At 40.1% G+C, this 509121-nt stretch overlaps 5 protein-coding genes and 2 long non-coding RNA genes across 17 annotated transcripts; 5 read left to right on the forward strand and 2 right to left on the reverse strand.

Moving 5' to 3' along the window:
- Positions 1-8493: 8493 nt before the first annotated feature.
- LOC135414881 (uncharacterized) lies at positions 8494-10432 on the reverse strand. The gene is made up of 2 exons (XR_010430877.1): positions 8815-10432; positions 8494-8544 (listed from the first exon to the last, which is right to left on the reverse strand). It is a non-coding gene; the product is annotated as an uncharacterized LOC135414881 (long non-coding RNA).
- A 27705-nt stretch (positions 10433-38137) lies between these two features.
- Positions 38138-295714, forward strand: PLXNB2 (plexin B2). 9 transcript variants are annotated; one of them, XM_064656177.1, is made up of 40 exons: positions 38138-38260; positions 48193-48295; positions 119203-119391; positions 157013-157049; positions 178290-178358; positions 213475-214585; positions 216240-216422; positions 218865-218987; positions 222832-222932; positions 225007-225133; positions 226677-226827; positions 229327-229441; positions 230187-230289; positions 230763-230864; positions 236360-236452; positions 239144-239225; positions 245098-245270; positions 246680-246828; positions 249777-249885; positions 262120-262256; positions 262895-263062; positions 264682-264790; positions 266511-266738; positions 267209-267385; positions 267824-267963; positions 269014-269114; positions 271357-271586; positions 272586-272767; positions 273498-273564; positions 273681-273827; positions 277497-277653; positions 278667-278767; positions 279837-279921; positions 285399-285553; positions 286291-286451; positions 287029-287176; positions 287678-287742; positions 288770-288845; positions 290857-290931; positions 293820-295714. In XM_064656177.1, coding segments are annotated over exons 5-40 (5538 nt in total). In that variant the 5' UTR covers positions 38138-38260; positions 48193-48295; positions 119203-119391; positions 157013-157049; positions 178290-178356; the 3' UTR covers positions 293925-295714. The 9 variants fall into 9 exon arrangements, with proteins under 9 accessions (XP_064512247.1, XP_064512245.1, XP_064512249.1 ...); XM_064656175.1 differs by lacking the exon at positions 157013-157049; XM_064656179.1 differs by lacking the exon at positions 157013-157049 and having other exon boundaries at positions 119316-119391.
- A 57246-nt stretch (positions 295715-352960) lies between these two features.
- On the forward strand, positions 352961-385690 carry MAPK11 (mitogen-activated protein kinase 11). The gene is made up of 12 exons (XM_064656193.1): positions 352961-353265; positions 367328-367457; positions 368318-368376; positions 369469-369580; positions 371909-371938; positions 372071-372118; positions 374503-374617; positions 374740-374811; positions 376424-376503; positions 380064-380142; positions 381586-381759; positions 385016-385690. Exons 1-12 carry the CDS (start codon positions 353153-353155, stop codon positions 385087-385089), a joined length of 1086 nt encoding a protein of 361 aa, XP_064512263.1. The 5' UTR covers positions 352961-353152; the 3' UTR covers positions 385090-385690.
- Positions 385691-393402: 7712 nt separating this feature from the next.
- On the forward strand, positions 393403-440010 carry MAPK12 (mitogen-activated protein kinase 12). 2 transcript variants are annotated; one of them, XM_064656191.1, is made up of 12 exons: positions 393403-393868; positions 394631-394755; positions 404854-404912; positions 408576-408687; positions 426626-426655; positions 428257-428304; positions 433508-433622; positions 434266-434337; positions 436396-436475; positions 437232-437310; positions 438858-439031; positions 439830-440010. In XM_064656191.1, the coding sequence occupies exons 1-12, from the start codon at positions 393421-393423 to the stop codon at positions 439898-439900; spliced, it is 1413 nt and encodes a 470-aa protein (XP_064512261.1). In that variant the 5' UTR covers positions 393403-393420; the 3' UTR covers positions 439901-440010. The 2 variants fall into 2 exon arrangements, with proteins under 2 accessions (XP_064512261.1, XP_064512262.1); XM_064656192.1 differs by having other exon boundaries at positions 393660-393868; positions 394626-394755.
- Positions 440011-446950: 6940 nt separating this feature from the next.
- LOC135414890 (uncharacterized) lies at positions 446951-463589 on the reverse strand. Of its 2 annotated transcripts, XR_010430882.1 has the most exons (4): positions 463450-463589; positions 455871-456024; positions 453891-454025; positions 446951-449434 (listed from the first exon to the last, which is right to left on the reverse strand). It is a non-coding gene; the product is annotated as an uncharacterized LOC135414890 (long non-coding RNA). The 2 variants fall into 2 exon arrangements; XR_010430881.1 differs by lacking the exon at positions 453891-454025.
- On the forward strand, positions 458986-462496 carry LOC135415301 (secreted frizzled-related protein 5-like). The gene is made up of 4 exons (XM_064656928.1): positions 458986-459332; positions 459857-460026; positions 460916-461008; positions 462107-462496. The coding sequence occupies exons 1-4, from the start codon at positions 459046-459048 to the stop codon at positions 462415-462417; spliced, it is 861 nt and encodes a 286-aa protein (XP_064512998.1). The 5' UTR covers positions 458986-459045; the 3' UTR covers positions 462418-462496.
- Positions 463590-464020: 431 nt separating the features above from the next.
- Positions 464021-505257, forward strand: TUBGCP6 (tubulin gamma complex component 6). The gene is given in 45 exon segments (XM_064656200.1): positions 464021-464419; positions 464825-464898; positions 465719-465853; positions 466210-466306; positions 466978-467075; positions 467156-467260; positions 467443-467511; positions 468167-468293; positions 468778-468843; positions 469199-469258; positions 469548-469637; positions 470888-470994; positions 472470-472537; positions 472996-473266; positions 473906-473996; positions 475572-475657; positions 476616-476669; positions 477290-477374; positions 477819-478004; positions 479779-479942; positions 482467-483274; positions 484751-484914; positions 486282-486492; positions 487005-487178; positions 488226-488347; positions 488667-488742; positions 489185-489294; positions 491113-491204; positions 491297-491436; positions 493119-493268; positions 493896-493977; positions 494054-494142; positions 494323-494438; positions 495057-495195; positions 495288-495404; positions 495652-496960; positions 497367-497422; positions 497681-497873; positions 498135-498303; positions 499620-499761; positions 500705-500899; positions 501149-501281; positions 501512-501725; positions 502818-503017; positions 504774-505257. Coding segments are annotated over 44 exon segments (7317 nt in total). The 5' UTR covers positions 464021-464419; positions 464825-464833; the 3' UTR covers positions 504866-505257.
- The last annotated feature ends 3864 nt before the right edge of the window (positions 505258-509121 follow it).

Raw genomic sequence — 509121 nt, forward strand, 5'->3', positions numbered from 1 at the left:
TAGATTGACCTGATCTGTGCATATTGAGCTAAACAAACCTCTGCCTTGTTTAATTGGCTAATCTAGTCAGTCTTCAATTTCTAAAATCCCTGTGTGAGATTAACATTACTGTCTTGGTTTCATGAACAGAAGAGTTCTGAAGCAACATGTTTTAAGATAGTTCTGGGCCCACAGACCTTGTCACTTGTTCATAAAGCACATTGTTTTATGGAACCATGCTATAACTGAACAGAAAACAAAGATAGCATTAAAAAAATACCTGCCAAAAAAAATGGTTTTTAGTTCTTGGTTTAGCTAGCATTGAAATTTATGTTTAAATTAGTCACCTCAAGGTCCTTGCATAGTCTATAGAAAGCAACTGGCATTTCTAGGATGCATGTCATCTCATTGCAATGTAGATATGATCTAAAATAAAGCAGACGAATCAGCCCCTGAAAGTGCCTATTTCTCTCCATTGACTGTAAAAGGAGCACAGGCTGGCTAGTTCAGATGGAGACGCCCACACTCTGGAACTCTAAAGTTAGGTGAGATTAATCCTGCTATGCATCTGTTGCTGTTCCTCATATGGATTTCCTCTGTTGCTCTTAAGCATGAGGTTTCAGTGTAATGCCAAAATGCTTCTAAATGTGTAGGTGAGGCATTCACGTCCACGTGCAATCTCTCTTGATCTCCATCTGCAAAAACCAGTGGCTTGGGATATGGGGACATTTTTTTCTGGCAGAACAGTCAGTTTATGAAGTTTACATCTATTGGGCTGAATGCTGACATTTGTCAGTCAAACTGTATTTGAATGTAATTTTGTAATGCTGAAAATCTCTCTTCCAAGAAGCATGATGAGTGAAATATTTTGGGGATGTCAGCAGAGCACTCCTGATATTGCCAGACACAGAGCTCATTCTGCTGTAACTGTTGCCTGGCATTCCAAATTGTGTCTAGATGACCAGCTGGGACATACTTCTGTCTTTCTGAAACATGCTCTTCCAGCTGTCCAGATCAAGGACTGGGTAAGGAGTTTCCTGCAATTCCCTGTCACACACCAATGGCTAACAGCAACATCATTGCCCCAACATGGAGCAGGGATGTGGCTCAGGCCTGGGGAGCCAAGAGGGTCCAAATCTGTAATGATTCCCTTTACCAGAGAGTTTTACCAGACTTGTTTCTTTACACACTGAATAATGTCAAGACTTTCTTCTCCACTCCTTCCCAGAAAATGAGTGCTAGTTGTCTCCTTTAATGCCTCAAATGTTATTAACACCGCTTAATGCAAGCACAGCTTCCTCCTTTCTTCCTATCTCTTTGCAAGCATTAGTGTGGTAGGCACATCCTACTTTTCAGGAAATCCATAATATGTTCAAAATGAATTAGAAATGGGAAAGAGGAAGCAAGAGGTTTGAAACCACACAAACCAGTAGCTTTTATTAGAATTTGAAATGTGGTAATGTATTAGAGCATATGTCATCTTTGCAGCTGGAAAAAATGCACCATCACTACAGGATTTCAGCTTTCTTATAATTTATACCATTTATCTTCTGATATTAGCACGCTTCCAGAATCCCCTGCTGATACTTGAATATCTGAGGCTGTAGTGTGCTGCGCTCTATTCTCTCTCTCTCCTCAGTTTCATATCCTGGCTCTGTCCCCAGACTGATCAAGAGCTAAACCTACAGTTCTCAGTCTCTTTTAGTTACATTGCCGTGATTGTGGTTCATGGCTTGTTAACTGGCCTTGACAGCAAAACTGGGTAGTCCTAGCAGGTTATCATACTTAGTTCTCCACAAAACTGGAATGTTTCCCTGTATTTCTTCATTAAGTTCATGCCTGTGATTAATGTCCAACTTTCTCTTAATACCTATTAGTTTCTCTTATACAACTTTGGTAATGGCTCACACCCAAATAAAAAAAGAGCATTCTTTCTTTGTAGAATGCCTACAGATAATATTAATTTCTTTATTCTTCCAGACTCATGAGCAATTTTTGCCCACGTAACATGGAAGTATTTCTATTGTACCAACACAGCAGATTTCCATTCCCAGTCTGTAGCAATTCACTCCATAGGGACAATATTTCTTCAAGTCACCAGAAATGTTTCTACAAAAAACCCTAATATTGATCTAACTGGTTCTTTTTGTTTGTTTGTTTTCTCTTATATTTTCTAACTTTACTCACATTCAATCACCTGATTACTACATGGTTTTCACAGTTTGGTGTTAGCCTTTTTTAGGCAATAACACATATTCTTTTCCATATTTTTCTACTGACTTTTCTTCTTCCTGCACTGCTGTTTGCTATAAACAGGACACAAGTTTATTAACAGAAATGATAACTTAATAAGGTAATACAGTGTTTCTCACTGTTGTGACAGCCACCATTACACCAACCATTTGGCTATTCTGGGTTAACAGCTTGAAGTTGTCATTGAGTGTTTACTAGAGCATTTGTAAAAGCCAAGAAAGCCTGAAAAAAAAGTGTTCTTTTCCCAGGCTAGTAGAGAGGTGAATAGCTAGGAGTGGTAGCCACTCTCCTGGTGAGTATATTATTTCAGACAGCTTGACCATATAAAAGGCCATTGCTGATCTATGACCAGTCCAGGAAGGCTCTGAATTCTTTTTGGATAAAGAATGAATTGAAGAATTTATTACAAAAATAACACATTTGCATGCCTTCAAGGGAACTTTCTTTCTCCTTTCAAAAGCTAAATATATCTCGAAACATAAAATCAATTGCCAAATGGACTTATCTCATATGCTCACCTACGTATATGCTTAAATTGTGCGTAACTGCTTATTTACGTTATCTCGAGCTCTATGCTCTCTGGGACAAGCAAAACAAATAGTGATGTTCTAGAGACATTACAGGACATGTCTTTGTAACATCTGACCTGTGCTGCAACCTCACTTCAGTAACCTAGGATGCGAACTGATAGCTGTCTTTGCTCCTATCATAACAGTATCTAATGTGGTCTCGTCTTCATGACCACTCTTTAAATGAATTCTGACTTCATACTCATAGCCATGTTTGGAGAGATGACACTGTGAAAGTTTTAGTTGTATGGTTGACTCATGGAAATTATTTGTTTTACATTGAGCCTCAAGAGGTTTGGGGAAGGTAGACTGCCTCTTCTAATCTAAAATGACCTTACCAGAAGATACCTGGTTTTGAACCTTTTAATCTTTACATTTTGTTTCAGATTGTTACCATATCCCTGTCTCAGACTGAGGTGACTGGAATGTTTGCTAAAGAGGGTGAGTTATGAGATAGACCAAACTCCTCTCTCTCAGCAATTGTAAATTCGAAATTAAGGGGCTTTAATCGAGGAAGTGTGGAAAAAACCAGAAGAAATAACAACCCTTTATTAAAAGATATATGTATGTTGGCAAAAACAGTAACAGAACACAAAAAACTAGACAGTAATCCTAGAAAAAAAAAAAAGGTCTGACTGAATACTTCTCTGTCCTTTAGCGCAGTCCTCATCGTGGCCTGCAGGGGGCGCTGTTGGATCGCTGAAGGTGCAGGGCCTGCACTGCTTGTTGTTCCCAGATGACGGAGTTCCAATGCTCTTCCCCTCTCTCCCAGCAAGCACAGACCTCTCTGATGAAAACCCAGTAGGTCCCGGCTGGAGTCACGATGCAGTGTGTGAGCCGACCGAGTCTGGTGGTCCGGCCTCACCAGGACGAAAAGCCAGAAAGAAAGACTTCCAGGCCTTCTCTCCAAATGCCCTCACGCAGATCCCCGTCTCCGTCCCCGAGAGCGAACTTCGCCGTCTGCCCTCTTCTCTGTCCGGGCCGCCAGCTCCCCAAATCTCCAAAACCTTCCACCCCCCCCTCACTCCAGCATTCGATGGGCCATTAGCCAGGAATGCAGTCTGGCCAGCCATTTCTTTTGTAAGGCTAATTGATTCCCTTCTCCCTTCCCTATTCGAACTCTGTTTTCTCTTACAGGGAAGCAGGGAAAGAAAAATTCCTCTCTCAGATTTATAACCTATAACAATCCCTTTTTTTGGCAAATATCCTCCCTTATAGATGCCAGTAAAAAAGAAATTAGATTGTATTTCTTGTTTGAATATATATATACATTTGCATGCATGTACACAAAGCTATATAAATAAAAAGTACTAAATTGAGGAGATTCCTTTATCTTTATTGATGCTAAAATTAAATGCCTTGCAGATCAGAAGCAGAGGCATTTCTGACATTTTTTGTTTCCTTGAAGAGGGAAATAAATAATGGTTCGTTTTTAACATTGAAATATTTCAAGCTTTACTAGATATTGATTTGTGGTTCTGACACCACAGATAATCAACATAACAGAACCACATGCAAAAATATTCTGCTTTGGAGCCATAAAGTATTAGAGCTGACTTCCTCCACTAGGTCATAAATCAGGATGAGTTATATGATTGTTAGTAGCATCTTACTATTTACAGAAGAAAAACAAAAAAATATAGCAGAGGCAACAGTCAAGTAATGGAAATGCACAGCTTACCTTTCCAGCTTAGAAAAAACTTAATAATCTGGATCTGATCCCTTGTTGCAGCACTGGAACAATTTGCTTTAATTTTTTTTTTTTAAATTTGTTGTGGTGCATTGATACACATTTTGCAGTGATGAATATGACAAATATGCTGTGGAGCCTTCCAAATGAGACATAGACTCTGATATGTCACCTAGGCCATTATATAAACTCCTCTGCAAACAGAGGTTTCTATGAAAATGTCAAGGTTTGAGAGCCCCAAAATCCAATTCCCTAGTCCAAACCCCCTCCCACATCTCAACCCAGTGTGAGATGTGTTTTTCCAGACACCACACGAGACTCAGAATGGGGGGAAGGGATTATATATTACAATGACTGTACAAATAAATAGTAAAATACATCATATACAATCTTAACTACCTCTAAACTCTACCATGACAAAACAGTATTTACAATGGATCAAATCTCTTCTCCCCTCCAAATAAAAGTCCAGGAGGGAAGAAGGAAAGATCTTTTCTACTCTCAGAGCAGCAATGCTTCTAAGGCAGCAGGTTCTCTCATGCAGCAGCTGTAACTGGATCTCTGCCAGTACACACGAGGGGGTATCCAAGCCCTCTCGGCCACTTGTCTCCAAGTGAGGGTCTTCTCATCCGTGGGCTGCATTCACCTGGACACGGTCGCTTCACCACGGTCACATCAACGAAGCACAGGGGTCTTCGTGACAGTCTGTATCTTCAGGGAATTCAAGTCCCCTTTGCAGAGCTCTGTGCTCTGTCTCAAGGCAGGAGGGGGGCAAAGTCACCCCTCCACATTCCTTCTCTGAGCTTTTCAGCTCCTTTCTGCAGTGCTGTAGCACTTCAAGACTCTTTCAAGTAAGAGTTCATCAACCTCCTTCCTAGGAGGGGTCTTCAAGGAGTTTGGGTTTTTTTGATTTCAGTTCTTACACTAGAACTCTGTCTCTGTAGAGCTAGTTCTGCTCTCTCTGCTGCTGCTGGCTCTCTCTCTCGGCTCTCTCAGACAACTCTGTGTCTTCCTGCTTGGCTGCATGTTTGTTTCTGCTGCTTCTCCGTTATCTCTTGGCTCTCAACCACAGTCTCTGGACGCTGCTCCTGCTGCTGCTCTGTCTCTGCTCACTCACGGTGGAGAAAACTTCTTTAGCTTTCTAGCTACAGGTACTTAGCCCAGTTTTACACCGTTCCAAGTCCCTGCAGCCCCCTCTGCCAGGGGCGAGGGGGGGGGGGGGGCAGAACCCCCAGGGGGCTCCTGCCTCTCTCTCCTCGTGTCTCTACAACATGGCTACTTTTCCAACAACAACTACTACAACCTTCTCTTCCGTTCTGCTTGTGATATGTTTATATTTTGCAGAAGCGTTCATTGGGTAAAACCTCAAGGGTCACCATCCCCTGGGGTTTTACCATTTTATAACTTCAGGGGGAAAACTGTTTCCCCCCACCACAGAACCTTACATAGGTCTAGAGGAGCACATGGTAACAGAATCACAGACTCAACTATGCTGGAAAAGACCTCGGAGATTATTGAGTTTATCCTTCATAAAGAAGCTACAGACAGATACCAGGACACAGCCCAGACACCCAAGTTCAAGCTTCTGAATTCCAACAGGCTTCCAAGTCAGAAAACATGGAGACAGTTAACTTTTGGCTTTGAAAAGAAGGATGAAGACTTCAGACTGAAGAGCTGAGCTATGTGAAAGAGGGCTTTATTTATTTATTGTTGTTCTGAAATTAAAAGTAACTTAAGAAGTGCTTGTATTGGAGTTGTTGATGTGTTTGACTCAGGCAGAAAGCAAGGCCAACCTAAGAAATGTTCCCTGAACAGACTGCTGAGTGAATGCACTGGTTTGTGTAAATGCTTCCTAAAGAGAACCACTGGAAAGGCGGAAGAGTACTGGCATGATAAAGGAAACTTGCAAATTGCATTTCCAATGCTATCTTTCATTCATGTCATATCCAGTGCTAACTGTTGCTCTAAGTAGTACCTTAAGTTCCTGTAATAGGCACAGATTTAAAAGGTGTTCCCTTTTTTAATTATTAATTTTTCCCACTATGCTATGCATTTGGTAGATTTTTATTTTGCTTCCTGCCTCATGTCTTAGTCCGAACATTACTGTCATACACTGCTCCAGGGAAAAATCTAGTGATTTCTTCAACTCACACAGCTGTGAAGATGTGGCAAGCAGGAGTCCAGCAGGAGAAAACATGACCTAGAATTTAGAGCTCTAGTCTAGCTTCAAACACCTGCCCTAATATGAACTCCCTGTGGGCCCAAGAAGAAGCTTCTTTGCAGTTCACTTTTTCTTCAGTGAAATAATAATAAGTCCCTGTCCCTCAGAAGTAATCTTATGGAAATCATATCACAGGCTAAAAAATAGTTAGGCACAAATGTTGGAACCATCAGCTTTTTTAGGCAAGATGTAAGGCAAGGGGCAGAAGTTTCCATCCCAGGATAGGAGTCCACATAAGCTTTAAAAGGAGAAGTCTAAGCAGTCTTTATCTACTGCCAAAGCTTTCACTGCCTTTTGCTTATAACATCTTCACTGTTTGCAGACATTTCTACCAACTGTCAAAGCCCAGAACTTGCATTACTGAAGTTTTGCCATCAATTGGAGCTGATTCAGCCTCTGTGTGTGTACATGATTATCATATTTAGATATTTATGCACACAGCAAGAAAAGCAACATTTCATCTGAAAGAATCTGATTCAACATCTACAGACAGCTTCCTATAGAGTCTTGTAAAGTAGGTCAGTAAATCAAATCACCAATAACATATTGCTTTTCTATGGATTGTTGAAAGCAGGCAAAAATAACCTCACTTAACCTATTTGCACTTTTATTTCCTGTTTATGAAATCAGTTATCAACAATATAATTTCATTTCTTGCTGAATCCTTCTTAATCATCTAAGTTCATTAAAGAAAAATTTTACAGTGGGAGACGATTCTCAAAAAACTGTAGACTTGGTTCTCTGTACTCTTAAAAGCATAGGGGTTTTTTGGATGTGCAGGGTTTTTTTTATTATTTCCTGTAGAAATTACTAACCTGTTACAGAGGAGAAAAAATTTGCTATAAACAGTAAAACTAGAAAATCTTGCAAAATCACCAGGTTCAAAATTCATTGCCTTTCTTGGCATTTGTGAAGGTTTTGCTTGCATGAAAATCAGACTCAAGCTCACAGCTGGGGTAGGAAGTGACAGCTATGGAAGTCAGAGGTCTCAGCAGTATGATTCCAAGACTTTGGAAAACAGAGGTGCCATATTTTACTGAGGTCTTTTTTCCTTTCACTTATTTCAGTTGCAACTTCAAATACATGTAGGAACATGTCAGCTTAAGAGAAGCTCTGGCTTTTGTGAAGAGTTTTCATGATTAGAGTTTAAGTTGTGCCTTTCATAAGCTAAATATTGTAGGAAATAATCTTCGTCTTTAGTTCAAGACATTAATTCTTCCTGGGGTGGAAAAAAATTTCATTTTTTCTCTTTTTCTGTAACAACCTTCACCAGAATACCAAAGCATAAGGTATACTTCAGTGGATAATTCACTGAAATAGTTTGTTCCTCTATTTTTTTAGTCTTATTGGGAAAGTAACTTTTTTAAAACACCCAAAATTTAGGAGTGAGGGGTTTTTTTTTGGCAGAACCAAGCAAAAATCTTACCTCTTGAAATTAATTTTTAAGACTTAAAGACTTTTACATTTAGATGAGCTTATTCTATTACAGTATGCAGTCACTTTGTTTGTGTATCTCTACATTCTTTTTCCATCTTTCCTTATTTCCCTGAATTACTACCTTTTCTTGCAGCCTCATCTACTGTAATTTTGTGCTTTTCTATTTACTCTTTGTTCTTCACAAAAAGTTATTCACTTAGGACCTTCATCCATTTGAAACATGATTTGTTAGCTTGGGAAGTAAGCAGATGTAATATAAGATGGAAGGGACTGAGAAGTTTTGTTTAAGGTATTCTATGAATGTCAGAAGACTATATAGAGCAATAAATAGCTTTTGTGAGTGATTCAATGCCAAACAATATTTTATGTATCTTCAGTGTAGTTCGTCCTTTGTGCTAAAAAATAGAAGAGATAAATAAATATTACAGAAACACAAACAGAAATAAATAAGAAGCTATAATTTTTAATGTCTTTGCTCCTCTAGGGCGTTGTTTTTTCAGTTTGAGCAGAGAAGCAATAAAACTAAGAGTGCATACACTAGAAAAAGCATGATCAGAGACCTGCAAGGAGCATCTGAAATGATACACAGTCCAGCAAATGGCTGGGCATAGCAGTCAGTAACAGACAAAATTGAGAGCCAGCAAAGAAATGGAAAATATACATACCATGCCACAGCTGAACACAGGAAAGGAAGGATGACATAAGATGACCAAGCAACAAGGAAAGAATGGACTGGGGACAGGGTTGAATTGAAGAGACTGAAGAAGTGAGCAGGTAGCCATGCCAACCAGTGAAAGGCAGCACATTTCCAGCTGATGCAAGGTATCCACATGCCTCTCCAGTTAACCAGCCTGTGACTGCTGTTGGCTTGGTCCCACAGCCTTTGCTTATAAAGCCTCTTCCCCGCTGTTGCTGCTGATCAACATATGGACTTTATTAAAGAACGTACCATCTGGGAAAGCTCCTCACTCTGGGATTGAAGAGAAGACTAACCATAACTTGGTTATGACTATTTAATGTTTGTACAGAGTGCTGCCTATCTGGAGAACACAAACAGTAAGCACATTGCAGTGAGTACATCAAACACTGAAAGCTCAATAGAGAATCATACAGTACAATTAGTCTACTGTCTTTTTTTCTTTCTGTAGTAAGCAGCAGTCTTTCTGTAAGGGGTGGATTGGCACAGTGGGGCTCACCTAGAAAATAATACTAATTATGACAAGTCATTTTTATGACAATTCTTTCAGTGGTGTCTTCATTTAAGCATTACTCCAATTTGAAATCAGTCTCCCTGGGAGTATGTAGGCAGAGTCTTGATAAGGCTCTGGAATTCTTTGAGATCTTGAGTGGAAAAAAAATGATAGAATCTCTAGGTTGTTCAGATCTGATCCATTTCCTTCAACTAAATGTCTAGTAATATGCTTTTGATTCCTCTCTTCTGTAATCACAAACCCACTTAAATAAGGAAAGCCAAAGAACAAGGACATTGTTCATATTATTCTCTATTATTCAAAAAGAATTCACAATGTAAAAGGTGGTGTTGTTCAAGGCTAGGTTCAAGGCCACGTTGAATGGAGATTTGAGCAACTTGGCCTAGTGGAAGGTGTCCCATGGCAGGGGGATTGGAACGAAATGATCTTTAAAGTCCCTTCCAACCCAAATCATTCTATGATTCTATTATTCTGTGATTCAGTGTGTGATAGTTTCGCTTTTACTTTTTTTTTCTTGTGAGATGGGTGAGTACCTGTGTTATAGGTTAGAAATTCAGGAGAATTTTTCCTTCCCCTGGCCCCCCCCCCACTGTAGGAAAGATGGAGTTTGAGTGGAAAAGGGGGAAGGGAGCCAATTAGCTTTACAAAAGATCTGGCCCAATTCCTTGCAAATGGCCCATCAGAGACTGGGGGAGAGGGGAGGAGTTTTGGGGAGGGGGCGGCTGGCTCAGTTCAGAGGGGAGAGATTCAGACGGCTGGGTTCTTTTTTCCGAGGATGGAGACAGGGTCTGTGTTTGGGGCATTTGGAGAGAAGGCCTGGAAGCCTTTTTGTTTGGTTTCCCGTCCTGGTCAGCCCTGACTGCTGGCTTCAACTTGCCTGCGAGCTGTCTTTTGTCTCCAGCCCGGACCTGCTGTGTGTTTCATCGGAGAGTCTCTGTGCTCGCTGGAAGAAAAGGAGGAGCTTTTTTGGGGTGCCATCAACTGAGAACCACAGTGAGTCCTGTTGGGGGTGAACTGCTTTTCCTTACCCCTTCCTTCCATTCGGGGGGGGAAGGGTCCCCCATCTTCTTTTCGGCTCCTCCCACGACCCGAGACCAACCCCCCGGACCCCCCTTCCTGCGTGGTGACCACCAGTGATCCAACAGCGCCCCCTGCAGGTCACGGTTAGGACTGCGCTAAAGGACAGAGAAGTATTCAGTCAGACCTTTTTTTTTGTGTTTTTTTTCTAGGATTGCTGTCTAGTTTTTTTGTGTTCTGTTACTGTTTTTGCCAACATACATATATCTTTTAATAAAGGGCTGTTATTTCTTTTGTTTTTTCCACATTTCCTCGATTAAAGCCCTTTAATTTTGAATTTACAATTGCTGAGAGAAAGAAGTTTGGTCTATCTCATAACTCATCCTCTTTAGCAAACATTCCAGTCCCATCAGACTGAGACAACCTGAAAGTTGCTTGCCCTTGGTTCCTCATTTTTGTCTCTGATGGGGTTTTGCAGTACATACTTGGGCATCTACTTTGTTCCATCTTATTCATGTGTTTATTTATTGCATGCATTTGAGGAGGTTCTTAGTAGCCTATGTGAAGCAAAGGAGTAGTGTCAAGCCATTTACTCTTGACAGGTGTCCACATTAAAAAAACTCTCCCTGTATTTGGCAGCTGGAGGTCAGTCAAAAAAGCTTCATAGGAGAATGAGCTTGAACTTCCCTTTAGGTCAGGGTCTGTGGAGTTCGATATATCAAAACACTTGTTTTCTGCTATTCTTTCTCCGAGATAATAAACGGCTTAATTTTTAGAACAGCCAGACCTGTATCTTTCATAAGCATTAACACCTTAAGATCAGCATACCCTTACGAGGTTTTTATTAACTGGAACAAAGAATGCATTGAAATTATATGCATCCAATTACTACTGAAAAAATAAAAAGATACATCAGCCTGCATGGCACTGAGTGCATAGTTTGCCTTGAACTGCAGTGATTGTTGTCTTTCTTCAGCAGTTATACAAGGATTCCTCCTCCATTCCTGACATATGCTAACCAAAATCTAACAGAGAAGTAAAAATACCAGAAATTATTTCTGAATTAACTTTCACTTGAAAAAATGATGAATTATGCATTTTTACCATCCTTTGTTTGCGAAGAAACTTTGTATGTTAATGCTTTCTTTGACACTGTTTTAAGAAAGCACCATGAACAGAAAGTCAATGTTCATGCAAATCCCTATGAAACCAAAATTTTACCTGAAATGCTGTAAAAAAAAAACCTCTGAGCCCAATCCGTTTTCTTTTTGAATCACTGTCTGCACTCTATTATTGCGTAGTCCTGACTTTCATTTCCTCCAACTTCATTTTCAGCCTAACATATGAGTAATGAGGAAGAGAGCAAAATCACATGCCCAGAGCTTTTAAGGTTTAGGGGTTTGGCTGTATTTTGTCTTCAGGACAAAGATTATGAATAGCTTGAGTAGGAATTTATTATATATATTATATGTTATACAATATTCATAATATTATGAATAGCAATCTATACTTTATGGAGTAGCAGTTTTTTTTCCCAAAACTGAAATAAAAAAAAAGGGGGGGACTGGAAATGTGCAATTTGGCATTAAAGAAAAAAGAAAGTTGACCTCCATCTTCTCTATCCAGATGGAAGACAGTTGATGTCCATCTTCTTTACTCAGATGGAAGCATACCACAGATCAAATCTGGTCTGTAGAACATCAACTAGCATGCAGTAAATTATCAGTACCTTTCTCCTAAGTACTAAAAAAGAACTAAAAAAAATTTCTAAATTACATTATAAATGATCTCTTCATGACCCTTCTCAATTTTAAGTGAAAATGGGTTTTTATTTAGAAAAACTATGAGAGAAGGGAGGGAAGGGAGAGAAGGGAGAGAAGGGAGGGAAGGGAGGGAGGGGAGGGAGGGGAGGGGAGGGAGGGGAGGGGAGGGGAGGGAGGGGAGGGAGGGGAGGGAGGGAGGGAGGGAGGGAGGGAGGGAGGAAGGAAGGAAGGAAGGAAGGAAGGAAGGAAGGAAGAGAGAGAGAGAGAGAGAGAGAGAGAGAGAGAGAGAGAGAGAGAGAGAGAGAGAGAGAGAGAGAGAGAGAGAGAGAGAGAGAGAGAGAGAGAGAGAGAGAGAGAGAGAGAGAGAGAGAGAGAGAGAGAGAGAGAGAGAGAGAGAGAGAGAGAGAGAGAGAGAGAGAAAGAGAGAGAGAGAGAAAGAAAGAAAGAAGAAGAAAGAGAGAGAGAGAGAGAGAAAGAAAGAAAGAAAGAAAGAAAGAAAGAAAGAAAGAAAGAAAGAAAGAAAGAGAAAGAAAGAAAGAAAGAAAGAAAGAAAGAAAGAAAGAAAGAAAGAAAGAAAGAAAGAAAGAAAAGAAAGAAAGAAAGAAGAAAGAAAGAAAGAAAGAAAGAAAGAAAGAAAGAAAGAAAGAAAGAGAGAGAAGAGAAGAAAAAAGGGAAGGAAAGAAAGAAAGAAAGAAAAAACAAAAGAGAAGAAAAAAGGGAAGGAAAGAAAGGGAAGGAAAGAAAGGGAAGGAAAGAAAGGGAAGGAAAGAAAGAAAGAAGAAAGAAAGAAAAGGAAAGAAAGAAAGAGAGAAAAAGAAAGAAAAGGAAATATATGGTAGGAATAATATAGTGCTGAGAGTCCTGTGGCCTGATTCGGCTTTTACTGTGCCCAGTAATATTTTGCAATGAGATACACCACTTTGGAAATAAATTAACGGCAGGATGATCAGACACACAAAACTTCCTTAAACTTCTTGTCCCTGAGGGCCTCCCATGCAGGTAACACTGAAGTAGCAGAAAATGGTGTTTCCTACCTACATGTCCCTCTCTGCACTGGGTCACAGTGGGAAAGCCTGTCTGAGAAGATGAATCTGAATCACACATGTGGTTTTAAAAGTGCCTTTTTCACAAATAACCTCTCCTAAGTCTTATGAAGCTCATCTTAGCAAAAGCACAGGATCAGGACCAGTTAGTCCAAAATCTACCACATTTTTCTGCCCCTGAGCCAAATACTCTAGAGGTAAGAATAACCCTCAAAACAATTTTCATCTTACCAGTTCTGTTTTGGAGAGGACTATTCATGCAACTTAATTTAATCATCAGATTTTAAATTAGTAAGTTAGGTGGCCATTCTCCATATGTAGTCAGTAGACAGAGATGGGCTGCTCTAAGAGGTGATGTAGATATGTCCCACATGACTTCAGGCCCTTACTTAACTAAATCACCCTGATCAATGAAGAATTAGGTAACTTATCTCCAGAAGGCAACTTGTATTGCAGGAACTTTTTCTCAGAAGTGTTTCTCTCTCTCCCCTACCACCTCTCTCCTTTTCTCTCTCTCTCTCTCCTTTCCCCACCCCTCTCCACCTTCCCCCCTGCCCTTTTCCACCCTCACTTTGATTGTTTAAGTGAAATAGGACAGCTCTGATTTCTGATTTACCCAGCTTGGTTAAATGCTTAAGTTAGATGAGAAAAAAACAGGCCTAGGCCCCTAATTTAGAGATCTAAATGCAAATGTTGAAAGGAAATAGTGTAAATACCTGCTGTACTTAAACACGAGTTCCTCATCTAGTAAGGAAATATTATTCTCTTATTATCTTTGGCCATCTGCACAAACAAGTCTTCATAAGTATTCTCAAATAATGTATTTATTGCCTAATTAATTAGCAGCACTTTTTATGATTGAAATATTTCAACCAGCAGATGAGTTCTTTGTCCTGTGTGTTTCTTTGTAACAGAGAGTCTATCACTTTCTTACTGCTTTAAGCAAATAGGAGACTCAGTTGTGCTGTAAATATAAACAGAATTAATACCAGCAATACAGATCTTGAAAAGCTTTAAAACTGGACAGGTCATGCACTCCAGGAGGACAGTGGGATATGTGACAATGTAAATTAGTGCTCAAACATGTGAAGCCCAGTCTTTCCTTAGCCAATACTTCAGGGAGTTACTGTTGTCACCACTTGGACAGCAAATATGAACTATGTAGTTTCTTTAGATGATAGAATCAGGCATCTAAATTTGAGTGGTCAAATTTAAAATTTAGAAGCACAATGCTGCCTGATTATCTGTGAAGCCATGTTGCAGCCAGTGACATGCCTTTGAAAGTCTACCAGAGTAACCAAGACCAGAATCCAACTCTACAAAATATCCCATTAGAAAAAAAGCAGAAGTACTAGGTTGAAAACAACACAAGAAAGAATGATAGTGTGCTGAGCTGAGTGATAAATTCATAACATACTTTGTTCTGAAAGAAAACATATCTAGTTTGTGAAATAGGAAAAAATGAAGCAGTTCAAGGGGAAAAGGTTATATGTCTAGGGTCTTTTGTGTGTGAAAGCCTGTGTGGTTTGTTCTCAGGGTGACTACAGGAATTTAAGTGTGTATTTAGCTGTGTGACTCCAACATCACAAGCTCATTCTGCTTCACAAAAGTTATAAATCTGCTCCATCTAGTCAGGAATGCTTTTGACTTATTCACATAGAGTCCATGGTGGGAATTTATGCTTTTCTCTAGGTCATTCTAAAAAAATCCCATCACTGTAGAGGTAGAATCAGAGAGAGCTGTTGTGCCATTCCTTGCAGCAGCACAATGGAGAGTTGCTCTCTGTGTCTTGAGATCTCCTGAGCCTGCCTCCTGAGAGATTTGTGACTGAGAATGACATCAGCGAAGATCCAATCTTTGAAGAAGAAATAACCTTTTAACTTGGTAAGGTTTGCAAATACCCATGGTTTAGAAAAGCATTTGGGTTTTGTCACAAAATTTTAATTATGCTTAGTATAGTTTCAAGTGCTTCACCTTTACTGAGTCTCAGAGTTTTTTTGAAGCATATTCAGAAGCTGAGTCTGAGCAGTTTCAGATTTTGTCTCTACACATTCTTCGTTCTTTCATATCTTCCCATTAGTAATTCAATGCTGCGTATCATGATGTCACTTCATCCATCCCGTATTGCCATGTTCACATGCCATGACACTTATGGCAAAATTAGCCCTAGCATATCCCTTGCAGTGGGCCAATAATTGAGGTCAGCTCCGAGGAAATCAATCTTTTGTCACTTCTGCCCTGCCTCACTACAAGTATATACATGTACACTGTTTCATCCTGTGCACTGCTAAGCTCTCTACCTGCATAAGCCAAAATTAATGGACAAATTAGTGGACATCAAGATTTGGAAGTTTCAAAAATTATGTGAAGCATAATGGTACAAAAATTATGGGGAAAACTTCAACATGAGAACAAAACCTCACCTTCACATGGTTGTTTCACAGCTGAAACATTTCTTTGGATTGCTGTTTCATCATTTGCTCCCTTACAGAAGTTTATTCTTCCCAGGGGTTTACAAGCGGATCTGCTGGACAATAAAAAAGTCTTAAGCAACAAGATTGTCTACATAAAGCAGCTCACAGCCACTATAGACTAACCTGCCATGGGAAAATATTCTGTTGAAATATAAAAATAATGGCAATCCTATTTTGAAAATGAAATAATTGCTGAAATTATAGGCAATTCTACAGGGTGGAGTCACTCCAGACAAACACACACAATTGTCCTTACCACAGTAATGACTTTGGCTCTGCACAGGCGAGGCCACTCTGGAGTCACAGGTGAGAACCCAGTGAGCACCAAACAAAAAAGCTAAAAGGTACTCCTGCCAACCCCATCGTCATTCCTAAGGTAATACAGGGTAAAAATGAAGAGAACAAGTGGTGGTAAGGCCACACACTATTGCTCCTTTTTGATGGAACAAAAGGGGGTGAAAGAGAGCTTAAATAATTCCCAGTATAGCTGCTAAATGTATGTCACAGCAGCACGGATTTTCTGACTCCCATCTTGCACTTTCACCATTCATACAAGCTTCTTTGTTTAAAAACTTCAAAAACATGTTACTTCAAGTATGTTTATTGGTAGGCAGGCTTCTATTTCACCCTGGTCAAATTCCAAACTGAATAATTATAGCCTGTCTGCTGAAAACTCCCACCACAATTTCATTTGGCTCTACTGTTCTAAACTACTATGCAGAATAGCTGCATGCTAAACAGATTCCCTGTAAAAATGGGCAAAGCAATTACACATGCCAGCAAAAAGGTTCCCTAATGTCTTTGAAAGTTTGGAAAGCACTTCAGATTTTACCTGAGTGGAAGAGGGATTCAACAACAAAAGATGTGATGTATGCTGAAGCATACGTGTATAAAAACACATGTACTGAACTTACCAAATACACTTGCAAGACACAGTCTACATGAAAGCTATGTTTTAGGAAAAAAAAAAAGCCCACCACAATTAATCATTTGTATTTGAATAGAGGAGGGAAAAATCAGAAAAACACATGCTTTTCATTATTTTCTCATTGTCTTCTCTACAAAGATTCATGGACTTCTGTCTCTGTAGAAAGCCACTACTATACCCATACCCCTCTGTGAATTTCATACAAGTCACACACTTTCCCAAGAAATTGTCTGCTCTAACCTTTATTGATAGGTGTCACAATATTTCACAGTAAAAAGCCACAGCATGTGTTGTAAATAGGAATAAGATTTGGTTTTGAAGATATTTTGCTTTTTTATAATAGACTGGCAATTCCATTAAATGAAGCAGACTGAAGTTCACTGCTTCTGTATGGCTTATCAAGCTGAACAAGTGAACTGGATATAAGCATCTCCACTGCTTTTATCAAGACGTGAAATTGAGCAATAAAGTAAATTTTGGTGATGAGAAGATAGATTGTGGATGGCCTTTTGGTATGGCATCAGCTGAAGGAAAAGGGCTTTTCAGTTATTCATCCTCAGGAACCTAAATAGGAAATCTCACCCTCAGCTTTTACTCTTGGTTGCCTGCTCCCTTGACAATATCTGTGCACACAATGCAGTCATTCTCTTCCAGCTGATGAACTCCAGGTATATCTATGTCAAACAGCAAAGTATTTTGATTGCAACATAGGCCTTTGAACTAAAGCTTCAGAGGAATGTTGACACAGAACTAACAATGCTTAGCAATTAGCTTAAGTGCTCTCCCACTGAAATGTAATCACCATGCGAAATAAACCAGCTCCTACTCTGGAGAGCAAAGAGAAGGTGATTTTGGCCAGAAGTCACCTCCTCACTGGGGAGGACTAAAAGTGACACATTTGCCCTCTGGGTACTAAGTGTCAATGAGCCCTTCCCAGCTCCCGTCAGCGAAAGTCTCCTGGCATGTTGGTGATGGGGTGGGACCTCTTGTGGACAGACGTCTAAATAAAACTAGGAGACCTAGAAATATTGAGTAAAACTGGTTTGCTCAGGCATCCTGGAAATATCCTGAGCCTGTAGGCATGTCAGCATTTGAGGGGGAAGCCAGCAGTACTGCAGTTCTCAGAGTGGTTCCTAAGGAACACAAGACTGGAAATTAGGTCTGGGCCTGCACAGAAAGGAGGGTTCAAAGTACCTGGGGCATCCATGGCTGAATAACAAGCTGGTGAGTAATCAGCTGGAGGATCCTTCACTGCATTTTGTTACACTGCTTCCTTTCTTACAAACCTAGGGGCTTGAAATTATTAATAATTTGTTTCAATATCTCTAATTGTATAAATATATTTTTAATCCATTATTTCCTTCTTCACTGTCCCTAGCTTTTTTTTTTTTCCTGGTCAATAATTTGTGGTCAAAGCTATGTGGGTTTTTTTCAACAGAAAAGCACTGAATATTTCAGTCTTCCCCCTATTTTGTCCATTAGTTGCTTAGTTCCCCATAAATAATGGAACTGCATCTTCTCTAATCATTCTCTTACTTCTAACACAAGGTTATTGATTAATAAAGCTGTGGCTGCATAACAACCTTTTCAGGACGATAAATGTTCTGTATTTCTCGGCATTCTATAAAATTTTAAATTGCTCTAAGCAGAATTTTTCAGCCATTTTGTATTCACCTTGTAGTTCAGTAGAAGTTGCCATATTTCTTGAGTTTGCTTGTAAGAACGTCATGTGAGGCCATAAGAAAAGCTGCAATAAAGCCAAGGTAGTGTACAGCTTCAACTGCTCCTTCTTTAAAAAAAACTTTTTCCATCCTGATCTACAATGAAAATCTACAATGTTCTAATGCTTGTGAACACCTAAAGTGAAGTGCCCAAAAAGAACACAGTTTTAAAAGTGATCCAAACCAGACCTAAGAGGACCCCTGAATTACAGCACTCCCCACAGCTTCCACCTCTTACCAAACATGTAGTACAAGTGCTTGGAGCCTTTGCTTTCCTCAGTGCTTTTAAAAATATAGTTCTCTTTTTTAAGATGGCTGTCATTAGTGGTAACAAACTCCCAAACAAATCAAATTAAACAGAGACTATCAGAGAGAAGTGCAGCAAATCTAGACTGCGACCTTGGTATTTGTAAATATGCCAATAAACCTACCTACCATCAGCCTGGCTGTGCAGAACTGGCATCATAGAATTTAGGACTGTACACGAGAATATGTCCTACCTGCTCCTGTGCAATATCCGATTATGTGACTCTCATGCGTGAATGTGTCTGTTCATGTGGGTATTTGGGGCTGGTCCTGTTTAACATCTTTATTAATGATCTGGGCGTGGGGATCGAGTGTACCCTCAGTAAACTTGCAGGTGACACTAAGCTGGGTGGTAATTTTGATCTGCTTGAGGGTAGGAAGGCTCTACAGAGAGACCTGGATGGACTCAATCAATGGGCTAATTACCGATGCATGAGATTCAATAAGGCCAAGTGCCAGATCCTGCACTTGGGTCACAGCAATCCCACACAGAGCTACAGGCTGAGTGAGGAGCGGGTTGAGAGCTGTTCAGCAGAAAGGGACCTGGGGGTCTGTTTGACCGCTGGCTCCATATGAGAGAGCAGTGTGCCCAGGTAGCCAAGAAGCCTAATGGCATCTTGGCCTGTATCAAGAATATTGTGACCAGCAGGTCTAGGGCAGTGATCATCCCCTGTACTCAGCACTGGTGAGGCCACACCTCAAGCACTGTGTTCAGTTCTGGACCCCTCACTTTAAAAAGGACATTGAGATACTGGAGTGTGTCCAGCAAAGGGTAACAAGACTCATGAAAGGTCTTATGAGGAGTGGCTGAGGGAGCTGGGCTTATTTAGTCTCAAGAAGAGGAGGCTCAAGGGGGAACTCATATCTCTCTACAGCTGCCTGAAAGGAGGTTGTAGTGAGGTGGGACTGGTCGCTTCTACCGTGCCTGCAGTGAGAGGACTAGAGGAAATGTCCTTAAGCTGAGACAAGGGAGATTCAGATTAGATATTAGAAAAAAAATTGTCACTGGAATAGATTTCCCAGGGCAGTAATGGTGTTGCCATCCCAGAAAGTGTTTAATAGGCATCTGGATCTGGCTCTGGGTGATATGTTTAGTGATTTAGGGGTTACAGAGGCAGTACTGGGTTGACAGTTCAACTGTATAATCTTAAAGGTCTCTTTCAACCTTGATGATTCTATGATGAATCTGTGATATTTGTACCCCTCCAACATAGTGTTTTCCTCAGTGACACTGGGTTAAGGAAGCAGCTGGGGAACTGAGGCACAGGGAAAAATGCAGCATGTCCATGGCCTCACTGGCTAAAACCAAGTGGGCAGGCACTGCAGTCTGGCCTCACAGTGCACTCAGCCAGCACTTCCCCAAATGGCCCAAACAGTTTCAGTAGTTGCTCCATTCCATTATTTGTGTCCAGCAGTTAAGTTTGGAAGGTTGCTGCTGCCATGACCGGCTCCTAAACTCCATCAGGCCAGTGTTCACATTGTTCCTTCACAGCCTAAATACCAAGTTGTGTTAAATGGTCCTTAAATCTAAGTACATTTGAAACTGCCTACAGCTGTTTCATTTTCAATTCCTCCTGATTTCTCTGCTCTCCATACTCATTTTGATTTATTGTTTTCCTTCATTATTTTTCCAGTCTATGTGGGTCCCTGCAATTGAATAATTATCCTATCGTCATTCTCCGGGTTGTCTTCAAATTCATTCTAAATCTTATCCTGCTAAACAACCAATTCTCTTTTCTCCTCTCTCCTGTACTGCTGTCCTCTACTTTACCTTGTGTTTATTCGCTTTGACTTGCTTTCTTTTTATGTTTCAAGCTCTCCAAGCAAGGACAATACCTGCATGCATAAAATGCATCATAATTCTATGATGCCATTTAAGAAATAGGAATATAAAAAGAAGGTTGTTTTAACAATCAAAATAAGCACATGTGCTTAAATGTCTACTGTAAAAAAGAAACAAGTAGATTTATGGTAAGACCTCATGCCAGCACCTAACTGGCTCATCTTTTCCTTCCCCCAGCTAAGCAGGCAATGAACAGACAAGGCAACTGCTTTTTTCAGAGGCAGAGTGAAGGCAATGGCTTTGGGAGGCAGAGATGTGCACTCACTGACATATGACTTGACTGAAAAGCAAGCTGAGAGATGTGCTGTTTTGGATTATGCTTTTTAGTTCACTTTATTGTTATCAATGCTAATCTTTGGAGGAGCAAGGGAACAGTTGCTGTCTGTTCTACTTTGCTTGCCCAACCATCCACATGAGCCCTCATAGCTTGTTTTCCAGGCAGAGACCCCACAGCACCTCTGCTTCCAAATTTTACTGTGAAAAATTACTTTTAATACAAAAGAGTGTGTTAACCACAAGTACATCGTTGGGATTGACAGGTTGATTTTGAATCTGCTACCTTTTGAGAGTGACATTTATTACGATTAATCCATGGGACATTTCTCCCAATATGCACTTTTAAGCATCAAAACCAAACACATCTGTCTTCTTGTCAATAAATTTATGTCAGTAGAATGAAAAAGACTTGAAATTCTGGTAAGTGAAAACTTTCTGGTGGACTGGTTACCTGCATATTTTCAGTGCTACTGTATCTCAAATTTCCGCATAAACAAATCACAATTATTTTTCCTGTAGAATAATCTATTTTTTTTTTAATCCAACAATGCTTCAGCACTTCTTCCTTCAATCTAGATGATCCTTAATTTTGTTTCTAGGAGATACTCCTTGAAATAGTGGTTGTCTGAAGTGGTAGAATTATCACATACTTTAAATGTCAGCTCTGCTAAAATTATGCAATTAGATCCTGACTGATGTGGCTTTCTAAGAATCAAGTCTAAAATTTAACCCTAAAAGAGTCTTTGTCCAAGAATTCCACACTAATGAAGAACACTATGGCAGGATAAATAATTTACTGACTAATACAAGTGCCTCTGAACACTACAAAATTAACTTTAAAGAAATGTAAGAAATACCTTTGGAGTTGCAGAAAGTTTTGTTCCAAATTTCACTGCATAGGTTAAGTAAAAAAAAATGTCTCCAGGCAGAGAATTCAAGATCAAGTCCCTGGTATTTCTCAACAAAATCAGATGAAGCAAAACATTAAAGGCAGACCTGCAAATCTTCCTGTGAAATGCACAGGAATTAAAAAGCCTGTTTGCCTGAAGGAATAGTAAGTGAAAAAGCAATTGCAAGTCACACTACAAAACAACTAGACCTGCAATCATGTGCTATTTAATTGCATGTTTTGGAGCCTTGTATACACTCACAAGCCCTGTCTCTGGGATCCTAAGTGCTAGGTCAAAAACACTGAAGCCACAGAATGCAAATATCTGGATAAAAGTAAAGCTATTCAGCACGCTTAAATCAATTTGGAAAAAACAGTGGCTTTGGACCAGTAGATATTGTAAGACAGATATTATTTGTGGTCCTGCAGTCTTTGGCTTTCCCACTGCTGCCCATAATTGTTTTATCCAGTTTTTCTGTCCCTTACTTCAGTAAAAGGCCATTTTCCCTGTCTGATTATTGTTTTATTTAAATGCAAATTTTGGATCAGTCTCTTGTCTCCTTGGATGTTTACTAGAACTGGAACACTCACCTTAAATATACATCATATCACACATTCAAATTTGGATTTGGCTATTTGGCTAAAGTCCAGTGCCTGGTGGGAAAACCTAACCCCATTAACCCCACTAGCCACAGGTATAGCTTTTTGTTTTGTTATCAGCCATGAGCTTGCTATTTGCATACAGCTTCTGCCCATCACAGTCCAGTTTGAAGTCAGGTGGGGGTACTGGATCTTCCAGATTTCTAGGGAAGAAGCCCACTATGGCAATGCACAAGGGTGAAATGCACAATGGTCATGGGAAGTCCAGCAATCCATGTGGGTGAGCACATGTAGAACAGAGCAAGGCAATGAATGAAGATAAGTGAGTCAAGAACAATTCCATCCTTCCTTGCTGTGACAATCTTGACTGAATCCTAGCAAGACAAAGACTATTTATAATTTCTGATTTTCAGTAGTACTCTGTGTGTTACTTGCAGAGCATCTTGGCTTCCCCTTTGCAAAAAGGCAGTTTGCCACCATCAGGAAAGAAGGGGCATCCAGAAGAATTGCTGTGGCACTACGGGGGAGCACGTGCCCATGCAGATGAAGTGGCATTTCAGTTCAACACCTTTACACTTCAGTGACACGTCTAGGCTGATTCCACAAGAAAGAGCCAAAGCAGTCTGGCAACAGTCCTGCTAAGAAATTCTCACTGTGTGTCTTTTACACCTTTTTTTTTTTTTTTATCTGTGTTGGGCCTTAAGCACTTTGCCTAAAGGGTGGTCTCATATTAACAGCCATTCTCCTCCAGAACCCAGCTGGGCAGCCTGCACTTTTCCTCTCCTTCCACAGTGTCTCTGGGCAGGATGCAGTACATCTCCCTCCTTAGAGCCATATGTGCTGCCCCCTCCAGCCTTTTGACACCATGCAAGAATAGAGAAAAGGGAGAGTGCCTACATCTGTTCTGGTATGCCGAGATTTTTAGTAGTGTCTGAACTACAAAGTAAGGCTGAATGGTGGTACTTCGAGAGTTTTGTATGTTTTATGCGCAGCAGTTGACCCTTTAATATGTGTTTGAGCTGCAGTACAATTTAAAAGCAGAAATGTTGTGGACATCCTATCATGCTATTTAGAATCATGAGCTTCAAATTCAACTATTTGAATTTTTTCTCCTGGTCTGCAAAGGGATGCAAGAAATATTGTAGGTTACCATTAATTTCTAAACCTGCAATGGATTTTTTTTTGTGAAATATACATTGAAAAGCAAAGCATTTTGGCCCATCCATGTTTTAAATTTCAAAAGTAATGTTTTGGCATTTAGAACATAATAAATTCTAGGATAGTTAGCTACAGTTGGAAGGAAACATAAAATGCTGCAGTTACCACAGTCGTATTAACTCAGCTACACTGTATGCATATAACTCTGCTCATCATGAATGGATGCAACAAGAGAGACTTGATTTCACTTCCAGTGAAAGGGCAGTGAGGAGGAAAGCATTAATGAAAAGATTGCCAGTATTTCTTGGAACTGGTACTTGTGCATCCACGTTGAAGTGACTTTGTCCTAGGAATGCCAAGATAACTTTGAAGAGATTTAGTATTCACTAAATGACAATACTCAGACAACTAACATCACTGATATATTGTTTTATGTTAGAAAAACTCTCCATGATCTGAATTGTCTTTTTGAGCTTGATTTCATCTTCTAGTCCACAGAATCATAGAATCATTAGGTTGGAAAATACTGCTAAGATCATCAAGTCCAAGCCTTTACCCAGCACTGCCAAGTTCACCACTAAACCATGTTCCTATACCTCAGTGGTGACTCAACCATTTCCCTGGGCAGCCTTTTCCATTGCTTGACAACTCTTTCTGTGAATGAATTTTTCCTAATATTGAATCTAAACCTCCCCACCCCCATGTCAGCATAACTTAAGGCAATTTCCTTTTGTTCTTTTGCTTGCTACTTGGAAAAAGACACTGATCCCTATCTCACTGCAACCTCCTTTCAGGTAGTTGTAGAGATCAATAAGGTCTCCCTTGAGCCTTCTTTTCTCCAAGTTAAACAACATCAGCTTCCTCAGCCACTCTTCACAAGATCCCATGTATCTCACAGTATCCTTCTGGACAAACTGTCCGGCCCACAGCTGGATAAACACATCATATGGTGGATGAGCAATTGGCTCATGGTCGAGCACAGAGGGTAACAGAGAATCAAGTAACATCAGATTGCTGACCTGTCACTAGTGGGGTTCTGCAGGGCTCCATTTTAGGCCCTGTGCCCCTCAACATTTTCATAAAATATTTGGACATAGGACTGGAAGGGATACTGAGCAAGTTTGCAGATGACACAAAATCTGGGGGAGCTGTTGACTCCATCAAACACAGGGAACCCTACAGAGAGACCTCGACAAATTGTAGGACTGGGCAATCACCAAACATATGCAGTTCAACAAGGGAAAGTGCTGGATTCTGCACCTGGGGTGGGGCCACCCCAGATACATACAGACTGGGGAACGAGATGCTGGAAAGCAGTGCCATGGAAAGCGACCTGAGGGTCTTGATCGATGGCAAGATGAATATGAGTCAGAAGTGTCCTGGCAGCCAGGAGGGCCAACCGTGTCCTGGGGGGCATCATCGCCAGCTGGTCGAGGGAGGTGACTGCCCTGCTCTTCTCTGCACTGGTGCAGCCTCACCTTGAATATTGTGTGCTGTTTTGGTCACTGCAATGTAAGAAAGATATTAAGCTATGAGAGAGTGTCCAAAGGAGGACAACGAAGATGGTGAAGGGCCTTGAGGGGAAGCCATAGGAGGAGCGGCTGAGGTCACTTGGTCTGTTCAGCCTGGAGGAGTCTCCTTCATTGCAGTCTACAACTTTTTGTGAAGGGAGGAGGAGGGACAGGCACTGGTATCTTCTCTGTGGTGACCAGTGACAGGACCTGTGGGAATGGCCTGAAGTTGTGTCAGGGGAGGTTTAGGTTGTATATTAGAAAAAGGTTCTTCACTGAGAGGGTGACTGGGTACTGGAATAGGCTTCCCAGGGAAGTGGTCACATCCCCAAGCCTGACGGATTTCAAGAAGTGCTGGGACAATACTCTCAGGCACATGGTGTGATTCTTGGGGATGGTCCTGCACAGGGATAGGAGTTGGACTTGATGATCCTTGTGGGTCCCTTCCAACTCGGCATATTCTGTGATTCTGTGCTTATTGTGTGAGACCATGTAGGAACGTCTGGCTTTATATATAATTCCTGTAGCTAATCAGATATTAACTGGAATCTACCTGTCTTGGAGGACTGGTTATAGTTTTATTTTGCTGCTACCAGTAGCTTAAATTCAGCCCAGGAGTAAGGGGTTAATCCAAATGCCATTGAATATCCACTCTCTCAGAAACTGGAGAAGACGACAAGTTTTAGGTTCAAAACAAGCACAGCTCCAGTCCAGCTTCTCCTGCATCCTGAGGCCAGGTGCACACTCAATGAGGACGTTCACATAAAATATTGGTTTAGGACCACTTCTGCTCACTATTGAAAGTGATGACTATCTTCCAAGAGTAATCACTTCTTTCGATGAATTGAACAGATTTCATTCAAGCTCCTAACAGGAAGACACCAAAGTGATAAAAGAGGACATTGAAATGCTCTCTCAGCCCTGTGGGCAATGCTTGCCTGGTGAAACAGAGACTGAAAAGACAATGCGGTACCAAGTAGTTCAAATGGGGTTGCAGTAGTTCAAACAGAAGGTTAAAAATGTTCCTTCCCAAGGTTTCAAGTTTTTCTTCTCATCCCTTTAAATTTGTTTTGTAAGATACTGACTGGGTGATAATGAATGCTATCCATTTACTGCGCTTGCTGAATATATTGATTAATTATGCCCGACACTTTGAAGATAAAGCACTGTGTTGTTAATAAACACAGTCTAATGATTCTCTCCTAGGTTTTTGAGCACTCCTCTTACTTTGTCCAAGGCGTAAATATCTCACTGCAGCTACAGGCAGCCAGGCTGACCGGCTGCATGGGCCACATGCTGATTTCTGCTGAAGGCTTTCACATCAATTGTTCCATGGCCATTTCCATTCCGTTTCCCTCCATTGTCAACACATCGTGCTATCTCCTGCTGTTGTTTCCTTGCTTGCTTGTTCAGGGCCAGGATAAGGGAATTTCAATAATTTCTGGTGAAAAGGGCCCTTTCTTTGCAGCAGGCTGCCATTTCCCTCTGCCTAATACACAAAGAAGGCGGCCAACAGGAGCACAACTGCTTTCATTGGCTGCTAACAGCCTTTGAGTGGAACAAAATGACCAAAAGAGAAGAAACACTAATTTCCTCTTCACTCTCCCCACACTGCCTCAAAGTAACATTAGGGGGGCAATTTTCTTTGAGGAAAGAAAGAACTTTTCCTGGCCACAGGAGTGTGACAGAAGAGGCTGCTGAAATCAGCTGTTAGCACAGATTGGTATGTTTTTTACACCTAAAAAGACCTTTCATTTAGTTTTCTCTCTCGGATTCCTACAGCACGTTTTGGAAAGACAATGAATATTACTTTCACATATAATGGCAGGAGTGCACCACTTTAAAGGTATTCAGAACCAGGCAAAGCACCACAGGAAAACAAAGAAACAATGTGAACACTTAGCTGCTAATACGAGCTGTCAGCGAGAATTAAACCTTCTGTAAGACACCCGTGTCAACCTCACCTGAGTTAAGAGAGCTGCTCCATTAGCTGATAGAAACACGGAGCTCATGGGAACTGACCCTGCCAACACTTACACGTGCTTCGTTTTAAACTTATAAAATTACTCCCATTTGGGCTATCAATATGCACAGAGTTAACAACAGGCTGTAAGCGTTGGTGAGACCAAGACCTCAGTCCGCTCCTCTACCAGCCACCCCAGGGGATCGAGACTGCACAAGTTCTCAGTGGGTCACATATCTCAAACATTCAGAGAGAAAAAAGATTTTGGTTGTAAGCTGTTGCTGTTATTAATAATACCCAAAGCAACTAAAAACGAAGCAAAATATCTCCTTCACTTTGTGTAACACACACAATAGTCATAGGGAAATATTAATAAAAGTAGCAAAATCAGCCAGCTCTTTTTCAGTGCCTAAAACTGTGAGAGCAACCATATGAACCCTTTCCCCTACCTGAAGCATACCTAAAGCTCTCTCCTGTTTCAAACCCTTGATGCTTACCAACCTCACTGAGATAACATTTTTTCCTTTCTGACACCAATCTGGCTACTTTTACTTCTATACCCATTTTTACAAAATTTCCAGGACTTCAACATATGTGAAACCTGGAATTAGGTCGTGGTTCCAAATTTGTTATGGGGGAACAGATAAAATCCAAAACATCACTGCATAAACCTTATTTCATTAGGAAACCATGACAAAAATAGGAATGTATGTCAAACTACAAAAATTGCTAATGGGTTAAGAGCAGACGCAGTATGTGAAGTTATTTTTCTTTCTATCCTTCTTCTCCAAGCTAGATTTAAATGTGCTCTACAGCAATACTTCTTATAACACTGTAATATAGCACTGTGATCCATGGCAGTAACCATTTTGAATATGATGCTATTAACATACAGAAGTCATCTGTCTGTTGCAATTCCATCAAACTACTCCATTCTGAGGTCAAAAATGTTTTTCCTCTCTCCATCTGCTATAATTTTGGAGATTCATTGAATAAAGAAGACAAAAATTCTAAATACTGAGCAAATCTATTTTAAGAAGTATATTTATCGCAAATCTAATGTGTTGGGTGACTAATAACATACATGTGTGCACTGCGCTTGCCAAAAAATATCAACATTTCCAAATAGTTACCACATTTACAATTAAAATAATGTATTTGCCAAATGTTTGGTTGTTTTTCTTTGTTTTATTCAAATCATGATTTGTCTTCTGGTGCAAGTGCAGAACAAAATTTCCTGAGTATCAGAAGTAAAACATTAGGGAGAGATTCTAATGTCTGATAGAGCTTCATTCAGCTCTCAGCCACACAATATTGCTTAGATAATATCAGGTTTGTCATTGTTGTAGGAGGCCTAACAGCATCCTAACAAGGAAGACTGAAATGAGGCTTTGAATTTTGCCTCTCACAAGTCCCTTGCTTGTCAGTCACAATTCTCCAGCCATTTCTCATGTTGCATGATTTTTGGCTTGTGCTGACTCTCCTGCTGCCTCTGTCCTTCTGTAAGCGATGGAGGCAGGAGAAATGAGCGGCAGCAGTTCACATACACAGTGCTCTTACACCCCATGATAGCTGGTGTGCAGAAAGCTTAATACGTGAATGTTCCTACTGCATTATTGACTTCTGCTCTGAGATTGGCTGGGGAGTAGAATCATACAAAAAAAATTAGAAAAACAGATGATCAAAGAAAGATTAAAACTGCATTGCCTTTTTGTAACAATTTCATTCTTTAAGCCTCCCACCTACTTCAAGTACATACAGCTGCAACTTCAGAGGGACATAGAAGATTAGGCTCAAGCATTGTTAAAACCACAGATTTCAGAAGAGAAAACCCAAATGAAGCACCTGGTGATTGATTCCCATAACTTTTTCTCCCTCTAACAGCAAAAAGGGATATTGAGGCTTACCCAGGGGTTGATTTAGTGGTCTGCTGCCTGCATGTTTCATTCTCCCATCCCATTCCAATCCATGTGCCACTGTTGGCACCATTGTGACATTGTGGTAAACCAGTTCTGGAAGCAATATCATCAGGGATTCTGGAAGCAGAAAAAAAAGATCATTTTTTTTGTTATTGTTTTATGAATGCTGGCTCCCAAAAGAGGCTCGTTATACGATCAGATATTACCAAAGTTGGACCAAGATTCTGGGGAATTACATGTCCAGAATCAGGGAAGAGATGGGGACCATCCGTCATTGAAGAGAACCTTAAACCAGCTCAGCTATAATATAAAACCCCTCTTGAAGAAATTACTTATCAAGGACAGGGAAGGGGAAGGACAGTAAAACAGAGGGACAAAGTGTTCATTAATCATCATTTGCTACTCTCAGTGTTCGTTTACTCACTTCCATGTAGCACCATGCAGAGAGAAGTGTTTGGGAGAGGTGCCAAAGGCATCAGAAGTGTAGGTAGAGTGAAGATTTGGGAGATAGGAGTTCCCAGCTACAAGGTCCATTATGATCTTTATGCTGCTTTAGTATGCCTTTAGGTAAACAGACTTCAGACTCAATCCCTCTGCTCAGGCTTCAAGCTGCTAGGTAAGAGATGGCTGACCCAGGAGTCAAAACACTGGGTTAGAATTGCACTGACAAGGGTATTTTAGTTTGGGCATCAGGTAGCTATGCAGGACTTGGCTTAATTCCAGCATGTAAAAGGAGTGTATCTTTGGTAAGACCTCTACGTGCATGTTTGGATATTTTCTCTAATGAAAGTGAAGTTTATCCTCCTGAATACTTATTTTGCTATCTATTTAAGGTTATATTTTATTACTTTTATATATTTTTCTTCCTCAGTCAGCTAAAGAAAGAGGTTAAATACAAAACAAAAATCCCACAAGACTAAATAACATCTTTGGGGTAATTTAAAATTGGCATAGGTCATCTAATCATAGTAGGCTTACTTAAGGAAGCAAACCCATCTACTGCAAGACTCCACACTTCCCTTACCATAATGGATCAATTCTTCTCCATTTCAGTGCACCATTTCCCCATAGTCCTTTTATCTCAGACTTCCAAGTTTCATAAAACAGCCGTACAACTTGCAGAGCACCTGAGGCAATCTTTCCACTGTATTCACCACTGGTAGAAACAGCTCAGAAGGATCACAGCCACTGTTAAAATCTGCATTTCAGGGATGAAGCTGCCCACTTACACAAGTCCAGAAAATAATCAGAGACCTAGAAAATTCATTCTACATGATAAGTTAGAATGAATGGGGGAGGAGAAGTGTAAAGAAATGAAGGCTTAGAGAAGGTATAATCACAATTTTCAGATACATAAAGGGTCTTTGTGAAGAGACAAGAACAACCTACCTTCTTTCAGCATCCTTGTTAACATAAGGGACAAAGTATTTCATCTGCAGTAAGGAAGATTCAGATGGCATATTAGGATGACAATAACACTTAAGCAGTAGATAGATGGCCCGCAGAATGATCAGACCTCCATCAGTGGAGATTTTTAGCAGATCACAGATTCATAGAATTATGGAATACTTTGGGTTGGACCTTTTAAAGCTCCTCCAATCCAACTCCCTTGCAATAAGCAGGAACATCTTCGACTAGATCAGGTTGCTCAGAGCCCCATCCAACCTGACCTTGAATGTTTCCAGGGATGGGATATCAACCACCTCTCAGGGAAACCTCTACCAATGTTTCACCATCCTCACTGTAAAAACTTCTTACTTATATCTAATCTAAATCAACCCTCCTTCAGTTTAAAACCATTACCTCTTGTTCTATTGTAACAAGAATGGTTAAATCTTTCCTATAGACCTTCTTTGAGTAATGAAAGGCTGCAAAGAGGTCTCCCTGGAGCTGTCCCTTTTCCAGGCTGAACAACCCTCACGGGAGAGGTGCTCCAGCCCTCTGATCAACTTCATGGTATTCCTCTGGAAAAACAAGTCAAAATTTACCTATAGGTGTACATGATATTGCTCCAAGTCAGGGGTTCTAAATATCTCAGGGGTCCTTTCCAGCCCCCTGGGTCGGTGAACCTCCATGCATGAGGTCGCACAATAGATGTGGTCCAAGCAGAAAGACCACATTACAGAGGGCCACTGGTACAGGACTTCTGCACCCAACAGCACTTCTTTGTGTTACAAGCCATGGGAGGAAGCACTACGTGAATGAAATGCATTTATGCTGTAAGAGTTTTCTTGAAGGGAAGAAGCATTCAGAACTATCTAAAAGGTGATCAAAATCCTGATTTGTCTGAGCCACTGTGCAAGATAGATCCTTAGCTGATTTGATAGGATGGAATTTTGTTCAGCTCTCACAAATTGTATACCAGGCTTTGTGTTCTGCTTTCTCAGAGGAGCTCAGTTTATGCAAGAATTATTGGAATAAAATATAGCTGCTGCCTCAACTATTAATTGCTTTGGAAGTAAAGACCCAGGCTTTCTTACACTGCATCCACGAAAGCAGTACAAGCACAGACTTGATGCATATGTACATAGTGTATATATATATATATACACGCATAAACCAGAGCTGTCAGAAAACTGAGCATCTGTGTTTTGTACTTGCAGAAACCTATACAAACCCTCACAATTCACTTTAGATTGCATGAGTTCCAGCTATCTGATGTGCCTGTGATAAACATGGGGGTTATTACATCCTGAGTTATTGTCCACAAGAAAATAACTTAATTTCCTAATAAATTAAAACGTGAAGAAACAGGCATTTTTTAGACTAATGCATAGACGACATTGAGATTTTCAATATCCTGGGCTGTTTACTGTGGACAAAAGACAGTGACTGTACTTTAGCCAGTTCTTTGTAGCATCTCTCTTTGAGGACAAACAGCATTTTATTCTGGCTTGAGTCCAAGTGAACCAATTGCTTTCATCAAGAACATTTTTTAGATACTATGACGGAGTGGCAAAGGTACTCAAAATGTGATTAATGGCAATGGGAGATCATAACAAAAGCTATGGCTTTTTCAGCTGTTTGCCACTGTTCTTAAACCAGAGATTTGGATGGCCAGCTATTTCACCTACAGATGCAGGGCAGTTTTCATATGCCAGATGAAGATTACACTGGAGTTCTGGTAGGCAAATGTAACAGAGATGGACAGGGTAATTGAAACTCTATTAGTCCATCTTCATGCTGTTATCTATCCAAAATCCTGAGTTGGATGTCCCAGGCCTTAGTACAAACCTCATGATTTATGTATGCCAAAAGCTGCTTTCAAAAACATTCATCCTCCCCCCACCACATCCTTTTACCATCTCCCATGAGCATCAAAATGTCCAACGTGTCTTGCAGGATGCCATGTATTTATTTTCCATGTTGCTCACAAGGAAAAGCTGCTTTAGTAAAACCACATGGGGTGGCAAGCAGTCTTAAGGAACAGAAGTTTCCTGTTGATTACCCCATTCCATCTCCTCCTCATGACAGAAACAGGTAAGACGTGATTTTTCTACCAATTTCATTGACAAGAAAATAATCACTTTTAGAATCAGGGCTAATGAGCTAGAAATGTACAAGAACAAAAAAATTGCTCAAAACCTTTAAATATGGACACTGAAATGCAGCTATTTGACATGCTGAGCCACAACAACGACACATGATTTATTGATTAGTTGCCATCACATGATGGAAGCTCAGCTCGTCATTTAAAATACCCATATTATCTTGGAAATCTTCCTACGAATAAAAAGGTAAAATACAGCCTTTGTGTAATAGTCAATACTTTATTTTTCTATCTTAACTGAAGTGTCATTGATGAATTCTGATTGCTCAAAGTCTTTTAAAATGATAAATGCTTCTCTAATGCTGTTGCACCATCTTAAACTCCTAGTGTTTAAGTTGTATGCTAAACTACTATAGTCCAGATACACTTGAATTGTATAAACACAAAATTTCTGCAATATATATTTGGAAATTATTAATTATGCAGCATCTGAGGTTACTGATGTAAAAAGATGTATTATTTCCAGCAAAGATTAATTAAATCTGATTTTCCACTTTTGAATAGAACTCTCTAATCATGCACTCTTATTTGTAATTGTTTTCCTATAGCCTACCTCTCTAATAAAATGAGTTCAAATATTAGTAGATAATGAGATTCTGTTTTTTAATACAATATAGATACATTTATAGCAGCATGTATGGCACTTAGCTCATTCTAATACCCAGTCCTTCAACCACTTGCAGAATTAGCAATACCGTCAAATGTAAGCAGATTGGCTGAATTTAAAATAAATGTCAAAGTGATGGCTTCGGAGCTTAGCTAGGCAGCTGCCTCGATTAAAGTTGGAAATGCTGGTTTGTCTGGTTCGTATATATACGGGGGGGAGGTGTATGTTTGTGAAGGGCTTCTTTAAACAAAAAAAGAAGGAGAAAAAAAAGGGCAGGGGCAAAGATTCATTGTCAGTATTTTACATTGATTTTCATTTTAGCTACATTTTGAAACATCACTAAACTTCCCACTGAATTTTGTTATCATATTTTGATTTTATTCAATTATATTCCTCAGAAAATTCAAGATAGCATTAAAAAAACACAAGCATTGCCCATATGAACCTCTTCATTAACCAAGGATCTCTTAACTGGGCTCACACACAACCAGGTGCAACCAGGGCAATGTCAGAACATCAAGTCTTGACTAAGAAGGCTGCTACTTGTAATAGCTATACAAATTCATATAGACATTGCACACATCCATATAAGGCCTTCTGTGGATTCTACATGGAAGCTGTATCCAGGACCTGCTGGGTTTTTATCTCATACCTTTGTGCAGCAATTTATATCTGTAACAAAGTATATGTAAAATGTTTGCTAAATAAACAAAAGCAAAATTCTGACTGGATAGCATTTTGCACAGGGGTAAACAAATTTTGTGCAGTGGTAAACAAATGTATTGGTTACAATCAAGAGAGGGTTGATTAGGAAATACCAAAACCCACCTGTTTTGGGTGATTCAAATCTTTTCTAGCATCAAAGGAACAAAATGAAGGGAATTGTACAATTAACCTGAGGTTATTTTACCCTTAAATATTTTTTTTTAATTGTTGGAAAAGGGACACTGACAAATCCACAAAACAATCCCAAATGTATACAAATCCATCTGCCATGTAAGCTTGGTGCAAAGGGCATGAAAATCAGGATGTGTACAGTGACATTTCAAAAAATCTAATAATAACCCCTTAGATTTATCTGGCACTTTTTATCCAGAAAAAGTAGATTCCAGGGTGATTTATGGACTGTAAAAATATAAGTATGTATATTTGGGTCATTTCAGTCACTAGCAGAAGAAGATGCAGTGCCCTATCCAAATCAAAGACATCAAATGGAGAGTGAAAAAGTCCTATAGATCCCTTGCTTATATCTTTGCCATGAGACTAAAACCATTCGGGTAGTGTCCTACTTTCTGTGCTCTTTGTTTTCCCATTATTGATATAAATTTCTTATAAAGGATTGTGGTAGCAGGAGTGCAAGGGCAGGCTGAATCTCAACTGTTACAGCAGACATATGGCTGCTTAAGGAGGAAGAGTCCTTTCCACTTTCTTACCCTTCCCCACCCTTCAGAAGAGATCCGAGATATGGGACATATGCAAGCAGGCTGCAAGGAGGTTGATCAGACATATGGGCCTGCAGACAATGAAAATTTTCAGCACACAGAAAGTGCAATTTTCATAACTTTAAAGGATTTGGTGTTCTTTTTTAGTTGTTTGGGTTGCTCTTAGGTTATCTCTATGACCACAGGGCAACAACCTTCCTTCCTAAAGACTGATAATTAATCATTTGACTGTTTATTTGTCCATCAGCCCCTCATAAAAATGTCAGAACACCTTAGCTAGTTGCAAACAAATGAATAAAAGAGGTAGAAGCCTCAAAGATAATTAAGTTCCCAGAGATTTGTGAGCATCAGTGACTAGAGACTCAAATTAGTTTTCCAACAGAGAGATGCAGGAGGAACTCGGCTGTTAGGGGCTGTGCTTGGCAGCAGCCAGTACCCCGGCAGCACAGGCAGCACTGGTGCTGCTCCAGAGCTGCAACAGCGGCTGCCTCTCACCACCAAGAAGAGATGTCACATTGGACATGAAAGAGAAATGGGAGATGAGGTTACAGCAATGAGTGAGTCAGAGGTGAAACCACAGGAAACCTGGCTTCATTAGTTCTGTTGCTCATAGAACAAGATGTTTTTAATAATGGCTGGAAATTCATCTCTTTTCTATAGGCCTTGCAGGTCTCAGCAGTAGGAAGGATACTGTGTATGGCTGCATCTTGCATAAAATTGAGAATTGATGGCACTGGGAAGAGAAGCAGGGGAGAGGCACAGGTGTTGCAGTCAGCGTAAAAGAAAATAAGAGGCAGAGAAAAAAATTCAGGAGGACACGTGGAAAAACGAATGGGTGATAACAAGGTGAGGAGAGAAAGAGGGAGTGTGGAGGAAGGAAATAAGTAGGAAATTCAAATCTGGACTAGAGTTCTATTCACATGCAGCCCCATTATCTGTGTTCCGATGCTGGAGAGGTAGGAAGCAAAACTTTCCACCCTAAGTCACACCCTGTGTGTATGCACAACTGCAGTGAAGATCCCCGGGAGTCTGGGAAGCTGTTAATCATTCAGACCTTTACCTGTTGATCTTTTCAAGGCATCTCTGTGTTTAGGATTTAATTTGACCTCTTTTCTTCTTTTTCTTTTTTGGTGGGTGGTGATAAGGAAGGAGAATAATCCTTCAGCTGTGAATAGCAGGTTTTGATGTGCAGCTGTTTATCTGGGTTCACTGGGGAATATCTCCCTGTATCACTTCTCCATGGAGCAGAAGGATGGTGTGCTGGCTCCAAGACAAGGAAGGGCTGATAGGAGGAAGAAGACCATCTTGTGAACACTTTTCACCTTTGCAAGTGAGCTGAGTGCTGAATTCAGTAACCAAAGTGCTGCAGCACACATTTGTGCCCCAGATGGCAGAAGCACAGGCATATTGATGCCACACTGGTGCTTTAGCACATCCACATGTGCCTGGCAGAACAGCAATTTACAGAAGCTTAGTGGAGAAGACAGCTGTCCTTGGGTGGGATGCTATGTGGCCACCTAGAGCCTCAGTTCAGCTTCATAATCCCTGTCACACTTCGCAAGGTGAAATGCACATCAAGTAATTGTTACGGACTAGATGAGGATTCAGCATAGCTTCACTTCACCAGCTCCTCTCTTGAACTAAATAAACTGCCACCTTTGCTCTGGCTCTGTATGTGTCCACAGGCAGTTTTCTAAAAAAAGTTTTCATGAGGCCAGAGCAACAGGAGCTGAACAGGAGCTGGAGGAAACTGTTCCAGGCAGAAGGAACCATGTTGTGTGCTGGGAGAGGGCCAAGGCTTAGATTTAACCTGGGTACAGCCACCATGAGGCAGCAGAAGTATAGCAAGTACGGTCCTAGTTAGTGATCATCAGATGGAACAGGTGTGGGCCCACACCTGGGGTTCTCCCCACAGTAGGGAGAGCAGGCAGGGTGGCAGGATGAGTGACAGAGACCCCAGCAAAAGGCCCTGAGGCAGAGCATGCCAGGAGATAGTGATTCACAGCCCAGGGCACAAGGAGAGCTGCTGGGCTGGTAATTCCAAGCCAGAAGTTTTGGTACAACCTGGCCAGGAGCCCAGACATTGAAAAAGCAGCCTGGAAAGTGAGGCGTTACCAAGCCCATAGCAGCCTGCGAGTTTCTCCTTCCTGGATTCCTCACAAGGATTTCAGGACATGACTAACACAATTTTCCTAGGGAAGTCCCATCTCTCTCTTCACATTCCCCTTCACTCTTCCAGTAATTGAAGAGGTACAGAGCGGGGATCCAGATCTTCTGAAACACTGCAATTATGCCAGAGCTGTTCTTTCTCATCTTACAGTGACTCAGCCCAGTCAGGTGAAGAGCAGGAAGGAAAAGCAAACAAACAAGGACAAGGGCCTTCTGGTGCAGGTTAGCACAAAAACTGGGCCAGACTGGCAAGACCCAGCTAGCACAGTCTGTCTCTTCTGTGAAACCCCAGAGGGAAGACCCCACAAAACACCATATTAAGTTTGAAGGGTTCCAACCCACCAGTAAGTCTGCAGTGTCACTTTGCACAGCCACAGTCTGAAAGACAGATTTAACAACTCCTCCAAGTCTAATTTTACTCTTATCCTGGTTTTTGGAGTTGATTTTTATTTATTTGGTATTTGTTGCTGTTCTGAGATGCAAAGGCAACTTTTCAGCAACTTCCAGTTTGGGAAATATGACTTTTGGACCAGCTGTCTCCTGTTGTTTCAGTAGGGAGCCCAACACACACAGCATTTAATGAAGCTGCACTCGAAGTGCCAAGAGCAGTTAATGAATTACTCCTGGTCCACATTTGACTAATGGAAAGTTACAAAGTCTAAACTTGCCCAAAGCTTAACTGAGCCATTCTTCTAAGGCATCCCTTTTTTAACAGATTATCCCTACATTAATTATAGTTGAGACAAATTTGACATCTGAATGTGGAGAAGATCATGATGCTAAAACAAGGTGATGCTGTGTTCATGTACAGGTGGGAAATGGGCTCTGCAATAACTGTGGCTTGTTTCTGGAGGAAGGCAGGAGAAATTTGCACACAGATTTTTCAGTGCAGTGCTTTGGAAAGAGAAAGGACCTTCAGAAATTGTGATTGCAGAGAGTTTATCTAAGAGAGATAAACCCTGGAGTACTTCAAGTTCAGTAAAAGTGATGCCAGGGAACATATTTTTGGCCCCCCACAACGACAAGGCAAGGTGTGCAAGAAGAGAAGCAACCTCTGGGTGCTCAGAGCCTCTGCTCAGGGGATGAGGGGCGGGAATTACGCTGTTTCTGCATGTTCAGGACCCTCCCTAAAACACCACCAGGATCCGACAGGTACCCCACGCCCTTTAGGTACAGACCAGCAGGTAGACCTTTCGTCTGGAGAGCCCCGCGGAGGCCAAGCGCCGGCCCCGGCCGCGGGCAGAGCTGCCCAGAGGAGCCGGGCAGCACCGCCCCGGCAGTGCCGCCGCTCCCCGCTGTTCACCCCCCGGGCCCCGCAGGCGATCGGCGCTCCCGGCGCTGGAGCTGCCGCCCCCGGCGCGGCGCCGGTTCACCGGGAGCGCTCGGCACCCGGCCCCGCTCCGCCGAGCCGGCTGCGCCTGCCTGGCGGGCAAAACAAAGCGGAGAAGGGGAAAGGAAAATGGGGAGAAAGTACGGCTCCTGCCGCCTCCCGGCCCTTCTCCTGCATCTCCCTGCATGAGACAGCGCTGCAAGCGGATCCTGACCAGGGGCAGGGGGTGGAGAGAGGAGGAGGAGGAGGAGGAGGAGAACGGACGGAGGGAGGGAGGGAGAAAGGGAGGGAGAGAAGGAGGGACGAACGGGAGCGTCTCTCCTTCCCTGGGCTGTTTTTTCAGTTTCCTGTCTCGCATTGTGCTCACAGCGGATATGTGCTGCGCCTACAGGTGTGTCCCCTCCTCGCAGCTTTTCCCCAGCTCCCAAGCGTAAGCTCTGGCTGTCGGGGGGCGGCGGCGGATCGCGACCGCCATGTGATGATTATTTCTCTTGGGGCGGTTTCTCTCTCCTCTCGCTCTCTGCCTCCCCCTCTCTCGCTCTTCGCCGCTCTCCTCCCTCCTCTTGGAGGTGGCCGCAGCCGCTGCCGCCTTCGCGCTGACTCCGGCTGCGGTGGCGGCGGCGGGGCCCGCTGGGAGCATGGGCGGCCGCCGAGAACTGCCGTAGCGCCTCTGTCCAGCCCGCCGCCGCCCGCCCTGGGCTCCTGGGCTCCCGGGGCCGCCGCTGCCGCTCGGGCAACTCGGACGGTCCGAGCCCGCGGGCTCCCTCCCGCCGGCGCCTGCACCTGTTGAAGGTAACGCAGTCCCAGCCCTGCCGCCGTGCGCCGCGGGATGGGGCGCGGGGTGGGGGTGGGGGCGGATTCCTTGGCGACTTCCCCCCGTCTCCCCCAGCTCTGGAGCTGCTGAGTCGCGGATAGAGAAGCTTCTCCCCTCCTCGGCTGCGGGGCCAAGGCCGGGGAGGCGGGGGCAGGCAGCGGGGGCCGGGGCGGAGAGAGCTTTCCGTCGCGCTGTCCGCGCCCAGATGGTTTTGGTTAAAGGGCTCCCGGGCGGCGGCTCCGGACTCGGAGCGCCTTTCCCAGCCGTCGTGCAGGGCGAGGGGGGAGGCGCGAGGAGGCGGCTCTTCCCGGCCGGCAGCCGGGGAGCGCCGGTGCCCGGCGAGTTCCCGCCGCCCCCGCCGCGGAGCGCAGCCCTGCTCGGCGGAGCCTGGCTGCTCTTCCCGGGAGTTTCGCAACCCCGCGGCGCAGCCGGGGTCAGCAGCCCCTGTGTCGCTGCTGGCCCTGGCCCGGCGCCAGCCCCGCGCTCCGTCTGCGCACTGCCAGCTTGGGAGCTCGTTTGGGTTTTCCTGCAAACGCGTTTTTTCTCTTTTCAGAGACAGCTTTAAACTTTCTTTCCAAACTGTTAATTAGATACACTGTACTTTGCTCGTGTTCCGTGCAGGCGAATGGGAGTGCGAGGCTGGAAAGGCTTGTGACTCAAGGCATAGATATTCGGGAGGTGAAGAACGCATTTGCGTGCCGCGTTCAGCCGGGCTGTACCTGTGATTTGTTACTTTGCCTTCTCCGAGACTTCATCAGTCTTGGTGATACCAGGAGACGGAAGGGATCTGTAGCGATTTTGGTCCTTTTGGGGTTAATCAGACACCCGGGTGAATATACAAAGAAGTTTATCGCCTCTCTGAAATCCGATGGAAAATAGCTTTTGTCCATAAGTAACAACACTGCGGTCCTGTCCCTATCGTTGAGTTTGTCATCAAATGATAACTTGCTTGTGAGGGAACTTGATGCTTTTGTAACTAAGGCTGTTACCTTGAATGTGATGATTAGCTTATTGAACACCAGAGGGAACTCTGAATAGGTAATTCATTTGAGGAAGATATCTGCTTATTTTACTGTTTATATTCTCATTACAATGGAATCTAGGAGGAAGCAAAGGTTGGTAAGTAATAGGCTGCTGGTATGTACCTAGGATTGGCTTCAGTTTTCTTTAGAGTTCCTTTCAGAAGATGTCAACTCTGAAGTTGCGCTAAAAAATATCTGGTTTTTTTTTTTCCAAAGCTTGAAATATGCAACTGGTCTCGCAAGCTTTGGATGCTCTGATAGTCTGTTACAACAGTGTTGATAATCAGGCTTCTTTGATTGTCAACGACATGGGAAGGATAGCACAATAAATACACTTGTGACTCTGACTTATACTCCAGGAGCTGACGCATTCAGCTGTTCATCCTGTCCCTTTGCCAGGGGTTATTCTCCAATTCAGCGTTGTTTTCTATTGAACTTTGAATCTGCCAGAGTTTACAGATGGACATATGAATGTAAACTGTATTTTATGGCTATTCATGTTAGTATGTGATGTGAAGTCTGGTAGCATGAATCTCCTGTTCATCGCTCTGTCCTGGCAGAGGCACAAGGCAAACAACTGAAGTCAGCTGAATCAAGCTGCAGTTGTGAACCATAGTCCATTGGCACCTACATTCTTCTGAAATGGCAAATGAGACTCCAGTGAACTACCTCGTACCAGGCCTCGGTGGGCGGTGGTCGCAGGGAGGTAACTCTGCACAAGAAGAGGCTGTGTGACCTTCTTGGTAGGTTGGTCACACTACACAGGGTTCTAGGTTTCAGAAGGATATAGTAGATCATAGAATCATAGAATCAGCCAGGTTGGAAAAAACCTCTGAGATCATCAAGTCCAACCCTTGATCCACTACCATTGCGGTTAGTAGACCATGGCACCAAGTGCCACATCCAGTCTCATCTTAAAAACCTCCAGGGATGGAGAATCCACCACTTCCCTGGACAGCCCATTCCAATGCCTGATCACCCTCTCTGTTAAGAATTTCTTCCTAATATCTGACCTAAACCTCCCCTGGCAGAGCTTAAGACCATGCCCTCTTGTCTTACTGATGGTTGTCTGGGAGAAGAGACCAACCCCCACCTGGCTACAACCTCCTTTCAGGGAGTTGTAGAGAGTGATGAGTTCTCCCCTGAGCTTCCTCTTCTCCAGGCTAAACAACCCCAGCTCCCTCAGCTTCTCTTCATAGGACTTGTGTTCAAGTCCCTTCACCAGCCTTATTGCTCTTCTCTGGACCTGCTCCAGCACCTCAATATCCTTCCTGAACTGAGGGCCCAGGACTGGGGAAGAATCACTTCCCTGGACCTGCTGGCTACACTGTTCCTGAAATAGGCCAGGATGCCATTGGCCTTCTTGGCCACCTGGGCACACTGCTGGCTCATGTTCAGCTTTCTGTCAATCCAAACTCCCAGGTCTCTTTCTGCCTGGCTGCTCTCCAGCCACTCTGTGTCCAGCCTGTAGTGCTGCAGGGGGTTGTTGTGGCCAAAGTGCAGGACCTGGTACTCAGCCTTGTTGAACCTCATCCCGTTGGAATCAGTCCAACTCTCCAGTCTGTCCAGGTCCCTCTGCCTTCCAACTGATCGACACTCCCCCCCAACTCAGCGTCATCTGAAAATTTGCTAATGGATGCACCGAAACAACCCCCTCTTCCTCTCTTCCTCCTTCATCCATTCTGGGAATTAGAAAGTGACCAAAGTTTTTTTTTTCTTTTAGCCAAGTCTTGATTTGTCCATCTGACTTGAAGACCTGTTACGTAAAATATCCTCACTAAGGGCACAGCCACCTTCTGCCTGAATTTTCCTACAGATGATATTGGAAGTTGGATAAAGGCTTTGTATAGCTTTACGAAACTGGGAGCTGTTTGCCTTGCACGCAGAAGCTCCTAAAGAAAAAATTACATTTTGAAGGGAGAACTCTTCATGAATGCCTATTAAGAACAAAAAAGTCCCACTTGTTGCTAGCAGGTTTGGTTTCTGGCTCAGTTTTGAGAAAATGGTTTGCACATTTATTTATTTTTATGAAGATGTAATACTAAGCATTTGTATTTCTGTAATGGCTATAATTTGGAACTTTTCATACACTTTTAAATTATTTATTGTAAGAAGCACTGAATGAACATATTTGTTACACTAGTGTCACATTCAGAATATTGAATTACAATTGTAAAATTAAGGTAACAAGCTTAAATTGTGGTTTGCAACTTTAAGATCTTGCCAGCAAGCAGTTAATGGCAACATCAAGTGCTAGAAAAGTAATTGCTACCATTCTTTTACTGTCATTTTGTTCTCACTCTCCTCCAGTCAGACTGTTCTGAAGAGATATCATGAATATTCACCAAAATAGCTTGGCATTGTCACTTATGCATTTTCTCTTCAGATCCAATGTGTTGATGAGCTAATGTGCACTTGATTAAACCTACTTGATTTATGCAAACAAAAACTCTAGGTCCTTCTTGAAGTAAAGCTAGCACCTGCATAGCTGTTAGTGAGATGAGAGTCTAAATAATCAATATGGAATTAAATAAACAAACAACCCCAATGTGGTGTTCCTCCTACTTTGTCACCTTTATCTTTTAGTTCAACTCAGTAGTGGATATTTATTTTGGCTTTTCTCACAGGTTTTCCTGTGCACTGTGGGAAGTTGTAAAGCTCAGCTTGTAATGGAGAGTCCTCTTCTATTTAAATGGCTACCGTTAGGAAAAAAACAACCAACCAAACAAGAAAAAGAGCATTAGTAGCTGTATTAAAGCCAGGGGGAACTAGTATTAGTGGAATATTACTTTAAGAGTTATGTGTAAGTATGAGTCTGACTTGGATTTTATACTGATCTGTTAATGCTTGTTTAAATAAAATCACACACCCTAAGTCATTGAGGGGATGTTTGTTTTAGTAAAAAACCAGTATATGGATAGTAAGTGGTTTAGCATACTATTTAATTGGTCAAAACTCATGTAGACAAAGTGGAAATAAGGAGTTGAAGACAGACATTTCATTTAACTGTCAGTGGCTTAGTGGTACAAAAAGCTCTCTTAACTATTTATAAAACTGCTCAAATCTGGCTACAAAAAGAGGATGTGGAGTCCTTGCCCCTGGAGGCAGCAGAGTATGGATGGAGGAGGGAAAGGACACATGCTTGCCCGAGCCCTGAAGCAGCCAGGCAGACTGGAAAGCTGTTCAGGTGGTCTTTTAGAGATGAGACTTACTTTCTTTAGGCAGGTAGTAATTTAGTTATCTGTTAAAATCAAGTATTTCTGTTTTTATCACTGCAGTTAAATCTCTGGAAATACATAGCTTTTGGATCTGAGTTTCCATCTCAGGTGGTTGAGAAAAGACTTACTTGTTGATATAATGTCCAAAAGTGTCTGTGCTTAATAAATAGTACTAATAATTATTCAAAGAAATCTCAGGCTCAACATAATGATCAGCCCCTGCTCAACTGCTCAGCCTGACACCATCATAACATGAGACAGACTTGATCCCCAGGAGTGTGTCAGCAGAGTTGTGGTCACTAGCTACATGCTTGTTGGGACGCTCGGTTTCTCTTTGGAATTTAGCTTCTGGGAGCTGGCGCCAGCATGGATTGATGATTAGCTCTGTGCTGAGTTTCCCAGGCTTGGGAGCCTCAGCACTCATCAGTGGACAGAGTTCACCTGGCACCTTCTGAAACACTTCTGACCTTGCTCCACCTTTGTGGTTAGCTTCCAAGTTTCTGCCTTTCTAGCTTTGCTTTTGACATGCCATGTTCTACCTCCTGCCCTTGGTCAAACAGCTTTGCGATCCTGGAAACAAGTGAATTTAGTAGTTTTGATTTATTCAATCAAAGTGTGACTTTTCAAGAAGTTAGTTATCCAATTAAAACCTTACTTCTAGTGTTTCACTCATTTTTCTTGTTATCTGGCGTCCCTAGTTAAGGGCCACAAGTAAAAAGTGAAGGCAGTCAGTCTTACCTCTGTGCCCAGCCAGGTCATGGCACAGATCCTTCTGGAAGCTATGCTAAGGCACATGGAAAAGAAGAAAGTGATTTGTGACAGCCAAAATGGCTTCAACATGGACAAACCATGCCTAACAAAGTTGGTGGCCTTCTATGACTGGGGTTAGAGAGTTGGTGGATAAGGCAAGAGCAACTGATGTCGCCTACCTGGACTTGTGCAAAGCATTTGACAGTGTCCCACAAGGCATTGTTGTCTAAACTGGCAGGACATGGATTTGCAGATGGACTACTCAGTGGATAAGGAATTGGCTGGATGGTTGCACTCAGAGTTGCAGTGAATGGCTTGATGTCCAAGTGGAGACGAGTGACGAGTGATGTTCCTCGGAAGTCAGTATTGGAACCAGAGCTGTTTAACATCTTTGTCAGTGACATGGACAGTGGGATTGAGTGCACACTCAGCAAGCCTGCCAAAGACACCGAGCTGTGTGGTGAAGTTGATATTCTGGAGGGAAGGAATGCCACCCAGAGGGACCTTGACAGGCTTTACATGTGGGCCTGTACGAACCTCATGAAGTTCAACAAGGCCAAGGGCAAGGTCATGCACATCAGTTGAGGAAATCCCAAGTACAAATACAGGCTGAGTGGAGAATGGATTGAGAGCAGCGCTGAGGAGAAGGACTTGGGGATGTTGATTAACAACAAACTCAGCATGTCCCAGGAATGTGCACTTGCAACCCAGAAAGCCAACTGTATTTGGGGCTGTTTCAAAAGAAGCATGGCCAGCAGGTTGGCAGCAATGTAAGAAGGCTGTGGAATTGTTGGAGCTACTCCTTAGGAGGGCCATTAGGATGATGAGAAGGCTAGAGCACCTATCCTATGAAGACAGATTGAAAGGGTTAAGGTTGTTCAGCCTGGAAAAGAGAAGGCTTTGGGGTGACCTTATTGCAATCTTCCAGTACCTGAAGGGAACTTACAGGAGAGATAGGGCAAAACTATTTACAAGAGCAGATAGTGACAGGACAAGGGAGAGCGGGTTCAAATTGAAAGAGAGTAGATTTAGATTAGATATTAGGAAAAAATTCTTTACTGTGAGGGTGATGAGGCACTGGAACAGGTTGCCCAGGGAAGTTGTGGATGCCCCATCCATGGAAGTGTTCAAGGCCAGGTTGGATGGGGCTTTGAGCAACCTGCTCTAGTGGAAGTTATCCAGGGGTGTTAGAACAAGATGATTTTTGAGGTTCCTTCCAACCCAGGACATTCTATGATTCTACGATTTGCGTAATTTGCAGTGAATGGTTTTTGTATTACTTGACAATCACAGTTTCCTTTATGTTGTAGAGGTCTTCTTGCCACCTTTCTTTCATTCTTTCTGTCTGTTTTTTGAAAGCCCTCTCCATCCTACAACAATCCAGGAAGCTGTGGAGAATCTTTGCCCTTAAGTTATCCTTCTTCTGTGCTGCACCTTCAAGGTAGACCAGTCAGAAGCACTCTGTCAGATAATGTACATAGTAACTGCATATGGTCAACAAGGTTTTAAATAAAAATCCATGGGATATTTAGCACTTAAACTGAATTGTTCCAAAACTTACCTTTTTACAACAAGGTATGCTCGTGCTAATTGCTGAATAGACCTGATTAGCACATTTCTAATTAAACTGGATTAGGTCTGCATGTCAATTTGGTTTGAAGGAAGCTCTCGTAAACCTGACACTAATCTTGCTATATCTAGAGGAATTGTTAATTTGATAGCTCTGTGTCTCAGAGAAGGGATGCAGAAATCAAGATTTTTTCACATTTCAAGCTTAATGTTCTGTCTATACTTACATGTTAAATATGTAAAAGTACATCTCCTCACGTCTTTCTCCTCAGGGCTCTTGTTTATCTTCTAGATAGTTTAAGAAGAGATAGTATCTCTTTCTGACATCTAAGAGCTGTACGTAAAGAAGATCTAGCTGTTACGTTCCTAGTTGTGTCACTGTTTAGAATTTATGAAGGACCAGTTTTTTAACCAGTATTTGCCCAGTAGGAAAATAGTGATTAGTTAAATATATGAAACCATAGAAAAAAACAGAGGGAGAAAATATAAAACACATTGATTTAGTAAGGAGCGTGCAACTAAAATACAAGGTGAAGTCTGCTATCCCGAATTAGGACAATTTAATAATCTCTTGCTTGGATTTAGACTAGGCATACACAGCAAATAAAAGCTTCTTTTCTGAAGATACGTGGCACTCGGAATGGTTAACAGTAGTAAGCTATGGTTTCCTTCAGATTGTAATAGTTAGTCCTTTCCCTTTAATGGATCTGATTATGCTCATTGCAGTTGGAAGTCCATAATATGCAACATCTCTCTTGAATACATCAGAAGACTGTTAATTCGTCCTTCTTTAGTGTGTTGTCACAGCGTGTGTTGAACTTAACATGCTATGTTCATTTAATCAGTACAAAACAAATTGGTATAAACTTAATGTTGGACCTGTTGAATTGCAAGAGAATGAAAGAAATAGTTTGACCTCTTCTGTTTCCAGTCTTGTGGGATTATTAGGTAATTTAAAAGCTGTAAAAGTTTTTCTGTGCAGTTTTGATTTGCAGCAGCAGCTGGACCTTTTCCCTCATGAACTGAGTAATGCCTCATGTAAACTGCAGTTGTGGTTGCGATGCATGCCCATCACCCATGCAGGTGTAAGTTACAAACCTAAAAAACAACAGAAATGGGTGACTTTGGGGATATTTATTTTTCTTCCCACACATGCCAACTGGCAGTGGTTTTGTCTGAAAGGCTTTTACTCAGGCAAAAAGTGTCTTCGTGAGTACTTTGAAGAAGTTTTTCAAGAGTAACTCTACAACCACAAAGCTGTCTTCATGGCTTGGAACATGCATGTTCTGTATGCTCCAGATATTGTCACCTTCTGCTCACCCAAGCTGTTGAGACAAAAAACCAAAAGACTTCCTTTGTCTTGATAATTCTGAGCCCTAAATGGTGATATGAGTTATGTATTAGTAGATTGGAAAAAACACCAGAGAGGTGATATCTATGCTTATTAACAGATGGCTTCTTGGTTTGACATTTAGCTGGGGCAAGCATTTCACAGTCCATTATGCATTTGATTCAGTGCTCAGTAGCACTGGTAAAAATGCAGGGCAATATAATTTTGGTGGGGTTTTTCTACTATTTGATTGAGGGTTTTTTTAGGTTTTGGGTTTTGTTTGAATTTTTTTTTTAGAGTACCATCCAGAATTTAGGGTCAGAGGAGCTGTCAAATCCCACAGTTGTTTGAACATCTCACTTGGCTATTGCTCATGGGCCAAACAAATCCTTGGGGTAAAGCATATCTTATCCTGAAAATACTTAAGATATTTGAGTTGTTCCTATTAGGGTTTGCATGTTTAGAATTACATCTTGTTTTTAACAGGAGCCTTCCATGCTTTTGACTTGCATCTGTTCATCCCTTTTAAGTCTTCTTGTGGCAATATTAAAGAGTTTCTTGTTCCTGATTTTTTTTTTTTTCCTTAAAGATGATCAAGTAAGTCGTCAGTTGTCTGTGTGGCTTATCAGAAGGACTGCATCTTTAAATCTGATTATACATAATCCTTTTGTCCCCCTCTAGATGCTAATTGCTTCTGCAGCTCTAATCTGCATGTTCTATAATTTTCAACATCTTTTTTTGAGCATCAGCCATGGAACTGAGCACAGTATGTCAGTGTCACTCTTTACCATCGCATGCTCCATGCTACCCCATTCAGTATTTCCATTCATTCTCATATCTTTGCACCTATGAGCCACATTAGCCCTGCTAATAACAATAGAAGGTCTGAATGTCATGCTTAGCTATGAGGCTATGTTGACCTCATCCCTTTTGGTTTCCTTGCTTCTTAAGGTCACAGTCCTGTGAAATGCAAACCTTACCTGCATCCCACATTACTGCATATATCTAAATGCATATATCTGCATTCAGACATCTTAAAACTCTTTTGGTTGGAATTAACCCAGTTTGACAAATAATTGAGTTAACTCTGATTTGCTTTCTGTTTTTATTTATCATACTACTAAACCATGTAATCCGGTAATTCTACCATCAAGGACATGCATGTTTCCAGGTAGCTAATAAGACAGCTAAGTAATGTAGAGCATAATTCCAGTCATTCTGAACTGCAAAAGGAGCATTGCAGTTGCATGGTGATGTTACTCACTAACAACAGCTTTTTTGAGATCTTTCAGTTAACTGGTTTTCTCCTATTTGGCCTATATGTTTGAGTATCCTGTTTTCAAAATCCCGTTGATTTAATGTTTGTTGATCATGTCACATCTTTAACCCTGTATGTGGTGCAAAATCAATACATTTCACCTTCCTTACTCTTAGCCTTTTGCATTTATATGGATGAAAATGAGAAATTTTCTGCAATGTCTTGAGACATCAGCTCCAAAATGATTCCTTTCTTAGGATGCCAATAAACTCACGGAGCAAGCTCTTTATCTTTGACTGTCATATTGCCCAGTCCCTCATCTTATCTATTTCTCTGAAGAATCTTTTCTGTGTCTCTCACAGCAGGAGCAAGTACACATCAAAAGGCACTTCATCTTGGAAGCTATTTGCACGGAAGCCTGAGCCTCAAGAAGTCCCTTTTACTAGCAACAGTTGTGCTGCTCAGGTGAGCTAAGAACTCATTTGGATTGAGGGGGTTTTTAAACTTCCATTTCTGCTTCCAAAGTGTTGTGTTTGTGTCGTGCTACTTGCTTGAGAAGGAGGAGTTTGTCATGTAGAGCACTGCAGTGTGATTGGCTTAGAGATGGCTATATGGTGTTGGTTTATGTGCTTTGAGCTTAAGTTGAAATATTACAGCCTTAAATTTAGTGTAATAATCTGGCATGAAATGTATTTATTTTGTAATTGTCCTGGGTACTGTCTGCTTCAATTGTGATTTTTGTGTGTATCTTTGTAACTCCTGGACCTGTAGTGTCAAATGACGTTAAGCAATTTGTGTGCGTGAAGCATCTACAAGTTAACTCAGTTATCAAAACATAGTATCTCAATTGCTCAGAGTAACACTTTCCACTTCACTTTTGCAATCTGTGTTGCTTATGTTGCCATTGTTCAAATTATTCTACACAGGTGTACTCAGAGAGGAGTTTCCAATTTACTTTTCCCAATTGTAGCAATTAGTTATTACCTTTTAATTTTTATCCTTACTCCTGTAAAATGAGTAAATGTAAACAGCATCCTTGAAACTAAACTCTTAATGATATATTCTCTTACTGATAATTTGAAGAGGCAGACTGCGTTTTCTGTTGTCTGTGGCTTAATTAATCTACTTGAATTATACTCAAACGGTAACTCCAGTATCAGAAGAGGTTTTCGCAGCCTTGGAAGTTAGGAGCTTTTGAATGAGGCAGCAGTAAAGAGTTACTTTGTGTTGTTACTTAGCTTGTTGGGAAGAGACTGGTAAATTTATGGCCAGAAATAGCTACATTCTTGCATCCTTTCCCCCCCTCTCACAGACTTTTATTTTCTCACACCTTTCATGGACAATACCTTGGCATGGATAGGAAGGTCTCTGTCCCAACAGGCATATTTATTGGAATACCAGAGGTCTGGGCTGCTTTGTGTGTAGATTTAGTGTCCAGAGTGCCATCTATGGGATCCACTATAAGCAGTGGGGCAGTGGGGTCCTGCAGGTTTCTTGACTGGGGGGGGGGTTGTTGTTGCTGGGTTTTGGGTTGGGGTTTTGTTGTTGTTGTTTTGGTTTGGGGTGGGTGTTTTTGCTTTTGGTTGGTTGGTTGGTTTTGGGTTTTGTTTTTTTTAGTTTGGAGGTTTTTTTGTTCTTATTTTTTTGACATTGCCTCTCTTTGGGGAATTTTGGAAAATTTGTAGCACATTTTAGTGGTATTTTTGTCAGGTATAAGTAGGGCAAGTGGATACTGCAGCATTCCTTCTTGACTGGAAAGGGTGGGGACCTGATAATTCTCTGTTATCCTATGTTACCTCCCCAAAACCCCCTATGCAAAAGCAGACCTTGCATCCCCAGATGTCCTGGCTTGAGCAAAGCTCCTACAAAGCACTTTCACATCAGGCTCTCCATACCCACGAGATGACTTGGCATAGGAGAGAGTGTTTCTGTTCCAAGTGGGTTAGCAGCAGGCATGGACCATCATTCAATGATATGAAATCTTTGGTGGCAGCTCTGCTGTAAGTAGTTCCTACCATCACTGGCCAGTACCTGCATGGTTGTGCTACCATGAGTTTTGTGGAACTGTGCAGTGGACTGGACAGCAGAGCTGATCTAGCATTAGACTATATTATATACAGTTGTTATATGGCTTTGAAAAAAGTATTTAAAAGTTTCCCTGCATCTCTACTGTGTTTCACAGCATAGCCCTGCAAACACGTAGTTATTTGCAATGTTGGACTGAGACGCTGGAAGGCACCCCCCCACACACACCCCGCCCAAGGAAAAAAAAGGATTCAAGACCTGCTTAAACTAATTTTGTTGCCAAGTTCATTGTCTTATCAAGCCCTGCCTGTGTCTGTAGCTTTCTTCTTTTCCTGCTGATCCCATCCTGGGTGGCCCTATTAGTCAGGGAAAAGGAGACTTTGGAAACAGTTAGGGTGTTGAGTTCGTACTTTCAGTAGCAGCAGTGCTTGTGTTTTTCCATGTATTTGTGGGAATAATATGAGGTGGCTTTAAAGTAAATACAGACATTTTGCATAGATCTTGCTAGTGCCTTTTTTTTCTCTGGGTGCTCTAAATGTCATGTCCATGTGCACTTTGGGAGAAAGCTTTCTCGGTCAGTACCTGTTGGTTTTCTTTCTTGGCTGGTGACCTCCAGTGCACTGCTAACGTTGTCTATAGCATTAATCATGAACATAGTCACTTTCTTTTCCCTCTTACCTCATTTTAAAATACTTGAATCTTGTAAATGGGGTGATAATTTCAAAGCAAACAGCTTCCAATCCTTTCTTGCCAAGTTTTGCCCACAAGGTATGCAAGTAAACAGAGCAGTTAGGAAATTAGTTATGTACTTTCCCTCCTAGTGCAGGGCATCCCAGGGTGGTTCCTAACCCTTTAAGTAATGAATAAAGGGAGAGATGGAGACTAGTACACCTGAGTTTTGTTTTAATGTATGGAGCCATTGCACAGATCATTCATGTTTTACAAGCTTTAGGAAAACCTTGTAAAATGTGAGACTTTAAAAAATCTCCACTATTCATATATTGAACATAAAAGTGTTTTACTGCTTGCAGCAAAGAAAGAAAAGCAAAATACCAAGGATGGGCTAAAAGAAATACAGAGAATTTTCTTCATATGGAAAAAAATAACTTTGAAGCAGGCTTTTCCTAAATATGAGGAAGATTCTTACCTCTGGTAAGCTCTTTGGGGAAGCTTAGAAGGATTTCCATGTGCTGCCATGATGTTTATGGTTTGATTTGGAAACTATGGGTCTGGATGATGCAATGATGGGTATGCAGCAGTCGCAGCGTACAGTATCTGTAACAGGATATGACCAGCCTTTGCCAATTGAGCAGTAGAAAAATTTGTTAAATGTGAAAACTAGACCTAAGGTTATTGACCCTGAGGCTTAGCTACAAGGTGGTAGTGTGGCTGTAAAGAGGAATAACCATTATGTGATCTCCTCCAAATGAGATAGGGCAGGTCCCGAGAGTACGAGGCCTGCAGGAATTCAAATCAACAGTCGAGTTATAATCTAATGAGGCCATGAGCACAAACATAACTTCAATTTAAAGCTCCTGCATGTGGCAGCACAAATAGAAAGCTGGAGCCCTCCTGGTCCAAAAAGAAGGTCCTTCATTAGCAATTTTACTCCCTTGGCATGCCTCAAAGGGCATTATCATAATAACTCATAGTGGTTCTCCTTCACACATTTCTATCCACTTCATAAAAGTGGCTATATGCATGGAGTGTGCTCTACTCATTTTCAGAAATAGGATCTCTGTTAAAGAAAAAAAGATATAAATTTGAATATATTATATACAATATGTATAATATATTTTATTGTTACAATTGATGTGTTTTTAAAGAAAAGTATGCCCCGTCATATGGAAACTTTCCCTTTGTGTTTCCCAAGTGAAGGTTATGAAATTTGCTAAAGATGGGGTTTTTTTCCTAGAAATTCCTTGTGTACCATAAAGATTAATTCAAAACAACTGAAAGAATGTCTCTTCTGGAAATATCTGTCTTCTGGAGTATTTCAGCTGTACTTGTGCCAAAAGCAGAGCAGTGAACTCAGCTGCAAGGGCTTAGTTTGGCTGTACTTGTAGTCCCTACAATGCATAGGCTGATTTTTTTTTTTTAAATACAGATTTAATGTTAAGTTCTTATGTTTATTGGAGTGAGAGGAAATATTACAGTTTCAGTAAATTTTTTTTAGTCATTTATATATATATTAGCCACAATGTAAGGATGAGTAGTTTCTTTTTAAATAGCTGTACTTCAATACACCATGAGCTCAAACATCCCAAACCACACAATTCTTTTGCTCTTTAGTTCAAATAAACCTTTCTTCAATTGACATATATTTTTTTTCCTGAGTGAAATTATGAATATACTCTTTACAAACCCTTTACAAACCAAAGACAGATAAGGTGCTGAGTTAACCTGCTTAGCATAGCCCCCATGAAGCAGACACTGCTTTGTAAGATTTGATTCAGCATCTGCTTTTTACCTGTGAATCCTTAATGAGGTTAAAGCTGTCCAGGTCAATACAATTACAAATGTGATGCAAATCGTACCAAAGCCAGGAGATCATCAGCCCAGAAGCTTTTTGTATGAACTACTTACTCTCTTCAGTACATACCCATTCTCATTCCCTGCCCATCTCCTGGGGAAGAAAAGGCAGTGGCAGTCAGTGGGATAGACTGTGCTTTTCTGGCTTACTTGGTGCAAAGATCAGCAAACTAGCTAGTAGTCCAGATGTTTTATTTTTCGTCCTTTGAGTGGCTGTTTGAATGGCTTTCCTCTTGCTCTGTGGGCAGACAGAAGGCAATGTCTTATCTACTTCTCTATCACAGTTACAATAGACTTTTTTGGGGTTTTTTTCTGACTATATGTTAAGTATAGTGGGGATAATAAGCTTACATTCCATCCTTTTATCTGGAGAAACCTGGCAGCAGATTGATGAGTGATGGGAAGGTTGGCTAATGGGAGCAGTCTTGCAGTTGTTCCATATTATTTGGCAGTTGCTTTATATTATTTGGCTGTTTGAAGCAGAGATAAAAAAAACTTGGTGCCGTCTATGTTGGGTTTTATCTCTTTGCTGTGATGAGGCTGCACATGTGAAAGTTTTGAGAATGCTGGAATATTTTTCCTATTTCTAATTTTAGCTATAAATATCTATGGCCTACTTAAGATTAACCTGCATACCTCAAACTGAATACCAGATTACAAGAAAATTAGATTGCTTTCTTCAAGTGAGCATTTGGCAAACTCAAAACATTCAAAAAAGATGAATTAACTGAAAGCGTGGAGATGGAGTACACCAAACCTCAAACTACCTGCAGGCAGGGGTTACTCTTGAGAGAGAAATTAATTTTCTCCCCTGTGAAGATGAAGGAAGCATGATGCTGACTCATCTTCCCTCTTGGGAGTTGTTCTTCACTGGAGAGGTCTATCATTAGATCTTTTTCAGGAGAGAGGGTGGCTGCTGTTTTACAGGAGAGCAAAGTGAAGGATGGGGCTGTACTTACTTGTCCAGGATTAGAACTTCAGATTTATTCCCCAGGCCTGGCATATCCAGGAGTGCAAATCATGTGTCCAAAGGACTTTGAGCTCAGACACCCTCAAGGGTTTCCTCCTGGCTGAAGAGTAACCCTCAGGTGGTGGTTTGGATCTATTTTGTACGTAAATTGTATAAATTCAACTAACGAGATCACACTAAGATTACACAGAGTGCATGTTTACGCAAGAAAATGGAATTGTGAATCTGTACAACTGGGTCCAGTTAAAATAAAGTATTACCACATCAGTCATCAGCAGGCACAGGTAAAAGAAATCTTTCCTGGTGTTCCTAGGGAATGCTGCAAATGCCTCACTGTTCCTGGAGTGCAAAATCATTCTTCTCTCCTAAAGAGCATCCAAATGCTTTTAATATTGACCTAGAGATTGAAAAAAACCCCAACAACTAAATGTACAGCTTGAATCCTGTTACTGTATTGAATAGCTATTAATATGGCTGCTGTGGGAGATGGGGTAGGAAGGAAAGCATGGCTGCCTATATCTGCAAACATAATAGCTTCTAAGTTTTAAAGTGCTCCTTCTGCCTCCTCCCACATCCATACTACCTGCCATTCTCTGTTGATATTTTGTATATTGACTTGGGAAAGGATTTGTTTTGACACTACAGCACAGCTTAAGGAACCAGCCGTACAGAATATTAATATCTGATCTTATTTCATTAATATCAGTTTCAGACATGCATTCCAGAAGAGGTTAATATTTTTAACCACAGCAATATTGTCCAGATTCCTAGACTGAATGCACCAGCTGGTTTGCAGTAAATTTTATGGTGCAGGAGACAAGAAACAGGCTTCCTTACAGAAAGGGAACGTGGCAGTAGAAGTCCTGGAGGCACAGGGAGGTTTCAGGCACTGGTTGGAATGTCTTGCTTTCACAGAGAGGTCTAGCAAAGGCAAGACTAGAAACCAGAGGGATATCTAGTCTTGGCTGTGCTCTCTCCTTGGTTTCCGATGTTGCTGCTCCCCTCAGGTTCTTTGTTCTGTTCTCACCTCAACTCTCTTGTTGGCTTGTGTTTCTCTCTCATTGCGAGTGGCAAGTTTTCAGGCAGGCTGCGTTTCTGTGCTAGCTTGTAGCCATCTGCTCCATTCCCTCCATCCACCTAAAGCAAAAGTGGTTGTGTGGCCATTTGCTGGAAGCTGGAGGAAACATTGCAATGCCTGATCTCCTGTAGAACCACCAAATGAGGTCATTTGACATTAATTTTTTTTTTATTTTTTTTGCAATTCAGATATGCAGCCTTGGAAGAAGTGAATGAACCATAACTTCCTTTCTTTCTCCACTTTTTCCACCACATAAAATGGCATAATTAAATAGCAGCTTTATTGTTTTACAAATGCCTCTATGCGTGAAATTAGTGTGCTTCCAAAAGAAGCCCTAAAACTGAAAGACTCTGTGGTGTTTGTTACAGTAAGTTAGGTCTGTGACATTCTATCCTCTGAGAAATATTCTGCATAGGATCTAGTTATCCAGTTCATCAACATGCATAATTTCTTCCACTGCTCGTAGCTTTAAGTCAAGATTGGATTTTGTGAAGATGTCTGCAGAGGAGTTTTATGTGAGGAGCTGTATGAAAAGAAAAGGTTAAAAGTTGTTGTAGCAGCAGCCATGGAAAACTATAACATAAATGCTCACTGCTTTAAAATATGAAAAAAACGGTGTCTTTTAAATATCAAAGGGATTAGTATTAATCCAGCACTTGTGATTTTCTTAAATCATGTTATTTGCATAATAATACTCACCACCTGCTATATCTTCAAAGCGCTTTTCAGACATTAACTAATTGATCTTTGTAACACCCCTGTGATGTAAAGACCTGTTATTATCCCCACTCTGCAGATGTGGAAACCAGGAGCCAGAGTAGCTGAAGGAACTTGTTGGGCACAGGGCTGAGACACTGACATTGCAGGTGCTGGGTCTGTGTTGTCCTGTCTTCTGCGAGTTCCCACTCACAGCACTTCCAGGGGCAGCCACACTTTCTTCTTTCCTGCCTTTGCTTAAGAACAAAAAAGGCACTGATTTATTTGTTTGTGACTTTCGAGAGATATTGTTGGGAGTTGTTTGTTTGTTTTGATTTTGAGGGTGTTTTGCTAAATGATTTTGTTCTTATGATTTTGCTATTATTTTTAGTTGCCCTATAGTCAAAGACGGATAAAACAGAGAAGCCTCTTACGGCTTCTTATTGTCTGTGTGCACCATAGTGATACTCATTGAGAGCTTTTAAGCACTTTTTTCCTTGTTCAGGACTCAGTTTGGTCTTCCTAAAACACAAGAAATTCCATCTAAATACAGGGTAGAAGAATGCAAAGAACTTCTTTATGTTGAAGATGTCAGAACACTGGAACAGGCTGCCCAGGGAGGTCATGGAGTCTTCATTTCAGGAGACACTCAAAACCCGCCCAGACGCATTCCTGTGTCACCTGCTCCAGGTGACCCTGCCTTGGCAGGGGGATTGGACTAGATGATCTCCAGAGGTCCCTTCCAACCTTAACAATTCTGTGATTCTTATCAGAAGCCTTTTGGTCAAAGTTGCCTCTGCTTGTCAGAGTAAGAAAGTACTAAAATGAGAAGTGACAGGGTGAGTTGCCTGTCATAAAACTTCAATACCTATTCCCCATCCTGTGCTAGCAGTGAGCAGCAGTGCCCAGGTGGCTGCCAGAAGAGCTATCTGTGATCGAGGGCTGCTCCAGTAGTGGGAGGCTGGGGTGGTGCTGCTATCGGGATGGCAGCATGTTCCCAGCATCTGCCTCACAGTTTTCCTTCACCATGTGTCTGGGGAAGCCGCAGGCACATGTTGTCCCAGCCCTTGGTTGTATGGGTGACGTGCAGGTGTCATGTGGGTTTCCCCCATTCCCCACCACTGCTGCCTTTGGAGCAGAGCTTAGTAAAATGCCAGGTGGGCCTTTTTAAGCCAAAATGGGTCAGAAATGGAGGGCAGGCAGGTGTCATGCACCTCAGTCAAAGAAGAAATATTAAAAGCTCTTTCATGGGTAATAATCTGAGGGAGAGTTTAAAATGGGGTATTAAAAAAATGTATTATGGTCCCTTTAATCTGACAGTGTCACTTCAATACTTAGTGCAAGGGCTTAACATTAAAGTGAATGGATTTGTTTTTACAGATGTTTCAGCAGCATTATCTACAAGCAGGAAAGTAAATCTTGGTGAAGGAGCAATTCGAGCCCATCAGTGCAGGTTCAGACCAAACTGCAGGAAAAGCCTGTGTCACACCAGATTCCAGGAGATGATTTTGGATAACCTATGGTTTCCCAAGTGCAGTGCCCATGCCCTTACAAGGGTTGCAGCGGTGACAAAGAGGCAGATTATTTTCAACGGTTTAGCGACATGACTGTATGTATTTGCTTTAGTTATTTGGCTAAGCAGGGGGTGAGGGGAGGTGCGGAGATGGAGCACAAGTCGTTCTGAATTCTTTTGTACTCCGGCTGGGACAGATGGGCTGTAATCTCTCTTCAGGGCACAAATTACAGTGTTTTCAGACCCTCATATGCTTGTAGGTTGTTGGCTTCTTTTCACTCCCTGTAACAGCATTTCCATATTGACTCAGAGAGGGATCCAGCTTCAGGTGAGAGTGATGCTCCTGCCGTGAGGTTCTCCTTCCATGTTTTGTTTTGTCTTCAGGTGAAAGGGATGAAACTGACGAGTCCTTGTACAAAACATTGTTCCTAGAGGAAAGGGCAGCTCAGGAGAGGCGGGAGAGTGAGCAAAGCCCATCCAAGTGATGTTTGGTGGCAACTAAAGTACTCCAGTGCTGATTAACCTTCTAATCATGTGTTTGAAGATGGAGAGAAGTTGGATAAAAGGTGGATCACTTAGCAAGAGGTGGTGCTGGAAGCATGGGGTGGGGCACAGGGGGCAACACAAGCAGGTCAGGGCTTGGGGTTGAACTTGGCTTGTGGAAAGCATGGTGCTGGACCACTGTGCTCCTCTGGCAGGAATATTTGCAGTGTTGGCAGAAAGGTGTGGCTGTAGCATGCCCAGTACTCTCAGCACCTGCAGTGGTGCATCACTGCCTCCTTCCCTGACAGAGGATGGGGCACCCCTCGCTCTGGTGGGACCCAGCATCACAAGGGTGTTAAGGGGAGGTTCCCATGCTCACAACTATATCGAATTTTTTTATTTTTTGTAGTCAAGGGTAGCAGCTTGGGCAGTCACCTCACTCACGACTCTTATGCTCAGATAGTGTTGCTGGGGCTAGTGGCAAAGCAGAGGTCGAACTTCCCTTTGTCTTGCTTAGCCAGTGCTTTTTGACCTCTGAAGGGACCAGAGTGCATGGGAACTTGTACTTTCCCTTTCCTGCTTTTGCTGCTGAGCGTATGCACAGACAATCAGATCATGTCAGAATTATAATGTGGATAGTGATGCCCTGGCTTCTGAAACATCAGATGGAGGCATGCCCTCTATTTCTTGAATTTTCTTTGGTTTTGATCTGAAACTAATGAAAAGTGGAGTTTTGTTATGCCATGGATAGTAGATTTACCAAAAGCAGTTTGTAGAACATATCTTATTGTAACATACTTCTTGTAATCGGGGCAAAAAGTTTTTAAACCCAAATCCATAATGTTTCTGCCCCCCCTCCCCCTTAAAGTAATCAAAGGAATAAAGTTATTGTTGGCACTCAAACTTATGTTTCAGACTTGGGATTAATTTTTTTAAGCTTGGTGTTTATGAGCAATGCAAGGTGTCTGCAGCAATGAATTACATCCTACAGAGGTCAAACTGAAGTTTCTCCATGGGATCTCATCAGAGTCCTCACTTCTGGACTGCAGACAAGATCAAATGCAATTTATTCTTGGCCTTTGGATCAGAGAGTTTTTTTGGTTGTTTTTTTTTTGAATACATACTCAGTTATGGGACTGAGCTGACAGTTTTCCAGCAAACCTGGGTGGACACCTATCAAATAATGGTTAGTTTTGATCTCTTTTCTGATGAGCTGTACTGCAGTATCTACTCATGGGAGAGTTCTCAGCAAACTCAGTTTATTTAAAAGAACATTTAAAATGATGGAAAATAGGTTTGAGGAGGGATCTGAAGAAGCCAAATACAGATACAGTCTGTAAGACAGAATCAGCTGTGGTTAAGCCAATAATTACAGATGTTTGTTGAACCTCTTCTTCTGATGGGAAAGACTTCATAGCTGTCATTCCTCTACTCAATTGTTATTACTGTGAAGTTTTTCCTGATGTTTATCCTGCAACTCCTAGATGCCATTTAGGTCTCTTGTCTTTAATAGACATGGTGAATAGTTCATTCCCTTCCTCTGTGACTAATTTCTCTCTGTTTGTGTACTTAGTAAAAGCTAAATCATTTGCCAATAATTCTTGGGCCCTTGAAACAGCAAGAAAGCAAGCTTTTAAACTGGTTAAAGTTCTCTTCAGAAATAACACTGCTTTGGCAATTTATACGGCCTTGAGCTTGTTTTTGAGCTCACTATAGACTCTGTAACTGGCTAGGTTTGTTTAGTAAACTTTTTTAAACCTCTCACCTTTTAAAAACCAATTGTTTCCAGACTGGGGTTATAAATGGGGTTCTGTGCCTCTTACTCGTTTAATTTTGCTGTGAACAAAACTGCTAGTGTCTTCATTCAAGGGCCTCCCTTGCTTTGTACCGGCTGATTTACAATACAATGTGTAAATGTAGTAGCAGTCTGGAACAAAGGAGGGCCTGTTTATCCAAACAAATTTGAGGGTGAGGGTGAAGAGGTAAATTGCAGCCTGTTCGCTGAACTGCAGCTTGAAAGCAGAACGAAACAACCTCGGGGGAAACGTGACAGGCATCTCGGGGTGGGGGTGGTGGGGGTGTTGGTAGTTTGGCCCAGCGTCCCTGTAATTTTAGGGTAGTGCTGACCCAAGGAGCCAAGGCAAGCTGTCGGGGTACCCAGGTGCTTCCTGGCCCTTTGGAGGAGCTTCCCTGGCAATTAAAGACTTTGTGTAGATGATTTTTGTGCCCTGCTTGGAGCAGTTGTAGGCAATTGTGTAGAGTCCAATGTAACCTCGTGGCAGGTGTCACCGAGTTCCCCCGTCCACAGTGCCATAGATGATTGCTTCTGCTTGTCCTGAATTGAAGCCAGAAAACACATTTCTTGGATTTAAGTATTCTGAGTATTTTAGCCTTATTGTTAAGCTTGAGTATTTCAGCTTTAACAGCTAAGTATATTAGCAAAGAGATTAAATTGGGTAGAAGTTATATTGCCTTGTCCAGACATGAAAAATAAATTGTTAGAAATGGGCTCCTACCCAAGGCATGATCATTCCTGCAAAACAAATTGTACAGAAATACTGTGGTGCTTTTCTGTACCTTGCACACTCACTTTTTGCACTTCCTGTAAATGACTTTGCTACCTAATTACGAGAAAGGTTAAGGAGGATTGCCTATTTGAACTGTATTGATAGGCGTTCCTAATGTTAATTGTAATAGAAGTCTGGTTTGCTGGAAATCTATCCTATTTTTTTTTATTTTTTTTTTAAACCTGCTCCTGCTATTATGTAAAAGTTTGAAACCGTGATTTGCAGAGAAAGAAAGGCTGGGACATGAGTGAGGTGAACTCTTCTTTAATGCAGCTCATCAGCTTCTTGGCTCAGTCACATCCTGCATGCCGTGTAGTATTTACTGTCATACCAAGCTACATGAAGTTCCATCTGTCCTTTGTTTTCCTGCCCATTAAGTACAAAATTCATTTTGGTTTTGCAGAGTTTTCCTCTAAACTTTTCCTGAGTTATAAATTATGGCTTTTCTGAAATCTTCAGCCTTGCCTGTGGGAAGAACATTTTGATTTGGTTTAGCAGTAGATGAGTAATCTAGATACATATAGTGATTTTTCAGTTCAGCTGCAGTCAGATTCTTACTCCAACTGTTCCACTAAAATTTCAAAGGTGGCAATCAATTCCCAGCCAGCCTTGTTTATCTTCTTGATTTTTCTTGTTTTCTTCATGGTCTGTGATGCTGAGGAGAGTACCGTCTTATAAAGCATGTGTGCTGTATTCCTGTTAATGATTTTCAACACAATTTTGTTAAATTGGATTGCTGACCTGTTTTTGCTCTGTTCAGTCATCACCTAGAATTTTATCACAGATACTCAAATATTTCATGCTTGCCACTTCAAAACAGATGAACTGTATCTCTTAAGGAATATATTTTAACTTCTCATGTCTGTTTTGGTTCTTTCAGTGTAAAACTGGGTCAGTGTTAGTTAAATTAGTTTATCTCATTTTCCGTATACTTGAATGCAAAACCAGGCTGAGAGCTCTTACTTGGTGTGCAGGTTCACTCACAGCCATTTTATAGGCACCTGGACTTGAAACACATCCTTTCAACATTTTTGCAATCCATTCTGTGGATGGGCAGATGGATGGGACAAAGAAATGTACGGACTGATTCCTGCCTGTGAGCACAGGGGTAGCTGTTCCGAGGCCAGCCTGGAAACTCCCAGTTTGGGGCATGTAGTGCTTCTCAGGGCGTTTGCATGAGAGAAGAGGGGTACCCTGGTGGTGCAGAGGCTGCTGCCCTGCCAGGTACTTGCAAGTCAGCAGATGGGATGCACCGCTCTTGAGATGCTTGTTTTAATTCCTCTAATTAGTACGTAAGGTTAATTTACTCTTGAGTATGCATAAGAGAGAGGCTCAGGCCCAGCAGCAGAAGGAGGGGGGTGTTGTTTTGTTTTAAGCAGCTGAGTGTGGTATGTACTATTCCCTGATGGAAGGGCAGAAACTTCTTCATAGCTCTTGTTCTAAAAAGCTATGGGCTATGGGTCAGCCTATAAATGTTATTAATTTCATGTAGAGTGGCTAAACTTCCTGCTGACTTGGGTAATGTACCCACTGAGCTTGGATAAAAGGTTAGAGATGGCAATTATGGAAAAATCCTTTTCCATTAAGCTTTTGTAAGCTTAACCAAGCCACTGTCAATAATTACTCTTTTTTTCCCCCTGCTATTGTGGACTGAATCTAATCCAGACTTGGTATATTTAATTTTTTTATTGCTTGAATGTGCACACTCGAGATATATGGAGAATATCAAGCTACATGGAGTACACACTGAGCAAACGCATTTCCTGAATTTACCTGGTGTTAAGCAATGAATAGATTTACAATAAGTTTGTAAGTGGTTGTAATTGGGCTGTAAAAGTGCATGCTCTTGCGCTTTTATTTCTCTGTTTGTCTCTTAAGTTGAACAAGGCATCTTGCAGAGTGACACTGGGCTGGAGAAGGGGGTTCAACTAGAAGAGCTAGAAATAGCTGCTGTTTGTTTATGCCTAGGATTTTTATTCTCTCTTCTTCCTTCTCCCTTTCTTAGGGGTAGTCTTATGTATTCCACCCACTCTCATTCCCTTCTGGTGAATGTGTGTGGATGTGCTCCAGGACCATATGTGCTCACAGATATATACTTCAAAGGAAATTCTAGACTGCCTAGAGAAGCTCTTTGAGTTTAGATGAGCCCTGAATTTGCCGACTGCTACAGCATTTCTTTTGAAGAACCACATGGCAGTGCTGCTGTTTCTTTCCTTCAGCACCTTTACACACTGATGAACACACTGAGCCCCCAAAGCAAGTGAGCTGCTGATATGCATGCTCCATACAAACTTAAGCAAGCTGAATTTCACTTCAAGGCATCAGCTCAGCTGGGCTTTTTGGTGGCTAGCTGACATGCTTTAGATTACATGATGTATTTGCCCAGCAGTGAGGATAGCATGAGGTTCTTTCTTTTTTTCCCCTCTCCATGCACAAAGAAGATTTTCCCAGGTGGTTTTCTGGAAAGGCGGGAACTTGCCCCAGCTGCTTCAGGGGCACTGTCTTACCAAGTTATTACACAGACCAAAAGGACCTTGGCTGTGTCTGCTTTGCTGGGGCTATTCTTTGCTAAATGCTTACTTTCTGTTTGACAAACCTCTCCAGATTCTTGGTGACTTCCATATGATTTGTATGGTGTTAAACTGAATATGCTAAAAGTACTCTTGGTTGGGGAATGGGGGGCATCTGGTGCAAATTTTGTCATCCGTTTCCTTCCAAAAACCGAAATTGCACAATAGCTGCTACATTTCAGCTGCAGCAGCTGTTGAGCCTGCACTGTATTCAAGTTAAATGTTTATCAGGAGTTGTCCATTATATTTTCCAATATGTAACATTGACCTTTAATATGAAGGCATGTATTTTAAAAAGTCTTCCTACCTAATTTTACAGATATTTGGTCTGCTACTCTTAAAGAATGAGTGATTGTACCTGGCAGATGTTTCCAAGGACATTTATATACCATCTCTCACTCTTTATGTGCTCTAATTCATGGTGCTGAACTTTGTTAATTTGTTTCTATACAAGCAAGCTTCATATCCAAGACAGGCTGATCCTGTTGGTAGCTAGCTGAAGGTAAGGGAAGGAAAATGGTTTGATTTTTCACAGGTGTTGCTGTGCAGTCATGCATTCCCTTCTTCAGACTTCACACTTTGGTCAGCCATGAAATGTAGCATGTGAGGGTGTGTATGGAAACTGTCAGCTAAAAAGCCACTCTCTGAATGTATAGAATTGGTCGTATTAAGGATGAGCAGTCTTGCTTGCTCGCATCCTAAGGCAGCAGCATGAAATTGCCTTTAGAGGCTTGAAAACAGCAAAAGAAAATTATTTCTCCCCCTCACCCTACCTTTGGAAGAGCACGTTCTTGTTAGCCAGCCTGTTTGTAGAGGTGCAACTCACTTTGTTATCCCTGGGATGATCTGCTGGTGTGCTGGGGGGGCTTCTCGCCTCCCCAGCCTCGTATTGTTTCCCTATTATCTGCAGCTGGTGGAATGTTTGTGTTCACAGGATCATTTGTTTACAAATGATATCATTTCTCCTGAGACTACATCTTCGGATGATGATCAATGGCTCAGTTACTTTTAATAAAGCTGAGGCAGTCAGACACAGGAATTCTTTTGAAGCTGTTGAGGTCTCATCTGAGTCATATAATACCTTAAATGAAAACAGAGCAAATAGAAGACATAGAAACGAATGACAGGTGTTGGCAGGAGGGATGTTTAGGAAGTTTATAGCTTTCACAGCTTTCTTTTCTGCTCAGGGAACATCACTGTTCTGCCTTTAGGCACAGACAAGCTGCAAATGAGAAGATGGTGGAGAAAAATGGGTAGCAGTGGCATGATGGGAGGTGGGTAATGGATCTGACCTAACACATCTTCCTTTCTCAGCACAGACAAAGCTCCTTGTTCTGGTGGACCAACTTCAGCATTTGGTGCTGAAGCCCTTGGCTGGGAGGGTGGTCACAGGACAGGGCTGGCTGGAGCCCAGGGCTCAGCAGCCCAGCTGTCCATGAGGAAGAATCTCCTAGGGTCTGCAGTAATCGTTAGCTACGAGATGCTCTGGCAGGCATGGAGTGGTTTTGGGACGTGTTTGGAAGCAGACTCAGTAGTCTATAACAAGACATCCCCATAGGTTTTGATGTCCCCCAACCTTCCTATCTGTGAGTGTCCATAGGACAACTTAAATCATTTGCCAGTTCAGGCTGCACACAGGCTGTGGTCAAACTAGTAAAGCATTGGTGTTTTCTGCGTATTTAGTAAAAGGATGTCTTTGGATATTAATTTTTTCTTTCATAGGAATGAATACATAAGGGGTGAATGATGAGTGAAGACATCTCTACTATTCACTTTTCCAATAATATGGAACTTAAAGGCCTTTAAAACTCTTCTAAGTGAAATAGCTCCTCAGAGGTGCAAAAAAAGAGGTTTTTTTCAGTAAAAAATGGAGTATAAATACAATGTGTGTTATGCTGGATATTTTGTTTTGTAACCCTGGACATTTGCTACTGTGCTGTGGAAGATATGGACCCTTCTTTCTCCTCTCACCTTCTTATGCCATATGCCTCCAAGCTTTTTGAACCAGTGCATATTGTTAGCTCTTAACATCTCTCACTTCTCTGCCATACTGCTGCATGGGCAAACAGTTGAGTGGTGATACTCTCTGGGAATGGCTGTGGCAAACTGCTTATGGTTTTGCCATCAACTGGGTGTCCTTTCCCATGGCACTTTAAGAGCCGCTGCCCTAGTCCTGCTGGACTTGCACAGTCTTACACAACTAGTGAAGGGCACCGCTGGTTTTCCACCTTCGAGATGAGGTCTTATTGTATGTGGGAAACCTAGTCTAGCTACTGGCTCATACTAACCACCACTGATAACCTGGACCTGCATAGCCAGGTGTCTGGGTGTCCCAGGTACTGTGGGATGTGTGCACGTCATGATGATGAAGGCTTGGTGGTGGCAGAGCACATGCATTATGTTGAAGCAGGTGTCAAGCTGGTGGGGTTACCTCCAAGAAACTTAAATATGCTTGTAGTTGTCCTTTGTCTGCAAAAGTAGCTTTCAGCCTGAGTGCTGTTCCTCTTTCCCTATGGGGAGGGGTGGAGTTCAGTGGTTTCCATCCTGCCTTCAGTTCCTTGTGCCTCTCTCCTTCATTCTCTGCAGCTGGTGGATGCTGCTTCCTCCCCAGCTGATTCAGCTTCTGGCAGGGCTGTGCTTTGTGCTAGACCTGTGAGATGTTTTGATTTGGGGGCAATTTGTTTGCATTTTTTTAAAGAACACAGTGCTCTTTTGGAGATTTTATTTTTAAACTCCATGTGTGAATGCACACCCAGCTTGCCTGTGGTTAGGTAAGCAGCTGAACTAGTACAAGAGAAAGGTGTGGTAGCTCTCCTGTGCAGGCAGGGAGGCGTGGGGGTGGCAACAGCGGGAAGGAGGCAGCTTCCCAAACCAGCTTTGCCGCCGGAGGATTGGCAAGTTGCAATGGCTTCCCCAGGTGCTTGCTAGGCCTTCCACCCCTCCCCAAAGTCACTGCCCACTTGCTAGAAGCTGGTAAAAGAGTCCAATGGACCTCCCTGGGAGCCAGTGGGACTTTTACCCCAACTTCTTGATGGCAGGGCTGCAGGCACAGACCCATAGCTAGGGACATTTTCCCATGGGCTGACAGCAGTGCTGAACCTCGTGTCCCTTGTCTACCATGTTTACGCTGCTGTAGCTAAATCACTCTAATCACGTTCCTAGTCCAAAACAAAGTGAGCAAGATTGGACTGTATCTACAAATATAGTGAGTCTTCTCGTGTGGAGTGAGTAACGAGATCAGTAGAAATGGTTGTGCTGTGGTGGAGCTGGAAAGGGGCCAAGGCTGAAAGTGCTTGTGCTCTGAATGAGATTTGCAGTACCTGTGCCTGGGTTCCTCTCCAGTAACTTCATTTTACCCTATGCTGGAGCTGGGTTTATCATAGTCCTGGAAAAGACATGGGCATTAGCTGTGTTGTAATTGCCTTGCTAAGGAGCTTCTACTTAGGTACTAGTTCTTCCTGGCTCACCTCTGTGAGGAATCCTGTCTAACAGCCGAAGAGAACCCAGCCCTTATAAACTCATAACATCCTCTCCCAGCATCTGTTAGCTGTGTCTCAATTGGCTTGAAGAATCTGTGTACTCGGTGCTTGTGAGCAAAAGCTATGTGAACCTGCCAAAATTATGCCCTTGGCTGCAAAAAGAAGAGGCACATGGAGTCCAATTACTGGCTCTAAGCAGTATAAAATAATGTTAAATATCTCCTGATTTTTAGATTTAATTAAAATGAAAAGCTGAATTGGCACAGCCACTTCTGTGTTCTCAGCGAGGGGTAGGAGTTTGCAGCAGAAAGCAAGGTCTAGGGGAGAAACTTTGCAATGATTCTAGTAATGCTGGAAGACAGAGATCCAAAAATATTTGGCCTAACTCACTGTGCTGAACATGCTCCTCTTCATGGTTTTTGTTGCTTGTTCCCAAGTGACAATGACACATTCACTTAAGTCATGGGTGCAAAAATAAGATTTCAAAGCAGCTGATTATGAATCATACCAAAAACAACCCAACCACCCTGTACTGGGAACATAAGAAAAATGTAGTTCAGCATTTACAGTCATGAGAGAAAAAGAAGTTTGGGGAAGTAACACACCTGGAGTAGCCTGCAAGTCATTGCACATCGATACAACTTGACAAGAGTGATTTTTGTCAGCATATCAAACTATGTATTTTGCAGTAATTTTCCTTTATTTGTACCAAAATTGCCTGGTCTGACTGACAGCTAGTTTGCTTGTTCATTCATGGGGTAATCTGTTTTGTCTTCTACGTCTGTATGAAGCTGAGAAAGAAAATTGCAGGTAGGCTTTTTGTAGAAAAACGGAGTCTTTCCTGCTCATCTCCGTGTGTGAAAAGTTGCAAGCTGTGTTCAAGGGAGAAAAGAAAACCTATGCTCTGCTGCTGTTTCTGGAATATTGTTATAACACCCTTCTAATGAAGCTCTTGTAGTGCAGTGATGGAAGTCAATCCCAGATGGCAAAAATGAATTTGGAGAATTCACACAGCTTCTTTAAAAGTCTGTTTACTTGTGTCATGTGCTACTCATTTAGCTTCTTAGACCTTTTTTTTTTGTTTCTTCAAGATGGAAGAATTAACAATCATCTGAGTGTAATACCAATTTTCTTAGCTTTTTGAACATTATTCTAAATATGGGGCTATAACTGCAGTATTTACATTTTATGTTGTAATAGTGTTTAAATTATTGCAAGGAACTGCAAAGCTATATTTTGCTTGGACCTTTTGGTTCAGAAAAATAAAGTAAATTCTAAGTACTTGGGTTTTCCTGAATTATACTTTCTCTGAGAGAGACTGTAAATTTAATCCAACCTTGGAAATCCTGGCCTCTTTGCCAGGATGATCAATGTGATCTTGAGCAATGCTTGGGCAAGTGCATTTAAGAAATTATATGACTGAAAGCTGCAAACCTATCTAATTATTTATCTCCAGATACATACGATAAATTTTCACTTTTTGTTGCTGCATCACTTAAGTATGATCTAAAGTCTAACTTCTTCCATGAATCTTCCAATCTTTCATGGGGTATTTTTTGTTTAAGCACAGTTCCTCCGAGTTACATTGTAAATAATTCCAGCTTTCAATTGAATTCCTGCATTTCAAAAGCTGTAACGAAAGACAAAAACAATAAAAGTACATAGCTGTTCAAAAATCACAAGGTGAAAATAAAGCCATATGAGAGGGCAAGGGGTTGTTCCATGTGTAGTTGGCTTTATGCCTTTTTTTTTTTTCACGGGAAGCGAGTCATCTGAGTCATTGCTCTGGAGATATTTGGGGTTGGCACAACTGCTGCAAACCACAGTACCATTCACAAAAGCAAATAGTGGTAATGTGCTCAAATCTCACTCTGATCACTTCCTTCATCATTTTCTAATGGGCTTAAGCTACAGCTGTCACCACCCTAAGTGTAGGACAGATCCACATTTACTGGAGTTAATGAAAGGCCTTGTTTCTCCTCTCCTGGTCAAGTGGTGCAGGATCCCCTACTGCACGTGGGAAATGATGCATCCAGGCTGATCGAGGTGTTACTGCCAACTGACTTACTGTGCACAAGGATGTCCCATCCCAGGGGCCTAAGGGTGGCACCGTCATGCAACAGATTTATAACAGAGCTCCTGCTACACCCATATCCTCCAGTTTGAGTGGACTGAGGACACACATTTAGGTGCCACAATGAATAGAAGCTTAGATGTCAGTTATTTTAAATAGCATCACCCACCCCTTATCCTTTTACCTTGTACTCCCTGTGTTCTCATGCCTTTGCTGCTCTTAGGCTACAGATCCTTAGCTTTGCTAAAGCTACTGTTGGTATCTTCAAGGCAGCTGGATCGCAGGGACTTGCCTTCACTGGACTAGACATGTCTCTTTGGTAGTTGCCTGGCTCTGTTTGAAATATCAGTTCTAAAAAGCTTTTCACAAAAAAAAATAAATTAAAAAAAAAAAAAAAAGAAAAAAAAAAGAAAAAATTCTGGTAACAAGTCACTGGACTTGATGCTGCTCATGCAAGAGCTCTGGAGCAGTGAAAATAAGATATTGCTCCTGGTTTGCTGTCTGCTTAAATTAACCAAAAATATACCGATCTAGTGAGGGCTTCTGGGCTCATGGGGTCAGATTATCAGTAAATTTGGTTCCTGTATTAGATAGATTGGTAGAAATCAGAATTGGAATAGAAGCAGTAGATAACAGAAATATAATGAACCAGAGAGGAAACAGCATGTCTTCTGTAAAGGAAATTTGTTTCTTGTGATCCTGCACAAGTTTTGGAGGGAAGCTGCTGTATGAATATGGCAGATCTAGTTGATACTTTGTGAAAAGCTCTTTGAAAATAAATGTACAAGCTATATTTCACAGAAGTATTTTAGAACCACAGTTATTAGGAAATTAAATAAAAAGTGCTAAGTGGTTAAAAATAGGAAACAAAGAAATGGAATACCTGCTAGCATCCCTGCTCCACAGCAGCTGTTGCTGGGATGAGTCCTCAAAGATCTGTGCTGTTGTTGGAGCTGTTCAGCATATTCATCAATGATCTGATTTTAAGAAGATGACAGAACTTGTAGAGGATACCAAAATTATTTACAATAATCTGACCTGAAGCTGCCTGAAATTAGTTGCAGAGACTCTTTAAACAGAGAGCTGGAAATACGGGCAAATGAAGTTTAGTGTCAGGGAATGCAAAATAATGCACGAGGGGGAAAAGAAATAATCCTCTTCTGAGAGGGGAAAAAACCCCAACACACTACCGGAGGTGCAGTGGATAATTTTTTGTAAATGTCAGTTCAGTGTGCAGTGGTGCTCAGTAAATAGAAAATAAGAAATACTGGGAGAGGAATAGAGAGCAAAATCAGAATTATCCTTGTGATTCCACAGATTTCATAAGCCTTTGCATCTTATATATTTTGGAGAGTTCTCATCATCCCACCTGAAGGTTGGGGCAACTTTTCTTAGAAAAGACTCTTCAGTTGTGGGGGGAAAAACCATGAGGGGCAAAATACAATGTAATTTAAAAGTACAGACTAGGAACAATACAATTATGAGACAGCGGCCTAAAGTCCAGTTCCCTCTTCTACCCCTTCTCCTGTTCAAGACAAAGCTAAATCATGGAATTGCTGCAAAAATCTTTTAGATGCAAGTGATATGGAGAAGAGATTAGGCACATACACAGAAAAAAAGACATTAGATAACTTTAAAGCCTTGATGCAACTTTCAGTTTAGAAAGTCTAGAAACTCATTTTTCTTAGAAATCTGGGAGAATGTTTGGGATAAAAAATAAATAGTCTTCAGTGGCTGCTGCTGGCCACTGTTAAAATGTGGTTCATTTTCCCTGACTGTTTTCAACAAGACACTTAATTTCTAGCTCTGTACATTTTTTTACAGCAAACTCTATCATCAGGGGACATGAGAAAAAGGGAAGCTGATGTGATTTGTATTAGCCTATGTTTCTAAACTAGGGAAGCTGAATTGCCCCTGGGAGGGCTCAATCTCCTTGGAAACAGAAATAACCTAATGACTAGTTTGGGCTGCTCTGCAGAAAGTGAGATGAAGGGTGTTGGGCTAGAGGATGTTTTGTCTGTCTTATTAGGACAGCTCTCAGGTTTCTAAACACAAAAAGCTGGGCATCAAAGTAGATGGGAATCAGGGGCCTCAATTCAGAATGGCTTGGCACAATCACAGTGGGTATGTTGGGTTGTTTTTGAAATGTGTCTTGAGCTCCTTCAGCATTGGGTGGCAGGGGATGACTGGATAATCATGAATGTGAAGACAGGCTCCAGGTTAAATGCCCAGGTTTAGTAGCATCATCTTCTTTTGCTTCCAGTCTTCTAACGGAGATGGTGTTGTCTGATGAGTGGCTCGTGGGCTCAAAGAAATGGAAACAAATCCTGTTGGAATAAGGGACAAACACTGTTACAGATTAACATTTAAATACATTCCTATGAATATAATTACATTTCCTGAATTACACCCTACAATTGAGTGTACTTCTGTATTCTCCAGTGGTGCCCAAGAGAATAAAATGTGATTAATTTCATAAAAAGTTGCTATCTTTAAACTAGGTGCAATAATAAATAGCTCTGCTGTTCTGTGCTGGTAGTTCCAGAGCTCAGAACTGAGACATGGATTCGGTGGCATGAGCCAGTGGAGCAGCCCAGCGTGGAGCTCTAAGGCAGTGGGCACATGAGGGAGCTGGAGGAGGTCAGAGAGAAATTTGCCTTGTGGTTGGGGTAGGTTAATTGGGTGTATGTCATCCATGAGGGCAGCTCACCTGATGTGATAACTTAAGCATGCATCGGATAGTGGACATTGCTTGCAGTGATAATAGATAAAGTAATCTGCTTTATTAAGGGCTTTAAATTGGTACAGCATCTCTGTACAAGAGACCAGTACCAAAGTAATGAAGTTCATCTATCTACCAGTGCAAACATCTCTTCTGTGGTGCTCTACTGCCAGATGTAACAGGGGATAATTCATCTTCTCTTCTGGTGTTCTAAGCAAGGTAGTAAACAGGTAAACTCTCTGGCTCAAATTTAAAAAGCGTGAATATCAATATTTATTTTTTTAATCATGACTACATCTCTACTTTTCTGTATAGAGACCTACAAATTACATGTGTGTCTGGTTTTTAGGTTTGTATTTCTAAATCTAAATGCTTTAAAAATGACATAACCATGGGGTGAGCGTGATCCCATGCTGCAGGGTGTGAAAGCATTAGTCACCATGGGCATGCCTGCAGTGGAAGGCAGGATTACTCTGCCAGCCCACATCACAACTGGTGGCCCAACACACCCAGGGTTTTGTTGCTTCTTGCCTCTATCACTAACTCCCTGTAAACCCCTTACAAAAAAATTCACCTATCATGGGGTAAGGACTTCCTAATCATCCTCATTTTGTATGCCAGTTAATCAAGAAAGAAATTAAGAGCATGCTATCACTCAACATTTTAATTGAACTGTTTAAATAGCAGTGATATTGGGGAGGATTTAAGATACAATATGAAAAAGGAAAAGTTGTGGTTTTTTTTAAAAAAACACACCTAATCATCTATCTATCAATCCCATAGGAAGGACCAGGTAACTCTATGATACAGCCATTTCAAGAGTGATTGAATAAAGAACTACTGAAGCACCCTGAGGAGAAGGGAGTTGGGAGATTCACTACTTTTGAATTGCTGTCACAAACAGTCCTGTGTTGAAATACTCTGTAGTACAAATGTCATAGATATGTCCCCTGTGAGCTGGCTTTTCATTAGAAATTGAGACATTGAAACCTTCTTATGATTCAATTTGCAGTGCAGTGGAGTGACCTGAGAACAATTCACAAAAGGGAAGCCTTTTATGACAGGTATTTTCCAATAAGTTACCAAAATTCAGTGTTACAAGCCTGTTCTGCACAATTTTCCAGGGTTACTTACTGTTTTCATATATGTATTCCCCTACTTAAGAAAGAGTCCCCTTTTTAATGTTGGGGGGGGGGGTTACTGTATTTTTATATATATATTTATTTTTAGGTTTTTATTACAGACCCTGCAATGTAAGAACCTTTATGCTGTATTTGCAAGTAGGCATTTATTGCTGCTGCTGCCACTGATGCAAAATGACTGACACTCTGAAATGGGGGCTGTGGGAGGTTTAGGTGGAAGCAAGTCTGAAATGTTTCTTCCTTCAAGAAAAGGCAACTTGACCTTTTTAATAGACAGATGTCATGAAAAAGCCAAACTTTGTACCTGGGGAATTATTTTTGAACACTGATAACCAATCAGCTTAGCAGCATTAAGGAAAACTTTCCTTAATGCTTAGCAGCATTAAGGAAAAACTTCCTTTGCCTCTTTTGGATGTGTGAAAAAGGCATTTCAGATGAGCATAGCTTCCGTGTGCAATTAGGTGGAGGATTGGCTGCTTGTGATTTTTGAATCATTCAGGAAAGTAACACCTGCTTGGCTTCTAAAATTGTACCTTCATGATAGCACCACCTAGTAATTACTATTCTGAGTCATCAGCTAATTCTCGTTACCATTTCCCAGTAGCAGTATAATTAAAAATTCTGTGCCGTATTCCAGAAAGGATCAAGCTTGGAAGCTAAAGACACGATTTCTGGGAAGTTAGTTGCAGTATATTACTCTACTATGTCTGTTGAATGTTTTCTGAATGCTTCTCAAATATAAAGTCACATTTTCATTTTTCCTGGTATGTCTTAAACATGAGTAAACATTGCAAGGGAAGGAAGGTCAGACCAGCAAAGACTGTCCATCCAAAAAGGGGGCTCTTGTTTCAGCTCTGGAAGAGATTGGGGTCAGGTCTTGATGGAAACGAGCTCTCACACTTGTTGCTTTGAAGATCAGAGGGGACCTGTGGAAGCAGTTGATCTCTGACCTAAAGAGAGACTGACTGGAAAAAACACAGGAAGAATCAAAGACTGTAGTGGTTAATTCTGAGGCACTTTGTATTCTTTCCTAAGTTAGGATGCAGGTGAGCCCATAATGTTGGTTTGCCTTGTTTTTTCTGTGAAGAAAATTGACTCTGGAGTAGACAGTGGTCTTTCCTCAAGGATTTCATCTACAGGGTGTAGGAGTGCTTGGACTTGGGGAGTACCTTCAGCCTAAACTGGGCAGCTGATTGCATGGGACACTAATCCACCCCATCAGTCTGTCCTTCCTATTTCTTCCCTCCCTCCCTTCCTTCCCTGATGCAAAAGGCATTTCTGTATGCGAAGAGAAAGAGCTCTGGTGAGTAGAAGAAAGCAGGGGAGCTGGTGGTTTAGTTTCTTGTTTGGGAGATGAAAGACTGAACTTGGAAATTCTGTTCCAATTGAGGTAAAGCAGAGATGGTTTACATAAAAGTCCCCTGGTTTGATGGCTCAAAGCATTAGGAACCTGAGAAACTTTTTATCAATCTTATAAAATCTGCCAAGTTCCTAAGAATAGCTTTGATTCAGTGGACTGGTGTTCTCTGATCAAATCAGCTCTAAGAAAAAGACTTATCATCTCCAAGATGACACTTACAGACAATGATCGTCACCTCTTTATCATCCTCTCTTTACCTTCTCTTGGCTTAAATGGATTGGTTATAGTGTCTATCTTTAAGTCTGGTTCTTATAAAGACCCTGTCTCTCCCATCTGAACTCTTACCAATTTAATGACATTAGATGCAAGCAGTTGATGTCAGAAACAGATACATTTTAGGAAGTCTGATGTTAACTGACGTAATTACATCTCACAATTTAAACATGGTGCTTTGATTCTTTGTGTGTTGGAGTAGCACATTTGCTCTCTCTCTTCACTTCCCTGGGGTGATTTTGCTAGCAGGCAAACTACTATGACTCTAATGATCTTTTACATTACTGTTTTCCAAATTACGTTTCAACACTGTGAACTAAATTTTGGGTCTGCTTTCTTGTGATCTTGTTTGGTTACAGTAATAATGCTGCTGTTCAATTGAGTCTATTGTATCTTGTGATCCACACCATCATATCTTTGTACTTAACTTGTCTTTTTGTTCAGGTCACATGGAAATTGATGCAATAATGGATTTATACCAGCATTGCCTTTCCTAAATAGGACTTCCACATTCCTGGAAGACTTTTGCTTCAGGTATAAAGACTAGGGGAGCTGGTATACCCAGGATTAAATAATAGTGGTTGAGAATTATGAGCTATCTAATCTGCTTTGTTAATTTGTGTGTCACCTGTTTTTTAAATAGAACTGTTTAGTTATAAGAACTTAGTTATAAGATGCTTAGTTTGCCGAAAGACACTATGTGCTTTCTTTAATGAAATTTATCAGGCTGAGGACATTTTCTGTGTATGACTATCGGTCTGATATTCATAAAGCTATATTGACTCTTTTCCTGAGGATTCTGTACCTTAATTCTGTATGTTCTTCATTTTCTGTGAATGTTTAGGTTCTATTGCTCAAGATCAATGTCTTAAGTTACCTGCAGTTTCCACAGTGAACTTAGTCCCTAAGTATTGCTAAAACACTTCATTCTTTGTCCTCTAAAATGTTCTTATAAAGTGGTATTTAGGCAGTCTTCAACCTCAGTGGCTCCTCGGCCCACACTTCTAAAACTTGTGGAAGCAAAGGGCTGACATGTTCAGGCTGACATGTCAAGGGCTAAAATGTTCTGGCTGACAGCTCAACGTTTTATCTTTAACAAATGCTGTATAATGTCTTCTGTGACTTTCTTAGAAAATGGTACCTTCTGGCTTCCAAAACTCAGGTGAAATACTGCTGTGGCAGGTTGAGGGGGGTGACAGGGTATCTCGGTATGCTCAAAAGCCTCAGATTTTCAGCAGAAGGATTGTGACTGAGAAGCCACTGCTGAAGCTGGGGCACCTGAGCCAGATATGCCCAGCAACCCATGCTGTGTTAATGGCAGCTTTTGGGAACATTTGCTTCTCCATTTTTCTGAAAAGTGTCTAATGAGAATATAATGGTGACCTAGTCACAGTCAGGGTGGTGTGATTTGCTTGTAATTGATACTGATACCTGCAATTCAACCATAGTTTAATCTCACAGATATGGCTTGTTTTAACTTAATTTGAGAGTAATATCTTACAACACTGAGGGATATTTATGAAGGGAGTTATTTGAAGCTCTTTCCTCCTGCTCTTAGCATCACTTAGTCTTGTTGAATGCCTTTTATCTTGAAACGGATTTCAGCTAGCCATAAAGAAACCTGAATAGTGGTGCTATTTCAGTTGGCTCTGTGATATTTTGCTCTTGGCTTTACTGTTCTGCTTCCTATTCTATTTGAGCCTTAATGTTCTTGCACTGCTAATAGCTGTTTGTTTCATTTAGTGATGTTTGTGCTGGAGAGGAGAGAGAAAGAGTAGAAACTAGGTACCCATCCATATATATATTTTAGAAAGTTAACAATTTTTCCAACAGTATCAGAAAGGTGCTTCTTGCATAAAACACTTCTGGTCTGTTAACATAGCACAGGATCTTTCTGATCCCCACTCCTTTCTGTGGACATGTTCATCTCTTTTCTGTTTTGTTTACATGCTTGGCAATTTGGAGCAAAGGCAAAGGAAGGAAAGAGAAAGAGGAGCCCTTGCCAGAGCAGTGGGAAGAGAAATTGGAGGCTGGGAAAGGAGTTTGTGGTTTGAGGAAGGATGGAGGGAGCTGGGAGGTGGCTGTGCTCTCCCGGGTCTAGAGGAAACATAGGAGCTGCTGCTTGTGCTGCCTCTGCTCATTTCTCTTCTCAGATAGAAAAACAGCTCAAATTTCCCACTGTGCTCCATCAAGGTTTTGTTGCAGCACTTTATTTCAATCCCTTGTTCAGTCTCTTCAGTTTCTTAACAGAGGTACAGCTAGGCCCTTCCCTGTAACAGTCAGAGGACTGGAATATGTCTCTCTCTCTCCCACTTTGACCCCCAAATCTTCCTGCATTTCAGATAGAAAGTACTCGGTGGCAACATGCATATTTTTGAGAAATCCGTGATGGACATTTTATAAATATAAATTTCTATAAATTTATAAAAAATAAATTTTATAATTTATTTTATAAATTATAAAATAATTTCTCTTAATTTGCAGTGTACTTCTTTAGTGAAAGAACTGAGACAAGTAGTTATTTCTTCTCCTTGCCTGCAGAACAATCACTTTCTATTCCACCTTTCCACATGAATGAGTTTCTTCTCCACTGATGAAGGTGTCCTTTGAAGTAAACAATAGTTTGCAAGGAAAAATCCTTATAATATCAAGAGGCCAAGATGTGTCTATATATATATATATATGTATATATAACAAATTCTATTATAGAAAATAAAGTTATATTAAAAAAAACCAACTCAGTTGTCATAGTTTCAAAAGATGTTGGGTATTATTACTGTTGTCCTTTCTTCTCAGAGGTACTTCCTGCAATGAATTGTCCAGGCTTTTGGACAGGGTTCGTGTGACTAACAGTTATATTTTATTTTTAGCTTTGGCTGACATAATTACCAGGAATACTTGCATATTAAACCACTACAAGATGTCTTTTTTTAAATGACTGCTCTGCTATGTATGTGCCAATACTATTGGAAGACAGGTTGAACTGTCACAGTCGCATTTCAAACTTCACATAATTTATGGTCTTGAGATATAACTGTATCTTAAGCTTTGCCCTAATTACCTTTTTACTGATCATCCTAAGGAGGATACCTCCTTCTTCTGTTGCTCTCAGTGCTTGCATGGCCAGAGGCAACTGAAATAATTTTGTTATTTTACATTAAAATATAAACAACTTTTCAGTTTTGTCTCTTTTTTTCTTTTAAATCTCTCTTCTCAGGTGCCAGTTAGCAATGCGGGGTAGAAGAATGGGCACAGCTGATATAGAAGCATACAGTAGCATAGGTGGGAATTTCTTAAGCGATGTTTGTTGCTTAAAACGACTTAATGTGTAGCTACTCCTGAAGACACAGCACTTGATACCTGTTAGAGCCTTTCTTTAGAAGGACTGCAATTTTTTTTCTGCCCTTTCTCATAAGGCTATTTTTCTAATAAGATTGTTTTCTGAAGGGTAGAAGTGAGAATCGGAGAAGAACTAAATGGTAGGCATCAGTCACTGTAAATGGAAGAGTTACCTGGAATCTAAATCGAAATCCAGCCTACTGTATCTCTGTCCCTGAGAAGAAGTAGTCCAGTGGATCTCTGTCTTATTATCAAGGTGGTAAAATTTGTAAAAATTATTTTCTACTGCTTCTTGCATGTGGAAAGCGAGTCTTGGGTTTTAGCCAAAGCTGAATCTATTTCTTTGTCCCCTTGCCTCCTGTGAAAAAGTGATTTGTTTGTTCTTTTCTTCTCACTCTTCCGTATCAGATCATTTGAGAATTCAGGTGCTTCTCAGCTTGGCCCTGGTGGGCTCGGGGTTAAAATCTCAACTGTTCTGGATGCCCTGATGCTTTTCAGAGTACACTTTTTTCATGGGCAACAAGAGTCCTGCAAGAAGTGTCTCTAAAGCTGAGGAGGTGTTCGGCTGGTCTTCTGGCAGCAGTGGTGCGTGACTTGGTTGGCAGAGGATCCTGCTTTTTGGAAGACATACGGAAAGGATCAGAGAGGTGGAGTTTTGCTCCTGAGATAGGGGAAATGTTGATTAAAGCTAAAAGGTTGCAAGAGATGACAACGAAACAAATCATATTTTTGCTGAATATAGGCAAGACTTCTGGAGTCTACATTAGCCAAACAGCCTGATACCTGAGGTGTTTTGGGTAGGTCTTTTCTGAGATACCTCAAAGGGGCTTGATCATCAGAAAAGATGCACATGCAACCTCTGAAAATGCTGCCCTCTGTTCTCAAGATCAAAAGATTATTTAATCTCTCTGAAAAAAGTCCGGTGCCCACTTTGCATTTCAACTTGTGCATGTACCAGGCAAAAAAGGAATCGGCACTACCAGTAGTTGGAAACTGGCCCCTGGCCCTATGTGCCAGCCTGTTGAAACCCATGTTCACCACCTCTGGGGCAGTGCCTGCCTGTGTTTGCAGTGGTTTCTGGTCCCACTACCTCAGGATGCAGCTTCTGAGATCTCAAGGGTGAAAGGCTGAGCAGTGCTGTTGACTTGAATGCATTCTTCTTACTTTTATGTATTGCTGACAGAATCTTTCTCAGGATCCTTTACTGTTGTATATGGATACTTTAAGCATTCAAAACTGTAACATTGTAACTCTGTGCCAGTGAGGACTGCTAGTCTGACTTCAGAGATGTAGCAACAGAAGGTAGAACAATGTCGTCCAGCCCTGATTCCTCTGGGAGCTTGTGTGTCATGGCCCAAATCATCCCCATGTCTGGACCTTGGCCCCCAGGGGTCTGATCTGTGGAGGGAAGAATAAAGTATGAAGGTGGCTGAGGGAGTAACTGGGGAATAAGAAGGAGAAGCAGTTATGGCTGTGTCACCATGATCCTGTGCCAGCAGCTGCCTCAGATCCCTACTGCAACTTGTCCGGGAGAGATGCCAGTGGGTGCCTAGCCCAGCGCTGACAAGCAGCTACTTATCTTTCATGCTCTCCTGATCTATCCTCACATGAAGCATTATCCACTGTACCACTGGTGCTGGGCAGCTGCTCTCTGGCACACCCAGGGTGGTGGTTTGCTTCCAGGGTTGTTGAGATGGCCAAAATCTGGCTTCCCTAGGGCATGCAGCCCAGGCAGGTTGTCATGTCCATCCCCTCCCTTTTTTGTTCCATCGAACAATGTAAACTGTAGTTTTAGTTTTGGACTATCTTAGAACTGGCAACCTTTCTCACAGACTGACTGGTCCTGGGTGGTGAAGGGTTTGTTGGTGTCCTGCAATTCTGGCACCCTTTTAGACTGGGAAATCATATGGCTCATTTTTTGCAAGAAAAAGATTGATGTTCTTCAAGGTTTGGCACTGTAATGGGTATTGGTTCCCTGAAAGAAATACAGAAGCAGACCACTTTTTACCCTGTAGCAGAAAAAAGGTCCCTGGACCCCTTTCTGGACTTGGTCATATAAACCATATCCTGTGATACTTATTGTATCACAGGCCCTGGACTTCCTGAGCATCAACTTGAGTTTTAATTTATTTTCCAAAATAAATTAAAAATTCTGGAATGTGTGTGTTTTGTAGTACTTTCTTCAAGATCACCTGCTGACTACATCTACACCAGCTTCCGGAAAAATCTAACTTGAACTTACTTCTCATATGTTCAGGCTACCTCATTACTGCAGGGAGCCACCTGAGAAATGTGTTAATGGCCATATGCCAACACACTCAGCTCTATAAAAACCACTGAGATGAACCTGCTCCAACTGCTGAAAGCCAGAAACAACTACCCTCTTGTCTACACCAGGAAAACTACAACTTGTTAATTTGCCACCGGCCAGCAGCTGCTCTTGGGCTGGCAATGGTGGAACTGGTAAACGGAGCTCAGGCATATTTAACACTGTAATAAAATATAATTTAGAATTACAGAGCAGACTGGTAATACTGCCTATTATCAAGGTTGTTTGACACTTCCCATTATAAGACTATTTTCAGCCGCTTACAAGTTTGCCAAATTTCAACAGCTTGCACTGAGATTTCTTTAACTCACTGTCTGCCTCTTGCTGAATATTCTATTATTATTGTTTAAAATGAAAAAACAGCATTTAGCCAGAGCAACTCAGCTGTTTCTAAGAAAGAGGACTGAGAAAATATCTTGTTAGTCCTATTAAATTTACGTGACCTTTTCTTTTAACAGCTCAGAGGCAGGATTTAGCAAGAGAGGGGAGCCACTCTCAGAGATGCTTGTGCTTTTTCTATGAAAATTGACCAAAATAGTCTGAAGTGCAAGTCTTCAAAACATTTCAGTTAACAGGAGCTAGCAGGTCTTTAATTCATAGTTGCTAATTTGCCCACAGAGGTGATGCAAGTCTGGTTCCTCACAGTGGGGAAGCTGGTTCCTACCCAGTCCCAGGAACCTGGTCTGCGGTGCGGGCTTTTGGGACATAATGGTGCCTGTCATCCCTGTGGTTCTTGAATGAGCCTGGGCTATACAGAGGAGGGGACTGAAAGATTTAAATGAGGCAGAATGCAATAGTGTCTGAAAGAGCAATTTTTGTGTGCTTTGGGGATCTTTAAGGTGTGTGTAATAGGCACGTGTAATATAGGTAGGGGTCTTTATAGGTAATAGATGTGTAGACACCTATACATTGCTCACAGTATCTGTTAACTTAATAAATTCCTTGTAACTGTTGTCTGTTCAACTTCATCATCATCATGGCCAGTCTTCGCGAACAAAGATTTGGGAAAGGTCTTTACCCTTCCAGCCTGCGCAGTGGATTTTTTAGGTGAGACACAGTGTGCACTGAACTGAGCCCACCCTTTAATCCTAAGGTTCATCTGCCAGGGCCAAGTGAGCTTGGACAGTGGCAGCGAGGTCCTCAGGACGTAGGTTTGTTTAGAGTGACCTTCTCTTAGATGGATGGCCTTACAGGGCTGACGAGCTCCATCTGCCCGGAGAAGTTCCCTGACTGGGAATCGAACCCTGAGCCACAGCGGTGAGAGCGCCACATCCTAACCACTAGACCACCAGGGAACCCCCTCAACTTCAAAATGCAAGCCAAAACTCAAATTAGTTAGTAGTGCTTGTCAATAGCTTCTCTTTTTTTTTTTTTTTTTTTTCCTGGATATAATGGCAGAAATCAGATTCCTTATCATAGAACGCTAAAGGCAATCAAAATTGACTTACTTTTGCTCTTGTTCATTGTAGGGTTTTCCCCAGTAACATGTGACTCTTTAGTTATTCTTTGCTTTTCTGTAAAGAAACTGTTGAAGTTGGGTGCTACTCCTGCCTGTGTGTTACTGCAGATGCTGGTGAGATTTCAATCCATCCCTATAGAGATCAGTGGCTGGAGGGGGAAGAGAAAGCAAAACACCTAAGCACATTTAGTCTAACAAAGAAATCTGTCTCTGCTATTAACTATACTGCCAGCCCACTGGTTCCAATAGCTACTGTCTAGCCATCAAAATTGTCTTATCCATCAGTTTTCTATTGGCCTACTTACATGGAAATTGCAGGAGCATGTCATGGCTTGTTCTGCAGAGCTCCTAAAATCAGTAGACTCAGCATCTCTGGGTTGACATACAAGCATTAATCTTTATCTACTACATATCTACAGCTGCAATGGGTAGGACAGCCAAAAGCCTACAACAAAGGGCTCAGAGAATCATGAAAGCAATTATACTATTTATTTTCAGGCAAACTGCATTATGGTGGGGTTCAGCTACCCAAACACGTGAACTTTCAGTTGGTGATGGTCATGGTTTGAGAGCTCCAAAATCCAATTCCCTAGTCCTAGCCCCCTCCCACATCTCAACCTAATGTGAGATGGGTTTTCCAGACACCACACGAGACTCAGAATGGGGGAAAGGGACTATATTACAATGACTGTACAAATAAATACTACAATACATTGTATACAATCTTAACTATTTCTACCATGACATAAGTATTTACAATGGATCAAATCTCTTCTCCCCTCCAAATAAAAGTCCAGGAGGGAAGAGGGAAAGATCCCTTTCCACTTTCAGAGCAGCAATGTCTCTAGGGCAGCAGCTTATCTTCTTCTCATGCAGCAGCTGTAGTCGGATCTCTGCCAGTACACACGAGGGGGTATCCAAGCCCCCTCGGCCACTCGTCTTCAAGTGAGGGTCTTTTTCCATGGGCTACGTTCACCTGGACAAGGTCGTCTCACCATGGTCATATCACGAAGCTCAGGGATCTTCGTGACGGTCTGTGTCTTCAAGGGATTCAAGTTCCCCTACAGAGCTCTGTGCTCTGTCTCAAGCAGCGGGGGGGGGCCAAGGTCACCCCCTCCACATTCCTTCTGAGCTTTACAGCTCTTTTCTGCAGTGCTGCTGCAGTTTTAGGACTTCCATTCAGTAGGAGTCCATCCTTTCCACTTAGGAAAGGTCACAGAAGGAGTTTGGGGGTTTTTTGGTTTAGTTCTTACCCCAAAAAACTCTGTCTGTAGAGCTAGTCTGCTCTCCCTGCTGCTGGCTCTCTCTCTCTCGGCTCTCTTCAGACAACTCTGTGTCTTCTTTGGCTGCATGCTGTTTTGCTGCTTCTTCAGTTTATATCCGGAAGACTGCACTTAAATTTAAAAATAACATTTGAAAATTTAATTAAAACTCATACCTTCATTATGCACCTCCTTGGTGCATAATGATATCAGGTTAAGACACTTTAAACCTAAGGCAATTTTATATTTTTATAGTCACTTTTTAACAATCACTATTTCTTCTGCTTCCCTAGCTGGCATGAGAAGTCCACACAGATAGAGGAAATTATGGGGGGGAAAAAGTAAAACAGAATATAACTCAAAAGGTTGTCAAAACTATGTAGTTTAAAAGAAATGATGCAAAGTGTTTTATCCTTTTTTTTTTCTGGTTGCCTATTTTGTAAAACCATTCTCAGGCTGAAGGTGGGTAAGAATCCTTTAATGACCCATCACTTAGAGCTGAATAGCAGCTGTGACAGGTGATCTTCCTTTTTTCACAAGTGCTCTATTAGTTCTCATTATCTTGCCCCTAGGTCACTTTTTGGGGCCTTTCAAGGCCTTTTTAGCTCTGAAATAAACTGCATTTCTTTCCATCTGAAGATGAGCCTGTGACATTTTTGGGGAGAGTATGTCACTCACAAGAGATGCCTATAGAAGAATACCTTGCTTGCCTTAGCAGAAGTGCTCTCACTGAAGAGGAAGCAGAGGCAGGGGAGGAAGGGCAGTGGGAAGGGATACCCTGAGCATGGTTGATTCAAATCACGCTAGGCAGCAAAATCCTCAATTATTGCCAAATTCTGCTCCATATTTGAGCCTGGTGGTGCCACCTGCTCCACCTCTGCTAGTACATTTTGTAGAACAGCTGAAATTATCTGCTTCTCCTCTGGCTACCTCTGTGAAGCTCTTCCAATGCTTTAGTTTTTCACCAAAGCTAAGTTGTGAAATGACTGTTGGGGCTCTCCTGTTTAGCAAAGGTTTTCAGGTTTGTCTCCATACAGGTGCTGCTCAGTTCTCCCCAACTTTCTGATTTCTGGGATTAGAAGAAGCAATTAAATCCTTTCTCCTATGGTGCATTAGCTAAGCGTGTGACATTCAGTGGGTTTATAGCTGACAAACAAGAGTCTTTTTTTAAAAGCCCTTGCATCAATATTATTTTTATTCCTGTGACTTGTTTTGTGTAACTTGGATCTTTGCAATGCTGGTAGATGGTAGCGATGAATAAATAATCAAATCTGTTAGTAAAATGCTGAAATTTTGCTCTGATTTACTTACAAATATTTGAAGTGGATATGAAATTGGGCAGAATTGATGTGGAAGGGGAGCAAGAAAGAGACAGCTTTTTATGAAGCGATGTGTTTCTTTAAAGTATACTGAAATGTTATACTGCAGTATTGTGATCAGGATAGTTTAAGAGTGTCTGTATTTCGTGTCTTAATAGCAACCTTGTCTTATCCAGTTTTGCTTTAGACCTGAAAATGCAATTTCTAAGGCTTTATCAGGTAAAACAAGAAACTTTGCATGGAAAGAACTAGAAATTAAGTTTCTGCAGACATGTTTTCTTTTTCTAAATGCTGACAAATAACTCCTGCCAAATGCTACATAAAGGAGAAAAAGAAACATATGGCAGTTCAACAGGAGTGAAAAGATGAGCTAATCCAGCATCCAACAAGTCTTTGGATGAGACTATAATAAAACCAACCAGCCTTTATCATGCTTGATAGCACCACTATAATTAGGAGTCTGTCACCAAGTTCATAATGAACCCTTCATCCTCTTTTCTGGGGTTTATAGTCTGGTAGTAAGAGTCACTGTGGGTTGCAACTAGAGCTCACTGTGGAGACGGCTCAAATCTAGCATGCAGGTTTTAAATAAACTGTTAAAAATTGAGGGCTTGTGCCAGTAATGAGCAAGTTGTGCTTATAGTCTGACCTGAGTGTTTAAGGACTCAGCGTCTAGGGTGATTTATTTGCTTTTAGCACAAAAAATACAAATATGTGGTTCAGTATCATGTTGCGCTCTCTTACGCTGCCTTGTAGGAATCAAGAATGCAAGGAATCAAGATTTTTATTTATTTCTTTCCCCTCCCTTGGTTTTACAGTCCTTACATCTGCCCTAGCAGAAGCTGCTGCTGCAGCTAACATTTGCTATGATCTGCCTTAAAAAAACTCATTCCTTACAAGTCAAATTTTCAATCTTAAGGAGAAGTCTGGCAGATAAGGCAAAAATCCAGGCAAAAATGCTTTTTTGTCTGTTTTTTCCCCTCCATCCTTGAGGCTTAGTCAACTGCTAGCAGAGGAACTGTCTATGCAGAAGATGCCTCAGTTGTGAACAGAGGCATTCTGAATGATAGGGTCTAAGATTCAGGAAGTGTCCAATTTTTTCTGAACCGAGAATGATTGCATGTCTAATCCAAGATACCAGAAACAGAAAGGAGCCCTCTAACATGTCTCGTTATCCTTTCTCCCTTGCAGTGCAGGGGCTTCTCAGCACCTCAGGATGTGTAACATAGCTATTTGCGAATGTTCACAAGAGACAGGGCAGAGCTCTCACAACAGCATCTCCTCTGCAGAATGTGGGTCTAGTAATGAAAGGTCAAATATTTGTATGCTAAGGCTGTGGGTTCAGATTACAGCTAGATGCCTAATGAGATTTTCAGAAACATTGAGGCTCCCCTGCAGCCTTGTGTGCCAGACTCTTAAAGAGTCTGGCTCAGAAGGCATAACTAGGCGACCTCAATAACAAGCAAAACCTGAGTGGGTCAGTCCTGTCCCAATATGATTCAACCTTCTGACTTGTATGTAAAAGCCAAGGTGAACAGAGGTGTATCCAGTTCACATTTAATATACAGTAAATGTTAACTTTCCCTCCCAAACACTTCAGGAGAGGCTTTGATGTTCATTTGATGAGGGTGAATAGGGTGGGAAAGGATTGATATTCATGAAGTGCTGCAGTAGTCCTAAGTCTAGCAGGGCAGGCAGCCGAGTGGTGCCTCTGAATCACCATAAAGAGATTTAAAAACCATACATATGAGTGCTGGAGACCGGGAAGGGGGTGTGTCTTGTAACCCCTCTAACTCTCCGCTCTACTGCTTCTGCTTGTTGGAAAGAGAAAATCTGTGCTGCTTTTCTGACAAAGAGACCTCATCAAAGCTCTACATTTATGAATTAGTAATTCATAAATTAGCAGCTGTAGGTTGGCAGTCTCTTCAGAGGGCTATGCCAGGTTTTGCCTTCTCAAATGAGAGGCTGACCCACAAAGGCTATGCCTGTAAACTCAAGAGTTGAAATATCTTGTCCCTTGAAGAGACACCATGCTGTTGGAGGCCATCATGTCTTGCATCTAGGCAAACCTCATGGGAGCCAGGAAGTGCTGCCTCTCGCAGATCCCTTGGCCTCAAGCCCCTGATCCTACTGCACCCCATTCAAACCCTGCTGGCACCCCTGCTGCTGACTTCTGACCTAGCTGGCCAAGGAGGACAATAGAAAGGAGAGGCACATATGTGCCTCTTGAAACACACATTCTTGGCTTCTACACCTATATCTGCTGGCAGGCACATGGTAGGAAGCAGCTGCTCACACTACTATTGCATTACACTCTTCATTTGGGCCCTATGCTTTCCAGCAGAAGTCATGAAGCGTGGATGTGAACCAAACCGTGACAGCCTTCTGCAGAAAGAAGCAGAGACTGTGTAAAGAACAAGAGACACAAGGCAGGCAGGGACCTCTGCTTGGCTCTCAGTGTGCAGAGGTGCAAGATCTGGACTTCTGGCATGAGTGAGGGGTAAGGACCCTTACTACTAGGGTCCCTATTATTGGCTACCAGGGATGTACATTACAAGAAAGCACATAGTATATTCTAGTATACATGTAACAGAGGCATGTATAAGCTCCAAGGGGAACGTAATGAATGAGTGAGAGTCATTCAGCCATCTTCAAAAAGCCACCAGTCATGTAGTGCATAGGAACTGCTCATGTTAACAACTTTGATATTGGCACTAAAGACTGGTGTCTTGAACATTAGTGTGTGAACACGGGAGACCTTTGTGGGTATAGTTTTGATCAATAGAAAAAAACAAGCTGTGATTTTCAATCAAGAATATAAAGCTGATCACAGAAGGAATCCACTGTACAACAATTTCTGAAAAGAAGGCTTTTTAAAATTTCCATTAATTAGAATATATTTCATCTCTTGGCTTCATCTTAATTTAGAGAGAAATGTGGAATTTTCTGTTTCACAGAAGAAGCTTGCATAACCCTTCAACTGGCATTTTCAAACCATGGTATAAATTACAAAAGGAAAAGTCGCAGTTGATGTGGAAAACACAATCTGTGCCTACAAAGTCTTCTGTTTTAAAATGCCCATTTTATATTCTCCTCCGGAAGGTATGACAGCTCAGCTTATTAGCAGGGCTTCTTTTTTTGTGTTTGTTGTTTAATATTTTTCTGAAAAAAAGCCCTAAAATAAAAAGGAAATCCTGCAGTGTTTTCCTTTTCTTTCTTTCTCCCCCCCCCCAACAACTGTATCACAATTTCTATCCTTTCCATGTGTATGTAATTCAAAAAAATATATAGATAAGCATATTTGATATTTTGTGTTCTTGGAACTTAAGAATTAATTAGTTGATGCTTAGAAGCAGTTTCTTCTGCTGCTGCCGAATAAAGCATCAGCTAATTTCAGAAAAACATATTAAAAAAGATCAACTCTTAAACAACAAGGATAGACTCTGGATGTTTACCTTCACTAAAACATACTAGCTGTTCCTCTCTTCAAATAAAAAAAATTGGGTATTTGATTTTTTTCAATATTTGCTACCAAATACTACTTAATTGCTCTTTCTGTTCACGTGACCTATAGAACAAATGCCTTCAGAAAGCTATTTTTTTCTATTGCATTAATAGTCAAACTGTCATGCTTCAACTATCAAGCCATGAGGTTTAATTTTTAAGCCACCCTTCTGGAGCGAATAACTTTTTTTTAAATTGCCCAAAATGCAATTTTGCATAACAGCTGTGCTATGGAGAACAAACCTTTCTCTTGTTTGTTCTTAAGCTTCTGAGTTCGGTTTTTAAAGTTCCCAGGTTTTGGCAATTTCTGAGTTTGACAAAACTATGGAGTGAAATAAACAAACAAACAAGAAAGAGAAAAGTGCTCAGAGGAGGAAAGCTATATTCTTGCTATACTCTCCTAACAGTTTAAGAGCTTTAAGTTCCCCATCCCTCTGATACTTCCCCTGAGGCTTCAGAAGGAAATGTCTCTGCTACTGTGGTCCCCTCCTCAGCCTTTTCCTGTCCTCTGCCTCTCCACTTGCCTTCTTTTCAACTTCTCCTTATGGCTCTTCCAAAGAGCAGCAGTCTATACTTGGTACGATTCTTGCCTATTTTATCAGTGACATTGGTAAACTCATCATGGAACAGTTAAATTGTCTACACTCATTAATTTCATTCTGCTGGTTTTAATTGTAATGTGCAGGAGACTGTTGCTATCTGTTTTCAAGCTCAGAGAGAGACCACTGGGATACATTAGTTCCCAACTTATTTGAAAATACTGGTCTTTGCAAAACCAGAAATACCACAGTTATTTTTAGCAGAACCCCTCATTTTCCAAAGTTGATGATTTTGGTTTTCCATTTGCCCTGGATACGATTATTTTCAAACCCATTATACATTTATAGTTATAGGCATCTATTTAAAACTGAAACCACGGAGTAGGGAAGCAGAGGAGCCCTGCACTTACTCATCATGCTGTGTAGACTGACTGTTATAATGGGATGTGAGAAGCCAGCCTAAGCATTGTAGTGCTCTCTCTCTCTCCAAAATTTTTTCACCCAGTCTAACTCCTTCACAGGACTTACTGCTTTCTGCTCACAAAGTTTAAAGGCTGGAAAGAATTTCTGGGTAAACAGAATTATTTTTCAGGAAGTTTTGCTTGCAAGAAAGGGAGAAGGCTTTTACCTTTGCAGGGAAAAAAAAAAAGTTAAAAAAAAAAAAAGAAGAAAAAAAGAAGAAAAAAAAGAGGAAGCAATGAGGCCTCAGACCCAAGCAAAAGCGGACACTTAAAAGCACTGTAGTTTTGGATTAAATCAGCTCAAAGCGTATGGTTTGGATTTGTGCACACATGGTAATAAAAGCCAGCAAAAGTCTTCATGGGATTTTACCAAGAAGTTAGTGCAGATGCCAAATCCATTTATCATTTCTTTTGTTATGTGCCACTGTCCCTTATGACCTCCTCCAGGCTCTAAGCAGTGAACACTTTCTCTCCCAGTACCAGTACATATGCTTGTTTTGTTTTTAATCACTTCCTCACCACTCCACTACTTATATGTTTTGTGGCACCAGCAGTTTGTCCTGTTCTGAGGGCCTAGGTGCATTGCTTTAAGAAATACAGGTATTTAGAGAGAGAACAGGATTGTCCTAGAAGCAGTTTTGGTGGATTTGGGGGATTTTTGGGGGAAGTTGTTTTTTACAGGACTACTACTATACAGAACTATTGAGTTTCTACTCCTTCTTCCAATTAATAGCTTCTGGTTTTATTCCACTTTCCCCCCCCCCGAACCCTGCCAAGTAGAAAAGGTAGGTTCCACAACCATTCACATGTTCATGGTCTACCTGAGGAAGCTTTTATAAGGTTAAGTTCTTCCACAACCTCCTCATGCACCCCTAGGTGCCTGAGTTGCTGTCTGCACACACAGGCAATTCAGAGCTTTCCTGCACAGCAGTTCATTGATTTTGCACTCCTGCTTGAAGATATAACACATTGTGTGCTGCCAGCACTCCCTGGCTGATGGTCACAGGTGCTCCACTTTGGTCATGCAGGTGGACAGCTACTTTCGCTTTTACTCTTCTCTGATCCTCTGAGACACAAGTGTTGACATCAAGAGCCATCGGGCAGATCACAGCTCCTCTTCATACCAAAACTCTCTCAGGTTGTCAGACTTAGGAGGGATAGCTTGAACAGTTTACATAGTAAGTCGTCGCCCTGGCTATTTTTGACAGAAATGGGCAAGGGAACATCATCCAAATGGCTCTGCTGGAAGCTTTGAAGATTGGTAACCTCCACAGGAGTCTGGACAAGCACTGTGCTGAAGACAGTCATTTCTCCAAATGGTGGAACTGAAGCTGGGAGATGGTGTCTGGCCATGAGTTGTGACTAATGCCTGTGACTTGCATTATGGCTAATCTTTCTCTTGGTCTGTGCTTGAATAAATTGGGTAAGACCATAGCCAAAGAAGTGTGTATTTCAAACCTAGGGTTTTGTTGTCATGTGCATGTTTGGCTCTGGTATGCAGTCATGGGATCCAAGAGGATTTGTCATGGCTGGTGGCCACAATTTGCTTTCTGAATGTTAAGAGAACAGATTATTTTAACAAAGATGATCACTGAGCTCACCTCAGTTTAGAACTTGGTGGGTGGAGCACAGCGAGCATGTAGTTGTGCCTGACAACAAAACTTGGTACTATGAAAAGTTAATGCACACAACATCCAACTGGTGCTTCCTGAAGAACCTCAAGATACAACAAATGCAGTCATCAACAGAGAATTAAGTCAGGGTAATTGTTTAAAAGGATCTGTTGGTCTTCTCTTAGTCTAGTTAGATTAGAATGCTCTTCCAGCATGATGTAGGCTTGCATGGGGATGGACTTGGAAGAGGAGATAATTCATTGGTTATCAGTCTCTTCTCCCAGGTAACAAGTGACAGGACAAGAGAAAATGGCCTTAAGTTGCACTAGAGGAGGTTTAGATTGGATATTAGGAATAATTTCTCAACTAAAATTGTGGTCAGGCTTTGGAACAGACTGCCCAGGGAAGTGGTAAAATCACCATCCCTGGGAGTAGGTGGCACGCGGGTGTGGCACTTGAGGATATGGTTTAGCGGTGAACATTGTGGTGCTGGCTTAATAGTTGCACTCGATGGGTCTTTTCCAACCTTGAAGATTCTATGGTTCATGAGGCATTGTGAGTTGGAAGGCCACTTATCTGGTGGTACTTGCAGAAGGAAGAATTTGACAACCTTCTGTATCCTTCACCAGCAAAACCAGAAGGAGAATTTCCAGTTTCTCTAACTTCTCTGTCTCCACTGAAGTTCAGCACCAACTTGAGCTGGTTTTTTGTGGGACAAAATTTTTGTCCCATATCTGTTTGTATATGTGTGTGAGACAAAACCATACAGTCACACATCTCCCTTTGTACCATTTCAATAGTTTTCCCCAGAATTGATCCAACTTGGGCGGGGGGGGTTCCCCTATTTTTTGGCAACCTTTTCATGAGTTGGGTTGCTCCCGTGCAGCACAGCTGATGGACTGTGGCGCAACGACACAGCAGCAGTGTAAGCAGAGGACTTTGCTGTGAATCTTCATCCTCATCTGTGTCTGTTGAGCTCTCTATATGCCTGTGCTCTAGCCTGGGCTGAGAAGTACTGCAAAAAGCACCTTCATGGAAAGAGTGGTCAACTCTAGCAGAGAGTGTGGAGGGTGTAGGAGCTAATATGTGCAGGAGATGAGGAAGGACTGGAAGTCCCTCCAGTCAGCACTGTCTTCAGATGATCCCTTCCATGGAGTAAGGCCCATGCTACCTGTCCTCTTAGTGCCAGTTATCTGAGAGATAACTGTGCTCTCCTTCAAAGTGAACGATAAAATCTGCTTTCATTGCAAAAAGATGCATTGTTCCCTTTTGCAGGGAAGGAACTGAGTTTTCCTGTGGGCCCTAGCTGCAATTTGCCTCTCTTTGCTTTCAAAGGTGTCTGTCTATTTTGAAAAAAAATCTTCCTTTAGGTCTTCGTTTTCTTTGGAACCTACCTTCAGACTCAGCAACAACAAAAGACCTACTGAGCAACTGAAACTATAGGCTTGTTCTTTCCTTGATTCATGGTGGTGTTTACCAAGGACAGACTTTGACTGACAGTCCCTCAACAGGAGGAAAATGGATCCACACTGAAACACGCACATCTCCCAGTTAGCTTAATGTGAAAAAGAGCTATTCACATATTTTGTTTCTCTCCTGGGTAAATCTGTAATTAATACAGTCTTGGTGTGTTCTTCTGACTGTTCTCAAATCTGCTTCATCTCTTGCATTATGGTCAGATAGTAAATCCCCTAATTTTGGAGAAGTAAGTCAGGAGGGTGAATTTTGGTACTTTCTCTGGACCTTCATTTTCTGCCAAAGTAATGTATAACCTTTGAAGTTGTTATCAGCACAGGTTTGGCCTTCACAAAAATTATTTGAATGAGAGTTTCTGTCACCCAGTGGCTTGCTTTTGAACAGAGTTTTGGGTAGTGGAACTCATGTAGTTCAGTCTGATGTATAATTAACAATATCCATGGAATTCCAATATTTGAAATTTGAATTGAGGAAGCAGAGTGAGAATTGTCCTTTTTTGTCTCAGTATTGTCTACCTGCTTGTGCAATCTCTTCTTGCCTTGTGACACTATCAAAGTTTCTAATGCAAACCTGGACACCACTACAGTGAAAATAAATCTCCACAAAACAAGCTGGCGTTTCTTAGGAACTGATTAAAAGCAGGAGGTTGCAGGGCCTGCAGATAGTGTAGTGAGTGGTTTCTAGCAGTATGGCACAGCTGCTATGGGTGCATTGCCTGAAGAGCCAGTTTACAAGGCTCCCATTTCAGGGTCCGCACTCGTTCCCACTAGGTAACTGCTGAGGCAGCACATGGTTGTGTGTTTTGGATCTGTTTCATGCCTTGTTCTCTAGAGGCAAGTCACTCTAGTTTGTGAAGATACCTCAAAAGAGAGGCAATTGCTGTCCAATGAACATGTGTTATTTGGCTTAACATATGAAAACATTAGCTAGGGTTTTCTTATGCCTGTTGGCAAAAAGGTGTTCTTTTAAAGAAATGCCAATAATAATAACAGCTACTTCAAATAAGGTCTGAGTTTCCTGACTATGAGTGGGAAATTATGTAGATTACCAACCCTGAGAACCCTCTGATACTCAGTGTCATGATTACAGGGTGTGAAACTCTATTTGGGGACTTGGCTAATTTAAACTACTTGAGCTCCACAGCTAAATTACTTTGGGCAATGCTTAAAAGCTGTGTTTTCTAGAAATGAGGGCTCAATATGTTACAGAAGATGTAGTTTATTTGCTGTTAGTGACCTTCTCTCATTTTAAAGCAATGCTTAAATAAATTAATAGTTTCAAGGCCTTGAAGAGGGGGCAGTTTTGCTAATTGTATTCCAAACTGAAGTTACATGACTGAATATTAAATAGAGATTTTCCTTTTTGCTGTGTGACATGGTCTGATTTGTTGGCCTTGGAAGATATATTTGGAAGATAAGATGGCAGCTTTTTTAAAAAGAAAGTATATGGATTTTACACTTAGTTTAAGAAAGTGTTTCTCTCTGTGTGTACCCATGCATATGATTTAAACCACATTTCTAGAACACACATGGAAGCTATTTGAAGGCAAAAAGTATGTAATGTGTTAGTGAACTGTAATGTTATGGATCTAACTAGTGTGTGTATATATATATATTTTTAATATATACATATTACTGGATGCTAATTCATCTCACTAAAACTTACCACAATATCCTTAAGAACCACTGCTACTTATGAGAGTGTCATCCCTTGTGGGCCATCTAGGATTTATGTTAAGAAGTTGTCTCTGCCACCCTCCAAAAATCTGCTTTGAGCTGCCTTTCCCTCTTCAAGCTTCAGAGGCATTCAAGTGTCCCTTGAGAACTAGGGTCTGTGGTCTGGAGACTTCCTGGAGTTGTTTAGAGAAGACCTCATCAACTTCTTTGCTGTGTGATCTGCTTCCCATCACAGTGCCACCTTTATTGGTCTCTCTTCTAATGCCAACCCACAAGCATTTGTCCATCCCATAAATGAGCTCCACACTCTTGAGTGGCCCATTCATGTAAAGGGCAAAATTTTGCATTGTTCTGTTTTTCAGGTGGATCTCAAAGCTTCTGTTGCTCAAGAGAGTCCCATGATCATAAAAGCCACATTGCTGCCTGGGATACCAGTCATGGAGCCAGACATGGACTAGCAGGAATTGTCCACTCCTACCTGGGCTTTTCTCTTTTGCATTTAGGATCAAGGAGAGCAGTGCCTGGACTCCAAACTTTACTCATAGAGCTCTGTAGTGATTCTTCATATTCCAGATCTGCCATTGGTGCCTACATGGATGAGCAACAAAGGGTGATAGTTGCAGGTACAGGATAGGGAGGTTCAGTTTCTTTTCTATATCATCTCAAATTTGGCATCCCAAAAGTAAAAGTCTCCCATGACAGAATCTTTTGTTGGTAGATGGGTGCCTTCCCTACAGAAGGGAATCTCTAGCCACTGTCACTTAGCCCCTCTTCATGATGCTCATACTTCCTTAAGGCCTTGCAGGCCTTGAAACCCCACTTCATGGAGTTTGCTCCTCATCTCGGGCTATTATGTCACAGTACCAATCCTGTCCATTTGGACCTGAGGGCAGAGAAGGAGTTTCTGTCCTGCCCCAAAAGTCCCAAGCTGCCAGCTTCTTGGGAGACTCCATCCACCACGTGGTCACATGTAGCATCTCAACATCCCTCCTTCCTCACATTGTGTAGTTTGGGCTCTTGCTTTTGCAAGACCATGAAGACCATGCTTGTCTCCTGTTTGCCCTCTACTCTGCTCCTCCCACAACCCCCTTAGGTGGAAGCCCAGTGCCCCATGGCACCACATTTCTCTGGGAGAGACCAGGGAAGAGGCTGGGGCCATCACCTCCCTCTGGGCTGTGGCTGCTGATTTGCTAGGGTGCTATTTCCAGCCATTGCCACTGATCCAGAACTGCTAACTCAGTTGGGAAGGGTGAAGTGCATAACAGCCCTGGGCTTTTTGTAGAAGAAGGAAAGGAAATTAATTTCTGTGGATTCCCTGCAGCACAGTGTTTAACCAGGGTCTTATCGGTACAGGAGGGCATTGTGTAGCTCTCCAGCAAAGGGGACTGTGCTGTGCTGGTGGAATCCTGAGAGGACAACCTCACTGGGTAGCCAAGCTTGACTTCTCATAAGTTGTGTTTAAAAAGGCTGGTCCTGACAACAGTGAGAAAATATTTTTTTACTTTCTTGTCTCCAGGCACCCTATTAATGGTTTTGCTGCAGTCAAGATCTCAATTTCAAGAATATAAAAAAATGCAGGGTTGTTTTTTTTGTTTTGTTTTGTGTGTGTCTTCCCTACAGGGTGTGGTAACACCTTTTCTGGAATCTTTTTTTTCTATTTCTTTCCCCACCTTAATGCCAAAAAGAAACAGGTTCTCCAATTTTCATGTCACCTTTGTCATTAATAGCCACCTTTGTGATAACTTTCTAAGCCACTTGAGAGTCCTCCCATGAAAGTCAATAGGTTTTTTGTTGTTATTGGTGTTTTTTTTTAATTTGTGGAGTGCCTTTTCTTCATTCAAATATGTCTCAGCCTCATCAGAATACTAATAAGTAGGTTTTTATGCATAAGTATTTCCAGACCCAACTTGTGGCTGTTATGGTTTGTTGGATCAGCGATTTCATTTTTTAATGAAAATTCTAAGGCAGTTTTGATTATGAAATGCAATGTCTCGCAAAGAGCTATTAAGTTCTAATGTGTCAATACCTGCTTTTTAAAAAAAAATTGCTTTTAAAACTTCATACCTGTTTAATTTATCCACAGAACCTCTAATTTTAAAAGTCTGGGTGACAGAAGGCTTCTATCCCTGTAAAAACTTGAGAAATAAATAAAGAAACAAATAAATAAATTTTGAGACCAATTTGGACTCCTAAAAGGAAACAATGATCTGGAACAACTTGTAGGATGATTCTTTAGGCCTTTTTTTGTGTTCAAAAAGGCCCTTTGAGAAGGTCTGGAGGAATGTTTTAAAAGCCAGTGATTAAGTTTAGTCATACAGTCCCTCAGCATGGTGGGTTGATGAGAAAGTGTTACCCAAAATCACATAGCCTGACTGCCAACTCAAAGTGCACCGCTTACCCCAAGGTTTCATGATTGAGCCAGTCCTCCCACACTAGCTCTTGCAAATCGGGGGGGAGAAGAGATAAAAGGGGGGAAATCTTATTTGTCCCTACATAGGTTTAAAAGCCCCGTGCAACACTGTGGAGGAAGGCATAGGAGCAGCACTGACTATTGGCAAAAATGCGTGCCCGCAAATGCGACGAGACTCTGGTTTGCATTTTGCTGACAAATGACTTGGTTTTGATCCAGCTTAAGCTGGAAACAAAATTGTAAGCTGTAAGTGAACAGGATTTTACAGCTGTTCACCACATCTGGGCTTTTGTAGGACTGCCACCCCCCCATAAGCCACTCCCAGAACAAGACCCTGCACATCGTCCCTAGATGGATTATTCAGCAGAATCCAGTAGCAAATTGGCTTCATGTTCACCGGGGATTTGTTGACCCTGAGACTGGCCTGTCTGAAAGGAAAATGTTCCTGGAAGATGTCTGGAGAGCCCCTGTCCCTGAGATTGCCTGCTTGTTTGTCAGTGCTGAGGGCTGGGGAAGCCATTTTGCAGTGCATAGACCAGCATGTCCTCTAGCCCCGCTTTGATTGCACCAGAAAGATGGGAGAGAAATGAAAGGAGAATGATCAACCTCAGCTGAACCAATAAGGTTATCCTGATTCGGGTGGTGCAGTTAAAAATGATATCATAGGTTTGCCTCAGGTACTCTCATACACATTTTATTAGACCTTTTTTTGCTTGGTCAGGAAAACCATGGGTCATGGGTGATCTCCATATTAGTTCTGGCATCCTCTCAGCCACGTTCTCCTACTGACTCCTACTTCCCAAAGAGGTGGTCCAGCCCCTGTTCTTCCCTTTATCACCTCTGCAGATTGCCCGTCTGCACAGTGAGACAGCTCAGCTCTTTGTTTTTGTTACATAGCCAAAAACTCACCAAACCACAGAAAATGAGGCTTTTGCTAGATTATTGAGTCTAATCTGTTTATTCCTGAGGGCCAGCTGCAGGGAGAAGCTGGGACTGCACGGTGTGGGTTAAGGAAGGGAGAAGGTTACGTGCGAGTAGAAGGTCACCCTGCCTGGTGGATCAGCTGGGTCAGCTGTCTCAGAGCCATGCCCAAAGCATTCCTTCTTCGGTATCCACCAAGATGCAAACTCAGAAGCTCAAGCTTATCCTGTAGAAAGACTGCACTAATCTCTTTATGTCTCTCTCGTGTTTTTCAATGTAGGTTCTTTAGGCAATATTCTTTACTTTTATGCAGTTCTGTTAAAAGAGTCAAGCACAAGAGGACAAATTGGTTTAGAAAACAAGTTTCATTTATCCCAGTGCTCATAAAACCATTTGTGTTATAACCTGTAAAAATTAATGGATATCAGAGAAGCTATTCCTATTTCCTAGTCATGCAAAGTGTAGCCACAGTCAACACAGGTTATCCCTCATCCTCAAATACTAAAGCCAGGGCTGTGGCAACTATTATTCTTCAGCTCAGTAATTCTGTATCTCACAGCAACAGCTTCCACAAGTCACTGACTGCTGTATATGTCTATGTCTTGCAGTAAAATGGATTTTTAAAAAGAAATCTTTTACCTCATTTGGTCTGTTAATTAAAGTCAACAAAACTTGGAAAAATTATTTCAGGGAAAATGTTAAGTCTGCTGTTTCTCTGTGGGAGAAGAAAAAATGAAAATGTATCACTTTGGGGATGTGATAGTTTGTTTCTTTGGCAGAACCTCTTGTGCTGAAAAATATTTCACTGAGACACTGCTTCAGATTCCAGTAGGGTTACACGTTATTCTAACGTTGTACAGCAGCTCAATCAGAATGCCTGAAAACCTTTCCAGGTATTTTGTGGGAAATATGCTAAATTCTGCAGCAGTGTTAGCCACGTGCTGCCAGTTAGACTGGACTTCTGGGCCTCACCTGGCAATGACAAAGATGCTTAAATTGTGCATATTTACAGGGTGTTTTGCTAATCATCCTTCTTTTCTAGCAAAGATTAAAGAGCTAGCCAGCCTCTTGCAAACAGCAGGAAGCATTTGTTGACTAACTGTGGCAGGAGCTAATGAATACTTGGTCTCCTGCGGACACTGCTGTATAAAGAGATAGCAAGAGGCAACACCAAGCAGGCCACCTTGCCCATCTACTTACAGTAAATCAGGCAGCCGGAGATTAAAGCCATCAAGTTTCAGAGGGCACCAAGAGAAATGCTCTGGAATTTCACGCTGAATTGATTTAAGAAGTTACTGCTCCAGCTGTCAACTATGTTTCTTTAGCAGGGATGGTTGAAGGAAATGAAAGTCGACATCCCCCTCATCACAGTTCACAGCCTGGTAGGCTGAAATATGCTGGCCATCTTTTTCCAGAAATTGCAAAATTCAGCAGAGGGGTAGAATTGGCAGTATGAGGTGGCATCTGCCACCAGGCATGAACTGTTTGGACTTGTATGCCCACACTGCATTATGTTAGGGCTAGGAGGCTGGTCTTTGTGGTATCTCACTGAGAACTTCACCAAAATTATATGTGAATACTGTGTATTCATATCAGCAAAGAGCATGCTGCTTACTGGAAATCACATCCTATAACAGTTGCAATTGCCTCTGGAGGTAAACTCACATGTGCCTATGTCTGGCCACACAGTCATGGACTTCCCTCATGACTTTAGGAAGGGCAAGGGCATGTTTTAGCTCACCTCTTGAAACTGCCTTTGCAGTACTTTCTTTTGTTTTGTAAGAAGCTGTCTGAGATTTTGGTTTTCTTTCCTTTTGTTACAGTATGCTGTATTCCCTATTTGAAGTCCTGTTTCAAAACTGTGCTTTCTGCTGATGTTAACCTTTCTTCACATGTAAGACAGGGTTTAAAATACTTGTATTATTGAAGGCATTTTTCTGCTTATTCACAGGAGTGGAGGGAGGGGAAGGCTTTTCTGTCAGGTCCATAAAATAAATTCAGGTCAGACAGGTTTTGAAGCTTCTAGAAAACTAGAGGAATGTGTTGCCATTAAAGGACTAGTTTCACTGGAGCGCTGCATGCACTGCTGTCAGTCATTAAGGTCCTTGCCTTCTGCAGGATCCGATCTCTCAGAATAAACCATGATAATTTTGCAGGCTAGATACCATTTGGTGTTTTGAAGAGATGTAAACATATAGCTTTCATGAAACAAAGTATTGTTTAGTCCCGATAGAAATTGTGCAACATGTAAGAAGGATTTACAAATAAAAATCAAATTAATACCTTTTTTCAAGTTTTGCCATTTCCTGTAAAGTGAGACAGATTCAAGTCATTCCCATGAGCTCCAGCAGAGGCATACGCTCATCTCCTGCAAATTACTCTAATTCTTTTCAGGTATCTTTGATTTGTATGTTGATGACTGGCAATGCAGATAAAGTTATGGAGGTGACAGTTGCTTGCCAAAACCCCTTTATAGCTATATGGTTTGTCAGTTTACTGTGAGGTTACTTACCATTGTATTTTGTTTTTTCTGGTAACATCTTAGTATTTTCTAGTAGTGCAGAAAATCCAGGTTATTTATTCATTGAAAATGTTGAAATAGCTACTATATCATTATCTTAATAATCTGGGTCAATGAAGCACACGTGCACTGCCTTCGTCATAGCTCTCTGCCAGAGTGCGTGGCCTTCACCCTTGGAAAATCCCAGGCAATTGGAAAAGACTATTTCCATGCAATTTGCCTCTCTGAAATGGTTCTTGCTTTCTGCACTGTCACCCATTGCATACAGCTAAATGGATAAACATGAAACTGTTGTGCGTATCAGTATGATGCACACGCCAGAATGTGTCATGTATAATCTGAAATTAGCAGCAGACATTTGTCTGCCCTTTTTCTGTTAGTTTGCTTTTGGGTTTATGTATGTATGTGTATTTGGACTACAGGTATTATATATGTTAGATTTTTCCCTAAACAGATCTAGTGATTAATTCTGTTTTGAGTGGCCTTTCCTCCTTTCATTACATAAGCATGTAATGATAACGAAATTACAAATTTTATAACAAGTCAAATAAATGTTGTTTAAAATTCTCATTTGGAAAGTTGTCTCTGGAGGTGCCATATTTTTCTGTAAAACTGTCAGTTGGCAGCATGAAATAAAATTTAAAAAAACAAAAGCATGCATTTTTTAAAGATTGAGGCACAGAAAATAATGTTTCAAGCATAATTTAGTTTTAATAACCTTCATTCTTAGAAGAACTGCATCCTATGGTTCTTTGCTATTGCTGTGTGATTGTGTGGTGGTTTTTTTGTTTTTTACAAGATAAGAATGAAGACCTTACCAATCTTTGCCTCATGTTCACCAGTTTAAGATAATACCAGTTGCTCCTAAGTTATAGAGCAAGGAAGAAAAGACTTGGTCCCAGCACTAGTAAACTGAAAAAACTCTGGTAATGGATGAATGTTTCCTCCCATTTCTCTTGCTGGTGGCCATTAACACTGTTACTTCCATTATCATGTTTCAATCAGTGTGCCTTCCTAAGAGAAGTTTCTTCTTCACATACTAGTATATTTCAATATGATTCTGGTCAAGGTAGGACTATATTTTTTTTGTTGAGCTTTTGGCTCAATATGCTAGATTATTGAGTTCATTGGACACCTTCTGAATCTAGAAAATAATCCGGTTATCTGACCTGCAAATAAAAACAAACTCCTACAGGAAGAGCTTTTATGACCATATTGCTCTCAAACAGCAGAAGTCACTTTGAAATAATTTCTCCCTCTGAGGTGGCTTTAAAGAAATGGTTTACCCTGCCAGGACAAATGTATGGATTCTCTGACATCCTTTTCCTCTAAAGGTGCCTATGCAAGTCTGACCACTGCTTTCAAGGGGAACATTTTCAATCTTTGAACACTGTTTTATAACTTTGAAATCCAAACATTTTGAGCATGTAGCACAGCAACACATGGTGTAATTCCGTGACCACCTTTGCATTTTATGTAGTCTCTGCAGTACTAATCATAAATATGTGAGGTCAAATAGTTAATCCTCGTTCTTACTAGAGCTGACTTTTGTGTTTGCTTTTCAAGGAAACTGCCTAGATGCGTTTTGTGTTTAAGAATTGCTTGTAAACATGTAAAAAGCTATTACTATGCAAATTTGGTATCCACGGCCTTCCACCTTGCTGATTTCTTGGGCTCTCTGAGGACTATAGCTATAGTTAAAGTGCTACAAACCATGGTAGAAATCTAAGGGGTAGCTTTCAACCCAAGACTTGTCTGAGTTCTTCACAGCTGTGTGAAGGCAGCTCCATCATGTAATACAGTCATCTTGTTAGGTAATCAGTTGACCAGATACATCATTACTCACAAAGTCATTGTAGGGAAAAATCTCTTCTGATTCTGATCTGTAGTTCAGCTGTGATACCAAGGAAGTGTGTACATGTATTTAAATGACTGACTTCTGAATGCAGCCCAGACAGAAGCAATTTGCACATTGAAATGTGACAAGCTCACAGTGTTGAATTTTAATCAATGAGACATTTTAGCTTATCTCCATGTATTATTTATGCTTGACGACTAATATCAGATTAAAATACAGCAAACTTACTCTTCTGAGAGGAAAGCTTGGAGAGAGTATGTAAGGACTCAGGATGATGAGGCTAGACACAGTGAAGAGCACTCTGACCCATTACGCTGTTAATCAGACTGGTTGTTTATGACAAAAGGTATCTCTGATAGTACTTTTGTAGTATAAACCAAGATACTGGCACTCTTCCAATTTCTCTTGTTAAAATTGAATTTCAGAGGCAAGATTACTATTAGGCCTGCAGTGCTTTGCCTTATGGAAGTTAATTACTTTGCTCTTTTAGTTTGTGAGGTTAAATGATTGTTGTGTGGAATAGTACACTGTTGTTCTCTTTTACTGGTGTCAAACAACTTTCCTTGCAGCCATCACCTTTCAGAGGATTTTGTGAAAATATCACATATCACCTCACAACACAGTGTACAGTATCCAAAGTCCAAGAGGGATAGGTATTATGCAGCCGCAGAACGCAGCTATCTTCTTGAAAGTTCCAGAACAACATTCTTTGACCATCATGTGTGTATAGCTGTCATCCATCATTCCCAGTATTTTTAGTACTTGTCATATGAAACTTACAGTTCAAGTTTTGTAATCTTAATCAACAAATATGAATTAAAGAGTCCTGCAATAAAAAGGAATTCCAGTGTACTAAAAAGAAATCTGTGTTCATAAAAGGAACGTTGAGATCACTGGAAACTTCAAAGATGAATTTGAGGTAGAGAATGATTGACTTGTATTAAGAGGGGAGAAAACTTTATTCCCAGCTGGAGAGGAAACTGCACTGGCAGAAAATCTTTGAAACATTTGTTCATAACAGAACAATCTAGTCTTTGGGGTTCTGTTAAATGAATTAAAATCAGCTTCCTTTCTCTTAACATGCTGAATTAACAATAAGATATTAGCAGTAGCGCAACAGAATTCTAGGAGTTCTGACTCGCTCAGTTCTTTGTAAGTAGATAAACTTTATTTTAGCCAGTGTTGAACGAGTAACTTGTTACAAATAAGTAATTCAAGATGATGAAGGGGTTTTTGCTCATAAAAAAGTTCCAGCTGCATTATTTAAATACATTCCATACATTTTTTCTCCAGTGATTGGGCAAGGGAGAAGAGGTGCCATGGCTGTTCTCTTTCTGAGAGTGCTTAGAAATCTTTTAACTATCATTATAAGTCCAGTAAAACGGCAGAAGGATGAGTAGGTTCTCAAAAGTTCCCAAAAGTTTTACCTGAGTTCTTAGGATAGTTCAGACAATCTTCAAAGAGAAGCAGTTATAAATACAGAAACTGCAGAAGCCATGTGTATGGTTTGGCATTAGCAAGTAGAAAACCTAGCTGGGAGTGTTTATATTTATCCTAGTGAAAACTTAATAATTATCAATAAGTCACTTAAGCTGATGGTGAGCTTGAACCATCTTCAGGGCTGCAGTTTCAAATGTATCTTATACAATACCTGAAGCCCAGAGTGTGAGTGTGTGGAATTACAGATGCGTATTGTTACGTCAGTAGTTCAGCTGATGCTGTTTCTTATTCAGATCATAGCCTGCACAACTGGTAGCATGCTGCATGAAAGAAATTATTATAATTGTCATAATAAAAAATAGTTAAACAGATTGCTTTTTTTTTACACTCAGTGGTCCATAATGATTGGGTTTATTGTGATATAAGATGGTTAACTCAAATAGACGTATTTGAAATGTAAGTAAGAATTTTTAGGGGCTCGTAACTCAGTATGCACTCAGATAATTTTTTTAAACTGCATTCATACTTTATGTAATACTTCACATACTGCTCCTTTGAGATTTAGAAAAACAGTAATTACATGGTAAACATACACTCATTATTGGAATCACTTGTTACAGCTTAACAGTGTCCATGCAGATTTGTCACTTCTTTCTGAGGGATTATGTGAATTTAATTTTGGGGTTTTCAGTCCACCACCCATCACAATTACTAAGCTCCACTATTGAACAGAAGGTAGTTTGAGCAACAGGTATTGGATAAACTGCCTCAGTTAAATAGGTGACAGGTGCCTGGGAGATGATGGCTCATGAGTCTGTGGTGGGGTTTTAATAGATTATTTAAGATTATACACACACACTCTACCCCTGCCCCACCCCCTGTGTAGTCTTAAAGCAACTGCAGTTTAGCAGTTCCCTTCTATGAATATCTTCTCCAAGTCAGGATGGTGTAAATGCTGAGACTAAGAGCAAGGCAGCATGCACGTGATCAAACATCCAAAAATAGGCAGAAAAGAATAAGGAAAGAGAAACACATAACTTCTCCCTCCATCACATCAGGTGGGAGTTAAATTAAATATCATCTTCTAATCTCACAAAGGACATACAAAATATTTGAGACATTGTGAGAATACTGTAGTTGTGAAGGATATATTCATACTCAATGATATTTTTTAAAAAATTGAAATAAATAAATTAACAAAATTCCCCTCAAACTAAACATCTAAATTGAGCACTCCACATGCCTGTTCAGTAGTTGAGTACCCATTTTCCTTTCAAAAGCTCAATTTGTGATTCAAGCAAAAATCAGAACAAATAATGAAGCCATTTTTGGATGATGTTGGAAGCTCTCATGCAAGAGTATCTGGTGTTCTAAGTAAATTACATTGTTTATGGAAATTATGAGAATTATTAGAATAAGGAAACAAACATGAGACAAAGATGAGAACAGTTGTGTTAAAGATCTATGTAGTAAAGTACATAGGGTAACTAACTGTGAAGGTGTCCCTGCCCATGGCAGGGGGTTGGAACTAGATGATCTCTGAGGTCCCCTTCCAACCCAAACCATTCTATGACTCTAATGAGCTCTTTGTACTTCAGCTTGTGACACAGATTTCAAATTGTAGCTGCATGGAGAGCCCCCTTCTGCACATCTGTCTTCAGATGAACTTGTAGTTTTTAATATTGTGAGATGATGTTTGGCCTTAATCATATCCTTCTGCATCTATTTTGCATGTTCAACTGTTAGGCTATTTAGACTCGTGTGACTCTTCAGGATAGTCCTGTGAAGGAGTGTTGGACTCGATGGTTCTCATGGGTCCCTTCCAATTCAGCATATTCTGTGATTCTGTGACTCTGTGTCTAAAGGTTTGTTGATACAAATCTTACTGACATTGTTGCCCACATATATTTTTTAATTCTGTGGCCTTTTTCAGAACATGTGGGTATTTTCAGTAGTTTAATATTTGGAGAAGGAGCAAGGTAATTTTGTAGCATCTAGTTAGTTTTTATCTCATTAGTAAATCCTGAGGAGCCCCTCTAACTCTGCCTTTGTCTTCTGCAAATATGCACTGGTCTGGTTGTTCTGGTATATTTCTGTGTGAGGAAGCACTCCCTGTCATTGTTTCTAGCTGATATCCAAGTCAAAGGCAAGAAATGATCTTCCCAAAGCACCATGAAGGGATAACTCTAAAATGTGATGCCTTTAGTTTATGTCTTAACCATGTTAATGTGGGGTAACTGCACAGAGAGACAGATTTTTTTCTTTCCCCACCCTGCTTTGGCTTGGGGAGTTTGGGAACAGTTACCATGGCTTGAAAGAAATTTGGGGCAGTTGTGTGAGTGAGTAACAGAACCTACTGGCTTAGAATGCAGCCCTGCCCCTGTTTATCAGTAGGAAGCCATATCTGTATGTGATCTGTATCTGACTGCACAAAAGCAAGCTCAAGTATCTGCTCTTTTCTCCAAAACCTAATGTGGGCTGTCTGCTATTTATGGAAACATACAGGGTACTGCAGAGAAAAATAGACTGCATTCTAAAGTTTTGAAAACACGGATATGTCCTTTAACTGGACTTTGCAAGGGTGTGGCTGTTAAACTACCATTACAGTGGAGGCAGGTACATACCTGCCTTGTTTGTATGCTGCATTTCAGGTCCCGAAAATAGTTCTGTCCCACATCTGACATGTTTGTGTGGTACTGGCTCCTTCAGAGAGTTCGTAAACTTTTGTGAATTCAAGAAGCTTCTTACTGTATTGTGAAACTGTAGGAATAATTGAAAATAATACTTGGAATAAGGCTTCATAATTCTTCATAACCGAACAGTTAATGAGTTTTCCAAATTAGGAAAGTATCTACAGATATTCTTATTGTAATTCAGATTATTTCTGACTTGAAAAAAATGGATTTGGATTTAAAACTGTGGTCCAGATCTGCCTCAAAATTTATAGTGGGTATCATAAGTACAAAGGCATAATGCTCCTTGTTTGTGTTTTAACATTGTGATTACCAAAAAGCTGATGAAAATCTGTATACTCATTTGGAACTTGTGTTAAGAATACCTAATAATTATTGTCTTAAAGCTATTGGTAGTCGAACACTTCATGTTACTTTGTAGTTCTTGTAGAATTATCAATGGCAGTTTCTCTGGAATTTCACATTTGCTTGAGAGTGAACAGACTGAAAAAATTCCTATTGTCAGGTAACTCAGGACAATTAAAATCTCAGTCTGAGAAGTGATATTTAATTACTTACTGCCTAGACAAGCTTGTAAAACAAATTTAATTATGTGCATCAGACAAACTGATGACCTCCACTTAAAATCTGGTGTACATAGGGTGACCTGTGTGTCTGGCCTGAGATTGAACGGGGAGAAACAAAAAGGCCCAAGGTTTCCTCTTGCATGTCACCAAGGAGCAACTGTACTCTATACCTCCCTGGGGAAGCAAATGCATTTGCTTCCTGCCCCACAGTCATGATGGAGAAGCCAAAAGAGAAATTTAACCAAGGCAGAAGTTGAGATGAGTCCAAGAATTTCTGACCACAGGAATATTGAGTTCAGTACTCTGGCTGAATAGATACTCTGTGCTCCATCTGCCAGTTCCTATGTTCAGATACATCAAAATAATAGTTGCTAGTAGATTTATTTTCATCCTCTTGTAAAAAAAGAAGCCTGCTGTTGAAATATGGTGATAAAGATGGATAGTTTAACTGCTGACAGTTTCCCATGACAAGGAACTAAATTTAGGTCTTTGAGTGCCTTTGCAGAAGGGAGTGGGTTGTTCCTTTGTTTACCTCCATGATACAGGATTGCATTGCAATCCATAAATAAACGTTTGCCCAGGAGGAGTATCTCAAAGGCATAAGCACAGTGCACTTGCCCAGAGCCTATAGCAGAACTGGGCTGTAAATGGGGGGGAAGGTGGTTTGAAATGAGCAAAGTAGACATGCAATATCTTTTTAGGTTGGTAAGAAAGCAAATACATCATGGGACGGTCTTTGTGTACAGAATTGGAATGAAAACTTTGCAATGAATACCAAAGCATAGAAAAGCCCCCCCAGATAGTGGCCTGGGAATGGGGAGAAGGGATTTTGTTGTTGCAGATGTAGGGCTAGCAGTCAAGGTTGGAAATGTGCTTCAGTGCTTTTTGCCTTTGCTTTTTGCTGAAGTCCTGAATCCAGCCTTCTACATAAGGCTCTGACTCCCAGACTCAAGAAGATGCAGTGGAGTGAGCTGCAGCATTTGCCCTCCCTGTCATCAGCTTTGCCCTTGTGTTGGAAATGAAGCCCATTAGCCAGAACTGCTGAGAGGACATCCCTGCTCGTTGGCTGCTTCGCTTTACAGCCCAGTGTGGAAACAAAAACAGTGGTTTATGTTATAATGTGTCACTTTATTGTAAGTGCTTCCCAATCTCCGTTTATATTGAATTAATATATATACCTTATGACTTTATTTTGGCATTAAATTAGTCAGCAATATATGCCTTGCCTGAAAAATGAACAGCTACCTGCCAGTGTCATAGATGTTTGCCTGTCCTTGTAACTGATTGAATTCCAGGAATACATACACAGTGAGAAAAAGATACAACCCTGTAGAGTTACTGTTGCTACACCCAGCATATCTGTAATGTACATGTTCGCAGACAGGAAAAATACATATAAAGAGATGCATATGGTTATAGGAAACTGCAGCTTTTTCTTATAATCTTGTACTGTATGTTTCTGTCCTTATTATGTATGTATTCCCTATAAAATACAAGTTTCTTTTTCCCCAATATTAAACTGCTTGATCAAAACTCTTTATACATTACTACTGAAGATGGAGATACATATTATGGAGAAATCAAATTGAACAATAAAATACTGTTCCTCACAGGAAAGTTGGGAAACTATATAGATCATCTGATGCAGATATTGCTCATTTTTACAAGGAGGCAAGGATAACTGTGGTATTACTTAATGAGGCTAAATAACAAATCTTATCTTCAGTGAAATAACTTAGATTAATTTCCAGGAGAAAATAGAGCAGTAGGAGTATAGTGCTATCATTTTTGAGAGTCATATGTGACAGTCCAATGTTATAACTGAAAGCTGTTCTCCATGTGTCCTGTCCTCTGCATAATTTTGTCATGTCCATTGCTCCTCTCTCTTTATAGTGGTTCTACTTTAAATGATCTCTGCATAAAAAGTCTTTATCCGATCTGGAAAAGATAGCGTAATACCTTAATTTTCTGTATGACAAAATGTTCTGAAATTCTTGCAGAGGGATCCCAGTTTGTGCATCGAGTCAGCTGGAGTAATTAGGGCATGATGCAATTGTTTCTTTATAGGCCTGAAGCTATCCCAAGAACCACAAAGGCTGATTCCTTCCTTGTTAAAGGTTACTTTAACCCTTGGCCAGATGGGTGTCATGGGTTTTGTTCAAACACTTTGAGTTCTCTGACAAACGGAATCACAAGACCCCAAGTCACTCTGCTCACAGGACTGCAGCTCAAAATGTCCCTCTCTAAATATTTAGGAAGACCAAACACTGTTCAAGGAATGTGATTTTGGGTTGGGGTTTTTTTTGCTACAGAATTATAAAAATACCATTCACAGTATTCTACTTGATGAATCAGAATCTGAAACTATTTATTTTGGCCAGCCTAATATGTTGTCATCCTCTGTCTTCCTTCTGGAAAATTTTGGCCTTATTATTAGTTCAATTCCTTGAGGAGCATTGTTTTGGACTGCTGAGAAGAGCAGTAAAAATCTGCAAAGCTATTTTCACTCAGATTTTAGAAAGAAGTCAGTTATAAAGTTGGTGATTTGTCCTATGTGCTTTGTGTTAAGATGACAATACCTTTGCATTTTTAAGGAATTTAATAAGCTCTGTGTTCACAGACACACTCTAAATTTGGATGTTATGTTTCTAAACATTTACCAGCTCTCACTAAGGTAGTGTGAACTGTTGCTGGTCTTTCTCTCTATTTTGGAAACATATTTTTGGAAACTGATAGGTACTTTGGGGTTCCTGGGGTTTTTTTTACCTCAGAAGAGCTCAGACAGGTTAATGGGGAGGTTTTTGAAGGTTGTCCATTAGAAAATATTCATGCATATATAATATTTTTTCTCTGAAGCCTGCAATGATGATTTTAGGCTTTGCTTTTTGTCATGAATACTTGAATTTATCAACTAAAGGCAACATGTTTACTCCCTTTGCAGCTCTTTTCACGCCTTTGACTATTGAGGCATAGAAGGGATGTGTTATAGTGATCCAAATACAGATTAAATTTTAACCTGTTTTGTCAACATTTCTGTTGTCTTCTGTGTAGATATTTGTACTAAATCTTCCATGCATAGAGTGGGAAGGAATTCTCTCTTCTACCTTGCAAGCATAAGTTGCACATATTTGATTTTTCCCTTAAAAAGGCAGAAAGTACTTGTTGAACATATCTTCCCAAAGATGTGAATGGCCAGTTCTTTAAAAATCATTTTGTGACAGCAAGATGCAGGGTGTTTGTGCTCCCTCTGAACACATCGCTTACTCAGATAAAAACCTGACCTGAATAGGTATGTGCCAGAAATGTGTTCCCAAAGATTGGAGCCTAAATAGTGGGAACAGAGTGAGAGCTTTCACTAACTGTTTTCTTTCTTTGTTCTAATAAATATCAATTTACTCTGATGTTCTTCATTACCTCTAGATTAGCCAAAAACTTCTTTTACTATATCATTACTAGCAAACAATGGGCATTGTGTCAAATTATACATGAATAAACACATGTAAATTCAAATAGTTGAGGGTCTATGCAACTTCATATATAGAATATTCTGGCATGAAATATTTTTGTACTAGCATTTCATCCTTTTTTAATGTCACGTTTCAGGCAGATTCTCCTGCAGCAGGCCTGTATTTGTTACTGATTTTGTTTAATTTTCAACTTCGGACCCAAGCTGTTTAAACAGATTACTCCCTGCTTTTATCTGAGTTTACTTCCTCATGCTTTCATCAAAGCAAAAGAGATTATTTGACTTTCTGTCTGGTAACACAGCATTACAAGAGAGTCGTATGTTAAGTGACAGTGATGGATTCTGGAAATGGCCACTGTCTGCATGTAAGTCCCCTGTAATATTTCCCATCAAAGACCAAAAAAATCTCATTCTTATTTATTTGGAGTCTATTTATTAGCATTCATTACAATAGTATTTACTCTCTAACTGGAGTGAATACATTTCAGAACTAGATTAAGTGAGAGTGTTTGAACTGGAATAACAATGTGCAGGCATAATAAGTTTATCCTGGCACTAATCCTGTACCTTAAGTTTCTCTCTCCTGGGCACACAATATTTGTGAATTGAATAATACCTGGCAAGAGAAGGATACCTTCTCTTCAGACTGACTTGCAGTGTAGTTGTGAGAATTTATTGGTAACTAGCACCAGCACAAGCTCTGGGCACATAGGAGGTTTTCTGGTGGGAGTAAAAGTTCTTTTTAGCATTTGTGTCTTATTTACAAGAAAGTTAAGGTGGAGATAGTGAGTTAACTAGGTACTCATTTAGCTAAATCTGTGGAACATTCTTTGAAGACTCTGTGAGGAATGTACAGAACTCTGTCTACATTTCTGTTTCACTTGTCTCTGCAGGAACAGTTGGGTTATAGGTATAGAACAGGGGTTCTCTCAGCCAGGGTAGCAGGTGGAATCAACATGGACAATAGCAGGTGCTTTGGAAATACACAGCATTGTCAGTGGTTGAAATATTGACTGACTGCATGTGCATTTCTTTCTAAACTCTCTTGGGCTTTGTGCTCCAGGCTGAATAGGTGAAGTGATAAAATACCTCTGTAGGTTCTGAAGACAGTTTTTCCTAGAGAGGAATCACAGATATTTCCTGTCCTTATGTAAAATGTGGAAAAAGCACTTCAAACTGTAGCAAATGGCAGCTCCCAGACACAGTCTCAATTCACAGCTGAGCAGGCAGAGAAACCCTTCCAGGGTTTTCATGCAGGAGACACATGACTCCTTGTGAGCCGTGCAGATCTGTTAACTCCCTGATATGGCCAGGCTTCTCTTTGTATTGTTGTCATTCTGAACAAACAGTGCTTTATATAGAGACCTCAGTGTCATCAGCCTGGAGGGAGCAGTGGTGCAGGTGATCTTGGGCTGGCTGCTCTAAACCCCAGAAGCCCACCACAAACTCATCCTCCAAATGTGGGTCAAGGATTCCTCCCTTATTTGGGAGGCCTAGATGACCTGGGGAGGGCCCAAGTGAAGGAGGGAAGTGCACAGAAACCAAAGCTGCAATAAACTCAGGAATGATGCAGGAATAAAGCATCTGTTCAATTTTTTTCAAATTAGCTGCTTTAGAAGAGCTGCTGTAAATGATCAAGGCACATGCATCTATTGAAGGAGTGTTTCTGGTATGGTTCAAAATTGAATACTAATTGGTTGTATTTCTGTAGGAAAATCAGCACAAGACTGAAATCACTATACTGCTAAAAGATGATGTGCCTCAGCATTTGCTTAGGCTGTGTATAGTCTAACATATGGAGTCTTTGCAGTCCTACTTGGAACCTACAGTAGCTCTATATATACTTCTTTGCAAAAATGAAGCAGCAGTATTTTTATAGTGGTTATTGACACCTATGATATGTGATCACGATTATTTTTCATAATTATGTATTTTAAGATAAGGCAAGATATGTAATAAAAAGTGTTAATACTAAAATTAGAATATCAGTCCTGATGTGGATGTTGAATTGTTGTTTTTCTGGTAGCAATCAATAAACAAGAAGTAGCTGAGGTTTTTGCTGGCCAAATTAGATCTGGTTAAGTTAATCACAAGTTACTTGTGTTTACCCTCTATAGCATCCGTTTACTGAGAGTTATGTGTATGTACTGAGAATGGGAAATGGACCTGGAGGCTTTTTGTGCTAGTATCAAAGATTGATACATTTTTGTTAATTTCACCTATACCATGTAATGGTATATAAAATAGAATAAGAAATGTTACTATAATGATCTGAACAGGCTCACTCTTAATGATATACAGCTACTTACCTATCTACCTTCCTTTTTTTGGTAAAAATATAGCTCTAAGTCAAAGCCTTTCTCTAATATTAATGACTAGAATCTTATTAAAAATCAGATCTCATTAAGTACACCATCACTATTAAAATAGTGTATCCTAAATCTCAGTCATTTAGAAATGATCCATGCCTGAAAAGACTAAATGAGGAGCTCACCAATTAGTGTAAATGTCTTAGTGGAACAGAAAGTGACTTGAAAGAACTTGATTATATATTTGGGTTTTCTAATATATATTTTTTCTTTTTTTCTGAAGTACTTCCAATTTGAAGACAATTTTTAAAACTTTTTTTGCATAATATTGGAACATTTGAAGCTTTTTTTATCACTTTGGTGTGCAAACCAAATGTAAGGCGCAGATTGAAACATTTAAAAACAATCTCTTTAGTTTTTAGAGATGAAAGGATTGAAAATTAAATGCTAAGTCTTGGGCTGCTTGTGCTCCTCTGCTGCACCACTGTTTGCTCTTATGTGTTTGCTCTTATGTGTTCGGTAGTGGCATTTTATCCCACTACCGAACCCTTGTTGTATTGTGAGCCTTCGTATGAAAACACTCACACTCTGTGTTGTGTCTGCATCTGATCACCTTTGAAAGACGTTTTTGCCCATATTGCAATCAAGTGGTGTCAAACAGTGCTACAGAATGCTGTAAACCTTGAATTCCCAAACTTCACCAAACTGGCAAGAAAGTGAAGCCTCAAGTCCGGCACAGAAGGCTCCCTCCATCATGTGAGGAGTATCCCAGTCTCAGGCTGCTTTAGTTTGTGTCAGGTTATACCTGGGAGTAGCTGGCATTTTCAGCTTCCAGTCCTCCTTATTTGTGCTGTGCAACATCTGGCAACCAAAAAAACTTTTACTAAAAAGTAGCATTGGATTAGAGTCACATGCTGTGTCAGGGACAGCTTGGAAAGAAAGCAAGTATTGTATCATCTTGTGTGCAACATCCCTATGCTGTTGCCTGGTTTTCCTAGTAACAGATGCAGCCTGGTTTTAAATTTGGATTATTTTGCTGATTTTTTTTTTTTTTTTAACAGCAATGATTCCTAGTTTCCACAGAAATTTAAGCAATGCTGAGGCTTGTTTTGGCCATTCTGCAAGGGACACTGCAGACTTAAACCTTTTGGCTGTGGCACTGCATAGTGAAGATGTGTGTCAATTCCTTATCATTGCTAAACCTCCTTTGTGTTCTCTGATGGAGTGGGAAGCAGAGAAAGAACAGTACATCAAAGCAAATGGTATATTTTTGTAATGCCATGTGTATAAATATTTGTGTAATGGTTGTAGTTTCCATATTAAGTGCCAACAAAAGTTTTTAAAAATCTACCTCAGACCTGTAGGTCTAAAAATGCATGGTAAGTGAATAAACCATTTAAATAGTGAGGATTTAAATGGGAATCTGAGGGGGGAGGGCGTAACTACAGTCTCATGTACTTCTGTAGGAACAGGAAAAGGCTCAGATGTATTTAAAAAAACACATGGGGGAGAAAGGCTAATTTCCATCTCATGCTGTATCACTCCTTAGCTTTTGTTAATTCTCCAGGATTTTTAGAAATTATTGTTTTATGAAAAATGTAACTATACATATTGGATATATATTATAAATGTACACAAAATTATGTAGTTTTCAAAGATAGGATAAAACCCATTATTGCAGTAAGAAAACACTTTTCTATTACCTCTAACAGTGTTTTCCACATCCCTACTTTTCAAAGAGAAGTGAAATGGATCAGCATGAGGAATCTGTTCATACTGGTTCCCAGCTGTGGTTATGTCAGTGGAGATAAATTCATGTCCTCAGATATTACCCTTTCCTGAGCACCAATTGCACACACCTTAAATTCCAGTCTGACAAAACCAAAGCTTTCTGAGGTGTTCATCTGCTCTCTCAGCAAGGTTTTGAGGTTTCACAGTGTTTGTACAAGGAGTTTCAAGGCCTATGTGACTAAATAAAAATAGCCCCAGCTGCAGTAAATGGCAGCTTTTCTTTGCCTTCCTTTTGGAGGAGTGAAGGTCAGAGATATACATTTATTTCCTTTGTTGGTGCAGGTTTTCCATGCCCTTCCAGCCCTTTTTCTGTCTGCTGACCAGCTGGGTTGTTAGCAGCTGATGGCCGAGGAGCAGAATCTGCCTTTCTGAGCAGAATTTACCATTCTGATCAGACTGGCCAGTGCATCTTGCAGGAAACTCCTGAAACTAGAAGTCCAGTTGTTGTCCTTTAGTCACTTTTTTTTGTAATATGTACCAAATCTGAGTAGGCTTTCATTCAGTTTGTAACCTAGGAGTGAATTAAATGTCCTTTCTATCAGATTTATTTACCCCTCGCCTCAGGAAACTGGGAAGAGTATCCTGCCTCTTCCCTCAAACCATTGTGTTCAAGGTTTTGTGTGGAGTTTAAATGAAGCATTTTTGTGTAGGTGTATTTTCTAGAAGAGTGAGAAAAGTCCAATGTATTTATTTATTTATTTACTTACTTACTTATTTATTTCATGTCACCCTAAAAACTGTTTTTGCAGACAAACTGCATTTGCCTGTTTGCTTTTGTAAAAGATATGTTTATGTGAGTATACACCTTGGTGATTTCCACAGGGTTGGACCCTCTGTGCTTTTGCATGATGTACTGTACCTTGCAGAAGTTACCTCTGGGTTATTGTAATACCACCTTTCCATTAACTAACAGACTATAAAAAAAATTTAAATAAAATGCCCTTGGGGATAGTAAATGACAAACTTCTCTGAATGTTGTTTCTAAGAGCCTTGCAGCCCAATCTCCTAAAAGGAGCACCTGCAATCTGGCTTTATAGCTGATACACAGCTAGTTGGCAGACAAAAACCTTGCTAGGATTTCAATTTACAACCTATGATACACAGGATTCTTTCTTCCTTGTAATGCTTTAAACTGAAATTGAATTTTAAATTAACTTGACATTGTGCTATTTTCAAGTCAGATAAATAACTGTGTTCCTTTTCCCTTTCCCATAATATATTTGATATCTGTCTATGATAGTTTTTCCTGAATTGATATTACAATTATACATTTGCCTGTCCTTACTTTCCTTAGAAAAAAAGAAGTGAAACATAATCATGTAGCTGTAGGAAGTATTGTTTGCACTTTGACAATTATATAGCTTTGTAGTTTTGGAATTTGCCAATTTTATTTCTGTTGCTCACTGTAAAAGCTTGTGGTTTATTTCTGTGGTTTTTCACATAACTTTGATCAAACAGTGGCCTTCAGGGTTATGTTCTTTGAACCTTCATGTATGTAGGTATCTTCCTTTTGCTTTAATTCATCAGAAGGCCACATTCTTCTCTTCAATACCCCATTTGCAACTTCACTGTGTAAATTAACAATCAACAGCATTAACGAAACAATGTCTCAAGTCACCAAACTTCCATAGTTTGGGGTTTGGGGTGCTTTTTTAAAAAGAAACCCACAAACTTGTTTGCAGTTTTTTAAGCTCTTAGACCCACACTATGGGGTGGGTCATACTATGCAGGTATACATGCTTGTGTAACACACCAGGTAGTTATGATGTGGTCAGTGCTGTCTTAATCTGACACGTGGTAGCATAAATCTTTTTTATATTTGCTAGATGATGCCACTGGGAAGAATGTTATAGAAGAGTGTCCTTAAAAAAAAGAGGGAGGAATTCTAAGTATTTTTCAGAGAATTAAATAAATGTCCATGTTTCTGAATGTGCTTGTATAGTAGGAAGGAAGACTTTTACAGTAGAACTGCTTGTGGTTTGGTTTTTTCCTCCTAATTCTCACACATTTAAGTGAACAAACATTTCTCATGAAACTGTATCTCGAAGAGCTTACACTGAAGGACATACAGTGGCAGAATTTACAATGTTGGTGTGCTGAGAAAAATCTATTTCTTCTGTCCTGGTAAAAAATGTGGATAACACCATGGGTCCTTATGTGTAACTTGCAATAAAGTATTGAAGTACATTCCTCCCTCCCTTCTCTCCACAGGAAAGTGTGCTCCAAACAGCTCCCATTTTGTACCTTCTGGCTTCCTGCAGGACATTAGCATTCCAGGAAGAGTTTCACCAGCCCCTAGGCTTTAACAGTGGTCAGGACAGGCAGAAGGAAAAATTACTAAACAGTTCCCCTCTTAGGCTTGGGGCTTGAATTGAAACTAGGGGGCTTTGGGAATGTATTAAAGAGCACTGCTTTCCTTGCTCCTTCCTTCCCTATGACCTTGCTATCCAATACCAGTATGACCCAAGATCCTGGCTGTTTTTATTAGCAAGCACAATGAAGAAATATTTGGAATATTTCATTTCTCTGAGTGTATTAACACAGGAGAAAAAAAATGCCTCTACCTTAAACAGGATAAGAAGTTATGCAGACCTGCCCAACTGAGACAGAAATTCTCTTAGGGAAAGGAATGCCACATGAAATTGGAAAGTTATCCTTCGATCAAATAAGAGTGAAATACCAGAGCTTTAGTTTGGGTGCTTTTCACTATTTTATAGTCTTGTCATCCCTTCACTATGTCCACCCCTTTCCCCCGCACTTCCCAAAGGTATTCTAATGGAAAAGCTTTCTTTCTAAGATATTTACACAAAGAAGGCATTTGACAGAAGATGAGATTTCTTCTGATCAAAAGCATCTTAGTGTGCTATGATCTTTCCCCAGAACTTCACTAAACATGCAGAAAAAGGACTCTTGCTCCATACCCTGTGCAGTTACAGATCCTTTGGGTGGACTTTGTCATTGCACATTCTGGGCCATGTGCCTGAGCGTATCTAGGCATATTTGTTTGAGTCTCAGCCCAGGATATATGCCAAAGAGATTAGACTTCATCTTTCATCCCAGGGAGAAGAGAGCCTAAATGGGTTTATCGTGGAGTTTTCATTCACTCTGTCATTTCTCCCTTCTTTATAGTTCATTGCTAGACTTCTAATTTTTCCTGACAGCAGTGCACACCCCTGCAGCTGGCCTTGCATAATGATTCCCTCCTCCTAGACAGGCACAAGAGTGGATGCATAAATCTCCTGCCATCAGGGTGCCTCCTTTAGCAGACCCTGCCCCCTCTCCCCCTTGGAAGAAGATCTGTCCCCTCTGCAGCACTCTCATTTACCACCTACTAGTTTTGCCTGCTGCGCCAAGATGCTGCCTGTGACCATTATCCTGCCTATGCTAAACATCAGGAAATGGTAATTTTTGGACAAAAATACAACCATTTTTTTTCTTCTAATGATGATTATTAGTGAAAATTGGAATGCCTTTGGCAATTGTATTTGATGCAAACATTACAACATACAGCAATGAGCTTCTGTGAAAAGCAAGAGCTGACTGATGGTTTGAAATAGGAGCCAGAAGATGAGAAGGACTGTCAGGAGCAAGAATTTTGACTGAAATATAGGTCTTTAGAAGGTCTTAAGTTAGAGACCCTTGTGTTCTCTGAGGCCCTGTATTAACTCAAAATGATTACTTTGAACTATCAGGTAAGGGCAGTGCTGTCAAATCCAGGGCTTCCCAGCTGTTGGACTCATCAAGCACATTGACAGTTTATAAATCAGACGGGACTTGTGGTCCATTTACAAAGAATTGTTTGAAAATCTCTTCCTTAGCCCTTCATCCTCGCTTATGGCAGTGGAATATTGCAGCTGGCTAAAAATCAGCACAAGTCTAGTTTAAAAGGCAGCAATATCTGTTCCTGTTCCAAAAAGCAGGCACAGGGTGAATGTGTAGTGTACAGCAAGAGCTTCATCATCCTTTACCAGCAGCAAAAATATAGGTTAGCCCCTTTGGTCTTCCAAGAGACTAATCCACAAAATACTAGATTTCTCAAATAGGTATATGGTATTAGCAAAGTGCCGATAGTCTGATATTCATAGTTGCTTTTAAAATTAAATTATAATTTTTCTTCAGCTACAAGTATTTTGCAGTTTTCTCTGCTGCTGTCCTTACAATGATTCATACTGCAGTTATTTTGAAGAGATGGATAAACTACAATTGTTTATATACAAACAGAATATGGCATTGGCTGCCAGAAACCAATCTCGCCAATATTTGGCTTGTAAGGTTGCCTCATGTTTCGTGTTTTGGCTATCAGAGAGAGCAAGCTTAAAATTAATTGAGAAGAATTTCTTTCTTTCTGAGTGTATTCAAAGCTAGTGGTATTTTTACCTCTGTAAATGCTGGAATTTGATTATAAAAGTCAGAGGTGTTAGCAATGTCAGCGACCTTCATCTAGACAGCTGTGATAATAGGCAAGACTTTCCTTAGGACACCTTGCTGTTGCTGACAGGTTTTGTTGCATCTGCACCCAATTCTGTATCATTAACGAGGAAAAAGGATGGATGAGGGAATGTGAATTGTAAATGTAAGAGTGCTCACTCCACTAAATTTACTTGAAAAATGGTCACTTTCTTGAGTCCAATACCATTTTATACTCTTCATGATCTTCTAATTAAGCCTGGAGGGTTGTGGATCCAGGCTTTGACATGAGCAGTATTGGCTGTCCTCTTTCCAGAGAAGAGAACAAATCTTCCTCTCTGTGCTGCTGGGGGCAAACTTGTAAACTGGTTTCTATTCCATGCCTTGGTTACTGCTTATAATTAGGAATCTCACTCCTGTGACTTCATGTGCAGAACTACACCCTTGCAGTAGACCTACCTGCCATCTGAGCATCATGCACAGCTATTCCCAGGATCCTTGAATTTGACTTTACATCTCGACTATTCCTTCTTATACAATGAGCTTTGAAGCAAACTATGGGCGTGCTGAAGAAGAAGCCCTCCATGTCTAAAAACAGACTCCTTAGACTCTGTTTGAGGCTAAAGCTCACTTTAAAACTGCTGGTGGTCTTTATTTATTTGAAACAATTTTATTAGAATAAAGCACTACCTGTGGTTCTTGAAAAATGAGAGAAGAAAGAATATGTATCCAGTAGTTTGGTAGACCCACATGAGTGGTTTTCTGAGGGGATTATCCCTTTCTTGCCTTGGTGTTCCCTTGCAGAGTACCAGCAATAGAGTCTGATGGCCAATGTGTTGCTCAGGTTAAGAAAGAAGGCATATGCAGTTCTCGGAGAAGGGAGAAGACAGCAATGACGGAAGTGTCAGAGCAACAGGAATAAGTCTCTGTTTGATTTAAGGAGAAATTTCCAGTCCCATATGTCATTCGTTTGCCTTAATGATGGAAAAAAGCTATTTTTTATTTTAATATCTTGTCTTTATGATATTTTAGGACTGGAATTCTTGCACTTTATTCCCTGGACATCTATTAAGTAATGTCTTTATTTCTCTCTGCTGAGAGCAGGTACACAGAGAAATCTTCTGAGAGTCTCTTTGAAAAGTCAGCTTTTTACTGTGCAGTAAACCTATCAGCCAGCTAAAAGTTTTGGCTCATGAACATGGTGGATGCAGCGGGAGTTGAGGGCTGGGAAGTGGCTGTGTGATATCCACAAGAGATGTGGGGTTGTGCGTGACCTTGTGCCTTAGCAGAGGGAGGAGGTATTACCAGGAGGGTGGTGCTGGCAGGGAGAGGTGTGGAGCTTGCAAGGCATCCCACTGCTTTCACTGCAGACGAGCCTGGCAGCCCTGTGACATGACAGCCTGATTTTAAAAATAGTGTCCTGCCTTCAGAATTACATGTAGAAAATGTATTACTGCAAAGTTGGAGTTTCTTCTACAGTAAATACCAACACTGTCTTTTACCCCTAAGTCCTTCCTTAGCATTACCTAACAGAGGACTTAGGATATGTTGTCTTAATTTTCTTACCAGGTTAGTTTTACCTAAATGCATTGAATCCTTTCAGCTTGTGGCACATGAGAAGATACTTCTGATAATTTGAGACTAAAATAACTTTTAAAGAGTTTTCATACGTAAAATGCTTATAGATTTGGACTGTTGAAAGATTCCTTGTTGGAGAAGACGCATACAGTGAAGGTGGTGGCAAACATGAAAAAAAAAGCTTTCCTAGTTCTTTACTGTGTATTTCCTTTTATTTTTAGATGGAAATAAAAATTTAATCAGGCTAAACCTTATTTTCCATACTCAATTATTCCCCAGAAACTTGAAATAAGTATAGATACAGGCTTTTCAAGAATATGCCCCTAGAAACTAATTTCTGAAGCAAAAGGAAACTGCAAGGTGACATTGCTTTCGAAAACTGAGCCTTAATAAAGGGCTTCATTTAGGCATACATCCTTGAAAATGGATGGTGAAATGTGTAAGGGTTGAGAGGGAGAGGGGAAAAACAGAGGTACAAGGGAATAATACTAGATGAAAGTACAAGGTAATTTAAGAATTTTGTTAATGTCCCTACTTAAAATTAGCACTAGTTGGTTTGGTCACTCAAACACTGACACCTCAAAGCAAAATTTTTACCGTGAAGTGTTCTTGCTATGCATTGGGCTTGAGTAAATTTGTTATTTGTAATTTGTTAAATGGGTCTAGTGTTATCTGCTAGAAAAGCAGCCCCTCCAAGGCAGAGTTAGAATGCTCTGTAGATAGCTTTCTAGTGCTTTGTGTGTCCCCAGGATACTTTGTGAGGGCATCTGCAGTGGAGAAAAGCAGAGAACCATGCTTATCAATAATGGCAGCTGTAATGAGTTTCCCCTTCTATGAGGCTGTGTTGAATCTCCAGCAGTTAGGCAGTGTGAACATGTCGCTCTGTCTTGGGTGTGTAATGTTGCATGGCTCCTGTGCTGAGGGAGCTGAGAGCCTGTTTTGTTGTTCCAGGTGAGAAGAACTGAGGGAGACAGCCCAGGGCTTAGTTCTGGGGCGCAGCTGGTACCCATTGGAGCACAGCTGAAAAAGAGTAAGCACTGACACTGCCTTGTCTCCCCCTGCAGTCCCAGAAGAAGTGGGTTCTTGTTTCCCAAGCTGTGGTGAGCACACAGACTTCTCATGTGAATTTTCTGTTTTCAGGTAAGCTCATTTTTCCCTCTTTTTTAATACATTAGAGTTTCTAAATGGGAAATTATATATATTATATATTATTATATATTATGGTTTTTTAGACAAATTTTTTGCTATTCATCAAGACTTTCAGACATTGCTGGAGCATTTAATAAATGTTTATTGCTAGTAATGGAGATAAAACTTGTAGGAGCCAGTCTCGCAAGAGGCATTAAAAATTAGCAAGGAAAAAAAAAAGAGAAAGCAAGAATAGCTTGGCAGAGGTTCTGTATTTATAAACCTATTTATAGATTATGTTCTGGGTAGAAGAGCAGGTTTGTGCCTCTGCCAGCAACATGCTGCAGCCTACTGCTGTGCTAGTGCTTGCCCTAATTTTGCACTTACGTTCTCAGTCTCCCAGGGGGATGCTGAACAGATGTGTGATTGACCTGAATCTCGAAGGTGCTTGGGTTTGACTGTGACTGAGGATGATCGGAGAGATTTGATCACCTTCTTTTCCAGGTGGAAAAGTTCATGTTGGTTAGCATGTGTTGGCTTGGCAGGCTTCTCAGAAACCAGCTCGTAAAACCTTCTTTATTCTGAAGTGGACAAAGAGATCTGAAGCAAATTGAGAGAGGGGTTGCACAAACATGACTCTTGGGCTGTTTTTTTAGCTGCAAAGTGGTTTAAAGCTGTTTTGGCAGCTTTCTTGGTGCTCGTGATGCTCCTGGAGCTGCCCCTGCTGGGAGCTCTGGTTCCAGCCTGGCACGTGCCTGGAGAGGAAGGCGAGTGGTGGTGCTGGGATCATGTGTGCCACCTTCATCACAGCTGCCAGTAATAATTGTCCATAGACTGTTCTTTTCGGCAGATAGCACTTAGCCTTTCCAGCAAGAGAAATGTGTCTCCTGTCCCACACCAAAGAGAAGGGAAACAGTGGGAGGGGAAAATAAAATTTACAAAGAGCCAAGTTACAGAAACAAGTGTATATTCTACTGTTTAGCTAGTAATCTGGCCACATGCCAGTTTAGGAGGGGTTTTGTTTAGATTTGTTGTTGCTGTTGTTTTGGATGCTTCAGATCTTTAAGTTTTGTTTTCCCTTAAAAACTTTCTATGCATGTGAGCTGCAGAATGAATTAAAATGAAGACAGCTGTTCTAAACAAACAAAGTATTCTGCCTTTGCACATCCAATTAGGTACCTAAAATCATGATTTTTTCAAATGTAGGAAAAAGCATGGGATCACACAGAAATAACCACTATTTAAGCTTATTTAGAAAGGTACATCAGGAAAGATGAGTATCACTGAGGAACAAAGGTGGGTCCTGTGAGGGATGTGAATGTAAGGAGTGGACTTACTGAAAGCAAGTAATAGCAGAGTAATTTTGCTGTGGAATTTTAAACCAATTATGTGCATAACAGAGTATATGTTCTGAAACTAGTCAGAAGTGCTTTCTGCGGGTATGGCTAACATGGTTTTAGAAAGCCTCTGCCTGGCCAGGGTTAGTGCTCCCACAGCAGAGACGACCTGGGTTCTTGCATGTTTGGCTGTACATCATCCCCTAGCTGAAAGTCAGCCTTTCTCAATCTGCCTCTCCCATAGCAAATATTTTAAAAAATGCACAAAGGTGTGTCTGATAATACCCAGTGCCTCAGCTTGTTCCTATGTCTGACTGGGAAGTCTGGTGTTCAAAAGGCGCTTGATGTTAGATTTTGTAATTATTAAATGTTTTGATAAGCTGAATCAAACTACATCAACTTTTACTGAAATTACTTCAAGTTTCACATAACTGGACTGATTAAAGGTGGTGTTTCAAGAAGCCTTCACTGATCTAGTTGTTTCTTGACTGTTCTTTTGAAAGGGAAATTAGCATCCTTGTGCTTTTTAATAAAACCAGACGAATACTAAAAATCCACTGTCAGCAGTTTGGCTTGAACAACAAGGCAAGTGGGTTACTGCTTTACAGAACGTGGAGGATATTAAATGTGGATATTAATTTTCTTCTTTCCTCCATCACAAAGAAAATAGAAATGCTCACCCAAGAGTGGAAAATGGTTTTTGGGATTCCTCAGCAATTGGGAACTTTGATGCATAGTGGCTGGTTTTTTTCTCTTGTTTTTTTTCTTCCCCTTTTTTTTTTTTACAACCATTTAAGCACCTACGTGGTAGTGCTTAAAAAGTGAAACAAAAACTAGGAGATCTCTGCTAAACTTTCTTTTGTTTCTAGGAGTTTTCAACGAAGCTCATTAATCTTCAAAGTTTTCCCTTTAAATGGGTGGCCAGTGTAAGCATTTCTGCAAATTCGTTTCCTTAGAAGATTCTGTCTCTGAAGTTGTTCAAGTAGGCATAGCTGCAAATCTGATTCACTTGTGTGGCAGTGAACTTCACATGTAAATCGTGCTTCTAGTAAGTCAGTATTGTGCTAGAAGGTGCTAATGGCTGCCATCAATCAGAGGACTGGTAAAAGTTGTTCTCCTCTTCTCCCCCAGACTAAATGAGACAGCAATTAAATGCCCTTTTGTTGAGTGATAGCTGGGACAATGGAAATCAATGTCCAAAGCACAAAGCAGAATGGCAAGTCTTAAGTATAAGCTAAGCCATGTGTCCCAAGGGATTGGCATGTTGATTTGCTTGCAGCTGAAAGGGTATATGAAAGGAATAACTGGTAGCATAGACAGCAGTAATGGAAAGGAAAAGCAGTAATGCTCCTTTGGAGCGGAGCCAGGAGGGAGCTGGGAAGACTTCTCGATGGGACTGTGCTGCCATGATCTTGCCTCCATGCAGCCCCGGCTCAGCTGACAGTACAAATTTGAACTGGAACAGGCCCTGGTATAAGATCATAATCAGAAAATATGATACCAAGTTTGTTAGTGGTATGTTTTTATACTGCCTGCTCAAGAACTTGCAGTATCTGGACTGGTGTGAAGCCTACTGATACAAACTTCACCTTTCAGCTTTTCTGAAAGTGCTTCACCTGGCAGGGTGGGTTAATGTTCAACCAGTGCTGTTACTGCAGGGGTTTAGATCCCTGGAACAGGATTTGCTGCATCTTGAGGACAACATTCCTGTTCCTCTAAATGCCATCACTTTGTTCCTGAGTGCTTGACAGGTGCAAAACTTGCTCTGTATCTCTCCTAAATAAAATTGCACTATAAGAAAGCCCAGTTTGCTCATCCGTTTCCTGTAGATGCAAACAATGCCTTGAGACTCTTAAACCACGACACACTAATTTTGTTTAAAGGACATGCAATCACTTAGGTGGCTGAACGTGTTTTGCCTGTCTTCTTCACTCCAGACCTGCTCCAAAGCTAATTATGTCAATGGGACACTTCCTTTTGACGCCAGCTCACAATTCTGCCTTAGCTTTATTGCCTTGCTGAAAAGGCCTTAAGTTACACAGAGCTGCTTTGTCTCTGATCTGTGTGGGTTTTTTGTTTTTGTTGAGGGTGGTTTTTTCTGCTTTTGTGCAAAATTGTAAATGCATTGAGAACAACAAGCCATTGCTTTTACTAATGGTAAAGTGCACTGCTGTCATGCAGCTCATATGCTGTTGGCAGAGACTGTGGCTATATGATGTTTTGCGGCAGCTGAACTCAACTGAGAGAAAGCCTTTTGCAAGTTTAGGACTTGAAAGAAATGTTACAGTAAAAAATTATTTTATTTTTGTACCTGAAAAGTATTACACACAGATGACCAGAGTCATCTGAAGTAATACTAGAATTTGATCAAAAGAAAATACTTCTGTTTGGAGAGCTCTTAATTGAATTTGTTCTGTGGGGTGCTGTATCTGTTACAGCTCCTTTGAGGGCTTGAATGGAAAAAACGAAACTACCTGTATTAAGGGATCCCCAGAAATCATCAGGCATTAGGAATGGATTCATACAAACCTGTTAGCTGGTGTTCCTCGTCCTTATTGCTCAGTGACAAGACACTGTCTTTTCCTTTTGTCCCCATCAGGGAGACACTTGCTCTTCAAACTCATGTTCTACTGCACTCATGTTTGTCTTTTACAATATTGACAATTGCTGTGAATGACACACTTCACAATCCCCTCATCTTCATATCAATTCAGGTGTTCACCTTTGATATTGACTCTGGTTCTAGTCATGACTTGCACCTCACTTCTGTATGGGCACAACAGTACACTACCACATTATCAGCATGAGTATCATACTTTGAACCTTTCAATGAAGACCTTGGATTACTGATGCGATCATTATTACCAATACTGATACCTTTTTTTAAATATTAAAACATTCTTATCAATAATTGTTTAATAAGAAATTCTACAATGTAGCCAGGATGATCACAGAGTTGTGAGAGTTGAAAAGCTATTTATACTGTTTTATATTTAATTACTATGTGTGCGATTTTGAATAATCACAGATTAGGCTTTTTTAAGCATCTACTTCTGTATTGCAAGCCTTCAGCAGTTCAATAAAGCAGAGCCATTGACTGCTATTTGATGTGTCCATTACCTCCTGCAAATGGTTTGGAATACAATGGAGTCGCATGCAGACTTCAGAGCTGTCATGACAGGTATTAAGAATGTGTCAAATCCCAGTGATGACTGATAACATATCTGTCATTTGTGATGGGATTATTAGGAAGAGGAAAGCCAATGGGAGAAAGATACTCTAGGAAAAAAAGAGGGGGGAGGGGAAGAGAGAAAGAGAGAGGATTTACTCTTCTTCCGAGCTGCCTGGTTTAATTAAGCCTTGTCTAGTCCCTAAACAAATCTATTAAGTTTCTGAATGGTTTGGCAGCTTACGTGCTTCAAAGCTGCTGCAGTAAGTCCATGGAATTTAGGTTTCTCTTTGGTGGATAGTTGTGCTATAGGTATTGTGGCCGTGAAGGAGGTTCTCAACCCACCTGTACATGAAAACAGCTAGTGCAACAGTACTGTGTTTTTTATTTTGTTTTCTAATTGAGCGTTTAACAGAATGCTGTGGAAGGAAGAATTCAGAGGGCACATAAAACATTTTCTGCATGGAAACTCTTTACTGAACCGAGAAAGGAGAACAGTCTGCCAGTGCCATTCGATTTGCATCTCTGATTAGCAAAGGACTTGAAGAATTGCTTTTTTGTTTTTTTGGGGTTTTTTTTAAGTCTGAATGTGTATCTTCTGTGAGTGTGGAAAGAAGGCTGAGCTTCATCTCACTTGTAAAACTACGTTCTGCTGAATGAGCCCAGTGTGCCTAGTACACACACTCTTTCAGGTGTTTCAGCCTGAGCCATAAACACATCAAAGATCTACAAGCTATTAAATATTAAGACAAAGGAAACATCTTGTTCTGCTGCCTCCTGGTATTCAGGCAATGCCAGAACAGGGGAGGTGACCTGAGTGGTTCTTGCTACCAGCATCTTTTTGGTGCAGGAATATCCCCAGAAGCAGCTAAGCAGTGTAAGTTATCTCATATGGTCCCTACATGCAGAGATCAATTTGGGGGGGGCATATTAGATGTCAGGAGAGGGGGAGCCTTGAAGCTTCATGGGCTGAGACGAGTATTCCTTGCTGTCATATGCTCCCTTAAATCCCCTTCCAGCAGAATTCATCAGCCTTTGAACAGAGACTCGTAAGACTGTCAGGATTGTCCCTTTGTCCTTTCTACTGGTTTATCTTTTGGCTTTGTATGAAAATGGACCTGGTCTTGTCTCTGCCCCTTCCATAAGCACAGCCAAAGTGCTCATCAGCTATTTCAGGGGCCCCCCAGTCCATCGAGGAAGCAAAGGTAGTAGAGGTCAGTACAGTGCCCAAGTGGGCCCTTAGTGTCACTGGACTGTTGCTGGAGGGCGGCTGCTGCGTTGGGTGTTCAGCCAGGGTGGCTGCCAACTTGTATAATGCGCTGGTGGCCATCCAGGCTGGATGGCTTGGAGAGGAGCAGCTGTTCTGAAGGTGAGCAGGAGGCCAAAGGATGGTTTCAGGTTTGGGGAGCAGAGATGGAGAGCAGAGAGAAGACCTGTGTGAAGACCAAGCTGTACTTGTTGTGACACAGAGTGAACAATGTTTGACTGATGTTTAAGTGGTCTTTGGTATGTGAGAGCCACATAGGGACCTAACCAAAACCGAGACACTGTCGGGTTACTTTGGACCCCATTCCTCACAGTCACCAACAGCAAATCAGCTGACCTTAACTGCTCATGTCTGCCTGGTATCACACAGCAGATACAGGCCAAGCCCACCCTGCTCCAGATGAGCCCACTGCTCTCCTCCAGTGAAGCAAGCTCCTCTCACAGGTGAAGTGACTCCACGGCAGTCCAGCCATGAGACAGGCAGCATTGATGGGGCTGTGGAGTGGGCAGCCAGCCTCTTGTCCCTGCTGAAGCATGTGACAATGTCTGGAGTGGGCTCTGAGGGAACGCAGGCTGCGGAGTGAGCCGTGGCAGGGATGGCGATGGTACCCACAGTGTGTGTGTTCCACAGCAGGATGCCTTGTGTGTACTGTAAGGGAAGAGCAGGCACAGGGCCATTGCAGCACGCCCATGGGCTTACTCACTTGCTTACCTCATGGAAACTTGCTCACCTGCCCAGGCCCTCGGGAAAGACCTTTTATTTTTTCCCATCTCTAATTGCATGTTTACCCCACCCACAGAGGCTGACTGAGCAAAGATCGAAGTGCAACCTAAAGCAAGGACACCAGCTTTTAAATGTGATGTATTGCAGCCTAATTAATTTCCCAAGATAGTTCTCTCAAGGGCCTGGTGGCAACCATCCCAAAACAGTGATTGGGATATACAAAGCTGGTTTAGCTTAAGGGATGTTGAAGGAGCCTGATTATTTTTTTATTATTTTTTTTGCTCCAGAAGCTGAACTCAGCATTTCTTCACAGTACCTTGAACTGTACATCCAGAAACTATTAATCATACTGTAAAATCTTGGCTTCAACTTCCTCCTTTAATACATAGGAGATTACGAGTTTTTAACGTGTCTATCTGGCTGGCAGTACCTCCTTTCATACTGATTAAATTTGGTTTTGAAAAGAGGAAGGGCTGTGGAGAATGGTGCTGCAGTGAAGAGCCTTTCTCCACTGGTTACAGGTTTGATTTTGACCCCAGGTAGATGCAACAATGATGTTCATGTATATTGATGATAGGCAGCCTACAGTGCCTTACTTTCCTCTTCAGTGGCTATTCCTTAGGGAGGAGGCTCTGGTGCAAATAGGGACTGCTGGCAACATTCACTGTCTACTTTATTTTCTTTTTTTCCCACAGAGCTCTCATTGTGTTTTATCAGCTTCCATGTTTGATAGATTTGCATCCTGAATGGGTTTTCTGTCCCAAGAAAGGACTACAGTAAAATGCACATAAGCTTGGAGTACTTCCTCAAGGGAAGCTATTCCTTCCCTGTATTCTCTCTGCTCTCTCCAATGCACTAAATATTGTCAGTTTGAAAGAAGCAATAGTAACACTTATCTGGGAGCTATTGCAGAAGTTGACTTGAGACTCAGTTTTGGTTTTTTTCATTTTGCCGTACATGAAGTGTCCTGAGATAACACAGAAAATTATGAGGTTGAGGGAGTCACCCTGAAGATCATTGAACTTTCAATAGAATTCCTTTTAGGATCCAAGATCAACAGTGCCCTGCATGGTGCTCAGTTTTACATGTCCTCACACTTAGCTACAGTTCAGTTCTTGATTTATTTTTTAATTTAATGGTAGGATTAGGAGCATCATTTGAAAACCAAACCATCACTACCATCCAATTTAAATACAAAAGGATATCTTGAACCTCAAAAAAACCCCAGTTTAACAAAGAAAGACCTTTTTAAGTCCAACTCTTGAGTTCATTGCATATTTGAATGAAAACTGATCTCTGTGTTTGTTTGGACAAAGTAAAACATTTGAAAAATTAAAGATATCACTGGTGGTTGGTGGTTGCTCCTTGGGGGAGGGGAGGCTGAAGGCAAAATATTGCAAAATTACTTTTGCTGATAACAAACAAAGCCCAGTGGGAAATTTCTGTTTTGAAAATACGTAACTATTGACATGAGGATGTTCGAATATTTTTAGTGCTGATAAAGGAAAGAAGCATTTATTGGAGTTTTGGAAATCTTGAACAAAAATACTTGTTAAGTTCTGGTTGCTCTACTCTGGATGGTATCATTACACTATGTAGAGGGAATTTTTTTTCAGCTGTGTGTTTCCTCTATTGTTTCCGCTTCTAAGCCTTTTACACTGTATTTAAAGGAGAGGGAATAAGAGAGAGAAAGAGAAGTTTGGTCATAAGGAGAATAGTGTGCTGCACAAGTGTCTTTGATAAGACTTTCAAGGTGGTGTTTGCAAGTTGAAAGGTTACAGCTAAACCTAGGAAAAGCTAAAAAAATTGTACTAATTTTAATTGTAGTGTAAAGCTTTAGTATTATCATATGAAAAGGACCAATGATGCCTTGACTTACTTGATAAAATAAGAATCTGTTCACGATAATGACCATTAACTCACTGACAGGATGATAAAGAGATTACAGGGCTCAGCTTCCCAATTATAAAGAATTGGTTGGTGCACGTGCCATTCTGCTAGTCCCATCTCAATCCATTTGTAGCTTCCAGTCAGCTGGGACCTCCCCAGTTAGCTGATAAATGATGGAAAGTGGCTCAGTGAACGCTTCTGCCATCTCCCATCGTACCCTTGAGCGGATCCTGACTAGCCCTATAGACTTGTGCATGTCTAAGTGGTGTAGCAGGTCACTGACCATTTCCTCCTGGGTTATGGGGGCTTCATTCTGCTCCCCATCTCTGTTTTCCAGCTCAGGGAGTTGGTATCCAGCAAATTACTGGTCTTACTATTAAAGACTGAGACTTTTCCTCATCCATTTTCCCTCTGCTTCTCCAAGGATGGAGATTCCCCTTAGCCTTCATTTTGTTGTATTTGTAGAAACATTTTTTATTGTTGTGGATCAGTCATGGAATATATTTTTCAATATTTGACAGCATGATCTCTGTTGTATGCAATTTTCTTTTCCTCTGATCTGTTACACACCAATTGTATTGGGAAAACACTAATTAAATGAGAACAATGTATTTAGTGGGACTTGAAGTTGCTTTTATCACAGTTGCTGTTGATCAGGTTCCCAAAAAGAAATTAAAGAGCCTGCTTAAAGATGCTCACCCATCACTCTGTTTAAGGGTGGCTCTTTGTTCCTAACTGCCAAAAAGTAGCAGCAAACTATAAAAGAAAAAAAATTCCTTCTTTGTAACTTTAGTCCCTTGAGTCTTGATGCAAAACAGTTAATATTAATTCACTTACAGATTTCATTTAGTTTGCTTTTAGCCTTTGACATGGGCCACCAATGCGTTATGCTGTTCTTTAAATGGACTACAAATCCCTTGGTAACACCTTGAAAAAATAGTAATTTTTGTAGTGATGCAAAGAAAGGTGGGACTTTGTGGAAATCCAGTTGGATTGCTTTTTAAGTAATTCACAGTCTTTTATTTCTGCATTCCATACCTAGAAATATTTCAATTAGTTTTCTCCCAAACTCTGTATATGGCAAAAGCTAAAGTTGTATTTCAACGTGCCTGTCACCAGAAAGAAGTAAGATTGCAAACAATGAGCAGGGACATCAACAAAAGAATCAGGCAGGATAAGCTCTTTATATGAGAAAAAAAACCAACAATTTTTTTGGTAGATATTTTGGCAAAAAAGAATGCAGATAAAGTCCGTGGCACACTAAAAAAGCTAAGTATGTGCTTTTAAAAGCCTGTAGGTCTGGAGTAACATGCAGAAAGCTAAGACCATACTCGAACTCCTGTCAGGATACGTTACTGCAACACTGGTTAACACCTGGCTCCAAGCAATCTTGGAGTCTTGGTTAAGGCTCAGCTGAAAACTGGCAGCAGGGGAGCCAGGGCAGGGCAGCTGCAAAGCAACCCCAAATCTCACACTTAACCTAAGAGCTCAGTTACTCTCCTGTGTTTCAGGATACACATTCTTCCCTGGCACTAGTGCAATCTCAATAGGTCCCCCAACTTTTTGAAGCAGCAGGCAGCATCTGGCTTCTCAGATCAATCAGTGCACTCCTTGTACAAATAGTGTAATTTAAGTTCTGTATAGACTAACAGGCTTGAAGTGGGGTTCTCAGACTCTCTTCACAATACTCCTCATCCTGCACCTTATGTCAACATTTCTACTTAGTATGAACACGTGTAGCCAGATGCTGGTAAGGAAAAGGAAGTGAGGGAGTTTCACACCATGGAGAGCAGCACAAATGCTGTAGCAATGCTCTGGAATAGAAAGAGAATATTTAGAAGAGTGACAGAGAAATTGGTTACAGCTGGACAGGAGAGCAAATTAAAACTGCCTTTCCGCATGATATACATTCAATTAATCTGACACATCAGAAGACAACAATTCATAACAGAAAGGCAGGAACAATAAGAAGGGAGGAAGAGGATGGATAAAAATTTAGCAGAGCACTTCAGAACAGAAACATTTCTGCTGGGTAGGGCTTGATCTAGTGTAACTTTCTGGAAACTATATTGTCCAACACAAAACTATTTTTTGGTTTTAGGACAGAACAGAGAATTGATTTGTCTTTCATCTGAAGATGCTGTATGTCATACCATGTATCATGCCATAATAGAAGCAGGGCTTATGAGGAGATAAAATTGGTTTTGTCAAGCCAAATATTAGGGAAGTAAGAAGCAGTAGGGCTCCAAGCCTTTTCAGAAGGACTTGACTTTCTGGACTCTGAACTCAAAATCTTATCCTTGATCTCCCAACTTTTCCATCTGCCTCATAATCTTTAGCTGATGGCCTAATGCCTAAAAAGCATTTCATGACTTGAAGCTTATTTGTTACTCTACAGTTATCCATAAGGTCTGCTCTAGAGTCAGCCATCTGTATAGTTACTTATATTACTGCATGTTTCATATCTGGCATTTAAAATAATATGTTTATTCTTTTCCTCCTGATGTGAAAGCAGTTCTTAGTCAATAAGGTGTTAAGCTATGCCTAGTTGAGTTCTTTCACATCAGGTCTCCTGAATCTTGCCAGGTTAAATCTAATGTGTTAAATTCTTTGGCAAGAATGTTCCAGTTTGGGAACGCTAAGAGCTTTGCTTGTTTTCCTTTGGGAAGGGAATGGAATGTTTCTTGGTGAAAATGCAAATGCAGTAGAAACTGAAAAATCCAGATTTTCTTCGTAATCGGTAGAGGAAAAATGACCACTTTGCACTGTTATCCACTGCAGCCCTTGAGCTTTCCACCTCGGAGAAGATTAACTGCATTCTCCAAGTGCCCGGTTTTTTTGGCTGATAAAAAGAGGTTAGTTGGCTCACTGTGAGAGCTATTTCCATGCTGTTGCTATGGAATGTTAGGAAAGATGTGCTCCAGCATTTTGGTTTCAGCAACAAATAGCACAGCTAAGCAAGGACCTGTATCTCTTCTACCATATTTCTATTTAGAAATATACGAATAGGAACCAAAACTGATTTTGCTTGTGCCTCCAGTTCCCATGGCGAAGTTGATCAAAGTTGAGGTCCTTTGTCCTCCCCCCCCCCCCATTTGGTTTCTTATTCTTGGAGGCAGACTTGGCTACAAAAAGATTGCTTTTGAAGTTTAAATATTCAAACTTTAGTTTGACTATTCACTGAACTTAGTGAAGTACTTAAAAAATAAGCTGTATCCCTCCTGAGAACTATTGCACAGCAGTGCTGGGAAAGGTTTACCAAAGACATGTAGTAAAGAGATTATTCTTCTCTAAGATTAGCCTTTTCAATGCTATGACTGGGGAACTCCGTCCAAACTGAGTTTTTGAGACTATCTTATATTTTATGTATTTTTTTTATACTCATCATAAAGCAGAAAATGGGGTGCACTATTTAAGGTCAAAATAATTTTGACTTCTGCCTTCCTTTAATTGTATTTAGGGCTGTTGGTGGCCTTCTGAAAAGCTATTTGTCCTAGAGATGGTCTCAAGCTTTGCACAGAAGGCAAGGATGGAAAATGTATAAGACAGTGATGATTTCTGTATCTGTAGTATATTACAAAGGAATTTTCTGTCCAAAATCAGTGCAGTTTTCCATCTATGCTTAGTCTCACACATACTTTGTCTCACTGCATACTTTTTTTATATAAAAGTACATGATATTCTGCGGCATGCAGTAGGGAAAAGTGTGTGTATTAGGCTAAAGCTCTGTGTCTGCTCCATGAACAGCTGAGCTGCTGGGGGACATCGGTATGGGCAGGCTGAGCTGGCCTGGGAGAACAGCTGAGCTGTACTTTTTCCTTCTGTGCCAGGTCTGTTCCCACCCAGAGTGATGTGAGCTCCACTGGATAACTCCAGCCAACCCTAATGTCCAAGGAGAATTACAGTAACAGGAGATACTTTGTTTGATAGAGCAAAGAAATGACCTTGTGAAAAAATGATGTGCGGGACTTTAGTGTGCTTTACCCCTGGGCTGTGCCGGGCCAGGGTAGCAAGTGTTGGGGGGCAGTGTGCCACTCCAGATACCCCTTGAAGAAAGATCTTGTCCAAAGCCCCAGTGATACCTGAGTTTAAATCCTCTAACCAGTTTAGTGTTTTGGTTTAATTCCTGCTGTCATTGTACGGGATTTTCTGCTAGCCACCAAATGTCTGATCTTTGTCTCCATTACGTTGATTTACTGGCCTTGATGACACTGTCAGTAACTTGTGCAATGTATTTTCTTTTCAAAATGTATTTTCTTTTATTATCTTGTGAATTTTCAAAGGGTGAATTGATATGCTTGTGTCTCTACTGTTTATGATTTAATTTTATTCATTATCTTTCTTAACTAAGTATTCTTAGGCTTTTCAGTTTTGTTTTGTATGAAAGCTTTCCAGAGATGCATTGTGTTTTATTTTAATTCATTATGCATCAACTAGTGATTTATATACATAAAAATACATAAAGCTAATATCTGTGATCATTTAGTACTGCAATGCACTTTTTCAAAGTGATAGGCCTATAATATGTTATTTAAAGGGCTCTGACTCATGAGTGCAGACATATTTTTTGATACAGGGTAATAGCAGAAGAAGTAAGCTTTGAACTGCAGCTTTGTACTTCTGTAAGGAAATAGTTTCCTGGAGCATTTGCACACCTTCCTTCTCTCAGGCTCTTGATGGGTACTGGATAAGGTGAGAAGTTTTGTCATCTCTGCCCAAATGCATCCTGCAGTGCAGCATCCCTGAAGGCAGGAGCTTGTGAGGTAACAGCTCCCTGGGCTCTGCCCCGGGGGAGCCCTGGCAGGTCTGATGGGTGGGCACCTGTACAGCTTTCCCCTTCAGAGTCTCATTTAGCATCTGGCTGGAGCGAACGGAAAAATCCTTCCAAAAACTGTCACTGATTCACTTACAAAATTGTATTTTGCAGTTTGGCAGAGCAAAAAGGGATGTATGTGCCTGTATTTCAGACCAATCTGACTTGCTCATGGCTCTTTCATCAGATGGTGCAGCTTTTTTTATGCTGGTGTTCCCAGCCAGCCAGCTTGTTTCTCTGGAGGCACAGGGCAGTGACTCTGAACTCACTCAGTGCTCCCTTCTCTTGAAGTGCTGGTATCCTTTGATCTTCTTTCCCCAGGCTTGGCAAACAGCCCTGCCATCAGGGTCGGCGTGAGGTGTCCTTCAAAACTGTAAACCTGGCTAATTTGTTGGAAGGGAGGCTTCTGAGCACTGGCCATTATTTCACATTTTCTGCATTGCTACCCAGTGAGCCTTGTATGGCTTCCTTGTGTTTTTTAACTGTGTGTTTGGGCAGGCAACAAAACAAAACAGAACCAGATGACACACTGGTTGCAGGTTTATTGTTTGTTTTAAAAAAGTAGTAAAAGAAAAGATACACAAATGCTTCCTTAGTTCAACCCACAGCCTCTCAACACATATTTACATTTATATGGTAGAAAGATACCACTCCGGCTTTATTTTAATGCCCTGCCCTGCCCTACCTCAAAATCCAAATCTGTTTGTCATTCCACCAAGTTACCTTTTGCCCATAGTTTCCAAACACCACCCAGGCATTTAAAAACAGAAATGATCACAGTATAGAAACAACAAAGTCTCTTGCTTAATTCATTTGCATGTGTGTGTATGATCCGTGAGAAGGTATCTCCAAATGGAACATGTTGTAGTTGCTTGTCTAGGTGGTTCTATTTTAATCTCCTCCTGCAGGAGGGAAGTCCCATGATCAGGGCCAACCATAAAGTTCTCCCTTCTTTATGCATGGACTTCTTCCAGTTTAAACCACTCATGCGTGATGTCTAACTCCCTTTGAAGTTGATGGAAAAGATTTTTGCTCTGTGAATACTCAGTATATGGCCTAAACACGCACTATGCTGCCTCCCAGAATAGTTTGCAATTGGTTAGGATTCCTGCAGGTTTTTGGGACTCGGCCTTGGCTATGTTTTCGTTGTAAATAAATGGTTAGGCCCAGTATTTCAAATATGTCTTCACTGGACCCTGACACCACACAAGAGCATTTCTTCTGATGTTAACATCTGGATTCTAACATGACTAGTGCTTTCAGATTTTTTTGTTTCCCTTGCATTCCTCAGTATGAGGTTTACCATGCTTCAGCGAAACCTGGAATGGATGCTTGGAAAAGTATACGAACGATGTATCACTTCTAAGCTGTTAGCTCAATAGCTCCCCTCACCTCTTTTCCTTTCATTTCTGCTATTAATAAGAAATTTTCATTGTTGTCTCCTCTGCCACTGATCCCATGGAAAAATTTCAGATTGGTCTTGAAAGGTAAAAATACCTTGCAGATAGTTCCAGCCTGGCAAATAGGAGTAAAAATTATAGGTAAAACAAAACAAAAATACCCAACAAAACCCTAAGCACTGAGATTTTACTCTGGAAAAATCCTATTGACTTTACAGACCATTTATTTTAATAAAAATTAATGAAAATAGGATGTGGGACAGTATAGATATGGCTGTCAACTGATTCCCATGTTGCTCATTCTATACATGGTTGTATTTTCACATATTCTTTGTTTTATCTCCCTAAAACAGTAGTTTGTAATTCAGACAGCCAAGAGGGAGCATCTTTGAGGGCAGCAGTATTAAAAATATTGCTTCTTTTTTGGCGAACTAGAAACATTCTTGTGTGTTTAAGAAAGATGGGCTGGATATTTTTGGATGCTCACTAATTCAGTTCAGCTGTTCTTGTTGTTTTGTTTGCTTGGGTTTGGAAAATGAGAGCAAGGGAGGATATATAGAATTACATGAAAAGTAATTCTTTATGGAACTGCAGACCACGTGGTTTATATATTCTATATCTAGAAATCGATCATTTACTGTGTCTTTATTTGTAATTCAAAACATGTATCCTTGTAATGGGCGGTCCAATTTGGTTTTATCAAAGTAATCATCTAAGGGTAATATTTTCTACATAGCTACCGGTATACCAACTCTCATATCTGCAGTGTCTGTTTATCTTTGATGTGTTTATTCATTTACTTACACAGCAAAAGGTAAGAAAGCTTATGGAAGGAAAAAATAGTCAAAAAAAGAATGCTAACAAGGCTTGTGGAAAACATTGCTGTAGAAACTCCACTGGGGGACCAAACCCCAAATCCTGAAGAAATTACACACTACAAAAGTAAAACCACACTATCAGGAGCTGATGGATGGGTTTCCATGCACAGGAAAAGAAAATGTGGATGGCAGTGGGACAGGCTGGAGTATTTTTCATCTCTACCCAGAAGCAGTTTCTTGGGTTTCTTCATCCGGCAAGGAGCAGAGGCAGGAGCGGACAGGATGCCAATCTTGCACACAGTTGTAAAAGGGTGAAATATGGTGCAAGAGGAGAAAAGGAAAAATGAAAGTCAGGGAAGAAAACAAAAGACAGAAGGATAAAAATCTCTTCAGTTAGTGTGAAGTCCCAGAAAATCTTTAGGCCTCCGAAGATAAGTGGAGGCTATTCTTCTGGGGCTTGTTTTTCTTTCTGGTGATGTTCAGCATTTCACATCATATGTCTTTCCTTGTTACAAGTGAGTGAGAGAGGTTATCTGCATTTTGAGAGGACTCTTTTTTTCCATCCCAAGACAGTGATTATTCAAGAGAGGGTTTTTAAAACCCCAGTAAATCTTTGGAACCCAAGAGATAATCTCAGTATATTTAATGTTTTAAGCTTTCCTTTAAGATGGCATGTTTCTACTGTTCCTTTAACAGTAACAAGGGATATATTTTGTTTCATCTGTTAGCAGTCAGTAGCTTAACAACAGCATTCCAAAATTGTACCAAAAACTTGGGGTATTTGTGCTTATGGGCACCTTGAGGTTCTTGACAGGTCAGGATTGTTTTAATTGACATAATAAAGTAACTGTACTGTACAAACGAGAGACTGTTTTCAGGTTGAGGCGCATTAGTTTGCCAGTAGTAAAACCTAAATTGCAGCATATTATACAGCCATCCCTAGATGTGAGTTGATAAGCTTGTGCAATATGTCCCTGTTCAGAGTGGTGTGCTCTGGTTTCCTACCTCCTTAAACCTGCTGCTTCCCTCCAAGCACCTGGAGCAGCCAGAAAAGTTAGGGCACAGACCAGTGACTTGCCTCTATGTGGCTTACATTTACTAAGTACAAAGGGATCTGGGCTAAAGATGATGATGATTTTACAGTGCATTCAGGATGCCTGAGATGGAGAGGGAAGTTATGAGGAACAAAATGCTTTCTTCAAAATTTGGAGCCTGGAATGACTTCTGAAGCTAAGAGTAAGTGCCTTTCTACATGATTAGTTTAGGCTGTGGCAGCACAGTTGTGGATGATAAATACAACTGGCATAACCTGCTGGTTGTGCTCCTGGGGTGTTTATTTTGAATACAGTTCTGTCTGTCAGGAGGAGTGTGTGGGTGAAACTTCCTGTGGGTGACAGAACATTTGCTCCATAGCTCCAAAATTGGAGCACAGCTGAAAGGCAGGAGGACTTTTAGGCATGTGTGGGATCCTGCCTGCTTTTAAAATGTATTTTCAATGCTGTTAATGCACATAAATCACCTAGCCCTTCAGGGACAGCTGGGTTTGTTTTAAACTTGCTAGGTGTGATATAGTGTTTGTGTAGAGTCAACAATCTCTTTGCGGCAATGGAGTGGAGAGGACTCTCAGGCCATGGGCAGGACAGCCCTTGTTAGGGACATGAAACCTACTTCAACACCAAATTAATATATTTTGGGTCAACTGCATAGGTGTAAAAAAAAATAACATATGCAGAGAGGAGGCGGCTGGCTGGTCAGAAAGGGGTACTTCAGGGAGTGCTGCATGGGCAGGGGCAAGCAGGTCTGGCAAGGTCTCTGCATGAGCCACCCCCTGGACCAAGAGCCAGACCAGAGACAATCCTGACTGCCTACGGCTCCTCTTGACCATCAGGGGACATGGAGGGAGAGTTGGGGAGTGGAGCCCAGCTGTGACTGGGAGCAGAGGAACAGCCTGTATGGACACTGTCAAGTGTCAGGGATCACCTCCAGCTGAGATGGGACTTTCTCCTTCTCTGGGCTGCTTGACTCTTCATTGCAACCTCATCCTGCAGGATCTTGTTAACATGGCTCCTTTCTGCATCCCATTCCTGCTCCCTCCAACCTCTTCTCTCTTTTTTATTTTCCTCTATCTGATCCTGGCCTATCCCCCACCCCAGGGGTTAAGGGATTTGCTGCCCACATGCCCTGTTACTCTCCTTGTGCCTCAGTTCCTTTCTCTTTGCCTTTCAGTAACTACATGTGTAATGGGTGTAAATACAACCTTGCATTAGTTTTTATACAAAGTGATCAGCCTTGTGATGGTAATAATTCATCGTGGCCCTTGCTAGCTTCAGAACTGCATCTATTGAAGTGGAAGGCTGGGTGTGTTGGGCAGGAGTTTTTTGAAGCTGGTTATATTTAAGCTAGATAAAAGGGCAAGAAGTGCTTAAAAACAACTGTAGGTCACTGGCTCAAAAGGGATTAAATAGTATAAATACACAGGAATAATTTGAAAGGTGTCTCAGGTAATATGAAGATGTACATATCTGCTAACTGCCTGGGCAAATTAGAGAATTAATTGAAAGAGAATGTTAGCTCATTAGCTGAGCAAGCTAATGTCAAAAAAACCTGAAGCTTTCTTTTAAGACTTTTAGTGATTTTTTTTCCAGAATTACCTAATAATGAAATGATGCTTTGGAAGGCAGCCTTGGAATGGAGGCAAGTGTTCTGATAATCAGCTTCCATATGTTTTTAACCTCATTCTGAGGTTAAATTTTATGCCACAAAGTAGGGTTCCTGCTGCCTCCCTACCCCTCCACATTAGAGGTTAAGCATCATGCTTTGAAACACATTTTTGGATATGAAAAAAAATCTTGTGTGTAAAAGTCTTATGAGCAGTCCTTAAATAAGTGCAAGTGTTTATATGTTTTCATATCTTCTATAAAATTACTAAAATTACTCAGAGACTCCTAATGCTTGTGATCAAAAGGAGTACTCAGAAATACTCAGAACAGAAACAGCACCTTTGAATATATACTTCCATATAGGAAAGGTGGGCATCTCTTAACATTTCAGTAATGAAGCTGTCACACTGTGTGAGAGGGAGGAAAGCTAGGACTTTGTTAAGCATTCACGAGACTGAGTCCTGAGTACTAATACAGAGCCACCTTCCCAGAAAGAAAACACCCTGAATTAGTGTTACTTTATTTGTTTCTGTTTTGGACACACTGGGGATCATTTACCACCTCTTCTGAAAACCTTAATTCCTTCAGTAGAGAAGGAGGATTTTGAAAGGAGGGAGAAGTACTTGATTGTGATCCTGTTAATCCTGGGACTGAGAATTTGCAAGATGTTGGTGGAAACCAGAAAGTAGAATGATTGTTCCAAATGGATTTGGATTTAGAACAGTAACCTGAATTCATGTCCAACTCAAATAGAATGCATACCGTGCAAGTTAGCACTTTTTAATAATTACTTGGGCTTTGCTGGAAAATAGAGTCTCTAAAACAATGTGCTACAATTCAGTGGCCTAAACCTGCTCTCAGGTGTCCTAATTCTCAGTTGTACCGTATCATCCAAGGATTGATAGAAACATACTGCAAATGCTGATGTGAAGAGTAAAAACAAATTATTTCTGATTATTTCTGAAGGGAAATGTGCAATAGTGGTCTACAAAGCTAGCCTCGTGATCATAGGGATATGATTAAGATGGAACATATTTTGTTGTTGTTGTTGTTGTTTAGAAAATGTTATGAGTATTTCTGAAAGTAGAAATAGTACTAAATATATTTCAGAATTAATGTACTGTGGTTTAATCATCACAGGTCAACTATATATGTGCAGCTTTCTTGAGCTATAAACAACAGGCTATGTAAACATTTTGGAATAAAATATTTATGCATTTAGCATTCAGCAGTGTTGCTAATTTAGTCATTGGAAAACAATGTTCTCTTTATTGCATATTATTAAAACATAAGTGCTGCCATTTGACTTTATAAACACTAATAAAAAATTGGTGTGTGTAAATTATTTCTTACTGTTTTTAAAGAAATACACCAGAATACCTGTCAGTTTTTTCTAATATGTGCAGCCCTGTGTGTTCATTTTGATTTAAAGGAAGATTACCCTGAAATTAAATTCCTGACTCTGAAGTGGGTAACTGGAAAAGAAAACCATAAATTGCTTCTTCATTAGACAACTTGAAAGACTGAGAAAGCATATGGAGGGAAGGAAGGTATTTCTTGGGGGTTTTTTTTGTTGTTTTTGTTTTTGAGGTTTTTTTTGCTTTTGGAAAAGTAGAGATTTGGCAAAGTGAAGATAAAAAATTAATGCTTTGTCCAAGGTTAGTAAACTAATTTTATGATAGTTAGCTATGTATTTGAACAGTGCCTGCATATTGCATATTTGTTAAATGAAATGTACAGTGTCTTTACTTGAGTATCCCTTGAGAGAGGACACCTTTTTGCTTTTCAAAAATATTATGATTTTATGCAGCATCTCAATGCATTACTTATGCCATTTGAGTGTTTTATTAATGCCTTTGGGGAACAAGGAACTTTGTCCCTAAAACTTGTTAATTGTAAGCTCTCAGTATCAATCTCCTCTGTTTTTCACAGCTGCTTTGCATCTTGGTGCTACCAGGGGATTTCCAGGTAGTTCTTGCCTATGCAAAACCATGATTCCCCTCTCTGCTGCTCTTCTAACAATGGCTGAGAGAATATTTTCCTGTCAACTCTTTTGCTGATCAGTGGGGGAGATACTTTGTTTCTTACAGGAAAGGAGATACAAAAGCTGATGAATCCTCTCCAAAGAGAATTTAATTTAACGTCTGAAAGTTGCTTGACCAGATATTATTGGCTTGATAGATGACAGTCCCTCCAGAGCATATACAGATAAGCTGTTTTCATTATTTATGGGCATTCATTAACGTAAGCAGCCAAAACCTTGTTGAACTTCTAGATTCACCTCTGTGGAATTAAAAGAGTCTATTGTACTAGGTGAGAGTCCAGAAATATTTAGATTTTTTTGTGAGGATGTAGTGTCAATATATGGTAGAATATTCTTTCCTAGATGAACAGCCTTTGTCAAAGTATGCTTTCTTCATCAATGTATGAATTTTTAATTTTATGGATGATGAGGAAAGTATTAAGCTATCCAGGGATATAAGTTAGTCAAGAATAAACATTCCACCTAAATAATGTTATGCCTACAATCCTCACTATCTCACAGGGTGAAGAGCTGTGAATTACTTTATCCAGATTAGAGACCCTTGCCAATTCACGGTGCAACCAAAAACTTATGTTCACAAACTCCATGTATATCGTTTGTGGAATCCATGAAACTTGAGAGGTGGGAAACAGGCAAAAGCATTTTGTCTGCCACCTTTCTGCTGGCATACAGCATGCCAGGGAAAAATTAGAAATCTTTTGCCTGCAAGAGAAACGAGCTTCACTTATTTGGAGTAATGTCTAATAGCTAAATTTGTAGATGCCAATTAGCTCTTTAAAAGGACCATTTCCAGTAAAATATACAGAAAAGGAGGGGAAGGGTTGCCAGAAGGCTGGAGCAAATTCTGTAGAATACCAAGCCACGTGTCTCCTACCCTCTTCACTTCTTCTGAATTTCTTAGCTAGATTCCCTCATATTTTTTGAATAAATTACCAATACTCTAAGTAAATAATTTTATTCTGTTGGCATTTAAGGTAGGTATAGTGTAGCAGGAGTGACTTGGAAGGAAAGGGGGTGGGAAGTGTAGGCAGTAATTTAATTAATCAATTTAAGTTTGTCCTTTCTGACTTAAAGTATATTTCCATGTATTTTTTCATTCCCATATGTATTGATGTGGGGTGTTTTTAGTTGATGCTCATATGCTTCTTGTCATTGTACTACTCAAGTACCTCTTGTTCTAGATCTTCTTTGCTCCCCTTATGCCTGTTTTCTATCTTTATGCTCTTTTCTTTCAAATCACATATCCTGCCAGATAGCATGTTGTTATAAAACAGCCACACAGTCCTCATTCCCTTCAGAGACACAATGTTGAAATGCTCCAGTCAGGGATGCAGGAAAATTACAACTCCTACAGATGCAGAACGAGAACGTGGAGGTACCAGATCAAAACAGTTTGTCTCTGTCTCTTCAAACATTGGGTGAAACACGTGGCCGCTCAGTGCCCTTGAGTCATCCAAGAGGAGCTTAGCATCACGTTAATCAATCTCCCATTTCATTTGGCAGTCACTTTTGCTGCAATATGGCCATACTTTCTCAGTCAACGTAGCATTATTAATTGATAATGTTCAAATGGGTATATTCCAAGTTAAGTTAAGCACCTTTAATGCTTAACACCAGAGGCTATAAAATGCCTTACCAGCAAAAACATACTGAACTCCTTTAACGTATGGAGCAATACTGCTCCCCTGAATTGTGCTGAACGTACTACCACTTAAATGATGCTGTAGATCATTAAATGATCAGACACAGTAGGGTGTCCAGGACCCTGGCCAGTCTTGGGTAGGGCTGAGGTCAGGACTCCCTGATTTCTGAGATGAAGGACCTCACAGAGCAGAAGGGAAAGGAGAACAGTTCACATGGGTATGAAACATATACTACCTGCCCAAATTTTTAGTTCAGATCACAAGTCATCTCCATAGCAGACCTGATACATGGATATGTGATAACCATATACTATACCATATCTCAAGTTTGTTTATAGTTTTGGATGCTGCTTTCACTTGTTGGATGTCTTTTAAACCTCTGTCTCCACTGGACCATTCGGAGCGAGGGTGATCTTCGCACTCCTGTTCTTCTCTCTATTTTGTATTAACAGGAATTCCTTCACATTTCTACATCTGCAACTGGAGAAGCACACGATCAGCTGCATTTTCCTTATCCTCCTTAGTGTACTCATGCCATGCTGTTGTGGCTTTCACCCCTCTGCCTGCTGAGCACACAAGAACTGCAGCTTCAAGAGCAATTTTACCATCTCTCAGGCGTAAAGCCAATAGGCAAATACCTTATTAGTATTTTTCCTATCCTTTAGCAACAGAATCCCCACTCCTCTACCTTCTCATAACCAGTTCTGTCACCAGTTTCTCAAAGAATGTGGTGGATGGGAACCTCTGGTAGAAGAAACCACCTAATCTAATCATAATTACATAATAGCAGAGAACATAGGATGCATTTTACTTATAGATTGAAAAGCAAAATATACTATGATATTTAAAGTAAACTACATCTTGTTTTGGTCAATTGAACAATCTGTTTTTGAATAAGCAGTAGGCTTTCATGACTTTGAGAACTTGCAGTGGTTCATCTTAAAAGGTTTTACTTTCCTCCTGGTCTACTCTTCTTTGTATGTATTAGCTTTTCTGTTTGAAAAATAAGACTTTCTCAGCAGAAAGGTGCTGCACTCAAGTTCTTTAGCTGAAAGTGTATGTTCTACTTGTCAGCACCATTAAAATGCTGAAGTGGCAATGGGTTTATGATTAGATTTCAAATTACATTAGTCATTTACCAACTTCAGAACATAAACCGATCTGTACTTTTGTTGGGAGCTTGTGTAGCTACTGAAAACTACTTTCCCAGAGAATTTTTAAGAGCAAAAGGCTGTGTAGCACAGTGTCTGCATCTCATAGGATGTTAGTTTTGCTTGAGGACAAAAGAGTTGGTTTTGTGTTTATAAAAACGTAGAGTGAACCACATATGTCTCCTGATAAATGAGTGTTTTATATGTTTTAGATCTTACATGTCTTGTATCTTAAAATTACATTGGGTATATTGATTGTATGGCTTTTTTCAGATTTGTTGGGGGGTTTTGGGAGCAAATATTCTGTTTCTAAAAATCCACAATTAAACAGACTTTGTGCCAGAGGACCATGGAGAATAAAGACCATGGAATAAAGAGCTATCCTCTAATTAGAACAGCTATGCAATACATGAGTGGGGGATCCATGTCTCCTCTTCAGTACAAGGAGAGGCTGCAATCCAGTGGAAAATCTCAGCCAACCATGAAATTGCAAAACCTCTGGCTGCACCCTCCGTTTCCTCATTCCACCTCTTGAATCAACTCGTGACCTTGTCTCTGTAGAGCTGCTACTTGTCTTGTGTCTGGCTGTGCCTACAGCCTGCAAAGTCCCATTGGGACAGAGGGGTTAGTCTTGCCCTCCTCATTGGGTGACACCAGGTGGCTGAGATAAGTCACTCTTGCTACCAACACGCTGTCTTCTCATTCAGCTGTCAAATCACATGTGATTTAACACTGTATTTTTATTTGAAAAAAGGAAAGAACTGAAGGATGCTGTATGTCACATATTTTTCAGGTCCCTATGTCTCCCCCTGGCAAGTTTTCTTTGTTTTTTGTTGTTCTTGTTGTTGTTGTTGTTTTGGTTTGGGTTTTTTTGTTATTGTTGTTGATGGGGTTTTTTTCTTCATTTGTAAATCGTATTTGCTGATGTTCTAACATAAATCTGCAAGATTTTTACTTGCATGTGCATAACAGGAAGAAAAGGAGCCTTATTTCAGGAGAAGTAGATCCTCTTTGTTGATCAGGTTAAAACATTCCTGTTCACAGAATAACTTTGTGGATTTGATGTATTCCCTTTCAAACATACTGAGAGACTTTGATCAGTGATGGAGTCTCTGTATATTTGAACAGTACTATTTTGTTTCAGTCTGTAAAATAAGCTTTTAAAACAAACTTTCAAGTAAAGCTTTTAATTTTACTCCTACTAAGGAATAAAAACTTTGCACAGGACTGTGAAGTAATTGCATGGATGGGTTGATTTGGAGCTAGATAATTTCATGGTTTGTTCACTTGGTTAGAGATTAGGAGAGATGAGGATGAGAAAAACAGAGAGAAGGTGTTCAAAAATGCAGGGTTTTTTAATTTCTTACCTAATAGAGGCTGGCATTGGTGTTTGAGTAGAGATGTATAATTTGGACTTCAATAATTTGACTTCAGTGGTTTTGTACACACTTCGATTTTGGAAGTTATTTGCGATTGATTGGTCTTTTCTGGCAATTTTGCTGTCTTCTTTTTGATGCAGTTTTATTTGGAAGTTCATTGTTTTCATTCTGGGCTTTCCCCTCCCCAGAAATACTGTGGCAAGTAATAACCACAAAAACACCTTCTTTTGAAAACCCTCCCACTTCAGCTGTTAAGAGCTTGAGTAATATCGTTTATAACTTACACAGAACACAAAATGGAAGCAACTTTTTTTTATCCAAGAATTCTTGCAGGGGGTTGTTTTTGAGAGTTTGCTGTGGTCACTGCAAAAAAAATGAATCTCCCATCATTTTCAATTCAGGAGATAAAGGTTCAAATTTTACTTGGTCAGAAACTTGTTTGTTTTGATTAATCATGGGGATGAAAATTCAATCTGGGAAGCCTCATGGTTTCCTTTTTGAAAGAGGCTTGGGTTAGAATACAGTCTTCCAGGTGAAGCTTAGAAATATTGCGGTGTAGTTGTCAGAAGAGGATAATCGTGACTTCAACCAGCTACATAATATCGCTCTTACATATTTTGGAGATCTTTAAGGATGAAGGTGACTTGAAAAGAGCATCCAGACTTGTCAGGGCTTGGCATGGCAGGCTGGGGCAGTGAGTTTGTGCAGGCATTATTCATGCCATTGAGCACTTACACTGGTGTGAGCAGGCCAAGGAATGAGAGCAACAGACGCCAGAGCAGAGCAATGCGCAGCCACGGCAGTGCAGGAAGCCTCAAGCTGAAGGAGCTGAGGATGTGCCGTGCTTTTTCTGCAGCTGATGCTCTTAATGCTTCTTAAGATGCATTGGCCAGATTTGTCCATGTGTGTTACACATGTGATGTCTGAATGGCAGACTGGTCTCAGCACTGCATTTTGCTTATTTTGCAGTTCAGAGCAGAATTTTGGAGCTCTTTGATCCTTGGTATAGCAGGATGGAATTGGTACTTCTGTCATGATAGTTTGATTTTTTTTTTCTTTAATAGTTCTATATGGCCTTCTGTAGTATTGCAGAGCAAACCCTTTCCCCAACCTTCTTCCCTCTGCTCCCCTGTCACCTAAACTGTATTAGGAAAATTTAGAAACAATTTTAAAAGCTTTTGAGTCTTTCTGAATGTCTGTGATAATAATAGTTCCATTTGAGCAGAGAGGAAAAGATATGAATCTGCTAGTTTTCCAAATACCCTGAACAAACTCATTTGTCATACTGAGAAAATGTTGAGTACCCTTACAACTGAATGAAAAGTCAACAAGTTAATTCCTTAAGTAAGACCGGTTTGGGTATTTTTTTTTATTTTAGAAAAGAACTGTGCTACCTGTATTTATCCTCCACCCATGGTCTGAATTCCTTTGTAATGAAGTGAAACTGTTCAGATCCGGTTTTACCTGTTCCTCAACTTCCTATTTTACTTTCTTTTACTTGTAATCTTTTTTCATGTGTGTTTTACTCTTGTTCAGAACACAGTAGTAACATAAGCAAATAAATCCCTTGGCAAAAAAAAACCCACCAAAACTAGTGCACATATTTTGTAGTTGTTTTTTTTAGCACAAATTTACTGTACTGAACTTCTACTGGTGGTTCCTTCTGCTCTAATAGCCCACAGTTCAAGCTCTGTTTAGACTTAAAGCTACGTACAAAATGTTGCTGTCAAACGGTGTATCAAAATAGTTTAAATCAGCTGGAAAACTGTGACTCTGCAGGATATTCAGATCCACATTTTTGAGAGCTGTGTCACTTGTGTATGTTTCTTCTTTTTGTTGGTCTTTCAGACTCTCTGGCTGGAGGGTTCAAGTCACCAAGATGCATGTCTTAAAATGGGCTTTTGGGCGAGTGTGTTCATGTGTCTGTCCATCCATGTGTACATGCATGTGTTTCAGGTTTCCAGCACCAGGATGCTATAGCTGCTGCAGCATTAATTGCTATATAATTGCTAGCATGTCTTTAGGCTTGCTGCAGTATTTTTTAATGCAGTCCTTTGGCACTCATCTTTCCACACTCTGCAAAATGGTTTCACCTCTTCCTCTGTACAACTGCACAAGCTCTCAGGATGGGTTTTCGACTCTAGCATAGCAAAGCCATGTAACACATCCTGGGACACAGAGCAGAAGAAAGAGAGGCAGAGTCTTGGAAAGAATGGGAGTTTCAGTCAAAGCCCTAGGCCCTGTTGAGTGTAGGAGGACAAGTCATTTTCATTTATTATTCATGCTGTTTGAGCTTTGGTTTTACTTCAAGCCTTGTTGATAAGAAATTTTGAATATATGTTCTTGTCATCATGGCTAGGCTTCGCGAACGAAGATTTAGGAAGGCTCTATCCATGTTTGTTACAGGCACGCTGGTGGCTTATGAGGCCAATACGAGATAGACATATCCGATTGCAAAAGGCACAGCAGAAAGACTCCTTAGGTGGTGTATTCAGCAGGATACGATTCTTTCTGTGTTGTCTTTTCTCCTCGAGAGTGATCCTGCATACTTTCTCAAGGGAAACGGCAGTGTTGTAGATGGTGTGTCTCCAGGCCTCCCGATTTGAGGCCAGAGTAGACCAGTTATGATGATCAATGTGGCCAAGGTTGAGATGTTGTTTCAGGGAGTCCTTGTATCTTTTCTTCGGGGCTCCTCTCTTGTGGCAGCCGGAGGCAAGTTCACCATAAAGCAGGATCTTAGGGAGGCGGTGGTCCTTCATCCTGGAGACATGACCTGCCCAACGCAACTGTGTTCTCAGCAACATGGCCTCAATGCTAGTGACTGCTGCTTGTTCTAAAACAGATGTATTGGTCACATAATCTGACCAGTGCATGTTTAGGATTGTACGGAGGCAGCGTTGATGGAAGCATTCTAGGAGACGCAGGTGGTGGCGGTAGATGACCCATGATTCGGAACCGTATAAGAGAGTAGACAACACTATGGCTTTGTAAACACTGATCTTGGTGCTTTTTTTCAAGTGTTTATTACGCCATACTCTTTTATGGAGTTTTCCAAAAGCACTATATGCCTTTGCTAACCTGTTGTCTATCTCTCCGTCAATCTTACCACCCGAGGAGTTGAGGCTACCTAGGTAATTAAACTGCTGGACTGATTTAAGCTCTGATTGGCCAATGGTGATATGGGAATGATGGAAGGCTTCCTGAGGTGCAGGTTGATAGAGAACTTCTATCTTCTTTAAGCTGACTTCCAGCCCAAAGAGCTCAGCAGCGTCTGCAAAGCAGGATGTTAAACGCTGCAGAGCTGCTTCTGTGTGGGCAACAAGGGCAGCATCATCAGCATAAAGCAGCTCCCGGACAAGATGGTTTAAGGTCTTGGTGTGGGCCTTCAGTCGCCTGAGGTTGAAAAGGCTTCCATCAGTACGGTATCGAATGTAGATACTGTCCTGATCATCGAGGTCTGCTGTGGCCCTTTGGAGCATCATGCTGAAAAAGAGTGTGAATAGGGTTGGAGCAAGAATGTTTCACACCATTCTTTATTAGAAAGGGCTCAGAAAGTGCATTGCCATATCTGACTTGGCCGTGCTGATCCTCATGGAGTGTGATGATCATTTTGAGGAATTTAGGGGGACAACCTAAACGTTCCAAAGTCTGCCACAGACCTTTCCTGCTCACAGTATCGAAAGCCTTGGTGAGGTCGACAAAGGTTACATAGAGACCTTTGTTCTGTTCCCTACACTTCTCTTGCAGTTGTCTGAGGACAAATACAATGTCTGTGGTACTCCTGTTGGCTCTGAAACCGCACTGACTTTCAGGAAGAATTCCTTCTGCAATAGCGAGTATTAGTCTGTTCAAGAGTATTCTTGCCAGGATTTTGCCAGCAATGGAGAGCAGGTAATACCACGGTAATTTGAGCAATCTGATTTAATATTTTCTTCTTATACAAAGTGATGATGACTGCATCACGAAGGTCTGATGGTAGCTCACCTAGTTCCCAACAGTGCACCACAAACTCGTGAAATTTGGTGTGGAGTGCAAGGCCCCCATGTTTCCAGACTTCGGGCGGAATTCCATCAACCCCAGCTGCCTTGCCGATTTTCACCTGCTGTATGGCCTTGAGAGTTTCTCCTAAAGTGGGGGCAGTATCCAATTCATATTTCACTGGTGTTGTGTGATGGACTGAGTTGCTGAGTCTTGGACTACACGGTTGGTACTGAAGAGAGTCTGAAAGTGTTCAGACCATTGATTCAGAATGGAAGTTTTATCTGTTAGAAGCGTTTGACCATCTGCGCTGAGTAGAGGGCTTTGGACTTGGTATATAGGCCCGTATGGTGTTTTCAGGGCCTCATAGAATCCTCTGTGATCTCCTGAATGTGCATAATTGAGTTTTTTCAGCTAGATCAACCCACCACGTTTTCTGGATGTCACGGAGTTTCTGTTGGAGCTTGCTGCATGTAAGGCGAAAGGCTGTTTTTCTTGCATGACAGGATGGCAGAGCAAGGTGTGCTTGGTGGGCGGTTCTCTTCTTCCTCAACAATTCCTGGATTTCTTGATTGTTTTCATCAAACCAGTCCTTGTTCTTCTTGAGGGAGAACCCTAAGGATTCTTCAGAGGATTGCAGGATGCTGTTTTTAATATGGTGCCAAATTGTTTCAGGAGAGGAATCTTCAGAATCTGTGGAATGGTTTTCTAGCCTAGTTTGAAGGTTTGCCTGGAATCTGTCTCTTACAGTGGCTGATGGGAGATTGTTAACTTGGAGTCTTCTCCTTGGGATGCTGCCCCTTTTAGGTTTGAATTTGAGATTGAAATTGAGTTTACAGCGCACAAGTCGATGGTCTGTTTGGCATTCTGCGCTGGGCATCACGCGAGTATGGTGGACATCGCGGACATTTCTCCGTCACACCAAGACATAATCAATGAGGTGCCAATGCTTAGAACGGGGTTGCATCCAGGTTGTCTTCAGACTATCTTTCTACTGAAAGATAGTATTAGTGACGGTGAGCTGTTGCTATGCACAGAATTCTAGCAGAAGTCGACCATTATCGTTGCAGTTTCCAACACCATGCTTGCCTAATACTCCTTTCCAGGCTTCAAAATTCTTACCTACTCTGGCGTTGAAATCACCAAGGATAATGATCTTATATGTTCTTGTACTTAGTTAGGAAGTGTGTTATCCTCCTGAATAGCTGACAGCTAAGAGAGTCCCTTGCCTGGCTGAACTGATGCTTTAGGAATACTTTTCTCAGAGCTGACCTCAGAAGTGGGTCTCCCAAATGGTATCGTCACCTGCCCACAGACAGGAATAAGAACAGGCAATCATCTTGGGCTGCTGACAGGGCATTTACAATATATTTGTCTGAACAGCCAAGTCATCCATAAATGACTTCTGAGTTCCTCAAAATGTGTCATATGTAGGGGAACAGGGGCAGAGAGGTGACTTGCCTGGTGCTTTCATGTATTCCCACTCCCTGCTTGTGCAACCTTGGGTTGCACTGGTAACCTGAAAAGGGCTTTCCCCCCTCTGATTCTTGGGTGCAGCCAGTACCCTTGACCTGATCCCTTCACCATCATGTCTCCAACATGGAAAGTGAATGTAGATGTCCCAGCTGTGATGCCCAACTTGCTTGTTGGAGACCTTTTACAACTTCTAACACTGTGACCTCTCCAAAAGCATTTGGTGTGCTTCTCCTGCTCACTCAGCCCACGTGCTCTGAGCATGCTTTTGTTCACTCATCCTTCAGTGTGTATCAGGATCAGCCTTGCAGTGAGCTGCCTGGCATGCATGCCAGGGCATGAGTATGCCCTTTAAGAAATGCATGAAATATCCCCATGTGCTTGACAGTGCCAAACACTTCAGTATCTGTTTCTGTTTTCCCTTCACATGATCCTTCCAAATAAATAGCTTGCTTAACACAAAAAAGGATGAAATTAACTTGAAGTCTGACTTGGAGTCAAAGTTTGTGTACTCATCTGTGTCTGGCACCAGTGGGGCACATCAGTGCTGCTCAACTGATTCCTAAAAACTACAGCTGGGAGAGTGGTGTCACCAGTTTGGGCTTCTGGCTGCTGTTCCCAGATCTATAATTTTTCCTCCCTCTTCCATATCCAAGTAGCTGCTCCTGGCCCATTTCCAGGATCACACTGGATTGGTCTCAGCTCCTTGGTGAAGTAATAGATAAGGAATGTTACAAGCACTTAAGTTTCTCTTCCTGGCACGAAGGCTCTCCTGCCCACTTGCTCACCAATTACCCAGCACAGCCATACCTGCCTTTTTTTAAGCTTCAACTGTCACACCACATAGACTCTCTCACATTTTACAATATGCTGCAGACTGAGTCAGCTGAGGGATCCTGGCCAGTAGCAGAGTACTGCTCATGCTTTTGCTATGGCTGCCATTACCACAACACATAGGAACCTCATAGACAGGCTCAGGATCTCGTGGGAAACCACAGATCTCTCCTAGATACATCCAGCATTCCTCCAGCATATTTATAAGCTTCCCCTTTATGCAAAAAAAGAAGTAGGATGATGTGGTAATGCTGAGTCGATAGACACGTGAGGCAAGAAAGTCAAGTTGAGCCTGCAACACAGCAGTGTGGTGGTTTTCACTTAGCATCTTCATTGGCATTGCTGTAGTTGTGTATTTACATCATATAACAGCAGGATTTGGAATGTGCTTGCCTCCAGACAGAGGTTCTCATTTGCTAATTGCCTGGTTTCCATGTTTTGGGCCTGAAATGTGTGCAAAGAGTTTTTGGAAAGAGAGATTGCCTGCTACAGGTTGGTCCATGTTCTTGTTACATTGTCTGGAATAGAGCTACTTTGGATGTCATTTTGAAATTCAAAACTGGGGGCAGAGAGGTAGATAAAAAATTGTGTCTTTCTCCCTGTTCTATTCCTCCCTCTTTCCTGACATCTGTTACACCCTGGATTTCCAGCTTTTTTTGGTTTTGAGTGTCTCTGCTGTTCTGCTTTTCTTTACTTTGGTTCTTTTTCATTTTAGAAATATTTTTTCCCAAACATTTTCTTCCTTCTACATCATCTAATGAAACTAATTGTGGGATGATCCATGCAAGGACTTCCAAATTTCTGCTACTGTCTAGCATTATCCCTATGTCTGGATAATGCTAGACAAAAAGACGGGGGGGGGGCGGGGAGCGGGGAGAAAGGAGGTAGGGAAAGAGTGAACTAAACCAATGTGAGTCTTGTAACTAAGAGACTCATGGAGTCTGGATTTGCAAACTAATGACTAATTTCCCTAAGTACTTGCCTACTCCTAATTACTTCAAGATGAGATTCTTGGATCGCTTGGGGCAGGCATATATTCTTTAAGTGCCTTGCATGTGTACGTCATAAGAGAATAATTCTGAATTATGTGCAGATAGTGAGATGTTCTTACCCAGATTAAATTTGGCTTTTGTGTTCTGGTCTTGAGGAAGCCAAAGTAGCTTGAAGATCATAGTCAACCTGAGAATACTCCAAATTTTCCTAGCAAAATCATCACATGCTTTATCCTGCTTGCCCTTGTGGAAAAGCTTCAAGTCGCTGGGGTCCTTGGCCCTTCTTAGTTTTGAAAGTATATGTAATAAACACAAGCTAAATGCTGTGTATATCTCATCAGGGCCCTGTAAAAATATTGAAAAATGAATGATGGGGGTGCTTTAAAGAAACTCGTCATCAGTCCTGTTGGCAAATTTTTGCTGAGCCTACTCCCTCCTTCTTTAATATTACTATGTCTGTATTGTAGGAAGCAGTCCCTCCTAAGTGCTCTCAGACCCTGAGCGAACACATTTCTCCACCCAAGACTTGTTGTGACACATCTGGTTTATATTGAGACTGCTGGATTTCTGCTAAGCCCTCCAGCAGAGAGGAGTCTTTGAGACATTTTTTCTGCATTCCAGCTCTGAGCTATTTGCTAGGGGAAGAGAAAGCAATGCTTTGTCTTTCACTGGTGGAAAAAAAAAAAAAGAGAGAGAAAAAATACCTTTTGGAATATAACTTGCCTTTTGTAGTAACCCACATGGAGGTGAAGGCCATGGCTCAGCCTTCAGGATGGAATAACCGTGTTGCTGTGGTCAGCACGGTATCTTAGTATTTCTCCTACGTCTTTCAAGGTAGTTTGCTTGCTAGTTAACGCTTGCTGATCTATTTTCTGGCTTTGATTTTATTCTGGTTTTTTTTGTTTTGCTGCAAGGCATGCCTTTGGCTGTGGAGAACTGTCTTTTAGACTATAGATTTCCTATAGTATCACTGGAATATACAGTTCGTATGTAACTCCTGAGGAGAGACTTAATGCATCTTTGTCACATGCAAGGGCATTCTTACTTTGCAAAATAATTTTCTGGAGTTGATGGGAGTCGATGTGGCCACTGGAACCACTGTTGGCTCTTCTAATGAAAAATTGATGTTCTAAGTGGTGAGACAAATTCTATGTAGGTGTTTCCTTTTATTTAAGGTTTTTTCTTTTCTTCAGAGTCTTATAAATCACTTAAGTGCTATTGGAGAGTTAAGATATTTATCTGTTTGTTTGAGAAACAAATAAAAAAAAGGACCCGTTAAAGCAGTTCCAGTGAGAATTGATATTATTGTTGCATTTTTTGTTCTTAATTATTTTGTTGTGGGCTGAAAACACTAAAATACTTCCTGTTGAAATTCATTGCTAAGTTAATGTTCTCTTTAATATTTAGGAGTGCAATTCTTGGTAATGTCTGACTTAACTAAGACTGATTATCCTTCTTGTCAAGCACACTTTTTTCAGCATTTTTGTCCTGCCTTTAAAAGATATGTCAGCAAAAACCTAGTAATAACATTTCAATTAAGCTTGCTGGAGGGGAGTAGAATGAGAAAGTAAAATTTTCATTCAATTTCATAGGGTTTTTTTCCAAGATTCTGATTCTGTGCAGAGTAATAAAATCACTGGCTTTTAATTAAGTTTAAACAATAGTTTGCCTAAATTTTAACTACATAATTTTAAAGTAGGTATATGGAATTAACTTCCCTTTTAATTACAAATGAAAACCAGAATGCTTCCTGTAACATGACGAACACTGACATAATTTTCTTTCGTAAACACCTACAGCTGATGCAAATGGACCGTTTCTTGATTTCTGTTGTGTGCACTTCAGTTATGTTTAATTCATTGTATTCTTAGAATCCTGCTGTCTCTCAGTCCCTTCTGACTCATTTGCATAGTATTTTGAAAAGTGTTTCAAGCAGCAGCCTCTGCAGGGCATGCTGATGTTCTGGCTAGGTAAAGCTTGCATAGGTAGGGGTCTAAGCACCAAAATAAAATGGTCACCTCAGAACTTCTTAATTGTAGCTCTCTTGTAATTCCTCAGTGTCTTTTCTTAATTGATATTAAATAGATACCTATTCTCCTTATTTGTCCATCAAGTGCTTTGTTCTTCACTGTTTGCCTGAACTGGTCCTGCATAAGGTCCAGATGAAACATCTCACACCCCCTTTGCCTTGCATGTACTTACACTGCAATCACTTTTTCACACAGAGATACATAAGAGCAAGCTTGTGAAATCAAAAAAAAAGATAATCCTTTGCATTATTTTTGTCAGATATTCTGTTCCTTCTGTCTCATAGTGTGCTTTCAGCAGGGTCTGGTGGACAAGCCCAGCTCGCTGGTCAGGCTGGTATGCAAAGAGAAGATGCCAGACACCTTGAAAAGCAGGGAGAAAAGCTGCAGCGGAAACCCCTGCTCCTTCAAGGTCCAAGCGAGCACCCCAAAGCACTGGTCATGAATGAATGAGCTTGTTAAACCTCTGCCACCACTAAAGCCACCATTCATGCAAGGTTTATAGCTCCTTTTTGAGAACATTGTAAAGCTAATCTAAGTAAACTTTGCAAAGTTGAGTCTGAATGTCCTTGCTGAAAGTGGTATGTTATCTGCAGTGCTCTTTCTTTCAGAGAGAATGCTTTGTATTTTGCACTTTGTCAAAGAAATTTCCATTAAAAAAATGTGGAAGGAATAAGGGGAGATCTTTAATCTACAGGTGATTTGTTTGTAGATATGAAAATAGCATAGGGGATTTAAGTCCTAGATCCAGAAGGAAGCACAAGCAGGAGAGTAAATTATTTCTTCTGAATGAGAGTAAGAATCTAATCACTCTGTGCTCCTCGAGATGACTGAAGATATCTTTTATTTTAATGAGAACCGTATAGGCTTTTCTGTGTGCTCAAATGCACAGAATAAATTGAAATTCGCTTTCTGTGTGCTGTCACACATTGAGCCTGGATTGTGGTTGTGCTTCTGGCCTGGTGAGATCAGGTTGAGGGGTTTTTTTGTTCAAACATAAGGGTAATTCATTCTTCATCATCAATTGAACTCGAGCATTTTCAAGCCAGCTGCCAATTGTGATACGTGGGCTACTGGCTTTGTGGTGTATTCTTTTGTCCTCATAGTAAGAAACCATGCATGCTAGTCTGGCGACATTAACCTTTCTGGAGGTAAAAATGAATCACTTGTTTGTCCAGACTAAAGTTTTCAGTGAAGTCTTCAATTTTTGTTCTTGCTTTCCTTTTTTTTTCTGTTATCTGAGAGTAATGTCCTTCCTTTATGTGTATGAACTTTGTATAGCCTAGTAAAAGCACGGAAATGCATTTATAGGTCTTGGTACCAGAGACTAAAATTTTTCTTTTGCTTTTACCAAGGAAAGGTCACCCTATAATCCAATATACAGTGATATGCTCATAGCAACTTTCAGAGGACCCCCTTATTCCATATAAAAGGGAATGCATCCATACCCAAGCCAAAAAAAAAAAAAAAATTACTATTAAAAGAAAACATACTTGTGCATTTCAGTTTTGCTCAGTGACATCCTCCTTTGAGCTTTTTTTCCATCTCTTATAAATTATGACAGTGAGGAGGAGACAGTGCAATAAATCATCATCCTGAGTGGGTAAGTGTAGGGTCTCCTTCTCTTTTTAAGGGCTTTAAAATGTCAAAAGTGAGTGTTTTGATACATGGCTTAACTTTGTCGAGTATTGGCACTTCAAACTATCACTAAGGGTCAATCAGACTTATAACCAGTGTTCCATACTTTGAAGATAAAACAATTCATAGTGTTGTAAAATGGTTTAGAGGTCTTGTTGTCTTCTATCTTCTTTTCTGCATGTTTATGTGTGCTCCTCCCATTCAAAACCACTTCTTTTTCAGCTTCAGGTGACATTAGAGAAAATGGCTTGTGCCTTGTTTTACTGAACTGCTGGATTGGAACGAAATATTTGGAAACAACATGGTTTCTTTCATTTGCAAAATGTGTTGAGAGAATTGCAGAGAAAGAGCTGGTGTACCCACTGTTATTTGGTTAGCTTTTATTTTTCACGAAGTGGGCCAAAGCAGTTATTTCAGTTTGGATAAATTTGGATCCATTGGTCTGAGGCATGTTCCTGAAATCTTACAACAAGAGGGGTAGTAGAATGGAGGGGTTTGGCTTCTTCCCTCCATTCCTTTGAGGAATGCTGAAGTGACCCACTTCTGCATGATGTTGTTAGTTTCAGACCTCAGTAATTCACATTGTGCTTGAGAAATGTGAAACAATTGAGTATCGGCCTGGAGTTGGGTCTCACAGAAGGGGCCTACAATACCAGCCAGGATTGCTGATATTTGTGGAGCTGGAGGTGTTGGTAAAGGCTTCATCTGGAATAGTTTTTTCTCACTGCCCTATATATTTAAAAATGGGGGAATTGGTCAGAATTATTTTCACCTTGCAGTTAAAGGGAGGAGATGGTCTAATATTCTGGCACTGTGGTTTACCTCTTACTTTTATACCACTGAATATACCCAAAGAAAGATAGTGTGAAACAGGAAAGGTATTTCTAGAGCAGTTTCTCAACTTTCCTACTAAAACATTTTGAAATATACATCTTTTGAATCTGTTTTATTATGCTCTGTTTGTAGCTACCAAATTTAGAAAAATTCTTAGTCTTTCAAATGATAGGAGAGCAAAACATGTATGTCCCAAGAATCTGAAGTCGGTGTTGCAGCAGTAACAGCCCAGCCAAAATACTGAGCTTTTTAAATGACTTTCAAAGATTATTGTTGGTTTAGGATTTTATTCTTTCTTCATGGCATTCCATTGTTGACTTTGAGGTGGGTTTTTTCCCCTGAAAATTGGACCCCCTTGTGCTTCTCAAGTATTTTTTGGGGTTTTTCATATGCTGCCTTGGTCACCAGATGAGAATGGAATGGATGCTCTTGTTAGTCAAGCATGAAAAGTTAACATCTGTTGGGCTTTAAAGCAGATTTCCAAGTAAACTGTAAAAAATGTGTAATCCTAATAAGATAAACTTGACATAATCGCTACTTTCAATAAAGTAATTTTCTAATTTATCAGATGATAATTTAGTGGAACATGTGAAAAAAAAAAAAGTGGCTAAGGGAAATATAATGGCTGCATTAATGAAACAGGTGAGCACAGACAGCTTTGTTATTCCAATATGAACAAGCCTTGTGAGTGAGTGAGAGTGTAACACCACAATCTATGTGTGATACTGGAGACTGGAGTCAAACATGGAGAGAGTTTTCTTTCTTTCACATGGCCATCATTTGGAAGTAAGAGTAATCCAATCACCTCCAGGAATCTAGATGAAGGGGTGGATGAGGAAACCACTGAGAGGTAAAAGTGCAGAGAATATGGAGAATTCGTGATCCATATCGTGAGAAAAGAACACTTGTGGCTGGTCTGTAGGCAGTGCTGTGCTTGTGTACCCAGTGCATGGGCTTCCCTTCACAACTGGCAGTAGAGAGAGGTGAGCGTGTAGGTTTCTCTGGGATCTAGTAATACAATCCCCCCCAAAACTGTAAACTTCCTTTCTTCCTTATCCTCCTAAACCTATGGGCTCTTTACTCAATTTGGAATATGGTAAAAGAAGATGTTATTCAAGTGGAGTTGCAGTAATTGGGTAAGAAGGGAAGGAAAGGTATTCCTGAGGGTTTTCACACAAGAATGCTGCTAGCTTTTGACGTTTGCCCAAGTCAATTATATATATTTCTCCGTACTGGAGAACCTACTTTAGAGGGAGAGGTTGGTATTTCCAGATCCTAGATGTACTTTGAGATCTGCCACAGTAAAGTACTGAAAATTAACGAGTATTAAAAATAGGCCTTGTTTTTAATCTTCTTTCTCCCTACCTGGAAGGGAGGGGCAGCTCTTCCTGACTACACAACGCCCTTTGAACAAGACAGATTTCACTCTAGTGTTTACATAGTGTTTCCCATACACAAATGTGGACTACTCCCTGTGAAATAACACAGAGCCACAAGATGCCCTGATGAAGACTCTCAGTGGGATTGTAAACGTCCCGCTTCTGATTTCTCCTTTCTTCACAGTTTCCTTTTAAAGTGTTTCCTTCTTGGGAACTTTATGGTAAGTGTCTGAATGCATCTGCTGTAGCTGTCATTTCATCTCCTTCCTATAGCAACATCTGGGAAATTTGTTAAATTTACTTCAATGTGAAATTGCTTTCAATTTGTCAGACATCAGCTTTAAGTGTTTGACTCCCAAGTGAAGAACATATCATTAGCTGATTATTATTTCAAGAGTTAAAGTTTGTGTAACTAATATTCTAAACCTCAACCAAATCCAGGTATTTTGGTGATCACGCTTTAATCGCTCCTCTGATTAATTTATTATGAAAAGAGACAATTAGATAGTACATAACAGTGTTGATTTTTTTACAGCAACATTTTTTTTCTCAGTCAAAAAACACTGTTGTAGTAAAACTCAGGAAAAAGAAACTAAGCAAATCTATTTACTTTGCTTTGCATTTCCTACTGACAGATTCTTAGTGCTTTGGAATGGATTAAAAGGAAAGGTAACAGCAGGATGTGACCTGTCGTTTCAGAGCATTTTGGGTGCAGGCAATGCAAACACCCACATAAAGTCATCCCAGGAAACTATTTTTCTTAATATTTTATAGTATGCAGTTTAGTCTTCTGCTTCCTCTATTATTGCACTATTTTTCCTTAGTATGCACATCACCATGGTACATGAGTATCTACTGCATAATCTTTTTTCCACCTGTCCTAACTGTATGCATGCATAGAGTGGAAATTAATTTGTTATGAAATCCAAACTGTAAATAAGAACTAATGTGTTAGCTTACCTAAATATTTATTTATATATATAAATATATAAATATATATAAATATATATATTTATATATATATATATACCTAAATATACCTATATATTTGAAAATATATACGATATAAAGTAGTATTGTCACCCTTACTGTGGAGCAGCAAGTAATATTACAACAGCCAAAGAACCAGTCTTGTACATTACTCTGCTTCCACCCTGTAATACTTTCCACAAGGCTTGGCCATTGCTAATTAGCAGCTGAGGGAGGGAAGGACTGGGAGATAATAAGATATCACTTTTCCCTCCCTGTTTTTCCTCCCATACCTATCTCCCTCACCCATGCAAGGGGATGCAGAGAAATGTGCTGGAGTGAAGAAACCACATCTAGAAGGATCTGTGACTGCCAGCAAGGCAGGAGGCAGATGGAATTATACTCTGTTATGTGGTCATGCATCTGAGGATGTCAGTGAAAAAGTAGAGGACTAAAATGCCCTTTTTTCACTGTATTGTTATATTTCTTTGATGTGTGTGATAGGCTGAAATCCCTCGTGAACAGCTCTAAGCCCCATCCACAGACCCCTGAAATAGCACTGATTCCTGTCCAAGAGGTTTAATAATGCTACATGGCATCATGATACTTGCTTTCTTGATAATTATATTGACAATGGGACTTCCATAGTCTTCACCCTGTCAGGAGGTGCTGTTCCCAGGTTTTGGCCTTCTCTAACATCTCAGCCAATTTATTGGGTTTTCCCTCTGCAAAACCTCTCAGCTCTGCTTCCCAAACCAGAGCAGTAATTAGCCTCTCTCCCTAGGCAGTGGACTAAAGCCACTTAAACCTTTACCACCCTATCAAAGCAGTAAGGAATTTAGATTATCAATTTGCATAAAACAGTGCTATATTTATTAAAATATATATGTGAGTGTATATAATTAAGTGAGTCAGAGCAATACATGAGAAATTAATAGGAATGTGGCCCATACTAATGGTATCAGTGATTGCTGAATCTGTGCAGTGAAACAGGAGTACTTTGAACATGCCTGGAATTTGGAAAGTACATATCCACTCAGGAACATTAGTTGCCTCATTGTGTTTAGATGACTTATATAATTCAGAGTTAATGATTGAATTCACGTTGAAAAACAGTCTGCTCATCTGCTGCTACTCCAAGTCTCAGGGAGACTAAGTACAAAATAGCCATTTTGAGGAGTGATACTGAATCGAAGGCAATTTTCTTACCTTTTAGCTCCTTCGTGGTAAGTAGTGCTTATCCCTCAAGCAGGTGCACCAGAAAGTACCACCAGTAAATGCTGATGAGTTCTTCAAGGAGGGAAGTGATGAATGGAAGATATGGTTATAACTACATAACAATTTAAAAATCTCTTTCTTCCAATTATGTTGTGTGGAACAAAGATTTTAAGCATCCACTGAAGATACAATTTTCTGAGCTGTGGGGATTTATTGATTTATTACGTTTTTCTCCTCTCCATGGCATCAGTGGGGAGGATTAACTTTCACTTACACTCAGATGTCATTTTTCACTGGTACTATCACCCCCATTCTCCATCCAAATGTGCTGCTGAAATGTGGCAGGTGGTTTTTCCAGTAATTGCATGCTACTTCATTCCATTTTGAATGGAAGTATAGAGTACAGTGGTCTTCCTCTCTCATCACCAGCATACTTCACAGCCGTGTGGTATTGACTGAGAAAATGCAGAAGAGTGGGCTCCCCTTTAGATTGCAAAGATGTGTTATCTTGCTGTATGTTCCCTAAGGAGGCAGTAACTTAATTCCTGCGCAAACAGCTTCTGACTCCAGCACTTTTTGCATGACCAAAAAAAAAAATAAATCTATTTTTTAAATGTCCACTTGTTGTTTTATTTTATGATAAAAGAAACTGTACATGGTTTTGAGTATTTAAAATTCGCTATTCGGTATTCTATTACAGTATACATATGCTTGATCTCATTCTGAGGCCAGCAACCATGCTCTCATAGAAGGCAGCTTTTCTTTGGCCCCAGCTGTGCTAAACACTATTGTAATTAGCACGATGGTTAACTTAATCAGAGCACTTGGCTCGAAAGAGAGGTGTTACAGAGTGCACCATAATTAGCATTTTTATTTCTTTGATCCTGAGTGTGTCTTTATTGACAGAAATATCAAGAGCTTGTTTGTTTTTTCTTTTAACACATCAGGAAGCAGAAATATATGTGGCTATGAGACTATGAAATTAGTAATGATTTTTTTAATTTTTTTTTTTTATAAAACTGTCCCAAAGGAAGTAGAAGGGATAAAGATCTACATGTATGGAAAAAATGGTATCAAGCCTCAACCTTTACTGCTGCAGCATGTGGGCAGGTATATGGCCAGAAAACAGCTCCTGGGACTGCTGCAGCCTTGTGAAGTTGCATGGACAATGTTAATGGCCTCTTAAACATTTCTAGCGTGCTGATGTGGATGACATGGCTGCTATTTGAGTCTGTAGAAAAGGTACTGTTTCCTTAAAGTGAGGAAGGGGAATGCTGCAAGTATGATCTGTTTGGCAAAAAAACCCTAAAGATTTGGATGATACTGTAGCAGCTAAAGCTTTAGATGAATGCCAGCTCGGTCACTGAAACATAGGCATCCCATCCTACATGCCTGATATAAGCAGGTGGTGAAAGCATGCAGCAGACCAGATGACTGCTGTTCATGAAAAAGCATAACATTTATGCTGTCAGACAAAATGCTGAAGTCTTCCAAACTTGCATCTGGCATCACCGCCTTGATTGCAGGGGAGGAGAGTCAAGACGCCTGGGAGGCTCTTCTCATTACACACCACTGAGTGGAGCGGTCGATCGCAATGCCAACAAACCCAGCATATTAAAAACTGGGGACTTTTCAGTAGATGAAGCCACTGTCAGCCTTCCTTGGATAGCCTTTGTTAGGTTTGATAAACATGCCCATGTTGCAGTGGGATGCCTGTAATGCTTTGTATCTCCAGTGCATACACAATGAGTTGGGTGTAATTTGTATCAGTTGGTTTTGAGCATTTGTTTAACAATCTGGAGCAAGTGCTATATGTGCTTGTTTTTATTGACTTTGAGATGATGTTAGCTCAGGTATTGGTAGACACAATATAGCACAACAATTTGTGTATTCAACTTCCATATGGCCTCTATAATTTTGACTACTGGTTTTAAAAAAAAAGATATAGCAATAACTATAGTGGAAAACTGGGAAAAAAAAATGGTTGAGGATCCTCTTGCAAGAGCTCTTTGCAGGTTTTCACTCTTCCTTTATGTATGTCTGTCTTTTTACAGTCTTTTCAAAGAGGAATACCTGTGTTCTTACAGTTCATTTGAATCTGCTTTGCCAGCAGAAAAATCATATGCTAATAGAGGCTGCAGAGAATGCAGCTGTCATTAAGGGACTTGATATGTTTTCCTTGACTTCACTAGATTACTTTTATCTACTCAGGATGGATAAGTAATTTTTAAAACGTTTATATAACTAGGTTTTAGGTCAATAGCAGGTTAAATGGTTTATTTAAGTAATCTTTCCTGGTGGAAAGTATGTGGAAAGACCCTCTCACTGTTTTTACAAGATTATTTTCATATCAGCATTAAAGCAGCAAGCAGTCTCCTTGACAGTAAACTCGGAAGATACCCATTATTTGAGAGACGTGATAAAAACAGTATAATCTTTTCCAATACCCATACAAAGCCAGTAATTGTCTGTTTCTGCCATTCCAGTTATTTATGTAATTATACTTAATGCCATACAGATTTAGAAGAAATAGAAATTGTTGCTGCTGGTTCTGATTAATATTTTTCCATCCTGAGATCATAAAAACAGGAATAAATACCTCTTATGGTGGTAGAGAGAATAAAGGACTATGGATTTGCAAACGATTGATCAGAGGAGCTGAACCAGAATGGGGGAAGTACCTTTTTTGAGTCTCTCTCCTATACACACAATGGCATCATTCCTAAAGCTTACAGATTGCTAGGAAATGCTGTCATCACATAATATCACTCCTGGGATGTTAATACCTTTATTAAACTAAAGTCTGTAGTAATTTTACAGTGGATTTCAAAGATACAGAATTTAACTAGCTTGAACCTGGACATATCCAGGCTGTCTTGCTTTGCCCCAGTCCTGGTGAAACTATTTACCTCGAGGCCAAAAAGTGTTTAAATAGTAAGATACCTCCCATACTGTCCTGCTTAGCATAACTGGGTTGGCTCAGGACAAGGAGCTCTAGGTAAGCCCCTGCCCTCCATCTAATCCTACATGCTGGAACAATCCAAGGTTGTTTGTAAATGCCCTGGAAAGCATGCCAGTGCTTTCAGACTCCAGGATTAGGGGAGCTGCTTGAAAACTTACAGATACATCTTATATGCAAATTTACTGCATTCAATTGTGCACAGTCTCAGTATTTGAGTTGCTTCTTCACAGTGTCTGAAGAGAAGGAAACTGGCCACGTATGAGCAGAATGCTCAAGTTAGAAGTTCAGATTGGGTTCAGCAAAGCTGGTGTATCCATTTAAATCAGAAAAAGGAAAAAATAGATTTTTTAGGTCCATTCAAGAAATTAATATGTGATCATAGGTCTTATAACATAGTGTTCATCTAGTTTGGTCAGCTATAGTATTATATATTTATACAAATTCACCACTTAGCCTGAAAGTTCTGCCTGAGCTAGATAATACCAATTTAAAAAAACATCTACTCTCTCTTTTTTTTTCTTTTAAAGACTTTAGGTGATGGCAAATTTACTGCATGCAAATTTGAAAGGCTTCAGTGACTTAATTGCATTCATTTCTAACACTTCCCCCTCATTTTTAGCCTGATTTTTTCCTCAGAGTTCTGTTTTTTGACTCTCTGTCCTGTTACACCTTTATTAAACATCTCTCACTAATGTAAGTATTTATGGACTGTGATCAAGCCATTATGAACTTTCTCTTTGTGAAAATAAATAGACTGAATTACTTCTGGTTCTTGCTTTAGGACATCGTTTCCTGACTCTGAATCCTTCTTTCAGCTCCACCCTGAATCCTTTCCAATTTGTCGTCATGTTTTGTGCAGTGTGGATGCCAGACACGGCCATGTATGCTTGTAATAATTTCAATCACAGGCATCTCAGCAGTGTAAGGGAAACTGAATTTTTTTACCTCTCCAGGAGTGAGGGTAGAATGAGTTCACCCCAAAGATCTGGGTTGTTAACCCAGCTGTGGAAGAGGGAAAGGAGAGAGAGCATGGCCAAGACTGGAAGGAGCTGGTTCCTCATTTCCTCCCACTGACAATTCTGCCAAAAGTAACAAGAGGACGTTCGGGTATGACATAGGCAAAGCAGGCAGCAGGTCCATGACTATCACTTAGCATTGTTTTGCTTACTACCCCGTTAACCTGGATAACCTCAGATTCATCTGTTCCTGGTAATGCTCCTCTGAAATGCTATAATGATGTTTTCTGCTTTGTGACTTCCCCTGGTTCATGTATTGAAAGATCTTATTCATTTTCTTAGCCACTGCATCCCTGCCAGAGTTTTAGTTGTGGCTCACTGTGGCCCTGAAGTCATTCTTCAAGTCACTGCTTTCTAGATTAGTTCACCACCTTACAAGTTTAACCTGTATTTGAAGAAGCATGACCTTGCATTCTGTGACTACGATAAGTAACATCATTCAAAGAGCTACACAGAGCATATTTTTCAGCTCATTTTGAACTGACTAGCCCTTAGTCTGGCTGCTATACCATTAGTTATATCACCTTCACCTTGACTGCCATAGTACTCTTTTCTTCCACATCACTTAAGATTATAGATTAGAGAAGGACCAAGATCTATCTATACACAAATCAACCAAATTATTTGGTTCTGGGAGTCCCATTTTCTGAAGTCTCTCCTATTTAATTGCAACATTTCTATTTTGTGAGATGCATGACTCTGTTTTATACTCCTCTTTGAGAGGAAGAATGAAAAAGGCAAGTCATCTTTCATCTTGCGGTTCTTGTGTTCTATGTGGGGTTCTACTACTGCAATGCAGTTGAAGATACTGCAGAGGGATATTTAAATTTAAGCAAAAAAATCCCCTAATTAAAATGAAGAAAAAATTATGAATGCATTTCTATTTTTAGTATTCATGAAAGTTGCCTTTGCAGAACCTTTGGGCTTAAATTAATAGACATTCCATTTTTAATTGGAGCATTTTGTGGCATGCAATGGTTTATAATAAAGAGTGAGTTAGTTAGGCATTTATTTGAAAACTAAAACATTCAGGGAAGCCAGTGTGGGATTTTGGATATAATATCGACTTCATAGATAAAAGGGACAGGGGAGGGAGGCAGATGAGCCACAGACAAATGACACTATTGGACATCTCAGTAAGCTGTGCCTTCTGGATGCTATCCTTAAGCAATCAGGGCAAGATAAAGATATCACAAAACATGCCAAAAAATGAATTCAAAATAATAATTTTTCAACCTGCAATCTGTATGTTCATATGTGAGTCAGGAGTTACAGAATCTCTCAAGAGTTTTGCTTTCCTTACACCCACTCCCATAGATGAGCTTCAAGGTTGTTCTATTTGTGCTCTTTGCTGCTACTCACATTAGGCTTGGGCTAAAATAAATAGGGATTTGCTGCCCAGGGAATAATGTCAGCTGGATGAGGGGGGTTTTTGTGGCATCCAGCAAAAATAACGAGGGAAAAGGGAAAGACATGGAACATACTGTGGTAGCCAGTGCTTGATGGGCAGCCTCCTGCTGCTCGGCAGGAACACAACTCCCTTGGGCAGTGCTGGCAGATCAGGTCCTCTTCTGAATCCAGGTGATTTCGATTCCAGAAAGCTAGTCTTTTTCCCATTATGCCAGATTACCATGCTAGATTCTGTTTAAGGGAAGAGGAAAGGAACATTTGAGTTTGCAAGACTTGTCATGTGTTTTCAAGTTACTGCTGCACAGCAACCACTGTCCTTACTGCTGCTTAATCATACCACCCTAAAAACTGCTAAATCAGTTAAAAAAATCAAATATCAGGAGATTGCGCTTGTGTTTTCTGTGTGAGAGTGTCTGCTTAGAAAAACTGGATTGTACATTTTTCAGAAAGCAAATGACTTGTCACAAAGCAGTGCTTTGTTCCTATGCTGGATGTTATCTTGAGCCATGAGAACAGGGCTGTTGCTTCACATTTCATGTGCTGCGTAACTTCCCTCCCAAATGCCAGAGCCATCAGAGAACTATTATTGCCTCCTGTACATGGTGGCAATCGTAATTACTGCATCAGCCTTAGAATAAATACACAGCTAATCAAATATGATGATAAGAAGTAGAATAATAGGCAGACTAGTAGAACTATGGTAAAAATGTTTGCTGGGTAAAGCTTTCCTGGCATGTTGCTTGAAGCCAAAGTGAAGTCCACCTCTTCCAAACACTGTATTCAGGTCAGGTTCAGCCTTGTTTTGTTTAGAGAGCATCTCCATCAGTCTGAATTACATTTTTCCTCAAATGATTTGCTGCAGATTAAATTATCCTTTCAGTTGGGATGGGACAATAGAAGGAAATATTCCCATATTTCCCCCCCCAGAGCAGGTGGTTGAAGCACACTTCTGACACTGCAGCAATGCAAAGTGATGTTGTCTTTACCAAGCACAAGCATAGATTTGAATTGGATAACTGCAAAAATTGCTTATCAAGGTTGGAGATTACAGTTACCTCAGAAAGGATAAGATGTTTTACCAAACATTGAACTTTAGCATTAAAACAGTGAATACCTGGATCATGGCATTGTAGAGTATGAAGAAGAATGCTTTATCTTTAATCTAGTCTAAACAGAGCCTACTTCCAAGTTTTACTAACTTTCATATTTTCTTAAAAATAGACTTTCGATATAACATCAGTAGTGCTAGAGTAGTTTATGTCTCCTGCCACAGAGAACACTGTCCCAGCTGTTTCCAGTCTTACAAAAACGTAATTAGACCGTGTTGAGTTTGTCCGTGAAGTGGCAACAGAAACAGTTATACCACATCAGGAGCCACTTTGTTTCATTGTCCTTAATGCCAGTATTTGAAATCCAAGCAGAAGTATCCTGATGGTCCAATATGGAGAGTAATGAGGAATCTCAAGCCTAATGAGCTAATCTTCTAAATAAAAATGCTGAAGTGTTAGTTTTCATAGAGATGTAGACCCCTACAATAGCACCAGCTTCCCTAGTTTGAGGGAGGCTCTTTGTTATGGTCAAAGATTACTTAAGTTTCCTTTTCAAAAATTTTTTTCTTCCTTTTTCATAGCCGTCCTTGTTAGTGCTATATTGTAAGCATATTTTGAAAGGAGAGAATAATCTCCTTTTCCCCTTTCCTTTATTTAAAGTTTTTTTCTTTATTTTGAACTACACGATCATTTTAGAGATACCATCAGAATGACCTTTCCTTTCCTAACAACTCTGCCAGGAGGACATCAAATTGAATGTTTCATTATTAGCCTCCTACCATTCAGACAATCGAGTGACTTTTTTTTTTAATAATTCCAAGTTCAAGAGTTAAAACTTGGAAAATTATTAAAATCAGTCATGTTTAAAGAATGAGATAAATTTTAAATGCAAATTGATATGATTATGCTGAAACTTAGAGGTATAATTTATTCCAGAAATATGCAAAAAATGAATTTTAAGTATATATTATTGAAAGTTCAAGTATTCTTGCAAACTTGAAATATATTATCTTTGTGGCATGCTCATATATATATATATCTAAAAAAAATTATGTTGACTAAATGGTAACAAATGAGCCAGTGTTTACCATGGTAAGGAGTACATTGGGGACATAACCATTAGACATGGGTAATTTACTTTTAGCATTATCAGTTAGAAATACTGCAGTTGAGTGGAATATTTTATTACATGAAAACATCTGTAACCAATATATCCCTTGGGAGGCTTACGTGACCTGTGATCTGCTTTGAAAAAAATGTTTTGGTTTTATGAGGCTGCTCAAAAGAAGTATATGCAGCAGACTGTGTTCCAACAAATCTGGAAGGGGCTCCCTCCTCTGTGCACCTCCTGGAAATTTCTGGGAGCTGCAGCAATGTGTCTGCATTCCAGGCTGTAGTCTTCAAACTCACTCCATAACCTGTGACACTGAAAAAGACTTGGGAAATGTGTACAGTCATGTACTCTACCTTTAGTACTACTAAACTTATTAGTATATTATATGTATATATATATAAAATATTCAATACTATTCTGTGCCACATAGTGTTTCCACACAGTAATCCTTGCTATGAGGTATCCTAAAACTATATCTGTCAGAGTAAGGTTTGATCAAAAAGCATGATGCAGACATCTGAAAGTGTATTTATGTTCTATGAAAGTATCCTTAGTATGTTTCTCAGGACTTGCTATATACCTTTTCATGGCTGCTTTTTTCCCCTCTCTCCTTCAGTGAAGCCAGAATATGTCATCCCAACTTAAATTTGCAAAGCAGTCGCCTGTGCTCTAGCCTTCATAGTGCTTTGGCAGGAAAACAAAGTACCCAGCTGCAGAGGACTGTCAGTCAAGGCCTGGGAACTTGGGGAGCCAGGAAGACAGAGGGCTAGACAGTCTGAACTTGACAGCCCATTAGGTACCTGACCTTCTGCTTAAATGACTATTGAATTCTTGAAGATGTGGATTAATACTTTCTTTTATTCTGGGAGTTCAGAAGTGAGATGGGCAGATAGGCGTGCCAATTAGAAAGGGCTTTGCCATGGAGTGCTGTGTGCCCTACAGTGCAAGGCTGTACTGCGAGTGGTGTCTTAGCATGCTATTTCTACAGAAAACTATTGAGGAAAAACTGCAACTTCTTTACAGAGGGGGAAAGCCGTCACACCCACCTAGGATCCCATTGTACTATAACACTGTAAGTGGAGGCAAAATTACTTGTTTCTAGTTACTTGGCTACTGCCTACACCCAGAAATCGAAACTGTCCAGTTTATGGCCATAGGCATAACACAGGCATGTTCCAGACCATAATATGTCAAGAGGTTTTTTGGCATAGGGTACTAAAGTAATAGGTTTCATGCCAGTAAGACCACTGCATTGCCCTTCTGTCATCACTTTCAGTTCACGCATCCTCCATGCAGCTCTGCAGACACAGGGGCCCCAACACAGCAGAATAGAGGGAATTTCTCAGCCAAAAAATCGTTTATCCCTTGAAATACAGTGAGCTAGTGCTGCTTTTTAAAAAGTCTGCCTTTTATGGAGAATATTTAAGACTCAGTCTTGCCCATTGAGTACTTTACCAGTGCAAAGGTAGAAAAAAACCTTTATAGGCATGTGAAACAGATCTCTTTTGTCTGTGGTGATAATACTGTGCCTGGGATTGGGCTGACTGTGGAACAAAGTGTAATTCATCCCCAAATTTCTATCTGTTTGAAAGAATGAAAAGTATGTGCTAACAGGTTGGTGGCAGTGCATATCGATTGCAGGCATAGAATTGGGAAGAGTGCAAAAGTTTTGACTCAGCAAGGAGAGGTGCTGCAAGGTCTTTCCCAGAATGGAAAATCTTTCACTTTCTGTGCCCCAAGAGGTAGATGAAAATGAGTCTTATGGTATTTTTTCCATGTATGAGACAGTCCCAGGCAAGGCAAGGCAGGCTTTGTGTGACACAGTTGGGTGAGCTTTGTTTGGAGGAAGTTGTATCGTTTATCATGGAGGAAGCCACATAATTTCTCATTCGTGACCAGAAAAGTTTTAGATATTCTGAAATCAGTGCACAGACAATATCTAGAAATGGGACAGCTTGTTTGTCTAGTTTTTTGAGTCCAGTAATGTCAGGAGGTGGAAAGTTCAAGTCTAATGTTACTGTCTGCACTCTCATTTTCTGCTGATGGGATATAGAGAAGGCTATGGGGAAAAGCACAAAAAAAGGGCAACAAGCCTAATGTAATGAGGAAGGAAAAGGTATGTTTTGTTTTGAGAGAGGCAGGTGAACCTCCTATTTGGAGCAGAAATGTGTTGCAAAGTTAGTGTTTACACAATGTGAAAATATCCCCATTGTTGCCTCACACCAAGGAGCTGATAACATGAGAAGCTCTTTGATCAAACACCTAGGTAATTTCTTAGTCCTCTGCTATAATTCAACATTTAAAAGGCAGGGAATGTTCTCCCACCACAGATACTTTTTTAATCTCTGACATTTCTTTGGAGAGATACTCTGAGTAATTTTGAAAATAAAAACAAATATGTACAAATGCAGCTTTTTCCTTGAAGTGGTGTAAAGGTTTCACTGGAGAGAAATCATTAAGTAGGATGAAAGCAGAGTAGTGTCAGACCAGTGTCATGACAGCGATTGTTTGCTGATTCCTACCCACTCCATCCCAAATAATTGAGTTAAGGAATGTTATTAAATAGCACATGCTAACTTTTTAGTTTTGCAGCAATTAATGATTTATGCTGTTCTTCCGTTGACATCATCTCATGTCACTGGAGTACCTTTTAACAAGAGGTATGTAGTTCTGGTAATCCCCAGGAAATCTGCACACTGTTTACCAAAACCCACTGGTTTTTAAAGAAGAGTTGTGCTTTGCCAAGAGCCTTGGAGCATGTCAGACTAGAAAAATGCTTCGTTTGATGCCTGAGAGGAAACAGTGTGTGTGTGGACATAAAATCTTATGCCTTCATGGTAAAAACATAGAGGTAATTGGCTAAGCCATGGTGTTTTGCTTCCAGAAACAGGAGGGCAGTCAGGCCAACCGCTTTCTTACTGAATCTTACTAGCAGGTCTGCAGACAGAGGTTTCAAAAAAGCACCTAACTTCACACAGCTGATGACAGATCTTGCTGCTTACCTACAGCAAACAAGCTGAAGAGCCAGCTTTTCTTTTCTCTGTTTTTTCATCCAGACAGTCAAAACTGTATTTTAGTTTGTTCTGAACCTGATATTGCAGGGGTATTTTTTTGTCCTGCAGGCTTTCCACTTAAAGAGTTTAGTGACTATAAACATGCAATGCTCTTTTTTACCTCTGCAACCTAGTTGCATTAATCCACTTTAGTGCTACTTGGCACACGAGGTGAAACAAATGAAAAACTGTATTAATTATTCATCAGCTAAAGTATCTCTTTCAGTGTTTCAGGTTTATAGATACCTTTGCATAAACTAATTGATTTTAATCATAATATTCCAAGTAGTTTTAATTAATAATTTAAATATAATTGTTTTGGTAAATTCTTAACCTTATTCTGAGCAGCTGGCACTGGAAAACCGAATTTGGCAGCGATTTAACTTCAGAAATATGGAGCTAGTTTTCTGCAGCTGTTATCAAATGAAATTAGTAACTTGAAGGTGTGGAATTTTTTTTTGATGAAAGGCTAATCAAGTCCAAATTCAATTGCGTTCAAATCTAAGATAAAACATGAAAAAAAAGTGTGGAGTAGGGACAGAGAGTTTCCTAAGGCATTCACACCTTAATGTGGCTGAGCAGGGGAGTGAAGGAGGAGGAAGACGTTAGTGCCAAAGCAATCACATCTTTTATCTCAAGAACTATTTTCAGCAAGGTATGCTGATCTTATTTTCCATCCTCCCACGCTTTGGATAAGAGTTTCGGGAAACTTTATTCTTCCTTTGCTGGGTGTGGATCTAATAGAGATTTCAATACCAGGGCACTACCAACCTTTCAGGCAGACTAGTTGTTTGAGTCACTCCAGAAGAAATTAAGGTATGTCAGTTCAGATAGGAAGCTGATTTACTGTGATTTTTCAGAAAAATCTCTACTTCCTATGCTAGTGTTGCAGACTTTAACCACTGTCTGTGTGGACAGAAATATTGTTTGCCAAATACAGTTCTCCCATGGATGAGAGAGGCTTTTAACACTGTAGCACTACGAACAAGTGGGCTTGTGGTGGCAGAGCTTTATAACCCTAAGGAGCAGAGCATGGGATGGAAACTGGGTGAGAGCAAACGCTTCCAGATGGGTGCAGCATCCTCCCGCAGAGGTCCTGCATTGGTGTGCTCAGTTTGCTGGCAGCACAGGCAGCTGCCAGCCCTGGCTGCAGCGAGCTCCTGTTTCTCTGTCTGTCTCCTGCTGCACATCTCTGTTCCTTATAATCCCTGCTGCCCTCCCAGCAAGTGGGGTCCATCCTGTCAGTAGCAACACAACGTGCCATGTTGAGGATGAAGACAAGGACAAGTATGAGGCCGAGGCATCCTGATGTCACCACTGCCCTGCCAGCCTGCACCACAGCAACTGCCCCAAGATAGGGCATGGGGCGCTTCCCAGCCTTACGTGGAGCCAGTTTCAGTGGCATTAATTACAGCTGTGGTTTGGATCACTTTGCTTGGCCATTAAAATCCATTCCACAACGAGTAGTATTGAAGTGAGCAAGGAATATTTGTGGTGGCTATGGATTTCCTCCAGGCCTACAGGAAGAGTAAATTAGTTACTGAAAACTTGACAGTTTGTCCTGAGTGCTTAACTCCTTCCTCTCTGGAAGCTGGCTTTTCAGAGGCAAGTGACTTTAAAAGGAAGTAATGTGCCTGATGCCTTTTTATTCCCCCACCCCCTCTTAACGGTAGAGCTGTAATTGCAAAACCAGCCAGAAGTGATTTGTTTGAAGAGGAAGTGTGGGAACTTCCTTTATAAATATTGCCTTTCCCTTCGTGTGGATCCAAACGTGGTTTCCTCTGCTGGCGGAAAAAAAAGTGCTTGAACTGAACAACAAGCACTTTTTCCCGTAGCTCATGGCCCATGTAAGCATGAAAGAAAGCAGTTTTATTTAAAAAATAATAATGATAAAAAAAAACAAAACCAAACAACCAAAATAAAAAGGCAGGTTGCTGCTCAGGGAAGAACTGAAGTTGGCTGGACCATGGGGTCATCTGGTTTTTTGCCCAGCCATTCCCTGTCAATGCCTGCAGACAGACGTCCTCTGCTCAGAAGTGTGGGGCAAGTTATGGTCCCGTGGAGGGGGCTGGGGGGGAATCAGTGTTTACAGAGCCTGTGATTACAGAACCCGCTGTGACTTGCTCTGCAAGATAGGGCAATATCAGCCCAAACCCAGCTCCTATCGCCGTTTGGAATGGTTTCTTTTTTAAGAAAGCCTCAACATATGTATCTTTCCTAGTGAAGTAGAAACAATAGCCTATACCCTTCCCCAGCCTAGAAATACCTTTGAATTCTTTGCAGAACAGGGGTTCACCTGCCAGAAAAGCAGCTACTTCCAGGGAATTGTCTGTGCTCAGCAGTACCAGGTAGGTTAAGCTCACAGGGAGGGAGCAAGTTTTAACCTGACAGGCTTAACCCTGCTATATTGTTGCACTTTTTGAGGGTTGGTTTTGTGGGGGTTTTTTGTTGGTAGTGGGTTTTTTGGGGTTTTTTTAAGTGCACAGTATTAGAGTGTGTGGGCTCCTTGGGTGTGCAGGCAGCCAGCTGGCCTGGCTTGCTAACACAAAAAGGTGCAGATGATGGGAGTCAAGGCAGGGGGTCCATTTCCCAGCTCTGAAGAATTCCAAATTGGGAAGACAGGTTACAGAGAAAGCAAGGGAGAGTGTGGAGGGAATCAGGCTGATTCTCTGAGAGGCACTGAAGATGAGAAGAGCCCTTCTGCCTGATTTGAAGGAGAGAAGTGTTCTTATATTGCTTATAATAAGGCAGAGAGTTGTCTTGTTCATTGGATTTGATGGGCAAATGAGAGATTCCTGGTATTATAACACTGGATTGATGTGATGCTTTCTGATCTGGCCAGCGAGAGGCATAATCAGGCCACTGTTTTACTAATGAGAGGTTTCTGATTTTTATACATTTCTCAGTGGGGAAGAAGAAATTTCACTCAAGCTTCAAACTAGGCTTTGTAGTGGTTCATTTTTGCACTTTTAGAAACAAACAAAAGAATAAAATTTGCGGCGCAATGGGCCATCCTGGGAAAAATCAGTCACAATCAAAGGACACACACGAAACTTCACTGATCTTTCCACTTGGGCCTGGGTGAGGCTTGCCTGGCTCACCATGCTAGTAGTTCTCACAGCCTCTCATACCTTGCTTCAGAGGACTGGACATCCCAGTGCAGGATGACAAAGGAGTGGGAAGTGAACTTTGGGTGATTTTTACTTTTTAAATAAAATCAAAAATAAAGCTCTCATCTTTTCACTTCCTCCTTTGTTCAATGTCATGCAAATGCATTTAAAGCCCTACAGCTCTCAGGATAAGCTCTCAATCCTTTTATGCCTTTCTCCTTGTTTTCTGCACCATCTTTTGCTGCTATCTCCTTATGTCACTTATTCTCTCTCATTCATGCTGCATTCCCCATTTAATGATCTTTATTCCTTTTTACCTTCTTACAGTTAACATTTTTTTTCCTCTCCTTTTTCACACTCCCACTGTCATGCCTGCTCCTTTTTCCAATAAAGCAGGCTGCATTCCATAATTCAGGGAGTAAACCTTCAAATTCTTGTGCAAGTACTCCCACTGACATGAAGAGACTGCAGGACTGGGTCCTAGCTTGGCAGATGTATGGGGAAAGGCAGTGGAGCCAATTTTAAAACAGTCTTAATTAATTTGGTGGTTTGTATTGCTTTGGTTGACTATTAAGATACGTATTTCTAAGCTGAGGTGTGCAGCAGTGGCACTGTATAAATAAAGAATTTTAAGAACTTGGTATAAAAAACTTTATAGAGGTAATATATTGCTTTCAGTCAGGGGAAATGGAGGGACACCTTAAAATCAGTTTTACTAGCAGCCTGTGTTTAAAAAAAACCTTCTTTTTTCTTTTTGTTTAACCTCCTGTGCAAGCCTGGGCATGTTTGAGGCTCCCAGGATCCAATTTCATGTAGTATCCTATTTCAAATCCAGGCCAGAGCAGATCGATCGAAAATCAGTGCTGTCAGAAATAAAACTGCCTGTGGAAAGCCTTCAATGACATGAAGATGAAAGGGGGAATGTAATGTAGCAGATACTGATTTTCTTTTTTGAGGTGTGAGGCTCTGAAGCAGTGTGTCCTTGAATGTTGCACCATTTACCTTGATTGAACAGTAAGGTTGTAGGACAATTTTGGTGAATTTTTGTGTTCTTCAGTTAGTAGTTAACAGCTGTGTTTTGTGAAGGGGGAGTGGTTGGTGTTGCTGGGGCTGTTTCAAGCCAAAGCAGAAGCTGTAGAATATCTTACAGTGAGCATACAGCTACCTGTAAGTCTGCACAACACCAGAATAACACAAGATTCCTATTAATTCTTGTCAGTGAAATACTTACTGGTATTTTGAAATGATTGAGCAACTTCAGTACTTTGAAAGCTGCTGGTGAATGCAAACTAGTCGAACTGATCTTTGTTTATACTGGTTTTTAAGGTTTTTAAGATCAAACATAGATGGCAGTCTTCTTCATTTTCCTTTATAATTCTATGACTTCTCTTCCCTGGTCCACAGAGGCCAAAGGTTCAAAGTAAAAGAGGATTATCTTAGAATTGAGAACAGAGAGAAACAGTAATATTGTTTTAGGATTTTGAAGGAGCAGGAAAGTGAAGGAAAAACTAAACATGTGAGCTTTGGTTAATTTTGAATTCTGGGTAATTTAAAAATTTGACTATGCCAGTATTGTGTTGAATTCCTGGAAAACTGTGAGTAAACTTTGTTCTGCTGTGTAGTGCTGGTCTGTCTCCTGTCACCTGCACTAGGTGATGCTTGTGACATGGTGAGCATCTTGCACTGGTGAGAGACCACTAGGTTGCACAAATAGGTCCCTTGCATGGAGGCAGTGTGTCATGGAGGTAGTGTGTCATGGTGGCTGGCCTTGGCCCCATTTGCTCTCAGAATAAGGGAGGAGGCTTCAGAAAAAAAAAGGTGGTGTCCTCACATTCTAAAAAAGTGCTGCCTAAAACCAACCAAGAGAATAGCAGTAAGCCAAGCAGAGGAGAAAGGAAGTTAGTAAAAAAGCTCTGGAGTTCATGTGCTAGAAGTGGACTCTAGTGTCTGTGGACAAGGAGGCGGAGAGGGCAGAATGGAGATGACCAAGAGCCACTTAAGCTAGAGAGTCACAGGTGAGGGAAGATACTGCATTGATGATATATCGGTATGTAATAGCGTGACACTGAGTTAATTAGAGATGTAAATACACTGCAGTGTTTAATGTATTAGGCTAGTATTTGGTATCACCCTAAAGTTTTTAATAGTAAATTCTATATCCTGTTTCCATATGGACATGGTCTGCATGATGTAAAATCACCTTCCCAGCACTGAAATATAAAGATCCATTCTCAAAATTAAGCTCAAAAACAGTATGTAGTTTTATCTTATGTGCTCCATCCTATCAAGGGCACTGTGCTTGTTAGCTCAACAGCCGGATGAAAGTTCCTTGGGCATATAAAGGTCTATATGAAAAGTGTCTGCTCCATATGTTACATATAGCTGAAGGCTCAGGGGAATAAGGTCTGTGTCTGGGAACCGGATAGTACAACTTTCTATCCCTGACCCAGTGCCTGACCTTTCTAACAAACAAATAAAAGACTCCCTCAAAGAAATATGGTTCATGATCTGTTTTTAGCTCTAGAAACAAACATTAAAAAAAAAAGCACTCAGTGTGCTCCTACTTGTACTTACAGCAGCATCAGCTTTAGGTGCCACAGAACAAGTGCCACACTTTGTAGTTTGCTGCTTTTAAAAGCCACTATTTCCTTGGCAGTCACAGTGCCAGGGTGGCACATTATCCACTTGCAAAATTTTGCTCTTGGACACAACTGATCAGCCTGAGTTTATAATCTTTTTGAAATTGTGGTATCTGAGACCTTGACCCTGAGAACAGAAGTGCAGCTGCCTGATGAGAGAGAGGGCACTTGCAGGGTGGGGAGGTTGTTCATAGTTGTCCTGTTTCTACTGGGTTATTGACCTCTCGTGATGGTCTTAACTGCATACAAGGTGGTCTTCATCCTTTCCTCCTAAAGATGTATTTTGATCTGAAAGTCAGAAATTGTGTCATGTGGAAGGTGGGAGCAGTTAAGTGTGTTCACACTGCGACAGGGTAAGAACTAAGAGTAGTCTATTGTCAGTAATGCCCTGCTGTTCTCTGTGGGTTATGGAAGGGAGACGGAGTCCCTTCTGAAAAGCAGCTCAGGGTAGATTGATTCCTAATTCAGGAGGCAATCCATGGCAGGACTCTCTCTGTCAAGCCAATGAAGAGAGAAGAAACAGGAAGATTAGCCTTGTTAGACTGAAGATAGCTTGTGTGAGCACCCCCCCTACCCACTTGCTTTATTTGTGCTCATGGTTTCTGTCAGCTTTATAGAACAACTCCCCTATGTCATCCAAGTACTTTTAGTTTCAGGTCAGTCTGCAACTGCCTCCAGCTATCAGAGGACCTGTGACAGCAACATGTACTGAAGTTCCTTCAGTTCAGGCAGTCCATTTTGACTGGCTGGCTGGCCAAACCCATACCATGGAAGACCAATTCCTCATGGTGTTCCAGTGTAAGATACTGAAAAAGTTATGCAAGAGGGAGAAGGAAAAAAAAAAAAAAAGAAACCTTGTGGCAGATGGTACCACCTGTGTCCATCTAAAGTCATCCAAAGCAGTGTGCCATTTGAGTGGAGAAACCTGGAAAATCTGATGATTCAGTCTGAATACATAGGGAGATAATGAGAGAGATTTCTGGCTTACATCCCAAGCCTCTTGTGAAAAAGGCTTCCTATTTTATAACACAGAAAATTGAATACAGTTTGGTAGCATCATTTTCTGGAACAGCTGATTACCAACTACAGACTAAACTGCCCAGTGTACTCAGGTGAGAACTGGCACATAAGTAGTCCACTGACTCTGTACCAGTTCATGGGTTATCATTGAGCCTCTTTTTCCAGTAAATAAATTTCTGATGTTTTTAGCAAAGGACGCACCTTTATTATTGGGGGAATAGCTGGCTGAACACAACAGTCAGGGCTGACAGCATTCAATACATTTTCCAGGCTCAGCCAAATACTAACTTCCATGTACTTCAGTTCTTGCATCTGCAAAGTTGGGAGGTGAACAAACTGTGCAAGACATGCCTAAATCACTGTTCAGCAATGCTTGCAAAAATGCTACTAAGGAAAGAGGCAACATGGATATAAAAAGCGAACTTCTCATCGTGATCCATTGTTTCCTTGCTGACTACTTCCACCTCCTTCCTTCTTGGTTGTCGTTGACACTATTATAATGGTTCACATCCCTTTGCCACTTCCTTTTACTTCTGAATTTTCTTTTCCTTTACATGCTTAATTTACACCAGATCTGTTTTTCCTGTTGTCAGTAAGATATCAAAAGAAATCTGCCCTTTCCCTTGGTCCTAAAGTCCAGTTTTTTTGTCTGTTTGTCTCTTGGGTTGGCTGCTTTACTTACACTTCCCTCCTATGACCTTCCTCAGTTCCAGTCCAAGCCTGTACTCTTCAATTATGCTGTATCATGCAGCTGTGGTCTAAATATCTCACCCAGCTCTTCTCCCATATCCCTCATTTCACAATTTTGCTGATTATCCATGTACATCCGCTACCTGGTGAGTGCTCAGGTTCTCTCAAACAGATTTTCCCTGGGAAGAGATAAATATATGTAGTCTTAAGGAACATCTTCCCACAGAGATATAGGGTATGATCACAGGAAATGAAATCCCATGGAACATTATCAAAATAAACTTGGTTTAGTACTGTGCAGCCTCAAGGAATGTGAAGGGAAAATAATGCTGCTGATGTTTGCGTCTTACTTCCAGGAGAAGCCAATGTTGTGCAAGTCTCAAAGTCACATTCAGCTGGTATGAGATGGCTTTGGAGAACAGGTGGTGGATTTTGTCAGGTGTTTGGGTCTCTCTCCCCTGGGAACTGCCATGCAGTGATCCTTTAGTGCGTGTGTTGGCTTTTGCTGCAAACTATTTAGTTGTGCATTGGATGCTTTGCTGAAAAGCAGCTGGGAAATAACTGTGTAAGGAACAGGTTGAGCCATTCAGCACTCCCTATGTCTATTGCCTGGGATATTTTTTTTGAGGACAGTTGTCATCTTCCCATTCATGTTGGACAATCTACATGAACCTTTTTTATCACTTTTTTGCATATACAATGATGTTAAAGATGTTAAGGTATTTTATTCTTCCCTAGAGGGACAGACATTGTTTCTCTTCCATTCTTAAATGTTAGATTGTGGGAGGTGCAGAGTACTCCATTGATAAGAGTATGTTCAAGCTCTAGCTAGAGGAGTACCAAATCATGCAATAATCCATCTGTAATGCCAGGCATTCTTTCTGGTAATATTCTTTCTGGTAATATATCAGTTGACTTCTCAGTTCTTCAGTAATTAGTTGTACATCTGTGAGCAACTGTCCATCTGATTTATTATCCAAGCAGCTATTGAAGTGCAGAATATTGCTCCATTTAGCTTCAGGATTGAAAGTTACGGTGTGCTAAAGTTGTGTTTAAAATGTAATAAAACTGACTGTATATAAACAAATTACAAGTTTATAGGACACTATAGATGATCTTAAATCTATATGTTAAAGCTCATAAATTTGATGTAATTGAGCGTAGCTTAATGCATATGAATATATTTGTAATTGTTGCCTTCTTTTATTTAGAAAGAAGATTAAACACTGTCCTGGAAAATAACTTGATTGTAGTGAAGAACAGTTAGTGGAAAAGTGAATGTAAGTATTTCACAGCATGTGCCTATTAATTATGTTTGTAAACCATTGACATTGGTGATATTATAAATCATGCTAAATTGGCAGCATAATTTACCAAAAAGACCACTTTTAGTATGGCAAGAATGCAGAATGTGATCACTGTGCATATGTGTGTGAAGTATAGAATATCTATTACATAGTTTTCAGTATGGGGCTGTAGGCTTATACGTACCTAAATGCTTTTAATGGGGCCACATGATATTAGTCACTTGCATGCTTATGAACTGTTCACAGGAAAAATGGCAACATGAAGTTGTCACTAAGTGCCCTTAAAAAGGAAAAAAACCCATTACTCCTATATAAATACCCACAGGGATTCTTAAATTCAGTAAGGTGGACATATTTTCCATTTCCAGAGGAATTTAGTCTAACTTGGAATAATGCAGCCAGTATATAGTATTTTTCAGTATACTTGCTCCAAAGATGTGAGATTACAGTAGAAAAAGATTGCACTGTGGATTGGCAATTCAATTTACAGTGAAATACAGCAGCTGCAAGTTCCAGGCTAAGTGCATCATTGCTCACTTGAGGTCACTTTTTCAAACCTGGAGTCAATAGTTCTCTAACAATAAGAGCTTTGGTTCATTTTCTGGAACCTTTTGAAACTGTTACTTTGCTGGTGAATACCCCATTATTTTTCTCAAAGTAATTCCTTTCCCTAGCTGTATTTCATAATAAGGTGAACTCACTAACTGTGTTCCTGCACATGTATATGTACGTACATATTTGTTCATGAAGCAAAGCCATATCTCTGCAAGCATATCCCAGGAGGCTTTGAGTGGCTCTGGTGTGCAGGGCAGTGATAGTCATGAATTTCTAGCTGCCGCAGACTCATTCCAGTGTTTTTTCATATTACATTTTTCCCACGATCTCACCTTCCCTTTCCTAGAGCCTGACTGAGGAGTTTGGAAGCAGTCAACTAAGCCTTTCCAAATGCCAAATAAAGTATAGAATTAATGACTTAGATGTCAAAATAGGACATCAATTCTGTCTTAAATATCTAAAGCTGGGGTAGTTTTAATTTTAGCCTTTCAACTCCTATAAACTTGTCTTCAGTAATTAGTGGCTGACCAATAGTATTGAAACAGTGAGATACTGCAGGAACTGCATACTGTATTGCAAAATTTTGTCTGGTTTATGCAGAGTTGTCTACTGATATAGGGTTGCTTGAAATGACGATCCTCAGATTTGACAACACTGTACCTAAGTTAAAGATTTCCAGACTAGGCTGTGTCTTGATTCTTTACATTACTGGTATCTGGCCTAGTTTGAAATGTGTGTAGGCTTATAAGTTATAAAATCAAGTCCTTAAAACCTTTTGATGTGTATTGAACAAAATAATACAGGGTTTGAAGTAATTTACTGGGACCAGTCACTCTAGTTGTTTCAGGGTCCTAAAAGTACATCTCAAATGACCTTGTTCACACCAGTGAAGAAAAATTTTTTGTCAGTTCCTTTCACATTTTTCTCACCAACTTGATCTTCAACTTTTCTCCTGGGAAACTAGGGAAACTTGGGAAAGGTTATCTTCAGTTCCCATTTTTGTGAAACAAGCAGAATATTGGGGGTTGCTTGTTTGTAGTTTTTACGTGCCTGTTTAGCAGGAGAGCACCATTTGAGTATGGGTTGAACTCTAAAAAAATATCTGCCCAGTTAAAATGTCATTTCTTGTATGTATGTTAAAACAAATAAAAGACATGAAGCAAAGCTACCTTTTAGGAAGCTGAGTAGTATAATATTGACAACGTGATTATCAGCTGATCTTGAAACTGGCAGAGGAATAAACACATCATGCTGCAAAGATGGATCCTAGCACTTTGTCCTTGATGTAAAAATAAATGTGATCTCCAGTATACGTTATTTTTCTGAGATTTTAACTTTGTGCATGTGTAGATTGAGCTCCAGAATGTAAACCTTCTTGATCTAGCTCTTGCAGCTATCTGACATTAAAACTAGAGATTTACCCTTCTATAACTTCAATAATTTTCAAAAATTAATTGGCCTCATGTTGGCTGGAATTTTTGCAGTAATACAAAATTAACAAGTTTATGTGGACAGGAAAAAATACTTTTCCCTGTCTACTTTTAGTTTTATATCACAAAAGTGGCTATGGAGATATTCTCATATACAAAGTCAGCAGAGCCAAAGAGAGGAAACAAAGCACCTGATGGGAACTGAGAGGAGCAGTGGCTTTATCTGCAGCCACTCACAAACTGGAGGTAGAACCCTGAAACTGTGAAATCCAGCACCTCCTCTGACAATCATCCATTTTGATGTAGCACATCCAGAATTATTTATTAAAAATTTTTAAGTAAAAATTGAAAATTAATTTTGAAACTTGAGTTTGAATACATTATAATGGTTTGTTAGGATAGCTGGTAGGATTTTGGCTTTAGCTACCCATAAAGCCAGAAAGTGGAATAAACTTGCTCTTCCTCATTCTAACCCAATGAACTTCTGGACTGACCTTTCAAAAAGATGAAAGACAAAGCTAGGATGCTGGAGGAATCCAGTGAAATGTTGGTTTGCTGTGTTTCTTTAACCTGATGAAGAGGAGAAAGGAAATGGAGAAAGTGAGGGGGTTTTCCCACTTAAAAAATAAGGAAAGGCTAGGAAACATGTAAAATGGACTGGAGGGATGATAAACAGCCAATTGTGTTTGATTATAGTGATGATAAATCAAAATAATCTTCAGGCAGTAACTGCAAGGAGTAGGAAGGGAGTGTGTACCTTAGGGAATCAGGAGCAGACACCATCAAGTAGAGCACAGGCAGGAAAGTGCACAGGATGAGGGGAAGAACACTCAGCCCTGATTAGATACCAAAATTAGGTTCTCGCTGCACGTCTTGTAATCTGCGATCCCAGGAACAAGTTCTTAATGTAGCACTGAGTGTTTTGTTCACTGTTCTCAACAGTATTTCTTATGTAAAATGTGTGCACTGGCACCGTAAATAGCCTGGTTCAGACACCCTTGTGAAGGGTGAGGACCATGTCATGTCATGTGCTGTCACTAAGCTTTGCTGCCTGGTAGGCAGATTCCTTCTGGAAGGTCTAAGGAGATGCTTTTTATATTTCTAGGATTATAAAATATTTTCTAAAAAACAGTGTCCATCTCAAAAATATCCACCTTAGTTTCAGAATCTAGTCAGCTATTGTAAAAATAATTGCTGTTTGTAAGAATTTGACTCCTCTATTGTGAATGCTATAAATAATTCTCAGCAGTGTTTGGACAACATGGTAAATAAGGCATAGAGCCACACTCGATAATGAGGAGAAAAATAAATATTGAGAAGTTAGTAGTTCATTAAGTTATGTCTATGCTGTGCATGAAAAAAGACAGGGGAACAGGGGAAAAAATCTCCCATGATAGAGACTATCGTGAAGGATTCATATAAGGAACTTTAATTCTAGATACAACAATCAATCAGTCTTTAGTCCTCAGAATCACCTCTAAGACACATCTTTAGATCCACAGGACTTAAGTCACCAAAACATTGGGTAGCATTTGTTCAGTATCTTTTGCATGCCTTGGGCAGCGGGCAAGAATGTGACATTGCAAAATGTCCCCGTAGAATTTCTGCTGCTGCTACTCTGAGACCCTAAAGGGCATTCAAAGGCAGTACACATGGTTTGCATCTGTTTTCCTGTATGTGCTTCCTGGCATCTCTTCCAGTATCTGTGTCCCTCCCGTCTTTTTTCTTTCCCTTCGGTTCTGTCTTCCCTATGTTCCCTGGCTAACATTAAGGAGAATACTGCAGCTCCAGAAGAGATGACATCTCTGCACTACCAGCTTGAGTAGCCTGTGACATCAGGTCAGGCTGTAACCAGCAGCAGTAGCAACCACAGGAAAGCCCTGCATAATGATCTCTGCAGGGTGTGCAGAGCAGCTTGTTTGGAGCCTTATTTATGTTGCTGTTTACTTATATGCTATCAAATACAATCTTTTATTTCCCTCTAATTTAAGTTTATATTCACTGGGTCATGTAAAGGCCAAATGTCATGCCTTTGCTGCTATATCTTCACAATGAGAGTGCCCATGGTGAAAGTCTTGCCCTTGTCCTGCCCTTATTATCAAGTGCAGAGTGATTGCGAGAGTACTGGCTCCACAGACAAGCCTTGGCTCTCCATCTTCCTCTGGCAGAAGCCTACATGGGTGGCAATCTAACAAAAACGTTGCACAGCTTTATATGTATTTCATATCACTAGCTGCAGAAGAGCTATAATAGAGTTTTGCCCATATGTTGGCACCTTTCCCTCTGTGGAGAAATGAGGCCACGTTTTATCAGTAGCTGCAGTGCTTGAATACCTGCAGCATGTTATATACCTCTCACACTTCACTTTTAGACCTGTCTTGTAAAAAATACTTGTAGCTTAGTTATAAAAATGTGGTCTATTGGAGGGTATGGATGTCCTTTCTCCCTAATTCAGTAACACTTGACCAAGGCTACGGGTTTGGTTACAAGACCCCCAGGAGAGAAGATTCTTGCAACAAAACTCAGATTTTTATTTAGAGGTATTCATTAATCTTTCTTGAAACACAGATCCATGTGTCAGTCTGTCTTTCTCAGGTTTCTCTGAAATTATCTCCTGGGCAATATGTAGAAAAACAAATGGTAGATTCTTTACCATTTTGGGAGAGGGATGGAGACAAATTTAACTTCAAAATACTAGCTATTTTAAATGCAAAATGATCCTTCCTTAATTAATACTTGGCAAAGCATTTTAAAGATCAAAGTGTCAATATTAGCTAATTCTCATGACACACCTGTCAGGTAAGTAAAAATTATATCCATTTATAGCCTAGGAAGCTGAAATACTGTCTAACATCAGCATTTTCACAGTTACTACCTACTTAATTTACTGAAATAAGTAGTCTAATTCTCAAAGGTTCTTCATATTCTTAGCTGTCCAAAACTATACTTAGAACTCAAGAGTATTTACACTTTTGAAACCAAGTGCAAGTATTTTGGTATAGAAACATGAGTATTTGTGGCAGCTGAATATGAGGGATCCACACTTAAAAGATTTTTTCCAAACTTAAGCAGATCTGAAAAGCCTAGAGCTGGAACCTATATGCTGTTAATTCCCAGGCTGGACTCAGACCCCTGCACTGCCCAGCTCTCCTGGCTCAAGGCAAAGGGTTGATTCTCAGGGGAGCTGCAAAAGGTAGGAAGTATAGATAAGTTTGGGAGGATCCAGTCTTCAGAGAGTTTTTCTTGCAGGAAGGTGTGTATAGAAGGAGTGTTTAGATGGGAAGAGAGTGCTTGAAGTGGAAAGGAAAATGGTGTGTGATAGAAATTAATTTTTCTACCTCCTGCTGTTGCTTCCATTAGAGATGCAGGTTACCTTGTTATTTCTGTCATGACTCTTTCTCCTTTTGTTACAGCATCAGCAGAGTGGTATAATTGGGCTGGAGGACAAATTTTTTGCTGCTCTATTGAGCAATGACTGAAAAGGAGAGGGGATTTTGAACAAGTGCTGTCTCCCCTTCAGTATGCGGTGCAACTTGTTTCCAAATGGTGTTTTAGTTGGAGCGGTGGTGGTTGTCAAGTGCCTTGCTTTGTCTGTGCAAACAGTTTTTGTAACCTGTTTGCTCTGTTCAGTGTGGCAATACCCAGCCCTGAATGCAGCACAAAACTCAAGGATGGCGTCACTCCATCCCGGCCTGTTCTCCCTCTCGCAGGAGCAGGTGGGAACGGACAAAACCCTAGCCAACGGCTGTCTATGAGTTGGCACTTAAAGGAGAGAAAAGGCTAGGCTACAAAAAGTGGTCTCAAGGGATTGAACAGCCTGGAGCAGGCGTGCATGGCTGAATTAGGAGTTGGAATTGTTTGGCTTTCAAATTCAGAGGACTTGTTTGCTGTCTTGGCCCTGCTCAAAGTGAATAAACGCTACTGCTAATAACAAAGCCCAACAGAAGAGGAGTGAAGGATTAAAAACAAAAAATTATGACTCACCCTCCCCTCTCCCTCCTCTCCCCAGTTTCAGTCCCTACTAAACCACTTTACCTCACCAAAGCCCTGGTGGCTTTTTGCTTATAAATAATCATGTGTTTGAAATGTTAAAATGTGTCGGCAGGAATTAAAAGGATATGCGATGCTACAGCATTAAAACAGTGCAGACCTCTGCAAGGGAATTGTGAAGGAAAATTAAAACATAGTTATTTTTGGCAAGAGCTGCTGCATTCTGGGGAGATCAAGAGAAAGCAAAAAGCAGTTTACCCAAGTCTAGCGAAACTGAGTAGGAAACCTGGGTGCAGTAAAGTAGGGCTTCACATCAATTCTTTGTCATGCTAAAGCCAAATTTGAAGTTTTGGCGTTATCTCAATTTTGTGGGGATGCAAAGAGGAGTTTCATAAAAAAATTTCTGTTGAAGGTACTAGCCTAAACTGTCATCCTGTAAAGGTTGATGAATACAGCTGCTTGGTTATCACCCACATCGTAATAGCTTTCTTCCTTCTCCTAATCCACAGTGGGAGATAACACCTGTAACACTCTCATATCAACGTGTCAACCCATGGTATTTTACAGAATAAGCAGATGAGGTTGTCCATTTGGGGTATTACTCTATACTCTCAAAGAAGTGAGAATATTGGCACTAAGTTTCTTATTGTCTGGCAACAAACATTGAGAATTGTCCCTGCTTAGAAAAGGAAATGCATTACAGACTTAGAGGGAACTGTTGCAAATCAGTTGTCAGCAGCATTGACTCTAGCATTGATTTTGCAGTTTGAATATCATTTTTAGTGTAATTCCCAAATGCTCCATTAGCTTTGTCTCCATAAACCTTTGATTCCTGATCAAAATGAGCCCTTTCATGGAACTGCGGTTGTTGGAGTCAGTGAAATCAGCTTTCTCACCCCACTTCGTAATTTTAGGCAAGTGAACAATACCGGTATGAACAATACCAGTGTGAACAGGCACAGATAAGGGCACTGTTCTCCTGCTTTTCTTGCTGATGATCTTGCTGCTGTTTGGTTCTCAGTACAGGGGAAGCCTCTGAATGCTATGCCTGTAGCAACTGTGCAATTACTAACAAACAGTTTTAGGAGGCCCCATTCATTTCAAGTCTAACTAATTTTCGAGACACACTCCAAGCCTCCAAAACCCAGGGAGCAGGGCTTTGAGGGGTTCTCTCCATATGAGGCCTTGGTGCTGCTGATCCCCTTGGGTTTGGTGCGGGGGTAGCCTGGCTGCACGTGTGTTATGGGTCTCTTCATAGCAAAGGACTTCTGCTCTGTGCGTGCTATGCATCCTCTTGCTTTGTGATAGTAATGATGTTGTTTAAGCGGTGGTCTTAGGTGAACTGATCTGTCACTTTGCTGAATGGAAACTATTTGATTAATGAACTGTTTTGTATGAAATACACCACCTCCACTGCTCTTAACCTTTGCTGTTACTTTTGTGCTAGCAAACATGAAAAAATGCCCCATGCATTCAGGGTGTTACTTTTAATGGTAAATTTTTAATTTATGTGAATCTATATGAATCTATTTACTAAGCCCAGCTTGTGTTCTTGTTTTGTTTTTCTCCCTGCTATAACGCATTTAAATGTACTATTTGAGAAAAATCTTCATAATAATCTTTAGCTCAATTGATGTTATATTTAATTAAAGAATTTACAAGGATTAAAGTAACAATTAAATACTTCTCTGCTTAATAATTTTTAGGCCTAAATTCAAGGCAAACCTCAACCATATTTGATTCAATTAATGTAGTGCAAAAGGCATTGTATTTAAAAATAGCCATTCCTCTGGACAGCTAGACAATTTTCTTGTGTACTGTTACAGCAACACTCAATTTGATCAAGCACAATGTCATGAAGTAATATCAAGACATAAAAATTTCTAGATTTAGGTAATAAATTTCTCACTGTCAGTAACTAAGCCAATGACCTTGTAAACAGAAGGCTTCCAGAGATATGTAAAATACAGTCTTGTTTATCCTCGCTGATTTTCCTTAATATTGCACTACTTTAATTTGTAACTAGTTAACTGAATCATGTCAAGTTACAGTTGCTGGAACTTACAAGTTTGTGAAACATTGCAACTCTTGTTTATACATAGATAGTGTTTTCTTTAAAATGTGTCTGGAAATTTCCAGGTGACTGAATGGACCTGCCATAGTTTTCAAGAAGCATGTTTTTTAGAGCTTGAGGTTTGGGTTGGGTTTTTTTGCTGTTTTGTTGGTGGTGGTTGGTTGGTTGGGGTTTGGGTGGGGTTTTTTGGTGTGGTTTTGTCTGTTTGTTTTTCTTTTTTTTGTTGTTTTTGTTTTGTTTTGTTTTGATTTGTTTTTTATCTTGAGGTTGCTGAATCACAGTTTTGACCTTAGCATTCTCTGCTTCAGTTTACATCCAAAAGTCTTCACCACACACTACCGGCCATTTGACTCTTCAGGGTATTCAGAAAGGAAAAAGGGTCACAGTACCATTTCCATTCTAACAAGCAGAAACATACAGTACATCTGGCATCAGGAGTGGTGGAGCAGATTCCTCAAGTCCTCTTGCACTTCTCAGAGTCAGCATCTTTAGCAAACATGAGCTGTATCATTTTGTGCAGAAAACACTGGAAGAGTTTGGTCTTTGCTCTGCAGTGACATTGGTTGCCAGTGCATCATCAGAAGTATCCAGGAACTGAATGACTGCAGAGAGCTCTTCCTGGTCACAAAGCCAAGGAGATGCTGTTCAAAGGCTGGGATGGTTCTAGGAAGGGAAGGTACATGTGGTCAATAGAGCTGATTCATTGCACTTCCAGGTTTTTCATACATTTAAGTGAACTCAAATCAGGCCATCCATCTATTTTTGAATTATTCAGTTGTTTGCCTTGAAAGATAAATTGGATAGCATTTGTTTATAGTGGTCCAATCTGCAGGATATTGATTTTATCTGGGGTGTAAATAATTGTGGTGCTACCCTGGGTTTGCTTTGCAGGAAGCGTATGCTTCCTTCTTGAGCTGCGCCATGTGGGAACGTTCTACCTGTTTGCATGATTACAAATTTTGCCTAAAGGAGCATTATGAAAAGAAGTTATCTTTCCTAAGGGAGGTATATGTGAGCAAAGCTTTTACAGCTGGAGGACAAGCTGTGCTGAGAGAACTTGTTCTTTGAAAATATGTCTTTGAAGTATATATAGGACCAGAAGGAAAAGAACATGTAAATGATGTAGAGAGGGAATGGAAACAGAAAAAAAAGCTAAATAAAGGAAAATGTTCCAAATACATCTATTTTACACAACTTGAGCAAAATTGAATGTGCTAACCTTATTGTAAGTAAATGTGGTACCCCGAAAATAGTACTCTTATACAAAAGCAGGTGTTTATTCTCATAAAAGAAGAATGAGCAGCAATAACATCTCCCAGCAAGTCGTCGTCTTTGGCAAGGTGACAGGCAGTGCTTCTTTCTCCAGTTGCAGGAAACCTGCTGAAGGTTTTTACTTAAATTGTGTCAGGACATGTTTATACAGTCGCTTTCATGGATACCAGTCCACACTGGTCCAAGGTAGATTGGTTCTCCCATCTCCCCTGGCTGCTGGTTTCTGCCACTTCCATGGGTGCCATAAGTATGGCTGCAACCAAAACTCACACCTAAGCAAGAGCTGAAATCTAAGCTGACCAGGAGCTGAAAAATGAGTAGTTCCTGCTGGAGCAGTTCCAGGAGTGTCTTCTCATCACCTCTTGCATGCCAATACCAGAACAAAACAGAGATTTACCTTTCAGAGCAAGGGACTACTGCACTTAGAGACAACATAGATTCTTTCTAGTGATAAACCAGCTGTCAACTGTTTTGCTCAGATGTTAGGCAAAGTATAACATTTACCCAAGATCTTCCTTTGAAATGAATGGCAGGACAACTTGAGGAGAGAGGGGCAAGCCTCTTACTGTCAGATTCAGTAGATAAAACTGAAACTGTGACCTTGTGGGACAGTAGAGGCAAAAGGAGGTTTCCTGAGTGGGTTGTTCGACTTATGATCTTCCTTATGCCTCTGTCAAGCAGCTGACAGAAGCCTTGCCTGTGACTCCAATTGCTGACTAGCAGGGGAGAGGAAAGTCGAGGGGTGAAGAGGGGCACATCTGATGTTTCGCAACACGTGATTTTGAGGCGAGCATCTCTGCAGTGATGCTTGTCTTGCTCTGCCAACTCCTTTACTGAAGTTGGACTACATTTGTCGGTTTGGCATTAATCTAATCCATCTAACGTTCTTGGGCAAGGTAAATATTTGACAGCCTCTGTGTGCTTAACTCATCTGCATGCTTTAAAGATTTGCCATATCCTTGTAAAATATTGTCATACAAGTAGTGGGTGGTATAGTGCATGCTGTTACAGTAAGTAAAGTAGAGCTTTTCAAGTAAATTCCCTAAGTGGATGCACATTACAGCATACATTCCACATGTTTTGTGGAAGTGGTTGGAATTACATTAGGGTCTCAATTTTCCATTCACCAGCCCTGGTAAAGGGATAAGCATCTGTGAGATGGAAGTTAGTGTAAATTGATCTCATAAGTGCAAATTTTATTAAAATGCTTGTCTGTCAGGGTGCGAGCAATCTTGATGATTTTGTTCACAACATGTTTGCTTTCATTATGGGTAAAATATGCAAAATGATATCTAAATAAAGAGTATGTTAAGCTGTTAAATGCTGGTTCCATGAGTAATCAGACATTTTCTGACTTCTGCTTTAGTTTGAAGGCTGTCTGTCAATCTTTGTCTTTATTCACAGTAAATAAAACCACTTTCCTGAAGGGATCAAGGTACAAGCATGTAAGAACCATAGTATTAAGCCTACTGCAATCAGTGATTTTGCAGGGATCTTGTTAAAGTTCAAGCTCTTTACCTGAAATTGAGTAGAAATACCTGTGCATGGTGGAAATAAATCAGTCACTGTTAAAAGGGATCAAGAAAGCTTAAAATACAGGGAAGCTGCTCAAGGTGAATGTCAGCACCCTTTGGAAGAGGAGCTAAAGATAAAATGATAAACACCAAAGATTGTAGCCCTTCCTGCAGCCAACAGTTGTTGATTCTGTGCTAGTTTGAAAACCAGGGATGTTATAGCCTGGGAAAGCACAGAGAATTCACTCCATGAGTGGATAGCAAAGAGAGACTAACCAAGAGACCTGAGTGAGGAGAGACAAGTATTGAATAAACACTTGTGCATCATACAAATGGATACTTGGGCAATTAATGCTGCACAACCCTTTTTATGCCCATTGTTATTTGGATTGTGAGAATGTGAATATGCTGAAGAAACCAATTGCACAAATGTAACTGCCTTTTGTTGAGAGTGCAGTAAGAGAGTATAACTGCCATAAGGATCAACAGATGATGTAAAGTAGCTGGTAAAAAATTAAATTGCTCAAATACTAAAGAAGTTTTTATTAACTCTTTTCATGGAATAGGGAAATGTAGCATTCTAAACAATAAATGTCAGATTCTGATTATGTAGAGATCTGTTGCTGGTCTACAGTGCCACATTATTAAAGACATCTCTCTCTTTTTATCTGCTTTAGTTATCCCTTTTCCTCTATCCTTACTGTACAAATCTGGATTTTTGCAGTACAGAGATTGGGGACTTACCCTGTGCCAAATAGTGATCCATGAACAGAGATGGGGTTAGAAATTCTTGAGTTTATTCCATAGACCACCTCAGTTTAGAGTTGGGACTATGAAAACTGTGCTTTTTTCCTATAGACCCCTCAGTTCTAAGAATAACTCTTTTCTGAAATCTTCCCTATGAAAGTGTGTTTCTGTGCTCATTACACATAATTTCTCTGTTGCTTTTGCTTGAGTGTCATTTCTTTGTCCTGCTTTGGTTCCCTCTGAATTTTGAGCTGAGCTCTCAGGGGATAAGTGTGCTGGAGATCACCATGGCAACACCAAAAAGTGCACACTGCAGGCGCCAGGCTTTGCTGCTGTTTTTCCTGTGAGAGCTCTGATGATCTGTGGACTTGTGGACTTACTTAGGAGCTGCGAGAGGGAAGGAGTCAGAATCTGAGAGCTGGTTGTACCATGCCTATTAGTAATGTTTCTTATGTAAATTGAGGAACTCTGGATATTTTTTGCTAATGTACAGCACTAGAATCCAGCTTTTTCATAGCCTGCTGCCAGTCCCTTGGTAGGCTGTAAAACCCTCTTTTTTTATTCCACACAATTCTCATATTAGTCTCTTACATCTTAGCTCTCCCCATTTTCAGTCAGGACTAATGTGGGAGCCATTGAAAAGACAAAGTTGTTATCCTGGTAAAAGCTTAAAAGTGGTTGCTGATAAGCATGTCATAAAGATTATAATGCAGAGTTTGGAAGAGGTGAGTGCTTATATTCCTACTATTCCCAAATCCTTTTTCAGGAGAGAAAGCAAACATTCAAGGAAGAGTTATTTTATAGATGAGTATTTCACGGCAGTGCTTAGCAGAGAGTGGGTTCTCTCCAGCCAAAGGAAATAACTGGGTAAAAGTGTATTGCCTTCCAAGACAAGACTGTAGGTTGTATTCTGACAGGATAAGTGCGACATTGGAGTTTTGTTTTGTATTACTGAAATAAGAAGTACAGCATATCTGAGGATCTGGAGGTTTTCTTTGATGCGTTTTCTTTTTTTTTTTTTTAAAAAAGTACTATGTCAGCCCAGCCACCATAAGACTAGACCACCAGAAGGATGTGGGCCTGTAATGCTCAGAGCAGTGACTAATTCAAGTGTGATCAGCAGCCTTGAATAACGTCCCTCCACTTCCAGTTATTGGATGGGGAACACATAGCCCACAAGGGCAAAATTCATGAACAAGCAAGATATGGAGCAGGAATGCCCAAAACGGTTGGCAAGGACTGTTTAGGAGATAAATGTATTTGAAACTTTCCTTTCTAGGGATTTTCCCAGTCCTATTTGTGGATGCACAGAGGTCAATAACCATGTTAAATTGAGGGGAGCTCAGATTCCCACTCTGAAAATGGGTTACACATTTTGCATTCATCATTGGGGAAAATGCACAAGCTGATCCTGCACCAGAAGCCCAGATCACCCATGCAACTCAGTGCCCTAGAAGTCAGGTTTCCCTCAATCTGTTCCTATAAATGTAGAAGTGTTTCTTTGGCAGCACTGGATCAAGGCATCTGGCAGCAAAGCATCAAGGGTTGAGTGCAGATGCACTTAACATCCCGAACCAAGGTTTCCCAATTCCTAAAACAAATGTTCTCATTACAGAACTACAGTGCAAACACCTCAGCGTTATACACGTGCTCGTGTCCTCCACTCCTGCCAGTCGAGGGCCTGTGTTTCATTTTGAATTCAGGTGGCTCTGGCCTCTAAGTACAGAGGTCCCCACTGGTGTGTTCAAGTGCTTGAAATCTGGATAGAGTTTCTACTGGAGATAAGTATAATAAAGTTTAGTCTGAACATGAGACTTGAGCATGAGAAAAAGAGCAGAGCCACTGAGTGCTGACAAGGTGAAAGTAGTTCAACTTCTGTGGAACCCAAATTTTTGGGGAATTTGGGAGGGAAAAAAGAGGAAACTAATGATATACATAGTCAGAAGTTACGAGAATGGCATTCTGCTATGACAAATAAACCTTAGGAATGCTACTTTCATTTTTTGTCATTATAGGGCCAAGAATGACCTTTTTCAGCATGTAACTGCAAACATTAAGTTGACCAATTTCTTTCTAAGGCAAATTAATTAAATAAACTCTGAAAGAAGAAGTCATATTTTAAGTGATGACACATATTTTAACCTATTTATAGAAAACAGAGGTGTTGAAACATTCCTGTAAATGCTGGCAAAGAGTCCAGCACTCTTTAAGGCTGACTAAAGAGAAAGTTCATGAGTTATTTTAATTTCCAGTTTGCCTAGTTAATATTTTAAAAACAGGACTGAAAAGCACATTTGTGCATTTTGGAAGAATCTCATGCCCAAGATTTAATCAAGATAAGACTTTTTTAAACTTAATGTTAAAACATTACTTATTGGTGGTGATGTGGTTCTAGGCAACCCCTGAACACCAAATGCAGTTGACAGGATGCTGTAAGTCAAAAAGTGTTGTACCTGAACCCTATTTTTTAACCCTAACAGAAAAATGTGGAGGTTATTTGGGTCACCACTGTGCCAAAATGTCTAATGTAAACAGGATAAAACAACTGGGAGCTCATGGAATCTCAGCATGAACAAAGTTTTAAGAAGTGCTGACTTACTACTACAACTTTTAGCATCAGCATTAATTGAATCCAGTGTATTTATCTTCCTTTAGCATTCTCACTAAAATTAGATTGTTTACATTTTTGAGCAAGTTAATGGCACAGTTATTTACTGTTTAATTCTGCTAAGCAGAAAAAAAAGTTAGTAGAAAAGCAGGCTGCTCCTTTCATGTCTGAAACACAGTTCTTAGAATAATGGTGAGACTATTGATACTTTAAAGTTTCTCCTAGATGAGAAAGTGAGAGGTTTAACTCAAAGAAACTTCTGATTCCTTTTCTACGCTGAGATGTACAGCTCTCTTGACATGTGCAATACTTGATTCTGCTAGTTTCTGAGGGCAAAAAGATGTTCAGAAACTTTCCCAGAAAACCATGTTTTCATGCTTACCAGGATTAATACCCAGTATTGCTTGTTACAAGTCCGTTTGTTCCTAGAAATGTAAATACCTTATCCTCGAGGCTCTTGCACTAATTCATTATTTGAATGTGTCTTGACTTTGATGTGGAAAAGCAATTTCTGCCGTGTATAAAATGTTATTGGGAAAAATACGTTTTACTACTCATATTGTGAAAGAATTCAGTTCAGCCCTATTTCCCTACATCAGCCCTGTTGTTTCTAATGATGCTTTCACCTAGCAAACCCAAGCCTTGAGGAGAATAATGCAGTAGATAACACTTTTAATCAGTATAGGAAATATGAAACAGCAGGGAATTAATTTCCAACTGTGCAACCAAGAAAAAAAAAAGAAAAATGAAGACTGGGGGTTTTCTTTATTTCTTTCTCTTTAGACTGGTCTTATGCATGGAGCTTTTATGGTGCCACAATTTTATACCTATCAATAGTTGTTTCCTAATTCTGCTCCATTTCTGCAGTAGTATAAAATGTTGAGCTCCACACAGGCAGTCAATTTTCAAGATCCCATGTGGACAACAGAAGCCAGTGTGCTTTTAGTAACCTGCTAAAATGATAATTTTCCTCTTGTATCAATTGGATGGAATCTCAAATCTTAATAGTGGCTTAAAACACTGTCCATATTGAGGTGTGGCAATGGATGTGGAAAGACTGCTCCTTTGAGCAGGAAACTTCTCTCTAATTAGTCCCAACCATATGTGAGTGGGGGAAAAAGAAGTTTACCAAAATCATTTCAGAAGTCAGAACTGGATACTTTCTTGTGATAGCTGTTCCTTTGTACTGGGGTGTTATTAAATAATATGTAAACTGAATATTTGTTTGGGGAAGGTTTGTGCCAAGGGGTGTTTCAGAAGGGACAAGGGATGTGGCATTTGTTTGTCAGTTATGAGCAAAGTGGGTTTGCCTCCACACCTTGGGCTGTGTCTGTCTGTGTTCTGGATTGCACTGGGGCACCTGGGTCTTATCACGATATAAAAGTAGTGATTTTCTGAAGGCGCAAAGGCCAGGACTCAGCTGAAGCCAGAGCTGCAGGGAAGGCATGGCATGCTTGCAGCAGTTTCCAGCTTTTCTTTGCCTTTTTTTTTTTCCACAGCATGGGGTACAAAAATTAAAAATCTTACATATTTGCATTCAGTGTACAAGGAGGAAGATTTTTAGAGGGGGTGGGGAAAGTTAAACCCTTGGGGGCAACTGGGAGACTGAAAGCCTGGGGTCATTGAGTGTTTTTTTGAATGGCCAGGGGCGGGAAAGGCAGGTGGAGCATCTGCACTCTGGGTCAGGGAGGCTATTGGAAATGAGGAAGCATCATTCAAAATGCAGCTTACCTGGAGTTCTGTGTCTAGCTCAGGGGTCTCCAGTACAGACATGGACCTGTTAGAGCGGGTCCAGAGGAGGACCACAGAAATGGTCAGAGGACTGGAACACCTCTGCTGGAAAGATGGCTGATAGAGTTGGGATTGTTCAGCCTGAAGGAGAGAAGGCTCTGGGTAGACCTTATTTTACAGCAGCCTTCCAGTATATAAAAGGGGGTTATTAGAAAGAGAGCTAAAGATGTTTTACCAAGGCCTGTAGTGACAGGACAAGGGGAAGCAATTTTAAAGTGAAAGAGGGTAGCTTTAGATTGTACATATGAAAAAAAAATTTTCTGAGAGTCGTGAGACTGGAACAGGTTACCCAGAGAAGTTCTGGATGCTCCAGCCCTGGGAGTGTCCTAGGTCAGGTTGAATGGGGCTTTGAGCAGTGTGGTCTATTGGTAGATGTCCCTGCCCATGGCAGGGGAGCTGAACTAGGTGGTCTTTGAAGGTCCCTTCCAACCCAGACCATTCTATGATTCTGTAAAGCTGGCATCCTGTCCAAAGAAAGAACATTAGAAGAGATTTTTAACATTGGCCGGTTTAGTATAAAAATTTCAATGCAATTAAGCAGGCTAAAAAAGGCTTTTGAAGAATGACTTACCAGAGTAGGCTAAACTAATGCTCAGACCTCTTTCAGACATGCCAGGAACAAAAAGCTCAGTGTAGGGCCAACTGGTGGCTGAGATTTGAAAGGACACTCAGATAGGATGAGGCCCTTACAAACATTTCATTCATTCTTGCTCCATCCTGTTCCCTCTGAAAGAAGTCAGGGATTTTTCACGGTGAAGTCCTTTGGATGGGTGGGATGGGGGAGCACTGGCACAGGCTCACTTAGGAACCTCAGTGGGAAATGACCATGTGATAGATCTCATATTTATATGGAAAAAAAGATTAGTTTAAATACACAAAAAGAAATGTCTATAACTGTCCAGCTTTACACAGAAGAGACAAGACCTTTTTCTTCCCTCTGCTGTCACTGGGCCTTGTCATCAAGGCTTTACCATGCAGGAACATAGTTTTTCTAGTAATTGTAATGGAGCAATTAAGTGACTTATTTCTAAGTTATTGCACTGTTATTCGCTGTCCTCTTTCTTCCCAATCTATCTTCCATTAAAAACAAGAAGCCCTGGCAAATAAGTTAGAGATAGTGAAAAACCATTGAAATCCTTCTATAAGAAATGGGATTTGACAATTCCCCAGAATGAAGGAAAAAAAAAAAAAGACGTGAAAGTAGCACAGTCCTGATTCTTATTCTTCATTCAAATAAAAAGGATCCAACTAAGATAGGGCTAGAAAGGAGCAGGTTAGAAAGCTGTTTATTTCCAGACATCTTTTTGAAAGAAGTAGTCTTGCCCAAGACCTCACAACTGTCACCCACCGTGGTATGAAGGGAGTGCCATGCGCTTGGATGTTTCTTAGCTGGATGTAGTAAAGTCCAAAGGTCTTGAAAGCTTCCAGTCATTAAATTTGCTAAAAAACATAAAGCTTTTTTTTGAAGAATGGTACTCCTGCTTCACTGAGCTGGCCAGCATCCAGTCCTTATAATTACCTTCTGCCTATCTAAATTGTTCTGTTTATTTAATTAGACAAGGTCATATGTCAAAAGATGTTTTTGGGTAGGGTTGGTGATGATAGGACAGTAAGTACTATGTCACCCAAATCATTAAGCACAGACCATAGTGATTTTGTGCAAATCACTGAAGCTTGCAAAGGACTTCATAAATCAAATAGCATTTCCAGTAAGTTTAAATAAAGCATTATTAATAAAAGTGCTGATCCCTGTCAGGCTACCTACATCACTGTGGGAGTTTTATATGAATATTTTTACAGTACTCCAGAATGTATGAAAGAGAGTGCCCTGGCTTGAACTAGAAATTAAGTTTCTCCATATGCATCTACAACAGGTTGATGGCCATCCCATACTGATGCAGTGATGGAGCAGGTAAGGAACACTGATTCTTCTAGACAAAGGTGGTTGCCTCTCCCAAGTAGATTTTATTTTCCTGTCCCGCTTTTGCTTAAAGGCTAATACAAACCTTAATGAAATATTACATTGGTGTCATCTGTAAGATACCCAGTGCACTTCCTCAAGCTCTATGAGCTGTGCTTACTGTGTGACAGGGACCAGGACTGCAGATGTTGCATTGAGACCTTGGTGTTTCTGGTGCCTGGTAGGGTGAAATCAACCATCTAACAAAGTATGGTAGATTGCATTGTCAGTGGTTCTTGGACTTCCTAGACTGAAAGGAAATGAAAAAGACATTACAAGGTAAGGAACCTTTTCAAATAAGCAAACAGCAGTCCTGCTGATCAGAGCTGGTTTTGAGAGGGTAGATGTTTGTTTAATGACGTAATGTAGCCTGGTGGGTTTTTTTCTAGATGTACTCAGATGCATCTCAGATGTACTCAGTGGCATCTGAAATCAGTAGTGTAGCTGTCTTGTTGATTTTTTTTCTTTTGTCTATGGAGGTAGGGGTCTGTCCCCCTCCCCTAGCTCTTCCTTTGGCAGTGAGTATGCTGTACTTACTGGTGAGGCTGAGAACAGTGAGCTTCCTTTGCTGTTTGAATTACAACCTCCTCAGTCTGAATACTTGCAGACCTTCAATATTAAACCCCTGCCTCTCTTGCTGAAGGCACTGTGAAGTGGAAGTAGGGACAGTGTAAATCCTTTGCCAGAAAGTGAGAGGGATTTCGTTAATGTCTAGAGTATTTGAATCCCACCAGTGTTACTATCTTCAACATCAGGGATCAATTTTTTCAGTGTGATGCTGAAAAGTAACAAAAGCACCCAACACATGCAATTCTAATCCCCATTCCATTTTGTAGGCAGTTTCCCTATAACTCTGTCTTCTGGATGGTTGTACTCGGGGGAGACATGTTCCAGAGGTTGGCCAGCTTCTGAAGAGAGAAAAAAAAATTATACTCACCATGTTCTCATTTCATTCTTTTCTGTAAATCTTTGTGCACTATTAATGCTTTTACTTTTCAAAGGCTTGTCTGAATTCCCAAGTTGGTTTAATGTTACTGAATGATTATATCAATTTAGCTGAATACTCTTGTTTGACATAAGCCTAACTCTGTCTAAATAAATATTTATATTCAGTCTAAACAAATCTAAATGTTAAATATTGGCTTTAAAGTATTTAAGTGCCTTATTTCAAAACCTTATTTAAAAACCAAATGAGTCAAATAAGTATATGTAAAATTGAAACTTCAGTAAGCATGCTCATCTAACTGTGTACTTTTACAGACTGCTACATATCAGATCATGGGATAAACAGTGCAAATCTATGAATGTTGGAGCAAAAAATGTGTTATCTTTTTTTCCTCAAAAGGTAATTCAGTGCTTTCTCTAAAATCAGTGTGTGAGACTATATGAGAATTTCTTGCTGTTTTGGTGACAGAGGGTGCTTTCCAACATCAAGTTAGCAGGGAGAGTAGGGTGGCTGGCCGTATACTGGGCAATGTGTACTAATTTGGACAACAGTTTTCCTGCTGCACAACCATAGTTCTTTCTGGAATGCATGGAAATAGTGCTCTTGCACATCATTTTTAATGGCCATGTAGGGTTAGACCTGAAGCCAAGAGGCGACTGTTATAAACCCTTTTGGTGATGGAGACCAAAACAAGACGCAGAGTCCTGGCTCCATCTTCCTCCCTGTAAGGTAGCAGAGCTGGAAGTGGTGATGGACTTTGGGCCTTCCCCTAGTTGCTGTGAGCAGGGACGAGCCAAAGGGGAGTGGTTGTCCTTTATAGGCACTCCAGTTTGAAAGCTAAGTGGAAAGACATATTTTTTGTCTGAAATGCTTGTGATTTTTCTGCCTGAAGATGTTTACCCCAAACTTTAAGGAAAGTGTAGTACTACGGCTGATTTAAGCGATGTACCAGAGTTCTCTGGGTGCTTGTTTTGTTTTTTTGAATCTTGCCATGAGATAAGTTCTCATTTTATGTAATGTTTTTCACCCCCATGTCTCACATAGTTTGCAAAGGAATAAAAACACTGGTACTGCTGCCAGGAGACTTTGAGGCTTGTAATGTCTTTGAGGCTTCAAGCCTCAAGACATCAAGGCTTCAACTTGCTCAGCTTCATAGTGCAGTAGCCTCCTTGCTCGAGTCTCTTGTCAAGCATGGTTTCACCTTTTGGCACCAAGCTTTTTCTGTGCAATCTTTCTTTGAATCAATAATAGATGATTTGCCAGTCATGTTAACTGTATCAAGTTGCAGTGTACTCAGCATGAATGAACTCTAGTTTTTTACAGATGCTGATACAGAACCAGTCGAGACAAAGCCTTGGTGGTTACTATTGACTTCTCAGAGCAAGCAAACATGGATTTCAGAGATAATCAAAGAATTATCTTCATAATCTCAGATATCCTTACATTTCAGTACTTTAGTAACTCATTTCTGAATCTCTCTGTCAGTTACAGTTCATGCCTGCCCTTCTCCCATCAAACAAATGGAGAATAGTAGAGTATGAGTTTCCTACTGGCTTTTCTTTATGTCATCATTCAAGTACTACAGAAAGCTTGTGAGAGAAATTTGTGCTCAGATACCAATGTGCAACTTCTGTTGTTTCCTGTGGATGTTGCATAGTTATTTGATGGTAGTTTGTATTAAAAAATGACCTGCAAAGCATCATAGGGCATACAATTCATTTATGCCTTGGAGTGAAGATTCCTCTGATGTGACTCTACAGGTGCTGTACAGATACAGCAAAAACTTGTTGGAAATTCGTCTCTTGTTGAAGACTCAGTCATACTGCAATTTCCAGGTGTTGAAATGGGATTTCTGTCCTCTTGGACTGGTTTCTAGCTTTGTTTGGAAGGGTAAAGTATTCAACAGGCGAGTTTGTTGTGCTTCAAAGCTTTCCTGTGCCCAGCAAGTTCTAGCCTTGCATGTTTAATGAGCCTCCGTGGTTATCCTACTGTCATGAGCTCGATGGTAGGCTTATTTAAAGCTTGAAGTTACAATGTTTCTAATGTCTATCATAAATGCACAAAATATTAGCTTTTGAATATCTTTAGAAATTCACATTGAGAAGACCAGGCCAAGGGGTAGGAATTTATTCTTGTGCTAGCACTCTGTCACAGCTACAGATTGCTGGTATATCACATCCAGGGCATGCAGCATGAACGGGCAAATATCTCTGCTGCACTGTGACTGATAATACTTTACATTACACATTTTCATTAATTGGATGCTATTACTACCTGATCCATAGGTCATTGCTGCTAGTTAAGTAAGGACCAGGAAGGTACTTCATACTTTACAAGACACAGATGAAGACAGATGTCCACTCGGGAAATTAAAATATACCAGTTTGAGGGTTTTATGTAAGACCAGATCAACTATAAAAACCTGATATCTAGACAGATCCAAATAAACCTGATGAAAATTAGAGAAATTAGATCAGCTTAAAGCTAATAAAATGTGATAGAAATGTTCTAAGCTGTCTGCAAAAATGCTTTCAGGCAGAAAGATTAGCATGAAGTATATTTTCACAAGGATTAGGGAGAATATTTTACAGGGTAAACTAGCCTGTAAAATCATTCCTTTTTACTTGAGTCCATAGACGGACTTCTCTCATGAAATACACAGCCTGAACAAAAACTTGCAGTTTTCAGCTATTGCAATAATAGTTTGTTCTTTCCTTATGCACCATACATAAATTTAGAAGTACTCCTGGAACAATGGAGCTAGGCATTCTGTTACTTGGAAATAAGACTATCCAAATAAATGCTTCAGAACATATTTATTAAACACTGGAATTCTGACTGTCCTTCAGTTGTTTGTGGGGGAATGCAGGTTCTGTTTTCAATGACATTACACTTGGAAGCATATTTCCTATTATCCCTACACACCAGTGCAATAAATTTTATGTCTTAATGTACCCATATAAATTTTCAGCTTATTTGCCTTTAAACAGTTAAAAGTGTTTATATATGGTGATTGTGTTTGAAGACTTTCCTAGATATATATTCTCCTATAGAAAGTGTAGGCTGTGTTTGAATTTATCTACTGTACAAAATTTCTAAATACAGGGACTAGCTACTTTAAATTCAGATTTTAAATATAGATATACTGAAGTATCTCATGTACAAAGCAAACATTGTAAAATATACTTGCTTAGACCTTTTAACCACATCACTGGGTGCCATAAAGGAAACATTTAGCCTAAGAGCTCAGAAGATGCATATTGAAAGCTGCCCAGCAAAAGTCTTTGGAGGCTGCCTGAAGAATTAGGCCTGTGGGATGAAACTGGTCATGCAAGGAGGAGGATTTACACTACTCTCTGTTCCCCTTCTATAGTGTAGCTGGCCCTTATTGGCTCTGCTAACTTGTATATCTAAATGTGCTTACCAGTGAGAAGAAAAATGTTCCCACCAGCTGTTAAGCAGCCTCGCAGTGACCTCTCCACCCTGGTACAAACACACGGAAGAAACTCATCTTGTTACAACCAGAATAACACTGTGCTCTACTGCAGCAGTTTTGGTGGAGACCTATTTTCTGTTTGTTAGAGTTGGCTGTTTTGCAGGGCATACTTTTGCGTTTATTAAAACATCAGAACACAATGAGGTCAGGAAGTGGGATCACCATAGCCTGGACTGTGTGTGAGGCAAGTGCTGTACCCACTTTGTCTTGCAATTCCTCTGGTAAGAAAGTAGTAACAGTTTGAATGGCTTTACTCGTGGGTTTGCATCTTTCGTCATGTGTTTTTTCCTAGGGATGCCTTGGCAGCACCTATTTAAGCAATAGGTTAAAAGATGCATTGTGCTGCCAGACGTGTGAGAAATGCCGCTCCTTTATTTGGAGATGGTTAGCCCAGCTCATCAGTCAAGGGCAGAGGGTTTAGAGTTACCAGTTCTTGGGAAGAGTCAACTCTGACTGTTAGGAAACCAAAACCAGATGCTCTATTTACAGCACAAATGATGCTGTTGTTTTTTGGGTTTTTTTAAAGATAGGTTTCTGAGTCTTGCAGTTGTTCTAGGTTAACATACTATTTGAGAACGGTTTGATCACAATATTGACAAGCAGATAAATAAGTCCCCCAACCAGTGGCTTGTCATTGGTAGGAGTACGCTCTACTGGGGGGTCTGCTTTCTGTTGCTATTTATTTCCATGCATCTCAAATTTCATCCTCTGATCTTTAGGAGCATGACTTGTGGTTCTTGAAAGCCTTTAAGAATACAGGAGAAAATTGTAAAGTTGTGACCAGTAATTACAGGGACAAATTCTGGGACTTAGACCTATGGTTTTTTGAGGGCAGAGAGGAAAGAATCGTGCATGTATGTACACTTACTGGACAGCAGCATTTCCAAGTAAAAATTGCACTCTGCAGGGGTGGGGAGGCCTGTTCGGTGCTTAAAGGAGACTCTAAAGAAAAATGGAGAGAGACTTTTTACCAGAGCCTGTTGTGACAGAAGGGGCAATGTTTTTAAACTGAAAGAGGATAGGTTAAGATTGGGCATAAGAATGAAGAGCGGTGAGACACTGGAATAGGTTGCCCAGAGAAGTTGTGGATGCCCCATCTGTGGAAGTGTTCAAGGACAGGTTGAATGGGGCTTTGAGCAACCTGCTCTAGTGGAAGTTGTCCAGGGGTGTTAGAACAAGATGATCTTTGAGGTTCCTTCCAACCCAGGATATTCTATGATTCTATGAGCAGCCTGGTCTGTTGGAAGGTGTCCCTGACAACGGCAAGGGGATTGGACTAGATGATCTTTAAGATCCCTTCTGTCTCAAACCGTTCCATGATTCTTTGTAAGTTTTTGCGTTACCTAAATCCTCCTAGACCCCTCAAAGCAGGCCATGAACAGCTCCTGGCCCAGATGACAAGTTCAACTGGAGAAGGTTCTGAGCCCACCTGTCACAATTGACTGATTTTATTAATTATTGTCATGGGCGTGTTAGAGCTGCTCTGTGGAGATTGTAGTGTTTGTGTTCAGCATGAATGCTTGAATGAGGGCTTGCAACTTTAAAGGAAGGACCTCTGTTTTGGAGGGATTAGGCAGCGATTGGTGCGAAATATCCAGCAATAGATTTTCATCACTCATTGTATCATGCTCCTTTTTTAAAATAAAGTGTTCCTGTGTTGGCCAGTTCTGAAATGAGGAAAACATATTTTATGCATCCATAGAAAGATGATTTTACAGTGCTTTTGCTGACAGGCCCTTACATAGACAGGCACAGGTAGGTGCTCCTGTCAGGTTTGTGCAAATCACTGATTAACTGGCCATATACATTTGGAGTGAAATACAATGAATAGGAGTGCACACAGAGTCTGTCAGACAATTTGGATCAGCGCAAGCCAACACTGTTCTGTTAGAGCCAGGGACACTCTATTCATTCAGATGAGCATCATGTGTTTATTAAAACAAAACAGAAACCACCAGGAAAAGCTAAACACAAGTCAAAATGCTGCAATTCTTTTTTTTGCCAGCAGCAGCCAAAAGCTACAATACATAAATGAATAAATGCAATCAAATGCAACTTGGTAACATACAGTCTGTTCTCTATTTGTTTGCATCTCCGTCCTTAACCCTTTATAGTGTGTTTTAGCACGTTCAATTTCCTGCAAGCACTCTTTCTTGTGGATTCTATTTCAGCCATGTTCCCTTAAAAATGCCTTACCAAATATTTACCATGTGCCCTTTCTTGCTATGCTTCTCTTCTGCTTCTCCAAGCTGTTTCTGTCCTGTTGTCATGTATATCCCCGTTTTCTCCCACCTCCATTTCCCAGCTGCAGGAGTTACCTGTCTGTGAGCAGAAACAGTCCCCCCAGTTTGTTGTTTCTTCTGGGCTACTTCACCTGCACCATATACCACTATCTCTTCTTGGCTTCCTGAGGCAGAACACCAATTCACCCAGCACCATCTCTTCTGCACATAGGTTCCCTCCTCCCCAAGCTGGAGTGAAAATTGAGTGTGTAGTATCAGCAGGTGCCGTAAAGTTAAGCACGTTTTCCTTGTTTCTGAAAAAGCAGGAGGAAACAAAAGAGAAGGAAAAAGCAGACAAGAAACAAAAGAGGTGCTTACAGGTAAGGTTTGAAAAGAGATAGGATGACAGTGAGCTCCCCGTTGAAGTTTGAAAATCACCCAAGGTTCCTGTTCCTTTTTTTCCTCCCACCTCCTGCTTTGTCATCAGAGACTTTCCACAAGAATATTCAAGCTGTTGTAGCAGCAGCTGTAGGAGAGGAAAACTTGGAAGCTGTGCCTAAGAAAAGAAAAGGGGGTGGGGGTGGGGAGGAGCTGTAAGAAGATGAGAAAAGATGTGAAAGGCAAGAAAAATAAAAGAGGTTTTTAAAAACTGTCATGAACATTAGTTTGAAGAGCAGAGACAAAAAAACTTCACTTTAATCTCAGAGCAATCAAAATGAGCAACACCATCATGGACATACAAATGGTCCAAATGAAAGTTTAAAGAATTCCAAGAAAGACAAACCAGACAAACCCCAGTGATTTATCTTCAGTAGCAGAAGCCAGAAAAATTCTGTTTCTCATCTATGTGTTTCTTGGCTCCCAACAATCAATAAACTTTCCATTTCAAGAATTTTTCCCATCCTCCTCTGCCTCTCTCTCTTTGTGGCTTGCATTATCAGCTGCCTAAGTACAATATATATTGTAGTACTCCATTGAGTGCATTTGACAGCTTCCTATTTTCATACAGCTTCTGTCCCACCTCTCAGAAGTCTTGGATAAATCTCTGGCACAGACAGAAAAATACATGAAACTTAAGAATGCAGGAATCTGTTAAACCCATATACAAAAACAAAATCAGGAGAAACAGAAGAATAAGAAGACAGCATGATGATGAGACAGGGAATCACACAGCAACCACTAAGTGAGAGGTAGAATTGGAAGGAAAGGATTTTGTTGCATAAGACTTTATTAATTACTTGCCATATTTGCATTTCATTGATTTATGGGTTAAAATTGATTTATCCCACAGATTTATGGGCTAAATTTCATACAGCTTTATCACTGCAGTTTATACATGATTCTTTTATTAAGTTTTGTAACATTATAATATAACAGGAAGACAAAAATGTTGGCTCTTCCTTGTGCCAAAATTCCATTCAGCTTTAAAAGTCTGTGTGCTGTCCTACATGGTCGTACCACAGCAAGGAAATCCCTGGCTGTTTCCAGTTCTCTATTCGCTGTGCTCAAGTCAGCAAGGGGTACATACAGGTTCAAACTGCCGACACAGTGGGGCTGGAGCTGCTGCAAAAGGCTGCGGCTGCACTGGACATCCAGTGTGTGGATTGGTGCTCCTGCTTTGAGGAGGAGAGTGAGACAGATTGCCTGCCTGTGACCTCCCAAGGCCTTTTTTTGCAGTTTGTAGGCAAAGTAAATCTACACATGAGCTGAAAGTGTCCTTTTGATTTGAATATTTTTTGTACTTGTGATAAATGGTTAATTACAAGGAAGAACTGGTTCTGGCAAGGAAGGAGCTGGAATACTTTGTGTTTGTTTCTACATGGTCATGCTCAGATTCCCCCATACTGGAAGAAAATTCGCCTCCTTTCTTGCTTCTTCCAGGGGAAGTCTGAAACCAGTCCTTGAAGATGACCTTAGCACTGAAAACAAGCAATTCGTTGTTGTAGCATGGAGCTGGTGACACAGAGTCTCCTTTTACTATCAGTATAAATGCATTTTTTTCCTTGTGCTGTAATACCCTTATTAGTGCAAGGAAAGCCAATGAATTAAAGCTATCCTAACTCCCTGGGTTTTTCTTCCCATGCTCCAGACTCTCATTTTCTGCAGATCTCTCAGCTAAAAGAAAATAATTTTTTTTCCTGGATTGCGGAAGGCATAAAATAACCCATGGCTTGCATGGAGCTGGTCGGTGTGCATGGGCTATCCCTGCTTTCTGCCAGGCTTCTATGGCCAGCTTGTACAGCAGTTGCTGCAGGGAGTCATCCCCCTTCAAAACTCAGACAGCTGTGGCAGGTATTTACACTTGGGACCAAATTATGTTTGGCCATTTGCAGGATCAGGTAGCATAAAAGTTTCTGTAAGTGACTTCAGGAGTGTTCAGAGTGGCCTGTGGTCCTGTCCTGACTGCAGACTGATTCAGCTGGCTGTTGGTCCATACGACATCATTGAGCTTAGTGTTCAATGAGATTGAAAATAAAATTAAAACCTAAATTTTTGTTAGTTAGGAGACCTCATGGTTTTAACAAAACCACAAAACAGGTCAAAGAGGAGATTCTGTGGGTTCAGATTCCTGACAAGTCAGCTGCTTGCTATTAAGCGCGTCACTCAGCTGCTTTTCTTGCAGATCAACTACATCTTTGTAACATTGAGAAAGCAAGTCCTCATTAAAATGAGTGCTTCATTTCTACTGAGAGAATGCAAAAAGATGGAGGAATGAATGTAGAAGCCCAAACTGAAAGGGAGATGTGGTCCAGGAAGGCATGAATGCAGGTCTGCTTCTGCAGTGTTTCTCTTCCCTGTGTGTGCATTAGTGGGACTGGGTTCCACTGCTCGCTTCCCTGCTCGCATTAGTGGGACTGGGTTGCAACCCCCTTATTTGGGATGATAATATGAACACCTGCCTTCATAATAAAAATTAGGATTCAAAGAGAAGTTTCTGGCATAAGTTACCCTTGTCTCAGGGTGGTTTGTAATCTGTAATTGTTGGTAGTGAATGCTGTCGAATGAAGTCTCTCCACAGAAGCTATCTTTATTGACGTTTTTATTTAAGCTGCTTGACACTGTGAACTCTTGAAAATATTTTCACTTTAAAGGATTTTTGTTCCAATTTCTAAGAGCAGCAAAAAAACCCTATCCTTGGACTACGGCAGAATGCATGGTGTAAAAGATTTTCAAAACCAAAATACTGCTAGGTCTAGCTGGTATAAACCAGGGAATTCACTAGAGTTCAGCTTTGTGTAGCATGTCTCTGCTTTGAAGAGTGCATATAAACCTGCAAAGTGCTACTCTTCTTTTTTTGTTTACCTGCTGATGTTGCAGAGATAGCACATTATTGAAAGTTCTGGAGTACAACTGCAAAATCTGTAAGTATGCATTTTCTGAGTCTCATTACCTGTTGTTAATGCTCTTTTGAGCGACTCCTAGCTGAAAAATTAAGACTCACGTGGCTCCATCTTATTCTAAATTTGGATCTAGATCAGAATATTAAATACTTTGGAGTTCAGGTGTGCATGGATGAAAGGTTTTTATTCAGACTACTAATAGTGCTATTAATTTAGCTTGAAGCTAATAACTTAATTATTAATATGAACTCTGGATTTGCTAGCTGTTTGCCTCTCTTAAACTTTTGACACAACCCTGCCAGTTTTGCACCAAGTTCATGAGAGTCCTTGGCATGGGCATGCTGGGATGCTGGTGGATACAGGATCTACTGTAAAAAGCAATTGTGCTCCTCAGCTTTTAATTCAATTCCAATGCCTGGAGAAACCTTTTCCGTGTTGGGACAGGAAAACATCTCTGTTTGGGTGGGTGGCCAGTTTGTATGTGGCAATACTGTTTTACTGTAATTGCCAGGGATACTAGAGGTGGATGAGATACCTTGTTTAATCTCCTCCCTAACCCTTTGAAGACCGTGAGACATGAGAAGTGTTGGTGATCTTTGGTAAATGATTGGTTGTACAGGTTGTCAAAACTCATCTTTTTTCTTTATATGAAGGGATTACTTTTAAGCAAAAGTCAAAAAAAGTCCTTAAAATTCCATTTGGCTCATGCCTTATCCTTTCAAATACATCCCTTTGCCCTTGAGCTTCCAGCTAACCTGGCTGTAGAATGCCTCCGTGTCCGATTGGGTTAATGGGCTATCTCAGTGAGTGGTTATCTGAGCTTTTTTTGCTGATGATACCTCAGAACTTATGAAAGATGAAAGTCTCCAGAGTGATAAAGACATTTTGTTGCCCATGCTTGTATCCCAAGGAAGCCATCCAGGGCACGCTCTCCTCTCCCAGACACTGCTGGCGTCTGCTGATGCTGCAGGTACAAGAGATAGGTTTATTCCTCTTAGGACCAGAGTATGGCTCTTTCTTGCTAGTTGAAACCATGGTATAGGTGTATTGGGTTTGCATAGCAAGGTGTTGGTAGTGTGGCACTACAGGGGTGGCATCTGTGAGAAGCTGCCAGATGCTTCCCCGATGTCCAACAAGGCCAATGCCAGCTGGCTCCAGGACAGACCTGTGACTGGCCAAGGCCAAGCCCACCAGCAATGATGGTAGTGCCTCTGGGATAACAGATTTAAGAAGGGGAAAAAAACCACTGTGCAACAAAAGCCAGGAGAGAGGAGTAAAAAAATATGAAGGAAACAACCCTGCAGACACCAAGGTCAGTGAAGGTGGGGGAAGAGCGGCTCGAGGCACTGGAGCAGTTCATAAAGAACTGCAGCCTGTGGGAAGGACTCACATTGGAGAAGTCCATGGAGGACAGTCTCCTGAGGGAGGGACCCCATGCTGGAGCAGGGGAAGAGTGTGATGAGGAAGGAGTGGCAGAGAAAACGTGCTGAACTGACCATGCCTCCCATTCTCCACCTCCCTGCACTGCTTGTGGAAAGAAGGTAGAGAACTCAGGATAAAGTTGAGCCCAGGAAAATGGGAGTGTGTGGGGAAAATGTTTTTTGAAGTTTGATTTTATTTCTCATTATCATACTCTGATTTTGACTGGCAATAAATTAAAATAATTTCCTCATGTTGCAGCTGTTTGGCCTGTCACAGTAATTGATGAGTAATCTCAGCCCCTGAACCTTTCATCATATTTTTCTCATCCTGTTTAGCCAAGGAGGGGAGTGACAGAATGGTTTGGTGGGCACTGTGGCTCATTCTCGCCAGATGAAACCATGGTATAGGAAACCCTGGTTTTCAGTAACCTAAATTTGTGGTTCCATATGTCTTCCATTTGTTTTTCCCAGGGATTGCAGAAAAACACTAACAGAATGCTCAGGATCTGAGGGCATAACATTCATTATTTCCTTGGCAAATCCATGATTTTCAACCAGTCCTTGTAAAAGAAGATCCATGTCAATATGACTATTACACATTTTAAAAAAAAAGAAATCTTACATTATTAAAAATTGCTCAAAAAAAAAAAAAAAAAACAATTGAGAATTTATCTTTTGAAAGCAAGCAAAACTTTTGTCTTCCATGTCAGGAAAAGAGTCAGTATTAAAAGTATTTGTCCGTTTTTTACCACTTTACCGGCAGTTTGACCAGATGGGATTGTTTGCCCTGTGCGAAGACACGCTATATATCTTAGCAAACTGTGTTTTGAGGAGAAGTGAAAGAGAAGGAAAATGACTCCTTTTGAGCAGTACAGGCTACCACAACATCTAATGAAGTAGATATTGGTTTCTCATTTCCCACAGCATGACCTCCTGCAGTTTACTGACACACAGGTCCCATTTGCTAACAGCAAAATGTCACAAATAAAGGGATGGACACCATCACAGCGATCACTATTCTCAGTGGTTCTACTAAACCAATTTTGGATGTATGGCATAGTGTATACCAAAGAAAGTTGTTCCTCTCTGTCAAAAACCTTTCTAGCATGTTGCCATGCTCTTAGAAAATGGGTTTAAATCCTGCTGAGTGTTGTTTCAGGTATTTCATTCTCTAAACCAGCGAGCTCCATTGTTCATTTGTTTTAGGAGATAGTAATAAAAGTTGGGACTGGGGAAGAGAGTGCTCACATTTACCTGCAGTTCTCACAGAAGTAGAAGCTTTGAAATCCAGGCTGAAAATCTGCTCATCCCCTTCTTCTCACATGTTCTCCAGTTTCTGTTCTGAATTCCTTTGAGCTTAAAAACAAAAGCTGAATTCTTTTCAACCTGTGGAAAACCTACTGGAAGCTAAAAAGTTACTCAAAATTAGAGGAAAGAGAAATTTAATTCATCTTTCCCCAAATATCTATGCCATTTGGGTGCATTCTTTGGATTTTACCTCTTTTGTGTTGCAATTTTTGAGTCTTTTTGCCAATTTTTTTTCCAGTTTAATTGTCTTTTGGATCTTTTGGAAGATCACTGTCTCCCTGATTAGGGGAAAGTTTCAAGGAAAACACAGTTCTTTGCATTGCTTGCTGTTAAAGCACATTGTTATCTGCCTTGTTTGGCAGAAGCACTTGTCTCTAGACCAGAATTTATGTAGTTAGTGAAGAAATACTCTGCAAAAACACCACAGAAGCTAAGCTGGTGAGATTATTCCTTCACTGAAAATTTTCTTGTCCATTGTTTTGAGGAATAACTCTTGTTTTAGTTCTCACTTATTCCAGTTTCAGGCAAAATTTGGTACTATTTAACTTCGGCTGAAACAAATATAAGAAATTAATTAACATGAAGCTAAAGATATATTGAAAGCTAAAGTGATGGGGGATGGCTGAAAATTGAAGGTTCCTGTATACAGATCCAACACATGATTGTGCAGTGAAGGAGGAAAACACCTGCCACATTCATGTCAGCACACTGCCAGGGCTAATTTTTAGGGGTGTATATAATAATGTGAAGTCATTTTGAAGCTCACTTTGTGCTTGTAGATTGTAGATGCTCCTTTTTTCTGCATATCTTTTGAGGAATTGGCTGTTACTTAAGGTTATTGGTCTTGCTTGAGTAGAAAGATATGAAGTTATGGGTACTAACATTAAAATTGATCTAGCTGTGGGGCAGAGCTCTGGTAGCTGTGTCATTCCAACACAGTGTCACTTTATGGCAGTTCCCCTGTATGAAGAGTTCTCCTGGGTGCCCTGTGTTTCCTGCACATAGCTTCTAAAATTTCATATTTCTTGTAAGCAGCAGCGTGGGGGACAAGAGACAGGATGGAGACAAGACTTTGAGAGAGAGGAAAAATTTATATGGTCAAATGCTCTGTTGGTCTTCTTTTATCCTGAGTCTGCCAAGGCTTTAAAACTAAGTGCAAATTGAGGGTGGAGAGTGTATGTCAGCTCTCAGGACCAAAAGTTAACTTTGAGTAATCCACCCAGGCTTGTGTGTAAATACAGTATGTGATTAAAGCCATTGGAAATATATTTCCTGTGCAGAACATCATGGACTCCATACTGCAGCTCACACTTCTTACTCATTTTCTGTTGAGTTTCTGTGACTTGCTCATTTAAAACAAAAGTTTTTCACAGCAGGAAACTGTTGCATGACACATCCCCATAGCACCTAATTCAGTAGGGCATCTGTGTTAATAGCAGCGCTGTCATTCCTACCACATCAGCTGGTCATAGCAGGATTCTTCCAGCGGCTCTTTCCCAGTTCAGTTAAGATGAGGTGAAAATGCGATGTAGTTGTAGTGCATCTCATTTCATTCTGTTTGCTTTTTTCTTTTCTTAAGCCTGGTATTTGAGAAGTGAATGAGAGTTTAATTCTGAATCTTTCAGAGCATATTAAATTTTTGTTTACTGTTTGCTTTGACGGGGAGGTGGAAAGTGAAACTAATAAGTATAGAGAATGAGGAACTGTTACCTTGCATAGAGATCTGAGATAACCTGATGGTTTGGCATGAGACAGGGTGGCATGGAGTAAATAACTAAAACAAACAGACAACAAAAAAGATAAGGCACAGTTAATGGAAAGTGCATGTAGTTCTGAATAATTTAAGTCCAAAATTTTAAAAGTAAACAAGACAGAAAATAGTAGGGAGGAGACATTACCCGTTTTTATGCAGAGAGATTAATTACTCTTCTAAGAGTCTAGTTTAGAGGTGTGAAACATACTTGTCCTTAAATCCTGGCTCTGGCGTGAACCAGCAAGACTCTTTGTCTTCACCTGTAGGACAAAGGTAGATGTATTGCAAGTGCAGTCTTTGTGTCCTGGGTGCCAACAATAGACAAAATGGGTTTTTTCAATCCACTGAAATAAGTTAACATGGAGGTGAACTGAATGTAGAAGTTCAGGTACAATAAATTACTTTCCATTAATTTGAGGGATATTGTGTAAGTAGAGCTATTTATGGGGGTTTTTTTGTACTGAGAGCAGAGATTAAAATAATCTAAAAATAATTACTTTGTGGGAAAAACATGAACAAATGAATCTCAATTCTTCTACGTTTGTTCCTTTGGCAATAGATAATAGAATTATAAGATTGTTATGAAACAACATTGCAGTAGTATGTCAAACTGGTTTTTTTATTTCATTGCAGATAACAGTAAGGATAATATTTGAAACTAGATTATGTGCATTATCACATATCATTTAGCCATGGAGATGTAAGCTGGGATCAAAGCTTGTTTGGAAAATTGAAGTCCTTGGGACCATTAAGAAAAGAAGAGAGGAATTCTGAAGAATTCTAGGTTCCTTAGAGCAGGTCTCCTGTTGTTGTAAAGAGATACAACACTTCATTACATTGCAAAGCATATACTGAAGTCTACATGTCTGAAGAAGGGATGATAACTCTTAGCTTTTTCTGGGTCACTCTCACAGGAGGTCAATCTATCATTAGAAAGTTAGGCTTCAGCTGTTGGGGGTGAACTGTCTTGTCTTTGGTGTTATTTTAGTTACCTACCCATTTTGTGACATGATAGGAGCTTCAGCAAAACAAGATTGAAGTTAGCCCTCTATTTAGTCTTCATTATTATCCTGAGTTACATTTAGTAGGGTTTTGGGGTTTTCAAATCACTCTGCTTTTAGGGAAGTTGTTCTCACCATTGCACAAGAATTTTCTCCATAGAGAAGAAAAGCACAGTCAATACTGGAGGTCAGGAATTGTCTTTCCACATTGCTGGCAATGCAAAGTTGGTTTGGGGAGCTGACAGATGGCTTGTGCTCAAAAGAGTCCTTCCCTCCTGTTTGAACTTTTGCATCCACGTTGTTGATGTTTAATCTTAGTTATCCAGTATAAATGATGTTTGAAGCATTGTCTTTCATATCCCACCAGAATCTATTACTCCTGCCAAAACAGAAGTAATAGCTGGCGCAGGAGCATGGTTCCTTCTTTATTAATTTTTAAAGTTTTATTTTATTTTTTCAGTTTCTTATTTTGGTATTTTATGCTCTTTTCCTACTCCTACAAGACTTTTACCTGTTAGATTGTTTTGTTAAATGTTTCTCCTGTCTTTTCTGTGTTTTTATTGTTTTCTTTCTATTCAGACTTTCAGATATTTTCAGATTTAACTTGAGATTTCATATAAATTTACAGGTTCTTCACTCATCAGATCAAGGAGTTTCATGGCTAGCTTTGAAAATGAAAGTGCAGTGGATCGTATTTATTTTTCAGTTCTTCCTCCAAATGCTATTCATCCTTTCTCCCTAACATCAGTGTGTCCAAGCATACCACTTTTCATTTTCTGCTCTCAGAGCTAAACACTTGGAGAAAATATTGACAAAATATTCTGTGCTTAGGATGCCAGCTGGGACTTGCTTCCTCATTTAAATTTTCAGATTAAAATTAGACCCCTGCTTACAAGTCTCAGAAGGTCTTTGTCTAATTCCAAACAGCCAGGTCATCTGCTTGGGAAGTAAAATAAGGAACAAAAAAAAAAAAGGTAGCAGAATCTTAATCCTAAAAAGTTCTTAAGTGATTTTCTTAAGACAGACTTGAAACTATGAAGTGGCAGTGCTCTAGTGAATGGAAGTGTTGGACTGTGGTGCATACCAGCAGTCAAAGGCAATGTTGCATGTTAAGGGCTCTACTCTCTTTCTGATCTTCATTGATGAAGATCAAAGAGCATCAGCAACCAGATCCAGATTTGCTTGTTCTCAGTGGAAGGTTTTTTTCCTTTCTGGAGAAAGTCCTGCAACACCAAATGTTTCAAACATTTTTATGTAAATCCCCCTCCCACACCTTAAGGAGGAGCTACCCGAAACACTGAGATTCTCCAGCTTATTTTTAAAATTTCAGCAGTAAATATTGGCACAGTATGATGCTATCTGGAGAAGCACTACTACGTCTTGGCTCTCTATGTTGTTTCAAATTGGCTGTTGTTCTCGTTGTGCTTTAGCATTGATTATCTAATGGGTTATATGATAACCATTTAGACATATGACCTTGTTAAATCCTTTCCCAACAGATTAAATTGTTAGGCAATTAACAGGATTTGAAGATACACCTGCACAAGGATAAGTGTATTTGTGTCTGAAGTCATGAGAGAAAAAAACTTCCACATTTCTCAATTTTGTATAAGTTGTATTTTTCAATATGTTTCATGGTATTGCTTTTTTCCCTTTTTAGGTATTACACAGAAATGGCTTTATGGATCTGGACACTGACCATTCTGAGCTGTTTTTGCGTTACCTTATCCAGAAATGAGGAACTGAAATTTTTTCAGAGTGCTACAGAGCTAAATCATCTAACAGTGGATAATGACACTGGGATAATCTATTTGGGAGTGGTAAATGCTTTGTATCAGCTTACAGAAAACCTTGAAGTAATAAGATCTGTAGAAACAGGTCCAAGAAAGGACAACAAAAAGTGCACACCTCCCATTGATGAAAATCAATGTAAAGAGGCGGTACTGACGGACAATTATAACAAATTACTGTTGCTGAACAAGGCGGATAATACAACTGTGGTATGTGGAAGCCTTTTTAAGGGAATCTGTGCCATCAGAGATCTGCAAAACATTAGCAATGAGAAGTATTACGTAGACACTAGTGGAGAAAAGTCCTTTGTAGCAAGCAACGATGAGAATGTATCAACTGTGGGACTGATCACTTCCTTGAATAACGACCAAGTGCTATTCGTTGGGAAAGGGAATGGACCTAATGATAATGGGATTATAATCAGCACTCGGCAGCTTTATGAAAGAGATGGGAAAGACATTTTTGAAATGTATACAGACTCAGCAGCTGTTAAGTCAGCTTTTCACTCATCAAGCACACAACAATTTGTGGCAGTCTTTGAGGATAAAAATTATGTTTATTTTATTTTCAATCAGAAAGAGAAACAACCTGTCAATAACCGCACACTGATTGCACGTCTGTGCAAAGATGATGCCCACTATTATTCCTACTTTGAAATGGACTTGGGTTGCAAAGATGATGATGGTGCCTATGATCACTGTCATTCTGCTTTCATCACTACCCCAGGAAAAGAGCTGGCTGAGAGCATGGCTCAACAGAGACAACCTGCAGATACTCCCTCAGATGACAAAGTTCTTCTTGCACTCTTCAGCAAAGTAAACAAAGATGACGGCTCTCTGAAGTCCGCCTTGTGTGTGTTTTCCTTGCGGCAAATCAATGAAAAGATTGAAAAAAACCGAAATGATTGCTACACTAAAAAGAATACCAGCTCATTTTACAAACTTTTTGCAGCAGAAAACCCGTGTGCATTACATGGACTGGTAATATGAGTAATATCAATATTACTTTTAGAATCTGTGTTAGAGTTACTGAAAAATATACAACTACTGTTTTGGTGTGACTGTGAGCTAAGATCAGATGACTGAAAACTCAATAGCTGGACTTACTATAGGAATGGAATGTTCTTGGGGGGCTGTGGAACAGGTCAAGCAAGAAGTGGCAATATAGTCTAAATTTTGAGTCTTTTAAAAAGGATTTGATGTTTTCTGAAAGATGAATGTGGCTTTCCTAAATGCACTTCTTTTAAAGGTTTCCTTCTGGTATGGAAGTTACTGAGTCCAGTGCAAGGATTTGTTACACCCATGGTCAGCTTCTGGATGATCACTATAGACAATTCTGGTTTCGGTTAATGTATTTATAGTACTTTTAAATGGTATTAAGAATATTTTAGATTATACTGTAATTTAATGTTGTTTTTCACTTGTATTTTTATTTTTAAATTACTGAAATACCCAGATTTCTTATATTCGGGTGGTGTTCATATTTTGCTGTGGCTCAAAATAATTCCATAGCATGATAGCCATCTTCTTTTTATGGCCTGTCATTATCTTGGCTATAAAGGTTTTGGAGGGTACTGTTACACCCCTCCAGATACTGTTCTTCAATTTATGACTGTCAGTTTTCAGCATCTCTGTTGGCTTTATGATGGTTTTGCCCACATCACTCTATTCCCAAGCCCCACTTGTGCATGCCATTCATTACTACAGCCAACCCTAAACTAGGTTGAGAAATTAAGTCATTTTAAAAATAACTCAGCAAGCTTTTAGGAGGATATCTTAATTCCCCAGCTTGACCAAGGTACACACTTTCATAAGCAGCTGTTTGAGCACAACTTGAGAAGTGATGTGCTGTAGTCCAGAGGGAGGAGCCTTTTGTTGGTATCAACCCCTAATCCTTCATCTTGTGAGACTACAGCCATCTCCCACATAATAGGTCACTACTGCTAATAGAAGCTAAAAGAACACTTTTTGCTTCAAACCACCAGTGTTGCTCTCTGCAGTACCCTGCATATGGGGTGAGCATCAAACACAGAAATCCTGAATGTGACAAGTGGAGTGGCCATGGCTTCTGACAAAAGGAGGTGTGGATTTCAGATCAGAAAGACAGTTTTGTTATCAAATATAGCAGGAAAGGCAAGGTGTGAATGAACTTCCTTCTGGTGGCACTCTCTGTAGCTCAGTATTAAAGCATAGTGAAGAGAGAATGTGTTGAAGTTCATGAGAAGGTTGCCAGGGGGTTGCTCTTCTATGGATAGCAGCAAATTAAGAAACAAAACAGCAATAAAAAAAACAATCTTTAACACAAAATTGGTTAACCTGATCTCCATGACATGTTCATTTTAAGTGAACAAACTGGTTATTTTTTAGAGTGTGCTGCTATAATGAGAAACAAAAAGTTTTCTCTCCCCGTACCTCCTGGAAAGTGAAAGCATTGAAGCAGTTTGCAATTAGCAGGCTACTCTCTGATTGCTGCCTGTTGGCTGGGGGAAAATGGCCAGATAATCCATTTCTCTCTTTGTATTCTTCAATGTCTGAAGTGTATTATACTTTCTGGTAATAGGGCTGCACTTCATTCTGAGCTAGGAATTAGTGATCTGAATGTTTAACATCGCTCTGTGTTGCTATTCTCTATTAGAATGCAAGCAAAAATTTCCCCTGTGGCTCCGAACACTTGCCATACCTCTTGGGAAGTTGGAATGGTGTTATAGAGAAGCCAGTACTACAAAAAGAAGGGATGAATCTCACGGCTGTCACTGTGGCTGTGGAGAACGGGCATACCGTGGCCTTTCTGGGAACTTCAGATGGTAAAATTCTTAAGGTAACGAACTGGACTTAAAAGACTGGAGGTATTTAAAAGGTTGTGAACTGTAGTGATAGCATATGGCTACTCTAGAAGTAAACGGGATTTATAAGATCACCTACCAAGAATAAATTCTCTTGGAGCTTGGTATTTTTAATCTCAGAGAAAAACCATATTATTGCTGATGTACCTCAGCTATCCGATACACAGACTGAATTAGCATTGCCTGAATGACACTTTTCCCGAAGGATTACATACCTACTGAGAGCTTTATACAAACAGCCTTTGGTAATCTAACAGCTGCTCTAGCCTTATCTCTATTCAAGCCCATACTAGTTTAAGAGCAACTTTTCATTTTGTCATTCTGGCCTTTCAGTGAATAGAGGTGGCAATACAATGCCCAGGCTGAAGCTCTGATAAATTCTGATTGTGTGGTGCTCAAGATTTGACATGTTTGTAGTGTTAAAATGTCAAGACTGCAACACCAAACACCTTCTTTTGCTTGAAGGAGAGTGATGGCCGTGTCCAACCAAAAACCTAGCACTGCCGAGTCCCACCAAACAATGTCAGAAGTATTCAGAAGGCATGTGGGTGTGGTGCTTAGAGACATGGTTTAGTGGTGAACATGGTGGTGCTAGGTTAGTGATTGGATTCGACAATCTTGGAGGTCTTTTCCAACCTTAGTGATTCTATGATTCTACGTCCCTAAGTGCCACATCAATAAATCTTTTAAATATCTCCTGGGATGGTGACTTAACCGGTTCCCTGGGCAACTTGTTTCAATGCTTGATAAACCTTTCTATGAAAAAATATTTCATAATATCCAATCTGAATGTCCTCTAGCATAACTCAAGGCCATTTCCTCCTTTCCTATTGCTTGCTAATTGTGAGAAGAGACCAACCCCCACCTCACTACAACCTCCTTTCAGGTAGTTGAAGAGAGCAATAAGATCTCCCCTCAGCCTGTTTTTTTCCAGACTGAAAACCTCAGCTCCCTCAGCTGCTCCTCATAAGACTTGTACTCTTTACCCTTAAGCAGCTTCCTTGCCCTTCTCTGGACAAGCTGCAGCACCTCAATGTCTATCTTGTAGCGAGGGGCCCAAAACGTGACACGGTACTCAAGGTGCAGCCTCACCAGTGCTGAGTACAGGGGTACAATCACTTCCTTAGTCCTGCTGACCACACTATTTCTGATACAAACCAGGATGCCATTGGCCTTCCTGGCCACCTGGGCACACTGCTGGTTCATGGTCAGCCATTTACCAGCACCCCCAGCTTCTTTTCTGCTAGGCAGTTTTCCAGACACTCTATTCCATGTAGCTTTCCATGGGGTTGTTGTGACCCATGTGCAGGATCCAACACTTCACCTTGTTGAATCTCCTACAACTGGCCTTGGCCCATCAATCCAGTCTGTCCAGATCCCTCTGTAGAGCCTTCCTACCCTGCTGCAGATCAACATTCCAACTCAGCTTGGTGTCACCTGCAAACTGACTGAAGGTGCACTCAATTCCCTCAGCCAGATCATTAATAAAAACATTACACAGGACTGGCCCAATACTGAGTCCTGGGGGACATCACTAGTGATCAACTGCCGACTGGATTTTACTCCATTCACCACCATCTCTGGATGACCCAGCCATCCAGACAGTTTTTTACCCAGCGAACAGTGCATCTGTACAAACCATGAGCAGCCAGTTTCTCCAGGAGAATGCTGTGGGAAACAGTGTCAAAGGCTTTAGTGAAGTGTACGTAGACAACATCCACAGCCCTGTACTCATCCACTAAGTGAGTCACAGGAGGAGATCAGGTTGGTGAAGCCAGACCTGCCTTTCATAAACTCATTATGGCTGGGCCTGATCCCCTTGTAGCCTTGCATATGCCACATGATGGCACTCAAAATGACCTGCTCTGTGACCTTCCCTGGTACCGAGATCAAGCTGACAGGCCTGTAGTTCCCTGGATCCTCTTTCTGACCCTTCTTGTGGATGGGCGTCACATTTCCCAACCTCCAGTCAAATAGGACCTCCCCAGTTAGCTGGGACTGCTGGTAAATGATGGAAAATGGCTCAGGGAGCTCTTCTGCCAGCTCCCCCAGTACACAGAGGCTTCTTGTGTGTAAAAGTGGTGCAGCAGGTCACTGATCAATTCCCCTTGAATTTTTGGTGCTTCATTCTGCTCCCCATCCTTGTCTTTCAGTTCAGGGAGTTGGATGCCCTTAGAACAACTGGTCTTAAGGACTGAGGCAAAGAAGGCATTAAGTACCTCAGCCATTTCGTCATTTTTTTTCCACTGTTGCCCCCCACAACCAACAGTGTATGGAAATTCTGCTTAGTCCTGCTTTTGTTGTTAGTGTGGTTTCAGAAACATTTTTATTTTTTTTTACAGCAGTAGCCAGATACAATAATAATATTTGGGTGAAAAGAAGCAACATTAACCACCTTTCTTTCTTCCATGAAATAGGTGTTCCTGTCATCCACTGCAACTGAGTACAGCTCTCTTGCTATTGAGCTAAATAAACCCATAAAGAAGGATCTGGTCCTTGACCAAACCCAAGAAAATCTGTACGTGATGACCACAGACAAGGTAATGTGTCCTGCTTGCATTAAGGACCAGACCTACTTTCACTTTCTCTGTAGCTTGACCTGAGATTTATACATTTCTGTGTTGTTCCTGGAAGTCACCCTATTTAGTGGGACTCCCCCTACTCTGCGTGTATAAAGACCCTTCTCAACTCTAAGCTGATGGACTTGCTTATTGTGACTTGGAGAACTGTCATATCTGTGATGCTTAGTGATTGGGAATGGGAAGTGAGTTCACCTCTGAAGCTCTCATACAAGATCTGTGAGAAGGATGAAGTGAACATGTTTGGCACCAGAAAGCTTCGGGGCCAGGCAGCCCTAGAGCTCAGTGTGGTGTGTGTGGAGCACTGGTGGATGCTCTAGCTGCCATCAGTTCTTTCAAAGAGTACTTCAGGATTCTGGTGGCGCACATACTAGCACTGACACATCTGTAAAGCCACCAGGAGTTTTGTGGGTCTTACTATCAAAAACTAAGAACCAATGGAGATAATTACATATTTGGGGAACACTTTTGTTTAAACTTCTGTTTGAGTGTAGCGGGAAAAGGCCAATTTTTTAGGAAAGGCACAGGCAATCTCTTTTAGGTTCCCCTTCTTTGTGCTGTCAGGTGAGGGCACAGTGGAGATTTGTAAAGAAAGGGAGAAAAAAAGCAAGTAGAGATGAGAAGGATGCCAGATTTTTCCTTCACCTCCAACTGTAACCCTCTTCTGACACTTTTCTTTGTGGAGGCTGGAGCTGCTGGTGTCAAACGCTTGGTTCAGCAGCTCTCTGGTACAAGGTGGGTAACAGGCTGTGACCATCTGCAGCCCTGACAGTGACATGGAATACAACATGGGAGGTGCTTTGCAGCAGTAACACACAGAGAATGGGGGAGGCAGAGGGGGGGGCTATGAAAGGAGAGTATTTGGAAAAACAATACAAGAAGAATATTTTCTGACTGTTTTATAAAAGGATTAATAAAATTCATGCTGCAAGAATGTTATAGTCTAGCTGAAGGTTTTCAGGCTAGAAACCTGGAAAAAATGCCAGATAAACAACTGATAAAGACTTAATAATATGTCAGTGTGAGACAGGTTTTCTTTTCTTTTCTTTTCCTTCCCTCTCCGACCCTCTCTTCTCCTCTCTGACCTCTCCTCTCCAACCTTCTCCTCTCTTCTCCGACCCTCTCCTCTCCGACCCTCTCCCCCTCCCTCTCCCCCTTTCTCTCCTCTCCTTTTCTCCAGTAGTCGATACTTCTCATTTGGATTCTGTTCAGATTTGGAACAGAACTCCAAACTTCAACATTGTCCACGAAACTCTGGGTGGCCTGGCATCACATATGACAAGCTGGCATGTTATGTAAAAGCCCTGAGGCCCTTATGAGGCTACAGCATGTCCTGCTGAGTAGCGTAAGGGATAACAGCAATCTTGAAGGAAAATAAGTTTTCTGGTGGCAGTCACCTTGAAATAGTAGAATTTAAAAGACCAAGACAATTTTTTTTCAGAGGAAACCTGCAAAAAAATAATTCCATCTCTACAAAACATTTAAATTTATTCCAAAGAAAGGATTTCACTTTAATCTTTTCAAGTAGCTCTCGTAGACACTGCTGTTTCTGAATAATATGAATAATAGTTTTCTTTTACAAAACCTGTTTAGCTTAAATATGAATAGCTAAAGTTGGGAGCTCTGTAATGGCATTACATTACTGTCATCTCCAGGAGTTAATTACAATGAGCAGTCCCACCCACTTTTAGAAGCAGATAGACAGGAGGAGAATAGAGGTCTTCAGAGCTGGGAGAAATGAAGCAACTAAGCAAGGGGAGAAGAATAAATGCTGAAACATGCACTTCTGGGTTAAGCATGGCTGTGAGTTCTAGGAATAGAGATATCAGAACTCCGCTTTGTGAGTTTAAATGGTTTAGAGTTATTTAAAATAAGGTAAACAATAAAGAGCAGCTAGCTGCGCTGATAGGTGTGCAGGCTGGTGAGCTACCTGGCAGATGCAGCCTGCCTCAGCATTTGGAAATTAATTGCTTGGGTTCTGTAAGCACTTGAGCAAAGTGAAAGTGGTGATGTGGCAGGCGATAAGAGAAATACAGACAAGAGAAATACAGGCAAGAATGATAGAGGTTAAGTGCCATAGTGAGAATCAAGCTCTTCCTTCCCTGTTTCACTTTTCCTCCCTCTTCTCCTAGCTTCTGCTGTGGTGTCAATAGCAGACAGGCTTGGAGGAAATGCTTTCAAAAGTTGGTCTCCTCTGCTCCCACAGCTTGGACAGAGAGCAGGAGAAACCCCTTGCAGCTTCTTGGGGGACTTGGAAAGGAGCTTAACACCCCTGCGCTGCTCATGCTGATTCATTGCAAGTGTACATCACTGGTAGGATCCCAGATTCCTTACGGCGCATACCATACTGTGAGGAAAGCAGAAGACTGTGCCAGTCACTTGCCATGATCACTAGCTTGTTCGCTTGTTTTAGTTTTTAACACTCTTTGATTTAGATTGCCAACTAGAAAATCTCTAAAATTAGTTTATTTGCATTTTGAAACTATCTGTAAACAGAGCTGCTTTTTTGGTTTGGGTTTTGGGTTTTTTTAATCATTAAGGTCACTTGCAGAGACAGCAATCTCTAGGGCTTGTTTATGCCTACCAGAATTATGAAATAAATACTTTGTCATAAAAAAAAACCCATTCACTGGATATTCAATTTCTCATGGGTACCAGTTAGTGAAACAGAGTGCCAGTAACTCAGCTCCAGTTAGCTAAAAAGAACAGATTGCTGAAAAGGTAAACACCTGTATTAATAAATGCAAGCAAACTGCACAATATTGGCATTTTCCCTCAGTGAGTCATTTTCCTTAACTCTCCAAATGTGAGGAAAAGGCCAAACTCAGGCTAGGAAAGTAGCTTTTTAATTGCCGATTGTTTTAAATGAGATTATAAGAAAGCCTACATCTCAGAGTTACTGTTGCTAGACTTTTTGCACTCTTTAGAAGTAAAACATAGCCATCAACAGGAAGATGTATGTCCCATTCTTCTCTTGCATCATTTCAGCAGCATAGCGAAAAGGAATGGTTATTTGCTGGCTCCTCTTTCTGTGACAAAGTTGTTTATTCTCAGCACCAAAGGAAATCAAAACCAGAAGCTAAATACTTACTGGGGGAATGAGACATGAGAATTGATGATATTCTTTTCCCTGCTGCTTCCTGTCATAATTATTTCCATTTTATTTTGTGAATGTATTCCATGGTGGAGGCTTATGCATGGAGAAGTGCAGTAACCCGAAGCGCCCTGGTTCTCTCATGCTTGCAGACTTTCTGAAATGCCTTCTGGCTAAAAGTGCATTTCCAAACAATTTCATCTCTGTGCTAGTGATATGGAGTGGAGAATATTCTGTTAAAAAAATTATCTAGTCAGTTCCAAGTTAGCCTTTTGAGAGTATCTGTCCTGCAGTAACTGTTTCTTGAATTCAGAGCATTGTTGATGCAGTTTCTGTCCTGAGATGACTGCTGTAATGCAGATTTCCAGAAGTAACATAACTGGAGGAACTGAAAAGCTCAATTTTTGTAAGATTTGCTAATGATTCTTGATTATAACAATGTCCTACATGACTTTGAAGACTGGTTAAATAATATTGGAGTGAGAAAAAATCAAGAAAAAGTGTGGGAATTTGGACTTTGTTAAGGCAGAAAAAACAGACTCTGGTTTTGTACATATTTTGTTAAGAACAGGCTGAGCTCTGCTGATAATAATACAGGGTCAAGCCTTCTGCTGCCACAGGCAATGACGCTGTACAGCTCTGTGCACAAACATTTCTGTCTTGTTGTGCCTTCTGCAGATGTTATGGTTTGCCTTGCTTTTGGTTCTCCAGGTGTATCGGTTACCTGTGCAGGACTGCCACAAACATTCGGACTGTGAGAAGTGTGCCCAAGCGAGGGATCCATACTGTGGCTGGTGTGTGAGAGAGGGCAGGTGAGTGCTGACGGTGTTTGCTCAGGTGCAGGCGGTGGAATAGCTCAAGTTTTGACACGTGCTATGGGTTACTGCTCAACGTAGTGATCTCAGCATTTTGTACTCAGCCTAACACTCCAGATAGTGATTTAATTTTATTCACAAAGACATTAATATCAATATTCTATGCACAAAAAAAAGTCCCCGTTTACTTATGCAGATTTGATTAGTTTGGGAAAATATATACTTTTCTGCTGATGCTGAGAATGATTATATGTTTTCTAACTGTGTATTTTATCTCTCTTTGAACTGTACAGTCAAATGTTCTTCCAGAAAATAAAAAATACTCCCTATTTCAAACTCAGAAAATATAGCATGCATTTTAAGTAGAGCAGCAAAATGTAAAAAAGAACACAAATGGAAAAAACTGTTCCATGTCTAAAATAAAGTGTGTAGCTCAAATGCTGATTTTATATAAACTTCATCTGTCAAGACATGAGGCTACAGGGGACCCTTACCTACCTGTAGGAGAGCAGAAAGTGGTATTTGGCTGACTATCTGCAGAGGTTCACTGAATGAATATTCAAACACATGTAAACTAGGACAGCACTGAACTGCTCTGTAATGTCTTTTCTTTGCACTCTGCATTGATTGGAGTGCCGAGAGGGAAGAGCAGTCCTGCAGTTCCCTTTTTGACTAAGTTAATTAACCCCTTGGCATGAGTGGTTGGGAATTCGTGATTCTAACTTCTTGCTGTTGGAACAAAGGGGATGTTTAATTATAATATGCAGATGAATTTCAGGCTTCTACCTTCCTGCCTGAAAATGTGAACTACTGCGTTAGGTTACCTATCAGCCTGATGTAGCATAATATGGAGCACTGCAGAGAAACTTATGCAGTATGTGCAAGTTTATGTAATACACTGTAACTCCTCCAGCCTGGTTTTCAGTTGCTGTGGATAAAACCTGAGGATCTGGAATATAACCTCAAACTCCTCCTGGGCTGCTGGGAGTTGAAGGTTGTATCATATATCATAAAAAAGGCAATTTTCCCTAGATTTCCCTTCAGATTTCTGATATGACCACTGACCTCAATATTTCAAAATATTAATGGTTTCTGAGAAGAGCCAAACATGAATTTTCACATTTGCTAGTATTTATTTTCTGTGGGGAGAAAAAACTGTTTCATTTCTAAGTTTAAAGTCTGTCTCATGCTCATACACAGCACTTAGTAGTGTGTTTAGGGATATGTTATGTAAATGTAGACTCTGTATGTAAATTATTTGTTTAAAGGAGGTTTGACAGAGCTGTGCAACAACTGCACTGTGTTAAAGCCCCTGATGATTTAGTAGTCTTCTGCTGCAGCAACCAGAGGTTCCACAGCATTTGCTCCTAAACTTTGCACAGAATGGAAAGAATATGCATGAGACTGTCCCCACACACACTTCAACAACCTTTTGTAGCCACATATGCAGCTTCTGTACTGCAGCATCTCTTCTTCCTGTACTTGAGCTGGGAAAATCTCAGTGTTTTTGGTGAGGATGCATAGCCACTCTTGTCTTCCTGTAATTCTAACAGTGCCTTGGCAGGGAGAGGCCTTAAATAGTGGCAGGAGGTAATGAAAACATGCACTGCGAAAGTAACATTTCTAGAGCTGTTTCACAACTCTCCACAAGCTTGAGTATCTCCAGCAATACTCCTCTGTTTCATCTTATGCTCATGAGTGTTGTGTCTTATCACTGACAAAATATAGATGTCTGCCATTTGACTTGCAGAAAAAACAGGCTGTGCCCGCTCCTTCAGGATATTGTTATATATTACAATGAAGGTTATTCAGCTTGATTTCAGATGATTAGGCAATGGTTCCTGTGCTAAATATTACTTCCTCTTTATGGATTTGGGTTGTCTAATTCCAGGTGGTGTCCAAAATAGTACAGGCACTTGCTTTTGACACCTCAAACCATCAATAGTTATTACACCACTTATTCTGTTAAAAATTCTTTAATAGCAACCCCACTAGTCAATACTAAAGCAAATTTTTTGTCAGAGTCCAGCTATAATATTGCTTTGCTTTGGTTTTTATTTCTTTTTTTCAGGTGCACAAAGAAGGCAGATTGTGGAACAGCTGATAAGGAGAACCACTGGCTGTGGAGTCCAAGTGGCACATGTGTGACTATCATTAGTGCAGACCCTCTAAATATGAGTCGCAGAGCCCCTGCTAAGGTATAACAGGAAAATGCTTTCCTTATATATTCTTAAAGCACATTGATGTGACTACCAGGAAGATGAATATCTGCATTTATTTATGCGCAGTGAAGACCAGGAATAGGATAGTGTTTTCGATATCTCAGTCTCTGGCATTTCTCACAGTGCTCTTTCTTGCCTGCTGTTCTTGCAGGTTGCAGTTTACATTTTCTTCTAAGAAATTTTTGAATTTGACCTTCTGTAAACCGAAGTGATGCACTAGTGTGGATGATAAAGCACTTACATTTGTCTGAATATTATGGAAGTGTTGCACAGTGTTGTATAACCCATAAAAAATAATTGGTAGGGCAGATTTCATGCTGCCCTTTCAGCTTACTTGAGCATAAACTTAAGTAAGCAGTGAAGCCATAAGCTGTTGCTTTAAAATCAGCAGTGGATTTGCCTACGCAGTGGAGTCTGACTGGGTACATGGAGAAGGTAAATTCAGCATGCAAAACGACTCATGCAACAAAACTGAGTTTTTGGAGTGTGACCAGGGTGTTAAAACTTTCTCTAATTTCAAATGGAGCATGCCAGTGCAGACTGAGGCCTTCCCAGGGATGCTCAGCAAGTAAAATCAGTAAATGGCTTTTAATTCCTCTTAATCAGAAATAAAGAAACTGTCTGCCAAGTCGCTTTAATTCCATTTCTAAATGATGTAAATAGCATTGTGTTAAGGCCATTTCTATGTTGAATAAAGGTGTTAGTAGAGTGTAACTGGTTTCAGTGAGAAAGGGGTGATTGTCTTTTCTACTGGCAATAAGAAATGGAAAAAGTTAAACTGTATAATGAACACACCTGAAACATTAAGTCAAGGACAGCATCCAGAATTTTATTTCAGTTGTTTCCTCTTTCCTTGTTAAGTTTCCCTATCTTATTTTGCTTTTAGTTCCTCACATACACTCTCCTGGAGGAGGTTAACATCTCACCATCACTCAGAAATCCTTTTTCATCAGTAGTGATAGATCTCAATAGATTTTTTGCAGTTATATTGAGTGTTGAGGAAGCCATGCTTCTGTTCATCCCTTTCAAACTCCAGCATTTCTGGTCTATCCAGCTTTGTCCCATTATTCTCTTGTAACACAGAAGGTTAATGTAATTTTAATTAAGTTTGTCAGGATTTAAGAGTTAACCACTCTGTTTAGTGTGGCTAAACTGGATGCTGAGGACAAGAATAAAAGGCTTTAGGTGTGTCTGTACAGACATTTTTGTTCTGATCTAATGGATTGACAGGACAAGAGATTTTTGTATCAGTGTAATTCAGCAGAGACCTAGCCTGGAAAAACTGGTAGAGATACAAGAAGAAAAGATTACCAGATGGGAAGAAATAAAAATTGAAAAGGAGAGCCATCTTCTGTGATGCTAGCTAAAATATCACCACTGAACAAAACAAAAAAAAAACCAAACCAAAACAACAACAACAGCAACAACAACAAAAGCAGTTGAAATACTGTGATTATAAACCTTACCAGCTCTTGGATCATTTCTTCCAAACATTTCACCCTTTTTAAATTGTTTCCAGGTGGAACTGACTGTAAGTCCATTGCCAATTTTGACTGCAAGTGACAATGTTTGCTGTACATTTGGGGGAACAACACGTTCTGCTCAGTTGAAAGAAGGGGTTATTATCTGTGATCCACCTGATATAATTCCTCCAACACCAAAACATCAAGGTAAAGAAATACTTCTACCCTCCATAGATAATAAGAGAAAAGAACATAGACTGCTGTTTCTAATGTGATGCTCTTATATGAGATGCATACAAGCTGGGTTTTTTTCCTCTTCCAGTCCCTTTCCCCAAATAGTCTGTTGCTGAACTGTCCATTTGCTCAAACTTTTTGCATTGATGTATTCATAAGCTATAGCATTCCCGGTGTTTCTGCTAGGAACCTGAAACGGTAACTTGGTAGACGCATAGACATGGAGCCAGAGAGGTGCTATTCTGTGTCCCAAACAAACAAAACCCAGTTACTCTAATCAGAATTGCAGCGTCAGAAGAGATGCATATGTGCTTCAACTGTGAGCTGTTCATGCCTGATGTCTTAGTTTTGCTCTAGTCAATAGTACTTCAGTGGCTTGTTTTCTAGTCACAAGGCTGTCCTTTCTATCATAAAGCCTTCTGCCTCTTCTACTGTGTGTCCTCCAACTTCTGCAAGAGTAAGCCCAGTGGAAAAATACTTGATCATATAATTAAAGACTGCATTGTTGTTCTGAACCACTGATTACAGGCTTAAGATCTGTTGCCTGCCATAATTTATTTCCTAGATAGTGCTTTGTTGGTGCTTTAATTCATACATCTTGATGTATAAACACATGGACTGAAACTGGTTACACAGCACTGTTTATTATGTATCAAGTTTTAAAAGCTGAAAAGAAATAACAAACAAAGACAGGTGCTCTTACAGCTTGCAGACATACCCCTGAGGATAAATCTTTTATATCTATCAAAGCAGTCATAAACTATCAGAGCGGTACTTGAAAGCACTTTTTAAGATAAGTTTCAATTCTCTTAAGGCTGAAAGAGGTCAAAATCCAGTTGCAGTTGCAGGGAAAATAATTATATTAAAATCTTATTGTTGAGTTTTACACTAGCTGGGGCATGTCACAGTGCTCTGTTATTTAGGGCCAACTCACATTCCCTAAATATTTTGTAAAGCAGAACATAAAGTAATGGGGTTGATAAACATGACATCTCAGAGTTGTCCAGCATAAAATATGAGACTAGAAGCCTGTCAGAGAAGGCATTAGAATAAGCAAGTCACCTAGAAATAATATGTCCCTCTAAGTTGGTTGCACAGGGATCCATCTGAAAGAATATTCAAAAGTAATATAAGGATACTCAGAAGCTCAGCAGACACCAGCAGAAGGTAGGTAGCTACAAACACAGGCAGTGGTTCGCAGAACCACAGAATAGTTAGGACTGGAAGAGACCTATGGAGATCACCTAGTCCATCCCTTCTGATAAAACAAGTTCACCTAGAGCAGGTTACACTGGATCATGTCCAAGCAGGTTTTGAATATCTCCAGAGAAGGAGACTTCACAACCTCTCTGGGCAGCCTGTTCCAGTACTCTGTCATCCTCAAAGTAAAGATATTTTTCCTCATATCCAGAGGGACTCTCCTGTGTCTCAGTTTTTGGCCATTACTCCTTGTTCTATCTGAACAGAGTCTGCCACCATCCTCTTGATACCTGCCCTTAAGATATTTGTATGCATGATATTTGTATGTTCCTTGCAGCATGTGACAAAAAGTACAGAGCCCTGCTGATGTTGGAAAAGTCTGGGCTGCTTTAGTTGTGGTTGGTTCCAAAAGGAATAGGACGTTTCTAGGAAGGATGCTTTTTCACCATCCTATTGTTAGGAAATCCCCTGGCATTCCTTTGAGTCTGAAATATTCAAGGGGACCCAGTGCAGGCAAAAGTAACTTCCAGCCAAGCAGTTGATAGTCTTCCAAGAACCTGTTCAAGAAAGCAGAGTTTGAAATTGCTCAATAGCTTGTGAAATAGCTTGTCATAAGGGCTTAATGATTTCTAAAAAAGGTATTTCAAAAAGTTTCACTGAGGAAAGCACAACACTTAGTTTGGTAATAATCCAGATGAGAAGTACATTTGCGGAGAAATCATGTATGGCAAACTGAAGCTCAGAAGTGCCTGTGCTAACTTAGGGTTGCAAGCACTGTTGGGCATTAATCACAAAGATCACTTGCTTTAATTCACATGACAACAGTTTTAATTCAAAAATGAAAGTTATTTTACACACAGACATATTCATATTTAAGAAAATGTTTTATTTAAATGACTGTTCCTGTGCCAGCTTTCATCTGTGTTCAATTATCTCCTTTCTCAATATTCCATGTTCTTCTAGGCTCTTTAAAATGCTAGCACGATGATAGCACTACTGAGAAACACTTCCATAAAACAAAGCTATTCTTTAATTTTGCTTCTTCCCTTTTTTCTACCTCTGCTTTTCTTCTGAGAACCATATGCTGAAAATTTTGTTAAAGCTTAAAAAGAAGAAACAGAGCTTATAGTTGTGAGATCCAGAGAGTCAACAGGATAGTTAAATATTTACTTATGTCCTGTAAAATGATAAAAGTGTTATCATTGTATCATTCAGCTCAAGAGCTGAAGAATTCAACAACTACTTGGATAATTTTTTTTTCTTTTGTGATAGATCATGTTTCAGTTCCACTTCAGTTAACCTTTGAAGAGAACAAGATATTTTTTGCATCACATACTTACCCTTTTTATGACTGTGAAGAAGCAATGAATCTTATTGAAAATCAGCCGTAAGTATTTCAGCTTCTTAAGTGTTTAGATTCTGTAGCTTTGTGTGTGAGGTGACTGACAGCTGAGTTACTCAATCACTTCATAATTAAGCCTTTGGCACTCTCAAAGATTACCAATGTCCCAATCCTTTTTCTTACCTTTAAAGGCAGTTTAAAAATGGTTGAATGGCACCAGATGAGCCAGCAACACAAGGTGTGGAATAGAAATATTCATGGCACATATAATTAAAGGCCAGTTGATAGGATTACCTTTTCTGTAGCTGCTGATGTATCTACAGGTGGATATCTGATATGTGGATATCTGCTTGCCTACTAGTTCCCTGAAATGATAGATTAGTGCTTTAGGTTGTGGTGCTTTCAAGTAGGACAGTCAATGCTGACTCTGCCCCCAGCATCTGCCCTGCTTGAGATGTTACTGCCCCATGGCAGGCACAGCCAGCCCAAAATCTTTGTTCAGTTTTATGTATGAAGGTTGATCAAAATAATTTCCAGTCCTCTCAGGCTTGATCTCAACGTCTGTGCAAGATACTATGGTTTTCTGATCCTTGCTCAAATATTTAATAGCTAAAATAGCTTTTTGGATTTCTTGAACTGTTCTTATTATAAAGTTTTCAGTTTAACATAGTAAGGATGTTATAACAGACTGATCTACTCTCCATGAATAAATATGGCATTTCATTTACTTTTTCTGTCAGTGGGGGAAAAAGCCTGACAGTTTGTCATGACTACCGTGTTATATTTGTAGATGCTATTCCTGTGCAAGCAATAGATGGAATTGCCAGTGGGACTGGAAAAGACATATCTGTGAAGAGTCCTCTTCAGTACAGGATGTGATTAAACAAAATATGGTAATGTTTAAAAATAAGGTTATTAGGTTTTTATTAGAACACTTCAGTGTTTTGTTTGCTTTATATCTCATATCAGTTGGTTGAATTAGGGATTTAAAAATGATCCTAAAGTTAACTCCAGAAGTGTAAGGTGGGTTTTTTTTTAGTGACAGTGCGGGGGTGGGAATTCAGGGTGTGATTGAGGAGGGGCAGTGAGACTGAATAACTCCTGAAAGGATATTTCTGTTCCTTTTACTATTTTGCTTCAATGGGAGGAACGTGATTTCAAGGCAGGGAAAGATAATCACCCACAGCTTTGACATATGCTGCAGTCATTTTTAGCATGTCTAATTTGAAAGGGTGTAATCAAATCTGTCACTGTATTTTAAGCATGAAGTTCTTCAGAACAAGCATTCTATTGTCCGAAGGCCGTCGGAGCTTATTGTGATAAGATTTTTTGTTTGTAATAATATATAAAATGTTTCTCTCCCCAGGAAGAAGAATGCCCACAGTTTCTAAACCCTGACCCTCCAATAATACCTATGGAGTACCAAACAACTGTGTATTTTGAGGGAAAGCATCTAGATTATTATCAGGTAAGCAGATTAATTCAAAGCTACCTGTCATTTGAATGCAAGTTAAACTGCATCCACACCTCTTAACTAAAGCATTAGTTTATGTGCCTTGGAGATGCTGCTCGTACTTGTTTTTAAAGAAAGAAAAGAGCTACATGTTCAAGTTTGATGCAGTGTTGGTTACTGTAGTAGAGTCATCACCAAGAGAGAATCATAGCTGGAGAAAAATATTTTAACTACTAAAATTGGAGGGGGCACTTTAAGACCTAATGAAACACTGGACAATTTTTTTTCATCTAATGAAATGAGAGGTGATGTAGAAATTGTGAATGTTTAATATCTTTTTTTCTAATTAAATACTTGCTGGGTTTTGTTGTTGTTGTGCTTAATTCAGTTTTCACCTTTCAAACACAAAAATGCACTCAGAAATTAAATTTTTCTTAGCTTGGATAAAATAATCTTTTGCTTGTGTGTGTGTGTGACCATCAAACTAGAAGATCAGGCATTTTTTCAACCATAGCAAAGGCTTCTCTTTCTCTATACTTGCTTCCAGAAAATAAATTACAAATCTTCTGAGAAGTCAGAGTTTGACCTCAAGCTTTTAATTGTTTTGTAACCTAGACAATGCATAAAATGTTATTGTTAGTTGGACAAAAACAAAGCTTAAAAATCATTTTAGGTAATAGCTCAAGTATTGTTATTATTTCTATTCTTTGTTTCTGTGTTGTCTTTGTGTTAATTGATGATAGATACACTGGGGAGGAGTGCATCGATTTCTTTAGCTAGTGGCCATCTATCAAGGGAAAGAAGGCTCTTTTTTTTGAGGGTTTTTTTTTCCTTTTCCAAATTGAAGTACTCTATAGCTTATAAATCCCTTCTATCACCTCTGCTATGTCTGCCAAGGGATGGAAAAGGGTCAACAGGTCTGAAGAGCAGCGATGTAAGAAGGGTATTCAGAGAAGGGTAAAAAGCAACCCGTAAGCACTGTAATCATAAGAAGACCATGCTGAGTGTCACTACAATAGACATATATGAAGACCTTGCTATATAAACATAAGTTCAAAGATAAACGTTTTTGTTTGAAGACCTTAAAATATATACAGATGATTAAAAGAAATTGGGTGAATTTGGTCTGTTCTCTGAGGTGCTAGGACTGGTTCCTGCTAGGATGTCTGACTGTGTGCAACATGTGGCACACAACACTTCTCTTAGAGGCCACAGCTCTCTATGCTAAAAATTGAAGAGTATTCCAGAGTTTAAACTCATATTTCTTTTGTTTAACATTGTGAAGAGCTGTTTCTCTGTACAAGAGGAAAATCTTTTCCTGCTTCCTGGAAATAAGTGGAAAAGCCACTCTCAAGAATAAATTCAGGGTAGATGCATAATTTAGATGTACTGAATTTGGCTTCTAGTGGACCCTCTTTCTCCAAGGAGGAGAAGCAGCAGCAGGAATCGAAAAAGTCCTTTATCTAGTTTATCATTCTGTAATTAAGCATTTTAGTCTTTCTGAACTACTAGTAGCAAAAAGCCAATGGAAAAAACCTGTTGAGTTGGGTTTTTTTATTCTGTGAGATATCAATTACATTTAACAAAGGCAGAGACATTTCCTATGGATTGAGTGCTTTATCATGGGTAGCAATGTTTAACAATTTGCCTACAGAACAGACCTAGTATGTATTTATCAACTTGGAACTGGGAAGGCTTACAGGGATTTCAAGTCTCTCTAAGTCAAGGTGAATACATAGACCCAAAGCTGGAAAGATGCTGGAGAGCAATGAGTGTCAAATGATGTCAGAGTAATTTTTCTTGGGTAAGAGCCATATGGGAATGTCATGTCTGTCATGGAATCAGCTCCATATATCCTCGTACAGATGTGCATTTTTAAGCCAAAACAATATAATCCCTTCAGTGCCAGGGCTGGAATAGGCACACACAGTTACTACAGCTGTATACACAGACCTCTATGTGATAGCAGACAAATAAGGCATAAAATAGTTGTAATCATACAGGCACTCATGCCTGTGGGGTCATGCTATCTGAAGCAGTAACTTTGATGACTGAAAATTCATTTGAGTAAGGGCATAACTTACACTCAGCCTTTGGTAAACATCTCATGGAAATCGGGGTGGCTCAGGAGAAGCCATGGATGGATATTTTGTAGGGGTTGGCCTGCAGCCCAAATGCAAAATAGCATTTGGCTTCTCATGTGGAACAATTTTGCTACAGGATATGCTGGGCATTACAGTGTGTTAGGAGCTAGCAGTCATGCAGCTATGAGCACATTTAAGGTTTTTATTGATTAGAAAATTGGTATAGCCACTTTCCTTGCCTAAATTCTTGCTTAGAAAAAGCAAAAATTAATGTTCTCTTGTCACTTTGAACTACTAGTTCTATTATCTCGGTTTAATCTGTGCTTTACTTAAAAGGCACAACCAGCCTTATCATGGGTGACTAAGTACACTAGCCAACATTGTGTATATAAGCATCTTCATTGCTAGGTGGAGATGAGCAATAAAGGCCTACTTAGTGAGTAGGAGAGGTGAATGGCTTAAAAAACTGCTATTGCAGAACTGATGGAGGAAGTATAAGCTTGCACGTTTTGTATGCACCTCCTAACTTGTGAATGCTTAAAGTACAACGAATAAGTCTCCTCTTGAGGACTTCCATTGGAGAGAAATAGATTAAAACAGTAGAGGCTGTTGACTGTTTTTCTGCCACTCCTTCCTCTGAAAGAATTTCAGTAGGAAGGAGAGGTAAATCCAAGCTGTTGTCATTCATTTGGGAATAGCCTCATCCAGGATAGGCAGTTGAGAGGAAAGTTTAGTACTGATCAATCATATTGCATGCAATTTCTGAAACACTCTCCAGCTGAGTCCTTGAAAGATTGGCAGAATAGGAGAGACAGATGTACCAGCATCAAGATAACCTTATTACCTCACCAAAGATTCTCGTTAAAAGTAATTTCCCATTTGGATTTGTCTTTGTCACATGTGTCTGATGTGAAACCCGCTTCCTAGTGTTTGCTACATGTATCTTGAACCCAGACTGCCGACTGTGAGCTCTGTGGCCTTCTGCTCAAGAGCCTGGTATAGCAACTCCTGATTTCAATGCACTGCAGGTATCAGCTGTCACACACATGGAAGCTCCCCTCCTCTCCCAGAGCCTGCTGTTAAGCATGTGGAAAAGCCTTACACAGCAACAGAATTTGAACATTTTTGAAAAACAGATGTTATATTAAAATATGTGGAGTAGGAAAAACAAGGCAGCATTCCTCAAAAAAAAAAAAAGGATTTGTAAGGAGGTGCTTTAAAACTTGGAGTATGTAGATGTTTTCTGTAAAGCAAGAATGAGCTGTAAAAGTTTCAAACAAGTCTCAGTCAGTAGCTTATTTTCTATATGTAGCTTCTGAGAAGGAAGAAGTAGAAGCTATGTTCCCTTCTATAACATAAACCTACCAAAGTCTTGAGTCAAGCCCTATAGCTGGTTAGAACATGTCCTCCTCAGCCCCAAACCTTGGTGGGCTCACATCTACTGCCCAACCTGTCACAGTGAAGGTGCAATAGGAAAGCTTGCCACTGCACTAACTAGATAAATCTAGTGACCCATGAGTTACCTGTGATTCCAGCATCAGAGAATTAGCTACAAATAAACATGCTGTGATGTTCATGCACAAGGCATGGATGATAGGAGACAGTGTATTTAACCCCTGGAGCAGAAAAGAGGAATTGAGTAACCATTATTTTTTTTCCATGTACTTCAAGATTCAGACAGCTCTGATCAAAAACAGGGAGTGGTTCTTTACATCAACAATGAAGTTCTCATGAAGTCCAGCAAGGCCACTGACAAGGTTCTGCACCTGGTTCAGGGTAATTCCCAATATCAGTACAGACTGAGGGTTAAATGGATTGAGAGTAGCCTTGTGGAGAAGGACATGGGAATGAAACATTAGATATGAGCTGGCAATGTGCACTTCCAGCCCAAAAAAAGCAATGGTATCCTGGGCTGCATCAAAAGAAGTGTGGCCAGCAGGTCAAGAGAGGTATTTATCTTCCTCCTACCCGCTCTTCTGAAACTCCAGCTCTGGGGTCCCCCTGTTGCAGCAAGTCCAAAGGAGAGACATGGAAATGATCAGAGGGCTGGGTGAGAGCTAGAGCGCTTATCCTATGAAGAAAAGCTGATAGAGTTGAGGTGATTCAGCCTGGACAAAAGAAGGTTCCAGAGAAACCCTTGTGGACTTTCAATATATAAAGGGGGCTGCCCATTGGGCAGAACTTCAAAACTTCTAAGGGTTTCCACCCCTTGGGGTCTACCACTTCTCTTAGCCTCTGGGGGAAAACAAGATTCAAACCACTACATGGGCTTATAAGAAAGATGAAGAGAGACTTTTTACCAGGACCTGTAGGAAAAGGGAAAGGGGTAACATTTTTTAAACTGAAAGAATGTAGGGTTGGATAGGATATAAGGAAGAAATCTTTTACAAGGAGGGTGATGAGTGACTGGAACAGGTTGTCCAAGAAAGTTGTGGGTACCCCACCCCTAGAAGTGTTCAAGACCAGGTTGGATGGGGCTTTCAGCAACCTGGTCTAGGGAAAGATGTCCCCGCCTATGTCAGGGGTGTTGGACTAGATGATCTTTAAAGGTCCCAACCCAAATGATTCTATGATTTTGTAAAGGTGAAGGTTATCTTGTCCCCCAGTGGGATCTGATTTCATAAGTCTTTACCAACAATACTGTCTGAAAATATCCTTGCTACTCATTTCTTTCTAAGATTCTTCTGGCAAAGCTGTTTGCACAGCTATCCTGTGGGCAGGAAAATGATCCAGCACAGAAACAGTGTTGTGGGGTGATGTGTTTGGTTTTTAACTAGCTCGGTTCCTTGACTGAATCACAGAACAGCCAAGCTGAGAGTTTTGCTGGTGCAGTGAAGGTCGGTATGTGCTTCAGCCTTAAGACAGTAATTAATGGATTTAGGATCTAAGGACAAGAGAGGGAAAGACAGTGTCTAGGAGGCAGGAATACCCTTAAACTGGTGCTGCCATCAAAGACTTTCCTGTGAAAATACATTGGGAGTCATAGTAAGGCAGGAGAAAGCCAGAAAGAGCTGAGAGATGTTCATTCCTGTTTCCCATGCAGTTCTTGCATTGCTGCTTTGCCCAGAATCCCTACAGAGCAGAACTCACACAGCTCTGTTAATAACACATCTGATGTGTGAAGCCATCCAGTGTTTACATATCCTAGCTTTTTCTTATTGCTCCCTAAAATGGAGTGCTACATATGATCTTACTTTTCTTGAACTGCATGTTGTGTCCACTCTGAATGAATGTTGGTGGAGTGCATCAAAGTACCAGATTGCTCTGACTCAGTATTTCACTAGCACTGTTTTAGATGACTGTAATTGGTTAGCCTACTGCATTTGGTCTTAATTACTTCCATAGCTGAACAGGATATTGCCTGGTGATGTTTACTATGCTTGGTAATGCTATACAAATTCTAAACTAAACTTTTCTCTTCCATAGGGTAAAAAATTTGTGGTTGGAAACAGCGAATTTGAATTTGAAGCTCCTGTTGATGAATCAGATAATGGAAATTTTTCATTCATGACTAAAGAGGTAAATGCAAAAATATGATTCACCTACCAAATATATTCAGTTCTTCTTCTAAACTGTTCTAGTAGCCACGTGTGTCCAAAATTATACAAGCAATATGGGTTTCCCTTAGAAAAGAAAGCCACCTCTGATAGAGATTCTCCTTTGGCAGTAGTAGTCAAAGGCAACAGCTGTAGCTCAGAGCTCCTGGGGTCTCCCATCAAAATCCTCAATCTTTCTCCTTCATTTCTCTACGTATGCAATCCATGGATTTATGGAACTGTCCCTGGAGGAATTTGAGACCATTACTGTTTTATTCATCACATTTTGTGTAATCTGGTAAAATCATTGAGGCCTCACCTTGAATATTGTGTTCAGTTTTGGTCACTGCAATATAAGAAAGATATTAAGCTATTAGAGAGTGTCCAAAGGAGGGCAATGAAGATGGTGAAGGGCCTTGAGGGGAAGCTGTATGAGGAATGGCTGAGTGCACTTGGTCTGTTCAGCCTGGAGAAGAGGAGACTGAGGGGAGATCTCATTGCAGTTACAACTTCCTCATGAGGGGAAGAGGAGGGACAGGCACTACTCTCTTCTCTGTGGTGACCTGTGACAGGACCTGAGGGAATGGCCTGAAGTTGTGTCAGGGGAGGTTTAGGTTGTATATTAGAAAAAGGTTCTTCTCCCAGAGGGTAGTTGGAACAGGCTCCCCAGAGAAGTGGTCACAGCACCAAGCCTGGCAGAGTTCAAGAAGCATTTGGATGATACTCTCAGGCACATGTTGTGACTCTTGGGGATGATCCTGTGCAGGGATAGGAGTTGGACTTGATAATCCTTGTGGGTCCCTTCCAACTTAGCATATTCTGTAATTCTGTGAAAATACAAGAATTTCAGTGCTCTCTCTCTCCACATCCCAATTCATTATCTTTCCCATTTTGCATCTGTAAAAATGGGAGTGGTAAGAATGGTAACAGCATGATGTTGTTGGCTACTTAGTAGTGTTATGATTTGGTTATTAAAATTATTAGAGAGATGCCTCTGCCCGAATTAAGATGCAAAGGAGACCATGTCCCCAAATCAGTAGTATGGATTTTTATTTAGTAGTAAATGTTAGGCAGAGAGAGATACAAAGAAATAGGGAAAAGAGAAGGTTCAACAGGAGAGAAAGAGAGTGACAGAGAGACAGATTAAGTAGAAAAAATATCACCACTCTGTGGACTCCAGTGGCATCCCATTCTTCTTCTTGTGGTCTTTTCAGTGGTGAGAGTCCCAGTCTTGTCAAAGTGATGTTTGCAGTCTGAATCTGTCACAGGAAGCCCAGGGCAGTAAGGGATCCCTGGGGGGGGTGGTTCTTATGCTTAGACTAGGTAGAAATGCCCCCAGTACCTCCCCTGGCATGGGAAATTTTACAGAGGATGATATAATACTGGATCACATGACATTTCATGAGCCTTTTACACCTTGTAAGATGTTACAGTTGGCTGTTACATCAGCGCAGTTGAGTCAATTATGGCCCATCAGCAGAGATGAATACCTTGAGGCTTCACATGAATGTTTGGTACTTCCCAGAGGGGAGTTACCACATCTGAGTCATTTGTGTAAGGACAAAGAAACACTACCCCACCTCAGAGGATTTACCTTTTTCCTTATCTTGTTCAGCACCCAGCTTGTAGCCTGAGGTGGTTGGTGTGCACACGCTCAGAAGGCTTGCGCCTTGATTGCTTGAACCATTAGCATTCCAGTCTCTCACACTTGTGGATACTTGTTTTTTTCCTGAGATAATTGGACAATAGTATCACCTTTATCTTATCTCAACTTCCAGTCACAGTCCAAATTAGTAGGCATATTTGGGTAGGCGGGGGCTTTGGTGAGCAGTTGCTTCTTTGCACAGTTTGCTACAGTGGACAAAAGTCTTTCAGTGATTTTAACGATGTTTAAACCACTAATGATTTCAGTTTCTCACAAGTAGTTATGGTTCTTTCACTCTGGTTTATTTTACTGAGAAAGGATATAGTATTTTAAAAATAGTCTATTTTCTAAGCTCAAAGTTTGACTCACAAATGTAATGCTGACTTTAAACTTTATGTCTTACGAGCTCACTAACAGTAGTTTTGAGAACTGATGAACATTCATGTGTCATTTGTGCCTAGCACAAAGCATTTGCTTTATAAAGCCTCTGAATTTTTCTTTGCTCTTTTTCCTTCCCAGTAATTGTTACTGCTGCTGTCTTTCAGCATGAGCAGAAGCTCATGTCTTGGAGCACACGAACCTTGTGATTTGGCTGTAAAATGAGGAGGTTGCACTGCAAAAGATGTGAGAGATTTCCTCTCCATGTGGTGCGAGTCTGCTGTGCCCACAAAAGTAATGGGGCCAGATGGTGTGGGAAGGGAGAACTCAGCAGGGTCAGCAGCTATACTTACTGCATCTGAACAGTACTTTTGCTGCTTTGATACTTATAACCAAGTGTAAATTAAATTAATGATAAGCGAGTATTCAGATATTGCTGTCCCTTGGTACTTGAAAATCCTGATTGTGAAGGATTAGGTTCATTAAAACATTTTTCTATAAATGTATTTGGCCAAGATGAAGAAAAGGCCATAAGGCTTGAGAGAATTTCTAAAACCTTCACAGCTCTGATTATTGAGAATCATAGAAAATGCATGAAATCAACCTTGCCAAATGAAGGTATAAATATCTCTATTTTGTCATCTTTTCCAGTTCTCCTATAGTGCAAATGAGACTCTACAACTTAACTTATCCATAAGAACAGATAAGGTGAAGATTGACAGCAAACTGATGGGTAAGTATGAAATATGAGATTAAAGGGAGGTTAATTACAGTAAACAGAAATCTATTCCTTCATAATTTGGAGTCATGAATAAGAATGTTTGTAGGTTTTACTCGTATCGTTGAAACAAATCTGACAGATCAAAAGTGATTAATACTAAAGTAATGCATCAAACATCAGTGTTGTCAGCAAGTTTGCTGATGACACCAAGCTGTGTGGTGCAGTTGACACACTGGAGGGAAGGGATGCCATTCAGAGGGACCTTGACAGGCTGAAGAGATAGGCCCTTGTGAACCTCATGAAGTTCAACAAGGCCAAGTGTAAGGTCCTGCACATGGGTTTGGAGAATCCCAGCCACAAATACAGCTGGGATATGAAGGGATTGAGAGCAGTCCTGCAGAGAAGGACTTGGGTGTGAAAAGCTGGACATGACCCAGCAATGTGCATTTGCAGCCCAGAAAGCCAATCATATCCTGGGCTGGATCAAAAGAAATGTGACCGGCAGGTCAAGGGAAATTATTCTCTCCTCTACTCCGCTCTCATGAGATCCCACCTGGAATAGGACATCCAGCTCTTGGCCCACAATATAAGAAAGACGTGGACATGTTGGAATTAATACAGAGGAGGGAAGGCCACAGAGATGATCAGAGAGCTGGAGCACCTTTCCCATGAGAAAAGGCTGAAAGAATTGGGGTCGTTCAGCCTGGAAAAGAGAAGGCTCTGGGGAGACCTTATTGCAACCTTTCAGTACTTAAAAGGGGTTTATAAAAAGGATGGGGACAAACTCTTTGCAGGGACTGTTGCGATAGGACAAAGGGTAATGGTTTTACACTGAAAGAAGGTAGATTTAAATTAGATATAAGGAAGAAGGTTTTTACAGTGAGAGTAGTGAAACACTGGCACAAGTTGCTGTGCTGGTTTCAACTGAGATAGTTAGTTTTCTTCACAGTGGCTAGTATGGGACTATGTTTTGGATACCAGAGAAGTGATAGATGCCTCATACCTGGAAACACTGGAAGTTAGGCTGAACCGGGCTCTGAGTAGAATCATAGAATCACAGAATATCTTGAGTTGGAAGGGACCCACAAAGATCATTGAGTCTGGCTCCTGGCTGTACACAGGACAATCTCAAAAAAGCATTTGACCTAGTTGAAGATGTCCCTGCTCGTTGCAGGGATTTAAATAGATGACCTTTAAAGCTCTCTTCCAACCCAAATTCTTCTATGATTCTACAATTCTATGATTCTATGAATTTTGAGATTGCTTTTGCTCTGAAGGGCAGTGCTAATAACAAAGCTTCACAGTTCAAACTTACTTAAGTAGTTTGATTACTATTTTTTTCAATTACCATTTCCCTTTCTCAAGGCACGTTCCTCATAAAATAGGGATCATTTTCACTGCTGCTTATACGGACTTCACCTGAAAGTGAAAAACTGAAATCTCAACTTTTAGCTGTGTCTCAGCTTAGACAGGTTCTGCAGTCTCTGTGTCTGCTAGCAATACACAGAAACATTGTGTGCTTTCAGCTCATTATTTTATTCATTTATTTATATGAAAAAAAAATTATAGCTTAATGATTGGGTATCTGATAAAAATTTCTTTATGAATATAAATTTCTTTATTTCTTTCAACATACAGCAATGAAGCAATTATGTCTGTGAGTCTAGTCCTGAGCTGAAGTAAGAAAGCTCCTTCAAAATCAGTGGAAGAAATCTAGGAGCTGAGACCTACCTTACTGTCCTTTGGACTGAAGTTTAAGGCAGAATATTGCAAAAACTATAAGGCAACACAGTTGCTACTTGTGTGATCAGTCAACATCAGGAAAACTAATACTAATATCCCAAGTAATTTCCTCTGCAGATTGAATCTTCAGACCCTATTTCTCCAGCTGTACAATATTTAAATATATTCCCTTTCTTGTTGGCAGTATAGAACTACGTTTTTAGAAGATTTTCCTTATGTCTCTGTGTGCAATGTTAAAAGCACTTAAAAGAGGATCTGGCATGAATGTTACAGGGAGGTCATATTACAAACTCCCACTGTCTTAATTTCCATTCCAGAGGCTGTCATTTTTAAAGCTGCAAAATTTTGACCAAATATTCCCAACATCTTTTTTTTAAGTCTGGGAAAAACATAAAATCCCACAAAAAGTAGTTAAATTATTAAGGAAATATTATCATTCAGATTGAAATATAGAACCCTTGCAAGAGGGGAATTGAAAAATTATCAGAAAATGTCTCTTCTTATTATAAAAGAGATTTTTTTAAATCCAAATTCTCTCTGTCTTTTAGACTTTCTTGCAATATGAAATCCACAGTGTAATGTGTTTTTATGCATCTTGAAAAGAACTGGCTTTGGGTATATGGTTGCTGCTGAGAAGCACCTTTGAACCTGCCAGTGAAAGAACCCTTTCTTTGTACAACACTTAGTGAATACTAAGTTATGATAGCGTTTTTACATCTCAAGCCATCAGGGGTTCTGAACAGTATGAAATCCAATATATCCCTTTTATCCTTTGTCCTTTTTATCAATGATATCACAGCTGGTATCTCAAGGTGATGGATAAGAGTCTGAATCTAATGAGTGGCCTGCTGCTGGTACATTTAATGAGCTATTCAGTGAACAGGGGGAGTGGTTAAAACTTTAAGGCCATGGCTTTCTCCATTGCATTTATGCAACTGGATGTGAGGGATGTCATAACATTGCAGTGCTGACATTGTTTGCTGAGGGATGCGATAAGAATCCCTGTCCAACCAACGAAGGATAACAAAGTAAATATATTCCCATGCTGTACCTGGTGGCCATGTGGCAGTGTGGGTGAGAAGTGCTGGGTTTAGGAAGTCAAGGGGAAGATTTGTTTGACAATATTACCTTTTCAAGTGTCTGTGCAGTAGCAACCTTTCAGAGAGCTGGAATAAGAAAGGAATCTGGTTCCCACAAAAGCAATTCACAGCACAGATGTGAGGAGACTTTTCCTTGCCACTGTCCACATTGTCTCTTCTGCTTATAAAAGCAAACAGCAACATACCAGGGCTGTCATACTGCTTTTCCACAGCACTACGTTTACATCCAACATAGAGAGTGGATAGCTGACAAACAAACTGTTGGAAATATTGTTTGTTGTTCAGTGACATATCAATGTGCTCAGTCTATGAAGCAAATTATGCTACTCCTGGTTTGTGCAATTCCTTGGAAATTCAAGATAGAGATTGAATCAAATGTATGCTCTTTCATTTTTCATTGTTACAAATAGCAAAGTCCTTTAGTTTTGCGTACACCTCCAATGACTCTCAGCTGTATTTGTGCTGGTAAAGTTACTTGAAATCAAGTGGATATGCTGATTAGAGGTAGGAAGGGTTAAAACCAGGCTTTATCATTGCATCAACTCTTCAGTGTAAGGGAAAGAATAAAAACCTGTTATTATATTAAAGACTGGTTGTGAAACAGAATGCTGAGGGTTTAAAATACATAGCATTTAGAGAAAAACAGCCTGTATGAGATTACATGCTCTCCTGCAAGTGGCAGAGAGACAGGAGCCAAGATTTGGGCATCTGTAATATTGTTCATGCCTCGCAGGGGAATGAGGCCACTGCTGAAAAAATAGCATTCTCATTTTACTTTTTCATTTCAGTAGAAATCTGACATGGTAGTCTCCTGGAATTAGATTTTAAAAGCTACTGCTGTTGCTGTTATCTAGGAAGGTATCAAGTGCATTGAAAATGTTAGTGACTGGAAGGTGGCTTTGCCAGTCTCCCTTCTAGCGTCCTGCTCCTCTGAGAACAAAAGCTTTCTTTAAATAGACATTTTTAATGGCCTTTACCATATGCAATCTCAAAGGGAATTACCCTTGTCCACGTCTGTTTACTTTCCTTTATTTCCTGCATCTTCAAGAATGAGCCTCCTTTGAAAAACAACCAGCATCACTAAGGTTTCGTCAGACATAATGAGCACATAAACCAGCTCATCACTACTGGAAAGGGGAGATGTTGAGTTTCTATCTTGTACACCCCTGTGCTGTTTTCAGCTGGCATAGTTAGTGTTCTTCACAGTGGCTAGTACGGGGCTGTTTTGGATTTGTACTGAACACATTACATGATATGTACACATCTGTGATGACATAGAGATGTTTTTGTTGTTGCTGACCAGTGCTTACACAAATCCAAGGCGTTTTTTGCTTTTCATGCTGCCACACTGGCAAGGAAGTTGGGGGTGTGAGGGAGGTTGAGGAGACACAAGTAGAACAGGTGACCCAAACTGACCAAAGGGATATTCCATACTGTATGGCATCACACTCAATATATAAAGCTGGGGGGAAGGAGGAAGGGTGGGACATTTGAAGTGATGGTATTCATCTTTCTCTTCCTGTGACTGTTACATGAGATGGGGCCCTGCTCTCTTGGGGATGGCTGAACACTTGCCTGTCCATGAGAAGCAGTGAATTAATTCTTTGTTTTTCTTTGCTTGTGTGTGTGGCTTTTTCTTTCCCTATTGAACTGTCTTTATCTCAACCCACAAATTTTCTACCTTTTACCCTTCCAATTCTTTCCCCAATCCCTTTGTTGGGGGAGTGAGCAAGTGGCTGCATGGTACTTGTTTGCCAGCTGCAGTTAAACCATGACAGTGCCATTCCCATCTGTAAGCACATTTAACTCTTGAAAGAGCACAGGAGGAAACCTAGATATATTCTGCTGTTCTGGTAAGTTAAGTTGATTTACAAGACTCAACAAGTGCCAGAGCCTCAGTAGCAGAGGGTGAGAGGCTGTGTGGCCAGAAAAGCAGAGCAGCAAAGAGTAGAGAGAAGCAAGGAAAAAAGGAGCAGAAAAAGCAAAAAAGAAGTTTTCCTCTTTACAATATTCATCTCGCTTTTCCAGGGAAGACAGCACTCACACACTGGGTAGTCTGTGCAACTTGCACACTTCCCCTAGAGAAATGTGTGGCATCTTTTCAGTCCATTTTCTTCTGTGCTAGTTCTCAAGTGCATCTCCGTATGTTTTTTTGCAAACCCAGGCTCTCTGTATGGTGCTGAACCACCCAGCTATGTCTCAAGGCTTTGCATCTATTTGGGAAAATTAGTTTTATTCAATGACTGCTTCATGCTAGAGATTGATGGGGGCCAAAACAAGCTTAGTGTCTGGGAGAGTTGGTGAGTCGTTCATCAGTAAGAGAGGCATGACTGTCAGACATGATTTCTTGGCTCAGAAAAGCTAAAACTAAACCCCACTACAGAAGGAATAAGGCATACATCAGGATGACATTTCAAGACAAAAGGGAAAACAAAAGCAAGAAAATAGAGAAGAATGGAGAAATGAAGAGGTATTAACTTGAACAAAGGATAACACTTCATTTAGTGTTAACATTCTGTTTAGTTCAGGCCTTAGTGATGATTATGGAAAGTCCCAAATGTCCTTGAAACAGCCTACAAAGGCAGGTCTCTTCCTTTAAATCTGCAACTGGCAGAGGTCCCATGCCACCTGATGTCTGTCTCTACTGACACCCATGCAGAGTCTAGACCCTTCCACATCTGACTAGTGGTGCTCCAGGAGGATCTGATTTTTTAACTAATCTTTGAACAGTTGTATGAGTTATTGACATTAGTCAAAGTAAGGACTTTGTACTTAAATGCTTTGACAGTGCCTGAGTGACAAAAATATATTTGGGTTCTACTTGATAGTTTATTCATAATCTGCACATGGATAGATTTCATGTTTTTCCATAGATGGAAAAATTATGTTCTCTCAACATGATTCAGGGTTAAAGACAGAATATGCATATCACTCACAACTCCACTGAACTTTGTACACGGAGTTAGATTTCCTTCTTAAAGCACACTGAGTATCCTTAAAACAGTGGGAAATGCTAAGTGCATTTATTGTTCATCTTTCAGTGACTCTGTACAACTGCTCTTATGGACGAAGCGACTGCAGCTTGTGCCTCGCTGCCCATCACGACTATAGGTGTGTCTGGTGTGAAGAAGAGGGGAAGCCCAGCAAGTGCGTTTATGAAAAACTCTGTCATGCTCCTCCCACCAACACATGTCCTCCTCCAGAAATCACTCGCGTAAGATTGCTTTTTTTCTCTCCCTACCGGGAATATTTTTCAGGAGAAAGCATCCAAGAAAGCTCATACTGAAAGGCAGTTTTTTTTCTAGCCTCTGAAATAGCTGAAAGGAAATAATGTCAATAGTGATGTGTGCGAGAGATTTGTAAAGACTCAAAATAAGAGACTGAATGGAGTCTTTGAGACTCCTTGTTTTTCAAGCCTTGTCCTCACTGTGCCAGAAGCCAGGCTAGCAGTGTACACTTAAAATGTGGCACTTGATTCTCAGGAATTAGCATAAGTTTTTTCTCCCCCAAAGTCCTTTATACCTGCAATAAGTCTGTAAGAGAGGTTTACTGCTCCTGCAACTACAGACACTTAACAGGCTCATTTACAGGCTTCAAGTTAGACTTTAAAATAGTATTTAATAAGGGAGCAGGTTGTTTCTGCATCACAATGTTTTCCAGGTGTCAGTGATATTTTCCAGTCCACATCAGAATCAAACCCAAGACTGTAGGATTTGAGAAGTCAGACAGGCCAAATGTGCACCCCTGACTCAATCCGCGATTGGAGCATTCACCCAGGGTGAGAGAAGAGTGTTGTCCACCTTGGTGGACCAGCAGCCAGAGGCAGCCATGTCTCTGTGCTCAGACTTGCTTAGACCTAAGAAACTGATTTTGATGGACCAGATGTTAAAGTGCAACCTCCCTCTTCTTGATGGTATACTGGCAGCCCTCCAAAGGTGAAGACCCGAAAAGGTCCTGCTGGAGGTGCTCCAAGTATTACATATGAAAGCAGATTAGTCTCCCAACAAACATTCTGATTTCAAGTGCCTGTTTGGGCCATATTTCAGTCTGAGGAGTCCACTGCAACTGCAGAATCGTCTCTGTCCTCATTTTATTTGCAAATTACTCAATTAGCATCAGCCCATGTACTGCAGCACTCTACCATGAGATGCAGTAAGGAAGATCAGGGGACTAGAGGAACTTTTGAAGACACTATTTGGGGCAGCACTGTGTGTTAGGAAGTGAACCTAAAGGGAGAAAATAATGGCAAAAAAATGCTGGAAAAGCTCCATGGAAGGATTGTGAAAGGAACGCAATCCATTTGCTTTTCAAAATCATGGTGCTTTAGTGGAGGAAGCAAACTTAAATCAGAATAAACCGGAGGCAAGAGTTTTGTACAAAGCAGTCTGCCACAGGAGATGTGAAATCTGCAGCTGATGAATATGGGTTCTGATTAATCATCTAACCAGATGATTAATTAACCTAAAAAAGTTACATAGCGTGTTTTTGTGTGGGTCCTACAAGAAACATCTACATTTCAAGTGTGGGTAAGTTAAAGTAGCTTTAAATAATATGGAAGAGCAACATGGTCACTGCAGTATTTAATTTTGCTTTTTTTTTTAACTTTCCTTCATGCAAACACAGATTGAGCCAAAAACTGGACCACTAAGTGGTGGAATTCTTTTGACCATAATGGGATCTAATTTGGGAATAAAAGCAGAAGATGTAAAAAGTATAACGGTGGCAAACAAGGAATGTCTTTTCAAAGAGGAGTTCTACTCTGTTTCCACAAGGTAATTGATGGAAACTTTTCACAAGATTTTAGAAGAAAAAAGGAAGTTCTGGATGATCTTCTTGTGGTTTCAAAAGGTTACCAGTAGAAGAAAGAACTACTGTGATATACCTGCAATATTTCATAGAAACATATGAGTCTTTATTTAAAATTGTTATAGATTGTAATACAGCAACAAATTTACAATGGTGTACTACCATCCTGCTTCTGATTGAATTTTTTTCCTTACCTGATTGAAAAGCTTTCATAAAGTATTACTGCACATATATCAAGACTATTTATTTGTTTTTAAATTAAAGGCATTCTACATGTACATCTATTCATTAAAAACTTTGCTAAACCTGAACCACAGTGAAGCCAAGCATACAAGATTTATGGCAAAGTAGGCAAAACAAGAGAAAACTTAAATCTTTCTGCTTTAGTCAGCCACAAAGTTTCTTTCATAGGGACAAGGAGGGAACACAGAGCTTAGGTTTAGCTGTAGATGACTAATTTTCATCTCAGTGTCAACAAGTCCATGGATGTTGAATTGCCCAAGCAAGTTGGTAGATGTTTTGCAGATTGCTTGTCACACTCTTAAGCCGTGCCAAAAATTAAAACAGAGTGCCTAAATTCTTCTAGGTGGATGTCTAGCTGTTTGCTACAGATTCTATCAAGCACCTAATTTCAAGAAGGAAATACCCTTTTGATATTAGCTGATGAAAAGCATAGCATGAAGGTTCAGTAGTAATATTAGGAGTAATGACACACTGTAGGCAGTGGGATTTTTCTTTCATTCACTTTTGATATTTAAAGCTTCAATTGAAACATTGGCTTTCTTTCCCTTTAATTTATTTAAAGTGTAACACAGTAACGTTTTGCTATTCTTGTGGCATGTTTTGAAAGGGATTTCGAAGATACCTAGCTGATTTTTTTTTAGCTTCTGAAAAATGGTTAACTTTAGTCAATTTGTGTATCAGTTATTTAGAAGCTTCTCAGGCCCCTAGGACTGAAGAATGTAAAGAATAGCTGTTTATTTCTTACTACTTCCCATTTTATTGCCATCAATCCCACATTTACATGTACTTCACTATCCATAGAATTACAAACTTTCTTACAGTCATCTTTTCCCTTTCCTTATTTTCAGTGTTTGCAAGAGCTGCACTGAATTGCAGCATAGTCTTACAAGAATTTCCTCAGCCTCTTGGCTTTTTCTAAAGCTTTTTGATATTTTTAAATACATGGAAAGGAACCAAAACTGAGATGACTGGTTCCTTGTATCGTAGCAACATTACTGGTTTCCTAAGTTCTGGCAGTGTAGTAATGGGTGAGAACAAATGCAACTTGCATCATGTCATTTATCAACAAACTAGTGGGTTTTGAAGGATGTTCTCCATTAGGGAAGCCTTAAAAAAGAAGTTATTAAAAATCTTCAAGAACATATCTATAATTTGCTGTCTTTATCTTCCTTCATTCTTGTATTTTATTATTACCTTTTTTTATATAGTTAAATTAAAAAACAATTATAAGTGCCTTGTCTTGCTTCTCTATCCTTCTTCAGTAAAAAGCTAGTCTTTTTAGAAGACAGTTGCTCCCGTGAGCAGCAAGATTCAAGGCACTTAAGGCTGCTTTCTGGCTCTGCGGTGACTTAATTGTTGGCCTTCCAGAAGTCTGTTCTCATTCTTTGTAGTTTTCCATTAGTAACGTGGGGGAAGGGAGGCGATGCCAGCGCTGCTGAGAGGAAGGAGCTTTTCTCAATTAAAATCCCTGCTACAGTGTTTCCCCCACACATCCCCTGCCCCGGCCCCTGACTGCTTTCCCTAGCTTGACATATGGTAAGAATTCCTCCAAAGGAACCGTTTCCTGTTTCTGCCTGACAAGAAGATAAAACTTCCAAGAATACAGTAGAGAGATGATGAGGAACAGGCTCAGGCAGCCATACACATGCCAGGACATGCAAGAATTTGGAGAATTTTGTCCATTTGCCAGTACCCACGAAAAAAAGTCTGGAGTGATCTGCAGAGGGACTTGACAATCCTTTTATTATAAGTCCCAATTTAAGTACATTATGCCCAGTAATTTGGAGTTGTTGAGGGTTTTTTTCTGCTTTGAGATTTTTTTTTAAAGCACTGCTTAGGGAAGATTAGGGAGTGACAGAAATGAGCAGTGATCCTCAGGGTGTGTCGTATATGAAACTGTCTGACTGCACAGGCTCCAAGCATTATATGCTTCCGTATCTAATTATTTTATCAGCTCTGCATTAAGCATTTGTCCCAGTTTTCAAGTGCATCGAATCCTAATTGCCTTTTATATGCTTTCATTCTGTGGGTCACCTGTTTGAAAAAAAAATTAAAACATCCTAGCTATCACTCACCAGCAGTGTTAGTTAAGGCAGTGTTTTTTTGGCCAGCGTTCCTTGACCTCTGATTTTGTGCGTGTTATCTGAAAATTTATTTTCAGAGAACAATAATTCTGAGCGGATTTTGATCATAGGTGTGAAAAGGCAGCATTTTGAAGCTGAAAGATAGCAGGACACACAACAAAATTATCAGCAGCTAAAACACACAAAATTTTAACATAGCTGATGATCTGATGCTTGCATCAAGCGGGTGGGGGCCCCTTGAGTTTTTTAAACATCACAAAGTTCACTGTAAACCTTGTGTTGGGTTAGAGAGGTTCAACTTTGACTTACGGGCTGAATTTGAGCCTTCTGTAGAAGGCACCTCTACTAACAGGCTGCCAAACTAGCTGCTGTGTACAGTTCTCAGGTTTCAGTTTTCTGAACCTTTAGATAGATGAGCAAACTATTCTTGGATGATTTTGCCGGGAATCTGAGGCAATGTTCAAGAACATTGTATAGGGTAAAGCAAAGTGAGTGCTTTTGCTGGCAGTGTGTGTGGTAGCTCACATACACTGCATTGGTATTGCAGCTGTACTTCTAGCAGATAAACTTACATTCTTTCTCGATAGGATTGTGTGTCAAGTTGGACCAATGAATGAACCACAACAAGGTCAAATTGAAGTTAACATCAGTGGAAAATTAGGTAAATCACCAAGTGAAGTGCTGTTTACATACCAGGTAAGTGCATTTTTTTTACAGAGAGCTGTTTTATACTTTCTGTATGACTTAAGTTAGAAGTTTACCTATTAAGCACAGAATCGCTTTTGTTTGTCTTACAAACTGTTTGATCAATGGCACTGTCATTCAAGAATGTTAGAAAACACTTAATTTCAGCATTTCTGTATACAAAAGGTGTACCAAAAATCTATGCTGATCAATAGGTCCAGAATCTCAAAACAGGATGATATCTGCCATTCAAGTTAAAAAGATGTGGTAGAAAAGCAACTGTAAGAAACTTATTCAATAGTGACATAATATCTCTTAAGTGTCACTACTGAATTGGAAAAAAAGCACTGCAAAAATTAGGTATTCTCTAGACACACAGTGCAGTATTTTAATCATGATATTTAGTCTAGTCAATGTTCTTAATGAGAAGAATGGATGCAGGGCAGCTGAAGAATAAGTAATGAAGGTACATTAATTTCTTTAATAATTTATTTAATTAAAAAATATGGCACGCAGAGCCACAGGCAGCATGATGTGTGTTCATATAACATATGTGCTTTGTTTTCAGTGTGGCTATGAAGGAGAATTTCATTTCTGTCTTAATTGCTTTGCTCTAAGTGTGGCTCTAGCTTATAGCTGATCTAACCTGTGATTTTAGCAGCAGGTATCTTTGTCTGTATCTGTGAGGTCTTTAAACTTTATAAGAACCTATGATAGTTGAGAGGTTTAAATAATCTCAGTCCTCATATTGATACTTAAAGTTACACCTATAAACTGTAAAACTATAAAACATAAATGGTAGGTTAGGCTTTTATCTTCTCCCTTATTTAAACTTGTGTCTCATTAATTCTTGATATCTTGTAAGAAGGTAAGGAAAAGAGTTGGCGTATGCAGTGGGAATAAGTCAAGAATTACATTTAACCAAGAAGAGGATATTCTTGTTTTCATAAAACAGGCTAGAAGAGGGTTTCCTGTAATTTCCAAGCAAATACCTCTTCTCTGTGGTAATACATCTGCAAAAAACCTCCCACCCTTTTTGCTTGAATATGTCATCTGTTCCTTTGTGGAAATGTAGGTTATGATTTGTCCATCTCATTCATCTTAACTGGAGAACAATGAAATAATCTTCCATGTGTATGTTTGTGGTCTCTAGGACAGATGCTATGACAGTAAGCCCTACTTGAGATGGGATTTTGACATGAATCTGTTGTGTTTGGTATGTTTTGCACCAGTTCTCCTATGCATCTGTGTGTAAAGATTCTCCCACAGTTTACATGGGAAGCACATGAAGTTGTTCTGGAGTGTGTTGAAATGTAATCTGAAGCCCACATGTAGGCTTCAAAACCTATCTGTGGACTTGTTCTGGTGGGATTCCCTGTTCAGCCCATCTGAGAAGCGAGAAAAGCAGCCACTGCTTTTGGCTTCTTCAGGGAAAGATTCTTAATTGCCCATCAGTGAGGCACTAGGAAAACCTGCTGTGCACAGGCATCATCCAGGTGGATGTTTTCCTGCAAGCCCAAGCTTCCCTGTATGCTAATCTCTGCCTGCATTGAGGTTACTGAAAAATCAGATGCCTACGCTCACTGCTGATAAAGATAATTTTTATTTTCCGCAAAACTCTTTCCTTGGGAACCCTGTTTACAATATGCAAAACAATGACAAGTAATATAATTCACACCTTAAAACTGATGATGTTGGTTTCTAGTTTCATTTATCTTTCTGGTTTCATTTATCTTTATCCCACAAAAAAGCGAAGCCAACTGTGGACTGCAGTAGGATTGAAGTCGGTGCAGGAGCATTACATTGACGTGCACTTCTACAAGTGTGACACGAATGCTTCTGGTGTGAGAACAGACGGTCAGAGCAGACAGTTGCATCAGTTAATGTTGTCTTTAAAGCTGCAATCTTGTTTCAGTGCTGTTTTCAGTCAGTTCTTTGGTAATTTCTTTCAGTAGACATGCAAAATCTGGGCTTTGTTTAAAATCTCTTCTATTCAGTATATACAAAGGAAAAAAATACTCTTCTCTCCAAGAGCCTTCCTAAAATAAAATTTCTGTTATGAATTTCCCCCTTTCTTTGGCACATTGGCTGACTACCCTTTTGTTGGTAACTATCACTGTTTCTACTGTGTTCTCTGATCTGCTGAAGCAGTATAGCTTCAGCTTTAATAGTGATCGTTCTAAACGCATTGTGTGGCATCACAGAGCAAAAGTGCACAAGCAGTTGCACAAGGAAACACTGCAGATGTTCAGCCTGGTGTGTCTATATGCACCAGAGGTATCATCATGCTCCCCACAGTCTCAGCTTTGTACATGTGACTAGTATCTGCCACCAAAAGCCCATAGTCACTTATCAAGTATATCAGATATAAGGAAGAATTTTTTTTTATCATGAGAGTGGTGAGTCACAAAAACAAATTGTCCAGAAAAGCTGTATCTGCACCATTATTGTAAGTGTTCAAGGCCAGGTTGGGTGGGCTTTGAGAAAGCTGATCTAGGGAAAGTTGTCCCTGCCCATGGTAGGGGGGTTGGACTAGATGAACTTTAAAGGTCCCTTCCAACCCAAACCATTTAATGATTCTTTAAGCAGCACTACGTTTGGCTCTTGTTGATATGCAGTCTGAACAATGAGATTTATTTTTGAAGGTGGACTGATGAGGATCAATAGTCAGAACAACTTGGGGTTCAGACTCATGCTTTTGCCCCATCTGCCAGCACAGAGCATTTCAGAACTGAGGAATGCACCAGACCTCAATTAAATGGGTCAAAAATCCAGTTAAAAGGGAAGCCATAGTTTCAAGCAGAAATGCCCTGGTTCACAAGTGTCTGTGCTGTGCAGTGAGCATCTTGTCTATATTTGCTGCATAACAGAGGAAGAAAGCTCTATTTCTACCTATCCATCAGAATTTCTCTATATAACTTGAGTGAAGTTCAAGTCCAATCGTTAGAGTGAAATTAAATTCTGATAACCCAGTCATCCTCTGCTGGCATTTCTATTGTTTCACTATAAGCAGGATCAGGAGATAACCATTTTCCTGTTAGTGAAATAGAAATGAAGTTATGCTAAATTTTAATATCCAACTATGCAGCACATCTGGAGCACTGACAGCTTGGCTGGTCTCTAAGCAAGTGAAGCAGTAACATGGCTAAAGGCCAGTCCTGCGTTTTCATTTGTTGTTAACTTTTTCTAATTTGCTTGTTACTATGGCAGTGAGAAGCAGTCTCAAAGGAAGTTAAGCTTCTTCAAAATATATGGCCCAGATTTGCTGATTCCATACAAGCACTGATTCCTTCTCAGAACACCTCTTCTTCAGACTCAAGCCACCAGGACAAGAGCTTGCAGCTGTTTTTCAGAGCAATTCTATGAGTTTTAGGCTGTGCAGGTTAAAAAGACTACATGGTTTCAGAAAGCTCAAATAAATCTAAGATGGTGAAATTAGAGGTAGAACTTTGCAAAAGTGTAATACCTTTCTGAGGTGTTGAAGGTGGTTTAGGAACTGACTTGGAAATAATAACTTTTTGTAAATCAGGATGTCTGTTTACCTAAACAAGATGAGATGAATAACAAAAAGAGGAAGAAGGAAGGATAAATTAGAGTCTGATCTGAAAACAAATATGAACATGACTATTCACCCTACTGGAAGTCTGAATGTGAAATGAACAGCACAGTTACATTAACAAGATGCACTCTTTCACCTTAATCTACTCCCAGCTTGGCAGTTTCCTCTTACCTGCATCTATCCTCTGCTTTGCTTCTTGATGTTTGAAGCAATTGCTCTGGGAGGTCTCACCAGGGCAGTGCCTCAAGGCTTTTGTAGAGTGTTTTAGCTCATTCCTTGATTTTTCTCCATGACTCTTTACCTCATCACATTAATTTTACACTATAGCTGGGGACCTTGGGTGGTTTTTTTGTGGGGGATTATTACATGCTTGTTGCCATTATGATTGATGCTGATAAACCACACATCTGCAGAAGTCTGGAATTGCTTCCAGAGGATCTTATTTTATTCTTAAGTCCTGTAGTACATCTTGTTTGTGTGTCAGCCTGCATAGCGGACAGGAGAACTCCTGGCTAGCTGAGAGTTCTAGCAGAGTTGGCTCTTATTCATGTGGATATTATTAGTCTTAACTCTCTATCATCTGAGCTATGCACTTTAAGGCATATCCCACCATCCAGTGCTCATGATTCTTCCTGAAAGCTGCCAGTAAACACTGGCTGTGTGATAATGCAGACTTTCCAGTCATGCATGCTTCCATTTCTCCATCAAACCTGTCAGCAAAGCTCTATGGTCTTTTCAGAAAATCATGTGGTGTCTGCCTCATGATAAAAAGATGCTATCTTCAATCCAAAAAATTAGTTGTTTAAAATATCAGCCCTTTGCATAAGTGACCCATCCACAGCAGCCAATACACAATGTGCCTTGCCAGGCAAATGCTCTGCCTGGACACCTGGAGTGCCTGGAAGCATTTGATCAGCTTACGTAGTGTGAGGTTTGGACAAAGCAGCCCCAGAAATGCAAGGACTCAGTTCACCCCTCTGCTGTTGCAGAAATAACCCAGGAACTGACTTGTGTTATGGATGCTGTGATGAGGCAAGCTAGTGGGTCAGGTCAGCCACTGTGGTAAACACCAGATTGCCAAGAATGCGCAATGGAAATTCTCTGGTTGAATATCCTGTGAGTGGGTGGCTTGTCTGAAGAAACAAGAAACAGGCTCCCTTGAGTCTGAGAAAGGAGGAAAGTGGAGAGGGGAAGAGCAGTTCCTAGTGACTCGAGTTCCCCTTTCAGAGGCTTAATTTAGCTCCTGTGGTTACCTTTATACTCCATGAAATGACATTTTGACCTCCAAGAATGTGGCTGGTATCTACAGGACTTCATGGGCAATACCTTTTATTTTTGTGCATATAATATACAAGAGTTGGCAGAATAATTTGGCTTTCAGTGTGAGCCAGGTAATTTTGGTAACAAATTATTTGTTTTACAAACCTGAATCAAGAGCCAGAACTTGCAGCCAGAACTGCAGCTGGAACCAGGATGAGGAGAGGGAAGAGTTACTAGTGAAGGAAAGGGTGGATGAGATAAATGCAGATCAATAACGTGGTCTGCACATTTGTGAAAATCTTATCCACATCTGGGTGCGCTGTCCTTGAAACAGCATCCCTGTTCTCTGCTTGTATGGAAGCACAAGGACCCATTTCTTCTTGTGAAGATGTGCACTTCCATCAAAGGCAAACCCCCAACTGGAGGTCACTGTCTACAGGAGCTGACAGAAGGGAGCTTAGGTAGTTTCACCATTTGCTGCCCATCATGTCCATTTGAACACTTCCATCTGTTGCTGGCTTCCCCTTGTGCTGCAGCTGGCATCTCTCACAGCATCACGGGGACATGCTCTGACACCATCCTCTTTTCCCTTCCCAGTTGTGTCTCTGCTTGTGATCTGGCACAGTTTTGTTTTCTCTAGCATCCCCCTCTGAAGCATAGACTTTATGCCAAGGATTCCTTGCAACTCTGTTAGGCTTCACTCCTCTGTTGCCTTCCAACTGCTTTGAATTTCTGGCCCTACTTGTTTTCTGGCCTTTCTGTCTTTGATTTTCTGCATTACTGAAGGATAAAGGGCAACTAATTTTATGTCAGTGGTATAATTCTTGGGCTAGAAACTGCTTACCACAGATGGATACTATGGTAGATAGTATCCTTATTTACAGAATCATGCCCAGGAATTCTTCAGGGAAAATGAAACTTCTTCTAGGTGAGGTTGTTCTTTGTGATAGATGAGGGGAAAAGTAGAGAAATGGAAAAAGAAGATATGCAGAACTTAGGTGATGCTCCATAGGGCCCCACTCCTCTTGTTCTTGGATACTGTGCAAGGAAACAGAAGTGAGTTGGCTGGACATGACAGTGCAAACACGGAAAGCTACAGAGCAAACAAAACAAGTGAAAAAGAACATGAATCAGCCTGGAAAATCAGATCCCAGATACAAGATGGGTGAGCAAAAAAGAGGCTGGGGGAATGGTTCTGTTTTACACCTGCATATCTTTAATTGCAAAGAAAATTGCAAAGAACCAGGAAAAACAAGGAAAAAAGATAGAAGAGTAGGAATAATCCCACTGCTAGCCATCTAAAAGCTGGACCTTGATTTGGGACCAGCAGATCACAGAGATCTAAAACACTGGGAGCTCTCTGAAAGCATTTTCGGACTATAAAAGGTATTTTTGTATTAAAATTGTAATAAAAAATCCTGAAGAAATAAGAGATCGCCTTCCTAAATCTGCAAAAACAGAAATTGCTACTCATAAAACATTAAAAATGAAAAGGTTCATCCTAGATTAATAAACAGGATGAAAAATGTAAGAGCTAAATGTGAATGCTCAGAGCATCTACAGTAGCTGTGTAAGAGCAGCAGTCATGTGCACTGCTAATAAGCAAGTTCACTTTTAAATGTGATTATAAGTGGAACAGACGTGGAGATAATTTACCCTCTAGCACGCAGAAAGCATGAAACTACAATGAAAAATATATCTGCATTTCTGTGAACAGATTTTTAAGTAGGGGGCAAAGCATACAAACAAAGCAAGCAAATATGAGATTTCTGGCTGTGATGAAGAAAACAGGACACTGGAAAATGGCCTGAGTGGGAAGTCATATACATACTTGGGTCAGTTGAAGCTCTTTTATCAGTATTTTTCTTTAGATTTTTTTTCCAGTACCTCTGAGTTGATGAAGCAAAGACAGTGGCATACAGGAATGTAAATGCCACATAAGGGAATTCATTGGTATTACAAAGATAATAAATGAATTTTCCACCAAACATACTAGCATTATTTGAATGTTATGTACCATAAGCAATGTACAAGGACTCAGAAAGTGTCATTGTCTCACTGCTTGGAGCAGATAACCACTACTTTCAGGTAAACCATATCAACAGGGAGGGCACCAACCACAGGCCTAAAAGCACTAGAAATAACCTATTTGTGGCATTATTTTCCTTCCAACAAAGCTGCCTTGTGGTTATCAAAGCATTGGGAAAACTGCTTATCAGTTTGGGAATATTTCCCTAGGAGTCTAGTACAATACGGGAAAGTTGGGTTGCAGGTGGACTTTGAGATCTCTAGCTCAACATTATTACACCTGAGTAGGATTCAAGGAAGGTTTATATATAAAATATGTAAAGTGCTCAGATTTCCCATGACTAACAAGCTACAATCTGCTCAGACCTACAAGCAAGAAATCCTGTCCAGATCAAATTATTTCTTCAGGATAAACCATGCAGTAGGGAGCAAGTTACATCAGTTAACAAGTTGAACTAAATAATGATTGTAGGTCACTCCCAGCTGAACTATTCTATTGAATTTTATTCTGAATAGCATAGCTGTGGATGTGCATACATTTTATCAAAACTGCAAATCCACTTCCTACAAATACAGGACATGATCGTGAGAGCGTAAGGCAGTGGGGAATCCTGGTGGCACAAAGTCCCTCTGCTGGGATATGGCTTACCAGCCTCATCAAAAAACAGGCCACTGAACAGCTGACAGACATTGGAACAGGCTTTTTAAACTAGACTATCAAAAAGCCCACATAACAAGGTAGCCTGTTATTGCAGAAAATATTTATGGTCAAGCATTAAACTACCTGGAAGGTGTAAACAATATTTTCCTGGTGACAAAAGTACTGACCTGAAAGAACATCCCTCCATTACAAACAAAATAAGAAAAAAATGAAATATGTTTGAATTATTTTCTGCACTTTAAGGAGTTATAAAACAACGGTTAAATTAGTGCTTGCAGGGTTGTTTAAATTTTACTGTAACCATGAGAAATGAAGTATTGCCAAGTCTTCACAAGGGCTGGTGTTTTCCAAAAGAATTATTACAAGACTGCTACAAATTCCATACAGTACACATAATCAAATGTTCTGTTTAACATTATAATTGCACTGAGCATTACAGTGTGATGTTATAGTGATGTTATAGAACGTGTGACTCCCCTGGTGTCTTCTGACAGAACTAACAAAGATCTCAAAGTGTGGAGGGCTGAAATAGCAAGTGGAGTATTTACCATGAGAGCAGGTGTACTTCTGATTCAGAGACTGAAATGAGAAAAGGGCAGAAACAAGGAGAAAAGAAATCCTTGAGGGGATTTGGAAAAGGTGGCATCACTGATCTTGCAGTACTGAGATCAGGAGCTTGTCAGTGCCATTTGTAATGATTGAACATTCGATACTGCTCAGGGTTGAGTTAAAATAAAGGGGTTTGCCTCTTGGTACAAGTGGCATTTTTGTTATCCCTCAAACAAGGTTTGAAGCAAAGAATTTACCCTTTGTCTCTCATTTTTTTCTTCAAGGAGAAGGAATCTTATGTAGGGTTGTGGTAAGAAACACAGAGCTGTGGATTAGGTGCAGCTTTGCCAGATTGCATAAGGCTGTGTAAGACAAGACTAGACCTGGCACCTTCCAAGGGTCTGAACCTGTCTGTCCCACTGGTGAGTGCCATGGGAAGGGATTACCTTCTCCTTAGGTAACACAATTCTTTTTGAAGGCTTGTACCACCACCGATGGCACTTTTTCAAATTATCTTGTCATTCAGTGAAATATCATTCTTCTGATCCTATCTACCTAGCTGCATTTTTGAAAAATGCTTTCTGGTTGAGCATTTGTATGACCTAATTTTTTTTTTTTATTGATACTCTTAAGAAGACTGCCAGGTGGGCCAATGGAACTTTGTTCCTTGAGCCACCCATGAATATTTTAGAAGAGTATTAAAACTTGCTCATAGCATGTTGGTTTTGCAATAAAATGATTATTAAAATTGTTAAAATTCTTGATCATTTATTTTAGCTACTTATTTTTTCTGGCAGATCCTTAAGAGGAAAGGAAAGGGAGAAAATGTGAAACAGAAAATAGCAAGTTAAAATTAATCAAATAATATTCCTGCCAAGTTTACAGTAATAAAGTATTACTATATAATGCTTTGTCTTATCAGTCATACAGAAGAATTCCTCTGCACACAAAGCATCATTCAGTTTCTCCTTATTAGATCATCTTTATAAGGCATCCACAGTATTTGTTCTCTGGAGAGCTCCTGGTATTTGCAAAATTACTTTAAATGCGTTAAATATGAATATTTCAAATTAAACTCTTTTAAAATAGTCCTTTGAGGGACTGCTGCAAGATCAGCAATTAAAGACAAAATAAGGGTTAAGCATAGCTATTCCACCTCCTCTTTGACTGCTACCTGAGTTAGTTCCCAGAGTGATTCTTGGTCCCAGTTTTCCATTCAGACTGAAGTGCAACCAAAATGTGTCTGCATCATGGATTCATGAGCGGTGGGTGGTGAGTTCTCCTCCTGTATGGTATATCTGGGCTTTAAATTACAGCATAGTCTTTCTAAGGGAGGGGGGGGGGGAAACAAACCAAAACAAAAACCTTTCATTTGTTATGTAAGATTACAGAGAATAGGGGTGCATGACACTTCAGAAACCTTTTCTTGTTCCTTTGTTTCCTAAGTCTGTGTTTAAAGGCTTCCATTAGCTAGTTTTTAGTTCCTTTTCTTCCTAAGTCATCCTTGTAGGCTATTCTTTCAGTGAAGGTAGTATTTAGGGAAAGACTACAAGTTTTAAATATTTTTTTCAGAGGTTCAGGGAGAATAAATTTGTCCATACTGATTCTTTAGTGGTTCTTGAGCAATACTTTCATCTGAAAGCTATCCTAGACATGTTATGCAGCTAATCATTGCTGTGGATTTTTACTGTGGATAATACAAAGGCCCAACATGCTTAAAAATTTTAGCAATTAAGATTTAATTTGAATTAATTAAAAGGTATGGGTTTCTGTCCATGTGGTAAGGTTCCGCTTAAAGTATTTGATATATTTTTATAAACTATTGATTGACTGTGTATTTTATATACAGTTGTGATTGTGATCTTTTTAGCAACAAAGTTGTTATAAAAATGAGTTTTTCTATGAATTGCATATCTAGGCTTATGTTAATTTATACTTCAAATGTGATTTTTAAAACTGACCCCCTAAAACTTTTTATTTACCCTGACTTGACTTGTTTCAATTTAGCTTAAATTATCAAGGCATTAAATCCAAATACGAGGGTGCACAGAAAGGGTTATATAGACCAAATGAGCTTTTAAAATGCTTTAAAATTACTTTGAGTGACTTCCCTATATAAAATCTTGTAACCTGAGTGATGTATTAAATTAATGCTAAATCAAAGGTTAGTGCATGAGAGCAGTCATATGCTCACTCTTGAGAAGTGAAGGGTTTACAAACAGATTTCTCTCAGGGAAGAAAAGCAATTGACACCCAATTAGTTAAAGCATATTCCTAAAGCTCAATGACTCGAGAGCAAATTACAGTTGTCATTGTGGATTTGTGAAGTGTGTTGAACCATGATGCATTCCTTCAGAGGGAAGTTGCTCAGACATGAAAGCATAAAACAAGCAGAGCATGTATGAGTTCTCCATGTTTCTATAATATCTGAGCTTCAATAAAATAAATTTTTTAAGTAACCATGAGGTCAATTGGATGCGTTTTTATGGATTCCTGCTACTTGTTAAAAACCTGTCGATGACTCACCAAGCTTTGAACCAAAGTGCAGTATATCAGTCCCCTTCTTCCCTGCCATTGGTGGGCCCTTGGTTTTGTAGCTGTAAGTTGTCACAGAGGCCGCAGTCTGTGCTTGAGCAAAACGACATGAGAGAACGGGTTTTGCTGCATGACTAGTAAGAGGTGGGCATGTAGCTCTGTTTCTCAGCAGGGCTTTTCCTCCTTGGAGTGGGATTATTGGTGCTATGTGATGGTGATCAGGGAAACCCTCAAGAGCAAGGGAAGTTTTCAAACTTCTCTGTTCTTTCTTTATTTGCCAATGCTTGCTATGGAATAGCCCCAAACCAGGACTTTATTATCAGTCAATCACTTTAGCAAGATTAGGCAAGAGGAGGAGGAGAACAGCTGTCCTTTACAAATATACATGAGACTGGGAAATAAGTTTATTGCTTATTTGACTCATTCAAGAAAAGACTGTGTTTTAATATGGGTGAAGCAGCACAGTTATACATTAGAAAAGGCATTACCTACTCACAGCCTCCCTAAGCTCCTGAACTGGTACGCTTCAGCAAGAGCAGGATCAGGATACCTCGTAGCAGTGCCCCAGCCTAATGCACCAGCCACACGCCTGGACCTGACATCTTCTCTGTGTGTGCAGCACCCATGGCAGCTGGGTACCCTGGACCACCGTGCTGCCTGCAGGCACAGCAGCTGTGGCCTGGCGGGCGCGAGGGCTGCGGCACGTCTGCAGGCCTGGTGAGGCGTGGGGCCGGCGGGCAGCGCTCGCCCGGGGCCGGCTGGTAACCCCTGTCACGCGGCTTGCTTGGCTTCAGTCATCCTCTTGATTCAGCAGCTTCAGTGTGGTCCTGAATAAGGATGCTTTTCTCAACTGGAAGCAGAAACTACTTAGCGATGAAGTAATTAAATCATGCTGTTCATGAAAAGCCCTCACTGTTAATTTACGGTATTTGTCATGGCTCCCAGAATACAATCATGGAAATAAAGACTGAATTGAGAACAAAAGGAGGAAACTTATTTGAGAAATTTAAATATCAAACAAATTTCATAACAATTTGAAGTGTGTTTGCTTGTTTTAATTGTTTTTAAGGAATCCACTCCAAGGTTCTAGGTGCATAAAGAAAAGTTGAGTGTTTTCTGATTTTCTTTCTTTGCAAGCTCATTGCTCAAGAATAGTATAACAATTAAGAGCCTTATGAGATAAGCAGAATCTTCATATTCTTTCTGTATGGTACAAGCTTTGAAAACCATGCTCTTTGTCTCCTGTAGCTGACACACAGTATAGGAAACTGGAAGAAAAGATGTAGGTAGACTTAGCCATAAGAAAAAGAAAAATCTTATGGTATTTCCTGGTATGAAACCAGGAAATCCAACAGGAAGCTCTCACAAACATAATGATAGCTAATCCTACGTTTTGTGAAAAGGGAATTGAAACTTGAATAAAGCTTCATAAAATACAGTAAAGAAAAAAGTGCGTTCACATCATCTGTTACTTCTTCCTTCAGCATAAACAATAAAAGATTTTGTTTTATTTTAGAAAAATTGTCTCTCATTACCTTAATTTTACTATTTTTCAGATAGTAATAGTAAACTTCTATTAGCTATTAAACCAAATAATATTGGTGTAAATTTTATTTTATTTTTCTCAATTAGTTTGACAATCTTCTCTTTACAGGAACCTCATCCTTCTCAAATAAGACCTGAAAGTGGTCCACAAGCGGGTGGAACCACACTTACCATCTCTGGTATAAACCTCGCCACTGGTTCCAAGAAGGATGTTCAAGTTTCAGTCGGTAGCCAGCCTTGCAATGTGTATGTAGCCTGAGTAATTAACAATACAGAGCTGTATTCTAATGAAACACCAACCTTTTCTGGCCTTAAACAAATCCGTTGTCTGTCTCTCCATTACTCATCCCATGCAATGGAGTTCTGCAGGTAACATGCAGACAGAAGGTCACTCAGAGGCTCCAGCTGGAAGAAGGAGCTGTAAAAACACCCAAAGTGGGAGAATTTAGATATCCAAAGATTTCTGCAGTTTTGGCTTTCTCTGCTTGACTGACTGCTTCGAACTCACTCATGCTTTCATTCAGCATCTCCTCAATGGTTCTGTATAAAATCTTAATCTTCTAGTGCCCCTTGGCTTGTTCTTCTCACTTCTTTTCCCTTTTATTATTTGCTGCCCTTCTCTTTTCTCAAAAAAGGGAAGGACACCAAGTGTGTTGACATTGCATTGTTCCTGTGTTTTGACACTATTCATTGTCATATCCTACATCTTTTTTAAAAAACCTAAGTGATCTGAAGAAAGTGATGTCTGCTCTGGTAACTAGTTGGTGCCTGGCAAAAATAGAGCCCTGGTTTTGTTGCTTTGAGGGTACTGCAGTAAAGGAATACAAATCTCCATAATATTGCTAACAGAAGCTGTTTCCTCTTCTTTTTTTTCTCCAATCTAGCACCAAATTTGGAGATGAGATCATTTGCATTACAGGACCTAATAACAAGGTTGAAACTGTTCCAGTCACAATGAACTATGGGGGCATGACAATTACTGTACCACAGCTGTTTACATACAGTGGGAATCCTACTGTCACCAAATTCCTGCCAGTAAATAGCTTCAGCAGGTAATGAAATGTTTGTCATAACTTCATTTAAAATTGGGTTAAAATATATATAGTATGTAATAAACCTATTATATACAGAACTGTTTGAAATAAACTTCTGTACTCTGGCCATGCACACATTTAAGTACATAGAGTTTGTGGTCTAAACTGCAACTGATATTTGAAAGTATTCTGTTTGCCTCCAAATTTTCATCCTGTTTCAAAGGTCAGTCCTGAAACCAGAAATGGCAATGAGCTTCTTATAAATGATGATGTCCCAAAGAAAGAGGTTTGAAGTATTTCAGCATGTCAGACAAATGATCTCTGCATTAGTTACAAATCTTTATCCTACTAGGATAACCTATAGAAAAAGTTTCTAATGGAGAGGTTTCTAACAGTTCTTCTATTTAGCTTTCAATAAGTGTGCTAGAAACAGAGGAAAGTTATGGTGTGTCATCTCTTTCTTTGTCTCATGAGGAAAAAGAAGTATCTTCTTCAGAAATCTAGACCAGGGTTCAGTAATGTTTTTAGAAAGTATGCGCTGTTCTATGGTGGTACTCAGTAACACCCATCTGGTAACTGTTCCTTCTGGGGAAAAGCTCACCTAGGACTAATGGGGAAACCAAAGAAATGTGTAGCATTCTTGTACTTGTAGCAATACAGCAAGTCATCTCTATAAAAGCCCTTGTAGCATACCTCTGGCTTTGAAAGTCATTCTGTGACCTATACAGGGACAAAAAGGAGCCTGATTCATGTTGGTCTCTGCTGTTCCTCAATATTCTGATCTTTCTGCTTAGTGGGGTAAAGTTGGCAGAGTGGGATCGTGATGTTTCCACTTGCTTTCAGTAAAAAGAATTGTAACAACATGACTCAACAAACAGAACATTAAAAATAAATTTGGCCATGACTTCTCTTGGAGATATTAATACCTGTCTCCTTTAATATTGAGTACTCATTTGTATAAAATAGGATTTGGTTTTAACATTTGCTTTTTATTTTTGGTTTGGGTGATCTTGGGGCCCGGACTGCTTCTTTGATAGATTGATAGTGATTTACTCCATGGGATTTAAATGACTTTTTTTTTCCTCTATATAAACTGAAGCCTATTTTTATGGATCACTTTGAGGTTTGCTATTCCTCTAAATCCATGTTACTTCGATGACTTTAATTACTACTGGCAACTTGCGTGCATTCTTCTTCTTATGTGAATGTATTATTTTTTAAACAATGTACTGCAAATGAAAGGGAGTAGAGAAGCCAGGTCCCTACACACCTGTGGAAAATACACTCTCACCTTTGTCTCTTTGTGTGTATGGTAGGCAGAATGATTTTAATAATAATATTAAAGATGTAAAGCACACAAGATTGGCATCAATGAAAAGCCAAAAATACTGGCAAAGCACTTTGTACTTTTTAAAATTCTGCTGTTTTCAAGTGATTTTTAAGTTGACATTGCTGGTTTTAAATGCTGTAGTGATTGATAGCTTTAACAAAAGTCCTTTTTGTAGCATATCTAATTGTCATGTAGGCATTATATATAGGGGTTTTTTCAGTGGAAGTAGTAGCAATGCAGGATGAAGCAGTGTATAGCTGTGATAGTATGCCAATGACTTGACTTCTTTTTTAATTCTACCTTTCAGTGGAGGGAGAAATATTACAGTAACTGGAACCAGTTTTGAGCTCATCCAGAGTTTCTCATTGGTGGTATATGCAGAACGTCCAGAAGCAGGGAAGATAAATCAAAAAAAGGTAATTTTCTTTCTTTCCTCCCAAAGGCACTGCGTTGGATGAAAAGCATATAATCTGTTCAAAAACTGCATTGAAGTTTGCCCGCTGGACTTCACTGGGCTTGGGATGAAATAAGGTTTGAACAGATTTCTTGGTCTGTTCAGGGTTTCCATGGGAGAAGATCTTGACTTTCCTACACAGCATCTTGACTTACATTCACTTGTACCTTTCTCTTCTGCTTTACAATTAGTTTCATTCAGTATGAATAAGGATGGAAAAATTAAGCTTTGAGTGATAAAGTGGATGTATTTCAGAATTTGAAAGTGTTTGGTTTTTCTTTATCTTTCTCCTTCTTCTCCCCCTGCAAGTTAGAGATTTGCCTGAAACAGGACCCAAATGTAGACAATGCAGAGTATTCAGCTTTGCACAGTCAGTGCCTTTTATTTTTCTCATATCTCAATGAACCAAGCGTTCTTTTCTTTCTTGCTTCATGCATATTCCACCTGTAGCAGGTTCACAAAAAGTTGTGAAAAATAATGTTAAAAACCCTTCTTGCATCTCATGTTAAGAGGGACTGACATTACCAATAGTCTCAATTTCCCACTCTTCTAATGAAGATATCACAATTTAATGACATGATTTGGGACTTAAAAGTGATCTTCTAGAAGGAATGTTATAAGACTTTTTCTAAGGCTGGCACTTCAGTTTAAGACTGTCTTGTGATCCATAAAGAGTTGTTAATATGCATGTTTTGTAATATATACATGATTCAACTTTTAGAGTAAGCCAAACCCAGCTGGATTTGGAGCCATTAGAACCCTATCCCTAAAGATTTTTAAAAGAAAAACTGCCTGTATTTGTTAGGCCAGATACTGCAAGAGGTAATTATCTCGATAACCTTGACTCCCATTACAACCTAAAAGTCTATTTAGCATTCTTGACAGTGTTTATCAACATTTCTTACCCCTCTTATTACATATGTTCAGCCTGTCGTCTTAAGTCAGCATCACATATAGCACATATTCTTGGTTAAGAGTAAAAGCTTTTCTAATCTTTTGGTTTTCTTCCACTTATATGGCAATATCAGAAATGTTGGAGAGAAGCTATCAAATTACATTGAGTCGCAAAGTGAGAAACAGAGGTGATGATAGAACAAATGTTGAGGACTCCTATTAGTGTTTTTGACTATGGTTGATGTTACTTGAAAGAGTGTCAGGGTAAAAACATTTGTATAATTGGGAATGGAGGATGTTGCTGAGTTGTTACCTTGAGTAGTCGACTGACAACTGTGAGATTTTATCCCAAAATTTCACTTAGTAATTGCATCGAATTTCAGTGAGATATTATGCAGTGTGAGTAGAAAAGAATCTACCTGAGATACTTAATGGTACAGAAGATGATAGGATTGAAGGTAACGTTAGCTTCCTAATTTGAGAGGAACTTAATGATAGCAGTTCAATGTGGTAAAGAGCCACAGAATTTGGAAGAAATGGAAACTGCTCTGTAGCCTAAGCATTTTCTGCAGGCAGCTGCTAGAACACAATGAATCAATGACTTATTCTCATCAACAAATTTATTTCATTTTCTTTTTGGAAAATGCCTTATACTGTGTTATTTCTGCTGTGTGGCAAGGATATAAATCCAGTGCTTTTATTTCTACAGTGTGAAGTTACCAACAGTTATGTACAGGAACAAGTCAGACTCTAAAATATGCATATTCTTCTTGTCTTGTTTCTTGCAGTTTTATGGAAATCTTGTTACGAGACTCAATGAAACCACGGTGGTTTTTAGTTCCCCACCAATACTGGAAGACCCAGAAAACTACAACATTACCACTGTTATTCTAATGGATCGTTATGAGTTGGTTGTAAAAAATGAGAGCCATTCCTTTGCCTATGTTGCAGACCCAACCTTTGAAAACTTTACAGATGGCATCAAAAAACAAGTTAACAAACTTATTAATGCAAAGGTAAACTTGTAGAGAGTTGGTTGCTCATTTTGTCCTTGAAGCATGTATGGAATTTTTCCTTCCTTTCTCAAAGCCTTAACAGTTGTTTGGTGCCATACCCCAAATGCTTGGTAGAGTCCCTTACCTCTGCTAGATGAAGAACATTAACAGCTCCCCTTTCCTCTCCCTGCCCCTTCTCAGAGAGAGTTGCTATCTTTTTAGCCATACTTTGGGGGCACCAGGGATGCCCTCTCCTGCTGAGCCTGGCATTTGGAAATGCCCTCTCCCAGTAGAGCTCCCAGGAACTGGAAGGGACATCTTATCTCACACAAGTCAAGGAGAGAAATCACGTAATTCCCAATCGTTCTGCTGGTCTGTAGGCTGCAGGGTGAATCACATCTGCTGCTAAAAGTGATCCAAATGGAAGGTTGCAACTCAGGATTTCTCACAAGACTTTGCGATGATGACTTAGCTTTTTATTTTCTGTCTAGGGCAGTAACCTGAACAAAGCCATGACAATAGACGAGGCCCAGGCTTTTGTGGGTGATGAGCCTTGCAACATAAAAACTCTTACTGAAACGGACTTATACTGTGAGCCACCAGAAGTACAGCCTCAACCAAAGAAACGGCAGAAGAGAGATACCATCAATAACCTTCCTGAATTCATTGTAGGTTACCTTTTCTATAGAATTTAGTATCGTGTAAGTGAAATTGATACAGTGCTTCTTAACTGAAGTGATTTGTTCTCCAAAGTTGTTGTAGTACCATGAAGAAACTCCTCTCAGTTCTTTCTTCCTTCAGCGTCTGCCTGCTGCACAAAAGAGGCAAGAGCAGTTCCACGCTGCCACATGCCTTCTACCTTCATTACATAGGAATGTAATGCTGTAGCTAGACAGACTGGGGATTTTTTCTTCCTCTGCTAAGCAAAATTAAATGACTTCATGAAATAAAGTGCTAGTGACCCAAATTCAGTATAAAATATTCAGAAATGCTTCCTTTGTCTGGCAGTTTGAGCTAGAAATTCACTTATGGGAATTGCTAAACTGAGAAATGAACCACCATCCATTTGCACTTCTTGAGACAAATGTCTGTGCTTATCCAATTAGGTGAAATTTGGACTCCGGGAATGGATCCTTGGAAGGGTGGAATATGATACACGTGTGACTGATATCCCACTGAATCTTATTTTGCCACTGGTACTTATTCCTATGATAGCAATAATTGTTATTTCTATCATCTGTTACAGGTAAGTTCCTTTAATTAGGTGCTTTTGTTGTCCTAAAGCTTTCAGGATACTACCTGATTGTTTTCAGCTCAGTCTACAGAAATTATCTTCATCTTTTTTATGATCTGTAGAGTTAAGAAAGGGAGTGACAGCTGAAAATATGTATGAGCACCAATTTATTCCTCTCACGCACACCAAATTCCTTGGTGTCAGTCAGCCCAGTCCGTCCTTTGTACATAAACACAGCAATTGGTCCCAGGCTTCCCAACTACACAATTGCAGACTGAGTTGCACACATAGCTTTTTGAAATGGCAGCTAAAGTGCCACTTGTGAAAAAGATAACTTATTCTGTATACATACCCATCAGCATTTATGCTGCCTCAGTCAGCGCTGTAGGTCTGAGCTGGATGGATTTTACTAAGGGGTCATTTTGGCCTTTCCAGCTGAGATAAGTGCTACCCACACACAAACTGCATGATTAACAGCGAAATTCATGCTTCATAAAGGGCCAGAACAATGTCTGTATTTCGTTTAAGACCTACTTAGTCCAATTCTAAGGTTAATAATGAGGGCCTCATACTGTCCCTCAGAAGGAGGTGGATTTCACTCTTGTGGTACATATCAATATAGTTGAAGCATGTGCTGTACAGCCCTGATGTTCTCTTGGATGTCTGTCAACCTTCTCAGTTCAATCCCAGACACTCTCCTGAGTGGCTTAGAGCCAGTTCAGGACATGTTGCAAGCAATGTTTGTTCAGTGCATACAAATTGAGTTTCTGTACTTTATATGTGATTAAAAGCATTTTAGCTACTTCTCATTGGATTTTAAATCATTGGCCTGAGTGTGCTTTGAAGCAGCCAACCATGATAGTGCCAAGTGGATTTACGTGGAATGAAGACTTCGGCCACTGTTGCTGTTTTCCTCCTCTATTCGCTTTCTGCTGTACTTAAAAAAATAAACAAAGTCAGGAAAATTTCCTCCAGTCCTTTAGCCTCCCTCTCAAAGCTGTTCCAAATTGTTTACTTTTGTAATTCATAACTTTTTTAAAATCTTACTTCTATTTCATAAAGACGCAAGAGCCAACAAGCAGAACGAGAGTATGAAAAAATTAAATCACAGCTTGAAGGCCTGGAGGAGAGTGTCAGAGACCGATGCAAGAAGGAATTCACAGGTATGACAGAAATTTTCACTGCTGTGCATCCCCTTGAGCAATCAGAAGACAGGCTGAAGGAATGGTGCTTGCTTACTAAAACTGTCTTTTGGGAACAAATAATTAATAGATCTTTGTAGTCTTCATTAATGACATTGACATAGAGGAGATATTTTGCTATTGTATATGAAAGAAGTAAAATAAAATAGGTAGCCAAGGTTATTAAAATAAGTGGACAGTTTTAGTCTAAAGGAAGCACAGTTAGAAACTGGGACTAGAAACCAGTTGAGCTAGAGGTTACTTATAGCCATTAATGTGAGTGGTCATTAATATGAAGATAAGAATGTTTTGTAGTGACTATCCATGCACTTAGTATTTAGCACAATGACTGTATGTGCTGAGTATGCACACTGGGAGATGTTTGAGAGCTGCAAAATTTATTTGCAGCAATCAGCATACAAAGGGATAACTTGCTAAGCTCACAGGAAAGAAATAGCATTTTTCCCTGTCTATCGTGGGAAAAACCTTAGCTTGATTTGAGGAGCTAGCTAATTGTTCTGTGTAAATGTAGAGGCATCATCCCAGGGAAGGCAGCAGGAGGTGTGAAGGCTCAGCATTTTTACATGTTGAACTACTGATTGCAACGCTTAAATTAGGCATCTGAGTGTAAACATAGCAAATATTGGCCTAAATGATTACCATGAAATGTCACCTCATTATCTGAATTATACTTGCTGTTGGGTCATGTTGAAATAATCTCTATTAAAAAAATTACCCACATGTTTTGTTTCTAAAGAGAAAACATTATTTCATATTGACAATAGCTGAAAAGTAGGATTGAATAAAACAGCAATTTCAGGTTAGACTTGGAAATTAATTTAAGAAGCTCAGGGTATCTCAAATATTTCAGCCATGCTGAAAGCCTCGGCCTCAGCCCCAGTCGTGTTTTTTCTGGCATTTCTGGGACAAGATGTTCTTTACTTGTACCAGGTTGCTAGGTTGCTTTTTCTGGAAAACTTACTCCTTCCAGGCTCTGGACACAAACTAGAAGCAAATGTTTGAATCAAGAATTATTCCCAAATGGGCTTAATTTCAAACTGCATTTTGAACTTTAAGAGGATCTATCAAGGTCCTCCATTCCTCTCTCCACTTCTCCCATGGCACTTCATACCTGTTTCTGAAAGAAGGTGCTTTTCTCTTGCTGGGGCGAGAGTAGATGGCTACAGATTTCTGCTGCCTGTTGGGTTGAAGATACAGAAAGTACAAACACTGGGGAAGTAGAATGCACATCCAAGGAGTAATCCAGTTCCTAAACTACGCCCACCTTGACTGAGTTACATGAAACACTGAAGTCAAAACACATTCTAGTACCATACTGTGAAACAGTAATGTCAACAGCAAGAAGGGCAGACGATCTAAATACATGGGACCAAAGATAGCCAAGGAGAGGAACATCAGGAAGAAAGTGGTAATGCCACAAAGAGGGAAACCAGAAGATGCTTTCTCCCTCAGCTTTGCTGAATGCTATAAAATAAAGAGGTAAATGAATGAATAAGAGCAATAAAACTCCTGAGAAAATAGGTCACTAGATTAATTAACATGGTATTCTAGTCAATCAGCAATATTGGGTAATTGGAAAGCCTTCAGGTAGAATAGCTGCTCCAAAGGATGATTCCCTAATTTTTGTCCCTTTTAAGAATTTCAGAGCTTTTGAATCCCACAGAAATGTTTCCATCAATTTCAATGAACCATTTAACCTTCTTCCTTCCTGCCATTCCTTTCCTTTCAATTAAATTAAATTAGCGTGCTTTACACTTTAAACCTTTCTTTTCTTGATTGTTTTTAAAGGAACTTTCATTACTACCTAGACTCAGAGGGTATGGATTGGGAAAAAACCAAACCAAACCAAACCAATTAAACAAACAAACAAAAATATCATAGTGTCTTTTTTTTGTTCCGTACTACAGTCTTACATTCATATATATAAACTCATACAGATGCCCATTAAGGCCCTTTTTTGGATAGTCAACAACAAGGAAGTCATCAGTGCTAAGGGCAGTTATCCTCATGTCACCATAGGATTAACTGTGGTCATAGTTAACAGGATAATTGGTAAAAATAGCAAGAGAAAATGTGAGATGAAATAAGAGTTTTTAATGCTGAGTTGCTTTTTCTCTATTACAAGGCTCCCAAAGAGATTGTGTTGCCTAAAAAACCTGCAGGCTTTTTTAAATGAACCTTTAAACTGCATTGCATATTGCAGATCTAATGATAGAGATGGAGGATCAGACAAATGATATCAATGAAGCTGGAATTCCAGTACTGGACTACAAAACCTACACAGATAGAGTCTTCTTCTTGCCCTCCAAAGATGGAGAAAAAGATGTGATGATTACGGGGAAGCTGGATATTCCTGAGGCTAGGCGCCAGACTGTGGAGCAGGCTTTGTACCAGTTTTCCAATCTCCTCAACAGCAAATCATTTCTCATTAATGTGAGTACTGAAGTAGATTCACCTTGTCTCTTAGCTAGGCATAACTGTGTATGCAAGACAGGAGGTTTCTAGACACAACTAAACCAGAATTATTAAAAATAAGTGATGTCGTTATGGTTCTGATTCCACAGTAACCACTGCACATATATGGTATCACAGCCAGAGCTTCCTGGTGGGACGAAGAGGCAAGGTCCTAATTATGCACCAGGTCATGTAGTATGGAGCTAGTCAACATTGCAGTGGCCATAGGAAAATGGATATTACCCAATCTGACATAAAAACTGGTGTTACAAGTTTGTTTTAGCCTTTTAAGACATATGATCAGAGTGCTGATTCCAATCTTGGCTTCTTACAGGAGTCACCTGTGGGCAGCCATCTGCTGAATCTCTGCCCCCAGAGAGGCAGAGGCTCCTCAAGTGACCTATTCATCAAGACTGATGTTCTCACAGCAGTTCTGAAGAGACTTCTAATTGCTCACTCTCAAAAACTGAGGCTCATTGTCAGACACCTAAATATAGATTTAGGCTTCTAACTTTTTCTCTCTTTTTTTGTTTTTTAATGAGGCTCTAGTGCTGAGCTAGTTAATGGTAGTATTAGAGTTTCTGGCAGATGAAAGCACATTCCCAGGTGTAGTTGTATTAGTGTCTTTGTAATTTGATGTAAAAGGACTGGGAATTTGGAGAAGAGTTGATTTTGTCTTTAAAAAATTGTCACAGAACACTGTTCTTCCTTAAATTAAAGCATCCTTTTTAGATAAGGTTTTAGTTAAGTATATAAACATTCCTTGGGTCAGTCCAGTGCACTCTGTGCGTATCTAGAAACAAATTCTGGGCAACATTTTCTTATAAGTAGTTTTTTTGAACTTCTGAAAATTTTTCCATTCTGCACTTAGGAGATTAATATTAAAATAATATTTCTTGTCTTCTTAGTGCAGACAAGTGTTGATGTTCTTCAGAAACCTGCTATCTGACTTGATTCTGCATTTGTTTTCTGTTTCAGTTTATTCACACGCTGGAAAACCAAAGGGAGTTCTCTGCTCGAGCTAAAGTGTATTTTGCATCTTTGCTGACAGTCGCTTTACATGGAAAGCTAGAATACTATACTGACATCATGAGGACGCTGTTCTTAGAACTTATGGAGCAGTATGTTGTGGCCAAAAACCCAAAGCTGATGCTAAGAAGGTTTGAATGATTGTCATATTTTCTGTAGGTCTCTGGTTTTCTGTAAATGTGTTTCTTTTGCAATGTGATTATATTAAAATGCCAGCTATCCATGAAAGTCAGAAATAGCTTGGCCCAAGCATATTATGAAGACAAGCCCACAGGAGCAGCTGTTGAAGGCACAGGCAGGACTGCTGGCCACAGATTTCCTTAGTCAAATACTGTAGTGCAGGAACACTTACCTTAGTTCAAAATATCATACTGAACATTTCATTTACTTTTTAATCTAACCTTATTTCAAATGATCTAGCATTTATACCAGGCATCATGTCTGTAATGAGCACATACAATCAGCTTGCATTGTGCTTTCAGTGAGGGCTTGCTCTAGTGTTTTAACCCATTTTTTATCCTAAATAAATTGCAATACACTTTGCTGTGTTTATGTTGTAGCTTTGTGATCTGTAGGTTATTTCCCAGTAACTGCACAACTAGGTTAATTTTTTAGCTCTTACAGCGTAGACCCAGTTTAAGGTTTTGCATAAAGGATGTGCGATTTTCAGCAATGAGCTGAAGGTACGCGGGAATGATGAGCAATACAAAGCACTTATCCTAGAGCAAGTATATGCTTTCAAGGCTCTATAGGGAAATCATTACATTAGGAGAGTGCATGCAGTTAAGCATGTAAGAATGTTATATTTCAAGCAAGCAATGTACCCTTACCATACTCAGGATTGGCTGGGTTTTTTTTCAGGTCTGAAACGGTTGTTGAGAGAATGTTGTCTAACTGGATGTCTATTTGTTTATATCAGTACCTCAAGGTAAGAGTAAAAGTCTATTGCCTGTGGGTTTTTTTTTTTAATCAGTAATACTTAAACATGCTGCATTGAGTATATCTTTTGGTTTTGCTTTATTTCGTGTTCTCTCCTTTAAACAGGACAATGCTGGGGAGCCTCTTTATAGGTTGTTCAAGGCTATCAAACACCAGGTAGAAAAAGGCCCAGTGGATGCTGTACTAAAGAAAGCCAAGTATACATTGAATGACACAGGCTTACTGGGAGATGATGTAGAGTATACACAATTGGTAAGCAAAGCATGATTAATAGATTACAAAATCTTTTTCTATTTTAAAATTAATTCCTGTAATGTTAAGTCTGTACATAATTTTCTAGACTACTGTGAACTGCATAGAAAATCTTATCATGGGCAGGACTGTCAATAGTTTGACCAAAACAAGAATCCAAGCAGGAAAACACAATTATAAAGTATCTTCTAAGATAAAATCCAAATCCTGCCACTGTGGAATCCATTTCAATAAATCCCTTTCATAATTTTCAGTCAGTCTGAACAGTGGCTAGGGTGTTTGGCTCTTCCCTTTTTTGCATCTAAATTCACTACTAATTGATTTTAGCAGAATTCTTGCGCTACCATTATTCTTGAAATTCAGGTTATCTTTCTCCCTTGTGATTGCTGCTGGTCAGCATATCAAACATCATTCTATTACTATACCAGGATGAGCTCCTCTGCAGTCCTGTGAGATGGCTCTGCAATCTCCAGAATACTTTATGAACTTTTTCTGCATTTGTTCCTATGTAAGTCAAACTCTCCTGAACATGGGTGTTATAGTTTATCTTGGCTGAATGCCCCGTGTCCACCAAGACTCCACCCAACCCCCCCACAGAGGGAAAAGGAGGAAGGAAGGGGGGAAAGAAAAAAACTTGCAAAACCGAGACTGCTAAGGCAGTTTTATATGTACACAGAGTAGAAAAAGAGAACTATAAGCACTATGCACACAGGGAAGACTGACAATAAAGACTACTTCCCCACAAAAGGTGTTTTCCTCCTCCGAAGAACAGTGTCTATCCCGCACAACTGTCCCGGAAGAGAAGGAAGGAGTTGTTTCCTTCTCATCTCTCTATAGCTGGGCTGATGTAACATGGTATGGAATAGCTTATTGGTGAAATATACATCAAGTGACTTATCCTAATTCCATTTCCCTCCCAGGGAGAGTTACAAACCCAACTACAATGGGCAGCCAAACTGGTATTGAAAGGTGTTTATTTCCACTTAGGGAAATAATTCTCTACAGTGCTGAGGGGAAGCTGCATCTACAGGCAGTTCTGGAGACCTGTGTTACATCCTCCAAGTGGGATAAGTGGACATTGCTGCCAAGGAAACTCCCCCTGTGAGCTCTATCACCCCCTGAATCTGATCACCAGTGCCATGGTCCAGTTCTCTTCAATTATGTATTCTGCTTTGACTTAATTTTGTTCACTGACAGAAATTTTCACCACTTTTTCAACCATACTCCAGAAAACAAATTCACTGTCCTTTTAAAAAAACTGAAGCAGCCCACTCTTTAGCTTTTCAGGGAGCGTAAAATCTAGTTTTACTCTTTCTGATAGTCTTGCTGGTTTTCTTCAGGATACAGTGTACTAAATATCAAAGATGCACAGACTGTCCTTCAGAGACCAACACAGGATTTTTTTTTTCTTTTCTGATTTCTTTTTTACTGACATGTTAGGAATCATTTGTAGTTGTCTCCAACTGAGACATATATGCAGTGTGGAAAGAAAAACTTAAAAAAAACTTTATTAAGTCCCATTTTGAAAAAAAAAAATCACCATTTTATGTATTCTGAAGGGATGCTGAGGGGAGGGCTGATGTGAGGAGATTGCTATGGGACTTTCACTTACGGAGTCACCAGACTGTGACCTAGTCACCTGCAGGAAGAGTGTCATGGGCAAGAAGAAATATTTTAACTTTAACTAATATTTTGGCAACTAGTTGAGTTATCATCTTTATATCTGAGCTGAAATTGGCACCCACAGAAAACACGCTGACTGGCAATGCTGGCTGTAATTTCTGTTGTGTTAAAAATTGTGAGAAAATAATTTATTTGCACAGTACATCATGTAAGACTTAATGGCAGTAATTCTTTATTCAGTCGCTTTCTTTTCACAAAAAAAAGCCAATGCCTGCAACTAAGCTAAATGAATCAGTGTGAAAGCAGAAAATTTGTGTATGCAATCAGATGTGGGCACAACAAGCATATTAGCCAGATATTAAACATTATAACATTGTACAGTAGCAGTATTTGGTCCAGACCAACAGATTTCCCATCAAGTAAGTATTTTATGTGTGTGTATGTGTGGAAGATGATGAGATATATGCGTATATATTTGTGACAAAATATTATGAAGGGAGGTACTATTGCCATAAGTTATTGGGATCTCAGGCACAATGATGATGATATGGTAACTGAACAGTTAGGGAGCATTTGTGCACCAGTGTAGGTTAAAGCATGAGTTAATTCCTTCACTTCTTCCTGAAAGTGAGACAAGGTGGGAAAGTACAGTACAGAGCAGTTGTCTGCTCTCTAATTGTTCTTATTTAAAAGATGAATCTGTTTTGCATCACTGGTTACACTGACATGCTGCATACTGAACCAGCAGCAAAATCATGTCTAATTACCATAAAGCTAATAGGAAAAGGAAGGTGAAATCTCATGATTAGTTTGAGAGTTCTGTCAAGGGACAGTGCAATCATGTTTAATTTGACTGCCGTATGGTGTAGCTTTTCTACTGATTAAAAATACCAGCTACGCAAGTTTATTTTTGAGGTCTGATATGATAAATTCAGGCATTATGGTTGGCAGAACCATATGTATCTGAGAGCTGCCGTGCTTTGGATGTGCCTGGCTTCCTAAGCTACTTGACTGGCAAAAGATTCATGACAGCACTGAACTGTTGTACTGATTCAGCTAGTCAAAGAAAGAGGACTTTCATAACGTGTACTTGGTTTTGTTGATGTTTTTTTCCTACTGTGGAGGTTTCCTGGACATGGTTTTCTTGTTTGCTTTTGTCTATATTGAAACCGACACTTATATAGCAAAGCTACGTTCAAAAAAATCACTCTAGATTTAGCAAATTATAAGCTTTCAAGAAATTCTCCTTAACATAAAAAACCATGTCAATACTATCAGAAAACAGTAATATTTTAGAACTAGCATAAGCTTCATAGGTGTTTTTTTTTCTGGGAGCTATTAGAGTTATTGTGATAATAATAAGCAGTAAATGAGGTTTTCAAACACCAAAGATGATAGAAATGGCTTTTACATGTACATATGTGTGTGTGTGTGTGTGTGTGTATTTAATGAACATTGGTCACAGGAGGCAAAGTAAGGGAAGCTGAACAACTCACTATCAGTTGAGCCATGTTAAATCACCAGATGTACAGAAGCAGCCTCAACTTTAAAACCACAACTGCGAAGACAGCATAAAGAAAGGCAAAAGCACACAATATTCTAGGAGTTCAGCAAAGTGCAGTTCAAATGATTATTGAGAACTCAAGAAATTTGAACACTGCATTACATGGGCTTTTTTATGCTTTTGTGTTTGTGATTATCAGTCATTGGTCCAGGTTTTTTGTTCTCGTGTCCTTCTTTATTAAACTCCCAAGACTCAATAATATTAGCATATTATACATGACTAAATCTATTCTGTATCTTTTATGTTTTGCCATAGTGGTCGGAATTTCTGATAGCTGGTTGGCTACATAATAGCAAAGTATCCTTCAAATAATCCCTCAAATAATCCATGCTTCTATTGCAAATATGTGTTTGTTGCTGTGCAATAATCATTGCACGGTGAATTTCAGATACTGTTAGCATTTAAATCACCCAGAAAAACAGATGCAGAGGTAATTCGGCACTGAATTGTCTTAATAATCATGTACATTCTTTTCTTTACAGACAGTTAATGTATACGTGCAAGACGGTGGAAACGAATCCATACCTGTGAAAGTGCTGAACTGTGATACTATATCACAAGTAAAGGAAAAGATAATAGACCAAGTCTATCGAAATCTGCCATGTTCTCAGTGGCCAAAAGCTGACAGTGTAGTTATTGGTAGGTAGCTCCTTGTGATACCATATTGAACAGGTGAGATGTGTGATTTTATAGTTTCTCAAAAAATGCCTATAAGAGCATTTATTGCTTGGATTTGGTTTGGTTTGTATTTTCTTAAAAAAAAAAAAAAAAGTTCATTGTATTCATGTTCAGCTGAATGCAAAAATACAGCATGTTGCAGCAATCTTAATATGCCTTAAAAATGAATGCCTTCTTACAGAGTTATTTTTCCTGACTTAGAATTTCAGTATACTGTCATTAGTGTGCAAAGAGCCTGTTAATGACTGTTAGCACAAATGTATTCATGTCTGACAGAGTCAGTATCTCAGGTACTAATTAATGTGATAATGACAGCATGGATAATTAACTGATGGAGAAATAATGATGCAATTTCAGAAACTGGTACTGATTTTTAGTTGCCTTTATGATGGTTATTCAAAAGAATTATAACTTACAGGAACTGCACTTTTAGTAGATGATGAACCATCTAGCTTCTGAAAATCATCCTCCTTGAAGGCTTTCAAAATAGCTGTTCTCCTCTTGAGAAGAAAAAGAAATGGTGTTACTTAAAAAGGCCTAATTATCTCATAATAAAAGCTCCAATTAATAGTTTTTTTCAATATCTTCATTACTTCGTTAATCTGAAAGTAGAAGATGGAATTTTTGCTCTTCAGGAAATCCTAGTAAAATCCCTAAAAATGTCTTTTCTATTCCACGAAGTCCTACTCTATTCATGGACTGATAGCAGATCTTATATATTTATAGTATTCTATACAAAGGAATTTAGCTTTTTGTGGAAAATAGTCAGAAGACATATGCATGATTAGGAATAGTTCATGCAAACTTCTGTGATAAAGACCAAAGGATTAAACTATAAAAACCACATATTTGGGCATATGCTAAATTACTTCTCTTAATATTCCACAATGTGTCAATGGTTCTGTAAAACATTCTTCGAGTAGTTATTTTTGCATTGTTAAAAACTGATTTTTCTCACTTTAATTACCCCTTAGAGTGGCGTCCAGGTTCTACTGCACAGATACTCTCAGACTTGGATTTAACATCCCAAAGAGATGGCAGATGGAAACGTATCAACACACTAATGCATTATAACGTAAGGTGTTTCAGAACAGTTATTTGCCCCTGTTAACTGTTCTCTAGTAATAAATAAAATCTTTGTTTGTTTTTAGAGAAACTTCAGTGCTACATATAGGTTGCCCAGATAAGTTGTGGATGCCCCATCCCTAGAATTGTTCAAGGCTGGGCTGGATGGGGCTTTGAGCAACCAGATCTAGTGGATGGTGTCCCTGCCTGTGGCAAGGGAGTTGGAACTAGATGACCTTTAAGGTCCCTTCCAACCCAAACCATTCTATGATTCTGTGATAAAGAATCAAAAGAAAAACACAAGGCTTGGGTCTAGGCAGTAGAAGCTTCGGAATGTGAAAGGCTGGGTCTAGACATATTGCCTAAACATCTTACATGAAAACACATCTAAATGCCACCACTTTGGTTCCCTCATCATTGCAGTATCCAAATCTAAACTCCCCTTTGAACATTCAAAAGCTCCTTTTGCTACGTCTCATATTCATCTTTTCTCTCCTCTACCACTTCCTACCCCTGAGAATTGTCCTTGTCATTGCTGTGCTGCTGAATAGATTTTGGGTTGGTCTGGTTTGTTCAACAGCCCAGTCAGGAGAGCAGATGTTGACGGTTTTGTACTGTCTGTTTTAGGTTTCATACTGTGCACTCTACCACACACTTGCAATCCACTTATCTTTCCTTCATATGCTATTTATTGCCTTCCAGCAACAGATACCCTGATTAGAAAAGAGAAAAGTTGGTTGGTTTTCCCTCAGAAAACAGACAGGTCTGATTCTTCATGATAAACCCCATTTTTGTACAAAGAGCACCCACACCAGATTGAGGAGCCACTTAAGCCTTGGAGATGCTCCTAATATTTCAGTAATCTCAGAGGAGGTGTTGATGGGATCTCTTATTAAAGGAGGGGGAGGCAGTCTGTTCTGAATTGCAGTCAGTTTCCCAAGAAGCCTTTGAAGGGCAACGTTCATCGTAGGTCCAGATTCCCTGCAACAGACTACAGAAACCACAGTTTATGATTTAAAAAAGATGTTCAGTAGGGCATGCTTCTTCTGAAGAACATCTCTGTGTTTGTATTTTCAAAGGTCCGAGATGGTGCCACACTCATCTTATCGAAAATGGGAGTTTCCCAGCAGCCAGAGGATAATCAACAAGATGTCCCAGGGGAAAGTAAGTCTCTTGTGGCTTCCCTACCTCTCAAGATGACTAGAAGTCAAAACCCACATAGAGAGAGTGATGCTGCTGTCTTGATCGTGATTATCAAGCACTTCTATGATGCTACATATTCCCCACCAGACTATACACAGTTTATTTGTTGTGTGCTACCCACTGTACACTTGCAATAGTTGTCTTTGCCCTCATTATAGAAGTCTTAAATACTGAGACTTTAACCATAATTTCTGTGAGTCTATACCCCAACTTAATAGAAAGCAATCTTATTAAACATTTCCTTGCATATTTTATTTTTTAATCACACTACATTTATAGTCAAACTATATGTTTCATCTTCCCAGAGCTTAATCTCTTTTTGTCCTTTCTGCATCCTTTACTCACTTTCCTCTTCAAATTTCTTCCACTTCTTATTAGACTGAGAATTAAATGCAGTGTTCTTGATGAACCGCAGTACAGACTAGGTCCCCTCTCTGTGATAGAATGGATCTGATGCAATTTTTTTATTGCATTTCTTACAACTATGTTGCCTTGCCTCTACACACTCGTATTTTGTGTCTCTCTCCCTTTGAGTGATGTTTCATAAGCTATGTCTTTTTCAGGGCTTTTTGATTGACTTCATTCATTCCATGCATTTTATCTCCTTAGATGCAGTGTTTTTCACAATTCCTTTGTTCTTTTTGAGGTTTGCAGTCCACTGCAAGTTAGTGTCAGGAATTTCCTCATAATATTTCTTCTCTTTCACATCACTAATGCAGCTCTTGTATAAGTCTTGTATTGCTGTCTGCTACAGTATGCTGGACTTCTCAACACAGAAGAAAACCTGTTAGCTTGCAACCAATCTTTTAAAGCTTTTACTTTTACATGTTAGTGTTCTGTCTAGACCAATTTTCTATATCTCAAAATCTCTTGAGACACAATATCCGTTACAGCCTCGAATGCACTCAGATTTTTATGGAAATATTTACTTGTGAATTTATGTTCTTTGTTACATGTATTTCCTTTACAGATTTCAGATGTGCAGTTTCTCTGGTGTTCTTTTATCTTTATATTTGGTTATTTTACAGAAAGTAGAGGTTAGATTTATGGGACAAAAATTGTTGAGATCATTCTTCCTCCTATGAACTTATTTGATGACCTTTTCTGTGTAGCACTGATTGTAAAAGCCATTGCTTTACATAGTAGTTTCATTCCTTTAAACAGATTTATTGATCTTAGATTTAGTAGGTTTCAAGGGCTAGGCAGTCAAACATTTTGGAAATAATATGCCAGAAACGTACATTTTTCAAGAAGATGGGTCTCAGCTGATAGCTCTAACACATATCACTATTTAGCAGCAATGTGCAGACTTTCATTTCATTTGTTTTGAGTGTTGGACAGGAAATAAAGACAGACAGAATTACTTGCTGTTTACTTGTTACTCTGTCCTTCTGGGTTCTTTCTATTGAGACTTTTTCCAGCAGAAAGAAGAGTCTTCTAATGGTCATGCCTACACCTCTGCTGCTATCTCTCACTCCTTTACTGCAAGTGCCTGGCACAGCTGGCCAAGCAGTGACTGTTCTGTCACAGCAGGTGCCAACCCAGCATGTTAACTTTAAAATCTATCCAGTTCAATACAGAGGGCGGTGGAGTGCAGCCAGGCAAGGAGCTGATTCCTAGTCCCTGTTCAGTTTGGTTGCACTGATTGCTGAGACCATAGTCACCTCCCCTCTGAAAAGAAGGGCATGGACTATGAATGGAGTCTGGTGGTGCCCCAATTGCTTTGCTTTCTTAACAGAGAACAGTGGTCAGTCTTCTGTTCTTGATTCCCAGTCTTCATCCTCCTCACCCCTCTACTCTTGTGACAGGCAGTAGAGGACCAGATCACATGTTTTTCTTTTTTTGTTGGATTAGGTTTTTTCCTTTCCTCCTTCTCTACAATTATATCATTGGATATGATTCAGTATGATGAAGCTCTTTGAACAAACATGATCTGTACTCCAAGGTGAATTCGTAGTTATATATGTGGCATAACAAGTTGTAAAGGAAAAGCAGAGTTCTGGGGACAGCGCTGTCACACAAGGTCTCTTGTACACAAGAGAAAAATGTGCAGAAAATTCAGATCCCCAAGTATCAACACTTTCCACCATGTTTCTTCTTCACACCCCATCTTGCACCATGGTACTGTACAAATTTGGAATGACAGCATTTCGTGCCAGTCTACCCCATTTTCTTTAGCAACAAAGGGTGTCCAGAGGTATCTGGTGCCAACTTGTTCTGTTGAAAAGCTATAAAATGTTACAAAGATAGTGCAAAGTGAGAGCCTGCTGTGACAGTGATTTTTGCATAAAAGGGAGAAGAGAGGATCAGAGGCTTCCTCTCCCACACATACATTTTTATATGACACAGGGATTTACAGGGTTGGAATAAACAGAAATTCTATCCTGACTTTGTGAATGAGGCTTGTGATGAAGTGGATTTCCTTTTCTTCAGAATCTCACTAACTTGCACCTTTTCCTTTGAGAAGTGTCAGCTGAAGCCATTGACTGTCAACCAAAGTATGAGGTTTTGCACAAAAAGAAAATGTTAAACCATGTTCAGAGATATTGCTCTAAAAGCTGGCATTGCTTCCATGCTGCTTTTAATTCACAGATTATAACAGGAAGACACTAGAAGCTGGAGGTTGTGACAAATTAAATGCAGCATCTTTTGCTTCTGGAGACAATAAATGCAATTACTAATTTGCATCAAGATGGAGAATGGTTTCAGTGTTTTTGTACTAGTATTTCTTTACTGAACTATAAACAAATACAACACATTTTGTTATTCTGGGTGTTTTCTCTAGGTTTTGGGTTGGTTTATTTTATTTTTACTTTTCTAATTCTGAATAAAAATAGACACAGGGTTGCAGATCAGAAATACTGCTTAGCAGATCCAGGAGTGCAGCCCTTCCTTCACCTCCATGAAGCAGGATTCATGGGGTGGAGGAGACTGGAAGGAAGATAATTTGCTTCAGGTCACACAAGGGGAAAGGGGCTGCATTGCCTGTCACGATCTCATTTGCCTTCACCATGTTTACATCATGGTTCATACCACTATAATTAGTCATCATAGTCTATATTTGCCATTAACTCTTCCCTGTCCCCCCACAAATTATTTTATATTGGCCAAAGAATGCCAAGGGCCAAGACAAATTGTTCAGGGGGGAGCATTTGACCCAGTGGCACAACCTTCTCCCTGCTTAGAACTTGATCCATAGTATGGTGACAAAAAGGAGGTGTTTTCCCTATCTTTTATTTTCTTCACTTCTTAGTTTTCCATTGGGGAAAATATTGTCTGACAGAAATGTTATTTTCTCTTAGCAACCATACTGCTGACATGTTTTGTTGCCCCATGTTCTGAATTTCTCTTCCTCTGTCTTCCTACTATTTATAGCAATGAAGTGGGACCTTTGTGTTGCAGAAGTTCATCTGTTTGAGCTGTAGTCTCTTAATCGTTACTTTCCAAAGAAAATACTGCTATTCCACTAGTAGCCAATTCTGCTGTTGCTAAACAAACACAGGACAAATTAAACTGCTTGTAAGAGCCAGTAATCTCAGTGGAAACCCCTCTAGTTGTTTCCTCTTCTCTCCAAAGTTAAACTGAGCCATGTACCATCAGGAGAACAAAGAGAGGATAAATTCCTTTGAATCAGAGGAAGCAGAAGTGTACCAAATGACTGACATAAGACTGGAAAATAGTTTCTGCTCTAACCATGTGATTTGATCTGTTAATTTATAAAAGTAAATAACAGGGATTGCAAAAGAAATTCCAGACTTCAGGCCCAGCAGCAGTTCTTACTGTACTGGCAGGTGATTGCCATGAATGGTATCGATGGCAAAATCACAGCTGTTCCAAAATAAAGTGATTGCTTTTATTTATTTCTGGCTTCATTCACAAGAACTTCCAAGTTGAATTAGGGACCCTCAAAGGACAATGTGATTTAATATGGGATTTATACTTTTTTCCTACCTTGTTAGAAAGAAGTAGAGGTCCCGGAAGACTGCATAGCTATTGCTTTTGATGAGGATATATGAAGTAGATTCGGGCAAAAGTGTCAGCTTAGCCAGATTACATAAAAATGTTACTTTCCCCTGCAATGTAAAATATTGAGCACTCATGAAAGCTTGGAAATTCAATGTAGCTGTTGAGGAACTTAGTTAATAAACTACTATGGTCAAAACTAATGCAATTAGAAACTGATATTTTGTGCTGTAACTGGGATTCAGTTATGTTAGAGATGTATATTAAGGCATAAAATTTAGCAATAATGCAAAATAATTTGTGCAGTGGGGCTGAATCACAATTTTTATGGGAAAAATAACTTTCACATTTTTAAGACGTCAATGATTTTAAATGTACTGGTTCAATAACTCCCACTGGAAAAGCGCCATTGATTTTTGGGATTATGCCAAATAGATAAAAAAGTTTGAGATTTAAAGGAAGAACAGGCAAAACCAGGAAATTTAAAAGTAAATTTGTGACACAGAAACTCTTCAAGGAATATTAATTGCAAGTTAAAACAATTGTATCATCTCTTTTAGAACTCTTTATAACAAAATATTCTCAAGCATAGAGTTTCTCTGAATAATAATGTTGATGCTGAAGTGCAAAACTCCCTTTATCTGCTCTGTGATCACTGAACTAAACTCAAAGACCAGATGCATGGCCAAGCTACAGATAGCATAGTAAGGCACTGTAATCAGAGGAGTGTCATTAGCATCCAAGTGCTTACCCCTGATTCTGCTATATGGTAACAGAATTGATGTGAATCTCTCTCTCTGATTTCAACAATGAATACTGACCAAAAAAATTTGAAAATCTTATTATAATGGATATGAATTTGCTGCATTCATTACCTCTGGCTGCTGGAGTTCATGTCATCTCAATGAAGGGATGCATTTTTCCTCCTCTCTGCTACAAAGTCAAGTGATGCTGGTCAAATGCTGATAACAGAAGGTTTGAACTGAACTACCATACCTTGACCTCAGCAGTTAGGGTAAAGGTGTGAATTGTAATGGTACTACCTAGAAAAAAAGGCTGTACCTGAAGCAGTACGGTATTTCTGTGGTGGCTGTGGGGTGAGACCTAGCTGAGTTTCTATAACTTGGTTATGTCTCCAAGAATTCACAAGGAGTAGAGTACTTCAGTGTGTGGACCTCAAAGAATACACATACTATGCTTACATGACCAAACAGAAGTTTCATTATCTTGTGATTCCTTCCTCTTCCTTCAGTCTTAACAAAAGCAAGCTTTTTCAGCTATATATTGTTGAACATTTAGCACTTGAGTTCTTTATGTTGGACAGGAACAGAGTAATCTAGATCCTTTTGGGAAGAGGATAGGTATGTTAAGGCTAGGGAACAATTACCTTACATATACATATGTATACGATTATTTTTGTGTTGCTGTTTTGGGTGCAGGGTGGTTTTTCTAATTATTGCAATTACTGTTTCTAGGGCACGCACTCCTGGAAGATGAAAATAAGGTCTGGCATCTAGTCCGGCCAGTAGATGAAATGGATGAAGGTAAATCAAAGCGGGGCAGTGTGAAAGAAAAAGAGAGGACCAAAGCTATTACAGAAATCTACCTGACAAGACTTCTTTCTGTGAAGGTAGGGCTCAGATGTGCTATGGCTACACCTTATTTCTATAGATTTTGAGGTACAACTGAAGAAAATGATACAACTATTAGTCATTTATTTGACCTCATCAGGGTCATCTCTAAAACAAATGGATTGTCTCTGAGGTCACAGTCTCTAAGGTCCAGGCAGATGCAGGAATCTAACCAAGCACGCAACCCTCCTGGGATTCTTCACTCCTTGGGCTTGGTGGAGTTCATGGAGCTGAGTCTGACTGGGTGTCTGATAAGACCCAAGTGCTTGCCCTCAAACAAAAAATCAAATGTTCACCAGCACTTCTTCCTCTCAGTCTCTTTCTAAAAATTGCCTGATGTTCTGGTGTCAGAGAAACTGGAGGTAAGAAGCTGCAAAACCGTTAAAAAGTGGCTAAATATTATTTGATATGCACGATGACCCTGAAGTGAAAATGTAACAACCAGTTTCTACTGCTTCTGTCAAGCAGAAGGTACACCTTTCTGTGCAAACCACAGGATATTTGGTGAAGTCACAACCTTTCAGGCTAGAACATAAAATTGTGCTCTAGAAGGTCTTTACTGTGTTGGCAGTTTACAAGGTCACTTCACTAAGAAGTTGCTTGCTTTTTGTCACTCTTAGCGCTCAGGATGAAGGCCATCAGTGACTGCAACTGGATAGTGGGCTCTTATGGTCAACAGGAATAAAAGATGGCACTGAGTTCACAATGTAATTGATTTTTTTTAATTTGGTTTTAGGGGACACTTCAGCAGTTTGTAGATGACTTCTTTCATAGTGTGCTCAACTCGAACCATGTGGTCCCACCAGCTGTGAAGTACTTCTTTGACTTTCTTGATGAGCAAGCAGAAAAACATGACATCAAGGATGAAGATACCATTCATATCTGGAAAACAAACAGGTACCGTGTGAACTGAGTCATACTTGTATTGCAGAGAAGTGAGAGTGTAATTTCTAGGTAGATACTAGCACTCTTATCATAAATCAAAGTAAATTTCATTTACAATCCTCAGAATCATTTTAATTGAGATAATATGTTTGTGTGATCAAAAGGATTCCCTGTAAGCCTAGAAGCTGCAAAAAATGAAACCAGATTACCTATGGGATTGTCACTGGCTGATTTACTGCTTTTTACTTTTTGTCTTTCCTCAGATAAGAGGAAAGCAAGAGGCAAGTAAGCCTGCCAAATCACAAAATCTAATACATACTTGGTAGTTTCTCTGACCACACAGACATCTTCTCTTGCTATTTTGAGGCACTCAAGATTCTTCTCATATGAGTTTTTCTGTGAGAGATATAAAGACTTGGTTTTCAGATATGGAAAACATACAAGCTTGTATAAATGTTGAAATACAAAATTAAGCATCACTGTTGTGAGGAGAATAAAATGCAAAGCCCATACTTAATTTCATGTAATTTGCTTGTTGTAAAACATTTATTGTGTAAAAAGGATTATTTATCTTTTCCTTGCTTTGCAGCCTGCCTCTTAGATTCTGGGTAAACATACTGAAAAATCCCCACTTCATCTTTGATGTACATGTTCACGAAGTAGTGGATGCTTCCTTGTCAGTCATTGCACAGACTTTCATGGATGCTTGCACAAGAACAGAGCACAAATTAAGCAGAGTAAGTGATTTGCATTCTACATCCTGACTATGCTCATGCCTGACAAGACAAAGGGCATCCTCATAGACAATACCCATTCTCTGAGGAGATACAGCCTTGATCATTTCTTTTTAGTTCTGTATAAAGTTAGCATTTCACCACTTAACAGGTAGGTGAACATGTCAGTGTTACTGTGTAGTCTGCAAATTGATATTTAGAAAAAGGGGAAAATAGCAACCGCTTTTATAAAAAGCAAGTTTAGGAATTGATTATTTCAGGTCCACTAATAATTTAGCATCATCTTGCATTGATACATTTATAAAACTCAGCAGTAATGCCATGTGTAAACTTCATCCTTTTACGACAAATAACTTTACCAATGTTAATAAGTATTCAAATGTTAATATCTATAAAGCTTAAGTGTATGTGAATATAAAGGTTTGGTTTAAGTTCTTGACTTTCTTTTGCTTCCTAGAAATGTTCATAAATTAACCAAGTTTCTCTGTATTATAATTTTTTCAGGATTCTCCGAGTAATAAATTACTTTACGCAAAAGAAATCTCTAACTATAAGAAAATGGTGGAAGAGTAAGTATAGACTCTTTTCATGCTTATTCAGTTGTTAGGATTTTAAGGCTGTGTACGAGGAAAAGGGAATGCTGAGATAGTCAAAGTCAGATGTCAAATATTAAAAATTTTACACCCAAATGTTAAAACATTCCCTTGGTGGTGGCATTGGCAGGGTTGAAATGGAGCTCCGCTATGACCCAGTGCATGTTCTTGTCTGTATAGACATGAGAGTAGATTTATTCAGGAGAAAATATGATGCTGTATTTCACAGTGGTAGTTGTTACCCATACAATCTTGTCGCAGTTCGAGGGGTTTCTGGGGGGTCACTGCCAGCCGCTCTGTGAAGGTTTTCAGGGCTGGAATCACCCCCCTGCCGCCCGTCCCTCGTGGCAAGGACAGGCGGCAGAGGTACTTAAGCCAGGAGACAGAGACCACGTGGCATGCAGGGAATCCAGCAGCGAAGAAGAGACTTTATTCAAATTTCCCGCAGCTTATAAGGGCTGCTGGGCCAAGGATGGGATTGGCCATTTGGATAGCCAATGCAAGGAGACAATATAATAAGTATGGCAACACAGAAACCAATGGTAGACAAGTGAGTTAACAACTTCCAAACCCCGGCACAATCTGTCTAAAAATGTTGCACTTCCATAACTCAGTAGACATCAAATCCTGAAAACATTTTCACAAACACATTTTTTCTATTCTGTCTCTGACTTTATTCATTTACTAATTGGCAATTCTGTTAATATCATGGAGATCTGCCACAGAACAAACCTCTTGCCAGTTTTAAGACTAAAATAATTATCATCTGCAATTACAGATTTCTTTCCTGTGGTATGTCCTTGTACAATTAGATATGATTTGCCTCTGCTGCAAAGGTAGTAATGATTATTGGAAGGCAAGATTACTAAAGGAATCATTGGTCTGTTGTGGTAGAGCATCTCCTACATTATTAGGAAGCATGTTTAAAATATTTGGAAAACAGAATTACCAGAAAGCCACGGTGTGTTTCACCTAATTTAAAGTCTTTTTTCACCTCTTGCAGTTACTACAAAGGTATTCGTCAGATGGTGCCAGTGAGTGACCAAGATATGAATACCCATCTAGCAGAGATTTCTAGGGTAAGAATAAATTCCATTTACTTGAAGCCAAGTGTAACTCTGTTTTTCATTGTGTTCTCTTTCTATCTCAACAAGTAGGTGTCTTGTATGTGCAAAAATCAAATGAGTTATTTCATAAATCTCTGAAATACTTCTGTTTGGTGCAGTTATGCCTGTTAGCCATTTGAAATGTTGATTTTTGAATGGAACCAAGAATGGTTTTCATCACTAACCTATCTGAGTGATGCATGGGCCAGAGCAAAGTGTTTGGATTTTCACATCCACTGTGGGAAAATTATAGCACTCTAGAACTGTGTTTTCTCTCCACAACATATTGAGGATTTTTAGCATGGATTGTACTAATGACGAGTAGTGACTGAATTCACAGTGCTACCACAGCAAAAATTAGATTCCAGAAATTACAGAGAGGGCATTAAATATAGCATATTTTAGGGCTGTCTGTACAGGGGCAATACTTCTGCTTTATGCTACATGTGAGAAGCTCAGCATGTACTTGCTCAGTGACACTTTTTCTTTTTGCATTATAGGTTATTTGGGTTACCTCTCATGGAGAAGAGCAGAGGGGGGTGGTTGCTCTCTGGGGCTCTACTTGGAAAGTGATGGAGCAAAGACATTACAAAATCTGCTTCAGTCTTGCCTTGAAAGAGCCTGTCTGCTCTGCAGCTCAGCTTAGCTAAAGCAGGCTCTTGCCTTCAAAGCACTCTATTTAACTTGGAGAACCAGGAGTCCCTCACCAGTTTGAAAGATGTGGTTTAGCCTGAGCAAGGAGACAGTGTACTTACTGACTGGTTTGCTCATTTGCTTAATTTAGTTGAAGAGTTCTAGCGTAAAGAGGATGTTTGGGGAATTTTTTGCAGTTTGTTTATTTCAGTGCCCTTAGGACCTAACATTTTGCAGATCAACATCCTCATGAGAGCATTTCTATTTTCAGTCATTCACTACAAAACTCATCTTCGGTGACATTTCATTTTCCAGTTCACTTTATTTATTACATAAATTGAGATGTATATAAAATTAAAACATTTGGTGATTAAAAATAAATTCAGTGTAATGTTTCAACGTTTCCAAATATGTTGTTCCTTCCTCTTTTCATTATAAATTATGAGAAAAATTAATATGGAAGGAGTGATTGAACACTGCAAATTTTGACCAGCTCTAAAAATGACTTTTATAGAGCAAGGAAAGATGGATATTTCTCTGCTGCTTTATCCCTTGGGTAATCATTTGTGCCAGTAGCAATATTTTGCAATTCTTCATTTTCTTAACTAACTTAATAGACTAAAGGCATAGCTAGAGACTTGAACCTTACATGTTTGAATGAAGAACATCTGTTTAGACAGGTAGAGCACATTCACTAAATAAGTTAAATGTGGGGGGGGAAGTGGAAAGACAAGGTAATGGAAGTGTTATTTCCTGCTTCATTTAAATTCCTTTCTCCCTCTTTCTCTCTCTCTCCAGTACCTCACCACCACCACTCCTACCCTTTCCATCTTCATGATTCAGGTGGCTTTTTCCAAACATACATGCACTCATGATCTTGATGAGTTATACCTTTGCTATAGTGAGGTGTGAATAATTTCCAGGATATAAAAACAGCTGGAGAAAGAATTTCAAACAACCATGACTGTGTCAGAACCAATGCTTAATATCTCAACAATATGTAGACTGTACTGAGTAAATGCTTTAGCTATACATACCCATGCTGCTAACAGATGTTTGAGCTGTAATCTGTGGTTTGACATTCAGAGTTCAAAATATTTTCCACCTCCAATGTTAGAATTGTGGGCAGACTCAAAAATACCAGCGGGAAAGTCTTAATCAGAAAATCACCAAAAAATTTTTTTCTCATTCCTTTTTTCGGCCCCAAGTGTCATTTAACAAAAGTTACAGGATGCAGAGCTTGCATTTGGAAATCTTGTCAGTCATATCCAACAGTTGTGCATGTGCATAGCTTTCAGCTGTCTGTGATCCTATTTTGACATGTTTGCTGCCTGCTTGTGTCGTTTAACAGGCACATACCGATTCCTTAAACACACTTGTGGCTCTCCACCAACTCTACCAGTACACTAATAAATACTATGATGAGGTAAGTTATGGTTTTTGTTTTCCTATTTTAATATCAATGGGAAAATGTTATGAAAGCTAAAATTAATCTGAAGGAGAAACTTCTGGAGTACCCTGTGTAGTCAGGTAAAAACAATGCTGAACAGAAAGCTCTAACCTTGCAGTTATATGCCTTGCTTGGCAATTATGCTGGTCAAGGGAATGTCCTTATAAATGAGCAATTTCATTATGGGCTATCTGGTTTTGCTAGGGATAGTTTAATGGATAGTTTAAAAAGGTCTGAAAGAGAAATAGATTTAAAAATCATTTTTTTTCAGATCTACCATCCTAATTAGGAAATAAGAATGTCACTGAGCAAAAAGTAGTCATCAGTTTATATCAGGTTTCAAGCCAGTGTGCTTTTTTATTAAGAACAATCTATTAAAAGTGTTTTGCTTGGGGGCCATGGCCTTTTTATTAGTTAAAATGTCCTTAAAACTTCCATATATACTACCAATCCCTGTTTTGCCATGCCAAATGAAGTGCCCGCCTAAGGTAAACCAAAGTAGAGTAACTGTTGAATATAGTCTGGTTCAAAATCAGGCTCTCAGATTCAGTTCAAAAAGTTTCTTTGGTTTTTCACGCCCTGTGGAAAGGGGGACAAAGAATATCCTAGTGTAGCTGGGCTGTGGCTATGGTTCCCCAAACTTAATCTGAAAACAAAAAGAGAGAAGGAAACTTTTATTCAAAGGTTTCCATGGAAATGAATGCCTCCAGTAAACTCTCAGAATTAAATCAAAGCAAGTAAGAACAGATGCCAAATCAAAAAGGAGTACAGCACATGTGAGCTCTATTCAGTTAGTCTTGCACTTCAGCACAGTTCATGTTTTTACTTACATTTAGCACTACAGACAGTGACTCTCCTCCTTCACTGCAGCTGCTTTAGACAGGAGCAGCCAGCCTGCCGCAGCTTTTAAACGGATGTAGGCAGGGAAAATCAAACCACCCTGAGAAGTCTTGCAATGTCAGTCAGTGGGGGAAGTGGACAGAGCAATGTGGGCCAACCCAATGACATTAGTTCCCTGGTCACTCACCCCCAGTGCTAACGAAGCTCACTTTCAACACCTTCCCGAGTGTGTCTGTAGCCTGACCTCTTACAGAAATACTCAGGGACAGATGAACCATAAATCCCTGATTCATCCACTCTTCTATGTCTCTGCTTCCACTCATGGTTTCCCTTTGGTGGCAGGCAGAGGTGGAGTCGCCAGTCTGGGGGACTCCATCATTTGCAGGCTAGCACAACCCAGTGCGTAGCTGCAGCTTTCCCTTCCATGTACACCACTGTGTAACAACAAGGTGCATTTGATGAAAAGGCTGCTAATGCAGAGTTATGGAGATAATCTGTCAAGAACCATTCAGTAAAATTAATTGAGCTTATTTATTTTCCATGAAAATGTTTTAATTTGCATAAATTGGAACATTTTGCAGCTGCCCTTGTCTTATTACTGACGCAGTGGTTCCCAGCATGTGCTGTACCTTCTGCATCTCTGCAGGGCTTGACAATGACTAAGTGGGTACATTCTAATTGTCCACATTTTTATGAAGGATATATTCACCAGCAGAGATAATCGTCAATTATTTAGTCTAGATTTGAGGAGTTACAGCTAGATGCAATTGTTTAAATTAAGGGAACAATATGAAATTAAATTAGGCCTAGTTTAAATATTGCAATAAGTCTTTATTAACTCTGTCTTGTAAAAATATTTTCACACTTTAAAAACAAATCCATTAAAATAATTATTTCTAAGCAAATTTGCTCCTGTGTTTGAAGTGCAGATGCTATACCAGCCCTTCAAAGTGAAATTATTGGCTAGATTGATACTGACTGCATTAATCTCCATTGTCAGTGATGTTCAAGAAGTAATAAGAACCACAGGTGACAGGCAAACTGTACTTCTCCAGTCCATGTACTTGCAAATTTATATAGTATTTAAATAGTGCTAAAGGTTTCTTCTTGATTACACCATCTGACTTACATTAATAAAGCCAGTTCTAGAAAAGGAATGGTTTTGTCATGTAACACATTCTTCTAGTGGAGAAATCTAATAGTTGGTGGGAAAGTTTTCCTGAAGGATGGTGGAAATTAAAACCTTTCAAAACCTTTTGAATTTGATCTCAGGAAGCCCTAAAAAACTGTATTTGAAGAAAAGCCTTCTCATAACAGCTGACCTTTACTAGCTTTTGTTTTCAAATCCCTTGTGTCTTAAGAGTCATATTCTCTTATATATATTCTGTACAGCAGAGACTGTAGGAGCTGGGGGCTCCTCAGACGAGCTCTTTGCTTTCCTGAACTACGTGGTGCTGGGTCAGAGCCTCGGCATTTCTTGGTGAGAGCCAAAGGGGAGCTGCCAACAGCTGCCTGATGCTCTGGTCAGGCAGTTTTATTCCTCATATTGCCAACAGACACAAGAGACCTTGCGTTGCCGTGCCGTAGGCCTGTGCGTGGACCACCCAGGAGCTTCTCATAACTAAAGCTCATGGGGACAGGGTTTAATTACTGCTGGTAAATGACCCTTAAGCCTTGTAGGGCACACTGTAAGTAAAAGCACTGTTTCTTAAATAGCTCTAAGGAAATTTTCCACCCTGCCTGCTCCATCTTTGAATGTAATATTTCACAAGATAAAGTACTATCTATTAATTTGGTTGTATTCCAACATACTGGAAAACATTACAACTTAGATAAAGTAACAGAGACAATCATTTTTACTGCCTTTGTTTAAATTTGAACACGGGGTCTACTAGATGCACTTTGGTACAGAGTGAATGCAAAAGACTCTTTACAACCAAAATAGTATCAAACACTTAGCCTGGGAACCATGTCATATATTTTCAGCTAAATTATTCTAAACATTCTATGTTTATATCTTCCAGATTATAAATGCACTTGAAGAGGATCCAGCTGCACAAAAAATGCAGCTTGCCTTCCGTTTACAGCAAATAGCAGCTGCGCTAGAGAATAAAGTGACTGACCTTTGACTCAAAAGCCGCAATAAAGAAATCTGATCTGAAGATGTTCAAATTCATTCTTCCTGTTAAGGAAATAGTGTTCTATTTTTTAATGTATAATTACAACTTTAAATGAAAAATTTCATGGTTTTTTGATAGCAGAGGTGTAATGTAAAGAATTTTTACTGTAAATTATGCTTCTAATTAAAAGCTGTGTTGTGTGTAAATGAATCTTCTGTGGGAAAGAGAGTCCTTTGGCTGGGGGCAGGGTGGGGGGTGGAAGAAGGAAAACCTATAGTTCATTTGATTTAGTAGAATCTGAGACATCAGCATTTAGGATTCATTATGCAAGTAAATTCAATACTATAGCATCCTTTCTACCTTAAGCAATATTTGTACTAGGAAAACAATAACATACTCAGAGACACATGCAATATCCCCTTTAATTTTGATAACTGGAAACTGACTTCCATAGAGCTCTAAAACTTAGGCTGTGTGCATAACAAACATCATGAACAACGTGTCTGATTTCTCCGCGAGATCTAAAAATGGGATTTGCTACCACACATGATTCTAAATTTATTTATGTCCATGGTGATGCACAGTATTGCACCCACCACAGTTGGTTGTGACGGAAATAAGAGTAACGTCAGTGTAGGAGGGTTCTACTGATGAAGTCTCATTCAATTCAGAAATCACTGCAAAGGAATTAGTCCTTAAAACTTTAAAACTCTCTGTTATTATTGTGAGTTTTATGATATATGCTAATGTGCCTTACTTGTACTAATTCTGTGAATCTGATGAATGGTTTTGTAAAAAGAAGCAGATCAGAAAAAGAAGTATTTATGTGCTATTGAATGACTTTTGTGTGAAAAACATGACCAGCAGAATGCTTGTAATTAGCTGCTTGCCGAGAGTGTGCTGTTTAACATGATTTGATTATGTATAATATCCTATTTTAGAATGGTTCTGACAATTTTTTTATTTGAATCCTGGAACTGTCCTAGAAATACCATCACTTGTTTTTATTGTATCTGTGATGTAAAATACTAGTATGATATTGGAAAAATCGTATACCCGTCTATTGAAAACCACTCGGTCAGTTTTGAGCCTTGGAATGCTGCATTTGATTGAATACACACTATAACCCATAGCCAAGAAAATTGAAATAACTTGTCAGAAAGTGTGTGTTTACAATATAGGTAAGCTTCGTACAAATCAAAAAGTTAGGTACGTCTTCTTAAATTGCTGTATTGCACATCAGAGAACTTTATTTCTCTTGGTCTCGCAAGTTTTTGGCAGTAAAGTAGCATTTTAATGAAGTACTGCCATCTGTACTCCTTCGTTCATTGTCCTGCCAAGCACCCGGACTCTGCTGACTCTCAGCAAGCTAATGCAGTGTCTGCTGCCCGCTCTCCCTGCCTGGTAGGTTGTCACACACTGACTTTTACTGTCTGTTGATATTTTATTTTTTTTTCTCCCATTTTGAAAATTTCCTAGTATTTGTCAGTGGGCCTTTCCTTCAGTTTCTGAAAATCAAAAGCCTCACCAGAACTGGTTTTCTGCCCAGAAGGCTGGGAGCATTTGTTCGTTTGTTTTGTACTCAACTTCTTGCATCCATCTATAATCATTCCTGAACCTGCCTAGGCTGTAAGTTATTTTATACTGTTTAGGACTGAGGTACATGGTTTCTACAGAAAGATGCTTTGCCAGCTACTCTTTCATCAACAAAAGCATCCTAATTTCATGGCTAATCTGTTTCTTCGTCATTATTTGTAAATCCTGTTAATTGTAAATCAAATACAATGTTGTTTTTTCCACCAAGTGTCACTGCATCTTTACTGAAATTGGGGGGATGGGTTTTGAAAGGGGTTTGTAATGCTTCCTCCGGGGGTGATGGAGCAGCAGCGTCCATCCGTCTGTGGTTGGTAATGGAGGAGCACAGCACTTGCTGCAGATGGTGTGCCTGACATCATGCCCTTTTTATCGGCATTTGCTCTGAAAAATGAGAGTACTCTGGAGAAGCAAAGATGTAGTACAACATCCCGTAGTGAGGTCTTCTTGCCTGATGAAAATCCATCTTGGGACCTGAAAACCAATTAAAATACAGGCTCAGCAGCATCTCTCCAGAGAGATCAGAAAGCCCTGCTTGACCAAGTAGAGCTTTCAGAGAGAACATTACGTGTCCCCCACCACCAGTGACTTGACGCAGAGCAGCTGCAGGCAGTTATAAGCTGCTGTGGGCTGCAGCAGTGCTGTGGCTGGATCTTTCTTACCTGTTAGACAAGCATGTGTGTCTGTTGGCATGTCAGAGTTCATGAGGGATCCATTAGTCACTCTTGGTGCCCTTTTCTCATATCTTGGGAAATTTGGAGGCTATCAGTGCTGCAGTGTTGTCTGTCAGGGAACACAGAGGCAGATAAGTGTGAGCAGCTGCAGTTACAAAGGAGATTTAACACCAGTCCTTCAGTTTCTCCCAAGTCTCCTCTCCTGAAAGCACAAAGTTGGAATTTGAGTTGACAAACTGAGATGGTTTATTTTATTATTTCCCATTTTTGCTAAGCTTCTCCAGTGCTTGTTTTTCCATTCTGGTGCTCTGTTTTGCTAAGGCCTAGTTTTTGGCTCCAGTTTTCCTCACATTTTAGCAATCTGATTCTTAAAACCGTCATGCTCCTTTGGTTTCTGCTGCTCCTGCCATCTTGTTCATCTGCAAGATAAAAGGAAAATGCTCACTGGGGGTCTCCCTCCTTTTCATCTCAACTGCAACCCCTCTAAGGGGCACTTCTTGAAGTACAAGAACCTTCTCTCCACATAATAGGAGCCACTCTATTCCATAGGGGCAGCTGTGAACAAGGCTCCTTTGCTTGGACATCTTGCAGATATAGTTCAGAGATTGATACAGGTGTTCAACCACCACCAGCATGTCTGAATCTCATTGCTGACAGCAGCCTCTCCAAAGGGTTTTCTTGCCTCCTCACCAGCAAACAAGCAAGTACAGATCTCAGATGATAGGACAAGGTCCCCTGTCCCTGCTTGCTTAATGTGAAGTAACTCACCCATCTGAACAGGAATGTGGTGTTTTTATTCTGGACAGGAATTTACTCTCTATTCCTGAGTTCCAAGTTTGCCTCTGACACCTTACTAGATCTTTGTGCTGCTCTCTATATGGTATAGATTTACAAGCAAGTTGGTTGTGGGTGGAGGGGACCTGGCCTAGCTCACATATGTGAGGCATACAGATACTGCCTCCTCAAGATGGTTTCTCTAATCAGTCTGTTACAGCCATACTTGAGCCTCCCTCTTCTGCAGGCTGCTGTGGTTGACACGTGTTTCTCAGCCTGCTGAGTCTGAGCTGTGTTTACATGCACTCTTTAAAGCTAGCCTTTCCAGTAACCTTCTGAAAACAAACCGAGCCATCACTATAAACAAAAACATACAGGGAATTCTGAAACTCAAACTGGAATTCACAAATTCACAAACTGTTGTAACACAGGAGGATTTTTAGCCAGCTGCGTAAAGACTTAAAATGACTCTAAGCTTGAAATTCAGCTGTCCTGGACTTACCATCACTGATGAGATTTTGTGGCCAGTCCTTTACTATTCAAGGTTCTCAAACATTAGTAGTGAAACCACCATTTTCAACCATAGTAGGCCCTTATGATATGTACCTACATGGCCCCCAAAAAAATAGATCTCTGAATCTGATAGGGAAACCCCTCTTTCACATGCTTCCTAGGGCTCCAACACCTCTATTTATCCTGATAAGTTTCTAGTCAGGTTTCCCATTTGCTCCTAAGCATGTAGTGTTAAGTTCTCTGAGGACTTCCTCTCTAGAGAATTTGATTTTGGGAAAAGACTGACTTCTCTTAAGACTTCTTCCACGTCTGTGGTCTTCTCTAATGAAAAGCTTATAGGGAAGTTGAAGTTGTTTGGTTTGGTTTTTTTTCTTTCCATCTCTGTCAAGAGATACCCTGTCAGAGCAATGAGACAGTCAACTCGAGAAGTTTAAAGGAGGATGTCTGGCTGCCATTTTTCTACCAGCCACTGACCTTGAGTGCTGTACTATTCTGCTTTACACTTAGAGGGGTTTAAATTTGCACTTCGAGTCACTGGAGTTGTTGCACTGGAATGTAAGCACTGTTGTCCTTGTGACTTGCTTTTATCCCTCTTTCCAAACTCAATGCAGTCAAGCTCAGAGCCTGAAGCTTTCCAGCTTCATCACACAAGCTCATCTCTTAGTGGTCTGTTTTGCCAGATCTGCCTGGAGCACAGGATTCCCTGGAGAATGAATGATAGCAGCACACAAGCTAAAATGATCAGCAATTTTGTTTTCTCAGACTCTATGCTTACCTAGTCTGTCTTTCTGGGGTGTTTTTCAGTATAAGAATCCATCCTTCAGTTGATGAATGATGAATTTGAAAGGTAGAATTGTAAACTAGAGTTGGTCTTTTAGCCTCCCTCTTTTGTTAGCCTTTCTCTTGATGGGGCCCAGAACTGATGGTGGACTTCTTGGTGTTTGACAGTTTCTGCAGAACAGAAGGAAAACAGACTTTCCAGACCCACAGTTACGAGGAAATTTTCAAAGGTTTTGTTCTCTTGAAATCAAATCCCCTTTTGCCTCAGTAGCAAGGAGCATTTCTCCACCCATTAGAGAAGAAAGTGGCTTCTCCTGTGCAGGCTTGTAATAGCCATCTATGCCATGTAAGATCACTGCTGCTGTACCAGACATTCAGGGCTGACTTTTGTCTTGCCAGTGGATACCGCTTGCTGCTGCATGTCATTACCAAAGAGGACAAATCCTACCATCATTTATAGCCAGGCAATCAAAAGCTATTTCATTTACCCATGTATTCCTGTTTCTTTGCTGCTTCTCAGATAATTGCCATTTGAACCAGAAGAGAGTTTGAGTGCTTTCCTTCTTTTTTAAGCTTTTAAAGCACCTATGTGTCTTAACAGATTGGATGCTTCAGAAAGAAACTATTTCTTCACTGGATCAGAGAACAATAGTTCTCGTACAGCTGTATATGGCTCATCTTAAAAGGAAATAAAAATCCCACCATGAACCCCACACTGTGTTTTTGAAATCCTTTATTCAGTGCTCTAATTCTGAACAATGTTTTTGGCTTATTTAATTGTCCTCAAAATTGAATGTTGAACAAAAATCACTTTTTTTTCTTTTAATCTACTGTAATAAGAAAGGAGTGAAATGAAAAAATGTATTCCTTTGATACGCTTAATCTTTCCTCTCCTGTGGCTATGCTCCTATTCAGTAAGAGATCATACTTGGTAGTTGCAGAGCCTGGACACCAATCCATGGGATATAAAACAAATCCAAATCTGTGTTTCCTGCAGCTACATCTGGGTCCATGGAAATGCTCACAATTGTAAAACTGCCTCCAGGACATAATTTGAAATTTCATTATTGTGGGTCTGGCTGATTTCATCGTCTTCCTTCATGTGATCCTTCTTCGTGTGGGTTTTCACCTTGTGTATCAGTGGCACTTTCTGAACCACAATGCTACATTCCTCTGAAAGCCCAAGGAAGGAAACAATCACTGTCTGGATTAGTTGTGCACTTTTCATCCCCAAAGCGCCCTGTGGGCACTCAGGCCCTCCCTGGCTTAGTTCACTGGAAAATGATAGAAGTGGATTTTTTGTACTAGAGCAGACAGCCTTACTGAAACATAAAACATTTCCATCTGTCTAAACTAAGCCACATTTGTTTTTGTTAATAAACACCCACTGGTAATGTACATTAGTATTCATATCTGATGTACATACATTCATATTTGATGTACAAACAGCCCTTCTTAGTTGATCTGAACTCCACCTAAAGTCTTCAGCACTGTACTGTGGACTGGTGGCTGCACTATGCTAGCCACAAATCAGAAAGCAATACAGATGTTAACATCATTTAGCCTTTAGATGAGGCTCAATATCCACAGCTCTCTTGCTTGGTGTGGGTGTTTTGCCTCACTGCTTCTTTTAATGGACTAAAGTTTGTCTTGTGATGCTGCTGTATGGTTATGATATCCTGAAGTCCCATAATGAGACCTTAAAGTCCAGCAAAGGGAACAGAAAGACCACCATCAGTTTCAGCAGTGGCAGGTCCAGCATCCTTCATTCTACTCAGCTGTCAATGTATATTCCATCCTTTATTTTAATATGGTGTTACTTTGTGCACTTGAAGCAGTGGCAATCCTCCATTTGTATTCTGTCACATTACTGCTAGAGATGAGATCATTTGTCTAGGTTTTGTGCTATTTTGGAGCTATAGGTTTGGTATTTAATAAGGTCATACCCTGGTGTGCTTACTCCTCTTACAACAATATTCAATAGAGAGCTGTGTCAAGTTATGGTTTTGCTGCTGTGTGTGAAGATTCATATGCTGATTGCTTTGACCTGTCTATCTATAATAAGAACCTGTAACTGCCCAAGTACTGTTAGAGCTTTTGATTTAAGTTATGGTTGTGATTTTATCTTTCTTTTCAGTGAAAGGAAGATTAGAAATGTTTTGCTTGCCATTTAACTGGAAAATGTTAATGGTTTAGCTGCATCTCTGAAAGAAAAGAGAGGAAAAGGGGAAGTGATATCCTTTCCCTGTGAGGTGGTTTTGGACTATTCTTTTCTGAAGCTAACCAAGACAGTGACGACAAAGAACACTTCAGCACTGCTGTCACTGACAGACATAAGTTTCTTTGTGGTTAATCATTCATACGAATTAGCAGGGCAAGTTTTTTTAATGCAGAGCTTGAATTTAATTTCAATCTATGCTGTCCATTATTGTCTCTCTTTAGCAGGTTTTTGAAATGACAGCACATACAATGTATCTAAGATTAGATTCTGGCTTTAAATATTTAGAGTCTGAATCACATCTATTTGTACTTCATTCCAAGGTTGAAGTAATGTGGCAGGACACGCGTTCTGCACTAGTTAAAACCCACAAATCAAAGGAGTGCTGAATTATTCATTTTAAACTTTTAAGCAATTTCTCTTTGTGGGTCTGCACCCATATGTTGCTCAAGGTAAGCTGGGAATTGCCAGCTGGGCTGCGAGGCTCTGCCCTGCACACAGTGCCCTGGTGCTGCCACTGGCCCATTTGCTGGGCCAGCTAAGAGTTGAGGGCTGTTTGTGCTAATGGCTCTTGTGATCATCTAGGGGACTGACTGAGCCTAACAAATTCCAGACTGGGCTTTGGTTAGCCCCTACTTCACTCAAATTTCTCTCTGACAGGTGATTTCAGAGTCTCATCAGAAAATTTGTTCCACTTCTGATTACCCAACTGGTACGTCTGCAGCCAAAATCTTTCTGTTAACCATTTGCTGTGAAAGGATGCTAGTTTTAGCCTCTCTCCAGGAAGTGGCAAACCCAAAGACTGGGTTGACTGTAAGGCCTGAGCCATGGGGCCAGGGAGTGGTTCAGATCTCTGAGCTTTGCCAAGCTTTGAGGGAGGAGGTGGTTGGCTCAACAGGCATGTAGCCCTCAAAGACCAGGAGGTACTCTGAGCAATGGCTGCTGCAAGAGTAGCCCCAGGATGGCCCTCCTTGTTTGGGAATCACTGCGAATGCACCATTTTCTGCCTTGTTGACATTCAAGGAACCCAAAAGGCGGGCTGACTCGCAGGTGGGACAGTCATTAGATGCCTCCAAGATCTCCATCTTCTTTTGATTGCCAAGGATCTGAAGCTGATATGAACTGCACCAGGGCATGGTGTGGGCAGCATTGCTCACCCAAGTCTGCTGCAGCACTGAAACATCAAAACTGCATCTGTATGACTGGCCACGCACATGGCACAATAAGGGGACCTTAGTCAAGCATGGTCCACCTGTCTATGTCCAGTGCTGCACAGTAGAGCTGGCACCAAAAGTCCCTGCCATGCCCAGACACCCCTCACGGTGCTCTCAGCTCCTGGGTACGGGTCTAGAGATATCAGTGGCTTACAGGGCTAGCACCTAGGTGAAAAATAGCTTGTTGAAATACTAGTTTGGAGTATAGAAAGTCAGAACAATGCTAAGAGGAATAAAAAACCTCAAAGGTCAGAATCAGCTCTGAACTCTGGAGGTATAAAGAGAACCTAATCTAAGAAGCCCATTAGAAACATAACCCAGTTCACACCTACTCTTTGCAGTTACCAGTATCTCTGAGAAACACTAGTCTGTATGTCAACAGTTGTATTAGAAACTCTCGGGTGCATAAGTGGTTCATCCATGAAGGATCTGCACTTTGAAAACTCTCACCATTGTGGTGCTCCGGCAGAAATGTTGAACAGGTACACATTAAAATTTTAAGGAAATATGTTTCCTGCCACCTTTCTCTTTTTTTTGCTAAAGCTGTGAGATCTTATTAACTCCATTGATGAATGGCTGCACCACAGAAGTATATTACGTTCACAGTCATACTACGCTCCACAAAAGCTGAATTTTATAGTTATTTTTCCCAAACTTCACAGTGACTGTCCTCTCTGTTTACGAGTTTGTCCACAAAGACTGATGTAGGCAGATCTGTTATTGCAGCAGTGTATAGCTGGGGTCCATTATGGGCTATTTATATGCACCCAAAAAAAATGCATCTGCAGTGCTTGATAACAAGCACACATACTTTAATTTTTTTGTGTCACTTCTCTGTGATTTTTTTTTGCTTGTTTTTTCTTTGTTTTAATGAGGATCTATTTTTCTTAAAGTAAAGGAAATTCCGTTACTAAGGACATTCTAGCCTTATAATCCTGCATATTTTGTTTCTGCAAATGGAGTTAATTCTGTTCTCATTAGAACTACTGGGTGTTTTGCTTGGAACTAAGATCCAAGAATGTAACACAACACAGTTATCATATCACAGAACATAACTATCAGCCATATCACCCATGCCTGTAATGAGAAAATAAATACACCCAAGCTGCTAAGCAATAAAGAAGCTGATGAATGGATAGGATCAGGTCCACCCGCATTCCCTTACCTTTTCCACAATATTAACATACTTGGAGCTTTGATCTGGCTATTACCTTGCTATAGATGTTGCCCCTGCTCACCCAGCATCTCCTGAAGTGTACCAGATGTCCCTAATGATTTAAATAGACTCTGAATCTCTCCTGCAACCTCTAGGTGATTTACTCTAAAATCAATTATATTTGCTCTAAAATCAATACAGCTAGTTCTTTAACATGATCAGCACAAGAGAGGAAACTGGAGGTTGATGCAGGTGGCTGAGTTAGGAAAAAAAGGAACCAAGCAGACCATTCATCAGGTTGATACCGTTATGATTATCATATAGAATCACTCCTGTCTTCATCCAAAAATCTTGAAATGTTTTACAAATGCTAATTAAGCCCTACAAGGTGGCATCCTGTTTCTATTGATGCAATTTATAAAAAAAAATAAATTTGAAAACAAACACAAAACCAACTTGCCTAAGGTTACAGAACAAGTCAGTTGCATGGCTCAGAATAAAACTTAAAATTCCATATCCTTGGCCCCCAAATCTAACCTGACGGCCATGCTACATACAGAAAAATGAAAATTGATCCAGCTAAATTGCTATCTCCATACTGACAATTTTCCGCAGCTTTGTAGGGACAAAAAGTTCAGTTGCAAGGTTGGGACAAGAAAAACCTGACTTGCAAGGGTGATCTGTGCTCAAAATCTATCATTCAAAGAAAGATTCCTGTCTAGGCTTAAATACATACAGCTATTTGTTGAAAAGAAGTTTGCCCAAGTTGCAGTCTGCAAACTATGGATAATCAGCATGTCTAAAAAGGATACGTGAGACCTGGTTTTAGTGCTTCTCCTCCTGTAAACATGTGTAGAATACAACTCTGCCAGCCTGTAACAGGTTTAAGTGTGTAACTTTGGCACCATTTACACTTGCCTAAAATGCCATCATAGATGTGGACATACACCTGTAGGTGATGTGTGTATTCCCAGAGGACAGCCAGCTGGGCATAGCCACCTGTGGTGCAGAATTTGGTCCTGTCTGAGGATGATGGCAGCTTGTCTCTGGCCACATCTGCAGCCCCACTGCGGTCCCCAGGGCTGTGGCTGTTCTCCTCAGTAAGACGATGTTTAACCTGACCACCCCTGCCTGAACTGCAGAAGTCACACTTCTCATCCTTGCCATAGGGTTCGCCCCACCTACCTCACCAAGCACACAGTGGTTCATGAACAGACCCTCGATCCTGTCCATGTCCCAGTTGTGAGCAAAGCCCTGCAGGACACATGGTGCCACCTCAGGAAGAGAGTAGAGGGCTGCGCTGTCCCCCTATCCCAGACTCATTTACAGGATTCAGGCACGCTGGGCTGGTGTCAGCTCCAGCTTGCATTACCCTGACAAAACCCATCATCACACACCACAGTCCAGCCTGAGCATGGCCATGCTCCAGAATGTGGCAGCAGGGAAACCTGTGCTCCAGCTCCCAGCATGGTCCCTGTCTCACAGGCCAACCAAGTGCACCATGATAAAGATACCTAGGCAGCAAGGGCAGACTCAACCCAGCTCACAGCACCAAACTGGTGTTTAATACCAAACTGGTTTTCTCAAGTTGAGCTAAATATTGCCATGGTACAAAACTGGTTGTGATTGGATAAATGTTTCCATACAGACACGACGACAGGAATGAGACGTCCCAGTGAAGCTGAGTCGTCCTTCTGGATTTGGTTTGTGGATTTTCTGGGAGGAGAAACCATTTGGTTAAGCTGAAGGATATACAACATATTAGGAAAAAGCAATACAAGTGATACAAAGAATTAGATGGTACTTTAAAAATTTTACCCTTTTCAAATAATCTAAAATCATAGAAAATGTCATTTAACGTGACCAAGGAAATTTGATTTTACAGATACATAAATATATATGTTACTCTATATGTGGGTAGGGAGTGCTGTCCAACTACATTTAACGACACTGCATGCTTTTAATAAAGCTTTCCTGTGGAAGACTCTCAGGGAAATCCAAGCAGCTAACCATAAAGTTTTCCCCATAACAGTAAATTATTACAATTTTGCCCAAGGCTTTAACATGCCTGAGTTTTGCTCTCTGCTTTGAATTAGATTGTGATGATCAATATTAAGTCTCTGCTCAGATATGGTCACTGCAAAACCAAGATGAAACCCTCTTTGCATCTGAATTTTACTGCAAATGTGAACATTTATCAACACTTACTCAAGACATAAATGAGAAAGAGAACAGCCATATCATGAAAGAAAGAGCTTAGTTAAAATTTAACTTCCTTGCCATGCATCTAGAATATTTTCCAGAAGCAAATGTAGACAGTGGTAATGCAGGAAAGACAGCAAAATCTCTGAATATTTGTGATCCACTCCTAACTCCTAACTGTTCTGGGGAGTAATGAGGTATAAAGTTTTCTTTGTGTGATCATAGCTTTTTCACACCAGCTCTCAGACATACACACGACAGTCTTTCCGTCTCCAGCTGTAATTGTTTAGAATAGAAAAATTGCCTTAACGTCTACTTTCCACAACAATATAGCTCAAAACTGTCAAAATACCCCATCCCTCCAGTGCCATCAGCTGTACTGTTTCAGCACATCTTTTCTTCAGCTGGTTGGCTTTGCTGCACACCAGCATGAAGAAACAGCTGTGCCATGCGTGGGCTGGCCCAGGACAGATCACTCTCTGCACATCCGGGCTTTCGCCTCCTGGCCTGACTTTCATGTCAAGCTAACATTTGCCTCTACTGCTGACAAGAATTATCTCAAAACCTTTTGCTTGAGCTCCTTGATGGGACACAAAAATGCATTTCAAAGCAAGGCAGAAAAGGTTTTTGCCCAATAAAGCTGGCAAAGCCAGAGGGAATCTTTCAAGAAACCATTGGTTGAAAGCCGTAGTTTAGCTCTTTGAATATAAAGTGGTCTTGGAGAGAGGTGAGTCATTTTTCAAAGAGCACACTGAGCTACCAGGAGCAGGAGGCAAAAGGAAATATGAATTTTTAAAGCAGATTTTGTACTACTCAAATCTAACACGTTCATCATTGAAATCAGTACAAGGAGGTTGCTGCACTAACAACCCTTGAGAGCTGGGGCATATCACGTTTCTCATCTTCTCTCCTCAGGGATAAATTACTAGAAGAGTAATGCGCAAATGTGTGTCCACAGCTCCTCACTCTCAGCAGGTAAAAGAGAGCTTAAAACCCAGAGACAACGTCTCATGTTCACCACAGGTTTTCACGAACAGAGTATTCAGTCATTTGTGTCCCAGGAGGAAGAGATGCAGTTATGGTGGCCAGTTTGACCAACTACTACAGGAGCAAGGAAAAAAAAGAAAAGAGAAAACTGTTAAACAGAAGGTTGGCAGTATTTGCTCTCTAGGCCCTAAACCTTGAAATATCTTCCATTTTTTCTAGGTGTTCTCTAAAAGTGTAAAGGCTCACTTCTCAGTTCTAGAAACTGGAGCTTTAAGAAAACACAGAATATCCCAAGTCTTAGGATGCAGTCAGACACAACAAGCTTGATCTTCAGCTCAGAGCATAACGGTTTCACTTGTTGCCCTCCCCTTTGCAATCTCATGTTCCCTTCTCAGCCAGAAGAGGGAGGGCTTTTGCCGTGTACTGCCACACTAAAGAATACCCCGAAACCAAGAAGCCTACTTGCATCCATCCTACTGGCATTCTTGCATCCATTTCTTCCACTCAGTGTTTCAATGAGCAATTAAGAAATAATGATAGAAAAGAGACCTCAAGTGAGTACAAGTTCCTGCACTATCTTATACCCTAAAATCACCAGGCTCTTTGTCAGGAATTTTCTTCCAAGATTAATCACTTCATCAGCTCCATTTGTAGATTACCATGAGTTCTAGCAAAACCTTGGACCTTTTTACTGAACTTCTGGAGGTGAGTTTTTTACTTCTTCCTTGTTGCCTCAACAGTTTCTCTCCTTTAACAACCTATATCTTTTCATCTTCATCCACCCAGTCACCATAAGCAGCCCACCCACTCTCACACAAAGTCTATTTACCCCCTGCACACTTATTACCTTATTCCTGTTGGACCTACTAGCCACACCCATTTCATAAGATCATGTGACAGTTCAGATTGTAAAGGACTTCAGGAAAGGATTACCCCTCTCTGCTTAGATGTCATTGGACCTCATCTAGAGTACCATGCCTGGTCTGTCTGCCCCAGTCAGTACATGAAAGATATCTATCAACTGGAACATGTTCAGTGTAGTGCCACCATGACAGCTGGAACAATTCCCTTGGGACGGGAGTTTGAAGAAGATGGGCTTGCCCAGCCTGGCTTCATGCAGTCCCCACTACCTAAGGCGAGGTCATCAGAAGCACAGAGCCAGGCCTTTCATAGTGCAGCACGGCAGAAAGACAACAGGCAACAGGCAGGGGAAACACACTCCCAGGTAAGCCTGTAGCTTATGTCATTTTGTTTGGATGGCACTGCCTGGCCTACCCTCTTTAAAAAATAAAAATATTTCTTTTTAAGTCTATAAATCTACACATATTAATGTAGAAAGAGCTATTACTAACATGCTACATCAGTGGCCAAAAATTTGTCCCCCCAGCCAGTAATAGCATCAAAGACTTAATTTCCTCTATTAATAGGTATATTGTTTACAGCAGGAGAGAAGACCACAGAGAGAGTTAAAAGGATATTTGCTATCTCCCATTAGCAGTGTCAACACTGTCTCTGGGGTAAAAGGGTCTCTGTATAAAAGGGTAAAATGCTCCATCTGGAAGGCCTGAAAGTCTGAGGTTTTGTTCCCTAAAGTTTTCTGTATCTGATTACTACGGAGTAGGAGGGGCAGAGGGCTGTATCTGTGTGTGCATCAGTTTCTCTTACTGGAGGCAGGCTATGTTTTGCAAATTCTCTGTTTTTCTCTCTTTTGCAATCGGGCAGTTACAAGTCATTCACTCTATGTTGTTTATAATTTTCTGTTCTTTCATAATAATTTTCAAAACACTTTGATTTTCTTTTCAGCTGTGAAAGAATAATCCAAGACCAAACATGTTATTCTTTGAAATTAACTCACTCAGTAAAACTGGTTTCCCTATAAATTTGATTGAAGTGGATGATTAAGTCTTCTCTACAAATAATGCTTCATGCAATACAGCTGTAATGAGACTACAGTCTGATTATTCAAATGAATGAACATTTTTATTTACTGCAAAATCACTTCTGGCATGCTCTCTATTTAATGCTTAATGAGACTGAAATCACAATAGTGGTTTCACACATTGTCAGGGAGATCAACTCCAAAAACTGGTTACTTCAATCCTCAGAGTTGACTCCGGCCTTCATGTTCCCCTAGGGCACCAATTAAACTTAAAGGATGAGCTTTACCACAAATCCGAACTTCAGAGTTATATTCCATATACTGCCTATTTTCACACCCTGAGCAGAGCAGATGCAGGGTTATTTGGCGCCAGAGGATTTCTAATGTCCTTTAAAGAGCTAAATGCCCACCTTGAAAGCCCAAACGGAGCTGCAAGTGGATGAAAGAAAAAAAGGAATATAACAAATAAAGAAATAAGATGAAGACTATAATGAAATTACAAAAGCATGTAGTGACAGGACAAGGGGTAATGGCTTCAAACTGAGAGTAGATGTAGATTGGATTTTAGGAAAATAATATTTATTGTAAGGGTAAGGGTGGTGAGGCACTGGAACAGGCTGCCCAAAGTGGTGGATGCTCCATACATGGAACTGTTCAAGGCTAGGTTGGATGGAGCTCTGAGCAACCTAATCTACTGAAAGGTGTCCCCGTCTGTGGCAGAGGGGTTGGAACTAGATGATCTTTAAGGTCCTTTCCACTCCAAGTCATTCTATGATTCTATGAAATAATAAAGAATACATAAAGTGAAATGCTTCACTTTTGTTATATGCTCTGTATACCAAAGTCAGTGAAAATTAGTCGTCTTGCCCCACCAGTACAGAGAATTCATGAGAACCTCCTAAACACCAAAGTTAGTCTCCAACACTGGGCAAGCTTCAGCCTCATGGCAAGCCAGGAGAAACAGGTTAGGAGGATCCAGAATGACACCCCCAGGGAACCCTGTGAAGAGCAGCCCTCTTGGAGGATATACATGTGAAACGATGCTGCTGTGGGATTCGGGTTCCTTCAGAGCTTTAGAAGCTCAGGGGGTTTTAGACATAGACAGCAACAAGCTCCACTAAGAGACCCTTTGCTTCTGTATTTCTCTAGCAGAAATTTGAATTGAAGACGTGATATATGCCGGGTCTTCTTCAATAACCTGATATTGTTTAAAGTTATGCTGCAACTCTTTTTGACATCTTTCTCTGAGGTCTGATAAAATAGTTCTTCAATTATCTACTACTCTGAATTGTTACAAAGGGCCCCTAGGATGAGCACTTGTATGATCCGAAGGCAGGTTGCTCATGTGAGTCCAACCAGATGTCTCTACAGAGGCGAATTATTAGGGGGCGTTAGTTTGAACCTGCATACAGCATGGCACCATGCCCAACCCACCCTCTCCAACTTCTCAGCACTACTTATTCTCTCTGAGCTACTTATTTTGCTTTCAGTGCTGGGCTTGCTATGGCTATAGACTGTGAAATAAAGTGGAGCCTAAGCCATGTGTACCATTGTACAAGGTGGACATGCCCAGAAGCAATTTCATTTTTTGCCTCCAGACCCTGGTACCTTTGAGGCTGGCAGGTAATTGTGGTTTGAATGCTTTACATTAGAGAATAGTCAAAGAGAAAGAAAATTGCCTGGCAATACAAGAAGGCTGGATTGAGAATCAGGTTTTTTGCTGTATTTCTTGTAATGACAGCAGTGAATCATAACGATACCATGAGGGAGCTGTGTGATCCTTATTGATTTCAACAGGTGATTCTTACAGTGGCAGTGTCTGCTGCCCACTTTTAGAGAGGGATGCAATCAAACTGGAATGGAAAAGGAAAGGCCTTCCTAGCACATCATTTTAAGTTGCTGATTGATCGGAGGAGGAATGTGAAGTCTTTAGACTGGCACTTTTCCCTTGACTTTGATCTTACAGAACCATCAGAAAAATCCCACTCAGAAAGGAACTTCCTCACATTTCCATGCTTTTTTTACTTTGTTTTGTGCAGATGCCTATTTCTTCTGCCACATTCTCCAGCTTAGTGTGCGTGAGAGGGAAAGGATGATCTGGCCCTGAGATAGCTGCACTCTACGGTAGTTAGCTGAAGGGGTAACTGGGATATTTTGAAGGCCAAAAAGTCCTACATGACACAGGTCTGTTAGGAAGGAGAAGAGAACTTAATACACTTCTCAGCTAAACTGATTTTTTACAGTAAATGTGGAACAGTGTGTACAGTGGAACAGGCTGCCTAGAGAGGTTGCAGGTGCCCAATTACTACAACTGTTCAAGACCAGGTTGGGTTGGGCCCTGATCAATCTGATCTAGGGAAAGATGTCACTGCCCAGGGAAGGGATGTTGGACTAGATGATCTTCAAAGGTCCCTTCCAACTCAAACCATTCTATGATTCTGTGATTTATGAAAAAGTAACTCAATCTCCCAGGTCACATGCTAGAGAGCTCTCAATAAAAATAAGCCATGTTCATTTCCTTAGTATTAACTGGTCCAGAGTACAAATGTACTGAATGTACCTGTCTCTGTATAGAGATAAGCAAATAGATTATGTTTGAAGTGCAGAGTTTTCATGAGGACTTTTTCCTATGGCAGGATTAAAACTTTTAAACCAAGGATTAAAAAAAAAAAAAAAAAGAGAGAGAGAAGAAAATAAAAACACAACTACCCATCTGAGCATTTAAAAGCATCAACAAAGGCTTTAATTTGAAAATTAACCTTTTGAGCCTCTTTTTTAACTTCAGAAAAATTATACAAAGAACCAACTCTTTCTCTATTTGGCAACGCAAGAGATGATGATACAAGAGCCATTGTCAGAAGATGAATGAGAGAATTGAGAAGGTGAAAGGCAAGAGGAAGTGGCAAGGGGAGAAAAACTTAAGAGATGAGGTGGGTGGCACCTTGCTTTATTTTCTCTTGGAGTCTGATCTGGCTTTCCTGAACACAAACTAGAGAGAGTCACAAAAAAGTAAGAGATAACAAATGCAGCCTCTGTTTCTGGTGCAATTCTCTGCTGAAGAATGACAGATGCATGCACAGCCTTATCAGTCATAGATGTATACAAGCATCAGGCTGTTTAAGGTTCTTCTTTTAGTTGCCTTTTTAGCCACAGACTTAGAATAACATTGGAAAGGATTCAAGTTTAGTCAGCTGAAACAGGCTTCCATTAAAGTCATAAACAACCAGATAAGAAAAGTGAAGAAAGAAAACAAGGAAATTGAAAAAAGGGGATATTCAGGAAAGACACAGTGGATGTGATTCAGCCAGGTTTTTGCTGCCTGAGCGGGTGACATCTCTGGGATTCTGAAGGCACAGGGTTGTCACCGTGGGTTCCACAACCCTAAAGGTAGGAATGTGGCAGCCACCACAGTAAAGCTTACTCCTTTCAGTCCATCTGCTCTCCTGTCATTGATATTTACAGCCCCACAAATGCAGATAGGCCCAGCCGCCCATGCTTTCATTATTAGACTCAGCATGCAGCACATAAAATTTTGTTCATTAATTCCCAATTTCACATTTGTCTTATTTATCAAACACAGCCTTTGGGGGATAGTAATGAGAATCTGGGGGTTTGTTAATCTCATTTTTTCTCTTTAACCCTTTCTTTATTTGTATGAACAATTTTAGATACAGCCTTGACTCTGTTTTTTTATTTCAGAGACTTGAAATAAAAACTTCTCATCACTATGCTTTCACCTTCTTTAAAACCTTCTTGCAGCTAGAAAAAAGAACCAGAATACAGCTTGTTGAAAAAATATTGCAATTTACCCTCATTCCTGTACCATGAGCATCCACTTACCTCCTTCTGTGAACTTCTCTCTCTTACCTTCCTTCTGAAATCAGTAAATATCATTTTTCATTTGTTCAACTTTAAAAAGATTTAAAGGACAGGATTGTAATAAACTCTTGTCAACATGGTTTTAGGGAAATAGTTCCTGTCAAATACCTGAATTGCTTCTAAAATTATGTTACAATTTTGATTGTGTCATAGCCCCACAATAATCTTTGTCTTTTATAGATCTGTTAAATTAATACAACATTACACTGATCTAAAAATTGGTACTATATAACATAAATGCAATAAGGTAGAAAGCAAATTCTGGAAAACATCCCTGCCAATAGAGGACCATCAGTAAGAAAGTTTCACTAATCATGCCTTTGTTTTTGAAAATGATGAAGGAGGAAATCACAATTCAAGAAAAAAAAGACTGAAAAAGCAGTAAACAGTAATGAAGAACACAACAGATAAAACCCTCTGAACCCATTCAAAGAAATTTGTAGAGCCAAAGGATATTTAGAAATTATTTCCTTTTTAGAAAGATGAAGGGAAGGCTAGACTTACAGAATAGGGGACCGGATGCAAGAAATGACTGAGACTATGATAGACCAAAACTGTAACAACAAAATCCAGCTTAATACATTAACTGAGTAAGTGCTATAGGTATGGTGAGTGAAGACTGAAATACTCTGTGTGGTTTAGGCCCATTTTTAAAAAGAATGTTGACAAACTAGAAAAGATAAAGCAATGAAGTTATTTGAGACCTGGAGTGACATAGATAACAAGCTTGGTCTCTTTTAGCTTATCAAAATGATGACCAAAGAGTGATTAGGTAAGCATTTCAAAAGAAGAAACTACTGAGTGTAACATAGGTTTTAATTCCAGCAGTGAAAAACCTATCAAGAATCAGTGGTGAAAGATAGAAAAGGAAGGGAAAGAGAAAGGGAAAGGAGAGGGAAAAAATGAGGGATGAAGGGAGGGACAAGTGTGGCAGAGAAATAGATCAACCATAGAACTATATTTAAAAAGCAAGTGATTAACCACTGAAACAAACTACAAAATGAAAAGTTTTACTCTTCATCATTTAGGCTTCCAAATTAAGTCTGCTTTCTCAAACATGCCTTTTAGTAGAAAACAAAACTTATTGGGAGGAACTATTATCACTTCAGTAGAGAGTATCCTTAACAGTCTGTGGCACGTGGGAAGCCATCTCAAATGATCCAAGGACCTCTCTTGTCCTATAAAGGTATTTGTAAATAGCTGTTGGTAGTTTTGAGGTCAGTGGTTACATCAAATTTGCTCAACACCTTGTATTGGGCACTATTTCCTCCTAGTTCAAATTTTGCTATACATAAGTATGGCAAAACTTATAAGTAAAAAGAAAAATTAACTGAGTACATGCTTCATGGTTCTTTTCTTTACAGTCACTTCATGCATGGCAAAAATTGTCTAGTGTTTTATTTGGGAAGAAATGCTGAGAAAGCTTGTTGCCTTTATTATCTAGAGCAGAGGTTAAAAATATGACACAGGAAAACTCATCTTCTGGTCAAAAACCATCTATGTTTGACCAAGTTGTACCCTACTGAGAATCACCATTTGCATATTGTTAACATGACAGGAAAAGCAGACAGGAAAAGTCATTTCCAAGAGAAAAGACAAATTTAATCCTACTAATGAACCCTTTTTTGTTGTCTGTGTTCTGAGTTTCATTTTGTGGACTGTTAAGCACATGTTCAGAGTTTGGACAGTATGCTCCAGATGAGTCTTTTCTGATGTTGTCCTTCCAGGACACCATGTTGGGTGTCCGTGGCAACATTTTGGCAGAGGGGTGGCCTCTGTGAGGAGAAACCTGGGCCTGGCCTGTGCCAAGCATGGCCAGTTTCAGCCATCTCAAAGAGACTCACCACAGAGCACAGCTGAGCCCCTTGGCCAACCTGCTGGCCCCTCTGCAATAACTTACTTAAGAAAGGAGAGAAAATGCCAGACAGGCAGAGGATGATGAGGGAACAAAAGACTGCGACAAGTAGCTGAGGGGACACCAAATGGCTTTATCATGACTCATGAGTTTATTCACTCCTGTTATTCCTATTTTCCCCAAGATCTCTATTGCTGATGGTGGAGGCCAAGCAGCTGGTTGGGAGTTTTGACCATTATGGTATCAAGTGTCAAAAGGGAGTCTGAAAAGCAACTCTGTATGTTTGAAGTGAATCAGGGCAAGGACAAGTCACCATTTCCTTGTTTTTTCCTGAGAGGCACAGCAGAACACGCAATGTACAGTCTCTTTCTCAGCATGCAGTTGAGAGGACGTGGCTGGGTCAACACTCACAAACTAAACCTGTGGCTGGGGCCAAGAAATACTCCTCCACATAATCCTAGGCCATAATTAAGGCATCAGCATACCACTCCCAAGAAGCAAACTGTGTGAGCTGATCCATTTTGGCAGATAAGAAAGTTTAATGGTATGGACATAGCCTGTTTCATATCAGTTGACTTCAGTGTCAGGGACTAACCCTGGGCACATTGACTATCAGTGACACACCTACACTGTCCGTAGAAATTAGTCCAGATGAACAAATATGTATTTGCATTTACAGGGTTAATAAAGTTTGCTACATTCTTGTCTGGCATTAACCAACATATTTAGCAGCTATTCCTTGGAACTAACCCTGTCTCTTAAATTTTAATGTTTTTGAGCAAAAAGTATTTTCCATTTTTCTAAACATGGCATACTGTTCTTGTCCATTTCAATGAGTTATGTAATTATCAACTTAAAATCTGTTTATTTTCAGAGTAAAAATTTGATTTATTGTAACTATGTCAAGTAAGAATTAATGCACGTATTTGTGGTATATAATTCTAAATATTGCAATGCTCTGAGACCTTGAGAAAAGCCTCATGTGCTTGCTTTAAAAGGCACTTCTGGCATGGGTACAATTTAAACAAACAGTGTATGCAAATAAGGAGTTGTAAGTAATCAAAAGAGAGTTCTCCACCAATAAGAGCTAATATTTATTATTGTTCCTATCACTGTTCCTGGAGCCAAAAGTTACAAAACTAGATTCCCTAATTTGACTTATTCATGAATAAATAAAAAGAACACACGCCTCTTTTTTCTTTTTTTTTTCCTCAAAATTAATGAAGTCAAGTTTGTTCCAATCTTCCATACTTCTCCCAGCTGAGCAGCTTACTGTACTACCAGTGAAGTGCAACAGACTTTGAAGGAGTCAAGGAGACATTTGAAAATAGATTTGTTCAGCCATACACTGCAAACAGCACAGCTGTTATTGACAGAGTGAAAATAGATCCTGCAAGGAGTTAGCACTAAATGGAATTCAGACTCAGGAACAGAATTCTTGCTTAGACTTTACTTTCTTATTTTACTCAGGTAAAATTGTCTTCACTTCACTACAACTGCTATGAGCAGACACAGAGGACCTGTTTTAAAGGTTTCCAGGCAATGAAAGACACTATTCAAAATCATATACTTCAAGTTCATTCCACATCATGCTTGTGACACCTTCACAAGTGTGAAAAATCTTTGTTAAGGGAACAGAGAGATTGCAATAAGAATAGCTCAAACTGTTGGGTCATTGAGGTTATCAAGTCTCAGTGGACATGCCTTATTTTTTCACCTGGAAATGTTACATTAAAAAAATTTGAGCTTTTTAGCCCTTCTCTGATCTCTAGAGGGTTTGGCATTCTGTGCAGCCTGTGTGTAAATTATTTTGATGAAATCTGGGAAAAGATGGACCCTTTCTGCATGCATCCAAGTAACCTCTTGAAAAAGCAATAGCAATCTTGGGAAATATCAGAATCCAAGCTATCCATAACAGCATTAATTTGATTCCTGGGATGTAGTCCTAATTCATATCACCTAACTTGAGCTTTGTAAAAGTTTCTCTTCAGCCTTTATCTCCTATGGTTCCTATACAACAGGGAGGGAGCACAGGGCATGTCCAGATAGGTGACAGAGATCCACAGTGTTATGATGAAGTGTTAGATTAGACGGGACACCAATTTCTGCACAGCTCAAGTTAGGTAAAAAGATTTGCAGCCTTTGTATACAGTAATTTTTCACTTTGGACATTCACATTCCACATACTTTACATTTGCTTTTTTTGCAAAGACCCTTCTGCTTCCAAAATGCAGAGTTTCTCTGAACAGGTACCCATCCAAAGTATTTTCCCAATCCATTCAGAAAACACATTTCTTACCCAGGCCTTCTTGGCTGCACACCATCCAAACCCACACTGAGTTGGGTCATTCATGTTCTCATTACTGGAACTGTTGGCATTTTTGAAAGGAAAAGCCAGTAAGTCATGTTTAGGTGTTCAGCAACCTGCTAATGGAAGGCAGAACTCTTGTCTCCAACCTACAGCAATCATCACAGTTTGTTACCAGCTGATGGCAGGATGCTGTTCCCCACCACCACTTTCCAAGTGTCCAGTCAAACACAGAACCACAACAAACATCCATGAAAGAAGGCTGAATATAGGCTAGCAGTTTGGAATGTTTTGTCCTCCCACAAATCTATGATTGTGTGACTGTCTGCACAGCTGCCTGTAGAAAGCTACTCAACTTCTGTGGATCGGACAGAGAATTTAAATTGCCTGTTTGGCTCTTTTTAGAAGAATCATATTCATCCACATTTCTCAGGCCAGCACTGGTCTAGCAAAGACCTCCTGCTAAGATGACCTGCTAAGACCTGGAGAAGCCTTTTTTTTTTATTAAAAAAAAAATAGATTTCTTTAGAATGTAAATTAATTGAAACCACAACTAGCCTTCAAAGAGAAAGCAGGGTAATTACATTGCTACAAGGCAGTAGTTAAATTACTGGAGTAAAGGAGTACCCGTGCGTGTAACTATCCCTGAGGTAATGTTATTATCAGCCTATATGTGATACAGATACTATTCCTTCCCAGGCTTACTGCATTCTCCTTTCATATAAATAGTCTTCTTGTGTTTCTGTTTTCATTGACTTATTTACATCAGGATTTTCAGTCACTTCAGAAATTAATCACCTGCAAGCCTAAATACAAGTCCCACGGTGAAGGGATGGAGAAAGAGACTTTCAGACTTCCAGAGTACAGCTGCCCCAATCTTGTGATTGAGAACATTTTTTCCTTCCCCACAGAGAAGTTTTATTTAAAACTAGACAGTAAACTGATATTGTGAGGTCTTTCTCAACCTTATATATCGTTTGCTCCTAGTGCACAAACAAAGTTTCACAGTAACAATGTTCCTGCAATCTCTCTGGTATAGCATTTCCAGTTTTGGATGCACTACTGTCAGATAAACAACTACCACCTGCTTTCTTCCGTAATGTGTTCACAGTAGCTGATAATTCTTTCTTCTACTGCTTACCACACATACACATGCACACACACATATATATTAGGATTATAGCTATGGGAAAACACCCTTGGTGAAAACAAAATAACATGGACCAAGAAATATAGCTACCAAAAGGGATAGGTTATCAGTTCTTTTCCATCTGGAAAGCTTTTGTCCATGCATTGCAATCCCCTGATTTTGTCCAAACTGATGTATTTTATTTTCAGAATGACAAAACCAAATTCACAAAAATATACTGGAAAAGAGCTATTACATCTCTCCCCCCCCCCCCCAAAAAAATAGAGTAAGATACCTTCAGTGTAATTTTAAACTTCTTTCTACTACACTTTTTAATGTTCTCTGTAGTTTAACTTTCTGGATCAGTAAAAAACATTCTGCTCTCTACTCTGTTTCTCTGGGGGAAAAAAGTCTCCTACAAGTGTTTATCATGACAGAAAGTAACGATATCTCAGGCAGGATCCTTGTAGGGATGATTTCGTCATATGAACAACCTGAATAAAAGGCTCATTACTGTTGAAAGATGAAAAGATTTTTTTTTCCCTCCACTTGTCCTGTCACTTCCTTTCTGCTTTGCTCCTTCCCCTTCTTCTCCTTCTCCCTCCTCCCCCTTGCTCCAGCTCTTGGGTTCATCTGCATGCCATGGCCTGTTTCCATGTCACTGTATCAACTGGGTGATAAGCTATTATTTTTCACAAGAACAATTTTATTCTACATTGGGCAATACTGTATCACTTACTTTATCAGTTATACAGCACTCGATGCCGACATATTAGGTAGGCAAATCAATCTGTCATCTTAAAATGGTTACTGCTTTATTTCCGTTTCTTTCTGTTTAAATATCACATAGCTCTGAGTGCTTTCTGTGCATATGTCAGTGCTTGCTTCAGCACAGGGCTCACTGCAACAGGAGGACCATGGTCACTTCACCAGGCCAACTAAATCAGGACCATGGCTTCCTTTGCTAAAAATATAATCAACAGGGAGAAAACAGCCCATATTCAAACAAAGATTCAACCTGACCTGTCCTGCAAATATGGCTCTTCCCATTTTGCCTCAGCAGGAACCCGTACCAGCTGTAGTCCTATGAGATTACATCAAGCTCCAAAGTTCACCAATACCAATCTTATCATGTACCTGCAACGAAAGGAAATACTTTTGAAGGCTAAAACAACAGCACACAGTAGCAGGCAACCTGATTTTGCCATGGCTATGTCTGGGCTATCAATCTTACACCTGAAGTGCCCATTTCAGTTCCTCAATAATTTTTGAAACAGACTGGGTGGGAAGGAATATGTTTTAAATGTCCAAATCAGCAGAGCCTGGGCTTTTATTAATAATGGAAGAGGATACAAGAAACAATTGTCATAAGCTCAGCATACTGGCTTTCAGGTGTCTCCACAGAGTAAGGATGTCAGACCAGCTCACACTGCTCACCTACAAACCATTTAGAACTTTCTACTTTGTCCAGGACTTTCTAAGGAGACAAAAAGAGTATCATGCATGTTGCAACATTGTGTAGATTCATCTGCCAAGTTAGGGATGATAGAGCAGATGCAGAGATATGAATCACTATGTCCAGAGGGTATGTGTCAGGGTGATGCGCAGACCTCCTCTTGCACTGCAGATGAACCCTGAGTCACGTACAGGGCAAGTCCTGTGTCCCCAAACAACCTGTGACAATGCGTTGGTGGCTGGGCTTGCAGACAAGATTGTGCTTCTAGACACAAAAGAAAATCTTTTCCTGAAGCAAAAAGAAAACTGCAAACAAGTGGGGGGGTTTGTCCCATTTTTCATGCTGTGAACACTTACTGGTGTTTGATGTTTATAAAGACTGTTGTAAGGACACATAAAACTGAACCTGAAAGACCTAACACCTCCCATGCTGGCTAGAGTGATCAGAGATCATCCAGGCATGCCAGTACAGAAACAGCTCCTTGTTAATGAGGTGAACTGCGTGTGCATTTTGTGAAAACCTCCAGATCTAAAAGAGGCCAAAAAGCAGAACTGAGTGTTGCTGCTGAATACTTCCAGGCCAAGAAGAGCCATAGGGAAGAGGTACTGACCACAGAATCACAAAATCACAGACTATGCTGAATTGGAAGGGACCCACAAGGATCATTGAGTCCAACCCTTAGCCCTGCACAGGACCATTCCCAAGAGTCACAACATGTGCCCGAGTGTATCATCCAAATGCTTCTTGAACTCTGCCAGGCTTAGTGCTGTGACCACTTCTCTGGGGAGCCTGTTCCAGTGCCCAATCACCCTATGTTTGAAGAACCTTTTTCTAATATCCAACCTAAACCACCCCCGTCACGACTTCAGGCCATTCCCTCAGGTCCTGTCACTGGTAACCACAGAGAAGAGAGTAGTGCCTGTCCCTCCTCTTCCCCTCATGAGGAAGTTGTAGACTGCAATGAGGTCTCCCCTCAGTCTCCTCTTCTCCAGGTTGAACAGACCAAGTGACCTTAGCTGCTCCTCAAATGGCTTCCCCTCAAGGCCCCTCACCATCTTCATTGCCCTCCTTTGGACACTCTATAATAGCTTAATATCTTTCTTATTTTGCAGTGATCAAAGCTGCACACAATATTCAAGGTGAGGCTGCACCAGTGCAGAGCAGAGTGAGAGCTGCCTATCAATCTGTGTCTAATTAAGACTAATAGAAGCCAACAATGCTATCTCTAATTGCACATGTACGTGAGGCTTCTACAGTCCAAATAGGCAACATGCCTTTTTTCTATTTTTTTATGTCTTAGCAATAGGTTAAAAGGCATTTATTCTTCTTTCTTTCAAGGGACCTCTGTGGCTGTGTTTCCAAAATCCTGGAGGGAGGGAGTCAAGATCAGGGAGAAGGATGGGGAGTGCTCGGCACTGAGGCCAGATATACCACAGAAGCCGTATCTTTCTTGGGCCAGAAGTTGCTGGACTATACACTCAGAAGAAATCGTATCTTTTATTTCGAAGCTGAAGAGAAAGTTTGAAGCTGACAGGCTCACAGCTGCCCAAGTGTTGTTTAAGAAATACCCGTACTTTCTTTGATCAGTGAGAGCACCTTTGCTAGTAGGAGTGAGTGGGCAGATGGGCTGAGCTCTGGCCATGCGTGCTTCTCAGCTTCCAAATACATTTTTCTGAATAGTCAAAGCAAGGCCGGGGCCATGACTGTTTTACCATAAATCTATGCTGTTCCTGAACAGCCACTTCTAGCACTGCTTAGGTAAGTGTAATACCAGCTCAGTAATTATCAACTGCACTCTCAGCAACTGCAGTTGTTTGTTTGATAAAACAGCCCTGAGTCATCAGGATTCTGAACTCTTGTGCCCTGGAGGACATCAGCCCAACTTACTCAAGGAAGTAAACCGATAGCTATTAAGGGCATTCATAGCAAAGATGTGCAGACAAGAGCATGAGCAAGGAACCATTTCCCTAACCAAGTGCACATGCCTTGGAAGAAAAATGGTTGGGGTTCAGTCCCTCCTCCAGTGGCTTTGAAACAGCTCTGAGCAAAACTAGAGCAGCTAAAACAAGAGAGATTTTGTCCTGATAAGCCTGTAGCTCAAGCACTAGTTCAGTTCCCTTCTCAAAGGTGGGAAAAAAGGATCTGAACTCAGATTTCATTCCTTTCATGACAACTGATGCCAAAAGGCAAGCCGGCAGGGAAGACGACCGGTCTGGCTGAACAAGGAGATTTTGAAGGAAATTAGGGTGAAAAAGAGAACCTATCAATCATGGAAAAAAGGGCTGGCTGCTCAGGAAGAATTTAGGAATATAGTTAGATCATGTAGAAAGAAAATTAGAGAGATGAAGGCACAACTTGAACTTAATCTCACCACTTCTGTGAAGAATAACAAAAAGTCCTTCTACAGATACATCAACAGCAAAAGAAGAGGCAAGGAAAACCTCCATTCTTTATTGGACATGGGTGGGAATATAGTTATCAAAGATGAAGAAAAGGCTGAGGTATTTAATACCTTCTTTGTCTCAGTTTTCAACAGTAAGAGGTTGTCCTGAGGACAGCTGGCTTCTGGAGCTTGTAGAAAGAGATAAGAACCTGAATGGCCCCCCAGTAACCCAGGAGGAAACAGTTAGCAGCCTGCTGGGCCACTTGGATCCTCACAAGTCTATGGGACCAGATGGGATCCATCCTAGGGGGATGAGGAAGCTGGTGGAAGAGCTCGCCAAGCCACTCTTCATCATTTACCAACAGTCCTGGCTCACTGGGGAGGTCCCAGATGATTGGAAGTTGGTAAATGTCACACCCATCCACAAAAAGAGCCAGAAGGAGGACCCGGGAAACTACAGACCTGTCAGCCTGACCTCAGTGCCTGGCAAGGTTATGGAGCAGATCATCCTCAGTGCAATCACACAGCACCTACAGGATGGACAAGGGATCAAACCCAGCCAGCACAGGTTTAGGAAGGACAGGTCCTGTCTGACCCACATGATCTCCTTTTATGACAGGTGATGCGCCTGGCAGATGAGGGGAAGTCTATGGATGTGTCTATCTGGACTGTAGCAAAGCCTTTGACACTGTGTCCCACAGCATACTTTTGGAAAAGCTGGCAGCCCATGCCTTGGACTGGGGCACTCTCTGCTGGGTTAAGAACTGGCTGAAGGGCCAGGCCCAGAGAGTGATGGCGAATGGTGCTGCATCCAGCTGGGAGTCGGTCACTAGTGGTGTCCCCCAGGGATCAGTGTTGGGCCCAGTTCTGTTTAATATCTTTATCGATGATTTAGATGAGGGGATTGAGCGTACCATCAGCAAATTTGCAGATGACACCAAGTTGGGGGGGAGTGTTGATCAGCTGGAAGGCAGGAGGGCTCTGCAGAGGGACCTGGACAGGCTGGAGAGATGTTCTGATTCCAACGAGATGAGGTTCAACAAGGCCACGTGCCGGGTCCTGCACTTTGGCCACAACAACCCCACGTAGCACGACAGGCTGGGGACAGAGTGGCTGGAGAGCAGCCAGGCAGAAAGAGACCTGGGAGTTTGGATTGATAGGAAGCTGAACATGAGCCGGCAGTGTGCCCAGGTGGCCAAGAAGGCCAATGGCATCCTGGCCTGCATCAGGAACAGTGTGGCCAACAGGTCCAGGGAAGTGATTCTTCCCCGGTACTCAGTGCTGGTGAGGCCACACCTCGAGTGCTGCGTCCAGTTCTGGGCCCCTCAGTTTAGGAAGGATATTGAGTTGCTGGAGCAGGTCCAGAGAAGAGCAACAAGGCTGGTGAAGGGACTGGAGCACAAGTCCTATGAAGAGAAGCTGAGGGAGCTGGGGTTGTTTAGCCTGGAGAAGAGGAAGCTCAGGGGAGACCTCATCACTCTCTACAACTACCTGAAAGGAGGTTGTAGCCAAGTGGAGGTTGGTCTCTTCTCCCAGGCAACCAGCAGTAGGACAAGAGGGCATGGTCTTGAGCTGTGCCAGGAGAGGTTTAGTTCAGATATTAGGAAGAAATTCTTTACAGAGAGAGTAATCAGGCTTTGGAATGGGCTGCCCAGGGAAGTGGCAGATTCTTCGTCCCTGGAGGTTTTTAAGATGAGACTGGATGTGGCATTTAGTGCCATGGTCTAGTAACCACAGTGGTAGTGGATCAAGGGTTGGACTTGATGATCTCAGAGGTCCCTTCCAACTCAGCTGATTCTATGATTCTATGATTCTATACATAAAGGACATCACTACCACTTCTCTTACTGTGTGACTTTGATTTTATCAGACCTGTTCAGAAACAAATCAAAACAAGGTTATAATCTATTCTCATGGTTTATTTTAACAAAAACCTGCCTGCACTGGATAAGCCTTTGTATGCAGTCTGGTCCTTTCACCTCAGGGGCAGTAAAAGTTGAACAGCAGAGATGATAGCAGACGAAGATGGTCCAAAGCAGGAAACAGTTTCTATACAAGAGAAAAGCAAATGGATAAGGAGTCTCCACGTAGGAAAAAGACAAACGAGGAAGGCTACAAACAATGAATAGTGCCGAAGAGGTGACGAGGTAATGACTATTCACTGTGTTCACACCACACAAAACCTACAGGGCACCCACTGAAATTATTAGGTGTCAAATTAGGAGGAGAGAGCAGGTATTTCTTCACATACCTTCACATAGTGCATAATTATATTGTCACAGGCTTCTGTGCAGACCATAAGTAGTAAAGTCAAAAAGTTGGAGAAATTCAGAGAAGTCAAGTCCACTGGCAAAAAATAATCTTTTTTTTTTTAAAAAAGTGGTCTTTATTCAACCTCCGACTCAGGAAAGCAGGGCAGAATAGATCACTTTCACATCCTCTCCTGTGCTTCCTGTAAGCATTACTGCTGTAGTGCCACAGTCACTGTGACAGGCAGGCTACTGGGCTAAGCTCTCTGTACAGTGATGTGAAGGTTCTTTGATGTTAATTTTGTTTTATTTTTTCAGCTGAGAAAATCAGGTGCTCAGACAGCTTGCAGCACAGACATAGACTAGATAGAGATACAGAGGACAGAGGACACTGGAACTATCCTAATTCTCTGATGTCATTGCCAAGTAAACTCTTTAATTCCAATGTTTTAAATACCCATGCCCTTAAGCTATATCTATAGATGCAAAAACGTTACATGAAGCACATTAATCGAGTTCTATAGATGCAAAAACATTACATGAAGCACATTAATTGAATTCCATATCTAAAGTTACCATGATAAAAGTATTTATAGTGGAAAAGTGAATACAAGTACCATATCTCAAACAGAACAATGATACAATGACACTTTCTCCTGCTAGGCTATTTTAAACTTTCTGTGATTGTGCTACTGTTTCTATGCTGTGTCCTATATTGTCCCAAATATGTCCTTTCTGACACATTAAGGAGCAAATTAAGAAGCATGTTTATTCAAGGATAAACATTGCCATTCCTTTCCATAACATCCTTGTCTATCTCGGGATAAAATTTGGTCCATCACCTAGCACTACACAATACCTTACAATCTAGTCTGGGCTGCTGCCAGAAAGCTGATGTTAAAAACCGCCTAAGGGAACATCTCAAACTTGTTTGACATTTCTATTAACGGAGAAATCACAAGCTGGGTTAGGTAATGTGGGGACCTGGACTAGTTCTTGTAAAAATTCTTTTTCTTCTTCAAGAAGGACATTAGCTAGTCAGTACTCAAAATGGCTGGTTTTGCTCTCCTGGACACTGTACCATCTCAGGCTCTCTGCTACAGAATCCATTAGTGAAAGCCCATGCCCAAACACAGAAATCTCTGCTCCTCTGAGCCCTCAATGATGCTGAGGCAGCACTGAAAGTTTTACAGAACTGAGCCCTAGTACAGTGACCTACGTAAAAAGAAGTTCTTTCCTGTTATAAGGAAGTTTGACATCTGATAGCACAAGTTAGGAGGAAATAAAGTACATTTCCATTAACTTTGGAGTTTCTTGTGCAGTTCTCCCTAACCTAATGAACTGTGGCAGGTTCTGTGCTCTGTCAACATAAGCCCAGGCTGTCTCCTATGGAAAACATAGTGAATTTTGCTTCCAAAACAAAGGCTTCTCAGAGGGGCCTTCCTTTTTTTTCCTTAGGATCATACACTTCTGCCTCTAAAAATCTGGCCTATTCAGCATGTCTCAATCAGACACCTACAACAGATGTAAAAAGACACTTTAGGAGAATTAAGCAAGCTGGAGTTTTAAAGAAAACTATTTCTGCTAGGTAAAAATATCATAGTAGACTGCAGACATACATCACATGCTTGTGATACTTCTGTCCAGGTATACTAAGGAAAGAGTAACAAAGGAATGAAAAAAAATACATCTATTAGTTTAATTAGATTAATTAATTGATTCACTTTGAAATAAACATTAAGTATAGAACAGCATACCCAATTGCCTTTAAAAACTACTGAGAAAACAGATACCCACTTGTGATCATGACCTGCTGGAAAAGAAACTGAATGAGTAACAGGAAAGCTTGTTCGATGCTCTTGCAAATGTTAGGTCTCATTAAGTGCCTAAGGAAAGTGGCAAAGCTTAGCTTTTCTATAGGTTCTTTTGTTGTATCATTTTTTTGTTTTCACTAAACTGTTCACACAGACTCTGATGTCTCTCAGTGGCCTAATATAAAAATGGTCTGAACTATGGGAGAATAAAGAAAAGGACAAGCAGGAAGCACACACTCTACAGGGGAAGTGCAGTAGGAGGCAGTGCACACCTGGCTGCCCTCCCCGGGAGCGGGGGCGCTGCTGGCGGACTCCCTCCACCGAAGATCGCAGCATGATCCACATGTGGAGTGTCATGGTAACTTATTGCTGAGTCGAGCTTCAAACTGCAACGCAAATTAAGATCTTGTGAGTATCGTGTCCCAGGGGATACGAGTTTCCTACTTTCCAGATTCAAGTGGATGATTGGATGATTTTTCTCAGGGTAAGCTTTCATCTGGCAGGAAGCTATTTCCCTACCTGTCCCCAAAACATATCTGATTATCTGGGAAATGTGACAGCACCTCTGCACTGGATTAACTCAGAGGACAATATTAATTTATTCACTTACCAGTTCTGAACAATTCTGGGTTTAAAAACAGAAAATGAGGTCAGCCTAAACACAGTGTTACATTTCACATCTGGAATGTGTGTTGCAGCTGCATTTCAGTCTCAAGGCAATTATTTTGATCCCAAACCCAGTTGCTGTAAATAAATCTAATTAATTAAAATGGTTTTCCTGTGTCTTTACAGAAAAAACCCTCAGTATTTCAGCAGAATCATAAGCACCGGAAGTAGGTTCTTGCTGCTGTTCTGCTCAGTTTTCCCAATTTACAAGAAATGTTCTCCAGCTAAACCTCCATCTATTTCCCTCCCACACAAACTCAGTTTATCTCAGATTTCTGACACTAAATCACTTCTATCAGAGAAGCTGCATCACTTCCCTGAAGCCTTAGTTTAGTGCTAAGAAAATTAAAACTATTACATTCTGGAACATTTCTACGGTGTTATTTTCATCTTCAATTTCTCCTTTTTGACCTTGGTCACAAAAGCAAGCTGGTGCTGTTTTCTCTATTACTGCATTCTTTCCAACTGCTTTAGGGTTCATCTTGTTTTTGCTGTCTTCTCTAATGAGTACACACAGCTTGCAAAAGTATTACAAACACCAAACTGTGCACATTTCCCAAATTCCCTGGCCAGAATTCCCCTCCAGATGAGACAGCAAAAATGCTGCAAGTTGATAACTGTTACCAGTGGACATCCTTATAAACCAGTAGACCAAATAGCTTCCTGCATTCCTAGGAAATTCTTCTCTCTCTCCTGGCAAACGGAAAAATAGACACTACTAAGACTGCTCAAGTGCAGTAATTTCCAGGTTGCTTTTTTTAAAAAAAAAAAAAGTAAATTTTAAAATTTCTGTAAAATGTCACACACAACTAAAATTTGTTTAAAGTAGGTTTAAAATGTCAAAGTAGGTTAAAAAGGGCTTTTATTGCAAATTACTGCCTTTTGTAATGCAATTGCAATGCAAAATACCTGTTGTATTGTAACTGTATTTAAAAAAAAAAAGGCAAAACAAAACAAAAAAACCCACACAAAACAAAACAAACAAAAAAAAAAAACCAGTTTGGTGGTGGAGACCTCAAGCCAATCGTACGGTGTTGGTTCCTTTTAGCTGTGGTAATTAGCTAAACACGCCTTGTCAGCCGGGGTTCGTGCCGGTGGTCACTCGAGGCACCGGGCACTGCAGGCTACAAGCCCGTGAGGTTTGTCCCGCTGCCCCGCGGGAAACCTCTGCCTGGAAACCTCCGCCTGGAAATCTCCGCCTGGAAATCTCCGCCTGGAAATCTCCGGGCACTCGCCTGCATATGTCAACATCCTAAACACTTGTGTAAAAAAATAAATAAACAGAGACCGCCTGGACAAGTTTAACGGGGCAGCCGAGGCCGGCCCGGGAACGCCCCGCCCGGCGCCATCGTGGCGGCGGCGGCTCCTGCGGCGGGCGGCGGGCGCCATCTAGCGCCGGGCGGGGCCGGCCCGCGCCTTCCTCCCGCTCCTGGCCCGCGGGCCCGGGGGGACAACGGGGAGACGCCTCTAGTTACCGGGAGTCTCTCGGAAAAGGCTGCTTTGATCTTTCATGTTCCCTGCTTCTGCAGTGCTTCCAGAGGAAGCACCTACAATACACCTCCATGTCCCTCAGAAGGGAACTCCCCTGGGGAGGCATTGGGAACCCCTCAGGTGCCATGCCAGGAGGCCCTGGCATCGGTGACATTCCTCTGAGGACACTTTCCCAGGTCCTCTCTTTAGGAGTGGTTGGGCAGCCTCCACACGTGGCTCTACAACCTCCAAACACCACTGAGGAAGTAGTGCCAGCCCTGGCATTATTAAAAACATCTTTAAGGCATTAACTCATGCATCTTGGCACCATTAAAAAAAAAATTTAACTGAGAGATTTCTGCTGAAATTATTTCATGAAACTGCATGTCCCTCAGCATCATCTGTGCCCCCAGTAATCCCAGTCTGACTACGTCCATTGAGCTGTGAGGGCAAGGCCACTTTATCTGGTTTTTTGTATGACAGGTTAATTCTAGAATCCATTATTTTCATGGACAATAAATTTCACAAGGAAGCTCATCTTTTGGTAACACTGAAATATTTCTCCTCTCTTTTGCCTTCACCTAAATGACGCTGTTGGGCATCGGGTGCTGATAAACTCCCTGTTCTGACCCCGGGTAGTACCAGGACTTATAAACATTTCTGACAAAATTTTTCAAACACAATTGCAACCTGCTTGTCATGGTCTATTTTCAGAAGGCAAGACTTCACTACAAGCTCTGTTACAATGCTATTAAGAGCAAAACTCTGAACAGACCTGAATATTTGTGAATATTCTATAGAGACCTAGTAGGGCTGGGGAGCAATTAGGATATATAAACCCATCATGGCAAAGGGGTGACAGAATTAGGATAGTGTTAACACCTCGGCAATCCCAGCTGATGCAGCAGCCCATGCATTAAGAGTATTTTGTCAATATGATTTTTAAAGCCAAAAAAAGCCATTTTTCCTCAACTCACTTGGTAGAACATACGACATCCAGAGGTTGATTATGATGTTAAAGTGAGAGGTATTTAATTGACACTTTAAATTTCTATAGACTTAGAAAACATTTATTTAAATATTGTGAGAGAAGTCATTTTCATAGGTTGAAATTCAGCTCCATGTGTTGAAGGCATGAGCCATGAAGACCTTACTTGAGGAGTCCCATATCTTTGCGTTAATTATTAACCCATTGCTGCCCAAGTCATTAATTAAAATTGACTGATTTGGACACTTAATTGCTGGGCAACTATGAGAAAGCTAAGCAGACTTTGCATGAATGATCAGGTACCGAAGACCCCCAGCCATGTCTCTTTCATCTTCTTGAATACAATCTAATGTGGTCAAATACAGCCCAATATCCTTTCTTGGGCATTTTTTAAGTAAAGCAAATGTCTATGATAATCAGCTAATCAGCAAAACCATTTGCTCGAACTCAAAAAAAAAAAAAGCAAGGTTCACAGAGGGTGATTCAAAGGGATAATTAGATCACCGAAGTACTAGTGACTAGTACTGACATAATAACATCACTTCTAAAACAAATATAATTACTCTGTCTCTGGCAGTATTAACTCAAAATCACAAAAAGTTGTGCAAACAGCAATCCAGCATGAGAATAAAAGGAGGAAAGAGCATTTCTTACAGAAACGTGCAAACTGGGCTATTTGTCTACTTACTTTATCCACCTCTCCAGTCATACAGACTGATCCCTTTTTATTTTGTAATTCTATACCATGCACAGTGCTATTCTATTTCAAAATGAGCACTTAAAGGGATTAGTGTTTGTTGATTGCTCTCATGAGATAATATTGCCTTGTTCTCCTCTATGCTTTTTACCCATAATCTTTTATTTCCAAAGAGAAAATTCTGATTAGCCTTATGCTTTGAATAGCAGAATTATTTCCTAGAGTGTGACAATTGTGTAATCATTCAAATAAGCCAGTAAACAAACCAGAACAAATTTATCCCTGACATTACAATTCTGATTCAATTGAAATGAAAATAGTCAAAAATCCACAATAACAGAGCTAAATTCCCTTGGGGGTTCAACAAGTGAACCGGAAATACCTGTTCTGGTTCCTTAACCAGATTAATGCATCAGCCTTAAAGAATACGCTGTGTTAAAACACAGAGACATGGACAGAGACCAATGAAATCAGTTTGCAAAGGAGCTGAGATTGCTTCACTAAAGACAAAGCAGAATTAACATTGTAGCTCATATAGGCATCTGGGCTTGGAAATAAATTATGAAAGGTAGATTTCTAATAACACTTTTTCAGAGATGAGCTGAACCTTTAAGGCTTTTTAGTTAAAAGAGAAAATATGCATGTGGCTTTTCAGAGAGACATAGGGAGGCTTGTAGAGCACTGAAGTCTGAAAAAGCAGTGATGATACAATTTCTGTTACCTAGTGTTTTATGCAATGACAAACTCATGGCCAGAATGGCTTTAATTTAATGCATGGTTAGAAGACCAAGAATGAGCAACACACCCCAGAGCACTCCTGCACCACAGCTGAAATGAAGAGTCTATGACTGTACCTGGAACACTACCCAGCATTAACTGCTACTTTCTTTGAAGAACTCTGGAAAACATAATAAGACTTTCAAAAGGACTTAGAAGAATGATATGAAGCCCAGAGAATCTAATAAAAGAAGAACTTCAAACTACTCGATTTGTTGAAGACAAAGCTCAGAACTGATTCAGTTGAGGTACCTGTTTAGGAAAAGATTTCTAGTAGTCAAAGCTGAAGGAAAAGGAAGATTCTGTAGCTGGAAACTAAGCCAAATAAAATGAGAACAGAAATAAGGACCAAATTTTTCACACTGAGCGTAATTAACTCCTGGAATTGTCTACTCAGGAAGCAGGTGTTTTCTCCATCATTCTAAGTCTGTCTGGGACAGGTTTGAGCTTTGCACATTAGTGTTTGGAAAGAGACCTAGTGAAACCTGCCGAAAAACACTGCTGCAGCTTGTCCAAACATTGAAACTGCCAGCTTGCCCAGATGCAGCGAGAAAAGCTCGTGATTCAGTATTAACTGCCTGCTGCTGTCTACCCACACTCACACTGTTAGGCTGTGTAGAAACTATTTCAAATCTTGCCATGGTTGACGCACCATCAGGGAGCTGAGAGGAGGAAGAAGACAGTATGCCTCTTAGATCTAAAGGTTCCAGTGCTCTGCCACAGGACCAGGCAGGATTCCGGCTTGTCTAACAGCCAGCCTCAGTGGTTCCTTTTGACCCTCTCTCTCCCATCACAGGGGTTCAGTCTCCTAATCAGCACAACCTTCCTGCCAGCCACATGAATGACCCTTCCTCAGGAACCATACTTCAGCTGCCTGCATGCCTTACCTGGCCCAGGAGTCACTATCTGACCAGCTCTCCCAGCGTTAATCTAAAGTTAAACCCCCTCCATGTTACTCAGATAAGGAGAGAATGTCATGTGAACATCTGGTTGGACAAAGAGTGGAAATGTGTAGAAAGGGGTATGGGAAAGAGGGCTGCTTTGAATATGTAGTGGTGTTATGCTTGAGAGGTATTGCCATCGGGAATTCTGTGATGAGGTGGAAAACATCTGTAGCTGCAGTAGTGGACAGATGTGTTAACACTGTCTTCCTGCACCTGAGTGACCATCATATGAATCATCAGCACTGAGGTGCAAAGGCAAGAACCTGGACAGAAAAGACCAGAAGGGCAAAAGACCTTCTGAAGGAGCCTCCAGGCATAAGGGAGATGAAAGGCTGTTTAAATATCTCTCTGGAGCTCAGAAAACATAGAGGGTGCTTAAAATGCTCAGATGAGGCTGTGAGTAATTCTTGGAATTACACAGGTTCACTCAGAGTCGAACAACAGTATCAGCAGAGCTGTGGGTCTTAGCTGGACCAGCCAATAGCCCCAGGACAATACCCATCTGGTAAACCAGCACAGCTCTGCGGCAGAGTAAGGCATGACTGTAAAATATGAGTTGGTTGTGTTTTATAAAATTTTCTAGTTGAAATTTCAGTGCAAAGCAGATATTCAACAAGGAAACTTCAACAAAACCATTAACATTTGGTGAGACTATAAATATGATGAAGTGCATGAGACCATATTAATGGAATATGAATTGAATAATACAAGGCTGTACTGCTTGTATATTCTACCTAAAATTATGTAAGGGGCACAACTTAAGTCTTTGTTAACAAAAGGTTACAGTGGAATCAATTATTAGAAGCTTCTAAAAAGGAGTACTGGATTTACAATTCTGCTGTGTAAATTCAATGACAGTTCATATCTCTCACCCTGTGATTTCAATTTGTGGTAGATGTCATCTTTTACATCACCTATTTCTGAAACTTCAACTTTTAAAATCTTCTTGTCTTTTAGATATTGCTAATAATTCACGGTAGCTAAAATCCCAATGCCTGTGATAAAAAAGTGTTCTTCCATATTTTATACTGCCAGAAGTATCCATTGATAAGAGACTTGAATCATATTTCTCATTTCATTTTTATGAGAAAAAAATGTCCTGAGTTCATTTCTCATTGTAATTATTATGTTAATTTTTTTCTTAGGAGACTCTTCTTCCTCAGAAATGTGACTGGATTAATTCCCCTTTCAGCATTCACAGGATTCACATAACAATGTCCAAAAATGGCAAAATAATTATGTCAGGCTGCAGTGGACTTTTCTAAAATCAATCAATCAATCTATTTATCTATTTCTCCAGCAAAGACTTTCATATGTTATATTCAGTGCTCTGAGTCAAGCTTGCTTAGTGCTATCAAATCATCAGGAAGAAGGCTGTTGCCATGCAGAATGTATTACCTGGTATGGAGGCATGGCAGCCTGGGTGATCTTCAGGTGGCTCCAGTATCTCAAAACCAAAACATCTTAGCACAGAAAGCACAAGCCTGGTGAAGATACCATGGGCTGGTTTGACCAGAAGTCAGCCCCCAGCACCTGTGTGAAGTCTATGGCAGCTACAAGGTAATGCAGCTTAACCACTTGAAGTGTTCAAGGTCAGGTTGGATGGGGCTTTGAACAACCTGATTTAGGGAAGGATGTCCCTGCAGATGGCAGGAGGATTGGACTAGATGGTCTTCAGAGGTCTCTTCCAACCCAAATCATTTTCTGATTCTGGGATACAACAACTTATTATGATGAGGGGCCATTTATATTTTGACTTGTTTCTGTAGATATTGTTCTTTTATAATCTGGTTTCTGTGTGTGTCTGTGTGCTTTTACATACAACACAATTTTACCTCTTCATGAAGATTGCCACTGTGATTTCAGTTTTTTCTTGACATAAGCCTCCAATCTGACTCAGCAAAATAAGGTAAAATATATATTTATTTTATATCATATTTAATATATTCAACTTCATATAAAAGGCCTAAATATTGCCAACAGAGGCAGCTAAAGATGCTTGAAAGGTCTCTGCAAATTAAGTCTGACTGAGGTCAGTGGCAGTGGCCTTGACCTGCATCTGAGTTAGTCCAGCTGCCAACTGTGTGCTTTGAATTCTGCCTCCAGCATGCCATGCGCTGGACAAGCTGCCTGTCTCTGCCTGTGTTCCCCACAGCATCCCCGCCCCACGGGAGTCTCTGTCATTAGACATCTGTGGGCAGTTGTCTGAAGTCACCAGCTAGGAGGAATATCAGAAGAGAAGTTCCCGGACAGGACCTCTGGAGGGTTTTCATGTACTTGAGAGGCAGACTGGAAGCACACTGCTGTCACATATTCCAGATGTTCCTTTCCTTATCCTGAATGTGCTAGGTGTGTGCCTGCTGATTTGAATAAGTAGGGTTACACATCTCAGCACAAAGGGAAGTTCTATGAAACAACTGTTCTCATATATAATAAGCTTACTTAGACAATTTAAAGAAATAGCTTTCCAGATTCCCAGCTAATCTGTCTGAGACAGAGACCAGTAATTGAAATGGTGAGTCCTGCATAAATCACTTCTGTTTAACACAAATATCTGATACATTGTCAATTTAAGCTTTAAAATCTACAAGTTATTTCAGCCAGGTCACCGTGGAAATAATTTCAAGGAAATTTTTTTGGAGGGCAGCTACTTTAAGGGAACTTTTGCCTGGGTTTTATTTTTCTGAATGTAAAGATTTCCCATGTGGGGCAAATTTAGCCAAGAATAGACAATCTAAGGATAGGCTAAGTCTCTTAAAAATGTCAGCATAAAAACATGCTGCTGACATGAAGTCAGAGATACCTTTTCTTAGGACAACTTGTTTTCTTGCAAAAAAAACCAACAAACCACTGCATGCTGCTGGAAAGCTCATAAATAAATAAGTAAATAAATAAAAATTATTCAATAATTTAATCAACCTATCTTTGCAGTGCTACATTATCCTGTTGTTATCAGAGTAAGACTGTTTTTCTCCTAACTAATCAGATGAAAGGATTAAAACCTGCATATGCAAGTGAAACACAAAACGGCCAGAGGGAGAAAAGCCAATTTGACAGGACAGATGGGCTGGGAGACGGTGACATGCAGTGTCTTACTGGAGGAAGAGTGGCAAGTTTGTCATGAAAATGAATTGGCAGAAATATATCAACAATGGCACTTTGACAGCCTGAATGATCTGCTCTTCCTTGCCTCAATGAAGCAAGGATGATACAGGTTTTCCAGGAGGTTTTGTATGAAGGCAGATGCAGGTGACACAGATGATGAACTTCATTATCAACTGTCACAACTTTGAATAGTTATGATATATCCTGTCCACGACTTTGAATAGTTATGATATATCCTGTCCACAAAAGTGCTCCAAACATGGCTATATATGTGAGTGCTCCACCAACATAATGATTGTCTTCCACAATTCCTAATCATTTAAGCATTGCTGTGATAGGCACCTCTTTAAATGCACTTGCTAAAACCATTGCCTCTATTTAGCTCCTCCATCAGAGTAATGCCCAATGGTACCTTTCCTCTTCTGCATGGTTTGTGGTGCCCAGTGCGTCTCTGTGCTCCTGGAAAACCAACAGTGACTGTGCAAGTGGCATATAGATTCAAAGAAGCTGCTACAGGCAGTTTCTGGATCAATATTAATTACGTTTCATCACTTTGACACTGCACTGGGGGGAGGGAAGCTAAAAATAACTCTATTTCCCCTATTAATCCTCTTCCTCCTTCTCAGTCTTTTCATTCCATTTCTCTTCCTTGAACTCCAGTTGCAGACACAGAACTAGCTCAGAGGCATCCCAAACCATGTTGGAAAGAAAAATTGGCTTTATGAAGCTTTCAGAAGTCTTTGATCCTCGACTAATCTGAGTGGGGTTTGACCTCCCTATATCCCTAGAGCAGGGCAAAGACCCAGGAACTGCCTCATTACCAGCTCTATATCTGAACTGTCAGGTTTTTCCATTATGCTCTCCAGTCTCTTTCCCCTCTGACAAGCGTCTTTTTAATGCACCCTTTCTTACATTAATTTGAAGAGATGCTTTTTCCTTTTGTCCTTTCACTATTTTTTCCTTCTTTATTTCTTCAGCTTGACCTTCTTTCTCTTATTCAAGATGATTTTTATTATACACACATGGTCATTCACTGCAAATTGCAGAAACCTAATGTTTAGCACTAGAAGTCTTTCACCAATTTCTCTGAGGTTTCTCATGCTTTCAGTCTGAAGAACTGCTTTCAGAACCATAAGATATGCTTTGGATGTTAACTTTTTTTTTTTCATTTCTTCTCTTCTCCTCCTCATACATAGCTCCTTCATCCTGCGAATCTACAATTCAGTCTTTAAAAATAGCTTCTTTTTAAGTTTTCAGACTTTTTAATGAGGTGGGCTGCATTTTAAGTTAGGACTTTTCACCTTCTGGTTTCTAAATCATAATTTCCCACAATGATCACTACTTCTTTGCACAGAAAAGTATTGTCAGAGATAGTCTAGCATCTTCATTACTCTTGCACAAGAAGTCACTTTCTTTAACACTGTTACTTATACTCTATTTTCTAGGTCTTCATCTCCCTGTTCTCTGATCTGTTCCTTATTTTTCCTTTGCAGTTCTATTTAATCATCATTTGCACTGTGTACAGCCACTGGATTCTTTTCCCCCAGCTGTATCATTTCTGCTGGAGGAAGCTATTTCTGCTGCAGCTATCCCTGAAAGGAACCCTCCTTCTACATTGAAATGTCAGTCTCTTTTAGCAGCTTAATTAAACTGGAACATTTCTGCCAACAGCACTTAAGGTTTCTGCAAGGGGACATCTTACATTGCATGCAAGTGATAACTTGCTAGAAAAGCTTAATTAAAAATAAGAGAAAACAAAACCTCAGATCTGGCTCTTCTTCCTCCTTCAGCAAGATGAATTGCATTTGAGTTATTCTCATTTTGCCTGAGGAAAAGACAGGAGGATATGGCCTCCGATGTGCCAGTAGAGCCTGTAGATCACCTGCACATATACTGGAACACATTTGTTGAGTACTGCAGTTGTAAGTAGTTTCAATTTCCAAACAACTGAGAAAACTGGACATCCGTGTTCCCCTCTCCCCTTTTTCCCACTAGTACTCACTAAAAAATGCATCCAGTCATGAGTGCAGGAGCAACTGTCCAGTCCTTCCATTAACATGGTGGGCACACTCAGCCATGTGTATGATTCAGCAATCAGGAGTCTCTGTTTGTGTCAGAAATGTTTCCTTGCTTTTACAGAACATCTCTTTTGCCCAGGATGAATTTTGGTCCTTCATCAGTTTTCATTTATTTTGTTTTAAAGAAGAAGAATGTACTTTGGTAAAAGGCAACATCCTGGATAATGTGCTATCACTTGTCAGAAGCAAGTCAGTTTGCAATCAGATTGGGACTATGTAGCAGCAGGGATTTTTGTAGTCAGCAAACTGATTACACTAAATTTAAGTTGGGAATAACTACTTAAGAATACATTGGCTACAGTGAGATGAAGCAAGGGAAGTCATGGGCTCTAGAACGAATTAACAGACTGTGATTCCCCTCTAACCATGAGTTGACATAATTGTGTGGCTGCTACTGTCATCACTATTTGCCTCCCATATCAGTAGGTTTGATTTTGTATCTCACAGCAAAATTGACTTTTAGAACGGTATTTCATGTGCTTATGTGTTCACATAAGCATATCAGTATCTTCATGATTGTTATCACAATTTGAGATCAATTAAAGTCTAAAGCATGTACAAGATTAAGAACTATAGCACCTGACAATAATAGGCATCTTCTGAACTAGGGCCAGAGTCCAGAAATACTTTCTGTTTAACAACCTAGCAAGGTGTAAGTTGAAAGAGTAGGTCTTTGGATATCATCCCTCAAAATTTTAGGAAAGTGTCAGGTGAGCTGACACTTGAGGTATAGAAATGCAAGGCTTTTAAAAATGTGTAGAACTGTATTTTTTCAAAATTATTCTCTTATTCTTCATATTAAATTTTAGCAACATAGTTGTTTATTCAATCTTACTTCTTTTATTATAGAAAAACATGGTGTATTTTGAATTTCTTTACAGAACAGCAGACATCTACAAGGAATGCGTAAAATGCAAATCACAGTGTTCAATACCAATAATTCATGGAAGAAACCTAAATCAAAGTTAATTTTAAGTTAATCTTTATCTTACATGTTTCTTAAAACTGACTTAGTTCTTCTTCACTCTGCTAAAAATAACTGATGACATGGCAAGTCTCCAGATTTTGTGATTTGTATTTTAGAATACCAACCTTGGCCTGGCTGTGAGCCAGACAAATCTCTTTGTGTTTCCTTTCTTTCATTCAGCCTTTTAAAAAATGCTTTGTCTGTAAGTTTTCTGCTAGAGCTGTAAAAAGGCAACTTGATACAATAGAAATGTCAGGATATGATATGATTCATAGGAGATATACCAAATTTTAGAAGAACTTTCAGTCTGGATCTTTAACATCTTCAATTAAAAACTATGTTTGAGCCCAAACAAATGGATCATCCTCAAAGATGCTTGAACTCTAAAGCTGGAGAGAGGCAACTTCTTCAAGAGTGCATGCCAAGCTGTATTTTCTTTCTAAATTTAGAGGTTAAAGGCAGCATTTACCAGAGAAGTAGATCAGTGGGAGCAGGGAGTAAGATCATACTAATCAACCAGTTGTGATTACCTTGCCTCTGAAGGGCAGACACTGTCTGTGTCCTCTAAATTCAAATTATTTTACTGGATTCAGAAGAAACTAGAACCTTTTGCCTTCCATAGATGAATTTTCAAATTGCAGAATTTCCCGACACTGTCCCAAACTTCCCTATGGGCCATTCAAAATAGGCTCCTGTGTCACAAGTTGTTGACCACTGGCCTTTGATATTATCAAAGGTAATTGAATTATCACTGCTTAAGTAAGAGGAGTCTTTGCGTGCATAATCGATAAGACAGAATTTAACATTAACTCTTGATTTCAAATGCCAAACACTGTGAAGCATAGGAATGGTGGGTTTATCCTTTTTATGATTCTGTTGTACATTCTACATATCCCTTTCATCCCCAGCACCAGTGAAAACAAAGTCAAACTTGCACAGATTCCAGTTCAGCACTGGGCAGCAGGCTGAATCCTATGTCCAGGCTCTCATTGGCCTCCAGCAATAGGGATCTGTAACAACTGCTGATGACTCCTTACCAGGGAGTGAAGGGAGAAAGGGAAAATAAGAAAAGCTGCTGAAAGGATGATCATCATTTGTCCTCCAGAGTTTCTTTTTGGGCATTGATAACCCTTTTCACAATGCTTGCACCAGAAAGCCATGGCCAAGGTGCAGCATAGTTGTGATGAACTTTAATAATGGCACAGTACAGCTGACAAGGTGTGAGATCTCAGCATGGATTTTGGCTACACAAGGACATGCCAGGTTGAAGTAAAAAATTCCTCAAGTTAAGTGATGCAAGGGAATTCTTCTTCTGAGAACTTTTTTTGCATGTCTGAATTACTACTCATGTTGCCTATGCAAACTTCATAGGTTGCTCATGCTGAGTGAATATCTATTTCAAAAAGCAAGATTACTCTTAAATGCTTGATTTTCTTGCACTGCTTGAAATCCCAAATTGTTATTCAGGGACAGCGAGTATATTTCCAGCAATAAAAACAACTCAGTGGGAAGTTTAACTATTTTATCCCTGCCTTCACTGTCTACAAATGAGACAAGGTTTCTTCTTTTCAAGACATTGCTCTAATTCAACATGCCTGCAAACTTTTTGATAAGGTGCCTGTATTTTAAATGCTACACAGATCTCAGTGCATCAGAAGTTAACATTTACAGAAGTGTTAAAACACAAATTATGCTGCTTTTTAGAGATGCAAAGGAAAGGTAATTTTTAACAATTTCTTGGTAATAAAAGCCCAAAATAATAAATTAGTCCTATAGAAGACATTAGTTAAAACAAAACTTATCTTGGTTAAGATATGGCAGGAATAATTTTTAAAATACATAATTTAAAAAATACATTTGAAGAGCAGTATGAAGAGCAGAGGCTTGGCTCTCACTTGCAATTAACTGCCTTTTGGTCCTGGTGCATGTACTTTCTTGAAACTACAGCACCCAACCTACTGCTTGTGAACTGCAGTGTTCAGAATGACACAAGTATCAGTTGTCTGACAGCCATGACATGAGTGATTATACAAACATGACGGTAAGCAGATGTTTTTACCAGTCCAGCCATGCTGGAAGTTTCCTGATTGCTTTGATCTTTCACTCCCTGCCTTTCTCACAGTTTGATAAAGATGTGCAGACAATAGCATGTGACATAGTCCAAAGATTTATAAGTAGCTTGAGCTCATACAGTATTTTTTCAATTATTTATGTACTTCAGAATGAAGTTCTTAAAAAATTAAGAAAATTTAAACCATGAAAACATTTGTGACTCAATCAAATGAAAGTCTTGATCCTTGCTAGAATTCCTGTGACAGGTGATGATCCTGCTTATAGAATCATGCTCACTTCAGCCTGTCATACGTAGAATATCCTATCAAGACACACCTACTGACACCATCTCTTCAGGCAGTTCTGCGTCTAAAAGTTGCAGGATCTCTAATTGCCCCGTCCCTCCAAATGGCCACTGCCTACTATGGTTTGTCTGCTAGAAAATTGTGTTGGGTGAGTGAGGGGAGTTATCATCCAGTCTGCTACAGTGGTTATCAACCTTCCTCTAGATGAAGGTTATGTGAAAAAAAACAGTGGTGTTCTGCCCCTGTATGAGCCAGATCTCTGTTATTGCCTCCCTATGCTCAGCCATCTCCTCCAGCAGTGTTCATCTCCTCCAGACTATCACTCCTGGCTCAGAGCACACTTCTTACCTATGCTTATCCCACTTCCTTCTGCTCACTCTGAACATGCTTCCCAGTGAACAGGCACTGAAACCAGGCTAGTGAGCTTACCTGAACCTGGCTAATCCACTTCAGAGACTCTCAGTCCTTTCAGTGCTCTCAACGCATGCTCAAAGCACCTGAGGCACACTGCAAAAACAGTTCAGTTACTCTTAAGCTCTACACTGAGCCACAGCACTGTCCTTGCACCCCTGCAGTGAAGTCTTTCTTGCTTGTTGCATCCCCTTGCAGGTTCAGCAAGACAGCCTGGACATGCCATGTACATTCAGGTGTTACAATGAAGCATGAGCTGCTTCTTGACAGAGAAACAAGGAAGTGAAAGGAGAGAAAAACCAATCACATAAAAAACAAAACAAACAAAACCTGACAAAACAAACTAACAAAATAAAAAACAAACAAACAAAAGCAAAACAAAACCCTCAGACTTGGAAAAAAAATTGAAGTTTCCTGGCTCAGATGCATAGCTTAATGCAATTGCTTTATGCAAAAGCTTGTCAAATATGAGTACCAAAAAATTTTGTTTAATCAAGTATAGCATACTGTACCATAATATTAGTCTTGGCTGTGCTTGTGTCAGGCATGTTCATATGACTTGTTATGTTTTATTTAAAGACTTATGGTGAGCAGCTCAGAGTGAGAGACATGTTCTTGTTATCTCAGGAATGTTGTCATTTCTATGATTTAGGCTTCAAGAGGGAAAGTCTCTAAAACTGATATAGAAGTTGGATTCCACGCCTTGATGTGCCCCTACATCCCATGAGATCTTTGCTTGCTTGAAAATTTCCTGTGTATTGAAAGTCAGTGTAAAGCTAGATGGATTGTTGCAATAACACTGACCTGTGCCTGGATGGGGGTTTAGTCCCTGGCCCATTCATATGGTATGTGCCAAGGTTACTGAAAAATCAGACACTGTCAATAGAGAGGGTTTTCTGTCCACAGATCCCTGAGGCCTCTTCTGCCATATATCTTTCTTTTGTTTTTTTTTTTTTTAAAAAGTAAACAAAACCTAGGGACAAAACCCAGCAAGTCAAAACAGCCAATTAATAAAAGAAAGAAGTACTCTAGGTCAAGGAAGATGAACTAACCTCTCTCTCCTGCCAGACTACTCAGCTGCTAGAATAGCTATCTCAAAGCTTATGCATGACCCAATCACTTTTTGTTTTGAAAACATTTCCTGCTACAATAGACTGTTTGGCCCTGGAGCCTTTGTTTTCTGTGTTTTTCACTGTCAGAAAGTGCGTGGATTTGCATTACTTGTATCAGCACACCAGCAGTCAGCAATATTTTAAATATCATCAAGGCACAGGGAGTCAATGGCATCAGTTCTGACTGACTAGAAAATTATTTTTGTTAGCAACTTTTGCCAAGTGCATTTTCTTGAAAAATGCCACGCATTCCTGTACTCAAGTGTCTACTCAGCATAACTGTTGCCTGTGAATACCTGGGCTTCTTCTAAATAAGACTCAGTAGCATGGAGTTCCACATCTGCTAACTAGCCCCACCTTTTCTGTACTGTTGGCTCATCTGCTTTTACTCCATACACAGTGTGCAGCACAGATAGGCCCCTCTGGATAAGCTTCCACAGTGAACTGTATCATGGGTTGGCAGCAGCAGCTGTAGGGCTTTAAGAAAGCAGTTCGTAATACATCCTAGCAACCAAAGCAGGCACAACCAGATATACCAAGGCAATAAAAACTGACTTAGTGTCACATTCTTCATTGTTTGATCTCTCCCTAGAAGCCCATCTTATTCTTCCCTTCCATGCCAGCAAGAGCATGAACCCTTCCAGACTGAAGAACTGAAGCCGGACCATGTCACTGTACAGGAGCCAGGGAGTGACTCAACATCAGGGGGACATTCATGGCATAGGGTGAAGGTTGTACCCCTTGACATAGCATAAAGTCTCCTTGAGCAGACTAGGGTCTAAAAATTATGCTTTCATCAAGTGTATCCATTGAGCAATATCTCTGGAATACGTGCTCTAGGTGGTTATGGTACTCAGTAAATAAGTGCCTGGATTCTGTGCCTCACTCTGCTTATGCAGAATCAAAGTTCTCCTTTCGTCTCTTTGACCTGTTCATTCCCCATGCACGAGGACCTTAAGTCTGGGGTTATACGGGTGCAGCAGTGCTCTTAACTCCTTTGTTTGAAGCAAGTCCATTTTGCAAACAAGAAAGAAGTATTCACCAAGAAAAAGAGATAAAATTATTTTAAATTTAAAAAAAAAAATTGTCCTTGAAGACTCGATTAAGGCAACAGCTGAAATCCAGGCCTGCTACACAACTGAAGAGCAGCTTACTTGCCCTCCTGCTTCTTTGATCTTTAAATTCTGTCAGTACAAAACACTACACATTCTGCTGTAGGAAGAGTACTTTCTTCTTCCTGTCCCATCCTGATCCATTTGTACTTCCCTTCCTAGTCTCCTACACATTGGAAAGCAGGGACTGGGACAGTCTTAGGCAGTGGGCAGAAATCTAGGATTCAAACAGTAAGTTTGAAGGAAGAATTTAAATCATATTTCTCACTCCTATATGAGTTCTCCAAACACTGAAGTCTTCTATAGGAAAGTGTCTGTTTCTCCTAGTATTAGAAGAAAGAAATGACTTTTTCAGTAACACTTGCTATATACTTAATCCCTGTGGTACTTTGGTACGTAGCTCTTCCTATTGTATTCTTCTTCAGAGGATGAGCACATAAAGGTTTTAGGCATTAGAAAAAGAGAAAGCCTTTTTAAGCATCTGGACTAAACAAACTAAATGGTTTGTATAATCCCTTAGGATGTTTGTGGGAGCACAAGAACTGAATCCACATTTCTTAAAATCTGAGCAACTGTTGAGGTTGGTGAACACCCTTCCTCTTTCTGGCTGTACTGGATGTGTCTGCTTGCTATGTGAATTGCCTGGGGCCATGTGTGGCTTCTGGTAAACAAGAGCAAAAGAGCCAGGATCCAAGATGTTCTAAAGGCTGCTTATCTATAGTGATAACTGAAGCTATGATTGTCTTCTCATTATGACTGAGAGTGGGACAGCTGCTATGTTAACGGATCACCAAGCATTTGCAGAGGTATGGAGTATTTTACTTTCTGAAGCCACCTGTCCCATACTTTGCCAAATTACCTGCCAAAAAGAGAAACAGCAGTGCTTTCACTTGTTCTGTTTTCATCCAATTTATTTATAATTAAAAAACTATTTCTATTTCATAAAAACAGATTTATCTTTAATTTCCTTTCCAGCTTCGATGGGAAAAAAGGGGGGAGGGGAAGAAGAAAGCAATAACCTATCTTCAGTTACTAGTTACTGTTTCTGAGAATTTAGCAACCCCTACAAAAAGGCTTTAAAATTGTGGAAAGCTATTACCTGTGTGCCTTTGCATTACTTCAGAAAATTCACCACAATGACTTCTGGTCACAACATTTCCTGATTGCAGGATTGAAACTTACTTCTGTACAAGGGAGTGCAAAAATACAGTGTTTGTGGTTGGGTTGCCCAGGAAAGCTGCACCTGCAGGGAAAGGCATGGAGCATGTGATTGCTTTCCGGAACATTAGAGCCATTAGCTTTGTGGCAAAGGCCTAGAGCTGGAAAGATTGTGTTCATTGTGTTGGGGGCATTGTTTGTTTGACTGCTGAAGCTTGCCATATGTGTGAAACATTTGTCTGCTTTCCTCTCTGTGATTACAGTTGTTTCATTAAATAAAGAGGGAAAGCTACAACATTTACAGTGTAAGCATTCTCATCTGTGGCCATTTCCTCTTAAAGCATCATCTGTCCTATTCCTTCAGCAAAGGGTCACCACTTTATCCAAAAGGCCTAATGAAACTGATATTTCTGTCTAAGCTACAATTTCATGAATTTGTACCTCAGAAAGCAAATGCGAACCTTGGTTAAGGTTTTGTTATTGTTATTTCTCTTTGCTTGTTGAACAAATATTGCTTAACTGTTATATAATTCAGATTGAGTTATGATTACTGCAGAATTCATGAATGGAAAGCAGGCTACTGAGCCCAATCTCAATAATTTTGTTCCCCATGCCTTCTTAACAATGAGCCTTGCAGGCTATTCACACATACATACTACCACAGCTTGCACTACAGAGGGGAAATCCTCTGCTAGGCAGATCCCTACAGCCATATAGCCTGGATTTTTCAGCAGAATGGTGAAAAGTAGACATAAGGGACTAAAGAGATCATGCAGAATCCAGTAGGTCAAACCTCTGCATTCTAGGTAAGCTAATGAGAGAGAATGCACGATCAACACCGCAGTGAGGACTAATGCAAACCAACCCAGCTGTCCTCAGCTTCTTCTTGTCTTCTTCTTTGCCATGTGGGACTGTGGGAAACATCTTCAAGGTTTATTTTGGTCTAAGATACAGGAAAGAAAGAAAGGAAACAATGAACAAAAATGTTCACACTACTGGGATGAATATCAAGGAAAGGAATGTCCGGGAATAATTAGGGATAGTTCTTCTCCCTATTAAAGCTGAGCTACTGATAGCTATGCATACATGACTATAGAAGGAAATAACTGAAAATAGGGTACTTTTGAAAGAGAATCCAGCCTTTTTATCTTTAATTTTTAAGAAAAAAACATTTACTGGTCTGCACAGGTTTTTACATAGCTGTGAAGATCTGAGCTCTGTTGTAATTAAGTTTTGTAGTGCAGTATGAATTTGAGGTACAGTGAGTCACTGGACAGTGGGGTTAAGGTTCACAAAGAACTCCTTCTTGTGCTGTTTCATGTCTCTATGTCATGATTTAGCTTTCCCTTTCCTTTGTCATTTGGTCTTTTGCTTGTGTGACTTGTAATAGGAAAGTCACTGTACTGGGAAGGAATCTCACAGGTTAAGTCTGTGCTCCCCCGTCATCAAATATTGCTACAGCGATCACAGTTGTTGCAAAACTGTGCAGTATGAATGCTTTGACGGTGTCCAGTCTTAACAAATGGTTATCATTTGTGGAGTGAGAGTCCTGCCAGCTGAAATGAAGCTAGAATCCTCAACTGGAAATGAGGAAAAAGGAGAAGCCAGCTGAATAAAACTAAAAAGTCCTTATCACATTGCAGCTGCTGCAATGTGAGAAAACCACTTATATGGGAGGTAAAAAAAGTTTCAAAAGGCTGGACGCTTGTAAAAAAATCTGCTGCTCCACACACGTAAGGAGTGCGTGAAGTTCTTCTAGTAGCTAATGACATAATTTATTGATTTTCTGAGACTAAAGGAGCTACTCTATAGCTGGCAATTTCTAAAGTCAGCACACAAAATAGTGCTGAGATTTAATGACTTTTCAGGATCACCTGTCCACAAAGCCGTCAGTGATTGCAAGGCTCTTCTGCTGCCACAGCAGAATCAAACAGAAAGTACCTTATTTTTCCAGCATGCAGCTGGATAAGGGTTTGATGGGACATTATGAGTTTAGCAATTCATCATACCAAAGCAAGGGGCAGAAAATGCAGCAGGAGTAACATGGGCTATTTTGAATGGTGCACAGCACAGATGATACAGAACCAGACTCTGAGAACCATGGCATATCTAGAGGGAGATATCAATGACATTCACAGGTACTGGGATCTCACTGGGTTCAAAACCCAGTAGTCTCTGTTTAAAGACAAAACATGATCACTCCACTGAGCTCCTGCTCACATGTGTGTTATCTAAATTGGAGGAAAAAACAGTCTAGCACAGGCCTTTGAATTGCTGCTAATCCTCCTTTCAAAATATATGTTAGTGTGGGAAAACAAACTGAAGCAACTCCAGGTACTGATTTCGGCCTCAAAAATACATTAATAATTGCTGAGTCATGGAAGAGACCTGGTAAAGCTGCCAGGTAGGTGCAACAGCATCACATAGAAAAACAAGATACAGATCAGACACGAGGAGTAAATGGACACTCTGCAAGGACATCCATTAGGTTAAGGAGACAGGAAAGAACTTGAATTTAACAATACATAACAAAATCCACTTTCAAATGAAGTTTAATTCCAAGTTTGCTGCATCTATATTTCAAAGCAGGAAAAGTTGTGAAAACCAGTAAAAGAAGAAAAGTTAGAGAAAACCTGGTGTTTCTAAAACCTCTACTGGGAAAAGCATTCTACAGAGCTTTCTAGGAGAAGAATTAGCTAAAACTGATACAATATTTGCTAAACCTCTATGTTATGAAATGAAGGGATAAAGACTGGTGGAGACAATTGGTTTCAATGGTCATGCTTACAATCAATCCAAGGTTTTAAAAAAATATTAGGCTCTATCCCAAAGTGAAAATCGATGATACTGCTGGACAAGGCAGTTGGATGATGTCCTTCAGATGGAAACTGGTATAGGTTGGAACAGATGAAACCAAAACATACTTGAAAAAAAGGCTTCTTAAAAACTCGTCCACTGTTTCACACTACTGCAAAAAAGAGACAGACCACTAGATGCATAAAGGCAGCTAACTAGTGTAAGATGGAACCTGTTACTGTGGCAGTAATAAAAGCTGGGCTCACACCCATCTCTGTAATTATTTCAAGACATAAAGAGCTCAATAGACTTAATCTGAATGCTGCCACAGACACACTTGACATCTTAGAAATAACACTGGGGAAAACAGAGATGCCAAGGAAAGGCCAGAGATGAGCACTGGCAAAGCACAAGTATATATTGGCAGTTTACAAACTAGTATAACTTTTCTGATAAGGCCAGTGAAAATTAATTACTTATTAATTGGCACATAGTAAGTTTGTGATGGCAAATGTAACACCTGTAACTCAATGACCTGTCTGGGAAGTAGCCTCCAGTCTTACATTGTTCATCACTGTGACAACCTTTCCTTGAAAACTCTTCAACACAATTCCCTTCACCTTCTGTGTGGTTACATGCTTGCTGCAGTTAGGATCTGTCTCACTTATTCCTTGCAACTGCTAATAACCCCACTCCTTTTCAGGGCCTCTTATCTTACTGTGATTGAATATTCCCTTTGTTAAGTTCCAGCTTATAAAAAGGACATTAAAGGGCTTAAATCCTTAGGTTCAAGTCTCTCAATTAGTTGTTCCTTAAAAGCACCTTATATCTGCCATTGGTTTTATTCATTGATTTAACTGTGCAAGTCAGATACAATTATATAAAACAGGTAAACTGAGGCAATGTCTAATATTTATTTCTGAAATATTAGTAGATGTATATCATATGTCTACACAACTCTACATACAAAGGTTTATGGCTTTATTTTTTCTAGGAGGGCAATACATATATAAAATGGTTGCTTAAGCTGTGGGCACTGCTTATGTAGCTCAGTTCATAAGAGCCCCCATAAGTACAAGAAAAACAAAAAACTACTCTTCCACAGCATAGAGACTATGTAGGTTCATTAATAGAACTATGATTAGACTTCAGTAGGTACATGGTCGATACAGCCTGAAAGAGAAAATGTGCATCAAACACATCCTGAATTATGATGAAACTGTGAAAACTTGTCCTCCTTTATGTATGGCAGGTTCTGAACAGAATGTGGATCACACAGATCACAATTTTTATCCAAATAGCTGTTTGGAATTATTTGAACAACATCATATTATTGTCCTACCATCCTGCCATAACAATAACAACAGAAAGTTTGATCCAGATATTTAGCAAGCAAGGTATATTGTGAGTCCAAATGTGCCAAATAACAGCCTGCTAAGCCACACAACAGTCATTTCCCTGGGTAACAGCCTGCCAAGCCACACAACAGCCATTTCCTTGGGTTTATCAAGCCCCTGTGAAACTCCAGTGGAGGGCACGCCGCCATCAGGTCCATTACTGTCCACACTGCTCAACATCTGCAGTGTAATTTGTCAACAGTCACATTGCAACCACTGTTTGAAGCCTTGCTGACACATTTACTTTGAGAAACCACAAGCATATTCAGCCCAGTCCAAAGACAAGTTACTAAGTCAAAACCAAGAAGGTGACATCAAAATATCAGTGAGAAAGAAAATGTTATTGAAGTAGAAATTCTGTTTTTCACCTTAGTGGAATAGTCCACTGTGCACTGGAGTCATGCTGGTGGAACAAAAATCCCTTACAGATAGGTTGGAGACATTCATATACAATAGAACAACTGAATTTGTACCATTTTTCTCAAACAACCTGAGTTGCATCCTCACAATATGTCAAATAATGACTGAAAAACACAGCTATGAAGAAGGATACAGTATTTTCAGTAAGACAAGGTTGAATGTAACTGCTTTATGGGAAATGAACAGCACCAGATTGAAGTACAAAATTCTGTAGATGAGTAGCAGATGGCAAATGAAGGCATGCAAATACATGCATCTCATACTAAGTCAGGCTGATAATTTACTGAAGATGTCTGTTCTGCTTTTACAAGGTTTTGCATTGGTAACAATTTCCTGTAGATGTTCATAAAGAGTTAAAGCTGAATCAGATATTGTTCTCATATTGTTCTCTCTTAACTGCAAATATTTGCATATTTTTAAAGCACCCTATTACTTCAAAGCTCACAAGAATCAGGCAGAGCATACCTACAGAAGTAGGTGCAAGTTTGTACACACCTACAACCCCACAGTATTCAGAAGTCCTGTAAGAAACAACTTCTCTTCATATTGACTTTGTGGGCAAAATAAGCACAATTTTAGCCAGATTGACATAAATATTTTTGGATTGTGATCACAGGAATTCATGATTAGGAATGCAAAGCCATTTTAAAGATTCCATGGTGTTTTCTTTGGAGCCAAAAGAGACAGCACAATAGTCAATTAAACAGTCTTCCTTGAGTGTAATTTCATATATGCATCAGAAAAGCACAGAGCTTGGTGTACGTGGGCTCTTACATCTGCATTGGCTTTTATCAAAGAAATTTACAACTGATGTTTATTCAGGACATAAATCCAAATTAATGCATTTGGAACAATGTGTTCTTGCTCCCATTCACATAATGAAATTTGCCTTTGACTTCAATGGGAGCAGTGCTCAGCTCTCCAAAGCTACTGATTATACATGTCAATATTAGACTGTGTTTGAGTGATGCTGTATTATGCATAAGAATAAAGCATCATGGAATTGTTGTGAGATAGCAGGCAGCATAATTACATGAATTGCAAGTGAAATACAAAGCAAAATATAGCACTATATATTAATATATATTAATAAATTATTAATATATTAATATAATAATTAATATATTAATAAAATATAGCCCTATATATTAATAGCCCATCTCAGCCTTCTTTCATAACTGGACCTTTGTTTACTTAATTAGGAATTATTATAAATTAAATCTCTATTTGTTTTTCTGATGATGGCCTTGCTCTGAATGTACGTACACTGAGAAGCCCTACTTGACATGACTCAGCAGGATATTGTATTTTATTAAATTTACTTTGGAGACTTCTGACACCAATTGCTAGCATGTTTGCAGTCCTAATAGCATTGAAAATCTAATAGCAACATGATCTTAGATTAATACCAATATGTTGTTCCTGCTTGAAGAAATCACTCCTACCCTGTTCTGGTAGACTACAAGAGGCCAAGATACTATGACTTGCTATCTCACTGTAATTTCAGGTAAGAGAGACTGATCTTTTGGCAGAACTACCTTTCTTTAACAGGATATTAGAAAATATTGCCCACCTTGTATCCACAGGAGTATGAAAGGAATATGTGAAAAATGTTTTTATCAATGTCTGCAAATAATAATCACAGCTAGTACAAGTGCTATTGCTATCTGAGGTAGTATCAATCTTATATACTTATCCTTAAAATAAGGAAACAGTCCTAGTCTTAGTTCATCAATGTGGAAAACTGGCACAAAGATACCTAGTGACCATCCCAATTCTGCATAGAATGGAGGAGAGAAGAAACAAAGCCCCAGCTCTGAACTCAAACTATATTAGAATCTCTCTTCTCATAAAGAATAAAAACCTATTCTTGCCATGTAATTATTAGGATATAAGCCAGGTTTTGCAATACAAGCTTGAGATTCAAAATCAGTAACTAAATTTTAACAGCTTACTCCAATGCAAGATCCTTCATGTTCTCACAAGATATAAAAAGTTTCTCCAGTTTAAATATCTAAGCTGTAACGGGACGTAATAGTCTCAGGCTGGAGCAGACCATCTGAGTCAACCTTGATGTTCTAGAAGGCTTCTAAATAGGTATTTGGCAGCAAAGAGTGTTAAAAGCCGAAAAAAAAGAGATACTATCTCAGAGGCATGTGCAACAAGTGTCTTGTGATTCGGTAACAAAGATACAGGGTCTCTCGCAAAACAATCTCGTGGAAACTACGTATTAGGACTAGCTAATGATTGACTTGCTATTTACAGAAGGCTTCATTAAGCCTTTCCTGCTGCCTGTACTTTGTCTTTTCTGTCGTTATAAAGTGACAGCTTTCCTATGTTATAAATACATATTCGTAGATGTAGTTTCAGAAATTCACAAGAACCTGCAAATAAAACTAGCACCATAGCTAATTATCACAATGTTTTATTATTTACAGAAATGTATATAACATTCCAATATAAATGTTTCTTTAATAAATATATTATATATTTATTAAAATATTTTCAAAAAAAAATGGCACAGGAAGCACCTTCACAACATTCTCACCTTTAGTTTACTATTGTTAACTTCAGTGGACATGGTGAAATCTATTAATGGGCATCTCTAAGTTCAAAATGAAGTCTGAAGCAGATATAGTGACAGAATCAAGGTGACTCATCCTAAAATCTCACTGATACTTGGCAGATTTTTAGTTAGAGCTACCCTGCATTTACAGCAGTTGCATTGAGAACAGTCTGAACTCTGATCTGCAAACAGTCTATGTTTTCCAAAGTCTTTTTTAAATCAGTGCCAGGTTTACAATAATACGATTATGTTTTCAAGCAGGAAATTATATGTTTTCAGTACTAAGGTGGCATTTTCTTTCTTTGAGTTTTCATGTGTATTGTTAATATGAAAGTTGCGACTTTTAAACTGCATTATGTATTAAATTTGTGATTCCTAAATTGGAAATCAAAACAGAGGTAGAGAGAGAGAATAAATGAGAATTTAAAGGAGCCAGGAGGAGGTTAGCAAAGATGTGCAAGCAATATATCAAACAAAAAAAGGAAATAAAATCATAGAATATACTGAGTTGGAAGGGACCTGTCAGGATCATCAAGTCCAACTCAAAAAAAAAAGTGGAATGAGGAATAACTGGAAAGTAGTAACTCACAACTGGCTAAAATAATAAATTTCTTTGTTTTCATTGAAGGGTTTTTTGAGAATAATGTGGGGTTTGACTATGCAGTGTAAGAACAGCCACAATAGAAAAGTAGTGCCCTGGCACAGAGTTTTCTTCCTTCAGTACCTGCTGGATTTGCTGTGTGTCAGAGGGACTGTAGGGGCATGGCCTCCTCATGTCTGCATTCAGGGCTCACTCACCAGGCACGAGGCTCACACAGCTGATCCTCCCTCACAGGCTGCCTGGTGTCTCAGCCTGCCCCGCTGCAGCACACGGGCCTCCCTCCCATGCTGTGATGCCATATGTGAAAGGCAGTGAATCCTGCTGCCCCCTGCCCTCCAGCCGTCAGCACTTGGCTTGGTGAGGAGCTGTCACAGAGGTTGCGAGCAGGGCAGGATGGGAAGGGGTGTGCAGTGTCCACACCAGTTTTATGGCCTCTCAATGTCAACGGGGAGCCCCAACAAGCCTCAGGCTCAGTTTTATGTAACAGTATTTCATGTACAGGCAATGAAAGTTCCTAAAGAGGCAATGTACGTACAGAGGAAGCTGTGACCTTATCTCTTCTTTATGTCTTCATACCTCATCAGAGTGCACTCACTCTCTCTCCTCTCGCTCTCTCTCTCTCCCTGACGCTCACAGACTTAGCCAACCTGTAAAACTGCAACCAAAAGCAAGAATGCAGCTGACAAGGGAGCTGCCTCTTCCTCTTTCTCATGCACCTTCACAGAGCCAGCAAAGATGGATGAGCTGCCTCTGCCATGGGAGGAACAGCTGTCGGGGCTTGCTTTATGGGACACTTCTGGAGATCTGTAACCTGCCTAGCTCTGACACAACTCAAATGTGCTGTCCTCCATCCTTGGTGTTTTCCGTTATCTCCCTCACTACATGTGATAGAATACCATATATGTAGTATCCAATAAAAGAAAGATAACAAGTGCAATCTGAGAGTCATGATTGCAATACAAATAACTGACAGAAGCTCACAGAAGGCAGAAAATTGAGAGCAATAGTAAATGTCAACCAGACAGAAAATTAACTCCTGTGGAAATTGCATGATTAAAAGCTTGGGCAAACATGGACAGACTAAAATTTCAAAGACTAAACTTTCAACATGGCTGCAGTTAGAAAGAAATAATCTAATACACCAAAACATCTATAGAGATCAAGTTTAATAAGTCAGCAAGTAGGATAAATTGCTTCATTTGGCACTGGAAATTTCTTGGGGCTGCTTACTTTAGGTATGAGGAAGGTGGGGGATGGCAATGACAGAAATATTTCTTCTTGGCTTGGTGTAGAGTGACTGCACTCTTATTCAGTTTTTACAACTCAAAATGGTGGTGCTGAGAAAAATAAGATAAAATAATGGGGTTTTTGATTTTTCACACTTGCCACTTCCTTCAAGTATTATGCCCTCAGCACAGAAATTCAGTTGGGACCAAGGAGCAGTGTGAAGAGGATTGGAGAGCTCTGCTGCACTAGAGCAGGGTAGAAATGAGAACTAGGCTACGGCTTTAGGAGCACTTAGTACCCTTTGAGCGGATGGCTGTGGATAAATGGCTGTAGTAGCATCATTCACGTATTTTTTAATTTAGTTATATTTTAATTTAGTTACTTAGAGGTGGTCAAAGAAGCATAAGAAGTTATGGAAGGAAATAATACATTTTAAAATAGTATACTGGTAACATTGCAGTAGTGTTGTAATGATTCCAGAGATGGTTGAGATATTGTATAAGGTACACTTCAGAGAATAAAAAAAAAAGTCAGAGAACCTTTAACTGGTGCATGAGTTTTGGAGTTTTAAAGTTTTCAAGATTGTCTGTTATCTTGAGGGGTCAAGTCTTCCTTGATGAAAAGGGAGAGGACTCAAATGAGGAGTGGGAATCAGCATGTGGGAGTCAATGCTGTAAGGGGAAATTGTAGGCACCAGAGGACTCCCAATAAATGCCAGACCTGCCCGGGGCTCCCTCAGTGAGCAGGGGCCGCGCTGGCCCCGCAGGCCGTGCTCGGGCTGAGAGCCCAGCGCAGGGTCACCGCCGCTGGCGCTGCAGCTCGAGGTGGAGGGGGGAGACTGACGGGCCGAGGGGGAGCTTCAGGTGGCCTTGGCAAAGTCAGAAAGGTGTCAGCAAAGCTTCAGAAAGCCTGAGAGATGCCAGGGGAAGGGCCGGGTGACCGCGGGGAGCAGAGGCGGCGGCACGGGCCCTTCCCGCGCGTCCGGGCAGAGGCGGCCGATGCGGTGTAGCCACCGCTCCGGGCCGTCACCGCCCCAGCTGCGGTGCTCCGGGTCAGGATCGGCGCTTCGCCACTCCCCGCACGCCCCGGGCAGCCCCGCGGGAGGACACCGGGTGCCGCCCCGGGGCTCCTGGGCCTGTGCGCCGAGCGCCCCACGCCCCCTCCCGGGCTTCCCCGGCCCCGGCCGCTGCCCCCACCCCCTCGGCCTCCGCCTTCCCCTCCCCTTCCCCTCCCGGTCCCTCCTCCCCGCCGGCGCCAGCCGTGCTCGCCTCGGCTGAGTGGCGGCTACCGCTGCTGTTGCCGCTGCCGGCGGCGGCTCCGGGAAAATGTCCGAGCGCGGCGGCTTCTACCGGCAGGAGCTGAACAAGACGGTGTGGGAGGTGCCCCAGCGCTACCAGAACCTCACCCCCGTCGGCTCCGGCGCCTACGGCTCCGTGTGGTAGGTGCGGGGCGGCGGCAGCGGGGCCGGGAGCCGGCAGGTGCAGCCGGCGGGCGGCGGGGACGGACAATGCTGGGCTGGCGGGAGGCTCCGTGCCCCGCCGGGGGTCGTGTGCGGGGAGGGGGGAGCTCAGCGGCGGCGGCGGGCGGGGGCGTGTCCGCCGGGCACCGGTGTGAGCGGCGCCGGGGCTCCCGCTCCCCGCCGCGGCCCCGCGGGGCCGGGAATGCCTCGCCGTAACCCGGGGCAACCGCGCCCGCCGCCGCCCCGGGGCGGCCCCTGCCCGTCCTTCTGCCGCTGCCCCGGGGCCGCTCCCCCGGAGCCTCTCCCCGGGCTATGAGGGGCCCCCGCGGCCGGCGGCGCCGAGTGACCGCCCGCCGCGGGGCTGCTGCCGCCGGGTGCTGCTCCCGCCGGAGTGGGAATTGCCCCGAAGCCGGGAATCCTGCGCAGTCATGGCGGGTCCTAGCGGAGGGGACGGGGAGGCAGCGTTGGGGCGCGAGGAAGCGCTGTCGGAGCGGCGTCCACCCGCGGCCCTTTCAGCCGGGGGTGAGCGGGACATCCCGCAGGGCCCGGGGCATCCACGGCGAAATGGGGGAGTTCTGTCCGCAGAGACAATGGGAGCAGCCCCCGGAGCGGGGCAGGCTGAGGGAGGACACGGGGGGCTCACCAAGTGGTTTCGGGGGATCGCAGATTAGGGCAGAATGCCGCCCAAGGGCTTCGGGATCTTAAGGTTGTATAAGGGTTTACCACATCTTATCCTAAAAGGTATCCCTTTCTTTGATAATTCCTACGTCAGGTTTACGCTCTCGGGAACTCCCAGTGCAGATTGGGCTGTTACTTTAGTATTTGATGCACGCCTTACTACGCTTATAAAAGCTTTGAATCAATTTTTTGAAATACTAGTGATGTTTAAGGGGTTTCTGAAAAAGAGTTGTGTTTCTTTTGTAAACTGGGTAAGTGAAATTATGTAAAACAACTCATAATGGGCCTTTAAAAAGAAGTACTAAAAAAAAAAATTGTAGAACTTTACTTTTCTTCGTGCTCTAAATTCATGCAGTAGTTCTCTCTTTTTCTCTCTTCATACTCTTCGTAATTGGATAACAGAGAACATTTATGGAGTTTTATATTTGTTGCTTCGTTCCCTAGCTCTGTGAAATGTCCCAGTTATATGTAAGCTAGAAATATGCATTTAAAAACCCTCCAATAATCAGCAGAAACACTCAGGACTAGTGTGAAGTATCTTTCAGTTCTTCTCTTTTTTTATTATTTCTGATTTATGCTTGCACCAGGGAAATCTAGCCAAATACCATGTGAGTGTTGGTACCTGCCATTGTAGTTAAGCATAGAGTCCTCTGACAGTGTGCTGTGAATAGTTTCACAAGGACCTAATTTATTTAGACTATAAAAATCTTAGTTTGTGCAATAAAAGAAGAGAAAGTAAACTAAGATATACAGTAACAGAGTAACTACTTTTGTGTTCCAATTGAAACTGCATTTCTGCTTATTTTCCCTATTTATGCTGACATAATTTCAAGGGGAAGACCGACTTCGCTGAATTTTGTAATGAGATGTCAAGACTTTTGAGAAATTGGAATGGAAATAAAAACTTGTCATGGTTCACTTGCAGCACAGCTGGTGCTTTGGTTTTTGAAACTGTCTGCAGAGCCAAGGAAATCCTAGTATTTTTATCAATTGCAAAGTATAGGAAGTGGGATATAAAATGGAGACTGGAAGATGCTGTGGGAAAGGTTTGCTCTAAAATAGACATTTAAAAATAAAATATAGCATTAAATTATTGCTCTATATTAATAGCCTCGTTAACATCAATGAACTATAAACCCAAAGAGAAGCTTGAATATGAGGAAAAGGTAGGCATCTCTCTGAGAAAAGCCATCTATTTTTAGTGTCTATTGAAATTGATTTTTTTTCTGTCTGTGTGCATGTGCTTTACCCAGGAGACCCACAAGACGCAACTGTTCCCTTGAGTAACATGCTATATTTCTTCTGTGAATAATTGTACTCCTATTCAGTAAAATGTCTAAAAACATACTCAAGTCTTACAGAAACCACTGGAATTAAACAAATTCTTAAGTGGTTTGATGAATAGAAGCCAAGGTCCTGAACTCTAAACAGTGACTTTAAAACAGGAACAGTTGTAACAAATTTTTTCTGCCTCAGTGAAACTGTTCTCTAGTTCTACCCTTTTTTTTTTTTTTTAAACAGTAAGTTATCAGTCATGTCCAATAGACTTGGGTAACTGAATTGATAACTGATAATAAGAAACATATTGTAAATACTTGCATTTAAGCATCCTTTGCTTGCAGCTCAAAATCAATAGGAGAGTTTGTGTCGGGAGGCTGTGTTTTGGCCCAGTTTTGTAAGTCTGGTAGAATTAGTGTTTGAGTTAATTGCAGATGCATCAAGCATGCTACTGAGATAGATATTAGCAGTTTAAAACAGATTCATTTTTAGAGAGTTATCTATACCAAGCACACTGTTTTCACATTTGTTTTTCTTAGTTTTTATTTAGATGTGGAACATACATAAAAACAAAATCTTCCTTAGCATTAAGAGCTCTACTACTTTTCTCACTCTTTTAACGACATATCACGAAGAACTTTTTTTTTTGGAAATCCTCCAGACTCAGCCACAACTCAGCTGTGTTGCACTTCAGCATCTACATGAACTGCAGAGAGACCTCTGAGGTCTGTCCCTCAAGTACTTCTCCCTTACAGAACTTTTTGTGTTACTCATGTTTTTTAACTCCATGGAAGGCTTCCTCTTACCTGAGCTCTTTCCTATGACCATTCAAGCTCATGGATGTTCTGTCATTTGCCACTGTCAGATCTGACTTTTTCTAAGTTTAGGAAAAAAATTAACGCCCTGTGGAAGTGTGGGCAGTGTGTGGTAGTTTAGTTACATGTAAAAGTATCAATGGCATCTTCAATGTTACATTTTGGTTAATTTCACTCTTCTCTGGGTGTTTGTTTGTTTGTTTTGTTAGACAATATCAAATTTACACACAGAACTTGTTTGTTTTGGAGTGGTTTTCTTTTTGTGCTGTAGCTTTTCTTATCAAGTTGATTTTTTTTTATTATTAGAAAATTATTTTAACTCTTTCTCAAGCCAAAACTCAGTTAACCTTTTTTGAAAAGTGCATTTTCAGTGTCTATCCTCAAATTTGGATTTACCTCTCATAGAAGTCAAAGAGCTGGTTGACTCTTAACAGACCAGGCACCAAACCTGCTAATTGAGAGTTCTGAAAACCTTCTGATGTCAAGTGCAGCATTTAAGATAAATTAAGGCATTTAGATGAGAAGCAAGCTAGCTTACTTTAGGAGCAATAATCTTCATCTACAACCATTTTGTTTCAGTTCTAGACAAAAGAGACAAATTACATCTCAGGTCAAACTGCATTTTAAACTCTTGTTCCTCCAGAATTCTGCCTTTTAAATAAGAATTCTGGCTGTGTTTGAGTCTTCCGACTGTCCCAGTGATATTGCTTATAAACTGGGCCTTTAGCCTGAAGCATCTCTGCCTCTCTGTTGTATTGTGGTGGGTCCGCTACGGTTTGGTACATGGCCACCTTTTATTCTGGGAGCTGGCATTGCTACCTGCCTTGAGAAAGAGCTTCTTTTTTAAAGACTACTTATTGTACCACAAATTATGTAATGTGGATAGATTTTTGGTTTGCTGTTGTTTGGGGGTTTTTTAAAGCCTGTATGCTTCTTTTTATGCAGCTTTTGTAAACTGTGTTCTAACCTACTTAGTCCTATTTTTGCCTGGGAGGGATTGACAGCATTCTGCAGCATGCTGTCTCTGATCTCTCCAACAGGTTGTTTCACATTAGCATATTGCAGTCTCCGTGTTCTGCCTTCTTTGGAAAGAACAGACGTTGCAAGATGAACCAAAGTGAGTCCAGATCTTCTTCACAACCAGGAACTCCTGCACTGTTTCCTCAGAGGCTGTTGGCATCAATAGCACTTACGCTCACTCTCTTTTGATTTTGAGTATACAATGCCTAACACCAACTTAGATGGCATAACACATTTGTAAAAAGAGGCCTGCTAAGTCAGAGTGTAATGGCACGGGCCTCAGTTCAAGGAAAGCAGGAAAGCAAAGTCTGCCTTAAGTCATTTAGACGATGCAACATGTCAGTATTCCTCTGTCCTGTTAACTTTACGTGCATGCTTAAGATTCACTAAGTTTGTGTCCTGGCTAATTTTGGGTAGAAACAGGACAAGGTGGATGCTGTTTAGGCTATTGTTTTGCTTTGAAGAAGTACAAGTGGAAAAATAGAAGCAGAAGACTTTATTCTTGAAGTTTAACCCCTTCTTTCCTGTCATCCACTCTGTTCTCTGCTTCTGGTTCGATTGTACTCAAAAGTGTTTTGAGGGCAGTAGCTTGCAATACTGGAACATAGCATTGCTATTGCTGTCCTTTTCACGTCGAGAACCTCTAAGGAGATGCTGAGACAACTCAATAGCATCTGAGCAATTTTAAAAGCTGGTATAAATTGTCTTTGACTGACAAAGAGAAAAACGTCTTCATCCAAGGATTGTATTTGATGACTTGCGTATTTTTTTTAAAAGGATCTTTTTACTTAGCTGTAGTGATACTAAGTGTATGATTTCAGTTGTGAGATCAGGCTACTGGAGTTATGGTGTGTGTCACTGTAACACTACATGCTACTTTAAATAGTAAATGCTGAGATAAACTTTTAGAGTAGTAGTAACACACAGCTGCTGTGTGTAAACACAGCTGGAAAATGAAGGTGTTATAGATCTCTACAGGCCAAACATAATCCCAAGCATGTGTAGATTTCAGCGTACTCCCTTTGGACTGTTCTTTTGGATTAGGTCTTTTGTTTCCAATACAAATACAGGTGCTGAACTTCACCCTACATATGGTTATGTTGATTGGAAACTTTTCACACAATGTTGTTAAAATATTGTTGTCCAAGGTCTGTTAAGAGTTGTCTATTTTTGGTATATGTCATTCAGAAGGAAGGTATTGAAGCCTTTCATTAGTTTTGCAAATATTTACAATGTGCCCTTCTAAGCATATTCAAAGGTTGAAAACTGAGTGAGAGATGAAGGCTGACGTGACAGTCCAGTCAGAAGCAGGACATCTCTTAAGATTGAGTAAACGTAAAAACGATACTTAGAAACAAGGCCTTGAAGGCAAGGTTGCAGCAGAGAGGAGAGCTAAATAAAAGGAGTTGCATGACCAATGTTACATCTTAGAAGGAGAATCTTTGCAGCAGTATTGCTAGAGTGAATGGATGAAAAAAATGTTGCAGAGTGAGACCTTTAGAGAAATGTAAGGAAATAGCCATTAGGAACAAAAACACAGTGGCATTTGCAGCTACAAAGCCAAGAGAGGTCAAGAATTCAAGAAATTTTGTAAAAGATACATAAAAGAAGATGGAAGAGTTTTTCTGAGCACTGGCCAGGAAGACATCACTAGACAGTTTGTTGAAAGTGGTTTTGTCAGAGTACTAGAGTGGAATGCAGGTTGCTTGTCATTCCTTTGTCTGGTTTCATCCTGAGTATTTTCCAGCTGTTGGAACAGTATAGTTAACTGACTTTGGAAAGGAAAGGGAAATGGGTTGGTAATTAGTGGAGTCAAGGTTCCTATTTTAAATGAGAATGTCTAAGAACACTTAATGAAGGAGGTGTTTGTGGAGAAGAGTGAGAAGAGCTAAGAATACTTATGCCGGAGATTTCTATATAGGAGGCTGTCACTAAACCTGTGAAGTAGTTTCAGAGTAGATGACATCTTTGTGTGTGAGAGGAGGGTGATAGAGGGTCTCGTAGGAAAGGTGAAGAAAAGGCAAGGTTAGGAGAGATCCTTTTTAGAGAAAGGGGAGGCATGGAATGGAAGAGAGATAAGAGGCACAAGATGACTCAGTTGTGGCAGAAAGGTAGTAAGGGTCATGGAATTTCAGCCTTCTGTGTGACTGTAGGGATACATTAACAGAGCATATTCTCTGCAGAGGGACTCCTCCATCCCCACTTTATATTTTTTTATGATATGCACCCTCCTGACTACATGAGGCAGTAGTGGCATAGCTCCCTCCTTTCCTGTCCTGCTGTCAACCAGGATTGTGATTGCAGTTGCCTGATGGACACAGTCCCTGTTTCAGAGACCTGAAGATCTTAGGGCCTAGTTGCTTTAACACAGCTTCCCAAGGAGCTGTTTGCAATTTCAGAACCTATTAGTTAGTTGATACCAAAAATATATTAAAATAGTATATTAAAAAAAAAATCTTAGTTCTGTCCATACACTTGGGAAGGGAGAGGGCATTTCAAAACCTCTTCGTGACCTGGTTAATTGCTACCATTTAAAATTTTGGCTCTTGTAGAGAGAGGAAACAGGAAATGTGAAGTGGGGGGAGGAATAGGAAAAAGAAGAATGAGAATGTAAGCGAGATTTTTTCAGTATAGGTTTGTGTAATATATTTGAAAGCACTGATATTTTTCACGTTAAACTTTATATCCAGATTAACCACACACATTTCTAACTGAAGCTTCAAAGCCCACAATGTGTAACTCCCTGTCAGTCTTTTTTAATGAAATGATGAATGGAACACATTTGTCATTAGCAGTGTACTGGCTTAGTGGCAGCTGACTGATTTTCTTGTTTACATACTGACATTGGGCTTGTAGGCTATCTAAAATACATGATTATTTTAATATCCGTGAGTTGGTTGTACATGCTGAAGAAGCTATCAGCTTATGACCCCAACCTTCTCTATATTTTTCTCACAACCATGATTTTAAATACATCACTCCCACTGGTTTAAGCTGTACTGTCTGTAGTTTCACCTAGAAAAGTGTGACTGCTCCTCTGTAAAGTTATTTGAATGTTCTGTGCCACTGTGGAGGCCCAGAAAACATATCAGAAACTGAAAAATGGCTTGTGAACTCAGAGGCTGATACAGCACTTTTATTATCATGTTGTTACATTGAAAGAAGACTGGTGATGTATTCACATAAACATATGGAGAGCAATTATTTTTTAATATTTTTCAGTGTCTGCTTAAAACATAAAGCCAACGTATTTTTATGTTGGTTATAGAACAATTATGTTGCCCATGTAAGAAATAATTTGTGGTTTTATATTTAGATTTAGTGGTAAATTAATCTGAGATAATTAACAGTGATTGTACTAAAACCAAAACAATTGAGGCTAGCGCTCAGCATAGTGTGTTGGAACAATATCCAAGTGATGGGATGTAATTTTACAGTACAATAACCTGTCATCATCAAGCAGGTTTGGAGTTTTTTTGTCTGTGAGGAGATTAACTCTCTAGTTTCAGAGTTGGCCACTAGTCATCCTCTCATATTTTGTCTTGCTATAGTCTAATTTTTCTTTATGGTTTCCTTTTGAGGCACATATTTTGTGATTTGTGTGGTTTAGCAAACACACTCTTTGCACTTTAGAGCCAGCTCTTAGAGAGTGCAAATCACCAACATGAACTTGTAAAAAAGTAACAAAACATTTATAAAGAACAAACAAAACCAAACAAACCATTTCCTGGTACTTTTAACTCAAATCGTCTGTGGCTGGCTGTTTTGTGTTGTTCCCTTGCTGCTCTGCCAATAGGTATTATGGTCCATTTACATGACATTTATGACAAATGTAAAAAGGGTTGATATTCACTGTAGTTGTGAGGAACCCTAATTACACAATTGGATACTAGCAAATGTCCCAGGGCAAGGTTCCTATGGTCCCTCTTTCCTGTCTTTCTTGCCAATGCATGGTGCAGTAAGGGCTGTCCCCTCAATGATGAGGTTTTCTGTGTATTGACCCCTCTTCTGTTCCTTCCTCTTCAATACTTGCTCACATATGCCCTACTGCTGCTGTTGCTTGTTTTTCTCAGGAATTCTTACAAATTAAGAGGACGTGTCCACAAGGAGGTTCATGTCTCCTGTAATAGAAAGAGTCAGTGGGTACAGAAAAGGGTGCTGAGGTCTGTGGATAAGTGCTCAAAATTATGAATCTGTGTTTTGAGCATCAATTGCCTTTTTTGGGGGGGGGGCTGTTGGTTTATTTTGGTTTGGTTTGGTTTTCGGGAGGGGGTTTGTGTCCCTTAACACTTATGTGTAATGGGGGACTCTTCCCATGTTCTGAAGGAATGTGACCCAGGGAAGGTAAGAAGCTTGTGTTGTGCTGCAGTGAAAGAAACAAAAATAGAAACCTGGAACAATATGGGGAAAACCCAGACCCAGTGTCATTGTCACATGTGCTGCTTACAGCATTCTCTCCAAGTTTTGGTATAGTGTGTCCAATCAGTTTCAAACTTCTGATGGTGTAAGGGTAACAGCCTCCTAAGCTGAGACACCGAATTATAAAAAAGAAATGTTGGAAAAGTTAGTCTTCTGCGTTTTGCACTTAACCTCAAATAAGTCTCTTAGAATACATATATCTAATTAGTTTGTACAGCTATATTTGTGAAAGCATAAAATCAGACTTTGTAGACAAACCAAAACCTTGTGGTTACCTGGAGTGATGGGGATGGAATATTGTCTGATTCAGGTAACCTACAGCAGGTGGGGAGGTTGCTGCAGGCACGAGTCTGGCACCTAGTACAGCCAGCTTTGGGTCATGCCTTCATTCTGCATCAGCTGGACCTGAGCTGGCTCCAGGAATGAAGAGAACTCACTAGACTGAACACTGCATTCAAGCTGAACTTTTTCCAGGCATTGCGGGTAGTAATGTGCCCAGCTGATAAGCCCTTGCCAAGCCCAAAGTTTCAGGGACTGGCTATAGTTCAGTGGGACCAGCTGATCCCAGGAAGAATTCTTCCTGCATTATATACTAGAGTTTACTAAATAGGATAAGAGGTGGCTCTACGTATGGTTTGTTAGATCAGGTTCCCACAAACAGCCTCCAGCTATTGAAGCAAATTCGATCCCAAAGGCTAAGTAGCCATAGGTAAATGGTGTGCTTCTAGTCCCAAAATCACTGAGAGATCAGAGTGGGCTGCACACATGAATGGACTGTCTGTCCACTATTACTACTCTGCAACTACAGGGGATAAACTGTCCATGGATACTAGGGAAATTACTGTAAGTACAGCCATAGTTATAAGCATCAGCTGCCAAAACCTGTGTCCCATCAAAAGTCATGAAGTTAGCTTGAAGCTGTTAAAATTTTGTGTTTTCCGCCTCTTAAGTTTTTAGACTGCAGTAGCTTCCTATGTTCATATTTTTCTCTAAAACCTTAAGAACTGGGTAAATGTGCATATAAATAGAGATTCGTATTTCATCTAGTGGAACTTCAATAGAATTCCTAAATATAGGAGTTGACAACACTGAAAAGGTGGGTCTAATTTAAGCAATGATTGAAAATAACACTAAACAAAAGTCTCTAATCTGTGTGAAAATGATGCCATCCATGTAAGCAGAATAATGTCTTTTTATCCTTGATCTTGGAAAGAGAGACAGCAAAAAATGTGTCATAACTCTGATGGGTTCTTGGTCAAGTATGATCATATCTGAAAAAGCTATTGCTAAGATTGTTACAAAGTTGTTTCTTGTAAATTAAAACGATATTAATAATTGTGTTTCTTTTTAAATTATGATAGAAAGTCTGTCTAAAGTGGTGTTCCCATATTCTGTTGAGGCATGTGAGCATACCATGTAGTGATGGTGACAGAAATACTGACAATATGTAATTAAAAAGTCACTTATTTTCACTGCATACGACAAATGAAATGCCAACAGTAAGGAATAGATTAGAGATGGGAGATGATATCCCTTTGCAAATATCAAAGTTTATCTCCGTCGCACTATTCTGTCCAGCTACACAAAGTAACAACATAATCAGAGATAAAACACTTCAGAAGAAGTAGTTTCAGAGAAACCCAGGAAACAGTAGCTGAACCATAGGAAGGATGATTTGTTTCCATGTGTGAGTATAAACCAGATATAAACACAGGTATTTGGCCAAAGCTGAAGTATGTAGAAAATAACCTTGCAAAAGAAAAAGTCACTGTAAGTTGCTGGCAGTTGTTTGTGAGGCAATGCAAACACCAAGAGACTGGCAGAGAAGCCCTCTCCAGTCTCAGGGAAGAAGTGGGAAGCTGTGAGTCAGACATCATGCAGGGTAAGGGAAGGTGAGGATGTCCTGCTTACTGCTGGGGCAGAGTTAATTTTCTTCTTAGTAGATGGTACAGTGCTGTGTTTGGGATTCAGTATGAGAATAATGTTGATAACAGTCTGATGTATTGGGTTTTGCTATGTAGTGCTGACCCTAAGTTAAGGACTTTTCAGCGTCCCATGTTCTGCTAATTAGGAGCTGTGCTGGAAGCTGTGAGGGAGCACAGCTGGGACAGGTGACCTGACCTAGCCAAAGGGATGTTTCATACCATAGAATATCATGTGGTTATTAGATTTATTAATATTGTTAACATATTTGAGATTATTATTATTATATTTTGTTTCAGTTATTAAATTGTTCTTATCTCAATGCATGAGGTTTACTTTTTCTTTCCGAGGTGGGGGTGGAGGGGAGTGAGCAGGTAGGGCAGCTGTGTAATTAGTTGCCAGCTGCAGTTAAACTGTGACAGAGGGCCTCTAACACTTTTTTCCCCTGTTAAATCAAAGTAGTTAACAACATAGGTTTGGGGGTTCTTTTAAGAAGCTGTTTTCAGTCATTTTACGCTGTTTACAGGCCCCCAAGGAAGGGTTTGCAAGTGCCAAGGTCAGGTGGGCCCATATTTTTGCTCTAATAGGCCCAGAGATGTCCTATCCAGGGACTATTCTGAAAGCTGAGCATTTTTGGGGATATCACACAGAAAAGGAAGCTTCTCATCCTTGCCATCTGACAGTTTACTCAGGGGCCAATGAGGGATTTGAGGGACAAACCACATTGCAGCTATGATGATGGAATATCGAGACAGAGAGACCTAGTATTAAAATGTGATCACAGAGGCAGTAGCAGAGGTCACAGATGCAAGTCATCCTTGAGTCTGACAAACAAGACAGTTCAAACATACTTTTGAATGCTTTACTGTTAATAACTTGAATTAGGGAAATCAGGCAAGGATGGAGCCTGAGGCATTGGCTCTGATTATCACTTGGTGCACTTAGTTGAGTGTGGAGGAACTCATTTAAACCAAGTCAGTCACTGGCCTGTGCAGCTTCAATACATGATATTTCATCATTTCCCATTGGAGGTCTCAGGACTCAAGTTGCCTTTTTTTTTTCCTCTTCTTCTTACATGGTTCCATCCTAGGTCTAAAAAGCTGCTGTCATAAGAATTATTGAAGCTAAGAAGATAGTGCTTTGTACCATCTGAAAGCTTCGTAGCCTTGAGTCATATGGAGGATAAAAAGTAATCCATCTTAAAGATCAGTGGTTTTTAAATCACTGAAACGCACATTTGGACTTAGAATTGGAGGGAGAGTGATGTTTATCATTATAATGGGATTTAAAATCTAATTCCTTCTAGCCTTGTATAATGTATACAGTATTTCACAAACCAGTATAAGCATGAGTGGGAAGGCTTGTGAGTTGCCAGAAGAGCTGAAATGTTAAGCAGACTGCTGTTTTGGGCAGTGTTATTTATTTATCTGGATAAACATTTCCTTTTCAAAAGAAGTTGGAAAGGATATAGAGAGTATGCATCTGTGCGACTTGGCAGTGTTCTCCAGTGGCTTCACTGCCCATGATTAAACACAAGGCAATTACATCTAATCTTTGTTGCCTTAACAGCCAAGCATTGGCTTCCTTTTTATTTCTTTTGATTTATTTGTGCAACCTTCATATTGTTCCTGTGGCTGGTCATGTGGAATTTTAAGATATCTCTGTTGTCAGTTCTTCTCACACTGTTCTTTCCTTGAGCTGCTCCATGTATTAGAGCAACACAACATCCTCATATCCTGAATAACTCTGTCCCTGCCCTACTGATGGAACAAGTATCTCTATTATATCTCTTCCACCCACTTGTCAGAGTGATCAGTCATCTTCTTCCTATGCATTCTTTCTGCTGCTCAGGGAATGCCCTTCCTGAGGTGCTCAGCAAAGCCACAACACTTTACACCTTTAAAACTTCCCTGAAGATCAGCTACTGTGATGCTTGCAAGGAACTAGCTATGTAATCTGCTTATCTGTTTCATTTATCTCATGAGTGACTTTCTCCTTCCATGGTGCATGCAAGAAACTTGTTAATTAAATCTACTTACTTTTACTCTGGTTTTTATGAAATTCTGGATTGACCTTCACCTGGTTGGGTGAATTCTAGGGTAACTGTATCACAATCACCTTTTGGATGCCACACTGATCTTCCTGGCTGTTTGTTGCTTGTATCCTTTGTTACTTCTCATCAGAAATACCACCTTGCCCTGTAGATAATGAGGCTTTGCTCTTCACTTGACTCTTCATGACTTGACCATAGCACCAAATATGTGTAGGAGTTCACCTGCTTGGAGCTGATTATAGGCTCAGTGTATTAGGTTGGGAGCTACTCCAGGCACAGGATGAAGGACCACCGCCTCCCTAAAATCTTGCTTTACGGTGAACTTGCCACTGGCTGCCGCATGAGAGGAGCCCCGAAGAAAAGATACAAGGACTCCCTGAAACAACATCTCAGCCTTGGCCATATTGATCACCATAACTGGTCTACTCTGGCCTCAAATCGGGAGGCCTGGAGACACACCATCTATAACGCAGCTGTCTCCTTTGAGAACACACGCAGGATCACCCTCGAGGAGAAAAGGCAACGCAGAAAGAACCGTGTATTGCAGAATACACCATCTAAGGAGTCTTTCTGCTGTGCCTTTCGCAATCGGATATGTCTGTCACGTATTGGCCTCATAAGCCACCAGCGTGCCTGTAGCAAATGTGGATAGAGCCTTCCCAAATCTTCGTTCGCAAAGCCTAGCCATGATGATGACTCCAGGCACAATCAGTGTTTTTTGTCTCTAGCAGATATCTCCTACAATTTGCAGGAATGTCTAAAACACTGTGCAGAAGGAGCTAATTGCATTTGGTGTGACTGCTGACTGTTGTCGTGCTACTCCCTGCATTTTTCATGTTGTCTAATTTTCGTGTTTATAACTCCAAAAAAGTTCTATAAGATTAATGTGTGTAAAGGTTCTTGGCTTGTTACTACTCTCTAGTAAGCATAGATAGTGTTATCCACACTTCAAACAGAGAATTTCAATGTATTTTAATTGAACACAATTTTAACTTAATAGATAAGAGTAACAGCTGAAAGAATTTTTTTTCTTCCGAAGAGGAGGTAAAAAATTGAACCTTTTTATAATTGTACTGTGTAGTGTCATGAAATAATACATGCAGAGATCATTTTTATTTCTGTGCTACAGATCAGACATCATTTATTTGTGGCTTGTTGTGCTTGTCATGTCTCTCTAATGCACAAAAACCAGTGGGTCTCCCTTGTTTGCAAATTGTGACTTGTATATTTAGTGTCCTTTTCAGCAGGGCACCTCCATCTATGTGACGTTAGGCACATGCTGTGTGTCAGCAGGATCTGTAGGCTGAAGTGTAAGACGTGCCCATTTTTCACTTGTTGCCAGCATTTCCCAAGGAAATGGTATGGCCTTGGCTATGTCAACATCCTAATTTAATACCAGTTTTAGGGCATTATCGTCTAACAAGCTAATGGTCGTGTAGGTAATTAATATTCCTAGACACAATGGCAGTGTTCCTCTAATTAGTGAAGATTTCAGTTTGTTCAGTAAAAACAAACTTCAGAGCTTGAATCTCCGTATTCCCTACGAGCCTTGCATTGGAGCTGGAGGCTGGAGCTGCACTAATGGAGCTAATTTTCTGGTTATTTTTTCTGCCATATTGGGAAGGGTTATGCAGGGATAAGTTCTGAACAGTACTGTAAGCATTAGTAATTTCCTAGATGGAAAATAAGGGAACTGTGTTTGAATACTCAGTTACTGCTGACTGGCTCCTTGGGTGTAGTCCCTGAGTAGAAGTTGAAAGAACACCCAGGAGAGTACAGGTTTCTTCATTGTATTACCTGAGAGCTTTGAAGTAGAACATGCCATCAACATGGACTTTTTCTTTTCCTCTTCCAGTTCAGCTTATGATACCAAAACAAGACAGAAGGTGGCAGTGAAAAAGCTTTCAAGGCCTTTTCAGTCACTTATCCATGCACGGAGGACCTACCGAGAGCTTCGGTTGCTTAAGCACATGAAGCATGAGAATGTAAGTGGACAGTGAGTTCTTTCCCTTAAAGTTTGCAAAATAGGCTTAATTTCAGTTAGGTTCAATTTTTTGGAAAAGTATATGCAACTGTCTAGCTACCCAAGATACCTGGATCCAGCCATCTGGACTTTAGAGGCTTTCAGTAACAGGCTGCATTTTTATTTTAAAAATATCTAATTAAATCTTGAAGATGAGGTTAATGAAATCCAAAACAAGTGGTCCTACTTTTCCCTAACTAAAGTAATAAAAGTATTCTCTAGAAAAGTATGCTGTTGAAACATCTTGAACCGTAAGTTCAGGGGGGAAAAACCTGCTTTTTCTGGTTTTGGGTTCTGTCAGACACTCTTTAGGCCCCACGTGACTGAGTACTGTTCTAAGTTTATGTGGTAAACAGTTGATTTCAGTGTGGTATCCACCTGCTTAAAGGTAATTTGATGACCTGAAGCCTGAATAAAATATGGTGGATTGAAAAGTATCCTGGAGAAAGGATGCTATAAAAGTTAAACAAGAACAGAACAAGAAAACCCATGAAATTGTGCATAATCTTAAGTATAACAATTGTATAAGACATGTGTCAACTTTTCTGTATTGAGACATTACTTTTCCTGCCTTAATTTTTGTTTGTCTAAAATCTTGTAGTAATTATTTTTTGTAATTAATATAATTTTCTGTTGATCATGGATATAGCTGAGGTGATACCTGTATAGACCTATAGACCTATAACATTGTGCCAGTTTTCAGGATGAACATATGTCATATTTTTGTAAGTTTCATCCCAAAAATGCTGAGTGCTGTCAATACTAACTATATACTGCTTTGCAGATTTCTAAAAATAAAATGTCACTTCCTTCACCTTTCAGGTTATAGGATTGCTAGATGTTTTTACACCAGCAACATCAATAGAAAATTTTAACGAAGTGTAAGTAAAATTTTAAAATCATTCTGACTAGTTACGAAGTAAGTACATACCACTCTGGTTTTAAAAAGGAAGTACATACATTTCTATTCTAATAGACTTGCAGCAGAGATGACTTTGTAAAAACCTTTTTGCAGCTTTTCCACAAAAGAGGTTGCAGGAAGATGGACCTCATTTTTGTACATTTTAAATGATAATTAATAAGATTATAAGTATATGGTGAGTGGTTTAATGCTGCATAAGTTCCAGAAAGCTTAAAACTTTTTCAGTTAAATTGTGTGTTAGCTGTAGATTATCTTTTCACAGATAGACAGGATAGTTCAGGAATGCAGGAAAGTATTCTGTTGCTTAACTGAGACAAGGTAAATTCAGGCTAGAGTCCTAGGATTAGATATATTTTGGTCCTACTCAAAGACACAATTTATGCTGAGTTCCTCTTGGTTTACATAATGTATAAGCTCTTAGGTAAACAATTTAGCAGAAGAAATAGTAATTAATCTGGTTTTGTCTCCATGGAAATTAGTGGCCAAACCCCTTTGACTCTGGGGAAAATTACACAAATAGGAACTGGATATGACAGATGCATACTTTTGTTCCAGTGCTGTTTTTGGAAAGAATCAACATTTCTGCAAAATTTGTCAAAAAATAAAACTTCCAGTGGGAACAGGGAGGGAAGTTACACAAAACACTCTTACTTCAACCAATCTAATGTTAATTTCCATCCTCCATCATCAGATATTCCAAGGCCTTGCAGGTCTAGTAATGCTCCCATTTTGGTCTTGAGTGAGGCTTCTTCTTCATCAAAAAATACGTTGCATCACTGGTGTATTGTGTCATGGAGAAAACAGAGATAAAAGCTTTTAATGTGCTGTAAGGACTTTTCTTTTTCATTATACCAAATCTCATAGCAGTGATTGCATTATTAAAGCTCATAGTTGATTTAAAGGATATAAACTGTGTTATTAGACAGAAGAAGAACCTACATGAGCATATGTAGATACTCTTTATATGTGTTTCTTCTAGAAGGATTTACATTCTGCCGTTCTTAAATGAGGTGTGTTTCTTTGTTTTCTTCTCCCTGTTTTATTTTCACAGGTATCTTGTGACAAATTTAATGGGTGCTGACCTGAATAACATTGTGAAGTGCCAGAAGTTAACAGATGATCATATACAGTTTCTCATCTATCAGTTACTTCGAGGTCTTAAGGTACTGGCTGAGTGCAAGAGTTTTAGAGTCCACAATCTAAATGTTGTAGTAATGACTGTTTCATTGCAATGACAGTACATAAAGACTTTTTTTTTCATGTCTTAGGACTGCACAGGTAGCAGCAATCATTTCAGAAATTATCAGATAATTTTTCTAACCAGAAATAGACCCCCAAGCCTGCCAATGTTTATATGCATAATACATGTGAATACTCCTCTTGAATGTTTAGATTAGTTCTATTTAAGTTACTATTGCAGGACAATCACTTGCTATATAGTGTCTCAAAAATTCTGAAAAATGTGAAATGGATAAAGAACAATATGGCAAGTAACTCATATTTTTGCTTTGAAAGACATAAGCCAGTTTGAAAAACCACAGTCCTGATTTTTGTAGAGAGTGCCACATAGATGAAGAGCTAACCAGGTCAGTCGGGTCCTTTGGGAAATGTCTGGAAGTAGAAATTTATCCCAGCCATGTACAGTGTTGCACACAATCACTTGGGATTTACTCTGCCTGTAAAGTCATTGTTTTCCTTTAATTGTACCAGTTTAAATTTATACAGTTAGATAACACAGGTGACTGGCAATGAAAATGCAGCATGATTTGCTTCCAAAAGAATCAAAATATGTATAATTTTGCTGATGTTAAACATATAAGTGTCTATAAACAGGTGAAGAAGTAGGTAATGTTTCCCTTTACTCGATGCTAAGTTTTTTCTCAGACCAGTATAGATTTTCCCGGGTATAAGCAAACAGAAAAGAGAGGAGTCAGCTGCTTTAGTAGCTAACCGAACAGTAATTGATATTTTAGACACGGAAAATATCATGTATGTTTGAAAGCAAGCCATGGTAAATACTGGTTCTGAAATATACTTATTACCTGATTTTCATCAAGTCACCTTGTGCCTGAGACAGTAGTTCTTATTCATGCATGCAGGTTTTGTCAATTTAAGTGCAGATTTTAGTGAATAAAAATTGCAAAACTGAGACCTTAATTATTTTGTCTCATTTACATGAGTTAATAGCTTAATTATGAAGATGGATTCTGGCATTAATTATCCAGCTTGAGGTTTTGTTTATAAGTCTATCTTTTGTGTCAGAGCTAAATCATAGTAAGAATTGTACTCTAAGTAAATATTAATTTCAGAAATGCACTCAGGTGCATTTCTGGCTCTGTTTTGAAGAGAAGTGGCTTGTCTCTTCTGGAATTGAAATTCCAGTTGGAGAACATATGATCATGTATATCATGTATATCTCCTCACATCTATGCTGGAGTCACTGCAACTTGTATTCTCATACCTGAGTATGCTTTGGGCCTGCTGGTGGTGGTAGGTGTGTTCAGCAGTGTGGAGCACAGGCTTTGCATCCTGCAGAAGCCGAATGAGCAATCAGTGTCAGTGTGGAGCTGCAGTTTTCCAGGCTTCTGAGCTGGCTGGTAGACCACTGCTTGGTGGCACCGAGAGGAGCTCTTGTGGTCGTCTCAGCAGAGCAGGGGCACGGCCCCTTCTGTCACATGCAGTAGTTTGGTTTCATCTTCATTGAGCCGCTCGCAGCTGTTGTGAGGAGCACTGAGAGGTGGCCTTGCCTTCTGATAAACAGTGCTTAGGTCTGGAACATGGAGAATGCCCTTGTGTTTTCTTTGGGTTTTCCCAGTTGCTATACAGATTTCGCATATAATCACTGCTCCTAAAAAAGGTGACTTCACCTCTAGAGAATGAAACAGAACATTTTCAAGGTCTTGCTGATGTTGATAAGTAATATGATAGATAAATTTGCTGTTAATCCTGACAAGGGAATGATAGGCAATGACAGAATAAGCTTTTCTCAATCTTCGATTTTAAATGTTTTATGTAAAATAGCAGAGACACTAAATAGCCATGGAAATACTGCTTTGAGTCTCTGCTTTGAAAGTGGACCTGAAGTAATGCTATGGCCTAGGTAGGTATTTTGGTCTCTTACATGATGTTAAATCACCTTCCCATACTGTGACTTCACTGAGACACTAGCTGATCAACATGTTCCAGCTAAGACTGGAACAAATTCCAGATTGGGAAGAAATTTTCAACAGAAGAATCACTGCAAGTGCTTTCTTTTGTGGTGGAATCTAGTAACTCATGGTTACCTTTCTTGAAATATCCAGTTCTGGATAAGATAAAACAGGGAGGTTTTGAAGTTTGACATACCTCTGATCTGAAAATGTGGTGTGACGTAAGTATTTTCTGTATATAAAACAGTCAGTCTCAGAAACAAACGAATAAGACAAGTGACTTCTACCTCCCTTCACCTCTAAATTCAAATCTTACCTTTTTTTTTCTTTTTTGTCTCACAGTATATTCACTCAGCTGGAATCATCCACCGGGTGAGTTCACTCATTGGTGTAATAAAAATGAATGGAATGTGTCCTTCTGTGCATCAAGTGTGTTACTAAGAAATAGTTACAATATACTTTAAAAGGTTAAAATAGTACTTGACTAACTGTGTTCTGCCACAGGACCTGAAGCCCAGCAACCTAGCCGTAAATGAAGACTGTGAATTGAGGGTAAGTATCATGTTGTTGTAATGAAGAATGTTTTAAAAAAAGCTCTCAAGATGACAGTTTTCTGAGAAAACATTAGCTACCATTTTTATTTCTGAATCCATTAATTTCAACTACTGTTTGCTACTGTTCCTCCGCTGGCATAGAAAAACCATTTCCATGAACATGTGTTTTCTCCCAAATGCTAATTTAATATGAATGTAAGAATCTTTGCAAAATGTTCATCCCTATATACCCCACAGATGGTGGGGGTAATAATTAGCTAATAATAGCTAGTAATTTGGCCCATGAGTGAGTACTTAACTGAGTATATCTTGGAAGCCTGACCTGTGATATGTATCTGCATCTGCCATGTTTAGATGAAACCTTACAAAAACTTTCATTTTTATATCTGTAGAACATATAAGCCAAATTAAATAATGATGGCAAAAAATATATCAGTATTACCAGTTATAGGCAGTAAAAAACCAACCAAAAAAAACACCAACCAACAAAAAAAACCCCTGTAATCCATGCTTCTCAGATGCTATTTTTAATATACACATCTAAATAAATACATCTCTTTCTGTGTCCGTGTGATACAATATTGCATAATAAGCATGAGACTCAGGAAAAGGAAAAGATGTCTTGTAGCTTTCTAAGCCTTTAAACCTAAGAATGAGAAATTTAGCATTTCACCATGACAGCCAGAAACGTCTTTCTCCCTGTTTCTAATACTCTGATGTAATCACTTTATTCCAGCTGCGAGGGATTTAAGAAAAGACTCCAAATACTACAAGATCAGCAAAAAATCACAATAGCGAATAAGAGTAGTGCAGTTAGGTTCTTGCACTAATCCGGATTTGTGGTGAGAAACTGTAGTTCCTGTTTGGTTCAGTGACACTTGCAGATGCTCAGCAAGTTTCATTATTATCTCTTTAATGTCTTCATGCATATATGTTCAGCATCTGTGAAATTTTATGGGTCATCTGTTTCTGATCATGCACTCTAAAATGTGTGCTGTATTTTTGTACTGTAAGTAAAGGAGATTTTTACTGCTTTTCTTCTATTATTGTGCTATCTGTGCACCTCCCTGCCTAGCATTTGTTACACCACTCTCTGCTTTGTTTATATATATAGCTTTACTTCCTCAAATTATTTTTAATAGAACAAACTAGTAGATATTTCCAAGTACGAACAAAAACGAACTAGAAACAGAAAGAAGGAAAATGTGTGTGTACAATACTTGATAGAAGGGATCAGCTGTTAGGGAAAAATATTGCAAAAACCCTTATAAATATAAGAACATTACTGTTTAAGCTTCACACCATTGTTTGTGCCTCGTTTGCCTCATATATTTTTCTTTCCCTATTTAAGAAATACATTATGCTTTTAAAGTATATTATAGATAAGGATGTTAATGTCTTATTTATGTCTTAATATTTTTATTTAGGCTTTTCATATCTTTTAATTGGATTATAACAGGAATTTTGAATGAACCTCTTGAAATTTTCTTATTGCCAATGAAAAGGATTAGCCATCAGCTTAATAAATAATCCTGGATCTCAGCACAGGAGATATTCAATGCTCTTATTCACATTTTTATGTGAAGAGATGCTAGCTAGCTCACATGACTGACTTAACAGCACTGAGGCTCAGATGGTACACTTTCACAGCAGACTCTCTTAGAGCTAGGGTCCATAATTAGTGGGACATAGACTAATCAGAGAATAGAATAGAAAGCAAAGATGAACAGAAAAAAAATCAATTGAAATAACTTCCCATCAATGTAAACTAAGCAAGGAAAAGCATATGGAGGGGAACATTTTGCAATCAAGTCTGTCTGTACCTAAACAGAGCTCCTTTGTTACTTTGGTGTGCAAATTCTACCAAAAACAGATGGTATATGATTTAAATCTACCTTTTTATGCAGGATATATGTTTCTTTCCTAGTGGCATTGGGTTGATGTGTGATTTGGGTAAATGCTTAGACATAAGAGGGAAACAACAGAAATTCTGCAGATTTGTGATCAGCTTGTGTGATCTTGAAGTGGCTACTGGCACTTGCTGTTGGCGTTTTACACAAATATTCCCAGTTGATAATAATGTTTCATTTTTAATAGCAACAGTGCTTATTTTTAGCAAATGAATGTCAACGGAAAATGTAAAGTTTACCTTAGAGAACAAAGGGCCAGGCTCATTGTAGTGGAAGCATCTTTATGCAGACCCCTAGGCTACAGGGATACAGCAGGGAGAGCAGATGAGCTCATCTGCAGAGTGCTCCTGTTTTACTTCACCGATAGTGAGGGACTATGGTAAACTCAGAAATGAGAAATGGGGAAAATCAGGGCCTATAACAAAAGTGAAAGGGGATTTTTAAAAATTATTATTTTCTTTTTATTCTGTAGATTTTAGACTTTGGTTTAGCTCGACAAACTGATGATGAAATGACTGGATATGTTGCAACAAGATGGTACAGAGCTCCAGAAATTATGTTAAATTGGATGCACTACAATCAAACAGGTAAACTGTGAAGGCTTGTATTTTGCTACAGCTGGATGGAGTGATAGTTTTAAACCAAGAGGAAATTGTATTTAAGGGTCACTTTGATTCATTGTACACATTTCTCTCTCTGTTTTTGGCAGTTGACATATGGTCGGTCGGATGTATCATGGCAGAGCTATTGAAAGGGAAGGCTCTATTTCCAGGAAATGATTGTATCCTTAGTATAAAACTTAAAATGCAGCTACAAAAATACTCTCTAATTCTTCCTTTTTTTCCTAAGGAATTGAGTGCTTCTATGGAAATGTTTTTGAGGTCACAAACTGGTAAAAGAGTAAACAATTTCCTAATCTTTCAGTTCAGTGTGTATATGACAACTGAATATGAGACTCACTGCTAGGATAAAAACCAGTAACAGATGTTCCAACAATAAGTTACATTTATTCTTTGTTGTGTATCTGTATTTAAATAATAAACTAGTTACAACAGAGTAGACTTCTTCCATGTGTAGATCTTATTGAAATAACACATGCTAGAACTGAAGCTAAGTAAAGGCACTATTTTTTCATCAGCTAATACGATTTTTAAAAATAGAACTTCTTTTAGGCTGGAAGTTCCTAAAATGCAAATGAATTAACTTTTAAATAATAAGTAAATTAATTGGCCTACTGTGTCCTGATATTAAAAAAAAGCCAGAAAGCTCCAGAAATGTCACAGGAGCAACAAAACCCTCTCTTTTCCGCAGCACTGTGCTGTGGTCCCTGATGGAGCATCAGGGATTTCCATTGGCGTTTCCTGTGCTGGCAGGAGAAAAAAAAAAAAAAAAGAGATGTTACTGAGGAGAGCAGTAAAATAATAAAAGAAAGCTGAAGAAAAACACATAGTAAGGAATGAGGAAACAACTGCATCAGAGGAGAAAAGCTTTTAATATAAGAAACAAAGGCACATTCTTCTGTACTAAATATTGGCATTTCTTGCAACTCCAAAACCCCTCAAAAAGCAAATACTTCTGCTAAAACTAAGCTATTGCCAGGTGCAAAACATCATGACATTAGAATTGCCTGAATACTGTTAAGAGAGCTTGAGACCAAGTCTCTCCACTGACCTTTCTATTGTGCTCAGCATCGTTAGACTCTATTGTAACCACAGACATTCTCCAGGTGTTCATCATATGGAGATGACTGTGCCCCAGACTGTTTGATTACATGATACATGGTATTTGGAAAAATCAATACATCTAGTTTTCAAGAACTCAGATTTTTTTTTTGCTGTTATAAAATATTGTCTGTAGTTGTATGATTACATCAATTTAAATAAAGCTGTAAAATAACCTTGAGTCTCTATAAAAAATGTATTATACAGGTCATCTATGACAATGAGAAATGAACATTTTCAAAGTTTTAATCTTGAGAACAATATAAAACAGATTTTTAAAGCTACAAAATAAGAACTTTTTACTCGCCAGTCTTAAGATTAGTCATCTAGCCCTGCATGCTGTATCATACTAGACTGATCTTCAGAAATCCCTCAGATTGCTGAAACATAAATGTGCTATTAAGATTAAGCTTAAGAATATTAAATTGAGAACTAGGACAGAAAAGCAATATTTTTCATGCAGCTGACATACCTGACAGATTAATCTGGTACTGTAGAGAATTTGATACTCCAGGACTAGGCTTAAGCAGGTATGAATTTGTATCTTTCCATGGCCTGTGGTAGAATTTTCTTGCTGAATACTTTTAGACATCTTAGTTATGTACATGGAAGCTCATTAATTGTCTAAACCCAGAGGAACCATATGCTGTTTATTTCCCTGAAATAATGAAGATATCGATCAACTAAAGAGAATAATGGAAGTTGTGGGCACACCCAGTTCTGAACTTCTGAAGAAGATATCATCAGAACATGTGAGTTCACAGCTTCATTTGGTTAACTGACATTCTTTCCCTAATTGGCATCATATGTCACTGACTGTGTTACACAGATACTCTGATTTGGAAATGAGCAAACACCTTAAAATTGTCTGGTTTTTGCTGCTAGAATGCCACCATTAAAAAAAGTTCTTTTTGGAGGTATCCAGATCCCTTGACTGTCAGCTGGATTAATTTTAATATTTGTTCTCATGTACTCAGTGTTTGAAAGGAGTTAAGCAAATAGTCCTGATGATCATTTAATTTGTTGCTATTCTTATAATAAAAAAATTCAAACTCATGCTCAGCTCAGAGCATTATATTGTTGTTATTAAAGCTGATGTCTGTAATTTTCATAGTTTCCATTGTTGTAAGGATTCTAAACAGAGATATCAGAATCCAATGTGTGTTCTGCATGAGTTAGATCCCTGATTTGAAAATCATATTTATTCGTCTCTGAATCCTTGCATGAGGTCTACTTCCCTGATAATATCCGTAGTTAAGAGTGTGCTTTTTAAATCTGCATGTGACTTCTTTAGAATAGTAATCTAGTAAATGAACAATTTCTACTTTGTTTCTTTGCTAAAGCTGTATTTGAAGGATTCACTGTAAGCAATAACCATGGATATCCAGCTGAGGAATGACATGTGGTAGTGATTGATAAAGGCAGGTGATGAGCACAGTGTAAAAGTTCAGATAAACAGGAGCACACAGATACCTCCCTAGCTGCAGCTGTTATCTTACACCTTTTCTGTATACACTTCAGACTAATACTAATAGCTATTTTTCACCTTGTGTGTATATTGATGGGTTTCCTTTGACCTTAGTAATGAGTACATTAGTGGGTTAAGTAAGCAGGAGCAGTAGGAGAGCCAGAACAATGCTATATTTCTGGAAGGTCCATGCATAATGAAACTTCATCTGCCAAAGCACAGTCCCAGAGGTTTTGGGTACCCAGCACCTGGGAATGGCTGGGCAGGAGGCTAACTAAGCATCCATCCTTTTGCCAGGGACTGCATCAAACAGCAAATCTCATACTGTGCTGTCCTAAGCATAGGTCCTTTTATAGTCTTGTGGGTCCTTATGTAGTCTTTTTGTATTGTTATTAAGATACTACAGTTTTTCAGAGTAGTGTATACAAAAATTGTGATTTACCCACAACTAGTAAGATTCTGAACTTTTGATCATGGGATTAAGCACTTTAATTATTTACTGGAAATAGTATCTGCTTTTGTCTTTTAATTTGTTGTGTTTCAGAGCATACCTCAGTGAGCTACAGGAGTCCTGAAACTGTTTGCTAGGTCTAATTATAACTTTAAACCACAGGGAGAATACAAAAACCAGGTTAATGAATGGGAGTGCTGCTAGGTCACCTCTGGGCTGCTGCTACCTGGTTAGAGGAGCAGTGTCAAAGGAGCTGCATACCTTGCTTGGAGGTAATTGCCACTTGCAAGGAGGTTCCTTCATTGTAGCTCTTCTTTACCATGTAGTTTTGCCTTATTGTTTAGATATTTCTTAATGCAGCTTGCAGCCATGAACAATTCGTAACATTCCTCTAACAGCAAGGTCAGAGATTTGCTGAAATGTCAAACCTATTTTCAGTTATAACTAGAGGATTAAAGAATTGGAAACTGAACAATCAGCCACATGGGATGTTTCAGCACAAGTTACTGAGGTATTTTGTATTTCAGAGTAATTTAAACATCTGGATTCTGTTGGTTGGGTTTCTGTGGTGAATATATAAGCAGAGGGGACAGGTTGGTAAGTATACTTTGATAGGTCTATGTTGTTTTCAAAGGACTTCTGGGCAAGGTTGGAGGTAATTTTCACTGTATCTTGTTCAGTCATGTTTGGATTAGTGATATTGATTGATGTCCATAGAGAAACAATCCACAAATCCACAGATACTTGTCATAAGATAAATCTACCTTGTTTCTGCCCTAATTTATAGCTTTCATGTGAGAATGTGTGATAGCTCTCTTTTGCCCTGCTGCTCATATATATATATATGTAAACTAATGTCCTGGAAGACTTAGCTCTAATAAGTGCAGCACACCTTGGCCTTCTAGGAGGTGTTAGCTGCCTTTATGAACCTTAGGGGCGTAAAATGAGTGCAGCAAAGCCTCTGTTTGACTTTTAAGTGTTTAAACATCCTCCTCTGCCTGACTGGCTACAGCTGCTTAGAAGAAATCATCCTTTAACAAAGCCTGGCTGCTGTCAACCCCCATAATAAAAAGGGAAAATACTAGTATCATTTTAAAGAGTCGGGGGTGTAATGCATAAACGCTTTCTTCCTTTAGTAAGACTCTGAAATATGTCTCTAATGGCAGTCTAGAGTTTTGTTAGAATATGCTTACATCTTACAAGAAGCAGAAAAAGTAAATATATCTGCCTTCTTAAACAAGAACACAGTTTGAAAAGAGGCCTTGTTATGTAATGATTTAAAATATCTTTACATCAGTTCGTCATAGCTGCAGAAATAAAGATGATGGCTGAGAGACAACAGTGTAGGGAACAGGATCTGTTTCCCAAGCGTGGTTGTAGGATTGTACAGGTGATATGTCACAGTATTTTATAGTCACTTCTTAATAGTCCAGAAGGTAACTCCACAATTCTGTTATCTCACTCGAAGCCATGGAGCTGCTTAGTATGAACCACTTTATTTCCATTGCTGTCTTGAGTAGGCCAAGGATGCTTAGTTAGCCTTCTGCAGATAGTGTCCTTCTAACAGGATTGCTAAGTGAGAGAGACATCTGTGTAACACAAGTATGTTTTAAAAGGATTAAGGCTTGTTCAAATACCAGCTGGGTTTTATTATGGGTTTGGAAATAGCCATTTGCTTTTTTTTTAACTGTTCAATTTCAGAATTCCCTGTTCTGTCTGATCCCAACCCTTAGGACCAGCATTCAACCTTTTCTCTTGCTGCCTTGTCTGCCTCAGCCTAGAAATTTGCAGCTTACTTAATGTCAGGCTCCACACTGACCCTATGTGAGCTGTGATAATACAGTATTGTACTGTAGTATAGTACAGTACAGAATGCGGATCTGGCGTGCAGGTAGGCTTTTCCTGGCTGAGTTTGGATGAACCTTTCACAGCCACAGTGACAAGACAAACTGTTAAACATCTGAAAATCTATTCCAGGGGAATAGACTTTGGTTAGTGAAGCTACTGTTGAAAAAAAGGAGAGGAGGAAAGGCTGCAGTTTGAATGATACCATTTTGCTGAAGGTAACTGGAAGATGATTTAAGTTGCAATTTCTGATTGAACACTACATGCATATGTTCCCAGGGGATATTTTGCAATAAACCAGTAAGCGCAGGTGATAACAAAAGTGCTAACACACAACCCTTACGCCAAAATACACTTGCTTAAAACTCTCTTGCTTATTGTGCAGTATACAGGAGTGATTGCTTAAAACAAAGTCATACATTATGGTTTTATGTGAAGGTTTTCCATGTATAAGAAACATAATGTTGAGTTTTTTAGATTTAATGTAGTTACTATTGAGCAAAATTTAACCTCTCTGCATGTGGTATGTATATTGATTTTTTTCCTAGGCAAGAAAATATATCGAATCTCTTCCACATATGCCTCAACAGGATTTGAAAGCAGTATTTCGTGGTGCCAATCCATTAGGTAAGAAATTCAGACTAATACAGATAAAATTTTTCACTAACACAGGAACACAAGCCTTCCTTTGCTATATGATCCCATATAGTACTGATCAAACCAGTGAGAAGAGCATTGCTTAACCTTTCATCCTGAGACTGTTTTCCCTTCATGAAGCCTGTGTCTTTTGTTTCTGGTGGAGGTTATGGGAATCTCCTGTGGAAACAGTCCATGGATGAAAAGCAAAAGCCAGCTAATAGCAGGAATAAATAAAAATGTCATGGGATCCAGATTAGAGAGATCACTTCTGGCTCAGAAAGGCCATGAGCTGTAAATGGCTGGCAAGCAGAACATACCAGGAAGCATAGCTGTTTGAATGATCCTTTTGAGTATTATTTCCTAGGAATATATGAGCCATTGTTGGACACAGGATACTGGGCTAGGCAGACCCTTGGTCTGATCCTGCACAATTGCTTTTATGTCTAACCAGTTGGTTCTGCCTGTGCAAAAGAGATGTTTCTGTGAAGCTTTTCTTGTGGCATGGCAAAGGGCCATGAGTCACCAGAGTCATTTCCCTACAGCGCCTGGTCAGTTCCATCAAGTGCATGTTATAGGGAAGTACTGTGAGTTAAAGTGTTTTCACAGAATCACAGAACATGCCGAGATGCAAGGAACCCACAAGGATCATCAAGCCCAACTCCTAGCCCTGCTCAGGACAATTTCTTAATTCAATCTGTGTATTAATGCCAATTTTATTCTTACAAATATAGGTAGCTGTGAACACTTTCTTACAAAAAATGAGATTTATTTGCCTGAAGTACATAACAGCATGTTATGTATTAATATGATAAGGACAAACTAATGCCAATGCTTATGAAAGAGCTAACTTTTTTTTTATTATATTTTAAATAGTTAGGATAAAATTTCCATACAAAACTAATTTCAACCTTAGAGATATCTCTCATTTCTAGTATTCTTCAACGGTCAACTTCAGACATATTTTGTTTATGCTGGGTCCTGGAAAGTTGCTTTGGGGTTTTCATCTGATTGTTTCATTGGTGCAGCTAATTAAAAAAGTAATCTCACATTCACATTTTATTATTCACAAGTTACTTAACTTGATCCTGATCACTACAAACTTAAGCATGTATTTAACTTATAAGCACACACAGGTCTTTTTAGAATTAAGTCCTTGGATGTCCGAAGAGGTGAATCAGATCTCAAAGGGACTATTATGAACTTTTGTGCATACCACAAGCAAACCAGAAGCTTCCTTCAGCTCTAAAAATTGTACTCACAGTATAAAATCTTCAAAACTTATTTGTTATCTTGACTGAATTTTGTGAGTTTGCCAGTAATGCTAACTGTGTTTAGGGTGAGTGAGGATATACTGTGTGTCGACAGTTGCCTTCTTTTTTATTTCTAAATTATCTCTTCTGGCTTTGAACCGTGTTTCTCTTTTTCCCTTAGCTGTAGATCTTCTTGAGAAGATGCTTATATTAGACAGTGATAAAAGAATTACTGCCTCGGAAGCGCTTGCACATCCATACTTTGTCCAGTATCATGATCCGGATGATGAACCTGAGGCCGAGCTGTACGACGAGTCAATAGAGAATAAGGAGCGAACCATAGATGAATGGAAAGGTATCAGAATTGCACACAGCAGTTAATACATGCAGCAGAACAAAACCTTATTTAAATTGCAGTTTTCCTCCATTTCTAACCAGAGGACTTTGAACTTCTAAGCCTCAGGCAAACAGGTCCCTGTATGTACTTGTGGGAGTGGAGGGGTGGAAAGGCTTGTGTTTCCTCTCTGGACTTTGCTCCCTTCCCTCATTCTACCATCTCCTCACTAGATTCCCTGTACCAGTCTTCAACTTAACTAAAAGCTGATGCTATTACCAGGTAATCACACATTCTGTTTTGCTTTTAGTTTTCTAGATCAGATCCCCAGCTGAAGTAAGTGTCCTAGGGCAAGTGACACTGTTTGGGATTCTGGTCTAGCTCTTTCAGAACCAGAAAGTAGTATTTTCCCCATGGATGTGTATTTTGTTAATAATTCTTTAGGTAGCTAAGAAATTAGGATTAATAACTAAACTATGCTATTGCTCCTGTTTGAGATGAGAGTTGATGATTTTACTTAGGAGTCACACCCCAGAACCTTTCTTTGAGAAATACCGCAGCAATCTTTTATTAGTTAATTCCATGCTTGCATCATGATCATATTGCACTGCAGTATCACAGAAGTAAGGTGGCCAAACATTCAGTTGCAAGTACACTGAAAAGTACAATCCAATTTCATCACTGTCTAATGGGGACATATGCTAAAAATTCCTTACTAGAGATTTTAAATTGAGAATAATATTGTAGAAAACTAACAGTTTCTGTTTATCAATAAAGGTCTTTCCTTGACTTAAGATGTCTTTTATAAAATAAATGTCTTCTGTTTCTATTTGTATATTCTATAACTTTTAGTCTGGTAAGGTTCAGTAAAAATGTATTAGCATAGTGGTTAGGTTTATGATGTCTCCCTTGTCTTACTGTTGCCCTTCCACTTGTGCCATGTTTTATCCTGGGCATTGCAGGGGAGACAAACAAACTGACTACAGCAAATGCATCTTAAAGACAGGTAATAGTGGGGTCGTGGCTCTCTATACAATAAATCAACCTCCTCAAGCCCTGGAAAGGCTTTTCTAGAAGTATACTGTGTCTGTACAAACAAGGAGGATTGGCTGGCATTGCTCACTCTTTACACATGTTCTCTTCCGCAAAACCTGGCAGCCTCCAGCACCACCCATACATCTTGTTTGTTTAGAGCTGAGTTCAATTGCCTGCTAGACTTAAGAGTGAACTATTTCTTTTTTCCTTCTGCTTTTTCAGTTGACTGAGTCTTAAACTGGAAATTTTAACAATTTCCGAATCATGAAGCTGATTTCTGTTTGTGATGAAACTCCATTGAAATTATTTCAGGAACAATCTTAGCTTAACACCTTCTAAACAGAAATGAGAATGTGAAGGTGAATTCTCTAGGAAGAGCAGTGTCATATCATTTATCATTACATTTATCGTGTATTATTTTCTACATCACTGTCCTTGCTGGAACTACAGGTCAAATTCTTCTTTATAAAGGGGGGAAAAAAAGGCCTGAGACAAAAATCTAAAAAATTACACAGGATGTGCAGTGCTTCCTCCTTCCTTCTGGCCATATTTTTATCTTGGGGAATAAACTTTTTATTTTCACGTACTGCATGGTGCCACATTTAAGTAAGATGGCGTAAAATGTTTGTAGCGTTGATGAAATATTGACCCTGTTTCTCAAGGTATCAATGGCATAATTCTCCTCTTTTTTTCTGTTCAAATTAAAAATCAGTGGCACTTGATCCCAAGAGGGACTTAGCACCAAGGTAAAATGATATTTCAGACACTTTGTCTTACGCATTATGTGCTTCAGAGTTTCCTTGGCCTCCACTGCACACTGCTGAGGTTTGCAGCCCAAGCTCATAGATTTCTTACAAAAGTGTTTAATCGGTTAGAAAGTATTTCAAAATTTTAGAGGCCAAAAGTATGCTATTCACAGTTGAATGCTACACATTCTCTTAGCTGTTGCTCCAGTTGCACATACCTCTGCTGAGTAGCTGGCACAAGAAGCAGGTAAGGAGCTTTATAAGCATACAATGTACAGCCAGTGAGAATAATTTCTAGTATAGTTCCAGGTGTCCAATCTGTGAGGACGCTGGCTTCCTCCAAGTTCACTCAGGACTGCTCTAGCTCCTCCCTGGATCTGGCTGTTACCAGATGCTATTTAATAGCTACAGCTCAGTCACTGAAAGAGTCTCCTAACAAATCCTCTCACCTCTGCAGTTCTGCACGCATAATTTCTTTCAGAGAAATCCTTCACTGAAAGTGGTGTGTGGGTCACTGTGCACCATGATACAGCATAACACAACTAGAGCACAAGCATAAGATTTTTTTACTTACTTTTATAGAGGAGTTGTAGGTACACTTGCAGGTACACTTGCAGCTGTCTCAGAGCTATTTAATAAACAAACTAATAGGCACGAGTTTGATATGATCTAAACATTACTGTTTGGAAAACAGAACCTGAAGTAATGCATTGTTAGCTATATGTTATATGTGAACAGGATAAGGTCTTAAAACATGGTATCAAACTTGAGAAATTACGTAAGAGGCAACCACTGATGACATATTCCATTAATGTCCAAGGCAGACAACACGACATGACTGTCAGCATGAAAAGATAAAGGATTATTCCTAAATCAGAGTAAAATAGTAGGGAACCCACGGTCTAGCAAAGCCCTTCTTGATGAAAATAGAACTGTTACATGCTTCTAAGACAAAAGAAAATTTTTTTTCAGAGGACCTTAAAATTACATTAGTTACAGTAAAACATAACTCCTCACCCAAAAAAACAAAAGAGATCGTAAGGCATTAGCACAGAATTGCAAATGATTTATGTTGAAGGCAATTGACTGAGAGATGATAAAGAACATGCTCTACAGTTAAAAGTGTATATTTGAAAACCTCTTTGAGTGCTTTTAAAGATTCCATTTTCCATTACACTTTGTCTTTTATTACATCATTTTGGCAGGTCATCTGACAGCATAATTGATGTTTCCATTTCAGGGCCTGTGTGTTTTAGTAATTAGTTGAAGGGGACAGTCATGTTGTACAATAACAGTATTTGTGAGTCTAATTTGCAATCTGAGGTTAAGAGAAGGATTCCTAGTGAATTCAGTCTATTTTTGGATCTGGACTCTTAAAAAGGCTGGAAATACAAACTGCAAGTCACATGAGTCTATTGAACTGTTTTATCTGGAATTTTTCTTTTTAAGAGACTTTCACCTAATTCTTCTGTCTCCCTTACCCCCCACCTTTACAGAACTTACCTATGAAGAAGTGATTAGCTTTAAACCACCCGACTTGAAAATGGACAGCCTGGAGATAGAACAGTGAACACAGGCAGCTCTGTCTTGCCTTGCTGCACTATGAAGACTGTTAAAATATAACCATCCAATTTAACCTGTGGTCAGATGTAGATTTTACTATCCAAAGATGTTGGAGAAGATGTGGAAAAGAAGATGAATTAAACAGAAGCCAGATGTTATCTGTTTTGGGTGGGAGGTTTTTTGCCTTGTAATATGAATGTATTCCCAGCTCACAAGGGGTGATAAAGAACTGCTTCATTCTGACAAAATTATGCACTGAGTTTTGTCAAGCTGTGTGGTCTGCATGTTTCATTTTATCAGTTGTACTGCCAAAATAAAGGTGATCTCATAAGTTAATTTTAAAATTGTACATTTAAAGCATGAATGTATACAAACATAAACATAGAGGTCCATACAAGCAATCCTTTTTTTGTTCTGGCATTTTATCTGTTTGTTTTCATACTATTTATAGTTAGTGCCTTTATAATGAGAGGGCGTGGTAGCAAGATAGACAGAATATACCTATGTAGTCACATCTGTGGTGGTCTTACACATTTACTGGATGTCTCTCAAGCAATCTTAACACCAGTTGAAAGTCAGTAAAAATAAATCTTTGTCTTCTCTTGCCATCCAAGTGTCTGTTTTCATTATTTTCCCCATATACTTTTCCAATCTACACAATACCCATTTCTGAGATGATTTTACTTCCTGATGGTATTTCTAACCTTGCCATCACCAGAGTGCTGGTGAATTTGCCTGAGTTTACAGGAAGGTGCCTTGAAGGTATTGTGACAGAGCTCTGTAGACTTGAGCAAGCTTCAGTAAAGGCTGTCACAGATGGCAGTGCAAGAGTACTCAGTTCAGTTCACAGCTTTGAATTAAATATTTTGCATGGTCTTATTTTTCTTCACATAATCCTTGGGAAAAAATTGCCATTGGAAGACATGACAAAGCAAGGAAATTTAAGAATTTGACACACTCTCATTGGAGTTTCTTTTTAAGCAAAAATGAAAAGGCTTTCCAGCTCTGAAAAGTTGGAAAATTAAATAATAAATTGCAGGATACACCAGATACCAAGATTTTTTAAAGAATTAAACTTACCTAATTTTTCTGTTGAAGGCATAATACTGTAGCAGGAACATCCTTTTGTCGCAAGGCCTCTTGTGCTGTACTGGCTGTGTCTTTCTACACACTTGTGGTCCACAGTTGTTCAGTGTTGTTCATTTTTGTGTTTCGCTCTTGCTCTGTCAGAGTCTTATTTTGGAGGTGGCTTTTTATAATATTTAGGTTTTCTGAAACTTTTGTCATTAATATTCAATTGTATAGCTCTTACATGAGGTAATGAATTCTACTGCATTAACTTACCTTCCTCTGTATCTTTTCTATGTAAAAAGAAAAGCCTTTTCTTAATAAAAAGATTTAAAAAATAAAAAGTCTAAGAACTTTGATTTTTCAGAAATAGAAATAGGCATCTGCCTAGAAAACGGAATTTTCTCATTTGTGGACTAAGTGATGGTCTGCTTTGATAATGTTGCCCAGTTATCCAATACTTGTATCCAGTGGAATACAGCCACTTGTATTCAACTTTCTGCAAGGTGTATTAATCTGAAAGTAAATGCCTTCATGGATTTCTTGTGAATCCTCTGAAGTGCTGTCTGGCCATCATTTCTTTGGCTTCCTGTGAAGCTGGATGAGGCCTGTAATGATCATGCAATGACTGAATTTCATGCTGACTAAAATAGTTGGAAAGGTTGTAAATCCTTAAACTGTTTGTCTGTCTACATAATGAAAATAATCAGTCATGTATTAATTTATTTTTTTTTATTTGTTTGTTTGCCAGTTAAAAGTAGCTCAGTGCTTTATTTTCTGTGAAATCTGATATCGAGACTATGAGCCTGTTTTGCAGCTCCATACCAGCTGGAAGGGCAAGGATGGAGTAAAGAAATTTCACAAGAACTTTATGCACCCAACAATAATTAATTTAGTGTGGGATTTGTCCCATCATTTCTTTAATCTGATTTCCTTGCTGTGAAGGTAGCCATTGGCAAATGTGTTTCAAAGGGTGTATAAAACTCTGTTGGCCATACCTCTGCTACTTGAGGTAGAAAGAAAGTTCTATATTCCTTACAAAATTTGTTCTTCTGCCAATCCTGAATCTTTGTCTGAATATTTCCTTTGACATTCAGAGATGCAATTTTTTTGTAGGAGATAAATTATGTAGGAAGAATATGGTCATACCCACATTTAAACTAATCAAAGGTGACAGTAATGGACAACAATAGCTCAGTTATTTTTAATGAATTACCATCAAAACCAATAAATCATCTCATTTTAATGTCAAGAAAAACAGTAGGGAGACAGACATCTTTTTCGTAGATGTGCAAAATGAAGGCAATTACTTAGACCTCAAAAGCCACTAATTAAAGTATTTTTCTAGGGCAGGTAACCAGCTCCCTTATGGCAATCCAACATGGGACTGCTGTGTGGTAACTTTATCAGTTTACAACAGCAGGAGAGGGTAATTGGAAAGCCACTACCCCACTGGGACAGAAAGGTGGAAGGCTTAGCACTAACAATGCTTATCATTTGAAAACAGATGGAAAAAACCATTTGTCAGCCAATGCAAACAGGCAAGTGGAGGTAAACATCGAGGAGTGAAGGCTTTGTCAGGCTTGATGAACCTGTAGGCCAGATGGCTTAAAAGTAAATTTTCAAGAGTAAATAAATATAGAAGTAAGGATTTTATTTCATAAAAATTTATTTGCTAAAAATGTCTTTAATGAAGGCATTGATTACATGGCCCAAATGTTGTTTTCAAAACTTGTAGTGGAGCCTGCTTAAACAGTGGGGTTTTAATCTCCCGACAGCACTCTTAGTCTCATTAGTACAATTGTGCTTTTGCAGGTCCTCTATACATTGTGTGTATATTTGAGGAGAGCAGCATAGGTTTCAGGCCACGCTAAATTAGGGTGCTCATCATCCCTGACCACCTGCAAAGCACAGAAGGGAAGCTCGGAGGAGCACGGCTGGAGAGGAGGCGGCTTAGGATTCCACTGAGGAGAACACAGCTCTCCAAGGTCTTTCTCTGGCTAATTATTGACATTGTTAGCAATTTGCTTTTAATCTGAATTTACCTAATTTCAGCTTTCAGTCACAAGAGATTGTTATCCCTCCACCTACTGAATTGAAATCACTTGTAGTATTTATTATCTCACTCCATAATCAGTGTTAAGTGCAAACACCAGTCTAGTAATTTTATCATCACTGACAATAAAAGGTCTTGCAAAAGGAAAATCTTCTTCATGCGTCTCAATCTTTTGACATGTGTAAAAATATACATCACAGTTTTAAAATCTGCATCTTTATTTTTTAAGCTCTCTACCTCACAAGCACTGAAGGCCAGGAGCAGGAAATTGATATGCCACAGCCAAAGCAGACAAGAATAACAATTCAAATGGACCAATGGAAAGAAAAAACAAGGATGATTTAGAGGAAAAGCAAAGTGTTAGAGGATATCATGTGCCGTACACTGAAGATACAAAATGGCTACATGAGTATGAAACAGCAGGGTTACTAATAACTTTCAGAATTTATGAGGGAAAAATAATGGGAAATTAGGTAATCAACACTGATACATGAAAAAAAAAATATCACGTGTCAGTAGGTCAAGAGTCATCATTTAGACAGCATTGCTGCAGAGTTCCAAGTAGTGCTCTTTGTGTGGTTTTGATATGGTGTAAAAGATGAAAGCAAGAGGGAAGGAGGGTCAGTATGCTGCAGGATCTGACACAGCAAGCTCACTCTAGGGTCAGGAGGGGGACAGCCCTTTCAAGGACAAAATGTTGGCAGCAAAAGCACCTTTGACAGAGGTGGGGAGCTGTCAATACAAAAGCCACTTCCTTCCTTTCTTCCTGTCATGTGTGCTCCTGGATCATAACAAGAAAACAGACCTCTACTTTCCTCAGTCTCTTTCCCCTGGTCAAAGATGAATCTGTTCAAGAAGTACCGTATTGAGCGGCCGGCACAAATTACTTACGTAACCTTTGCTACATCTGTAAATTGCTGGCTTGGCCCAAGAATCCCTGACCGACGAGCAGTGGTCAGGATTTAGCTCTCATGAAAAGAGAATTACACTGTAAATTGGGTAAATTATGTCCTTTTGGTAGCAGCAGAAAGGGATTCAGCTTCAACAAGATCAATCTCCTTAGGAAGAAATTAATACCAACATCTTTGTTTACTTTAAAAGCAGCTGCTTGTTTCTCTTACATTGCTGCTAGTGCTGTTTATGGATGTAAAGACTGGTTCTTAGAAAATCAGCACACTTGCACAAGTGAGAGTACCAAGTGTCATTAATTTATGAGTCTGGGTAAAGGGGTTTTAAGGGACTAGTACCAAGAGACTTAGAAAGCTGCATTAGTGTCACTGCCATTGCCCTTCTTTCTGCTGTAAGATAAAATATTGAACTGATATGCCTAAAAGGGTCTAAGTTTTCACTGCAAGGAGGGAATATATTGTGAGTTTTCTATGTGAACACTGATCTTCCAACCAATCTGACACTTAATCCATTAAATGTGAAATTTCCACATAGCGAGCGAAACTCTTCAATTAGGCTTCAATCTTGCATGCATACAAATGCTTCATTTTGAGCTCACATAGTCCCCCAGCTCCAATTATTGTCACAAATTAAGACATGTACCATAGCATAGAGGTTTTATCTAGTCCTTTTAGGTTCCAATTTGATCGCAAGTAATATTGAACACAACAGAAATACTGAATCACAGTGGCAGCCCTGACACAACTATACATTAAATATGCCATAACTTGCAGCCTCCACTGAGCAATACTTTGCTCCTTACAGAATAACATCCTGTAGATTAGCACTCAAATAATATATTCCTATTTTATATTAGAGCCTGAAGGTGCAAATCAAGAAGCCGTAGTTTTGCTACATTCTGTGCAAAAATAACACACAGTACTCCTGTCCTGTCCGGCTCTCTCATTGAGATGGAAACACAAAAACTTAAGGCAGTATTGAGAAGGATGTGTGGTAAGAATACCACTAAGTTTTTGGTGATTTAAACAGGTGATGTGAACAACTATGCAATGACAAATGAGTACAGCTATCCACGATATCCGTTAATGCTCCTTTCGTACGACTTTTGCATTGAAGTTGGGTAACTCTTCAAGTGTATTTTTTTGCTCTGTGCGCTATAGTAACTCCTACTGCAACAATCTGTGATAGTTTAAAAATTAAACTTATATTGTAGGAGAGGACCTTTTGGTGGATTCTGAGGAGAAAAAGTTGGGAGAGTGTTAAAAGCAGTTGATTTACACGTAGCTGTCTGCTACCCTCTACACCTGACCTCTCTTCCTCCACCACCCTGCAGCAAGCAGGGATAATGGGCTAGTAAATAGTTACTTAGTAAGTTCTAACTTGAACTCTTGAGCAAATGAAACATATAGCTTTTAAAATATTTTTTTAGTAAAAAAGTGCTTAGGCGGTGCATATTTATTCCTTTCTGCTGATGGCTGAGTGCACTTGCAGCATGGCAAGGTCCCCGGGAGGGCTCCATGACACAGAAACTGGAACTGAAGCACCCTGCTCATGGAGCAGAGAGACAAAACCAGAAAAGTTGCAAAATAGTAGGCAGTTACTCCAGTGGGGGAGGGTGGGAACACAATAACATGGGAGTATTTTCAGATTAAAACTAAGATTTATTTTTTTAATCTTTGGTTCTTGTTGAAATAAATAAAATTAACTTACTTCCTCTACAGCAACATGTCTAAGTAGACAAGCACAGAGTATTTTTTGAAGGTGGGGATATAGAAAACTTGTTAAAAACAATAATATTCTAGGAATCATATTTTAACAATTCAGCAATATTTTATGTTTATTGACATTTAAGATGTGTTTTACACAACTAAATTATTCATATATGAATTAATGTATTGAGAATAAAATGATCATGTGGAAGACACAGACATAAACAGACAGAAATGTGGGAAGATGCTCAATTTTTCAAAGGACTTTGCATGATCTGCTTTCCCCCCATGTTATCAGTGCCTAGACCACAGAACAGGTCCCAGTCCCTCTCTCTGCTTATACAGATGCACTTCTTCACCCAGCAGCTCACCAGCAGTGACAAACAAAGCTGTGCCATTTTATCGTCTCTGATTAACAATTTGTGGTGAGCAGCATTGCCATCAAACTCTCTCAACAGAGTTCATACATGCAGGATTTCTCAGGAAAACATGGTTAGCTTTCTCACTTCTTTCTTGTAGAGTTCCTGCTCCAGCATCAAAGCCTCACCTCCAGGCTGGAGTGTAAATTCAGCTCTCAGTTCCCAGAGGAATTAGAAAGAGTACTGTACACATCCCATCTACCTCATATGCTTTGCAGCTGATGGCAACCTTCCAGCACTTCAAAAGTAGCTCTTAAAAAAAAAAAATAAACCATGTTCTGATACCTCTCAAGGCTTCCCTTTATGGAATGAGCATTGGAAAAGTGGGATTTTTGCACCATTAATGCATTTTTTATCTTTTATTTATGATGTCTGAAGAAGGTCCCTTTTTTTTCTACTAACTTTACAATAAACATATGCCATAAGCAGAAACATCTGATGGCATTCCTTTCTTAATTTATCCTTTCAAGCACATGTTGCTCAGGAGAAGATATGGCCACAGTATCCTATTGGTCTCCTTGCAAAAGGCTGTCTTTGGGGAAACACATCTCCGTATCTCCATGTATCCAGCTGAGCCTAGCAGGATGCAGAGGTTCATGTGGTTTGTGACACTGCTGTAGGATCTAGCAGCTGCGGGTGGATCCAAGTTTCTCGTCTCAATCTATTCATAGGCACTTTGAACAGTTCATTAGATAAAGCTCCCCTGGTTATAAGAGTGATGATTTCCTAATCTTTTCAGTAAGCTTATCAGTTCATCTCCTGTATGTGTGACACAATGGGAAAAGGTGGTCTTGTGTTTGATGTACGCTGCTACCTCATCTATCTCTAGCTATGTATGCCTAAATAGTTACATTAAGTAAAAACATGGGAAAACTGGCATTGGATAATTTCATCAATGAATTTAAAATATCTTACAAAATTTACTCTGCAATATTCTTAACTTCTGCACAAGAGTGATCTTGTCTTGGTGCTCCCTTAGTACTTTCATCTACTGTATCAAAATCTTTCTGCCCTGATAAAAAACAAGCAGTAAGAAAATATCACTTTGCCACAGCTGAGTAAAGGAAAAGTAGGCAAGGAATCAAAAGCAGAACTAATCCTCACTGTATTAGAAATACATATATTTGTCATTAAAAGTAATTTAACTAGTGGACTGGCTCAAAACTGAGTGGAAGCTGCTCTATCCTTCACCTTACCTATACCACATTTCACTCCAGCCATCATCTGAATGGCAAACATAGCATTAAAGGGATGTCAGAAAATCTGGGGCAGCAGATTTTTAAAAATAAACATCTACCATTCATCTAACACTTGTTACACGCAAGCTTTATGTTAACTGCCAAATGTCAGAAGGTTGCTCTCCATTCTCACTAAACCAGGGAGTCAAACAGGTCAATGGTCAGCAGAGAGCAGCGCTGGAATGCAAGGCTGTTGGCTGGAAGGATGTGTTCCTCCTCTATCCTGGGAGGAGAGAGGGCAGGGCGGCTCTTCCACATTCAGTAGTCAGGTACAAGAAGGGCTGGGCCCATGGCATCTACCAAAAAAAGCATAGGGAACCACGAAACTTGGCCAGATTGTCCCTTTATAGCTAAACCACAAACTGAACTCTATCGACAGCAAGTCAGAACTATCTAACCTCAGCAACATTGCTCAGGGGTAAAGTCAGACAAAACAAAGGCTTTACCAGACGTTGAAGGCAAAGAATTTTAATTACATTCATGCAGAGAACACACAAAACACATTTTAAACCAGGTCTTTGCCTTACACGTGATGCCAGCCGAGGCCCATTTACTACTGAGCTACTGAGAAGGTCGCTGCTGTCCACACTCCAGCACTTCATTTGTTTCAAGCCACTGCTTGAGCAGTTCCATATCACTCCAGCCACGCGTGGGACCACTTGCTCTGAGCTGCTGAACCAAGTGTCCGTTTGTTTCTATTTAACTCTATGAAACACTGTTGTAATTCGGGGTCTGACTCCGGGATGATCTGGGGAGCCCCCAGCTGTTCGCCCCAGTGCAGAGGCCATACAAAAGCTTGCTTTTGTACTCCCAGGTCTACCAGCTGCAGCCTCTCGTACTCCTTAACACTTTGATGCACCAGCCAGTAGCACCTCACCAGATCCTAATCACAAGCGTAAAACGGGCACCGGGTGAAAGGGGGGGAAAGAGACGGCCGGGATGGGTTTGCTCCCTACTTCGAGGACTCGTGCAGCTAGCGAGAGCCTCAGCACCTGCCTCCCTGCCCGGGCAACCTCGGCCGCCGCCGGGACACCGAGCCGTCCGCTCTCAACCTCGGCAGAGCACAGCCCCAGGTGCCTGGGCTGGAGGGGAGGAAGGGCTCAGCCGGTCCCGGTCGCGGCGGGAGTGATCCGAGGCGAGTGCGCGGGGCGGGGCGGTGCTGCTCGCCCAAGCCCAGCCCCTCTCCGCAGCCCGACTCGGTGGCGCTGGCCGCTCCCGCTCCCCCCGCCCGGGCTCTTTGTCGGCGGGTGCCGGTGGGGGCCCGCAGCGCCATGTCCTCCCCCAAGAACGGCTTCTACCGGCAGGAGATCACTAAGACCCTCTGGGAAGTGCGGGACCGCTACCGGGACCTGCAGCCGGTGGGGTCGGGCGCCTACGGAGCCGTCTGGTGAGCGGGGCGGCGGGGGTAGCCCTGGGACAGGCGGCGGGGGCGGTGGCCTCTGCCCTGGCCCGGGGGACGCGGCCCGGCCCGGCCCGGCCCTCTGGCGTGTGGCTCCCTGACAACTTTCCCCGGTTGTTGCGCCGGCCCCGGGCCGGCCCCGCCGGGGCTGAGGGCCGGCCCCGCTGCTCACCTGGCCGCCCGGGCCGGGCTCTGCCGCCGGGGAGCGCGGCCCGTCGTGGGAACCGACAGGCGCTCCGGGCTCCGACCCGCGCGTGTTCTCGTCCCCGGAGCGAGCAGAGCCCCAGGCGCTGCCCCGGCCCTGCCCAGCCCTGCCCGGGGAGCGCTGTCCGCGGCTGCTGACCCTGGCCCGCGGCACCCCGGAGCGGCAGCGACCCCGAAGCCCGGGGTGTTGTAGCCCTTGGGGCGGGACGCCTGGTGTGGGTCAGTGTTGGTGGTGGGTTTGGGGGTTTGTGGGATTTTTTGTCTTTTTTTTGCCTTTTTTTTTTCCCCTCCTCAGATGTTCCTCTTTAAAGCTTTTGAAAACTTCTAAGTTTCATCACAGAGTCTGGCAGGCTTTTAAACGAATGAAACGAGACGGCTGCTGACGAGGTGCTTTGGGGAGGTGATCTCCCCCCATGGCACGGGGGGTTCCGAGCCAAGGGCCAGGCAGCATGGGGCAGAATGAAGCCTCTCCCCAGTGCCGGCCGGTTTTGCAGGCTTGCTTCGGTCCTCGCTCACAAAACTCTTTTCTTCTCCCTTAAAGCTCAGCCGTCGATGGAAGAAGTGGTACCAAAGTGGCCATTAAGAAATTGTACCGCCCGTTTCAGTCTGAACTCTTTGCCAAGCGAGCTTACCGAGAACTGCGTCTCTTGAAACACATGAAGCACGAAAACGTGAGTTAGGTCGTTAGCAGATATCCTTCCGCAAACCCCCAGCTTAAGCATCCTAAAAACAAAGAAAATATGTAGATTTGGACAGGGCGGATGTGTAGCTGAATGGAATTTGGGAATCTTTCAGCCTGTCTTTTGTCTGCCTGTCCTACAAACATCAGTTCACACAAAGTAGAATATCCTGTGGGAAACACCACTTAATTTCCATCTAGGAAAGATTGGGTGGGAAAGGTTAGGACCACAGGGCAATTTGTGCTCAGAGCTAGTGAGAGATTAAAGGCCAGAAATTACAATCACCATCACTACATTCCTGTGAGGTGCAGGAGAATGTAGAGCATGGGTCTGTGTGTCTCAAGTTGCCAGCATATCTGTCTTGTTTTGGTTTTTATTTTTCTGAACTTGAATGAAGATGCACACGTGTGTGTCTTTAAGAAAGGGGGAGGGGTTTTGTCTTTTTTTATTGTTCATGAAGCATTTGAAAGTTTTGGGCTCATACTAATGTGAAACAGGAAAAGTTCATGAATGACCAAACAAATTGCTTTACTGGGAGGCAGAGAATAAGATATAGAACTCTGCATGTAATTCCCATGTAACAGGAAAGAAGAATAGCTATAGAAAGAAGTGTTGAAAGTGTACTTGAGAGAAAGATACTTAGTCCCAATAGTGTTTAGTGGTTTAAGAAAATAAAAGAGAAAAAGTTTTTGTGGAGTCAAAGCATGGATTCTGTGTGAGAAGGGTCACAGGGATGTGGGAGATTGAGAGCATGTGGGAGATTCAGAGCACCTTCACAGAAAACTGAGAGATTGAAAGAAATTATGAGAGAAACTGGTAATAACAATAACTAGTCATTGCCATTTAACATTATAATTTTAATGTTGTGAGTACCAACAATATCTAGATTCGTTTGAAGAATAATCTGTGGGATATCCTGACTGTCCAGAAAGAAAACAGAGCTTTCTGTAGGCTTAAGAACCTATCTGCTTGTAACATTTTTATCTGAATCTTTTACTCTGATTACTTCAAAGTAACTGCCTCATAATCACTGCTATATATGTTAAAGAGTTAATGTTTGCAGGGAACTTCTGTCTCATGTGTGGGCTTTAATACTCTCAGCATTTTCTTTACTGAACATTTGGGAGCAGAGCTGCCTGTGCAGTTGCCAAGCTCATAACTATGTCCAGAATTTTGAGATTATTTTTCTTCCATTTCCCAGAATAATCTGTTGGGTAGCATTTTCCACTCCTAGGAAGTTTGATGTGGTGTATGCCCTTCAGGATAATACTCTGGAACTCCACCATGGACTCATTTGGCAATTAAAGGGTCTAGAAGAAAATGGTCACTGGGGAACATGACCACAATCTATACAAGTTACAAGTCAATATTTGTGAAGGAAGGGAATGATTTACAGTTTTAAGAAACAGTTTGGGCCACAGAAAGAAGAGTCTGGTCTGTGTACTAAGGAAAAGGTTTACCTTGAATAAACCATCTAGTCATTAGAGAACAAAGACTGAATAAATGAGCCTGCGGGGATTCACAGCAACATGGAGGCAGAGGCTGGCTACTCCACCCATCCACAATGAGAGGCTGGCTACTCCACCCATCCACAATGAGACTGACATGGCTGTACAGCCCATCAAGGCAATATCTGTCCACCAACCCAGTCTCACATTCTTCTGTCAGTTGTGTTGCCCATGGCGAATTAGGAGCAGCAACAATGCCTTTTAGGACTTTTAGTCCCTGAGATGATCTCAGGATACTCCTTTAGCCATTCCACCCACCCAGAATTAAACTAGAATGGCAGTATTGCTCATCATCAGGATTTTCAGCCCCACCCCTTTGGCCCACCACCACTCTGCCAGAGACCCTCTTTTTACATATTTCATAGAATCATAGAACCGTAGAATGGTTTGATTGAAAGGGACCTGAAAGATCATCTAGTTCCAACTCCCCTTGCCATGGGCAGGGACACCTTTCACTAGATCAGGTTGCTCAGAGCCCCATCCAACCTGGCCTTGAACACTCCAGGGATGCAGCATCCACCAGTTCTCTGGACAGCATGTTCCAGTGCCTGACCGCCCTCTCAGGGAAAAATTTATTCTGAATACCTAATCTAAACCTACTCTCTCTCAGTGTTAAGACATTTCCCCTTGTCCTACTCAATACATGTTCTTGTAAGTAGTCTCCATCTTTCTTGTTTCCATCAAAGGATGGATTTACAGGCAGAAGGCAAGGTCCTTTCCTGTTCACATCAGCAGTTCACACTGTGCTGTGCACACCTTTAATGATATGTACAGTAGTGGCAGGAGTGCTGCCTGTTTTCTATCATCACCAAAGTCGCTTCCGTGATTTGGACTATGGAGTTTTACATGGGCTCCACTCAGATGGGTGCCTATCTCTAATCCAAAATCTAATTCCTTATAACAGGAATTTGTAGAATAGAACAGCGATTGAATAATCTTTCTTGATTTTTTTTTTTGCTAACTAACATGTTATAGTATGCTTCTATAGATAGCAGTTATCTATCTTTCTCGCTGTACTATAAATACAACTGTTATTAAAAAATTTAATAAAACTGAAGTAATTTTTTTAAAGACTTCAGTAAAATAGCGATGCCACTGTTATCTCTGTCTTGGGTGTTAATAATCTAAGTATGTAGAGGATGTGGTATGTGATAGCCAGTCTAATGGTATTGCCACTATGGATTAGATTTGGAATAGTCTTCCAATGTCACATTAATCTGACAGTGCAAATCCTCATCTCACTTTTTTCCTACTTCAGCATATAAAATGTTTCAAGGTTCTGTTAACTTGATAGTTAAAATTACATCCAATTATCTCTTCTTGTTGGTTTTTCTTTCAAAATTACTTCTGTAATCATGAGGAATTTGATGTTGGCTTTTATGAAAAGTGTGATGTTTTGTTTGTTTCACTATGATTATCTCTCAATAGACCATCTCTGCCTTTCATAGCTTTCAGGGAAGTGTTGTGTTAAGCATGTAGCAGTACATTATCATAATTTGTTTAACCTTATGCTGTATTCAGAATGATGGAAGAAATTGTAATGGTCTGACACGTTGTGTTAAAAATAGCACCTCTGATCCTCCATTAAGGTAGCAGAAGATACCATTAAACCCGTGCCACAGTGATATAATTCATTAGTGTGTTGTGCTTCAGTGAAGAAAAAGGGAGGAAAACTTCTGCTTAGTAGCCTAGATGACGTCCATTATAGACCCTTTGAGGAATACGCTCATCTCTTTAATGTGGAAGGGTTGTAGGATGACCAGGAGTCCTCTAAAAGCAAGTATAGGAGTCATTCTACTGAATTTTATTGGAATTGTATTTCGCTTTTCAAGGAAGCTAACTCACAGGTCAATTTGCTTGTCTGTTTAGACATTTTTCAGGAGAAGGTGATTGGTTGCTGGCATGACCATCTTTCATTAGACCTTTGCTCTCCCTAATGGTTCTCAAGTAAATGCAGTGAGGAATATTTCTATATAAACCGTGCAGACTTGATAGCATGGGACTTCTCATCAACACTTTGCAAACAAATCCAGAGGAGTAATGGTGTTGAGGGCTCAGGGACAGAGGCTGTGTATGAAGAGGATGAGACCTTGCTGTTAGGAGAAAAATTAGTCTGTAATGGCACTGATATCCATATTTTTTTTTGGTAGGCCTTTTAATTCAAGAGGTTCTGAAATGTTTCCCAAACTTTATAAGCTACTTCTACTACCAAGAAGCAGTCTAACCCAGATCAATTCCTAAGACACTGCCAAAAAGAAAAGTTCATTTCCAGTGATCCAGTTCACTCTGAAGCTGCGTAAACAGCTGGCATAAGGGAGGGAATGGTATGAAAATGAGGAATAAACACAGCTAAGGCAGAATGAAGAATGCATTTCTTGGGGTTGATTTTCTCCTTCATTTAATCATGCTAGCTTGTAGTATTCATCCCACTACAGCCTTAGCAGCTCTTGATTATTTCTTTGATGTATGCTGAATCTTGTATAGAAGAACAGACTTCAGAAAGTTTCTTTTTCTAGTAATACTGCTTTTGTTCCCTGTTTCTTTCCATTTTGAGTTCATTTAAAGGGAGGACCTTTAAGACATACCTATTATGGCTCTTAAAACCAAAAGCAGTGAGAATATGGCCAGCATGCTAACTTTGGCCCTGGCTTTAGCTCTCAACTATTTGCATAGCTCTGTATTTGTGTATTCTTCTCAAGTTAAGAGAGATGTTTGTGCATGCAAAGCTAAACCCAGGCAAGTAAGTAGAGGTGCAGGGCCTTTAGTTTTATTTGGCAAATAATTTTATTATGCATTTGGACTGGAAGTGATACCTTAATACCCACTTCAGTTGAAACACCTGCAGGTTGCTTGTAGCGGTCCAGCCCTGGTGCCTTGCTCACCTCCCAGTTTGCTAACAGAAGTTTTCAAGTCACCAACAGGAGTGCAGAATAGCTGGTGAGGGGAGATGGCACTGGAAAGAGGAGGAAAAGAGCAGCAGCTCATGCTGGTGGCTTATGTCAGAACAGAGTGTGGATTTTAGCAAAGTGTGGTACGTGCATGTGTGTACATGTGTTTATACCTACATGTACATATAGGCACCCACGGGAATTCTGACGCAATTCTACCAATTAAATTCTGAATGTGTTTCTGGCATAAAATTTCTGACAAATGCCCGTTAAACATTTCTTGGGTCAGTTAATATTCTACAGATGTTTTCCCTTCCTGGAAACCCTGTGTGTAAGAGGCCGCTGCAGTATTTGTTCAGAGGTACTCTATATTATGCTCTCATTCATTGCTCTGAGTGGAAATTGTTCTCTGGTGTATTCCCATATCTAAAGACCAGTGTGTGTTTTGCATTAAGAGAAGCATGTAATTTTTTCCCCCTTTTGGAAGGAATTGGATATCCAACAGACACCAAATTGTCTGTCTCTCTACAGTTACATTTTTGAGGATGATGCACTTTTAGGTTGGCTGGTTTTTAATTCTTTATTTTGAAAAGAATTTTTACTTATACCTACACAGTGTCAACCAGGGGAATAATTGGTTCCAGAAAAAATAGTGGGTCACTCTATGTTCCTGCCTGACAAAATCTTGAATCTGTCACCTTTTGCAGTTCATCTAGCCTGACATAAGCATTAGAAGAGCAACAGCATCTGCAGTGTAGAGAATCAGACAAGCAAGGGAGTTGCAGATGAGTGGTGACTTAATAGATGAGAGCTCACTGTGTTAGAAGAGGTTTCCTGCAGTAAGTCCTCCAGAACTGCACCAGCTAAAAATTCACATCCTTTGGGTACACATATGCCAGTAAAGTGCAATTCAGGAATTCTGTCTGGAGATGGCAAATTTCTTTATGGGTCCTTATGAAAGCAACAATACAGTTATAACTGGATAGTTTATTGCTATCAAAATTTTGGAAGGAAGAAACACTCCTGTCTGCTTCTCTGAAGGCTGAAAGCTTAGCACAGATAGGAAGATAACAGGACACCAGAGTCCTTTTATTTTGGTACTCAAAAGCCAATAAATCAGTGTAGGGGTATCTGTTGTAATTTCTACTTATTTTCACAGACCTGGTGAAAAGGTGTTTTACATGGTTTTACGTGAAAAGGTGATAAGCAGGTGTTTTACGTGGGTTGGACTTCAGCTGATAGCCATTTATTTGCACCCCAGCCTTGGGTACTAATAAAGCAGACTGACTAGCTTATTTCATGAAATGAAAATAAGGAAAGCAGCACTGAAACCCAAACCTTCTCTTTGGTTTGCCATTCAATTCAGAGATAAAGATGAGTGTCTACAGGATTTGAACCTATCTGGTATTACATATGAGTCCTTTGAAATAAGAGTGTGCCGATGCTTGTGGGTACAGCTTGTGACTGCTGGTGTGCTGACTGGCAGGAGAAAAGGAAAGGAGGTCTTGGTCCATCAGGAAGAGTCTCTCATGTCATGTATCAGTAATCTGTGAAGAAAAGATGGTGACTGTGGTGCAAGCTTTGGCATGGATAGTTAAAATTTTAAAAAGTTTGAGAGTTCTTAATGTAGTAAAAGGATGCAGGTGCCCATGATGTAGAACACTGCAGGAACATGAAGTTGAAGCTAATCCTGCAGAAAATTTAATGCAGCTTAATATGTAGTGCAGTGTACCCTAGCAAGGCTCTGTCTTAAATATCTACTTGCATGTGTAGCCTGAGTACTAAAGCCACTCAACTTCACTGTGTTTCCGTGCATAACATGCAAGAGAAAGCAGCACTTACTGTATGAGAGACATAACCTACATTGAGAGACATAACCTACCTTACTTATTAATTTATACAAGACTGGAGTCTTTTCTTGATGTAGTACTGCTTCCGTCAGAAACTTTTGTTTGCAGAAATGTAGTGGCTGAGTCCTTGAATACAAGTAATCCAATACATGAAAGTATGGGGGGACAGAGATGAGAAGCTCTTCGCCATTGCGCTATTGGAATAGTATTTGGAAAAGTAGGCAGCTGAGAAGGGAAGGGCAGAAACCACTTTACCAATGTATTGTTGTTTATTTGTTGACAGTAGTTAGAGTTGGTCAGGGTGGTCAGAGGACACACACATAAACACAGTAGGTTAAAGAAAGGCTGGAGATGCTGCCACCCACCCCCCACTGTCTTCAAAGCAAATATATTGAGTAAAAGCATACCTGAGGAAAACAAGTTAGACCAGTAGGCAGGTAGCTTTGTGGTCTTGCATTTCAGGAACATGGAGCATCTCTCCTACGAAGAAAGGCTGAGAAGGTTGGAGTTGTTGAGCCTGGAGAAGAGGGGGTTCTGGGGAGACATAAGGAAGAAATTCTTTACTGTGAGTGTGGTGAGGCACTTGAACAGGTTGCCCAGAGAAGTTGCAGATGTTCCATCCCTGGAAGTGTTCAACACCAGGGTTTTGAGCAACCTGATCTGGTGAAAGGTGTCCCTGCCCATGCCAGGGAGTTAAAACTAAATGAGCTTTAACATCCCTTGCAATCCAAACCGTTCTGTGATTCTGTGGGAGAAACACAGTATTATACCCTCTTCTGCAGACAAAAGCAAGATACTTCAGTGCAGACTGAAGAAATCCAGGTTATTTTTCAGTCAAATTTACAGTAGGAAATAAGGTGCATTTCTGTGGTCTTACTTATTTGAGAAATTGCCTTCTGGCAGAGTTAATGGGGGTAAAAATAAGACCCTGAAAAAGCAGTGCTTCTGCTGGTTTCCACAAGTGCTTTTCATGCATTCGTTCCTCAGCTGGGCTTCCATCTCTGATGCTCAGTTACTGTGCTTATAAACACCAAAAATGCATCAATAGAAGGTTTTGCAGGTATCTCTGTTACATTTCATATAGGTAACACTATGAAAAATTATTGGTTCTTGTAATTGTTTATGGTGGCTTACTTTTGTGCTGGGACATTATCCTTAAGTATCATAAAGTTTCTTTACAAATACTGTCTTTGAGAGCATTCAGACAGACACAGGATTTTCCATGATATCATAAAGGAGGGAGTTGCCTACTCTTTGTCCAGTTCTTCCCTTTTCCTGAATAAGTAGCTGCAGTTGTATCTTCCTCAGCGGATTTATTTTATCCTGTACCTCCTTGTGCTTAATATAGCTCCAGAAATCTCTGGCCTAAATGGAAATATAAATGACTCTGTTCCAGTATAGGAAAATAATCCCAAAACACAGGTATTAAATAAAGATCACTGAGGAAAAGGAAATGGGTCCTTTGCTTTTATTTTGGAATTGATTAACTATTAGTATGTCTTACCATTTTGGATACTAAAATCTATCTCAGGATTTTAAGAAAACTTGCTTTGTAAAGCAAGGAAAGAAGTCTTGTGAAATCCTTGTCATGTTAAAAGTGCTTTCTGGTTCATTATTTAAAATTCCCTTCAGCAGGAGCTGAGCATTCATCTCAGTGGCATCCTTCACTCTAGAGGATTTGCAGCAGTGATAAGTTTGTATCCATAAGTTTGCAACCTCACCTCGGAAATAAAAGTGTATCAGGCACCATTAAGTAACTACTGGAAACTCTGTTTACTTGAGTGGATACGCAGTAAGATGTTAGTGAACTTCACTAGTGTATTTGGGGGGTGTTTTGTTCTTTATGGAAACATATTCTTGATGCTCTTGTGTTTCACAGAGGATACCTCATAATGCCTTAGTGCACAGATCGATGTGATACAGCAGCCACGCTATTTTATCCTCTTCTGGGTCCCTTCTTTATATTGTGGTGTCCAAGTGTCTTTCACTGCTACATTCAGATGTGATGGGGGTTATTTTCTGATGAGGGCATAGAAATATCTCCTTAAGGAGAACAAGCAAGACTTCTGAGAAAATGGGGCTTGATAAGGAAAGATACATACTGGATAAGATTACTGCTAAAATGTTAACTTCCTTCTTTGCAATACCTAAATATGTGGAGAGAACACAACTTTTCTGGCTGTGTATGCTCTGTGTGTACGCATGCTGCCTCAGGAAATGCCCGTAGAGCTGCATTATGCTCTATTGTTGTCATGTACATCTTTGTAGTCCTGCTCCCCTCTTTTTTCTCCCTGCCTCCACAGAGAAATGGAAAACCTTATGTAAAATTGTCATTAAAAAAAAAAAGTTATTGTAATGTTAGCACTAAAGATATTACTTCAAATAATAACTACATCCTCTCTGGGTTTAATTATTGTTTTATGGTAGTTATTCTTCTTTAATTGGTTTCATATAACAGTCCTCAGGAAAACATTATTAGAGACTATTTTCAGGGATATATGTGGTTACAAAGAAAGGGAGTTGTACTTTTCCGCCTTCATCTTTATTAGCTTTTCTGCCTTGTTCATCATTATGACATTTTGATAATATCCAGGTTAGCTGTAGTAGTTTGTCCTGAATGTGGAAAGACTAAAAATATGTGCAATAAGAATTTCATCACAGTTGGGATTTTTATTTAAAACTTTGCTTTAATGAAATATAATAAAAGCTTTGCATTTCTTCCCTTCATTTCTGCTCATGCTTCTCTTTACTTTCACATTCTTTTTTATAAAGATATCTGTTTTGGACAATAGTTTTTGATGTATAATCTGATGTCAGTATGGCCATGGAGAAAGAGCTGAGCAAGATTATAAAGGTTGTTCATCTCTTAGCTTGCCTTCTAGCAAACCCCTGCACAACCTCACTGGCACAGCAGCCTGCACCATGAGCGCTCTGGGGCTTGGGAGGCTTCCTCTGAGCAGACAGAAATGGTCATGAATTAGAGGCAGAAGTAGAAAAGAAGAAGCTCTAAAAGTCTGTGCTATTTAGGTACTGCCTGGATTAAGCAACATGTAAAACTGAAGTCTGGCTTTAGACAATTCCAACTACTTCTTTTGGAGCATTGAGTTCTGTATATTTAATTTTCTAGTATTTAATGGGTTTGAAAGAAGCACTGGCAGTCAGAGTAATGCACTTAGTCAGTTTGTATAGTTTGTCTGAAAACCATAGTAATAGGAAAAGCTGTGGTGGAAAATCTGTTTTACTAGATTGTTATTTCTCTGTTGAGTGATGGAATGCTTTTGTTTGACAAAAAAAGCTCTTAAGGAAAACCTAAGGTAGAAGCCACAGTAAATCATACAAAGTTCTTGCTAATTTTTACCCCCTATAAAAGCAATTTAGTTTTAGTTTTTTCTTCATACTCAATTATATATTGTAGTCTATGTACTAAATTACCCTGCTACTGAAATTAGATGATGTTTAAAGTGTTATTCATTGATAAGCAGCAGGCCCAGGTAGGTGAAGAGCACTTATAGGTGCTTCATGTTAGGGACTGATTTGTCTGGTTTGTTTTCAACACTTCAGTAGTAAAAGTGCTAAGAATGCTGTCTCCCCTTACATAAAACTTAGCCTCTGAACTTTTTAGGTTTTGTATCACAGGGTCAAGAAGCCTGCAGAGTTATAAAATTTAACACATAACAAATCCTGGTGTTGCTAGGCACTACTTTAGGTATTCTTTCTGCCATGTTTACATCTGTAGCTAATGTTTCACTGTGGAAAAGTTTTTGATTATATTTTTTTCACTTATTAGATGATCCAGGATTTATTATGTTAAATCAGTTATTAATTTTTTTTCTGTCATTTTAGGTCATTGGAATATTGGATGTGTTCACACCAGATGTAACACTGGAGAAATTTAATGACTTGTAAGTTCTTAGTTGTTTGTATTTTGAAGCAGGGCATTGTTGCCTGTGTGTGAGGAAGGGTTGTTACTTTTTCAAACAGAATTTCAAAATTGTTGCTTCATGGATTTTTTTTTCTGAATTTCATCTTAATATGACTCTTACATGCAACTTCCAAATCGGTAGGCTGGGGTTTTCAGGGTGTTATTAGAACCAGTTTCCTGTCTTACAGGGTGTATACTTGTTTCAGCCCTTAGTAATTGGCAGTTTCGTGTATTTCCTAATCCACCTTTCAAGTATTGATTTTTTACCCTAAGACCCAGGTTGCTCAAATGATAGGATAATTCTTAACCCAAACAGGTGGGCTGAAAGTGATGCCTACTACATTACACATCTCAGTGGGGTCTGTCCTAATTCAACGATTAATTCAAAACTGCTGATGCTGCTAAATTTTTTAGTGATTATCTGCACTGTGCTCTGTTGTGCTCCCTGAATGTTTTCCCAGTCCAGTGGTCCAAACAGCAAGAGATACAGATTGCTTCTACCACATCTCCCTGACTTTTTAGCAGCATCTCAGACACAAGATGCTTAGCAAGTCTGCCATTTTACTTGTGGATCCTGCTGCAATTCTTATAAATTAGAGTCATTAGAGAAACAGCACTCAGAAGTCCTGTTAGGCTTACTGTAGATTTCCTGTAGAACTGTTCTGGATTTCATCTAATGTAGCTATGTTTCCAAAACAACCTTGCATATTTATATCTTAGCAAAGGAAGCTATCTGACAGAAAAATGTAGAAAATTAAGTACAGAAAACATAGAGCATGTGTTCATATTGATCATTGAGCCAAAAGGAATGTTGTCCATATTGCCTATTGTGCTAGCATTTTATGTAACATATGTAATAGAATGCACATTTATGGATTAGCATTGAAGCACTGTGTTTTAAAAGAGGCCCTAAAATCGTCTCCCAAATTTTGGAGGTGCAAGTCAAGTAGAAAAGATATTTTCATTACTGAAATTGCAACAAATGAGCCTATGGCAAAATTTGCTTTCAGGCCCATGGGCGAACTGTTAGAGGTGAGTCAGAGGTAAACGTGTGTACATTTAAAACAAAAGTGAAGAAGCAGCTTTTGTGACTAAAGGTCAAATAGGGCATTTGAGGGATACTCTCTTTTTGATGACTAGTCATGAGATGTTTGTGACTTCTGTAATGATCAAATTCAGGTGGGTCTGTGTGTAGAAGCAGCAGAAACAAGGTGTGTGGTTTCACAGAGCCAGTCACTAAGGTTGATCTTGTCTGACACTTGAGGTTTCTTAGCTGACTTCTAGTCCTCCTGTCTAGAGGCGAGCATGTTCCTCCTTAATCTGCCATTCTTCTCTCCTGCTCCTCTGCTCTACCAGTCAACAAAGATTGTATTAACAAAGATTGAAGGCAAACTCTTGCTTACTTTATGAAGAAACAGTCCTTTCCCTGCTCATGTTTGTGTTGAAATTCCTTCAGGTTTAAACGTTCGGTTTATTGAAATGGTGTACTGAATCAGAAATGCATAAATCTTTATCAGTTTAAGTCCTTTTCTACCAGCTGCTGTTCACCCCCTTCATTGCTATTCCTTGCATTGTCCATGCTTGTATCATACACATTGTGCCAGAATGGGTTGCTGCTCCTTATTTTGTAAGAATTTGAGCTTTAAATGAAACTTACAGAAACATAAATGCATTAGGCATCAGTTTCTTGTTGAAGTGAACTACTAATCATGTGCCTAACCTCCTCAGATTATTCAAGGACTCCAACTGTGGATTGTAAATATATTTTTAATAATAATAAAAATAAGATTGCAAAGTTTTAAGTAATAGACAAAATGTTGAAAGTGAGTTTGTAGTGTTTGATCCCATTGTTGTCCTATTCCAATATGTTGCTTATAAATCATTACTACAGTTTGAACTTTCAAACTCAAAAAGAAGTGGATTTTTCCTCTCTTACATTTTGGTTATTTTTTGTCCCACCTAGACTTCTCTCTATTTGACTGTAAGAGATTTGAAGTCATCACTTTGTAAACATACCAAATTGTGCATATGTAAAACTGCAGTCTTATTTCTTCTTCTCTTCCTGCTCTTTACAGTGCCTAATGATTATATATTGGTTTAAACTTTGTCTATTCACACAAATCACAACCCTTAGCCCTGCATAGGACCATTCTCAGGAGTCACACCATGTGCCTGAGAGTATCATCCAAATGCTTCTTGACCTCTGCCAGGCTTGGTGCTGTGACCACTTCCCTGGGGAGCCTGTTCCAGTGCCCAACCATCCTCTGGAACCTTTTTCTAATATCTAATCTATATCTCCCCTGAGACATTCCCTCGGGTCCTGTCACTGATCACCACAGAGATCAGAGTCTACTCCTCCTCTTCTCCTCAAAGGGAAGTTGTAGACTGCAATGAGGTCTCCCCTCAGTCTCCTCTTCTCCTGGCTGAACAGACAGGAACATGAACAAAGAAGCTGAACTCCATTTTTCAAGGCACTTGGTTTGTTGATGGGAAACATTTTGTGTGTTATTCTGGGAGAGAGATACGAAATGTTCCCTTCTCTATGTTTGCGCTGCCCTTATATAGTCACAGAATTAAATTGCTCATCCTTTGTATCCAAAGGTCAGTGAACTTGTCAGTGAATGCTGGGACTGGGAGCCTGAGTCCTGATCCCCAAAGTCGTGGGAAAAAAATGCTTGGTACCTAGGACATGTTGGAAATGCTACCTATAATTCCTAGTGACTAAATCAGTGTCTTTATAGTCAATCTCTATTTTATTTTATAGCTGCATTTCTAGTAGAATAAATGCACTTTTCATGCAGGTTTAATAGTAGAAATCAGAATTATAATTTGCATATTTTAACTAGAAGAAACCCATTTAGATCTAAATAATAAAATCTGTAGCTAGGAAACAACAATCATATCTAATTCTTCCCTTCATGAAAATGCATCTGCTTGTCCTCATCAGAAGAGGAAAACTGATTACTATATCCTCAGCTGCCAAATGTGATTGGCTCTGCCTGTGTTCAGAAACTCTGAAGGATGAGTTTACTACATGCAATGTGAAGAACAGGTTTGGATCTTAAGTGAAGATTAGCTATGAAATATCAGCTTGGCATTCTGGAGCTTTCAGTTGCTGGTGTCCCTTACCATTATGAAGTATTGAAGATCCCAGTTTATGATCCCAGATGAAAATTAATGACAGTTATTGTTGCCTCCTAATTTGATCAACTTTATTTCTGTTACATCTGGCCTTGTCTGTTTGAATGAACCACTTAGGCACCTTGGTTACTGCGAGTTCAAGGCTATGATCTCGATTGTGAGAGACATGATGTTGCGTGAATGTCTGTTTTCTGTGTAGCTGTCTTTGAAATATCACAAGGCTCTTGTTAGTTTCTTTCTAAGCTAGTTCAGAGTCTGCACTCTTCTGATAACTAGCAACTTTCTGTAATTGGTGACAGGGTTGGGCAATACCTTTTCATGACAATCAGATAAACGTGGAGAAACTTGGAGGGCAGGGGGATGATAAAGGAACTGTTTGGTAAATGGAACAATCTATAATTTAGTATTGTCATTGAACTATAACAAATGTTTCAATTTATATGACAAATTAATCAAGTTGATCTGTTTGGTTTTGTTTTCTTTTTTTGTGTTCTGTTTTAAGCTACCTCGTCATGCCATTTATGGGAACAGACTTGAGTAAGATAATGAAGCATGAGAAACTAACTGAAGACCGAATCCAGTTCCTGGTATATCAGATGTTGAAAGGCTTAAAGGTTTGCCACTTCTACTGTTATTTTGATGTTCAAAGTCTTTTTTCCTAGCAAACCATTATGGAAAGCTATAAATATTCATAATTTGATAGCAGGATAAAATTTTTCTCACCTTATATAGGAAAAGAATGCATAGAAAATATGATTTTCTAGCTAAACAATCCTGGCTGTCTCAGTTTCTCCTCTTACATTAGATGCTTCAGTCACATAATCATCGTCATGAAGCTTCATTGGATTTGGTTCAGTGTCTCTCTTTAACTGGAAAGACCAAAGCTGAACACAGCATTCCGGGTGTCTCTCACTAGAGCTGAAAAAAGGGGAAGGGATCACCTACCTCAAGTTGCTGGCAATCCTCTGCCTAGTGCATGAGGCTTTTGGTTGTCTTTGCTGCAAGGACACGTTGCTCACATTCAGCTTAGTACCTTTAGGTCCTTTTCTGCCAAGCTGGTGAACCTCCAGCCTTGTTTGGTTCCTGAGGTTATTCCTTCCCAGGTACTGGATTTTGTTGAACTTTGGTGGGTTCCTGTCAGCCCATTTCTTCAGCCTGTGGAGGTCTTGCTAAACAGCAGCACAACCATCTGGTGTGTGAACATTCTTTTCAGTTCTGCATCCTTTGGTAAGGGAGCACTCTGTCCCATCATCTACATCAGTCATGAAGATGCTAAACAGGACTAACTTTAGTACTGGCCCTAAGGGGGCCAGGGCTAGTGATGGGCCTCCAGCTGGACTTCCTGCCACTGATCACAACCCTTTGATCAAAACAGTTCAGTCACTGTTCATTAATCTAACTCATATTCTCCTGTCTCTTAAGGTGTTATGAGAGAGTTTGAAAAGCCTTGCTTGAGTCAAGGTAAACAGCATTGACTGCCCTCCAATCATCCACCGAGCCAGTCGTCTTATCATAGAAGATTAATGGGATAACGAGGCGTGATTTTCCCTTTTGTAAACCCATGCTGACTACTGTTGCTCAGCTTTTTATTCTTCTAACCATTGGAAATGGTTTCCAGAATTACTTGCTTATTGCATTCCCAGACAATGAGGTGTGGCTGACTGATCCTCTTCTTCCTTACCCTTTTGAAGACATGAGCAATATTTGCTTTCTTACCATCATAAGGAGCATCTCCTAATTACCATATTATTAAGTGGCCTCACAATGACATTGTCCAACTTGTCTTAGAATTCATGAGTGCATCCTATCAGGGTATTTAAATGTTAAATTTGTATGTGTTTAGATGTTCCCTAATCTGATCCTCCTCCACTGAGGGTGAGTTTTCCTTGCTCCAGACTTTGCCAAATCATAGGTCCCCAAAATCACTGGAAAATATTACTAGTAAAGATGGATGGAAAGGAGACATATTGAGTACCTTAGGGTTTTTTTCCATGCCCCTTGTGCCATTGCCTGTGTTTTCACTGGGTTTTTTTTTCCTCCTGATTTGCATGTAGAAGCCCTTCTTGTTAACCTTCAGGTCCCTTACCAGGTTCAGGACCAACTGGACTTCACCTTTCCAAATTCCATCTCTGCACACTTGGACAGTGTCTCCACATTCCAGCTGGATGACCTGATTCTGCTTCCACCTTATGTACACTTCTTTTTCATGTTTTCAGTTTCCCTAGCAATTCTGCATTCATCATGCAGGCCTCCTGCCACCTTTGCTTGATCTTGCCTTCTAGAACCTGTTTTTGTTATGTGCTGACATTTTACACTCTGAAATTAGGAAAGGAAAATATTTCACTCTGAAATTAGGAAAGGAAAAGACTGTAAGTGACCATTCAGATTTGTCTAGTTTTGAACTGTGTAGGAACACTTCATCTTGTAGCTCTTCCAGTAAGTTTTGACTTAGCTGCAGCATGGTATCTTGGGAAGAATAATAATTTCATTGGTATCATTTTCTTATACTTGAACAAAAAGTATAACCAGATATAATCTCTAAGGTATCTTTTACCTTAGATCTCTTTTCTTTTTTCTTTTTTTTTTCCAGATAATGACCCTGACTGTAAGCCTGTTAATCCCCTACTCCTTCTCAGAAATAATGTTTATCTTCATCTCTCTTATACTTTTGTGGACTGCAGAGCTTACAGCTATAGCAAAACAACATAATCTTGAATTTCACTGACTCTCACAAGAACGATTCTAAAAATATTGGCTATCATCTACTTTGTTTTTCTTCCTCATGATTTGCTAAATACTGTTTATTAATGCTACTCCTTTTTTCCTCTGTTTGACTTTTAAAAATCTGGTTGTGATTATTGAAGTTCATATCATACAACACAAAAAGAAGATATCTTGAAGCTCCCTGTTTTTATCTATAATGTATATTAATGTGATGTGAAAATGATTCTGGGTCTAAATTAGTACTGTAGTTCTTAAATTACAGGGTTTGCTTTTTGGGTGTACACAGCGGCTGATTGTGAAAAGGCTACTACTTCCTTATTACTTTTTTTTTCTTTTGGTGACACAATCCAAGAGAAGAGAAACCTTGACCTGGTTCTGCAGGCTTCAGCCAGGCTCTCCTGCAGTGATGGCTGTTTAATTCCCTTTGCTCTCTAGAGACACAGGGTGTAAGGAGGCTGTGGAACAGCACTGTCTGAAATGGAATGTCATTCCTTGGCTGCTGCTGGCACAATTTTGGTCTTATGGTCCTCTGCCTGCAAGAAACAACATAAGGGTGGGCTTTCCTCTGTGCTCATACAGAGATGAGTAAGGTCAGCATAGAGATGTGCTTGTGCAGTGGAAATACAGAACTGATTTTGATACAGGAAAGTCTAGCACATCCATCAGAATGCTGATTCATCCAGATCTATATTTGCATTATCAAACACTATTAAAATATAATTACTATAGCAGGACAACGTGCTATGCCTGGACAGGAACATCAGGAGCAGCAAGCCCATGATTCCATTGTCTCTCAGTACTTAAAAGATCCAGAAGGTTACGTAAATTTTTTTACTCCTATCACAAAACTTAATAAATATACTTTGTTGTTAAGTCCTGCATTATTGATTTCTCTTTGACCCTACCTTGGATTTTGTGTTCTTATTTTAGTAGATTTTTACTCACATAGCCTTTTACATACACTAAGTAATTTTCCTTTGTATTCTACAGTTGTGCATTTAAGTGGTCCAATTCCCATTTTACAAATGCAGAAACTGAAGCCAGGTTTGAGGAAATTGGTTTTACTTAAACTAGTGGGAATTCACCTCCAATCTGGACTTTGAATGTGGAGTTATGATTTCAGTTTTGTAATTAGCTCCCTAGTTACAAACCTATGTCCTAGTGTACAAGTTTCGAGCTGGCTTCCTGCCAAGTCCCCCGAAACTCGACAACAAGGACCCGCCTCCCAGACAGGGAAAAGAAGAAAAACCAAGCAGCCAAAGCTATAGCAAAAAATATGTATATATATATATATATGTATATTTATATATAAGACAGATACACGAAAGGGGAATACCACACACCGGGGGGGGGGGGGAAGGGGGAAGGGGGGGGAGGAAAAAAAAGGAGAAGGACAAAAAGGGGCAAGGACCGAACAAGTCAAACAGCCAGTCGAAGGCAAACTAGCAAAGATCTCACCACTTCCCTTCGAACAGGCAGGATGGCCAGACACGGTCCTTGGCTCTCCCCTCACGCGTGGCAGATAACGGCAGTCACTGTAGGCCTCGGCTCCAGATAAGCCCAACCGAAACAGGGACCCACCGTTCTCGAACCTCGCCGGAGAGGAAAGAGGGCGAACTCTCTTATCAATGCCTTATTTATACCCTGGGTTACGTAAAGGAATAGCATGGAATACTTCCTTGGTCACCTTCCTAGTTCCTTCCTGGTTACAAGCTGGTTTCCAGGAAGGCCTAGACTGAAACCATCACATTCTCCACCCCTTATTCCATACTATTTCTTTACGTAACACCTGTATATTGTGTTTGTCTCTATCCCGCACATATACACATATATATATATAGTCCATGTTTATTTTTTCTCGAAGGTTGTCGTCTGTCATTGAAGATCAGCACCACCAGCAACTCGATTTGTGTTCTTGGCCCTTTCGTCATAATCACAGTTCCGGTTTAGGGCTGGCTCATTGGTTTGGGCTGTGTCATCATCGGCCATCCTTAGATTCTCGTATCGGCTTTGTTTGGGTCTCTCTTTTTTTTTCCGTCTGGTGTCTGGTCTCCTGTAAAATACAACTCAAGGCACAGAATTAGTTTTTTCCCAGGCTTAGGTTTCCTTGAGGCACACATTGGACCTCTCCATCCTTCCTCATAACCCACCAAGTATATCCAGGCCCTTGAGCAAAGACAATCCCACGAATGGGTTTGTCTTGGCCTGAGGGAGGAGTGATCCAAACGGCCTTACCTAACATACCTTTTAGATGGATCGCTGGAACTTTGTCTCCATCTACAGTGTGGAGGGACTCTGCTTGGGCAGGACCAGCTCGGTTGACAGAGCCTCGGGTGTTGACTAGCCAGGTGGCCTTGGCTAAATTCTTGTCCCAATTTTTGTAAGTTCCCCCACCTAGTGCCTTTAAAGTCGTCTTCAACAGTCCATTACACCTTTCTACTTTTCCTGCAGCAGGTGCATGATATGGAATGTGATATACCCATTCAATACCATGCTCCTGTGCCCAAGTGGCCACTAGACTGTTTTTGAAATGAGTCCCGTTGTCTGACTCAATTCGCTCTGGAGTGCCATGTCTCCACAGGACCTGCTTCTCAAGGCCTAGGATGGTGTTTCGGGCTGTTGCATGCGGTACCGAATATGTTTCTAACCATCCGGTGGTTGCTTCCACCATGGTAAGCACATAGCGTTTACCTTGGTGGGTCTGTGGCAATGTGATGTAATCAATCTGCCAGGCCTCTCCATACTTATACTTCTCCCAACGTCCACCATACCACAGGGGCTTCAGTCTTTTCGCCTGCTTAATAGCGGCACAGGTCTCGCAATCATGGATAACTTCAGAAATGATATCCATGGTTAAATCCACCCCTCGGTCTCGTGCCCATCTGTGGGTGGCATCTCGGCCTTGATGACCGGAAGCATCATGGGCCCATCGAGCCAGAAACAGCTCTCCCTTCTGCTGCCAGTCTAGGTCTACTTGTGACACCCCTATCTGTGCAGCTCGGTCCGCTTCTCTGTTGTTATTATGTTCTTCATTAGCTTGCTTCTTGGACACATGGGCATCTACATGGTGGACTCTCACATTCAGACTCTTCGCTCTGGCAGCGATATCCTGCCACAAGTCAGCAGCCCAGATGGGTTTTCCTCCACGCCTCCAGTTCATCTTCTTCCATCGGTCTAACCATCCCCATAGAGCATTGGCTATCATCCACGAGTCTGTGTAGAGGTAGAGTCTCGGCCATCCTTCTCGTTCGGCGATGTCCAGGGCCAATTGGACGGCTTTGAGCTCTGCAAATTGACTCGACCCGCCTTGACCCTCAGTAGCTTCTGCCACTCGTCGGGTGGGACTCCAAACGGCTGCTTTCCACTTCCGGTTCCTTCCTACAATACGGCAAGAACCATCAGTGAAAAGGGCATAACACCTTTCTTCATCTGGCAGCTGATCAAATGGCGGAGCTTCTTCAGCTCGGCTCACTGGCTCTTCTTCTTCTTCTGCCAGACTGAAGTTCCCACCTTCAGGCCAATTTGTGATAACCTCCAGAATTCCAGGGCGATTTGAGCTTCCCAATCGTACACGCTGCGTAATCAAGGCTATCCACTTGCTCCATGTGGCATCAGTGGCATGATGCGTAGGGGGTACCTTCCCTTTGAACATCCAGCTCAAGACTGGTAATCGGGGTGCCAGGAAGAGCTGTGCTTCAGTACCAATTACCTCTGTAGCTGCTCGTATACCTTCATACGCCGCTAAGATTTCCTTTTCCACAGGGGTGTAATTAGCCTCAGAACCTCTGTAGCTTCGGCTCCAGAAACCCAGTGGTCGCCCTCGTGTCTCGCCAGGCACCTTTTGCCAGAGGCTCCAGGAGGGACCTTTATCTCCAGCTGCAGAGTAGAGTACATTCTTTACATCTGGTCCCGTTCTAACTGGTCCAAGAGCCACGGCATGTGCAATTTCTTGCTTGATCTGCCTGAAAGCTTGTTGTTGCTCAGGACCCCACTGGAAGTTGTTCTTTTTACGGGTCACAAAGTAAAGAGGGCTCACAATCTGACTGTATTCTGGGATATGCATCCTCCAGAAACCTATTGCTCCCAGAAAAGCTTGGGTTTCTTTCTTGTTTGTGGGGGGAGCCATTGCTACAATCTTGTTGATTATGTCTGTTGGTATCTGGCGTCGTCCATCTTGCCATTTCACCCCTAGGAATTGGATCTCTCGGGCAGGTCCCTTGACTTTGCTCTTCTTGATAGCGAAGCCGGCCTCGAGGAGAATCTGGATGATCGTCTGTCCTTTTTTGAAAACTTCTTCTGCTGTATCCCCCCATACAATGATGTCATCGATGTACTGGATGTGTTCGGGAGCCTTACCCTTCTCTAGTGTGGCCTGGATCAGTCCATGGCAGATGGTTGGACTGTGTTTCCACCCCTGGGGCAGTCGATTCCAGGTGTATTGAATGCCCCTCCAGGTGAAAGCAAACTGTGGCCTGCACTCTGCCGCTAAGGGAATGGAGAAAAACGCGTTGGCTATGTCGATGGTGGCGTACCACTTTGCTGTCTTGGACTCCAACTCGTATTGGAGCTCCAACATATCTGGCACGGCAGCACTCAACGGTGGCGTAACTTCATTTAAGCCACGATAGTCCACAGTCAGTCTCCACTCTCCATCGGATTTACGCACAGGCCAGATGGGGCTGTTGAAGGGTGAATGGGTTCTGCTGACCACCCCTTGGCTCTCCAACTTCCGGATCATTTTGTGGATAGGGATCACAGCATCTCGGTTTGTCCGATACTGTCGTCTGTGCACAGTTGTTGTGGCTATTGGCACTTCTTGATCTTTAACTTGCAGTAATCCTACAATGGAAGGGTCTTCTGAGAGGCCAGGAAGGGCAGACAATTGCTTGGACTCCTCTTCAATCACCGAGGCTATACCAAAAGCCCACCGGTACCCTTTCGGGTCCTTGAAGTATCCTCTCCTTAAGTAGTCCATACCAAGGATGCAAGGGGCTTCTGGCCCCGTCACAATGGGACGCTTTTCCCATTGGTCTCCCGTCAAGCTCATGTCTGCCTCTACCACTGACAATTCTTGAGACCCTCCGGTCACTCCAGAAATAGTAACAGTCTCGGTACTCTTATACTCCGAAGGCATTACAGTACACTGGGCTCCAGTATCTATCAAGGCCTGGTATCTCTGAGGATCCGATGTGCCAGGCCATCGAACCCACACAGCCCAGTAAACTCGGTTATCTTCTTGGTCCCTCTCCTTCTCCTGGCAGAAGGCAGGGCCCCTCTACTGGTCTTGATCAGAGCATTCGTCGTCAGAGTTTGACTTTGACTTCCTAGACTTTTTACCGTTGTCAAAGTGGACCTCCATCTTCTCGTGTTTCGGCGATCGCAGTTTCTTTTCTAAGAAATCTCCGTCTACTACATAGACAACTTTCTTGTCAGTCTTCTTTCGCTTCAGCTCCCTCACTCTAGCTTCAAGCTTAAAAGTGGGTTCACCATCCCACTTCTTCATGTTTTCTCCTTTACTACGAAGGTATGCCCATAGTTGGTTACGTGGCCAACGTTTAGAGTTCTCTTTCCTTTGACTTGTGAATGACAGGGACCGTGAGCGAGATCGAGACCAGGATCGAGGTCTAGGCCGAGGTCGTCTTTGTCGGTCCCGCCATGATCTTCCCATTGGCCTTTCCTGGTAATCTCTATACCTTCTGTCCTCTCTGTCTCTAAGGTCGTCCTCATATCTGGAATATTCATAATCTCTCTCCATTCTTTCCCTATCATAGGGGTGTCGGTATAGAGGGTCGAAGGGGTCTTCCAGATTTTCCTCTATGCTCCTCATCCAAGCACACATGGTGTCCACACTTGGTTCATCCATCTTTGGATGATATGCGGTTATCAAGCAATACCTATATGGTTTAGGGGCACCTTGAATTACCTTCTTCCACATTGGTTGTGTGCAAGGAACATTCTCGGGAACTTGGATGTCATAATATTCTGGATCAGAGTAGACAATTTCCTGCATGGCCAATTCCCGCAGGTATTGGATGCCTTCTTCCGCAGTCCTCCACCTTCTCGAAGAACTCTTCAGGGACTCCTTAAACGGGTATTTCGCCCTCACAGCATGAAGAATTCGGAGCCAAAGACTGGATGCCGTTTTCTCCCTTCCCATTTCTTGTTCTATCTTAGGGTCTCGGGCAATGGATCCCAGTTGTCGTGCTTCGTCACCTTCAATTATGTGACTATCAGCTCCCTTGTCCCAGCATCGCACCAGCCAGGCGAGGATTTGTTCACCAGGCAAGCGCATATAATCTCTCCGTAAATCTCTAAGCTCTCTTGTGGTCAGTGATTGTATAATTTCGCTTTCTCGCATTATTTCTTGTCCATCTCTCCCACGTAGAATCTTTTCTACCTCCCTCTTTACTCTTCCGCTCTTACGTGGAACCGCTCCTGCCTCCTCTCTGTATCTCTCACGTGGAGATGGAGACTGGGCATGCCATGGGGATAAGCTTCTATGTTGTTCATGGCGTGGAGATGGACTTCTACGCCGTTCATACCGTGGGGATGGACTCCTACGTCGTTCACGCCGCGGAGATGAACTTCTACGTCGTTCACGCCGTGGAGATGGACTTCTACGTCGTTCACGCCGTGGAGATGGACTTCTACGTCGTTCACGATACCCAGCCGGTGGAGGTAGCGAGTAGTCTCTCGGGTGCCAAGATAAGGGCTTCTTCCAATCATCCACACCTCCAAGAGAAGGTTGGGTCTGGAGGGGTAGAGATAATTCCCCCTCCAATTGAGGGGGATGCTTTGGCTCCTTCTTTGCGTCCTTTGTAACACTGAATTTGTAGTCAGGATATAGATCATCAAGCGACAATATACCACCGGCCATTTGTGCTGTTGCTTTCTTTTCTCTTGGTGCTGTTCTGTATTCCTTTGGGCGTGCCCCTAGTTCCTTTGGACGTGCTCCTTCCCGTGTAGCCGTTTCTTCCTCTCTGGTAGCTGCTTCTTCTCTTCCAATCGCTCCTTCCTCAGTCACAACCACTTCTTCCTCTCTCGCAGTCGCGCCTTCATCACTTGCTGTTGCTCCTTCTCCCATTGCTGCCGCTCCTTCGTTCACTACGTCCTCTGTTCCTTCTTCTTCTTCTTCTCTTTCTTCTGTGCGTTCTGGTTGCGGAGATGGGTCCGTAAGTTCCTCAATCTCCCTTACCCACGTCTTCTTCTTCTTTATAGGGGCAATGATGATCTTCCGGTTCTTAGCTTGAGTCCCGGTTCTAGTGGACTTAGTAGAAATGTCATTGACTTCAAGTTGTGTTTGGACCCCAACTTCTGTGGACCTAATAGGGACATCACTGGTTTCAAGTGGCGTGGTTTGGGTCTCTGTGTCGACCTTAGCCCTCTGAAGGTGGTCTATGGCAGCTCGATAAGCATTAGCCAGGCCCCAGCACAAAGCGGAGAATTGCATATTCGGATCTTTGTAGGAAAAACACCCTTCTGCCAAACAGTGGGCCATCTCACCAGAATCAAACATTTGTTCTGGTGTGAACTCCCAATTAATGGGGGGTGACACACGTCCTACTAATCTACCGAAATCTCCCCAAGCTCCATGCCACCCGGGGACTGGCCTGTCGGCAGCCCTTTCCAAAGTTCCAGCGAATCCCTTTGAGGTGTGATCTTTCCTACAAGAGGGAGAGCAACGGAACCCCATTCTTCCAAGTTTAAGGAGCACTTCCAGTACCTTTATCAATGACAGTACTGTTGCAATAAGATTTATATAGTAATTAGAGCCGATTTTAACCATGGGGATCTCCTTTACCAAACCTTCGATGTCAAAATTAAAGGATGGAAGCAATTCGTTCCATCCATCCTCAAGGTCTGGACGTCTCCCTATAGAGTAGCCTAACACAGGTGTAAAGACAGCTAGAATTATAAGACAAATTAATGAAATAGCCATTGCTTTTTGTTATTATTTCTTCTTGATCCCAAAACAAACTTTTGTTTTATATAAACAAAGGTTCCTTGGCTGTTTTCCCAGACTCTGGCAGTGTTCCCAGACCTGTTCCCAAAACAATAGATTGGCTTGCAAAACAACACCGAGCTTAGCTGTCTTCCTGGAAAATGTTTATCAAAACAAGCCAAACTTAACCAAAATATCCCACTTCTGACACCAAAAATGTTGTACAAGTTTCGAGCTGGCTTCCTGCCAAGTCCCCCGAAACTCGACAACAAGGACCCGCCTCCCAGACAGGGAAAAGAAGAAAAACCAAGCAGCCAAAGCTATAGCAAAAAATATGTATATATATATATATATGTATATTTATATATAAGACAGATACACGAAAGGGGAATACCACACACCGGGGGGGGGGGGGAAGGGGGAAGGGGGGGGAGGAAAAAAAAGGAGAAGGACAAAAAGGGGCAAGGACCGAACAAGTCAAACAGCCAGTCGAAGGCAAACTAGCAAAGATCTCACCACTTCCCTTCGAACAGGCAGGATGGCCAGACACGGTCCTTGGCTCTCCCCTCACGCGTGGCAGATAACGGCAGTCACTGTAGGCCTCGGCTCCAGATAAGCCCAACCGAAACAGGGACCCACCGTTCTCGAACCTCGCCGGAGAGGAAAGAGGGCGAACTCTCTTATCAATGCCTTATTTATACCCTGGGTTACGTAAAGGAATAGCATGGAATACTTCCTTGGTCACCTTCCTAGTTCCTTCCTGGTTACAAGCTGGTTTCCAGGAAGGCCTAGACTGAAACCATCACACCTAGTAAGTGTTCTCTCAAGGACCATATAAGTGGAGTGGTCTGTTTGGTTGCAAGTAACTGTCTGGGAAGCAGATTTCCAGGAGAGGCATGCTACTCACCAAAGATGAAAAACATCGTTTGCAGTAACGTTACAGGCAAGAAATATATGAACTGTAAATAATTAGCTTAAGTTGAGTGTAGTGGAAAGGATGAATAATTAATTTAATTTCAGTAAAATGGCTTAGAAACATAGTTTGGTCCTAGTGACGTATATTATCTGACAGAGGTTAACAGAGCGGAGCTTGTGAGCCCCAAAGGCTGACACTGAAGTCTGTTGGATCAGTAAATATGGAAAGCAAGTGGAGCAACTGTGCATGGTTGACATACATAGGAAGAAAACAGAGCAGGAATTTAAGAGGATGTATTGAGTTTGTGTGATAGGGTGTGTTTGTTAGTGGAGTGGAGGCTGCAGGCATGGCTTCTGTGAGAAGACAGCAGGAACTGCCTCCATGTTGAACAGAATCAGTTCCAGAGGGCTCCAAGACAGTCCTGCTGATGCCTAAAGCTGAGCCCATTGGGGATGTTCATGGCACCTCTGTGGTAATGGATTTAAGGAGGGGTAAAAAAATGCTGTGCAGCAGCTGTGGGAGGGGAGCGAGAAAATGAGAAACGGCCCTGCAGGCACCAGGGTCAGTGAGGAAAGAGGAGGAGAAGATGCTCCAGGTGCATCTCCAGGAGCAGAGATTCCCCAGCCAATGGCGAAGACTGTGGTGGCACAGGTTGTTCCCCTGGAACCCATGGAGGACCATGACAGAGTGGATATCCACACAGCAGCCTATGGAGGATCCCGCTGGGACACAGGGATGTGCCCTAAATGAAGCTGTAGCCCACAGAAAGCCTGTGTTTGGAGCAGGCTCCTGGCAGGTTTTGTGGCAAGACCTGTGGCCCACGGGGGACCCATGGTGGAGCAGTTCGTGAAGGACTGTCTCCTGTGGGAGGAACTCCACACTAGAGCAGGAGAAGGCTGAGAAGGAAAGAATATCAGAGACAACACATGATGGACTGACCATAGTCCCCATTCTCTGTCCCTCTGTGCTGCTTGGGGGGAAGAGGGAGAGATATCAGGAGTGAACTTGAGTCTGGGAGGAAGGGAGGGGTGGGGGGAAGGTGTTTTAGTTTTGGTGTTGTTTCAAACTATTCTATTCTGTTATTAATAGGCAATAAGTTAAATTAATTTTTCCCAAGCTGAGTCTGTTTTGCCCATGGTGGTAACTGGTGAGTGGTTTCCCTGTCATTGTCTCAACCCATGAGCTTTTCCACTGTATTTTCTTCCCCATGTTCTGCTGAGAGTGGGAAATGAAAGAGCAGCTTGGTGGGCACCTGGTGACCAGCCAAGGTCTACCCAGCACAGAGGAGAGGAGCAGGAAGTTCTTGATGTTCCCTGTTATTCCCTAGATTTAATAAAAATAAAGGCAGTGCTTATTGCAGTTACATGACCACCAGCAGGGATGCTGAGATAATCTTAGAAAATTTGTATCTCTGATCTCTGTAACTGTGTTACATCTTCTATAGGAAGTGGTTTGCCTGAATATTTCATCTCTTCCCACGTTTTTTTTGAGAGCACAAATGTACTTACCTCAAAATTACCCATAGGAGATATTATTCAGCTGTTTTGTCATTTCTTATTGCACAGCAAACATTGGAGAACAGTCTTTATTGTATCTGTTCCATTAAATTTTGGATTCTTCTTGAACCAATTAATCCAGCCAGAAATATACACCTACCTGGAAATATTTTTAAGAAATAGGAGTGGTCCAGTGCTTGAGGAACATTCTTGTATCCCTGTCTGTGCTAGGAATTGTGTTAAACTGAAAACAGTGTTGCTGGCATGCAGAGAAAAAGAGAATGAGAATGAGTCAGTAATTTGTTTACTCTTTTACAGGTATCTGTAAATTAGCTGTTTTAGAAAGGGTTTGCCAAGCTTTGAGTGAAAAATCTTGTACTTTTTAAGGTCTACCTTATCTGGATTAAAGATAGCCCATCTTTGTTTACTTAGATTGCTTTTTTGGCAGGGCAGGGAAAACAAACATACACTTAGATAGAGCTTAGTTGAAGCATTGTAAGGGAAAAATACTTGCAACACCTGAGAAGGAGTATGCTACCCTGTAGATCTTTGTGGTAAAACTCTTTCAGCTTCTCAAGCTTAGCCTTGCATTAGTAAAATGCCTTTTTTTTCCACCTTTTAACTTTGATGGACTCTATTTTGGTGGGGGGTTTTGTGTTACTGATGTAACCTGCAATATGCATTTGTCCTTAGTGTAAAATATAAAGAAATTTATGGTATCTCTATTTATGTTTGGTCAAGGTAACAAGGCAGTTTGTCACTTTTGTCACATTGCATATTCACTGTAACAGCCTATTTACATGTGACAGTTTAATGCATGTAAAGAAAATTCTGCGTGACTGATGTGTTGTAAAGGCATAAGAGAGATTTTTGCTAAGCCCATGGGTTGGTTCCTCACAGGCTTTATTTCTGCATTCTACCTGTAGACTGGTTCTGGATTGGTTGTATACCAAAATGCTCAACAGGATTGATTTAAAAAAATATGTATAGATTGAGGTCAATAGAAAGTTCATACCAAGTTCAGGAAGATTTGTATCAAGCCCTCAACCTTTGCTCTGCAAACATGTAGAGGTCTTTGTTTATCAGTTCTTACCATTTTACTGTCTTCTTTCTACAGAGAATGAAATATTCATTTCCTTTCTTCAGAGAGCTTTGTAATTTATCACAATTTACCACTTAGAAACAGTGACATGCTTCTCCTTTGTCTGTTTACTAGTCAGACCCTACTCTGGCATTAAATTTTATATAAGTATGAGCTTGCAACTTGGAAGGACTTTAATTTCTTTGTTTGTTTGTTTCTTTGACAGAAAAGCTGTGTATTGTCAAAGAGTATAGAAGGCAAGCTAAACATAAGTGTCTGTGTGTAGGTGGAAAGCAGCTGGAGGTTCCAGCACTTTCAGTCTTGGGTCCCTTTTCTGCAGGAATGCCAGCTGGGTTCCCGTTTATAGGGATCTGGAGAGGTGGCTGTCAGTCCTCTTGCTTTATTCGTACAGAGTTTGAGAAGGAACAGACAATTCTTGGGCCATAAAAATACCTGTTCGAGCTTCCCTTGCCATACTTAATGATAAGATTTACCTGCTCCAGTTCTTTTCTCATCAATATTTACTGCCTTTTGTTCACATTTATGCTGGTCTTTTTCTGCTTCTTTCTTTTCCCTTCCCCCTCTCCCTCATTTCCTCTTCTGTTTTTCTTTCCCTACCAAGTTGCTCTTCATTTTCATTTTATATGTTGCCTAGAACACTTTCTCCTGAGTCTTTTCTAATTCCCTTTTGATTAGCTTTTTATTTTGTGTAGAGATTACATATACAGACAAGAATGATTAAAATTTAGATGACTGTTGGATGGCTTCCTAGCACAATCTGAAATTTGCATGCCAGGATTTATGCATACTACCAAAAATTGTCTTTAGGATAATGCATAGTGCTCCAAGGCACTTCCCTCATGTTAACTGGGTTCTTGAATCAAATATTTTTCATGTGAAGTGGTAATAACATTGTGAAGGGTATGTCTGCTCTGGTCTGGATCTTTTTGCCATGTTAAGAATGAAAAAGCTGTCAACAAATGGCTAATTTAATGAGGAGAATCAGTAAGAACAGGATCCCATTTCAGAAGGTTATTGAACAGAAATGGAAAATTTTCTGAATGAAGTCTGGTATAGTTCCAGTGCTGCTACCTGCCAGGAGACAATAAAATGCAGTTACAAAAATACTGCTGTTGTTAAAGAAATGCTGCAACACAGCATCAGTATTTCAGCTTACAGAAAGGTTGATGTCTACATTAGCATCAGGAATAAATGCTGTTTCATGTAATCTCAGTAGCGTTGTATTAAGAGGAGTGTTTAGAAAATAGGAACCCTCCCCAAAGTGCAAACATGATTTTGGTGCTGTGAACACACATAAAACCTTCAGTGGGGTAAGAACGCCAGCAAAATCATGCTCTTCCCCCCAGACAAGTGAGATGTACTTTAAAACTCTGAAGGGTTCAGACCTTTGAATTCCTGTTTCTACATGCCACGTTCTTAGGTGCAGAATAACCAGCTATTTCCTACTGTGTACAGTTTTATCAGGGTCCCCTGGTGGTCTAGTGGTTAGGATGCGGTGCTCTCACCGCTGCAGCCCAGGTTCGATTCCCAGTCAGGGGACTTCCCCGGGCAGATGGAGCTCGTCAGCCCTGTAAGGCCATCCATCTAAGAGAAGGTCACTCTAAACAAACCTACATCCTGAGGACCTCGCTGCCACTGTCCAAGCTCGCTCGGCCCCGGCAAATGAACCTTAGGATTAAAGGGTGGGCTCAGTTCAGCGCACACTGTGTCTCACCTAAAAAATCCATTGCGCAGGCTCGAAGGGTAAAGACCTTTCCCAAATCTTCATTCGTGAAGGCTGGCCATGATGATGAGAGTTTTATCAGAGAAAACAGCCTATAGAATATTTTAAGCATCTGCACTGGAAAATAAAGAGGCTTCAGTTAGAAGACATTGGAATAATTTAGAATGCAAGGAGATACTGTGATATCCTTGATCAAGACAGCTATGGCAGAAGACTTCTTTTTCTTAATTTCTTGGGAATCTAGCTACTTACAGGTACATTTCTTAAAAAAAAAAAACAAAAACGTGTATCCTCTCTGGTCTCCATGTACCATTGACAGACTTCCTCTTCCTCCCATCTCAGTCCACTTTTATGCACATCCATGACAGATACAACATTTCGTAGTTTTTTTTGTTTGCTGTAGTGTTTTTATAGACTATATTATTGGGAGCAGCCATGTGCCCTCAGCCCCTTGTGTTTGCCCCAGGAAATCCTGGGAAGGGCTTTGGCATTTCCTATGGGTTATGTTAAACCATGCCTAATCTGCAAGTGATATGTAGCAGGAACTGGTCTACCACAGATACCAAGACCTGCCTGGGCTCTGGCACAGCAATCAGTGTGACTGTGCAGCAACAGGGCCCTACCACGTTCTGGGCTGCATTGGTAAAGTTGTAGCCACAGGGTTAAGGGAATTGGTTTTGATTTCTTTTCCCCCCTCTTTTCAGAACCTATGAGACCACATTTGGTGCATCGTGTCAAGTGTAAGAGAGGAAAAAGAAACTGTCAGAGGTTTTAGTTTTTTCAGTCACTGCTTTAAAAACTTGGCATCTTAAACACAGATCTTGTGTTGCTTAGGTTGTATGGGTTTTGTTTAAGTTCAAAATCTAAGTCTGAAATGCATATTGGATCTGACTGTAGAAGTTGGCTTTGTAGCTTTGCTTTCTTTTCCCTGGTCCCCTCATCAGTTGGATTCCAAGGACCCCTTTGCAGAGGGACTGTTGCATTCACAAGGTTAATTGCCTTTTTTGAGGGCTGCTGGGAAGGAAGATGGTCATTGCTGGGGCTATGGCTGCTTTGCAGTTATCCTGCAAAGTTCCTTCCTTCTGTGCATTTCCGTGATGCCATGCTGACTGTCCGTGGCTGGCCTTTCCTGGCTCTGACAGTTGGTTCCCAGTAATTCTTTTCCCAGTTGTTGTCCCATTCTTCAGGGTGGAATAAAATGAAAATTCTCCAGGTGCACCCCATCCACCTTTTCTGGAGTCTTTTTATTTAAAACCTTTTATTGTTCTTATGTTGATTAGTGTCAGTAGTATGAGCTGCCAGCAGTAGTGTGGTCTGTGGGGTTTTCAGATCAGTTTCCCACACCTGAAGTGAACAGTAATAGCACCTCACAGACCGCCCTTGGAAAGCACGTCCTCAGTTCAGGATAACTTGCTGCATTTCTATCCTTGCAAGAGATGCCTATGTCTGAACTAGTTACTAGAGCCTCCCTTTATTATCCATGATGAAAATAGTCTCTTCTAGGACATCATTCAGCTGGTGAGAGGAACTGCATACCTCAGTGGAGAGCATTCGCTGACAATCATGCGTTCCAGCATCATGTAGTTGATCAGGCGTCTTCCCAGAACTGGTCCTGGGAGTCCAGTTTGTTGGTTTGGCTTTTGTGAGCCCTTAAATAGGTCACTGAAAGGATGATGAAAGTACTCAAGTAAAGGAGAATGTCTTGTACCTTGACCTTTCCATGTTTCATTGAGGAAATCATAGAATCATAGAATAGATTGGGTTGGAAAAGACCTCCAAGATCATCAAGTCCAACCCCTGATCCAACTCCAATTACTATATCATGGCACTAAGGGCCACGTCCAATCTCTTTTTAAAAACCTCCAGGGATGGTGAATCCACCACGTCTCTGGGTAGGCCGTTCCAATGCCTGATAACCCTCTCTGTAAAGAATTTCTTCCTAACATCCAACCTAAACCTCCCCTGGCAGAGCTTGAGCCCATGTCCCCTTGTCCTATTGTTGGTTGCCTGGGAGAAGAGACCAACCCCCGCCTGGCTATAACCTCCCTTCAGGTAGTTGAAGAGAGTGATGAGGTCGCCTCTAAGCCTTCTCTTCTCCACACTAAACAACCCCAGCTCCCTCAGCCTCTCCTCATAGGACTTGTGCTTCAAATATTGAAGCATGTAGTGAGAATTCTCAGATAAGACCTTGACTGGCCTTAATCCCAGTCTTAATGATCTCTTAAAAGTCAGTGCTGCTGAAGCATATGAATCTAAACTACAATGGGACAGCAGAGACATCTATTGCAAGAGAACATTTCTGATACATACATATATATATATATATATATATATATATATATATATATATAAATGCCAAAAATTAACTGAAAATGGCATTTTATGTATGGGAGGACTTAGAAAAAGCTATATGATCTATTGCAGCACTCAAACTGATTTAGTAGTTTCTTGTTATTGGGGGAGGGAAAGGGCAGAATGCTAGTTTAATTATTGAACATTAAAACCATAGCTAAAAAGATCTGTGCAATAAGTAAATATTTTATAATTTCAATTTACTTTAGCACTGTGAAAAAGTACTTTCTCCTCTACTCTAGGCAACTTCTTAAAGTTGGGACTTCATGAATAACTAATACTTTCTCTTTTTTACAGTATATTCACTCATCAGGCATAATTCACAGGGTAAGTAGAAACAACACTACAGATGTTTATATTTTGATAATGTGAGTGATGTTTGTTTGTGTATAAGCTTTTGGTTTCTTCTTCAATAAGAACAAAAGATGGCATGGCTACATCAGTGTAAGTTGAGCACTCAAGTTGCACTGAATACAGCTTCAATTTGGATTTCTTAAGTTACTTTGTGAAGTTGAGTTGTAAGTCCCCACAAGTGTCTAAATTGAGATGGATAAGAGCTTTTTCTGTCTGTTTGTTTGTTTTAATGAAGATTAAACTTCTAAAAACAATATTTAGATTTTCTTTAAACATCATGTTAGTGTTAAAAGCTGAAGGGGGAGGAACCATAGAAACTGAAAAAATTGTCCAAACTTTTAAAGCCTTGAGAACCTCAAATTTTTATTGCAATAAATTAGAAATTTGATTATTTCTGAATTCTTTCTGTGTCTAGAGTCTGCTTAAAATCATTTTGTACTGTGAAGGAGTTCTGAATGATGCTCACATGGTACCAAGCAGCATGTCTTCCCCCAAAACTGCATCAGAATAGTAGAAATTGTCCATTTGTAATAAAATATCAGGAGCACCATAGGAAGTGTACATTGTAAAGCACCTTTAAGCTGGACATGGAAACTATGCAAACTGACAAAATAATGTAATATAATTATATTTTTATTTTTGCAACTGCTGTGATCATGGTCCAAATTTACCATTGCTTAGTCTTTTTCTAATCTCCCTCTTGATGGCCCTTGAACTTACTGGTTTCATTAGGTTCTTTGCACCAAATTGTTTCACTCCCAGGCCCCTCTGATCTTAAAACATCTTTGTATAAAACAGGCGGATGCCTGGTAAAAGGTTTAGAGACAAGATACTTTTAAACATCTTGTGCTAAAGTGTATCAAACAAAGGTTTGAAAAAGCTGAAGGAAAATTTCTTTCTAAGTCCGTATGTCTGAGTCACTGCTGTTGCAATATCATCTTAGTCATTGCCAGTACACTTCCCTTTTGCTAAACTGAACAACTTTTGAAGATCGTTAGAAGTCCCTACGGTAGCTAAAGAGACTTAAGGGAATACTTTTTTAATGTTGCAGTTCAATGGACTTTGTTAGGAACCTGATCTTCCCACAGAAGAGAGCATAGGATTTCACATAAAATCTTGTTTGATTCCTTCAGTAATCCTTCTAAGTCTATCAGGGTATGCAAACTTTATAAAGTATATATTGATATGCGATATGTACAATCCAGAAATATAGATGTGAATTGTTAACTTTGTGGTATTAGTATTAAATGCAGCAAATTTATGGTCAAACCCCACTCACAGAAAGAAAGATGAGTGACCTCCTTCACTGGCAAGTATTTTCCTGACTTATAGCAGAAAAAAATAGTTGATTTTTCTGGGGGAGGAAATATACTAGAAAAAAGCCAAATATGCAAATTTGTGTCCTTGTTTGTGTGATTTGTTATGACATTGTTTTACCTGTTGCTGTGCAAAATAGTTACATGAAAGCTATAAAACCAGAAAGAAAGAAAGACAGAAAGAAAGCAGGAAAGAGTGCTTTATTGTGCTTGCTGTAAAATAAAAAAAAATAACATCCATTTGAAATCTGGTTACAGGATCTAAAGCCTGGAAACTTGGCAGTAAATGAAGACTGTGAATTGAAGGTAAGGTATGTTTATTTGAAAAAGCAGTCAGATGTGTTAGAAGACAGAAGACATCAGTTGTAGACATGCTAGCTGGTCTCAGTAATGGGCCAGGCTTTCAGTGCATAGGCTTTGAAGAGTCATGGAGAAACAGGGGAACACGGAAAAAAGAAATGGAAAAGGATTAGATGGGCAATGGTAACTAACTCAGAAAAAAAATTACGAAACACTTCTCCACACAAGTATTTTTCCCATCTGTCTGACTTGCAATGTATTATCACCATAATAATTCAATACTTGTTTAAGAAATAAAACCCTAAATAGTGAGAATCTATTTATCCCCCGTTTGTATGTCCTTGACTGACACAAATGTGCAATTCATAATAACAGCAGAGGTGATGATCAATTTCTTAGATCATTCTGGAATCAAGCACAAGAAGTGGCTGTGCCTGAAGTTAGAGGCTTTGCCCAGGATGTCTCAGCTGAAAACATCTAGTCCAGACAGGATGCTCCAGGAAGCTTGTACCCAGTGCTAGCAGGGGAGAGATCAGGGTCATCTCCAGGATGTAGAGGATTTCTGATAAGGAAATCAGTGCCACAGGTTATTACATTCATGACATCATTCGAGTGGTTGCTGACTCCAGGGGGGTGACAGGCAGTGTAAGAACTGAAACTGCTCCTGTGGGTTTGGTGTTGACAGCAGACCACGCCACAGCTGTTTGCCCACACCAAGGGAAGGTGCATGTTAGTAATAGTAACCCTTTTCCTGTATGATGTGTATGTTGCAATGCATACTGGTATATTTTTTATGCAGTGACTCAACTAAAAGTACTTTTCAGGAAAAAATCATTGATGGTTGCAGTCAGATAAGAGCTGTAATGGAGAACAGTGTTTATGATATGTTGCAGCTAATCACTTCAGGGAAGCATGAAAGGTATCACATACTGCTCACTGTGAACAAGAATATCTTATTTCTTTGAAAGTGTTTTCTTCTGCATTGTTACAACTATCAGCAGTATCACTTGCATGTAGGCTTCAGTGTATTTTGTAGCAGGAATATATAATTTATGCTTCATTTTTGCTCTTAACCGAAGTAGTAAGAAAAAAATTAATTAAAGGGAGACAATTCTGAATTCAGACTCTTGTAGTTCACTTATTAGCTGTTTCTGCTGCTACACTGCAAAGAGGTGCCTTTGATGGCATTTTTTGTCTTACCCGGTTGTTGCTTCTCTGGAGTAGGACAAGTATTGGTATGCAGCATGCCTCCCTTTGTCCTACCCATCAGGGCTTTCCTCTAAAGATGGGTTAGAAGGACAGTGCACGCCCACACCCCTTTCCAGTATGGAAACTGGGCTTAGCAGGCATGCACCCTTGGAGACCAGGGCTGTAGCACCTGTTGCAGGAAGTTATCTGTTCTGAAGTGTAGGTGTTGCCACTTCCTTGGAAATGTTGTCAGTAGAGTCCATCTGCAGTAGTAATTCTTCACCTTTGCAATATTTGTCACACCAAGCCTCATTCTGAATCACTGAGCTAAAATACTAAACCTGACCAGTTTTGGTTGCAGTTTCTGGCATGTACTGGAAATCTTCCAAAGCCTGTTAGAGTAGATAATATCTGTACTTCAGAAATAATTATGCAATGTACCCTGATCTAGCAAAAATGCATCTATTTGACTGTGTAGAATGACTTTGTTATAAAAAAAGCCAAATATTTATTGTGAAGTACGATTCTGTAGTACTTAACACTGTGTAGTTTAGGAATATAGCTTATTCTGGTGAGTGCAACCGTAGTAGCCCCAGACTGCTTCCAGTCCCCAGTTAATTCTATTATTGTATTTTAATTTTTTATTAATTTTCAGAATTGCTTTTGTCACCTATCTTCTCTCAGCTCCAGCAATCTCAAAGGCCAGTCAGGGTTTTTCATTTAATTACAAAATCAAGTTGTATCTTCTATCCAGTGCTTGAATTGAATCAGGATTGGCCTATACATCCTCACAAAACAACCGTGAATTAGAATGGGTGCTTTTGTGTCTAGATGTGTAATTACATTTAGATCTTATGGCCAAGGTTTCTTCCCTAAAAGAGACAAAAGACTTTATGGGAGTGGTTCAGTTATGTGAGAATTTCAGCTTTGAATAAATAGAAAAATCTAACTCTACCTGGTGAAAGATACAGAAGATCAAAGACTGTGAAGCACACCCTTAATTAAATAAAATAAAAGGTGATACAAACTGCAAAAGTGGTTTTTAGCATACGACATACAAACTGTATGCTTGCATGTAGCTATTGTAATACAACTTCTTGCTCTGAGACTGACCTGGATGTTCAGGGTTCTGTGATTTCAGAGTTTTCTTATCTAACATAAAAAGCCATTGTCTTCTTCTGGGTTGTAGTTGGCCAAATAGTGAGTGGACCCCGGGGTGATGGGGGAAAAAGAGAATCTAGAAAAAACAATTGTACGTTTGTCTTCCCCCAACTGTGCAATTACATTTTGAGATGCAGGCCAGGTCTAGGACATTCTTTTGTGATATGATCTCCTGATCAATATCTACTTATTTAACACAATTTTTTTTCTGTTACCTTGGGCATTTTTAATCTTTTAGATAAACTGAGGGAAACAATCCTGTATCAGAACACAATTTTGTGAAACGAAAAGGAGAAAATGTAGCATTAAGCTTTAGTTTTCATTTCTTGACTCTCAGGCCATAATTACCATGTCCCTGGTCATACCATAAGCTCTGATATCATATGCAGAAGAAAAGTGCAAATTTGCAGATAGGAAATACTGGTTGTCAAAAGGCAACTTCATCTGACAAACAGAAAACAAACTATAACTCGTTGAAAACTGTGCATAAAAAATATCAGGGTGAGGATTTTACTGGGATCTCCCTAACACTGAAGGAGTTGGGCTGACTCCCCCTGTCTACATCCATTTGGGTGCAACGGGTCAGATGTTACCCTGCCCTGAGAGCACACTCTCAAAGTTAGTTTATGCAGGCATGGGACCACACTGACAGTGAGAGCCCAGCCTTTTCCCCTCCATCTGTGCACTCAGCAGCTTCCCTTGCATAGGCTCCAGTGGCAATGAGGTTGTAGCCAAGTTGGGACAGTTTCTTGAATTGGTAACTAATTAATAGGTTCTCAGTTTTATTTTTCACAATGAGCTTTCTGGCTCCTTTGTCTGATGTTCTACATAGATATGGGAAAAGTGACAGTAAAGGGTGCATGAGGAGAAATAACTGCCCTTTCTGTAGTCTCAAAGTTACAAGTTATTTTTGTTATGGTTACTGAAGAAAGCTAGGAAAATTAAGTTTGCTGAGTCGAAGGGGAGCTATCCTTGAGGACCTGAGAGGGATTTGCTCTTTCTTTCATCATTCACTGATTATAAAAAGGATTTTCAATCTTGTTCTGAAAATTGGTATGTGAAGACAGTTGTTGAAGTGATACCATGTTAATATTAAGTACAAATAAGATATGCTTGTTCCTGAGCTTAATGAATATGTAAATGAAAATAAAACATGAAGTTAAAACAGAGCATACAAAAATTCTTGCTGTGTTTTCTACTTTTATGAAACTACAAAACCAAATTATGTTTTAGCTGTTTGCAACTCCATGTCATAAGCCTTGGTAGAGAAAATACCTAAAAAACTGTGACAGAATAGATGGTACAACATCTGGATTTTGATCTGTTATGTAAAATTTCTAGTTTTTTTTCCACCCTCCCTGCCATGTTACTGGGTAAACAATATGTGCTGAATATGTAGAATAAATTGGAAAGTCATATATAAAAGTGTATTTTGACAGTGCAAATATTTTGAGTTCAGTAAACCTTCAGCATCTAAAGAATCAGCCATAATCAAATATATTTTATTGGTAAGGTAAAAATGTCTCCCTTTGCATCCTATTCCTGTTTTTTTAATTGATTGGTAATCAGCAGTAATGGGGAAAATACAGAAATGGTATTTCAAGTATGGCAATAAAGATAACCCATAACATTTTGTACTTTTAATCTATGAATGAAAATATAATTTTCCTTTCTGTTAGTGCCTGGGAATGATGAAATCATGCTGAAATATTTTAAAATGTTTGTCAGGGAATGATGAAACTATCCTGAAATATTTTAGAATATTTAATTGTAGAGAGCATTACAAAAACATCACTTTTGGTATAGTAATACCCAAGTGCTCCTAGTAAAAACTTCTGCCCTGTCAATGTGTCAATGTACATGTGACACCTGATACACATGGCAACTAATGGCTGTTCATGCAAAGCCGCATATTCGGTTGTCTGTGGGTGATGGTGATTTATCTTGAACAGACTTTACTTGTTCAAGCCCCATGCTTCTTGTTAGAAGCATGAATTTTCTGATAAATACAAACTGATTGTCTTTCCAGGAGCGGAATTTTCTTGCTATTGGCTCCATCTTTTGGCACCATCTCTTAATGGTCCATGCAGGCGGGCTTTCTTAAGGCAAACTTGGTAGCAGTTGACAAAAGGCCACAACATTCACTTTTAATCTTGTTGCTGTACACATTGCTGTATCTAGAGATAAATATATGAGAATCTTAGAAATAAGCTGAATTGTGCGTAACCCTATAAAAAATTGCACTGATCTTGCATTTCTTACAAAAGTTTTTCTGTAGTTGACACTGGAGATTGGGAAAACTCGATGGGACTAAATGATGATAATTCCCTACTCTTCTTGCAGATTTTCAGTGTGACCTAGAGGAAGTCTTCCTTTTGTATGATTTACTCATAGAATAGAAATAGCAATACCTCCTTACTTCAGAATACTACTGGAACACACCCTTGAATAATTGTGCCAACTGGGATATAAGAGCAATGGATACCATCTTAGACAGGCGCTGTTCTTTTAGCTGTGCAATGGTGATTCTGTGGTCAGGGAGTTTTTTGCATTGAATGTGTCCATTACCTTTTTAATTAATAAGTGATTAATTTATTATTTTCTTTGCTGGTTTTGCAGCTTTTGGTGTTGCTATAGGAGTATGTAACTTAAAAAAAAAAAAATGTGCAAAGCTCCTTTCTACCTCTGTCTTGATTTTTAAAAAAAGGACAAGACACTTGAATGAGACAAAGATACAAAAACAAACCAATCTCTGCAGATTGCTCCAGTTTGTTTTTTTTTTTATTTTCTACAGTTGTAAAGTCTGGCTGAACTAGATAACTAGTGTCTGATCAGGATATTCTTTGTGCTTTCACTACAGATTCTGGATTTTGGATTGGCAAGGCATACAGACAGTGAGATGACTGGTTATGTGGTTACAAGGTGGTACAGAGCTCCAGAGGTCATACTTAACTGGATGCATTATACTCAAACAGGTCAGCATCTCTTCAGAAGTGTCTTAACAGAGCTAAAGCATTCACTGATTCAGGCAATATATAAACAACCACTTGTTTCTGAAATGAGTGGGAAAATAGAGGTGAAAATGACAATATAATTATGCAAAATTTCCTTGTAGATAAATTTCAGGTAATCATGTGATGGTTGTGAGTTTGTGGTTTTATATATATGTATCTTCTGAGAGTAACAGAAAGTGCCAAGGCAATTGGAAAAAAACTATTTAAATGTATACAGATGTGACAATTTGGTCACTGTTCCAGTGTTCCTGCAAAGATGTGCCAACTGTCACTCAGAGGAAAGTGGCAGACGGAGGGAATTCAAATAACACTGGGATAACTGTGGAAGTTTTTGAAAGCATTGAAAATTTACTGCCCACATGCATCTGCCTGTTACTGAGAGACTCACTCTGCGTATTATGAGATTATCTCCAGTTTGCTCGTTAGAAAGTCTGGTAGTTCTACCTTTGCTCTTCATCATATTTGGCAAGGCACACATTTATTTTATAACAGGCTGTAAAGGTAATTTTTATACTTCTTTAAAATATGTTTTAAATTAAACTTTATGCACATTTAAACGAACAAACATTCTGCAATTTAATGTACCTCCTGGCCTTTTTTTCAGTTGACATCTGGTCTGTGGGCTGTATAATGGCTGAGATGATAACAGGGAGGCCTCTGTTCAAAGGAAATGATCGTATCCTTCATTGAATTTATGATATTAATGTAAGAAAATTATGAGAGGTTCTTGTGTGACACAGTAAGTCTGTTAAAAAATTGATGAGCATGAATTGAAATTAATAGTAAAATGGCTTGCACCTTTCTCGTTAAATGATTATTTCATATCTGTATCACTTTTGCACTTCTGTCAATTAAAATTTGTATTACTGGGTTTTTTCAATAGAGGGGATCTTTGAATCACATCAGGTAAAAGGTTCCATGGTAGTGGAAAGGCCATATTTATTTTTTTAGTAACAGATTCTAGAACACTCACAGAAGATTCTGCTGTAGTATATGGCTTATGTGCACAAGCTAGTACATTTCATGCTTTCTGAGGCTTTCATCAAAAAGTGTTATGTAAGTAACACCTAGTAAAATGTAGTTTTACAGAAAACATTTAATCCTATCATTTCATTGCTGAGCAATGAAGAAAACCGTTAAGATTAAGCCATATTTCATCTTCAAGTGATACTTCATTGACAGTAGTAGTTGTAATACTTAATAGGGGACAGTGTTAATAGAAGACAGCAATAATTTTTTACCTTTTTTTTTGTTTGACAGCTCAGCCTAATCATTTTGCGCTGCTTTCTCCCTTGTGGAATTGCAGTCAATAAATCACTTACCTGCAAATACTTGCAAATTGTTTACAGAATCAAAATTGCTTAATTTTAGTTATATTTGTATTTAAGTACTTACATGTAATATTGGGACTTCACTGAATGGATCATATTATTCTCATTTTGTAAAGAAAAACATTCAAGAGAAAGATTGTGTTCACCAAAAAAATGGCAGGGACTATAGAAAGGTAGAATACATCTGATTTTTTTGGGCTGTACAGGTTTTAAGTATGCATTAGTTCTTAACAAGAAAATACTAAAATGCCTGTCAAAGAACAGCTGTTGGCTAACACAGCATTTCTCTACTGATGCAAACCTTGCGCATTCTGGTATATAAATAAGAAAACAAATGAGGCAGAATTTTCATGGTGCACTGTAAACATGAGAGTGGAAGAGCTAGTATTTTAGTCATACTGGGTTCTGGAGATTTCAGAACTACTGGCTGAAGTTCTGTGTTCTATATTACAAAGGAAATTATCCCAGTATAATAGTCATTGCTGGCCTTTGAGTATATGATTCAGTATTACCTATTGTCAGGGAAATGCTGCCGTGGGTTCAGCTGTGGGTAGGTGAATAAGAAAACAGCTAACTTAGAGGATTTTTGTTTTAGAATTCTGAATAGGTTATCCTGCCAACTTGGTACAGATTTTATTTATTTATTTAATTTCATTAGCATTATCCACCATTGCCTTTTTCTGCAGAGGCTGGTGGAATCCTCATGTGTTCTGAGCTCTGATCTAGCTTCTATCTTCTCATCTGCTGCTCTTACCAGAGCAGCAAGCAAATCATATAGCTCTTCTCTGCAGCATTACCATCCTGTAAATATAGTGGTTTTTCTTTGAAACAGCTAAAACTGTTGCTGACGAATCTGTGGTGGGTTAGGACACAGAAGGTTAGGGAGTGTTCTGATGCCTCACCACAATGTCTCCAACGTCTCAGCATCAAGCTAAGTATGTGGGAAATAAGGAATAATTTTTTCCTCTTGATGTTTCTCAGTGTGGAGAAGAACTAATGCAGACTGATTTCCTCTGATTTTTGTTGGTTATCACACCAGCTTATGTTCCCCGTGACTTTTCCTGCCTCTATGTCACCTAAGTATTGGATAGACCAGAGCAGTGTGTGCAATACATGTGTTGATTGTTCACATCCTCTATTACTTTTGGACTGATTTCTGTCCAAAATTATAGAAGAGACTTGATAACATTACAAAATTTTAAAAATTATTCAATTATGTGTTCCCAAATTATAGTATTATAGTATTTATTTCAGATGCTTTCAGTGTCTTTGCCTTTTGCAAGTAAAGTGGAGGACTTTCATATTTTATAAATCTTCTGTTGAGATTTTTTTTTACTCCAACAGCAAAGAAAAGCATTAATTTTGCAGGGTGAAAGAATTTGTTCCTTATTGCTGGTATTCAGATCTGGACCAACTCACAGAAATAATGAAAATAACAGGTACACCAACTCAAGATTTTGTTCAAAAATTGCACAGTCAAGATGTGAGTATTCTGCTTCGTCCATTGTTTTACTTGTCTTAATTTTACTTAAGCCATGTTCAGTTCTTAAACTGGTGGAGATAATATATACTGACTACTGAAATACCCCTGAAGGTACCTCTCTGCCTTGAAATGCTTTACACACCCACAATAGCTACTGGAGATGGGGGTAACACAACAAAAAATTATCAGAACAGTTGAAAAATCTGTATATTTAAATACTTCAAGATTCCAATGTGTACCATATAAACAGTTGAGCTGATAACTTACTGCTTTTATTGGAAAGGTACTGAAAGCATAAAGATATTCAGAAAACCCAGTTTTCACAAATGTCTCTGACTGTCTTTCTTGTTCTTATGTGGATGTCCTTCTAGGATCTTCAAGCCCTTACTGCAAAGAATCTATAACTATTCTTAGACTAACCGTACAATTTAGAAGGTTCACTTCTAGAGATTCCTGTAAAGTCACTATGACATTCTTTAAAATTATTCATACATATTTATTCTATTAATATATTAAATATGGAGCACTAATAATTAAAGCTTTACATTATAATTTCTAATGGTTTTAGGGCTTGATTTTTTTTTTTAAATTCTGTTCAGCAAGTAGGTGAATATCATTAGGGTTTATGACACAGAAAAAATGCATTCGTACAGTGTGCTATCAAAGCATTATTGAGTTACCTATTAAGCATATTGTTGATGTTGTCACATTACAAAGGCGGCAATGGTCTAATTTAATATTCATGTTTCTTTTGAGGCAAAAAACTACATCAAAAGCCTCCCAAAAGTCCAGAAGAAAGATTTTGCATCCATCTTGAAGTATGCGAATCCTTTGGGTAAGACAGTTTGTTTGGATGTGTACAATTTTGTCTTGTGTTTCCATTGGAGGCAGCAGCAGTATCAGTCCTGTGATAGGTGATGGGATGGTTCTCGTGCTATTCTATCTCTTGCTTTCCATTATTCATAGTTTTGATTGTAGTGGCTGAACTTTGTGAAGTTTAAACCTTGCCAGGAATCAGTTTCTTAGAAGCACCAAAAAAAGAAGTATCTTCGGGTTTAGGTTTCGATCCAGCACATGCTTATTGGTTTTACTTGAGCAGCTTTCCAAGAGCCCTGGTAGATTAAAAAATTTTCTCTGTATTGTATTTTCCCTGTATTGTTTCTGAAATACAATTCTGAAAGCTCAATAGGATCTACAGTTGAAATACAAGGAAATAGAAAGCTGAGATTTTAGTAGTGGAATTAATACATCCCAAGAAACATCTGTGCATTCCTGAGAAGCACTGGCTTGGATTTGATATATATAAACAACCAGAAGAGCATACCAAGTGTGCATAACTGTGATATGACCCGAGGCAGCCAGAGCTCTGAGATGACTCTACCCAAATCTTATCAATTTCCCCGTGACCTTAACACTCACAAAGCCAGTTTTATTAGAATATGAATTAGGATAATTGAATCTTTGCAATTTAAGAAGTAAAAATTTTAGTTTCAGATACTGTAGAAATAAGCTTGATTAATAAACAGCTCTTACCCTGAGTACATGGTTAGCTCACTGACATTCTCAGCTACAGCAAGCTACACATTTCCATTTAGTTTTTAGGATGTCTCTTCTTATCACTTCTGTGGCCATCTGGCTGCTTCTGATCTGGAAGAGAAGGTTGGAGAAAATACACAACATGGCAAGCAGCAGTTGAAGCATTCTGTCCCACACTGCTGCCTCTACTTCCTTTCAGCTGCTCCACCCAAATTGGGAAAATCCTGACAGGATAGAAAAACAAAATAAATCATTCATCATACCTGTTTACACTAGCCCATTTTAACAGTCTAACAATGGACCTAATCCAAAATCCCCTGGAGGGGAACACACAAGATTTTAATGGATTATTTTGACTGAGATCAAAACCACATAGCAGATAAGGTCAGCTCTGAAATTCTGTGCATGGACAACTGACTTGTCTTAGTGAACTTCAAAGTGTGCTTGGGCTTGGATTTGGTCACGTATGGGGCAGTTCTCATTAGCTCTTCACCTGTTCATTCTGCTGTTGTCAGGTGGTGATGTATCTTAGAACCACAACATGGTGGCAGTGATGAAAGACACCTGGGAAAGCCCCAAGCTCAGTGGTCCTGGAGCCAGAAGCTGAGATATTATATGTATTGCATGCAGAAGCAAGGGAGCACCTCTGCATTGCATCAGGCTTTGTACACATCCCACTTGCTCAAAGAACTGTTTGTCATGCAGATGGGCCCCACTGGCTATAGAATGGACACCTCTGCTTTATAACTCCATGTATTTATTTGAAATACCTCCAAGGCAATGTTACTGTGTACAAGTGGAATCAGTTGCGTGATTTGAATACACTGTTTGTTTTCTGTGCAACAGCTGTAAACCTTTTGGAGAAGATGCTGGTGCTGGATGCAGAGAAGCGAATCACAGCAGCTGAGGCTTTGATGCATCCTTATTTTGAACCAATTCATGATCCTGAAGAAGAAATTGAAGCTGAGAAATACGACGACACATTTGATAACATGGATCTTCCGCTAGATGAGTGGAAGCGTGAGTTTAGTTTTGTGATGTTTTCAAAAATAACCAGATTGAAAAGCCATCCAGCAATAGGAATGCTCCCCTTTACAAATTACCTCCTCTGCTTTTGATTGAACAGAGTAAATAGACAGCATTAAGGTAGAGAAACACTACTTATCAAGTTCTGGTAAGTACCAAGTCCTCCTGGGATGATCCCCAAAGGTTTCTTCTCTGCCCCATAACATAGGCTCTCCTCCTTCTCCTCCTTCTTCATGCATCTGTCCTCCCATCTTCTGCAACATAGAAAAGAACCTATTTTTGTAACATGCCTTCCAGTGGATAGGACAGGCAAACAGATTGACTGTTGGCTCTATTGGACTGCGATGGTTGCTGGCCTTAAAGTTAGGTTCTCTGAGGGAGAGAAAATGTATCTATGTCAGCAAAGATTTAAGTCTGAATCTTGTTTTCATCTAATACCTGATGTTTGTATTTTGCCTTTTAAGTGAGGACCTGACTTTTAAAGCTGATGTGCTCAGTAGCTCTTCCTGATGATATTGCCCACTACTCTAAAGTCAATGCTCACATCCCTTTGAAAGCACCTATACCATTTCAGTATGAGGCTGCTTCTTCAAATCTGAAATGGTGAAAAAATGATCCTTGATTCCCTTACTTTTTGAACTCTTTCTCTCTTTTTGCCTGAAGAGGTCTCTCTCTTCCTGAACTAGATCAGAGCCCAGTCATGCCTGGGGGTTGTACCTTGCTCATTCATGTCTGTGCAGCTCCTTTTCTGATTGGACCAGCAATACTATTGTCTATTCTATTGTTTTCCAGGTATTACACATAAAGAGATACTGAACTTCAAGCCACCACAGACATCGGACTCAAAGGAGACAGCAGTGTAATTGTATGACTCAATCTTTTCAAAGCTCTGAAGAAAGCGTGAAAGTTGTAAATGTTTCTGACATTTCAGGTGTATAAAACTTTATAAATAAACTGTACGTAATCTGTTTCATCTGCACTGTAAGAAAGAGCAATGTTTTTTACTCTGCATATGGAAGTTGGTGCCTTTGGGAGTAGCATTTCAAAAATATCGACAAACTTATTCCTGCCTACAACTTCTTCTGCACAAAAGGATTCAGACTGCAATAAGCTCAGTGCTGTCCTCAAAAGAGCAGGTAGGACTAATTCTTCAACTCACAGACCACAAGAGCACAAGTTACCCCCCCAAGCAAGCTAAGACACAGAGTGTGTCAGAGATGTGCTGTGATTGCTCTCCAAGGGCATTGAACCATCTTAAATGCAAGAAGTATTTATGTGATTTCCTCTGGAATATTTCACTCTGTTAAGAAGCCTGGGAATGCTAATCATCTTCTGCTACCTCAGCAACTGCAGTGAGTAGCAGAGACACAGCCCAAATGAATGCCTGTGTCCCCTGTCCTATGTGAGTGGAAGAGAACCTGATCTCCAGACAGTTCTGACAGATTTGGGCAAGAGGCAAAAAAAGCAGAGAAGTGTCAATGTGGATATAGTCTATCTGGACTTCAGCAAAGCCTTTGACACAGCTTCTCACAGCACACTCCTGGATAAGCTGACAGCTCATGGCTTGGACAGGGGCACTCTCTGCTGGGTTAAGAACTGGCTGGAGGGCCGGGCCCAGAGAGTGGTGGCGAACGGTGCTGCGTCCAGTTGGGAGTCGGTCACTAGTGGTGTCCCCCAGGGATCAGTCTTGGGCCCAGTTCTGTTTAATATCTTTATTGATGATCTGGATGAGGGGATTGAGTCCACCATTAGCAAATTTGCAGATGACACCAAGTTAGAGGGGAGTGTCAATCTGCTGGAGGGTAGGAGGGCTCTGCAGAGGGACTTGGACAGGCTAGATAGATGGACTGAATCCAGTGGTATGATGTTTGACAAGACCAATTGCTGGGTCCTGCTCTTTGGCCACAACAACCCCCATGCAGCACCACAGGCTGAGGACAGAGTGGCTGGAGAGCGAACAAGCAAAAAGGGACCTGATTGACAGGAAGCTGAAGATGAGCCAGTAGTGTGCCCAGGTGTCCAAAAAGGCCAATGGCATCCTGGCCTGTATCAGGAACAGTGTGGCCAACAGGTCCAAGGGAGTGATTCTTCCCCTGTACTTGGCACTGGTTAGGCTACACCTCAAGCTCTGTGTCCAGTTCTGGGCCCCTCAGTTTAGGAAGGATATGGAGGTGCTTGAGCATGTCCAAAGAAAGGCAACGAGGCTGGTGAAGGGACTGGAGCACAAGTCCTATGAAGAGAGGTTGAGGGAGCTAGGGCTGTTTAGCCTGGAGAAGAGGAAGCTCAGGGGAGACCTCATCACTCTCTACAACTACCTGAAAGGAGATTGGAGCGAGGTGAGGGTCGATCTCTTCTCCCAGGCAACCAGCAGCAGGACGAGAGGGCACAGCCTTAGGTTGTGCCAGGGGAGGTTTAGATTAGACATTAGGAAGAAATTCTTTACAGAGAGAGTGATCAGACATTAGAGTGGGCTGCCCAGGGAGGTTGTGAATTCATGGTCCCTGAAGGTATTTAAGAAGAGACTGGATGTGGTACTCAGTGCCATGGTCTAGTTGACAAGATGGCATTGGGTCATAGGTTAGACTCGATGATCTCAAAGGTTTTTTTTGACCTAGTTGATTCTGTGATTCAATATCCTAGATTTTTTTTTTTAAAGTAACCAGTGTAAGGGGACAAGATTTTACAAACACAGTAGGTAAATGGTCACTGCATATACACTCATTGTCAAGGTATATCATATTTTTCTCTAAATACAGTGCAGTCTGTATAACAGACTAGGGATCAAGGATTTCTGGGGAGAAATTCTTCAGATTTTCTAAAATTTTGTAAGCTCTAGCATCTTCGTATTGAAATTATCATCAGGAAAGTACATATTCTCAGAGTACATACTGGTAATAGAATCAGCAGTGCTGATTTTAGAAAAAGCTGCATACAGGTCACATTATAGAAAATTAAATGAGGACCAAAATGCTGCACTGCACCTGTTCATTGGGAATACCTGCGCCAAATGGTTTTGGTCACAGTGTACAAAGCTGTTACCAGGTGCAGAGTAACAATTATTCTTTTTTTTAGCCTTTTGAACTCATCTAACTTGGAAAAACCTTCAGACCTTCTATTGTGAGGTGCCTTACCAGAAGGAGTCAGCTTCCTGGTGGGATAGATCAGTTACACGCTTCATGAATTCCTCGTTACTGTTCTCTTACTGTATTTTCCTAGGTGCTTAGTTTGTAAAGGTCTCTGACAGGTAGGAAAAAGCAACTGGCAAACCTTTCTGAAGAATTTCTATGAGAAATTTCTTGTCTTTCTTAAAGGAAATGTCTTTACAATTGACTGTTTGGATGTGGGTTATTCCCCATGTAATATGCTGGGATGCACATCCACTGGTCAGATTATGTGAGAAATATGTCTGTTCTAGAACAAGCAGCAGTCACTAGCATTGAGGCCATGTTGATGAGAACACAGCTGCGTTGGGCAGGACACGTCGCCAGGATGAAGGACCACCGCCTCCCTAAGATCGTGCTCTATGGTGAACTTGCCACCGACTGCTGCATGAGAGGAGCCCCGAAGAGAAGATACAAGGACTCCCTGAAACAACATCTCAACCTTGGCCATATTGATCAACATAACTGGTCTACTCTGGCCTCCAATCAGGAGGTCTGGAGATGCACCATCTATAACGCTGCAGCTTCCTTTGAGAACGCACGCAGGATCACTCTTGAGGAGAAAAGACAGCGCAGAAAGAATCGTGTCTTGCCAATACCATCCAAGGAGTCTTTCTGCTGTGCCTTTTGCAACTGGACTTGTCTATCTCGTATCAGCCTCTTTAGCCACCAGCGTGCTTGTAACAAACGTGGGTAGAGCCCTTCCCAAATCTTCGTTCGCGAAGCCTAGCCATGATGATGAGCTGGGGTGTGTTACTACTAAGTGAAACATATGTGAAGGAAGACATTTGACCTTAGCAGGTAATAACTGGAAAAAAAGTAAGAAATTACTTGGAGTTTTTTGGTTTAATATCCAATATAAACCATAAGTTTAATCAAGGCATAGTTATTCTATTTCTTTCAATGAATGTTTAAGTTAAACACCTGTAAATACTAGCATTTGTTTAAAAATTGTGACGAGCATTGATTAGCTGAGATGGACACCTAGAGAGACTAAATAGTAACAGAAACCCTGAATTCAGGTATTTGACAAGTCATTAAAAACTACAGTTTCAGGAATGCATGAAAAAAAAACAACCACAGAATGTAAATTGAATCAAAACATTTTTCCACACTACAGATCGTGGAGGAAGGCACACTTAAGAGCCATACCCCATTTTGCCCTATGGACTTTCTGCTTGGCCTACACTTCTATTTTAAATAGGAGCTTTATTTTTTACAGAATAGATGTACTCTCAGGATGGTGGTCTGTGGTCCTCTTAAAAGTCATGGGAGAAAAATGCCTATTGAAATTAGTGGGCTTGATAGAGCCTGCCAATGGAAAATATCAAAAACTTATTTGAAAATGTTGTCCCTATATTTTAAATGGAATTCAGTGTCCTAAATTCTAGCAAATGCCTTGAGTCTGGAGATTATGCAGATGGCTCAAATGTTAGTCGGACTTGGGGGGAACATTTTTTAATTGAAAAACTCCTTTGCTTTGTCTTCCTAAATGTCAGTGTTTCAGTGGGCATTTTCACTTCCCCACCTTCACTTTAGTAAAGTCAAGCCCTAAAATCCTCTATTGGCTGAGGCGAACTTTTTCCTCTCTTAACTTAGCATTGCAGAGGCAGCTAGCATGCATGAGAAAGACATAAGAAGGAAATGTTAGTTTTTCTAGATACTGGAGAAATACAGAACTCTTAAAATAACTGAAGAGAACACCTTGATCCATATGTCAGCAAAGATGGAAGCACTGCTGTGCTGTCTAGTCAGCAAACAGTCCAGAAGGTAAAATAATAAATGTGGAAAGTTTGTCACATCATGACAAGAAGTTTCTGTGAAGAGATTGAAATCCGCAGAAATGTCTCCAAATGGCAATAGAGATTATCAGTATAAATAGCTCATTAAAAGAATTGGGAAGTGAAAGCAGAAATATTTTGCATGGGAAACAGCTGCTACTCCAAAGGGAGAGACAACATTTCCTAAGTTCCTATTTGCTATTTCTACTGGTGCTAAGCAACTCAGGAATAAGAATCCAATTTCTGTTTGCCTTATAGAGAAATGTAAATACATTCTGCATGGACTTGAAATGTATTGTGACAAATAAAGTTTGGGAGTTTGGTTTTTGCACAATAATGGTCTTATTTTCCTCATATGTATTCCCAAACGTATAATCAGTCCTGAAAATATTGGAACTGTATGAAACTAATATTGTAGGTACATTTCATGTAATATGAACTGCTGATGTAGGTTCATTTGGCAGTCAGTCAGATGCTAAACTTTCTTCCATTTTCAAAACTTGAAGACAACCACAGGGCTGATCTGACTGTACTACTGTCATCTGATTATTTCTTACAGCATCTTGGATTTTACCAGACACCTCTTTGTTCTGAAGGTTGGGGTTTCAGTCTTCAAATGCAGTTGTATTTCTCAGCCTGATTTTAAAAGACAAAGTCAGATTGATAGTCATCCAGCATATACATCTTTGAGTGGGAAGTTTGAGTTAACAGAGTTCCAGTAGGATATATGGGACCCACGTGCCTCCTGACTGTTTTAGAGCACTTAAGTATTAGTCTCCATTGCACTGAAGACTTGTCATTCATGTTGAATTTCAATAATGTGTTATTATGGGTCAGATGTGGCTCTCCACTTCTTGATGATTTTTTTTGTTTTGTTTTGTTTTTTTTTTAATAAGATAACACTGAGGTATGTGCTAATGTGTCCTGCAAAACGTGCTCTGAAGATGTACTTTTTTCTTCATTTGGCATTACCAGGCACACAAGCTGGATAGGGTTCTTTGAGCTTCCTACTTTCTGATCCACTGTTCAAATACAAATACCATTTGCTTCTGGTCTGCTTCAGCTAAGGTTATCAGAGAATAAAGCATCTGTTAGATGATGTCATTCACTGAATCTTGGTATGACATACCAATGTATTTTGATGGTCCCTGCAGGTGCCACAGAAAAGAATAGGGGCTCAAAGCACCTGCTGTCTCTCTGCTGATTAATTCTCCATCTCCTGCATGCACTGAAGGCAACTGGTTGTATGTCAAACAATACCAGAAGCGGTTTTGTGCACAGCAGCACCTAAAATCTCCTCCTAAGTCTTCTTAAGAATTCAGAAGTCTGAGTTGGATAAAGGGAGAAGGACTTCTATCATAGACACTCCTTGAAACTGCATGAATTACCACTTAATAAGCAGCTCTTGCGCACAGATTATTTGCAGCCTGTGGGATAGTAACATAATGGTCTGAAAACTTCATTTTCACCTAACAACCACCTGCAGCGCTGTGGCATGGGAATGATGCATGTTTTTTAGCTACCAGGATCAGCATCCCACTGTAAGGAGTAAATGAGGACAAGGAAAGTGTTTTAAGGATTCAGAATTTTTGTCTGCTGCTATCTTGCTCTGCAATGGGAGTGTCTCTATGTTTATCCTCATTATATTTCCAAGCTAGAGTTTTCTAGTTCTCTCCATGGTCTGCTTCATCAGTAATATAAAATAAATAAATATTTAGTAAGCAGTGAGGTGCATTTCCTAGCTAAGTTAGTGATCAAGGCATGTGGCTCTTACACCTTACATTGAAGCATTTTTAATGTGCTGTTATTTTGAGAAGTGAAAGAGGCAGCTGGTGAAGCAAACAAATGAAATGTAGGGAAAGAAATTGCTCGGGTCCTGTTTGAGAATGCTCTCTGTTTTGCTATGGAGAGTCCTGGGAGCACGTGCTCCTAGGGGGTAGGTGAAACCCCTTGCTGTGTTTGTGTGGTGCCTGCAGCCATGAGGCTCTTTTCAGAGTGACACTCATGATACCAACACAGCTAAAGGCTGCTACCTAATCCAATTTAGCCTGATATTAATGAGAAATTCATTATTACTATAATGGTAATATTACCACAGGTTGTAACAATAAAATTATGCTGCTCAGAAAGCCACGGGCTTTTTGTCCACTGGGGGCCCTGGGCTAAAGCAGCTTTTTTTCAGGCATTTTAAAAGGCCCATTTGTACACAACAGAGTTCCTGCTGCCAAGTAGTACCACTTTGGCATGTGTCCTGCCATTTCGCTGTTCCTAGGAAACCTCTTACATTTTTGGTTTTGAGTCATGTTTGAGTTTCCTTTTTCATAAAAACTTTAGTGTGCTACTGTAAAGAGAAAAAATACGGCCAAGAAACGTAATCAGAAAACCTCAAGTTTTCTCCAAAGCAATAGATGCAGCAAAGTGCTGCAGGCATGGTTCATTTACTAGCACTAGCATGGCCACAGAGCCAACAGTGCCTGGAAAATCGTGCTCAGCCCAAACTGGTGGGTGCATATGACAGTTGTTTCTTTGTCTGTTGTGCTCTAGCCATAAAAGAATAACAATGCAGCTTTTGTGAAGTAGTTGTTTGGGAAAGCGTGATGGTGAGCTCTGTTGTAAGGGTTATGAGAGCATCCCCAGGGGCTCATGGAGGTTTGGCTGCTGGGGCTGGAGGCCAGCTCAGAGCTGGTGCAGCCAAGGGTGGCCCCTTCCCCATGGTGACTCTGGGGAGAGGCTCTCAGGCACTGTGGAGCCAGACCCTGATGGGAGGAGCTGCTTCCAGCTGAGGCTCTCACCATGGCCCTGCCTGAGCTGCAGCTCCTCACCACCCCACAGCCATGTGACTGGCCATGGGTCTCACCAAGCCACCTCCACTCGCAGATGGATGTCTCAGCCTGGCCTGTCCTCATCCCCAGGGAGGTCCCCCAAACCCATGGCCGGGGCTGTCCCCAGATGTCCTCTGCCATCTGTCCCAACATAGGTATGGTGGTTTGCATTAAAATAGGATCAAGTTGAAAAGATTTATTGCCAGTGTTCCATAATAAATAGAATTAACTGTTGCCTAAAAGACTGAGGGGAAAAAAAAACTCCAGGCCCAGTTAGGTAGGAGATAAGAAAGTAGAAGTTTTAATGAGCCACCATACTCTGGGAATACAACTGTCGCACACGCGCTTTTGATTCAGGTGCTACAATTTTATAATGATGTCCATCCGATCCCCGCTTGTCCAGCCCCCAGTTCTGCCCTGTTCTGCCCCTCAGCACACCCCTTTGGGAATTGAGTCTGGGGGAGTTTGGGACCCCTCTTTCATCATCTTCCTCTTCATCACAGCACGTACAGTCCTTGGAGGCCCTCCAAAGTCCTGTGTCTGTGTGATATCTTATTGTCCAGGCCAGGGTGCAGATGTTCTTAAACAGAATGAAGGCCTGCCTTGAGGGAAGTCTAAACAAGCTAACGGAATTAACAGAATTTTGAGGAAGTGATATGGAATGGGGCAACAATGTTGATAAAATGTGTAAACTACTGTGCTAAAGGGTGAGGGATATAATATGGCTACTTTAAAATCTACATTCACTACATAACTACTACTAAAGTCTATAAAAATTGAAAGAATCAAAAACTCTAAGCCAACAAATATATATTTCCCTGCCATTGGCAGATCTACTGTAAGTTGCTTTGAGTCTCTCATTTGGACCAAGTAAGTGTCATGACAATATCATTAACAAAATTTTTCATCCCTAATCTATTTGTACAAAAGATAATGATGAGCTAGGAAAGCAAATTACTGTAAGAGAACACAGATTTGCTGTAAAAAAGAAAAGACAACAAAGAAGGATTTTTTGAAGGCATTACTAATATTTTAAGTAAACAGATACATCAGAGAAGAAAAACCACAGCAGTGAGAATGTTATGAATGCTGAGATCGAGTCCTGCCTGCTAGCAGAGTGGGAGGGCTAAGTCATCAGGGGTACAAATAAATCCCAAGTCTCATGTCAAATTACAGACTTTAAGCATGACTCCCCTTATGGCTTCCAAACACTCTGGTAATGCTTTACATTCAGGTTGTTGAATTATCAGAACAGGTGTGAAACTATGGCCATATGAAAATTATATTAATATTATATTTAGATAAAATATTTGGAAACTCTAAAATTAAGTGTGATTCTCTTCAGAAACAGCTCCTTTTAACTATAAATTTCTATAGTTACTCAGTATTGCCATTGCAAGTCTTTAAAACAGAATATTAACTACTTTTCCTTAGGTTTCTCAATGGGTTTTATAGCCTTTTATACCTTATGGCTGGATTAGTGGTTTTGATCACCTGGATTTGATATGATTAAAGTTATTAACTTGCTGCATGTCTTCTAGCTCTTGAATTGCTTTCTGTAGCTAGTGTTTGGTACCATTAATTATTTATATAAAGGGAAAATTCACTTTATGCTGTAACCTCAGATCTCAGGAGTGGGGTAGAGCATGACCTCCCAGTGAAAGTGCTCAGGAAAGGCTAAAGAGCTGAGCCCAGCAAGCAGAAAGCATCACTGTGTCCCAAACACTGGCTTGCCCTAATGTGCAAGCTCATACCAGTGGATGCCTTAGGGTTAATAAAATTTTCTCTAATATGTTGATATGACATCATCAGCTGGTTCATATATCTTTGCAGATCAATTAGTAGTTTTAAAGGTGGCTAAATCTCTTTCTTCTTGTCCAGGCATGTCAGGCCTTAAAAAACATGGGCATGACAATGAGGCTGCTTGTGAAGAGCCTGTGCCAGAAATGGTCCTTTTCTCTTGGAAAGGAGAAAAATGAAAACTTGGATATAGACAGAATTTGAAGCACTAATTCCCCTCCTTTTTTTTTTTTTTTTTTTTTTTTTGGTAGTGTTATCTACTCAAGTAGTGTTATTACCAAGCAAATCAAATGCCACTAATCCTCAGAGAAAGAAATAGCCAAGGGAACGTTATCACATGCGTGGACATGGACTCAAGCTGGCTTCTCCCACGGGAGTGCTGGGACAGAAGCGTTGTAAGGACTCCAGTAAGCACAGGGACAGAAGTTGTTTGTTCCCTTTAAAGATTGGCATATGATCCTTTGCTGGAGCCAAGATAATAGGACGAGGTTGCTCTATTCTGCTAACCCTATGGCAGGGAAAGCACCTCCCATACTGAATCCTTTTTTAATATCATGGACCAAAACCAAACATTTTATAGAACATCCTGAAAGATAATTGACTGAAAAGAATGGAATGAGTGGCCTGGTGACCACCTTTGTCAGTCTTGCTTACATCAAGGTATGCCATGAGAACTGCACTGACATCAGTAAGATATATTCTAATACTGAGCATAAGCAAAACAGGCAGAATCTTGGCTTCCAGGGTATAGTCATGGGTTATGGAAACTGTCATTGCCTTCCTTGAGTACAGGATCAGTCTGCCAGTAACTCCAGTACTTCTGTTTCATTTTCCTAGAATATTAGGAAGAAAAATGTTACTCAGCATGAAGAGAAATACATAGCATTTTCTCTGAACGTTTCTAAAAATATTTTTCTCTCTCAGCAAGCAAAACAAAGGTCTCCTGGCCTATTACAATTAACATTAGTAATACTGTAGTAGAGATGTAGATGTAACAAGGCAAGGTTTATGGGGAGTGGCGATAGCTTTTATCAGACAGGCATAAGAGCAGAGGAAAAAAGGCTAAGGAAGCTGTCAGGTAAGCATGCTCCTTTTAAGGTCTGAAATGAGGACTGCGATCACAAATCCTTCATCATTGGATGCCTCACAGCACAATTTCAAAACACCTTCCCCTCTAAACTATTTGCTCGTCTGTGGTTTCCATAATGAAAAGAGCCTCCTGTGGACAGAGTTATCAATCTTTGATCACTGCAACCAGCATGAAACCCTTAATGCTATTTAGAGAATGAAAATGGATCCTAAGACTAAAAACAAATCAGCCTGTCCTCTCTAACCTTAAATTTAATTATTTCTCTGGTTGTGCCTCCCTGAGCTTTATAAACTAATTAGAAGTAAACCATTCAGGTACTGTTTGATTTTGAGCCATTTCTAAATGATTGCTCTACAATTTTTCCTTATTTATTCAACCCTTCTTGTTGTGTAGCTATTTAGGCTGGATTAATCTCTGTTTCATTTCCCAGTAGCTCCACTGGGAGAAAATGATTGCCCCGGGATGAAGGTAAAGGGCTGTGAAAGTCAGGTGACCCAATGTTTTGCAGGCAGGCCAGCATGGTCTGCATCCAGATTAGCAAATGGGTGCTGGAGTCAGGAACCTTCTAATCCTGGCCTGCTGGCTGAAGAGCTCTGCCCAGGTATTGAAATCCAAATAGGGTTTAATCATTGGGGTGGAGACTCCTTTATCAGCGAATTTCTCTTCGAGATAGGATAATAGAAACCAAATGTCTTTGATGTCAACAGAGGCAATGTGTGCAATACAAAGCAGCAAAGCACTGAGAAAGGAAAGGACCCTGCCGTCTGCCCAAAGGCCTAAAGAGAGAGTCTACGCTTTCTGTTTGAAGACTGATTTGTGGTTTGTTTTGGTTTGGTGGGGTTTTTTTTTAATTGAATTCTCCCCCTTTGCAGAGGATTTAAAGTCTGTCATGAATACCGATGGGGCTGTCCCACATAAAGGAGCGGTGGGAATGAAGCAGTTGATTCCGTGACTGTCAGGCCTGCCGTGGGAATGACTGGGGCTACATGAATGTCTCTATAGGACCAGTTGCTGAGGTTTTGCACATTTTGAAGGCCCAGCATCACAGTGTTACGAGAAGGCACTATGTAACCCTATTAGGTGCATATAAAAAGACTTGCTTTTACATAACTGTTCTAAATGTCTTCTCAGACAGACAAGAAGACTTACAGACTATTTATAGAGATACCATCCCTGTATGACAACAGAGAGAAAATCATAAAAGTTCAATTCAAAAAGTAGTGCCTGTGAAGCCATTATCACATTTGAAGTCTAGAGCTGCCCATGATGATCCAGCTAATGCTTAGCATGGTCCTGCCAGTTGCCTGCTACAGTGCTGTGCTCCTGCTCTCTCTGACTTCCTTTATACAGAGGTCTGATTTGGCTAAGCATTTGTAATCAAAACAAAAGGCTGTTTGTGGCTTCATTTATTTAATCTTGAAAAATGTTTTGAGTTCCTCGATACACAAAAAATACTTGAGAAAAGTAGATTAATGACAGCTGCAACAGCAAGTGTGTCTTTTTGCAGAATAAGAAGGTGCTTTAAAGGCTCCAAAGGGCTCTCTTTTGGGGTCTTATTTGTCCAGATGATGTGTATAAGGGAATATCTAAAGCAGGGAGAGTGAAAAAAAAAGTATTCATATCTTCAGTGAGTACTCTTTACGCTTCGAGCTCATAGTTTATGGCACAGAACATAAAAGAACTATTCCCATCAAATATTTGTATGGCAGTCAGGTAAAAATTATATACCATACCCCTATGAATAAACACACTAATTTGTAAAGCAATTACTCTTGTAAATAATTTGTAATTGCCACAATTAAAAATATATTTTCTGATATTTTCTCAGAATCCCAACAAGTTTTGGAATATTGACTGTACACACATTTGAGTTCAGGACACAATTATTACTTTTAATTACAGTTTAGTATGCACATTTGTACTTGAGTGAAGAAGTCTGCAAACGCTTTTGGGTAAAAAACCCAAAATAATAAATCTCTTCACAAAACTACACTAACGTAGAAACTTAAAAATAAAGGTTAGGATTTATCCAGAAAATATATTTTCGTTTTAAATCTTTTTATCCTTAAAAACAAGATGACTCATGGTTTGGAAAGCAGTTTATAACCAAAAAAACCTGCCAGGATTCTAATGATCAGAATCTCAAATTCATGTCCAGGGTGTAACTTTGACTATTTCTTGACAAATATTCAGTTTTGTCTGAGTTCACCAAAAACATTTGCAACAGGAACATTTGCTTTGATTATTTAGATTTAGATACATTTTCAGTGCCTGGAAAGAGATTACATTCTACCACTGAGTTGCACCACGGTAGGTTTACATTGGATATTATGAAATATTTCTTCGCAGAAAGGGTTATCACACGTTGGAACAGGCTGCCCAGGGAAGCTGTTGAGTCACCATCCCTGCAAGTATTTAAAAGATATGTAGATATGGCGCTTAGGGACATGGTCTAGTGGGACTTTGCAGTGTAAGGTTTATGGCTGGTCTTGATGATCTCGAGGGTCTTTTCCAACCTGAATGATTTTATGATTCTATGTTCATTATTCAAGAAAAAAAACCCTGCTAATGCCAGAGGGAATTTTGCTTAAAGAAGATTTGGCCATAATATCTAATTCAGATATTTGAAGCACATCTATGTATTTGTGAAACTTTACAGACATTATTTAATTTTGCTTATTTAACAAATTATTTAGGCCGAAGTTTTCCTTTTAAACAGAGGCTTCAGGTTCGCTGATTCCCATGATGTTAAAGTGAAGAAAGCCTGGCCTGCTCTGTGCTATTAAAACCTCAGATGCCTAAGCGTGTCCGCCGGGTGGCTGAGGTACATAGAAATTGGATGCACAATACTGCCAAGTGACTTAAAAGGAATGGGCTCCAGGCATGCTGGAGTCAGCGGAGCACTCACTCGGGGTTTTACTTGCTTAACTGATAGAGCTATCTCCAGTGGCAGCCAGAAGCCAGACATAATTTTCAAGACTTAATGTGTTTCCGTCTTATCTTGATGATGGGTAGTTGGCTATAGACCACAGACAAAGAAAGAATCGGGGGGGGGGGGGGGGGGCGAGAGGGAGGGGGGATGTAGACAAGATGACCCTGTTTACTTTCTCAATGGACTACAAATAGTTGGTATGTACTTGCTGTTTACTTATAGCCCAAACGGCTGTTCCTCTGTCTCCCCGAGAAAGAGTTAGAGCCTACTTTACTCCCTTTTGTTAACAGAGATTTGGAAACATTCGGTGAGCTCTCTGTTTAACCTCACTTTTACTTCATTTGGAGCTGCTTGTGACGGAAAATACATGAGAGGAGATTCAGCTATGATAAAAATTTGATAGAAAACCAACATCAGCCCAGTTGCCAAAAGACTGCAAAAACTGTTCAAGTTTAAAAGAAAGGGGAGGAATTGTGCCTGAAATACATGAAACTACATTTGTCAAATGGTCCTTCTTCCCCAGAATTAAATCAGAGCAAAACTAAATTGAAACCAAGTAAAACTGACTGAAAAGTAAAAAGAAAAATAGGCAATATTACCCAAAGCAGCAGACCAATACCAATCAAGGGGAAAAAGAAGCTGTAAGAAGTTTAATTTTTTACCTGGGGAAAAACAGAAAAGAGTGGCTGTTGCTACTACTGCCTCTCTGTGGAAGGTGCTCATCTGGTACATGATCAGTAGTGTAAACCCCTAAATTCAGAATGTATTTTGCTCTCACCTGAAAGCTATCATTTGGAATTTGCTTACCCATGGAGCAAAAACAACGATGCTATTGATCCTGCCACACTTCTTATGAAGCAGAATTGCACCTTTTTAACAATAACCATGCCAGGGCTTCACTTCCTCTTTCAGCCACCTTGAAAGCAAACAGCTTCACACAGCATTTAACCAACACACTGTTTACTGTGAGGCCCTGACTTGCAGCACACGGGACATGGCCTAAATGCAATTTCATAAGTGTGCCACCAGTAAGTCAGTACAGGATTTCAGTTCTTCCCCTAAAATCACTTTACGCAATTTGTCCTGTTCTGCAGTGACAAGAATACTGCTGTGCAGGACCTCCAAATGCTGAAAGGGTCAATGAACAATGGCAAAGCCCAGAGTTGTATGCCTGCATTAGCTGCCAGCTGATTAGCAAGTCATCTCATTTTCCTGTGCCCTTTTTACATCCCTGACTGACTCGGCCTACTTAGGAAATGCTACTTACCCAGTGTTTGTAGAGTATTCAGCACTCCAGTGCCTTTGAGTGATACTGTTGGAATCTGTGTAGGTATTTACATGCCTTCTCCCTGCTCTTGCGCCATCTGAACACTTGCAGGAGTACAGCGCAGCAGGGTTAAAGCTTCCACAGGAAAGGTGGCAGAGTCAGAAACTAAGTTTGGGTCACCCAAAGCATTGACTTTCTCTTTCATTATTTAAACAAACTTTCCTCTCAGTTAATCAACTGATAGTAAAAGGGCCAGAGCTCAACATGCCAAAGTAGTGAGCCTGTAACAATTTGCATTACAGATTTATAAGGAAATACAGTATTTCTGTCCTTTAAAAATTAAAGCAATGCTAAAGTATTGCGACAAATAAATTAATGAGGTCTTTTCAAAGGCATCTATGACTCTCTGCTGTTTTACAGATAACATATGTGGCCTAATTATTTTTTTCACAAAGCAAGGGAAACATTATGGAATAAATCCTGCCCTGAAGAGTAAGGATGCTGGTCCAGCAAAGCTTTCATCAGAGTGCGGAACGCCTCTGCAGCCTCCTTTGGTGACTCAGAGTGCACAGTTACTAGCTTTGATCTCTGTCTGGAAGCCTTACATCTCTGCAATTGACTCCAGATAAAAATTACTCCAGCCAAATATTGCAACAAATGTTTAGATTAAAACCAAAAATCCCTACATCTGTGAGTTTGCTCTCAAACCCCTACTTTCTTTGAAGAAAATTTCAATCCTGTTTCTTACTTCGCTCTTGTGGATGTCTCCTGGTTAATGTCTGTCTGTCTCCCTGGTAACAGTCAAAGGAAAAGACACAGAGGTGGGCAGGGACCGGACCTCGGCCACTGTTCCTCTTATCAGGGTCCATCAGCAGGTGTCCCCTGCTCGTATCCAGGAATAATAAATACAGCCTGTGGAATCACCACACAGCTTTCTTCAGAAGTCTCAAAGGGCATTAGCTGGACTCCAGATATAAATCTCTCTGAACCCTCAGGTCTTCTATTTTATGCTGCCCTCTCTAAGTGTATCCAGGCACTGCAATTGTCACGATAGTTTGCTAAACTAATTTTTTTTTTTTTTTTTTTACTTTAGCCAGTCTTTATTCAAGCACCCTCTACAGACATATATCAGTACAATTAGAAATACTGTGCCCCTGCCAGTTTTTGTGCAATCTGAATGTTAACTGGTGTGGCAACAGTAAATCACAGTTTACTGAGTTCACAAAAGCAATCTGTGTGTATATTTGCCTGATTTTTTTCCATGACATGTAAATGAGCAACTGAGTGTTTGCAAAAAAGGAGAATCAATGGCACAGCAGTGTGAGTGCTGCAGCTTATGCTTCTGCTGAGGAGCCAACATCTGACTAATCTGAAACTCTCCAAGCAATGCCAATCTACTCTGCATGGTTATTTTTATTATGTCCTGCAAGACTCTTGCTAAAAATTATAAATTGTAATGACTTGCTGTCAAACCAAGTTCAAAGGTAGCACCTGCTCATGAAGAACATCAAAATAATTGAGCCTGAACAGAAGCACAGTCAAAGTCTTTCCCTTGCTTAAAAGTGTCTTGTGAGTGTAGTGAAAAGGATGTCAAACTGATACATTTCTTAGTAAATGATGACACTTAAAATGGCACAGGATAAGGAATTTGATCCAGCTAACATCATGAACCAAGTGACTTTCTAAAGAGAGAGAAATCAGAAGCTTCTGTAAATGATTCTCTTTCCTGACAGAAGATGGCTATAAAAAATTACTGAATTACGGATAATGCTCTGGCTTCAGATACAGCCCAGTCATAGGTACCCAGTAAAGGCATTTATGCACATTTTTCTCTTGGAACTGGTGACAGTTCTTCAGCCCTTGAGCGAGTTTCATCAATCCTGACAAATGCATAATGTCTTGCTACCCCATGGATGAATGGCTACTTCAGTCTAAACAGCAAGAAATCAAGAAGAAACAGAAGCAAAGTATATGTCTCACCATTATTCTGGTGGCAAAACCATAGAGCTTCCTCCACATTCCTGAATCTTCCAGGTTCTCCACTGAAGCACCATGCCAGACGAGGCCAAGCAGTAGTGTGTAGCTCCTTTCTGACTCTCCTACATGGCTGGGCTCTCCACCTCCAAAGCTACCTCTGTACTCACATGGAGAAAAGGTATTTTCTTTAGCATTACAAAATGATGATCTACCAAAAGTTGGTTCTCCAAAAGATACCAAAAGATATCCAAAAGATATCCAAAAGATCATCAAAAGATATAGCCTTTGAGGTACAGCTGAGGCTAAAAGAAACCTTAAGGCACCGTTCTGCTCTGGCTCAAAAATTACCTACCTACTGCAAAGCCCTGGCAGGAAACTGACTCAGAGGTACACAATTATTTATTTCTAAGGCAGTTCCTATGGAGACTAAGTTTGCCAGGATAGGTATTAGCTCTTATTAGATCATCTTGGTATCACACACACTCATTATGCCTGACTCTGTTTTGTCAATCAGTGGTGGCTCAGGGGGACCTCTCAAAATCAGACCCACTGGCTCACAAGCCAGCACACATGGTCTTGGGTACAGCCAGAGCTTGGCCTGGCACAGGCCTGGCACTGGGCAGTTGTAAGGCACTTCAGTGGGAAGGGGCACAGCAACGTTCCTCCTGCAGAGCAGCACCAAGGGCACTGCTAGAGACACAGTAAACCCTTATTATCTGGAGTAACAGGGTTAAGTCAGCTTTTAGGATCAGTCAGGTTTTCTTCTAGGTTGTGAGACAGTCACAGAGAAAAACAGAGAGAAAAGTGTCTAAATATTTGAGAGACCAAATACTCTTTCTTACTCTACATTCTATATCGAGAAATGTGCATGTAATAGCATGCCCCACATGTAACAGGTTTCCTTCACCAGAGATCTTACCACCTACTTTCAGACCGCAATCGGATGAGAGACGTATTACAGAAGAATACTATTATACACAGAGAGGAATTTGATTAATTTCATAAAGTTATGCCTTGGTAAAGACATCAGCAATATGAATAGGCACAGAAGCCTGCTGGAATGAGGGGGGCACTCATACATGGAGTCCAGTTTCGCTCCCGTTGCTAACGCCAAAGAGACACATCGAGGAGAGAGATGTCGAAGTGTCTGCAAGATCTCCAGAGCACATGTCAGCTGAGCTCTGTGGATGGGGTAGAGGTGCCTCTGCATGGCAGGTGAAGCCTATGGTTTTGCTCTGAGCACATGTGGGAGCCAGATGGCACTGGGAATGTTCAAAGGGGCTGCACAGTTGGCTTGGCCTGCAGACTTGCCCTCTCCTGGTGCTGAGCAGCTTTGTGCTGTCATTTCATTGCAAAATGGTGGCAACGGCAGCAAGTGTGGCCCCCAGAGATACCTGAATAGATTTAGCAAGAATGTTACTTTTACTGACTTTTAGTAATGCTTTTTAACTTCTTAAGGAATACACAGAGCACCTGGCAAAAGGATGTTACTTTCAGGCCAAAATCAGCCTGGTTAGGTGTTCAGTTCTTCTGCTTTGAGGTAAGATAATGGATACAGAGAAACCACATTTACTGGAAAAAACCCCACCAATCTGGCAACAAAACATGACAAGAAAAACTCACATTTCTTTTAAATACGTTTTTAGTTCCTGGGCCCTTGCATGCTGTAATTTTTTCCTCACTTATTTAAACAGATACTGTAATTTTCCCAGTAGCTTAGAGTAAAGAAGATCGCTAAGGAGGAATCAGTGGGGGGTTGTCATTGGTTTCAAAGATATGAAGATTTATTAGCCTAAAATTTAGGTATAAACATGTAAATTATATGCCACATATTGTTTAACCGTGCTGCATCTCAGTATAAGCACAAAAAGCTACTGTTTCTGAAAAACATGTTTCAATCAAGCATCAGTAATACTAGATGATACACTACTATGAACATACTTATTTTAGCCTTATAATGAAGCCAGATATTTTGCAATAGATATTATTAATTGCTCAAAATTTATGCTAATAAAGCATGTAATCAGATGTGGAAATAAAAATTAACATTCACAACTAGTTGGAAAAACTGTTCTAAACAAATTAAAAATTTTCACAAAAATTTTTTTAAAATCTTTAACTTTTAACACTACTCTGACTTTCCTATTCATATTAGGTAAGCTACACATTACTCAGACTCACTTTAACTGGTTCCCAGCTTCTCTATAATGAAGAGCTGTCTATCACTACTATACCAACAGTAATGAGATGCTCAGTAGTAATTCTGTTACTTTTAACTTAGTGAATTTAATACCTTTTTTTTGTGCTATGAACAGGAAAAGTACACATCTGGCATAATTATTATAATTTATTAATAAACAGATTAAATGCCTCATTATTTGAGCAATTTTAAAAGTGTAACCAGCTTCATTTGAAATAACAAAAATGTTTCTCTGTATGTGTACTGCCTTTTCACTCTGAATAAATACTGATGGCCAGCAAATTCCTGGCCATACTGATGGTCCTACAAATTCAATTCTGTATTTTCAGGTGCCTATTAAAATTAATAGAAGTTAGGACCTTTAGCATATAACAGAATAGGAATCGAAATTTCCAGGCAAAATACTTGCCTTATAGTGGAAGACTGTCTCTTTTTTAGTGCTTGATCAAAGAAAGTACCTCTTCTACATTGTGAAACAGCGAAAGAGACATGGGCAATTAACACAAGCAAAACATTTTCACTTGATAAGTCAATCTGGGCTGTTTTTTCTGCCATGTCAACAGTGTCTGAAAACAAAGGAGACACAGCAGCCCCAGGAGACAGCTTGTCTGCCCAACTCTTTTTCTGGATGATCTCTTAATTTGTTTTAGAAAGTACACAGCAAGCCTTACAGGTGTCAAAATTTAATATGCTACATAGCATGCTGCAGCCACTGACGCCGTGGGACATGTGAAAGGCTATACCAAATCAGTGTACTGAGGGAACATACTTCTATACTTTGCGTCCACCTCCCTGCCTGTCACAACAGTCCCTTGATTAGGCAATAAGACCTGGTCTTGTCTCAAGTGATTTGATAAGCAGCTGATAACCAACAGTTCATTAAGCTCTTGGGATATATAAGCCACTAGGTTTTCAGCGTGCCTCTGCACTTGGGGGGTTTGACAGCTCCCTGCTCAGAAGCCCAGGAGTCACTGGAAGATGTTATTGACTGCAAAAATATTTGTTTTTGCTGTGAATGGTTTCCTAAGAGCAGCAACAGGCTTTGACATTGGATTATCCACAAAATGTGTAGTGATACCCAAGGAGATGGGCATGTGCCACAATATTGGATACTCTGAAATGAGGCTTCCCAACCTGATGGGACACACAAGCATGGCAGAGGTTATCCTAAAATCCACCACCTGGCAGCACCTTGTACACACAGACTGTCACTCTCACGTGAGGATGTTCCTGTGCTCCCTGTTTGCACCCATCTGTTTAGATACGTAAGTACCACAGCACAATACAATACAGGGATGAAATGAAATGCATGTTTATCATAATCTAAAAGCAATCTCCACGTTTTCTGAAGTAATTCTATTAGCTTTTTTATATTCATCAGAAAAAAGGTACTGAAATCTTGTACCACTTCCAACTTTAGTTTCCTTTGGGAACATGAATGCTGTTGTCAAAGGATACCATGTTTTATTTTGTTACAGCTGAAATTTATTCTTATTCATTTAGGGTTGAAGCAACTATTGTGAATAGAATCAGGTTTATACTGAAGCTTTTCTCAGGTTGTCATAAAGACATTTTAAAAATCATAACTTAATGCTGTAAGCTCAGTCCAGTCCATATACAGACAACTTACTTGCATAGTTTGCACAGCTGCTGCTTCTGGAATTATATTATTATTGAAGGATGTTAAATATCAGTGAAGACAATGTACTTTGCACAGGAATCACTGTTGCAACCTTTTCTGTTATCACTGCGTGAGCTTGACTCAGCCTGGTATTTCCTCTGGCGACAGGTTTATCCATCCTTGTAGGAGTATGTGTGTTGCTGTCCGTGACAGCTGTGCCCTCGTGCTCCTCTGCCATGGACACCCCTGGCCTGACAGTCTGGACTGCGATCGATTCCCTGAGGATGAGGACATGTGCCTGGCATCTGTTACTAAGGAATATAAACACTTGCACAAAGGTAGTTTGAAGATGGCAGAGGGAAGGGTGGCCTCCCTCTGTTCTGGGAATCAAGGAGATACAAGGGACACTGTTACCAGACAATCTGTGATTTCGTAAATGGAATTGTGTCTACCTTTGCTGCTTCACCTGTTCATGTAGATGGACAGGGAAGTGCTAGTATTTGCAGTGTAAGCTGCAGCAGATCTCAGATGATGGAAATCAGCATTGCTTCAAGAAAGAAAAGTACAGTAGACCATGCTTAGATAGAGGAGGAAGGCAATTATGACCCTGCACAGCTATGGGCAGTAACATACCCACTGCAGCCCACTGTGTTTGAATTATTTTAAGGTCTCTTTATAGACTTATGAATGGCCCTTATCACAGATAAATTTATGTATACAATGAGTTGGTTCTCAGATCAGCTTAGAAAAATTGGGAATACTCAGGGAAACCTGAGTTACCATTGCATTAATGTTCAAATCTTCAAATGCATTAGGTTCTTATTAACTTGTATGGAAAACAATAGGAATCAGTTGCTGCTAGCACACCCAAATTCATACATTCACAACCCTAGCACAGCTGCACCCAGTCACTGATAGAATCAGCCACCTAAACCCTTTCCCACCCACTCTAGCTGTGCTAAAAATAATTCTGTATTTGTTACTTTATCTGTTGCTGATAATTGAGCTTGTCAGTCTGAAAAATGACTGAATATGCATGGAAAATGAAACTCCAATTCATCTCTAGCCATGTTTTCAGAGAAGTGTGTTGATTTTTACCTATTATCACTGGTCAGTTGTGTATTTTGTCTGTCATCCCTGTGGTTAAACAGTGGGCTCTCAGCTTTGACAGCAGAAAACTAAAATTATTCTAAAATATAACAATGAGAATTTGTAATTTCATACCAGTCTTACCAAGGCCTGCCTGCCAGACCTGCCCAGCAGTGGAAGAATTCTTTACACACAGAGGAGTTCTCGAAGTTTTCTGTGACAGTAACTTTGGTAAGTCCTTGCTAATACAGCTGCTGTTAAAGAGACTAATAACCTTTCTTCTGAATGCTTTAAAAGTAGGATTACAATAAGTAACAGTTTCTGCTGGGATTTCAAAGGATTAAGAGTTTGGCTGCAGATTTAACTTTCGGTTGTTTTTCAGAATATGCTCCTTCTAATCAAAATATAAGGAGGATTTATTTTGCATGAAAGATTTATTAATGATCTAGTTTGCAACCAAATATCTCTTCTATTCTGGTTTAGTTGGCTACATTGCAGTACAACATGCTTTATGGAAAGTATTTCTGTCAAAAGCAGACAAATAAGTAAGTTTGCCTTTTATTACTGGTTAAAGTCAAAGTAAATCTTTGGTGTTTTACGTGCGAACAGTGTATCCTCATTACTTGTGTGCATGAGTTTTTCGTGATACATAGCTTACTAAAAAGGAGACTCAGAAAATCACATCAGTAAAAGAAATTCTTACTGCATGTTGTCTTATTGGAGTGACAAGTGAGTGGAGTTTCCCCCAGAGACTTCCTGCAAAACTCTTTATGTCAGTGCAGAGACCCCCAGTGACTTTGGCTGGCATTAGATCAAGCAGTGTAGAGAAATTTCATACTAAAAAGTGTTAGTGGAGTCAAATGAGGTAGGTAGATGCCTATAATGAAAAGGGAATATCTAAAAGGGTGGCATCAGCAAACATTACTAGCTTTTTGCCAAGCGGTTTCCAACCTGGACAAAGTGAGTTTCAGGAGAATTGCTTGGGTAAACTGGACAGCCTTGTGATACAAGAACAACACCAGCAGCTTAGAATATGTAATTACACCAAAAGTCTGACATACATGGTTATGGTAAAAACACATTACTCACTTTCATGAAAATATTTTTTTTCCTAGTTACTTAATTCAATGTAAAAAACTCCTTTACTACATACTCTTTATTTTTCAAAAATGTTTTAAACTTTATACTGTTGCTGGAGAAGGCCTCACCATAGTCTATCAGCGTAAATTATGATTGTATTTTTAAGTAATCATCCTTCTTTCATTGACAATGTTTCCTTCTGCATTTGAGAGATGGAATGACTCATGTTTCCTTTTCTTTTTTCCTTAGCAGTGAAAGTAAAGCTGTCCAAGAGGAGAACAGTATTTGATGACCAAGAGTATAACATTGAATGCCAAGTGGAATTCACTACCCAGGGATCATTCTTGCCTTATGAAACTCAGAGTATGATACGACAGTGGCTGCTAATTAATGAAAAATGTACACAGAGGATGATTCCAACCCATCGGCCCATGGTGTATCTCCTCGTGGGGAATATTGAAGAGGGCATCATTTTAGTAAAACAGGTTTATCATTGGCAGAGGAAGGACTCCCAGCTGACTTTGGCCACTCAGAAGTGGAGATACCATAAATGCTTGTAAATATTTATCATATTATTTGTAAAAAGATTATTATATTTCTCATGCTAAACCTATCTTGTAAATAGGAATGTATTATAAGTGGAATGTAAAGCTTTAATTTCCTTTTAAATTGTATTATAAGTTTAACTCCAATTAAAGGCTTCCTTTCTGCAGAGTTACAGCCAATCACATCAAGTTTGAACTTGGACAGCCATGGATAAATGTTTCTTTGAGTTATGGTAAAAAAAAAATCATAATGTGTGCAAAACTGGCATAAACTAGTTTTAAGCCAGCTGACTACTTTTCATGTATTTTTCCATACTACCCACTCTACCATTTTCTCCAGTTCTCTAAACTTTCCCTTGATTAATGTTTCATGAGTCCATCTCATTTTCTCCCGTTGGAGTATTTTGAAAGGAGGCAGCCCCCTGCTGGTCGCCTTTGCCGGATGGAATAAAGAGGAATATGTAAATACGGTATGATTGGTCCCAGTCACAAGAAGATTTGGTTACTGGGCATCATTTCAGAATGACAGAGCTGTCATGCACTTCAGAATGACAGAGCTGACAGCATCCCAGGGGTAACACCTAAGAGCATAGGATAAATGCAGATTATGAAACATTTTTATTCTTGTGTGACCATCTTGAATATAACATGCTTCAACTGGAATAAATCAGATCCTCACTACTGAAAAGTCCCTTTCATTTTCAGACACATAACAAAAGTCAACGTATAAACTTTACCAGCTGGCCAGGTGGTCTGCAGGGAACTAATGAAGTGACAACATTTAAAAAAAAAAAAAAAAAAGGTGAAATACTGCATGATTATATTGCAATACCACATGATTATAGTGCAATACCCTAACATTGGAAGCTACACGAAGATGGACAGAATTTTGCTAAGTTTTATAGATGTGTATAACAAACACAGTAACACGTAATTGATAATACATAAATTAGAAACTATTTCAGTAATACAGCATCTATTATGGCCATATTTTCTTGAAACACATACAGAGAAAGTTTACAGGCAATAAATTTCTAGAAGTCGCACCTGTAACGATCTGGGTTCCCAATGCGTTCCCTAGAAGTTCAGGTTTGTACCAGGTTATCAGGTCTGACGACACCTGTTCCATCACTTTCTACCATGAACTGGGAAACCAGTAGAAACTGAGGAAGAAAGCGGTCAGTGTTTACAGGTCAGTGTTTACAGCCTCCTGTTTACAGGAGGCTCTCGTTGCCCTACACACCCGTGCCGGCTCGGATGGGCCGGGGAGGCACCGGAGCCGGGCCCGGGCGTGCGGGAGGCGGAGCTCGGGCTGACCACGTTCCCGTCACTCTGCTGAAATGGAGCAGTAAATCCCTTTCGTTCAGGCTCTTACTTTATTTCTCCCTGCGTCAGGAGATACCACACAGCCAGGGGCTGTGGGATGTTTAGCTCTTGGGTCAGTTCCGCACTAAAACCCTCAGAGCGGTCGGACTACCCCGGTCACGACCCGCCCGACCCCGCAGGGCCCTCCGGCCGCGCCACGCCCACGTCCCGCTGTGCGGGAGTGACGCGCACAGCGGCGCCGGCGGAAATCCCACACCGGGATTTAAAGCGCGCTCCCGGCACACCCGGGGCTCCCACAGGCGCTCCCGGCTGCGGCCGCGTGCTTGGGACGCGCTGCCGTCTCGCTTTTGGAAGCCACAGGTCGGCCGCGGGGCTGCCGGGGCTGCCAGAGGCTTTCGGAGGCTTCCCGGCAGCGGGAGGCGAGTAGCGGAGCGGGCCCGTGGCCCAGGGAACCGCGGCCTCCGGCGGCTCCGGGGCTCGGGTGCGGCGGCCCCGCTGCCGGCACTGCCCTCGCACCCGCTGTCCGCTGGTCGGCCTCTTCATCTCTCTTTAGTGCCTCGCTTGGGTTTTAAACGGGGCAGATCCGTGTAGTTGTTCTGTCCGTGGTGTACGAGGTCTGTTGTTCGTACTCTGTGGCTTTGTAACGCAAGCTTTCACACGCAGCTGTTTGGCTTCGCCCCAGCCGAGACAGGTAAGTCGGTGTGCGATGGGGGAGGAGGCCTGTGTTCAGAGCCCCACCTGACTTGTGAGGCTCTGAGTGGGTAGGGGGGCTTGGGGAGGTGGCCTGTACTCCCTTCACCCGCACCGGGAGTCCCAGCGCCGAGTGCTTGAGCACTCGGGTAATGGTGAATCCTGCCTGCCTGCATCCAGTTTCCAGGTCGATGCCATCAGCTTTGCACTGCTGCCTTGCTCCTCAGTTGTGTCAAAATCTGAGTCCTAAATGTTTTTCTTTGATTTCGTTCTGTAAGTGCAAAGTCTAAAGTGCAAAATTGTCATGCAAGCAGATATGCTCTGTACTTACATTCTCACTAACTGTTTTAAGATTAAGTTTACTTCTGGGCTGAAATATGTGTCTTGGGATTTTTGTTTTGCTCAGTCTGTAGCAATGGCTTCAGGAACAGTGCTGATTTATGATGAGGAGATGACCACTCACAAACTACTTTGGAGTGAGTAAGTCAATGCTGTTCTTTTTATGAATAGATTCTTACTAGGACTTGTGAGAAAAGTACCAACTAAATGCATTTTTTGTAAACTTAATAGGGAATACCTAGTGATAGGTATTCTCCTTTTGGAGAAGAAAATTTATTTTACTTGCAATTTGTATCTAGATAATGTAATGATAATCTGAAGCTGGATTTGAGAAGCTGTAGCCTCCAGTCTGAGAGGCCTTAATAAGAAGCGTTAGCATGAGGCATCTGAGTAGGCCCCTAAATTAAGTATTTTAAGCTAATTAAATTGTTTATAAAGCTAAAGTATTATTGATCTTGGAATAAGTATGTAGGTACACTCACTCAGCTGAAATTCGTCAATTAAATTCAGTTAGAAACTGGTATATGCCACTTACTTAAATTTACGTAAATTAGACCGGTTCCTTTGCAATGCTCAATCCATTGTTTTCTTCTCTTCCAAACCTGCTTCTCCTCTGTTCACCTTCACTTTAATCTACAGCTTTTAATTTCAGCATTCCCATGTCTGTAGTTAAGCATTGCAACTTTCAGCAGTGGGAGAGGAAACAATAAAAAGATGCTATTATATAGGTTGGCATTTTTAAAAGAACTATTTTTTTTATTACATATTTTATAATAAATTTCTAACTTGGTTCCAAAACGAAAAGTGTTCGAAGATTTTATTTTTCTTTTACTCTCACATGTCCATCTTTGAGGGTAATGAATCTTCTTACAATGGGGAGTTGAAAGCGAGGCTTTATGAAGTGTATTTGTTAGCTGGGCTTGTATGATATTATAGTAATATGATTATTGCTTATTTTCAGTCCTGTTTGTGATATTGAAGTGCCAGAAAGACTTTCATCCTCGTATGAGCAGCTTAAATGTTACCACCTTGTGGAAAGATGTGTCCATGTGCCTGCCAGAGAAGGAAGCGAGGAGGAGATCCTGTTGGTTCACAGGTCTGAAACTTAACTTTCATTACCATTCAGATTAACTCAATGAAACAGCAGAATTTGTATGTCCAGGTCATGTTTTGATCCATTTGAAAAGGGCTGCTCCAAAATTCAATGACTTCCATTGATTTCAGAGAGAAAAATGTTGTACTTCTAAGACATTCAAGAACCCTTGCTGTCATAGAGCTCCTTATTTTTTTCACTATATCCTACATCTAGCATTCCAGAGTACCTGTTGGACTCCTGAAGCCCCACAGAAAGCCCATTGTAACATATATTCTGTTACTTCTTGTTGCATTCTACATTAAAAAAAATTCTAGTTGCATAGTTAAGTGTTGTGTTAATCTCTCTCTCCTTTGCAGTTCAGAGCACTTGGAAGTAGCAAAAAGCACTCAGACAATGAATGAGGAGGAGCTGAAAAGAGTCTCTGAAAATTATGATGCTTTTTTCTTTCATCCGGTGTGTAAATAAACTGCTTCCTCTCTTGGGAGTTACAAGTATTTGTGTTATCGCATCTGAGTGACACTAAGATGTCAAGTAGGGGAAAATTGGCAATACAATTTTTTTTGCTATTTAGTCTCACATTTATTTATGATGTTATTGTTATATGTTTCAAGTTTAGTATAATGCTGTAATTTAAGTTGGTTAAGTGTCCTGTCATCTATTCTGTAATTGTATCATGCCAGTATAGTGCACTACTCAAATTTTAGCTCTATTTTTGTCACTTAATGTCACTGTAGACAATTAGTGACCTGTTAATCACATTTTGGTAACAATTGCTCTTAAATGTTGTGCCAAGTAAGGAAGATGAAGTCTTCTGTGTTTTGTTTCTGTGTGGTTTTGTTTCTTATTTTCAAAGATGCCATATTAGTCTGCTCAATATGTCCATCTCATGTTTCTTAACTGCTCCACAGAGAACATCCTTATAAAGGTTATGGTGATCACAGGTAATCCTAATGGAAAGCACATTGGAACCTGTGTTGTAAAGTCCTGTTTCAACTGTCTTCATACAGTTTCAGTTGGGTAGAATTATGTCAAGACAATTCACTGTTGGGATGCTAAAGCATGTGATGTGTGATTAGTTTAAGTTGATGAGTAACTGATGACAACTATGAGTTTCTCTTTTTCAGAACACTTACCGCTGTGCCAGACTAGCAGTAGGAGCAACTTTGCAGCTGGTGGACTCTGTGATGTCAGGAAAAGGGCGCAATGGAATGGCATTAGTAAGGTAGGAAAATGTGTGAGAAAGTTTTCACTTCTTGGCAGAGTTTCTTTCGTTGTTATTAACTTTGTAAAACTTTGGTTCAGACCTCCAGGTCACCACAGCCAGAGAAATGCAGCTAATGGGTTCTGTTTGTTCAACAATGTTGCTATTGCAGCAGAATATGCAAAACTGAAATATGGTCTACAGAGGTAAGTGCATGGTTGACTCTAGAGAAGCCTTTCATATGCAAGTAACAGTTTGACATTGTACTGGTTTAGATTATTGTCTAGAGTGTTCCTTTTGGTTCGGAAAAACATTTTTCATTTGTACCTTTTGTAGATTAAGATGCTGTGGTTCTTCCACTGAATGTTTTCTTTTGTTTTCTATACAGAATCCTAATTGTTGACTGGGATGTGCATCATGGGCAAGGAACTCAGTATATATTTGAAGAGGATCCAAGGTTTGAAAATTTGTATATTTCATTTTTTTTAATGTTAGCTGTTTAAAGATTGTTTTGCATCTGTAGCGAATAAGATTTTTTTTAAACTTCTAAAACTAAAATCTTGCAAAACATTTACTTTGCTATTTTAGTCACTCTGTTTTTTACTTGTTATAAAATAGAGGGAAAAATTTAAAATCCAGTAGAACAGATTTACATTTTTTTAAAGAATAACAAACATAAAATGAGCAATATGATTACCTTGATTTGCCAGTACTCAGATAATACATGAGTACTCTCTGTATTCAGGAATCTCTCAGATAAAGTCTTCAAGTAGTAGTTGGATAAAATATGTAGGCTTTATATTATTTTTGGAAAATTCACGTAAGTAGGTTCTAGAAACAAGTGTGCTGTTCTGAAAATTCCTTGAAAATTCCTTGTCTTTGATCTGTATGAAGTGCATGCATATAAGACATTTTTAGCAGGTTACTTTTTAGGTTAATTTTGGCATAGGACCTACTGTACAGATTTTCACAGTCCAAGTCCTTTAAGAGAACTAAGGAGAAAGGACAATTTTATTTTCTTGCTTTCAGGCAATACAGTCACCAGGTTCAGGATATAAAGTCATTTTCAGAATCTTTTTGTCAAATTGGACTTATTTTTTTTTTATTTTCAGTGTTTTGTACTTTTCCTGGCATCGTTACGAACATCAGGAATTCTGGCCATCACTCAAAGAATCTGATTATGATGCTGTGGGTCTGGGAAAAGGAAAAGGTTTTAACATAAATTTGCCTTGGAATAAGGTAAATATTGTTTACAGCATAACAAAGCAAGTGTAATAGCTTTGTCTTTCGTTCTTTATGTAACACTTTCTGAGAGAGTGCACTGCTTCACTTGCTTGGTAGATGTCTTAGCTGGGTATGCATCCTTCCTGTCAGTGGAATGTCTGCTGAAAAACGTTGCTGAGAATGTGATAACATTTTAAAAATAGAAAGGAGAGAAAACTTACACATCCATTTTTACTTGAATATCTTGCCTAGCCACCAAATTGGAAAGTGTTTCAGGAGATGGTTACATCCATTCTTGTTTAGCAGAGAACTGAAGCTCATTCTTAAGATTAAGAATGGTGGATATTTATGTACTTGACTTAAATGGAGTTTATTTTACAGGACTTAGTAACATTCCTTAATCTTTAGCTTTTACTATCTTTCCCTAAAGTCTTGAAGAACCTTAGAAAATTTGTCATTCCAACAGGAAAATATAACCAATGTTTCTCATATTTTTCAGGTTGGGATGGGAAATTCAGATTATCTTGCTGCATTTTTCCATGTATTGCTTCCAGTGGCTTTTGAGGTAATTTTTTTCTGCCTAAGACCACTTCCTAAGTGCTTCTTAAGCAGGTACTATTGAATATTTTATAAAAAGCAGTAACTGCTAGTAGCAGAGTTAACACATTATTTCTGCTGGTATGATGTCCTGGTGAACTGAATAGTGTTATGGAATTTTAGCTTTTAAATATTCAATATAATGATCTGCAACTTCTCTGGCAGGGATGAAAATAGTGTAAAAGGGTAATTTATTCAAGGAGAACCTTTATTTGTGTTCATATTGTAACTGAAATAACAGTTGATCATGGTACAGTTGAAATCGATACAAAATTGAAAATAGGACATAAGAATGTGCTATAACTGTCTCTGTTCTATAACAGTTTGATCCTGAACTGGTTATTGTCTCCTCTGGATATGATTCTGGAATTGGAGACCCCGAAGTAAGTAACTTATGGTTTTTGTGTTGTCAGTCACAAATCTGTTCAGAAAATATTCCTACCTGTTTAATCTCCTGTGATTGATAAGTGAAATTCAGTTTGATCAAGCTAAAAATACATGTTTGCATGTATGAAACACTACAAAAATGTAAAGACAGATTATCCTATAGATATGTGTATGTATATATACAAGTGTTTGTATATATATATATATATATTTATATTTATATGGGTTTCATACCAATGTTTTTGATTCAAGGTTTCATTTCTTAAAAATTTTTCTTTGACTTAGGGTCAGATGAATGCCACTCCTGAGGTTTTTGCCCACCTTACCCATTTCCTGATGCAATTAGCTAATGGAAAGCTGTGTGTCATCCTAGAGGTAAAGACTTTTAAAATGTACTCCCATGGGAAAGGTCTTTGTGTAAGAGACATTTAGAGCAAACTAGAAGCTAAGAAGCAAAATTTCATAATGAAATAATTCCTTTTTTTTTTTAGTCTTTGTTTTGAGTATCAGGAATGCAAAAATGGCTAAGATTTGGCAGTGCTCTTACATCTTGAACTTTTGAAACAGAGGAGCCATATGCTTATCCTTCAAAAAAATATCCTTCTCAAATCTGTTCAGTTTTTGTCAACAGTTACTAGTCTACTGCTGTGGAGAGTCCCAAACTTGTTAAAATGTATTTAGTGAATAGACTGCATTACAAATGATTTAAAAAATATGTCTTATTCCAGGAGAGTTTAACTTAAATATATTCTTACTTAATAATGGAGCATTTACAAAATTCTCTTTTTTGATGAAAAGCCTCTATGCAAGCTCTTGAAGAGCTCTTCTTTATTCTTTTTTTAAACAATTAAAAATGTTTTCTCCTTTTGAAATCTAGATTTGAACTCCCTATTTCTGCTGCACATTAGAAAAATGGTGTTTTTTCAGGTAAATAAGTGTGTGGAAATATTGCTACCAACCAGGTCTCCAAGAGTGAACTGCAAATTAGTTGATTCACTTGACCTCTATTTTGCATGACCTTTCTTCCACCATCCTTTCCAGCTGGTTATTATAGATATTTTTGTCTACTAGCTGAAGTGCAAATAAGCATCCACTCCTACTACAGATGATGTGACTGCTCCATAGGTAATAGATTGCTTCCTGCATGCCACCTAGCAGTCTAAATCTATTTTGTTCTCTAAATTCTGACAAACCATTAAGCAACCACATCTCAAAAGTGTCAGGCCGTATGAGATTTCTCTTATGCAGACATTTTAGAGGACAGTGATAGCATTTGCCTTCTAAGGAATCTTCCACAAGAATTGTTGAAGATGGCATGTTGCGAATGGGAGAGGAGAAGGCATACGTTCCCAGGGTTTTCATGTCAAAGTCATGAGTAATTTCTGAACTTATTTGAACCATGATGAAGTGAGTTGAATCATGAGATGCCAGTGAAGTACAGCAGGTAGCCACTAACTTACTGTTTTCATATTGAAAGTCATTGACTTAGATGTACTTTCATATTATCTTTCGTTTCTGTAAATACAGATATATTTCAAAAGTATAATTTATTTTCTATTATGATATTCAGAGAGATGTTAAAAGTACTTGTCCCTTAGTTGACACGAATTTTTTTTTTTTTTTAGGGTGGATACCACTTGAAATCATTGGCTGAATCAGTCTGCATGACTGTAAAAACTTTGCTTGGAGATCCTGTACCTCAAATAACTGGAGAAATGGCACCTTGTCTAAGGTAAGCATATAAAGAATTCTAGAACAACCCATCCAAGGTACAGTTTTGTATACTTTTCTTTCTGAAATTATTTGAAGTTGTGATATCTTACAGCATAAAACCATAAACCATTTTATCCTTGGGCCTTGTTATCCTATAGAAATCCATCTCATTGAAGGCTAAGACAATCCTATTGTAATTAAGACAATGCCAGTTAGTGACAGCCACTATGTGGGAAAGTATGCAATTGCAAGGATTAGTTCTTCAGACCCCAGGGCCACTTCAGTTGCTGTAGTACAGGAAAAGCTGGAGCTAACCTTTCTCTCATCAGTGAGAGCTGATGCTTTGCAGAGCCAGACTTGATGTATCCTTGTGTTTCTAGAATTTGGAGCATTGAGGCTTTGGGTGCAAAAGCACTTGAGTGTAGAGCTGTACCAAGATAATTAAATTTCAAGTCTAACTTCTTTTTGGAGACACTAAGACTGTGTTAATCTGACCTAGGAAAGCATTCTGCACCTTGGGCCTGAATCAGTCCCACATCACAAAAGTGTCTTTCTCTCTACCTGTCTGTACTACCTCCTCCATTTCTCCATGTTCTGTCCTCAGTCTCTCTCCCACTTCAGTAGCTGCCCTGGGCTTTTTCCAGCAGTAATGCTCCTCATGCACTTGGGTGGCAGCACCTACCAGTTGGCTGTGTTAGTTAAAACTCGGAACTCAGATCAGCCAGGGAAGCAGTGGAGATACACATGGGCTGTGGGCTGAGTAGTGTTCGGTAAACTCACAGAGCAAAGCTGTTTTTTTTTTTGCTCTCAGCACATCCCATAGCCCCTGTGTGTCCTCTGTTTCTTCTCCAGCAACTGTGGTATCTCAAGTTGCTATCATCCTAGGTAATAAAGAGTTGCTTACATATTTATCCAGTATATCAGTCCAGCTCCTGAATACCTTAAAAATAATCTCTAAGTACACAGAATTTCTTCTGGATTTAATGAGTGGAATTATGTATGATAGCTAACATAATAGGACCATTTGACCATAGTGCTGCAAATACCAGTGGTAATAAAAAGAAGATTTCAGCACAAAGAATAGCAGGGAATGTGATTTACTTGGTTTCTGAACAGATTGTCTCGCATTTGAGTGAATCTAATTAAATCTTTACATTGTGTAGATAAAATCTCTGGCAGGCGTGGACAGACAGGAGAACTCAGACAGGTGTGCTTGTTCCAGCAGCAGGGTTGGGATTTCACTCATTGTGTGTAAATGTGCGTACATGCTGCACGTGTTCCTCTCTTTTCTATTTTGACTCTTAAATCTAATCTTTCCAAGCTATCTGCCCACTGATTTTCATTCTCCTTATTTTTTTGTTCTGCATTCTTGGAAGAGAGACCAGAGCTTGTTCATTTTCAGTTGGATATTTTGGTTTTGCTTTTTTGTTGAGGTAAGTTATGTTTCCTCTGTTTTCATTATTCCTGATTCTGTTAATCCGGTTTCTTTTGTAGTGCTGTTGAATCTATTCAGAATGTGAGAGCAGCACATAAGCCCTACTGGAAATGGTTGACATATGAAGGTAATTTCTCTTTCCTCAAGCAAATGTGATTGATAAATGGATTCTCATACAGAAATTCAAAATTATTAAAATTAATACCAGTGGATTAAAATAATTGAACGAGCAGTTATTCAAGTGACTGACAAAGCAGTGTGAGGCTTCATTCAGGGCCACGTCTTCAGCTGGTCTGAAGAGAACTTCTGAAGCCAGCAGACATCATGGCAGAAACTACCTCTGTTTCATGTGTCAAAAATATGGACATAAGATTATTATTGTTTATCACCTTTCACTATATTAAAACAAATGTAGTAGCACTGAAAAAATAAGATCTGTGGCAGGAAACATTGTAGCTAGTGCATGGAAGTAAATATGCATACTATGAATGCAAATGTACTCTATTTTGTATACAAGCATATACAAAATTACCACATTGCTTAGGAATTAATACCTGTGAAACCTCTCTATTTCTTTTTCTCTAGATACATCATTTTTACAAAATTTGAGCACCAAATCTCATCTACTAAAGGCAGCTAATTCAAATCCCTCCACAGAACATGACTCTAAGATAACTAACAGCAATGAAACTGTCAAAGTAGAAAGGTTTTTAGAATTGCACATGAAAAATATTCTAGTTCCAGTGCCTCCCATCAAAACAGCAACAACTGATTCTACAGGTTTAGCACATTTTTTTCCTGTAGCTGTTCATTTGGTGAAGGAAATGGACAAAACTGAAATAAAAGCTCTTGTCAGGTTGGTCCTATTTATGTAATTTTCAATATAATTAAGATGTTGAGAGGTCTCTGTACAGAGTGTCATCTAGCTCTGTGTCTGACATGGTCATCTTTTTGGCCTTAGTCTCCTCAATTATGGCCAGAAATTCTTCCTTTGAAAAATTAAGGCATTTGTGTTGTTTGTCACTCATAGCCTTGAAATCCTTGGACTAATCAGAATACTTTTCTCTAAAACTCTTTCAAGAGAGATAGGACAGCTAATGCAAATGTATTCATTTAGAAAGAGAGATTTTGCTAGGAAGGTGCCTTAAAGCTCTGTATTCGCTTTTATCTGGAAAAAAAAAATCAAACTCCTCTGTTTTGAGAAACTCAACTTTTTGTCTTGTCTTAGAGAAAACAGAGTTCTATCAAAATTAGACTATCTTCAGACATTTTTGTTTTCTTTCCAGTGCAGAATGGAGACAGGTTTAGAGAGCTCAAGACTGTCAGGCCAACAGTGTTGTCATCTTCCTGCTAGAGCTAGGTTTCTGAGAACCAATGTGTAGCACCTATACAAAATGTATGCCATTAATACTAATGGCAAAGTACTTTATCAGTGTCCTCTTTGAAGACATTATTGCCTCTAATCTAGTTTTTCTCCATATAATTTATTTTACAGTGGCTTTTATGCGGACCTTGTGAAAGATGACCAGACTTTGCTCTCTCTTGGCAGTATGTTGGCCATCCTAGATAAAATACTTGAGAAGGAGGTAATAATACCTTGCCTTGATCTTGGGGTTAGGGGTGGAGTTGGATTCCTCTGATTTTTGCTTCTACTATATTGTTGTCCAGATATTGGTTGCTATGTATCTCACAAGTCCACTAATCTCAGCTGGAATGTGCTTAACTATGAGAGTAATCATGCAAGATGAGAAAACAAGTATTTAGGGATAGTTGTTAATCACAATACATCTTTCTAATGATCTTTGGACAAGTCATTGTCCAGACTTTTTGCAGGTAGTCACAGCACATGAGTCACTAAGAACCTTCTCATTGCTCTCAGACCTACAGGTTAGCCAGGCATTTACTCTTCCAGTTGAGGGGAGCAGAAGTTGGTGTATCAAGCACTAGTAAGCAGCAACAAGAAATTGGAAGAAATGTCAAAACTCTTTCTGTCTCAGCATGCAGAGTTTTGCCTTCTATCTTTAGGAGAGAGTTTACTTTCGGCATTACCTTTCCTTACAAGATGCCATGCTATGTGCAGCATTGCACAACAGTTTACACACAGTAAATCTTGATTTACATGTGCACACACACCCACACACCCACACACCCACCCCATTTAGTGGTGGTTTCAACAGCTCTACTGTATGCTTTGATTCTGAACAGAGTAATTCCAGTTCAGCATTTTGCTTCTTGCAAGGTCAGGAATGAAGAGAAGGCAAGCTTAGAGGGAGCAAATTTGTATTCATGCATAAAAACTTGGAGAAGCAAAAAAGAAAAACTGCAAAAAGTTAAAAATATTGCATCATAATAAAAGACTTTCTCCCTTTGACTGAAAAGCTTTCTTTAAAGTACTAGGCCTGCAAGGAAGAGTAACTGCCAGAATGGCTTCTTTCTTCTGAGCCATCTTCTTGCTGTTGGAAGTCACATATGTAGATCTGTAACGTCAAATTTCTGGCATTACAGACCGCACATAGCTCCAGGAGAGCCTATAAATAGATTTTTGAAAATGGTAACTGGCAGAAAGAATAGAACTTTAATGAGTTGCAGCTGGAAGTTCAACTTTTTTGTGCTGACAAATACAAAGAGGAGGAATGAGGAAGGGAAACATGTTTTTTTTGCTTAGCTTTCATGGAGAGTTCAAAGCACTACACAACATAAATAAACACTTAAGGGTTGACTGAGTAATTCTGCAATTATGTTTTCCAGAGAGGAATAGCTTGTTCAGGTTAAAGAAAGAGTCAGAATTAGAATTCAGGGACAACCTCCTTTTCATAGGGTGTATTTTTCCACTGCAGTTTGCCGACAGGCACACAGAGTGTATCCAACCTGCAGACTATCTAAAGAGCCAGTAAAGATGGCCTTCCTCTGCAAAAGCTATTTTTACAGTTCCCTTTCATCATAGCACTGTACTTTTGAAGTAACAGTACAGCTTGTTGCATAATAATCAACTATGGCCTTTCTCTAGAAAATGAAGTAATAACATTTCCTTAACCCTTCTATGATAGATCATTAACATCCCGTGATACATATAAACAAGTAAAAAACCAGTTGTTACACTTAAAAAATGACATGTTCTTGTGCAACATTAACTGCTTCTGAATGAAAAATGTGTTTTGGAGGTACGTAATGGAATTGCAGCGTCACCCACTCCTGCTGTTTCTGCTGCTGTTGCACTAAGACATTCTGTTCGTTTTGGATTTCAAAGGTGAATTTGTATATTTGTGTTTGCAGCCCTTTGGCAAAATGTTAAAATATGATACCAAGTGTGTGAAATATGGCAAAATGCCTGCAAAACCTTGATTTAAAAACAAATAGCATGTCCATTTGCATTGCATTTTCACGGTGTAGTCCAGATAATACCATATATGCCAGCAAAAGCCTTTTGCCTCCCTCCCCGCCTCCCCCATCCCTGCCTCCCTCCTTCTCTACCCCCTCTCCTGTCCCTCCCTCCTTCTCTGCCCCCTCCCTTCCTCTCCCCATCCCTCCTTCCCCCCTCCCTCTCTGATTCCTCCCCCTCTCCCCCTCTCCCCCTCTCCCCCTCTCCCCCTCTCCCCCTCTCCCCCTCTCCCCCTCTCCCCCTCTCCCCCTCTCCCCCTCTCCCCCTCTCCCCCACTCCCTCTCTCCCTTAATCCCACACTCCCTCCCTCCCTTAATCCCACTTTCTCTCCCTCCCTCCCTTAATCCTACCTTCCCTCCCCCTCTCCCTCCCCCTTCCCTCTCCCCTTTCCTTTCATCCACCCTCCCTCCTTCTTTTAATCCCTTAATCCCACCCTTCCTCCCCTCTCCTCTCCTCCCTCTCCCTCCCTCTCTCCCTTAATCCCACACTCCCTCCATCCCTCCCTCCCCTCCTCACCACTCTCCCTTCCCCCCTCCCTTAATCCCACACCCCCTCTCCCCCTTCCCTCTCTCCCTCTCCTTTGTCAGATTTCAATTGTTTTTGGCCTGAGGATGTTTTCTTGGTTGTGTTTTTCCAAGGGAGAAATGGGGTTCCTTTGAACTGTCCTAAATGTGTTTTCTTCATACTTTTAGTGGACCAAATTCAGAAACAATATACGTTCTTTTTTATGCATCAATACATACATGCAAACTCTTTATAAAAATTGCACTAATGGAAAAAAATTTACTTGTAGATGTAAATGTATGTTTATTCTCGTATTCTACAGAGTGCTTTATGTATTTGTTGGAGACATGCAGATCATACCGAACACAGAAGATGGGTGAGGTTGCTCTTAACTTCAGGCAGTCAGATCCCAAAGGCCTTATGAATGTTCAGAAGTGTCTGTATGTGTGATGAATTCTGCACTAAGGAATCAGTCATGACTTGACATTCATTAAGTTTAGCTTGAGGCAAAATAAAGAACTTCCCCAAATACATCTCCAAAGACAAACTGCTATTTCTAAATGTCATTTTATGTGTTTAGTGGTAGGTTTAAATTATAATCCCAAATTAAATGAAATTTAAATTGTTATTGAAAATAATACAAAGTAAAAAAGAAGGCAATTATTAATTATATAGGGTGTATCCCCCCTATAACTGAAGGAGGCATATACTGCTGATGCAGAGTTCCTTGTTGAAAGTCATCTTTTCTTATATATAATTTTTTTCCACTTCCTCTTTTTCTTAAAAGTGATTTGCCCATACTCTTTAATCCTCTTTTTAAAAATAGCATAAAAAGGATTTCAGTGTTAATTGTTGCTTATATTTTGGCATGCAGTAATGAAAATAGTTGTTTCCTCCTGTGTAATGAATTATTATTTAAAGAATGATGAAAGAAAATATATTTTTACCGCATTGGGAGATGTTGGTTAAATACTGAGGTGTGGTTTTTATTTACAGAAAAGTGCTTATCATACATATCTGTGAGAAAGAACAGTCTGAAAAGACCAGTTCCAAACACTATATTTCTCTAAACTGGAAAGAGGTAAGATTCACTTTCTGGAAACATTTCCAGAAGAAAAACTTTTTAAACAGAAATAATAGATTATATTTACAAATTCTTAAAATGACACTGAGAATTACACCCCTCACTCCAGATTGGACCACTGAAAATTTTTCCTTTTCTTGCCCTTGCCAGGGTACTGTTCCCTCACTGAGCTTTAGAGAACATTGGAATCCGTAGGTTTGAGGAAACCTTCCATAGTTACTGCAGTTCATCTTCAGCAAGGCAGAGTTACAGTGTGAAGGCACTAAGGAAAAAATGAATCATCTGCATGCTTAATATAAAAACTGCTGGAAAAAACAGATCAGTATCCTGTTTCCTAGGTCAATGAAAAGCTTTCTGAGATTCACCTTTTTGTTTTGTTTTATATCAGAGAATTTGAGGCTTTACATTTGTGCTAAACAGTTTCTTGTTTTTGTGTTAAAGGGTGCTGAAGGAAATGACTTCTTTTCTGCAGTACTTGGATTCATTCTTCCTGTAGGATATAGTTATCAACCAAACTTAACAGTAATAGCTGTTGGACCAAACAGGAACCTTGAAATAAGTGGGATTTCTCTGCTTTTTGCTTTACTGCAAGGATTAGCTGAGTCTCGAATTTTTGCTGTGATCAAGGTAAGAAGTGGTGCTGAGCTGTAGTACTTCAAAGTGTCTGGCACCGAACTCAAATCCAGCAGCAGCATGCCTGGTGTAAACTGCTTCAAGCTGCCCAGGAGAAAATACTGGCTGTGTCTATCCTGTCTCTGATACCCCAGAGTTCAGAGTGCAAACTGCCCAAGTCCTGAGAGCAAGGCAAGACACAGATGCATACTGAGCTTTAGGCAGCCTGCATGATGGAGAGGCTGGGGCATGAATGCAAGCCCATAGTTCTGTCTATAGACCATAGATGTTTTGACAATTTGTCACAACTTCCATCCATCTGGCATTCTCAGCTCAGAGTTGTCTCCTGAAAAGAGGCACTTACTGTCTGTTAAATCATCTGGCCTCTTTCCATCAAATGTGATTGAAAGCAGCCCATTGTCCTGTTCTTCATGGACTGCTACATTTCCTCTCCTCTCCCCCATGCTGTATTTTGTCACAAACAACTTCTGGCATGCAGAAGATAAATCAGAATGGCACATATCCTTCAAGTGAACTTAATTGTCATAATACAGAATTGAGGGCCACTACCACAGCTTTGTTTCTGGTAGAGAACATGGGAAAGAAAGAACATATGGATCTTTCCCTAGTCTGTTTTTTCCAATATGCTACCCATTACAAATATCTAAGTTTAGGAAGTTGGAGGCTTTATCCAGACCACTGATCAGTGCCAATGAGCATATCTTCCATGAATTTGTCTAATCTCTTAGAGAGCTCAGTTTATACTCTTGGCCTTTCCAGCATCCTGTGGTTGTGAGTAGCACTGTTTCTCTGTGTGATCTGTGAAAGAGTAACTTTTGATTGATTTTATGCCTTCTAGTTCTTCTTTAATGAGGAACAGCAAACAATTGTTCACATATGCTTATTCTGATCTGTTCCTCGGCAAGTATCCAATTAAAGCCATGCAATTAATTAAGCTGCCAGTTAAGTGGATTTTTACATAACATTTGAGAAAACTACAGAATAAATTATTTGTTTTAATTTACAATGCTGATACATAAATTATCTAAGCTAAAATAATTTGTATGTTGAAAAGTATACATAAATAGTGTATTTACACATTACTAATTAGGAGTATGAAATGAGAGAATTATTGATATTCTGAAGTATAAACTCAGACATTAAAAGGAAGCTAGGTATACGTATTGGAAAAAAAAATTTGCTACTTTTATATTCTTATTCTGCAGGTAGCTCCATAACAGGATTATGTAATGTGTGGGGATTTTGTAATGCATATGCTTGGCTTTTTAGAATAACTGAAAAAATATTCTATCTCTTAAAAATAAAATAGGGTTACAGTCTTCCAAATATAATCTTCATTTACTATCAGCATTTCAAAATACAATTTCTGCAAGCAAACGATATTGATTTAGACCGTGAGAAGTCCAAAAGTCACTTATTGATGAAGCAAAATATATCACTATTTTCCACTTATAGAAAGTAAATGATTCATAAAGTAAACAAGCTCCATGCTCCCCTTCCCTCATAACATTTTCTGTCCCTAACCTAGCATTATTTCTTTTCAATCATAAAAGGAAAACTGTGATTCTTTCTCTATTTGAAAGAAACAAGTTTTACCTTTTTCAGAAAAAACTCCATTTTGACACACTTTTATTTGAAAATGGAAAGTTGCTCATTCTTGCTACTAATACTAGCAGCTTAATTATAAAAGTTTGTTTTAAAATATTTCATGTATCACTGAAACAAAGAGAGCTTGGTTCACAGGAGTATTTTTTTTCTTCTTAATTAGGACACAGAGATAAATTTAATGCAGAGTGTAGCCAAAGCATTAGTGGGTGCTTCTCCACCTCACTTTGGAGTTTATGTACCTCCTACCCAAGAAAAAGTAAATAAAATAAAAACATTAAGAGACCAGTTTCAGCAGGAATGGAAAATGCTTCGGTGTTCAGGTAAGTTGTCTGGTTTTATCTTTAGCTTTTATTAATATATACAGGTTTCTGAAAATTTTATTAAATACAGCTGGGTCCTGTAAGTCAGTGGGATATTAAAGTCAGTGGGACCAGACTGATCTAATGTGAAAATGTTGAAACTCTGAATGCTTCTAATTCTGCCACTTGAGCCAGAAAGCACCCAATTTCATAGCATAACAACAGTACGATTCAGACTTTGAATACTGTTCCTCCAGAATTTTGGAATGAAAGTACTAAAACATTATGTGCTTAAAGAATGGATAACTGACTGTGCACTGGATCTGACTGCTAACGTGTTCTCTGAATATCACCAAATCAGGTGATATTTTTATACATTTAACTTGTCCACAAATAACTTCACATAACTGAATAGAGATTAGTCATGCTGCAAGTGCAGTCACAAAGAGCTGAGGATCAGGAACTGTGTTTGTACAGGAATTAGGCTAAGCAGGGATGTGCGTTTTCAAGCATACTTGTCTAGTAATGTTTCTCTGCTGAATGACTTCTATTTTTCAACAGGAAAAGGAATTATAAAGATGGTCATATCTCTCTAAAAGAAAATGCCCTTCTGTCTTTCAGAAGTGGCCAAGAGCAGGAGTCTGGTTCCAATAAGTGTTCTTATGGGGTCAGGAATTGGAGTATGAGCTTGATTAATAACTGGTTTTCTTACTGCTGTTCTTTTCAGTGAAGGATGAGATTTCAAGAAATTGACTTCGGAATCATTTTACAAAGCAGAAGAAAAGGAAAATATGAGGACTTCACTCTGCCCTCCTTTCAAAAGTAAATTGTCTACATAATAAGTAAAAAGCCCAAGTCCCTAGAGATTTGGTAGTGGTACATCATGTAAATTCTCAAAATTAAACAAACATCCCAAGGCAATAGCCATAGTATGCCTTGTTATGTAGCATTCCAGATATGATTTAGGGATCATTTCCAAGAGCACTTTTCTGTGATTGTGACTTCAATGTGACCTTTTGATTTCAAACACTTCAAATTATGTTTATACTGGTACTGCTACTGGGCTCAACTTTATATAATTCAAATAACTAAATCTGGTTTTGCAGTTCTCTTTTTTTAATTGTTCCCAGTGCTTCCCTTCTCATTTGTTCTGGTTTTCAGATATTGCTGGATGGGAAATGATACCCATCCTTGAACATTTTGAAATTAAAATCTTTTTCAAAAGAAAAGCCATGTGAAACATTTTCACAAATGAAAGCTGAAGGACATGAAATGTTCTGTTTCAGTTCAGAATTTCTTTAAACTTTGAACTCCAAAAAAGTATTTACTTTTAAGCAGGAAATTGGGCAAAGGGCAAACTTCAGAACTTTTCCTTACAGGAGATTTGTTGGTTCATTCTTCTCTCTCCTACTCTCTCCCCTGAAAGCCTTTTTTTCCCCAAGGAAAACGCACTTTCTGAGAAGTTTCTTAAAAATCCCCTTTCCCTGACTTTGTTCAACTGAATTTCTAGTGTTTGTACGATATGCTGTATTTTGATATGTATTTTTCTAAGACCCTTAATAAACGCGAATTAAGAGGGAGGGAAGAAAAAGTGTACTCGTGCTAGAGTTTGTTGGCAAATACCGCCAGAAGGCTGCAGTTACCTTCTGACGCTCGGGACAGGCGCGGTTCGTTGCTTTGTGGCACCAGTTTGCTGATTTTTTTTTTTTTTGGTCAGCTGACCACGTTGTGAGTATCGCAGGAATGGTTTAAAAATCGTGACCTGCTCATTCGGCGATTCCTGTTTCGGCGCTGACGCCGCTCTGCGGTGGCGAGGCCCTCCCCCAGCACTGGGGGCTCCCCCCGAGCCGCGGCCCCGCTCGGCCCTTCCCGTCGCGCTCGGGTGACGTGGCGGCGCCGGCGCTGGGGAAGGAGGCGGTGTCACCATCCCGCTCCCGCCGCTGCCCCGGGAGTGCCGCAGGTACGGCCCGGGCGGGGAGCACCGGGGCGGGAAGGGCTGGGCTGGGCTGGGGGGACAGCCCCGCGGGCGGTGCTGATGGCGGGCGGCGAGGAGGAGCTGTCGCGCCGTGCTCAGGCCCAGCGGGATGCTCAGGATGAGCCCCGGCCACCGGCAGCTCCTCCGGGACATTGCCGCATCTCCTCGGTGGGTGCTCCGGATGCCCCAGGGATGGCGAGTGCCTTCCGGCTGGCCCCGCGCTGCCCCGCACCGTCAGCACCCCTGCGCGGCTCCGCGGCTGCCGCTGAGGCCGCTGCCGGGGGGATGTCTCCTGGGAAAAGGGAGAGGTGTTCCCACAGGAATCATGTATTACATCAGGACAACCTTCTCTCTTCTATTTCAGTCCCCCCAGCAAAATCAGGCATTTGGAATTAAACTTCCTCCACCATCACTTCACTTGTGGATCAAAATTACAATGTGGTTTTTATAGCTCATGTCCTAAATATCTGCTGGATCAGTTCACTCATTTTGGCCTGTCTCAGTTTAAGTTAAAACATATTTGTCAATTTCTCATACACATTATGAGTTTCTTCCTTTTCCTAATATTTTTCAGATCTTCACATGAAATCAGAGACCCTGACTGGAACTGCTGAAACCTGACAATTTGATTTGAAATGGCGAGCATTACGCAGTTGTTCAATGATTTGTGTGAAGCACACTTGACGGGTTTGCCATGGAAGGTTCACTTGGGCAGGCAGAAGATCAGCAAAAGAAGGGCTAAGCAAAATCTGAAAAGGGTTGCTTATAATGCCCTGTTCATAAACCTTTTTCAAGATGAGGCTCGTAAGCTGCAATCAAACATTTCCAGACTTCCAGTGAAAAACAAAATTTTGATGCTGTCTTTCAACTTGAGAGTTGGTGGCCTAGGTGCTCAAGCAGATAGACTGGAGAATCTTGTGGACGAACTGGAAACAGCTGAATGCTTACCATTTGCTGAAGTGAATTCTGTCTTGGATCTCTTAGTACAGCTTGCTGGAACGGGCCCTCCCCAGCTTGTACCACAAAAAAAGGACTATTTTATGAACAACAAATATGTTGGGAGAAATGTCAAATACCAGGGTTATGACTATTATGATGTGAGTGTGTTTGAAGCTGACATACAGTCTCTGATAACAAATGAAGAATGTCAGTTCAATGACACAATTCAAAAGACACTTCAGATAATGGAGTCAGCCCCTGGCACTGGACTCCCTGCGATAGGGCTGTTCTCACAGAGCTGCCCTGCTGGGGACAAGTTTGAGAAAGAGACGCGAGTCTCACTGTTCGGTGCCCTTGTCCACAGCCATACGTATGATATGGACATCAAGTTGGATTTGCCACCAGTGCCTGACAATGCAGATTTGTCTGGACTTGCAATTAAAGTACAGTAATTTGTTTTGGACTTATGAGTGTATGCATGCTTTCATTGTGCCAGTTTGAAACTATGCGTTAAAATGTAGGTAGTGGTTTAATTTGTGATAGAAGCATATAACAGTGGAATTTAAGATGGAGCAGGGATTCTTTCTTTTGCAGAGAAGCAGATAAGCTTGTTGGATACAGAGATGTATGATAACAAAAACCTTGGTCTTGTCCTATAGCTATGTCAAAACCCATCATGTGGCCACAGGCTTTACTAATTTAAGCCATCAGCTGTATCTGTGCCTTCCCCACCCTAGCAATCTTTTGCTTGCATTTTTGCCTGCTTTGTCTTTTGAACTCCTCTGCAGTGTTACTTACTTGTTAGTGCTCAGAGTGATTGCATCAGCGTTCCTGTCTGAATGTACGTGCTTTGCTGTTCAGCTTACATTACCTAACTTGCTGTATTTTTATCTTGGCTTGTTTTATCTTAAAAGATTTTTTTTTTGTTATTTTTTTTTTTGTTATTTTTTTTCATTGAATGTCCTAGTTTCTATTGTCCTTTCACCTTTTCAGTGTGTATAGTTTCTACTATATCTTTTTTTCCCCTTTTGCTGTCCATTCTAAATATTTTTGCTGTTTTATTTTCATAGAAGTACTGGATAAAGTTTCAGGTTTTTCTTTCCTTCCATTTTTACTATGTGTAGATAGGCTTTTCTATAACCTACCTTTTGATCCTCATTTTATTCCCTCTACCTGACATATGGATAGATCTAGCAATTCCCTTAATTCAGGGTCTTAATTGGAACTTGAAGACAGACATGTTAAATAGAAAACTCCTGTTTTGTTCAGTGTGCACATATGGAGGCAAATTGTAACCTGGGGGAGGCAGAACATTTTTGAGCTAGTGCTGTACTCTTTCTATCAGATGGAAAAATTTGCAATTTCTTGAGGAACATGATGCTTTTTATGTGTGTCTTTTACTAAAATTGAGGACAATTCTGTACGTATGACTCCTGTTGTATGTACACTGTTTGGACACCTATAGATGTTCTGCATATGAATAAGGGAAGAAACTATGTTAGTCATAGTTAACAAAATGTTTGCAAATTGGAAGAGTTAGAGTCTGGGTCATTTGCCTCAAACAAAAGGCAGAGCAGTATGATTTTATTAATGTTACATATTGTTGAATATCCATACCTTAGATTCTCATTTTGTAGAACTGTATGATTACTGAAGGAGGAAGTTTCAAGTTTAACACTAACAAGCACAGTATATTATTTTGATGGTGATTGCCATTTTATGTGTAGGCATTAATATCTGTAGAGACTCACCAAATGAAAAGAGTGCTTACAGTGAAAACTTAAAATTGATATAAAGAGAGGGTAGGTAAGACAGGTTGGGTCACATAGAGTCACTCAGTCATGTATGATAGCAGAACCTCTTTTTTATTAGCTTCAGTAAAGTATTTTCATGTCTAACATTTGAACTCTCTCTGACAGGTTCCTCAAAGTATAGATCAGTCAGAAGATGAGGGATTTCAGTCAGCATCCAATCTGACTCCTGATTCTCAGTCAGAGCCCAGCATGACTCCAGACATAGACTTGTGGGATGCAGTGCTTACATATGGACCCAGCAAACGAAGATGTTGGGAAAGAATTGGATAGTATGTGTCTGATCTGACTGGCAAACTTACTATGCATTGTATGCAAATTTGTGAAGGTGTATGGCATCTTAGTTCCAAATGACCTCAGTATAAATAGAGAAATGTGTATTTAATTTGCAAAATTCAATATACTGCATTAATAGGGATAAAGGAATAAAGGTGGTGAAGTTTCAACAAAATAATTCTTAGAGTGCAGCAGTTTTATAGGAAGAGAAAATCAACTTGGTCAAAAAAAATGAAGGGATTATGAAAATGCTGTTTATGTGAAATGCAGGATTTTTCTAACTATTCTAACTTCTTATGTGCTATGCAATTTGTCTCAGTCTAAAATGATTCCACATTTTCAGTTTAAAAAGAGAAAGTGGTAATTGTAGAGCAGCAGAAAAATTAAACCCATACCTTCCAGTATTGTACAGTATTGTATTCCTTTTCCCTGCCTGTAACCAAAACAAATTATTGCAACAGATTTCTCGAAGGTCTAGGTAGACTTGTAGTTCTTTTGGCTGCTGAGTAGAAGATGCATCCCCTGAGAGAAGGCTCTATGCAGTCCTGTTAAGTCTTCCTGGCTTCCCTAAAATGGAAGGGAAAAAAAAAGACATATATGGCAGGTATCCTCCTTACATTCCTGATGGACAGTGGTGTGCCTGATTCTTGGAGAAACTTTACTCTCTATGTTTTCTGTAGTTTTAAGTAGTTATCCAGTGATGTGCAGTTGTAGTGTTATACAGTCTGAGCCTGAGAAGCTCAGAAACTAAGTGCCCTGATCTGATTTTTCAAAACCCACTTCAGCTTTGTTCCAAGACAGTTTTTCTTGCTACCATTAAGACTATAAGGGTCTTAGATTCAAATGTAGACCATATGCCTGACAGCTTTTGTGTAATACCTGCTACCAGAATTCAGAATTTTTGGAAGAATTGGAAAGAGAAATTGTTTTGGAGGGGAGAGTAATCTTTGCTAGGAAGAACTAAAATGTAGTAATAAAAGTTCATTTTAGCATTTTGAGCATACTTCTCTTTAATTTATTTGAATATTAGTATTAAATGAACCATGGAAATCTGGTATATATTGACCTCATTTTCCTAATGTGAAAACTGCACCAGGGAAGGCCATGACAACAGCTGGTAGTTCTCTGTCAAGGATTCTGTCTCTGAACTGATGTTCAAATTATCTACCTATTTCTTCACTGTACTGAGTTTGAGCTACGGTTTCACTGACTGAATGTATGTTCCCTTAAAAATGTACTATATTACAAGTAAGTTTTGTGTGAGGAATTCTGTGTAAAATTCTGAAATGCTTTATTTTTCTGTATGAGATATATTTCTTTCTTTTCATATGATCACCTTGTAATGTTGTTTACTCTGACACAGCCCACCTGGTAAAAAAGAGGAACCGTATCTTACTGAAGCAGGGAGAGAAGCTTTTGACAAATTTTACAAACTTCGAGAAGGGGAATTACAACTGTTCAGTAATACTGTACTTCAGCTTCCTCAGCTTGTGCTGATGAAAGAACCTGAACTGGTTAAGGATGTCTTGAATGTCCTCATTGGTGTGGTATCCACTACATTTTCACTCAATCAGGTATGGATGATTTTTATCTGTGCTTCTTAGTTGAATCTTCTTGGTTTTTCCTTCGTAGAGGTTTCCTCTTCAATACATGTACTTCTGTTGAGATCTTGCAGTTGTGGATAGTCTTAAAAGGTTGAGTATTGGCTAATGGCAATAAAGAAGTATTTATATATTGCAGTAATTATGTTATTGCAGTAGGCTAAGAGTATTTGTAGTCCTATAAGTGAAAATAGGTTATGAATAATTGAAAATAGGTGTGTAAATAGTTTTGTAAATTGGATTTTCTTTAAGGAATTAGATAATGAGTCATATTCTGTATATTTGAAGATACCATTCATACTGGTGAAATTTTGCTACAGTTTAATGTTTATCTCACTGTCCTAGCTATATAGTCTCAGTCACCACATTGTCTAAACTGAAAATTTGTCTGCTGTCATTTTTGTGTGTAAATGTTTGCTATTTTAAGTCAGAATACAGCTATGAAATACTTAAATCTGCCTTTTTTTCACCCTGTTTTCTTTTAGGCTGCACAGACATTTGTGATAAAGGAGGGGGTATACGTGTCTGGAACTTCACCAGAGACAATGCACAACCTGCTCTCAGAAGTTGCAGAGTATGGAACCTATTACACACGACTGAGTCGTTTTTCTCTTCAGCCAGTTTTGGATTCTTCATACAGCAAAGGACTTGTGTTTCAGGTAAAACAATTGTATTAAATCATCTAGATTTAATGGGCCAGTTATGTATAGAAGGTAACTTTTAATTAAAAGGTAAATTAGAATTTCATGTAAAGCTGGAATTTCTGCATTCTGCAAAACTGTAAAGTATTTTAAATGTAATACTCCATCCCAGCTTCGCAATGAACAGTACCACTATATTTAAATCACAGCTCTTTGTGCCTAGGGCTTGCTTGTACTGAAACATGCACTAAAATGTCTTCATTACCTGAAGCATGATTTGTTTAGTCATGTTGTTATGTTGTGGACTAAAGGAATATAATTTTTAGATGTTTTAAAGACATTACGTATTTATGCGGTAAGATATATAAAATTAAAATACACAAACTTTATTAATACAGTATGTGTGTATATATATAAAATATATATTTTTTAAAATGAAAAGCTGAAGTAGAGAAATATGGTATTTAATAGCTTTAATTACTTTTTCTTTGTTCAAAATTAAGTGCAGATTTTCCCTGTCAATCCTTTGTGTATTGTGCTGAGCTGTATGTACCCCATGTAATATCAGGTGATTTAATCTCTTTCCAATGCATAGAATTAAGTTAGAATTAGTTATGAAAATTTTTTTATTGTGAATATTTGATTTACAGAAATGTTATTCAATTTCTGTTAAGAAGGTCTTCTTAGAAAAAGTTCTAGATGAGTTTTTTCCAGTATCCAATTTAGGCATAAAAATAAGGAAACAGGTTTCCCTAGGTTTGTGTTCTAGAGAACAGGGAGCTCCTCAAAGGGCAATGCAAAGAAGCTGAACCAAGATGCTTTGTTATACTGTGTGGCTACATTGGATGTGTAAAGAGTATAGAGTGGTCATCTGGCTAATTGGAATGTCTGAAGTTGCATGGACCCTCACTTTCCCCTTACTTTATTGTACCGGTCCCTCTTACCTTCATATGCCAGTTATTTAAGTAAAAGGTTTGTTTTCATGCTGATGCAATTGATATGAGACATTGATAAACCATTAACAACTTTCACAGGAGCACTTTAAATATTTTCTGTTGATACTAGGCATTCACTAGTGGACTGAGAAAGTATCTTCAATATTACCGAGCCTGTGTTTTGTCAACACCTCCTACTTTAAGTCTTCTAACAATCAGCTTTCTCTTCAGAAAATTAGGTCGTCAGTTGAGGTAAGAGAATGATATTAAATGTTTAAGCTTTTCGTAGCAGGAAATTGCAATTTATTCATATACACTCTGAGTAGTAAATGGGCATTCTTACTTAGTCTATCAGTATTTTTCCTCTAATTTTAACAGAAAGGTTGTTTTACATCCAGAAGATTGGAGGGGAAATATGTAAGGTCTTTATATTCAGTTTCTTTGTTATCCCAGTTATCATTCAGCAAATACAGTATGATTGTGTGATATTCAACTTCAGCGAAGTTCATCATTGTGATCTCAAGAAACTTCTGGTTGGAATTTTTATGTGTGTTTTAATCCTGTTTTTTAGGTATTTAGCTGAACTTTGTGGCATAGGAACAACTGCACTGGGGATCAGTGGTGGAGCTGGTGCTTCATTTCCTACGGTGATTTTTAGTTTGATGTTTTTATGTTTGGTTTGTGTTACAATGTTAATATTCTTCAAAGTTACATTGGATGAAATACTTAGTCTTGGTCTCTCTGCTAGCAAAGTTATGACTTTGGACTCCAATTAGAATACTGTTATCCTGTGTTTTCAATTCCTAGAGAAAACACAAGGGCCTAAAATAAGCCTTAGGGCATTTTGGTTTATTCTAGTCACATGAATCCAACTCTATACATACTTGTTTCTCTTTAGTGACTATAAAGTGAGCTTGAGGTAAGTAGCTCAGGTAAAGTGATCTTAACTGCAGATAAACAGAGGAAGTGAGATGAATCCTACCTTCTGTGTCTAGTGGACCATGTAAAGCCATGTCTTTATGAGTCTTTTGTTACTAAAGTTGTAGTGCAGTTTGCTGCCTAACGTTAGGCTGTCTTTCAATTTTTTAGGGTGTTAAATTGCTTTCATATCTGTACAAGGAGGCTCTGAACAATTGTAGCAATGAACATTACCCAGTTCTTCTGTCTTTGTTGAAGACAAGCTGTGAACCATACACAAGGTGCGTCCATACTGTTCTCTGCATAATTTGAGTTTGAGAGTTACAAATTGGTCATCTGGTGAGTAACTGCCCATTTAACAATGGCTTTTAACATTTTAAAAAAAAGTCTGTATCTGCAATATATATTAAAATTAATTAATCTTGCTGAATCCTTCTTTCCCTCTTTTTTTCAACTCAGTAACAATATAAGGGTTGTATGTGTGACTAGATTAGTAGATAAATACGTGTAAATAAGACTTCTTTCTTCTTGCTGGTCCTGGAAATTCATACTGGAATATAAGACTCAGATAAACTTTTTTTTTCTCATACCTGTAATAAAATCCTGAAACTGGCAACTGACAAGTTTCTCTCCTCATTGCACAAACTGGGAAAATTCATGCTTATTTCCACTGTCTTTTTGTTGTGGGCTTTTTAGTAAGCAAAAATGAATAAAATATCTGTTGTAACCAAATGATAATAGGAAGTAGAGTTCCTTGGATTGCAACAGTTTTGTTAAGTAGTGCACATCAAATTAGAAACTATTAGTTTACAGACTTCTGAAGAGATGCTTTTTTTTAATAGCTGTTTACAGGAACTATAGCTATAGTCCATCATCAGTTTACAATGTTACTTAGTAGATGTAATGATATTTAGTAAGATAATACAGTCTGTCAAAACGCTCTAAATTTAGGACTCCTCCATGACCACCCTTCTTGTGTTTCCTTCCTTCTACATAAAATGATCTTCAGAGAAATTTAATTTCAGATTTACCAGAAGACTCACTGAAATATCTTCACAGCTTCTGCCCTTCTATTTATAGAAGGAAGTCAGATTTCTGAAATACCAATGGCAGGATTTCATGGCATCACAAGGAATCTAAAAAATTTTGAAAGTATGCTTACTAGTATGTGATACTTACTGCATTCATTCCTAAATTTGTTGCAGATATGTATCAAAGCATCAATCATATGATCAAGGCTGCCATGGAAGGAGGTCTCCATTATCTGCAGAAAGTGTTATCCCATTCATTTGTTAACCTGAAAGAAATTAAATAATAGAAGTTGTTGCTCAAGTAGATCATAGAAACATCAGATTTAATAATTTAAAAGTTCATAACTTTTTACTTACAGCCTTAAAATTGAACAGTGGTTGCTGTGTTAAATGCTTTCTCTTTGTTACACTCAACGTCTAGAAGCAGTGTTAGTAAGAAAAAAATACTATCTTCAAGGAACTCTGTCTGAGCCTTTTTATCTATAGCTTCAGATTGTGTTGTAAAAAAAAAGGTATTTTTTATTTCTTCAAAAGTTTGGTTTCACACAGAAAAAATAGGAGAAAGCATGAATAAATATTCCAAAATAGGAGTTTTTATTATTCATTGTATTTTAAAAATGCCTCTATGTCCAGGGAGGAAGTGCTTGGTATTGCATCTTTGTTTTATATCCTTTTAGTTTTTCCCTGCAGAAATTATCTCTCTTGAAAGCAAATCCTTTCTGCTTATCTCTCTCTGTGCTCTTGATGCAGTGTAAAGATCTCTATACATTTTTTATGTATGCTTAGTAAATTGATATACAGAAATAAAAAGATTGTTTTAATTAAGGCACTGTTCTTTCACCAAAACTAATTATCAGTGAATTCTGTATAAAAATGGTTTAAGAAAAGTGTAGAGCCACAGTCTCCTCTGTGTACATTTAAATATCAGTGTCACAGCACTTGTTTTTTATCCTGCCTATAGCTTGTGTCTTTTGGGATTTTAAAGAATATACAAATTGCTTGGTTGTAATAAAGATGAGAAGGCAGGAGGTTTGACTTTCAATATTGTACAATTTTATTTTTTTTTAGATTTATCTATGATTGGGTATACAGTGGTGTATTCAGAGATGTTTATGGAGAATTTATGATCCAGGTGAATGAGGATTATCTTTGTTTCAGAGGTACAGTATATATATGGAGCATTTATAATTTATATGATTTGTATTGTTAATTAAATAACTAAAATATATGCTTTCATCTTTTTGTTATGTAGATAAACATTACTGGACTCATGGTTATGTTTTGATTTCAAAAGAAGTAGAAGATTGTGTCCCTGTATTTCTTAAACATATTGCTAATGATGTATACATATGTGGGAAAACCATAAACTTGCTGAAATTGTGCTGTCCTAGGGTAAGTTTTCGGTTGGTTCCTTCCTATGACATTGAGAAAATCATGTCTCCTTAAAGGAAGTTTTTAGGTTTTTATCAAGTTCACTTCTTTATTGAAAACCAGTATTGGATAAGTAAATCTTGATTCTTGAAAGGCCATTACTTGCTCTCAGATACTTGTGAGCTGATTATCCACTCTACTTGCTAACACCTCACTGCAGAAATATAAATTTTAACAGCATCAAATTTATCATATCCAATGTACATGCTGTATTTCTTACTTTTCTTTGTATTAAAAACAGAAATGTTTTAGGTGCTCAAGCAAGGGCCTTCCACTTCTCTCACAACTCACACTACGTGTTGGTTCAAAGCTGCCTCACTTACCAGGTCTTGACTCAGTTCTGCACAGCTCTTGTATTCCAGCTTCATCATTACGTTTCCAAGAAGCCCTTAAATAGTTCTGTTTATTCATATTTTGCAGAACGAGTCTTGTTCTTGATAAGAAAAACATGTTAAACTACTTTGTGTCTTCCCTCTTCTCTATATATGTCTAAAAAATTAAACAACCAGAGAGGTGTCTAAAGTCAATTGGCACTCTTTTTCAGGTAACTAATATTCTCTTTCCTTCTAAGACCAGAGTCTTGACAGAGCAGAGCAACTCATTATCAGCTATCTAGTATTAGGTATAAGCATAATACCTCAAGTGAGATGTCCCTCTGCTAGTTTTCCTGAGCCTGCTCTCATAAGCATTCCCAAAACATGACTCTGTTGTGCCAGTAGTACTGGGCTTTTTATAGAAGTGTCAGCCATCATTTCTATAATTACAGCTTTATCAGTCACTAACACGGTATCTTAATAGGTAGAACATTCCCCCAGGTTGTGTGGCACCCAGGCTCAGTTATCTTCCATCTGAGAGTTACAGTCACGCTTCATCCCTTTTCAACAATGCCCTCAAGAGCTGGCTCTTCACTTTTGCTTAGTCTGATACATTCCCAGGAACACACCTCTGGGCATCCCATCTTCTGGCTCTTACCAGTAGATGGGCAAATCCCGTGTGAGTGTGCTCGTGCACATCCTAATTTTTTTTTTCCCAAGCTCGGTTACCCGTTTTCTGCACTGAGTAGAGTAGCTTCAGAGATTTAGGGGTGTTGAGGTGGAGTAGAAAGAGCTAAGATACTTAAAAAATAGGTACTCTGTGATGTGCACTGACTGTGTTTTTGAGAGTTATGTCTTGTGTGGAGCTGTCTCCTGTAGGTGTGTGTTAGTTCTATTCCAGACATTTCCTACTGAGTCAGGGTCTGTGGGGAATGTAAGTGAATAAAACCTAACTTTTGACAGGAGAGATGCATTCAATGCTGAGTTACTCATGCTCAGTTAATCTGGATATTCAGAAAAGGAAATTTGAGACGTTTAGAACATGATTAGTATAAATGTATGTATTGGATTTTAGATTCCTGTCCAATTCAGTGGTAAAGACAGAACCCTGAGAATCTGACCTGTGATCCAAGTTGTGGAACATTGTACCTCTGTCTCCTACTTTGAATGATATAAATGCTAAAAACAATGTTTTTAGTAAAAAATTTTAGATCCTTGTGTCAGTGTCTTGAAGCACTACTGAGTTAAAAGAAATATATAATATGAGTACGTAATATAAAGTTTTGCTATTTAAAAAATGTATTTAAAAGGAAATTTCTCTTTTTTCAGCATTATATCTGTTGGTCAGATATACCTGTTCCTCGGATTTCAGTTATTTTTTCACTTGAAGAACTGAAAGAAATAGAGAGAGATTGTGCAGTGTATGTAGGTCGAATGGAAAGAATTGCCCGATACAGTTCCATAAGCAAGGAGGAAAAGGTAAATGAATAAAGGAATAAATACCTCATTGGGATTTTTATTTTTAAATACTCAATTTTAATTTTTATTATAACTTTTAAAGAATTTTTATTTATGGTTAGAATTTTTTCACTGGTCAATTGCTGTTTTAATTGTTATCATAGCAAATAAACTTCCTTAATATAGCTTTTAAAAGTATAGATGGTGTGTTGTATTTTCATATATTAAACGAGTGTTGGACTTCCATCTTAGTTCTTTGCAGCAGCAGATTTGTCGTCGTACTGAAGAGATTGTTAGATCCTAATTTAACAAATGTGACAAGCTAATTAGTAACCAGATAAGACTATTTGTAATTTGCATAGCTAATCGTTTTTTCAGAACTTTTTAGTTAGAGACTTCTGTCCTTCAGATTCCGTCATGTACTGTATATATCAGATGGATTTCGTTTGTTTTAAGATCTGGAGTATTAACTTTCAATAGTAGTTTGCAGACTTTCCATTTAATTATTTGTTTTATTCATATTTCTGTATTATATTAACATATTAATAACCATTATAAAGTGTGTACCTGTCTGCAACAGTGTATTTTCAAATCTAAAATAATAGAAAAAATTCCACCAGTAGTTTTGTTTCTTCTTTTATTTTTTAGGATTTGCGCATGGAAATAGCCAAACAAGAATTAATTGTTCATGCTCGGGAAACTGCTAGCAAAGTACTAAAAGCCATTAGTGGTAAGTTGCAGTGGTGTTTCATGTATTTTCTAGTGGGTCTGTTAATGTAAACTAAAGATATCTTCTTTTAATACAGATCAGCAAATATCGGAACGAATGGCTTTGGATGCAAAGAAACGGGAACAGTTTCAGAAGCTAAAAGACCAGTTTGCAAAAGACCAAGAGGTATCTCTGTGTTTCTAAAGGCCAGCTGTATTTCTTAGGCAAATAAACGAAAGGGTATCTTGATTTATTGTACTGAAGTTGAATGAATAACTCATGGGGTACAAATAAGAACTTCTTGCAGATGTGTTAGTTACAGCTGGTATTGAGAGTGGGTTTTAAAAGTATTAAATATTTATGCAGCGTCGCCTTGCAATGAAGCAGGAGGAGATTGATGATGATTTCAGCTATGCCCGAGAGCTCAGAGAGAGAGAAAAAAGACTGAAAGCTTTAGAAGAGGAAATGGAAAAAAAGGCAAGGTAAGTGTATCCGAGTAGTCTCCAAAACCATCATAAAGACCTCAGGAAAATATTATTGTGTATTAAAATTTATGGTACTAGTAGTTCCTAGACACTGTTCTACAAGGGTAATGTTTGCAGTTAAAGGTGGATGTAAGGATTTTTGGTAATCTGTGAGCAATTTTGTTAGGAATGGTTAGTGGCCCAAAAATCTGGGACCCTCTAATTTGTTCCAACCCTGTGCAGTCTGGGTTTTGTTATAATCAAAATTTCAGGAAAAAAATTTAACTCCATCTTACAAGTAAAAGCAGAGCCCAGAGTAAATGCAAAAATGGTCACATGTATGTCAAAGCAGAAGTAAAAAACAGATGAAGGAGTTAGATTGATATTTCACTTTCTTCTGCTACATCTAAAAATACTTAAGATAAATAAGCGACCTACTAAGAATAGGTATAGAAATACATACTGACTAAGAATACAGTCCTGTTTTTTCCACCTGTTTATTGTCTGTGATTGAAGCCTCTGGCTTCTACATTTTAAAAACTACTCAGTTTCGAAGTGCTTAAAAGCCTTATTCTGGGAAGATGAAAATCAGTAAGCAAAAATCTATAACTTAGCTTTTTTTTAATCTTCATTTAGGCAGGAATTAATTGACCATTATAGCAAACTTTCTGATGATGCAGCTCGTAGGGAACAAAGAACATTATGGAAAATCCAGCGACACAAGTTGGAAACAGCCCGTCTTAAGTTTCTGTTAGAAGATCAAAAACGCATTGAGGTATCTTCTGAAAATATTTAAGAAATATAATTTAGAAAATTTGATGTTTGGTACTTAAAGACTTTTGGGTTTGTCTTTTCTTTTACTTGTAGGAAATGCTTGAAAAACTTCCAGATGGAAACTACAGGAGAAAATTAGATATTATTCCTTATAAACAGTGCCAGTTGGCTTTGGATAAAAACTCTGTTGAGAAAGATCCACCTTCACAGGTGAGTTCATTTTCTTACATAAACTCCAAGTTACTGTTCCAGGTTTCCCTAAAGGGAGTTTAATTTCATTGTTCATTTCAGTTCAGTAAACACAAGGTTCATGGTAACAACAGGGTGAATTGTTATCACTTAACTTATAGTACGTATGAAAAATTGGAAAATTTTAAATCCTATAATAAAGTGGTACCCTAATTAGTAGCTTGATTATGTGACTAGCCATACAATGTAATAATTATTTCTTTTTTAGGTGTCTTCTGTGAAACCTCTGCATTCTAATGAGACAATCGACAGAAAAGAATCTGAGCCCGAACAGGAATATGCTCCTTCTGCTGACAAAGCACTGCCTATGCCAGAGACAGCAAATAATGATGCTGATCAGCATTTTCAGCCTGAAGCAGCAGGATCTCAAAGCAGTCTCCAAAGTTCAGAGAAAGCTTGCAGTCCTCTATGCTGTGCTGACTCCCTACCTGAATCCAATGTGAATATAGAAGATTTCTTATCAAAGCCACAAGATGAGCAGTCTGTTGCCATTAGCATACAAGGATCTTCGCTAGATGAAGCATTCAGAAATATTAACTCAGATCTTTCTGAGACTTCTCAAGTAAGTGAAAGTCAGCCTGTCTTGGGAGGAGCACCAGAAGGAGAAGACAATGTGCCATTGCATCAGCAAACAGAGTATGATTTTAATACGGTCCTCAGACCATCTGCAACTTGGCAGGGACATGTTAGAGTTGGAGAAAATGTATTTGATGTGGAATACAGAAGGCCTCGGTGGAATATGCATGGACATGCATCTGATGCCAGCATTAGAGTGGGAGAATATGTACCTCAAGTGGACACTTACCAGCCACATTCAAGCCCTTATGGGCATTCTTCAGACTCCCATATAAAAATCAGCAGCTATGTTTCTGAAGTTGAATCTAGCCGACCTCGATGGAATATTCATGGGCATGTTTCTGAAGCTCATATTAAAATTGGGGAATATACTTCAGAGATAGAGCCCTCAAGGCCTAGGTGGAACATTCATGGACATGCTTCAGAAGCCAATATTAAGATTGGAGAGTATGTGTCAAATGTAGCTCCTACAAGGCCTCGGTGGAGCATCCATGGCCATGCATCTGATGCCAGTATCAAGATTGGTGAAAACGTGTCGGAGGTGGTCTCAGCCAGACCTCGTTGGAACGTCCATGGGCACGCGTCACAGTCACACATCAAAATCGGAGAACTGGTTTCAGATACAGAGCCTTTGACATCCCGCTGGAGCCCATTTGGACACGCATCCCAGTCAAGCATCCAAATAGGGAAGTGGGCCCCATCTACAGAAAATGATCCGATACCTCATCGTAAAGCCATTTCAGGTTCTTCATCCGATTCCACAGTACAGACACTTCTGTACAGTGAAGAGTTATCTCCTGCTGAAGGGAGCAGAAAGGAAGCTAAACTGTCACAAGTTAGGGAAGAAACTTTGCCACAGTCACAGATGTCTGACAGTGTTACAGACTTTCCTGATGCTAATATTAAAGATGATAAAGAAGAAAATGAAAAGAAACAAGAAGGTAAAATGAAATTAAATTTATTCAGTCAGCAATTAAGGGCTTGTGAAAGTAACTGTAAATGTTCGTGTTCAAAATGGGTACTTACTACTTAATTCCTTGCATAACTTTTCAGATACTGCTAGAATTCAGAGGAAAGAATAGAGCTTAGTCTTGTCTTCTATAGACAAGAAACAGAGCATTAAAAAATTCTAGCCTGAAACTTTATGAAACAGGACCTTGTGGGTTCTTGAGTAGTGAACATGCATAAAAATACCTGAGTGGGGCTATTGGGAGGGACTCTTATGGGAGTCGTTACTTCTGTGATGGTTTGTAAAGAAATTTTGAACAACATCAGGAGCAGATCTGAAGTATGAACTAAGTATTATAAGTAGGTTTAAGTAAATGCTGGTTTTAATTGTATTTACAGTAATTGCAGACGTGGTCAACAAGGACCCTTCTCCAGACTCCTTACAGAGCATACAGGTAAGAAACAAAAGTAGTTGTTGAAAAGATTTATTTTTCCTTTGAAGAATTAGACACACTGGTAGTTCAGGTACTAAGTTTCTCTCCTAATCTAGTAGTCATTGTAAAACCATATTTTTTTCACCTGTCTGAAGTGTACAGGTGAGTAGGTGCTTGTATTTTCAGTTGGAACAGCTGGTCAGTTACCTGTAAGAACATGTTAAGCCTGAGTAGACAAAGCCAGCATCTCTCATAAAATTGTCCATTTATGTGTTTTAGGCAGAAGAACCTGAAAAAGCCATGCCACAAGATACTGTGCCTCAGGAAACCTTAATTGCTGAAGCTAATGCTTCCAAGACTAAGGAGGAGGAGGGGGAAGAGGAAGATACATGGAAGAAAGAACAAGCTTATTTGAAAGCCTTATCAGATCAGTATTGTATTGAAAAATATCAAGATAGTTATGATTTGATGTGTAAGTAGAACTGTTGGAACAGTAGATCAATAGAAGATATGGTAAACCTGATCAAGAAAGCTGAGTGCCAAAAAAAAACCCCCTGACTTACCAATAAATTATTGATGTTATGAACTGCAATAGCCAAACAACTTGCTCATAGGCACAAAGATGAGACGTTATGGTTTTCTACCCTAGAGGTGTTTGTAGAGTTTAATAGGGACATATTATCAAACTTTTTAAATATAATGACTTACAATGTTTATTTATTTTTAAATTTAGCAGAACTACCAGTTTCTCATCTCTTGCATCATGTGATACCAAGATCGTATACTTTTCCTGTGGATCCTACAGTGCAGTCGGCAACAGATGAAACTGCTGTACAGCTGAGTGAGCTCTTGTCTTTGCCAGTGCTGATGAAACGTTCTATTACTGCTCCACTTGTGTCTCAGTGAGTATTTATTAGAAATTTAGCAATTAATTTAGATTTTAATGTTGTGTTCTGTTTTGAGACAAGAGTTGCACAAAGGTGTGTTCTCTTAAATTTTCTCTTTGCTCCTAGAAGTGGTTCAGTGGATGGTCCATTACTAATTAAAAAGTTCAGATCTACGTGATAAATAGTAACATAAACTTAGATTTTTATGTGTGAATTAAAAATTTGAATGTCTATTTGAAATACAAGGGCTTAGAGGGAAGTGTTTGCTCTCCAGCTTGTGGATTATGCAGCAGTGATTTTGACAAGATTAGTTTCATTGTTCTTTTAAAAAGAAGGTGTATTCTTTATAATGTATGTGTTTTTATTTGGCAGATGAAAACTAAGGGACTAAGAAAAGAAAAATTTTTTGATTATATGAACGCTCATGCCTATTGATCAGGGTATATTTCATGTTTCCATGGGAATTCCAGCTTCAGGGCTGTTTTGAAGTATAATAGAAGCTGTTCTTGTTACAGTTGGGATATATAGGGAAACCACATATATGTCAGACTGTTTTGTGAGTATATCTAATGGTGTTTTAAATAAAAGTTTTTGTTATTATGTACAAGATTAGCTTCTGTCACGAAAACACTTGTTTACAGATGCGTTAATTCCCCTTTTGCAATCTGCTTTCTTGTAGGTCTGAATTTCCATTTACTACCTCTGAGTATGCTATACTCCCAAGTTTGGTGCAATGTAGAAAGATATAATTATCTAACTTAACTTTAAACATCCAGACCAGCTCCCAGAGTGATCTGTGTACAGATTCATGCATCTGGCAAAGCAAAGTGAGCAAGCCAGAGCTGTGTGCTGGCAGAATTAGCCAATCCCTGATAGGCAAGTTAAATTATTTAAAGCTAGGTTGAATACCTACACTATATTGTAAACTGTAGTGTAGACCTGCCATCAGTGTCTAGTGACAGAGCTTTACCAACTAGTATATTCTTGGGGATTTAATAGTCTTTCTTAATCTGTTTTTGTAGATGACAGAGATAAGAAGGTTATTGATAAAATCTTGCTCCAGGCCCAGCAGCATGCTCTAAAGATTATTATATGCAGCTGGTCTTAAAATACATCCCCAGTACTGTTCAAAACCCAGTTACCTGAAGTGATAGGTTTTAATTCTGGTAAATTCTGGATGAAGATTTTTTTGTCTCTTGTTTTTTTGCCTATGTGAATATCATCCTGTCTTAAGTTCTGGAGCATTAATCTGATGTAGCTACAGCTGAATGTTAACAGTAAGGAAGGAGTTGCATGTAAATATAATACCTTTTCTGTGGTTTTATTCTTAGTGTTTCTCTTGTGAACAAAGCAATAGTTGATTACTACTTTGTGGAGCTGAACGTAGAGAAGCATTTTGAAGCACTGAGACACTTTTTGTTAATGGAAGATGGGGAGTTTGCTCAATCACTCAGTGACCTGTTGTTTGAGAAGGTATTTGCTTTGTTGTCCTAATCGTTGTGTTTGAGTTGTCTGTTTTGGCTTGATGTCTCTGAATTAATTTGGATGGGAATGAGGGAATGGTGTGAATTAGAATCCTAGCTTTTGACATTTTCCTCTTTTGTACTGTGTTGAGAAGTCTTGTAGCAAGAAACTGTTAACGCTGTAAGGACAGAGGCAAAAGGAGGTCTTTGGCAGATAAGGAGTCATGGAAGGGTATTTCACTGTTTACTGTGAAAACTGCTGCATTATTGCTGTCCCCTCCCATCTGCTGGCAGCAGGGCTGGAGAGCCTGTAGCCATTCGCTAAAATCCATTGGAAAGCCCTGTGTTGCAAGATACCTACTCTTACCTTAAATATACTTAAACAGAGAGAGGAGAGTGCTGGGCCCTCTGATGAGACAGTATTTTCATGACTCACTGCTGTATTTGTGGGGAAGACAGCAAGGTAGGAGGGGTAGCCTGGGTTAATATAGCTGGTTGCCAGTGGAGATATGCGCTGTAGGGGAATTAAGGCATTTCGGTGAATCCTAAGAATGCTTTAGACCCAACTGGAGAAAGCACTCAATGAATAGCTTTATTTGTAAACCTCTGAGAGTGCTGAGTTGATGAAATAGGCAGATTCGAGTCAGTCCCTGGTTCTGTCCCTGGCTTTCTAAAAACTGTATTCCCTGCTGGAGGAATGTGTAGCAGCTCCTGAACCACAGCAGACATAGGAAAATAAATCAGGTATGAGATTACCTTCATGCTGTGAACAGCAAATAGTTCAGAAGTTGCTTCTTATGCTGTCATGCATCCCTACAGCAGAAGTAAAAATTTCCAATCTAGGCAGGGTTGTCAACACTTTACCATTCTGCTTTAATTCACCTGTGTTCAGGAGCCAAGACTCTTTACTGTGTAATTAGGATTTTTTTTTTTTTTTTTTTTTTTGTCCCTAGCTTGGATCAGGACAGACACCTGGTGAATTGCTGAATCCACTGGTTCTTAATTCTATTTTAAATAAAGCATTACAGTACAGTCTTCATGGTGATACCCAGCTTGCTTCCAATCTTTCTTTTGCCCTCAAGTATCTTCCAGAAGTGTTCAAGCCCAATGCACCTGATGCTCTGAGTTGCTTAGAGCTAAGGTACAAGGTAAGAAAGCATGCAGAAAGGTAGAACAGTGCAATTATGCCATGGTTCTTATGTATCACGGTAGAGTGAATATGTTCTTAAGAATGGAGTAAAATAATTGTGTAATGGAAGTTACAGGATTTATTTAGCCTGGCCATTGCATTACATTATTAAAGTACATACATTAAATTGTTGAAATACTTGTATTTTTAATAATCTTGTAATTTCTAACTGAAAATGTAGTATGATCAGCACTGTTATTTCTTTTAGGTTGACTGGCCTCTGAACATTGTCATTACTGAGAGCTGCATGAATAAGTACAATAAGATCTTCTCCTTTTTGCTTCAGCTGAAGCACATGGTGTGGACTCTCAAGGATGTTTGGTTTCACTTAAAACGTACTGGTAAGTATAAGGAGTGAACTAGAGAGCAATGCTGTTTAAAATGCCTTTAGCACCCTCTGCTAGACAGTTGCTTATAAACAGTCACATCAAGCTTCAAAAGCCACAATTTCTTTAAGAATCTTCCTTGGCATTTTAGACGGACTAACAGAAACCTTCATTACTTTAAAAATCCTGGGTTTAGATGGTGTCTGTGGATGCTGATGATAATGTATTTCTGATTTTATTTTCAGCTTTAGTGAGTCACGCATCAAATTCTGTTCAGTTTCGACAGCTCCAGCTGTATAAGCATGAAATGCAGCATTTTGTGAAAGTTATTCAAGGTTACATTGCTAATCAGATTCTTCATGTTACATGGTGCGAATTTGGAAACAAGCTGTCTTCTGTGGGCAACCTGGAAGAAATTCACAGAACACATGCTGAATACCTCAACAAAGCAATCTTCAGGCAAGCTACCATTCTTATTTTTACTTCAAATATTTAAGTTAATGGAGTGGCTAGTTCTAGCCTAATGTATTTGTGCAAAACTGACTTCTACCTGACACACTAAGTAGTCTTTACATAAGAAAGTGTTTTTATGTAAGGAAAACAAACTTCATGGCAAGTTGTGAGGTGTATTCTTGATGCTTCTCCTCATCTGTCCATCGTTTTCATTTCCGTGGACTCCTTGAGTTACCTCCTGCTCCTGTTCACTGTGCCTCTGGAAGTTTCCATTCTGACCTAAGAGCTCTAAACTAAGGCTCTTGCCACAGATCTGTTTTTCTTTCAGCCCATCCTTGTCATAGCCTTTGTAAATTATTGCTGTTCCATTCAGCATGAGTAGTGGGCACAAGTAAGCCTTGCTGAAGGATGTAAAATGCTTCTCCTGTACCTTTTGTGGCCCTTTAATATATGTGCAGTGACCAGGGCTGGGCTTTGAAGGGACAAAAAGATGCCTCTGTCCACATTTATGGGCAGTGCAAGAGACACCTGTCTTTCAGGAATCACAAGCTTTTAGCTCCTTGGTTACTGTATATGAGGCAGAGGGCTGGTGTGAACAAGAGGAAAGAAGCCTAGAGTTTATTTGGTTTCTTCTTGAAGAGTATACACTGGAATGATAAAGTGGTGATATGGAGGGAGAAGAGATGATAAAGAACAGAAATTATAAACTAGAAGAAATCTCTCCTTTCATGTCTCTTTTGGTTTTAATCAGAAACAACTTGTTAGAGCTGCTGTTTGGATACCAGGGGGTGGAATGAAAGGGGATTAAAGTTTAAATAGACTGAGAGCATGTTTTTAGATGTCATCTCTTTTGCAAATACAGATGTAATTCTAGAAATCAGATACACTGGGGCAAATATCAGTTTCTTGGAAGTGCAAGCAAATTATGTTAGTTTTAGGCACCTCGTTTAAAATCCCCATTACAGTTGGCCTCAGTCTTGTGGATTTTTTTCAAGCAATTACCTTTAACCTAAAGGATTGTCACCCCTTTGTATTTTTAGTCTTACAACCAATTAATTATGTCAACTAATTTCTAAAGTTGTTTTTGTTTTCTCTTAGGGGTCTGTTGACAGAGAAGGCAGCCCCTGTGATGAACATCATACATAGCATCTTCAGCCTTATTTTGAAGTTCCGCAGCCAGCTCATCTCTCAGTCATGGAGCTTCGATGCAGGGAAGCAAATGGCTGTTCATCCCAACTTTGGTCTGATGCAGCAGTCATACAATACCTTCAAGTATTACTCTCACTTCTTATTCAAAGGTGAGAAATTGCATAAATTTTAGATAGAAGAAAAAATAACTGACAACTGAAAAAATTACAAAGATGTTTTGATAGTATAACATAAAAGTAGGAAGATGTGTGTACTTCGTGTTAGAAAATGTAATTCCCAAATGAAAACTGCATTATTGTGGTTTGCAAAGATCCATATATCCATTAGTTAAAATGTCCACAAAAGAAATCTTAACAGATATCCCAAAACTGTCTGTAAGTTTTTGCTAAACTTAATTTACAAAATAAGAATTTGGTATTTAGCTCTATATATGTGCATACATTCTTATTGGCAGCAATGAGAGATAGGTAGATACCACTTAGAAGTAATTTTAGATATATATGCACTAGTTGAATATTACCATGGGTATGAGATTTGAAAATTCTGATTCCCATGTTGAACTAGAGCCTCCTAGCACTAGTTGGAGCTTAAAGCCAGTGCTCCAGGCAAGTGTTTTTCAGCTACACAGATTATTTGCCAAATGTACTTTCCTTTAACATGATAAAATTTTATCTCACTGTCAGCTTAGGCTATAGTGTGAAGAAATGGTTACCTGTCTTTCCTCTCCATTTCTCTTTCAGATCTTGCTTTTGTTTTTAGTACAAGTTCCTTATGATCCCTCTAGTACAAAGGTGGTTCATGGGGTTTGGGTTCCTTTTTTTAGAAAATCCCGAATTCCTGAAGGAGATGCAACTGTTTTTCTTAGATCTATTTTTCTAGAATATTTTCTAGTCAGACTATATTCTTCAGGAAATGAGCTGCCCTTTTTATTCTTTAAGGGCGTCCAAAAATGGTGTCAAAGGACCAAAAACAGATATTTCAGGATGAGTTAGAATGGCTGCTTCCAAATTCTACAGGAAGTCAGAACACCTCTGGGAGCCGCCTAAGCCCATACTACGAGATCTATGGTTGCTTCATGGACAGAGATTAATAGACCATTCCGTAAGGAAATTCGATGAGTGACCCAGTTCTTTACACCCTCATTATTAAGCACTACAAAGCAAATGTGTGCTTGTTCATCTCCACTTGTACCTTCAGTCACCATGTATTGTAAAATGTTCTCTTTCCACAATGGGTTGATCCAGAATCCATTGAAAGCCAATACAAAGTTGTCTGGACTTCAATGGCTTTGGCTCGGGCCCTAACTTCTAACAATACACTTTCCCTTCTTCCTTGCATGATCCTGCTGCTTGCTAATTCCCTTTATATTAGTGCATGGGATATTTGTGAGCTCAGGGAGTTTCTGTTGGCTTTTTTCCTTTGTAATTAAGGATGTTTAGAGCAGTCAGTTTGTTCATTCATAGCACCTGAGGGGTTTGTCCTAGGAATTTCTCTTTGGTTTTCTCTCTCACAATGGACTTTGCTCAAGAAAACTTCAGCAGAGCTACTTCTTTCACAGAGGTCACCAGAGGACCTAAACATACATCCTGGTCAGTTGAAATTATGATAAGAACAATACCACCTAACTGTGAAAGATTCTATGATCTCTATGTTTCTGTGAATGCAACTTGATAAGGGAATGCTTTTTTAGAATAATACATAGTCTTTCTTTTGCATCTTTTTTGAAATAGTTTATAATTCTAGAAAGAGATACTGGAGTTACGTTGAAATGTACATTTGTTTTTATTGTCCTCAGATTTCTGCATTAGGCTTTTTTTTTAATTAAAGGCGCATTTAATTAATGTCAAGGCTGACTTTAGAATATTAATCTTAGTTGAAGCTTATTTTTTTTGGTTTTTCTTCCAGTGGTAACAAAGCTTGTAAATAGAGGATACCAACCACATCTGGAGGACTTTCTGCTGCGAATCAACTTTAATAACTACTACAAGGATAACTGAACTGTATATAGAGTAAGGATCACTGATAACATAGTAAAACAGAAAAAAAATATATATGCTTATGATTTATAGAAGCTTATGCAAATGCCATGCAAGGGGCATTTTTCTTCAGTGAAATAACCCACTATGTAATAGCATGAAGAAAATAACTACCACATACAGAGCATGATGATGCTTAAAATCCACCAAACCTGCCAGTTGTTTGATCTGCTGAAAATTGATGTTGTCATTATTGCAGAGAGAGAAAAGCTGAGTGCCTGATCTTAACACAGGAGAGAGTGCAAAACTGTATATCTGTGAATGTGTAAATGTTGTATTTTCAGTGGTGTGAATTTCCTTGAATGTAAATACATGTATATGAAATAAATTAACAGATACTTTCTAAAACTGCACTTGGTAATTGTTGGATAACTTGTGCCAAATTTAGCTTCTTTATACCTAATTTAAGCAGTGCATCTTATTTTGTGGTGATTATGTAAAACACCTAAAACAGAAATTCAGCATCACTAAAGCACAACAAAACTGAAATTCCCAATATATTCCAACTACTGCTTTCAACTGAAGGATCACATTTTCAATTTGCTAATAATTTTCCTTTTCCTTCTTTTTTTTTTCTGTATTGTGAAAAGAAACAACTGAACTTTCAACTTCATGGTATGAGAATGTTTTAGAGAGGCAGTCAGCTTTGAAATATGTTGATTTGGAGATCCTGGAGTCACAGTTGCTTAAAATGTGGATATATTCATCAGGAGCTGTTTGTCTGATTAGGGAACACTTATTTAAAGGTACAGGCCTGGCTGGCAAGTTAACAATACCATGGAATATTGAATAAGATATTTTCTGATGATGTATAGGTAGTTTTATGATTTTTTTTTCTGGAATAGAAATAAGCATTAGAGTGAAGTTGACTTCACATACCAACGATGAAGTTGACCTGAGTGTTTCTGCTCCTGCTCTGGTTCCAAAGTCAGTATAAAAATGTGGTAATGCACAGTTGTAACATACATCTTCTATGCTGTTTATCTGTGATGTATTTAATTGACTAGCTGCTTTCTGTTCTACAGAACAGGGGATTGAAAGAGCAAGTGGCTTGCAGACTGAGCTATTTTGTTGCCTGGGCAGGCAGAGAGCTATTTTGGGAATTTGTAGGACTGGGTGTGTGTGTACCTTCTGGTGCAGACTGATGTCTTGTTGTGAAGCACCTAGACTTCCCAGCAGAGAGCAGCCACACAGCTTCTGTGGGGAGCAGTGTCTGATGTTTGAGACTTTGGAGTTTGGCACTGCACTGTAATTGTAGAAACACAAAGGTTTATCTTTCCCATGAACTCAGTGTAACTCCTGGAGGAACAGCACACATACCTGCAGTCAGCTCTTCAAAATGCCTGAAGGCCTTACCTGGCCGCTGACATGGGCAACCAAGAGAGGGTAAGAAAGAGGGAAGAGAGAAAAAGGGATTCAGAGCACCTAAATTAAAAGTCCTGGTACAATTACACAAGAGGAGCAGCCTTTTCTCCCTTGACTTCTGAAGGAGTGCTCCCCAGTGATGGAAAAGAAGGGCAGGATTAGTAATAGCTAAAAACTTCTCAAATGCAAGCCCTGATGAATACTGCAAAGTTAGGACTTTAGGTGCAATTGTAGAGGGATGATCTCCTTCTTTAGAGACAAAAGTCTTCAAGAAAAAAATGAGAGCAAAGTATGGAAATTAAGACACATACCCCCCCACCACCACTCCCCATTTGCATTGCCGAGCACGATGCTATAGGGCATGGATTAACCTTTTGGCCAGCTCAGGTTGTGTCCCCTCCCAGCTGCTGGCCTGCCTCCTGGGCAGGGGCTGAGGGAGGGAAGAGACGGCCTTGACACTGTGCAAACAGGGTTCATCAACAGCCAGAACACGGCTGGTTTAGCTGCAAATCCAAAACACAGCCCTGTAACAGCCTGCTAGGAAGAAGTTTAACTCCGTCCTGTCCAGACACTGCACAACGGAAAATTAACTTTGATTTGGAAAATAGGGCAGTTAAGAAATACCAAGAATGTCCTCAAACTAGAAAAAACAATGTGTATCTTCAACTTTTGTGGTGTTATACGAGCACTTCATATAGAAGTGGTTGTATTAGCTCTTGGCTTTTCTGCACAGTAAAACTTTTGAGTGCAGGGGAGTGAAAATCATCTACAAATCAGAATTCTGATCCACACCTAGGCACTGGTAACTCCTAAATAAAGGTGGAAGAGTGAAAAGCCCCACAGCCAGCACAGCTGCAGTGTATGGGGCCTGCCAGAGGCAGCTCAAGAGCATTCCCTCCTTGACCTCCTTTTGCCCTGGCTTCACATTCATAGATAGGGGATCTGCTATCTCCACTTCTAGGGAAGGTTTAAAGGTGAATGGATCACCTTTTGTTTTCTGGCTGCAAAAGAACAGAGGAGAAAAGCCACAGTTTACTTAAGAGGAGTGCAGTAATGCCAGTCCTGGTGCTGAATTAACTCGGGGGAAGAGCATTTCAGATGGGAGGTTTCCTGTCTGACAAGCTGAGGAGGTAGAAGCTGCCTATTACTGATCCTCATTACTGCCCACAGTGTCAGCCCAGGTCCTTTTCATTTCTGCGTGCAGCTGATGGACCACACCACAGTCTGCTGCTCAGGGCATGGAAAACCTGTTCGGTCACCAGCCAGGCCTGAAAGCCAGCATGGCTTTGCTGTCTTCAGCAAAATCACCTAATCTCTTGGTGCTTTAGATTTTCCACCTGAGAAAGTGGTAATAGTATCCATCTTACTTTGTGCCACTTAAAAAAAAAAAAAAAAAAAGAGGAAATGCTATTTAACAATGCAACGATCCAATGTTCTACTGTATAAAAATGCCAACTTCTAAATTGACTCCAGAATAGAAAACCCATGAAGTAAGCTTTGTAAGTCAGCTTTGTCTACAAAAAAAAGTTTTCTGTTTATACTTGTCCAAAGTATCATTAAATCTCACCTCTGGGTTTACCTGCTGAAGGTCCATGCTCAGCAAGAGCTCTGCAGTGCTGCAGCACTGTCCTTGCCCAGCCAAAACAGCAGCAAGGGAGGAGAAGAGCAGCAGGGAGCTTCAGATTTTTTGCATGCCTTGGAGAGACAGATAAGCCTGTCTGTTCCCTTTGCATTTCTGCTCCCCTATTAATTATGCATCTGCTGCAAGAACTGCATGAACAGAAGAAGGTAAAGTCTATACTCATGTGTGTCTGGAGCTTTATCACTGCCCCTCATGTGCTTTGATCTATATGCCATGGTACCTGCCCTGACACAGGGAAGCTGCATCCTTCAGTTCCATGGCTGATTTGGGAATGAGGGAAAACAGAAGTGTTAAGGGAAGGTGGGGGGACTGAATGCAACTTTTTTATACAGTTGAGAGGAACTGAGAAATGTCTCTGCACACAAAAAAGGTCCCACTGTAAATGCAGGAAGAACAAAGTCAAGTTAAAAGATGTAACAGAGGTAGTGGCTGCATTATTTAGAACTCACCCATAACTGTGTGATCTTACACTGGATGTGACAGCATCGTGAAACCCTCCTATTGGATTCACATCCATCAGCTGTCACCCGGCTCTGTAGGGGTAAGTGCATGTTACTGCCTCCACCTGTCTCATCGACTCTGGTCAGAGGTAAAGCTGCCCAAGTCCCACCCACCTGTGTTAACAATGCTGAAGGATCAGCTAAGGAGGGGCATTGGGGCTGGTTGGACATTATTGAGCACAAGTGAGCAGCCAGAGCATGTGGCAGTGTGTGACCTATGAAGGGTGCTGTCTGGAGGGAGATACACAGTCAAATATGTGAAGCATGGAGCTGACAAAGTAAATTCAGGATAACCAAGGCCTGAATTTGCTCTTTCAGTGGACCATGTCTGGATGCACTCCATGCAAAGGCACAAGCAGCAGGTCTGGCCTAAACCCACTTCCATCACAGACGAACTCAAATGCAGAATACCAGAAACCAGTCTGTTCAACAGATATTTTGGAGTGCAGATTTACCCCAGCTGAAGCACCCAAGGAGCCACATGTGTGTTTAAATAATTTGGTTTAAATAAACTAATAAACAAAATACAACTTCACTTTCCACCCAAAGGCCTATTTCTGTGAGCAGAGTTAAAATCCCATCCTGAATCTGCTCACATCAGCTGATGTGTTTAACTCCAGTGACATAAGGAAGAATAAAAGAGGTGTCAGCATAGGTCTTATGGCCAAGGAAGTGGGAAGGAGGTTTCTCTTTGAAAAATGTGAGGGCCC

This window comes from Pseudopipra pipra, chromosome 5 (assembly GCF_036250125.1).
Source record: "Pseudopipra pipra isolate bDixPip1 chromosome 5, bDixPip1.hap1, whole genome shotgun sequence".
Taxonomy (NCBI): Eukaryota; Metazoa; Chordata; class Aves; order Passeriformes; family Pipridae; genus Pseudopipra; species Pseudopipra pipra.

Excerpts from the sequence above, each read along its gene's own strand:
- PLXNB2 (XM_064656177.1), top strand. Across the intron at positions 218,988-222,831 it reads ACGTGATGACCACAGACAAG|GTGTATCGGTTACCTGTGCA; the intron begins GTAATGTGTCCT and ends TTGGTTCTCCAG. Across the intron at positions 285,554-286,290 it reads CAAGACTTCTTTCTGTGAAG|GGGACACTTCAGCAGTTTGT; the intron begins GTAGGGCTCAGA and ends ATTTGGTTTTAG.
- MAPK11 (XM_064656193.1), top strand. The coding sequence starts at position 353,153 with ATGTCCGAGCGCGGCGGCTTCTACCGGCAGGAGCTGAACAAGACGGTG. Across the intron at positions 353,266-367,327 it reads GGCGCCTACGGCTCCGTGTG|TTCAGCTTATGATACCAAAA; the intron begins GTAGGTGCGGGG and ends TTCCTCTTCCAG. Across the intron at positions 381,760-385,015 it reads AACCATAGATGAATGGAAAG|AACTTACCTATGAAGAAGTG; the intron begins GTATCAGAATTG and ends CCACCTTTACAG.
- MAPK12 (XM_064656191.1), top strand. The coding sequence starts at position 393,421 with ATGGGTTTGCTCCCTACTTCGAGGACTCGTGCAGCTAGCGAGAGCCTC. Across the intron at positions 394,756-404,853 it reads AACACATGAAGCACGAAAAC|GTCATTGGAATATTGGATGT; the intron begins GTGAGTTAGGTC and ends CTGTCATTTTAG. Across the intron at positions 404,913-408,575 it reads CTGGAGAAATTTAATGACTT|CTACCTCGTCATGCCATTTA; the intron begins GTAAGTTCTTAG and ends TTCTGTTTTAAG.
- LOC135415301 (XM_064656928.1), top strand. The coding sequence starts at position 459,046 with ATGTTATTGACTGCAAAAATATTTGTTTTTGCTGTGAATGGTTTCCTA. Across the intron at positions 459,333-459,856 it reads GCACCCATCTGTTTAGATAC|GTTTATCCATCCTTGTAGGA; the intron begins GTAAGTACCACA and ends CTCTGGCGACAG. Across the intron at positions 461,009-462,106 it reads TTTCTGTGACAGTAACTTTG|CAGTGAAAGTAAAGCTGTCC; the intron begins GTAAGTCCTTGC and ends TTTTTTCCTTAG.